The sequence below is a fragment of the Homo sapiens genome, chromosome 4 (assembly GCF_000001405.40).
Source record: "Homo sapiens chromosome 4, GRCh38.p14 Primary Assembly".
Taxonomy (NCBI): domain Eukaryota; kingdom Metazoa; phylum Chordata; class Mammalia; order Primates; family Hominidae; genus Homo; species Homo sapiens.
The window spans coordinates 56,947,305-57,524,020 of record NC_000004.12 but is presented as its reverse complement, the minus strand read 5'-3'; the positions used below and the strand labels follow the sequence as shown (position 1 = coordinate 57,524,020).

The following is a 576,716-nucleotide window of genomic DNA, read 5'->3' as shown; positions in this document are numbered from 1 at the left end:
CACTCACAGGCTCAACACCATGTGTAAGCTGCCAAGGCTTGAGGCTTGCACCCTCTGAAGCCATAGCCAAGCTCTATATTGGCCCCTTTCAGCCTCAATGGCAGTGGCTGTGATGCAGATCACCAAGTCCCTAGGCTGCACACAACATGGGGACCCTGGGCCTGACCCACAAAACCAATTTTCCTCCTAGGCTTTGGGGCCTGTGGTGGAGGGGCTGCTGGGAAGACCTCTGGCATACCCTAAAGCCATTATCCCCATTGTCTTGAGGATTAACATTCAGCCCTTAGTTACTTAGGCAAATTTCTGCAGCCAACTTGAATTTCTCCTCAGTAAATGGGATTTTCTTTTCTATTGCATTGTCAGGCTGCAAATTTTTTGAACTTTTATGCTCTACTTCCCTTATAAAACTGAATGCCTTTAACAGCACCCAAGTCAACTCTTGAATGCTTTGCCACTTAGAAATTTCTTCTGCCAGATACTCTAAATCATCCCTCTCAAGTTCAAAGTTCCACAAATCTCTAAGGCAGAGGCAAAATGCTGCCAGTCTCTTTGCTAAAGCATAGTAAGAGTTGCCTTTGCACCAGTTCCCAACAAATTCCTCATGTCCATCTGAGACAACCTCAACCTGGACTTTATTGTCATATCACTATCAGCATTTTGGGCAAAGCCATTCAACAAGTCTCTAGGAAGTTAAAAACTTCAACATTTTCCTTTCTTCTTCTGAGCCCACCAAACTGTTCCAATTTCTGCCTGTTACCCTGTTCCAAAGTCACTTCCACATTTTTGGGTATCTACAGCAGTACCCCACTCTACTGGTACCAGTTTACTGTATTAGTCCATTTTCATGCTGCTAATAAAAACATACCCAAGACTGGGCAATTTACCAAAGAAAGAAGGTTAATCGGACTCACAGTATCATGTGGCTGGGTAGGCCTCACAATCATGGTGGAAGGCAAGGAGAAGCAAGTCACTTCTTGCATGGATGGCAGCAGGCAAAAGGAGAGTTTGTACAGGAAAAATCCCATTTTTAAAACCATCAGATCTCATGAGACTTATTCACTATCATGAGAACAGTGCAGGAAAAACCCACACTCATAATTCAATCACCTCCCACTAGGTTCCTCCCGTGACAAGTGGAAACTGTCGGGTTAGAATTCAAGATGAGATTTAGGTGGGGACACAGCCAAACCATATCATTTTCACAATATTGGTTTTATTATAAAATCAAATTTGACCCCTTCTTGCTCTCTTTTACCTTCTCTCATTGTCTCACTTTCTGCCATACGATGACATAGCAAGAAGACCCCTGCCAGATGTCAGTACCTTGATATTGGATTTTCCACCCTCCAGAACTGTGAGAAATAATCTTTTCTTCACAGATTACCCAATAGGTGGTTTTTTGTTTTAGCAAAACAAAACAGATATAGACCTATTGGTTGTTGAAGAGTATATTATTCAATTTCCACGTAAACGTGAATTTTCAACTTTTGTTCTTGTGATTGAGTTCTAGTTTATTACTATTATGCTTGGAAAAGATATTTGACATAATTTCAATCTTTTTAAATTTGTTAAGATTTGTTTTGTAACAAAACATGGTCTATCCTGGAGAATGCTCTGTGTGCACTTGAGAAGAATGTGTATCCTACTGCCATTGGGAGGAATGTTCTGTATATGATAATTAGGTCTAGTGTGCAGTTAAAATCCAAATTTTTTAGTTGATTTTCTATCTGAAAGGTCTACTCATGGGTGAAAGTGGGGTATTGAAATTCCCTATTACTATAGTATTACTATCTGTCCCTTCAGATCTATTATTTGCTTAATATATTTAAGCACTTAAATATTGAGTGCATGCATTTTCCAATTGTTATAACCTCTTGATGAATTGACACCATTATCATGACATAATAACCTTCTTTCTCTCTTTTTACAGTTTTTAAAAAATTGACATGTAATAGTTACACATATTTTGGGGGTACATGTGATGTTTTGATACCTGTATACAATATAATGATCAAATCTGGGTAATTGGGATATCTATCACCTCAAACAAGTATCATTTCTGTGTGATGAGAACATTACAATTTTTCTAGTATTTTGAAATATACGATAAATTATTTTTTACTATAATTTTCCAGCTGTACTATGAAACACTAGAACTTATTCCTTCTATCTAACTATATTTTTGCACCCCTTAAAAAACTTCTCTTTATCTTCCCTTCCCTTCCCAGTCTCTGGTAACCACCATTCTACTCTCTACCTTTATGATATACACATTTTTAGCTCCCATCTATGAGTGAGAACATGCAATATTTGTCTTTCCATGCCTTGCTTATTTCACTTAATATAATGACTTCCAGTACCATCCATCCTGCTGCAAATGATGGAATTTTGTTGTATTTTAAGGCTGAATAGGATTCCATTCTGTATATATGCTACATTTTCTTCAGCTGTTTATTCATTGATGATTAAACAGGTTGATTTCTATCTTGGCTATTGTAAACAGTGCCGCAATAAACATGCGACTACAGATACCTCCTTGGTATACTGATTTCTTTTCTTTGGTATAATGATTTCTTTTCTCTTGTATAAATACTGATAAAGTTTGGATACATGTCTGCAGCCAAATCCCATGTTGAATTGTAATCCCCAATGTTGAAAGTAAGGCCTGGTTGGAGGTGATTGGAACATGGGAATGGATTTCTCATTAATAGTTTAGCACCACTCACTTGGTGCTATCCTCATGATAGTGAGCGAGTTCTTGTGAAATCTGGTTATTTAAAAGTGTCTGGCACCTCCCCACTCTCTCTCTTTCTCCTGCTGTAGCCATGTGATGTGTCTTCTCTCCCTTGCCTTCCACCACAATTGAAAGCTCCCTGAGGCCTCCCCCAAAGCAGATCCCCCTATGTTTCCTGTACAGCCTGCAGACACATGAGCCAATTAAACCTTCTTTCTTTTTTTTTTTTAATTATACTTTAAGTTCTAGGGTACATGTGCACAACGTGCTGGTTTGTTACATATGTAAACATGTGCCATGTTGGTGTGCTGCATCCATTAACTCGTCATTTAGCATTAGGTATATCTCCTAATGCTATCCCTCCCCCCTCCCCCCACCCCACGACAGGCCCCGGTTTGTGATGTTCCCCACCCTGTGTCCAAGTGTTCTCATTGTTCAATTCCCACCTATGAGTGAGAACGTGTGGTGTTTGGTTTTTTCTCCTTGTGATAGTTTCCTGAGAATGATGGTTTCCAGCTTCATCCATGTCCCTACAAAGGACATGAACTCATCCTTTTTTATGGCTGCATAGTATTCCATGATGTATATGTGCCACATTTTCTTAATCCAGTCTATCATTGTTGGACATTTGGGTTGGTTCCAAGTCTTTGCTATTGTGAATAGTGCCACAATGAACATACATGTGCGTGTGTCTTTATAGCAGCATGATTTACAATCCTTTGGGTATATACTCAGTAATGGAATGGCTGGGTCAAATGGTATTTCTAGTTCTAGATCCTTGAGGAATTGCCACACTGTCTTCCACATGGTTGAACTAGTTTGCAGTCCCACCAACAGTGTAAAAGTGTTCCTATTTCTCCACATCCTCTCCAGCACCTGTTGTTTCCTGACTTTTTAATGATTGCCATTCTAACTGGTGTGAGATGGTATCTCACTGTGGTTTTGATATGCATTTCTCTGATGGCCAGTAATGATGAGCATTTTTTCATATGTCTGTTGGCTGCATAAATGTCCTCTTTTGAGAAGTGTCTGTTCATATCCTTTGCCCACTTTTTGATGGGGTTGTTTTTCTCTTGTAAATTTGTTTGAGTTCATTGTAGATTCTGGATATTAGCCCTTTGTCAGATTAGTAGGTTGCAAAAATTTTCTCCCATTCTGTAGGCTGCCTGTTCACTCTGATGGTGGTTTCTTTTGCTGTGCAGAAACTCTTTAGTTTAATTAGATCCCATTTGTCAATTTTGGCTTTTGTTGCCATTGCTTTTGGTGTTTTAGACATGAAGTCCTTGCCCATGCCTATGTCCTGAATGGTATTGCCTAGGTTTTCTTCTAGGGTTTTATGGTTTTAGGTCTAACATTTAAGTCTTTAATCCATCTTGAATTAATTTTTATATAAGGTGTAAGGAAGAGATCCAGGTTCAGTTTTCTACATATGTCTAGCCAGTTTTCCCAGCAGCATTTATTAAATAGGGGATCCTTTCCCCCATTTCTTTTTTTGCCAGGTTTGTCAAAGATCAGATGGTTGTAGATGTGTAGTATTATTTCTGAGGGCTCTGTTCTGTTCCAGTGGTCTATATCTCTGTTTTGGTACCAGTACCATGCTGTTTTGCTTACTGTATCCTTGTAGTGTAGTTTGAAGTCAGGTAGTGTGATGCCTCCAGCTTTGTTCTTTTGGCTTAGGATTGACTTGGCAATGCAGGCTCTTTTTTGTTTCCATATGAACTTTAAGGTAGTTTTTCCAATTCTGTGAAGAAAGTCATTGGTAACTTGGTGGGGATGGCATTGAATCTATAAATTACCTTGGGCAGTATGGCCATTTTCACGATATTGATTCTTCCTATCCATGAACATTTAATATTATTCCATTTGTTTGTATCCTCTTTTATTTCATTGAGCAGTGGTTTATAGTTCTCCTTGAAGAGGTCCTTCACATCCCTTGTAAGTTGGATTCCTAGGTATTTTATTCTCTTTAAAACAATTGTGAATGGGAGTTCACTCATGATTTGGCTCTCTGTTTGTCTGTTATTGGTGTATAAGAATGCTTGTGATTTTTGCACATTGATTTTGTATCCTGAGACTTTGCTGAAGCTGCTTATCAGCTTAAGGAGATTCTGGGCTGAGACTAGTGGGTTTTCTAAATATAAATCATGTCATCTGCAAACAGGAACAATTTGACTTCCTCTTTTCCTAATTGAATACCCTTTATTTCTCTCTCTTACCTGATTGCCCTGGCCAGAACTTCCAATACTATGTTGAATAGGAGTGGTGAGAGAGGGCATCCCTGTCTTGTGCCAGTTTTCAAAGGGAATGCTTCCAGTTTTTCCCATTCAGTATCATATTGGCTGTGGGTTTGTCATAGATCGCTCTTATTATTTTGAGATATGTCCCATCAATACCTAATTTATTGAGAGTTTTTAGCATGAAGCGTTGTTGTATTTTGTCAAAGGCCTTTTCTGCATCTATTGAGATAATCATGTGGTTTTTGTCATTGGTTCTGTTTATATGCTGAATTACGTTTATTGATTTGCATATGTTGAACCAGCCTTGCATCCCAGGGATGAAACCCACTTGATCATGGTGGATAAGCTTTTTGATGTGCTGCTGGATTCAGTTTGCCAATATTTTATTGAGGATTTTTGCATCGATGTTCATCAGGGATATTGGTCTAAAATTCTCTTTTTTTGTTGTGTCGCTGCCAGGCTTTGGTATCAGGATGATGCAGGCCTCATAAAATGAGTTAGGGAGGATTCCCTCTTTTTCTATTGATTGGAATAGTTTCAGAAGGAATGATACCAGCTCCTTCTTGTACTTCTGGTAGAATTCGGCTGTGAATTTATAAATTACCCAGTCTTTGGGTTTTTTTGGGTTTTTTGTTGTTGTTGTTTTGTTTTGTTTTGTTTTGAGGCAGAGTCATGCTCTGTCGTCCAGGCTGGAGTGCTGCAAACTCTGCCACCTGGGTTCAAGTGATTCTCCTGCCTCAGCTTCCTGAATAGCTGGGACTACAGGCACACCACCACGCCTGGCTAATTTTTGTATTTTTAGTAGAGACGGGGTTTCACCATACTGGCCATGCTGGTCTCGAACTACTTACCTCGTGATCTGCCCTCCTCGGCCTCCCTAAGTGCTGGGATTACAGGCATGAGCCACTATCTGGTATTTCTTCATAGCAATGTGAGAATTGACTGTAATACATATACCTAGAATTGACTATAATACATACAATACACATACCTAGAAGTGAGATTGCTAGATGATATGCTAGTTCTATTTTTAGCTGTTTGAGGAACCTCAATACTGTTTTTTCTAATGGCTGTACTACTTTATATTTCCACCAATAGGCAAACATTTTCCTTTCTTCACATCCTCATCAGAGTTTGTTATTTTTTGTCTTGTTTAACAATAGACATTCTGACTGGGGTGGGATGATGTCTCATTGAGGTTTTGATTTGCATTTCCTTGGTGGTTAGTGATGGTAAACATTTTTTCATATACCTCTTGGCCATTTGTATGTCTTACTTTAAGAAATATTTGTTCAGATATTTTGCCCATTTTTAAATCAGATTGTTTTTGTTTTTGTTTCTATTTTTGCTACTGAGATGTTTCAGTTCTTTGTATATTATTTTAGTTACTAACTGCAAATATTTTATCCCATTCTGTTGGTTGCCTCTTCACTTTGTTAATTGTTTTCTATGCTGTGCAGAAGCTCTTTAGCTTAATGCATATTTTTACAGCTTTTGGCTTAAAGTCTATTTTTTCTAATAAAAGTGTAGCTACTGCTGCTCTCCTTTGGCTTCCATTTTTATGGAATATTTTTTCCATTTCTTCACTTTCGGTCAATATATGACTTTAAAGCTGAAAAACAATCTCTTGCAAACACCATAGACAGCATATTAGCTCTTGTTTATTTATCCATTCAGCCATTCTACATCTTTTGATTGGAAAATTTAGTATACTTACATTCAACATAATTAATGATAGGTAAAAATTTATGGTTGTCATTTTGTGAATTTTTTTCTGGCATTTTATCACCTTTTGTTTCCGTCTTTCTCTCTTTCTGTCTTTCTTTATAATTTGATGATTTCTGTAGAGGTATCTTTTCTCTTTACCTATTCTATAGCTACTATATGTTTTTGCTTTGTGGTTATTCTATAGCTACTATATGTTTTTGCTTTGTGCTTTATGAGGCATACATAAAACTTATTATGCTTATAAAAGTCCATCTCAAGCTAATGCAACTTAACTTCAATCACACACAAAAAAACTTTGCACTTTTAGTCCCCTCCAAACATATTTTATGTTTTTTATGTCATAATTTACAAATTATTATATTGTGTTTCCATTAACAAATTATTTTAGCTATAGTTAGTTTTTAATATTTTTGTCTTTTAAACTTTATGCTAGAATTATGTGATCTATACACCATCATTACAATATTAAAGTATTCTGAATTTTACAGTGTACTTTCTTTTACTGGTGAGTTTTCTACTTTCATATATTTCATGTTACTAAGTAGAAATCTTGTATTCAACTTGAACTCCCTTTAGCATTTCTTATAAAGCAAGTCTAGTGGAGATAAACTCCTTCAGCTTTTGTTTGTCTGGGAAAGTACTTCATTTCTGAAGGATAGCATTTCTGGATAAACTGTTATTCATTGACACTTTTGGGGTTTTTTTTAGCACTCTGAATATATCATCCCACCCTCTGCTGGTCTAAAAATTTACTGCTAAGAAATCCCCTGATAGCCTTATGAGGGTTCCTTTATATATAAGAAACTTCTCTTTTCTTGTTCCTTTCAAGATTTTCTCTTTGTCTTTTATTTTGACAGCTTTATTGTAATATATCTTGGTAAAGTCTTCCTTGTGCCTAATTGGAGATTGAGATTTGTGTACCCAAATATCCATATGTCTCCCCCAATTTAAGAAATTTTTAACCATTATTGCTTTGAATAAGCTTTCTGCCTCTATCTCTCTGCCTTTGCCTCTATTTTTCGGTGTCTTGTATAATGTGCATATAATGTGAATATTGGTGTCCCCTAAATCCTTTAGACTGCCTTTACTTCTTTACATTCTTTTTTCCTCTTTTCTCATATGACTGGATATTTTCAAAAGACCTGTCATTTTCACAGAGTCTTTCTTCTACTTGATCAAGTGTGCTATCCATGTTTTTCTATTGCATTTTGCATTTCATTTATTGTATCTTCAGCTCCAGAATTTTCATTTTTTATTAATTCTATCTCTTTACTGAATTTCCCATTTTATTCACCTATTGTTCTTCTGATTTCATTAAGATGTCTATCTGTGTTCTCTTTTAGTTCACTAAGCACTCTTAAAACAACTATTTTGAATTCTTTTTCAGGTAATTCCTACATCTTCATTTTCTTTGGAGTTGGTTATTAGAAAATTATTGTGTTTCTTTGATAGCATCATGTTTCTTTGATTTTTTTCCTGTTTCTTATTGTCTTGTGTTGATGTCTGCATTTGATGGAGCATTCACCTCTTTCGGGCTTTACATACTAGCTTAGGTAGGGAAAAGCCTTCACCTTCAGGTGAGTATAAAATCACTGGCTAGGTAGGGTGCAGTGGTTCCAGTTCTAGTAAGGGTGCGTTGGTATAGTCTCCATGCTGTTCCATCAAGAAGGTCATTATTGGTGAAGATTGCAGGAGTCCTTAGTGTCCAAAGCTGTAGTGGGAGTGACAACTGTTTTGGTCTTCAGGTGTGAAGGCTGCTGGGATTCTCCTGATTTCTTCTTCTCCCATGGGAGATGTCATAACCATGGGTATCCCTTTGGGCACCACATCTGTGTCATGGGCATGCACATGATGGCAGTGGCACCAGTATCTGATACACAGCACCCATGGATGGCCATGGACCTGGAATATGAAGTGTGAGCACATAAGAGAAGACAATTGCTTCAGGATCCATGAAGGTGGTGGCACTAGTGCCAGAGGCCCAAGCCCTGCCAGTGCAACACTGGAAATGTTGTGCAAGGTGCAGGTGCCAGTGGAGGAGCCAAAGTGCTAGGGTTTGGGATACTGATGTGCCTACTGATGCAATAGTTTCACTGTCTAACGTGCAGATGATGGCAGTGCAGCCCCAAGGCTGTTTGGAGTGCTGCCACACACAGAACTGAGACTCCAGGGTCTGAAGCATGCACAGCATTGAGAGGGATGGTATCCACGTTCTAGAGTGGCACAACAGTGGCAAAAGCTGCTGAAGTCCTCTGTGAAGCAGGCCACTGGGATCCATATCAGTGAAGTCAAGGATGACCTCTGCTATAAGAGCTGCAGCAATACAGGGAGCTGGGAGCAGTGGCTCATGCCTCTAATCCCAGCATTTAGGGAGGCTGAAGCAGGTGAATCACTTGAGACCAGGAGTTTGAGACCAGCCTGGCCAACATGGTGAAACCCCATCTCTACTAAAAGCTACAAAAAAAAATTACCCAGGGGTAGTAGTGGGCACCAGTAATCCCAGCTACTTGGGAGACTATGGCAGGAGAATTGCTTGAACCCAGGAGGTGGAGGTTGCAGTGAGCCAAGATTGAGTCACTGCACCCCAGCCTAGATGACAAAGTGAGACTATCAAAAAGAAAGAAAAAGAAAGGAAAGAAAAGAAAGAAAGAGAAAGACAGAGAGAGAGAGAGAGAGAGAGAAAGAAGAAAGAAAGAAAGAAAGAAAGAAAGAAAGAAAGAAAGAAAGAGAGAAAGAAGAAAGAAAGAGAAAGAAAGAAAAAGAAAGAAAGAAAGAAAGAAAGAAAAAAGAAAGAAAGAAAGAAGAAGGAAAGAAAGAAAGAAAGAAAGAAAGAAAGAAGAAAGAAAGAAAGAAAGAAGAAAGAAAGAAAGAAAGAAAGAAAGAAAGAAAGAAAGAAAGAAAGAAAGAAAGAAAGAAAGAGAAAGAAAGAAAGAAAAAATAGCTGCAGGGACACAGGGGTTGTTGAGGTCCTCCATGACAAACGCTGCCAGGGTCCTCTGCAGAACAGGCCACCAGGCTGCCACGGTCCTCTGCAGAACAGGTCCCCACCACCTGACTAATACTGATAGCCCCCACTCTTCTTTGTTCTTAGCCATCTCCAGAAATTTCAGGTATGTCAATCTCACCAGCAATCCTTGCTAAGCCATTATTCTTTGTTTCTTGCTCCACTATGTTGCTATAAGTTCTTATCAGGATTCTTGTAACTTCCCAAGGCTATTTGCATTTGTAGAAACCTCTCTCATTTATTGTGGAGGGATGAATACTGATATCTGTTACTTTGCCATCTTGCTGATAGTGCTCCCTAGAACTAAAGCATAAGGAATGAAGGCGGAAACAGCAGCTCAGGCCCAAGGTTATGCAGAAGCCACAGATGTCAACAGGGGCGTAGGACAGTAACCCCCATATGCCCCAGAGTACCTTTATCACATACCTTGGCAAAAAAGAGAAACAATATATAATTGTTTCCTGAAGGAAACATTTGGTATTGAGTACAAATACAATTCTCCACTGAAAACAAAAGCTAAAGACAGACGAAATATAAAATTATGATAGGGAGAAAATAAAGGCAATAACGAGACTGTTTGAGGCAAAGATATCAAAGTCTGTCAAAGAAAATAAAACAGTGAGTCTAAGACACAAGAGGCAAGCTAAGATACGAAAGAGAAATAGGAATAGTGCTCAATAAATAATAAAATTGGCATGAACAATTATGGAAAAACCATAAAAATCCAGACATTATCTGGATCTTGAGTTCATTATTCAAATTATAGAACCTCTACTCTACTTCATCATAAAAAAATAAACAAACAAACTTGGACAATTAAGAAACTATTACAATTTAGGAAAACTCACAAAATCAGATCAAGGAAAATAATAACAATTATAAGTTCATTTTTCAGGAAATTCTGAGACAGAACAATTATATATTTATCACTGTATCCACAGCATGTAGCACAATGCTTGGCACATTCCAGATGCTGAACTCATTTGAGCTAATAAGAGATGAATACATAATATAATTCCATAAATCAATTTATGCATGTAAGGTTTATATTAGAATTTTATTACAACTATTCTGTTTGTTCTTTTATATTCAACATCCCACATTTATGTATGAAATGTACAGACCAAAACTTATTATTGCCAATTACTTTTTAAAAAGAAAAAAAGCAAGTAAGTACTAAGCAGAGCCAGAAATGAAAACCCAAATTTCTCAACTCCTGATCTATCACCATGAATTAATAAGATAATATAAAGAAATCCTTTCATTCATGGATATTATCATATCTGTATTCTGCTATGCTTAAAGTCAGGGGAAAAAAGAATCATGGGGGTTGCCCAAGATAGCCGACTAGAAGAAGCTAACCTGCATGGCTGTCACAGAGAGAAATGGAAGGGGCAAGTAATACAGCACCTTCAACTGAAACATCCAGGTGCACTCATTGGGACTCATCAAGGAAACAACTTGACCCACAGAGAATGGAAAAAAGCCAGGCAAGATGACCACTTGCCAGGGAGTGACACAGAGCCAGGGGAGACTCCCTCGTCCATAGAAGCAGGAGTCCTAGATGACTAGGGATGGGAGCCATCCCCATGCACAGTCCAGCAGCTCTACTGAGAAGCAGTCAGATTGCTTATTCACGTGAATCCCAGATCCTGTTTCTCTTCACTGGGTGGAATCTCCTGACTGGGGTCTCCAGTCACCTCCCCCAATGTTTTCCTGCCAATAGCAGTTTCGAACCTCCCTGGAGCAGAGTGCCCAGAGGTGGGGTGGGCTGCCATCTTTGCTGTTTTGAAACCTTAGCTGTTCTTGCCTTCAGGCTTTGGAGAGTCCACAGTGACTAGGAGCTGGAGTGGACCTCCAGCACAGCACAGTTGCCCCGTGAAAAAGCAGCCAGAATGGTTTTTCATGCAGGTCCCAATCCTATTCCTCCTCACTAGACAGGACCCCTTGAATGGGATTTCCTGCTACCCCTGCCAGTGTTTTTCAGCCAGGAGCATTTCCAAATTCCATGGAATGGAGCTCCCAAAGGGAGTGATGGGCCATCATCTATGCTGTTTAGCAGCCTTAGCTGTTCTTGCCTTTGGGCTTTGGAGAGTCCAATGCAAATGGGGGCTGGAGCACACCCCAAGCAAAGCACAACACAGCTGCTCTACCAAAAAGCAGCTAGACTGCTTTTTTACACAGGCCCCCATTCCCGTTTCTCCTCATTGGGTGGGCTCTCCAGACTAGGGTCTCCAGCCACCTCCTGCAAGTATGTTCTGACCAGCAACAGATCCCTACCTCGCTGGAACAGAGCTCCCACATGGCAGTGGCCGGTCGGGGGGGGCAGGTTGTCATTTTTGCAGTTTGGCAATCTTTACTGCTGATGCCTTCAGGTACTGGAAAATTCAAGGTGACAAGGGACTGGAATAGACCCCCAGCATACTAAAGCAGACCTACAGGAAAGTGGGCAGGCTGTTCGTTACATGGGTCTCTCATCCTGTATGTCCTCATTGGGTGGTTCTTCCAGGCCTGGGTCTCCAGCCACCCCAAACCAGAGCTATCAAGCCAATAGCAGCTCTACAACTCCCTGGGACAGAGCTCCCAGTGGGAAGGGAGGGTTCCAATCTTTGCTGTCTCACAGCCCTCACCCTTGCTGTCTCCAGGCTCTGGTCTAAACCCCCAGCACAGAGCAATCGCCTCATGGAAAAGTGGCTAGACTATTCCCTATGCAGGTCTTGGTCCTCACTTCTCACTAGGCAGGGCAGCCCAACCTCGGACTCCAGCACAACCATACTGCCCCCACCTGATTATCTCAATCAGAGGCAGCCCAGCATTTCTCTGAGGAGGAAATCTCAGAGTCAGCCCATAACTCCTCCACCATGACAGTTACAGTGGTCCTGCTCTAAGAGCGCTTGGGCTGGGGAGGGAGCAAAGGGCCTAGTCATTAGGCTAGCACATCTGGCACACCATAGCCACCATATGGAGAGAATTTCAGCCCCTCTTCCCTGGGAACCCCCACCGCCCCTCTTCACCAGGCAGGGCCCTTGGCTCATAACCACAGAACAGTCATTCCACCCAAGGCAGAGAACAACCACTGGCAGTGGCTCAGAGTTTCCCTGAGGAGAGACTCCCAGAGGCATCCCATAGCCCCTCAGCAGCAGTTCTATCCCTACTGCCCTTGACCTGGGGAAGAAACAAAGATCCTGAGGGATACGCCCAAGCTTACAACATGCCACAGTCACCATATGGAGAGTATACCAGTCTCTCCTCCCAGTGAGCCCTCAACCCCCTGCTCCCCAACAAATGGATCCCCAAGCTCACACCAGCAGTGAAGCCACCACCACCAGCAGAACACTCCCAGTAACAGTGGCTCCATGTTTCTCAGAGTTGAAGCTCCCAGGGGCAACCAAAAGCCTCTCTGCCACCATCTCTGCAGTGGTACTACCCCTGTTACCCTTGGACCAACAAAGCAGCCAAGATCTTAAGTACCTTATCCATACCTGCAACAAGCTGCAGTCTACCCAAGGAGAGGAGGCCAGTCCATCCTCCACAGGTCCCACCTATCCCCTCTGCTCATCACCAGGCAGAGAACCCCCAACTTGGGCCCACAGTACAGATCCCCTATCCCAGGCTGATTTCACTGAGGAATTGCTGACCTTCATCTCTCTGGGGTAGTGCCACTAGGAAACAAGCAAAAGACCCTTGGCCATAACCACTGCTAAGGTCCCTTCCTCCGCTGCCTCCAAGTTGGGGAGAAATCTAAAACCATGAGATCACCCCAAAACTGCAGTGGGCAGCCCGAGAGTGCCAAGCCACAATCTATAGCCAGAACTCAAGTGGGAGAGGAGCTCACACTTTCAGTTCATTGAGAGAGAGCATGGCTGCAACTGCGAGGACATACAAGGGGGCCACACGACAGAGCCAGAGCCTACCTACTGACCACTACAACTAAGCACCACCTCCTGGATCACATCTCAAAGCTTCAACACCAAAAATACCCCACTAGCATATTCCCCTGTGAAATCAAAGACAGGAAGTCAACTACAAATAAAGACCCTGCACAAAACCTCAGCCCTGTGAAAACATCCAGAAAAGAAATCTATTGACTGTACTCAATTTACACTGCAGTTAAAGGAGCACCCACATACAGAGATGAGAAAGAACCAGTATAAGAACTGTGGAAACTCAAATGGCCAGAGTGTCTTATGTCCTCCAAAAGATCACCCTAGTTCTCCAACAAGGGTTCTTAACCAGGCAGATTTTGGCTGAAATGACAGAAATGGAATTTGGCACATGGGTAGGAATGAAGATCATTGAGATTCAGAAGAACGCCAAAACTCAATCTAAGAATCACAATAAAAGGATGCAGGAGCTGACAGACAAAATAACCAATATAAAAAAGAAGCTAACTGATCTGATAGAGCTGAAAAACACACTACAAGAATTTCACAATGTAATTGCAAGTATTAACAGCAGAATAGACCAAACTGAGGAAAGAATCTCAGAACTTAAAGACTGGCTCTCTGAAATAAGATGGTCAGACAAAACTAAAATAGAAGACAAGAATAATGAATAGAAATAAAGAAAACCTCTGAAGAATGCTGCATGTTCTCACTTGTAAGTGGGAGTTAAATGATGAGAACTCATGGACACAAAGAGGGAACAACAGACACTGGAGCCTATCAGAGACTGGTTGGCAGGAGGAGGGAGAGGATTAGAAAAAACAACTGTGGGGTACTAAGCCTAGTACCTGAATGACAAAAATAAAATACATACAACAAACCCCGGCGACATGAGTTTACCTATATAACAAACCTGCATATGTACCCCAAACTTAAAAGTTTTTTGAAAAAAGAAAAACAATCATAGAAAAAGTTGTGTTTAAAATATATAGAAACACATAAATATAATAGAGAGACAAATATATAGAAACCTATATAAATATAGATGTTCTTGTTTAAAATATTCTTCATGGGAGCAAATAAAAAAGACAACTAAAATCAGAGAGGAAAGTAGTCTAACAGACAATATCCATGGACAAGAAAAACTAAGGGCATTAGGAACAATTATATAGCTTTCTTAATGACAACGAGAGTAACCAGTAAATATAGCAAATGGTTTTCTGAGAGCATATAAAGAGAAAATAGTGTGGAAACTTTCTCCTTCTATATAAATCTATTGAGAATAGATATGAACTAATGTTTTTAACACTGTCTGTGATTTTGGAAAAATAAAAGGAAGGGCCAGCAATTGTGTCTTAAATAAATTGTATATGCACAACCCACTGCTTCCCTAATTATGGATGCTCCCTCTCTCTTAGCTTCTCTGCAAAAGTCGCAGTGCAAGTCTTACATCAATGGATGGCACAGCTCAAGAAAAAAAAAGGAAGACTGGCATGAGTAGGGAGAAGGAAGTAGGAAGAGAGACAGAATAAAAGGCAAAAGAAGTTTACTAGTCTACTAGACCTCAATACTTCCATTAAAACACTAAAATATACTTAATATTTTTTGATGGAAAAATCAAGTCAGCCCATGTTCTGCTTGTAAACTTGCTCTTGCCATCATGGAAGAGACAGGATAGGCAAGTTAATTTTTTGAGCAATCTTGTTACCATCTCCCTAGATAAAAAATTAAAAGCGTAGAATTGCTGAATCAGTGACTATCACCACCAGAAACACTGATTTTTAACCAAATCCCTGCCAGTAAGATAGAATTGAGTTAGAGAAAGTTCAAGAGATAACAGAATTGATTATAATATTGATTTAAGGGAACAAAGAAGCAAAACTAGCTTTTTATGTACAGATTCCTGGAGTCGTTTTCCTTACTGCAAGAACAGGTTTCAAATAGCAGAATATAGAACTTAATAAGCAATTACTCCCACAACCACTCAATGCTCATAGTGTGTTTAGAAAGAAGCCCCAGGGGAACTGAAGAGAGTATAATGTTAGAAAAATAAGGATTTATTTCTGTTAGAGTTTACGAAGGTTCATAACAATCTAAGGCCCCCATTAAAAAGACTATTTGGTAGCAGCTTTTAAAGTAGAATGGCTGTGATGATAAGACCCAGGAAAGCACGAAGCTTTGGGTTGAGACATCATGCAAAAACCCAGTAATAAAGCAAGAATGTCTACAAGGCCAAATTAATCCAATTCAGATAATGGTGTTGTTCTTATTTTTTCATAGTTGCACTTTCTTCTTTTTGGGGAAGATGAAAGCTTATGATGACTAACAAGAATAAGCTTGCACAGCATTCCCCAAATATGTTCTATGAAACATAAGCTCTGTAAATCCACCATAAGAAAAAGTAATTAATGTCAAATAAGCTTGGGAAACATTGCACACAATATGCCTTTATTGGACATCTACAGTCCACAGAAGTATACTAAAGGCTCTGAGAAGTCCTGTAACTAAAGCTCTATTAAAATGTGTTTGATGTAACACTTGCCAAACTTTTTGCATAGTACTTCCTTTGTATATAAAACTAAATTACATCCTATGGATCCAGTATTCCACAGTACACAGTCTGAGAAATATTGAGCTAAGGGTTTTAAGATATAGAGCTGGCCAATGTTTGCACTGGGAGTAGGAGGGAGTTACCTGGCTTTTTGCCGTTTTCAGTATCTAGCTTTCATATGTGACTTTTATAGTGTGATAGGTTTGAAAAGCAATGTCAATTTAATCAATTAAAAGCATGTTAGAAACAAATAAATAGTAAACTTTTTAATGTCCCTGGATACTGCTAACTTGATTATAAAGCAATATGACCCATAATATAATGAGAAGCAAGGATATTTTATTATGTTTAAAATAAACTACAGGGAATTTAGAATTTTATTTATTTATTTATTTATTTGAGATGGAATCTTGCTCTGTGGCCCAGGCTGGAGTGCAGTGGTGCAATCTCGGCTCACTGCAAGCTCTGCCTCCTGGGTTCACAACATTCTCCTGTCTCAGCCTCCTCAGTAGTTGGGACTACAGGCACCCACCACCACGCCCGGCTAATTTTTTTGTATTTTTTAGTAGAGACGGGGTTTCACCGTGTTAGCCAGGATGGTCTCGATCTCCTGACCTCATGATCTGCCCGCCTCGGCCTCCCCAAGTGCTAGTATTACAGGCGTGAGCCACGGTGCCCGGCCAGGAATTTAGATTTTTATATGAATTATGTTTATTAATACAGAAATTTTATCAGAGGAAAATGAGGTAATAATATTTGTATCATCCTGTATTAGTCCTGAAGGAATAGCACTTGAGTGATTATTCATTAAAAAGAAACTAACAGGCCAGGCGCAGTGGCTCACGACTGTAATACTAGCACTTTGGGAGGCTGAGGTGAGCAGATTGCCTGAGCTCAGGAGTTCGAGACCAGCCTGGGCAACATGGTGAAACCCCGTCCCTACTAAAAATACAAAAAAATTAGCTGAGCATGGTGGCATGCGCCTGTAATCCCAGCTACTTGGGAGGCTGAGGCAGGAGAATTGCTTGAACCCAGGAGGCAGAGGTTGCAGTGAGCTGAGATTGCACCACTGCACACCAGCCTGGGCAACAGAGCAAGACTCTGTCTCAAAAAAAAAAAAAAAAAGAAAAGAAAGAAAAATATAATAAATTCACCACCACATTCTTAGACTCTCAATTGTTCACTATTCTCCTTTAATTGTATTACAGGTCTTAGGGAAATCTAGAAGGGCCATGAACTCTAATAGGAGGCGCAGAACTTTATCCAAGTAAGCGTGGTAGTTCGCAATTCTGTTTCGGGGGAGTGTGTAACAGCTAGCACTGGCACAATTATTTACCAATCTGGAAGAAAACAAAGCTGAAACTCTTGTACATAGCAAAATCCACACAACATACATAAACAAAATCTTACTACAGTAAGTATCTACATCTAAAAATAAAACAATAAAATAATTAAAACAAACTTCAGAGTGATATGTGAATATCAGGGTAAGGAAGAACTTCTTAAGCGAGACAGGAAACCTAGAAGTCACAGACAGGCCAGGCGCAGTGGTTCACGCCAGTAATCCCAACACTTTGGTAGGCCTAGGCAGGAGGATCACTTGAGTTCAGGAGTTCAAGACCAGCCTAGCTAACATGGTGAAACTCCGTCTCAACTAAAAATACAAAATTAGCGAGTCATGGTGCCTGCCTATAGTCCCAGATACTTTGGAAGATGAGGCAGGAGAATCACTTGAACCCAGGAGGCAGAGGTTGCAGTGAGCTAAGAATGTGCCATTGTACTCCAGCCTGGGCAACAGAGCAAAACTCCATCAAATGAATAAATAAATAGAAGTTACAGACAGAAAATTAAATACATTAAACACATAAAGAATTAGAAATTTTATGTTGAAAAATATGCCCCAAAAGTGAAAATACAGATGATGAACTGAAGGAAATGTCTGCAACACAAAGAAGACACCCAGCGTTACTATCTCCAATATGTATAGAAAAAAAGAAAGAAACTAAGAAAAATTAAAAATACACCCAAAGAGTCTGGAGGACATGCAAATGGCCAACAAATATGAAAAAGTACTCCATCTCACTAATAATTACGAAAGAGCAACTTATATTCAAAATAGCACTCTATTTTTTACAAACGGCCGTTTGTGAATGGCAAAAGAGAGCTGCTACCCATAATAAGAGGAAGCATCCATATATTTTTGATATTACATAAATACATGTATCTGTGAAAACAAGGATAAAAAGACACATTCCTGAATGTTAGTATTGGCTTTCTACTTAAGGAGATGGGAAGCAGAGAGAATTATTAGCTTCTTCTTTACAAAGGCTTTTATTTTTTCATTTGTTATAACAAGAGTGCATTTACATTGGTAAGGTTTTTTTCTAATCTAGTAACAAAAATTCTAAAGGAAAAACATCTTGAAGGTTTATTAAAGACAATTGATAAAAGATGACACAGAAAGGACAAGTCAAATTATATTCATCATGAGTCTTTTCTGCTCACTCCCACTGGATCTAATGGCCTCACACAGACCAGTTTAAACAGAGAATGATCTATACCACAGAGCTGATGAGAAAATGTCTGGTTGCTACTATACATTTATCAGGGCGCCCTATTAAGGTAAACAAATGAGCAAGAAAATAAAAATATAGATCACCCATCCTAGATAAAACACAAAGAGAGCCACCAAGGCTGTGCAAATGAATCCTGGTTCTATCTATTCATCTTTGCTGTTAATTATGTGACTTAAGATGGGAAATGAGTTTGTTGGTGTCTCACATGCTGGCAGTATTCTGACCACTGCAGAGAAAGGAAACACGGCATACTGAGATTACCTTAGCACAGAGAAAGGGGGTAAGATGGGGAGACAGGCTGGGCTGGTTATTCGTTGCTCACTGCAGAGATGAAAGACACATGTTTGGATGAAAGTCAAAGGAAGGCAGAATAAACCGGCAACTCAGACAGTTGGAATCTTAAAAAAGGAGTCTGGTGACACTGCTCTTAGATAGAATAGCAATTAAATAGAGAAATGTTACTTGTCCCATCGAATATTGAATCCATTTAAGAAGAAATAAAAAGCAATGCAATGTCTTTATCTTTGAAATAATGCGGGCAGACTTTTAAGCATTTCAAGACAATATCTTTGGGAGTCCAATTTTCTTGTCTTCTTAATGCCGAAAGGATGGAATTAATCTGTTCTAATTAAAGATATCCTCAAAAAGATCACTGCCACTTTACTCCAATAAAAAAAAAACTCGTCATAAAAATACAAATTAGAAGTAAAAGTTGAAGTGCATCGTTTCCTTATAATGTTTTTATTTTATCAATAAATTAATATTGTTAATGTCATTCATTTTCCAAGAAGATGACATGAGGATTTATGTTACTCTTTGAAACATTCTGCTTTCATCTTAGGAGGAACCCAGTTTAAGCTTTGAAATACGTATGCTTGATCGTGGGCTTCTAGCCAAGGTGCACCTAATTAATCAGAAGATCAAATGTGTGCTCAGTGGGAGGCACAACTACAAAACCACAGGTGGTAGCCAACAGCTCCATTTAATAAAGGTTGCACAAACAGAGTACTGTGCTAGGGCTCCTGTCACCAGCATGTGGATTTGCTGCCATTTTGTCATTGACACAAGAACAGTTATATGTCATAAAGCTTCTCATTCCACTGATGTTTAATTCTCTAATCCTTAGAGCAATTCCACAGCATTGGAATCAGACAAAGTACGATCTGTTTGTTTAGTTTGTTGTTGTTATTATTGAATTTATTACTGGCTTATCCTGAGAACATAAAAACTTATGATTCTGTTAAATAGACAGGCAGGCTGTTAAAAAGTGTTGGCAGATAAGGGCACAGGTTTTAGAGTGAGACGAAACTGGAGTGAAATAATAAATTAGCTCTGCTAATGATCAGCTGTGTGATATTAGAGAAGTTAGTCTCTCTAAGCTGCTTGCTTATTGCTCATCTATGAAATGAGAAGAGTAAGACCTACCTTGTAGGTCGCTGTAGGGATTAAATAAGATACCATTATAAATCACTGTATATAGAATGCATTTGACAAATGGTAATTTTAAAACCTGGGAACTCAGGGACTGAGGGGAGGAGGGAGAAGAATCATGAATTTTCTCTAGATGAAGGTTTAAGAAAATCCCAGCACGCTAAACACATTTTTATCATGGATTAATTTCACAAAATCATTCCTCTCAAACAGTTCTAAAGGGTCTGTTTCACAATCTTATATCCTAAATCCATGGAAAGGTCTGACAGATCCGGAAAAATAGGGCAGGTGTTTTTAAGTGGTTCCTCTTTCAAGTGTTTGCTTTGGTGCACAGTTATTTGATATCTATTTTCATTCAGTTAGGAAGAGACATAGTGACAGAAGAAATAGAATTGAGAAAGTGTGGATTGTCATCTCCTATTAAAGACTGGTAATATCTAATTGATATCAAAAAGACAACAACAAAGTCTTATACCCCAGTCACTGGACTAAGGGTATAAAAGTAAATTTGCCCTTAGTTGCCTCTTAAAGGGCACAGTACTCTTTAGTTTTTTGCTCTAAGTATTATGGAGTCCAGACAAGACATACCTGGGTTTGAATTCTTACCCTCAGTGAGGGTGATCAAGTCATTTAACTCCTGTTTTTCAGTTTCCACAGTGTAGAAGTAAAGCTATAGTAATACCCACTTCATTGGAATGGGCCATGGAATCTACATGTTTAGTGATCTCTCCTTGATGATTGTTACGCACACTGATGTTTCAAATCCTCTGCTTTAAAGCCATGCTTTTAAAAATAGCAATAGAACAGCAAATAAAATATTTCTAATACCCAAAGTAAGTGAGTTAATGTGACTTTGCTGAATTATTACCCTGGGTACACTTCGCAGATAGATTTTTCTTTAAATCACAAATAGATGTTGGCATATGCAGCATGTTTACATTGTGTGTGTGTGTGTGTGTGTGTGTGTGTGTGTGTGTCTTCAGCAAGACAAAAGAAAGAAATAAGGAGGAAAGAAAGAAAACACCCACATGATTCAAAGTGGATTTTTCCATTAAGTGTCTGTTGGCGGTAACTGCATGATAACACTTGTGAATATAACACTAACGATGCAGTTGCCTAATGGTCCCAACACAAATAATGCAGAAAATTACAAGTAATGCAGATGCAGACTCAATTACCACTGAATGCAGGCAAAAGGCAACCGGAGATATAACACGTGTCATTCTATGTTATCCCCATTCCTTCTACTCGGTTAAGACAGTCGCAGGGCTAGAGAAATTCCCTTTTTCAATTATTTTCCATGTCCTCTCAAAAGCATTTCCCTCCCCCAGGTTCTTTGGCTCATCCCAATATTGGGGCAATAGTTATTTGCATAATGTTCATATAGCCTAATCCCTATCATGAAACAGCAAAGATATGCATACTGGTTTTAGAGGAAGAAATTCATCTGTCTTGCATGCTTACTAGAAGTGAGACTCAGTGATTGATAGGTATTTGTATACATATTATTTAATTTTTTGATTGCCCTACAAAGTAAGTATTATTATGTCCATTTTAGGATAAGAAAATTAGATGCTCAAAAAGTTCAAGAAATTTAAGCAAGTCACTTGGGCTGGTAAATGACAGTGAGATTCCAACCAGGTTTGTCTGATTTTGAAAATTCATGCATTTTTTTACTACAAGGAATAAAGCCAGACGCATTGAAACAGCAAAGTTTCAGAGTTCCAAGCAACAAAATTCATACTTGGCAGGCATAAGCAGTAAAGGAATTTTACTGAAAGACTGTTAGAAAGTTCACAGAATCGTTGGGAGCACTGAAGAAACATGCTGGAGTTTCCCAGACAGGAGCAGTGCTTCATCATACCACAGAACTCATCTACTGGAAAAAATAGCCACCGGCAGAGCCGGCGTGGTCATGAAAGGCTGGGGCTGACATCACTGCTGGAATACCCTGGGAACTCAGGCTCACTGCTACCAAGATCACTTCCAAAGAGCACTCCCTACAATCTCTGCTTCTCTGCATGACTAAGCTCCCAGGTATTTAGTCCTTGCTTAACACTTTATCTCACTTAATGTATTTTGTAGGTATCCTCTCATTTATTCCTCACAAGGTCACTATGGAAGTGTACTCTGTTTATGCTCAATTTGCAGACAAGGAACCAAAGCTCAGACAAGTTAAGAGACTTACCCACGATCACAAAGCCAGTAGGTGATGGAGCTTCTTAACTCACATGTGTTAGTGACATGCTTTCGTGAAAGGGCCATCAGGGTTTTAGAACCACAAAAATCTGAGTTCAAATCCTCACTCTGAAGAAGAAGAAATAGTCTAGAACTATACATCTAATTGGTAAAGAGTAGTTCATGTGGTGATTCCCTACGTTTGAGGGAGGCTGAGAGCTAGTATCTGACATTTAACAGCATTTTTTAGTGAGAGACTGGCTCTGCCTCTCAACTACACTTATGAAAATCACAAAGCTTGTGTAACCTGGTTAACCTTCAGAATTTAGTCTCTGTCAGTGTTCATTAACAAAGCAAGATCTGTTTTTCAAAGAGAGAATAATTACTTAATGAAAAGAACATGGCTTTGCTCCAAAACCCTAGGTATTTCCACTCTGATTCTCCTATCTACCACAGGCTCCATTGAACATCTCAATTTGTTTCAGACACTTTGACCACTACTGGTTGCATTCACCACCTAGTAAGAGTGAAAGAATTACTTTTACAGCAGTTTAGACTTGTTGGGGTAGCTTCTTTTGCTCTAAACGCCACCAAAAAAAAAAAAAAAAAAAAAAACTGGTAGCTTTTGTTATCATGAGTCATATGTTGCATACATTGATTCCAAAATACAAAGAGCCCTTCAATCACTTCTTCCTTATCGATGGAGGGTAAAAAGCCTCACAATTTTTTTTTCCAATTTGAAGACATTTCCAGACAATTCTCAGACCACTAGAGCTTCAGAAATTTCACCAGAGTTACAGATTTCTACATGTTAAAAAAGTTATCTCCCATCCTCTAGCAATTAAGTATTCTCCAAAGCATCAAGGCATCTAGCCTATAGACCCTCAATATAGTACACAAACATGGTTTCCTGTGTGACGGTGAGACAATGAAAATCCCTGCAAACTAAATTGTGGCACAGAACTAGAGAACTGCCATAACTCTGAAGCAAAGGTGATAGGGACATCACTTCTCACCCTACCAGGTAAAAGCAAACCTCTTCAGGGTACTGACTTGTACCAAGATAGAGAAAACAGTCCAGTTAAAAAAGGAAAACTTGGCAGGGCACAGTGGCTTATGCCTGTAATCCCAGCACTTTGGCATGCCAAGATCAGTGAATCACCTGAGGTCAGGAGTTCGAAACAAGCCTGGCCAATGTGGTGAAACCCCATCTCTACTAAAAATACAAAAATTAGCCAGGTGTGGTGGCACGCACCTGTAGTCCCAGCTACCCGGAGGCTGAGGCAGAAGAACTCGAACCCAGGAGGTGGAGGTTGTAGTGGGCTGAGATCGCACCATTGCACTCCAGCCTGGGCAACAGAGAGAGGCTCCATCTAAAAAAAAAAAAAAAAAGCAGAACTCTCATCATCCGCTTATGTAGACCAGACACCTGACATAAGGCATCTGCAGCAGAGAAGGAAATGTTGTCTGCTCTTTCCCTTCTGTAACTCTAGCCTCTTAGAGGATGGATGGAAACATGACAACACCCAAAACTCCTCCTCCCTCTTCTGCTGGGTTTAACCTCTCACATGGCTAGGGGGCAGCGAGAAAGAATGAATCTTTCTGCAAATCTCCCTTTGCTTAATTCCCTGCAGTTTTAGTTATTTCCTTGGTGTCACTACTCTCTTGAGTCAAGACCTCCATGCGGTAGGCATCCACATGGTGGCTCACTCCTGGAACTCCTATGTACATTCTTCATTGCGTCATGCAGGGCTGACTCACTGCACAGCTCCCTAGTGTGGGAGGCAGGGGCCCAACTCGGCCTCTTCTACTCTACCTTAGCATCCTCTATGTGTGATACATTCCACCTTCACTTGCTGCTGAGCTTTTTTCCGTATGGCTCAAGTGGTTCGATCCCAGATATCTACCATGTTATTAACTTGATACATGAGGGTATCATTACACCACCAAATCTGGGGAATGCAGTCCTCCTCGAGGGGCCTATAAGAACTCTGCCAAGTCCCTTTACATAGGTATCCTCAAACTTCACAAGTGTTTACCTTGAAGGCTCCTCTCACTTGACTTTGGGTAGAGCTTAGCACCCCATCCTTCTCCCAAAGTACAAATACTGCTTTAAGGCTGACCCTGGAGGCTCTTTCCCCGCTCCCCAGTCTTTTTAAATGGGCTGAGAAAGGTGTGATTTGGTGGTGGCTAGTGGTACTTCTGTACCCCTTATTAAGCCTTGTAAACATAAGTCTGTCCCCAAATGTGAAAATTATTTTTTAATTAGGAAATTTTTTAATTAGGAAAATTATTTTTAAGTAGGAATGCTTAATACCTGTTATTTTCATCTATGGGCCCTAATGCAATTTCCTGGGCAACAGAAAATACCTTTCTACAGAGAAAGACAAAAAAAGAAAGAAACATAGAGGTTTTCTGTGCATGTTTGTTTGTTTTGTTTTATAGAAGAGTGAATAACTTCAATAAAATACCTACGAGGAATGTTAAGGGTCTAGTCGTGTGGGGGTTTTTTAATAATACTTTAACATTATTAATGATCAGCATTTAATTTCGCCCAGGCAATATGCTAAGCTCTTTAGATACGTCATTTCACTCCATCCAATTAAAAGTCCTTAATTTTACCACCTCCGTTTTACAGATGACGAAACTGAGACTTACAGAAATTAATTTGCCAAGGTCAGAAAATTCTTCCTAAGTTGACATTTAAATCATTCTGTCTTATCATCTTTCAATTGTCTCTTTTTCTAATATTTGTTTTACTTGATGTCTACTAACTTAGATATTTTTAACTCGAAAACACAACAGATGGACTGGGGGCAGGGCTCCCAGCAATGCTAAGGATTTTGCATATTACATTATACTATAGTTTGGATAATTTTTTCTTCACTATTCTCAAACAAAAAACACACGTTTCTACAGAATGTATGTAATAGGAAAGAATTACAACATTTTGATACACAGGCATATGATGAACTTTTTTTATTTTCATGCATTAATAAATCTCACCACATTGATTCAATTGCCCTTCTCTACTAAGTGGAAAGATGGGAGAGATGAGAAATGAAGAGCCTCTGTATCCAGAACTCCCATTGTCTCTTTAACCAATAGCCTGAGACTGAACGCTGAATAAACTTGACTTGATTTCCCTGGGGTCGGCATCTTCCTCCTCAGCCTTCCTGGGTGAGAGAAGATGGCAGCAGCAAGCTCAACAACATGACACTTGGCAAACATTCCGAGACTCTTTGATTGCCCAAGGGCATACAGCACGGCCTTGAATAAATGCAGATTGAACTAAGGACTGTACTTTCTTAGCTCCTTGCCAAAATGTGCTGTCTTTTAAGCAAGACTGGAAATGTGGGAACCTGAAGTCCTGATTACCATTAAATCTTCCACAAGAGCACCTTTAACTGGAAGGATTTTATTTCTTAATAGTCTGATAGCTAATTCTGAAGAACGGAAGAGGAAAAGCAGAATTGAGAACTGAAGAAAGGATTCTGATTTGGGAAAAGAAGGCGAAGAGGAGGAGAAACTTGCTGATAATGGCTTAATTAATACACTTCAGCCCTTGTTTTCTCCAGTGAAGATTCAATGTTCTTCATTGTTTATCTTTGGGCATAATTTTAATTAAATGGAGCGTAGTGTTTAACTATGGTTAAGGGTTGCAATGGGCATAATTCTGCCCCCAAAATTCACACAGTGCAAGCAGCTGGGTACTACTTTTATAGTCATCAAAAATATGGAGAATAAAATACTTAAAACCATCTATTTTGTTGATTCAAGCTTATTCAACTTTTTGCTGGTGGGAGATTTTACTGTACACTTAAGTTGCTCTCTTGATAGTATTTGCCTCCAGTGAAATCCTGTTTGGGAACTCATATTCTTTTTTATGCTGAAATCCAAACTGTTTTGAACAGGGCTGCCTTCATTAAAATGATTTCCTACTGTCACACAGTGACCTAAATGACAATTGACTTTTGCCTTCCATTAACAGAATGCATTCAGATTTCATTTTCACGTATGAATGCAGTTCATGCTTCACATCATGTTATTTTAAACAATACCACAATGTAGATTCATGAATAGTGCTTTAAAATCTGTTTCCAATGTTGCTATCTTTTAAAGAATAAACTGTAAGAAGTTCTATGCCCTTATACATTCTAATTCTCTGAAAATGCATTGCAAAATTTAAAGGTCATTAGCCTTATACACTCTTAGTGCACCATAAGCTTCTATTGGAATGTGTTATATAATCAGAAACAAAGGGTGTCTCCCTCTCTCCTGCTGCCAGGCATTATACAACACTGAAGCAAAAGAGTTTCACTCACATAAAAATGTCTTTCAACCCTGATTAAATAGCAGTAAATTCTTAAAATTATTTCCTATGGTTGTTATACATTTTGATTTATCCTCTCTCCTACAGTAATTAATAGCAACAAACCACTCATATTAGCCAGATGGATGACTCTAAGATTAGTCTGAAGTTTTACCTCAATTATGGAAAAAGAAGATGAATTTGAGAAATAAATAGGAAAAAAAATCCTTCTCTTAGGTTCTTGGGTTTTTCCCCCCCTTTTTTTTAGTTCAGATTTTATTCTTTTGCAGTTTTAGAACAGAATGTGTTACTGCTGCTCAACTCTTGATGAATACAAAAAGCCCACAATTGGCATTTATTTGATCTAACACATGATTAATGTGGTGAATTGCATGTAGTCCCAACTTTTTAAATCTCTGTGAAGAATTACATTTCTGTCCACAGGCATGTCACTGTTAAAAAATGAGCCACCTAATAGAAGAACACACGGTATATTAATATGTAATTTCTTTCCCAGTATGAATGCTAATTACTGACAGTGCAGACCTTATGCTTGGTCCTTGATATGGATAGACTTTCGAGCTATCTTTGTTGGTGTCATCAGTCTTACTACTCCATTCACCCACATTTTCATTTTAAAGACTCCTGAAGATAAGCAGGGGGACTATTTAGTGGTTTTCTAGATCTAATGTGATTTAGTTTAAAAACCTGTAAGGTGGGGAGGGGTAAGTATTTTCTAACTTATTTCCAGAAATTAATTTGGTTTGCATGAAAAGAAATGTCATTATGTTAAATAATTCCCCTCTTGAAAGTACTTTCTCTGTTGCTTTCTGGCAGTCTCATTAACCTGTAAAGATAATTCAGTTGCCTAACATTTTTTTTTCTTGTTAGCTTCCAATTGAGCATTAGTAAATGTGAGGTTTCTACAAAGTATAGTAGCTTCAAATATTCATTTCAATTGTTGCTTGTTGGTTTAGGCTTTTCATGTGATTTTTTTAATGCCAGGGTCTGGTAGGAGGGAATAATTATCACATACAGCCTTCATTGTGTGACCCAACCATATAGCTCTCTTTCTTCTTCAAGCCCTTATATTTACTCCACAATCAGTATCCCACAAATTATTATATCTCACTAGGAAGAGCTTTTAATACTGTATTACTTCTCAAAATCAAACTCTTGGCCACTTATTAGTCCTTCAAACTATTTGATATCAAAAATATATCTAAAGCTCTGTGAGGAGACTTACTTTTTAAAAAAATTGTGTTAAATTCATCTTTACTCCCTCAGTGCCTAGCATAGTGTCTGAGATTTATAGAAAGCTCTAGTTATTTTAGCCATTATCTTACCCAGCACTGAACTTTATTCAGAAATGCTTATGATCAAGTACATGACAATCAGTTTGATGACTGCTCAAATTAAACCAGTTGTCCATTGGAAGTGGCTTAAAAATCTAACTTTGTACTACTTTGATTAACATATGCCTCTGAGGGCAGGGAGTGCAGCTGACCTCATCTGTTTCTAAGATTGAGAAAAGTGACACCTTGTCTTTTAATAACTAAAATTTTAATTTAATGGGATCAGAGTTCAACAAATATTATCAGAAATTTTTTATGGGTCAGAAAAAGAAGAAAACCCATTACAAGGATGCCTACAATTTAAAGCAATACCATTGAAGAATAAAAAGACACAACATGATGCCTGGAAGCTGAAAAGCCATCTACCATGCCTGGTGTAAGGACATTCAATGACAATAGTTGATAAATGATAATACGCTGGGAGTGGAAGAAAAGCTAAGTCTGTAAACTAAGAAACCTGCCTGTGAGTAACTTCACCTTCGAAGTAGACAAGTAAAAAAATTAAGCCACTGAAAATTTCCATTGCAAGAGATATTAAAAGACATTTATTAGTTGAAGTTATTTTCTGTTTCTTTAGCTCCACTCAAAGTCCTCTCAGGTCCCCAGGCTGCCACCCCAGGATACAGGACAGCGTCGGACATACAATGGACATTCAGGTAAAGATTTGTTGTTGAACGAATGTACCTGTGCTTAGGCAACTACACTTGCACTTTTCATCTGTTAGCTTAGATGATGTACAAATTGCAGCCCTAAAAATATTCAAGGCTACTAGCCTTAGCTTGATTATAAACTGTGATAGGAAAGTACATAAATGTAAATATAACCTATCAGAAGTTGAGAGGCTCGTTTCAGGGCTGGCTATTTACGTGTTTCTGTTTTTGTTTTAATATTCTCAGGCAGTAGTTCAACTTCCAAGGGAACTCTTAGCCTCCAAGCTTTCCTGCTGTCGGTGTTCTTGCTTTTCCTGTGAGGCCTCATTGTGAGAATTTCTCTGGGCCCCTGCAAGCTCTTGGAACATGATTGAGATTCCTCCCAGATTTATTTCCACTGTATCCTATAACAACCCCTTCTCCCCTCCCATTCTTGGAAGTTGCCTGAGTGACTCTTTTCCTTGAAACCCAAAGTTTATCATCAACATACATAGAGAAGACTTTATGTTTTTAATTCAGATAGGCTAAAAAATAAGATAGTGGCTGAGGGCGGTGGCTCATGCCTGTAATCCTAGCACTTTGGGAGGCCCAGGCAGGCAGATTGCCTGAGCTCAGGAGGGCAGATTGCCTGAGCTCAGGAGTTCGAGACCAGCCTAAACCCCATCTCTACTAAAATACAAAAAATTAGCCAGGCATGGCGGCAGGCACCTGTAGTCCCAGCCACTTAGGAGGCTGAGGCAGGAGAAATTTGAACCCGGGAGGTGGAAGTTGCAGTGAGCAGAGATTGCACCATCGCACTCCAGCCTGGTGACAGGGCGAGACTCCTTCTGCAAAAAAAAAAAAAAAAAAAAAAAAATAGTGTTTGATATTAATCATTAGTGTTCTGCCTCCTTTTATACAATGTGAACATCTTTTGATAAACATTGCCAGCTGAAAATATTTGATTCTTAAACTTCAATAGTTTACCAAGTAACAAATAGCTACTGCTGATCCATCTTAGAATATTGTCACATGTACATAACATAATAAAATCCTCCCCAAAATTATCTGCTTGCTATAATGTCCCAGTAATTAATCTTGTAAACTTTCCCTATACAACATGCTTTAAAGAACCAAATCACCATGCACTATCCAACATCACCCTGGTTTAACCCCCAATTGGTCCAATCCCCTTATTTCTCTTGTTTTGTACTCACACAACAAAGGAATGTTTTATAAAGCAATATCTATTGATTTCTAACTCTGATGCATGAAATCAAGAGAAAATTGGGGAAAGGGGACAATTTTGGAAAGGAAATGGTGAGAAAAATGCATCTGAGCCAGAAATGGACATTTTGTAATGGCTGGTTCCATTTCATCATTTTGCCATTTTATCTCTTCTCTTCAATACCAGGCTTTACACATTTTCTTACAGTTTTTACAAAGCATGCATGGTTGCTTTCACATCCATAAAGAAAATATTCTACCTGTTAGGATGGCCAAATTGTCTCCAAAGACCCACACAGGCTTGTTTGTGTTTATTCTTTCAGCAGTAAAAAGAGATGATGTAAAACATCAGTGGTCCATTGGTCTTCTAATGCTTCTCTTATTTTTCTAAGTTTGTGCCTGAAACATTTGTCTTTACCATGGCTTGGGCATAGAGATGAAGTATGTGCCTTCTGTAATAGCTTTTTCATTTAATTATTTTATTTGCTGATTGACTGCTTCATGTCTAGTGGTTGTGGTCTAAAAGTGTTTCTAGTTTGTTTATTTATTTATTTATGTATTTATTTTTCCTCACTAAATCTAAATGTTTGTATAGCTTGGCCTGTTTTGAGGTGAAATTCTAGTAATTTTAAAAGATTACATATATTCCACATATATGAGTGTATATGTAGAATGGTATGTATATGCTATGGTTTGGCTCTGTCCACATTCAAAATCTCATCATGAATAATAATTCCCAAATCCCCACATGTCAAGGGAGAGACCAGGTGGAGGTAATTGAATCATGACAGCGGTTACCCCCATGCTGTTCTCATGATAGTGAGTGATTTCTCATGAGATCTGATGGTTTTATAAGGATTTGGTAGTTTCCTCTGCGTTCATTTTCTTTCCTGCCGCCCTGTGAAGAGGTGCCTTCCGCCATGATTGTTAGCTTCCTGAGGCCTCCCCAGCCATGCGGAACTGATTCAATCAAACCTCTTTTCTTTATAAATTACCCAGTCTTGGCAGTTCTTCACTGCAGTGTGAGAACAGACGAATACATTATATACATGCATGTATATATACACACATGCATATGGTTCTACCCATTTGACTTGTTGTCTTGTCTCTTGAACTCTGCCCATTTTATGGGTCATTCCTACTCACTTTATTTCAAACAATTAAAGTCCAAGTTTTTTTAAGGCCTTAGTACCTTCTAGTCTTTGCTATTTAGCAGTATGTTTAACTGATCTACTAAGTTGTGACGATGCTAAACATGGGAGAAGATCCAAACATTCAGCCAAAAGTTTCACATCAGAAAACACGGAAAGATCGCTGTATTCCTCCAACAAAGAAAATAAGTATGAATTGCCAAAGAGTGATAGACACTGGTAGTTCACTCAAATCCTGGGAGGTATTCCCAGTGACAGAATTACGCATTGTCCTTTATGGGCCAAATGCTGTAGACATGCCTGAACTCTTAAGTGCAGGAGGACCAATTATAGCAACAGTTATCAGCTAACCTCTTGTCCACAGACCATGGTCAACCACCTTGTAGTAAGCAGGTGCTGCTGGCTGCAGGTTCTGACTGGTGACTGAGTGGACACAGCACAACCAGTGGCAACTCTCTGGGGGTCATCTGAACGTCTTTTAGAGAGTGGAGGACATTCAGATTGCTAGATTCTCTTCGGCTCTCATGTGTTCTCTTTCAATGTTTTTCAATGACTCAGCTCAGCTTCTGAATCATCCTTATTCTCTAAAAATAAAAACATACTGACAGTATTTATGCCATCTAATCTTTCTTGAAAGTATTGGTGGGAACATTCTTTTGTAATGTATAAAATGTAATGATTGGGTTTTTATGCTCATGTGTGAGATGTGCCTCCCTCAAACCATGTTACAATATAAGCACATTACCCATCTGATATGAAAACATGTAAGTATTGATGGGAAGCTCTCCTTTCAGTGACGTTTATTTCACTGTCCAGAGCCCTAAGTAACCATCCAATTGATAACAATTTAACATTTCAAAGAAAGGGATAAATCTGGATTGATGTGTTTGTTGTTTGTTTGTTTTTTGTAGCACTACCTACTTTCTATATCAGTAGCACATTTTTTAACATAGAGCACCTATGAAATGAAACTTTTTGGAATAGGAAAAAATTATCTCAGATTTCAAAATGAGACAGAGTTTTTTGCTTCTTTTCAGCAATTGTTTTGTTTCCCTTACAGAGAATTGACAATAATATCAAGTTTATCTCTTTTATTTGGCTGCTAGAAAGCTCAGAGCCAAATTTGCAGCCTACCTCAAGTGAACAATTTATATTTCAGATCATTTATTATATATACTACCATTTTCTAGGGCTTTATTTTTCTACTTCCTTTTTCTCTTCATTCTGATTCCATTTTTTTCACTCTTTGTCTTATGATCCTATATACTCACACATTTTAAGGTTTTTGTTGTTGCTGTCAATGGGGTAATTATACACATAGAATCACAAGCGTATACACATGTGCATACACAATAAGAAAAGTTGCTCAGAGTATAATCAAACTCTTCTTTTAATGTCCCTGTATGATATGATAACACTTGAGTACAGAGTGACACACCAAGGCAAGAATGTGTGCTCACATCTGCTGGTAGGGTCATGTGAAAGAATATCAGAGGATATAACAAACCTTTCGACAGCACCCAGATCTCACCTGCAGGGATATAAATCACTGCCTGCTTTTGGCATATCTCTGTTCAACTGGTCACCACAATCCTGAGTGATTTCGGATGTCCCCAAACAATCAGTAGTCCTAATAAAAAGAAAGATTGAAAGAGAGAAATGAGGAGAGGGCAATAACAAACACAAGGAGAAGACTAACAAATACAAGGAGAAGACTAACAAACACAAACACTAATGGTGCAAGAATTGACTTCCTATTGACAAACATCATGATGAGTGAATTATTCACTTCTCTGATATTTTTGTGTTAGGGTTCCCTGAGGTGTATGTTTGTCATGCTTTCTCTTTTAAAAGGGCTAAAAGAGTATCTTGTTTTTCTGGCATTCAGTCTTTCTTTCCCCCCTGCTGGCATTATATGGTGATGCTTTTGAATACACTTTCTTCTTCTTCCTTCAAGTGACAGTGATTAATTCATCTTGCCCTGAAACCATTATTACAACAAATCACCCAGCATCACCAATTCAGGAAGCATATTCCAGTCATCTTCCTAGGGGTTTAATGAAGCTGGAAACAGGTCCACTAAATTGAGGCGGCTGTCCCTGGAAAACAGGGAAGGACTGAACAGACTCACCGCCATTAGTATCACTTCTCTGACAGTGGTAATTTTTACTTTGATTCTTCATGTCAGCTAGTGTGCCCAGCAACCACATGACAATGAAATAATGAGACAGCAACTTCTCCTCTGCCCAACCCGTGGCCCAAGCCCTGTCTCTGGGAATCCTGCCAGGTACTTTTACTTGGCAGCCTCCTGCTTCATGCCAAGGAAGAGCGAGAAGTATTTGTCTTTTCACTACAAGATGCATTGCTTTCTCTTTGTTGCACAAGTTGGGAAGATTCTACTAGGAATGATGCAATATGCCATAGGGTGAAACTTAGATGAGGGGGCTGAATAAATGTTTTCAAGAGTTTATACCCTAAGGTTTTGGATATGCATTCTGCAGGAGGGAGGAGAAACGATCGGGAGTTGTGTTGATAAGTTAATAACTTAAGGCAGTTTACAGACAGACAAAAATTCTCCGAAATCTAAACTGACTCCAACATTGTGACACCAAAACTTTAAATACTGAAAGCAACATTTCCTTTTTTCTACTAAAAACTGCATCCCATATATTCTTTGTTAAAGTGTGTTTAGAATCACATTGCAGCTTCCTGAAGAAAGTAATCTTTCAAGAACTTCAGCCGTCCTTCTGAGAAAGAAACAGAGGATCAGTGTACACTCTTCCTAAGAGGCAAGTAGGAATTAGGGAAAAGTCAGACTGGCCCTGAACTACTCAGAAGAACAATTCCTGACTTTGAATGCAAGATAATGTTAATCTATCCTGAGCATTATAATTCCTTGGTCATGTGGCAACCTTATTGCTTGACTCACTTGGTACATTTTTCCCTTGGCTTCCCTTCATTGGATGCCTGTAAAAGCCAAATACTCATGTCTTCAGCCTCACTTGCAGATAGGAGAGATCATTTTATACAATTCTGGCCAACAAAACCTAAGCAAAACAACCAAAAACCTTGAGAGAAAAGTGGCTGAGAGCAAGGGCGGGGACAATTTGGGGTGGGGTGAGGTGGGATAAATTTTTTTTTTCCTGATAAAAAACCTGGCCTGGCTCATTTTTCCCACTTTCCCTTCTTTCTGCATCAAATGAAATCTCCATATATGATGCCGTCACAGCCATCTTGCAATCATGAAGCAATGAGCATGGGAAGTAAAGCCACCACATTAAGCATGTTAGAGTGGAAAAAGAAGGGAAAAAAAAAAAACCTAAGTTTCTTGTGACACCACTAAGGAGCCAAAAAATGCCAGAACTGTACAATCCTAAACTTTTTGTTATGTACAAAAATAAATTCTTATTTGCTTAAGACACCTTTAGTTGGATAAGCTGTTAGCTGCAGCCAAAAACATTCCTAATGAGTCCCATAAGCACGGCCAAAGGTTTACACATTTGCAAAACCCAGTCTCGCTGTGGATGAAGTAGTTTGTCAATGCTTATGAAATTCCAGAAAGCTAGAACTTCAGGAGTAAATAAGTCCTGCTATGCCAAATTCTCATCAGATCAAAGACCTTGAATTAGTAGGGAAAAAGCAGGATGTGAACAGCTGGCTCCTTCCAACATTCACCTCTTTCCCTCAGATGAAGCCTCACTGGTTCTGGAGAACTGGAGTAGAAAGGCAAAAATTCTTAAAGAATAGCCCACTTAGACACATAAGTTCTCTGTATCCAGATATCTATGAGGCCACACTGTCTTTCTTGAACTTGAGATTCCAATAAAGACACACTTAAAGTTCTACCTAAAATACCTAGTACTTACCCATTCTTGTAGAGACTGTGCATTGTCAGCTATCATGTTATACCATTAGAAATAAGCTCTTGGCTGGAGCTATGTAAAACACTAAAACTTTGTATTTGGTCATAGGGAAATGGTGCATATGAGAAAGAAAATCTGGCACTTAGCAAAAAGATTCATTTCTGACATTTTCATTTGGTTGTTATGGTGAGAAAATTCACAGCCAGTGGCTGTCAAATCCCAACATACATGAGTTAACATGCTCCAGTAGTTGACAGATGCACTCATTTTTACCTTCATAAAAGAGAACAAAACAGGGTAGGGGGAGCGTGTAGCAATGACCAAATCTAATTCTTCTTGACACTCATGGTTATAAAGTTTGGGGCAAATGCACACGTTAACCCCTAAATAAACACAGACTTCAAAGAATGGAGAAAGTCCACAAAGGGCTAAAAGGAATCCTAGAACTACACACTCACCCTTTTCATTCCACTTCAACTTCTGCCTCCACCTTTGCCAAGTCTTATCAGATGACTGCTATAAGCAACGTAATTTATGTAAATAGAATCCATTATGCAAATGCTTCCAACTTGCTTGCTACTTAGAAATTTTGTTCTTTTATGTTTAAGAAACATAGCCTTTATCCCCTGGAATAGACAGATTGGTTATGTTTATGTTCTTAAAGCCTTCTGCTACTGTTCTGGGCTTTGAGGAAAAATTATTTTTTATTTTAAAAAATGTTTTGCCTTGCCTCTCATCCCCTTCTGTAAAAATAGCCTCTTTGTTTAGCTTGGTGGTTTGTACACAGGCTTAATGATTGCAGTAGGGTAATAGAACCTTAGTAAGAAGGGTAGTACACAGAGGTAAATGCATAGATTATACCTTCTACCCTACAGGGGATCTGTTGTTTTATTGGGTTTGTATGAAACTGAGTAATCCAATTAATTCAGAGATCTCTGTGATCTTTGGTCCCTGCTTTGTTTAAGTTATATTTTCAAATGTGAACTCAATGAAATTCTTGTTTGGAGCCATAAATAGAGAGGCAGAAAAGTATATGTTCTTTGTGTTCATACTCTCTCTATGCCTTAAAATGGCAAGCCAAATTATAATGAAATAGAGCATGTTCCACTCTACACAAGGACATATTAAAAAAAAAAACTCTTTCTGCTAACATAAACTGCATTTTGTAATTTCTTATTTATATGTGTGCACATATATAAAGTATAATACATAGAAGAGACAAAAGGCATAATGTCATGAAAAAGAGTATAAGAGAGTATGTCTTTGTTTTAATAAACATTACAATAAATGAATTATGAATTAAAATTCTTTTCCCACCCTAAAGAAACACATTTTTCAACTTGACGAGTCATTGTAACAGAACTGCAAGCTCCAAGTCATTTAAAAATAGTGCTGTTTTAATAGAAGAGAACAAAACATACTAAAATCTCCAATTTGACTGATGTTCATTTTGTTACTTGATGACAAACCCAATCCAACCAGCCATGATTTAAGTGCATTCACTTTTGGACTGTCCAAAATAAATCCCCTTTGTTTTCTTTAGGCTAAACATTGTACTAAAACATCTTACTTCCAGACATTGCTCTGTGTTTTTCCAGTTGCTTATAAATGATATCTGGTGACTTGCTCTAATACTATATGGGTGTACAAATTAAGCTGATATACTTTCTACTATTTTTCCTCAAATATTCAGCAAATATTTACTAAGCACCAACTAAGTGGCATACATTGTTCCAGACTCTGGAATTGCACCAAAGACAAGGACTCTGTTCTCATGAAACATATGGTCTTGTGGAAAGAGACAACAAATAAACAAGTGAATGAGATGATTTCAGACAGAGCTAATAACTGAAACATAAAACGAACAATCAGATTGAGTGAGCAGGGGAATGTGAGGGTTGAGGGGGCTTCGGTCAGAAACAACCTCTCTGAGAAGAAGACATGGCACTGAAACGTAAGTTCTAAAAAGAAGGCAGTCACATAAAGATCTCAGGGAAGTGAATTCCAGGCAGAATGGACAATGGACAGCTGGAACAAGGGCCTTAACGTAGAAAAAAAAAAAAGCAAAACAAAAAAAAAAAAAAAGAAAAATCATTGCTATAATTCAGAGAATGAGGTGGGGAATAAGAGAAAATTAAATCAGTGAGGAAATCTGTGGACAAATCACTCAGATCTGCCTTGAAAAGAAGTTTGGGTTTTATCTTTTTTATTTTTATTTTTATATGAGATGGAGTCTTGCTCTGTTGCCCAGGTTGGAGTGCAGTGGCGCCATCTTGCCTCACTGCAGCCTCTGCCTCCCGAGTTCCAGTGATTCCCCTGCCTCGGCCTCCTGGATAGCTGAGATTACAGGTGCATGCCACCACACCCGGCTAATTTTTGTATTTTTCAGTAGAGACAGGGTTTTGCCATGTTGGCCAGGCTGGTCTCGAACTCCTGACCTCAGGTGATCCGCCTGCCTTGGCCTCCCACAGTGCTGGGATTACAGGCGTGAGCCACCGCACCCAGCCTGTGTCTTATCTTAATTGGACTGGGAAGCCATTGGAGGATTTTAAGTGAGGAGTGATGTGACATGAATTATGCTTTGAGCCTATTACTTTATAAAGAGTAGAGGTGCAGAAAGTGAGGTGCAAATGTGTAAACAGAATAATTAGGAGACTCTGTAGTATTGCAGATGAGAAATCATGTTGTCTTGAGCTAATGTTTAAACTGTGGATTAAGAGCCAATATTATTAAAACAAATTATACTTTTGTCCAGTATAAAACTACATATTCTATATTAAGTTTCTTTGCTTTTGATTCAAATTATATCAACTCATAAGATGATTATGGGGGAAACCACTTGATGAATTCATTTTAATAAATATAGACTTTTCAGGCTTATGGTTTGTAAGTGGGGAAATCTCTATTTACAACAGTGATTTGGGGTGAAGAGTTTTGCAATCACTAGACCACCAGCTGCTATAATGCCTCAGTTAGACATCCTTTGCCCACTTTGCTTTCAAGCCAGTTGCAAGCATACCAGAAAGTTGGGTCACAATTCAAACCTTATCAGCACTTTACCTTAGAGTCATTAAGTGTTATCAGATCCTTTTCTGCTGACATATTTTTTAAAAAGAGAAAGAAAGAAGAAAAAAGATAAAACCTGGACTTTTGAGGGTAAGACAGGAAATGTCTACCATGGGAAAATGCAAAACAATGGCTGAGCCTGACATTCCAGCTATGAAACTCACCTATGCTATAACCCCACTCCAGCCCAAGGGAAAATTGGGAGAAAGGGAGGAGGTGAGCTCTATGCCAAGGTCGGCCTTTAGGAAAAGACAGGATTTTTACTCACCCAGGAGCCAAGGATAAGATTTGAAAGGCACACCACTGCCCAGGATCTGGTTCAGGCTTCAGGGAGAGGTGCCAGGCTCCTGGCTTTAGGTACTAGTGCTGCTGCAAATGTTCAAGTTCGCTGCCACAGCAAACAGAATCAGAACAAAGGCTGGGTCTCCAGCACATGGGTTCTCCAAGTGAACCATCCACTTCCTTTGACACCAACCATGGTGGCAAGGAAAAACAATCCTGAACACCCTACTTAGGCTCAGACACCTTTGGGAGCCTGCTATGTACCTGAGCTTAAAAGAGACGTGGAGAGATTAAGCCTCTGAAATATTATTGCTTTTTAATATCTTGCTGGTAGCATCTTGTTTCTTGCCTTAACTCTTCTGATTTTACACTTAAAAGTGATTGTCTCCACATTTTTCTTCAGCGCACGCTCTAGTTTCCAATTTATATGACATTCCTATTTGTGTATCACGTCATTATGCAGCTCTTTGTTCAGCTAATTTGGCTCCTTCTCACCCATTATTTTTCTTGTATAAAAAGGTTACATTCACCTTTCTCAGGCTAATTTTCAACCATAATATTGTTCCTCCTTTACGTTGAATTATTAATACCCTTGCTGGAATTTCCACACAGTGTGAGAAATAGTAACATGGGAAAACACACGCAGCACACAAATCTAAGGCAGTTTCTACAACACAAAAGAAAGGCATGAAGAAAGGCTCTGGGGTTGATCCGGTCTGCAACTATTATTTTTAAAGCAAATAACTGCTGATTGTTTTATTTCTGGATCTTTCCCTCTGAATTCTAAACATGTAGGAGTCTAACCACATGGTGTTAATAGTGGTGAAAAGAGAGGAGAGAATCACCCTTAATTTCTTTACCTGAAACAACCATTACTGTTTCTCAGTGTTGTTTTTGTTGTTGTTGCTGCTGCTATTTTGAAAATAATATGGTTAGGAGTGACTTCAACCATTTGGGTGTTCCTGAGGAGGGTGTTTAAACCAGTTTATATGTAAGGTCTCAGAAAATATTTCCTGCAGTGGTGGTAAATTATTTAATCATTAGATGCCAGAATGTGGTGAGGATGACACAAAGAACATTAAGGTAGATGGAATCATCCTTATTCAGTCAGCATCTAGCTTAAATTAAACTAACAAATCAGAAAGTGAAAAGTATGGGGAAATGAAGCCTTACAAACACTGGATAGGAGAAAAGTGTATGTCATAGCCATTTCCAGAGGGTCCAAAGTAATACAGAAAGATTTTCCAGGGTGGAAATGGTTTGAAAATAAACACCAAAGCAGACGGGAGAGAGAAAACTTGACAAGTTCACCCAGGAGATGTGCACAAAGATATATTATTCATGCATAATGTAAATACTTCATTTTTTCAATAGTTGTAAAGTTGTCTACTTGTCTTTTTTTATAGCTGTGTCACATGTCATCTGTCTTAGGTGGTTAGTTCTTAAAGCAGTGATCTCCAGCCTTTAGAGAACTGAAAATCCCTATTGCTTGTTATGTGACAACTGCCCTACCCCAACCTCTCTGCCCCCAACCAGAAAAAGTAAGGAGAGGATAAGAATGTTTAAAATTATGTGAACTTTCATCTTATGTAAATTGAAACTATTCCAGTTGAGAGGAATTTTATAATCCCAGCTGGGATAACCAAGGTCCTCCTCCCATCCTCTTCCCACTGCATGTTATAAAACTGAGGTTGCAAGCCATTGTCCAAGGGGAAAAGTTGTACCTAATAAAAACTTTATTTCTGAATTTTAAAGATGAAAAGAGTCTAACCTCCTAGAAGTTGTGAAGGAAAACAAAAAGAAAAAACAATGCCCTTAATCTCATGAAGTAAAATAACCATAATTGCTTTTTTTTAAGTTTTTGTTCTTACATTCTTTTAATGTTATGAAATAAATACATTATTTTAAGTCTTTGTTTTAAACAAATTCAGAAGTGCCTAACGAGTAACAAATGAAAATTTCCATCATTTCTCATCTCTCATTCCCAAACCTTCTACCTTCCCAGAGGCCAGATCTGGAAGCATCTTGGTGCATGTTGTTCTCAAATTTATTCTATGGATTTATACATAGCCATGTGTTTGAATGACACATATATAGCTTGTCCTGTTTTTATAAAAATAGGTCATATCATACATATTATTTAGCAGTTTGATTTTTTAAACTTAACAGTATAATTTGGACATTTTTCCACACTGGAACATCATTCTTTTGATTGCCTATATAACATTCCATCACACTAAAAATCAAAACTCATTTCAACCACACCCCGATATTTAGGTTATTTCTACTTTTTGCTCTAAAATCAACACCCTTACAAGCAGTGTGTATGTTGTACATGTGTCTTTTTGCACATGCTATATTAAACAGATACCCGGAAGTGAAAGTAGTGGGTCAGGGGATACTTGAAATTATGATAAATACTGCCACATTGCCTCCAAAGCTAATCTCATCTGTATATACTGTTGCTTAAAATTCTGTACCTGACCTTTTTCATAGTTTTGTGATATTGGGCACATAAATAAAAAATACTTTAACTGTTTCTCTGTTGTTAAATTGTAAGTGGATGCTGGTTTTTCACCAATATGAAAAACAATGCTGTGGTGAAATTCTCTGAGCACATGGGTTTTCAATGTTTTAGGTGATGATTTCTTAGCATGGTTTATTGTTCATGTATACTATCAAATCCCTTTCCAACTTACATGGTTTTATTACTTGTGTGATCCTATTCACTAAACTTAATATACGAACCTAAGGAGATGGAATATTTTTTCTATATGTATATTTTCTAGGATTTATTCTTTTGAACATTAGGTATATAGGGACTTTTGTCTAATTATGAAGAGCATGAACTCTTAAACTATTGACATCATACAGCAGAATGGAAAACAGTATGGAGATTCCTCAAAAACTTAAAAGTAGCACTACTATATACTCTAGCAATCCCACTTCTGGATATATACCCAAAGGAAATGGAATCAGTAGCTCAAAGAGATATTGACACCTCCATGTTTACTGCAGCATTGTTTACAATAGCCGAGGTAAGGAAACAGTCTACTTGTCCATGTACAGATGACTAGATCAAGAAAATGCCAGATGTACATATTATACGTATATATATATACACACATACACACACGCATACAATGAATATTAGTCAGTCATGAAAAAGCAGGAAATCCTGCCATTTGTGACTACATAGACGAACCTGTAGGACATTATGCTAAGCGAAATAAGCCAGACACAGAAGAATGAATACTGTATGATCTCACCTATATGTGAAACCTAAAAAAGTCAAACTTACAGAAACATAGAGTGGAACGATGGGTTGCCAGGAGCTTAGGGTTGGGGGAAATGGGGAGATTTTGGTCAAAGGACACTAACATAGTTATAAGATAAAGTTCAGGAATCTGATGTACAGCATGGGTGGTATGGACATGTATATTAATTTGATTTTGATAATCATTACACAGTGTATGCATATATCAAATTATCACATTAAGCACCTTGAATATATACAATCTTTATTGTCATTAATATTTTAAAATTAAGAAAAAACTATTAACTGTATACTTTGCTGTATTTTCTGTTTTTAAAAAGTTTGTCTAGTGTTACAACACAATAATAAAACAATAATAATAAATAACATTTTGGTATATTTACTCTGTGCCAGCTATACTTAACACTTTGCTGATAAAGGAACTAAAGATTTTCACAACTAAAATCCATAGGTTTGTTTCTTATCATTTCTTCTCTCATTTTAAACCATAGAAAGTCGATCTCTTTTTCAAGGTTTTAACAAATTTCTAATTTATTTCCTTCTGCATTTTATAAGTTTTATTTTCTATTTCATTGAAATAATAACTCTTTATGGAGTGCAGTATGATGTTTTGATACACATATATATTGTATAATGATCAAATTAGGGGAACTGGCATATCCATCACTTCAAACATGTGCCATTTGTTTGTGATGAGAATATTCAAAATTCTTTCTTCTAGCTATTTGTTGTTGTTGTTGTTGTTGTTGTTGTTGAGATGGAGTCTCGCTCTATTGCCCAGGCTGGAGTGCAGTCATGTGATCTCAGTTCACTGCAACCTCCGCCTCCCAGGTTCAACCAATTCTCCTGCTTCAGCCTCCTGAGTAGCTGGGATTACAGGCACCCACCACTATGCTGGACTAATTTTTGTATTTTTAGTAGAGACAGGGTTTCGCCAAGTTGACCAGGCTGGTCTTGAACTCCTGACCTCAGGTGATCTGCCCGACTCAGCCTCCTAAAGTTCTGGGATTACAGGCATGAGCCACCTCGCCCAACCTCTTCTAGCTATTTTGAAGTACACAATATATTATTGTTGCCTATAGTCACCCTACTGTGCAATGGAATACCAGAACTTATTCCTCCTATCTAAGCGTAACTTTCACCCATTGACCAACCTCTCCCCATCTTCTGGTAACTGCTGTTCTACTCTCTACTTCTATTAGATCAACTATTTTATATCCCACATAAGAATGAGACCTCTACCTATAAATAGTTGTCTTTCTAAACTGTCTGGATTTATCATGGTATATATTGTCAAACAACTTTTCAAATCACCAGTCACAGCAGTGCACAATGAGACCTTCTGTGGTTTGGATAGGGTTTGTTTGCCGCCCCCTCAAGTCCCACATTGAAATTTAGTCCCCAGTGTTGGAGGTGGGCCTGGTGAGAGGTGTTTGGGTCATGGGAGTGAATCCTTCATGAATGGCTTGGTGCTGTCTTCCCAGGAATGAGTGAGCTCTCACTCTATTGGTTCTCACAAGAACTGATTGTTGAAAAGAATGCAGCACCTCCCTCCCCTCTCTGTCTTCCTTCCTTTCTCACTATGTGATGCTCCCCTTCACCCTACACCATGAATGGAAGATTCCTGAGGCCCTCACCAGAAGCAGATGATGATGCCATGCTTCTCAAACAACCTGCAGATACATGAGCCAAATAAACTATTTTCTTTATAAATTATCCAACCTCAAGTATTCCTTTAACACAACGCAAATGGACTAAGACAAGACCAGAATAAATGCAAAGAAGTGATGGTGATAGAACAAGAGAGGAAGAAGATCGTATAGTTATGTTCATAAGAACTAGAAAGAAGGTAGTAGAATATGACAAAATAAATGTAGCCGTAAGCCATAGAAATGTGTCTACACATATGATGTAAATTTTGCTCTTATTACACTTCTATGGCAAAACGTTAATATTATTCTATTAATAATAGTTTTGAAGCAATGTACTTAACACATCAATGCACTTTTAAAAATCACAAGATTGCTGTTCTGAAGAACTGTCTTTCCCCAACCAGTTGTAAGCTCTTTGGGAACATGATCCATGCTTCTACTTCTTTTATATCCCCTACATTGCCAAGAACACAACACAGGGCTTGCCGTGAAGCATTTGGTGAACACCGGTCAATAGGTGTAATGCAGCACTTCATTGACTCCTTCCATCAATATTTCTAGAATCCATGTGGCAGACACTGCTGTAGGCGCTGGGTGGTTTACTGTATGTAATGTCCACAAAACAGGAGCAGTTTTGCCCTCATGGAGCCTGTATTCTTGAGGGGGAGATTGCATTTTTCAAACAAGTTATAATTACCAATTATAAGCAAGGAAAAAATACAGGGCCAGGTAAAAGAGATGTCCAAGAAGGCTTTCTTGGAGAAATGACATTTGAAATGAGATCCAAAGCATGAATAGGAGTTAACCAGGTGAAGGGGGAGAGGCAGTGAGCAGGTAGAGGAATAGTTTACACAAACTTGATGCACTCTTGAAGCAAACCTTCCAAGTGATCATCATAGTGCCTCCCTAAGAACATCAGAAAAAGGCAGTGGAGAAGGTGGGAACGGGGGAGAATAATGAGAATAATTACACAACTCCTAATATCAAAGAAATTAACTGAAAAGTAAAGAGTTTAATTACTGCTAGCTGTTCTACCCAGCGGACAACAAGCAACGGCCTTATCTGTGTTCTTAAGCTCCAGAGACTACCCCAGACACTGTTCTTGGAAGCTTTAGCCGTTCTGGAATCATAGACCAATGATTAGCATTCCCTACTGTCCAGTTCCTAAGATGCCTACCAGCAACATGGCCATAAGTAATCCCATGTCTTAAGCTCAACAAAAAAGAGTGCTTTCAGACAAAGTTGTAGAGAGATAAAAACCCTTTGCCTTATTTTCTCAAACTCTGCTCATCTTGCATTTTCACCTCTATCACCATGACAACGTATATGCAAAACAAATAGAGTATTTTTGCTTTTTACATAGGGTAGAGAGGAAGAACAAGTCTAAAACAATATTACCTTCACCCCACAAGGAAGATCTTGTCTCCAGGTGATGCTCATGTCCCTGTCATTTTCTCTAGGCTCTGGGCATGGTGTGACACCTCCCCAGGTGCACTGCAAATGTCAATTCATGAGCTCCTGGGAAGTTGGTATCCTTACAGCAGCCCAAGTCCAAGTTTTTTTTCCCAATGTCTAGTATCTATCAACAAAAGAATGTAATTACCCAACAATTATATACCTATTAGTAGGTGGCTATATATATATATGATATTTTATATATATAATGTATATAATATAATATTTTATATATATAATATATATTTTATATATAATATATATTATAATATTATATATTATATATATAATATATATTATATATAATATATAATATATATTATATAATATATAATATATAATATATATTATATATAATATATAATATATATTATATATTATATATTATAATATATAATAACATATAATAATTATATAATATATATGATATATATAATATATATGATATTAGAGACAACTTACAGCATTGATGAGGGAGAAAAAAAGGAGAAGATACAGGTCATGGAAGCCTGAAGCCATATCTTTGCCCTATTCAAATATCTGCCTTTTTAGACCTACACTCAGGAGTGGCTGGGGTGAAAGGTGACTATTTTCATTGTATTTAAAATGCCAGTTGCTTTGGTTTGTCAAAGTCCAAAATGAAACGATCTTTCAAGAAGAGTTTCTGACGTATGTAACACTAAGGTTGCATCTCCTGTTTTGAAGATTAAGGCAATTTTCTCGTGCCCTTTTCTCAGCTGTAATAAAAGCCCTATTTTTCAGTGGGAAGATGGATGGAAATTCCTCCTCACAGATGCAGTGCACCATCAGGCAGGTGCTCTCTCACTGGAGTGGCATCTTTAGTCCCCAGCGGGTTGTTCAGTGTCAGAGGCTCCAGGCTTGATCAACATCCTACACATTTTCTTGACAGATTGGTATCTTTGGCACCTCAGCTAGTAAACAACAGCACCAGTGCCCATGATTACCTCCTCATCTCTTCTGCCAAACTGTAAGAAAAAGGTTTCTCTTGCCTTAAAAAAGATGTAAACATTGTTCTCTTATTTTTTTTTTTGTTATTCTAAAATAGATCCTAAAGATACTATACTCAAGTTTTAATTCTTTAATGCATTTGCTTTGGTAAACATTACTCAGAAAACATCCACAAAGGACTCGAAATCCATTAAAAAATAAATAATGTTGCTTCAGATTTGCAGGTTGTTTTGATGATCACTGAGGAGAGTCAGTATTTCCCCCTCCCCAGGCTGGAAAGGAGAGCCAGCAGAGACTCTCAAGGATCCCAGGTCAAGGTTCCCACCCAAAGAAGGGCCCATCGGGATTACTGGGGGAAATTTTTCAAACCAGTCATATGCTTCCACAGATGATTGAGATGTACTTCTCTCACCAGCTAAGAGCCACGGAGACAGACAGCATGATTTAGTAGTAATAGCCAACATGGTCTAAATAACAGTTGATGCATTCATTACCTGTGCAAAATCAGAAAGTTAATAACCTTTCTTCACTTCAGTTCCTCATCTGCAAAATGAAGACACTGATACCTTACAGAATTATTAATTATGGCTAGGCTTGGTGTTCCCATGCAAATCTCATCTTGAATTGTAGTTCCCATAATCCCTGTGTGTTGTGGAAGGGTGGTTTAATTTACCAGTGGGTGGTAAATTAATCATGGTGACAGTTACCCTCAAGTGATAGTGAGTTCTCATGAGATCTGATGGTTTTATAAGGGGCTATTCCCCCTTTTGCTCAGCACTTCTCCTTGCTGCCGCAATGTGAAGAGGGACGTGTTTTCTTCTCCTTCTGCCATGATTGTAACTTTCCTGAGGCCTTCCCACCCATGCTGAACTGAGTCAATTAATCCTCTTTCCTTAATATTAATACATTACCCTGTGATATGATTTGGCTCTGTCCCCACCCAAATCTCACCTTGAATTCCCATATGTTGTGGGAGAGACCCAGTGGGAGGTAATTGAATCATGGGGTCAGATCTTTCCCATGCTGTTCTTGTGATAGTGAATAAGTCTCATGAGAGCTGATGGTTTTAAAAGGGGGAGTTTCCTTGCACAAGCTCTCTTTTTCCTGCTGCCATCCATGAAAGACGTGACTTGTTCCTCCTTGTCATCTGCCATGATCCTGAGGCCTCCCCAGCCACATGGAACTGTAAGTCCATTAAGCCTCTTTCATTTGTAAATTGCCCAGTCTCAGGTACGTCTTTATCAGCAGCATGAAAACAGACTAATACATGCAGTCTTGGGTATTTCTTCACAGTAGCATGAAAACGGACTAATATAGTTATTATGAGATTTAAATTAGATGAGCACAGTGCTTGGTACATAGTAAGCACTCCACAAATGTCATTTTTCTCTCCATCTATGACAGAAAATAAGAAAGCTTGGGTGTCAGACAAAACTGACTTCCTATTCTCGTCAGTCTACCGAGTTAACATTGTCATTCTTTTGAAACCATGTGTTATTTGACACATCAAATACATCCATTTCTACAAATATAAGTCAGATTTATCTCTTTATTTTTAGAAAGAAATGAGCAGTGAAAAGAAAAAGAGAGGGTCAGAGGATGAAGAGAAGTGGAAAGACAAAGAGAACCAAATTATCTTGGGCTACTCTGGGCTGGGTGCTTTCCAGATATTTGTATCCACTTAATTGTTCACATTCCTGTTAGAGATACAAAGATATTGTTGTCCCTGGTGTAGAGATGAAGGAGCTGAGACTCAGAGAGTTTAAGGGGCTCACCCAGTTAAGAGTTAGAGCATATTGAAACTCAATCCTCATTTTTCCATATCCTTTCTACATTTTCTGCATCACAGTGCATTGCCTTGCCCCTCTTCTCCATTTAATTCTTCCCTTCACTGTTGCTTCTTCTTGTTGTTGTTTGTTTGCTTTCTACCAGCATTCAACTAGTATCAATGATCCATTTCTTAAAATAACCTGAGAAACCTGTGCATTACTCATGGTAATAATTCAGGTAAGCCTAAAGAACGGCTTCATTAGCACTCGGTAGATAATGAATATTACAATTCCATTATTACTAATATTGTCACTAAAGACTTAGAGAATTGAAGAGATGGAGAGTTAAAGGAAATAAATTAGTGATGAATCTCACAAGTGTTCTGCCTGCCAACTATTAATAAAGTATATGGAAATCCATCCTTATAAAGTTGTTTTCCTTGAGAAGATTGTTGATGTGATTCAAATATTGAAAATCAATGTTATACATGTCCATACTTTCAAAATATTTGATTCACTAGTTCATTAGCACATTTAGTACAAGATGCTTGGCAGAATGATTGATCACTTGGAATACACATGAATAAATAAAATTACAGTAAAAAAATAAGCCTTTAAACTTGCTGATAATTTTACTTTTTTGAATTCTTAAAATATTATTGTCATAGTCTCCAAGAAAAAGCCTACAGCTAACAGTGATCTGGGCTCTGACATGTAACTATCCTTTTGCTCTATAAAGAACTTCAAGAAGCTTCTAGAATAAGGCTGTGATATCAGAGAAGAGGTAAAGAAAATTTCAAGGACAGAGAATTTTATGGACAAGATTTCCATGTTACAAAGGCACCCAGAAAATTGTAGAAAGCTCAATTCTAGTTCTCTCAACCCAATTCCTTGTTGGGCATGTTATGTAGAGGAGGCACCATCCATCCCAGAGGGATAAATTTCCCCACTAGGGCTTCTTGAGAACATTCAATTAACCAGAAAATAGGGAAATGCTTGAAAGAATAAAGCCCAATCCCTAAAAGCTATTAGCTTCTCATATTAGCCATCTCTAAAAATTATGCCTTATCAGCACTATAAAGAGGGAAATAAGCAATTCAAAATTGTTTCTAGCTAATAAAACATTTCCCCTTGCTCAGTATTCATCTCCCAATTAATGAAGTGGATAAAGGAAAAATTTATCATTACAACAAACACAACCCCACCTCTTTAGCCTCATCTCCCTGGAGGATGACGGGTGTATTACTAAATGTGCTAATCAACTGAGATGGGAATACTCTGAAAAGTATGGACACATAACATTGAGGTGCAATATATGAACCATCTCAAAACCATATTCAAATAAAATTATGGTATAAAAATGGAATTCCATATTCCAAATCAGTCAGTCTATTTAGTCTCATTATAACCTCATTGGTAATGTTGCCCATCTAAAATATTCTCCATAGTGTTCTCCATGTATGGAATCCTATTCACTCACATCAAAGTCCAACTTAAAATGTTACTTTCTCTACAAAGTTTTTCTTTACCATCTGCACCATTTCCTTCCCAATTAATGAATCATTTGTAATGATCAATTACTCCTATAAAATTCAATTTGCTATTGATTCATTCAACAAACATTTAGTTTACACTGTCATGTACAGTCACTGTGCTAAGGGTGGGAAGTCGAAATATAAATTGTGACAGTCAGATCTCAAAGTTTTGAATTTTAAAAGATTCAAGCAGGTTCTTAATTCTTAATTGTACTATAATGAGCTGAATGGACTTACAGAGAGATGTACATGCTTGCAGAGCATATTATGTAACTCATAGGTGAGGCATAACTTGGCCTCAAAGGGTGGGGTCTAGAGACTTCATTTAACTTGTAGGCTCCCTCACTTTGCATTTACGCTGTAACTTCTTAGTTATGTTTTCGTAAGGGATTTCATGTTATCCAACTAGACTGAAAGATTTTTGCAGACCAAAACATGCCTTTAATTTCTGTAAGTTCCCTTAAATATCCTAAATAATATTTGACACACACAAAATACCTCCAAACTATTGATAATAGATTGATTAGTTTACATATCTAATAACTAGAAGAAATTTTCTAGAATGTTTGAAACAAGAAGTTGCAAGCTAACAGAACTTCAGGCCAGTCTTGAAGAGTATTTTGTTCATTTATTTGCCTGCATAGAGTTTTAAAACTTTAAATCTATGCTCATTATTTCAGATTTGATACACGTCACATAAAAACCTAGATTTATGCACTGGCATGGAAAATCAGACAACTGGGTACAATTTGTACAAATTCCCTCATAGCAACAAATGACTGGATTTGAGAAGGAGCTATCATCATATTAGGGCTTTCACTGTCCAGGTTCCTAGTGTCAACTGAGATGATTTTACTCATTTGCATTACCTATGAGACCTCTGCATTGAGTTTGCAACCTATTTTAAGCATGGAGATCTTAGTAAAGGATTTGTCATCTCCAAATTCCCATGTACCCCAGTTGAGCAAATAATTTGCATTCTGCATGGCTTGCATTCTTTACTCCACATTTGAAGGCACTATCAAGGACTTAACCATTATTTATGGGAGAATAGAAAATAAGAGGGTGGCCTATAAAGACATGTGGTATAAACTGAGGGCATGCATAGCTTAGGAAGAAAAAATTGTTTCTTACTTTATTCTCCAACTGAGAGCTGGTCTACCTATGCTATGTTCTCAAAAAAATTTAAAAGGTAGGGGAAGAAGAAGAAAGAAAAACATGCTTACTACAGCCAGTGCTGCTATTACACTGAATGCATGAGTTCATTCTGGGGCTCAAATATTTTGTAGAATTTGCTGGGGTTTCTCGTGGGAGGAAAACAAAGTACATTAACTTAGCCTTTTGTTATTAGCAAAAAGGGTATGAATAAATCAGACTCATCCTTGAATCCTCAAAGAATAATGTCACCCATTAGACTACATTAACAGGAAGATTTTTCTCTAATAAAGTCATGGAAATCTAATTCATCATCATCAACCACAAAAATAATCATCTTGCTGGATACCTGAACAGATAACAAATTGGCAGCTGAGAGATCCAGGAAGACACTCATTTTTTTCTGGGTTTCAACTTCTTGATCCATCAAATGAAAGGGATTAGATGATTTCTGAGATTCCTTTAGCCCTAAAACTTGATGATTTATTCAAGGTACTTCCGGGATGCCAAAGATTTGAAGAAATATAGACAATTATCTATTCTTTAGGAGTTTTGTAGAGGAAAGGGGGTTCCTAGAGAAACACAACAAATAGTTTTTCAAGCTGGTTGTACTAAATGCGCAATAAGAGAACAGACAAAAAATAGAATTTCTGGCAAGGTGGCTGAATAGAAACAGCTCTGGTCTGCAGCTCCCAGCGAGATCAATGCAGAAGGCAGATGATTTCTGCATTTCCAAGTAAGGTACCTGGTTCATCTCACTGGGACTGGTTGGACAGGGGGTGCAGCCCACGGAGGGCAAGCCAAAGCAGAGTGGGCTGTCACCTCATCTGGGAAGAGCAAGGGGTCAGGGAATTTTCTCCCCTACCCAAGGGAAGCTGTGAGGGACTGAGCCTGAGGAACCATGTGCACTCCGGCCCAGATACTGAGCTTGTCCCATGACCTTCATAACCCACAGACCAGGAGATTCCCTCTGGTGCCTACCCTACCAGGGCCCTGGGTTTCAAGCACAAAACTGGGCAGCCATTTGGGCAGACACTGAGCTAGCTGCAGGAGTTTTTGTTGTTGTTGTTGTTTGTTTTTCCATACCCCTATGGCGCCTGGATCACCAGCAAGACAGAACCATCCACTTCCCTGGAAAGGGGTGCTGAAGCCAGAGAGCCAAGTGATCTGGCTCAGCGACTCCCACCCCCACAGAGCCCAGCAAACTAAGATCCACTGGCTTAAAATTCTCGCTGCCAGCACAGCAGCAGTCTGAGATCAACCCTGACACTGGAGCTTGTTGGGGAGGGGCATCCATCATTGCTGAAGCTTGAGTAGGTGGTTTTACACTCACAGTATAAACAAAGCAGCCAGGAAGCTCGAACTCGGCAAAGCTCACTGAAATTCAGCAAGGCTGCTATAGCCAGACTGCCAGATTTCTCCTCTCTGGGCTGGGCATCTCTGACACAAAGGCAGCAGCCCCAGTCAGGGACTTATAGATAAAACTCCCATCTCCCTGGAACAGAGCACCTGGGGGAAGGGGCAGCTGTGGGTGCAGCTTCAGCAGACTTAAACGTCCCTGCCTGACCGCTCTGAAGAGAGCAGCGGACCTCCCAGCACAGTGTTCGAGCTCTGCTTAGGGTCAGACCGCCTCCTCAAGTGGGTCCCTGACCCCCATGTATCCTGACTGGGAGACACCTCCCATTAGGGGCCAACAGACACCTCATACAGGAGGGCTCTGGCTGGCATCTGGCAGGTGTCCCTCTGGGACGAAGCTTCCAGAGGAAAGAACAGGCAGCAGTCTTTGCTATCCTGCGCCTCCACTGGTGATCTCCAGGCAATCAGCATCTGGAGTGGACCTCCAGCAAACTCCAGCAGACCTGCAGCAGAGGGGCCTGACTGTTAGAAGGAAAACTAACAAACAGAAAGGATAGCACGTCCACTCAAAGACCCCATCTGAAGGTCACCAACATCAAAGACCAAAGGTAGATAAATCCACAAAGATGGGGAGAAACCAGCGCAAAAAGCCTGAAAATTCCAAAAACAAGAATGCCTCTTCTCCTCCAAAGGATCACAACTCCTCGCCAGCATGGGAACAAAATTGAATGGAGAATGAGTCTGACGAATAGACTGAGGTGGGCTTCAGAAGGTGGGTAATAACAAACTCCTCCGAGCTAAAGGAGCATGTTCTAACCCAAGGCAAGGAAGTTAAGAACTCTGAAATAAGGTTATTCAAATTGCTCACTAGAATAACCAATGTAGAAAAGACCATAAATGACCTGATGGAAATAAAAAACACAGCACGAGAACTTCGTGAAGCATACACAAGTATCAATAGCCAAATCGATCAAGCAGAAGAAAGGCTATCAGTGATTGAAGATCAACTTAATGAAAGAAAATGTGACACATATACACCATGGAATACTATGCAGCCATAAAAAATGATGAGTTCATGTCCTTTGTAGGGACATGGATGAAGATGGAAACCATCATTCTCAGCAAACTATTGCAAGGACAAAAAACCAAATACCGCATGTTATCACTCATAGGTGGGAATTGAACAATGAGAACATTTGGACACAGGAAGGGGAACATCACACACCGAGGCCTGTTGTGGGGTGGGGAGAGTGGGGAGGGATAGCATTAGGAGAAATACTTAATGTAAATGACGAGTTAATGGGTGCGGCAAACCAACATCGCACATGTATACATATGTAACAAACCTGCACATTGTGCACATGTACCCTATAACTTAAAGTATAATAAAAAATATATAAAGGAACAATAAGAGAAAAAAAAAGAAGATCAACTTAATGAAATAAAGCAAGAAGACAAGATTAGAGAAAAAAGAATAAAAAGGAACCAACAAAGCCTCCAAGAAATATGGAACTATGTGAAAAGACCAAACCTATGTTTGATTGGTGTACCTGAAAGTGATGGGGAGAATGAAACCAAGTTGTAAAACACTCTTCAGGTTATTATCCGGGAGAACTTCCCCAACCTAGCAAGACAGGCCAACATTCAAATTCAGGAAATACAGAGAACACCATAAAGATACTCCTTGAGAAGAGCAACCCCAAGACACATAATCGTTAGATTCACCAAGGTTGAAATGAAGGAAAAAATGTTAAGGGCAGCCAGAGAGAAAGGTCGGGATACCCTATCAGACTAACAGCAGATCTCTCTGCAGAAACCCTACAAGCTAGAAGAGAGTCGGGGCCAATATTCAACATTCTTAAAGAAAATAATTTTCAAACCAGAATTTCATATCCAGCCAAACTAAGCTTCATAAGCAAAGGAGAAATAAAATCCTTTACAGACAAGCAAATGCTGAGAGATTTTATAACCACCAAGCCTGCCTTAGAAGAGCTCCTGAAGGAGGCACTAAACATGGAAAGGAACAACCAGTACCAGCCACTGCAAATACCTACCAAATTGTAAAGAACATCGGCACTATGAAGAAACTGAATCAACTAATGGGCAAAACAACCAGCTAGCATGTTAATGAAAGGATCAAATTCACACATAACAATATTAATCTTAAATGTAAATGGACTAAATGCCCCAAACAAATTCAAAACCTAGCAAAAGACAAGAAATAACTAACCTCAGAGTGGAACTGAAGGCAATAGAGACACGAAAAGCCTTTCAAAAAATCAGTGAATCAAGGAGCTAGTTTGTTGAAAAGATCAACAAAATAAATAGACCGCTAGCCAGACTAATAAAGAAGAAAAGAGAGAAGAATCAAATAAATGCAATAAAAAATGATATAGGGGATATCACCACTGATCCCACAGAAATACAAACTACCATCAGAGAATGCTATAAACACCTCTATGCAAATAAACTAGAAAACCTACAAGAAATGGATAAATGCCTGGACACGTACATCCTCCCAAGTCTAAACCAGAAAGAAGTCAAATCCCTGAATAGACCAAAAACAAGTTCTGAAATTGAGGCAGTAATTAGTAGCCTACCAACCAAAAAAAGTCCAGGACCAGACAGATTAACAGCTGAATTCTACCAGAGGTACAAAGAGGAGCTGGTACCATTTCTTATGAAACTATTCCAAACAATAGAAAAAGAGGAATCCTCCCTAACTCATTTTATGAGACCAGCATCATCCTGATACCAAAACCTGGCAGAGACACAACAAAAAACGAAAATTTCAGGCCAATATCCCTGATGAACATCAATGCAAAAATGCTCAGTAAAATACTGCCAAACCGAATCAAGCAGCACATCAATAAGCTTATCCACCGTGATCAAGTCAGCTTCGTACCTGAGATGCAAGAATGGTTCAACATATGCAAATCAATAAATGTAATCCATCACATAAACAGAACCAATGACAAAAACCACATGATTATCTCAATAGATGCAGAAAAGGCCTTCGACAAAACTCAACACCCCTTCATGCTAAAAACTCTCAATAAACTAGGAATCGATGGAACATATCTCAAAATAATAAGAGCTATTTATGACAAACCCACAGGCAATTTCATACTGAATGGGCAAAAAATGGAAGCATTCCCTTTGAAAACTGGAACAAGACAAGGATGCCCTCTGTCACCACTCCTATTCAACATAGTGTTGGAAGTTCTGGCCAGGGCAATCAGGCAAGAGAACGAAATAAAGCCTATTCAAATAGGAGGAGAGGAAGTCAAATTGTCTCTGTTTACAGATGACATGATTGTATATTTAGAAAATGCCATCATCTCAGCCCAAAATCTCATTAAGCTAATAAGCAAATTCAGCAAAGTCTCAGGATACAAAATCAATATGCAAAAATCACAAGCATTCCTATACACCAATAACAGACAGTGAGCCAAATCATGAGTGAACTCCCATTCACAATTGCTACTAAGAGAATAAAATACCTAGAAATACACCTTACAAGGGATGTGAAGGACCTCTTCAAGGAGAACTACAAACCACTGTTCAAGGAAATAAGAGAGGACACAAACAAATGGAAAAACATTCCATGCTCATAGATAAGAAGAATCAATATCATGAAAATGGCCATACTGCCCAAAATAATTTATAGATTCAATGCTATCCCCATCAAGCTACCACTGACTAGGTCACAGAATTGAAGAAAACTGCTTTAAACTTTATATGGAACCAAAAAGGATCTCACACAGTGAAGTCAATCCTAAGCAAAAAGTACAAAGCTGGAGGCATCACAGTACCTGACTTCAAACTATACTACAAGGCTACAGTAACAAAAACAGCATGGTACTGGTATCAAAACAGATATATAGACCAATGGAACAGACCAGAGACCTCAGAAATAACACCACACATCTACAACCATCTGATCTTTGACAAACCTGACACAAACAAGCAATGGGGAAAGATTCCCTATTTAATAAATGGTGTTCGGAAAACTGGCTAGCCATATGCAGAAAGCTGAAACTGGACCTCTTCCTTACACCTTATACAAATATCAACTCAAGATGGATTAAAGACTTACATATAAGACCTAAAACCATAAAAATTCTCGAAGAAAACCTGGGCAATACCATTCAGTACATAGGCATGGCAAAGACTTCATGTCTAAAACACCGAAAGCAATGGAAACAAAAGCCAAAATTGACAAATAGGATCTAATTAAACTAAAGAGCTTCTGCACAGCAAAAGAAACTATCATCAGAATGAACAGGCAGCCTACAGAATGGGAGAAAATTTTGCAATCTATCCATCTGACAAAGGGCTAATATCCAGAATTTACAAAAAGCTTAAACAAATTTACAAGAAAAAAACGAACAACCCGATCAAAAAGTGGGTGAAGGATATACACAGACACTTCCTAAAAGAAGACATTTATGCAGCCAACAAACATGAAAAAATGCTCATCATCACTGGTCATTAGAGAAATGCAAATCAAAACCACAATGAGATACCATCTCACACCAGTTAGAATGGCAATCATTAAAAAGTCAGGAAACAACAGGTGCTGGAGAGGATGTGGAGAAATAGGAATGCTTTTACACTGTTGGTGGGAGTGTAAATTAGTTCAACCATTGTGGAAGACAGTGTGGCAATTCCTTAAGGTTCTAGAACTAGAAACACCATTTGACCCAGCAATCCCATTATTGGGTATATACCCAAAGGTTTGTAAATCATTCTACTATAAAGACACATGTACACGTATGTTTATTGTGGCACTATTCTCAATAGCAAAGACTTGGAACTAATCCAAAAGTCCATCAATAATAGACTGGATAAAGAAAATGTGGCACATATACATGATGGAATACAATGCAGCCATAAAAAAGGGATGAGTTCATGTCCTTTGCAGGGACATGGATGAGGCTGGAAACCATCATTCTCAGCAAACTATCACAAGAACAGAAAACCAAACACCACATGTTCTCACTCACAAGTGGGAGTTGAACAAGGAGAACACATGGACACAGGGAGGGGAACATCATACACCAGGGCCTGATGTGGGGTGGGGGGCTAGGGGTGGGATAGCATTAGGAGAAATACCTAATGTGGGTGACGGGTTGATGGGTGCAGCAAACCACCATGGCACATGTATACCTATGTAATAAAACATGCACATTCTGCACATGTACACCAGAACTTAAAGTATAATAAAAAAAAATTGTGGTGTGTATACACCATGAAATGCTACTCAGCCATAAAAAGGAATTAAATATTGGCATTCGCAGCAAACTGGATGGAATTGGAGACCATCATTCTTTTTTTTTTTTTTTTTGAGATGGAGTCTCGCTCTGTTGCCCTGGAGATGGTCTTTCTAAGTGAAGTAATACAGGAATGGAAAACCAAATATCATATGTTCTCACATATAAGTGGGAGACAAGCTGTGAGGAAGCAAAGGCATAAGAATCATATAATGGGCAGGGCACAGTGGCTCTACTCCTGTAATCTCAGCACTTTGTGGTGGGGCCGAGGCAGGTGGATCACTTGAGGTTAGGAGTTCAAGACCGGCCTGGCCAACATGGTGAAACCCCGTCGCTACTAAAAATACAAAAAAAAAATAGCTGGGCATGGTGGCACATGCCTGTAATCCCAGCTACTTGGGAGGCTGTGGCAAGAGAATTGCCTGAGCCTGGGTAGCGAAAGTTGCAGTGAGCGGAGATCATGCCACTGCACTCCTGCCTGGGCGACAAAGTGAGACTGTCTCAAAAAAAAAAAAGAATGATATAATGGACTTTGGGGACTCTGGGAAAAGGGTAAGAGGTGGGTGAGGAATTTAAAAAAAAAAAAAAAAAAAGAATTTCAAATGAAGAGGCAAATTCTGAGAGTGAAGGTCCGCCAAGGGAGTGGTACTTAGGATGGGCATTGAAATACGGGTGGATACCACCCAGCACAAATTAGAAGAGGCTCACGGGCAGCCTTTCCGTCAGAGAGAAGCATGTGTAGATCTGTGACTGCTTCCACAGAAGAGATAAAGCTTCGTATGAAAGTCCTGCTCTCTCGTCTATTCCCTCAAATCCAATTTCCCTACCACTGAGTCTTATAAAAGATAATAATATCATCCGACTTTCCTGTTTAACCCTTCAATGACGTTTATCTACCAGATATAGTCTAAACTCCCCAAAACGGCACATCAGAGCATCTGGGATCAGACCGCTGCCGGTCCCTCCAGGCTCATGTCCTGAACCTACTGACTTGTTCTCATACTCCAACAAGACACAGACACCAAAGCCCCTGAAGGAATCACACATATGTTTACTGAATACATTCTACATAAATTTACTTGCTGGAGCTGTCCTTACCTCTTCAAATGCCCTCTCTACGCTCTTTGCCTGACTAATTTCCACCCAACCCTTAAGGCTCAGCCACTCTCTCTTGCTTTGCAAACTCTTCATTTATTATCCCTGTAACTAATTGTTCAGTGTCTATTTTCTGCACTAGATGGTAAAGAGAGGAAATAGGTCTATCCTATTTGCCCCTGTATCTCCAACACTTACTAAAATATCTAGCATAGGGCCACCTCTCAAGAAATATTTGTTCAATGAATGAATGAATGAGTTAGGAAAAAACAAAAGGAACAAGGAGACAGTAGTTCAGGGAGCACACATGGTACCCTACCTCGGCTTTCAAGATAAATGTGACCATCTTACACTGGTATTACCCAGCTTTAAAAAGTACGTTGGCATAAGGCAGCTATAAATATCTTCGTTGATAGGCTGAGACACAGAAGTCAGGCAGGATCAAATGCTGCACAGTATCACACAGCGTGCTTGTGATTCCATGGTATCAGAAATGCAGGGCTTGGACATTTGAGCATGAATGCTGTCAGATTCAAACTTCACTATGAAGGTCAACCATGTTGCTATAGAAAAACAAGATCCACTTTTGCTCCCACCATGTAGAATTTGAATCTCCTGTTATAATGTTTTTAGCTATAATGGAAAACAGACTTAGATGAGTAACTCATAATTATGGCAAGAGCACTGAAGATGAACTAAGAATGCAGTATTTTGAATGCCAATGCATCTTTTATCCTATCGTAAATTATTGTCAATTCTGCTTTTAAGGGAAAATGAGAGTACATTGCAGGTGATGGCCACTTACTGAGAGAATGCAGATGGCATTAAATATTTCAGACTCACTGGCTTAAAATGTTATTCACTTTTGTTTGCTCCTTCCCTTGGTGGAATCGGAATGCAGTCTTAAAATTCCCTCTAATGCCAAACAGCTGCTACTTTGCTTTGTTTTATTTAAAATTGAATGTAGCTGCCCCAGATGCCCTGCCCGTGTGGATCTGCACAAGATGTCACTGAGCATCACCAACAAGCCCTGAAAAATTATATTATGCCTGTATACTAATAAGCCGTGGAGTATTTGTGGAAGAATAGGGAGAAGACGGCGTATTCACCTGTTTATTATACTACAGCACCAATATATGGCTATTAGCACATAAAATTTTTACTCATATGGCTTGGGGTCAAATATTTAGAGTAAAGGCATCTTAGAAATTATCTGGTCAGATCCCCCTTCATAATTAGAAAACTCAGCCCAGAGAATTTTAGTGATTTGCCAAAGTCACATATCTGATGTGTGCCAAGGCCTCACCCTTCTCCCTTGACAATGCACCCAGCATTCAGTAGCATGAAAGTACTTTTTTAACATTTGGGTTTTCACTCAGCTGTCACCATCTTAGCACACAGTCAATACCTAGTGAACTCCCACTTGCTCTCTCTCCCTTTCTCTAAATCACTTTTTTCTCTCAGCCAGAAATTCTACTTTGATCTTGGTAACTGTTCTTTATATCATCCCAAACAGACAGAAGCAACCTCAATGGTAATTTTCACTCATATGAGTAATATGGACAGTTCTGTACCAGGCACAAAGGGAAACAATCTCAAAGAACTTGAGAAGAAGTTTTAACATTATGAAGTACTATCAGCTGAGAAAATGTGGCTATGAAATATATTAACTATTCTTTGAAGCCTCTTTCTGCCTTTCCTCAATCTCAATTTCTTCATGAAACCCAGTAGACATCCTGTTACTGACAAAGGCAGAATATCTGAATAGATAAAACTTAAAGGCACTCCCTAGTCTATGGTAATAGAATACACATAATAGTGAGGTCAAGCTAACTGCTGGAACAAAAAAGCCCCAAAATATATATTTTGTCTAATATAAAAGAGGTTTATTTCTTACTCACCTAATAGTACTGGGCAATGAAGGAGTTAGTAAGCTGTCCCTTTTCTAAGTAGTTATTTGGAGATTAAATTGATGGAGATGACAGAGGCTTTTCCATCTTCTACATATAGCTTCCAAGATGTCCCTGAGGTCATGGGCACTCAGTCCAGCTAGAAGCAAAAAAGGAGCATGGAGAAGCACATACAAGTTTCAATTAGCCAGGCAAGCAGATGGTGGAGCATAACATTTTCATTCACAATCCACTGGCTAGAATTCAGTCACATGGCCTCAACTAACTGCAAAGGGATGCTGGGAGGCAAAATCTGGCTGAATTTCCAGGAAAAACAGGACATACCACTTGAGTGGTACAGAATCTATCTTAGCCTCTATGATATACCTAAATTATGTTTTTAAAAATCCCAGGATTCAAATAATAAATAATAGCTTTGATGAAATCTTATTTATATACTCAAATTCTTCCATGATTAGACAATTAGAAAATCAGAGAGACACATCGCTCCTCTCAAGCCAACTAAGGACTTCTAAGATTAAAGATGTAGCTAATGTCATAATTTAATAAATAATAAATCCAAGCAATAAATCGAGTATTTGCAATGAGCATTACAACCCATCAAGGCAAATATTGGTTTTGGCTGATTTTTTTTTTTCATTAAAACTACATACCCACATATATCCAATCAGATTTCTAATCAAACTTTCCAGGAAGTTCAGCCTTAAAACTAAATATATTCAATTAGTCATTGGAACAATCTTATATGATTGGATTGACCATTTCCTTAGAAACTTCTACTTACTGAGCATTTGCTCTTCATCAGACACAGACTTATGGGGCATGATACTATTATGTCACCCATATTGCAAAGGGGAAAACAGAAAGATGAATAATTTGTTCTAGGTAAGATTCAAACCCAGGCCCATCTAATTCCAAAGTACTGTGGTTTCCCCTGTGGTACACTTTTCCCAGTTGGCCACTTCAAATGTTTGGATAAGTTGCATGCTTCAGTTAAGACTCCATCTGAGTATTTGGATATTCTCTATATGAGCTCAAAAAGGTTTGCAGAGACTTAGAATTAATAGCACTATCAAGACTTGACAGGGCAAATCACCTGCCTCCATGTCCATCCACCGCTTACCAACAAGGGGAAGTACTACAGCATGAGAGAATCTTGATGTGTGACTCCTAACAGTCTACTTTTTAATCCAGTGTTATGCCTTTCCAGCCTCTGCTTTGGGAAATGCAGACTGGGAAGGAAGGATCAAGCCTACTCAGAAACACAAGCCGAGGTATTATCCTAGCAACTCCCTAAAGCAATTGTACAACATTGTTTGCCTAAGCCTTAAGTGCTGATGCCTGGCAGTGAACAATGCAAAGTTCAAAGGTTTGCTCATTACCATAATGGGATATAAGCCTTTACTGTTGGCTGTGGAATAATGAAGATAATTCTTTTGGATTGTTCCTTCAATCTGTGTTTATTTTGGTTAAATAAGCTTTTTTTCTTTTTCTCTCTCTCTTTTTTAAACATTTCTTGAAGTTTTTTCTATGATTACTTTTAAGATAATATTCTACAGATTTTTCATAAGGAGCAGAAGGTTATTAATTGAGGTCCCCCCCAACCCAGCACAAAACATCTAATCCTTCACTTTTCCGTGGTCAACAAATAGCACATTACCTTAGTATTTCTGTATTTGCCAATAATGAGAAACTTGTTAGCCTGACAAAGCCAGATTTAATTAAAACACACAGACACACACATACACACACACAACAAATATGTTCATAATAGTGAAAAACATTGGCAGCAAACAAATGAGAACATATTGGAAAAAACAGAACATTTCTTTACCCTGCATGAGAACTTGAGCTACAGCAGTGGTAATAAACTCACACGGCAAAACAAAATAAGGGTTTTCATCAATGCAGTTTTAAGGTTAATTTTTAAGATAAATTTTCTTACCTCTTCTTGACATGCCCTCATACAGTCAGACTTTAAGCCAAAACCCTATAAAGAAATTAATTTTTTAAATCATTCTTGCCACATACTCATTCTAGAGGTGCACATTCCAAAAGTGCTAATGCCTCCAGTTTGGGACCACTGACCTAAAGAGAGAAATTGGGGGATATAATCACACTGTTCCTTGTGCCTTTGGAACGTTTGGAGCCACTGTCAGCTCATAGGTCCTTCCTGTGCTGACAGCAAGGAGTTGGTCCAGAAACTGTTACCCACAAGTCTACAATGAAATAAGGAATTTGAGCACTAATCTAAAAGACTTCTTCTAATAATCCCCAGAGTTGGGAGTTGAGGAATAAAAGGAGCAAAGATACAGTCTGTCTTTCACCTTGCTCCTGGAGGCTCCTGCAAGATGCTTGGGAAGCATTATAGTGGCCACACCTTCCTGAATACCTTTATCCTAACCTGCCCAGGTTTATCTGATTCAATCTTTATGTAATGGCCAAATAACTCTTAAAAGAGGGATGGTCCAGAAGGAACAGTGGTTGTAACTTTCCTTTAGATTCACCTTTGCTTTGTGCCCTGAGGAAGAGGGCTTGCAGTCCCTGACTTTTGACAAAAGATTATAAATTAGCATACAGGAATATTTACCATCTCTTAGCTACTTTTTCATCTCAAGTAGTCCCTCCCTTCATCAAGCTAGGTTGGTGATCTTACTCCTTCCCATGGTGCCATGGTTTGAATGTTTGTTCCCTCCAAAACTCATGGCAAAACTTAATCCCCAATGGAACAGAGTTGGATGCAGTCTAATGAGTGGTGTTTAGGTCATGAGGACTCCATCCTAATGGATGGATTTAATGTCACTATAAGGAGGACTTCTAAGAGTGAGTTTGCTCTCTTCTGTTCCTCTGCCATGTGAGGAAAAACATTCCTTTTCTCCAGAGGATGCAGCATTCAAGGCACCATCCTGAAAGTGGAAACCAAGCCCTCACCAGACACCAAATATGCTGGCACCTTGATCTTGTACCTCTCATCCTCCAGAACCATAAGAAATAAATTTCTATTTTAATGTTTATAAATTATCCAGTCTTTGGTATTCTGTTATAGCAGCACAAAATGAACTAACACACTTGGGAAACTGCACTACCCCACTGGAAAAAGGAGAATTCTTGGTAGCTTCTCCTGAGGCTTCAACACTAAAGTCCCCAGGCTTTATTGAGGTGTTAATTGAGGTGCTCAGCTGCAAACACAGGAAAGGAGGGAGAAGGGAAAAGGTGAGATCTGGTGTCAAGAGCAAAAGCAAAGATATTTCCACAATTCTGTTTCCTCCACCCTGTCAGGGTGAACTGCAACTGGTTTTCTCATTACTTTATCTCATAAACAAACACATGCCAAGGTAACCAAGAATTTTTCCCGGAGGATAATCAAATCTAATCATTTGTGAAGAAAAGACATTTCTTCTATCAACCTGACTTGAGGTGCTGTCCTTTATGAAACAAGAATCTTGATATTTCAGGACTAGATGTTTTTGGCCCTTCCCTGAGCCACCATAGTAATTGAGACTAGCTCTTTCTTTGCTATCTAGGAGAGATGTTATCAATTCTAATAAGATCTTTTTTATTACAAATTTTTCTCACCAGTATCATAAACATGAGGGAGGGTATTTCTTCCTGCCACTAATGCAAAATGTCCTGCTTGATTATGCAGATAAAGACAAAGAAGAAAAAGACTCCAACTTATAAGCCATTTGCTGTCTAGTAGTACTATATTGGCTATCTATTGATTCATAATAAATTGCTCCAAAATGTAGTCATATAGTACAACAAATATTTATCATAATTGTATAATTTCTGTGGGTCAGAATCTGGCTACATATTAGCTGAGTGCCTCTGTATCAAGGCCTCTCATGAGGTAGCAGACAAGCTGTCAACTAGGGCTGAAGTCTCATCTGAAAGCTCAATGAGGGGGAATCTACTTCCTCACTCACTCACTCACTCACTCACCATGATCCCTTGCCACATGGACCTCTCTACATAACAACTTCCTTTCTCCAGAGCAAAAAATCCAAAAGAAAGTGAAAGTGAGAGCTTAACACAGGAGTCACAACCTTTTTGTTAGCTAATGTCAGAAGTGACATCCCAAAACTTCTGTTATATACTGTTCTTTAGACTAGATCAATAAATCCAGCCCACATTCAAGGAGAGAGGATTACAATAAGTACACTAGGTATAACAATAGAAGATGGAGATCATTGAGGGATGTCCTTGAGATTACCTACTACAAAGACACAATAAGAAGTGCAAAAACAACTAAGCAAATTATCTTTCATGATAAATACAAGTTTTAAGGAGGGAGAAATCATTCCTGCTGGAAAAATGAGAGTAGGTTTCAGCCTCATGAAAGAGATAGGTTTTAAACTGAGTCTTCATAAACGGACAGCACTGTAATAAATGGTGGAGACTGGAGGGCGTTTTAAGCTTAGGAAAAGACATGAGCAAAGATAAAGAGACAAGAGAACGCAGAATGCTTAGGGAATGACACTTAGTTTGACTAACTTGTGGGTCTAAGGAAATAAATGGTGGTCTTGATTTGTTAATTCTGTTTTTATAGGTATAAGACGAGCTCCTTGCAATAAAAAGCAACAACATGATGGAAGAAAGTTGAGCTCAGAACTCAGTGACATCCGAGCTCAAATACCACCTTCTCCACTTAATTACTTTTGTCTCCGTAGACAGATTATACAAATTTCCTGACCTTCCTTATCTGAGAAATTGTGAGAGTCCTGCCTTGCAGGGCGGGTGTGAGAATTAAAAGCATGGGACATACCTAGCATAGCCCTTGACACATAGTGAACATTCATTTGTCACCTCCCTCTTAAAGGAAATAACTATCTTTTATTCTCTGTATCCCTTCTATTATCTCCCACACAATAGTACCTCAATAAACATTTGTTAAATAAATAAATAAATAGCTCCACTTCTCAGCCAAGTGGTGAGTTTCATCACTATATTGTTCTTCTTTGGGCATCCATTTCCTGCTAAAATAACAATGCATATTTTATCTACCTGACCAAGAAGGAGTGGGGGTTAATTAGATAAATGAGTGATATTCAAATAAGTGACCTGTATAAATTTGTGCTATCATTTGCTCATGCTGAAAAATGATAGATAGTAATTTTTTTAATTTAACTTTATTTTATTTTAAGTTCCAGGGTACATGTGCAGGATGTGCAGGTTTGTTACATAGGTAAATGTGTGTCATAGTGGTTTGCTGCACCTATCAACCCATCACCTAAGTATTAAGCCCAGCATGCATTAGCTATTTTTCCTGATGCTCTCCCTCCTCCCACCACCCTCCCAACAGGCCCCAATGAATGTTGTTCCCCTCCCTGTGTGTATTTGTTCTCATTGTTCAGCTCCCACTTATGAGTAAGAACATGTGGTGTTTGGTTTTCTGTTCCTGCATTAGTTTGCTGAGGATAATAGCTTCCAGCTGCACCCAAGTCCCTGCAAAGGATTTGATCTCATCTTTTTGTATGGTTGCATAGTATTCTATAATGTATACGTACCACATTTTCTGTAACCAGTTTATCATTGGTGGCATTTGGGTTGATTCCACATCTTTGCTACTGTGAATAGTACTGCAATAAACACATGCATGCATTTATCTTTATAATAGAATGATTTATATTCCTTTGGGGATATACCTAGTAATGGGATTGCTGGGTCAAATGGTATTTCTGTGTTTAGGTTTTTAAGGAATCACCACACTGTCTTCCACAATGATTGAACTAATTTACAATCCCACCAGCAGTGTGAAAGTATTCCTTTTTCTCTGCAGCCTTGCCAGCATCCGTTGCTTCTTGAGTTTTTAATCATTGTCATTCTGACTGGTGTGAGATAGTATCTCATTGTGGTTTTGATTTGTGTATCTCTAATGATCAGTGATGCTGATATAGTTTGGCTGTGTCCCTGCCCAAATCTCAACTCGAATTGTATCTCCCAAAATTTCCATGTGTTGTGGGAGGTACCCAGGGGGAGGTAATTGAACCATAAGGGCCAGTCTTTCCCATGCTAGTCTCATGATAGTGAACAAGTCTCACAGGATCTGATGGGTTTATCAGGGGTTTCCACCTTTGCTTCCTCCTCATTCTCTCTTGCCACCACCAACGTAAGAAGTGCCCTTTGCCCTCCACCAGTATTCTGAAACCTCCCCAGCCGTGTGGAACTGTAAGTCCAATTAAACCTCTTTTTCTTCCCAGTCTCGGGTATGTCTTTATCAGCAGCATGAATACAGACCAATACACATGCTGAGCTTCTTTTCATATGCTTCTTGGACATATAAATATCTTCTTCTGAGAAGTGTCTGTTCATTTCCTTTGCCCAATTTTTAATGGAGTTGTTTGTTATTTTCTTGTAAATTTGTTTAAATTCCTCATAGATTCCAGATATTAGAACTTTGCCAGATAAATAGGTGGCAAAAATGTCCTCCCATTCTGTAGGTTGTCTGTTCTCCCTGATGTTAGTTTCTTTTGCTGTGCAGAAGCTCTTTAGTTTAATTAGATCCCATTTGTCAATTTTTGCTTTCGTTGCAATTGCTTTTGATGTCTTGGTCATGAAATTTTTGCCCATGCCTATGTCCTGAATGGTACATGTATTTCTATTTTATTTTTGTCAGGTTTATCAAAAATCAGGTGGTAGTAGATGTGCAGTCTTAGTTCTGTGTTTTCTATTCTGTTCGATTGTTCTATGTGTCTGTTTTTGTATCAGTACCATGCTGTTTTGGTTACTGTAGCCTTGTAGTATAATTTGAAGTCAGGTAGCGTGATGTCTCCAGCTTTGTTCTTTTTGCTTAGGGTTATCTTGGCTATATGAGCTCTTTTTTGTTTCCACATAAATTTTAAAATAGTTTTTCTAATTCTGTAAAGAATGTCAATGGTGTTTTGATGGGAAAAGCATTGAATCTGTAAATTACTTCGGGCAGTGTGGCCATTCTCACGATATTGATTCTTCCTATCCATAACCATGGAATGTTTTTCCATTTGTTTGTGTGCTCTCTGATTTCCTCGAACAGTGGTTTGTAGTTCTACTTGAAGAGGTCCTTCATTCCCCTTGTTGGTTTTATTTCTAGGTATTTTGTTCTCTTTGTAGGAATTATGAATGGGAGTTCACTAATGATTTGGCTCTCTGCTTGTCTGTTTTTAGTGTATAGGAATGCTTATGATATGATTTTTGCACATTGATTTTGTATCCTGAGACTTTGCTGAAGTTGTTTATCAGCTTAAGAAGCTTTGGGGCTGAGACAATGGGATATTCTAGATATAGAATCAGGTCATCTGCAAACAAAGTCAATTTGAATTCCATTGTTCCTATGTGAATACTCTTTGTTTCTTTCTCTTGCCTGATTGCCCTGGTCAGAACTTCCAATACAATGTTGAATAGGAGTGGTGAGAGAAGACATCCTTGTCTTGTGCCAGTTTTCAAGGGGAATGCTTTCAGCTTTTGCCTGTTCAGTATGATATTGGCTATGGGTTTGTCATAAAAGGTTCTTATTATTTTGAGGCCTGTTTCTTCAATGGGCAGGTAGTAATTAAGTAGATTCCTAGAGCAACTCATTTACTATTTATGTATATATTAATACCCTCACTTCAGTCATCAGGTAGATTACAAAAATAAAAGTAATCCTTCAAGACTTCCCAAATGATATATAAGCCAGGGGTAAGCAAAAAGGAATATCAATAAAGGTAGGGAGAGTTAGTGCACAAAAATACAGCACATAGGATCCTGCATTATTAGGAACATTCCGGTTATTGAAATGTCTTGTATTGTACCTAATTTTTATCCCTTCTCTGTTCTCTTCCTCTTACATCGTTCATTGTTTTTTCTTCCATTTTCTGACTTTTCTTCCTCTTCTTTTTCACTTAGCTTACACATTTTTTTCTTCTTTCTCAAAGCTCCTCCTGATATGGTTTGGCTCTGTGTCCCCACCCAAATCTCATCATGAATTATACTCCCATAATTACCGCGTGTTGTGGGAGGGACCCAGTGGGAGATAATTTGAATCATGGGGGTAATTCCTCCCGCACTGTTCTCGTGGCAGTGGATAAGTCTCACAAGTTCTGATGGTTTTATCAGGGGTTTCCACTGTTGCATCTTCCTCATTTTCTCTTGCCACCACCATGTAAGAAGTACCTTTCACCTCCTGCCATGATTCTGAGGCCTCCTCAGCCATGTGGAACTATAAGTTCAATTAAACCTCCTTTTCTTCCCAGTCTCAGGTATTTCTTTATGAGCATCATGAAAACGAACTAATACGCCTCCCTTTCTCATAAAAGTCTGTTGCTTCTATTCTGCTTACACTCAGCCTAATATTATCCTTGTTATCAGCAGAAGGGACAAAAAGGCATTATTTTTTCAAATCAATTAAAGACAATAAGGATATTGGCTAACCTAGATATAACATTTACTGCATGGCCAATCCAAGTCAGGTAAATTTTTACCTGCTATACTTACTGCCTACTAATAAAAGAATAAAGAATGACAAAGCCTGGGTACCCTCCCCAAATATCCACCAATCTCTTGACTTCTGGGACCACTTTGAATGAGGAACAGTCTGAGACTTTTTCTTGTACTCAGTAAAAATCATCTGAAATGCTGAGAGTTATCTGAAGCAGGAGGCACCATTATCTATAATTATCAAGGTTTTAAAAATTGTCTTGGGTCCTGAGAAAGCAAAAGAGTCAGACTATTAATCATGAGAATTTTGCTCTGGCACTACCACTTGAAGAGTGTTTCTGCAAAAGCACTTGGTTATAGATGGAGAAGATGTGGTGGGGATTTTATCTATTAACCAAAATACTTTGTCTTTTTCCAGAACACAGCTGAACTAAATTTCTCACCTTCTATTGAAAACATTACTTTTTGGGGGAAAAAACAGCTTCTTTGAGGTATATTTAACATACAAAAATATTTAATTGTACAATTTGATGAGCTTGGACACATGAATACATTCATGAAACCACCACCCCAATCAAGTTAATAGATACATCCATCACTTCCAAATTTTCTTTATGTTCCTTTGTGGTTTGAATGTTTTTGTTGTTTTTTGTTTGTATTTTGTGTTTTTATATAGTAAGAACACTTAACGTGAGATGTATTCTCTCAATAAATGTCAGTCAACAGATAATAGATACAATAATGTGATATACACATATAGTGCCATATTATTCAATCTTTAAAAAGAAAGACCATCCTGCCATTGGTGACAACATGGATAATATTGCAGTAAGTGAAATAAACCAGTCAAATATGAGCAAACATAGTTTGATTCCACTTATATGAGGTACCCAAGTAATCAAACACATAAAAGCCAAGAATAGAACTATGGTTACCAGGGATTGAGATGAGGGAGAAAAGGGGACTTATTGTTCAATTCCTATAAAGTTACAGTTATGCAAGATGACTTAGTTCTAGAGATCTGCTGTGTAGCATGTTGCCTCTATTCAACAATATTGTAGTATGCACTTGAAGATTAATTTTGGTTGACTGAACTGTAGCTAACACCACTGCTGGGATGATGTCATTGGAATGTGGGAGATATATATATTTATTAGGAGAAATTTTCTTAAACAATTATGAAAACCGAGTAGTCCTATGATTTGCTGTTTGCAAGCTGGAAAGCCAGGAAAGGCAGTAATAGAGTTCAGTCTTAGTCTGAGGCCTGAAAACCAGGGGAGCCAATGGTATAAATCTCAGTTCAAGGGCAGGAAAAGATGAGATGAGACATCCCAACTCAATCACTGAGGTAGAAAAATAAAGGGAAGAATTCCTCCTTTATCCACCTTTTATTCTATTCAGTTCCTCCATGAATTGGACAATGTTCACCCACACTGGGGATAGCAATATACATCACTGACTCCACAGAATCAAATGCTGATCTCATCCAGAAAAACCCTCACATAAACATGCACAAATAGTGTTTAATGTGGGTACCCTGTGATTCAGTCAAGTTGACACATAAAATTCATTATCAGAGAGAGCGGTGGAGCAAGATAACAGAGTAGGGCTCTCTAGGAGTCATCCCCCAACCAAAACTTACATTTCAACAACTATCCATGCAAAAAAAATACCTTTACAAGAACAGAGGAAACCAGGTGAAAGATCCTACTACCTGGTTGTAGCACCATAAAAAAAAAGATACAACGAAGAGAGTAGGAAAGACAGTTTTATATTACCCATGTCGTTTCTCCCCCAGTCTCAGGCAGCACACAGCAGAAAGAGAGATATCATCCATTTAGGGGAAAGAAAATGAAGTGAGCATAAGACTTTGCCTTAAACCCCAACATTGGGCCTGCCACAAATAACCCAGCATAGGAAAGACCATAATGGCCTCATATTTCAGGCTGGTACCTATGGACTGAGCCTCTACCAGCCTACTGCCAGGTAGGACCACACAGCCTCAGGCTTCAGGCTTGCTTTACAATATCCTGCTTACACCACTGCCTGGATGATGTCGACAGTCCCAGGTTCTGACAGCCCTCACTAGCAGGCAGGCTTCGTGGCCTCAGGCTTCCGGCACACCACTGTCCTGCACCTGCCATAATTGGTCCAGGTTTCTGGCAACACCACACTGGCCACAGCTGCCCCAGGCTTCTAGTTGGTCAGCACTACACCTGCCACAGAGCTTTCCCAGTCAAAGCCAGTCTGTGAAAACTGAAATAAGTACCTACTTCTTCAAATGCACAGATATCAATGCATAACCACAAGGATCAAGAACAATCAGAGTAGAATGACATCACCAAATGAATGAAATATGTGCTAGTGACTGACAATAAAGAAATAAAGATGTATAGACTGCTTAACAAAGAATTCAAAATAACTTTATAAGGAAGCTCAGTGAATTTCAAGAAAATACAGAGAAACAATTCGATGATGTGAGGAAAACAATAAGTGACTTACATTTTAATGGAGATATTTAAATATTTTTCAAAAAATCAAACTGAAAATATAGAACTGAAAATACAATTAATGAAATAAACAATGCAACAGAGAACATCAACCACAGAACTGATCAGACAGAAGAAAAATCTGTGACCTGAAAGACATTTATTTTAAAATATACAATCTTAGGAGAAAAAAGGAATGAAAAGAAATGAAGGAAGCTTATGAGATTTATGAGTCAGTATCAAAAGAGCAAATTTCTAAGTCATGGGAATTTAAGAAAGGGAAGAAACAAATAAAGGGTTAGAAAGCTTATTTATAGAAATAGTAGCAGAAAACTTTTAAAACCTGGAGAAAGAAGTAAATATCCAGGTACAGGTAGGTCAAAGGTCTTTAATTAGATTCAATCAATACACCAAGACATATTGTAATCAAACTCTCAAAAATTAAAGATAAAGAGAGGATACTGAAAGCAGCAAAACAAAAGAAGCAAATAGCTTATAAGAACTTCTAATACAGCTTGCAGCAAGCTTCTTAGCAGAAACCTTAAAGGCCAGGATAAAGTGTGAAGATATATTCAAAATTATGAAGGATTTGAAAAAAACTGGCAACCAAGAACACTGTACTTTTAAGGCTCTTCTTTAGAAATAAAAGAGAGATAAAGACTTTCCCAGACAAACAAAAGCTGAGGGAGTTCATTATCATCTAACCTGTCTTGCAAGAAATGCTCAAGAGAGTTCTTCAAGCTGAAAGAAAAGGATACTAATGAGTAATACAAAAAGATCTGAAAGTATAAACTCACTGGTAAAAGTAAACACTCAGTCAAATGCCAAAAAACACCTAAAACTGTAATGGTGGTATGTAAATTCCTGGTATCTTTAGTTTGAAAATTAAAAAACAAAGCCATAAAAAATAATAATAATACCTACAAGAATTTCTTAAGGGTTATTCAATATAAAAGGAAGTAAATTTTTAAAATGTGGGTGGGAAGTGGTGTCAAAGTATAGAGCTTTTTTGTGTGATCAAAGTTATGTTGGTGTCAGCTTAAAATAACCTATTATATCTATAAGATGGTTCTTGTAAGCCTCATGATAACCAAAAACAAAAACATAATAGATAGGCAAAAACATTAAAATCAAGGAAACAAAACATACCACTAGAGAAAATCACTTAGCCAAAAAAATAATACAGTCAAAGAGGAAGAAAGAAGCAAAGATCTACTAAACAATTAGAACACAATTGATGAAATGGCAGTGGTAAGTTCTTACTTATTAAGAATTACTTTGAACATAAATAGATTAAAACATCCAACTAAAAACATAGAATAGCTGATGAGTTGAAAAAAAGGCACAATTATATGCTGCTTACAAGAGACGAGAGACTTACCTTGGCCTGTAAGAACACATATAAACTGACAGTGAAGAGATGGAAAAAGATATTCCATGTATATGAGAACCAAAAGAGAGCAAAAGTAGCTACACTTACATGAGATAAAATAAACTTTAAGTCAAAAATGTAAAAAGATCATTATATAATGATAAGAAGAGTCAATTTGGCAAGAGGATATAACAATTATAAATATATATGCACCTGACATCAGGGCTTCTAAACACACAATGCAAATATTTATAGATCTAAAGGAAAAAGATAGACTGCAATACAACAATAGTAAAAAACTTCAACTCCCAACTTTCAGCAATGTACAGATCATTCAGACAGAAAATCCATAAGAAAACTTGGAATAAACTGCATTCTAGATCAAATGGACCTAACATACATACACAGAATATTCCATCCAACAGCAGCAGAATCCATATTCTTCTCAAGTGCATACAGAACATTCTCCAGGATAGATTATACATTAAGCCAAAAAAACCTTAACAAATTTAAGAAGATTGAAATTATATCAAGTATTTTTTCAGAACACAATAATATAAAACTAAAATTAAATAACAGGAGGAACTTCAGAAAATTCTCAAATACATGGAAATTAAACAGCACGCCCTCTAAACAACCAATAGGTCAATAAAAAAATTAAAAGAGAAAGAAAAAACTTATTGAGACAGACAAAAATGGAAACACAATGTACCAAAACCTATGAGATACAACAACAATAGTACTAAGCTGAAAGTTTATAGCCGTAAATGCCTACATCATAAAGAAGAAAAATCTCAAATAAACAACTTAATATTGTACTTCAAGGAGCTAGGAAAACAAAAACAAACTAAACCCAAACTTAAGGAGGAAGAAAAATAATAAAGATTAGAGTGGCAATAAATAAAATTGAAACTAGAAAAACAATTTTTAAAATCAACAAAACTAAAAATTGTTTTTTCGAAAAGAAACACAATCAACAAACCTTTTAGCTAGGCTGAGAAATAAAGAGAGAAAACTCAAATAAATAAAATCGTAAATAAAAAGTAGACATTACAATTGACACAATAGAAATACAAAGGATCATATGAGACTATTATGAAACATTATATATCAACAAATGAGATAACTTACAAGAAATAGATATATTTTGATGCATACAAACTACCAAGACTGAATTATGAAAAAGTAAAAAACCTTAACACACCAATAACAAGTAAAGCTATTAAATCAGTAATCAAAACTCTCCCATCAAAGAAAAGCCCAGGACCTGGTGGCTTCACCGATGAATTCTACCAAATTTAATGAAGAACTGATACTAATTATTCTCAAACTCTTCCAAAAAACTGAAGAGGAAAAAGTATGTCCATATTTATTTTACAAGAACAGCACAACGCTGATACTAAAGTCAAAGACACTACAAAAAAAGACTACAGACCAATATCCCTGATGAACATAGCTGCAATAATCCTCAATAAAGTTCTAGTAAACCAAATTTCACATAATATTAAAAATATCATTTACCATCATCAATTGAGATTTATCCCAGGGATGCAAGGATGGTTCAACACATGTAAATCAATAGATGTGATACATTATATTAACAGAATGAAGGATAATACCAAATGAATATCTCAATACCTGCAGAAAAAGCATTTGACAAAATTCTGGCCAGGCACAGTGGCTCACACCTGTAATCCCAGCACTTTGGGAGGCCGAGGCGGGTGGATCACCTGAGGTCAGGAATTCAAGGCCAACCTGGCCAACACGGTGAAACTGCATCTCTACTAAAAATACAGAAAATTAGCTGGGCATGGTGGTGGGCACTTGTAATCCCAGCTACCCAAGAGACTGAGGCAGAATCACTTGAACCCGACAGGTAGAGGTTGCAGTGAGCTGAGATCATGCCACTGCACTCCAACCTGGCAACAGAGCAAGACTCCATCTTAAAAAAAAAAAAAAATGACAAAATTCAACTTTCTTTCATGATTAAAAATCTCTCAGCAAATTAGGTATAGAAGTAATGTACCTCAACAGAATAAAGGTCACATATGACAAACCCACAGCTAATATCATACTCAATGGAGAAGAGTTGGAAGCTTTTTCTCTAAGATCTGGTACAAGACAAAGATGCCCATTCTTGTCACTAGTATCCAAAGTATAGTACTAGAGGTCCTAGCCAATGCAATTAGGCGAGGGAAAAAAATAAAAGCCATCCAAATTGAAAACACAGAAATTAAATTGTCTCTGTTTGTAGATGGCATATTCTTATGTAAAGAAAACCTTAAAGACTTTAGAACTAATAAATAAATTCAGTAAAGTTTCAGGATACAAAATTAACATACAAAAATCAGTGGCATTTCTGTACATTAATAGCAAGCTATCTGAAAAAGAAATCAAGAGAAGATCTCATTTATAATAGTTAAAAATATTAGAAATAAACTTATCCAAGAAGGTGAAAGATCTGTACACTGAAAATTACAAAACATTAATGAAAAAATTGAGGAAGACACAAATAAATGGAAAGGTGTCCTGTGTTCATGGATTGAAAAAAATAATATTAATATTGTTAATGTTCATTCTACCCAAGCAGTGGGGCAGAGAGTGAGGATGATTAATGAATACAAAAATGTAGTTAGACTAAATAAGATCTAGTATTTGATAGCACAACAGGGCAACTACAGTCAACAATAATTTACTGCACATTTTAAAGTAATTAAAAGAGTATAATCGGATTGTTTGAAACACAAAGAAAAGATAAATGCTTGAGGTGATGGGTAACCCATTTACCCTGATGTGCTTATTATACATTGTATGCCTGTATCAAACTATCTCATATATCCTATAAATATATACACCTACTATGCATATACAAAAATTAATAAAGAAGTTTTTAAATTAAAAAAAAGCTCGTACTACCCAAAGTGATCTGCAGATTCAATGCAATCCTTATAGAAATACCAATGATGTTCATCACATAAGTAGAAAAAACAATCCTAAAATTCCTGTGGGATAACAAAAGATCCAAAATAGCCAAAGCAATCTTGAGAAAAAGAACAAAGCTGGAGGCATCACACAATCTGACTTCAAAATACGCCATAAACTGTATTAACCATAAAGCATAGTACTGGCATAAAAACAGATGCATTGATCAATGGAACCAAGAGCCCAGAAATAAATTCATGCATTTATAGCCAATTGATTGTGATTATTCACAAAAGCTAAGATACGGAATCAGTCTAAATGTTCATCAATAAATGAACTGATAAAGAAAATGTGGTGTATATATACCCAATGGAAATCTATTCAGCCTTTAAAAAGAAGAAAATCTTGTTATTTGCAACAACATGGATGAATCTGGAGGACATTATGTAAAGTGAAATAAGCTAGACACAGGAAGACAAGTACCACATGTTCTCATTCGCGTGTGGGAGCTAAAAAAGTTGATCTCATATAAAGAGAGAGTAGACGGGTGGTTACAAGCTGTGGTGGTTATGAGTTGAAGGAGGAATTGAAAATATGTTTTGTCAAAGGATCCAACTTTCAGTTAAACAGGAAGAATATGTTCAAGAGATCTACTGTACAACATGGTGACTGTAGTTAACAATATATTGTATTCTTGAAAAATGCTAAGAGTGGCTGTAAAGTATTCTTTCGACAAAAATTACTGTGTGAGATAATGCATATGTTAATTACCTAGAGTTAGTCTTTCTACAATGTATGTATACTTCAAAACATCATGTTGTACATAGTAAATACATACAATTTTATCTGTCAATGTAAAAAAAAAAAACTACATTTTTTTAAAACTTAGAAAAAAAAATTTACCATCAGAATCAGCCCTCATTGAACTCACAGTTCACTGGATCTAAACAATGAAATCTTTTTGCCTACACTCTGTCCAAGTCACCTTGATATCTTTAAGAGCTACAATAATTTAACTGCAAATTCCCATCAATCTCTATTACCTTCCAAAATCATCAGTAGTATCCCCTTCTCTCACAGATCTCTTATCCATTCCAGCAGTGGTACAGCCCTCTCCATTGCTGCCCCAGGAAACTGGTGAGGAAGGCACCCGTGAGGCTGAGCCTTCTTGGCCTCTGCCGGTCATACCCAGCAACTCCCTGAAAACTATAGTATCCTGGAAGCCCTACAGCCTCCTTACCTCATCCCATTAGCCCTTCAGGGTCCTCTACTGCCCCAAAAGAAGACTGATATTTTGCAGAGTATAATTAACTTTGCAAAGTATGGACAGACTCTGGAAACACTGTGGCATACTCTTGCTCTTCACAGTCCTGCATCCTTTTCCCATTTTCTCTCTTACACGTTTCCCTCCTGTTACTCTTTCTTTTGTCTTTAATTACTTCAGTTTTTGCATATTCCTGTCTATGTCTTGGGCTTCCTGTTGAAGTTTCTGTCAGCATTGCTTAAAGACACAAATCCAGTTTTATCTATGAGTAGAGTGAGCCACTGCCTAAGGCATGTGATTTCAAGGGTTCCAGGAAACAAGACACCTAAATTCTACATTCCTCTATTACCAAAATTTTTTTCCGTAATATCCATAATGACTTACAATGCTTTACTTTATTCAATCAAGATGTACTGAGCCTCTACCATGTGACAGGCACAGTTCTAGGCATTGGGGATAGAACAGCAAACAAAACATTAAAATATGGGGCAAATATTTTTATTCCACAATTAGGGTTCCCTTTGAATGCAATATTGCTGAGAGGTAACACACAGATTTACATAAATGCTGAATTATTCATGCACATCATCAATTTTTTTGTGAAAGTCATGCATCAGTAGGCAGACAGGGGGAACGATTTAAGGAGCAGCTCTAGCCCTTTTGGTTCTCCTGTGGTCAAATCACAAAAGTTATTATGACAACATAATTTTTTAGAAAGAACACACACATTGCAGCTACAAATACGGGGTTTAAAGATAACTCCATTTACTTGCAAGCTCTGTGATCCAGAGTAAGATAACTAACTTCTCCGAATCTCTGTGCTTTCATCTGGAGAAATAGAGAAATCAATATCAATATATCAGGATTATAGAGCAAGATTGCATGTGTAAGCCCCTAAAGCAGGATTGTGCCCAGTCAGCCCTCAGTAAACATGAGCTTTCTTGCCATTCCCAAAGCATCCTGGTTTATGGCCAGAGACCAGTGAGCTAGAGTAACTCTAATAACACCTGCACGTAATGGCTAAAATTGCTTTAATAAGGGATAGAGACTTTGACGTCACAACTAGAGGTGTTTCCATAATTAGCAAAATTGCCACCCCTAGTTTGAGATCTGATTATACCTACTTCTTTTGCATGCCCAGCCTGCCCTGGCAACCCATGAGACAAAACACAGGAGGTGAGGCTCCCTCTGAGCCCTAGAAACTGTTCAGGGTATTGGTCCTTTCTTGAATGAAGGAAGGCCAGGCCAAGGAGTGCATGAGGGCAAGGGTTGTCAGACCTCACACAATACAGAGAGGGAGAAAGCAGGCATTAAGGGGAAGAAGACAAACACTTACTTAGTGTCATTTCTCCCCCTTTGATGTCATTTTGTGTCACTTTATTTACTGACTCTAGGGAATCAATTAAAACAGTGCTAATTTATGGGTCTTAATGAACAAGGTATTATGCAAACTGTAAGCATGGCAGGCTTCTTGAATTGGAGAACACTCAAAAGCACAATCACCTGATGTGACATTCTCGCTTCCAGATTCCAAAACAGCATAGGAATAAACATGATGAATACAATTGTGTGTGTGTGTATGTGTGTGCACGCACGTGTAGGATGCATGCTGCATGTATAATAGTCTACACTTTTTCTCACACCTACTTCTCTCCTTTCTAAGAACCCAGGCAGAACGTTTACTAAAAAATACAAAGTTTATCTTCATAATACACAGTGATGTTTTGTTTTACATGTCACTTCTTGGACTAACAGAGAAATGTATCCCTTAATTGTCCACTCATGTAATTGGTACTTTCGAATCCCTACGATTAGACAGACACCACCTCAGGCTCCAGAAATGTTAAGGTGAATAAAGTACAGTCTGCTACTTTAGAATCACAAGCAATTGGAGGAGGAAGACATCTAAATGACTGCAGCACCTTATTATACCACAGAGGAAAGATACTCTGGGGAGTAGGGAATGCAGTAAAAGTCAGGACAAGCTTCACTGAATCACTTAGAAAGAAAATATCCCCTCCATCTCCTGTGTTGATCAGCCTGTGGTTTCCCTAGAGCCCTCCCTCTTCAGTCCAGCACTGTGTAACTCTGAACTGAATTCCATTTCCTGCCTGAACAGAGAGCCCTGGCAGGATTTGTGCATGAGGACTTTTTGTCAGTGGACTCTTCTGTCCTGAAAAGGGGGAGTTATCCTCAACTGACATGCTCATGGCCAGTGGACCTGGTCACAGCCAAGTCCCATTCACCAGGATCCAAGCCTCCTGCCTGCCACCCAAACAGTTGGCCATCTGTGGCACTCAGTTGAATTTGAAACTGAACCTTCCAACAGCAGGCTAAATCATAGCCACTGCCCAGATAGAAAAACGAAGCCAGCCCTACTGAGCATAACCATTTCATGGTTTCAGTTGACTTTCAGCCAAGCATCCTCATATTTACCTGTGCTTGTCTCACTGCTGTCACTGTCATAATATGCAGCTTGCAAAGTTCATCTTTACTTGCAGAGGCAGTGTGCTGGATGGTTATTAGCCCAGGATCTGTAAACAGACAGCCGGGTTTGAATCCTAGTTCCACCACTTGGGTATTATGTTCCCTAAGAAAAGTCATCCACTCTGTGCTTCACTTTGCTTATCTATGAAGTGGACATAATAATAGTTCATTCCTGATAGGCTTCAGTGTAAACGGTAGAACAATATGCATTTAGGCAGCAGCAAGGGTGGATGTGGCGCCCTGGAGTGTTTCCCGTCACAGCCCCAGCCAGCCCTGCCTGTTCTGCTCCTCTTTTCTGGCATTTTAGCTCTCATGGCTTCTGCTTCTCTTCCATCATCATCCCTTTCACCTCCATGTTCACATCCAATGATGTCATCTTCTTTCTTCTCTTCTTTCTTGGTGGCATATGTGAGCTATGATGGGAAAACAAGAGGAACATTCCTCGAAATGTCAGGATTCCAAACCAAGGGACCGATATGTATTTACAAGGTTAACCTGATGAAACTTGAGCATAGCAGTCTTGTTCCCTGGAGATGTTTGCTGGTGGTATTGATAAACGAGCAGTGAAAAATGCTTTTGAAATTAAAGCTTCGTCCAGCCAGTTCATATATGGGTCACAACTTCCTCTCTTTGCTGTTGGAAGTTTATAATGAGGTATAGTGTAGTATATCTCAGGCCAGCTTCCTTGGCATAGATGGCAATTTCTTCAGTCCAGAACTTACAGTTCTATTTACTAAGATTCTGGGTCACATCCAACTTGCAAGAACTTTGCATCCATCTCCTTGAACCCAGCCTTGGGGTGCAAAGAGACAAACTCCTGGTCACCTTACTCCTTACTTATCTGTCTCCTGCTCCAAACCATGTGATGCCAGATGGCAAAACCATGTCTTATGAATATCCATATCCCCAGAACCAAGCCTAGTGCTGGCATGTAGTAGACACACTATCAGTATTTGTTTAATAAATTGATTTAAAGATAAGTCCCTTGTTCTTGGAAGCATTTCAGCAGTCCCCACAGGAAGATGAGGATGGGCAGTTTTGTTTTTGATGAGGAACCAACAGCACAATGTGCATGGTGACAGATGGCACACAAGTCAATGGCACACAGCTAGCAAATCAGGGTGGTCCTGCTGGAAGGGGAGGTTAATAACGCCAATGGTTACTGCCATCTGTTGTATTTAATCCATTTTCCCTCTCAAGACAGAACATCTTGGAGAAACTAATGCAGCACAACATTCTTATACTTTCTTAAGGTAAACTTTCCTCTCTGCTTATAGAAAGGGAGCTCACTGCTGACTGTGGGGATAACAGAACATGGTGCTTAGAGACAGGGAGGAGAGCCAGACTTCCTGCGTTCCAAGCTCAGCCCAGCTCTGCTAATCACTAGTTACATGACCTGGAGCAAATTGTTTAACCTCTCTGAGTCTCAGTTTCTTGATCTTAAAATACAAGGCTTATAATATTACCTCCCTCAAAGGAGTGTTGAGAGGTGAGAATTGAATAAGGTAACATGAGTACAGCATGTAGGGCATGCTTGGCTTGGGATGTGCTGTGTCGGTGTTTATTTAGTAACAGTATTATCCAAGTGTGATGTTGGATGGAAGTCCTGTAGGATGAGAATAAGGGGAAATGCCAAGAGGGAAAACCAGCTAGTGAAGAATGTCCCTGTATTTCTGGCCACCGTGGGCCAGGCCTGGCGGGGAGCAGTAATTATTGTAATTAAAAGCAAGTTTCAGTGTCTCAGAGACCCAAGTAGGATGGAGCCACTTGTCATAGGTTTTGCCTTGTGAGAAGGCAACGCTGTAACAGGCCACAAAATTGCTCTAACCTTCCGTTCCTAAGTTGTCACATGCTGCCGGATCGATGCCTCCCTGGCACCTGCTATTGCCAGCAATTTCGGCGCTCTTTCAACAGTACCTCTCTGCTGCTGCACCCATGCCAAGAACAGCTCAAGGGGCTGATAAAGAGACCTAAGTGCTAGGGCCACACAACCCAGGCTGACAAGAGGGCAGGGGGAAGAGAGGCTGGGGGCAGGGGGGAAAGGGAAGTGAGAGAGATGGAAGCAAGGAAGCCAGTGGCTGCGGGAGTGCCCAATCTTGTTTTAATATCCTTCTGACCCCAGAAAGAGAAATGACAGTGGAAAGCTTGTTAACAGCAACAGGACACAGAGCCAACCCTTTCTTTTCTCTACTTTCCAGGAGGCCCAGGTGACACAATCGCCTGATTTGTGTTCTCTGTGCTCCCTGGTATTTGGCCTACAGGTCTCTGCATTTTCTCTCCAACCTTTTAAAGCATAATAACAGACCGTGCCTTTCTGAAGCATGTGTTAGAGACAAAGAACACAGGAATATGTCATTTTCTATAAAGGCCAGAAAGGGTGTTGTGACCAGCGAAGTGCTAAAATGACATTTGCACTTAGGTGACAAACAAGCCCATTCCATTCCAGGTAAAGACCAGAGCTTTTTCCAGCAACAGTAAAACACAAGAAAGTAAAGGCTGCCCTCGTCAGGGTGCTCTGGGGATGACAACTGCTGCTTCAGAAGGCAGCAAGTTGCACTCTGGAGACAGACCTTGGATGAAAGATCAGGAATGAAAAGCCACATCTGCTTTCAGGTGGACGCTGCCTAAGGTCTTGTCCTTGAGCAATATTCTCCCAGGCACCAGTGCATTAGGAAAGAAGCAACAAACCAGGAGAGAGTCTTGTTTAAGCTGCCTGCTCACATAAGCAAAGTCTTTGAAATATGACTTTAAATAAACTGAACTTGAGAAACAAGATTTCTAATACTACAAGAATCTGTGAATAGGTGCATTAGACTGATACAAACTGTTAGCTGAATCCAATGCGTTTTTGGATGAGGGAGACAAGCAGCCATTCTCCACACAGCTAAAGAAGAAAAAATATGAAAGTGGCAGTTGAGAGGCGTAGGAACAGGAACACTCCTGGCTCCATCACAAGATTTGCTGCCTGAAATTGGGCAAGGTACTCGCCTGCTGTTGGACTCAGTTTCTTCATCCGTAAAATCAGGTGCCTGGCTGAAGGATGCCTGAGATTCCTTCCAGCCAAGACATGTTATGATCCATGACCTTCATTTTGTACTCTCAGCCAGCAGTATAAGTGCTCCAAAAGAAATAAATGGAGCAAAGAAAAGAATAAAATAAAATAAGAACGTCACGCCAGCCCATCCGTTTTCTACAACCTGTGGGCTCACCCCAATTGAGGGTCCTTGGAGTTAGGGCAAAAGGGTCTACAGTCCTGCCTCACACTTCTAATTGCTGGTATGATTCTTCTTTAATTCGACATACTGAAGTCATGGAATCTTTTTGCATTTTCTTACTTAACAGATAACAGAAACGTGATTGTTAGCAGAAGACAAGTTTTTATTTTTTAAGAAAGATCCTCTACTAAAAGGGTTTAAAATCTTATAGTTCAAGGCTTAATCACAAAATTCCCTAGAAATAAAGCTCTCACATGAAAGCTTTGTACACACACACAGACACACACACCTACTCCATCTGAAATTCAGTACTAAAAGCAATCAGCAATTAAACATAGAACAAAGAGCCCCTACAATGAGCTGCAGTCAGTGACAAGCCAGCTGAATCTTTGGGACATTTCTAATTGGTGAGGAGGAAAATCCATAAGTGCAATAAGCCACTATCGGTGAATAAGCTCATGAGCTACTGAAGGCTGATTTAGGAGTTGTCATTTTGAAGTCTATTTCCTTACCTGGGCCCCACACAATGCCCTCCTCTCCCTCACACATCTCTAACGTGCGTGAAATACGTATTTTTAAAAAGCCAAGTTTTCTTATTTTAATCTGCCAGCCCATAATATGGTTCAGTCAACCCTAAGGCTCTTTTCTTGGCTTTTGCTCTGAGGAGTTGCCAGGAAGGAGAATCACAGCTCCAGACTACTTCTCCTTTACGAAAAAATTGAGGCAGTGGCTGGGCATGGTGGCTTATGCCTGTAATCCCAGCACTTTGGGAGCCGAAGCAGGTTGATCACCTGAGGTCAGGAGTTCTAGACCAGCCTGGCCAACATGGCAAAACCCTGTCTCGACTAAAAATACGAATTTTAGCCGGGTGTGGTGGTGGGCACCCGTAATCCCAGCTACTCAGGAGGCAGAAGAATTGCTTGAACCCGGGAGGCAGAGGTTGTAGTGGGACAAGATCGCCCATTGCACTCCAGCCTGGGCAACAAGAGCAAAACCCCATCTCAAAAAAAAAAAAATTGAGGCAGCAACCTGGATTCTGGGCAATTAAAATACCGGGTTAAGTGATTTTTATGAGTCAGATCTGCCAGCTCTGTAAAACCAACATTCTCCTGCCCTTAGAAAGGTGGATGGCAGCAGGAAATGTTCGACGGCAGCTTGCCCCTGGGGCCCAGCTCGGCCTCAGACCTCTCTTGCTTCCCTGCACCAGCCGGCTGCAGGAGGACCACAGGAACGGTCCCATCCAGCTCTGGAGGCATGTTCACCAAGATGGAGCACACTGTGAACCACAAGCTGGGCATTGTGCCACTCAGAGTGGCAGCGTGAAGCCCCTCACAAGTCATTGCCAGTTCTTCTCTTTACTCTTCTCTTGGAGACACGACAGAAAAATAAAGCCTGAAAGTATAGTAATCGGAAACATTGGGTGTTAGAGTTTAAGGGAGCACTTTAGAAGAGTTTTACTCTCTTACAGAGTACATGACACTCAACACCCTCCAAACTGAAGCTAGACCCCACGTTTCCCTGGCTGTACTAAAAATTTCACAGTATAAAAAAGATTTTCTTATGTAGTACGACAAAGCTGTTAGAGCTGAAACTGATGCTCTTCCTGTTAGGAAAAAATAAAAAAGGTAGAAGGAGGAAGGAGAGAGAAAGAGGGTGGTTTGTGTGAAGATGGGGTGTTACGTGGTCCAGGAAAGTTGGTGTTTGGAGGCACAGAGGTGCTTTGCTGGGGACACACAGGAGGGGAGGCCAGCACACAGAGGTGGACAATGCACAGGGTCTGCAAGACCAGAGGGTAGGTCACAATGAACACATCCGGCTCAAGATCATCAGCACCAGTGCTCAGGCAGCCTGAAAAAAAAGTCACACATTCAACCTCAAAAGTTAGTTGGTGAAGGGCCTGTTCAAATCTATTGGCCATTTTTTACTGGGTTGTCTTTTTCTTTTCTTTTTTTTTTTTTTTTTTTTAGATGGAGTCTCGCTCTGTCCCCAGGCTGGAGTGCAGTGGTGCAATCTCAGCTCATTGCAACCTCCGCCTCCCGGGTTCAAGTGATTCTTCAGCTTCAGCCTCCCGAGTAGTTGGGACTACAGGCGCCTGCCACCATGCCTGGCTAATTTTTTGCATTTTTAGTAGAGACAGGGTTTCACCATGTTGTCCGGGTTCGTCTCCATCTCTTGACCTCATGATCCACTAGCCTCGGCCTCCCAAAGTGCTGGGATTACAGTCATAAGCCACCGTGCCCCGCTTCTTATTGACTTTTCAGAGTGCTTTATGTATTCCACATGTAAGTCCTAGTAAGATATGTATTTCACAAATATATTGTCCCAGCCTGTGGTTTGTCTTTTCATTTTCTTAATAGTGTCTTTCAAAGGGTGAGAGTTCCTAAGTTTGTGGAAGTCTAATTCACCAATCTTTCTTGTTTATGGTCCATGCTGCTTATGTCCTATCTACAAATGCTTTCTTTAACCCACCATTACAAACATGTTCTCTTGGGTTTTCTTCTCCAATTTGTACAGTTTTAGGTTTTAACTTTTGGTCTATAAAACATTTTGGGATAATTTTTTTGTATATGGTGTTAGGTATAAGTCTGGGTTCATTCTTTTATACCAATGTCCGATGCTCTCCACAACACTTGTTGAGAAAACCATCCTTTCTTTATTGAATTACTATGGTACCTTGTAGGAAATCAATTGCCCATATGTGAGTAGACTATTTCTGGACTCTCTTCTGTTCCATTAATCTATATGCCTATTTTTTCACCAATGCCACAGATGCCTCAACCACAAAAAAAAAAAATGTGAATGGCAAATAAGCACATGAAAATATGCCCAACATCATTTCTCATTAGGGAAATACCAATTAAATCCACAATGAGATGCCACTACACACCTGTTAGCATGGATAACATAAAAAATGTTGAGGCAAGGCACAGTGGCTCATGCCTATAATCCCAGCACTTTGGGAGGCAGAGGCGGGTGGATCACGAGGTCAGGAGATCGAGATCATCTGGCTAACGCAGTGAAACCCCGCCTTTACTAAAAATACAAAAAACATAGCCAGGCATGGTGGCGGGCACCTGTAGTCCCAACTACTCGGGAGGCTGAGGCAGGAGAATGCCGTCAACCCAGTAGACGGAGTTTGCAGTGAGCTGAGATGGAGCCACAGCACTCCAGCCTGGGCGACGGAGCGAGACTCCATCCCAAAAAAAAAAAAAATTAAAAATATAAAGCGATGGAGAAAATGAGGAACAAGTGGAACTCTTATACATTGCTAGTACAAGTGCAAAATGGTGAAGCCTCTTTCAAAAAGAATTGGAAAATTCTTATTAAATTATGCATACCCTTTTCCATATGACCGACTTCTAGGTCGTCAAAAGAATTTGACACATATATACACATGAAAGCCTGTAGGTGAATTTTTAGAGCAACTTTAATCCTAATCACCAGATACTGGAAACAACCCAAATGTTTATCAAATGGTAAGTGAATAAACAAATTCAATCACATTATGTTGTACAATGGGAAACTACTTAGCAATAAAAAGAAACAAAACGATCCATTCCACAACATGAATGAATCCAAAAAGCAGATTATGCCTAGTGGAAGAAACCACAATCAAAAGGCTACATATGGCATGCTTTCATTCATACGGCATTAAGAAAAAGGCAAAACTATGCTGACAGGAATCAGTTGCTTCCAGGAGCTGACGGGAGTGGAGGGGATTGACTGTAAAAGAACATGAGGGGCTTTTTGGATAATGGAAATAGTCTCTGTCCTTACTGTGGTGATCACACAACTCTATATTTGTCAACATTCTTGGAACTATACTCCTAAACAAGGGAATTTTATTAGATGTAAATTATACCTCAATAACTCTGGCTTTTAAAAAACTGCTAGCTGGCAGACACTCACAAGATCAGCAATTTGGTGGTGTGAAGGAACGGAGCACTCTCCAGCCTCAGGTGCCAGCCACGGAATTAATGTTGTTTTATGCTAATTAAATTTATTAATATAACTCTGCGATAAGAATACCTGTCTTCTAGTTCCAATATTCCCAAAAGTGATGAGAGCAGGGGAGATGTGCCAACCTGGCAATATTCTGTGAAACTAATTACCTCAGGAATTTGTGTAAGAATGAACCAACACAGGTGCTACACTCAAATAACAAATTAAATACACCCGTCCTCAGAGAGATTTTGCAATACACCCGCAAGAGTTTGTTGCTTTCTGTGAACCTCATACATAAAACAGGGTTTATGGTTATTTTGAGGTTTTGCCACCTCTATTCTCTATCCAATATGGGCATTGGAGGGCTTGTTGTTGACCGCATGTCTTTTTACTGAGTCTTCCTCTGTTTCCTTTGATCCTCCAGCCAATGGCGGCTGTCCATGGTCCCTGAGTGGCAACTCACATGCGTCTCCCGGGCAAATTTGATAACGCATAGGAGATCCAGTCAGTCCAAGGCAAGGGAGCGCATCAAAACAGTCACACAAGCAACACAAACCTGGGGCTACTTGTTCTACACTGCAGGCCCCAGAACAAGAATCACAGGCTCTGAATCTCTACATTTGGCCCCAGTCACAGAGATACCAGCATCTCCCAAGTCTAGGCAGTGTCAGATAAAGTGGGTTGTGCTGGCCTTCTTTCTAAATCCCCCCGGACAAAGAGTTTTTTGTTTTGTTTTATTTCATTTTGTTTTCTGAGATGGAGTCTTGCTCTGTCATCCAGGCTGGAGTGCAATGGCACGATCTCAGCTCAGTGCAACCTTTGCCTCCCGGGTTCAAGTGATTCTCTTGCCTCAGCCTCCTGAGTAGCTGGGATTACAGGTACATGCCATAACACCCGGCTAATTTTTGTATTTTTAGTAGAGACAAGGTTTCATCATGTTGGTCAGCCTGGTCTCAAACCCCTGACCTCCTGATCCACCCTCTTCGGCCTCCCAAGGTGCTGGTATTATAGGCGTGAGACACCATGCCTGGCCAAACAGTTGTTTTTAAATCACAAGCCATTTGAGTCCCTCTATTCCTCAGCTCCAATCATTCTTTCTAACATTATTTCCCGGCCACACCTCCCCTACCCCACCTTATACCCATCCTGCACTCCAGGTACATCAGACTATTGGGCTGACTGTAAGCCCAGTGGGCACTGATTCATTTATATTCCTTTGTCCATATTTCTTCAGCTCAAATGCCCTTCCTGTGAAAAATCTCCCCCTCTGTAAATCATAGTCTTTCTTCAAGGCCCAGCTCAAAGGTCTCCTCCTCTGTGAAGCCCTCCTGACTTCCTCAATCAGAATTATTCTCCATGACTTCTGTTTCCTCAGGGTGCTCCCCTCCACCCCTCATGCCCTGTGGATCTCAGTGCCTATCATGTGCCCACACTTAATGGGGCACTGTCAACATTTGTCCAATTAGACTGTACTTATCTCTATCAGAAGACATCCCTTGCTTAAACACTCCCTTGAATATTTCCAAATAAAAGAATGTCTTGTATCTGGCTCTTTATTGGATTATGTATTGTTTCTGTGTGAAAATTTTCACTCTTATATTGAGGCTATGAACATAGACTCCAAAATAAAAAGCAAAGGAAATTCAATCAATCCAAATATTAAGTCTTATTGAGCAATAGAATAATTGCCTTGCTGAATTCAACTGCTTTTTTAAGAAAGCTATATTCAGTCATGTTGATCTGGGTGTAGAGATAGACTAATGTTCCCATTAGGTATTCCAAGGCATGTTTTTTCATCTTTAATCCATCACGTCAATTTTGGGATTATTTCTTACAGCGTATTTCTATGTTTCCTGGAAAACCAACAGGATATGAAAATGTTGAGACATTTTTACCAGAGAAAATGTAGTGCCTTTATTTTGTCTATAATCTTGTCTTTCTCTGAACTTCCACCTGCTGGTTAGAGAAAAATAAATTAACTAAATGTCTAACCTGGTTTAAATTTAGCTTGATCCAATAATTTAAACAGCCGCTTTAGGGAATACCCAGTCTCTCTTGAATAAAATTGCTCTTTCGAACAGCCTTCCTATTACCCTGCTTCTCTCACGATGATGGCAGTGAGTGTGGGGGTGCGTGGAGGGGGAAGGGGGCTTAGGTGTCCCGCAGCTGCCACATCAGACCTGTTGGTTTTTGACTAGGCATCCCCATTAAGAGGAAACCAGAGACCCTCAGTGTGCCAACTAGATTCTCTTCTCCAACCAACTGCTCTCCCTTCTTAACTATGTGGGCCTATCCCATGATGGTTAGTGTTGGCCCCTCCCAGAATCTCAAAACAAAAACCCATTATCCTCACTGGATATCTTACGTGTCTTCCTACTCCCTACCCTCAGGCAAAAACAACAGAAAAAGAAAAATACACGCTGACCACCTCACTTCTTTCTGTCTTCTGTCCTACCTCTTCTCACTCTTTTTTGGAAAAGAAAGCTCAACTGAAGTGCCAAACCAGCCCCCATCTTTAGCCCCCTCCCCAGCCGACAGTGCCTTTACTAAATGATTCTTTATCCTATCAATATATAAGCCATCTTGTGATCCTGTGAAAATTCTCTGATGAAAAATATTATTCTTTCAATTATCTAATTAAAAGCAGCTCTTCCTTTTAAATAAAACTATGCCTGCCTTGTTTTATTTGCCATTGGTTCAGGCTGATGGTAGGTAAACACCTCTGTCGTGTCTCCTGAATATGAATGCATCATGCCACAATGGAATTGCAATGCCTAGTGACAAGCTGTCAATTTTCCTAAGAGAAGCATCAGAGTTATACGGATGCTTTGTCAAAAGGCATTTAGTCAAATGCACATCTGACCTTTCCTCTTCTATCTATCACAAATTCAACCATAACCACTCCCAGTCTGAGGTTTCCCACATCGCCTGGCTTCATCTGAGCTCAATTCTTCTCTGCCTTCACCTTTACCCTCAGCACTATAGTACTTGTAGCACTAGCTTTTTTAAAAAATCCTCTTCTATAATTCTTTTTTCTCCAAAAAATGGAAATTTGCTTACACAACTTTGAGACCATCTTCAACATCAATGCAGTTTCCAAACTCAGAAGCTCATCTCATCCTTCCCTTCTTTATTCTTCTGTGTCACCTCTCAGATCAGCCAGGAAGACCTTCTTCAGGACCATCTGCTCTCCTGGAACCTGGGAGGCCCATTTAGACGCAATTTTGCAACTGCTTGTGACATTAAATTTTGCAGCTCAGAAACGGGACTCTCACCTGGCCTCAACTTTCTTAGGTCTCAGTATCAGAACCTCTGTCTACTGCAGTCTCTATTCAAATACAATTCTTGAAATGAATTCATACTTTTTTCTTTTAACTTTTAAAATTTTTACCTGGCTTGTTCAACTCTGACACATGCACAGGGACTGCTCCTTGGACTAAAAGTCAAGAAATCTGGAAACTTCTGACTCCAACACAAATGAGCCATGTGACCTTGAATGTGTCATCTCACCCTTCTGAACCTCAGGAGACTCATCTGTAAATTAAGAAGGTTTGAAGTAAGTGATGGCAGAACTCATTTCTACTCTAATACCATTTGTTTCAATAAATTTCTATCCTTTTTAAACACGACTCTTTGTATTCAGTTGAGGCAAACAATAATGAGAACTTCCCTTTCCTCTTTGTACACCTGCTGTACCATCAAATTAGGATGAATTAAAAGCAAAGCTTCTAACAATGTAGCTTTCTTTCTTTCCTTTCCAAATTTTAATTGACTCTTTAACAGGTGTGCTTTAACCTGCTCTCCACTCCAACATTTTAAAGAATAATATTTTTCATCACATTAGCCAGAGCGTGCCAGCATTATTAAAAATAAAGCAATCAAATTTAACAGAGATAAATGAACACAAGAAGCTATTTTTGTCCAGAGTGTTCAATTATATCAGGGCAGTGTGTACATCTATATATCAGCCAAGAACACACATTTTTTCTTAAATCTTTCTTTTACTTCCCACACCTATCTCCCAATTTTGACACTGGCCATTCTAGCTCTTAGAATGTGCTTCAAAATTCCTAATTTGCTCATTCATTGCATTGTTTTCTGAAACCTCTTTCAGTCTTTGCAGGGGTTTTGTTTTATTTTTGTCTCATTATTGTTGCTCGTTTTCCTTTGTCTCTATAATATGCCTACTCTGTGGTCACTTTATTCAGGTTTATTTCAGAGCCTTGTCTGAAGATTTTGAAATCAAATGAAAAAAGATCCTTTGCATTACTTGTCATTATTTTAAAAGAACTATGTCCCTCTGAACAAAATTAAATTTTTATTCTACAAGGTAGCCAAAATATGGAATAATTCTAATTTTCTTACACAGGTACTGCATATATATGTTGATTCCTTGCTTATGTGTATCTTCAGGGATGGGAGAAAGTTAGTATAAAAATGTTTTGCTACATTCACAGAAGGTCTGCACTCTGGTTGGATCAAACAATTGGTTAATTTGACAAAGTTGCCAAAAAATAGCAATCAATTCAGTGAAAAGAAAATCAATCACAGAGGTAGTTTGGTTGCTTTGTAGACAAAACAGTCAGCGGAGTGATTGAATTTTTCACTTTTCAATGAGTTGTTTTGGCCTTGTGTGGATGCAGCCATTAACTCATTAATCACCCAGAACTCCTCAGTGACTGAGAGAGGGAAATCATTACTTTCCAAGTATAGATCGCATATTAACAATATGCAAAAGGCCTGCCAGGGTGAATGTGCTCAATGACCCCATTTGAGAAAAATGAGTTTCACAGATATTTTATAGCATATGGAGGTAAACTGTACCTGATTTATCATTTCACTTTCCAATTGTGAAACTCTATGTCTGCTAGTATAAGTTTGCAGAGAATTTAATGCACATAAAATATATTCATTTAATCCTTAAATTAGAGTGAATTTTAATTCATAGAGTGCTAAAACATAATTCTTGCAACATATTGGGCTTCCCCGCATTGATTTTATGCAATATCAAAATGGAGGAGTTTTGCACACATCACAATTGGCTCCCACCCGTGCATTATACATATATGCCATTCTGATAAATATGTATATTTTCCCATATGGTGTTGAATGTTAGCGTCTAATTTACCTCTTAATTTTTAATTAATTTTAAATTACATTCTAAATGAAGCCGACAGGAGTCTAATTTGCATGCTTATTTGCATATCTGTAAACACACTGTTTGCATTGTTTATCTAGTCCCTGTCCCCATGACATACAGAGGTTTTTCTCACCCCATGTGGCGAATTGAGACCGCCAAAGCATCAAGGTGCCCTCTAAGACTTGCAGACACTATTCTAATCTAGAACCGATGATGCTGGCTCTCTTTTCTCCACAATGGCCACAGAGGATTCTGAAAGGCCAAGGTCAATGATAGCAGTTAAGCCTCCTGCTTTCTCAGAGAAATAGCAGTGACTGTGATTCACCTTTAGAAAATAAAACTGTATACTTTTTGCATGCTGTGGATTTTTTTTTAATGTACAATGCCCTAAATGACTGAAATAATAACACCAAATCAGAAAAACAAAGTCACGTTATATTATCTTCTGGATTGATAAGTTCCTAACCGAGTCAGAAGAAGGCAGCACAGAGCAAAGGCATTTTCCTCTGCAACAAGCAATGGATTATTTTCCTTGTCCAAATAGGCTGTCCTCTGGCAGCACTAATGGCAGCTGTGGCCTGTTGGTACCTTGCCTTTTGATGACAACGCACCCTACATGCAACTTCAGTCAATCAATATACAAGCCACTTCAAAGACCCTTTCGAGGCTGACAAGCAGTTCAGGATTCAAGGAGATCTGTTGTCTTTCTGTACATGAACTGCACCAGCAGACAGGGCTACAGAGGTACTTTTTCTCCCTGAAAGTACTGTAATTTCCCTCTTTGTTCATAGCTTCAATAAGCAAAGATATGGTAGCAAATGATTTTGTTTTGCTATTAGGCAAGTACTATACTGTATGTTAATAGGAGCTTGCTGATCCTGTTTGAGGCCATACCTATCCAATTTCTAATCCCAACTTTTCTGTGACCTTGGGCACCTTCCTTAATCTCACCAAAGCTTTACTATCTCTATATTATTGACTAAAATATTAGAAATGATTATCTTTTAAGGTTGTAATAAAGACTAAGCAAGATGGAAATCTCCTGGAACATTTTCCTGTATTTTTCTTTCCTCTCCAGTGGAAATAGATACCAAGTCTCAAGCCTGGCAGATGTTAAATGTGGTATCTCACGGCACATAAAGAGAACAGAGTAGACCTGGGGGAATTGTATGCTGTTGTCTTGATCTTTACTCCAATAGTACCACCTGCTTTCTTGTTGTAAAAAACTTCCATGGCTGCCCTATCAAAAGTAGACTTTCCCTTTCAGCTCTTTGTTTTCAAAATCAAGCCAGCCCTCAGTGGACCAAAAGAAATATTAAATGTGTCAAAATGATGGTCTTTACAGCTGGATTGTCATCATACAATCAATCAATCTACCACAAGAACAATAAAACTTCCCCTACAAAGAGCAGAAAAAATATTCTTCCTTCCAATATAGCCAGGAAACATTTACATCAAACATTGACTGGTGCACAATTTCTTGTACCTAGTCATTCCGTACGGTGAATGAGAACTGCACACAAGAGCCTACCTGATACCTCTCGGAGGGGATGTAACTCCAAACGCACTCACTCCACTGCACTTTCAAGGATTTGAATCAACCAGCAAGAATGAATGCAGTTATGTATAAAAATGTAAATAGGTCAAAGACATCACAGCAAAGATAAAAGAAAGGTACGTGAGACCGAATGGAAAATCAGCTCACTGAAACGTATGCCAAGAGATTGCACACAGTTATAAAAATAGGAATCTTAATGTGGTTCTGAGTTTCTATGCATCCAAGAAAGTATTATTTAATCTATTATAGGAGACACATTCTCTGTAAAATAAAATAATACCTGTTTTCCGAGAAAGCAATGCTTCCAGGCACTAAACTCTTCGAGTCATGACTCCTGCTGACACCCGTAAAGGGAAATCTATGAGTTTGAAACATGTACCTACAAACTTACCCCATAACTCTGTGCTTTTTAAATAGATAAAAGGCTCAAAATTAATCTTTCAGTCCTCTCTGCTCCTACATTTTTTGCTCTCCATAATGGCAGCTTTACAGACTGACCGATTTCAGGCAAAGGATCACATCTTGGTGTGCTCTAGGGTTGCTGTGTACAGCTGTGCAGGCTATGCACTGCATTTAACTAGACTATGGTCAGTGGGGCCCCTCTGGGGCTTAGCAAGGCAGCTTGCAGCACGCCACATACTGTCTTCCTTGTAGAAAGCATTCAGTCAATATTTGCTTTATTACCTAAACATACCCATGCAGCAAACACAGGGGTTATGCATGCATGTCCCTGCCTGGATATGAATTCTAGCTCTGCCACTAGCCAACTGTGTGACCTTGGAAAAGTTATGTAACCTTTTGGCACCTGTATTCCTCATCTATAAAACAAAGATAGTAAAGGTGCACACCTAATAGGATTAAGTACTTTATGTATGTAAAGAACTCAGAACAGTCCCTGGTACAAACATTCTGCATTAGTATTATTCTGGTTTATTCCAGTGTAGAAAATATCCAGGTGGATTTCTATTTTAATGTTCTTAATAGACTATTCAAATAATTACGCTCTTCCTTAAAAGTACCTTTTAGATAGGAATGCTGCTATGGTACAATGCATTAAGGAAGTCTACAGTTCCATGAGAATACAATAAGGAAGGGGAAGGAGATTAACCCTTTTGATCACCTACTGCATGCCAGGCACCGATCAAACACTTCATACATGCGGTCTTATTCAGTCCTCACAACTATCTGATAAGGTAGAAGTATTATTTGTGCCCTAAAACAAGCTTAACCAGCCTGTGAGTGCAAATTGCATCACATCCTCAGTAATCATCCCACCATCATCAGTTAATACAGAACCCACCCCGACAAAATCTCTCCATCTTTGCCTCTGGGTCTCCAAGGCTATCTCCATGCCTCTTGGAGGGGATGTAACTCCAAACTCACTCACTCCACTCCACTTCCAAGGATTTGAATCAACCAGCAAGAATGAATGCAGTTATATATAAAAATGTAAATAAATCAAAGAAATCACAGCAAAGATAAAAGAAAGATATGTGAGACCAAATGGAAAATCAGCTCACTGAAACATATGCCAAGAGATTGCACATGCACAAAGCCCGTTGGTCAGAGGCCTCTTGCATCTGCCAGATATCACTGTCCCTTCTGCTAGGCATGGATCATGAAGAGACAGCTGCCAGGTCTGCTGGCAGCTTCTGTATCTGCCCAGTACTGCCACCTTTGCTGGGCACTAGACTTTCATTGTGTGCCGCCACATAGGCTGGGCATCATCACTGTCGGTAGCCTCCCTTGCATTTCCTCCTGGCCTCTAGTTGCTCTTCAGCTAGTGTGCTGCTCCCCCTGCATTTTTGCATTACTGAAGTACTGGTTGAGATTGTAGAAGGAAAGTGACTCTCTCCACTTGGGGCAATTGTACCTTTTCAACAGGTCATCAAAACAGGAATGCTTGTGCCTTGGTGTCTCTCATTTCTTAAGAAAACATCAGGGCAGGCACGGTGGCTCACTCCTGTAATCCCAGCACTTTAGGGGGCTGAGGGGGGTGAATCACGAGGTCAGGAGTTTTAGACCAACCTGGCCAACATGGTGAAACCCCGTCTCTACTAAAAAAATATAAAAATTAGCCCGGTGTGGTGGCATGTGCCTGTAGTCCCAGCTACTCGGGAGGCTGAGGCAAGAGAATAGCTTGAACCCAGGCAGCAGAGGTTGCAGTGAGCCAAGGTCATGGCACTGCACTCCAGTCTGGGCAACAGAGCGAGGCTCTGTCAAAAAAAAAAAAAAAGAGAGGGAGAGAGATAAGAAAGAAAGAAAGAAAGAAAGAAAGAAAGAAAGAAAGAAAGAAAGAAAGAAAGAAAGAAAGAAGGAAAGAAGGAAAGAAGGAAGGAAGGAAGGAAGGAAGGAAGGAAGGAAGGAAGGAAAGAAAGAAAGAAAGAAAGAAAGAAAGAAAGAAAGAAAGAAAGAAAGAAAGAAAGAAAGAAAGAAAAGGAAAGAACACCAATTTGGCCAAGGGTGGTGGCTCATGCCTATAATCCCAGCACTTTGGGAGGCCGAGGCAGGTGGATCACCTGAGGTCAGGAGTTCGAGACCAGCCTGGCCAACATGGTGAAACCATGTCTCTACTAAAAAATACCAAAAAAAAATCAGCCCGGCATGGTGGTGGGCGCCTGCAATTCCAGCAACCCAGGAGGCTGAGGCAGGAGAATCGCTTGAACCTGGGAGGCAGAGGTTGCAGTGAACCGAGGTTGTGCCATTGGACTCCAGCCTGGGCAATAAGAGCAAAACTCAGTCTCGAAAAAATAAACAAACGAACAAATAAACAAATAAATAAATAAATAAATTTGGATTTGTTTTACATTCAGTCTTCTCTATTTCCAGAATGCAGATGAAATGAGGGTGACATCAGGGATCTATCTGAAGCTTTACACTGCATGAAACTTCCTCTGGACCCTAGGGGCTTGCCACTAGACCAGCCTACAAGCTATTGTACAGTTTGAAAGATTTTTTTAGAGCAACATAGTTGCTTTATTAATTTTTTAAAAAGAGCTTTTTTTCTGATATGTCTGTGTCTAGAGTCAGGATAGAAAATATGCAGATATATTCTACATTTATCTAATGTCACTATATTCCATGCTATAAACATTAATAACGTCTTCAGAGTCAGGGGAAAATGTAAGGAGAGTGTGATAAAGACAGAGCCTAGAATAAAAGAAAAAGTATCGACTCTGAGACCAAAGAGATGTGGGTTTTATCCCAGCTCCATGTACCTTCTGATCAATTACTTCACCTTAACTTTCTTATTTATAAAACTGAACTGATAATAGCACACTTGGAAATCCAAGAAATAGAGTTATTGTGCATGAAATGCCTGGTGTATAGTATGTGCTCAATAAATGATCATTGTTCTTTGTTTTTCATTATCGTCACTTTGTAATTTTCTTTGGATATGGACTTTAGGGGCTCTAAGTCATGAAAAGTGGCAGGCAGCTGAAAGAACAGTGTGGTTCCATAATTATTTATTGAGTGTCTCCTATATTTAACTTTGCATTAGCTCAAAGGGATACTTTGGAGAACAAGAGCAACAAAGTTCCCACTCTTAGAGCCTACACTCTAGGTGAGAAGTTATAAAATAAATAAGCAAGTAATAGTGTTACAAATGCCATTAGTACTCTGAAATGAGTGTATAAAAGATGTTAGGAATAAAGAATGTGCAATCTATGAAGAGTTTTAGGGAGAAGAGTGAAATGACATAATTTATATTTCTAACAGACCACAGTGACAGTTTGTGGAAAATGGAAGGTTGCAAGTGTGAAAGTGAGCAAGTGAAAGTCATTCTCTGCTGCAGGAGAGTGACATAAGCTGGCCTTGCTTGACTTCAAAATAGTTTTCAGTGTGATCAATTCACCATTTCCATGTGGAGGAGGTCTGTTGTTCAGACTCTTTGGGGGCTAAAAAAGGTTCTTTATGATGAGAGCTGGTAAGTCAATGAAACAGAGCCCAACTCCAAGTTGGATCATGGGGTGATGCAGCAGAAGACTCCAAAAGTCACAGATGAAAGAAGTTTGCGCCAAATTTAGAATAAAGAGATTTAGAAGGCTGCTGGTCGGTTTGAGGCACAGATTTCAGATGGCACAGGAGGAGATAGCAAGCAGTGTTGGACAGGTCTTCATGTAAGGAAGGAGCCAGGACCCGCTCTTACCAGAAACCCGAGCTCTGCCATTTGATTTCTATTAATGCCATGTAAGTCTCTCCATCCCCGAGGTAATTTGACACAGTCTGGGAAGGCTCCTGCTCTCTAGGAGCTGGGCTTTTGCAAGAGATGCTGCAGACAGAAAAACTATGTTAGACCTGTGCACATGTTGATATCTGTGTGTGTATATACATACATACATATATATGACCATTTTAATTTATTTAATTTATGAATCATTTTTCTATAATACAAATTTCTTGCAAAATATAATGCTATAGCCTACGAGTTCTTACAAAGTCACAAACAAGAACTAGCGACATGTACTTGACATAACGTGAAGTCCTGTGCTCTGTGCTCTCTGCGGGGAGAGATGAGGTGATTCTTCAGAAGCTGATCAAAATTCCCTGCCTCCCTCAGGGTAGCTGAGCCTCGGAACAGCGGGAGCACTGCGCCATCTGGTGGGCAGATGCACTGCATCAACGTTCATTAGCAGAGGCTTTTACACACACACACACACACACACACACACACACACAAATGCTTTTCAAGGAAGACTCGAGAACAAATCCCGAAGCTGAGTGACAACTACAAAATACCATCAATTAAAGATATTATCTGGTAAGTTTCACAACAGATTATAAATGAACAGGATTGAAATGTGGTACCACTGTAAATCTTTAATTTTTCAGTTGTATATATAATATCTGATAGTTAATGGGTGTGTACCCTGTGCCAGGTAGGTGCTAGTCTATGTACTTTACATGCATTAACATATGTCATCCTCACAACAATCCTATAAGATAGGCACTATTTCCATCCCGTTTTACAGGTGAGGAAACTGAAACAGAGAGGTTCAGTAACTTGCCCAAAGTTACACAAGTTGGTACGTGGCAAAGCAAGAATTTAACAATGTTCTTAAGCTCTTAGGCACTAGGCTAGGCTGCTTCTCTGATATATACAATGTAGCACCGTGAGATTGGGTGTCATTAAGCAAGAGGTCAGAAAACAGGATTTTGAAAAGCATGTTCTGAAAGTGTAAGATTCCTTTTTCAAATTGCTTCCCCAAGCAAAAGAATGCAAAACTCTGAGCTTCCTATAAGTCAGAACCTTTACAAAAAGCAAGTTTTTGAAGACTGCTTTACAAAAAAAAGCACCCTTATTAGAATCACCGAATTTGGAAGTAAAGGGCAAGATCCCTTGATGATCATAATTGTGGTAGTTAATTTTATGTGTTGACTTACTGGGCCACAAAATTCTCAGATACTTGGTCAAACATAATTCTAAGTGTGTCTATAAGGGTGTTTCTCGATGAAATTAGTATTTGAATTGAGAGACTGAGTGAAGCAGATTGCATTCCTAAATGTGGCAGACCTCATCCAATAGGTCAAAAGACTGAGTAGAACACAACGACTCACCCTTCCTTGAGTGAGAACAAGAGGGAACTCCCTCTGCCTGACTGCTTTGAGATGGGACATCAGTCTTTTCCTGCCTTCAGACTCAAACTGAAATATTGGCTCTTCTTGGGTCTCCAGCTTGCCAACTGCATATCTTAGGACATTCTATTGGCTGTTTCTCTAGAAAACCCTTACTAATGTGATGGCTCATTATGTCATCATCACATTGTCATCATCATTGTGGTCACCCTCAACATCACCATCATCATCTTCTCTACCACACACTGAGTGTCCTCCCTTTCAGGCACAGTGTTCAGTGCTCTGAGACTGTGTGAGTAAAAGTGCTTATTTTACAGATGAGTAAACGGAGGTTCAGTGAACTTGGAACATGTACCCAACACCTCACCAACAGTCAATGGTACAGGTAAGACCATGGTTATCAACAGCCCAGTGCATTTTTCTCTATGCCAAGTGACATCTCCCACTAGATGGAACAGTCATCAACAACTAACATTTGGAAGGATGATGGCATGTTTTCCATCTTCAGATATCTTATTAACTCTAATTTTCTTGAAAAGTGCTTTCTCATTCCTTTGAAAGCCATTATTTTCCTTCTTTTCCAGGGTGACATGTTGTCATTTTAGCTTGGTTACTTTTGAGGCAGTTTAATCTGATTTTGCTAGGAACCAGTTATTCTTCTTACATCTGTTTGACCATTCATCAACTAACAGGCATTTTCCACAACTGCAGATACAAAAGAGACAAGAAAAAGTGCAGCTCACCTTAAATACCCTGATTCATCTGAGCTGGGCATGATTCAGCTACTCAAGATATTGAATTTGGGAAATATGTGTGTCTTCAGACTTTTTCCTCTCTCTGTATGGGAGAGGGCTGGCAAGTCGGGCACCAGAGGGATCAACTCATGCACAAGGCTGCTGCAGCCTGCATAAAAGTGTGCAAGTAGACCTGGTTGCAAAGGACAAGAGGGTGTGGGGCATCAACCCCTCCCATGACAACTTCCAAAGGAAAAATAGACTATAATTATCAGAAACCCAATTGCCCTATTAAAATACATGAAATAACTACAAAAATTGTGAAATTGAAGTCATGGGGTTTTTTTAATAACAGTAAAAAATATTTGTATCCAGAAAGAAAATTTAAACCTAGCAAGATATATCTAAGTAAACTGTGCCCTTCCCACCCCTAAGCCCCAACATGTTAATCAGATGTGCAGTCCCAGAGGCAGGACCTCTTGGCCCATGGTGAGTTCACCTTGGACAGACTCCTTTGAAGAGATAAGCTATCTAGGATAAGAAGAGAACTTGCTGGAAATAGCCAGATAAATAACAGTAGATTGTAGCCTATCTGCCAGGAAGCACACTTTTTCCCCAGCCATTTGCAGGAAGAGAAGTAGGTTGCTATGCCATTACAAGTCATTTTCTCTCCCGGGTTACGCCAGCCCATGCTCCTTTTTCATTCCAATTGCTGCATTTCTAGAGGATCATACTGCCATTTTTCTCTTCTCTGTCTAATGCCAATCGCACTTCTGGGCTGTTGCCCCCACTGCTGATGGTGTTAATCTCCATGGGAACCAATGTGACTCACAGGGTCAATGTGTGCTTGGCAAGTCCTGTTATGATCATTGCCAGCGTGTTACCAGCAATGGCAGCATAATCCTCAGTGATCACATTTTTGTTTTGTGAATTTTGCCGGTGAGTCATGCAGCTTAAAGGCAATAGCCTCAAAGGAAATCTTAGCTTAGCACTTTGGTGTAAATCCTATCACAGCCACCTTCTATGCAAGCCGCATTCCAGCATCCCCCTTTTCAGAAGTCATGGAGTCCACTATTTGCTCAGGAATTATGTTTTCTTGGACTTTTTCTGTATCTATTATCCTGGTTTGGCATCAGGCATTCTGTCTATAGACAATAGGAACTATTTAATGGGAATAGCAATGCCCATGGAAATAATGACTCTCCTTTTCAATAAGGTATTCTCATTTTTCTGTTGTTGTTGTGATGGTAGTGGTGGTGGTTTTCGTTATAACATGAAATCTACCCTGTGGCCTCTTATAGGATGAATCCAATGAAAGGAAGCTATTTGGTCAACTGAAAGTTGTCTTACAAAGTTTGAGTTTCTAAAGATAAGCTAGAGATCACCGAATCCAACTCCCACCTGGTGCAGATTCTAATAAATGCATCCAGCATCTTTTTGATTAGTGGAAAGCAAAGATAGTCTCCCACTTATTTCCAAGAGATGTGCCCTCTAATGCTGGATTACTTAAATTATTAGAGAATCCTTTCTTACAATGAGTAAAAATCTGCCCACCTGTAGATTTGATCCATCTATTAGCGTTCTGCTCTCTAAGGAATAAAAAAAAACTTTCTTTCCTGTATTCCCATTTTATCTCTACTGGGGTCGTCTAGTACCCAGTCCTTCCTGCCTCATCACATGAGACTCATCACTTGTTTTTCATGTGTCTGTCTCCTTCACCAAATGGAGCTTCTGGAAGACAAAACACATGTCCCATTCTTTGAATCATGAGTGCTTATGTTTAGTGACACACCTTCAAATACTCCGTGCTGCTTTGTCTTTCTCCCTTGGTCATTGTATTAGTCTGTTCTCACACTGCTATGAAGAAATGGCCAAGACTGGATAATTTGTAAAGGAAAGGGAAGAAGCGGGCACCTTCTTCACAGGGAAGCAGGACAGAGTGAGTACAAGCAGGGTAAATGCCAGATGCTTATAAAACCAACAGATCTTATGAGACTCACTGTCATGAGAACAGCATGGGGAAAACTGCCTTCATGATTTGATTACCTTCGTCTAGTCCAGCCCTTGACCCAAGGAGATTATGGGGATTACAACTCAAGATGAGATTTTGGATGGGGACACAGAGCCAAACCATGTCATTCCACCCCAGCCCCTCTCAAATCTCATGTCCTCACATTTCAAAACACAGTCATGCCTTTCCAATAGTCCCCCAAAGTTTTAACTCATTCCAGCATTAACCCAAAAGTCCAAGTCCAAAATCTCTGAGACAAAGCATGTCCCTTCTGTCTATGAGCCTGTAAAATCAAAAGCAAGTTAGTTACTTCCTAGATACAAGGAAGATACTGGCATTGGGTAAATACACCCATTCCAAATGGGAGAAAATGGCCAAAACTAAGGGGCTACAGGCCCCATTCAAGTCCAAAATCCAATAAGGCAGTCATTAAACCTTAAAGTTCCAGAATGATCTCTTTTGAATCCATGTCTCACATCCAGGTCACACTGATGCAAGCAAGAGGTGAGCTCCCATGGCCTTGGGCAGCTCCTCACCTGTGGCTTTGCAGGGTACAGCCCCTCTCCTGGCTGCTTTTACAGGCTGGCGTTGAATGTCTGTGGCTTTTGCAGGCACATGCTGCGAGCTGTCAGTGGATCTACCATTCTGAAGTCTGGAGGACAGTGGCCCTCTTCTCACACCTCCACTAAGCAGTCCCCCAGTGGAGACTCTGTGTGGGGGCTCCTACATTTCCCTCCTGCACTGCTCTAGCAGAGGTTCTCCATGACAGCTCAGCCCCTGCAGCAAACTTCTGCCTGGACATCCAGGCATTTCCATACATCCTCTGAAATCTAGGCAGAGTTTCCCAAACCTCAGTTGTTGACTTCTGTGCACCCACAGGCTCAACACAATATAGAAGCTGCCAAGGCTTGGGACTTGCACCCTCTGAAGCAATGGCTTGAGCTGTATCTTGGCCCCTTTTAGCCACAGCTAGAGCTGAAGCAGCTGGGATGCAGGGCATCATGTCCCAAGGCTGCACAGAGCAGAGGGGCCCTGGGCCCAGAAAACCATTTTTTCCTCCTAGGCCTCTGGGCCTGAGACAGGAGGGGCTGCCCCAAGGTCTCTGACATGCCCTGGAGACATTTTCCCCATTGTCTTGGTGATTAACACTCGGTTCCTCGTTACTTTTACAAATTTCTGGAGCAGGCTTGAATTTCTCCCCAGAAAATAGGATTTTCTTTTCTACTGCATTATCAGGCTGCAAATTTTCCAAACTTTTATGCTCTGCTTCCTTTTGAATGCTTTGCTGCTTAGAAATTTCTTCCACCAGATACCCTAAATCATCTCTCTCAAGTTCAAATTTCCACAAATCTCTAGGGCAGGGACAAATTGCTACCAGTCTCTTTGCTAAAGCAAAGCAAGAGTGATCAACAAGTTCCTCATCTCCATCTGAGACCAGCCTGGACTTCATTGTCCATATTACTATTAGCATTTTGGTCAAAGCCATTCAACAAGTCTCTAGGAAGTTCCAAACTTTCCCACATTTTTTTGAGCCTCCCAAACTGTTGCAGTCCCTGTGTGTTACCCAGTTGCAAAGTTGTTTCCACATTTTCAGATATCTTTATGCTGCACCTCATTACCTTGGTACCAATTTACTGTATTAGTTTGTTCTCACACTGCTGTGAAGAAATACCTAAGACTGGGTAATTTATAAAAGAAAAAGATTTCATTGACTCACAGTTCTGCATTGCTGGGGAGGCCTCAGGAAACTTATAATAATGGTAGAAGGCAAAGGAGAAGCAGGCACCTTCTTCACAGGGTGGCAGGATGGACTGAGTGCAAGCAGGAGAAATGCCAGACACTTATAAAACCATCAGATCTCGTGAGATTCACTCACTATCATGAGAACAGCATAAGGGAGACCCCCCATCATGATTCAATTACCTCTACCTGGTCCCACCCTTGACACATGGGGATTATGGGGATTACAACTCAAGATGAAATTTTGGGTGCAGACACAGCCAAATCATATCAGTCATGCTAGTTCAGGCTAAGAATTTCTAATTCCTTCAACTATTTGTCAAATCACCAAGCAGATACTGGCCTCTTTTCACCTCCTTCTCCAACAAGAGTACAAACAAGGTGGAAGAAAATGTCTCTGTGACAAAAACTATACTTTCAAATATCACACTATGTGGTGAGGGTAATGAAGTAGTTCAGAAAGTCTATATAGGATGCTCTAGGTCCTTTAAACAGTCTTGAAATTCTACACTAAATGAGATTTTTACAACTGGAAGAGACTGTAGACCCCACCTCACCCCAATCAGTACTAAGGGGAATATGGGGACCTAAGAATCAGAGTGAATTGCCCAAGGTCACAGAGCCAGTTACTGGACGAGCTAAAACTAGAAACAGTCACTTCTTTTTCTCTCTCTCGTGTTCTTTACAACACACCACACTAACTCAAAGCGAATATTATGCCCAGGCACTTATATGCTCCTGAATAGTTAACTGGTGATTTCAAACTTGGAAAGCGTGTTCTTATATCTTCAGACCTAAATTTTAGCACTCTCTCTCCCACTAATAGCATTTATATGGTACTAAATATTCCAACAGGGTTTTAAGGCTTACAACTACTGTCCCTGGCAATCTTGGTTTTGATCTCAGAAGAAAGAGATGCTAATATAAAATCTTCAGAGTTTTAAAAGACTGAAGGAGTCTTTCTTATTCATGTTTATCTTCCACAGCACTTAGCACAGTGCCTGGCATATGATAGTCATTTAAAAAATGTTTGCTGACAGATTAATAGTTTTGTAATTATTCATTGATGAATTATCCATGACAAAATTTCAAATCAGGCTAAATTTCCCTATCTCTTGGCCTATTTCCAATGTCAAGGCCACATCCTCAATAATCAATCAATTGATTATTGTTCAAAGAACTTAAACAAATACTAATGTTTATCCAAGCAACATATACTTTGAAACTCAAATATGCTAAAAATACACATACAAGATAATTCCAACTTGCAAATAGATGACATTCTGACAGAACATATGCAGACTAAGAGCTAGAACTTGAAAGATACATTCTGGAGGAGAAAAAGTAACAAGAGGAGGAAGAGGAGGAGTAAAAAGAAAGAGAAAAGTGGCTGGTGTAAAATTCCCTTTGTGCTGGTGAAGCACATTGTAAAGAACATGACAGAGTAAAAGAAGAACCTGCTTCCATCTCTGCTTCTCTCTATAACAGCCTCTATGACCTTGCGATAAATAGATTCCCAGGCGTGGGAAATAAGATCTATTTAAGATATTGTTTATTTAGGAAACATGAGTCCCCCTTCACCAGGAACACAAATTCCAGCTTCTAAAGTTATAAAGCCACTGTCAGGTTAGAAAGAAATTTATTCCACACTCACTGTAATTGAAAGAAAACTTATTATCCCTAAAGAGAGCACTTGTTAGCCTTTCTACACAATCTTTTTTAGCAATGCGCAATAAAAAAAACTTTCTTTTTCAATACAATCGAAAAAAGTAAGTATAAAATTTGGTTCAAGTAAAAAACTATTAAAAATACATATCTTAAATATTTTATTTAAATGTCAAATATGTAAGTATACATTCATTCATATATCCACCTCTGATATATAATGGAGCAGCCACTAACTAAATTTCCTCAAAGTTTATTTTGTATAAACCACTCCCAAAATGCCTCCTTTACAATTGGCGGTTTCAATTTTTTTAATATGCAAAACATTAGGGCACTTTAAACGCAATCTGACTGCAAAAACTTTCTTAATTTTTACAATTTTTAAATCAAACTCCAATCTTTGCAAAATATTTTATTATTTTGCAAAGAAATAACTCTTCTGCCATACTCATACTTTACTCATTAAATATATATTATAATAATATTGCAAAATTACAAGTACAATTGACAAAAACAGATTTGGGAACAAACACAATTGATTCTTGGTAAGCACACAGCTCAACTCCTGAAAGTAGTATTTGGGCCACAGAGTAATCTACCAGCACGAAGTGTTCAGTCAAGCGTGGGTATCCATCAGTATCCTGTACAGAGGGCATTAAGAGTATCAGTTCATCTGGTAAACCAGTTTAAATTGTTCCCACTTTATTTGCAACAACAGAGCCATCATGAGTTTCGTGGGACAGTGTTACTGCCCACTCCCCAAACCTCCATTGACTATACTTTGATAAAAACCTCCTGTATTAGTTTCCAAGAATTTTCATAACAATTTAACACAAACTAGGTGTTTAAAACAGCAAATTCTTTTTTCTCCCACAGTTCTGGAGGTCAGAAGTCCAAAATCAAGGTGTCATTAGGGCTGTGTTCCCGCCGAAGGCTTTAGGAAAGAATCTTCCCCTGCCTCCTTTAACTTCTGGGTTCCCAACCATTATATCTGCAAATACCCTGTTTCCAAATAAGCTCATATTCTTAGGTTCATGGTAGACATGAATTTTTGACAGACACTATTCAACTGATCTACCACACTTTGACAAACCCTCACCTCTACATGCTTAAATAGCCTCAAACATGCTATTTCCTATTCTAGAAAACCCCCTACCCCATTCTTTAACATGGTAAATTCTCATATGCTTCCTTGTTCATATGCTTTTGGCTGTTCTCCCAGAAGAAGGTCCTTGCCTCCTTAATATAATTCATTTTCCTATTCTGACCTTGTCTGCTTTTCTTATCTATTTTCACCGTCACACCCACTTTTTCAACTATTTATTGAGCACCTGCTAAATGCCCACACTGTGCTAGGGGCTGAAGATATATTTCATAGTAATGACTAAGACCAAGTTTCCTACCTTTTGAAGGGTAGAAAGCTTCAAGTCTTTAAAAGGAAGGAGCATAAATTTGTTTTTGATTCCTCAAAGCCTGTCGTGCTACTAGTCATACAGTAAGCACTCAATACACATTTGTTGAGTAAACAATTTCAGAGGACAAAGCAAATAATGGGTAGACTGGGACAGCTGGAGGTCTGAGGATATAGATTTTTGCCTGGAATGAAAACTTTCATGTAATTCAAGCTATGACCAGGAAATGCACTGCCTCTGTTTTACTAAAAATGCTCAAACAGAAATCTGTCAATGGAAGATCAGCCTACATGGTTTCCAAGGCTCCTTTAAACTCTATTTCTTTTCATTCCCTGATAGATTAAATGATGGAGAGACGACATTTCTCAATTTTGCCTTTTTTCCTATGCAAATTCAAAAAATTGTATTTAGTACTAACAATGTACTAGACATGATGCTAAACATTTAATTCCTATTAAGTGTTAACTAAATTCTCACCACACATCACACAAAGCAGGTAAAATAGTAAAAGAAACCACTGGCTGTTCACCAAAGAATACATCTTCTCTTTTTCCTGAAACACAACTAGATTACATTTCTCAATGTTCCTTGCGTTTAGGGGTGACCATGTGACTGAATTCTAGACAATTGAGTACAAACAGAAGTGATATGGGCTACTTCCAGGCCTGGCCCATTAAAATCTCCCAGATGTACTCCTTCACTCTCTTTTCCCTTTCTAGATGCTAGCACAGAGATAACTTACAACACATACATTCTCCGTGTGGGTAATATGGCTCCCAATAAGTGAACATTGTTGCTTGGGGGAGCAAAAAAATCTTTGATATTGCAATGGTTTGTGGCCTTCCAAAGGTCGTATCTACCTGGTAAAATCTTATTTCTTAGCATTTAATTTCTCTCATTAGGGAGAAGTTAAATGAAATTTAATTAATTAATTTAAATTAATTGGGTTTAATTAATTTAATTTTTCTCCTTAGTGGAGAAATAATGAGAAAATATTTGAGAACTACTGCTCTAAAGCAACCCTGAAAGCTACATATTAAAGGTAGTAAAACCTCTTTCAGCCTGAGTCTCTGAATGACTAACTGGAGAAGAAACATTTTGGTCACTACCAAGTACTATTAATGAAAAATCTCATTTCCATTGTGTCTGAACCTTTACATACTTATGAGTCTGATATAGCAGTTAGCACGTCCTATGTATTATAACTATTCTCTTATCCATTTTACACACGGGGAAAACTGAGCTCAGAGAGCATAATCCTAAGATCAAGCCTGCTGGTAAATAGTAGAGCAGAGATTTAAAACTTGTCTGATTCAAAAACCTGAGCTATGGATCCTTATGTTCCATTGCTTCTCCAGCTGTCAGAAGCTACATGTTTCCACTGTATGAGACCATTTCCAGTCTGAATTACTGGAGGATGCTGAATGTGATCTCTAGTTTGGGGATTAAAGTTATACTATTTTTAGTTATACTATTTTTTATGTGTTCAAAGTTGAGAAATCCTTCCAGGAATCATAACTTTAATTCACACTTACAAAGTTGTGCTGCTGCAAATCTCTTGTAATCAAATATGCACAGTAATAAGCAGTGAAATGGAATATGTGGAAATAAATTATTTTTTGTTTTTTGATAGACACAAAAACGAGATGCATCAGGTCTGGGTGAAACCTATAAAAAACTCAAGTAAGTCAAAGGCCCACGGAATTTGGTTTCGTATGCACTCAAAAACATCCAAGTTTCCCCAGCAGAGAACGCAAAGTCAGGCTGAAGATTTCATGAGATCTAAGGAATTATGTCATTGCTCTTCAAAGCATCTTACTACGTATGATCATATTACAGACAATGATGGGCTTTGTCCTAAAGTTGCAAATCTACAGTTTTCCCATAGAAATTGCATAGGATGTACTTATGTGGAAACTATTTAACTTGCATTGTCCCCAGAAAAGTATTATCAAAACACATAGATGTCTGAAAGAGCTTTTCATTGTTCTCCATGTAGGTGTATGCATGCTTAACGCAGTGTAAGTCTCAGAGCTGCTGAATAAAAAGAAGACAGTAACTTTTTAAAATGTTGACTAACAAAGTCAACTGTGTTGATAGATGGGAAGAGCATTGCTCAAGTCTTTAATTCTCTATACACGTTTTACTGTGTGCCTTTTTCTGGTGATCTTTGGATACACAATTGAACGATGCTCCTCAGAGAATTTCCCTCTTTTTTGCTTCACTTTATTCCATTGCTACTTAAATAAGGTAATGTACTGCTCTGAGACTCAAATGCATCACATTCCAACCTGAAATACGGGAGATGTGAACAAAAAAATGGAACTATTGAAAGCTAGATAGAGATTATAGGATGTTTTAGGTAAAGGTTGAAGGAGGAATTATTTGTTTTTTATTCTTATGTATTTAAAAGAGTGCTACAGCTTTGGAACATATTTCCAGATGCAAAATTAATATTATAGAGAATCACCAGGTTCACAGCTTTTGAATCAAATGCCATCTCTTCTGTATGCTGTGAGTAGCCCTACCTTTTAACATTTAAGAGATAAAGCTCTATGTTAAATTTTCCAATTATTACCTGTCTGGTACAGTTGCAACAGGACCATATCAAGTATTTGAGTTTTACTAGGGAAATGTAATTACAGTTTGAAAAATAGTGGAAAATGCATTCCTATCACATCCTTAGTGGCAGTTTATATGCTAAAAAGAAAAATGCTTAGGGTCTAATTCATAAGAGCTTCATGCTTCATTTACATTTTTCTGTGCAGTTTACTTGGAAAAGAGCATAATGCATGTTTTTCAAGTAAAATATGCCTTTTAGGGATTCATTCAACTTGCTTTCCATTGTCCTCATTGAGGGCCAAGCGTTCTTTTCTACAATCCTAAAGGGCACTAGTAAATGGGGTGGGTGGAAAGCCCTCACTGTTAACTAAAAGGAATGCCTAAAACCATTGTACGGATTATTTAGAAAATTTACAGCAGTCTCTAGCAGTCAAATCTTGAAAAGTCTGTTGTACGTTTACTATGCAGACTGTTTTCCAAGCCCTTTGTATAGGATATTGAACAAATTACCTGACAATATGAATATTTTTGAGGTCTGCTCAGAATTTACAAGATTCTGACCATTTCCCAACCCATCCATGTTCTTTTCTTTAGTTCAGTGTTTCTCAAAACATGGTCTGTGGGCTAGCAAACATCAGAGTCAACTGAAATTCCTGTTAAAAACATGATTTCCTAAGTTCCACAACACTGATCCAAAACTGTTGAGAGTAGAGACCTGGAATTTGAATTTTACAAGCTACAATGATGAGCACCAAATTTAAAACCCCATCCCTGTGTTTTGGACTAAGGCAATCAAGAGGGAGTTCACTCCTAAGTAGAGCAAACACACTCTCTTTTAGTAACCAGTGATTTTTTTTTTAAACCAAGTTTACTAGCCCATGTAAGATCAACCTGGAGGAGGCCAAAATCACATTTGCAAGAGATGGCAATTTTGTCTCAAGCACAAAGTTATAACCCTCAACGATATGATCTACAACATTCGGCCTTTCTGTCTTCTTCCTAATCCCTGTAACTGCTTTCTACAGTTCCTGAAAGAAAACAATGTAACTAAAAAGCAATTCTCACAGTGTTCACTGATGCACTGGAAAATGAATGTTGCAGACAATCAGCTCATTATTTATTCTGCACACTATCAAAACTGCCAGGCCAATTTTCTTCTCCCCCTGAATTCACTGAACATATTCAGTGGCTTTGGCATCCTATTGAGATCACTATAGCCCTATATCAGGGAAAATTTGAGGCCAAACATAATTGTTCTAAAAATGCATCACCTCGGCCATTACAGAGTAACACTTGTAATACTTTTAGTGGATGAAGGCCATAGGCCTTGACTGGTTTGGCTAAGTTTACTCTGGGTTAAAGCCAAAACTTAATATGTCTTTGTTGATCGATAAAAGAAAAAAATTCATGTAGTAGAAATCCCTACGTCACCCACATCTGGTTTTCCTCTCCTTCCTGGCACATATGAAGATTACAGTTTCATGTCCAGGTGGGCAGAAGTGAGTGATATGTGTCACTCCCAGGGCAAAGCATTTAACTGCTGGAATGAACACCCTAACACAGTCCGTCCTTGAGCAATGACCAAGGAGCTGCAGGTTCCCAGTGGAGCAATTACAGAGCATTCATTATCCCCAAAACGTCACTTGGACTTACTCAACTTTGTAATCAAGAAACAAACCTTTCTTCTGTGAGGCCACTGAGATATGGGGGTTGTTTGTCACTACAGCATAACTTATCCAATCCTGATTAACATAACAACGCAGTATCACACTTCAATGTATTGACATACATTCAACATCTTTTAGCAAACGGAATACCCTAGACCAATACCTGGCAGAAAGGTCATGAGGAGCAAACCGCTTCTTCCCAAAGACTGTTTGATCTCAGTGTGCTGGGTGGTATCAGCCTCCACCTGGTAATAAAGTGTTTTGAAGCCTTTTCTGCATCTGAGAAGGCTTTTGGGATCCAATTCAGAAGAGAATATTTTGAGGACGAAATGAGATAATGTATGCCAAAGTGTTCTGTTTAACACACAGAGCTACACAAATAGGAATTAGGCTCGACAAAAAGCCGACTTAGATTGTACTTAATTTCACACAAATTTTAAAGTTATTGCTCCATCTTCTCATTTTCAGTTGGAGGGGTTTTATTTTGATATTTTAAAAAGAATAAAATGTGTTGGATTAAAGGACATCCACATCTTATAAAATGAAAGTACATTTCCTACTTTGCCATTGTCATCTACATTTACAGTCATGCCCTTGCTGAAAGTACTATAGGAAGTGCTGTGAGAGATAGAAAAGTCGAAAACATATTTTTTAAACAGGGCTTCATTTTCGTCATCTGTGTAATACAATTAACAGCCGCCAATCTCTCTTATGTTTCTACCCAGAAATACTATGAAGAAAAGTGCTATCATTTCTGCTGTTATCTTTGAAAAAATATTTTGGTAAAAATGGAATTTTGTTGGTACCTTTAAAATTCAATTTTTATCCTTGTAAAGGTCTTTGAATAAGGTTGTTTTTCTTTTGAGAGCTGATAGGATTGATTAAGCAATGCTATCTGAATAAGAAAAGGTTAACAAAAATATTAAAATCCTTAACTCACTACTACATGTTTTTAAAAAAGAGAGAAAGAGAGACTTTTTTTTTTCAGTCTTTTCTAGGAGAGAGAAACCATGACGCTGTTTTCTTCTATGTCAGTTTGCCCAGAGGGATGCTGTTTCCTGAGCTTAATAAGGGTCCTATTTCTTCTCAGCCCTTACAGTCTATTAATTACTGCAGTGAGTGCTTAGAGATGTCGAAGCAATCATTTGTAAGATGATAGGAGCCCTCATCATTCTGAGATGTGGGTTTTAGCCATCTAAAATTACCCAAATGAAACAGATGTTGCAAATGTGAGTCCTTATTATAATGTTTTCTTTTCATTACCCAGCAGAAAGCTGTATTCCTCACACTCTGGTCTCACATAGCAGGACTGCCTAAGAAATCTTGGGCTGGGCATGCCGTGTTCTATAGGACCTGTGGGTGCCCAAGGAGTTCTGGTTTGAGTCACCGACACAACACAAAAAACCAGACCAGAAGCAGCCCACCAAGATCCAAGAATGGGACTGTCACGTAGGCTCAGTACCCAGACCCTCCTGCGCATTATTCAAAGTAAATTTCATGGCCTCCTTTTGCACCTAGGAGGCTAGAGCTGCACAAAGCTGCTTAATGAGGAACTGGGGGAAATTGGCCCTGTAAGCATGTGGCTAGAACTACACAGTTCATTTTTGTATAGTGGAACTTTCTTCTGTTTATGGTGAGTAGATCTTTGTAACACAAAAGAGAGAAAAAGAAGAAAGTTAAGTGGTGACATATCTTGATAAATGGTAAATGCCATACCAAATGCTAACTATATGCTGGGCATTATTCTGGTTACTGAGGAAACAGCAATGAAATAGACAAAGTTCCAGCTCCCATGGAGCTAACACTCTAGTGAGAGACAGACTTCAAAGAAATAGATATACAGCATAATATTGGGTATATACATGTTTAGAAGAAAACACAGAGCAGAAAGAAAGAACATGAAAATGGCTCCGACTTTCAATAGGATAGCTAGGAAAAGCCTCACTAAAGAGGTGATCTGAAAGAGACAAAGAAGTGAAGTAAGGGAAAGACCCATGGGAAAATCTGGGATGAGAGTTCCAGGCAGCGAGAACAGCATGTGCACTGCCCTTAAGGTGGAGGCAAGCTTGGTGCGATGGAGGCATGGCACAGGTAGGAAGGTGACTGGAGCTGCAGGATGTGGGGGGAGCTACATGAAATGAAGCCAGAGAGTCTAGTAGGCCACTTGAAGGACTTTGGATTTTGTTCTATCCAAAGCTATTGACGGGAAACTATTGGAGGATTAGAGCGAGTGAATATACAATCTGATTTTTTAAAGATCACTCTGGCTGCTATTTGGAGAATAGTCTCAGAGGGCAAAGTAGGAGCAAGGAGACTAATTGGGGATGGGGAAAGAAATCAAGTTCTCTTTTGGATGATGCATGTGGTCACACCCCCTGTATACCAGCTCAGATCCCCATCACTGCCAATTTCTTTTTCTCTACTTTGGAACCCACCTATGCCAGGTCCACTTTAGAACTTAGGTAAAATTCAACACCAACGGTAATAAAATCTATTTTCCCAAATGGCATGACTGAGGCTGTAGGACAACCCAGAAGCACTGGGGAAGTTAGCTCTCCATGGGTGAAACTTGACCAATAAGAAATGCAAGATGGGAGGGAAACACAAATAAAGTTCCCTCCCTTTCTCTTTCTTTATGACTACCCTAAAGGGCAGCTCTTCCTTACTATCCTATAGGAAATCTATGTGCCAAGTAAACAAGCCTGAGGGCCACCGGCTGTGTTTCTTCATAGCTTGGTTTACTGCTAGGACCAAGCAGAAATGCATCTCATGGCCAACCCTGCGTCTTCCTATCTTCCTTGTTTCACTTCCTTTGCATCTTTGCCTCTACAACCTGGACTTTCACATTTAAAATAAAGTAGTAGCATCTTATGCTGGCTTCAAGCTCTACTTTCTAGAGGGCCACCTTAAGATATGCATGTTAAATTGAAGGCACATATTAGACAACTTAAGGGAGATGGGTACACAAGCCAGAATTTCAGGGAAAATATTAAGGCTAGAGATATTCATTTTGGAGTTATGTATAAATGATATTTACATATCATTTATCCTGTTCAGTCAGCATCACTAAGGGAGAGTAGAGAGAGGGGAGATCTGAGGCTTTATTGAAGGACACTCTGGCACTTAGGGGTAGAAATTAGAAGAAGCCATTAAAGGATTTTTAGAATGAGATCGAAGGAAAAGGAGGAAAGGGTGGCATCCTGAAAACAAACTGGAAAAGGTGCTTCAAAAGGGGAATGGCAGCAGTTGCTGGTACATGAGAAAAATGAAGAGTGAGAACCAATAGCTGGGTTTGGCAACATGGAAGTTGTTGATGACTGAACAAGAGCAGCTCTGCTGAGTGGTGAGGGTAAAAGCTTGATGACAGAGGGTTAAGAGAGATTTGGCAGGAGAGAATGGGCAGACAACTCCCAAGAGGAATTGTGCTATGAAAGGAAGCAAAGGAATTGGAGAAGTATGTTTGTCTAGGTCTTTCACAAAACAGACTCAAAGCCTGGATTAAACATGTAACGATTTTATTATGGGGAAATGCCTATGTTAAAAGAGGTTGGGGAGCTGTCAGACGCTAATGCAAGTCTGAGGCTCAGTGGGCTTAGTGGAGGAGAAAGGAAGACAGGAATGAGTGGAAGCAGGCTAGGCTGCCACGCAGTTCATGGAAAGTTTGACAAAGCTATTAGTTCTCAAGCCAGAGTTGGCCAACAAAGGAGTCCTGTGTCTCCCAAGAAGGGCTCTGTCTTAGTATTACTGCCTAACTCAGTCATTGGCAGGGAGTAGTCTGTGGAAAACATTGCCTCGGTACAAAGGGAGAATAGATTCCAAAGCACAGCAGCTGGAGCCCTGGGTAAAGAATGCTCCCTTTAGTAGGATGTTTCCCTTAGTAGGAAGGCCACTGCAACATGTTGATGGAGAAAATGAAGGGTCAAGGGAGAATATTTTTTCTTAGGATGACAGATGACACAGCCTGTCTGTGGAATGTTGGGGTGACCTAGAGAGAGGATCATAATATGAAGCTGTAAAGAGGGCCCATGGCAGAAGCAGAGTCTTTAAAAAGATGAAAGAGGGGCAGAATCAGCTACAAGAGTGAAGGATTTTGCCTTCAATGGGACAGGGGTTCAGGACAGAAAACAAAGTCCTCAGTACACATTCAGTGGATTGGTAAACTACTTGGTGAAAGATTGAAGTCGTCCTTTCCTGTTGCCTTAAACTTTCTCAGGAAAGTAGAAAGCAAGACCATCAGCCATGAGTGAGAACTATGGAGGGAGTAACGAAAATATGAAGAGAAAGAAAATGTTGTAAAATAATCACCAGCAACAGTGGGAGAGTAAATCAACAAAAGCAATGTGGTAGAATTGTGAGGTTCACTGTATATGAACAAGAGAACATGAGTGAGCTTATTATAATGTAAATAAAATAATCGCAGACACTAGCTTACACGTGGCGAATGACAAAAATCACTGTAGCAAGAGCTTTCAGACTAATTTCGATAGGCTGTAGTGCAGGGCTGCTCAGGCTTGATTTCCCACACCTGTCATGTATGACTACCTATTAATTCCCATGTTTCCCACTTATCCTACTGCCTGGTGGCCTGAATATTTCATGCACCTCACAGTTCACAACATAAGGATAGTCCACCTGGCTGGTACCACAGTGGCAGGGAGGGCAGCTGCACTGAAGACTTCTCCCACCACCACTGGATCCAAGGGAGTGATCTGACCCCATTCATTTACATCCAAACTCCCTTTGATATATCAACAAGTTCTTTCATCGACGTGCTTGAAAGGAGATATTAGGTGTATGTGTCTGGAAAGATTTTGGAAAGTTATTACTGGTTGTTCAGATTAAAGTGAAAATTTTGTGCACAGAATGGAGGTGTGGAGGTGAGACTCAAGCGTCAGTATTTTTTTCAACTTCCTAGTGATACTCATGTGCATCCAAGATAGAGAACCACTGTGCTAAAAGAGTGAAGAAAAAAAAACAATTCAATTCAAGTACAAAAATGGATCTTATTTTTTGTGTACACTTGAGGTGGGTCATATAGTAAGATTCCAGTGGATAGAACGAGAAAACGGGGAATTCTAGGGCTAGAGGAAAAGCAGTAAGATGAAAAAAACACTCCAAGAGAGAAACAAAAATGGTAAACTTAGCAAATGTCTCATATTCCTTGAGGCTAAGATATCAAGTGCAAGAAGGAGGATGACAAAAAGTCAGTGCCCAAGAGTCAGATGACCAAGGGGAGGTTCAGTCTATCCCAGGCAATGGGAGCCATTGCAACAATTTAAGCATAGAATGACAAAGTTATAAGACCAAGTGAGCTTTCACACACTCACAAAATTAAACACCAATTAGAATTGTGATCCTATGAAATCCAGGGAAGTCTTCTTGTCTTGGTCATTTTTTACGTAATAAAAACACATCTTATCTTGTTTTGCTGTCTCACTAATTCAGCAAGTGAAGAGATTTCTTAATAGCTTTTCAGTTTGAATCATTTTCCTAAGATAATTAATTAAATTGAAGTAACACATTGAGAGCAAAGGGGGGCAATAATTCTGTATGCAAAGTGTCAGTGCAACAGACTTTATTAACTCTTGTTAAAATGTTCACTTCTAGCTAGGATACCAACTCACTTTAGGTCATTGAGGAAAGAAATTGGAAACAGCTCAATTTTAAATATATATTGATTGAATTGTGTCCTCCTGTTTTTCAGCACCATGCAAGAGCAATCACGGTTTAGTTAATCCCAACCCCTGAAAATATGCTATTTGTGTATATACCCTTAGGAATTCATTTTAGTATTTGCATAGAATTTACCTTCCTGCTTATAATTTTTATTCAATTAATATTAAGATCAGTTTACATTTTCCTTGAATATAAATCATAATGGCAGAGAGAATACAGAGTGTGGCAGCATCCCTATGGCAAATGGAGGGCAATCTTACATTTCCTGTTTGTCCCAGTGAATATTCCCACAAAGTCACTATTTTCCAGGTTAAAATGGGAGCGGGTCACATGTGATGGAATTTGAGAACTGTGTTCTATCTCCACAATCCAGAATAAGAAAGAAAAGAATGAGCTCAAAATTCCTTGCAAAAGATTTAGATCAAAAGAATCAGTAGAATTTTTTTAAATACAGTTTAATGTGGAGTAGATTCCCCCTAGAGAGCATGTTACATCTCCACATCAGAGCTCTGAGTATAATGAAAAAAGAGTTTCATTCTGAGTTCAGTTATTCATGGATGTTATGAAAATAAAAACTCAGCTGATGAAGCCTTCCTCTTGTTAATGTCCTGCTGTGTGATGTGTCCAAAAGCATTATTATTTTTTCTTATTAATGTTTTTAATATTATTAATTAGCCAAGAAACATAGAGTCGTGCAAAGGCCTGTCTTTAAAATGGACTTGCAACCAGAATGAGCCAGCACCCCACACAGTAGGGAATGGAAATGCACTCAGCAGATACAGTGACAGCTCAGAATTGGGTGGACAGCAATAATGCCCGAAGGAAGAAAATCAGCTCCAGCTTTCATGCTTTATTTTAGTCCAGTGGGTTTTTAGGTTGACGCCGTCTGACATTGACGGAGCTCTCCTTCCCGCAGCCTCCCATGTTTACCCTCAAGTGTGCTCTGTGCAACTTCCCCTGGGTCTGAATCCAGCCTGACTAGTTGAGACCAGGGCCACCGGACAAGGAGTATGACTAATTCTGCCTCAACACACAACCAGGATGGCACTTGCACCTCCGTATGTGACAAAGCATTTGAATCCCCAGAGAAAGAGTGCCCAGGAAAGCAGACCTGTGAAAGCAACTGGGTAAACCATTTTTATCTCTTTCCCTAGCCTGTCCACGGTAGAAACCAGTGATTCTGCAAGGGTTGGAGCCACATCTAATATTTTCTATTGCTTACATTTCTTGAAATTTAAATGTAGCCCTCTACTTCTACTTCTTTTTCATTATCCTCTCCCCAGGTAAGGTAGAGATCAAACAGGTTTCCTTCTTTATCTCTCCTTTTTTTAAACATGGGAAGATGAACCCAACAGGGCTTACAGGTCCATTGAAATCTCCAGCAGCCTACAGAGTCAATAGCATACGAGTCAACTTTGATTTATACAAAGCCAGAGATGTTGGATTGGGAAAACAATGTACGTTTTCAGAATAAACACATTTACAAAAATATATACTGACTGATACATCTTAACCATCTTTACTGATGTCTGTGAAAAACACACCTGCCAAAAGAGATAGACAAATTAAAAAGAACAATCACATAAGAAGAGGTGCTTTCAGACCCCGGGAGGGTGATATGATTTGGCTCTGTGTCCCCACCCATAGCTTACCTTAATTGTAATAATCCCCACATGTCAAGGGCAGGACACGGGGGGAGGTAATTGAATTATGGGGGTGGTTTCCCCTATGCTGTTCTCATGATAGTGAGTGAGTTCCCATGAGATCTGATGGTTTTATAAGCATCTGGCATTTTCCCTTTTGGCGCTCATTCTCTCTCCAGCCGCCCTGTGAAGAGATACCTTCTCCATGATTGTAAGTTTCCTGAAGCCTCCCCAGCCATGGGGAATTGTGAGTCAATTAAACCTCTTTTCTTTTTAAACTACCCAGTCTTGGGTATTTCTTCACAGCAATATGAGAACAGACTAATACAGAGGGATATAGGACATAGCAACCAAATATCATAATCTGGGCTTTATTACTATTTCCTTGATTAGAAGTTTTCATACTCAGATAAATAAGTGCTTTGTCTTACCAGAATCTTTGTATTTTTGTTAATTCGAGACCACGTTTCCAAAGCTTTGAATCCTGGAATGTAAATTTATCTTAGAAATTACCAGCCCTTTGATTAGCCCTGATATGTTTTATGTATCATAGGCCACCTAAGATGGCTTATTAGTTTTTCTGGATCCCCTGGAGCAAAAGAGGATGGAAAATGTTGGGGACACCAGGAGGGCATGCATTAAGTGCACTGGAGCATCAGCTCATAGTGCTCAGGAGACCTAAGAGAACACATTTGCCTACCAGAGATCCTACCTAATGACTCCCAGGGAGTAGCGTACTTACCCCAGGATTTATTTTAGAGGAATCCTACAGCTCAGTACCTCTCCTAATGGACTCCTGGGAATCCTTGGATATGTTTTCGGTCATCTTTAGGTTTCATGATTATTTAGTGTCATGTTTTATTTCAGTGATCTTTCAAAAACAATACAAGCACATTTGGGTAGTCTGACTGAAGACTTACAACCAAGCACTGCCAAGTAGGAATGACCTAAAGTGGTGGCAGGTAACTTTTAATAAGAATTCAGAAGAGTCCCAGGCTATCAGATAATGCCCCACGGAAATAAGAAAAGTTCCCACGTGTAGGGGCCACAATTGTTATCCAAGGCTAAGGATTGAAGTACAGCATTTCTCTTCTTACTCTTCAATCTCAATATGTAACCAAAAATCAAGGGAAATGTTCATGAATTAATTAACTTCCATATTGTCTATTAAGACCAGAGCAACAGCCTTGGCACTTCCTTCCTGGTTCTTTGTTTTAGCTCCCATTTAAGGTGTGCTTTGTCATCTGTATTGACTTCTGGACTGGCATAGCCACATACATACTGTGTCTCAGGAGCTATTAAGAAATCCCCGCTAGTGCCTGAAATGAACTCAGAAGAGCCCCAGGCTATCAGATAATGTCCCAGTAATGCGTACAGGTCATCATTATTCAGAGACTGTGGAATGAAATTCCAGTCAGAGCAAATTCCTTCTGACATATGAATTTTCTGGGGCTCATTAAGATGAACCAACCTGGGAAGAAGTGAGTGGGAAAAAAAAGCTTCTAATATCCCCCCACCAGGAAAAAAAAAAAAAAAAGAAGTGTAAGCCAGCTGAAAACAGGGAGTTGATTTCCCAGACGATGTTGTGGATTGATTTAGATGCAGCTATCCCAGAACTCATACAATCCTGATTAATACCCACTTTATCTCCCTCTGTTGCTCACTCTCACACAGATGAATTAAATAATGCCTACCTGTGCCACCCCAAGTCCTGCAGGAGCACATCCTGATTGCTCAGAAGTAGTCTATTATGGCGAGCATGGAAAGCAATCATAATAAATTACCACTTTTAACTCTATCCCACATGCATCCCAACACTTCCTCCTCTTCCCACTGTGGCCTCACAGCAGCCCTTGTGCCTCAACAGGCCATTTAAGTAGCATGATATAAACATGCAGGTTGAAAATGAGCCATCTCTCTTCGGAGCTACCTGCAAATCAAACAAAGCTTTACTTTATTTGGAGTTGGGGGCAATTAATACCTAACACCTTTCTGACCTTCAACACTGCAGGTAAAATCACTCTTTGCTGACCCTTCTCATTCCCTTTCTCCACTCTGCCAACACTTCCTGCATTAGCTGCTGCACATTCCCGCTAGTTATTCCTCTTTAACGAAATCAGTGCTTTGATGCATGTCTGTCTCATTGCTCTCTCTGTCTCTGACTTTCATGAGCCATTCAGAGGAAGCAGAAGCAGAGGCAAGGCTGCTTCCAAGAAAAGAAGACAAAGAAAAGGAGCGAAGGCATTGTCCTCTAATCACCAGCTCAATCAGGAATTTTGCAGCGTAGAAATGTCATGCATAAAATAAGGAGCAAGCAGTTTTCAAAGTGGATTATAGGGATTTTTTTCTGGTATAAAGCCAGGCAATTTTTCACTGATATAGCTAAATAAAGTAATTCTTTCTCTGGTCCTTCTCTGATGGTTATTTAATATTGTGTTTTGTTATGAGTTGTTTTTCTTCTGCATGGGCTTCTTTCCCCCATATTTACTTAATAGATACATATTCTTGAAATTTTTTCTGTAATATTTTTATACATTGTCCTGCCATTGTATGAAGGTGACAAAAAATAAATAAGAAAAGGCATCTGTTTTCTTTCATCGGCTTTTGTTTTGGTGAACTAATAATGTTGCTATTAAAAATCCCTCTGGATCAAAAGAAGATATGCTGAGCTTCAGATATGGGAAGAATAAAATTTAACTGCAGCTGATAAAATAGTTGAGTGTTGTTATATCTCAGGGAGCGTGTAGTAAATGTGATTAAAATCACTGTGTTGGAGAAACAGACCTTAGATACCATTTAGTCCAACCGACTCTCCTGCACATAAATCTGCTGAGTTATAAGATCACCTTTACAGAGGTCTGATATTAAAACACAATTGGCTCACATCACACAGTGAATCCATCAACAAAGCCCCTTACCACTACCTTCAAAATGTAACCCAGCTTCAAATAATTCCCACCACCTCCCCTGCTACCCCACCCTGCTCCTCCTACCATCCCTTCTCACCTGGATTGTTGCAATAGCTGCCACACTTCGACACTTTCTCCCAAGAGACTATTCTCCATATAGTAAACAAAGAAATTCTTTAAAATGTGAGTCAGATCATGCCATTTCCCTACTCAAAACCTTTCAGTGTCTCCTCATCACAAAATCCAAAGCCTTTGCCATAAACCTAAATACCCTGCATCACCTGGCTGAGGCTCTCTGGCGTCATCACCTTCCTCTCTTCCCCTGGCTCACATTGCTCTAACCATGCTTTTCCTTAAACACAATGAGCAGTCTCCACACTCAGGGCCTTGACTCAAGCAGCTCCCCTCTAGAGGGTTCTTTCCTCAGGTCACCTCATGGCTCACTCCTTTATTTCATTCAAATCCCTGCTAAGATGGCACCTGCTCCAAAGAAGACTTTCCTGATCCCCCTGTGTAGTCACCTCACTCACATCTTCCATCTCTATTCTTCCCCTCCCTCAGCTCCATTTTTGTCACAAAGCTAACCAACTTCCCATTGTATCTTTTTATATTTGCCTACTTACGTATTGACTGTATCCCTCACTGTTAAGTAAGAAAGCAGTGTCTTTGCCATTTTCATTCAATGTTGTATTCCTGGAAGAGCTGAATCAGGCAGGAAGGCCCAGCCGTCAAACCTGCGGCCTAGTTACAGCTCTCCATGTATCAAGATCTAGGAAGAAAAAAGTAAAGCATGTCTGTTTTCCTTATATGGTTTATAAATTATCAGATTTGTAATATTTGAGATTTAGTATGAGGCAAGCGAGGATATAGGTTTGGTTACTATAAAACTTTAAGGGACAAAATAAGGTCTCCTGGGAAGAAGGTCAAACACTCCAGTAGCAAACTCTTTCTCTTTATAAAGTTACCTTGGAAGAGTGAGGTTGTTTATAGGAAGATGTTAGGGATTTGTACTTTTGATAATTACAAAATCTTTGTCAAAGCTCAGGTGGGAGCATTGCTTGACATTCATGTTGAGTAAGTTAAAGGAACAATTGCTAAGGCTTTAGAAAGTTTATAAGTTCAGACAGTTGGCCCTCTGTTTCCATGGGTTTTGTGTCCTGGGGTTTAAACAACCATGGATCAAAACCTGCAAATATAGAGGACCAACTGTATGCATTTTTCATTTGTGGTTGGTTGAATTCTCAAATGCAGAACCCACAGAAATACAGAGGGACAACTGTACTATGCCATTTTATATAACGGACTTGAGCATCTAAAGATTTTGGCATCCCCAAAGGGTCCTGGAAACAATCCCCCATAGATACAAAAGACCAACTATACTCTGGCCAAAAGCACATACTCTGGAGCTACATTGCCTGGACCCAAATCCTGGCTGAGCATTTCCATGCTGTAGTGGTTAATTTTATGTGTTAACTTGACTGGACCACAGACTGCCCAGATATTTGGTCAAATTATATTCTGGATGTGTCTGTGAAGGTGTGTTTGGATGAGATTAACACTGAATCAGTAGATTGCCCTCCCTAGTGGGGGTGGCCTCATCTAATCAGTTGAAGGTCTAAATAGAACAGAAATATTGACCCTCCCTAGACTAAAAGGGAACTCCTAATGCCTAACTGCCTTCTAGCTGGAACACCAGTTTTTTCTGGCCTTTGAACTAGAGCTATACCATCAGCTCTCCTGGTTCTCAGGCCTTCGGACTCAGACTAGAGTCATACCATTGGCTTCAGATCTGAGGACTTCTTGGGACTTCTCAGCCTCCTTAATTGTGTAAATCATATGTCTTATTACTGATAATAAATCTTTCTTTCTTTCTTTCTTTCTTTCTTTCTCTTTCCTTCTTTCTTTCTTTCCTTCTTCCTCTCTCTCTCTCTCTCCCTCCCTCCCTCACTCTTTCTCTCCTTAGCACATAGTAAGCATTATGTCAATATTAGCTACTATAATAATTCTCCTAGCCAGGAGATTTTTAAGAACAGTGTTTTTGCTTGAACAATTAGCCCTAGGTACAGTTAAGGAAGGCGTATAGCAATTCTGTCTTATGTAGTTTAATTTACCTTACTCCAAAACCCTAGGAGATATGATGGAATATGAGTTACTCATTAACAAAACAATTCCTGACATGTTTACCCAAATATCTGCAACAAGTGTAATATCCCCAGTATAGTCATTTAACCTTTTTTCTTTTTTTTTTTTTAGACGGAGTCTCACTCTGTCACCAGGCTGGAGTGTAGTGTCGCAATCTTGGCTCACTGCAACCTCCACCTCCTGGGTTCAAGTGACTCTCCTGCCTCAGCCTCCCAAGCAGCTGGGACTACAGGTGTGCACCACCACGCTGGCTAATTTTTGTATTTTTAGTATAGACGGGGTTTCACCATGTTGGCCAGGATGGTCTCCATCTCTTGACCTCGTGATCCTCCCACCTTGGCCTCCCAAAGTGCTGGGATGTAAACTGAAGGCAAAATATTGGGACTCAAGCTCTAAAAAGTTATTTTTCAAGCAACAACAAAGTTTAAGCTTGCTACTCAAAGTCCACTTTACAGATATGGAAGCAGAAAGAAAGGATATTGCCATAGCCAAGGCCACACAACACTGAGGGCTGCAAATTCTCTAGCCCATCATTTAATTCACTGAATTCACATAATCAGTGACAAGCCAAATCTGTCTCTTAATGTGATTGGTGCCTGACACCTTGAAGCCACTGGAATCCTGCTATGGTGTGAAGCTGTCCCCCAAAGTTCATGGGTTTGAAATAATCCCCAGTAAAAAAGTGTCAAAAGGTAGGACCTTTAAGGGCTAATTAGGCCGTGAGGGCTCTGCCCTTATGAATGGATTAATGTCATTACCATGAGAGTGAGTTTGTTATAAAAGCAAATTTGGCTCCCTCTTGTTCTCTCTCAGTTGCACACTCTCTTAACCTTCAGCATTCCACCATGGTATGATGCAGCAAGAAGGCGCCCTCACAAATGTGGCCCCTCAATCTTACATTCAGCCTCCAAACCGTGAGCCAAATAAATTTCTGTTCATTATAAATTACCCAGTCTCAGGTACTCTGTTATAGCAGCACAAAATGGACTAAGACAAATCCCATGTTCTTTCTGAACAAAGATTCATCTCACATTAACTACTTCAGCCTCCCCAGGCCAGTCTGGGACTTATGGTTTAATTAAATCCTGTGGAGTTGCATTTTTGAAGGAGCTATTATCTTAAAGTGATTCTGGTTTATGAGTGTCTAGGAAAAGAGGAGAGAGGGAAAAAAAGAAGAGGGAGAGCAAGAGGTGACAGAGATGAGAAAGAAAGAGTACAAATCAAGCATATTTGATCTAAGTTGATTACTTATGCATTTTGCCAGTGGTAATTGAAAGACACAAGGAGAATGTGAATTACCCATGGAAAGCGTGGGTAGTGTGTAGGAAATACCCTCTCTCTATTACCTCTGTCAGTGGTACAAGTACAGTGCTGACACTGCATCACGGTTTTCAAAAGGCAATTTTGGACATCACGTAAAACAGTTCTTCACCCTTACAATTTACATTTAGATGCTGCAGAAGTAAGTTATGGAAACAAATCTAAGTTGAGTTTACAGTTTCAATCAAAATTTCTCTTTTCTTGTGATGTTTATTATTCATCACATACAATGCCTTTGCACAGAGAGGAGATTTAAAAGAAAAATATGCTTTGCATTGCCCAGTTTGCCTTAGGTCTGGTTAAGGCAGGGGTACAGCTCCTTTTGCTAATAAAAATTAACTATTCCTTAGCTTGCAAAGTGCAATTTTGGATGAACAAATATTTGGGGGGTTCAGGAAATAGTCAAAGCTGGTAAATGGTGTCCTTTTCCAGACATTTTTATTCCTGCAGTATAGAAACAAGGAAACAGCACCTTTCCATGCAAATATAATGGCCTCAGGCTTTTCTTTGCAATATTTATGATCAAATTATATTTTTAATGCCTTTAGAACTCTGAAAACAATTGGAACTACATGATTAGCTGACAGTGCTATGTTTTTAGTACACACAATACATCTAGGTGTAATTTTTATTTCAATATTGCATCTAAAGTTGTTAGCTACTTGATCTTTAAATTTCCACATTTGGTGCAATCTAATTCAACAAATAATAATTGCCTGCTATAGACAGGACACTATGTTAGGCACTGTGGGAGGCAAAAATCAGAACACCGTCCCTACGCCTAATGAACTCACAGTTTAGTGAGAAGATGGGGCTTGTCAAAGAGAAAAATAAGGTCACAACCTAAAACAAAACAGAATAAGATAGCATCATGACAATGCGCACAAGGTGCTATCTGAGGTTAAAATATTTCTCCCTTTGCTCTGTAAAGTCACGCTATCAACCTTATACCATCCATTCATCCTCCCTGCAGACCAACTGATTACTTCTCATCGCCCCTGAAAGATGCAGCCTCTGACTCACTGTCACTTTCTCCACCACTACACTTGGTAATTTCAATGTCTACTCAGAACTCCTTCCAATATCCTGGCCTTTCAATTTTATCACGTTCTCAGCTACAATGATCTGATCTTCCACCATACACTCTCCAGCCTCCCTCTTTGCTATATATACACACTGTCATTACAAATGACTGCTCTACTTCCATTGGCTCGGGTTCAAGCATCCCGTTCTCTGAGCTCCATCTGCTATCTTTCTGACTCGCTCCATAGTACCCCAACTCCAATAATCCATTGATTGCTGCCCCTCTTCACCCTCACCCAGATTCCAGAGCCCATCATTATTGCTCACTGCATTGCACATGGCCTAACCTCCCTTTCCTCCAACTCTAATTAGTTGCAAACCCCACTCTGAACCAACACCTGAATCACAGACACCCAAGCCACTGGATAGATGAACACATAATTATGCTGATTGGTTTCATTTCAAATTTATGACTCCAAACTCCAGGTAGGATCCTGCTGCTTCCTGGCATGCATATTATATTTCCCTAATTCATTCTCAGTCTCCCACTCTCCAGAGGAATAATCCATATTTTGTTTTCTTTCCTAAATTTCCAACACTGCTTCTGCTACCCTTCCTCTCAGTTATGACCTAGATCCTTATTCAGTAGGTAAATGGAGGCAGTCAGAAGAGATTTCACATCTTCCCATGGCCAAAAACCTGCTAGCACCTCTCCTCATATGCTCTTTCTTCCCTCTTGTTAAAATGGGTGATCTGTTCACACTCCTGTCAGAGGCCAGCCCTTCCATTGCACATGGGATCCCTCTGCTCCTGCTCTCCTCTCTCCTACCTCATGGAATTTCCCCTCTCTTCTGGATCATGCTCATAAACAAAAACATATTATGAGATCACCTATCTTATAGAGAAGCCCTCCCAGACCTCACATTCTCCTCCAACAACCATTATTTGCTAACTTTTATGGAAAATCTCAAGTTAAAAGAAACAACAGTTATTTATACTTGCAGTGTCAAATTCCTCTCTGCCAATTCTCTCTTGATCTAGACTTTTGTCCCCACCATTCCACTGCTACTGTCCTTAATCTCCATCATAGCAGTGGTCATCTCTTGGTTCCATATAACTTCTTACAGTTGCAGTATATTTCAGCCCTTATTATTTCTTTCTCCTTGAAACACTTTCTTCACTTGACCTCTAGGACAAAGATCCAAATATAAACTGGCAACTTTAGAGTTGATCCATCCAGCTGTAACCTCTTCTCAAGTTCTAGCCTTGTATTTCCAACCATCAAGCGGACACTACCACTTGGATATCTAACAGGCATCTCAAACTTGACACATACAAAAACTGTACTTAATTTTTTCCCTCTAACCTGTTTCTTCTACAGTCAATCCTCTCTTAAAAAAAATCAATCCCATCTGTCCAGTTGCTCATGCCAAAAATTTTGAAATTATCTTTGACCCTCTAGCTCTTTATCCACACTCAGTTCAACAGCAAATCTTGTTCACACTGCCTTTCAAACATAGCTGAATCCAGCCACTTCCTACCACTTCCACGGCCATTAGCTTAATATATCTAAGTCAACATCTCTCATCTGGATTTTGCAAAAGGCTTCTAACCAGCTCCCTGAATTCACCCTTGTCCCCTAAATTTCTCGCTTCACAGAGCTACCAGAATAACTTTTTTGAATGTTAGTCATTCATGTCATTTCTCTACTCAAGATATTGCAGGAAATCCACATTCTCATTCAGAATGAAAGCCACAGTCCTCTCAAGGTCCACAGGGTCCTCAGAGCCTCTCTGGTGTCCTCTCTTACCACTCTTCCCCTGGCCTGTTGTGCTCCAGCTGCGACTTCATCCTGGCAGTACCCAAAACACATGCCAAGCACAATCTCACTTCAGGACATCTGCCTCTGTTATTTCCTTGGCTTAGGACACTTTTCCCAGAGATATCTAGAAGATTCACTGCCTCTCATAATTCAGTGCCTGTGATGTGCCAGGCATTCTTCTAGACACTAGGCATGTAATAGGGAACTCCACTGGAATGTCACTGTGTCCAATTTACCCAAATTTCCTATAAGTCATCCCCTGCATTGTCACACTCTGTCATTTTACTCTGCTTTACTTTCCATCTTAGCACTCATTATCACCTAAAATATTGCATACTTATTTGTTTATATGAAATGATAATGAGTGTCATAAGGGCAAGGAGTTTATTTTGTTCCCTGCTCAGTGCTCAGTGTCTAGAAGAATGTCTGGCACATCATCGGTACTAAGTATGTATTCAATGAACAAGGAAACATCTGCCATTCCTCCTATTCTTCCATTCTTCATATTGTCTTGGCCACCTAGTAGCAGTACCAAGAGAAGTGGGCGTAAGAAATAGCCTTTCCCCATAATTTGTATACATTCCCTTAACTCTGATCCAGTAACATACAACTCTCACTTGCAAATTCAGTCTTCCAACTGGTCTCCTACTCTCAGTCTCCAATGTGTCACTTCTCAGGGAGCCATTTCCCAATCATCCAATCCAAATATTCTCCTTACCCCCATCACCTTCTTTTTTTTTTTTTTTTTTTTTTTTTCTGAGACAGAATCTTGCTCTGTCGCCTAGGCTGGTGACGTGATCTCAGCTCACTGCAAATTTCGCATCCTGGGTTCAAGCTATTCTCCTGCCTCAGCCTCCCGAGGAGCTGGGATTACAGGTGCCCACCACCACACCTGGCTAATATTTGTATTCTTAGTAGAGGCAGGGTTTCACCATATTGACCAGGCTGGTCTCGAACCCCTGACCTTGTGATCTGCCCACCTCAGCCTCCCAAAGTGCTGGGATTACAGGCATGAGCCAGAGCGCCCAGTCACCCCCACCACCTTCTAAAGCCCTGTTTTATGTTGTTTTCAGATTCTTTGCCACTCTCTGAAATTAAAGTACACCTACTTTTTCTCACCACCTCTGCCACTACCAGACACACAAACACACAATGGAATGAAAACTCCTTGAGATCAGGGACTTTGACTTATTCAGAGCTTCATCAGGAAGAATGCCTAGCACAAGGCATATCCTCAGTGTGTATTCATGGAATGAATAAATTTTCCATTATGAAGCTTATGGGATCTTTCTAAAACAAATCTGACCATGTAATTTCCCAACCTGAAATGCTCCAGTGATGCCTTATTGTGTTTCCAGATACAATTCCTGCTCCTTAGCAAATTTCTAAGCTCTTCATGAACTGTCTCTGCTTATTTCTCTGGTTTCACCTTGGACTACACTCCCCTCATTCTCAAAGAAATTTTCTCCCCTAATAAATTTGGTAACCGAGTTTTCCTCTGACTAAAGTACTTTTCTAAGGCAACCCCTCCTTTTGACTGCTTACCTCCAATTTGTTCTCAGGATTTAGGTCAGACATTGCCTCCTCTAAGCACTAGATACCCCTTCTGTGTAAGGACCCTGTGCTAGTCACTGGGGTACAACTGAGAACTGTGATAGACATCAGGTGTCTCTGTCCATTTTGTGCTGTTCTAATGAAATACCACAAGCTGGGTAACTTATAATGAACAGAAATTTATTTCTCACATTCCTGGGGGCTGAGAAGTTCAAGATCAAGGGACCAGTGTCTTGCAAGGGCCTTCTTGTTGCATCATCCCATTGAGAAAAGTGGAATGGCACTAGAGGGCAAGAGAGAGAGGGAGGGAGAGAGAGAGAGAAAAGGGTGCTGAATTCATCCTTCTGTAAGGTATCCATTCCCAAGATAACAGCATTAATTCATTCATGAATGTGGTGCCCCCATGACCAAAACACCTTTCATTAGGCCCCACCTCCCAACACCAATGAATTGGTGATCAAATTTCTAACACATGAACTTTGGGGGACACATTCAAACCATAGTACCGGGGCCCGGGCTAAACTAGAGTGACAAGTATAAACATGACCTAACCCCATACGGGCAGCAGAACTTGGTTTAAAATCTAACTCCCAATTCTGGCTTTAAATCATTGTTTATGCAGAATATTATTACTGTTGTTATTTTTGCTGTGATTCTGTTATTATTACTGCTACTATACTTACACTGCTTTTACCCAATGACTTTCATTATTCAGAACTGCCTGAAAATTTAGAAAGAAGTAAGCAAGGTCTTTGAGTAGCCAAGTTATTATCACAAAGCTGGCAAACCTTAGTTATAATATGACCCCATAGGCTGTCTCTTAGAACCTAGTTATAGTACAGAGTACCATTATTTAAAACACATTTCTAATAGCCTTGGCTACTTAATTCCCCAGCCCACAGATGATAGAATCAACCAATCAACAACTATTTTATTAAGTGTTTAGTATGCACAAGAAGACATTGTGCAAAATTATGGGAGATACAAAAAAGTTTAAAAGTCCCTGCTCCCATCACCACCACCACCCCCTTCTTTAAAGAGGCACCGCAAATAAGAAGACCAGGTACCACTAGAGGCAAATAGATCAAATGAAACCTGAATGGAGGATGTAGGAAAAAATATAAAAATCAGAAATAACAAGTTAAAAGCACGGCAGTTTAGAGCTACTTACTGAAGAGACGAGAAACACTATATGCGTGAAGAACCTCTGATCTAGTATAAAAGGAAGGACCTCAGCTAAAAGCTGAAGGCTGAATTTTTATCTGCATCTCTGTTTGCCTAGATGTGCAGTCTTCAAAAAGTTATGCCAGCTCTCTGGGCCTCCTTCACTTGCTGTCTATTGTGAGGGAGTGGAACCAGACAATCTTTATCAAGGCCCGGTCCCAACTCTAAAATCCTATGATTCTACATTCAAAGTTCTGACCCTGAGCCATCAAGATAAAGCTGAAATATATTCACTATATTCTCATTTAAAAGGCAGGCAGGGATAAATATCATATACTTTAGAAGCCTTTATATAACACAATGTTTTTTAATTTTGCAACTTAGCAGGATAAGTTTCAGTTATCTGGAAAATCCGCTTAGGTGGAGCGCCTCTATCCCCCATCATGCTAGATAAGTGAGAATTTCACAGCATTATTTAAACAGCCCAGCATGGGCTGACCAAAATAGTACCAGGCCAAAGAAACAGAGAGAGGCCTGCTAAAGATTCTCCTTCCCCTGTCATTTCTGTAAAAAAAAGACTGGCCAATGCGGGTAAGCCTGTAATTCCCAAAAAGCACATAGGTGAAGCATATGCTTCCCCCACGAGGAAGGTAAGTGTTGTAGGGATGTAGTAGTCAGCTCCTAAAGAAGATGGATGGGAACCATTGCCCTCTACTTAACCATGTCCTACCACACGTCATCCCTCTCTGAGCAAAGTACAGTTCTGAGGAAAGCTGGGACTGCATCTCCTCACAGAGCCTTCCACCAAAAAAGTGGTGTTAGCCAGTGCAGGGTGCCCAGCTGCATGCTTGTTCAAATGGCTGTTGTTTTAATGTTTTAAAGCTTAAATACTTATTTCCCTTTATACTGGAACATCACATATAAAAACCACTTCATGCCCCAAAGGTGGCCAGTGAATGAGGTGCCAGTTGTACTGGCTGTGACTGGATGGCAGGAGCCTGCCACTCTGAGAGAGCCTGCTCACATCAGCACCCAGCAGCAGCAGGGAAGGACTGATGCTTCAGCAAGCTCATGCATTCCTTTCTTCACTCATTCATTCCGTAAATAATGTTAAGCTCCTACTCTGTGCCAGGCACTGTGTTACACCCAGGAATTTAACCGTGGGAAAATAACTAGACATATTTGCCCTCATATATTTAACTATTTATAAAATTACAACAGTCTTAAGAGCTACTGAGGATTAGTAATGGTTAAGAAAAATTGAGGCACAGGGGTTGACCTAGTTGTGGAGACAAGGGGAAAGAGAGAGGACTTTTCAAAGAGAGAGCATTTGAGCTGAGAGCTCAGGGTTGAGCCGGCATTAACTTCCAACCCTTTATTTATGGCAGCCAATCAATTATTTGCCATCATGTATCAATGTTTTCCAACCTAGTGTGCACAAACTCACACACCTAAGTTTACTGGGAAAACACAAAGTCACTAGATTGCTTGGCACAGCTTCCATGCTGTCAATTTTACTCAAAATCTTCTAGGGAAAAATGTTTATTCTTTTGAAGCCAACAAGATGTGTTACAACAGAAAAAAAAAAACAATATTTGAGATATTCTTTGTCTTTTTTTAAGAAAAAATGCCAAACTTTTAGAAAATTCTAGTCTTCCAGAACTCTGAATTCACTTTTACCTGTCATTAGGGCTACTTCAAATGAAAAGCATGAGAAGTTATTAGGGTATCATTAACAAACAGAGCCTCGGATCTGATTCCGAATTATTTTTCTCACAGAGCTTTAAGTAATTTGATGGATAAGTGTTCATTTCTACTAGTAGTAGTGTGGTAGTAGTAATAGTTGCTGTTATAGTCAGATCAATAGTAGTACTAGTTGTAGTTGTCAGTCATTATGTTACCAGCAATGAATCCATACAGGTCTGCAGCAACCTCAATTCTTGCCTTCTCAGAAGAAAGAATTTGGCAGAGGGCCATTAGGCTGAAGGAAAGACTGAGGCAAGTTTCAGAAGAGGAGTGAAAGTTTATTAAAAAGCTTTACAGTGGGAATGAAAGGAAGTAAAGTATACTTGGAAGAGGGCCAAGCAAGAGACTTGAGAGATCAAGTGCACAGTTTGACCTTTTGACTTGGGGTTCTATACGTTGGTGTACTTCTGGGTTCTTGTATTATTTCCCCCGATCCTTCCCTTGGGGTGAGCTATCTTCATGCACAGTGGCCTGCCAGCCCTTAGGAGGGGAGCATGTACAGTGTGTTTACTGGAGTTGTGCACATGCTCACTTGAGGCATTCTTCCCCTACCGGTCTAGCATTCTTAGAGGAAGGTCATATACCAGTTAAACTCCACCATTTTGCCTCTTAATATGCAGTCTTGAGCCCACTCGCCCAACCCCTGAGATCTTACTGGGAAGCTGCTGATTACCAATTTCAGATGTTTCTGTCTATTGGGAGACTGCCCTTCCCTGGAACTGGCTGTGACCAATGATTATTTTAGAGAGACAGTTAACAACTGCCTGACCATCACCTGGTGGTTACCTCACAATCCTGCTTTGTTTTTTGGGAGGTGGGGAGCCCTCTCTTGCCCGGCTCATGCCTGACTAGCTACCTACTGAAACAATAATAGTAGTAGTAGTAGCTGTTGCTGATGTAGCAATTATGACAGTAGTAGCTGTTGTAGTTACAGTAATAGCAATAGTTAAGAAGTAGTAGTCATTCTCATCATAGCAGTTGTAGTAGTAGCAGTGACAGCAGTCATAGTTAAGAGCTGGGTTAGGTCTGAACTCCATACTTAACTGAGCAAGTTATTTAAATTCTCTACATCTTTAGAATGCAGTTAATAAAACATCTACCTCTTAAGCATTTTGCAAGAAATAAATGAAATATGTATAAAGGAAGGTGCTATCACAAAACAAGCACTGCATAAGTTTAGCTATTCTTATTTTCTTTATTATTATAGTACTAGTAGTATCACATATTTCTATACCCTACAAGAAGCTGGAGTAATGGAAAAGCACATCAAGGAAAGTTTTGGGCTGAGGAGCAATGAGTATCATCTACCTTCATTCTGAATCGAACCCACAATCATCAACACTTTCATTAAAGAAGAAATGTCTATGCATGTTTGTCATCATCACTTTGTTTTAAAGTACTTTGTAATCTCCCATTATGCTCTAAGGAAAGTCAAACTAACCCACGTTGCATTTTTTATGAGAATTGTGTCAAACCCCAGACAGGGAATGGGGAACTTGGTGTCTTCAAGGAGCTAGACCTAGGCATGATTTTTTTCTATTTGTATTTACCTGCTTCTGACTGCTTTCACCTCTCTGGAGTAGATTACCACAGGAGTAATTAGTCCCTGGTTTTCTGCAGTCCATTCTTTTAGAGAAAAGCAAGTCGTCCTTAGTCATTTAATTCTCACTACAGAACCGAAAGTGCCAACATAAGGCACAGAACTGCTGTTCCTTATGGTTGTCCATATCCTAGCTGTAAGAGCCTTTCCCTCTTCAAAGACCAGTTTGAACCTGTGTTCTCAGTACCCAGGTAGCTGGGCACATAATCTTCTTAGCCCAGAGCACAATAGCTTGTTTGCAGACCTGGTAGGAAGTAATATAAACATTTTGTCCTAAAGGCAAACTTAGCATAAAGTTGGTCTGCATGCAAATAATTTAATCCTTTTTTTTCTTTTTCTTAGCTGCTCAAAGGCAGGCATATTCTCTTTAGAGATTAGTCAGAATGTGATAACTTAATTCACATTTACTTACATGCCTGGCTGAACATTCTTGTGGATGTGCTTTTGAACATTCTTCCTAAAAGCAACTGCTGTCATTTTTGCTGAGAAAAGTGCCTATGAGTCCATTCATTATAGCAGGGGTCCAAAGTACTGAAAAATGTGCAGGTGAATGGCTGAGTTTACCGGTTCCAACCACATACAAAGAGGCAGCAACAGAGGTCATTACTGGTGCCAGCTCTGATGGGCAACATGAATCACAGCTCAGTGGCTCGTCGGCATTTTCTTGATGGATGGTGATAAACTTTAGCAGAGTTTGGGATCAGAAGAGGTTATATAGTGCTATATAGTGTTCAGCTGTACCAAAGTAACTGTGTCTATAAGTTTGTGTGAGGGAGTTAGTTCTGCCACTCTTTCTGGTCATCAAGGCCCTGCACCTTTGAGAACTGTGAATTCACTATAGTTTGTCTTCCTGTCTTTTTTGTTCTTTATTTTTTGTAACTCACATTTTTTGAGCATATACTAAGTGCCAAGCACTTCAAGTGCAATAATAACAATATCCAACATTCGTTGAGTGCTACTATAAGTCAGACGCTATTCTAAATGGTTTAAATATAGCAACTCATTCATGCTCACAACAGCCCAATGCAGCTGGAATTATTGTTATCCCCATTTACAGACAGAAGGAACCCAGAGGGTTTAAATAACTTGTACAAGGTCCCACAGCTAGGACGTGTAATCTGCACAATTTTGGAAATGCTATCTGAGAGCAACCATGGGACCGAAGTGAAAATTAGCAGTGAACTAGGGGGACAAGCAAGACTTTCTGGGCTGTTACTATCTCCTTCTCCAAAGTCTTACAGTGACAGAAGCATGTGCTTTATAAACATCATCCAAAACTTAATGGCAGAATAAGAGCTACCAGAGCTACCATTATCAAGGGTGGGCAGTGAAGTGCTATTTTGAGACAAGTCAGGCTGACCCTGAAATTTTATCTCACAGGTGATTATAAATTTGCGGATAGAGTCCTTTAGGATTCAGAGGATCTGAATTTGGATTCAGAGGACTTGAATTCTAAATCCAATAAGTAACCTTGGACAAGTAACTTACACTTTCTTTTTTTTTTTCTTTGTTCAGTTAAAGAATTTTAATGTTTTTCATTTATCATTGTAAAACCAAGGAGAATTTTATAACTTTTTTGTATGTAGTGGTTACATATTGGACAATCTGTCTTTAAGTAGGGATAAATTATTCTTTTTTTATTTTATTATTATTATACTTTAAGTTTTAAGGTACATGTGCACGATGTGCAGGTTTGTTACATATGTATACATGTGCCATGCTGGTGTGCTGCACCCATTAACTCGTCATTTAATATTAGGTATATCGCCTAATGCTATCCCTCCCCCCTCCCCCCACCCCACAACAGTCCTCAGAGTGTGATGTTCCCCTTCCTGTGTCCATGTGTTCTCATTGTTCAATTCCCACCTATGAGTGAGAACATGCGGTGTTTGGTTTTTTGTCCTTGCGATAGTTTACTGAGAATGATGATTTCCAGTTTCATCCATGTCCCTACAAAGGACATGAACTCATCATTTTTTATGACTGCATAGTATTCCATGGTGTATATGTGCCACATCTTCTTAATCCAGTCTATCATTGTTGGACATTTGGGTTGCTTCCAAGTCTTTGCTATTGTGAATAGTGCTGCAATAAACATACATGTGCATGTGTCTTTATAGCAGCAGGATTTATAATCCTTTGGGTATATACCCAGTAATGGGATGGCTGGGTCAAATGGTATTTCTAGTTCTAGATCCCTGAGGAATCGCCACACTGACTTCCACAATGGTTGAACTAGTTGACAGTCCCACCAGCAGTGTAAAAGTGTTCCTATTTCTCCACATCCTCTCCAGCACCTGTTGTTTCCTGACTTTTTAATGATTGCCATTCTAACTGGTGTGAGATGGTATCTCACTGTGGTTTTGATTTGCATTTCTCTGATGGTCAGTGATGATGCGTGTTTTTTCATGTGTCTCTTGGCTGCATAAATGTCTTCTTTTGAGAAGTGTCTGTTCATATCCTTTGCCCACTTTTTGATGGGGTTGTTTGTTTTTTTCTTGTAAATTTGTTTGAGTTCATTGTAGATTCTGGATATTAGCCCTTTGTCAGATGAGTAGGTTGTGAAAATTTTCTCCCATTTTGTAGGTTGCCTGTACACTCTGATGGTAGTTTCTTTTGCTGTGCAGAAGCTCTTTCGTTTAATTACATCCCTTTTGTCAATTTTGGCTTTTGTTGCCATTGCTTTTGGTGTTTTAGCCATGAAGTCCTTGCCCATGCCTATGTCCTGAATGGTAATGCCTAGGTTTTCTTCTAGGGTTTTTATGGTTTTAGGTCTAACGTTTAAGTCTTTAATCGATCTTGAATTAATTTTTGTATAAGATGTAAGGAAGGGATCCATTTTCAGCTTTCTACATATGGCTAGCCAGTTTTCCCAGCACCATTTATTAAATAGGGAATCCTTTCCCCATTGCTTGTTTTTCTCAAGTTTGTCAAAGATCAGATAGTTGTAGATATGTGGCATTATTTCTGAGGGCTCTGTTCTGTTCCATTGATCTATATCTCTGTTTTGGTACCAGTACCATGCTGTTTTGGTTACTGTAGCCTTGTAGTATAGTTTGAAGTCAGGTACTATGATGCCTCCAGCTTTGTTCTTTTGGCTTAGGATTGACTTGGTGATGCGGGCTCTTTTTTAGTTCCATATGAACTTTAAAGTAGTTTTTTCCAATTCTGTGAAGAAAGTCAATGGTAGCTTGATGGGGATGGCATTGAATCTATAAAGTACCTTAGGCAGTATGGCCATTTTCATGATATTGATTCTTCCTACCCATGAGCATAGAATGTTCTTCCATTTCTTTGTATGCTCTTTTATTTCCTTGAGCAGTGGTTTGTAGTTCTCCTTGAAGAGGTCCTTCACGTCCCTTGTAAGTTGGATTCCTAGGTATTTTATTCTCTTTGAAGCAATTGTGAATGGGAGTTCACTCATGATTTGGCTCTCGGTTTGTCTGTTATTGGTGTATAAGAATGCTTGTGATTTTTGTACATTGATTTTGTATCCTGAGACTTTGCTGGAGTTGCTTATCAGCTTAAGGAAATTTTGGGCTGAGATGATGGGGTTTTCTAGATATACAATCATGTCATCTGCCAACAGGGACAATTTGACTTCCTCTTTTCCTAATTGAATACCCTTTATTTCCTTCTCCTGCCTAATTGCCCTGGCCAGAACTTCCAATGCTATGTTGAATAGGAGTGGTGAGAGAGGGCACCCCTGTCTTGTGCCAGTTTTCAAAGGGAATGCTTCCTGTTTTTGTCCATTCAGTATGATATTGGCTGTGGGTTTGTCATAGATAGCTCTTACTATTTTGAGATATGTCCCATCAATACCTAATTTATTGAGAGTTTTTAGCATGAAGGGTTGTTGAATTTTGTGAAAGGCCTTTTCTGCATCTATTGAGATAATCATGTGGTTTTTGTCATTGGTTCTGTTTATATGCTGGATTCGTTTATTGATTTTTGTATCTTGAACCACCCTTGCATCCCAAGGATGAAGCCCACTTGATCATGGTGGATAAGCTTTTTGATGTATTGCTGGATTTAGTTTGCCAGTATTTTATTGAGGATTTTTGCATCAATGTTCATCAAGGATATTGGTCTAAAATTCTGCTTTTTTGTTGTGTCTCTGCCAGGCTTTGGTATCAGGATGATGTTGGCCTCATAAAATGAGTTAGAGAGGATTCCCTCTTTTTGTATTGATTGGAATAGTTTCAGAAGGAATGCTACCAGTTCCACCTTGTACCTCTGGTAGAATTCGGCTGTGAATCCATCTGGTCCTGGACTCTTTTTGGTTGGTAAACTATTGATTATTGCCACAATTTCAGAACCTGTTATTGGTCTATTCAGAGATTCAGCTTCTTCCTGGTTTAGTCTTGGGAGGGTGTATGTGTCAAGGAACTTATCCATTTCTTCTAGATATTCTAGTTTATTTGCATAGAGGTGTTTGTAGTATTCTCTGATGGTAGTTTGTATTTCTGAGGGATCGGTGGTGATATCCCCTTTATCATTTTTTATTGCATCTATTTGATTCTTCTCTCTTTTCTTCTTTATTAGTCTTGCTAGCAGTCTATCAATTTTGTTGATCCTTTCAAAAAACCAGCTCCTGGATTCATTAATTTTTTGAAGGGTTTTTTATGTCTCTATCTCCTTCAGTTCTGCTCTGATTTTAGTTATTTCTTGCCGTCTGCTAGCTTTTGAATGTGTTTACTCTTGCTTTTCTAGTTCTTTTAATTGTGATGTTCGGGTGTCAATTTTTTATCTTTCCTACTTTCTCTTGTGGGCATTTAGTGCTATAAATTTCCCCCTACACACTGCTTTGAATGTGTCCCAGAGATTCTGGTATGTTGTGTCTTTGTTCTCATTGGTTTCAAAGAACATCTTGATTTCTGCCTTCATTTCGTTATGTGCCCAGTAGTCATTCAGGAGCAGGTTGTTCAGTTTCCATGTAGTTGAGCAGTTTTGAGTGAATTTCTTAATCCTGAGTTCTAGTTTGATTGCACTGTGGTCTGAAAGACAGTTTGTTATAATTTCTGTTCTTTTACATTTGCTGAGGAGTGCTTTACTTTGAACTATGTGGTCAATTTTGGAATAGGTGTGTTGTGGTGCTGAAAAGAATGTATATTCTGTTGATTTGGGGTGGAGAGTTCTGTAGATGTCTATTAGGTCCGCTTGGTGCAGAACTGAGTTCAATTCCTGGGTATCCTTGTTAACTTTCTGTCTCGTTGATCTGTCTAATGTTGACAGTGGGATGTTAAAGTCTCCCATTATTATTGTGTGGGAGTCTAAGTCTCTTTGTAGGTCACTCAGGACTTGCTTAATGAATCTGGGTGCTCTGGTATTGGGTGCATATATATTTAGGATAGTTAGCTCTTCTTGTTGAATTGATCCCTTTACCATTATGTAATGGCCTTCTTTGTCTCTTTTGATCTTTGTTGGTTTAAAGTCTGTTTTATCCAAGACTAGGATTGCAACCCCTGCCTTTTTTTGTTTTCCATTTGCTGGGTAGATCTTCCTCCATCCTTTTATTTTGAGCCTATGTGTGTCTCTGCACGTGAGATGTGTTTCCTGAATACAGCACACTGATGGGTCTTGACTCTTTATCCAATTTGCCAGTCTGTGTCTTTTAATTGGACCATTTAGTCCACTTACAATTAAAGTTAATATTGTTATGTGTGAATTTGATCCTGTCATTATGATGTTAGCTGGTTATTTTGCTCATTAGTTGATGCAGTTTCTTCCTAGCCTGGATGGTCTTTACAATTTGGCATGTTTTTGCAGTGGCTGGTACCGGTTGTTCCTTTCCATGTTTAGTGCTTCCTTCAGGAGCTCTTCTAAGGCAGGCCTGGTGGTGACCAAATCTCTCAGCATTTGCTTGTCTGTAAAGTATTTTATTTCTCCTTCACTTATGAAGCTTAGTTTGGCTGGATATGAAATTCTGGGTTGAAAATTCTTTTCTTTAAGAATGTTGAATATTGGCCCCCACTCTCTTCTGGCTTGTAGAGTTTCTGCCGAGAGATCCGCTGTTAGTCTGATGGGCTTCCCTTTGAGGGTAACCCAACCTTTCTCTCTGACTGCCCTTAACATTTTTTCCTTCATTTCAACTTTGGTGAATCTGACAATTATGTGTCTTGGAGTTGCTCTTCTCGAGGAGTATCTTTGTGGCATTCTCTGTATTTCCTGAATCTGAATGTTGGCCTGCCTTGCTAGATTGGGGAAGTTCTCCTGTATAATATCCTGCAGAGTGTTTTCCAACTTGGTTCCATTCTCCCTGTCACTTTCAGGTCCACCAATCAGACGTAGATTTGGTCTTTTCACATAGTCCCATATTTCTTGGAGGCTTTGTTCATTTCTTTTTATTCTTTTTGCTCTAAACTTCCCTTCTCACTTCATTTCATTCCATCACTGATACCCTTTCTTCCAGTTGATCACATCAGCTCCTGAGGCTTCTGCATTCTTCATGTAGTTCTTGAGCCTTGGCTTTCAGCTCCATCAGCTCCTTTAAGCACTTCTCTGTATTGGTTATTCTTGTTATACATTCATCTAAATTTTTTTCGAAGTTTTTAACTTCTTTGCCTTTGGTTTGAATTTCCTCCTGTAGCTCAGAGTAGTTTGATCATCTGAAGCCTTCTTCTCTCAACTCGTCAAAGTCATTCTCCATCCAGCTTTGTTCCATTGCTGGTGAGGAACTGCATTCCTTTGGAGGAGGAGAGGCACTCTGCTTTTTAGAATTTCCAGTTTTTTTGCTCTGTTTTTTCCCCATCTTTGTGGTTTTATCTACTTTTGGTCTTTGATGATGGTGATGTACAGATGGGTTTTTGGTGTGGATGTCCTTTCTGTTTGTTAGTTTTCCTTCTAACAGACAGGACCCTCAGCTGCAGGTCTATTGGAGTTTGCTAGAGTTCCACTCCAGACCCTGTTTGTCTGGGTATCAGCAGCGGTGGCTGCAGAACAGCTGATTGTTGTGAACCGTGAATGCTGCTGTCTGATCATTCCTCTGAAATTTTTCTCTCAGAGGAGTACCCGGCCATGTGAGATGTCAGTCTGCCCCTACTGGGGGCTGCCTCCCAGTTAGGCTGCTCAGGGGTCAGGGGTCAGGGGCCCACTTGAGGAGGCAGTCTGCCCGTTCTCAGATCTCCAGCTGTGTGCTGGGAGAACCACTGCTCTCTTCAAAGCTATCAGACAGGGACATTTAAGTCTGCAGAGGTTACTGCTGTCTTTTTGTTTGTCTGTGCCCTGCCCCCAGAGGTGGAGCCTACAGAGGCAGGCAGGCCTCCTTGGGCTGTGGTGGGCTCCATCCAGTTGGAGCTTCCCGGCTGCTTTGTTTACCTAAGCAAGCCTGGGCCATGGAGGGTTCCCCTCCCCCAGCCTCGCTGCCACCTTGCAGTTTGATCTCAGACTGCTGTGCTAGCAATCAGTGAGACTCCATGGGCGTAGGACCCTCTGAGCCATGTGCGGGATATAATCTCCTGGTGCACCTTTTTTAAGTCCATTGGAAAAGCGCAGTCTTAGGATGGGAGTGACTCAATTTTCCAGGTGCCATCTGTCACCCCTTTCTTTGACTAGGAAAGGGAACTCCCTGACCCCTTGCACTTCCTGAGTGAGGCAATGTCTCACCCTGTTTCAGCTGGTGCATGGTGCACTGCACCCACTGTTCTGTGCCCACTGTCTGTCACTCCCTAGTGAGATGAACCCGGTACCTCAGATGGAAATGCAGACATCATCCATCTTCTGCGTCACTCACGCTGGGAGCTGTAGACCAGAGCTGTTCCTATTCGGCCATCTTGGCTCGATTGTCCCCTTAACTTACACTTTCTAAGTCTCCATTTTCTCATGAATTAAGAGGGCTATCGTGCTAACACTACCAGATGGAATTGCTATTAAGCTCAGGGAGGAACACTATGAGAAAATATTTTATAAACTGAAGAATATTGTGCAAATGTGTGCTATCATTTGTTTTACATTGAAATGTGCTTATTCTGTGGGAGTATTTTCTACACAGATATAGGATTCACTGTTGGCACTTCCTAAGAAAAAGCAGCTTTAATTACTCTTATGTATGGCTTCCAATACACTCTAAGACAATGTAGCTTGATTTTAGTGTGAGCTGTTTACTCTGTCCTTGACCAGAAACCACTAGCAATTTTCATTTCTGATATTCCAAAGAAATCTTAATCTTGGACAATCCAACCAGCCCCTGGACATCTCTGTATCATCAAGATGGCTTGAAAGGGCCCACCTGTCACAGAAAAGTAAATATGAGTCCCGTGATTGAGGTAACTATGCTGAAAACACCTCGCATGTTTAGAAGAAAACCTTTTCTTCTAAACTTCAAATGGTTCAAAAATATATAAACATAACGAATCATAGGTATTCAAAATATTAAATTTGATTTAAAATTTGAGATAAGACAAATGATTTTGCAAAGTAACAGAGCACCTAAAAAGCATTTTACAGAAGACTAAGCAAATCTGAATTTGCCCTTAGGATTATTAGAAAATAGAATAACTCTAGAGCCCAACTCATGTTTTTTCCTCAGATCAAAATTATTATACATCTATAGATTTGGAGCACAAATGTCAAAAATAAAAAGCTTTGAAAGGCCATGGGGAAGAATGGAAAAGTAGATTAAAATATCAGCACTGGCTAATATCTTCTTGGTTCCATTTCTCCATTATTCCATCTATTTCCCTCCCTTAACCGAGTGATTCAGAGTGCAAATCCTAGTTCAAAGCTAGTTGGCGAGGCTTTCTCAATCTGAATTTCCTCACCTATAAATTGGGGGCAATAAACCTTCCTCAAAGTTTTATTGAGAGGATGGAATGAGATAACATAAGTAAAAAAAATCTGGCCTGGAGTCCTTAATAAATGCTCTCTCCTTTAACCCTCTTTCTGTAATCAATCTCATCTCAATCTTTTCCCATATTTTAGAATATTCATCTGGTCTTTGGGACAAGGTATTTCCCTGGCAATTTGCATTCTTCATTAAAAGTGGGGTTTTGAGTAGTCAAAGCCCCTCCACTGTTACAGAGCAAAGCTCCTTACCACAAACATTTCAAATGATGCTAATAAAGCCTATTCTCTCTGTCATGGTGAGACTTTGGAGAATTTAGGAATCAATAATGTCCTATAAGGTCTCGCTTGTCCTCCCATAGGTTATCTTTCAAAGCGGACTATATTCTCATCTGTCTCAGAAGCCACTTACAAATATAACTTTCACAAAGTTTGCCAACACATTTTATTTATAGTTCCCAACAGGATCATCCCTTTCTGAAATGAGTTCCATAAGTATAAAAATCTCTAGACTAAGAGTAGTGATGATAAATATCTCTAGACTAAAAGTAGTGATTATAAATATAATCAACCTATTCTACTACTCTCAATTTTCAGAATTGATTTGGACATAGTTAACTCTTGTTTCCCATTTAACTCTTTTATTTGTGTTATTTTGTTATGCTTGTTATTGCTTACTTCCATTTTCTATACATGTGACAATATACATTATCATCAGCCACAAGGCAAAAAAATGATTCTAACATTCATATGCTGGAGCAATCAAGAAGAGCCAAGAAAAACAACTGATTAGAAGAATAAAAGGGGCCAACACTATCAGATATTATGAAAAGCCAAAAAGCACAGAAAACTGGAAATCTCCTTGTGATCTTACTTAACCTTCTGTTCCCATAGAAAATAAGAGCTTAACACTTTCTCCCCCAGCTTTCTTCGGGTATAATTGACAAATAAAAGGTGTATATATTAATAGTGTACAATGAGTTTTGATATATCCAGACAGTATAAAATAATTAAATCAAGTGAATTGATATATCCATCACTTCACATACTTTTTTGTGTGTGTGGTGAGAACATTTAAGGTCTCTTAGCAATTTTCAAGTACGCAAACATTATTATTAACTATAATCACCAGGATGTTGAAGAGATCATCAGAACTGATTGATCCTGTCTAACTGAACCTTCATACCCTTTGAATAATTTTCTTTACCCCCGTTGTCCCCATCACCACCCCCAACAATCACCCTTCTACTCTCTGCTCCTATGAGTTCAACATTTTTAGAGTCCACACATAAGTGAGATCATGCAGTATTTGTCCTGCTGTAACTGACTTATTTCACTTGGCATAATGTCTTCTAGATTCACCCATGTTGTTACAAATTATAGGATTTCTTTCTTTTTTAAGGCTGAATAGTGTTAACTTTTATTTTAGATTCAGGGACTACATGTGCATTACCTGGGTGTATTCTGTGATGCTGAGGTTTGGAATATGATTGATCCCATCACCAAAATACTGAGTAGAATACCCAATAGTTAGTTTTTCAACCCTTACCCTCTTCCCTCTCCCCCTCTTCTAGTAGTCCCCAGTGTCTATTGTTGCTATCTTTATGTCCACGTGACAATATGCAGTATTTGGTTTTCTCTTCCTGCATTAATTCACTTAGGATAATGGCCTCCAGCTACATCCATGTTTCTACAAGGGACATGGTTTCATTCTTTTCTATGGCTGCATAGTATTCCATGATATATATGTACCACATTTTCTTTATCCCATCCACCAGTGATGGGCACCTAAGTTAGTTGCAAGATTTTGCTATTGTGAATAGTGCCGTGATGTTCATATGAGTGCACGTGTCTTTCTAGCAGAATGGTTTATTTTCTTTGGGATATATATTCAGTAATGGGAATGCTAGGTCAAATGGTAGTTATGTTTTCAGTTCTTTGAGAAATTTCCAAACTGCTTTCCACAGTAGCTGAACAAATTTATATTCCCACCAACAATATATGTGTTCCCTTTTCCCCGCCACTTTGCCAGCGTCTGTTGTTTTTGACTTTCTAGTAATAGCTATTCTGACTGGTGTGAGACAGTATCTCATTTTCATTCCAAGCTTTTTAAAGACTAAATAGTATACATCACATTGTCTTTCTCTATTCATCCATTAATAGATACTTAGGTTGATTCCACATCTTGGCTATTGTGAATAATGCTGCAATGAATATGGGAGTGCAGATATATCTTTGACATACTGATTTCAATTTTTTTGGATATATACCCACTAACGGACACCTTCTTGGTCAGAACAATCAAACAAGCAAGTCACTCTGCTAAAGTGCTTTGCTTTGGATTAAATGTTACTGCTGCCCCTTGCAATCACAGAGGGAAGCAACAGAATAAACATAAAAATATTTTCTTTTTTTTCCATAGGTTATTGGGGTACAGGTGGTGTTTGGTTACATGAGTAAGTTCTTTAGTGGTGATTTGTGAGATTTTGGTGCACCCATCACCCAAGCAGTATACGCTGCACCATATTTGTAGTCTTTTATCCTTCACCCCCTCCCACCCTTCCCCCTAAGACCCCAAAGTCCATTGTATTTTTCTTATGCCTTTGCGTCCTCATAGCTTAGCTCCCACATATCAGTGGGAACATACAATGTTTGGTTTTCCATTCCTGAGTTACTTCACTTACGATAATAGTCTTCAATCTCATCCAGGTAGCTGCAAATGCTGTTAATTCATTCCTTTTTATGGCTGAGTAGTACTCCATCATATATATATATACACACACACACACACACACACACACATATATACATATGATGGAATATTACTATATTATATATATATATATCACAGTTTCTTTATCCACTCATTAATTGATGGGCATTTTGGTTGCTTCCACAATTTTGCAGTTGCAATTGTGCTACTATAAATATGCATGTGCAAGTATATTTTTTGTATAATGACTCCTTTTTTTTCCTCTGGGTAGATACCCAGTAGTGAGATTGCTGGATCAAATGGTAGTTCTACTTTTAGTTCTTTAAGGCATCTCCACACTGTTTTCCAGAGTGGTTATACTAGTTTACATTCCCACCAGCAGTGTAGAAGTGTTCCCTCATCACTGCATCCATGCCAACATCATCTACCATTTTTTGATTTTTTTATTATGGCCATTCTTGCAGGAGTAAGTTGGTATTGCATTGTGGTTTGATTTGCATTTCCCTGATCATTAGTGATGTTGAGCATTTTTTCATAGGTTTGTTGGTCATTTGTATATCTTCTTTTAAGAATTGTCTATTCATGTTCTTACCCCACTTTCTGATGGGGCTGTTTGTTTTATTCTTGCTGATTTGTTTGACTTCATTGTAGATTCTGGATATTAGTCCTTTGTCAGATATATAGATTGTGAAGATTTTCTCCCACTTCGTGGGTTGAGAACAGACATAAAAATATTTTCTTATAACAGGTCTACAGAGAGAGACTCTTTATTATTTGATATGAAATACCACTACCCACACCATCAGCATACATATTTGCATATATGTTGCAATCATTAATCTAAAGTCAAACTATCTCTGCTAAATATTCTTCTCATTAAATCTTATCCCACAAAATAAGGTCATCCAGGTATACCAACAGAAGAGGATTAATTATTGGAATCATCATGAATTCTGCTTGCCACTCATTTCCAGTTCCATGTAGCATTGCACATGGTAGATCTGCACTTTCTGCTTGACTTAAGGCCCTATGACTTGCTCTGGACCTTGAGTGATAGCGGAAGTGATAAAGACTTCTATGCTTAACATTCATTTGTCAGTGTGGTGAGAAATGCTTGGGTACCCTTGTCCCTCAGCATTCAGTAAGCAGCAGCATTCAAGATGATGAAGCTCCATCATGCTGAGTCACTGTGTGACTCTGATGAGTAGAGGCTCTCTGCCAACCCACAGCGATGCCTACCATATTCTCCTTTGAACTCTAATTTTTTAAAACTCCCGTACTAGATTGTAAGCTCTTTGAGAACAAGGACCAGACCTATATTTTATACTTTGCATTAAGCATAGCACCTATAGACAGCAGAAGCTCGAAACTATTTGCTGAATAACTAAATATATTGACCACAGATATCAACCCTACAAAGCAATTACATATATTTTTATACTCTACAAAAACATATTCTTCTCTTATTAAACTATTATTTCTACTAAGATAATCATTGAACTTGTCATTCTGTGCAAACCAAGTATTTTCACCTTGAGCAGAAAACATATAGGTTTTCCAATATAATAGGAACAAAGTCAAAAAGACAAATATTTATCATGTAGGTGAGGAGATTTCACACATTAGGGCAGACACACTGACTCCTTATAATGCAAATTATTTTTCAATGTTAGTGAAGGCCTAAGCTCAATCCAGTTACTTGTGATTATGGTAATGTATACCCATTCTGACACAGAGTAAGCTAGGTAACCAAAATGATAATAATAAAAATAATGACTTGGGTGAAAACAATTGTTTTTCACATCTATTGGTTTATTTTTCTCCAGTGACTATTTACATTTTGACCAATGGTACCTTTTTATGTTGTGAAATGAAACTTCTAAACTCGGATGTTGCTATCAAATAAAGACAACATCTTTATTCCTTTGTCTTTTTGTGTTTATTGCTTTATAATAACAGATATACCATCTCCTGGGTTTAAGTCTCTTCTAATCAGCTGGATCTGTTCAATCTATTTCTTGTGTTATCAGCTGAGGATTAGACTAATAAAACTTCAGTTAAGATACCCTTTTCCAAGTAATTTGTTAACATACTTGATATATTTGATTAGCTGTCTCCCCTCCACACAGAGTCACTCCATAGAAATCCTACTATAACAAGCACAGATGCAGAATCCCTTTATTTACCCAAATATTTTGTAAGAATTCTAGTATAGCTAGTCAACATTTAGAAATAACATCTCCCAAAAGATTCTTGTTCTTTTATTTTTATATCATCTTAATTACTCATAATACTTTCCATGACTACTATTTTAAAATATTTAGCTTATAAAAATTTGTATAATGAAATCCAGGCAAAATTATATTTTAAATCTAAACAATTCCTCAAAGTTCTCTTAAATGATAATTAAAACAACTGATTGGAAAAATCCTATGCTCAAATTCTCCTTTTTACACACTTATCTGTAAGCAAACAAATGCTACTACATAATTCACCTTTCCTTCTCTTCTTTTGAGGAAATAGAAATGTATTTCCCTTTTTAATGACAGAGTTTTTATTTTAACTTGGATAAATAAGAGTGTGAAGAAATTTTCTGCTCCCTACATTTTGAAATTTTAATTAAAATGTCCCAGCTGATCTATCTGCTAATGATTATTTGAACAATGATGCAGAGAATCCTTTTTCTCAAAAGAATGAACATCTTTTAAGCCAAGAACAGCTTTGGGTCCAGATGTTACTGTTGTTCATTCTCACCATTAATCACCAAACATTGCAGTAGGACCCACCATGGATATTATTCAAACAGAGACTCAATTAAATTCAGAGGCAGTCCATTTAATCTTCATCAGCTCAAACAATGGCAACTTCATTTTTCCCAACCAAATGTTGAGCCAGAGAGGAGAAACTTCAGAGATTTTCATTTCATTCGATATTGTTATAAAGTAACTGGATTTACAGTTTGACTTTGGACAAAGGAGAGCCACAGCATTCTGCTAGAAAGCAGTAAAACAGGGAAGGTGAAACATCCTGCACCAGTAAGCACAAGGTATAGTAATTTGTGTTAAAAAAGATTCATTAGCTTCCTTAAATGCTGTAATAACTTAAGAAAGAAATAAGGTATTCGTTCTGACTCTGCCATGTGAAGATAGATGTAGGGCAGGAAAAGGAGGCAGAAAATTAGAATGAGAGGAGAAAGGGAAACACCTCTAACTCTTACATTGTTTGCTTCATCTAAACCAAGGGGGGAAATGGCTCCTGAGATGGCCCCTGCTAGAAAGCAGCCTGTGGGTGTGATGAATGAGGGGCCTATAATTAAGCACAGCATCATACTGCCAGAGACCTTTCTTACTGTGGTCATGACATTGACACTGACATTTTTTTAAGGTGTGTAAATGCCAAAGGAGTACTAACTAGATGTCTTTACCCATTAGTTTGGATCATGACTGCTTTCTCTAAGGATCTCAAGTGGGATAATAAAATCTTATTTGGAAACCCTTTCCTAATCATCTCTGCATTAGTCAGGGTTTTACAGAGAATAGAGAAGAGATTATATATATATATATATATATATATATATATATATATATATATATATAAAATTTCCTATAGAGAGAGATATTTTCCAACTATCTATCTTTATCTATATATGTGTTATATATACATATTATACATATACATATATAGAGATGGAGAGAAAAGCAGAGAGAGAGAGAGGAAGAGAAATACACAGAGCAAGAGAGAGAGATTCTTTTAAAATAAGAAATTGGCTCACAGGATGATGGAGGCTGAAAAGTTCGAAGATCTGCAGCCAGCAAGCTGGAGACTCAGGAGAGTCAATCTGTAGTTACAGTCTGAAAGCCAGCAGACTCATGACCCCAAAAGAACTGATTTTTCCATTTGAATCCAAAGACAGAAAAAGGCCAATGTTCTAGTTCAAGCAAGCAGGCAGGAGGAGTTCCCTCTTACTCAGGGGAGGGGAGGCCTTCCTGTTCTGGTCAGACCTTTAATTGACTGAATGGGCCCACCCACATTAGGGAGAGAGTCTGATTTACTCAGTCTAACTATTCAAATGTTAGTCTCACAAGCATGCCCTCACAGACACATCAACCATAATGTTTGACCAAATATCTGGGCACTCCATGGCCCAGTCAAGTTAACACATAAATTAACCAGCACAATCTCCTAATACCCTGGGCAAGTTCCAGGTAGTAGTAAGTCTCCCTACATGAACACTCTGTAGAACATGGGATAGAAGAGGGGATCTGATGAAACTTTAAGGGTATTAGTGCTTTCTTTCTAACCCATTCCTAAAGCAACAAGACTCTGGCAAAAGGACATGAGTGATCCTATTAAATATAAGAGCAATAATAATAATAGAAAACACATATATGAAACTTACCATGTTCCAGGCATTGTGTTAAGTGCATTTTATGAGCTCCATCTATGCTCACAATGACTTTTTGAGGTGGGTGAATAAACTGAGGCACAGAGAGGCTAGGCAATTTACCCAAGGTCACAAAGCTAGAAAGTGATAGAGTCAGAAGTCTCATCCAAACTATCTGGCTCCAGAAGTCCCATAGACTATTCCTCTTTTTGATGAGCATTCATTGAATGCTCATGAATTGATGATGAACAGGACAAATTTCTTCTTTACAGGCATGAAATCATGGTCAAGCAGGGCAGCAGAATTAACAAAGGCTGTGATGCCTATAGAATGAATCACTCACTTTGCTCCAGGGACCAGGAGGACCTCACCATCTGGGGGATTTGTAATGTAGGAATAAAATGTATGGACCATCAAGTCCAACTTCCATCCTTGCCTCTCTCTCCATTTGGCTGAGCTCACCTCACAGAGGGGGTGACACTAGAGCAGGGCCTTCAAGTTACACCTCTCTGGCCTGGTTGGTTTAACTGCTAACTACCACCTGATTTATCCACAACTACTAAGCCCTTTCTAGTCTATTCTCCAACCAGCCTCCAGAGGTATCTTCGCAAAACAAAAGCCCAAGTCAGTGGTATGCACCACATTCCCCTGATGAAAGCCCTTCCATAGGTTTTCATTGTTCCTGACCAAGGTGCTTGAATCCAAGGATGAGCCTCATCTCCCTTCTAGGCTCATCTTGCCCACTACACTCTCCTCTGCTCCATCTGGTTAAGCCACCAGCCCTTTTTCAGTCTTTGTCCTTACCATGCCCCCTCTCTCCTGCCTCCATTGCTCATGAGGCTCCCTCTGTCTGGATAATTTGTCCCAGAAGAGTTTCTGATTACAATCACAACTTTTCTGTCCTTTTTTCTCAAGGTAGAGTCTATTTGACTTCTGCAGTCATTAGAGCCCCCAAGGATCTCAAGCATCTTTTCCTTGGGAGAGACTCCTGACCTCTCTAACTAGGTCAGATCCCCTTACCATGAGCCTTTCTGGAATCATAGGTCTCTTCTTTACAGTACCTATCACAGTTTCAATCTTACATCTGTGGTAGCTGTGGAGCCCTAATAAGACAGAGCTCCACGTCGGGGTGAACAACAGTTCTGAGAAATGGCTAATGACAGACAACCTGCTGGCGCAACATCCTGTTCCCAAATACCTCACTCAGCATGTAGCCTCTCCAGCATAATGCTATAAAACTTCCCACCAGCCCCTGTGTCTTTGCAGACAGCCCCTTCTCTGCTGTGCTGCCCATTGTACCCTTGCAACGTATCTTCTTACCTTCTCTAATACATTTGCCTTTCTTTATCTACGACTGTCTTGATAAATTCTTGGACTGCCTGTGACACCAGCCCCAGTCAGTGGCATCCATGACAGTAGATCAATAAGAGCCCAGAGGCCAAGAACAGAATCTCCTTTTGCCACTGTAGTATAATAAACAATAAATTTTGTCTTTATTTCCAGTTCTTGGCACAGAGCTCCTAAAATCCTTGGAATCTGTTGAAGGATGAGTGTGTTATGTATGCTGAGATGATTCACTGTAGGGGCCCCTAGATAGCTTCAGAATGGGGGCTGGTCCCTAGAAATACCAGTTCATGATTAGAGAGTTAGAACTTTCAGGCCCACTCTCTAAGTTTCAGGGAAGAGAGAACCTGAAGACTGAGCTCAATCACCACTGGCCAGTGATTTAGCCTATTTAATGAAATCTCCATGGAAACCCCTAAATCACAGGGTTTGGAGAGCCTCTGGTTTGCTGATCTGAGGAGTTGCTATGTCCTGAGAGGGCATAAAAGCTCTGTGTCACCACCTACCCCCTACACCTTGCCCTGTGTGTCTCCTCTATTTCACCGTTCCTGAGTTGTATTCTTTATTATATACCAGTAAAAGTACGTAAAGCATTTTCCTGAGTTCTGTGTGTCATTCTACAGAATTATCAAAACTGAGAGAGAAGTTGTGGGAATCCTTGGATTTATAGCTGATTGGTCAGAAGTACAGGTGGTTCCTGGGACTTGCAACTAGCATCTAAAGTAGGAACAGTCTTGAGGGCCTAAACCCTTAACCTGTATGGTCCATGCTAATTCTGGAAGTTAATGTCAGAATCAAATTGAATTGTTGGACACCGAGCTGATGTTAGAGAATCTGAGCCTTACCACTGTATGCCCAGCCCGTTGCCTGAAAATAGCAAACAGAGAGTAAAAATACCATCTGAATCAATGGATGACAGTGTAGCAATCTTGAAGAAGAAAAAATATGAACAAAATCACTGAAGCAAGAAAGGGCATAGCATATATAAGGAATCATGAGAAACCAAGACAATAAGTTACATCTAGAACTAGAATGATGCAGAGATAGGACTAAGAATATTGGTTAGGGCCATATGGTAAAGGGCTAGAAATTCCAAGTTAAGGAGTATGGGCTTTCAATTCCACAGGCAATGGGGAGCCATCATGGGGCTTTTGAGCATGAGAAGTGGGATCAGAAATGTGATTTAGAACAATGATTTCAGACATGGTTGCACATTGGATTCATCTGGAGAGTTATTTAAAAATGTTGGCACCAGGGTCCAATCCCAAGGGATTCTGATTTAATTGGTGTTAACCATGATCTGAACATCAAATGTTTTAAGAACTCTCTGGGTGATTCAGATATGAAGCAAAGTTTGAGAACCATCACTTTATAAAAATTATCTGGAATCTGTGTTTTTATTACATTGGAGAGGGCCACGCTGATGGCAGAGTAAATCGGATAGGAAGCTATCTTAATGCAAGCAGAGTACATCTAGGGCAGATCTCATTCAGAAGGATGGTCGCTTCTGAAAAAAATGCTGCCAGGGTCAAATGTCAGGCTGAGCTGGCTAATTGGACATGAGAAATAAAGAAAACTGGAAAATGATTCCAGGGTTCCCAGCTGGGGCAACAGCACAGGTGGCCCTGGGATAAATTAGCAAATTAACAGAGAAAGGAAACAGGAGAAGGGGAGTACGGGTGGGAAAAAGAGAAGAGAGGAAGCCAAGCCAACCCCTGTCAATGTGGCCTTCACTTTCTTCCTCCACTCCGGATCTGCCGGCATTAAGTCAACATCAGTGGCAACAGCTCTGCCAGGAACCAGAGAAATTCAACAGATTCAGGCTGCCACAGGAAAACAGGATGGCTATTCCACCATGGATGGCCCTCTCCTGGGACCTCTCTGCCTGAAGAGTCCCAATATAGAATTCTTCCCAGGAGGACTTCAGCTAGTTTCAGCTGTCAACGGTCCTTGCAAAGAAAGAGAGGGGCACAGTTAAGAAATGAGGGTCCAATCACTGCACACCCCATAGATCACAGTCTCCACCTTGACTGTTTGAATTGCATCCCCAAGCAAATGGGAAGCCAGTACAGAACCCAGAGCACAGATGCAACGTGCTCACCAGGAGCATGAATGAGCTGTGAGGTTCCCCTTTTTAATTCCTCATCTGATAACAAGCTTCCAGTCCCCTGATCAATATTTCCAGCACACTGCTGTGCACCCCACTGGGCATCCTTTGTTGTCTATTACTCTTTTTAAGGAAATAATTACCCATGCACACACTCATGTAAAAATTATTTATAGTTTATTCTTTCTCTCCCAAAATGAAACAATTAAAGATGTTTTTAAAACAACAACATAAAAGGTTTGTCTCTGCCCTTTACAGTAAAAGCTTGTCAAGAAAAGTTGCAGTTTTGTAAAAGTAAGGTTTGATCCTCTAGTATCTGTAAGCAGAGGCTGTGAAAGTGAAAAAGATGTGGCAGACTGTAATTCAATATAAAGACTTGAGGATAAAATACACTGTCACATGTCTGAATAACTTTCGCAATGGCCAGCTTTAGCAAAAATGCAGCCCGATCTACCTCTTCTCTGCCTGGTAGCTACAAGAAAAGCACCAGGCCACTCAGCAATTCTTTGAGAGCCATAAGCTGAAAAGGGCCTTCTTGACACATTTTCTCTTGACGATGGGGCATGTACTATTGTGATGCCAATATGCTGGCCATAGGGAACTCACGGACTTTCTCCCCATTTATTAGTTATTTATGGTGTCTCTTAGGAACTTATGGGAGCAATTTTTTGCAGTCCCTTTGCCTGATTCCCTCCCTTTCTTTCCACAAAGGATAGCAATGTCCAGCCTGGAGCCACAGAGTGGAGTCTACCCTCTGGTCACCAGTCTTATCCCCTAAACATTCTTCTTGAGTCAAGTTAGAGAACTCTTATGATTCTTTTACTAAGCAATGGCTCTGGATTCAAAGTCTGATTCTGCTATTTACCAACTCTGCCCTTGAGCAAGTACTGAACTTCTCTGTACTTCGGTTTCATCTATAAAATATGTTAATAATAGTATCTAGTACAGGAATAAGATAGGCATATGCCATTCCTGGCACATAGCAATTGTCCCCCGTCTGCTGGGTGCTGTCACAATTTTTTTAAGAAGCAGTATAGTTTCATGACTAACAGCATGAACTTCACAGCCAGCCTGCTTGGGTTCAAATCCTGGCTCCACCACTTCTTGGCTATGTGATTTAAGACACATTGCTGAACTTCTCAGTGCCTCTATGTTATTTAATCTAAAAAAGAAGAAGAAGAATAGTATCTATCATCAATGATTATTAAGTTAATTTTACATATACACAAACATAATAATAAAAACAATGCTTAACAAATAGTAAATAATAAGTGTATTAGCCTTTTTGTTATTATAATAATTACTCTGGTTTAGGAGGACAATATATACTAAGCAGTACAGCAACAGTTCATACAATGAGAAGTTTTGAGTCATCTCTCTGATATGCAGGAAGAGCTGTGAATTTTTACATGATAACTCTTCCCTCCATATATCTGGACTTCACTTTCCTCAACTGTAAAAGGGGATAATAAGATAACATAACTCCTACTTTGCCATGTTACGTCAAAAAATTAGAAATTGGGCCCGTAGAGAACCGTATCAAGGGACTGAGGCAGATTCTTGCCTATGTCCCATCCTGACCCTATCACCTCTGGAGTCTGGCCAAGGGAAGTATGTACACAAGTGGTTCAGCCAGATACAAAATTAAGTGCCTTTTTATAACAGGCTTGGCGGCACAGATACCCCACTACAGAAAAATCTGAAGTGGGTGGTATGCGGAATGCAGCCCAAACCATATCACCTGAAGGGGTGGGGGGGGTTTCTGTTTTCCTGCATCAAAAGGCTCCCTGCCCTTCTGCCAAAAAAGCCAGGCCCCACTTATCACCTTGCCACCAACATGGGTGCAGTGTAAGGGAAAGTGGGAAAGGGTCTGCAGTGTCTGGGTTCAGGACGTGAAGGAAGAGGGAGTTCATTGCATCATCCCATGATATCAAAATGCAGAAACATAACCCACAAACAGAGCATAGTTCCCATTTGTTTGCCTCCGACCTTGGAGTGAAGCTAACAATGGGAATAGACAGAGGGGGCTCTGGATGGATCTCTCCTCCTTTATGGGGCAAAGCCGAAATAAGGGATGAGAAGCGGCAACATTCCCCCTTCATCAAGAGTTTGCCAGATCCTATGGAATATTTAGAACATACTTCTACCAAACAATTATTTGTTGTTTACTTAAAATTCCAATTTAACTGGGTCCATTGTATTTTTGTTTGCTAACTCTGGCAATCCTAGGGCGTGTAGAATAAGTGTATATGCACACACACTTACCTCTTCTTAGGTCATAGACTTACTACATAAAAATGTATGTCTTCATAGTTGGAATAGTTCACATTGTCTTCAGAGCAGAATGCATCTTTAAAATTAGTCTGGCATCATCCTTGTTGCTATACATTTGCAAAACACCAGCTTCAAAGAGTCACTTCAAATCTTGCATTATTTCATAGCTTTCACTGAATGATTGGACTAATATGTGGATGTCTTGGATTTAGATGAGGCAAAGCACTTCTGACACTACCAAAGTTAGATCAAACTTCACATGTTAGTGCAGTCCTGCACAAAACTGCCCTCACTTCACACTTTAGCCACAAGCTCCAGGGTTGCCAGGCCACCCACACTTCTGACCAACTGGCTGTAGACTTGAAGGTTCCCACTACTCCCACAGGTTCAGTGCTACAATGACTCATAGAACTCAGGAAAGTGCTAGACTTAAAATTATACTTTTATCATAAAGGATACAAATCAAGACAAATGAAATGAAGAGAGGCATTGGGCAAGGTCTAGGAGAGTCTGAGATGTTGATGTATGTTTCCTAACCAGGGAAGTCACCAGAGCCTGGGCGTAATTATTGGCCACAGGATGGTACTCAACTTCCAGCCCTTCCTCCCTTTCCCAAGGTCAGGTGGCTCGGCTGATATCACTTGGCCCAAAGCCCCGACCCTCTAATCATAGGGTAGGTCATTCTGGCATGGCCAGGACCACTGCTGAAACTAGTGGCCCAAGGTAAGTCACCTTGTGAGCATAAGCTCAAGTGTGGTTCCCAGTAGCACCCACAAATAACAAAGACATTCTTATCACTTGGAAAATTCCAAGGCTTTAAAAACTCCCTCCCAGGAGCCCAGGACAAAGACTAAAGAATGTTTTTTTCTTTGTTTGTTTGTTTATACAACAGATGGGAAGCTCGTAAATTACATTTTAAAATGGTTTTCTTTCAACTACCCTTCTTCATAAGGCAAGCTCAAAAGGATATTAAACTGAAAACTTTTTCTTAACTGTAATCATATTCAACTAAAAATGTAGACCATTGCAGCATATGTATCTCCACTTTTTAATGTTAATAAGAATCATAACAAATGACAGCAATTTATTGAAAACTTAAAGACACCACTCGCTTTACCTCATTGAAATAAACACCAACCCAATTCACAGGAAAAAGAACTGAGAGTTAGAGAGATGAAGTAGTAACTTATGGGAAGGTCAGCAAACAAAGGCCCATAGGCGAAATCCAGCTCACCATCTGTTTTTGTTTGGCCTAAGAGCTAAGCATGGTTTTCACATTTTTAAATGATTAAAAGGGGTCAAAAATAATATCTTTTGACATGTAAACATGAGAAGAAATTCCAAGACTATAAATAAAGCACTATATTTTGAGTGCTGTGTCCCTCCAAAATCCATAGGTTGAAACCTAATCCCCAATGTAATGGTGTCAGGAGGTGAGACCCTTAGGAGGTGATTAGTTCATGCAGGCATAGTCCTTATGAATGGGATTAGTGTCCTTATACAAAGAGGCCCCAGAGAGCTAACTGGTCCTTTCCACCATGTGAGGACACAGCTAGAGGCTCCATCTATGAAGCAGAGAGTAGGCCCTGAGCAGACACTGCATCTGCCAGAGCCTTGTTCTTGGACTTCCCACCCTCCAGAGCTATGAGAAATAAATTGCTGTTGTTTTTACACTACTCCGTTTATGGTATTTTGTTATAGCAGCCCAAACAGATGAAGACATAAAGTTTTATTGGAACACAGTTACACCCATTGGTTTATGTATAGTCTGTAGCTGCTTTCACTCTACAATGGCAGAGTCAAATGACTGCAACAGAGACTATCTGGCCCACAAAGCCAAAATATTTACAGCTGACTCTTTACAGAAAGTTTACTGACCCCTGGCAGAAGAGCACTTAGCTGTTGGTGGGATTTAAAGCTGAGTTTCTCTGGCTCCAAAGTGAGTAACAGTAGCAAATTTCTTTATTTTGTGTCTACTGTGTCCCAAACACAGTCAAAGCCATGTTTAAAAATCTCATTTTAGCCTCAAAAATTATCAACATTTTTTAGTTAAGAAAACCGAGGTTAGAGACCTTAAGTCACTTACCCAAGGCTACTAAGCTAGCTCTGTGAAGCTCCATGCCCTCTTTACTATTATGCCCATACCCGAACCCCACTCTACTCCAGAAAAGGACAAAGAGCCTCTTAAATTTAACATTGTCATTCCACCCACTGAAAACTATAGCCTCTAGGTGCTATAGTTTTTCTCTTTCTGGTGTAGGAAGAGCAGGAAAACCTAAATTGAGGCTCTAACCCAAAGAAAGACAGGTCAATTTCAGCCAGAAAGACTGGATAGCCCCAAGACCATTCATCCAAATGTTTTTAACTTTTTATTTCACTCTGAGAGCCAGGCTTCAGAAACCTCCAGCTGTCACACATTTGGTGAGAACTCAGAAAAGTAAAACTGATGTGATTGAAGGACTGAAGATAAATATGCCAGGTTCACAACAAAAAAGGCAGGGAAAACATCTATGAATATTTGAAAGATTGTACATCAAAGGAGAAAGGAAATGAGAAATTGCTTGGTGCTATCCAAGGAAAATTGTACACTGATAAAATGGAGCATCAAAAAGCATAAGCTATTTGGAAGCATAGAGAGTGTGCAGCACACTCAGCCCAAAGCAAGATTTCTCAGCCCCTTCAAGAAGGGATGGAGACCCACCAAACTGGTCAGCCAGCTCCAGAAAACAGAATGTTCCAGTTGGGCTTTACTCCTTTTGTTCTCTTACAGTGCAGGTTCTTTCCTTGAAAACTTCATAATGGCAAGAAAGAGATGGATTGAGAATGGCTGCTTCTTACCTTGTGGAGTAGATGAGACCCTCCCTCAGAATTCACATGAGCAGGTAAGATTGAGGTATGGAAGCATGGAGGCTGCAGAACACACTCTCCACTCACATGAAGTATCTCTGGTCCCCTGCAGGGCCACTTTGGGATGAGGAGAGGGGAGTGCAATGGTTGTACCTGAGAGAGGAGGGAGGACACTTTGATGCAGTGAGAAACTATAAAGAAAGACATAGAAGAGCCATTGATCAGAGCTATGTTATTGCCAATTGGGATCCCTTGGGCAGGTTTTGGGTCCCACACAGGAAGAAGATGGGCACAAGTAGATCTACTTCAGGAACCTGAGAGAGTATGACTGAGATGAGAAGGAAGCTCTTTGCCCGGCCTCTGCTAGGACTCAAGCTCAGATCTGGTGCCCCAAAACCAGAAGACTTGGGAGTGTGAGGAGATGTCACCCTTCATGGGAACACCAGTATTCTCATGACATCAGAGAACAGCAAAAGTGCTTCACCAAAGGGTCTGCAGCAACAGGTATGGACAGGTAGAAGGCAGCTTCGGAGAGGAAGAAGTTGATGGATAGAAGAAGTGGATGTTAGTGACCTCAATCAACTGACTGTGAATCTGGAAAGACTCCCCAAAATAAGGGAGAGGATGCATTTTGGATGAGGGAAGATCTAAAGTCTTATTATTTTCCTCATGAGGTAATATTTAGCTAGTAGATTTGGGAGCTATACCTATACCAAATAAACTATAAACATTTTGCAGCATTTTTCTGTTAATTTCTATTGCTCATCACTACACAATTAAAAAAACCTCTTCCTGGCAGAGGTTGTCAGTAGCTTTTCTCACTCGGTCTTGCCTGAGCCTGTTGTTCTGTACTCCAAGCTCTTCCACAACCACATGTGTAGGCTGCTTACTGGTATCAGAGCCTTTCTCTCAGTCTCTCTGTCTTCAATTGTTCAATGTTTACATTTTAAGTACAGCAACTTCATCAGCTGAAATCCTCCAACTCTAGACACACTCATTCCCTGATTTGCTTCTGCAGATGTTCTTGCAATAGACTTGGTTCTTCTGTATATTCTCTGCACAGGGCAACAGGTCTGTTAGATTTTCTCTTTTTGCATGATGCCTCTTTCTGTCTCTTGCTTAGTCTGTCTCATTCTGTTCTGCATAACTTTGATGTCCCATGCCATAAAATCAAACATGGATTTTCAGTGGAAAGAAAAAAATTCCAGGCTGCCTATTATCTGGAAAAAGATTGCCCATATAGAAAAGACAGTACACCTGGAGTCACATTGTCAAATGTCCCATAGCACAAAGCAGCCTGGGATTTAATGATGAGCCAGCTCTTGCCCAATATTTATATCTGACACACATACACTAAACGGTCAAGCCTTTCACAATACAAATTTTGAAATGCTGTGTTTGAAACTGTAGGAAATAGTCTAAAGCAATATAATAGCTGCATTTATGAAGCAGATACATTTTCTAGAAGCATTTTTAATCTCATTGCATCTTAACAATAACTCTGCAAAGTGGGCATTACCCTCATTTTATAAAAGAAAAACCAGAAGTGCAGAAAGCTTAAGAAACTAGCAACCTCTTCAAGGTCATACTGAAGGTAGGAGTGCTAGAAATCTAACCTTGGTGCCTGCATTCAAAGTCTGGTCTCCTTCCCCATTGCTTCATTGTCCAGCAAGAAAATGGTAACATACTACATTTATCCACATTCTAAAATGCATACTGTCCAAGGAAATTTTTCATCTTTTATTATCTCAGGGCCATCCCGAAAGTACAAGGGCAGTCATTCGTATTAAATAAATGAGTATTAAATATCAAATTTTAATCTTTGTCAATTTGATAAAGATGAATAGTGTTTGATTTTAGCATGTATATCTTCAGTTACTAATGAAATTTGACTTTTTTTTAGTATTGGCCATTAATTTTATTCTTTAATAAATTGCCTATTTATGTCCTTTGTTCTTTTTTCTATTGTGATTTGAGTTTTCCTTACAGATTTTGAAGATCTCTTTATAGAGTGAAACCATTAATCACTTAGCCATCATATTCTTTGTAAGCACTTTATCCCAATTTATCATTTGCCTTTTAGTTTTGATTAAGGTGATCGTTTATATGCAAGCACATAGAATACTTGCACATTTGAGTAAGTTTTTAGATTTGCGTTTGCATGCAATGTTCCTTTAGCTTTGCACCCAATTTTCTCAAGAGTTGTAAGGTTCAGGTGGAATTATGTTGCATTAACTAAACTTCCATAGATGGCTTTATAAACTAAAAATGCATTTACTAATTTACAATTAGGACTACACCCTAGCAGTAACACAAATACCACATGGGCAATTTGGGATATAAAAATCACTTTGCCCCATTGTGTTATATCTTGGAGTCCATATGTATTAGTTCTCATGCTGCTAATAAAGATACACCTGAGACTGAGTAATTTATAAAGAAAAAGAGGTTTCATGGACTCTCAGATCCACATGGCTGGGGAGGCCTCACAATCATGGTAGAAGGCAAAAGGCACATCTTACATGGTGGCAGGCAAGAGAAAATGAGGGTGAAGCAACAGGGGAAACCCCTTATAAAACCATCAGCTCTCATAAGACTTATTTACTACCATGAGAACAGTATGAGAGAAACTGCCCTCATGATTCAATTATCTCCCTCCCACAATACATGGGAATTATGCAAGCTAAAATTCAAGATGAGATTTGGGTGGGGATACAGCCAAAGCGTATCACCATATTATATCTGGACCTGTTTCTTTCCCTTTCTAGCAGGGAAAGACTCTCAGAAATGACTCAGAGTGACAGAGGTCATTCATAGCATAACCAGAAATGAGCATTCAAGTCTCTTCATCACTGTCTTCAGTTAAAATATATATATATATATATATATATATATATAAAAGTTTTGATCAGAACACAGCTTTTTAATTGTACCAAGCATGAAAAAACAACACAAACATTTTACTTTGCAAAATGTATATATCATTTAATACTTTAAAAACTGAGGAAAACAAATGTAAAGTTGTCTAGGAAAACAGACAACTTCATGATTTGTTTGTCATCTTCTCCCTCTTCGTCCTAACATAATATGTAGTATATCCCATGACAGCTCATAAAGTGTACCACTGCCACCAAATCACTAGCTTTTATGGAGACAGTAATGAACATAAGACACCTTAGTAGGAGTTATAAAAATGTAGACACTTCTAACACTAAAAAAACAAGCGGAAGTATTTTGTAAACCAAAAATATTCAAATGCCTTGAGAAACGGGGATGTTTGAAACCAAAACTACAGCAACTACTGCATAAATATCTGCAGTTTTACCAATATGCTATTTCTCCAGGATTTACAGCTATTCACCATTTTTAATACTCTGGGCCTGACTTGTTCAAAAATAGTTTGCAAGTGTTTTGAGGAAGTCCCAGTTGATTTTAAAGGAGATAGGGGTGGGGGCCATGAAGAAATTTGTCCAAGCAAACAGACAAGATTGCCCCCAAATGACAACTGTCTGCCAGCTCCTTTTGCTTTGTGTTTTTCTAAGACTCTGCATGCCCTTGGTCAGACAACTTTTGCTCACGTAAAAGTGAAAGCATTCTCTCCTTTTTCCTCTTCCATATTTTAAGGATTAAGACATTTCAGTCTCCTCTGAGTTCCAGGGCTGTGAAAGCCCCTTGGCATCTCAAATATTAATATGGCTCACAGTGATGTGACTTAAATAGCCTTTTTAAAATCTAATCTATAATACTATGCTTATTTACAGTTCCTTGACAGCTACCAGACCTAATTGAAAAAGAGTTTCTCCAAACATTAAGTATTCTAAACAGTCAAGTAAAGATAAAAAGAAAGTATTAAAGGATTAAGGGCAAACGGAAAATGAAGATGAGGGCAGGAAAATGAAAATTAAAATAGCAAGGAAGTGAGATTCTGAAAAATGGCATTTGTGAGGGACAAATGAAATTATCCTTAAGTCTATCTATCATAGAGTACAATTTCTGCAGTGTTTAAGACAAGCCCTTCTCCTGCTCTGTGGTGACAGGTTTTACCCAAGTGTTTCTCATTCTGAAAGGTGCTAGTTAGTGCTTATATTTCTATGCTATTCACCAGTGTTATTAGCAGCTGTCCAAGACAGCCACATAAAATGTGAGTGTATCATTTTCCTATGGAAAGAACAATGCAGGTGGCTTCGAACCATGCTCTACAGCAAAAATATTTTTAAAAAAATAAAAGACAGAATTCAGACTACTACAAATGGTACTTACATTTCCATTTCTTACTCCCTTTTCACCATTGATGTAAACATCTTTAAAAAGTACTTATTTCCAAAAGCCTCTTTCCTTCATTTTTAAAAGAAAGCATATTTTCAAATTCTTGGAAAGGCTTTATAGAGAACCCTGTGACTTCCTCGATTAAACCATCCATTCAGCCCAAATGGCAGCCATTGCCGGTTGCTGGGCTCTAGGAAGCAAAGCATTGCCACTCTTTGAGACTAGCAAGGAAATAGCAGGCATATTGTCAGATGGAATATTACACCATTTTGGCCCCCAAAAGGGATGTTAAGAGCATGCTGTTCAAGAAAGAAGACAATCAGCTTTAGTAAGGAACTCACAAACACTGCCCTTTTGGGACTGAAATGTGTTCCCCAAAAATTTGTATGTTAAAGCCCTGTTATGGTTTGACTATATCCACCAAAATTCATGTGTTGGAAACTTAAATACCCAATGCAACAGTGTTTACAGGTAGAACCTTCAAGAGGTGATCAAGTCATGAGGGCTCTACCCTCATGAATAAATTGATGTCATTATCATGGGAGTGGATTTTTTGTAAAAGTGAGTTTGGCCCCTCTTGCTCTCTTGTGCACTCTCTTACCATGTGATACCTTCTGTCATGTTACAGTGCAGCAAGAAGGCCCTCACCAGATGCAGGCCCCTTGACCTTGAACTTCCCAGCCTCCAGAATTATAAGAACTCAATCTTTATTCATTATAAGTTACCCAGTCTGTGGGAATCTGTTATAGTGGCACAAAATAGGCTAAGATAAGCCCTAACCTCCAATGTGGCTGCATTTGGAGATAGGGTCTTTAAGGAGGTAATAAGGTTAAATTAAGTCAAAATGATGGGCCCCAATTCCACAGGACTAGTATCCTTATAAGAAGAAGAAGAGAGCCCAGAGATCTTTCTTTTTCTCTCTCAACACATGGAGAAAAGATCATGTGAGGACACAAGAAGGCACCCATCTATAAGACAGGAAGAAAGATCTCATCAGAAACCAAATTTCCAGCACCTTAATCTTAGATTTCTAGCCTCCAGAACCATGAGAAAACAAATTTATCCTGTGTAAGCCACCAAGTCTGTTGTATTTTGTTATGACAGCCCCAGAAGATTACCCAAAATGCAAAGAAACTTATCTTTCTTTTCAACAGAGAGGTCCAAAGTAGATACCATTACCATTGTATATTTCAGAGTATTGCCCATTTCCTGAAAATCAAAGCCTCTCCAGTAGCCTACCTACTAAATACTTATAGGGCATATGTAGCAACTGTGAGTATGCCAGTGACTGCCAAAGTGTGGACCCTAGACCAACAACATCAGCATCACCTGAGAATCTGTTAGAAATACAGATTCACAGTCCCCACCTAAGAACTAACTACTGAATCAGAAATCCTGGGATTGCAGCCCAGCAATCTGTATCTTGACCTGTCCTCCAGGTGATTCTGATGCTCACTAAAGTTGAAGAACCACTGCTGCAAGCAATGTTGCTTTTAAATCCCATTTGAGCACAGAAAACATTATTGTGATTTAGGTATAACACACTTGGCCACAGCAAATAATTTCAACGCTACTGTCTTCAATATTACTGCTTTACAGCAATGTTGTCACAAAACCTTTTGAGTATCTGATGACAAACCTTGGAGAATCTAGGAAGAAAATGCAAAAATGCATACACGCAAAATTTTTCATTCAGTTTCAGGGGGATCCTAAACACACCTGAAGCCTGTCCATCTACCCCAGGAAAGGAGCATCTGCTTTATCTTTTTCCAGGCATTTTGATCTGATTTTCATAGTAATCTGCAAAGTCAACAGGATGAGTATTATTATTTATAAAAGAAGACTTTGAAGTTCAGAAACCTAAGGGTCTTGCCCTAAATCTCACAGCTAGTTATAAGCAGAGAGAGCTCCTATCTAGGGTTCTGCTCCTTCTTCAAACTCTTTGCTTTATATTTCTCTCCTCCTCCTGACCCCTCCCTGATTTAGGTTGCTATTGGTAGTAACTATAGCAATTGGCCTGATTTGGAAAACAAAACAGAAGTGTTTTGCCAAGACCAGCTCAGTCACGAGACCCTAACCCAGCGGTGCTAGAGAAATTAAAGACACACACACAGAAATATGGTGTGTGGAGTGGGAAATCAGGGGTCTCACAGCCTTCAGAGCTGAGAGCACCAAAGAGAGATTTACCCACATATTTATTGATAGCAAGCCAGTGATAAGCATTGTTTCTGTAGATTACAGATTTACTAAAAGTATTCCTTACGGGAAATAAAGGGATGGGCTGAAATAAAGGGATGGGTTTGGCTAGTTATCTGCAGCAGGAGCATGTCCTTAAGGCACAGATCACTCACGCTATTGTTTGTGGTTTAAGAACGCCTTAAGCAGTTTTCCACCCTGGGTGAGCCAGGTGTTCCTTGCCCTAATTCTGGTAAACCGACAACCTTCCAGCGTGGGCGTCATGGCCATCACGAGCGTGTCACAGTGCTGCAAAGATTTTGTTTATGGCCAGTTTTGGGGCCAGTTTATGGCCAGATTTGGGGGCCTGTTCCCAACAATGTTTTGTTACTTGGGAGTAAAAGCACATTGTTTCCCCTGAAATATAAAGAAAGTGGAAAGCAAACTTTCAAATACCCCTTGGTAAATGGTTGGGGGATGCAGAATAGGTCATTCAATGCAGTTTTTCCTGATGCCTCACTTCCTGAAGCCTCATGTCTCTGGATAACTAAACCAGTCAATGAGTTAAATTCAGCTAATTACAAAGAAATCAATCATATGGGCTGTCAAAGACTAAAGTTTCAATTTTCTACTTATCAATTTGTTACGTTGGCCTAATATAAATCCTTAGTACTGATGAGTATCTTCAATTTTATAAACATTTATCTGTCAGCCACTGTGTACAAAGCACAGTAAGCACTAGAGGAGGATATCAAGAGGTATAAGGTATTGTCTCTGCTCTCAGGAAACATAGAAATAGTTAGTGAACTTAAGAGTGAATAAAGATGACATCTGACTAGGTAGGTCTTGATGCGTTATCAGCATGACAGCAAGGATCCAGAAAGAACCTAACTTCTTGCCCATGTATTCCTGACTATAATCAAATATTCCATGTTTCCTTGACCCCTGGACCTCTCAGCTTGCTGTATCCTAGGATTAGACTTCTGGTCTCCACAAGGAGGATACAGAAGCCTCTGCATCAAAGACAGAAAGCTGCCCGAGCTATTGGAGTCTCTTCATTCAGTCACTATAGGTGTCTCTGTGTTCACGAGTTTTTGATAGACCCCCAATCTCTGCAATCTAATTAGCCCCTGAACTGTCTGTTTGCCTGTCTCAGACCATCCTCTCTAACCTGCTCAGCAACATTCTGTAGCTGTGTTTCTCACTCTTTCTTTCTCTCTTCCCTCCTTCCCAACTTCCCTCCATCCCTCTCTCTCTTTCTCCTGTACCATCAATTTTTCACTCTCAGTCATATCATTCTCATCACCATATGACATACTGTACTATCTCCCATCTTTAAAAATTCTCTCTTGACCTCATATGTTCCCTAGAACTATCACCCCATTCTCTATTTCTCTTAACAGCAAAATTCAAAAAGTTCTAACCATTCTGTCTCCTCTCATTCTCTTTTGAATCTGCCTCCTCAGTCAGGATTTAAACCCTAATGCTCCACAGAAGCCATCTTGTCAAAGCTATCAACTGTTTCCATAATGCAAATCCCATGGTCACTTCCCAGTCCTCACCTTATTCCATACGTCTCCTCCTCTCTGAAACACTTCCTTCACTTAGCACCAAGTCACCCTCTTTAGTTTTGTTTTACTTCACTGGTTGCTCTTCATCAGTCTCCTTTGCTTGCTTCTTCTTGCCTTCCAAACACTCAGACATTGGCATGTTGCAGCATTCAGTCTTTGAACTTCTTGTCTATCAACATTCACGTCCTGGGTGATCTCATCCAGGTCTATGTCTCTAAATAGCATACATATGCTGTTTTCTCCTAAACGCTTATCTCTACATCTTCCCTTCTCCCTTGACTCCCAGCTACTTATTCAACTTCTTACTTGGCATCTCCAGTGGGCTATCTCATAACTTTCTCAAGCTTAACATACTCAAAATGAAATTATAGATTTCTAACCCACTGCCACCTTAACTCACTCCTTACTTACCCTTACTTACTCCTCCCATTGTCTTCACCTTCTCAGTAAATATCAACTCCATTCTTCCAGTTGCTCAGGCCAAAGGCTTTGCTGTTGCCTTTGACCCCTCCCCCTTTTTTATGTACTACTCTTACTAATTTATCAGCAAATTATCTCAGCTTGGCTTTGGAGATGTATCCAAGATCCAGCAACTTCTTATCATTTCCACTGTTACCACCTAGTTAAAACGATCTGGATTATTGTAAAATTGTCACATTTATTCCAATAACCTCCTAATGTATCTCCTAGCTTTCACTCTTGCTGTGTATTCCTGACATTGCTATCAAAGTAAAACATAAGGCATATTATGTCACTGCTCTGCTTAGATTTCTCTAATGATTTTCTATCTTGTTCAAAGGAAAAGGCAAAAACCTTATTGATAAAATCATAAGAAAGAGAAAATATATTTGCTATTCATTAAGTTGAAGTTGATCATCATAAAGGTCTTCATCCTCATTGTCATCACACTGAGTTCACTGAGGAGGAAGAGGAAGAGAAAAGATTGTTCTTGCTGCCTCAGGGGTGGCAGAGGTGGAAAAAAATCCATTTGGAAGTGGACCTGCATGGTTCCAAGTCATGTTGCTTAAGGGTCAACTGTACAGCTATTATTATATAGTAAAGCCATTATAACATTTCAAGAAATCAAGTCCTCTAGCACTCAGTCCAATTCTTTTCCTCAAACAGAACAAAATATTAATCTCCACTATTATTGAGTCAGCGATCAATCCTGAAATCGAATTTTTCAATCTTCTTCAAGACTATGGCTTAAAACAGTGTGACTCCAAATTATAATACTGAGGATATCCAAGTTGCTTTCTAAGTTTGGTACAGGACTGAGAACTTAATTGCTGCTTTCTGAGAAGGAAATGGGAAAACTGGAGAGGGAAAAATGGACCCTTCTAAGATGATGGAATGAACACTCTCAAACACACTAATGTGGACGTATTAAACTCCTAGATATTTGAAAACTACTTTTGAAAACATGAATGTATATTTTTAAGGCCTGTCACTCTCCTCAGAACAATAGAAACTATGCTCAGAAGGAAAGTAGGAAACTACTTCAGTTGTGTCTATTAATAAACTTCAGGATTGAGCACAAAACACCCTCCCACATAGTAAACACAGCCAGTTTCTCATGAAATTTAGAGGACAAGAAGTTAACAAGACAATGGCACCTGCAAACTAATGTAAGGAAGTAAGTAAATGTGTCCACATCCTACTTAAAGCCTCTCCATGGTTCTCCATCACTCCAAAGACAAAACTTACAGTCCCTGTGGCATTTTTACCCTTCCAGGTGAGGCCTCTGTACCTGCGGCTCCATCATCATCTTTGTCACTGTACTCTTCACACTCTAAGTGCCGGCCTCCAGGCCTTCACGTAGGCTGTTTCCTCTGCCTGGGACATCCTTGGAGAAAACAAAAATGAATATACAGCTTCTTTGAGCTCTGGCAGAAGCAAGATGAGCTTTTTAAGGTGAGGAGATTATTTTAAGAAGGGGAAACGGCGCTTATGGCTTGGAGTAAAAGAACTCCACATTTGACAATCAAACCATTTAGCAAATTATGGCACTTAATGCTTATTTAAAATACACAAAAGTAGAAATTGATTGCCATGATGCAAAATATAGGGTAATTCAAAAAGAACTGAACGCTTTTAAAATCATATTGTTCAACCAGCCAGATTATAGAAACATGTAGTTTGCAAGTAAATTGTATCAAGAGCCTTGTTTTGCAGTCCTCTTCCTTACAGCCATGAGGACATAAAGGATTGCAATAAGGTTGCCATTTTACCCTCTAACTAAAAAGGTGACGTGCTAAAATGTGCTTGGAATGAACTGGACTGCAGGATTAATGTATGCCTTGTGACATGAAGGGTATACCTTCCTGAATATTTGTAAATTATAGAAATGACTGCCATGGTTCCTTTATAAATTGGTTCTGACCAAATTTTATTGTACAACCTTGTTACTGAGTAACACATTTTTGAAAGAGTGTAATTCTTTTTGAATGACTACACATACACTCATGCATATATATGGACTGAAAGAAGCTATGAAAAAATAATAGTTTTGCAGTTAGCAGGGTTTTAAATTTATTTAAATCCTTGGTTTTTCATTGTCATAGTAAAATCCTCTTTCTAATATAAGCCATGGACCTAAGTCCTGCCATAAAGTAGCTATATAATTTGGGGCAAGTCACTTAAGCTTTCTTAGCGTCATTTAGAAAATTGAGATCATAATTATGATCTCACAAGATTGATATGAGGATTAAATGATATATTTTGTTTTAAAGTACCCTATAAACTATAAGGCATGATACCAAAATAAATTATTACTGTTATAGTATTAATATGTAACTGTTCTCTAATGTCATCTCCTTAGAAAGAGGCCCTTCCTGATATCCCTATCTAAAATAACACAACCCCCCATCAAAAAAAATTCACCTCCATACCCTTATCAGCTTTGCTTTTCTCATAGCACTTCTCACTCCCAGAAATTATTATTTTTAATTAGTTTAGATGTTTATTGTTGTTTACCACTAGGATATAAACTTCATGCGGGCAGGAGTTTTGCCAATTACTGGGTCCCTAGCTCCTAAGAAAGCTTCCAGCACAAAATGGGCACTCAGTGTGTTTCTGTGGGAGGAAGGAAAGGAGGGAGCAAGATGGGGCAGTAATATTTCCAAAGACACTTCTAAAGCAAGTATCTTCAACACTTATGTATATGCAGGTGTAATTTTCTAATCTCATCAAGAAGACATTAATAAGAATGGCCAAAGAAGAGTAAGAGCATAGTAGATAAACTAGAAGGAATTAACTGGGCAGCTCTGATTTAATTTACCCCCAATCATCAGAATTCGGTACTGAATTCAAAAGAAAAGTATATAGTTTATTTAAGTGAAATAATTTTAGTGCTATCTCCTGTAGCACAAATCTATCCCCTTATCAGAAAAGGGAGAACTGTGAACTCTACTCTTAAGTTGTTGCTTTGTACAACCATTTGATCCTGATATCCTTTTCTACTAGTCTAAGTGTTTATGTTTGCTCATTCCTCTCTAGCGGATTTTAAAATCCAAATCACTGCAATAATTCACTTTTTATTGTTCTCTTGCTCAGTTTCAACACATGTACAGTAGTAGTGTTCACTCTTCACAGGGATAATGGCATTTTTGGAGATTTTACTGTAGTCATTACTCTTGCTTCTTTATTAAGAGACTTGACTTTAATTTTCTGCTTTAGCTATGTGGTTTATCTTATGAATATTAATATACCACCCAAAGGGATCTATCCAGTGAATATGAATTAGAGAGAGCTTTTTTTTATACTGAAGAAAGAGAAAGCCATTTGCTGGTATGCACATCTTTCTGGGGTGTACGAGCTCTAATTTAATCAGCATGTAGTCATCATGTACGCCAACAGCACTCCAGGCCACGAAGTAATTGAAATGATTCAAGCTTGTTTAATAAAGTAATTTCAATTATAGCAGGAGTTGAGTCAGAAAATGTCAGCTGTACAAAGTTTATGCTGCCTGGAATCAGCAATAGGGCACCAAATGCTCATATAGAAAATACCACTGTGGGAATGAGTTGTACTTTTTTAGGCTTTGAAATATCTTTGTTTATGTGAGATAAACTTATCTAGAGTGATCTATTAGTCAAGAAGGCCAAATTTAATTTTGCCCTGAAAAACAGTGTAAAGAAATTTACTTATATCCAAGAACTTTGAACTGAAGGGGTCATAAAGTCCATGCTGTTTTCTCTAATATAATTAGCAACTGACACTTCACCACAGTCTCCACCACTCCCTAATGCCTAAAGCCAAGTCATCATTTATGTTTGGAGCCTCTGATGACAGAATACATCTCTACATCCTTTCCTTTAAAATGCTGGAAAGGAAATTCCAGAGGTTTTTAGTAGAAAATATGAATGCATAATAGACATATTCAAAATCATTTTTCCATCACCAGGTAATACAAATCATTCCAACAATCCTCAATATGGTCCTGTCAGTCTTTCATAAACAATGAATTTTAACTCTTTTTCTGTTCACTTTCATTCTTTTCCTCTCGTGTATAATTTGCTTTATCCTTCTAGCCAGTACCTCTCTGCACATACTTTACTCATTCAAAGGCCTGAGTCGTCCCACTACCGCAAAATATTTAATCCCCAAATTAGTATTTTATTATTGTTCTTCTTCTTTTATTTACCTTTGTCTTTGATTCAGAGAATTCTTTGTACATACAGAAGGCTTGCTTAGTTACTACCATCCCAGCACCTAGTGCTATTACTTGCCCATAACTGTTGAGTAGAGAGCAAGTTGGAGCATCTGCTTGCAATTCACAATCATATAACCCATAAGGTCTTATTAAATATTTTTTATTTCAGTTCATCTGTTCTCCTCCAAACAACACCTTGATCACACTTAGTTTAGGTCAATTTTATTAATGTAAACAGTAATCTATTTTAGATATGAAGCAATAGTTGCCTCAAAAGATTATAGGACTCTTGCTGGTTTCGTTAACATTAGCACTGTTGGAAACATCCTTTGGTCTAGTTCTGGGACTCAACATCTATGGACATCAGAGAGGGCTGTTATTGTGCCAAATAAAGATAATTAGTATCTGTTCTAAAAATACACCATTTTATGCTTCCTTGGGGACTTCTACTAATCGGACACGCAGTGAGATAATTCATGTCTAATGAATGTTTCATATATATATGGGATCATACAGCATGGCCATCTAACATCTTACTAGAGCATGTAGGGGAAGTAAATATAATTTGGCTATATTTTTGACAAATGCAAAATTCCCTCTGAAGCTGAGTGTCAGGATTCTCAAGTGAAATTTCTTCATATGAGTTTGAGCCATTTGGTCTTTCCTATAAAAACATTTCCAAACACATATTGGAAGCTCATGGGATTAAGTAAGTTAATATAAAAACATTTGCTTTCTGCACAAATTTTAGTTTAACCTTTCTTTAAAAATCCTGCTTCCTATCCCTCATTGATCTGCTCTGAACCCAGTTAATAATACTTTTAGTTAAAAACTATAAAGAATAAAACCTTCATGGTTTATATAGCACCTTCCCTTTATCATCCTCAAAGGAGTGTGTAAATGCAAGATCATTATGACATTATGAGTCCAACTTTATAGATGGGGAACTTGAGGCTCAGGTGAGGGTAAACAGCATAGCCAAGGTCAGGTTGAGCTTGAAAGAACCCAGTCCTCCTAAATTTTAATTTGCCTTACTACCCAGAAGGCTATGCTGCTGCTTTAGTAAGGAAAATGTGCTTTTATAAGTATTGACACTAAACTTTCTCTGATTAGCACTTCAGAAAAAAGAGAAGCGAGCCTCTCTCGGGTCCTCACTTCCAAGAAGACAAAGAAGAGAAGGAACAATGATGGAGCCAAAAAGGGCTGCGGCCACGTGCAGCCTTTTCACTGCACAAACTGCATTCAATGTGTGCCCAAGGACAAGGTCATTAAGTTCTCTATTCAAGGCATAGTAGAGGCCACCACTGTCAGGGACATTTCCAAATCAAGGATCTTTGCTGCCCATGTGCTTCTCAAACTGTCAGGAGCTCCATCACTGCGTGGCTACAGCAAGGTATTCAGGAATGAATCTCCTGAAGCCAGCAGGACTGAACACCTTCTCATCCAGATTTAGAGCTGCTACTGCTACCCCACAATGTCCACTAAAGCCCATGTAAGGAGCTGAGTGAGTCCTTAAAGATTGAAGAAAACTATCCTCTGGAAAAAAATCAAATGGAAATTATGCTTAAAAAAAAAACAAAAAAGTGAGAAATTAAAGGTTTGAATTCTTTTGGAGTGAAATGCTTATGACAATGGTATTCTTTGCTTAAATACTCTAATTTTTATATCACTTCAGAAGAAATTCTTTTATATTCAGAGGATTTTTGATGTGCTGAGCTAATGATACCAACTCCTTACTGAATAACATTATCTACTTCTGCTTTTTTTATGGCTGTGGAGAGGAGAATACATTTTTTTTAACATGACATGAAAAGCTTCTAAGGGGTAATAATTGAATTCAGAATAAAAATGCAGACAAACTGCTAACATTGTGAACAGATAAGCCACATAAAAAGAGTCTTCTCAATGTGAATCTTTCCAAAAGAGAAAATCCCACAAAATTAAAAAGTACAACAAAACTGTTTCATTTCTGATTTGATTGTCCCCAAAGTTCTATGAAGTGTGTAGAATGGGTACCCTGCCCAGTTCTTCTGGGACAACTGAGGAGACCGAGAAATCAGCATGACAGGGGGCACTCACAGCGGGGCGACAGTGCCAGCCTCTCCTGTCTTCCATCTGGCTTCTCAGAGTTCATGAGAATTCACTGAGGCCTGGGGAGGTCTTCATCCAGTTTCTCCAGCTGCAGGTAATATTAGGTCCCACGCAGTCCAACACAACATGAAATACTGCTTTAAAAATGACATCTCAATATCAGCCAGTTCTCTGCTATTCCATAAGCGTACATGCTGTCGGATGAAGTCATGGACACAGAGGCTTTATCATCTCTAATAGTGATGAAGGATTTATTATCATAATAGTGATGGAGAATAAAACTAAGTTCTGTAATTTCCTACAATTTACATTTGTTATGATTTGAAGACACATCATCTGATAATCTACAGACTATTCTGAGTAATAATCACATTCCTCAAGCCACCACCTTCATCCACTTACAGCAGAAAACTCCAACTTCTGCTTCGGAGAAAATAAAGTCAATGACATCCAATTAAAATTTTTTTCTACTCACCATTTCCCATACACACTCTGCACACAATCATGTAAACTATATCTGCACCCACATCAGTCATACTTCCTACTCTCCCTTTGGGTGGAAAAATTTTTCTTCTTTTGACCAGAGGAGCACTGAAGCCTGTCTTTCTGACTAATGTGGGCCCCAGGACAGCATAGCTGCCTCACAGAAAAGTGGCCAGTTTTCCACATGGGTCCTGGCCCCCTTACTCCTCACTGGGCAAGGCCTCTAGATCTGGCCCCCTAGCACAACCACCTTGCCCCCGCCTAAACACTTCAGTTGGTGATGGCTCTACATTTCTCTGGGGAGGAAATTCCAGAGACAACCAACAGACCCACTCCCACTGCAGCTGCAGTGGTACCAGCCTTACTGCCCTCAGGCTGGGGAAGGGACAAAAGGCCTCACAGCAGCCATAACACAGAGTGGAGCCCAGTCTGTCTTCCCTGTGAGCCCTCACCCACTACTCTTCATCAGACTGCAGAGCAGCTGCCCCACCCCAGCAACTGAACATTCCCACTGCTGGTGGCTCTGGTTCCCTGGAATGGAGTTTCCAGAGGCAACTGACAGCCCCCTGCCACTGCCACTGCCAATGCCATTGCCACTGCAGCAGTCCTGCCCTTGCTGCCCTTAGGGAAGGAACAAAGAGCCTGAGGGCTTTACTTGTGCCTCCAGCACACCACAGTCACCATAAGGGAAAGAGCCCAGTCTCTCTTCCCTGTGTGAATCTGACCCCCTGCTCTTCACCAAGCAGAGCCGCCAACTCAGCCCCACAGTGCAACTGCCTCACTCCCTGGATGAACCTTCCCATTGGCTGCAGATCTGCATTTCTCTGGGGTTGAGCTCCCAGAAGCAACTGACAGTCCCTCTGCCACTGCCACCACAATGGTACTGCCCTTGCTGCCCTCAGACTGGGAAGGAGCAAAGGCACTGAGTGCTTTACTCACACTTCCAGCATGCCACAGTCTCCCTAAGGAAAAGGGACTCGTCAACTTCCCCTCACCCTTCTGCTCATCACCAGGCAGGGACCCCCAACTTAGGCCCGAAGTGCAGCTGCCCAACCCTTGGCAGAATGCTCTGATTGGTAGCGGCCCTGCATTTCTCTGGGGTGGAGCCCCAAGAGAGAAGTGAAAGGCCCTCTGCCATTGCTACTGCCAAGGTCCCTGTCCCTGCTTCCCCCAAGTTGAAGAGGGAACATAAAGCCTGAGCTCATCCCAGAACTGAGGGAATTTGTTACCACCAGATCTGCCTTACAAGAGGTCTTTAAGAGAGTATTAAATATGGAAACAAAAGACCATTACAGGCCACCATAAAAACACACTTAAGTAGATAGACCACTGACACTATAAAGTCTGCACAACAACCAGCTAACAACATAACAGGATCAAATCCACACATAACAATATTAACCTTGAATGTAAACAGGCTAAATGCCCAGTTAAAAGGCAGAGTGGCCAGTTGGTGACCTGAACTCAATACTCGACCAAATGGATCCAATAAACATCTACAGCTCTCTATATCCAAAAACATATCTTCTTCTCTGCACATGGCACATACTCTAAAATTAATCTTATAATTGGCCATAAAACATTCTCAAAAAATTTTTTAAAAAAATGAAACCATACCAACCACACTCTTAGACCACCACACAATAAAAATATAAATCAATACCAAGAAGATTGCTCAAAACCATACAATTATGTGAAAATTAAACAATCTGCTTTTGAATGACTTCTGGGTAAACGATGAAATTATGGCAGAAATCAAGAAATTCTTTGAAATTAATAAAAACAAAGACACTACATACCAAAATCTCTAGGACACAGCTAAGACAGTGTTAGGAAGAAAGTTTATAGCACTAAACACCCACATTAAACATTTAGAAAGTTCTGAAGTTCATAACCTAACATCACACCTTGAAGAGCTAGAAAAACAAGAGCAAACCAACCTCAAAGCTAGCAGAATACAAGAAATAACCAAAATCAGAGCTGATCTCAAGGAAATAGAGACAGAAAAATCATATAAAAGGTAAACATAACCAGAAGTTGGCTCTTGAAAAGAATAAATAAGAAAGATTGCTAGCGAGATTGATGAAGAATAAGAGAGAAGATCCAAATAAACACAATCAGAAATGACAAAGGGGACATTACCACTGACCCGTTTATATAAATACAAAATACCTTCAGAGACTATTATGAACACTGCTATGCACACAAACTAGAAAACCCAGAAGAAATGGATAAATTACTGGAAACATACAACTTCCCAAGCCTGAACCAGGAAGAAATTCAAACTGAACAGACCAATAATGACTTCCAAAATTAAATCAGTAATAAAAAACCTACCAACCAGAAAAAGCCCAAGTCCAGAAGAATTCACAACCAAATTGTACCAGAGGTACAAAGAAGACTGGTACCATTCCTACTGAAACTATTCCAAAAAATTAAGGAGAATGGATTCCTCTCTAACTCATTCTGTAAGTCCAGCATCATCCTGATACCAAAACCTGGCAAAGACAGAATAAAAGCATAAAACTTTAGGCCAATATTCTTCATGAACATAGATGTAAAATACTAGCGAACTGAATCCAGCAGCACATCCAAAAGCTAATCCACCACAATCAAGTAGGCTTTATCCCTGGGATACAAGGTTGGTTCAACATATGCAAATTAATAAATGAGATTCATCATATAAACAGAACAAAAAATGAAAACCACATGATCATCTCAATAGATGCAGAAAATGCTTTCAATAAAATTTGGCATCCTTTTATGTTAAAAACCTTCAATAAACCATTAATAGATATTGAAGGAATAGATACCTCAAAGTAATAAGAGCCACCTATGACAAGCCCACAGCCTATATCATACTGAATGGGCAAAAACTGGAAGTACTCCCCTTGAGAACTGGAACAAGGATGCACACTCTCAACACTCCTATTCATCATAGTACTGGAAGTCTTAGCCAGAGCAATCAGGCAAGAGAAAGAAATAAAGAGCATCCAAATAGAAAGAGAGGAAATCAAACTATCTCTGTTTGCAGATGATATGATTTTATACCTGGAAAACCCAATAGCCTCTGCCCCAAAACTCCTAGATCTGATGAATAACTTTAGCAAAGTTTCTGGATATAAAATCAATGTACAGAAATCAGTAACATTTCTATACACCAATAACATCCATGCTGAGTGTCAAATCAAGAATGCAATCCCATTCACAAGAGCCACAAAAAAAGATAAAATACCTAGGAATACAGTTAACCAAGAAAGTGAAAGATCTCTACAATGAAAATCACAAAACACTGCTTAACGAAATCAGAGATGACACAAACAAATGGGAAAACATTCCATGCTCATAGATAGGCAGAATCAATATTCTTAAAATGGCCATACTGCCAAAGCAATTTACAGATTTGATGCTGTTCCTATCAAAGTACAAATAACATTCTTCACATAACTAGAAAAACTATTTTAAAAATCATATGAAACCAAAAAAGAGCCCAAATAGCCAAAGCAATACAAAGCAAAAAGAAAAAAGTGAGAGGCATGACATTACCCAGACTCAAACTATGCTACAAGCCTGCAGTAACCCAAACAGCATAGTACTGGCACAAAAACAGACACATAGACCAATGGAACAGAAGAGAGAGCCCAGAAATAAAGCTGTAAACCTACAACCATCTGATCTTTGACAATGTCAACAAAAAGAAGCAATGGGAAAAGGACTCTCTATTCAATAAATTGAGCCGGGATAATTGGCTAGCCATACGCACAAGATTAAAACTGGTTCCATTCCTTACACCATAGACAAAAATAAACTCAAGATAGATTAAAGACTTAAATGTAAAGCCCAAAACTACAAAAACCCTGGAAGAAAACCCAGAAAATACCATTCTAGACGTAGGCCCTGGCAAAAAAATTATGACAAAGATGCCAAAAGCATTTGCAACCAAAACAAAAATTGACAAATGGGACCTAATTAAACAAAAGAGCTTCTGCACAACAAAAGAAACCATCAGCAGAGTAAGCAGAACCCACAGAATGGAAGAGAATATTTGCAAACCATGCATCAGACAAAGGTCTAATATGCAGAATCTACAAAGAACTTAAACAAATTAACAAGCAAAAAACAACTTCATTAAAAAGTCAGCAAAGGACATGAACAGACACTTTTCAAAAGATGACATATACGTGGCCAACAAGCATATGAAAAAATGTTCAACATCACTAATCATTAGAGAAATGCATATCAAAACCACAATGAGATATCATCTCACGACAGTCAAAATGGCTATTATTAAAAAGTCAAAAAAGTAACAGATGCTGGTGAAGCTGCAGAGAAAAGTGAACACTTATACACTATTGGAAGGAATGTAAATTAATCCAGCCACCATAGAAAGTAACTTGGCAATTTCTCAAAGAACTTAAAATAGAACTATCCTTTGATTTAGCAATCCCATTACTGGCTATATACCCAAAGGAATATGAATTGTTCGGCCATAAAGACACATGCATGTGTATGTTCATTGTGGCTCTATTCACAACAGCAAAGACATGAAATCAACCTAAATGCCTGTCAATAGTCGACTGAATAAAGAAAATGTGGTTCATATACACCACGGAATACTACACATCCATTAAAAAGAACAAGATAATGTCCTTTGCAGCAACGTGAATGGAGCTGGATGGAGGCCATTATCCTAAGTGAACTAACACAGGTAGAGGAAACCAAACACTGCACGTTCTCACTTAAAAGTGAGTGCTAAACACTGAGTACACATGGACACAAAGAACGGAGCAATAGACACTGGGACTGCTTGAGGGTAGAAGTTGGGAGAAGGATAGGAATCGAAAACTACCTGTTAGATACTACGTTTATTACCTGGGTGATGAAATAATATGTACACTAAACCCCCACAACATGCAGTTTTTCGATATAACTAACCTGCACATGTACCCCTGAAACTAAAAGTTAAAAAAAAAAAAAAAAACTAACTTTCTGAGAGAAGTGCTAAATATGGATGGCTATTGAGCTGTCATTTAAATATAGTTCTTGGCTGAATTTATATGCCTTGGATTGTGTTCTTGCCTCTGCTACATGGTAACTCTGAAAGTTCCCTGAATTTTTCTAGTGTCAGCACCTCTAAGTAAGCTTTCAATAATTGTTACTATTAATGTGACACAGAAAGGGTAGTCTATAGGTATTTGTTGATAATGATAGTTGTGATTACTCCCCTAGAGCAAAAACTGGGCTAGTTTCTCTATTTTGGAATGTTCATTACTTAAAATTGAGAGAGGGCAGGACTTTTGGGGGCACTAGGCAAGAATCTCTATATATTTTTATAGAAATAAAATGAGAGATTTAAATGACTATGAAAAGGACTTTTGTAGAGAAAGCTGAGTAACCAAGCAGCAGTGCAATGAAGTGGAATGAGAAGAGCATAAGTCCAGCACTGCCTTCTTCTTTGGGAGGAGAAAAGGCAATGTTTTAGACTCAATGTTTGATATATACTTCAGGAAATTTTTAGCCTCACCAATAAAGTTGCATTATTTTTCCCTCTCACTGTCTTCCAGAGGGTCATAGTCCATTTTCTGTTGCTTATAAAAGAATGCCTAAAACCAGGTAACTTATAAGGAGATGAATTTATTTCTTAAGTTCTGGAGGCTGAGAAGTCCAAGGTCGAGAGCCCTCATGATTCAATCATCTATTAAAGGTCCCACTTCTCAATACTGCCACATCAGGGATCAAGTTCCAACATGAGTCTTGGAAGGGACATTCAAACCACAGCAGAGAGTCACTGTCCAAGTTCTCCCAAATGAAGATGACTGTCCCACGTTAGCGAGCAATTGCTCTGACCACTGAATCCTTTCTCATCATTGAAGACATATTTGGTTTAGTTGTTTTACCAATGCCTGACATAAGTACCAAGGCTGTCAAACTTCACACAACGAAAGAATAAAGCCTCCCCTCCTGCAGAGAATGGATATGACCAAAAACAACATACCTAACGTTACGGATTCGAGACTGGAGTGACTTTGCATATCCTCTGCCCCATCCCAGGACAGACTTCAAAATTGAGGTGCTTCTCATATTCTCCATCTGGCAACATGTGGGATTTACTGTTTTTAGACTTGTAATTACCCAGCTCATGTAGGTACAGCTACAGGCATTTTCCTAACACTTGTCACTTTAAGAAAAGGGACTTTTATAGAAATTGTTCATTCTTATACAATCCACTCCAAAATCCACCAATTTCCTCTTTTCATTCATCTTCTAGAAATCCTATATCCAAGACAGATGGGATTTAGTATAGCATGCCTTCAGTGATACCACAATGAACAAGACTATTTTAGGAATTCTATTCATCAATTCTCAATAAATATTATGATACTAGCACTTAGGCATTCTAAAGTGACTTTCCTAAGCAGATGTCAAGCTCTTTAGCAACACAAATGCATTATACCTCCTAATTCTCTTGCAAAACAAGCTAAGAAGCTAAAGCTAAAACATGATTTCTGTAATGTAACTGCATAGCAAGTCACCTGGAATGGCCCATCTCTGAAAAGAGAAAAGGTGGAGAGGGAGAGAGATTATGATACCAGCAAGTTGATTTGAGTACTAGCACTGTCTCATCCATTTCCAAGTACAGTTTATCTTGAAGCATTAGGTTACAACGAAAGATCCACTTGCTTGTCAATCAGTTATTTAAGAAACATTTATTAAGTGGTTATGGGGTACTGGCTCTGGGTTAGACCCTAGAGATATAATGAAGAAAACCCTTTTTTTTCTGAAGTGTGCAATCCAGTAGAGCAGAAACACCGACTTAAAAAACAATAATAAAATACCATGTAATAAATAAAATAATAGAAGTGTGTCTAGAATGTAGAGATAGCATGTGGGAGGTAGTGACTAACTTCATTTTTGTAAGAGGATGAAAAGACATTTTTTTAATTGTCCTAAGATGCAATATCCAGTGTGGAAGGTTAAATGGGAGTTTGACAGTGTTATAAGTATTCTCTTTCTAAAGAAAAGGTATCCTTGTTGATAGTAATAAACGTGTTGCAACAAATTTTTGTGGCTTTCCTGAAGACAGACTGAAAGATCTGTGTGTGAGTTAGAAGATAATGGCCCTTTCTGCCTCCATCTGCGACTTCAAGTGTAGTGTTGTGAGGGCCTAACCAGTAAATCACAGAAAAGTACTTCTTTTTGTAAAGATATGACTGTCCTTATGGTCTCTGTTTCCTTTACTCTCACAGCTGCTTATAAACAGAGCTGGAATTAGAGCAGGAAAAATGGCCAATCCTTGCATTTACAAATGAGGAAATTGTGGCCCTGTGAAGCTGTTTTTCCTCCAACTCCTACATAGTTAGAGTCCAAAACTCAGAGGAACTAATCGGATTGCACTCTCATTCCATAAAGAACCTCAAGGTCCAGAGGTCATTCTATCTCCCAGCCACCTACTCAAAATTAATCAAACATGTGCTTACTTCACACAGACTGTGAGCTGCTTAAGGGCAATGTCTCAAGATGGAATAGGTTTTGCTGTGGAAAAAAATAGACCTGAAAATCGCAGTGGTTTCAAGCAACAAAAGTTTATTTTTTACTCACACAAAGTCTGAGGTGGATCATGGGAACTCCCAGTGCACCTCCACACAGGCATCTAGACTCCATGTTGTGATATATTATCTCAATATTTGGCTTCCAACACTGCCACATCAGGGTAAGGGAGAGTAGTAGCAACACACTCACTCTTTTATTTATTTATTTATTTATTTATTTTTATTTTTTGAGATGGAGTTTCTCTCTTGTTGCCCAGGCTGGAGTGCAATGGCAGGATCTGGGCTCACCGCAACCTCCACCTCCCGGGTTCTAGCGATTCTCCTGCCTCAGCCTCCCGAGTAGCTGGGATTACAGGCATGAGCCACCACGCCCAGCTAATTTTTGTATTTTTAGTAGAGATGGGGTTTCACCATGCTGGTCAGGCTGGTCTCAAACTCTCAACCTTAGATGATCTGCCCACCTCAGCCTCCCAAAGCGCTGGGATTACAGATGTGAGCCACCACGCCCGGCCTATTTTTTTTTATATACTTTAAGTTATGGGATACATGGGCAGAACGTGCAGGTTTGTTACATAGGTATACAAGTGCCATGGTGGTTTGCTGCACCCATCAATCCATCATCTACATTAGATATTTCTCCTATTGCTATCCCTCCCCTAGCTCCCCAACCCCTGACAGGTCCCAGTGTTTGATGATCCCCTCCCTAGGTCCATGTATTCTCATTGTTCAACTCCCACTTATGAGTGAGAACATGTGGTGTTTGGTTTTCTGTTCCTGTTTTAGTTTGCTGAGAATGATGGTTTCCAGCTTCATCAATGTCCCTGCAAAGAACATGAACTCATCTGTTTTTATGGCTGCATAGTATTCCATGGTGTATATGTGCCACATTTTCTTTATCCAGTCTGTCATTGATAGGCATTTGGGTTGGTTACAAGTTTTTGCTATGGTGAACAGGAGCACACTCACTCTTAAGTGTCTCAGCTCAGACAAACATTCCCTGTCTATTGGTCAGAAACAGTCACATGGCCCCAATACAACTGCAATGGTGGTTGAAAAATATAGGGAACTATGTGAATATTTTATGAGCACTGAGACTATGTCTCAGTGAATGAGGAACCTACTGTGTTCAAAGAGCTTTTTTAGCACTATCAGGGGACACAGATATACAGGGAATAATTACTGTGTTTGAGAAGCTAAGGACCTAATTTTGAAATTAAACATAAATATACAGACAAACTGAATAAAATTAGTCATACCCAGCAATATGGACTACATGAGAAGTGAAAAATTGTTAAGATAAAAGGAAAGAAAAACCAAGATTTAGAGTGATTAGGAAATCCAGTCCTGTATTAATTTTATGCTGAACTTAAAGCATTTTTCCCAAAAGATCCAAAAGCCACTTGCTTCAGGGTATTGTTTTAACTCTAAGGACAAAAATAATAATAATAATCAAATAAAAACTTTAAAAGTTTTGGAAATCTAGTTGCAATCACAGGAACAATGTTTAGGGATTATTTCTAACTTTTTTTTTAAATCTAGAGCGACAAATAGGCCATATCCTATATGAATATGAAGTAGAGAATCTGCAGCTCTATAGAGCATTCTCTACTTCATATTCATATAGGATAGACTCATATTAGGTAAGTGATCTGACTGCCACTAATACTTATCGAGACTTCCTAATTGTGCAGACATAGGAAGCAACAGCCAAGGGACAGCAAAGGACATTCTTAACAGAAACTCCGTGGCATTTTGAGTAATATATGAATCACTTGAGAAGTATTCATTCTCTGTCCAAATACTGGCCTTTTTTTTTTAACCAGTTACTATTAACCTTAAGTATGGGAAATTAAGAGCCAGTCATAACATTTTATAGCAACATTTTAGCCTGATCTCAAGCTCAAAGGTTTGCAGGTACCAGGTGTGTAAACTGATACAACACTTCTGGAAAAGCAATTTAGCAATATAAATGAGGAGTATTTAAAACATGTGTACGGTATAACAACTAATTTCCTTTGTAAAAATTCAATCCTAAAGTAATGCTGACAAAGGTTTCACATGAGGATATTCATGCAGCATTATTTATCATTGGGAAAAACTGCAGACAACCTCACTTTCCAATTCTGGGAAATGATTAAGCAAATGAAATTACATGTACATATGAAACTATTATGCAACCATTAAACCAGATGATTACAAATGCAGCATTATCTATCAAAATGTTAAATGGACGTCCTTCAAACCAATATTTTCATTCCTAGGTCTCTCCTACACAAAAGGTTTACAAGCGTGCAAAAAAAATGTTTTCACGTTCAAAGATGTTTGTTGCAGCATATTTATAATATCAAATATTGGAAAACATGATAAGGAATTATGTAAATAAAGGTAAATCTAGAAATGTTAAAGTGAACATTCAATATTCACTAAAGTTAAGGAGGAAAAAGTTTTAAAAAAATAAACTAAAAATCCTATTTTAAAAAAATGTTAATTATACATCTAGTTATAGACAATAACTTAGATTTGCTTGAGGAAGTAGATTTCTTTTTAAAATTTTATGCAGCTGTGTATTTTCAAGCTTTATCATGAGCATGTGTTGTTTTAATTGAAATTAAAATTTTTCATTTAAAAACCTACTAATAATAGAGTGACAAAGAGAAAAGGTTACAAGTAACTTTTAATTATATAAAGAAAAATGCTTATAACAGAATCTTAAATTGAAAAACTGGGCAACATAATGTCATACATACAGTATTATGCAAACCATAAAAACTATTATAAAAAACTGGAGAGAGAGAACTATATTAGAATACTAATAGTATCTCCCTGTTGGTAGTAGAACTATTTGTGGGAGGGTTGATGGAGGCATAGTCTGCTTCCTCATATTTGTATGTACTTTTTGTATTTCTACAAAACAAATATTACTTGTATAATCTGGGAGTGGGAGAAAGCTAAAAAAGAGAATCAAGTATTTTAACAACATCAAAGTACCATAAATCAGAAAGGGTTGAGACCAAAACACTATTTTTCCTATAGATGCTTCTTATTAAAAGACTTTCCTTCCACAACATTCTGTATTTTTTAATCCTATGTTTTTGTGAATAAGACCACCCTACTCATTGCAACCAGCAGATGCAACTAGAATGATGTGCAAGTAACTTTTCTGCAGCCTTTTGTGGTGATTAAAAACACAGCCACAAATTCTTTGATACTTCTCTCACTAACTATATTTCCATCCCTTGAGTTAGGTCAGGCTCAAAACTACTTCAACGAGTAGAGTTTGGTGCAAGTGATACAATGTGACTTCAGAGGCTAGGTCATAAGAGTCTCCTCCTTGTTCTCTGGAGCACAGACGTACTCTTGGCACCTGGAATTGCCAAGTAAGAAGTCTGGCTACCCTGAGGTATCCTAAGGCTGCCACGTTTTGAGGGAGTCCAAGCCACATGGAGAGGATACAGGTAGACAGACACCAATCAGTAGTCCCAGCTGAGCCAAGCCTTCAATCCATTTATCCATTACCAGACATGCGAGTGAGGAAGCCTCCAAATGATTCCAATCCCTAGTCATTTGAATCTTTCCAAGTAAAATTCATACAATGTAGAAATTCCAGATATTATGTGGCAGAAACAAGATCATCCATTCTTTGCTCTGTCCAAATTCCTGACCCACAGAATTCATGAGCAAATAAAATGGTGGTTGTTTTATGCCTCTAATTTGGGGGTGACAATTATGCAGCAATAGATATGTAAAATATCTCTTCTCACAACATATAAATATATCAAAAATCTTTTAATAAATGTCCATAATATTTTCCTTAATATAGAAAGAATTTTTTTCTAGACTTTTGCTCTTGCTTCTAATGCTATATACCTTAATCCCTTTGAAATTATAGTCTGAGGGTCAGGCATGGTGGCTCACACCTGTAATCCCAGCACTTTGGGAGGCCAAGGTGGATGGATGGATTGAGCCCATGAGTTCAAGACCAGCCTGGGCAACTTGGTAAAATGCCATCTCTACAGAAAAAAATGGAAAAATTAGCCGAGCATGGGGAGGCTAAGGTAGGAGGATGGTTTGAGCCTGTGGGGCAGAGGCTGCGATGAGCCAAGATTGGGCCACTGTACTCCAGCCTGAGCAATAGAGCCAGACCATGTCTAAAAAAGAAAAAAATATATACAGTTCTTTATTCATTGCCTGAATGACTGGATTATTTTAATGTTTGTTTCTAAAGTTAGGCATTTGGGATGTAATTTCCACTTAATAATAACAGTTAGCATGTATAGGAGATTTTCAAGAGTTTATCATATACTATTGATTTTAAACCTCCAAGCTGCATGGAGGTTATAATCCAATAGGATTAAATTTAATATTTTAATCCATTAGGTACTGTTAGTATCTTCTCATTTTAAAATGAGGAAGTTGAACACAAATAAGCTAAGTAACTTACCTAAGGTCACACACTGATAAATAGCAAAGCCAGAATTCAACCCAGACAGCTGGTAACAAGAACCCTTGCTCTAAACTAGAGAGCTAGACTCTCTCTTCCTCTGTTTCTGCTCAACATACAGAAAGGCTAACATGCCAGGAAAATACATCTCAGAGCCAGTTATGAACACAAGACAGTAATCTCATAGTTCTGCTTCCTGAAAGTTAGATTGTATTTCTATTTTACTGTTATTTCTTGCAGAAAAGATGAAAAAGAAAACCCCAGAGGTCTGAAGTTACATAAATTAGAGGAGAACAAAGAGAATGTAAAAAGCAAAAAATAAAAATGGATCCCTGAGCATTGGACCCAAGTGAGTGGCCAAGAATTTCTAGAAGGAAGGCATCTAATAGTAAATCAGTTCTGAAGCATTTATTAAGGAAAGATGGATGGAAGGGAGAGAGAAATGGAGGGGGAGAAGGAAAGATGGAAGGAAGGAGGGAAGGAAGGAAGGAAGGAAAGAGAGAAGGAGAGAAAGAGAGAAAGGAAGGGAAAGGAAAGAAAGGAAAGGAAAGGAAAGGAAAGGAAAGGAAAGGAAAGGAAAGGAAAGGAAAGGAAAGGAAGGGAAAGGAAAGGAACGGAAGGGAAAGGAACGGAAGGGAAAGGAAAGGAAAGGAAGGGAAAGGAAGGGAAAGGAAAGGAAAGGAAAGGAAAGGAAAGGAAAGGAAAGGAAAGGAAAGGAAAGGAAGGGAAAGGAAAGGAACAGAAGGGAAAGGAAAGGAAGGGAAAGGAAAGGAAAGGAAAGGAAAGGAAAGGAAAGGAAAGGAAAGGAAAGGAAAGGAAAGGAAAGGAAGAGAAAGGAAGAGAAAGGAAGGGAAAGGAAGGGAAAGGAAGGGAAAGGAAGGGAAAGGAGGGAGGGAAGGAGGAAGGAAGGAAGGAAAGAAGGAAAGAAGGAAGGAAGGAAGGAAAGAAGTTTAGTAATAATGGAATGGTTGAAGAGATGCAAGGCCAGTGTATATGAGAGAGGAAGGGAATATGAAAAAATAAATAGCTGAAAGGAGGAAAACTACTTGCAAACCTGGTTTGAGGGCTTAAAAATGACCTCAACAAGGGGTACAAATAAGAGATACCACTGAATAAATTCAGATCATGAACAAATTTCCATTCAGTTTCAGGGGTGAGAAATGCTCTGCAGTGATGGACAAAAAAAAAGGAAATATATTTTCATCTGTAAATTTTACAGGACTAGGTAGAGAGGCTGGTTATTTAATAATCTGTGACCCAATTCTATCTAAATCTGTTTCAGATTCTCCGTGCAGTAAAGGAACTACCATGGCAAATAAGATGCAAGAGGATAGAATGTGCTAACATTTAAGAAAATACAACTTCAACCATGAATAATATTGACTTTTTTAGAAAGGAGGAAGTTAATCTTTTAGAGAAACATGAAAAGTAAATCAAACAAATTTGAGAAAATGAATAAGGGGCCAAATGTAAAATTTTACAGAAAAAAATGCAATAACTATCACAAATAAAGTCCCTTTTAAAAAATGTGTTGCCATGAATAAGAAAATACCACTTTAAAACATTTTTTAGTAATAAAAAAGGAAATAGACTTCTGGGATCTCCTTTTTTAGGGGAGAAATGTTATTAATTTAAATGAAGGACTCTGTAATCCAAGCAGAAATAACCGCAAATACTCAACTGTTTAGTAAATATGTATTGAGTACTCACTGTGAAGCAGGCATACTACCAGGCAATGGGGATCTAATAAATAGTTGACTTAAATCCTCCTCAAACATTTCTCAAAGACTATAATGAGAAAGAAAAATCTCTAATGCATCAATCCTTGGTCTAAAGCATGGGTCAGTTTTTCCACTGCCTCTTCTTGTATCTAATACTGAGTGTTTCTCTGTCATAAAAGAAATATTCGTTCATGACCTATTCTTATTATCATTTTCTCCATGTGAATTCCCAAAGGTTATGGAGAGTGTCAATCAAATACCATAAAAGGAAACTAGTCTTGGAGAGAAAGGCTTGTGAACAGAACCCCAAAATGAGAACATAGGTCAGCTGCTCCTTATAGGACTGTGCTGGAAACTAGTTGCATGGCTCTGTAGTCTTTTTGATCCTCAATTAAACAAATAACATTGAAAAAGCTTTAGCTTCATTTCACGGGTAAAGAAAAAGTCCCAGAAGTGTTTCGTTATGGAACTGGGGCCAATAACCCAGGCCTGTGCTCTTTCCACTTGCTATATCATGCTGCCTGTATTTTTCTTATCTTCTCCCTGCTCTTTATATGAGTAGGAGCTCCTTAATTTGTAACAAAAGTACAATCCAAATTTGAGTAAAAGGAGCAGATCCGTTGGCTCAAATATCCTGAGAAGTCCAGAGGCAGCAGAGTTTCAGACTTGACTGAACCCAGGTATTCAACTTATATTGTTAGTACTTAGTTGTTACTCTCCTTATCTCTTGATTTTGCTTATCTCTGTTGCTGCATCCACACACAGGACCGCTAGTTGTCCTATCAAAATCCATGAGATTTTAGCTCATTGGATCAATTTGGGTCATACAGCAGTTCTCAATATGCAAAAAGTAGAGTCAGCCCCATCCAAATCACACAGAATGAGGGTAGAGGAGGGGTGATTTCACTCAAGAAAAATAAAATTACTAGTATCAGAAGACTGGAAAATGATGCTGGGTGGGAAATAAAATCCAATGTCCATGCCACTCTCATATAACTCTAGCTACATATGTCTGTCATTTGTATCAAGTTTTCATTAAGTTTCTATTTAGGTGTCTTTAATCTTGGGTTGCATCTTTGCTTTGATCTATAAAATTCGCTTTGGAAAAGTCCTATTAAAGACATGTCTACATAACTATACAAACTTGAGGAACTATTTTCAAGTCTAATTTCTCTGAATTGCAGAGGAAGTATACTTCAGGATAAGCTTTGGTATCTTTCATGCTCTCCAAACACATAGAAAAGTGAAGCTTCATCTTAGACTTGTCCAGGATACTCAAATCTGAAAAGAAGTGTGGACTGGGTCAAGATGGAGAAATTAAAGGAAAGAATTACCCTTGAATTGATGGTTCTTCTGTCCATCCTCCTGCTGCTCTGAAAAGAAATAACTATTAACACCTTAAGAAGACCATAATGACTTCCCACTCTAGAGACTACTTGCTGCGAAAGTCCTTGCACCCACATGGTGAAAGAGCTGGAGTGAGGTCCGCTCAGCTCCGTCTGCACTCCCCAGAAAGCATGTAGCCAGTATAATCCAAAAGTAGAGAAACTTTAACACATAGGAGGCAGTCAGCAACTGATCTGTCCCAGCTCCCAATAATGTGCTACTGTCATAGTCAGCTTCTCTGAGCCCACTCACAGGACTACAAACACTTTAGGTTGCTCATCACTGTGGTTACCACTCAACTATTGTCATCTGCCTTCTCAGGTTATTTTTGACATTCGGCATTTAGCCATTCATGTATATAAAAATAAACTATTTTATAGGATATGAAACTAGTTCAATAAGATAGGGCTAGAGTTGAGAGTGCCTGACCACTCTCTACTTCAAGTTTTACTTTTTGCCTCCCTTTAAAATAATGTCAGCGAGTTTGAGGTTGCCAATTGCACCCCCTCATATTATAAATTTGGAATCAGTTGAAAAATAGACACAGAGGTCAAATCGATATCAAAATATCAGCTTAATAGCTGACAGTGCCAGATTCAAGCCTGCACCTGAACCTTCCCCTAAATGGGTTTTCTAATACTTTCCTTATGGAATAAACCCATCTACCCTTTACAATGTTGGGTCTCACTGCAGGAGCAAACTTCTTAACATATAGAGGGAGACAAGGAAAACACAAATGTACAAAGCCCAGGCCAAGAGAATAAGGGTCAGAGCTTGGGAGAAGACCAGTCCTAATCACCTGAACCTCACCCAGAAAAATGCAGGCAGTAAATGTTCAACACTTGCTGCCCTAGTGTAAAGGTAAATTGCTTGCTGTGGTCTAATTGTTTGCTGTGTTCTAAATGCTTGTGTCCACCCAAAATTCATATGCAATAGGCAGGACCCCGCCTCTTGATACAGAAGTTGAAAAGTTGAGACAATTGCTTTCTCTGAACTTATAAACTAGATTTGGCCAATCAAATGTTTGTACGTAGGACATTGACACTTGACAGGTGATTTAAACAAAAAAAAAAAGGAAGAAGCAGTTTAGAATTCATTAAGTGGTAATGGCAGTCTCCTGTGCCCAGGAGCCAGTAGTAGCAGCCCCCAATACAGAATGACTACAAGGAGGCTGTCCTTGTGGTAGGTAGACCACCCTGGCTGTGATTCAAGTCAGCCAATTCACTTGATCCCTGCCAGTAATGGACTGGATTATAGTTCAGCTAACATTTATTCTCCTCAACCCCTACCTTCCACTGTAGGCTGACTATGACTCCCTGCCCCACTGATGTTGGGCTTGGCCACGTAACTTGCTTTGGTCAAAGGAATTAGCCAAGGGGATGCACAGAGGACTTAAACATGCTTGTGTGGCTTGACTTAATGTGTATGCTCTAGTGACTTGCCATAAAAAGAGCATGGCCCAGGAAGGGTCTTTCCTCTCCCTGGGTCCCCAGAAGTACACACATGGAGCACATCTAAACCCAACTCAAAGCCTGGAGCTGAGCCCAGCCAACCTGCAACCCGAAGCAGAGCTACACAGCTGTATTAGAATCTTACGGCTGCTCCAACATATTACTGCAAAGGTGGTAGCTCAAAGCAACACAAATTTATTCTCTTACAGTTTTGGAGGCCCAAAAAGAAGTTCCACTGAACTGAAACCAAGGTGTGGGTAGGGCCATGCTCCTTCCAGAGACTCTAGGGGAGAATCTGTTTCCTTGCCATTTTCAGCTTGTAGAGCTTCCTTCTTTGGCTCATGGCCCCTTCTTCCATCTTTAAAGCCAGCAGCATGGTGTCCTCAAATATCTCTGTCTTGTACATCACACATCTGCCTTCCGTGCACAATCTCCTTCTGCCTCCCTCTCATAAGGACACTTATGATACATTTAGGACCAACTTAGATAATCCAGGATAATCTTTCTATCACTAGGTCCTTAAATACTGTATGTTTGCCATTTAAGGTTATATCCCCATGTCACAGGAATACCTATTTTGGGTGGCAAATACTCAACCTACCACCTCAGCCAAGCCCATCCAGGATCCACCAACCCACAGTCAACCCTGTTTCAAGCCTCTGAATTTTGAGGTGGTTTTTTATGTAACATTATTGTGGCAATAACTGATTAACACACCAACCATTTCCTGAAGGCCTCCCCTTGATTTTCAGAGCACCTAGTATCCACCAATAAATTGTTATTGTGTGTTTAAATGAACTAGAATCAGCATCTATTATTTACAACCCAAACAACCTACCTACACATTTGAGAAACTCTGACAGTAGAATATCAAATGATAATGCTGAGAACAAAAAACTCAAACTGGATGTTTTTCTTGGTACTTGTACCATAATGATCTGTTTGGAGAAAATTAACAAAATAGAGAAGTCAGTAGAGGCAGGAAATTTAGATGACTTTAAGTACTTTAAGTGGATGTCACTTATTTTCTAACCAAAGGAAACTAAATCAAAACTGTAACCTTCAGGTAGAGGAGATGAGTAATTAAGATATGTGTTTTAACACAGAAAGCAGTTGTTAAAATGACTGCAGTAGTGTATGCTGTCCCAGAGAGGTAGTGACAAGAACTCTGACAAGACTATTGAATCAAATTGGTATTTTTTTTAACTTTATTTTAACTCATAGTCATTTCTATCCAGAAGAGATTCCACAGGTCAGAGAAGTGGCAATGAATTAATGTCATAAAAAAGGTATAGAGACAGCAGGAAATTGCACACCATCAGTTAAGCCCCTGATTCTTTGCCCTCATTTTACATCTTAAACAAAGTAAAAGAGGACAGTAGATGGAAAGTAACTTAAAAATGTGCTGCTCCGTAAAGGCCAGCCAACAGAGCTTCGGGACATTTATTTGAAGTCAAGACATTAGTGCCGGGGTGAGTAAAGGGACTGTAATAAGTTTACACTTTACAAAGGGGCCTGACAGTTCTGTATCAAAGGAAGAATGTCCAAGAGACAGAGTGATGGGATAATAGGAAGTGGAATTAAAACTTGGCTTCCAGGGAGACAAAAAGCAATGATAACTTGGAGTACTTCCAAGGCAATGTGGGAGTAATGCGGCGGGCTAGGGAGGATGTCAGAGCAAAGACACCTCTACTACTGAGTGGGCATAAGCAAAGGAGATTCCCCCGATAGGAAGCCTGTGTCTGCCTTCTGGAAAACAAACAAAGACCCCACTGCGACATTTCACTAAAAGAATCACAGCTCTTTCTTCCTGAATCAATATTACTTGGACTACGAAGGTCTTCCAGAGGACTGCTGACCTAAGCAGTGGGAATGAACTAAGCTGATGGGAATGGGTTCTCTTTTCCAAAAAACAGATAGATGTTCTGGATAAAATATGATCCAAAAAAGTAATGCATAACTGAGTTTGAAATATAGAAATAGAAATATCCAGGTGCTTAAAAGCAGAAAGAGATTTCACAGAGCAGGAAGTGTGAGCTAATCCCACAGTCTTCCTACAGAGCTATGCTCCTGGACACGGGCCCTAGGACCAGGAATAGGGAGGTGGCAAAGTTTCCAGGAGACAGGGAAGCTGGAACCAGGTCTCCAACATTAGCCCACAAGCCCCAAAGCACATCAGTAGGAAAAGTGCTTATTTTTAAAATGATGTTTTAAATGGCCACCACATAACCATCCAGCCAGATAAACTAAAACTCTCTATTACTTTTGCAAACCTACTGACTAAAGCCTGCTTGTGGATCGTAGGTAATTCCCTGGTATACCCCTATACTTTTGTGTCCCTCAGCTACTGTGCTTACCAAGACTGTGCTTTCTAAACCTGTCACTGCCTGGGTACGTGTAATTTTAACTCCATAATTTAATTAAATATTAAGGTAACTGATAAAATATGAGTATGTAAAGAGAAGAACTTATTGTTTCTATTGAAACAGCTTGTATTCTTCGGAAAGACTCAATGAAGTGAGTTGCTAAAAATATTGCTAAGTTAGCTATTAAGTACTAAATGGTAAAAGACTTAGTCTTAAAAATTTAGAATTCTGCAGTCAGATTCCTTAACAAATATCTATACATTTTAGTCCACTCAAGTTCCTTTAAAGAAAGTGAAAATTAAAGATGATACTTATGGGTATCCAATTAGGACAGCTTTCACAAACTGCAAATGAAGGGATATTTGACACGTTTTAAGGTAAAATAAATATTTAAGAAGTATATCTTTTTTCAACTCCCACATTAATTTATGATGAAAATCCTTATTTAAAAAGTGAATTTTAAAAATACTAATGGCTGAATCCATTTCTAAATGGAAGTCAAGAGACTGTATTGTACTAAATAGATTTCTGACTTTGAATAGCCATTCAAATATTCTAGCCTATTTTAAAATCCATAAAATGAAGGTAGTAGATAAGATAATTTCTAAAAGTCCTTCCAATTGGTATATTCTATAGTGTTACCACCCTGTGGAATATACCAATTGGAAGGATTGGTATTTCCTCCAATATTTCCAAGAGTTTGCCTATTTGGAAAACCATTGAGCTTGGGCTGAATTTAGGTGAAGAATCTAATCACCCTGGCAAAGGGACTTCCCTTTGGTTGGTTAACACAGAAAGCAGTTGTTAAAATGATTGGCATAGTGTATGCTGTCCCAAAGAGGCAGTGACAAGAACTCTGACAAGACTATTGAATGTGCCAGTGTGTGTAGACAAAGCACTCACTGCAAATAACAGAGAAGTTCCCTGGGACTAAAAGATATTCAAGTAAATTAGGGGACTAACTTAAACCTACTAACCTAGGATGCACAGTGTTAAGATTGAAACCCTAGCCTGGTCCCTAGCATTAACTAAAGCTTTTTGTCTTTTTTCCCACTACAATAGTGCCAATTAAGAATAGAGTGTCAGCTGAGAGAGGTGTATAATAGAAAACACTGACAGATTCTTAACGCTAACAGCCAGAAGAGAGTTGCTTTAATAAGGTGTCCTGAAGCAAAGGAATTTTTTAAGAAATGGAGAAAAGAGAAAATTACTAAACAGAGATGAGATGAGCCGTAGGTAGGTATGGGAAATCTGATGTGGGAGTCCTGCCTGAGGCTGCGCAAAAGCAGAATCAAATCACACTGGAAGTAAAGTCCCCTCTTTTAGACCCCACTCCACCCCCATCTGGCTCAAGTTAAGCCCATTCCTGGCCTAACGGTGTCCTAATCCGGAAGCCAGTGACCAAGCCTGTGAGCCTATCCTGGACCCCACCCCTAGGGCTTGGCACTTTCTGCACACAGAGGAAATGTCCATGGGATATAGACTTTAAAAAAAAAAAATCATGCTTAATGTAGTATCTTGTAAAGTCTCTTCAGTATGAGCAAGGTCACATTAAGTAAATAAAATATCTCAAGTGGAACATCAAAGCAAAAACACTTGGAGTGACATTATGCAATGTGATTACCCAGAGGTATAGCAGGACTCCTCTCTGATCCTCCTTTGGGGACTTGTCTTTTACTTTTTATTATGAAAATTTTAAACAAACCAAAAGTAGCAAGAACATCAAAACATCTCCATGTAGCCATCATCCTGTTTCAGGAATTATCAATATATAGCAAATCTTGTTTCATCTACATACCTCGCCATTTCTCCTTTCCTCCACTGTATTATTTTAAAGAAAATCCACACAGAAAATTATTTCATCTGTAAGTATTTTGGTATGAATCTCTAAGAGAGTCCTGTATTTCTTAACATAACCACAAGATCATTATCCTATCTCAAAAAGTAGCAATAATTTCTTAATCATAAAATATTCAGTCAGTGTTCAAGTTTCTTTGGAGTATTTCTTGGAACAATGAGGGTCAGGCAATAGAAGACAAGCTGAGAGTTCTACTAATAGATGGAAAGAATACAAATAATAGCAGTAGCAAAATAAATAAAACAACTAACCTTGAAGTGCATACATAGTTACACCAGAAATGCTTCCTAAACCAACAGCCTGCAGTCTACAGCCAGGCAAAACCACCTTCTGCCTCCTCAACGTCAGTCCCTCAAGTTATTCTGCTGTGGCTTATCTTCTCCTTTGAGGCCATTACGTGTAATACTTATTTTACAACCAAGTATGGGCTGAATAAAAAATCCAGAGGAAGACCCTATATCCATTCCCAGAACATGATAGCAAGACTAGATCTTGTCACCCAGAAAGGCCAGTATTAAACAGGTCCCAACAGAGAGCCCCAAATAGGACCCTTAGAAAGGACCCTTTTGCACCAACAGTGGTGAATCTGCCATTAACTGAAGTCGTAAGAATGACTCTTGAAAGGATTGGAGGAATTAATAATGATGAAGAAAAAGGGTTCTTGAGTTGAATTTTCTAGAATCTAATCCCAATTCTCAACTTGCATGCTGAGCAAACTCGGGCAAGCTCATTAATCTACTTGAACCTCAAGTTTCTGAAATGTTAAATGAGGTCAGTAACAGGATCTATCTCCTAGTTTGATTTTGAGAATTAATAGGGACAGCACATGAAAAATACCTCAATGCCCAACCACGCTGGATGCAGGACTTTTAGTGTTAAAACTGGGAGAATACCAGACAAACCAGGACAGCTGGTCCCCATAACAGAGGTATATGTGGCACAGAGAGCATCCAATACCTACTATCACCTACCAGTAGCAATTGAGGCACAGTAGTGTTTTCATTCTTCATCAAATGAGATAATAATTGATAATTTCCCAAGCAACTCCAAAATAGAATTTACTCTTTCTCTCACTAGTGATTTTCCCAACTTTGCAAGTATTGAAATACGTTGAAAGTGGATATCAGGTCTAATTTAGTGTACTTGATGCATCATTTCCAAATTTAACTGACCATTAAAATTTTCTGAGGAGTTTTCTTAATATGCAGATGCCTAGGCTCCCTGGATTAACATATTTCGGTTAGGATATGAGAATGTATATTCTTGTTAAAATTCTTCAGCTGATTCTTAATTCCAAAATGTATTCTAATCAGAAGGTTTTATGATTACAAGTATCTCCAAAATTTTCTTATTTCTCACTAAAAATGTATGTATTACCAGGAGAACCAAAAGTCTAACTCTTAAAATTTTACAAAACTTTATCTCAGTGTTTTGGGGAGATGTCGTAGGGTTCAGGATTTTGTTTTGTTTTGTTTTGTTTTGTTTTTAATTGGTTAAAGTAAAAATCGCACCATCTGCTTCTGAGGCTGCGGTAGATTTCTCCAAGGCAATTCAATCATACGAGAGAAAACGAGTCACCGAGTGCCTGACTCCCCTGACAAGTGACATAACTCTGTCCTGTTCTCCAGCCTGCAGCAAAAGACTGGCTATGACATTAGAAACAGGGGAGAATGTTCCAGTGGCTGTCCTGCAGTCAGGATAATGGAGAGGTGTTAAGTGATTGATATCAGGTCACCCAGCAAGCCAGGGTGCAGTGCCAGAAATAGGATTGTGTCTCCCACTCGGTGGTCCATGGTCCGTGTAATACACCCTGAGGATATGGGAGCGAGGTCCCTCGTCTGAGTGAAGAAGCAGAGAGGGACTTCCATTTAGAGGTTCATAAATGCTAGTCTGAAAGGAAGAAGAAAATTCCCCTTTCATGCTCAAGAAAGCCTAAACCAACATGAGGGAGTAAGGAAATGTTATTTAGTTTTATAAGATGAAAGATTGCTGTATTTACTCACTTCCCACCAGTACCATGGAGGGGCTTGCTTTTCCCAATCATTCTTCATGCTTGGCCTCACACAGTGCTTCTTGGAAGGCAGACTGGGGCAGAAAGATAAGAGGTGATTGCTCTAGCTGGCCTAGAAAAAATGATATTTTTCATTTTCTTTATAAAGCCATATACTATCTAAGATGATTCCATTTCTGAGTGCATGACTCAATGCAGTCACTTCAAAGGTATAATAAGTAAAGCACTAAATGTCACTGGAGGCCCTGAAAAAAAAGATTATTTTATTTTATTTTATTTTATTTTATTAAGTTCCGGAATACATGTGCAGGATGTGCAGGTTTGTTACACAGGTAAACGTGTGCCATGGTGCTTTGCTGCACCTATCAACCCTTCACCTAGGTATTAAGCCCTGTGTGCATTAGACATTTATTCTGATGCTCTCCCTCTCCCGACACCCCATGACAGTTCCCCATGTGTGTTGTTCTCTTCTCTGTGTCCATGTGTTCTCATTGTTCAGCTCCCATTTATGAGTGAAAGCATGCTGTGTTTGGTTTTCTGTTCCTGTGTTAGTTTGCTGAGGATAATGGCTTCCAGTACCATCCATGTTCCTGCAAAGGACATGATCTCATTCCTTGAAAAAAGATAATTTATTTTCCCCAAAAGTTAACCTATTTTTAAGAAATAATTCTGTTTAGGCTAAACTGTTTATGTGTAGTTATGTATTTCTTTTTAGAATATTTTCATCTTTTTCATTTCTGTATTTCTGACACGTAGTTAATCAATTAATCAGTTCCTCAAGGGTAAGAATTAAGCTTACCTTTAGACACACAAACACACACACACTTCCTACAGCCCACCTTAGTACCCCACACTCAGGGTACTTAAATAATATTTTTAAATTGTTCAATTACAGAAGTAAATAAACATATTATATCATTTCTATATTTAAGTAAATTAAAAAGAATTATGGATTGGATGGCAAGGTGTTATGAATTGAGGGCATGAGTAGAGGAAATAAATGTCCATTTATTTATTTATTTATTTGTTTGTTTATTTTGAGATGGAGTTTTGCTCTTGTTGCCCAGGCTGGAATGCAATGGTGCAATCTTGGCTCACTGCAACCTTCAGCTCCCGAGTTCAAGAGATTCTCCTGCCTCAGCCTCCCAAGTAACTGGGATTACAGGCATGCACCACCACACCCAGCTAATTTTGTATTTTTAATAGAGATGGGGTTTCTCCACGTTGGTCAGGCTGGTCTCGAACTCCCAACCTCAGGTGATCCACCCGCCTCGGCCTCCCAAAGTGCTGGGATTACAGGCTTGAGCCACTGGCGCCTGGCCCCATTCATTTACTTTTTGTACCTCAAAAATTGGATAAAATAATGTTAGAACTATTGGTGGCATTTGTATGCTTTTCTATATTCTTAATATGTATCTAATGAAAAAGAAATAAAAATGTACAAAGCTAGCAAGTATGAATAATAGTCCACCAACATAAGTGTGCAAGAAACAGTACTATATTTTCTATAACTCAAATTGCTTTTCGACTCCATGGCCTTTTTTCCCTGGACTGATGGAAATTGTCACCTTGGCTTTTTTTCTAGTGTCAGGGATATGGAGCAGCTGAGCGAGGATATTAGTCCACACCAGCTGGACCTATGCTTACTTATTAAAGCACAGTGGTAGTCTTCCTCCACCAAGTCAGAGTTGAGCCTTGAAGATGTAGTTGAGAGAGGAGAGGAATGGAAAAGACAAAGCTGGGATCTTGGTATGATGGGGCAGTAGAAAGAAGAGGAAACAGCACCAGAGAGGGAGCCTCCCATCTAAGGCATAGCTAGCTCATTTCCAAAGAAAGCAACCCTCCCTGTAGATGACCATCAACACACAAAGTCCTGAGGATGGTATAAAAGATCTGTTTGGTCTTTCCTCTGAATCATCTTTCCCTCCATATAGGAGTCTCCTCAGAAGAAATTCCAGGAGTTCCTGCTTTTCCTTGATCTTTTTCATTTTCTTCAGCTCCCCAAGATCCATCTTTATCTCACTTCCATGTTGGAGATATTTTGCAATGTCCTTGAGACCATGAATGCGATTCAAGGCTCTGTTTTTTTCAGGTGGAGGAAGAATCCCACAGTTCACTGTGTGTGAAAGCTTAGTTTCTTTATATCTTTTAGAGTTAAACAAGATAAATCTTTATCTTGCTAATACTGAATGACTCTTACAACTTGACTTGAATGCATGTTATGCAAAGTCATTGTTTCTTTACTGCAACTAAGATCTTCTTACCACCAAGAAGATGGGGGAGAAAAATCCCATCCTGCCATGTATAGACAGAGAGAAAATGGAAGATAAGGAAGTTAGTTGCCTACTTTGTACCCAGTGCTTTACGAAAAGGAGTTAATTAACATACTAGCATGTTCTCAGAAAGCTCACAGTCTAGTGGAAAGGATAGGCACAAATATCTAGCTACAATCTGATGAGCGCTTTTAAAAATATATATATTTAAATCATGGTGGGGTCACAGATTACATGCAATTATTTCTGTCTAAAGGTATCTGAAAAACTTCACAGAAGAGGGATATTTCAACCAACCCTTCAAGTATAACTTGGAGATGGGCAAGTAGAAACAGTGGGATGGAGAATCACATAGGCAAAGCTTAAGAAATCAAACCAGGTGGCATGTTTGTAGAATCAAGTAGAACAATGTTCTTAGCACACACAGGTGTATCCAGGAAGAGGGTAACAGTAGGGAAAGACAGGCTGTGGCCAGATGTCCTAAAATCAAATAGCAAAGAAACAATTATGAATATATGCACCAATTCCTGCTCTGCTTCTTGGCCTATTAAATAAAGAACATGCTATCTCTTATCTGCTCTTTATTCTGTTGGGGTTTTTTTCTTTTTTTTTTTTTTTTTTTTTTTTTTTTTTTTTTTTTTTTTTCATAAAAACCTATGGTCTTTGTAGTACTCTCATTGAACTGAAGAATGTATTTCCACTTTACTCTCCATCTCTTCTCAAGCCAACTATTCCTCCTCCAATGGATGAATTTAAATTCAAAATCCACGTCCTTATTGGAGAAATGGTATCTTTCATTTTTATTCTTTCCCCTCAATTTGCTAGTGACGAGATTGGAAGAAACTGCTTCTGCAATAGGCATTGATGCCTCCTCTTCCTTTATATTGAGTTTCTCACAATTGTAGCCAAATCCCAATAGCTGGAGAGTGAGGAGTGGAATAGACAAGTAACCAGTTGTATGAATGTTTCTGTCGGTTCAATATCTGATATTCTTCTTTTTTCTGAAATAATGGCATTTTTGCCAAAATCAATAAGCTCTTGTGAGGGGAAAAAAGCTAAACACATTACAAAGTTAGGCACTAATTAGAGGGGGCAAGCTGATGTTGATGGCAACATTCTCTCAAAAGACAGGCTGCTGCTCTTATAAGATTCATCCATTGCTCGTGTTTTGGGCATTTTGTCTGTATGCTATAAGCATAGGTGTTTTAAAAGGAAGGTTAGAGAACTGTTTTTCAACATTTCATTGCCTTTTCATGTAATTATTACTTTTTCTCTGCACCCTAATCTCTATTTGAACCTCTCTTGGAGGATATAGGGTATAAATCCTGGTAAACAAGGAGGAACATATGCAACATTTTGCTTTAAATATTCAACCTTCCTGAGATTTCCACAGTTGACTTAACCTTGGACCAATGGCATTTCAGCTGACTCTTGCTGTACACAGAATTATCTTACCCACGTTTGGAAGCTTTCTTGTTTTCCTTACAGAATAAACTATTCACATAACAATTGAAATAATTTTCATTAAGGAAATCAAGTAGTTTTGAGAAAATGTAAAAGCAATATGATCTATAATTTAAAACTAAGAACATATTTTATAGGCTGTTGACCTAAGGTAGTAAATAGCTGCTAAACAGCTCTGAAAATAAGCAAAGAGCTGGGAAAAAATATCTGGAGATGGCAACAGCAAGAGGCTTAAAAATAAGAAAGCCTGTGCCCATCATAAAAGTTGTTGAACACGGAAACACCCTCTTAATGTAACCAGCTGAGCTGAGCACATTTCCATTTTATCTGTGAATGAGCTTCCAACGGGTAAACAGAATCCTGAACATAAAGGGTTTCTGAATTCCTCTTTTTTTGGTAATTTGCTTTTGTATAAAATATTTCTTTGACTGTCCAAACACAAAATAATCAATAGCAACAACAGAAGAAACTTGTCCTCTCAACATACCATTTCTCCGATACAGTACCGGCATGCCAAACTGTCCAGCCAGCTCTAGAGAGATGACAACAACTGCCAACAATCCTAAAATAGACCAGAAACTGCTACCATTACAGAACAAAGCAATAATTCAGAAAGCTTTAGAATAATGTAAAATAAAATGTTTGAAGTGCAGAAAGCAGTGGATTTAATCATAAGTGATCCCTGTCTTATTAAACAGTCCATCATAAAAGGTTTGCTTGACCCTAAAGTAGAGACACTTAGAGCTAAGAAGTGGCCTGGAATTATAAGATCAGCAAATCAGCAACTGGCTTCTACTCCTTGCTGCCTGAGCCTGAACCTCGCTTATATAGTCAAATAATCACAAAATATTTCAGTTTCTGGAGACCACCATAGAGATGATAATCCAAGCTCTCAACTTGTGAGTGATGAAACTGAATCCCAGAGAGACAAGGAGGCTTATCCAAAACCACCAAAAGCTAAAATCTCCCATTCATTCATTTCTCTTTAGCTGAATATAAAGAATACAATGGTAAACAGTACTGACACACTCCTGGTTCCATTTATTCATTCACTAAGTATGTATTGAGTGTCTACTATGTATATGTGGTAGACACTCAAATGCAATATTAAAAGTTTATATCTACTCGAGAAAACAGACGTTACAACAAATGATATTAGTATCTACTTCCTTTCTTTTAAAATAAAATACTGATAGTTTACTATAAAAGTAATATATATCATTGATAAAAATTTTGATAAATATAGAAAAGTTGAAAGGGAAAAAGTCACCTACCATCCCAACAAATCCACTTTCAACATTTGGTGTATTTCTTGACAATCTTTTTCTTAAGTACAAGGTTTCATTCTTTCTTCCCTTATTTCCTTTCAAATAGTTGTGATCATCCTGTATGTACAATTATGTATTCTATCTTGTAGCATACACATTTCCTCATGTTATAAAAAAAAAATTCTGAAATCATCATTCCTAACAGCTGCAAAATATTTTATGGCGTGGATATGATCATTAATCCAGTGTTATTTCTATTTAGAGGAGTGTATGCACTTATAAATTATAAGCATCTTTTCAAAAACATTTCTGTATTTTAGAATATTTCCTTGAGAAATCAACTGATGATTAACTGATACCTCACTTTCTTCTAGGGGATTTAAGGTGGTTGTTTTCTAAAATTCCAGAATCGTGATGCAAGTTAGAGGGTATGACTCTTCTGGAAACATAGCACCTCACGGTTTTTTGACAGGACACTTTTACTGCCATGAAGGACATCAGAATTACAGTTTCCTTGTCACCTTGACAACCTTGGCCTGCCCACTGCTTTCTCACATTCAATATTCTCAACAACTGATTTGTCTAGGATGGTTTATTCTGACCATGAAGTTCCCTGCCATGAGTATCATAGAGAGTGCCCACCTTTTAGAGTTGCTTGATAAAATTCTGGACATTGAATTAAATTTGAATTTCAGATAATGAATAATTGGGACACACTTATAAAATCTTTGTTGTTGCTATGGCTTGAATATACACCTCTTCGAAAACTCATGTTGAAAATTAAATCCCATTGTGGAGGTGTTGGAGAGGTGGGGGTTTTAGGAGGTGATTCGGTCATGAGGGTTCCCTTGTGAATGGGATTAAGACCTTTATAAAAGAGACTTCACTCAGAATTTGACCCTCTTGCTCCTTTGCTCTTCCATCATGTGAGGTCACAGTGTTCCTGCCTTCTGGAGCCTGCAGAGACAAGGGATCGTCTTGCAAGCAGAGAGAGCAGCCCTCCTCAGCCAGTGCCTTGATCTTGCCTTCCCAGCCTTCAGAACTGTGAGAAATAAATTTGTATTACTTACAAATTACCCGGGCTGTGGCATTTTGTTATAGCACCACAAATAGACTAATATAGTCATTTATTGGAAATTCAAATGTAACCTAGTGTTCTGTATTTTTATTTCCTAAATCTGGCAACTTGATCAATTGTTAATTGCCTTTTGCTAATTGCTTGATTTGGGTAATTTTCTCACGTCTCTCTACCTTTTATGGAAAATGAAAATTATGTGCATCTCACAGGAGAAATGCATCTCGCAGAGAGACTCATAAAAGCAGCTACCAGATAACGTTTTCTTTCCTTCCTGCTTCCTTGATGAGTTTCATATTCTCTTCCTTTCCCTTAGTTACCCCTCCCCCCAGCTCTGGAGCCCACCTTGGTTTTTTTGTTGTTGTTTGTTTTGAAATGGAGTCTCACTCTGTCACCAGGCTGGAGTGCAGTGGCGTGATCTCAGCTCACTGCAACTTCCGCCTCCCAGGTTCAAGTGATTCTCCTGCCTCAGCCTCCCCGGTAGCAAGGACTACAGGCATGTGCCACCCTGCCCAGCTAATTTTTATATTTTTAGTAGAGACGGGGTTTCACCATATTGGCCGGGATTGTCTTGATCTCCTGACCTCGTGATCCACCCGCCTTGGCCTCCCAAAGTGCTGGGATTACATGCGAGCCCAGCTTGTTTTATCCCCATCTTCGTGTAGTAGGTCTAGGATCCCCAACCCAGCCACCCACCCACCTATCCCTGCACCTTCTAAGTTTGAGGCGTGGTTCCAGGAGTGGTCCATATCAAAGGCTGGCTGGAGAGAGGCTAGAACATCACAACAATTTAATGTGATGGTGAGTGCTAAGTAGACATATTATGAGGGTACATACAGCAGAGAGAACTAACCCCGGCTACAGAATCAGGAAGGGCCTTCTGAAGGAAATCATATCTGAGTTGAGAAATAAAGGAAGTGGAAAAGCTGGCCAAGAAAGGAGAAAGAAGCTGGGGTAGGAGTCTTCAAGGCAAAGAAGAGCATGTGCAAAGACTCATGGGTGCCACAGCTGACATGGACTTGACAGAGCCTGGTGTGGCTGGAACAAGGGAGTGCTGAGAGAAGGAGACTAGATCACCCGAGGGTGTGGGCCTTGTTAGATAATTGGATTTTATCCCAACAACACTAGTATATCATGGGAGAGGGTCACACAGATTAAGCACAGGAGTGATATAATCTGTTTTGCAAATCAGAACAATTCCTCTGGCTGACAGTGAAGGAAAGATTGGAGTGAGGACAAGACTGAAGTTAGAGAGGTCAGTTTGGGAGGTTGTTGCCATAATTCAGTCAAAGGACGACAATTTTTTCAATTTAATTTAAATCTTAAATTAAAACTTTTTAAATTCCAGGTATAGAACTAGAAATAGGTGGATACAGGGATTCAACTGACATCATAAAGGCCAGGTTTCTCTCACTCTCCATCTCCTGGTGCTATTGTTTCTGGGCTGACTCCATTCTCAGACTCCATATGTTAGCAAGGTGGCTTCAGGTGCCCCAGACCCTCCATGCTTACAACTCCAAGACCAGTGGAAATGAAAACTTACTTCAAGGCCAGTGGTCCCAGGAAATAATTTAGGACCTCTAATGAATATGATGGAATCAAATGCTCCTGAATCGATGTGGCCAGGTCTGAAACACATGTCTGAGATGAAGTCAGCCCTCCTGGGACCTCACGGACTGAGATGAGGAGGGATGAGCCCCAAACAAATCTGGGGGCTTTTACCAGAAGTAGAGTCAGTAGATGCTGGGCAGGTAAAAATAATAAAGGTTCACCACACCCTGTTTATCTTCAACTTTGGAAACCCAGAGTGGAACTGAAAAAAAAAGTTCAGGAAGAATATTTGCATAGAAGAGAATCCAAATATGCGGTCAGCTCATATCACATAAAGCAAGGGATAGGTATTGGTCAAAATCTTTAACAACTACTATGGTACAGTGACTGACAGCTCAGAATGGATGCCAGCTGTTACGTCTGTCAGTGGGAACTGGTGCATATCAGCCCTGCCAGGGACGGCTGTGCAATTTGTCAGGCTGGGGTAGATGGATTCAATACTTAGGAGTCTCCAAAGCAAACAAAATGGAACAATTCGAAGAAAAGGAGAGGAGAAAGCAGAGGAAGGAAGGAAGGACTGAGAGATCCTCTTACATAACTAATCTTTTTAGAGTGACCTTAACATAACTCAAACTCAAGAGTAACATTTTTCACAGTCATTTATGTCTTCCATTCACTGACAAGTAGCCTAATTCTGTTGTCCGTTCCTTTATTTTTTTTTTTTTTAACAAATCTGGAAATCATATAGGCCATGTACAGTTAATTAAATAAGAAACTTAAGATTTGAATTGTCAAGATGTGCTGGTGCCCTACACATTTCCAGTTTTCCAAGCAAATGTTCACGGGGAGCATAGAGCATGGTTTCTATAATTTTTTTACATAGGCAAATGATCCCCTACAGCGATTATCCCATACACCAACCCTGCTGAATGTGTACATATGGAATGATGTCAAAATTGAATTTTGTTAAGTCTAGTCATATTTCAAAAGTAGCCCAAACACAAATCTCTCCTGGTAAGAGAAAAATTTCATTTTGTCATGCAGATTGGAATCCTGCACTTTGGTCACCTAATTTACAAGATGTCGTAATAAGAGCTCAGAGCAAAATATTTCTTGAGGGCTGACCCAGATGCCTAACATTGTGCTGATTAAGAAAGAGGATGCCAAAAGAAATAGACACAACGTGCTTTCTGCTGTTTAGGAGCTCACCACTTTATCAGACACTTAAATCCTTTACACAAATGGAATATGTGAAGAAGAAAACAGAAGCATATAAGAGCAATATAGGTGCTAAGTGGTGTGATACACCCTGTAGGAGCCATAGAGACCAGGAGGAAAAGGATTTCTGTTCATGAAATGCTTCAGCAACCTTGGATGAAAGTGTGTGATAAACACATCACTGGCACCCGCTCACAAAGGTGGTGGAATCTAAATTCCCCCCTGGGACTATGGGCTTTCATTTCGGGCCTGCCACCATCTCATTCTTCCACTTTTGGTAAATTACCTCGCCTCTCACTGCCTTCCCGGCAAAATGGGAGTAGCAATCAAGCCCTATTCTTCAGGACTGGTAAAGAATAAATAACAAAGAAATTGAAAACTCAGAAAAAGATGAGAGCCTAATAAATCCCGACTAGTTAGTGTCCAGCCCCAAAAGGAATGCTGCATAGAGCATATGGCATATGGGTTTGTAGACGGTTATGTATCACCAATTTGGTTGAATTTGTCAGGGAGGTGAAAGGGTCTGCTTACACAGTCTGTTATTTGTTATCATTAAAGATATTCACAACATTGAAATGCAGATAATTTCTTGGATTAAGTGCAGACATCTACCCCCATTGTAATGTGAGAGCATAATTGTCATCAGAAAAAGCATGTTTTTCTGGCATTGAAATGAAAGAATAAAGTACCACAATTGAATATGTTGACCAACACAGTGATTAAAGGGATATTTATGCTGTAGGAGTGGTTTCTAAATCAACTTTGGTGCTTTCATCCTATCAGTCAAGTCATATAGAAGAGAGGATAGTGGATCTTTTTCTAATAAATTTACTTTTTACTTCTGTTTTTTAAAAAATAAAAAACTTCTTTCTAAAGATGTGTTTTTTGGAAGCTGTATTTACAAATGCTTTGATGTTCAGCCTTTTCTTTATCTTTGTTTTTGCTGTTGTTGATATTAAATATGTACAAAGGAATATTCATGATACACAAGGTATGGAAAATAACAATGAAATGATCAGCCACGTAACTATTACCCAGCTTAAAGAACTAGAACATCACCTTCACACCTCCTGCAGACACTACCTTAATCCTAACCTCTCAACCACTGCTGTAAATCATGCATTAATTTCTTGCTTGTCTTTCTAGCTTCACATAGCTGTATCTCTAAGAAATATGTAACTTTTCATGTTTTCAAACTTTACATAAAGGGATTATACCATATGCACTCTGCAACTTGGGCTTCTTTTCACTCAACATTATGTCTATGAGATTCATCCTTGTTGATGGAAATAGCAGTGATTCATGCATTTTCATTGCTGTGTAGTAGTACTCCAGGGCGTGAGTATTCAGTAGTATGTACATTGCTGCTGCAAACATTCCTTTCTGTTTCCCAGAGAATATGTGTAAGAGTTTCTCTAAGATAGTGTTTTCCAGACAAGACTCCACCCATTAGTGGAGTCAGTTTAGCAAGTCTCAACCACCAGTGTAGACTATAATTTAAAAGATCAGAGTGTAACGTTGAGTCACCTGGTAAATACTGTTTCATGAAACATTTGTTTCACTTTGTGGGGTGGGAGGCTATGTTGTGTCGTAGAATGTATTTCTTACTTTAAGACTTTCTTAACATAAGTCTGTGTCAAGAATGTAAAAGAAATAGTGTCCTAGAAAAGATCCTCTCAAGCTGTAGTGTGCACATAAGTCACCTGCAGATCGTGATTCAATGGTCTGGGCTGGAACCTGAGACACTGCATTTGCAGCAAACATCCAGGTAACCACCTCCCACGGCTACTAGTTGGGGGACCACTCTTTGAACACAGGTGCTCAGCTAAGGGATGTACACTGGTGTATAGGATATACACGTGTTCATCTTTACTGGACCAAACCAAATCTTTTCCCAAAGTTGTTGGACCGATTTTCAAGTTCCCAGTGATCCAAATTTTCACCAAAAATTGGTATTAACAAGCTTTGCCTTGTCAACTGACAAACACCAAAGGGTATCTTTGTAGTTCTAATTTGCATTTCCCTAATTACTCATGGACAGAGTATAGTTTCACAATATTATTGGCTATTCATAATTTAAGTGAAATGCTTGATCAAGTCTTTCGCCCATTTTTATGTTGTCTTGTTCTTATTGATTTATAGGGGGTTTTTTAAATATGTTCTTGAAACTAATCTTGTGATAGTTACATGTATCAAAAATATCTTCTTGTTTTCTTACCCTTTTGTCACTGTTTTAAAACCAAAAAGGCCACTGTTTCCCTTTGGCCAGTAGCCTTACCTGTGCACCCAGATGCCATGAGGCAGAGAGACAGGACCTGATTGAGATGGGCAGAGTGCCTTGCAGGGAAAGGAATAGGATTCTTTCCGGGTCATTTACTTGTAAGCTCCTGGACAATGAGGGAAACTAAAAAGCCTTAAACATAAGGAATCCACCAATGAGCAGATTTAGCAATTTAAAGACACGAATACTGTAAACTTAGTGATCAGCAGAACTACAAACTACAAACAATGCCTTCAGAAAACCACTGAGCTAAGTATTGGACAGGACCAGCACCTGGGCCACCATCATGGTTATGTGACCTAATGCAGTCACGCAGGGCCTCAAGATCAGTCACTTGGTCAAATGCTCTGTCGTTGCCATCTTGAAATCTTTACTAATTTTTGAATAAGGGACTCTGCATTTGCATATTGTTCTGGGCCCCACAAATTATGTAGTCAGCCCTGTTGTGGTAGCCCTGGGGTGGGGGCTGCATACTTCAGGATAATAGAAAATGAAGGCAGGAAGGCCCCAAGAGAACTTTAAGTAAATGAAGACACTTCCCAACACCACCAGATTTGACGTACATAGATTTAAAATGACCTCATAATATCTGTGAGCATCAACTCATTAGCAAACCATGAACAAAGTTTGCTAGGTAAGGGCTCTCACCCTTACCAAAGTGATATATATTTTACAACTACCTCTATTTTGTGATTTTTTTCTTTTTTTTTAACAGAGTCTCGCTCTGTCACCTAGGCTAGAGTGCAGTGGTCCAATCTCGGCTCACTGTAACCTCCACCTCCTGGGTTCAAGCGATTCTCCTGCCTCAGCCTCCCAAGTAGCTGGGACTACAGGCATGCACCACTTCACTGGGCTAATTTTTGTATTTTTAGTAAAGATGGGGTGTCACCATTTTGGCCAGGCTGGTCTTGAACTCCTGACCTCAAGTGATCCACCTGCTTCAGCCTTCCAAAATGCTGGGATTACAAGCATGAGCCAAATCATGACTGGCTCTCTATTTTGTGATTGATAAAAGGTGTTTACTGATCATTGTGAAAGTGGGTTGGAGCAATTCTAAATTTTGTATTGATCCAAGATTTCCTCCTACTGCAGAAAAATACTTTTCACTCTAAATAACTGACTGGGTCTGGAACAAATAGGGTCAATAATGCGTAGTAATTTAAAGCATTGAGAAAGCATTAAGAATATGAACCCAGAAATAACTACCTGCTTCACATTCGCTCTTTGCGACTCACGTTCTAGCTATTTGGATCTTAGGTGAGTTCCTGAAATTTTTCTGTGTCTCGATTTTTTTATCTGTAAAATGAGGCACACCTAACCTCCTGATCTTGCCTCCAAGACCCCCCTCTTTCTGCCTCCTCAGGAGGCCGTCTCTGTACCCAGCAACTGGCTCACCTCTTGCTGACCCTGCTGCTCAAGTCCTCTTCCTCACACGCATATCTCACCCAGCTTTTTGTATCTTCTATAAAGTGTTTCAGTACCTCCTATAGGGAGACCATCCACACTAGGGGTTCATTGTATAGGTTCTGGAACTAGACTGCAGAGGGTTGAGTCTTAGTGCTGTCAATTACTACCCATTTACACAAACAATCTGTGCCTCTGTTCCCTCATCTATAGAACGGGGATTATAACAATATCTTTTTCACATGATTGTTGTGAGGATAAATCGATGGCTCTACTTTGCACATAGTAAATAACATTCAAGAATTTGCTATCATTTTATTTGTTCCATAAGAAAAGAAAAAAGATATTTTAAATTTTAGCCTTCCTGGACTACTTTAAAAGTTTCTTAACTGATCCTTCAGCCAGTGTTCTTGGACCGCTCCAAGACATCTTTCACATAGCCACCAGTGGAATATAGATTAAATGAAAATTATCCAAATTAGAACCTTTCAAAGGCTCTCATGGCTTAGGATAAAGTCTGGGCCCCTCACTGTTCCATAAAATGCTTTCCATGACCTGGCCCCATCTACCTCTACAGCCAGCCTCTCTCTACTCTCAGCCTGGACCTTGACCCATAATATCAAACTACTTGTAGATCCTGGGAAATACTAACATGTTTGTCACTGTTCTACCTTTTCCCATCCGGTTTCCTCTGCTAGAATTCTTCCTGCCCCAAAACTGGATAACTCCAGCTTGGCCATTATAGCTCAGTTCAGGGATCATCAACTGCAGAATACTCTTCATTCTTCCCACCCCCAGCCAGGTCTCCCCTGCAGTCCCCTGACACTGTGTACATCTCTTCATCATTACAGTATAATGTAATGGTTCAGCATTGAAACTTTAGAGATAGACTACCGAGGTTTCAATCCTGGCTTGGTCACTTGTTTGCAGTGTGACCCAGAGCAAGTTCCTTAAACTTTCGTGCTTCAGTTTCCCGTGTATGAGGTGAAGATAATGGCCAGGCATGGTGGCTCACGCCTGTAATCCCAGCACTTTGGGAGGCCAAGGAGGGAGGATCACGAGATCAGGAGTTTGAGACCAGCCTGGCCAGCATGGTGAAACTCCATCTCTACTAAAAATACAAAAATTAGCCGGGCATGGTGGCATGCACCTGTAATCTCAGCTACTCAGGAGGCTGAGGCAGGAGAATCACTTGAACCCAGGAGGCAGAGGTTGCAGTGAGCTGAGGTCGTGCCACTGCACTCCAGGCTGAGTGACAGAAAGAGACTCCGTCTAAAAAAAATAAAATAAAAATAAGAATAAAAGTACCTACGTCATGAAGCTATTTTAATTTAAGAGCATAAATTAATTGTCTCGTTAATACTGTTAATTGTTAATACTGTAGTATATTTAACTTTCTGTTTATGTGTGTATTCCACAGTGAGTAGCTCTAATAATTGTTTATACTGTAGTATATTTAATTATTTTCTGTTTATGTGTGTATTACAGCGAGTAGGTCTATACACACCTACCCCCAAAGGCTAAGGAAGCTGAGAAGTGGAAGAAAGAGGCTGGCAAATCCAATTTCTCAGAAAGAAACATTTAATAGGGATTTATGAACAGAAGCCATGTCTCAGGTGGCCTTGAAATGAGATGGTGGATTCCCGCATTGCTACCTTCCAGACCCAGGGCTTATATACCATAGGAAATTTCCCTAAGAGCAGGATTTATGGTAAGTATGTGTTTACGATAACATCAAGATTGTTTGACCTAAGGGCAGGATTTATGGTAAGTACGTGAAAGTAGAAATCTCAGATCCATTCCCAGAACTGGGGTTAACGAAAAGTCAGCATGGTGGATTAGCATCCAAGATAGAGTTGCTTTAGTCTCCACAGTGTGTCTGGTCCCCTGGACTCTGAGCTCCTGACGCTAAGCATTATTTCTTATTTATTTTTGTTTAATTCCCAATACTTAGCAAAATGCCTGGCATTGTGTTTATCAGTCCTCCTTGTTCTATATTCAACTTTATTTATTTATTTATTTAATTTTTTTTTTTTTTTGAGATGGAGTCTCACTCTGTCATCCAGGCTGGAGTGCAATGGCACGATCTTGGCCCACTGCAACCTCTGTCTCCCAGGTTCAAGCGATTCTCCTGCCTCAGGCTCCTAAGTAGCTGGGATTACAGGTGCCCACCATCATGCCCAGCTAATTTTTGTATTTTTATAGAGACGGGGTTTCACCATGTTGGCCAGGCTGGTCTTGAACTCCTGACCTCAGGTGAACTGCCCACTTCGGCCTCCCAAAATGCTGGTATTACAGGCATGAGCCATCACGCGCAGCCAATATTCAAATTTAATACATGTTTTTGTCCTCCTGCATCCACTCACTCCCAGCCTGGAACATGGAATCACATGGCAGGGTTCTGTCTGATGGAACATGAATGAACAATATATTGCACTAACAGACCTGGCTATCAAACATCTCAAACTTTTATAGGCTCTTTCTCTATCCATATGGCTGGATGGAAACTCCCACAGCCTTGAATATGGCTATGCCACAAGATGAAAGAGATCAAATCTCTGCCTCACCCATGGGAGGTGAACTGCCTTAGCAGGAACATGCACACTGAACTTTAGGCTTTAAGTGAGCCAGAAATAAACCTTTGTTGTGCAAAACTCCTGAGAATGTTGTTAGCATTACTTACCCTAACAAATATCCTAGGTATTCAATTAAATCTGTTTAAAATGATTGATTGAATGAATGAATTCAAGAAATAACGCAGAAATATTTAAATAAATGTGATGGAACCCATGAGCAGGAAAGATAAAACTAGGAATAGGAAAAGATGGTTTTAAGAGTTAAAGAAGCATAGAGACAAGAAAGAGAATAAGAAGAAACTAAGTGAAGTGTCTCTACTACCCCTGCCCCCACCCCAATCACAAACAGAATTCACTTCGCCTGCTGTTCTCTGCCCTCCTTTTGTCAATCAGCCATAAAAAATCACAAACAGGGAAGAGTTTTAAATAGTTTCTGCTGCTGCTGGACAACTTTCTGACCCTTCAGATGGGTCAATATAGCACTGGGGATTTCAGGGTGAAATGATTGAGGTTCTTTAATAAGTATATATAGGCAGCTTCTCAAGGGGAAAAAATGTAGTCCTGGAGTTTAATCTCTCCTATTTTCAGATGCTATTGGAGGTCAGATAACTGGTATTGGACCATGACCACCTACTGTTCTCAAGTGATCATAGTAACTTACCTATTTGCCAGGAGGCATCAGAAATCCAGGCAGCGATGGGGAAAGACTTCTCCAAAATGGAGAAGAGAAAAGAATATCCGCAGAGTCTGAGAGAGTTGTTGAGTGTAACAGTCTGTAAAGAAATGAAATTTTGTGTTTGTCAAGGATATTAGGGAGAGGAGAGGTGGTAAGGAGGATGATAAGGCAGGGGCCCTTGAGGGGCAGGCATTCAGTCCAATCCTAGCAACCCAATACCAACCCAGACTTGTCTTTAGGTGCTTCCCTAACCTCTGCCTTGGTCTCCTCTTCTGTGGCATTTGTTTGGACTGGGAGAAAACTTTGGATGTTGTCTTGAAGGAGTCAAATAGAGTGGGACTGTCTGTATGCTGGTCAAGCTTCAAAAGCAATGTTAAAACTAGACTGATAAGTAGGTTTAAAATGGTGAAAAAGGGTCAGGTCTGAGAAAAATGGAAAAGACAAAAAAAAAACGTTTGTACTTTTTCACCATTTTGTCTTGAGCTATTTCAATAAGGAATGGACATAGAATCAGTTTTAGCAACAATTCAATTCATCTCAATAAATATTTACTGGGCGACTCTCATGTGGCAAGCACTGTGCTAAATGCTGAAAATAAAGAAGTAAATATGGCAAGTTTCTGGCCTTCAACAAATTCATAATACAGCAGAAAGAAGAAATGTACAATCAATTTAAGTGAAATTTAACATGGCTGGCATTTTGCTGGGTGATAGAGGAAGGGGCAGAGATGTCAGAGAAATTTAGGAAGGAGAGGACATTTGAACTGAGACTTGAAAAATGTATTGATGGGATATCAGACAGACCCAGTAAGGAAAGGGCATTCTCTAGGAGAACTGGGAGGACAGGAAAAACGAAGTCAGAAACAAAGGAGTTGACAGACCTTGCTCAGGGAACATCAGTAATCTGGTATGTCTAGAATTTGTGTGTGTGAGGAAAAGCAAAGAGTGATAAGCTTAGAAGGGTAGACCAAGCCAGTTTGTTGAATAGAGAGCCATATATTCATGTCAAAAATTTGATTTTATTCTGATTCTGGAGAACCATCACAGGTTCTCAAGCAACAAGAGCACTCAGGCATCACTCAGCCATGACGATGGATTGAAAAGGTGCCAGATGACAGGCAGGAGCTGGGTTGATGAACTCTTGTCTAGATTAGGGAAGTGGTAATGAGAAGCAATAGGATGGAAGAAATACAAAAATTATTTTGTCAGTAGAATTTGGAGGTATCCAAGTGGATTTGGGAAGTGTAATTTCCAAAGTTTGGGCAATGGGGTGGATGCAAATACCCTTCTATTTTCTTGCTACCTTCTATTACCATTTAATTATCATGTAACCTTTACAACAGAAGTTCCCAACCCGAAGGCCATAGACTGGTACAGCCCTGTTAGGAACCTGACTACACAGCAGAAGATAGGTGGTGGGTGAGTGAGCGAAGCTGATCTCTGCCTCCTGTCAGATCAGTGGTGGCATTAGATTCTCTTAGGGTCACAAACCCTACGGTGAACTGCACATGCCAGGGATCTAGGTTGCGTGCTCCTTTTGAGAATCTAATTCCTGATATCTGTTACTGTCTCCCATCACCCTCAGATGGGACCGTCTATTTGTCAGAAAACAAGCTCAGGGCTCCCACTGATTCTACATCATGGTGTGTATGTAATAATAATAGAAAAAAGTGCACAATAAATGTAATGCGCTTGAATCATCCTGAAACCATCCCCCTTGACCCCTGCCCTGTCCATGGAAAAAATTGTCTTCACAAAACCAGTTCCTGGTCCCAAAAAGGTTGGGGACTGCTGCTTTAGACCGCCACCTAAAGGGTCCACATGTAGGTTTTCCCTTCCCTTGTGGGAAGAGAATCATCCCTGTGCTTTGCCCTTTCCTATAGAAACGTGGTTGGATACCCACATTTATACAAAGTCTGGCTATAACTATTTTCCCATGAGTTTTGTGAACCGGGGATTAAAAAAAATAATAAAAGAAATTCAGCAACAAAATCTTGGTCTTTAAAGCTCTGGGATTCATTTGAATCAAATGTTGCCATGGTTTCAAGAGTCTGAAATCAACATTTCAAGGTAATCCCAAGATCTAGATATTGCTGCAGCATTCAGGTATCAAGGAACAATCAAAGTGCCATACTCCATTAGTGACAGAACTCTGTTAAGGTTGTGCAAGTGCCTCAAATTGGTATTCAGCTTAATCACTGATACCGTATTACTAATTATAGCATGACACCATACAAAAGTGGTACTTTTTAAAAGGCTGGCAAATGGCATTATTTTAATAAGTCATTAGGAAATTGCTTTTTGAGGATGCAATGAAAGTACAAGTTTCTCAATTAGGGGAATTATGTGGAGTTGATGAGATATTTGAGCACGCATGATCTGCAGCTAGCGGTCCATTTGAAGCAGGCCAAGCCATTGAGAGGGCTGGCTAATGAGATCCAAGATGATCTGATTAATTGTAGGAGAAAAATGATAATAGAGGCTATAAATGGAGGGTGTTACAAGACTACTTGTCTCCCAGGCTACAACCACGGAACGCTCCCAACTTTCACCGTCAAGATGGGCACGGTAGCTCATGCCTGTAATCCTAGCACTTTGGGAGGGTGAGGTGGGCAGATCACAAGGTCAGGAGATAGAGACCATCCTAGCTAATGCAGTGAAACACTGTCTCTACTAACAATACAAAAAAATGAACCAGGCGTGGTGGCATGTACCTATAGTCCCAGCTACTCGGGAGGCTAAGGCAGAAGAATCGCTTGAATCCGGGAGGCGGAGGTTGCAGTAAGCCGAGATCGCACCACTACACTCCAGCCTGGGCAACAGAGCAAGACTCTGTCTCGAAAAAAAAATAAAAAAAAAATGTCAAGATAGACCTGATTTTTGAGAGGATTATGCAACTTTGTCTAATGACACATATGAGCAAGAAAAATAAATGATTATTAGTTGGCTGGACAACTCAAAAATATGGAATTTGTGTTTTGGATTTATTAGTAACCTAGAGAATAGTTGTTTGAGATAGGAAGCAAAATGAGAGGTGGTAACAAGTTCAAGAATAAAAGATCTTGCAGTTCTTTCCATGCCCACAATATTTTGTTCAGAAACTTTCATCCACAAAAATTTATACCTAAGTTTGAAAAGCATTATGTGGGCTCTACATGTGTGTATACTGTGTATGTTCAAGTGTGTGTATGAGAAAGGATGAAGGAAAGAAACAGAGCACATTTCTTGCTTTATTTTCACATTTGGCAAAGAGTATTCATCCTACATCTCAGATTACCAGTTATACTATTTGGAAAGGCTCAGGAATGTTTTCTTTGACAATTTTTGCCTTCAAGAAACTGTGTTTTTCTGAGGCTCCAGTTATTGATCATTCTCAGAAATGGGTTTCTATATATAAAAAGCCAAGACACTTTTCTAAGTATGAAATTTTCACCTGGAAATTGAGAGCCCTGTTTGAGTTCCTCAAGGCTCAGTGTTCCCGGAGTTTGCAGTGACTCAGAAGATTTGGAAATGCTTGCTCAACCTTAATGTCCAAACACTTCAAAATCTTTTGAATTCTACCTTTATTTTGACTTTGAAAGAGCTTGCATTTGACAGATGTGCTATAAATCTTCCCAGTTTGTCATCTGTGGGTGAGATAAATTGAAGTCAAATAGGAACAATAGCCATTAACACATTGGGGTCTGATGAACAATGCTTAGATTGGAGGAAGTTATATATATACATATATATACACACACACACACACACATATACATACAGTATGTATATACATAACATACATAGCATCATTCTTAAGACCAGTTGGAAAATGTCTGGTGACATTAATGGGACGGCATATATGGGCATAAGTGGCTCAGGGCCTATAGATGAAACTTTTCCTCCCTGAAACTTCGGGACAGATTATACATTATCTACTTGAGTTACCAAAGATACAGAGCCCAACTCTGTATTTTAGGAAATTAAACTATGAAATAAGATTCTTAAAAATTAAAAAAGACATGAATACTGCTTAGTCATTTTGTTAGGTGTTTGAGGTAACTTGTAGTCTGAAGACATTACGACTTCAGTCTTACACAGAGCAAAATTCGTGGAATGACTCGGTTGATCTCAGCATGTAGGAGAACAGACACATTTTTCAAAAGCAGCAATTGACTTGTTAAAGGTTTGACATATCACAAACATTTTGATTTTGTGATCAGACTGGATAGTGATTTACTTATCCACTGACTTCACTGTCAGGTAATTTATAAGTTTACTTCTCAGCTGAGAAGTGTGGAAAATCTTAGGAGGAATTCAGAGGGCAAAGAGGAGGAAACACAAAGATGTAATAAAGGCTATAGTGGTTGCTAAAACGACAAGAAAAACAAATGGAAATCATTTGATTTGCACTGCACCTGTGAGAGAAGAAATTATGGTCCCTTTTTACATCTGAATCTCACAGGTCTATTTTGAGAGTTGAGAGATCTGTGTGAGGTACCTAATTCACTCTTCTCAAACAGCCTTCACTTTAAGAGAACTCAACTGTGAAATTTATAGAAATTATTTCTGAAGCTAAGAAGAAAGTTCAAATACCTTTTGCTTTTCACTATTTCATCAAAACTCTTCTAAAATCCCGAGACACAATGTAGTGTGGTGTGATTAAGATAGGCCAAGTCATAGGTTGCTATAATTATTAAAAACCTTGGTTTATCCTTGTGTACAAGGAATAGAATCTCTCAACCTATCTCATGTCATTAACCTTCCCAAGGAGCAGGGTAATGTGGTTACTGCTTTTGGTACCTGAAAGATTCCAAGACTTGAGGCACTGAGAAACAAAGTGTTTGGCTGAGAGATCAGATAAGAGAATAGCAGACGAACCAGTATGGATGGCTCCTGGCCATGCGTGTCACTGTCTCACCAGAAGCCATCTACTTCTTTTAAGATGTGACATTATTAGTTTACACTGTAGCATCAAACAAGTTACTCAAATGTTAGCTCACACAACACTGATCATCAATCTGATATTTAATGTTATGTTATTCAATAATAGTAATACAGTACATTTATTTATTTAACAAGTATTTCTTAAATACTAACTGTGCATCAGTCACCGTATTAGGTACTGGGAACCCAGAAATAAATGAGAAGTGGTACCTGACTGAGGAGCCGAGTCTCATGAAGGAGACAGACACAGAAATTAATAAACACAATTCTTGAAAGGGCAGAGAGAAGCACAGTAGTGTAGGAGCCCAAACATATAGTTAATGTCAATTAACCAATAATTCATTCTTAGACCTTTCTATACCTCATTCCCTAGCATGATGCTGGGCACATGCAGGCAATTGATAAATGTGTATTTGGATGGATGGATGGATGGATGGATGGATGGTTGGATGGATAAATGGTTGATGGGTAGATGGGTGGAAAAGTGGATGAGTGGATGAGTGGATGAGTTAATGAGAAGAGTGAGTGAGTAAACAAAAATAAATTGACAACTCAGGAAATAATATTCTGTCAGGTCATGTGTTCTCATTTTAGGTTTGGGAAATCTGGCCAAGGTAATTGGAAAGTACGGTAGAATTCATTGACATATCTGGATATTATTCAGAAAGGCTTAAGATAATACTGCAGATGGTAAAATAAAAAGTTAGAGAGCCAGTTAATTGTTTCTCCATAGATACACATACAGTTAACTTCAACTCACTTGTTTATTTATTTGTGATTATCCTCAGCTCAAGCATCATTTTTTCAGAGATAACTTTCCAGGCTCCCAATCCCACACATGGTCTAGGTCAGGGCATTTATTAAACAATCTCAAAGAATCATGTACTGTTGCTTCATCACACTGGTCTCTGCATATTCTTATGCATACAATAGTTTGTGTTATTTATTTTTAGATTCATGCCTGTCTCCCCTAGAAGAATATAAGATCAAAAAGAAGAGTCGGAGCCTCATCTGTTTTTGCTTCCCAGAGATAGCATCAACATCTAAGACAGTATTTGGCATGTAAAAGGTGCTAAATAAATATTTGTTGAATAGGTAAAGAGAAGCACTCCTGTCTCACTGACTGAAATACTGTGAATATGCAAGAAGCAATGCTTTTTCAGAACTCTGTAAATGTTTGCTATTCAAAAAAAAAAAAAGGTTTTTACCGCTCATATATAGACACTAAAGAAATATTCATTTCTTTTAAGAAAAATGTATATGGCTTCACTTGAATCACATTGGTCTCAATCATTCAGATAACTCCAGCAAGTGGAGGCTGGAAAATGTCATTGCTGGAATTGTAGAGAGTTAATACATAATATACATAATACCCTTTTCTTCTTTCTCCTGATTTAGGACCAATGGATAAATAAAGGTGATGCATTGACAATTATGGTATCAGCACCGGCAGGCCCATTGAAAGATTGGCCTTTGTATTAACCCATTTTCACACTGCTACCAAGAGCTACCGGAGACTGGGTAATTTATAAAGAAAAGAAGTTTTACTGACTCAAAGTTCCACAAACTTAACAGAAAGTGTAACTGGGAGGCCTCAGGAAACTTACGATCATGGCGGAAGGTGAAGGGGAAGCATGCACATCTTCACAATGGCAGAGCAGGAGACAGACAGAAAGTGAAGAAAGAAGTGTCACATGCTTTCAAACAACCAGATATCGGAAGAACGAACTCACTATCACGAGGACTGCAAGAGGGAAGTCCACTCCATGATTCAATCACCTCCCACCAGGCCCCTCCCCTGACACATGAGGATTACAATTTGAGATGAGATTTAGGTGGGGACACGGAGCCAAACCATATCAGTCTTTCAATCTGTAACTCAAATAATTTATGACCCTTTCCTGCCCCTCACCCCCACACTAGACCTTGGGAAAGCCATGTGCAGGAAGATATGCCACTTGCAGCAAGGGTTTTCTCATTTTATGTAGAGTAGTACAAAAGATAAATAAGACAACATATTCCGGGATTTGGGGTCTTTTTCTTCACTTAAGAATCAGAGACCAGTGCATGCTACTGATGTAACTCATAAAAAATAATGGGTGAGACAAGAGGCCAGAGGTCCCTGCACATGCAATCAATAAGGCCAGAAGAAAGGAGAAATCCCCATGACAGGCAAATCCTTGATGAGCTTCTCTGTTCCAACCACTGGGACACAGTACAGTAAATGGCAAATGAATAGGGGAAATAGGAAAAAAAAAAAATGAAATATGCAAGTTTTGCTTTTCCAGATGGCACAATTCATGGAAATTATCACCTTCATTTCTGATAAGCATCTGGTAGTTAATACCCAATCTTTTCTTTGCAGGAGCCATGACATCGTTTAAAAGAATTCAGGCCGGGCATGGTGGCTCACGCCTGAAGCCGAGGCAGGCGGATCACCTGAGGTCAGGCATTCAAGACCAGCCTGGCCAACATGGTGAAACCCCATCTCTACTAAAAAAAAAAAAAATACAAACAATTAGCCAGGCATGATGGTGGGTGCCTTTAATCTCTGCTCAGGAGGCTGTGGTGGGAGAATTGCTTGAACCTGGGAGGCAGAGGTTGCAGGGAGCCGAGATCGCACCACTGTACTCTAGCCTGGGTGAGAGAGCAAGACTTCATCTCAAAAAAAAAAAAAAAGAAAGAAAAAGAAAGAAAGCAAAGAATAGGAGATCTATTTGGTACAGCAATATTTGCTCTTACTTCAAAGATGTTTGGCTTAGGGGATCTCCTCCTATCTGGTTGTGACCTCTCCCCATAATATGCCTTTATGCTCAACTCCTTGGTATTAGGTTCTCCCATGCACTCATTATTTATTGCATAAAAGTAGCTACAATTCCCGGAACCTTACTGCATGTCAGGCACTATGATAAGCACTTTATATGCATTATCTCAATTCTCACAGTCTATACAGTAGAATGAATATCCCCATTATAAAGATGAGGAAACTGGGGCTTGTGACTACCAATTTCTTGCCAAGATTCACATAACTTGTTATTGAAGGAGCTGAAATTCAAAGCCAAGAAACTTGATTTCAGAGCCTGCATTCAACCACTATAGCAGCAAGGAGAAATGAGAAATACCTGGAAAAACTTTCCTAGACAAAAAGAGTGCAGATTGTCACCTGTCAGCTCTACTTAATACATAAGAAAATTCAAAAGAGAGGTAACATTGCTTTATCTTGTAACAACTTTTACCTCAAATCTATTCCTGTTTAATAGCCCTGAGAATGCTTATGTCAGTGGGAATGTAAATTAATTCAGTCACTGTGGAAAGCAGTTTAGAGATTTCTCTAAGAACTTAGAACTACCATTCAACCGAGCAATCTCATTACTAGGTACACATCCAAAAGAAAGTAAGCCGGTCTATCAAAAAGACACATGCACTCATAGGTTCATGGAAGCACTATTCATAATCATAGAAAAGACACAGCAAAGACATGGAATTAACCTAGATGACCATCAGTGTGGATTGGATTTTTTTTAATGCAGTACATATATACCATGAAATACTACATAACCATAAAAATTTTTTTTTTAAAAATCATGTCCTTTATGGCAACATGGATGCAGCTGGAGGACATTATTCTAAGCGAATTAACTCAGGAACAGAAAACCAAATACCACATGTTCTCGATTATAAGTGGGAGCTAAACTTTGGGTACACACGGACATAAAGATGGCAACAATAGGCACTGGGGACTACTAGAGAGGGAAGGGAGAGAGGGGAGCAAAAGTTGAGAAACCTCTCTATTGGGTATCATGCTTACTACCTGGGTGACAGAATAAACCATACTCCAAACCTCAGCATCACACAGTGTACCTAAGTAACAAAGTTGTATATGTACTCCTTAAATCTAAAATAAAAGTCAATTTAAAATAAGAGAGAGAGCTGGGCATGGTGGCAGGTGCCTGTAATCCCAGCACTTTGGGAGGCCAAAGCAGGCAGATCACCTGAGGTCAGGAGTTCAAGGCCAACATGGTGAAACCCCGTCTCTACTAAAAACAATACAAAAATTAGCCGGGCATGGTGGCAGGTGCCTGTGATCCCAGCTACTTGGGAGGCCGAGGCAGGAGAATTGCTTGAACCCAGGAAGCAGAGGTTGCAGTGAGCCAAGATTGCACCATTGCACTCCAGCCTGGGTGACAAGAGTGAAACTCTGTCTCAAGAAAAAAGAAGAGAGAGAGAGAGATAGCCCTGAATATATATCCTTGATTCCAGTTGAAGTCACCATAACAACCAAAGAAGATAGTCACAGAGAAAGAATAAGACCGAGCTTTCTCTAGAACACTTTGATGAAATTCCTTTTTTGCTTTCAAGTTTTTTTTCTCTTTAATCAATACATATTAATTGTATGTATTTATGGGTATAGTGTGATGTTTTGATACATATATACATACCTCAAATGTTTATCATTTCTTTGTGATGAGAATATTCAAAATGCTACCTTCTAGTTCTTTTGACATATACTATATTTTATTGTTGACTATAGACACTCTACTGTGCAATAGAATGCCAGAACTCAATTCTCCTAAGTGGAACTTTGTATGTGATGACCAGCCTCTCTCCACCCCTTTCTCATTTCTGATTAGATGCTGTGGTAGCTAATCTCCAGAGACAGTCCCAGTGACCAAACCTCCTTGTACATCTTGGTACAACCACACTGGATCTGGACTGGCCCTGTGCATCACTCTAATTGCTACAATGTGGCAGAAGGGAGCTACGTATCTTTCAAGACTGAGAGATCTGCACCTCTCCTTGGCACCTCTGCTCATCTCCTGTCTCCTCTTGGAACATTTCCTCTTGTAGCCCAGTCACTGTGTTTGTGCTTTAAGAAACCCACATGGGGGCAGCAGTTCCAAGATGGCTGAATAGGAACAGCTCCAATCTACAGCTCCCAGCATGAGCAACGCAGAAGATGGGTGATTTCTGCATTTCCAACTGAGATACCGGGTTCATCTCACTGGGGCTTGTTGGACAGTGGGTACAGGACAGTGGGTGAAGCACACCGAGCATGAGCAGAAGCAGGGTGAGGCATTGCCTCACCCCAGAAGCACAGGGGGTCAGGGAATTCCCTTTCCTAGCCAAGCAAAGCTGCAACAGACGGCACCTGGAAAATTGGGTCACTCCCACCCTAATACTGCACATTCCAGTGGTCTTAGCAAACGACACACCAGGAGATTATATCTCACGTCTGGCTTGGAGGTTCCCACGCCCACAGAGCCTCGCTCATTGCTAGTACAGCAGTCTGAGATCGAAATGCAAGGTGGCAGCGAGGCTGGCAGAGGGGCACCCGCCATTGCTGAGGCATGAGTAGGTAAACAAAGCAGCTGGGAAGCTCCAAATTGACGGAGCCCACCGCAGCTCAAGGAGGCCTGCCTGCCTCTGTATGTAGACTCCACCTCTGGAGGCAGGGCATAGCCAAACACAAGGCAGCAGAAACCTCTGCAGACTTAAATGTCCCTGTCTGACAGCTTTGAAGAGAGTGTGGTTCTCCCAGCACAGAGTTTGAGATCTGAGAATGGACAGACTGCCTCCTCAAGTGGATTCCTGAACCCCAAGTAGCCTAACTGGGAGGCACCCCCAAGTAGGGGCAGACTGACACCTCACACGGCCAGGTACCCCTCTGAGATGAAACTTCCAGAGGAACGATCAAGCAGCAACATTTTCTGTTCAGCAATATTCGCTGTTCTGCAGCCTCCATTGCTGATACCCAGGCAAACAGGGCCTGGAGTGGACCTCCAGCAAATTCCTACAGACCTGCAGCTGAGGTTCCTGACTGTTAGAAGGAAAACTAACAAACAAAAAGGACATCCACACCAAAACCCCATCTGTACGTGACCATCATCAAAAACTAAAGGTAGATAAAACCACAAATATGGGGAAAAAACAGAGCAGAAAAGCTAAAAATTCTAAAAATCAGAGTGCCTTTCCCCCTCCAAAGGAACACAGCTCCTCACCAGCAATGCAACAAAGCTGGATGGAGAATGACTTTGACGAGTTGAGAGAAGAATGCCTCAGACAATCAAACTCCTCCAAGTCAAAGGAGGAAGTATGAACCCATCACAAAGTAGCTAAAAACCTTGAAAAAAGATTAGATGAATGGCTAACTAGAATAACCAGTGTAGAGAAGTCTTTAAATGACCTGATGGAGCTGAAAACCATGGCATGAGAACTACGTGATGAATGCACAAGCTTCAGTAGCCAATTCAATCAACTGGAAGAAAGGGTATCAGTGGTTGAAGAGCAAATGAATGAAATGAAGCGAGAAGAGAAGTTTAGAGAAAAAACAGTAAAAAAGAAATGAACAAAGCCTCCAAGAAATATGGGAAATATGGGACTATGTGAAAAGATCAAATCTACGTCTGATTGGTGTGCCTGAAAGTGACAGGGAGAATGGAACCAAGTTGGAAAACACTCTGCAGGATATTATCCAGGAGAACTTCCCCAATCTAGCAAGGCAGGCCAACATTCAAATTCAGGAAATACAGAGAATGCCACAAAGATACTCCTCGAGAAGAGCAACTCCAAGACACATAATTGTCAGATTCACCAAAGTTGAAATGAAGGAAAAAATGTTAAGGGCAGCCAGAGAGGAAGGTCGGGTTGCCAACAAAGGGAAGCCCATCAGACTACCAGCTGATTTGGCAGAAACTCTACAAGCCAGAAGAGAGTGGGGGCCAATATTCAACATTTTTAAAGAAATGAATTTTCAACCCAGAATTTCATATCCAGCCAAACTAAGCTTCATAAGTGAAGGAGAAATAAAATACTTTACAGACAAGCAAATGCTGAGAGATTTTGTCACCACCAGGCCTGCCCTAAAAGAGCTCCTGAAGGAAGCACTAAACATGGAAAGGAACAACCAGTACCAGCCACTGCAAAAACATGCCAAATTGTAAAGACCATCAAAGCTAGGAAGAAACTGCATCAACTAACGAGCAAAATAACCAGCTAACATCATAATGACAGGATCAAATTCACACATAACAATATTAACGTTAAATGTAAATGGGCTAAATGCTCCAATTAAAAGACACTGACTGGGTCAGGCGCAGTGGCTCACGCCTGTAATCCCAGCACTTTGGGAGGCTGAGATGGGCGGATCATGAGGTCAGGAGATCAAGACCATCCTGGCTAACACAGTGAAACCCCGTCTCTACTAAAAATACAAAAAATTAGCCGGGCGTGGTGGCAGGCGCCTGTAGTCCCAGCTGCTTGGGAGGCTGAGGCAGGAGAATGGCATGAACCTGGGACGTGGAGCTTGCAGTGAGCTGAGATTGGGCCACTGCACTCCAGCCTGGGTGACAGAGTGAGACTCCATCTCAAAAAAAAAAAAAAAAAGACACTGACTGGCAAATTGGATAGTGAGTCAAGAACCATCAGTGTGTTGTATTCAGGATACCCATCTCACATGCAGAGACACACATAGGCTCAAAACAAAGGGATGGAGGAAGATCTACCAAGCAAATGGAAAACAAAAAAAGGCAGGGGTTGCAATCCTAGTCTCTGATAGAACAGACTTTAAACCAACAAAGATCAAAAGAGACAAAGAAGGCCATTACATAATGGTAAAGGGATCAATTCAACAAGAAGAGCTAACTATTCTAAATATATATGCACCCAATACAGGAGCACCCAGATTCATAAAGCAAGTCCTTATGAGACATGACAGCATGCTGGCAGCCCTCGCTCACTCTTGGTGCCTCCTTGGCCTCGGCGCCCACTCTGGCCATGCTTGAGGAGCCCTTCAGCCTGCCGCTGCACTGTGGGAGCCCCTCTCTGGGCTGGCCGAGGCTGGAGCCAGCTCCCTCTGCTTGCGTGGAGGTGTGGAGGGAGAGGCGTGGGCGGGAACTGGGGCTGCACGCGGCACTTGCGGGCCAGCATGAGTTCCGGGTGGGCATGGGCTCAGCAGGTCCCGCAGTCAGAGTGGCCGGCCCGTGCCACTGGCCCCGAGCAGAGAGGAGCTTCGCACCCAGGCCAGCAGCTGCGGAGGGTGCGCCGGGTCCCCCAGCAGTGCTGGCCCACCTGCGCTGTGCTCAAATTCTCACCGGGCCTCAGCTGCCTGCCCGTGGGGCAGGGCTTGGGACCTGCAGCCTGCCATGCCTGAGCCTCCTTCCCACCATGGGCTCCTGCACAGCCCAAGGCTCCCCAATGAGCACTGCCCCCTGCTCCACAGCTCCCATTCCCATTGACTGCCCAAGGGCTGAGGAGTACAGGCACATGGTGCGGGACTGGCAGGCAGCTCCACCAGCAGCCCTGGTGCAGGATCCACTAGGTGAAGCCAGCTGGGCTCCTGAGTCAGGTGGGGACTTGGAGAACCTTTATGTCTAGCTAAAGGACTGTAAACACACCAATCAGCACTCTGTGTCTACCTCAAGATTTGTAAACACACCAATCAGCACTCTGTGTCTACCTCAAGGTTTGTAAACACACCAATCAGCACTCTGTGTCTAGCTCAAGGTTTCTAAATGCACCAATCAGCACTCTGTGTCTACCTAAAGGTTTCTAAATGCACTATCAGTGCTCTGTGTCTAGCTAATATAGTGGGGACTTGGAGAACTTTCATGTCTAGCTAGAGGATTGTAAATGCACCAATCAGCACTCTGTGTCTAGCTCAGGGATTGTAAATGCACCAATCAGTGCTCTGTGTCTAGTTAATCTAGTGGGAACTTGGAGAACTTTTGTGTCTACCTAAAGGATTGTAAATGCACCAATCAGCACTCTGTGTCTAGCTCAAGGTTTGTAAACGCACCAATCAGCACCCTGTCAAAAAGGACCAATCAGCTCTCTGTAAAACAGACCAATCAGCTCTCTGTAAAGTGGGCCAATCAGCAGGATGTGGGTGTGGTCAGATAAGGGAATAAAAGCAGACTGCCCGAGCCACCAGCGGCAACCCGCTTGGGTCCCCTTCCACACTGTGGAAGCTTTGTTCATTTGCTCTTTGCAATAAATCTTGCTGCTGCTGACTCTTTGGGTCCACACTGCCTTTATGAGCTGTAACACTCACTGCAAAGGTCTGCAACTTCACTCCTGAGGCTAGCAAGACCACGAACCCACCAGGAGGAATGAAGAACTCTGGACGGGAGGAGCAAACATCTCCAGACGCGCCACCTTAAGAGCTGTAACACTCACCGTGAAGGTCTGCAGCTTCACTCCTGAAGCCAGCGAGACCACAAACTCAGCAGAAGGAAGAAACTCCGAACACGTCCAAACATCAGAAGGAACAAACTCCGGACACACTACCTTTAAGAACTGTAACACTCACTGCCAGGGTCCGCGGCTTCATTCTTGAAGTCAGTGAGACCAAGAACCCACCAATTCTGGAAACAATTAGAGACCTACAAAGAGACTTAGACTCCCACACAATAATAATGGGAGACTTCAACACCCCGTTGTCAACATTAGACAGATCCATGAGACAGAAAGTTAGCAAGGATATCCAGGAATTAAACTCAGCTCTGCACCAAGCAGACCTAATAGACATCTACAGAGCTCTCCACCCCAAATCAACAGAATATACATTCTTTTCAGCACCACAACACACCTATTCCAAAATTGACCACATAGTTCAAAGTAAAGCACTCCTCAGCAAATGTAAAAGAACAGAAATTATAACAAACTGTCTCTCAGACCACAGTGCAATCAAACTAGAACTCAGGATTAAGAAACTCACTCAAAACCGCTCAACTACATGGAAACTGAACAACCTGCTCCTGAATGACTACTGGGTACATAATGAAATGAAGGCAGAAATAAAGATGTTCTTTGAAACCAACGAGAACAAAGACACAACATAGCAGAATCTCTGGGACACATTTAAAGCAGCGTGTAGAGGGAAATTTATAGAACTAAATGCCCACAAGAGAAAGAAGGAAAGATCAAAAATTGACACCTTAATATCACAATTAAAAGAACCAGAGAAGCAAGAGCAAACACATTCAAAAGCTAGCAGAAGGCAAGAAATAACTAAGATCAGAGCACAACTAAAGGAGATAGAGACACAAAAAACCCTTCAAAAAATCAATGAATCCAGGAGCTGGTTTTTTGAAAAGATCAACAAAATTGATAGACCACTAGCAAGACTACTAAAGAAGAAAAGTGAGAAGAATCATTAAGACACAATAAAAAATGATAAAGGGGATATCACCACTGATCCCACAGAAATACAAACTACCATCAGAGAATACTATAAACACCTCTATGCAAATAAACTAGAAAATCTGGAAGAAATGGAAAAATTCCTGGACACATACACCCTCCCATGACTAAACCAGGAAGAAGTTGAATCTCTGAATAGACCAATAACAGGCTCTGAAATTGAGGAAATAATTAATAGCCTACCAACCAAAAAAAGTCCAGGGCCAGATGGATTCACAGCCGAATTCTACCAGAGGTACAAGGAAGAGCTGGTTTCCTTCTGAAACTCTTCCAATCAATAGAAAAAGAGGGAATCCTCCCTAACTCATTTTATGAGGCCTGCATCATCCTAATACCAAAACCTGGCAGAGACACAACAAAAAAAGAGAATTTTAGACCAATATCCCTGATGAACATCGATGCAAAAATCCTCAATAAAATACTGGCAAACCGAATCCAGCAGCACATCAAAAAGCTTATCCACCATGATCAAGTGGGCTCCATCCCTGGGATGCAAGGCTGGTTCAACATACACAAATCAATAAACGTAATCCATCACATGAACAGAACCAAAGACAAAAATAACATGATTATCTCAATAGATGCAGAAAAGGCCTTTGACAAAATTCAACAGCCTTCATGCTAAAAACTCTCAATAAATTAGGTATTGATGGGACATATCTCAAGATGATAAGGGCTATTTTTGACAAACCCACAGCCAATAGCATACTGAATGGGCAAAAACTGCAAGCATTCCCTTTGAAAACTGGCACAAGACAGGGATGCCCTCTCTCACCACTCCTATTCAACATAGTGTTGGAAGTTCTGGCCAGCGCAATCAGGCAGGAGAAGGAAATAAAGGGTATTCAATTAGGAAAAGAGGAAGTCAAATTGTCCCTGTTTGCAGATGACATGATTGTATATCTAGAAAACCCCATCATCTCCGCCCAAAATCTCCTTAAGCTGATAGGCAACTTCAGCAAAGTCTCAGGATACAAAATCAATGTGCAAAAATCACAAGCATTCTTATACATCAATAACAGACAAACAGAGAGCCAAGTCACGAGTGAACTCCCATTCACAACTGCTTCAAAGAGAATAAAATACCTAGGAATCCAACTTACAAGGGATGTGAAGGACCTCTTCAAGGAGAACTACAAACCACTGCTCAATGACATAAAAGAGGACACAAACAAATGGAAGAACATTCCATGCTCACGGATAGGAAGAATCAACATCATGAAAATGGCCTTACTGCCCAAAGTAATTTATAGATTCAATGCCATCCCCATCAAGCTACCAATGACTTTCTTCACAGAATTGGAAAAAACTGCTTTAAACTTCATAGGGAACTGAAAAAGAGCCCACATTATCAAGTCAATCCTAAGCCAAAAGAACAAAGCTGGAGGCATCACTCTACCTGACTTCAAACTGTACTACAAGGCTACAGTAACCAAAACAGCATGGTACTGGTACCAAAACAGAGATATAGACCAATGGAACAGAACAGAGCCCTCAGAAATAATACCACACAGCTACAACCATCTGATCTTTGACAAACCTGACAAAAACAAGCAATGGGGAAAGGATTCCCTATTTAATAAATGGTGCTAGGAAAACTGGCTAGCCATATGTAGAAAGCTGAAACTGGATCCCTTCCTTACACCTTATACAAAAATTAATTCAAGATAGATTAAAGACTTAAATGTTAGACCTAAATCCATAAAATCCCCAGAAGAAAACCTAGGCAATGCCATTCAGGACATAAGCATGGGCAAGGACTTCATGTCTAAAACACCAAAAGCAATTGCAACAAAAGCCAAAATTGACAAATCAGATCTAACTAAACTACAGAGCTTCTGCACAGCAAAAGAAACTACTATCAGAGTGAACAGGCAACCTACAGAATGGGAAAAAATTTTTGCAATCTACCCACCTGACAGAGGGATAATATCCAGAATCTACAAAGAACTCAAACAAATTTACAAGAAAAAAAACAAACAACCCCATCAAAAAGTGGGCAAAGGATATGAACAGACACTTCTCAAAAGAAGACATTTATGCAGCCAACATCATCACTGGCCATCAGAGAAATGCAAATCAAAACCACAATGAGATACCATCTCACACCAGTTAGAATGGCAATCATTAAAAAGTCAGGAAACAACAGGTGCTGAAGAGGATGTGGAGAAATGGGAACACTTTTACCCTGTTCCTATGTGAGACTGTAAACTGGTTCAAACATTGTGGAAGACAGTGTGGCGATTCCTCAAGGATCTAGAACTAGAAATACCATTTGACTCAGCCATCCCATTACTGGGTATATATCCAAAGGATTATAAATCATGCTGCTATAAAGACACATGCACATGTATGTTTATTGTGGCATTATACACAATAGCAAAGACTTGGAACCAACCCAAATGTCCAACAATGATAGACTGGATTAAGAAAACGTGGCACATAGACACCATGGAATACTATGCAGCCATAGAAAAAGATAAGTTCATGTCCTTTGTAGGGACATGGATGAAGCTGGAAACCATCATTCTCAGCAAACTATCACAAGGACAAAAAACCAAACACCGCACGTTCTCACTCATAGGTTGGAACTAAACAGTGAGAACACTTGGACACAGGAAGGGGAACATCACACACCAGGGCCTGTGGTGAGGTGGGGGGTGGGGGGAGGGATAGCATTAGGAGATATACCTAATGCTAAATGACGAGTTAATGGGTGCAGCACACCACATGCTACATATATACCTATGTAACAAACCTGCACGTTGTGCACATGTATCCTAGAACTTAAAGTATAATTTAAAAAAAAAAAAAAGAAATGCACATGGAGAAAACCAAGACACTCCTGTCAACTGCTAAGCTCCAAGTAGATGACCAGTACCTACTGCCAGCAGTGTAAGCACACCAATTTGCACGTTTCAGCCCTGTCAGGTCCCTAGATGTCTGCAGCCCGGATGACATGACATCACATAGAAGAGAAGAATAGCCTGGCTGAGCCCAGTCAACCCACAAAGTTGTAACAGAAAATAAAATGTTTGCTGTTTTGTGCCATTAAATTTAAAGATGGTTTATTGCACAGTAATAACTAGAACACAACCCTTCTCTGGCCCCTGGGTTTCTGGAACAGGATGATTCTTATCATTAATTGGGGAAAGTTTTACTTGCAACGTCATTTGTTTAAAGGATTTAATTGAGAAATGTTTTCTTTTGTTCTTTCTTCCTTGATGAAAAGGTAAAGCTGAAATATTTCAAAGCAAACCATAATTACTATGTTGACTGACCCTTCTACAAAGAGCTGATAGGTGAATATTATGTTTCAGATGAAAGCTATCTAGAATTAGCCTCAACCCTTTATGGAACAACAATTTCCAAGACTAGTTAACGGTGAGACTGGGAAGCTATCTTGTAATCAGGAGTTCCGGTGAGACTGGGAAGCTATCTTGTAATCAGGAGTTCAGAGAAAGAAAATGCATATCTTGCAGCCCTTGTCACAACTTAAAAACAATTTGGGCTAATGTCTGTAAATAGAAAATAGCTATTAGCAAATCAATTAATTAGGGTCTTGTTGGCTTTTCTAGTGTCAACTCTAATTGTTTGTTTGATCTGAAGTATCCTTAGATTATTTACAATCATTCCTGCCAACCAACAAAAGACAATAAGGTTCGCCCTCACAAGTATGTGGGAGTTAGAGGATAGCTTTTATCCTAGATTCTTAGTCGTTGGCAATAATTTCAGAGACTAAGTATTTTCTTCAAGACAAAATCTCCTACTGAAGTTAATAAATGACCAACTTTCATAACAAATTTTCTAAGAGGGAAATAATTAATTAAATTTGCTTGGGGAAAAAAAACTCTAGATCCAGAGACATTTGTTCAGAATAAAATGACAAGAATATTTCTTTATGTCTTGTTTTTTTCCCTGCAGTTATTTTCTTGCATAGGGTCTGAGAAAGAAATCTACACTTCTGGAAGGAAACTGAGGTAGAGGATGAGTAATCACTCTATTCAAAAGCATGATCATACCTGGTGGCAGTACTCACAATCTGAGAAACTCTAATTGTATCTTTATTTCTCAAAAACACACTTGTCTTTTATCAATACATAAGTCAAGGTTATTTTTCTTTGTTCTACAGCACAATCTCAGCCTAATTCTTTATCTGATCGTTTTCCACTTTGTCATAAAAGAAAAGAATACAGGTTCCATTTTTAGCTTGAGAAAAATGGAAAATTCCCTCTCTGTAGCAAGCTGGAAAGTGGCTCTTATAACAAAATAATTACCTAATTAAAGTACTCACTTGAATCAGTTACCACAAGCCCAATTAAATCGAACTGCCAACAGGAATATATAATACCTGATAAGGAAGAGTTAGTGAGTAGATAGACACAGAGCATGAAGATCATGCTCTCCATTTAACTTAGGGAAGATATTATGTATTCTTCCCTTTAAAAGGTGCTATATTTTCCCAATGAAATGTTGTTTCTTAATATGCCAATGAAGCTACATACCTGGTAGTGAGAATGTTAAATACTTACCTGCTAATTCAGGAGCTCAAGGTCAGATGTGTACTTTGCCAATGAACTTCTAGTCAGGGGCTTATGGAAACAAAAGACATTAGTGACTAATTTATCATAAAATCATCTTGTTTCTTTTCCTTCATGGTGCAGTGCAGGCAGGTAGTGGTTATTCAGTGTGACTGAACGTATGACCAACAAAAAGAATGCCAAGCTTGAGGCAGCAGAGAAATGACAGTTCTCTTTGACCAAAGGAAAATATCCATCCACTCACTTCCTAACCAGAGAACCCTATTTCTTTGACTTCTGTGACATTTCTTTATCATGCTAGCTAAGCCAGCTTTCCCTTCTCACAGCATCCTTGCCATAGGCAAGAATCCTGGGCTTTTTTTCTCTTTTCTACTCTCAATGTCATCTATTTTGGTTTGTTTCCACATTGAGAAGAGCATCCAGGACACCCACCATTTCTCCCCTGCTCTGCCAGAGTTGCTGTTCCAGTGGAGGAAATAGAACATTCTGGAAAACAGAAAAAAAGAATATTGAATTGACATGTCAGACATGTCTGCCAGCTAACCAACAAAATATAATAAGGTTGACTTTCAGAGGACAGCCTTTATCCTAGATGCTTTTTCTCCAGTGACATATTCAGAGCCTAACCCTTTTCCTCAAGATGAAGTCTCTTATTGACATTAATACATGACTGACTTTCAAAACAAATTTTCTAAAAGGGCAATTATTAATTAAATTTGCTTGGGGAAGAAAAAAAAACCTAGATCCAGGGACATTTGTTCAGAATGAAGGAACAAGAGTATTTCTTTAAGTCCCAACTGGCCAGGTGGGAGGGAAAATACTTTGGAAAAAGCAGGTAAACAACAGCACAAGAGAAGTTTTTGAGGTCAATTTTTCAAAGAGACAGCAAAGAGCCAGCCCCCAAAGCCTCATTGTCTTTATTGCCAGTTCCTGCCCCCATGTACCCTTGTATCTTTAGAACAAGTTTCCTTTTTTCTGAAGATGTCTGAGTGAGTCTTAGTCGCAGCCTAACACAGGTGTGCGATGCTCTCCAAACTGTGAAATGACATTAGACACAACTAGTCACTGGCTAGATCCTGCTTGAAATGCAAAGTAAATTTTCCTGAGAAATTTGAAGTTTATAAAAATTCAGAAACTATCTACTTTAAATTATATGTGCCATATATCTTTCTTAAAATAGTTTATAGTTTTTACATTCATGTTACGAAGGTAATGTGATAGATATTTGACATTTGTAAAGCAGGGATTGGATATAAAAGATTCCATCTTTATGCTTTTGAAACCACAACAAAACCTAAAAATTTCTCCCCAGAAGGATGAATGCATTTGCCAAGTATTACTAATTTATAAGAGCTTTTTTTCTACTATCAGAGGAGAATTTTTTGACTTTGGTTCGCTGGCACTCATAATATTCACTCATTTTCCAGAACTAATATTCCACTCTTTTTTAAAACATTACCATTGCTTTTTCATAAATCCAAAATATCTTTGGGAAATTTCTGTGAGTCATTTCTCACTTTACCTCAGAGCCCTTTGAAGTCAGTGCGAGCTCTATGTGTGAATCAGCCTCGTGGAAAGAGAAGCCAGAGGAGAAACAGGGGAGGTACAAAAATATTCCAACATAGAGAGTGAGGCCTTCCTGTCTATGATGTGTCCCACAGGGCTGGGGTCAGAAATGGCTCTCAGGAGAGAATCCTTCAAGGAAAAAGAAAAACAGTTGCAAAAAATGGCCAAGAGCTAGCTGAAATAGGAAGGAGAAAAAACAGCAATTTAATATGAATTTTAACGAATGCTGATTCCAAGTTTCAGGAATTAGTTATGTATGAAGTTTGTTGGAAAGAGGTGGACTGAGCCTTGACTATAATTAAAACACAAGGTTGCCCAGAAGGCACCACTTTGGAACTTAACAGGTCTTTTCATGTCTCCTCCTAACTCCCCATTCTCAACCTCATGGCCCAAATCTCTTTCCTACTGATAACTAAAACATCCCCTGCAGTAACCCATTCCTCTGGGTTAGCTCTGCTTCACTGGGTGTTCTCTAGGAAAAGGGTACTGGGTTTTGGTGGTTTGAGTGGTATCGAGAACAGGGACAATAAAGTAAGAAGAAGCATCCCACAGAGCAGACTGAGAGAGGCACTCCCTTAGTAGTACACACAACAGGTGCAGGAGATGTGTTTAAATATTTTGTTGTCTTTCCAGAAAGCAAGTTGCCTGTTTTTCTTCTGCTGGTTTCCTGAAGTCATGTGGGAGACACCACTGGGAATGTCTATTCAGGCCATAGTGCTCCCTACTCTTTAAGAATTACTAGAACCACTCATACCATGGGCCTTTGGAGACATTAATGAGGTCATAAGAATGAGCTCCTGATCGGATAGGATTCATGTCCTTTTAGGAGAAGACACCAGAAAGCCTGACCAAGCTCTCTTTCTGTCTCCCACTCTCTGTTTTCTCTCCCCCTTGCTCAGAGAAAAGGACATGTAAGGACATAGCAAGAAGGCAGTCATCTGCAATCCAGAAAGGGAGACTCCCCAGAAACCAAACCCTGCTGGAACCTTGATCTTGGACTTGCCAGCCTCCAGAACTCTGAGAATAAATTTCTGTTGATTAAGGCCCACAGTCTGTAGTGTTTTGTTATGGCAGCCAGAGCATATTAATACATAGTACATATTCATATTCCTCCAAATTATGAAAAAAAATTCTTTTATTGCTATTTGCTTTTTTCAATGTGCGATCTCATTGAAAATCATGTATTGCATTTGATTGTCATGTCTCTTTAGTCTTTTTCAATATAGTACCCCCCACACACTTTTTTTTTTAATCATTCAAGCTACACCTTCATTTTAACTATCACTAAGGAAAAAAACAGTACCACCATTTATAACAATAAGATGTCATGGATTATAAAATGAATCCTATTAAATGTTGAAATTTAATATGTTAAAATGTGACCAGAAGGTGCATCCTAGAATTGAAGAAATAAAATATTTCTGTCTAGATTTGTTATGAAAAGAAAATTACAGATAATAATTAAAAGTTTAGAAAATACATCCCATAAGAAAAAGATTTTTTTTTAACTGAGAGTACTTAGCTGGGAGAACAGATTAAGAGGCAATTTTATAACAAGCTTTAAATTTATGAAGCACTCTTAAATGGAAGAGGATGGCAGCCTTTTTCTCATAATTCTAAGAAAACAGAAGAAGAAAAAAGAAAGCAAATGGGTTTAAATCATAAAGTAAGGGCTTTAATTTAGACATAAATTAAAGATATTTTTGGCCAGAAATACTTTCAAAAATTATTAAAAATGGCTGGGGAGTCTCTTTCTCCAGAGATGCCATCAGAATGTTTCAAGCTGAGAAACGAGCTTTTAGATAAATTTTGTTGAGCAAAGATACACGGCCTGGTGGGACAGGAGACAAAAAACATTTTGGAGGTAAAATATCAAGGGCTGAGGCACAGAAGTCATTATAAGCAACTCCAAGACATGACAATAATTTGTTTGGCTGAAGAATAAAGCCCAGGGAATCATGAGAAGTGTGTTTGTTAAGAATAAAAATGGAAGGCCCAGAAGGTTCTTGACAGAAAAAGAATTCAAGGATCAGTAAAGGACTACGGAAGTCAGACAAAGGGGCTGTGATGGTGACAGTATATAATGGGCAGTCACTCTTGATTACAGAATTGTTGGTTGCCTTGGAGTAAGAGAAGAGCAAGGGTGTGAAAACCAGCTAGAGAGGGAGTGCAGTGAGCCAGCCTCACACATCAACTCGGCATGTAACCATCCCCTCCCACTCCCCCATAGAGATAGCAGAAGCCTAAACGTCTACTGTTAGAACGGTTTTCTCCAACACTCTATAAACCCATTGTATTAGTTTGCTAGGGCTGCCAAAACACAAATACCCCAGACTGGGCAGCTTCAACAACAGAAATTTATTTTCTCACAAACTCTGGAGGCTGGGAAATCCAACATCAAGGTGTTAGCAGGGTTGGTTTCTTCCGAGCCCCCTCTCCTTGGCCTGCAGATGGCCATCTTCTCTCTGCGTTTCCACATGGTCTTCCCTCTGTGTGTGTTGTCTGTGTCCTAATCTCTTCCTATAAGGAGACCTGTTATATTGGATTAGGGCCCCCACCATGACTCCATTTGATCTTGACTGCTTCTTTAAAAGCTTTATCTCCAAATACAGTCACATTCTGAGGTACTGGAGGTGAGAGCTTCAAAATATGAATTTGGGGAGACACAATTCAACCCATAACACCCAATAAGCTATTGTCCATCCTTCAAAACTGAGGATCCTTAAGTTTCTGTCCAAGGAAAAATTAAGATGGGGTAGACAATTAAAACTTTGAGGACAGAGCACCCAAGGAGAGTGCAGGCTGTGGATTCTGAAGCCAAGCTTTGCCTCCTACACAATTTTGCCTGCTACTAGGCACCACATTGGAAATAAAACCAAAGAACGTCTTCCTTGTTTTTCTCATACTCATGGAAATACTGAGATTCCATGCCCACTGGAAGCCTTTATTAGTTGTAAGGTCGGGTCAGTCTTCACAATATGAAGCATGTTCCAAAATCTATTATCTAAAATATAATTCAAATCTCAGCTCCACGCTTCTTTAATTTTTGATAATGAGCATTTGGTGTTCAAGAGTACATAGCGTTATAAATTGAGGCAGCTAATAACCCTAAGAATTAGCTCCTTTGAAATCAGTGACAAGAGTACCCTCTCAGACTTTTTTTTTCTCTTGACCTTGACGTTCCACAACTGCAAATATTGCTGATGCTTTTAATTTCCTAATGATAGTTCTCCTTTAAGTGATTCTAAAGAACAGAAGTCTGTCTCTGGAAACAGCCTCTGATTAAACCCACCACCTTCTTCAATTCACCGGAATCACCCAATCATTCTGCCCTTGACCCCAGAACCTGGATTTGACCACAGAGTGTAATGAAAGGGGGAAGGGAGGGGATGATTGAACTCTGCAGTAAGATGTGCCTTAACAGCATGGTCCCATCAGAAGTCCCCTAATTTAACAACTCTACACCTGAGGCTGGGCTTCCATGAGATTTTTTATGCTGAGGCACCTTCTCTACTGAAGGCAGCAAGTGGGTATTGTCCTAAAGAAAATCCTCTAATTAGCACAAGGAGTCTTAAGAAAGTGTAACCTAAAATGTAGTCGGTGCCACAGTCCTTACTGATGAGAATTCCTAAGAAGCTGCCACCAGCCCCTCGGGAGGGATCCACTCTGGTGTGGATAGGAACTGCTGTACCCACTGCATAAGTGTTACAGGAATGTGTTGGGTTCCTTGGAATTCTTCTCCAGGGTAGAGCATGTCATCCACTGACAAAAAGAACACTTTCTTCATTCCAAATCTGCAGATGAAATGCATCTTCCCAGTTCACTCTTCAGGGCCTTCCTTATGCCCCCAAAGTAATTTTGAGGCATTCTACCTAATTTCCATGATAGCAGATTTATGAATATTTACTGATAGCAAGCAGTGGCTATAGGGGAGCCCCAGGAGAGGGCTCAACTTCACTGCATTAGTTTTAACAATAATGAAAGTTTCAAATGAGTCAACGTACCTTCCTTGGCGCATTACAAATAACATGCTACAGCTTAAAGATCTCAAAGCAAATGACTGAAACAATAAAATATGATAAGGTAAAGAAAGGGGGGAACTTCATCTCTTTCTAGAAAAAAATAACGAGTCCCAGAGGTTAGAAAAATTGCCTCTAGGTCAGAGGCAATTTTAGGAAAGGAGCTAAGATTGCAAGCCAATTGCTTTCTTTTCCTGGGCTTCCTTTAGTCCTTTGATCTGGGTCTTTAATGTGCCTTTCATTTATATGTAGATTTCTTTTAGGATGTAGATTTCTGCTTTCAGTTGGCTTTATAGCAACTTCCAAATTTTGACTTATTTGGAATCCCAAATAGACTTTTGCTGCTCTCTGGATATATTTTGAATATTTGCTTTTCAATAGCTTAGGTACAAAAGTTTCTGAGAACCTCTAAGTCTCTATACAACAGTGAGGTATAATTTTTGTTGTTCTATCCTAACAACCAAGAGTGAGATTAGTGAGATTTAACAAACTAGAGACTAAAGAATCCATCCATGGTCAAACGAATTCAGCATGTATGTACTGAGTGCCAACTACACACCAGGTACTTTTCTAGGCCCTGAGAACTCAGCAGTGAACAAGACAGAGACAAATTAGAGACATAATAAATGATTAAATAAGAAAATATGGGCCGGGTGCGGTGGCTCACGCCTGTAATCCCAGCACTTTGGGAGGCCAAGAGGGGTGGATCACGAGGTCAGGAGTTCGAGACCAGCCTGGCCATCATAGTGAAACCCCCTCTCTGCTAAAAATACAAAAATTAGCCAGGCATGGTGGCATGCACCTGTCGTCCCAGCTACTCGGGAGGCTGAGGCAAGAGAATCACTTGAACCCAGGAAGCGGAGGTTCCAGTGAGCTGAGATGGTACCACTACACTCCAGCCTGGGCAACAGAGCGAGACTCCATCTCAAAAAAAAAAGAAAAGAAAAGAAAAAGAAAATATGTTGTATGTGAGATAGGGATAAGTACTAAGATGGAAAATTAAGCAGAAAAAGGAGTTAAGGAATGCCAGAAAGAGCATTGCAACCAGGGCAGAGCTCTGGCTGGCTGGAACTCTGGGTGAGGTGGAAGCCACTGAAGGCTGCTGGGGAGAAAAGTGAGGACATGCTCTGACTGCTGTCCTGAGAATTGAATTGTAAGCAGAGGTTGCTAAACAAGCCTCCACATGAACCCAGGTAAGAAATGGTGGCTAAGAAGCAAGGCACTCACCTCCGGCCTGGCCCCTGAGAGGAACAGGCTTTTAGAATATTCTTTGGGGTCTCAGGGAGTGGAACACTGTATGTAAGATAGCATCACTGGGGGAAAACAGTTTACGATACAGGGAGCCTCTCTGCACTACCTTTGCAATGTCTTGTGAGTCTGTATCATTTCTGAATAAAAGGTTTACAATGGAATTATTTTATCAAGTCTAATCTTCCTGCATTAATTCTGATCTTGCTTTATTTCCTACTAATAACTTAAATCATCCTAGAACAGCTATGATGAGTAACCACTAGCCTTTGTGGGGAAAATAAAACAGCTTTCCTCTAAAAAGTAGACTATTTCAAGACTCATTCTTTACTCTTTTATGAACTTGTGAGAAAAAGGAAAATGGCTTTTGTTCTGTTTCAAAGAACATGCAATGGAAACCAAAATTCTATACACTGATCTTCAAACAGATTTAGCTGCTTTAGAATAGAGGATATCTTGGGCCTGCTGCATATACACACTTCTCTGGCAGGAGAGTGGATAGATGAGATGGTCCATAAATGCTGATAGAAAACCCATTAGCTGAATCACATTAGATTAGCCAAGTAGTGTTATTGAGGACATCTGAAAAACCTCAAGTGCTAACATCAGTGGACTACGCATTAAATAGAGGTGAGATAGCACCTAGAAGGACAAATGGAAATTCTTTCATTATTTAAAACAAATGTATCCATATTTCCTAAGCACTACCTATTCCTTTGATCATACACACGAAAGCTTCTTATCTGTCAGAAGAAAGCAGTTACTAAAGGCAAAGAACCAACCAGGGTTTTGATGGTTTGATACACAAGTCCCTTGCTGAAATGACTCCCATTGAGTCTGCCAAGTGCCCAGAATTAGGTATTGCTTTGCACTAAGTCATTATCTCTCTAAAAGGCCTTTGCAAAGGCTAATAGCTTAGTTTAGCACATTAACTTCCCAGGCCCTGGTGATGCACACGAGCTAGCTGAAACCTTGGCAAGCATGGTCCCAAAGGAAAGTAATATAAGCGGGCACTGGCCCAACTACATCACTTTTTATCCTTTTATTAACAATACCATTTATTGAGCTCTTACTATGTGCCAGCTCCTAAGCTTAGAACGCCCAGACATAACTATTATTCTTCTTATTAAAGAGGTTGAGTAAATCCCCCAAAGTCCATAGCTGTAAGTAGTGAATCTGGAATTCAAACTCAGCATTTAGCACAGTGCTTGGCGCATAGCAGCTGGTCAATTAACAATCCACACATGAATGAATGAATGAATGAATGAATGAATGAAACCCCCAGGTCTGTCTGATTCCAAAGTTCAGACTCCATGGGCATTTACGCAGTGTTTCACAGTTTTTAAGCACGTTCCCATATGCTGTGGTGACTTCAGAGTTGAAACAGCCCACAGCATTATTTGTCTCAAAAAGTACACTTTTGTAGGATGCTTCTTTTTCCCCACGGCTTATTCTATAGGACCCCAAGACAACCTGGAGAAGATCCAGAACACAAAGCATCCACAGGGCAGAGAGTTGCCTGGTGGGGAGCAGAAAGGAGAAAAAAGAGAGGTCACTAGGCCTTCCCTGTAGGTTGCAGGACAGCTTTGCAGACAAAAGGCTAAGATGACACATAAAGATGAAGGGCTGCTGTGATTGGTTAAAGAGGTAATCAATAGTCATTCAGGCTTAGGTTGGCATCCAGCCCCATCTCTTACTAGCTGTGTGACTTAAGCTTTCTGAACCTCAGTCTCTGCATCTATAAAATGGAGATCATTGTTACCTCCCTCACTAGGTAGTTATGAAATTATGCGAGAAAATGTGTGTAAAGTACAGTGCCTGGCATACAGTTAGTGCATACAAGTTAGCTATCTTTATTATTAAAGAGTAAGGTGATGGCTCCCATGGGCATATGTCATCATTTGATCTATGGTTCTCATTGGAGTCATAAATCACCGTAGTTCCCACACTTGAAGATCTTCATTAGACAAGAACCACCAATCCAACCTAAAGGATTTAAAAATATTCACCCTTCTAAGAGCAGGAACCAAAGTGGACCTCTAAACAACCTATTCCACCCTCCCATGCTAAGATGCCCCAGTTTCCAAGCCCCTGACTAGGGGAGGGTGAAGTGAGACTTCCTTCAGACTTTACCCTTTTAGAAATTCTGTTTCGTGCCAGTGTTAATTTCACAGTCCTTAGTGTTCTTTCTATTATTCATGAGTTCTCTGCAATTCAATTTTACAAAGCAAAGGAGGGCAAACAGATACATTTCCCCTTTGAAAACAAAACAGTTCTAGCCCCTGTGGAACTGAAGGCCTGTGGATCAGATGAGTCTTGTGCAACCATAGCAATTGGATTTAAGCGCGTTTCTTGAAGACAGCCCAAAGACAAACTCCACGCTTTGCATTTATATTTGGGGACATTTTACATTGCATTTCTTTTTGTGGGAGTGTATCAATACCCTGAAATTTACTCTACTTTTCTTCGTAACTCAGCATCCCTCCCTTTACTAGACAACGAGAGCTGCATACAAAAGAAAAAGGGAAAGTGAGAGTCCTCCATTCTGCCTCCACTTGTCCTACTTCCTCTGAGCCATCCCATAACATGATTACGTTCCTTCGTAATCAACTGTGTCAAATACTTTGCTGCTAATGAAATAATGTGACCCCTGGGAGGGGCAGGCCTTTAGAATATTCTTTGTGATCTCAAAAAATGGAATACTGCTCTTGGTAAGTATGATGACTCTATTGGGGGAAGCTGGGTGGATTGACAGTTAATGGATCGCCTTAAACCTTTTCTTTAGCCCCTGTGCTGGCTCTGCAATGTGCAATGGGACCCATGGCATGCTAGATGCAGAAGGGTGGCAGCATGTAGCGGTCCCCTCTTATCTGTGGTTTTGCTTTCTGCAAGTTTCAGTTACCCACAGTCAATCACGGTCCAAAAATACTGAAATATTGAGAGAGAGAGTGAGAGAGACCACATTCACATAACTTTTATTACAATATATTGTTGTAGTTGTTCTATTTTATTACTATTCTCTTACTGTGTCTAATTTATAAATTAGACTTTATGATATCATACATATATACACACACATATACAGGAAATAATAATTTATATAGGTATAAGAAGTTCAATACTATTCATGGTTTTAGGCATACATTGGGGGATCTTGGAACATATTCCCCGCAAATAAGGGGGAACTAATATATAGGATCTGTGTGCAAAAAAAGAAAAAGTCACTCCATGCAGGGCTTGGCAAACAGACGGTGTCTTTTTGCAAATTGGGGGAAAAAAACAAGTCACCACTTCCTGAAAGCTGACATTGCCTTGAGACACAGGCTAAATTTCACCCCCTACTCTTCACTGTTGAACTGTAGTGTAGCTCTGTCCTCCAGCACAGAAGATGACAGCTGCACTCTGCCACCCATCTCCATAGTCTTCTCACCTAGACCTGGTCTGAGGGCCTTGTTGAGGGAATCTAGGAAGCAGCTGCCAAGCTTAGGGAATGGTTTGTGAATTTCTCATTTCATTCTGAACTGAAAACAACTACTCAGCTTACTTGGCTAAAAAAGAAGTTGATTAGATGAAACTGAAGGATATGTGTCTGCTGCTGCAGACTAATGTAGAAACATCCAGTACCTCAGCTCCTGTTTTGGGGGTCACAGGCCCCAAAGCTATGCTGAGAATGTAACTGCTATAATCAGATACTTATATGGGCCACAGTGTTTGATTGGGTGACTCAGGAGCTACCACGTCCAGTTTATCACATCTCACCTTGGAATCCAGACAGGCTACTGTGGCTGCATGGGAGAATGTTGATTGTGATAAGGCTATAGACCTATCACAGAAAAGGGGGTCTTTGCTATTTGTTCCTTCACACAGTGGAGAGCATAAAAAATAGAGGAAGATATCAGAAGTGGAAAGCAGAGGGTGTGACATACAGATGTGCCCACCTCCAACTGGTTAGGAGCAGTAACAGGCTTGGAAAAGAACTACCAGGAAAATAAGACCTGTAGAAGTCACCTGAGTACTGTCCTGGTATGAACCAGACATCTTCTCACATGCCAGCAGCTGGAGTCCCAGCATCACTTTCATGTCTGAGATGAACTGGGCCGGGTTTTCTGGGACACACCTCCCTGTTCGGTAGGCCTGAATGGCTAGGTTGAGCATTCAAGCCATTCATCAGTGAGCAGGCAAGGTATTGCTACTGCAGCAAGTAGTGAAGGGGACGTCCTGTCTTCAGAGGCTTCCACTGGAACAAAGAGACACATCCCCCAAATGGCAAGCTCTCCTTGATCAGGAGCAGCCTCTAAGGGACTGTTAAAATTCAACAAAATAAAACAATGAACTATTTGTCCACTCTATACTGATGGCAAACAGTGGTCTCCATCCTTTTCATAACAAACATTCCTGGGTCTCGAGACCATTGTTATATTGTCCAGGGCCTTCTATTACCAAGGTGAAATAAGCCAACTCTCTTCCCCTTTCCTTCCTGAGCCTAGCCTCCTCCTCTCTCTTAGATTTGTGTCTGGCCTGTGAATTCCATTTAAGTCATCGAGTTAATAAATGACTCAATAGAGCTCTCAGCAAGGACTGAAAGCAGTGCTGAGCGCAATCTTGATTAGATTAAATATGTGGCGTACAGCTGAGTCCTCTAAGATAAAAGTTAAAATTAAGTTGAATATTTTTTTTTTTTTTTTTTTTTTTTTTTTTTTTTTTTTTTTTTTTTTTTTTTGAGACGGAGTCTCGCTCTGTCGCCCAGGTCGGACTGCGGACTGCAGTGGCGCAATCTCGGCTCACTGCAAGCTCCGCTTCCCGGGTTCACGCCATTCTCCTGCCTCAGCCTCCCGAGTAGCTGGGACTACAGGCGCCCGCCACCGCGCCCGGCTAATTTTTTGTATTTTTAGTAGAGACGGGGTTTCACCTTGTTAGCCAGGATGGTCTCGATCTCCTGACCTCATGATCCACCCGCCTCGGCCTCCCAAAGTGCTGGGATTACAAGGTTGAATATTTTTTAAAGAATTGAAATTTAGCCTTCAGAGGCAAATATTAGATGCTAGTGATAAAGACAAAGAGTAAATGCACCCCTTGGTCCTCCATCTTTTTCATCATTCTCCCACTCAGTGCCCATTTCTCTTTCCTCACTCCTGCTTGGATTGGGCACCAAGGGTAAAAATCAGAAACAAAAGCATTTTCCAAAGGACTGGGAGAATATTTATGTTCCTTCTTATTTCTCACGTTCCTCCTGCATGGCCTTCTCCCATCCCTCCCATCCCTCCACCACACATGTAGGTGCACACATACACACACGATCAGCCAGTGAGTGCAAAAGTGGTATTCACGTCCCTTATCCCCCCATCAGGGGGAAATGGGGTTGCTAACCCAAAATGCATTTTCAAATCTAGTCCTGTTCTATAGAAACAAATGTTCTTTCCAGTAAAACACCCTGTAATTCTGGGGGCATTATTACCAGTGGATAAATGAGAGGTTGTGATTTCAGCTCTCCCTCTGATTGCCCTATTACGTGGCATCCCCACTGTTGCTCTGGCTACCCTGTTATTCTCAGAATGTTCAAACCACTCTCTTTGCCCCTATTTTGTTGTGTTTTTTTTGTTTGTTTGGTTGCTTTTTTCTGTGTTTCTGTTCTCTCACAATTTTCTTTTACATTTCAAAATAAGTCTGTCTTTAATCCATTCTTTTTTATTTTTTGACATATAAAATCGTAGGTATGATTTTTATCATGTACATCATGTTTTGAAGTATGTATACATTGTGGAATGGTTAAATCTAGCTAGTTACCAAATGCATTACCTTACATAGTTATCATTTTTGTGTTGAGAACACAACATTCCACTCTCTTAGTGTTTTTTAAGAATACAATATATTGTCATTAACTACAGTCATCATGCTGTAGAATAGATCTCTTGAACCTGTTTTGAAAATAAGCATTGAAACACAAACCAAATGAATGTCAAATATGACATTCCAAAACACGATTGTTGTGCTTTGTAGAAACTAACTGCCTCTTTATATAAGAAAAAGCAAAACAAATAAAACAAAAGCTTCTGTAATTCAGACATGTATTTCCAGTTGGATTCGAAAGGTTTCCCCAGTAAGAGACTCCAAGCTTTGTTTTCTTTGCCCACTCACACTCCACTCAGCCTCTCTCAACAGCCCCTTCACAGTCAGCTGTGCTAAGATACTTCTGCTCAGATGCCTCTCAGAGAAGAAGGAAATGAGCTGCTGAAACCTGACTTTCTGTCCTTTTTGCAAGACTCTGCTTGGCAATAAAGCAGAGACTGGTGGTCAAGCTAAAGTCATTACACTGGGATTACTGATTGGTCTGGAGGCAAGAGATAGTTATGAAAGAGAAAGAAAGCTATTTTTCCCCAAAATGACACCCAGGACTAACTTAAGAATTAAAACACAACTTTAATACGTAATAATTTAAAAGGAAAAAAGACATCGTGATAGGTCACATTTCTAGAAACTGGGCCATTTCTGTCCGTGCCAGTTTGGCACAGCTTAGACACCCTCCAGTACAAAGCAGCTAAGAAGAGTCAAGGAATCTAAAAATGTCTTCTAGGGGCAGACAACTCAAGGTTCCTGGAATCAGGATTAAGGACATCTAGAGTGAAAAGCAGTGGCTCTCAAATTTCAGCAGTTTTGCTTCAGTCTGTGCTGAAGTTTAGGCAATTCTTCCTCCTGGGGAGCAGGCGCCCTAGGTTCCTAGCAAGCTGAGCTCTGGGCCTAAGGAGAAATACTGTTAGTTACGTATAAACTATTTTAAAACTGGTGTGCTCTGTAATTGCCATTTCGAAGTTTGAAAAGGTAAAGGAAAAAAAAACTTTAATTTTCAAATTAATTTCTGGTCATTAGCAGACTATTAAGAGCTTAAGGTCCAAAAGCTTTGGTCCTAGGAAAAAGCCACTCTCCAACCCACTCAGCCCACTTTCACTTGGAGGAGGATACCGAAAGCTGGAAATAGCCCTTGGGTGAGGATTTCCATCACTTTCTACCCTTCCTGGGCCACAAGCACAGCAGTCAGCCCCAGAAGGCAGCAGTTGGTGGGGACAGTGCACCATCGGCTTAGGGATAGCAGTGCCTGTTCCCTTTTGCCAAGTCCCTGGGTCCAGGCTGGGATCTCCTGCAGAAGAAAGAAAACTCACCTGTCTCCCATCCTCCCTCTCCTCCACCAGCTACTCACTGGATGGCGGCAAAATAAGTCACCAAACATCATCTGACCATCCTCAGAAGACACATATGAGGCAAATAAATGACAAGGTATATTCCCTTCACGTTCTGACAGGAAAAGAACAAGAGGCTGGAGCCTTTGTGTCCTAAACCTCAAAGCCCTCCAAACTGTTCCTGGTTCGTAGAGCCTGGGGCTAAGAGGAACTTCAGTGACCAAAGATAATTTTCAGATGTCTTATGAATCACGAGAAGATATAAAAGAACAGGAGGCAGGGATTAAGCCCAAAACCCCCTGTGTTCCTTCTTACACAACTGAGATACAGGACTAAATGCCATGAAAAAATTGCTGAATTAAAGAGAAAGGTGTAGAAATTCAAGCTGTTCTAAGGTAAGAAATCTCCCTAAGTTACCCCCTAGCTTAGGCTTACACTGTAGAGTCTGCTCAAAAATGTGCTCAAGCCCCATCACCTTCATTCAAGCCCTCGCTAAAACTTTCAATGAGTTATTATATGCATTAAATTGTCATTTAATCGTACCCAAGCACTGTCATAAAAGCAAATGAAGCAAGTCAAGCAGCATTGGAATAAAAAATACCACACTAGGTACATTCTGAAAGCACAAGCTGAAAAATGCTTACTGTCAACTCATACCCCGGGAAGGGGCAGCCTCCTGTCATCGAGGGTAACAAATGGTTTTGAAGGTGCCGGCTCTTCACACTCTCATGTGTGGCTTGGGAGTCGATGTCTGCCAACCAGCAGCAAGGCCGGCTTCCTCTTAGCTGACCACTGTCCCACAGGCCTTGGTTGGAGGTTGTTTGGTCCAAAGGCCCAACTCAAAAAGAGGCTGTCAGGAACTAACCCCAGAGCAAGCTCTTACATGCTCTTTTTTAGTTAGGAAGTAATGGCAATTCCCTGTCTCAGAAATCCTCAGCGGAACACCCATTTCAGGCTGTCTTTAGTGAATTTAAATGCACCATAACAGCTTCTATAAGTGGAGAAGGGGGTTACCCACAAAATCCCTGACTTACATCCACCCAGAGGAATTCTGGCTTACCAAGATCCCCCAACTGGTATGCTTTTGTGACCCTGATGGGGGCACTGATGAGGGGAAAACTGGAAAAACCAAAAAGAATAGTTGAGTTTCTACTGGCAAGAGCAGAGAGAAGGCACTAGGGAGCCCGGGGAACCTGCAAAAGCTGAGGGTAGGAGATTGTGGGGTGCTCAGGCAGAGATAGAGGACGCCTTTGAGACATTTTTAAAGAGGCAGGGGGAAAAGATGATTTTTAACAGGTTGAGAATATACTGTGACTGTAAATCCTTTCTGTTCAGCTTTGTTTGTATTTCATTTGCTTATTTGTTTTGCTATATTTTGGAAAGACTACGTTTTTAAAGATGAAAGTTGCTTGTTCAAGTTTTTTAGAACTCTAAACAGGCTCAGAATTCCAAACAGGTGTCTTTTTTTTTTTTTTAATGTTATATAGTGTTGAGACCAGCCTATATAGTGACTCCATTTTTAATGGTTATGTTTAGATATTTGTACCTCTTTGGCATCTTCTGAGAGTAAATGATTCAATTTATTCAATATTGTTGAATGCAAAACACTCAGCTTGACCTGTAGAAAACTCAAAGATATCAGACAAGGACACTGTTTTGAAAGAGCTTAACCTGATGTAATTACCATTTAATGGCTATTATAATTATATTCTATTTAAAACAGATACTGGAAGAGAAGCATACTTCAAGTTCTAAAGAAGCTTGAAATAGAGGGAAAATACTTCCAGCTAGGGAGGAAGTTGAGGGAGAGGAAGAACCATCATGAATTAAGGAATACTTCATGGACCTTAAATGATGAGTAGGCTTTTGGCATGCACAGATTGGAGGGTAGAGTCTTCTAGGTAGAGGGAAGGGAATTCTAAAATGAAAGAAAAACCTAAGCAAAAACTAGAAGGAAGAAAATATAGAGGATGCTTAAGTAAATAGTGAGAGGCTCAGTTTAACTAAACAAAATATCTATGAGGGGAACTAATAGGAGGTGAAGTTAGAAAGGCAAGTCATAAGCAAACCACTGAGAATAGAGGCTGCCATGCTAATGAGCTTATTTGGCTCAATAAGCATTTGCAGGGGATACATGTGGCAACTGAAGATTTTGAACAGAGCATTCCTGAAACAGGGCATGTTTCATAACTTTGTGTTGAGGCCCAGCCTGTCCTCCAGCAATATTGCTTCCCATCCATGCTCACTCAGATTTTCTTAATTCATATTTCGAAAAATAAGTTTTGAACCACGTACATATTGAGGCTTTGGAGAAAAGACTGAACTGCCTCTGTCACCTGGGCAAGAAAACTTTATGGGAAGTCAGGCCACAAGGCAATCTTTCCAAACATGGCAGGCCACTGTTGATTTTACTGGCTGATCAGGCAGAGTGTCATCTCCTTCCCCCATTCCCAGGACCAAGCATGACCCTAGTTGGCCTGAAGGTAGGTGGTCATTAGCACAGATAAGTTCCCACATCCTAGTAGTTTAAGAGATTTTAAATGGTGGCTGAGACTGAGCTCAAGACGAAGTCTGGATGACAGACAGATGGCATCCTCTCATAAATGCAGACAGGCTCAGAAATACTGAAGGTCTTAAAACAATCTGCGGGGACACATGCAAGAACCAATACTAGTATCGCCTTATAAGGGTTTCTTTCCCAGAGGAAGATCATTAGTGCCAAGAGTTGGCCATTGGTGGAATGCAGATCTGTCCACATAGTTTATGTATCCCAGTCACTGGTAATGTTCAGGAAGAAGCAGCAGGCTTCTTAGTATAGAGACCATATCTCCTTGATTCACTACTGCATCCCAAAATCATTCCTAGTACATAGGGGACACTGGATGAATACTCATGGAATAAATGGCCAAGTAAACTGGTGCAGCTGGTGAGCATCCTCCTAGGGTACTGTACAGAGAATTTCTGCATTGGCAAGGAGGCTGAATTTGATTTCTGAGGCCCCTCCCAGCACTAAGATTCCATGGTCCTCCTCTGCATGTTGAAATTCATTAAATATTTATTGAACACCTGCTATATACCAGAGGATGTCCTAAGCACCCAGAAAACAAAGGTAAATAAAAACAAACCCTTTTACTCAAGGAACTCATGATATAGTTAAAATGACAGTCCATAGTTTAGGAATACCCTCCTCAAAGGGATCAAAGAATCTGAAGACCCCTCGGTTATCCATTTAGTTTCTTCCAGAGACCTTTTAAGTACTAATATACATATTTACTAATAAGTACTTCCCTAGATGATATATGATATGGTTTGGCTGTGCCCCACCCAAATCTCATCTTTAATTCCCATGTATTGTTGGGAGGGACCCAGTGGGAAGTAATTGAGTCATGGGGGCAGGTCTTTCCCATGCTGTTCTCGTGATAGTGAATAAGTCTCACAAGATCAGATGGTTTTATAACGGGGAGTTTCCCTGCACAAGCCCTCTTCTCTTGTCTGCTGCATGTGAGGATGGGCCTTTCACCTTCTACCATGGTTATGAGGCCTCCCCAGCCACATGGAACTGTGAGTCCATTAAACCTCTTTTTCTTATAAATTACCCAGTCTCAGGTATGTCTTTATCAGAAGCATGAAAACAGACTAATACAGAATATAGTTCTGAATTTTCTATCCTAGTGAAAAGTTGAGTGAGGATGGTAAAACTTAGTTTCAAAAGTGCTCCCAGAAGAAAACAGACTGCCTGGCCCAGTGGCGTTTTAGTGGGATGGTTTGTCTGTCTCTTCCTCCTGTGTATGCTTTTATTGGAGTTCATGAAAGAATCATAGAATCCTAGGTCTGAAAAGGAACTTAGAGCTCATCTACTCTAACACCCTTAGGAAACTAAAGCCTGTGGAGTCAAATAGCCTCTAGTTAGTGACACAGCTGAGACTGGAACTGTGTCTTTTGACTCGAAGCTAACATTCTCTATGCCACACCAAGCTAACATGCTTTTTAAGCATTGGGAAACTGCTGATGTGCTCTGTGTATCTATATTACAGCTGAAAGGCCTTATTTCCATAATCCAAAAAGAGGTAATGAAATACCTGTCTTGCTTGAATTCTCTGAAGGAAATTTAGAGAGGCTGCTCGGTGTTATGGAAAATATACTGGATTGGATCCATGAAATTAAGGTTCTAGACTGATCGCTATGAGTAATTTTATGGGTATCTTCCAACTTCAGCCCTCTGGATCTCAGTTTTCTAGCTAAAAGAAAGGGTAGTGAACAACAATCAGGTATAGCAAACTCAAGTGCCTGGTAGAATCAGGAAGGTAACAAATATGTGTAAAGCAGGCCAAATACAAGACCATAAGCAGGGGTGAGCAGCTGGAGAGTTCAGGTCCCTTTTAAAGGCTTTCAAATTCAAATTTAAAATTTAAAATGGTGTGGACCCCAGAAGACAGTTCTGTGAGTCAAATGTAGCCCACAGTCAGATAGTATAATACGTCTGAACTAGATGCTTAGGCCCCTTTCTTCTACAATTTCTTGAATATGAAAACAAAATATGTGGTTACCAGAAGTCAGTGTTTTCACTAGAGTCTAATATATTATGATTGCTTTCAAGTAACTCATTTGTTTTAACATTTCTTTGATCTAGAAATACCTAATCATTTTCCTCTGTCTTGCTGTGCAGCTTTCAATAGTTTGCCTGGTTTCTCTGTGCCGCAGTTTGTCATTAGCTAAATGAAAAATAAAATCGCTGACCATTCTCATACGGTATGGTATGAATTAATTAATGTTTTGGCATAAATGTCAAGGATGTTCGTTAATAAAATATATCTTGTGGGCATATATCCTTCATGATCGTTTGCCTCAATAGTTTTTTTGTTGGCATCAACTTTTATTGACTGTTCTACATAATTAAAACCCCAGGAAATTGACTTAAAAAGACCAGGAAGGGTGTGTAATACAGGACTGCCAACATTAATGAAATAATTTAAGTCAGAATTAGACAAAGGGAAAAAGTAAACTCAGCAAATTATTCAAGTACTAAGAAAGCCTGATTGTTCAAGTGTAATTAAAATATACAGCTGGAATAGTAACCGCTAACAGAGTGATCTGATCAATGAACACAGTAGCTATAAAAATTTAATGCAGTGTGAGCAGCCTATTTTTTAAAATGCAAATAATCAACCCAAAATGCAGCTGCCTGTTATGAGGCAAACATGCAAAAACTAACAAGCTCAGGGAAATTGTACTGATGACTCAGAAAAAACAGGCTGCTGTAAGATATTAAGAATATTGCTCTCAATAGCAACGCCCCCATTTAATCATAAAGATTAATTTCTCTAAAAAAGGGGGGTGGAGCTGGTGGTCAGAGCTATAAGAGAATTTATTTCCTCCATCCAATTCTTTACCTAATGCCTGGGCTGCGCAGTGATGTATGCTGTATCTCCTCACCCATGCTGTCCACATTACACCCCTTTCATTACCACCCAGACCACTTTACCCACACAGTGTCTAGACTTTTGATCTAACACTTTAAATTAGCATAAAAACAAAATAAAACCAGACTCTATAAAAGTTACAGGCATATCTGAGAAAAAAACTACAAGGGAGCAAATCACTAGAGGGGATGGTGAGATTTTAGGTCATTTCTTTCATTATTTCTATTATTTTTATTATAAAGTGTGCAGTTAACATGTAAAAACTGGAATGTCTCCATACCACACCAGGGCATGGGTATGAACAAGGTCACAATAATATTAATCGCACACATTTCATCAGCTTCAAAACCCTACTTGCTAATATAGGAACACCAGGCCTTGGAAGAGTTCCCACCCCTCTTCCAGCATCACTGAGATTCCCCTCCTGTGGCTGGATGAGCTGTGGTGGACACGGAAATTTGACACCCAGATCCCCTCAAAGGGAGTACTCATCTCAGTGCTTAGCTCCCTCCAAATCTGCCTTAGCTACAGAGAGATGCTCCTTTCCTGGCACAGCCCACACCCAGTGACTGATGGGGGTGGATGTAAAGGTCCAACCATATTAGCTCACTCGGAACAACTCTGGCAGGCACATGCAGTCCAGAGCTCCCAAAGGGGCTGGTCGAGTTATTATTGGGCCTGTATTGAAGTTTATTTAACTTCTCTGTCTGCCCAGTCCTGCTTCTTCCCCTCTGTCCTTCCAAAGTTGTTGATTCCTAGTAAATATCCTGCAGACCAATCTCCATCTTGGCATCTGCTTTCAGACAAGCCAACATGTGACATGAATGCATCCTGGCTACCACTAGCAACTGAGCTGGCCAAGTGGGTCTCAACTGCTCAGCAGGATCCTCCATCTTCCCCAGCCTGGACCCACATCTCTGCTGGTCACCATGGAAACCAGCCCCTCAGCCCTCAGTGCCCTGTGAGTACTCAGCAGTCCCCTGTGACACTGGAAGGACCTCCCTTCCTCTGCAGTACGTTCCATCAGCAGATACCAAAGGAGGACTCATTGGGCCCTGATGTATCTCTCGGTTTACAAATAGGTGGTTTTCTCCCCCTGCCACAATAGCCAGACAGAATAGGTTTGAGTACAGCCACCACCCTGTACCTGGAATCTACTCCTCTCTGAACCTCAAAAATTCATCTTCTAGTCAAGCCAGACTCTGGCTTCCATGTGGTAAGTTATCTCTCAACTTTCTTCCCTGCCTCGACAAAAACCCTCTTGAGATTCCTTTACACAGCCATAAACACATCTAATCCACCAAACAGGTCTGAACCTGTCTTAGTCCTTTCTGTCCAGCTATAACAGAATACCACAGATCGGTTAATTTATAAAGAAAATCCATTTATTTCTCACATTTCTAGGGGCTGAGAAGTCCAAGAGCATGGTGCCAGCATCTGGCAAGGGCAATCCCATGGAAGAAAGGTGGAATGCAGAAGTGAGCATGTGGGATAGAAAGACAGGAAATCAGGCTGAACTCATCCTTTTTATCAGGGGCTCACTCCTGAGGTGATTAGCCCACTCCCAGGATAATGACCTTCATCCATTCATAAGGGTGGGGCCTTATGACTTAATCAAATCATAAAGGCACCATTTCTCAATACTGTCAATTGGCCACTAAATTTCCACATGAATTTTTAGGGGACAGTCAAATCAACTGTTGTAACCACTGAAGTGTTTGGAGGCTCTTAATCTTCAGGAAGTGTAATAAAACTAGCTGTGGAAAATGATGAGGAAAGGAGAGAAATGTTTTTTTGTTTGGTTCGTATACATATAAATATTACCTAACAAACATTTATACCCCAATTACCATTGGCCCTGATCTAAGTCTTTTATATATATTAACACATGCAATCCTAAAACAGTTCCATCAGATAATTAATTAGGCCCACTCTGCACATGAGGAAGCTGAGGCACAGAGCAATTTGGTGATGCGAAGTTATACAACATGTAAGCTGTAAGTTTGCAACCTGCGGAATAGGAGAAAATATTTGCGAACTATATGTGCAATAAGGGGTTAACATCTAAACTGTATAAGGAACTCATACAACTCAATAGCAAAAGCAAAAGCAAAAACAAATGTTCTGATTTTACAATGGACAAAGAACCTGAATAAACAGTTTTCCAAAGACATACAAACAGTTAACAGGTATATGAAAAGGTGCTCAACATCGCTCATCATCAGAGAAATGCAAATTCAAACCACCATGAGACATCACCTCACACCTGTTAGAAAAGCTATGATCAAAAACATAAGAGGTAACAAGTGTTGGTGAGGATGTGGAGAAAAGGGAAACTTTGCACACTGTTGGTGGGAGTGTAAATTGGTACAGCCATTATGAAAAACAGTATGAAGGATCCTCAAAAAATTAAAGCTAGAACTCCCTTGTGAACCAGCAATCCTACTTTTGGGTATATATCCAAAGGAAATGAAACAGTATGTCAAAGAAATCTCTGCACTCCCCTGTTCATTGCAGCATTATTCACAATACCTAAGATATGGAAAGAACCTAAATGCCTATAGATGAATGAATGAATGAATGAATGAATGAATGAATGAAGAAAATGTGGTGTGTCTATATAAATGTGGTATATATATGTATGTATACACACAGACACAAACACACTAGAATATTATTCAGCCTTTACAAAGAAGGAAATCTTGTCATTTGCAACAACACGGATAAATCTGGACAATATTATGCTAAGTAAAATAAGCCAGACACAGAAACACAAATACTGCATGATCTCATTCATTTGGAATATATACATGTTAAACTTATAGAAACTGAGAGTATAATGGCAGTTTCCAGGGGCTGGGAGTGGAGGAAATGGGAAGATGTTGTAAAGGGGTACAAATATTCAGTCAGACAGAATGAACAAGTTCTGGATATCTAATGTACAGCATGGTGACTATAGTTAATAATAATGCACTGTACACTTGAAATTTACTAAAAGAGAAGATCTTAGGGATTCTCATCATAAAAAAAGCTACTAACTATGTGAGGTGATGGAGATGTTAATTAGCTTGATTGTATACATCATTTCATGATGTATGCATGAATGTATGTATATGTATTCATAAATAAGTGTATGTATTATATATGTATGCAGTGTACATATATATCAAAACATCACTTTGTACACCTTGAATATATACAATTTTTATTTGTCAATTACACAGAAAAGCTGGGGGAAAAAGTTGTGAGGATGCTAGTCAAACCAGGTGGCCTGGCTCCACTGCCCTGCTCTTAACCACTGCTCCACATGGCTCTTCAGCTCGGGATGGATACCTATTCCAGTATAATACTGAAATATCTCACTTGGGGAAAATTAAAGATGCAACAACAATAAGCCAGCAAAGGTCTACATCCTTTCGTCTTCTTTTTTCCACCTCACCCAGGCAAATGCCTGAGGCTAAAATAGTACTTTCCAAAGCGCCTGAACAGGGATAGGCATCAGAGTAAACAATACTGGGTAAAATCATCTGTGACGCATTTTCTGCCATTTTCTTGGTATCTAGTTTCCCCTAACCCCTCTCTTCTCACTCCAGTGCCCCAGTAGCTCTTGGCAGAGGCTTAAATGGGTCACCTGGGGCAGCCCTGGCTTGAGCTCTGCTTGCTGCCTCTGGCCTTATCTGCAATGAAGCAGCCGCTGCTTGGTGTACAGCAATTCTCAAAGGTCATCAGAGGCAGCTGCAAGCTTGGCTGGAGTTAACACAATTCGTTAAGCAGGCGATGAGTCCTCCAGAGCTGAGTGAACGCCTACATAGCTAACATATTGACGCTATTCCAAGTGGCTTCCTTCTGTCCTCGCCTCTATTGCCCATGCTGGATATACTAGTAGTTCATGCTCTTGACTTGAACCTCTGCTACTGTAGTGCTGTGAAGGCAGAGGACTCAGAGCTCAATTCAGCTGCATCTTTTTAAATGCCAATGAAGGGAAAAATCACTATAGAAGAGGCAAAGGGCTGCAACATTAACATCTACAGAGAATTTATTCTTACGAAATCCCATCGGGAAGTTTCAAGTATTATCTCAGTTAGCCCTTCCTACCACACTATGCAGTATTACTCACGTTCTTTAGGTGAGGAAAATGAGAAGACAGAGAAAGTGACTTGATCAAGGTCTCACAGCTAAAAAGTAGCACAGCTGATTTAAAGCCATTCCTGTGTGACCCCCACACCTCTGCTTTCCCCCACCGCAATATGGTGGTGTGCTAAAGGAGCTCACAGTTAAGTGAGTAAGGCCAATGTATAAAAAACTAACAGAGCACAAAGTAGAATTCAAAAGTGGCCATAACAGAGGTTCAAGATGGAAGACAGAGGAAGGAACAAGTCATTGCAACTAGGAGGCTTAGACAAAGAGGTTGCTTTTGAGCTAGATCTTGAAAACTAAGTAGACTAAAGAAGTTGTATGAGCAAAAGGACAGAGTCATAAAAGAGTGTGTAGCAAAAGCTACTAGCTGTTCACAATTATCCATTTCCTCTTCTTCTACACTTGGCCAGATTATCTTTCCTAAAACTCCTGTGCAATTCAGTATGGCCACCCTTCTAAAAATTCTAGCTAATGGAATATGATTAGAAGTGATGACTGACGGGGCTGGCCCAGAAACCCCTCACATGGGCTTTCTGTCCAGTTTACCCTCTAACTGGCTGGAACAAAGATGACCAGGGCAGCTCTGGATGCTGCGTGCTGAAGACCGCAGAGCTCTCATCAGTTTGACTCTCGACTAGACCTCATGGAGGAGAGCTCTCCTGCCTACCAGGAGCACCTACGTTGGATTCTTTAGTGAGTAAAACATATATGAACTTCTACTGTGTTTGAATCATTCTGCATTGGGGTCTACTTGTGACAGGAGCTTGTGTTACCCTAAATAATACCAGTAGTATCCTTAGGTGAAGGTGAACAGAGAGGCACCCAGGCAATGTTGCGGAAGTAGCCTGGACACCCCAGTGGGGGTAGATCGAGGTGGGCCACATTAAAGAGTTGAGATTTCTTCTGTTAGCAGCAGGCAAAGTAAATTCACACTCTGACAAAATTAGTCTGTATATAGGCAAAATGAGTTTTGAAGGCCACTTTATGAGCATCTGACATTTAAAACTGTATGCTGGGCACTAACATGAGTACCTCCTTACACAGTCGATCTTTTATTTTGCAAAGAAGTAAGCTGCTAGAAATGATACCTATGCTTCAAGTTTTGTACTTTCCATTTTATTAATGAGCATTCATTGATTTGGTTACATGTTTTAGTTTTAGTTCCACCAACATACGCTATAATTGGCATCTGACAATGGAAGAGAATACCCAAGTTAGAAATACACAAATGCTCCTACTCTAAGGACAATTGAAGAACAAACAGAAACAAAGATTGCAGCTGGCATTATGTTGTCAGAGAAAGCAGAATGTTGTAAAAGATATTCCTATGCTCTTTCAGACATACTTTTCCCAAGGCCGGAAATGTGGCATACAGCCCAAGACAGGCTGGAAATAAGAAGTATATAAAAACAATACTGCAGAAAAGAACAACGAAAAATTAATTGGAAGTAGAAAGCACGCACATTAGTGTGAACTTAGTTTTCTGAATCAACAGTTTCTCTCTAAATGCAACCCAAAGATGAATGTTGGACATGGCTGGAACATTGTGATAGGGTGACAGGACGCAGTGGGGAAAAGCGTTTCTCAATTTAGAGGAAGCATGAGGTTGATTTTAAGAACACCAATTTTGGTGGACTCCAAGGGAAGTTAACCTAAGTAGAGAAGAAAGATAGAAACAGAAGTTAGAGTGGTAAACAATGTGAATGCAGGTAAAGAGATTTAAAGATATATTGATCTAACAGAATGAACCAAAAATTCAGTCATGCGGCCACCCCTAGATGCAGAGAAGCCGGGAAATGTAATTCAACTGTGTGCTCCAGAAGAAGAGAATATGGATTTCTATGACTGAGTGATCATCTCAGTCACGATGTCCTTCTATGATTCATATCACTGTCTTAGAATGAAATTGTATGTCCCCCTTTTTTTTTATTTTGGTGTGTAGACAGACTGGCATTGGTTGACATATAGTTATTGGATAGATAGGTGTGGCTAGCATTGTCAGGCTTTCAGAACTAGAAAAAAATGCCAGAGACTTGATTCTAGCCCTGAAAGACTTCATTATGTGTTATGTCATGGGTAATAAACAAAGGAAATGAGATCCAGGAAATCCAGAGTTATAATTTAGACTTTATCAGACTGTTGCACTAGTTGAGCTGCAACAAGGGACGAAACTACAGGGACTTAAATAAGATAGATGTTTATTTCTCTGTCACATAATAGTCTCGATGAGAGTTGGCATGAATCAAGTAGGAATGAGAGAAAGGGAGGGCAAGTTTCTTTTCTTTTAAAGGTGCAATCCAAATTTACACAGATTACTTTCTTTCACATCCCATTGGCCAGACCAAGTCACATGGCTAAAGCTAGGCACAAAAGAGGCTGGAGGTGTGGTTTTTTGTGGAGCAGCCACATGGAGCAGCAGAAAACTTTCATGAAGAAAGAGAGGAGAATAAATATTGGAAGTTGGTTTTTGTTGACTTCACCAAAAAAGTCAAAGAAAGTTTCCATTTATACACCCTAATAATGTACCAACCTGATGGAAAGTCATGGAATGTTATGATGGTATGACATTTTCACAAAGAGTGAGAACATCAAATTCAGCTCAGTGGGAAGTGGACTTTGGAACTACTGTCAAAGAAAGAAAGTTTACTATCCAGAGCAGTGGTTCCCAACATCACTGAGTATTATAATCACTGAGTATTATAATCACCTGGGAGGTGTTTCTTAAAATATCAGTATCTGGGTCCTGGACATTCTGATTCAGGAAATGTGGGTAATGACCTGGGCATCTGAATTTTTTTAATCCCCAAGAGTGAATAGGATGTGCTGTAAGGCCTTAAAACCAATGATAAAGGGAAATTCAAAGACAAATGTTGCCTTTATCTTCAAACTTTCTTGGAAGCTTAAAGGATAAAAGTGATTTTAAATAAACAAACATCATTTGGCATTTCTGAGAAGCTGCAATCAGAAGGATTTTAGATTATAAATGATTGATTATGAAAATACTGGGATTCAAAGAGGTGGGTCTGTCTACTGGCTCTGCCACTTTAGACCTTGGCAAGTATCTAAAGAGCTCCACGCCTGATGCCCCTCCTCAATAAATGAAGAGTTAGCCAAAATGATTGCTTACAGCATTCTGTGATCCTACTTGTGGCTGGCCAATTCCTTTTATTCACTAGTTCATTTTAAGTAACATACAATTACAGTAAAAATAATTAACATTCAACAAATATTTATAGAGCTCTTACTTTGTACTAGGCTCTGCTGAGAATACAAAGGGAGCGAAGATAAATGAGGTTAGCCTCCAATATGTTATATCAACTGCAAAACTCTGTACCATACAACGTTTATCAAAGGCCTATTGGCGGTCACCTTGAGATGGTAGAAACCTACATAGGCTCCTCCTCAGTCTCTCTCTGTCTGTTTCTCTCTCTGTCTCTCATTCACTCTCTTTTCTTTTTCTCCTTTCCACTTTCTTTTGTTTAAATTCAAGTTTTTCTAAGGTAGGCAGGTATATAATACTCTGTTATGGGGGAAAATTAATCCTACGCAGTCTTATTTTAAAAAAAGATATTTTGAAAGATATTTTCAAATTCCTATTTTTTTGTAGCAGATATCAGGAGTAAGTAATATGTAGACAGAAATATCTGATAAGACAGAGCTCATCTTGAGCAGACAGAACTTGGGCAAAGGCTGGCCCATTCCATCTCCCTACGTTTCAGGACAGAAAATGCAGATTCAGCAGAAATTAGTGTGTGTGTGTGTGTGTGTGTGTGTGTGTGTGTATACACACATGCATGTACATGTTTAATAGAAGAAAGGAGCAACAAGAAATGGGTACCAATAAAAAAGAAAGAAAGAAAAATCACACTCCTCGAAAAAAAATTAATTCCTTTTTGTGTAATCCAAACAGCTTTGATAATTGAGGTTTCCCAGCAAATCTTACAATATTTTTTCCAGCTTTCTCTGGTAACCTTCACCTCACTGTGGCTGTTAAGTGCTGAGAGGCTAACTACTGTTTGTTCCTTGGATACAAAAGGCATTCCGTTCTCTCTGAGTGGTTCTGTGCTTCTAAGGTCAGCAAACGCCCTCCCCCCAGCCAGCTTTCAATTGCTTACCAGAGGAGGGCACCAGGGCATGATCATTCAAAACACCAGAGCATCCAAAAGCTTGGGAATGCGTCATTTGATTACTATTATTTTCCCAGTTGCTTCCCTTTCCTCCATTATGTTTTGTTTAGGATAAAGTACTTTGCATCTCCCAGCAAACATTGTTTGGAAGGAGGGAAGAGAAACCTAGCCAAGAACAGGACAAGGAATGGGGCAAGCTGACACTGAATTGAGAGTGTGTTGAATAAGGCCATGTAAACTTTTCCATATTTCATTTCTGAAAAGGGCTCAGTGTGGACTCCATCACTAACACTGACCTTGGAAACACCTAAGACTTTTTAATATATTGCTGTTGATCCTTATTTGTTAATAAATTATGAAGTTAAGCATCGAAGCATTGCTCTTTAATCAATATCCAGTAGAACCTCCATTTTTTCATCATCTAGTAACTCTTTCTAACAGTCTTCTCTCTGGTGGTCTTACCAAGGCAATGAAAGAAAAAAAAAAAAAGAATTGCATCTCTTTAATTACTACGCTGGATCTCTCATGAATGGTTTGATGTGTCCCCATGGAAATAAGCGAGTTCTGTCTCTGTTAGTTCATGCGAGATCTGGTAGTTTAAAGGGGCCTGTCTCCTCCCTCCCTCTCTGGCTCCTGCTCTCACCATGTGATGTGCTGGCTCCCATTTCGCCTTCTGCCATGATTGTAATCCTCCTGCGGCCCTCACCAGAAGCAGATGCCAGCACTGTGCTTCATGTACAGCCTGCAGAACCATAAGCCAATTAAACTTCTTTATAAATTACCCAGGCCCAGGGATTTTTTTATAGTGATGCAAAGCAAAATAATAAAACATACATCAGGCCAGGCACAGTGGCTCATGCCTGTAATCCCAGCACTTTGGGAGGCCAAGGTGGGTGGATCACCTGAGGTTGGGAGCTCGAGACCAGCCTGACCAACATGGAGAAACCTCATCTCTACTAAAAATACAAAATTAGCCGGGTGTGGTGGCGCACGCCTGTAATCCCATTTGCTTGGGAGGCTGAGGCAGGAGAATTGCTTGAACCTGGGAGGTGGAGGTTGCGGTGAACCAAGATCACACCATTGCACTCTCAGCCTGGGCAACAAAAGCAAAACCCTGTCTCAAAAAAAAAAAAAAATCAAAAGTATGGACATTATTAAGTGTTTCCATGTTATTATGTATGAAAAACAAAAGGGTTTGACCCTTCGACAAAAAAATAAAATGATGGGGACACAGGAAAGTATTCATAATCTAAAGCAATGATTGATTCTCAACCAAGGATGATTTTGCCCCCAGGGAACATTTGACAAGCTCTAGAGCCATTTTTTGGCTTTTTGGCAGGGAAAGGGGGGGTTGCTTGTTTATTTAGAAAAAGGGTTGTTTGTGCTCTGTGTCCCAGGCTAAAGTGCAATGGCACAACCATAGTTCACTGCAGCCTAAAACTCTTGGGCTCAAGCAATCCTCCTGCCTCAGCCTCTGGTGTAGCCAGGACTACAGGCATGCCCCACTATGCCTGGCTTATTTTTTTTAATTATTTTTTGTAGACATGAGGGTCTCACTGTGTTGCCCAGGCTGCTCTCAAACCTCTGGCCTCAAGACATCCTCCCACCTCAGCCTCCCAATGTGTTGGGATTATAGGCATGAGCCACCACGTCCAGCCTGGAGCCATTATTTACTGTCACAGTAGAAGTCGGAGGAATATTATTAGCAACTGGTGTGTAGAGGCCAGGGTTGTTGCTAACTATTCCATGATGCATAGGACAGCCCCCAACAACAAAGAATTACCAGCCCCAAATGTCAGTAGTGCTGAGGATAAGACACACATTTTCAAGGTACCTTACCATAGGACTCAAAGTGGCAGAAGGACATGAAGAACTTTTTTCAAAACTCTCATTTTGCTTCCTTACCCTCACCTGCCACAACTGATTCCCACAGTTTTCTCCATTCCACACTATAATCTACATTCTTTGGCCAAGACGACCCAATTACAGAGTGGGAGAAGGCTTCTCCCCATTTTGGGTAGTGTTTTATTGCTCTGCAACGGGGGTCCTCATCACTGGAGTCAGGAGGGACAAGCCAGAAACACCTGATGAACCTCTTCCTAACACCCCTCTCCAGCCAATTCTGATGTGTCTCACAGTTTGCCAGAGGTGGAGGATGTGTGTGGGGCACAAGCTCCCCAGGAGGAGAGACAGCAAGGTAAACAGCCTATGCTCCCAGCTCTCACCCTCATGACAGCAGCCCCTTTCCCACTTTTCTATGACCCAGCAAATGAACTCCGTGAATGCCTGGCAAAGCAAGGCCTTTCTCCATTATTCCAGCAAGCATCTGTCTTCAGACCCATTACTAGATATTTTGAATCCTACCCCTGGTGAGACAAGTGTAGGCAGAAGCATCTCCCCGGGTGGCTTTGCTATGCATGCACAGCCCTGCCCCAGCTGAGAGTCTCAGATGACAGGAGCTCACTGAAATGTAGTCTTGGACCCACATGCAGGTGAACAAAAATGTATGTGGATTGGCTTGACCAAAAGCAGAAATTAAGCTTTCTTTGCCACAAGATCCATTGGCCAAGCTCCCTTTTGAGAATTAACAAATGTAAAGGAAGAGCACAATTCTTCTCATCCAGGGAATTGTGCTCCAAACAAGTGCTTCAGGTTTTCTTGTCATATTGCTTCCAGTAAGGGTACAACTAGCTGGATCAGAGGGGCTTTTTTTTTAAGCTGTGGGATATAACACTTTTGATTTGATGAGGCTAACAGTCCTTCTTAAAATGAAATTGGCATGCAAAGGGGACACAAATACACCTCCCACCATTACCATGCAACGTAAATACAAAATAGGATTTGCGGGGAAAAAAATGCACAAGCAGAGAAAGAGTAATGTGCATGAGATCCTATTCCTAGGCTCTCGTTATCCTGCTGAGTTGACTGAACTGGATGTACCCAGCAAGTGAATCTGTAGTTATAGATATACCCCATGACACACATGACACTCTGCATACTTACATTGAGGAACCATGTAGCTGCAGGGGCTGCCTGCTTGAGGAAATGATGAGGAGACTATGGAGCTCAGCCCTGCTCTTTCATTGCATGACTAAGATCTGCTGAGCCAGCTCTCTACTAAGCTAAAAGGAAAGAAAACAAGTCTCTGGGCACATTCAGATTGGTCTCTCCTCCAAAACAGAATGGAACAGAGTGGAGTGGAATGGACTGAACAGGAAAGAATACAGTGGGCCATTTAGGGCCAAGGTGGCTGACTCTTGCCTCCAAATGACCGTATTACCTCTCCAGCAAGGGTTTGGAACTGGGCTAAGGCTGAGATAGCTGAAATGACAGAAGTAGAATTCAAAATATGGATAAAAACAAACTTCACTGAGCCAAAGGAGCATGTTGTAACCCAATGCAAGGAAGCTAAAAATGGTGATAAGACATTCCAGAGGCTGACAGATAAAATAGCTAGTATAGAGTAGACTGTAACTGAATTGATAGAGCTGAAAAACACAATACAATAATTTTATAATGTATTCACAGTATTAATAGCAGGATAGACCAAGTGGAGGAGATAATCTCGAGCCCGAAGACTGTCTTTCTGAAATAAGACAGGCAGACAAGAATAGAGAAAAAAGAATCAAAAGACGTGAACATGAAAAAAACCTCCAAGAAACATAGGATTACATAAAGACCGAATCTATGACTGATTGGTTTACCAAAGAGACGGGGAGAATGGAACCAATTAAGAAAACATATTTTATGATATCCATGAGAACTTCCCCAACCTAACTAAATAGGCCAACATTCAAATTCAGGAAATGTGGAGAACCCCAGTAAGACACTCCACGAGAACATCATCCCCAAGACACATAATCATCAGATTCTCCAAGGTCAAAATGAAAGGAAAAATGTAGCTAGAGAGAAAGGCCAGGTCACCTACAAAGGGAAGCCTATCAGACAAATAGTGGACCTCTCAACAGAAAGCTTATAAGCCAAAGGAGATTGGGACCCAATATTCAGCATTCTTAAAGAAATGAAATTCCAACCAAGAATTTCATATCCAGCCAAATTAAGCTTCATAAGCAGAGAAATAAGATCCTTTATATCCTGAGGGAATTTGTTACAAGATCTGCCTTACAGGAGCTCCCAAAGGAAACACTAAATGTGGAAAGAAAAGGCTGTTACCAACCACTACAAAAACACACTGAAGTACACAGACCAGTGACACTATAAAGCAACCACATACAGTGTTTGGTTTTTTGTCCTTGCGATAGTTTGCTGAGAATGATGGTTTCCAGTTTCATCCATGTCCCTACAAAGGACATGAACTCATCATTTTTTATGGCTGCATAGTATTCCATGGTATATATGTGCAACATTTTCTTAATCCAGTCTATCATTGTTGGACATTTGGGTTGGTTCCAAGCCTTTGCTATTGTGAATAGTGCCACAATAAACATACGTGTGCATGTGTCTTTATAGCAGCATGATTTCTCACTCATAGGTGGGAATTGAACAATGAGAACACATGGACACAGGAAGGGGAACATCACACACTGGGGACTGTTGTGGGGTTGGGGGAGCGGGGAGGGATAGCATTAGGAGATATGCCTAATGCTAAATGATGACTTAATGGGTGCAGCACACCAACATGGCACATGTATACATATGTAGCAAACCTGCACATTGTGCACATGTACCCTAAAACTGCAAGTATAATAATAATAAAATTTTAAAAAAAGCAACCACATAAAAACTGCAAAATAACCAGCTAAGATTATGATGACAGGATAAAATCCACACATATCAATATTAACCTTAAAGGTAAATGGGCTAACTGCCCCACTTAAAAGACACAGAGTAGCAAGCTAGATAAAGAACCAAGACCCATTGGCCTGCTGTCTTCAAGAGACCTATCCCACATTCAGTGACACACATAGGCTCAAAATAAAGGGATGGAGGAAAATCTGTCAAGCAAATGGAAAACAGAAAAAAAGCAAGGATTGCAATCCTAGTTTCTCACAAAACAGACTTTAAACCAACAAAGATCAAAAAAGACAAAAAAGGACATTGTATAAGAGTAAAGGGTTCAATTCAACAAGAAGATCTAAATATGCTAAATATATATACACCCAACACAGGAGCACCCAGATTCAAAAAGCAAGTTCTAAGAGACCTTCAAAGAGACTTAGACTCCCGCATAATAATAGTGGGAGACTTTAACAGCCCACTGACAATCTTAGACAGATCACTGAGACAGAAAATTAACAAAGATATTCAAGACCTGAACTCAGCCCTAGACCAAATGGACCTGATAGATATCTAGAGATCTCCTCACCCCAAAACAACAGAATATACTTTCTTTGCATCACCACATTGCACTTACTCTAAAATTGATCACATAATCAACGGTAAAATTTTCCTCAGCAAATGCAAAAGAATTGTAATCATAACAGTCTCTCAGACCACAGCATAACCAAATTAGGACTCAAGATTAAGAAGTTTACTCAAAACCATACAATTACATGTAAATTGAATAACTTGCTCCTGAATGACTTTTGGGTAAATAATGAAATTAGGGCAGAAATCAAGAAGTTCTTTGAAACCAGTGAGAACAAAGAGACAACATACCAGAATCTCTGGGACGCAGATTAGGCAGTGTTAAGAGGGAAATTTATAGCACTAAACATCCACATCAAAAAATTAGAAAGATCTCAAGTTAGCAACCTAACATCACAACTAAAAGAACTAGAGAACCAAGAACAAATAAATCCCAAAGCTAGCAGAAGACAATAAATAACCAAAATCAGAGCAGAACTGAAGGAGACAGAGACATGAAAAATCATTCAAAAAAATCAACAAATCCAGGAGCTGGTTTTTTGAAAAAATTAATAAAATAGATAGACCTCTACATACACTAATAAAGAAGAAAAAGAGAAGATCCAAATAAACCCAATCAGAAATGATACAGGAGATATTACCACCAACCCCACAGAAATACAAGCACTCATCAGAGAATATTATAAACACCTCTATGCACATAAACTAGAAAATCTAAAAGAAATTAATATATTCCTGGACACATACACCCTCCCAAGACTGAACCAGAAAGAAATTGAATCCTTGAGCAGACTGAAAATGAGTTCTGAAATTGAGGCAGTAATAAATTGCCTACCAACCGAAAAAAGCCTAGGACCAGATGAATTCACAGCTGAATTCCACCAGAGGTACAAAGAAGAGATGGTACCATTCCTACTGAAACTATTCCAAAAAATTGAAAAGGAGGGACCCCTCCCTACCGCACTCTATGAGACCAGTATCATCCTGATACAAAAACCTAGCAGAGATACAAAAAATAATAATAATAAAATAAAAAAATAAAAAACTTCAGGCAATGTCAGTGCAAAAATCCTTAACAAAATATGGGCAAACTTAATCCAGCAGCACATCGAAAAGCTTATTCACCATGATGCAGTAGGCTTCATGCTTGGCATGCAAAGTTAGTTCAACATAGTGAATCAATAAATGTGATTCATCACACAAACAGAACTAAAAACAAAAACCACATTATCATCTAGTAGATGCAGAAAAGACTTTTGATAAAATTCAACATCCCTTCATGTTAAAAACTCTCAATAAACTAGATATTGAGGGAACACACCTCAAAATAATAAGAGCCATCCATGACAAACCCACAGCCAACAACATACTAAATGGGCAAAAGCTGGAAGCATTCCCCTTGAAAAACGGCACAAGACAAAGACGCTCTGTCTCACCACTCCTATTCAACATAGTATTGGAAGTCCTGGTCAGAGCAATCAGGCAAGAGAAAGAAATAAAAGGCATCCAAATAGGAAGAGGGAAAGTCAAACTATCCCTGTTTGCAGATGACATGATCCTATATCTAGAAAACCCCATTCTCTCAGCCCAGAAGCTTCTTAAGCTGATAAACAATGTCAGCAAAGTCTCAGGATACAAAATCAATGTGCAAAAATCGCTAGCATTCCTATACACCAACAACAGGTAAGCCAAGAGCCAAATCACAAAAGTGCCACAAAAAGAATAAAATACCTAGGAATACAGCTAACTAGGGATGTGAAAGATCTCTTCAAGCTGAACTACAAACCACTGTTCAAAGAAATTAGAAATGACACAAACAAATGGAAAAACATTCCACGCTCATGGCTAGAAAGAATCAATATTGTTAAAATGGCCACATTGCCCAAAACAATTTATAGATTCAATGCTATTCCCATTAAACTACCATTGATATTCTTCACAGCACCAGAAAAACTATTTTAAAATTCATGTGAAACCAAGAAAGAGCCCAAATAGTCAAGACAACCCTAAGCAAAAAGAACAAAGCTAGAGGCATCATGCTACCCAACTTCAAACTATACTACAGGACTACAGTAACCAAAACAGCATGCTACTGGTAAAAGAACAGACACATAGACCAATGAACAGAATAGAGAACCTAGATATAAGACCACACACCTACAACTATCTGATCTTCGACAAACCTGACAAAAACAAGTAATGGGGAAAGGAGTCCCTGTTCAATAAACAGTGTTGGGATAACTGGCTAGCCATATACAGAAGATTGAAACTCGACACCTTCCTTACACTATATACAAAAATTAACTCAAGATAAATTAAAGACTTAAATGTAAAACACAAAACTATAAAAACCCTGGAGGATAATCTATATAATACCACTCAGGACATAGGCACGGGCAAAGATTTCATGACCAAGATGCCAAAAGCAATTGCAATAAAAGCAAAAATTGACAAATGGAATCTAATTAAACTAAAGAGCTTCTGCACAGCAAAAGAAACTATCAACAGAGTAAACCAACAAGCTACAGAATGGGAGAAAAAATTTTCATAACTATGCATCTGACAAAGATCTAATATCTAGCATCTATAAGGAACTTAAACAAATTTACAAGAAAAAGCCAACAATGCTATTAAAAAGTGGGCAAAGGACATGCACAGACACTTCTCAAAAGAGGGCATACATGCAGCCAACAATCATATGAAACCACTCAATATCACTGTTCATTACAGAAATGCAAATCAAAATCACAACAAGATACCATCTCACACCAGTCAGAATGGCATTATTATTATTATTTTGAGACAAGGTCTTACTCTGTCACTCAGGCTGGAGTACAGTGGCACCATCTCAGCTCATTGCAACCTCCATCTCCCAGGCTCAGGTGATTCTCCTGCCTCAGCCTCCTGAGTAGCTGGGACTATTGGCACGTACCACCATGCCGAGCTAATTTTTGTATTTTTTGGTAGAAACAGGGTTTCATCATGTTGGCCAGGATGATCTCGAACTCCTGACCTCAGATAATCCACCTGCCTCAGCCTCCCAAAGCACTGGATTACAAGTGTGAGCCACCGTGCCCAGCCAGAATGGCTATTATTGCAAACTCAAAAAATAACAGATGTTGGCAAGGTTGTGGAGAAAAAGGAATGCATATAAACTGTTGATGGGAGTGTAAATTAGTTGAACCATTGTGAAAGACAGTGTGGCAATTCCTCAAAGCCCTAAAGACAGAAATACTATCTGACCCAGAAATTGCATTACTGGCTATATACGTAAAGGAATATAAATCATTTTATTATAAAGACACATGAATGCATATGTTCATTGCAGCACTATTCACAATAGCAAAGACATGGAATCAATCTAAAAGTCCATCAATGGTAGACTGGAAAAAAAAATGTAATACATATACACCATGGAATATTATACAGCCATAAAAAAGAAAAAGATCATGTTCTTTGCAGGAACATGGATGGAGCTGGAGGTCACTATCCGTAGTAAACTAACACAGGAACAGAAAACCAAATACAGCATGTTCTCACTTATAAGTGGGAGCTAAATAATGAGAACACATGGACACATAAAGAGGAACAATACACACTGGGGCCTATCAGAGGTAGACGGTGGTAGGAAAGAGAGGATCAGGAAAAATAACTACTGAGTACTAGGCTTAATACCGAGGTGACAAAATAATCTGCACAACAAACCCCCTGATACACACATTTACCTATGTAACAAACCTGCACATGTACCCCTGAATATAAAATAAAAGTTTTTTTTTTTTTAGCAAAAGGATGTTAAGAGGTAATGTTTAGTATAAACCTTTTCATTCTAGAGAAACTAGGTCCCAAAGTGGACTGCCCAAAGTCAAAATCAAGTCATACCATCCGTGCAATTTTTATTAATGTGTATAACAATAAATAGTAAATTCTTTAAAAAAAAACATAGTGCATTGCACATTATAAAAGCATGCACTCATTCCCGAAACTTATATTTTGATTGCATGTGTCTTTGTATGTATGTGTGTATCAAGTAGTAAGGTAAAATGTACTTCTTACTGATGGTCATCGTCAAAAGGTCTCCTAGATTAAAGTCTTTCTCTCTCTCTCTCTCTCTCTCTCTCTCTCTCACTGTCTCTCTTAACTCTCTTACTCTCTCTTCCCCTCCACTCTACCCCATGTGCTTTTATAAGGGAAAATCAAAAGGGAAGATTTATCTATTATAAATATATACATATACACACAAATTCATGAAAATGTTAGCACATACCAAGCTTAGAAAATGTCTATGAAGCCAAGCCATTAAGTAAAGTTGCTCGGGCTGACAATCATGGCTATGTATCTCACACTGAAGAGGGCTGGGAATGCTGCTTAGGCCAACTGCCTTCTAAACTACCCCACTGGCCCTCACCAGAGAAGCTGCTGGCTTCTCTCCTTTCTAAACCAAGCTCCTGCTGAGATTGCATTCCGTGCTCCTCATCAGTCCATGAACAGTGCTGAGTGGAGGCTACCATGGGTTGATTCATTCACTATATCTTATACATTGATCTTACTTCATCCTAAAAACATCCTGGAATATCATCATTTCCACTGAATGGATAATGAAACCGAGGCTCAGGAACGTAATACACTGTACCCAATTTCTTACAGTTGGGAAGGAAGTGTTGGAGCCAGGAGGGAAAGCCACGTCTTCTGACTCTGAAACCCAGGCTCTTTCCACCACACTAGAAGTCTTAGTTCAGTCTTCTGAGCTGAAGATGGGTGTGCAGAAGATTACTGGAAGAGCCTTTGGCCTCAGTAGTGGTGAGGGAGGAAAGAAATGTAGACAGGCAGTCGGATCCCAGGATCCCGCATAGTGCTCTGGAGCTGAGATGGTCTTGCAGAGTTGTCCAGCCTTAAGGCAAAGGGGCCTGGCCTTTATACTCCCATCTGCCCCTGGGCAAGTGTTTAGATTCTGGATGCCCCAGGAACAGGATGTGGCCTTACGTGATTTGGCTCTTCTCTGCTGAGGACAATGACCAGAGAAGAACTCAGCTGAGAGTCGCCAGCTGCCAACACTCCCAAGAGCTGGAGAAATGAGCATCTCAGTCCCTCAAGGAGATCTTGGCAGAGTCCTACAGCATCTATCACATCACCAGCACAGGTTTTCCCTTAGAAATCTACTCCACATTTGCCATGCCCAGCTCCGACAAGTTGAATGCTATGCAGGTTGAAAAAAAATCGCTGCCTGTTTCAGCTCTACCACTTTCTGGGTAATCTCAATTTGGCAACTTGATGTCTCTGTGCTTCAGTCTCCTCATCTCAAAAAATAAAAATAATAAACATATCATGGGATTTTCCAGAATGAACATTGTTCATGGTACATAAGCACCTAGAAAATGTTTCTTGTTAAAATTGTTGTTACACTTTTGCTTTGCTTCCTGATTGACCAGCCTCTTTCCTTGAATAAAAAGTGCTTTCAAGTTAGATGCCAGTGAGCATCAGTTGTAGAAATGTCCAAATCTCCCAAGAGCCTCAGTTCAGGACTTTGGCCCAATGTTTATTTTGATCCTACAACTGCTGCTGCCACTTTACTTCACTCACTACCACTGAGAGTATGATTCTTTAAGGAATACTTCAAGAGACTTGTTTGTGAATACTTGAAGCTCTACTGGGCTCACTCCAGGACAGTAGAAGTTTAAATAATTCATGAGAGTAATGCCTGCAATTGACAAGGACAAGGCAAATTGCATAAGAGCAGCTTATTCCATACATTCCATTATGTGTTCTTTGATAGCACAGCTGGCATGGAATTCAGTAATGCCTTAGAAAAAAAATGCTCCAAGAAAGGCAAGAAAAATATTTAAAGGATAGTTAAGCCCAAAAGGGATGTGAAGATGATAGCCACTAGGGTGATAAAAATAAAAGAGGTACTACATTTTTTAACCTGGTTTGGAAATCGTCCCTTTGAGAACCAGACAAGTTTGATGTTCAAGAGGATACGCTAAACAGAGAGTGGTTTTCTCCACACAGAGGCCTTGAAGATTTTCTTAATGCTCCTGGCAAAATGAATGCTGGATGGTGCTTTATATTGTTGGATAATGAAGATGTTATACATTTCTGTAATACTATGAGAAAGCATTGCATTACACAAATAACGGTTGTGTGACTATACTGGTCAGTGTAAAGAGAGGATATTGTTGGAATAAGAGTTGTATCCTTAAAATACATCCTGTTGTCATAAAGATGAAAATGAGTTTGTCTCACAGGGCCAGCATGCTGCATAAACCAGGATGCCCAATCATATAACCTATCTGGGCTGCCATTACTTTGCGATAAAATCATAAGCCCGCTGCCTACTTTTCAACACAATTGTCCACTGTTCCACCAAATACAGCTATTCAATTTTATTCCTATAGCCCATGATGTTTTTTCCATTTCCAACCCATTGCTTATCCATCTCCCTCTACCTAGAGCTTTCCTCCCTCTATTTGCATCAGCAAACCTCCTCTCCACCCTTTAAGGTTCATTTCAAATGTCAGCTTTTAATGAAAGCTTTTCTGAGCTCATCCTCTGCAAACTAGACATGATCATTCCATGTAAACTTTAATCACATCTGGTCTGAATCTTCCTCGTGGCCATAATCATACCCTGCCTTGCCTTGGGTTCTTTTATTTATGTATCAACTCTTATTTTTTCCTCTATCTTATAAGCTTTTTAAGGCCGAAAATATGTCTTAATCCTCTTTACACCTTCTGCAATACCTGGCACTGTGTCCCACACTTCAAAATGCTCAATAAAGGTAGTTGAATGTATCAATAACACTTTCCCTCTGACAGTTTGGGATTCACTATTCATCCTTTTATCATCCCCGTATTTCCTCTCTCTTCCCTGTACACAGAAGTCAAAACAAAGTGACCTCAGCTATCTCTTGAAAATACCAGAAATCAGAGGTTAGAAATTTGACACTCTGTTTGTAAAAGGTTGCCACCTCTCTGTCTCCCTAGGAGTTATGGGATTCCAGACCTCAAAAGCCTTTACATAATATTGAAGTCTGAGGTTAAGTGAACGGCCCCAGGTCACATATCAAGTTAAGGGCAGACATAGGACTAAAATCTAATGTGAGGATGAGATATTTTGTTGTTCAATTCTATTGTTACAGCTAGTGTCTGAATTTTTCTCTATGGGTCAAGCTGACTTGTTCTGGGAATATGACTTTTTTAAGTATAAGCCTATAAATATTAATCTGCCAAAACAGTATTTGTAAGAAACCTTGGGTTTACTTATAAGTTGACTTACACAGCCATCATGTTCTCCCTAATCCAAAGTTTCAGTGATGGATATATCGGATTTCAATACAAACAAGCATATACTTGTTTGTGACAAAAACACTTAGGGTTCTGTTGGTGCTATCAAGAACATCCAAAGAAAAATGAAGTTAAAGTAGAAACACTTTGCTGATTTTATTCTCAGTAGAACTCAACCACAAACCAAAGTCATAGATGAATAATGCTTCAAATGAAGTGAAAATAATGAATCAATAACATGGCTGGCAAACCCTGGGGAATGGATCAGAGTTTTGAAAAATCTTCAGAGAATATTTTATTCCAGGGAGCCACCACAACATCCAAATGCATTTATTATGGGCTCACTGTGATTTTTATGGAGTAGAAACTAAGCAATACCCTTTCTGCTCCCTTCCATTTTTCATGTGGTTGGCTATAACCTCATGTTCTCTTGTTCAAGCATAACCTAAAAATAGTCTTCATCAGGCTAATTTAAGACATTTTTATACCCTATGATTGTTTAATGTTCTAACATTCTTTTGCCCCACAGTTAGGATGATCTTATGCCCCAAGACTGTTCTTGGAGAGGTATTTCTCAAGCTTCAGTTTCTTTGTGCTGCCTGCGTGTGTTATTCTTTTCAAGATGATTATTACATAGGTGAGCACAGGTGACACAGCTTCACACTCATGTTGTGAGGTTCAATACCAAATACCTGGTGATTGTATCTGAGTATAAGAAACGACATTGGAGCTATTTAACAAAGACTCCCAAGGGGCTACACAGCCAAAGAGAAGCAAATACTTGTGCTATTATGTGGTAAATTCAGAACCCTGAATACACAAAATCAAGGAAACTTAGATAAAGGCAGATTTATCTTTTCAGATCTCTTTAGATAATGAGAGGTCATATTTAAGATTTATTACATAATAAAAACAACTTTCAGTTCATCTATTTGTTAGCCTAGACAGGTCTTTAAGGGAAAGTTCATACAAAACAGAAGATCAAGGAATTACATAAAATATACAAACAAATGTAGATTATGAGGAAAATTCTTCTAGTTTAGAATAGATGAGAATTGACCAAGAAAGAATGCGTCTGGCATTGAACAACAGGATAAGATGTAAATTCTGGTTGAAACAGGTATTGCCCCTCAAAGTGGCCATCTTGGGAGACTATACATATTCCAATCATGCTGCTTTTGTTCCAAAAATCTCATCTTCTAAAATTGATTTCAGGGGCATAGTCTGTCAAAACCTTCATTCTTTTAATTTGGGCTTGATTTTGGAAACAATCTGTGGCAGGAAAATGCTAGGGTGACCCCCTGACCTCTGCTTCCTGCTATTCATATCCTTGTGTGATACTCTCCCATTGAGTGTGGGTGGAGTCTGGGATTTGCTCCTAGCCAATAGAGTATGGCAAAAATGATGGGTTGTACGTTATCACATGCACATGATTAGGTAACATAACACTGTAACCCATCTTGCTAGTAAACTCTCTCTCCATTGTTGGCTTTGAGGGGCCAAGTGTTTGGTTCCTCAAACAACAAGACTTTGGGAAAGTCGATTTGGCAAGACCTGAGGGTGGCTGTCTGCGAGCTGACAGACAGCAAGAAACTGAAGCCTTCAGTCCACAGCATGCAAGGATCTGAATGCTGCCAACAACCACATGCACTTGGAAGTAAATCCTTCCTCACCAAGCATTCGGATGAAACCCCAGCCCCAGCTGATACTTTGTAACCTTACAGAGGACCTAACTAAGCCATGCCTAAACTCCTGACCCACAGCCACTGTGAGACAATATGGATTATTTGAAGCTGCCAAGTTTTAATATTATCATGCAGCAATAGGTAACTAATACACAAACATTAGTTATTCTGAGCCAGGTCTGGTCAGTAAAATTTGTAATATTATAGGCATTTTTTTTACCCATTATATCATTCTTTGTTTTTTTAAGAGACAGAGCCTCGTTATGTTGCCCAGACTAGAGAGCAGTGGTGCAATCATAGTTCATTACAGCCTCGAACTCCTGGACCTAAGCAATCCTCCTGCCTTGGTCTCCCAAGTAATTGGGACTACAGGCACATACTACCACACCCAGCTTTTAATTATCTTGCTCTTGTCTTGCTGTCTCATCTAGTCACTCTTAACAAAATCAAGAATTCTCTTGAAAGAGAGCCACTATTCATCTGTCTAATATTTTACAGTTTAGATTAATAGCATCTAGCATCTACCATGTGTCAGGCACTGTGCTAAGCACTTTATAAATATTATTTTAATAATTCACACAACCCCAAAAGGTATGAACTTTTATATTCCCATTCTAAAAGTGGGAAAACTTGAGTTAAATAATTTTCCCAAGGTCAAAAAGCTACCAAAGAGCAGAGCTGAGACTCTAACTCAGGCAATCAACTTCCAGAGACTACACAATTAACCCTTTTCCTATAAAGGATATCCACATACATTATCTCATTTAATCCAAACAATGACTCCTTGAGGTAGCTATTCTAACGACGAGATTTATAGACTAAGAAACTGGGACTCTAAGAGTTTAAGAAATAATGTCATTTAACTTGTTGATGATGCAGTAGAGACTACAACTAATGTCCTAGAGTGATGCCCTAATCTAGCACTCTTTCTACTATCAGATCATTGTTCAGTTGTTGCTCTGCAGTCAGCAGGCTGTTTTGTGTGGCAAGTGTGGTAGCCTAAACAAAGCAATATCCAAAAGAGAAGCTGTGAAATTGTTTTGAATAGAAGCATGATTGTGGAGACACTCCATGTAAACACAGCAGTGGGTTCCATTTTGAAAGGTAACACTCATCTCCAAGCAGTATTTCTATATTTGTAAATTTTTAATTGTAATCTCTCCATTGTTGGAACCAAAGACTTGGTTCCTCAAACAACAAGACTTTGGGAAAGTCCATTTGGCAAGACTTGGGGATGGCTGGCTGGAGGCTGACAGACAGCAAGAAACTGAAGCCCTCAGTCAACAGCATGCGAGGATCTTAATGCTGCCAACAACCATGTGAGCCTGGAAGCAAACCTTGTGTTATTTTACAGTCACATCTCATAGGCAGACACAAAATTAAGATGTTAACTATAAGGTACATAAACTCTGTTGAACTTGATTTCCTAAACTATACAATGAGGAGTGTCAGAGAAGATCATTATTTCCCAAAGTATATTCCAAAGAATGCAATAACCACAAGATGCTAAAAAATGTTGAGTGGGAGCTTCCACAATTAAATAATTGTATGCTGCTTGCAGCCCTCTGGGAAGCTCATATTCTGCATTAGTACATTAGAGGCTCTGAGAAGTCCTGCGCTGGAGGCCTCTATGAAGCTCTGAACCCAGTGGCTTCAAAACTTTTTAACCAAATAACCTTTTTTTCTAAGAACACTTATTAATGTCTTCCAGGGCTCTAATTTCTACTTGGGAAATTCTATGAATTTACCTCAAGGTTAATTTTCATCTCACAGGAGGTTAAAAATTAAGTTTGACCTATACATTGAGTTAGAGGTCGTTTTCTTAAATTATACAGAACATAGGAGCCAATCGCAAAAGTCCCCAGGAGCACACATTGTCTCCAGGCTTCCAATCCATCATTTTTAGCTGCCCATTATCTACTTGTTCTTTTCAAGCCACCTTGAGATGCTGATTTTGATGAATCTGAGGATGTAAAATAATATTTACAGATAATGAACACATTTCCAGAGCACAATTTCTTGGTTATTTTATTTATTCTACCAACTTGCTTCATGTAATCACATGTTTGCCACAAAGGAAGAAAAAAGGGGCAAATACATTACATTTCTATTACACAAGTAGTCTGTGAAGTTCCCTCATGCTGTTTTCTTATTTCAGCTAAAATAACCATGTTCAAAGGATACATTAATCCCATTGACCTTTGCAGAGCTATTTAGAGATACCTTGCCTTTTTTTTCCTTCTCTTTTTTTCCATATTAAAGTTTTTGGTGGAATTTCCTCACCCAAGTCAGTTGTGAAATCTGTACAGTGGAGACAATAAAATGGAGGCTTAATGATTCAGTTCATGTTCCTTTATCAACTCACTGCCCACACAGCCAACTCATTAGTATCAAATAGAACAAAAATGCCTGCAGGAAAATCGTGGGTGCTACTTTCAAGCAGTTCTTTTGATCTATGAGTCATCTTTGCTCTGGCTCCAACTTTAGGCAAATCATTTAACTTTCCCTAGTCTTTGCTTTGTTAAGCCTCTGTTTCCCCATTCACAAAATGGGCCTCATATAGTTGCCACCTCACAGAATCATGGAGAAGAGTATATCAGATAATGCTGGAAGATATCACTCAATCTGTTTACTCAAAAAAGCACTCAAGTGCCTGGAAATCTACTTTTAGGGATGCTACTGCACTTAATTGATATAATAAAACATATATGGTGGCTTCTATCATTCAAGTTTTTATAAATGAAGGAACAGAAAAGTTAAGTAACTTGCCCAATGTCACCCAGCTAAAAGTAGAGAACGGTGGATTTGAACTCTTTTCTGTTCGACTCCGGATTATTTTCAATGCTCCACACTGATGAACAACAACATATGTGGAGTGTCTCCTATAGCAAGCATTTGGCAAAATGCTGAAGCAAATTTTTTTAGAAAAAAATTCATTCCATTTAAGTCAAGCCTAGTCCTTAGGCAAAGCTATGAAGTGAAGTAAGCAAAATTGATCTCCTCTGTCCTTCCTGCCCACCTCTAAGGAACAGCCTTCTTGTGGCCCCTATAAGCCCAGGGATCTTCTCACAAATGCCTCACTAGGACCTACCTACCCAGACAGTGGCCTGACTTCTACATCAGTGATACACAAAGTAACCGGTCTATGCGTTGCTTCTTTAGCGGTGATTTCTGAGATTTTGGTGCACCTATCACCCCAGCAGTGTACACTGTACCCAATGTGTAGACTTTTATCCCTTGCCACCTCCCACCATTTCCCCCAATTCCCCAAAGTTCAGTGTATCGTTCTTATGCCTTTGCGTCCTCATAGCTTAACTCCCACATATGAGTGAGAACATATGATACTTGGTTTTCCATTCTTGAGTTACTTCACTTAGAATAATAGTCTCCAATTCCATCCAGGTTGCTGCAAATGCCATTATTTCATCCCTCTTTATGGCTGAGTAGTATTCCATGTTTTATATATATATATAAAACATGATATATATATCACATTTTCTTCATCCACTCATTGATTGATGGGCATTTGAGCTGGTTCCACATTTTTGCAATTGCAAATTGTGCTGCTGTAAACACGCGTGTGCAAGTATCTTTTTTGTGTAATGACTTCTTTTCCTCTGGGTAGATACCTAGTAGTGGGATTGCTGGATCAAACTGTAGATCTACTTTTAGTTCTTTAAGGAATCTCCACACTGTTTTCCCTAGTAGCTGTACCAGGGAAATAATTTAACTTTCCCTAGTCTTTGTTTTGTTAAGCCTCTGTTTCCCCATTTTACATTCCCACCAGCAGTGTAAAAGTGTTCCCTTTTCACTGAATATATTATTTTTTGATTTTTAAATTATGGCCATTCTTGCAGTACTGAGGTGATATTGCATTGTGGTTTTGATTTGCATTTTCCTGATAGTTTGTGATGTTGAGCATTTTTCCATATGCTTGTTGGCCATTTATATATCTTCTTTTGAGAACTGTCTATTCATGTCCTTAGCCCACCTTTTTTTTTTTTTTTTTTTTTTTTTTTTTGAAACAGAGTCTCACTCTGTCACCGGGCTGGAGTGCAGTGGCACGATCTTGGCTCACTGCAACCTCCACCTCCTGAGTTCTAGCAATTCTCCTGCCTCAGCCTCCGGAGTAGCTGGGATTACAGGCGTGTGCCACCACACTCAGCTAATTTTTGTATTTTTACTAGAGACAAGGTTTCACCATGTTGGCTAGGATGGTCTCGATCTCTTGACCTCGCGATCTGCCCACCTCTTGCTGGGATCATTTGTTTTTTCTTGCTGATTTATTTGAGTTTTTTGTAGATTCTGGATATTAGTCCTTTGTCAGAGGTATAGATTGTGAAGATTTTCTCTGTAGGTTGTCTGTTAACTCTGCTGATTATTTTTTTGCTGTGCAGAAGCTTTTTGGTTTAAGTCCCATCTATTTATATTTGCTTTTGTTGCATTTGCTTTTGGGTTCTTCGTCATGAAGTCTTTGCCTAAGCCAATGTCTATAAGGGTTTTTCTGATGTTATCTTCTAGAATCTTTATGGTTTCTGGTCTTATATTTAAGTGTTGGATCCACCTCAAGTTGATTTTTGTAAAAGGTGAGAGATGAGGATCCAGTTTCATTCTTCTACATGTGGCTAGCCAATTATCCCAGAACCATTTGTTGAATACAGTGTCCTTTCCCCTCTCCACTTTATGTTTTTGTTTGTTTTGTCAAAGATCAATTGGCTGTAAATATTTGGCTTTATTTCTGTGTTCTCTATTCTGTTCTCTATTCTGTTTTATAGAACAGACTCTATTCTATTCTATAAAATGTGCCTATTTTTATACTAGTACCATGTAGTTTTGGTGACTATGACCTTATAGTATAGTTTGAAGTTGTGTAATGTGATGCCTCCAGATTTATTCTTTTTGCTTAGTCTTGCTTTGATTATGTGGGCTCTTTTTGGGTTCCATATGAATTTTAGGATTTTTTTTTAGTTCTGTAAAGAATGGTGAAGTTATTTTTATGGGAATTGCATTGAATTTGTGCATTGTTTTTGGGAGTATGTCATTTTCACAATATTGATTCTACCCAGCCATGAGCATGGAATGTGTTTCCATTTGTTAGTGTCATCTATGATTTCTTTTAGCATTGTTTTGCAGTTTTCCTTGCAGAGGTCTTTCACGTCCTTGGTTAGGTATATTCCTAAGTTGTTTTTTGTTTTGTTTTGTTTCGCAGCTATTGTAAAAGGGGTTAAATTCTTGATTTGATTCTCAGCTTGGTCACTATCGGTGTATAGCAGAGCTACTGATTTGTCTGTACTAATTTTGTATCCTGAAACTTTGCTGAATTCATTTACCAGTTCTAAGAGCTTTTTGGATGAGTCTTCAGGGTTTTCTAGGTATACACTCATATCATCAGCAAACGGTGACAGTTTGACTTCCTCTTAAGGAAGCTCTTGGATGCCCTCTGTTCTGTCCATTTCTATCATTGACCCGAAAAATTAATTCATGTGAACATATCAGTGTTGCTAATAAAGAACCTTTGGAGTCTCTGGATAAAATCTTTATAATTTAAAGTGGGTCTACAGAGGAAAATAAATTGTTCTACAAAAAAAAGACATGCACTTGTATGTTTATCACAGCACTATTCACAATAGCAAAGACATGGAATCAAAGTGCCCACTGGAAGTGGATTGGATAAAGAAAATAGGGTTTATAAACACCGTGGAATACTATGCAGCCATAAAAAAGAACAAAATCATGTACTTTGCAGCAAGATGGATGCAGCTAGAGGCCATTGTCCTAAGCAAATTAATGCAGGAACAGAAAACCAAATACCATATGTTCTCACTAAGTGAGGGCTAAACATTGGGTACTCGTGGACATCAAGATGGCAAAAATAGGCACTGGGGACTACTAGAAGGGAGAGAAAGTGGGAGCAAGGGTTGTAACTATTGGGTACTATGCTCATTACCTGAGTGACAGGATCAATCATACCCCAAAACCCAGCATCACACAATATTCCCATGTAAAAAACCTGCACATGCACCTCCTGAAACTAAAATAAAAGTTGAAATTATTTGTAATAAACAAACAAAATGGGACTATTATAGATGTTCCTTAACCCAGAGAATCATTCTGATAGTGTGAATTTTAGGTACCTGTACCATGCAAGGCTGTAAGAAATATACATTAGGGAAACAGATGGAAATTTAGTTGCTACTTCAGTCACTTAAAACTGACTCTTGTGTGTATGTGTATATGTACACACATCCACATGTGTGTGGCCTGTGGTAGCATGGTGAGGCATGATGACATGCTATTATGATGTGAGGGTTAGGGAGAGAAGCTACTTGTTTTTTGGTCAAAAGATTTCCTCTGAGTCTGCCAGAGAGAGGCAGGGTGAACTTAAACCTTGCTTCTCTATCAGAGACAGATATTTTTTTCTCTCCTCTTCGTATTCCTAGTACTAAGGGAGGATGTGTGCCCAGTGTGCCAAGAAGAGTGCCTGGAACATTGCAGGCACTCAATAAGTGTATTAGTCCTTCAGCAAGCATCCACTTAGCTCTTGTTTTATGCCAGGCTCTGTTTATACACCAGAGAATAAAACAGATGAAGACCTGGCTCTCCTGGTGCTCACATTCTAGTGGCAGAGACATTAAATAGAGGGGAAGGAGTGAAGTGAGGAGCAGCCTTTAAGAAGTTCAAGTTGGGGGCAAAAGGAGGTAAAAACAGACTGTGTGCGTGTAGCCTGCACTGTGTTCCCTTTCTCTGGGCCATATCCAGAATGACATAGATCTATGATAGTTCTATGGCAGGCTGAGTTTGGGTATTTAAATTGTTCAAAGAGGGAATTGGGGCCATGCGCGGTGGCTCACACCTGTAATTCCAGCACTTTGGGAGGCTGAGGCAGGCAGATCACAAGATCAAGAGATCGAGACCATCCTGGCCAGCATGGTGAAACCCCGTCTCTACAAAAATACAAAAATTAGCTGGGCGTGGTGGCAGGCACCTGTAGTCCCAGCTACCTGGGAGGCTGAGGCAGGAGAATCACTTGAACCCAGGAGGTGGAGGTTGCAGTGAGCCGAGATCATGCAACTGCAATCCAGCCTTGTGACAGAGTGAGACTCTTTCTAAAAAAAAAAGGGGGGGAATTGGGATAAGTTGAAGTAAAAACTTTCTTACTAGGATAGAATGCCAAGGGAAAGTGCAAATTCCATTCCTTGAATAAAAATGGGTGATGAAAATCCAATTCTTACCAGGAACCATGAGTTGAAGAAAGAATGCTGGACAGGAAGTCTGCATTCCTGCTGTGCTGTTTATAAGCTGGGCGACCTTAGCCAAGTCTCTCCACCACCATAAGCCTTAGTGTCCTCATCTACAGAAAGAGAAGGGAGGATTTGATGACCACTGAGTTCCCTTCCAATCCTGTGGATTCAATGACACCAAACTCTTCTGGTCTCTTCAAGTCCTCTACTTCTATATTTTCATTTACTGTAGGTTTTTACTGGAAAAAACAGAATGCACCACTTCTTGGAATATAGTGTTAGCCTCAAGATTTCTTAAAAAGTATAACCCACTGCTGGGATTACCATTGTGAAAAGTCTGAGAGAGGAGACAGGGCAGAGACAAGGGTTGGGGGCAGAGGGAACACATATAATACCACTATGTCTGTGTATAGACAGGAAATCTCAAAATATCTCTCACGGTCATGTGGGGCATCTCCCTCACTGTCATAATACAGGTAAATCAAGCTCTATACAATCTATACTGTTGAAAAGCAGCATCAAAACCCAGTTTGGGTCATTTAAATTATAGAAATACACTAGAGAAATTGTTATTAAAGAGAATCTTTTAATATCTTTTGTGATGCAAATGAATGCTCCATATTTCATTTTCATGACAATCTGGGTTTGTATGAATTTATATTTAAAAATTACAGCCAATATTTACCAAGGGCCCACCCTGTATCAGGCTCTGCGCCAAGAAGTTTGCATACAGTATTGCATCTAATAACAGCCTCACAAAATTATTTCTGATTATCACAATTTTACAGAAGAAGAAAATGCAGCTCAGAGAAGTTGAGTGATTTACCCAAAGTAACACAGAGTGTAGTAGGAAGGAGAATGAGTAGACAAGCCTAAATTTATCTAATCTAAGAGCCAAAATTCTTAACCACTACTCTATACTGCCCAAAAAAATTGAAGCAAAGTCTGCTCTGGGTACATGTGGAGTCTAGGGGCTCTCTTTGTCCTGTAGCTTCTATTTTCTTAGTCCAAGTCCCCACACCCATTTCTCAGCTACTGAACCTTGTTTACAGGCCTGAAAAATGGCAAGTGGTTTTCAGGCATAGATTCTGTTCTCAGAAGCCCAAGACTATGAGCCAAAATAGGCCGTGGAAGGCTCAAAAGAGAGTGGCCAGGCCAAGAGAAGGCTCAAAGCCATGTTATGTGGGAACAGTGGAAGAAGTGAACAGGCTTGGACTGGAAAGAAGAAGGCTCCAGGGAAACAGGTGCTAACAGAGTTTTTCACAGCTCAGCTGTCTCATTTGAAGAAGTCGCTTCAGCCAGAAGCAGCAGACTCAGTACATTCAGCAATGCAGATTGATTTTTAAAATACAGAAAGAAACAGAAGGTGATCTATAGCACAAAGTCAGGTATTTAAGTTTTAAAAATTTTTTAAATCTATGACAGGCCGGGCGTGGTGCTTCAGGCCTGTAATCCCAGCACTTTGGGAGGCTGTGGCAGGTGGATCACCTGAGGTCAAGAGTTTGAAACCAGCCTGGCCAACATGGTGAAACCCTGTCTTTACTAAAAATACAAAAATTAGCCAAGCATGGTGACACGTGCCTGTAGCCCCAGCTACTTGGGAGATTGAGGTAGGACAATCATTTGAACCCGGGAGGCGGAGCTTGCAGTGAGCTGAGATCGCACCACTGCACTCCAGCCTGAGCAACAGAGGGAGACTCCATCTCAAAAAAAAAAAAAATCTGTGACAAAAAAGTACATGTTTTACAAGAACTCATACAAATAGAAAAATACACATCATATGCTTTAGGATGGTTGCTTATGAGGAAGAAGTAAGAGGGCTGGGAAGAGTCAAAAGGAAGAAATAAGTGGCATTTGCCTTATTTTTACCTTGGTCCGAATATATGCATGAGGACCACATGTGTTAAGCCCCAGGAGATAATGCTAGGATCCGCAGGTGAAACTCAAAGAGCACTATTCAAAATACATCCTGAGCCCACACACTTTGCACACCAAGATGCCATTGTCTCTGGCCCGAACTTCCGCAGCAGTCTCTAACTGCTCTCCCTAAGCCCACTTACTTTCCCATACAGTCTATTTGCAGAGCAAATTTTCTATAACTTAAGTCAAATCGTACTAGGACCCTCCAATGACTCCTTATCATGTTTAGAGTAAAATACGGTATCCTTACAAAGACTCCCAAGGCCCCATGGGTCTGGCTCCCATGGTCTGCCTCCCATTCCCTTTCTAACCTCATATCTCACCATCCTCCCCTTTGCCTTCCCCATTCCAATCACACTGGCCTCTTCACTGCTCCATAAACCTGCCTCAGGCCCTTTGCGCTTACTGTTTCTGCTGCTGGAATGCTCTTCCCCTTGATACTCACATGGCTCTTTCAGGACTCCACTTGAAAGTCAGTTGTCCATGAGGCCTTTCCTAACCACACTAGTTAAGACTGCAAGTGTCCGCCCCTGGCATTCTCTTTCTTTCTTACTTGTCCCAGTCGTGCTCTTCATTTTACTTGCCTTTATTCTGTCTCTCTTCTGTAGGAAGCAAACTCCAAAAGCACAGAGATTGCTTTCTATTTTGCTCACTTGTTAGATCCTCAGAACTTAATACCTGAAGCATAGTATGCACTCAGTAAAAGCATTTGAATTGATTTTTGTTCAACGTAAAAAATTTCCTACAGAGTTGACCATAAATGAAATGAGATATCTCATAAGGTAGTGAGCTCCCCACCTCTGGATGTATTCAAGACTGAAAGCATTCAAGATGTATTCAAAGCTGTGATCTTTTGGTAAAGATACAAAAGAAAAAATTCAAGCCCTAGGTATTTGATTGGACTAGATATTAACCCAAGTGCCTCCCAACCCTGAAATATCATAGTTCTGAGAATCACCACAAAGAGGCTAAGACTCTTTAAACTGAACCTAGGGGAGGTCAGCAAATGCTTAAGAAACCAGGGTCATAGTTTCTCCATTCTTCTCTGCCTAGTGAATTGAGCACCAGTAGCTTTTGGTTTGAGGGGGACAGGGATTGTTTGGTTTTTCATCTCTAATGTGAGTCTTTTAAGCCCCACGAATCTATCTGGAAACATTTTCTCTTGAATACAAAAAGGCAGCATACATCTAATTGCAAATGAGAACTATCAGGACAAGCTAGTGTTATCAAATAACTGTATGATCTGAAAAAAAAAAGTCATCATCTCACGTAATTTAAATTCTTGCCCTTTGCTCCCTTGTGTATATTTTTGCATTAAAAAGTCTGCTTAAAATTAGTTCAGTTCTTCCCTTTTGGGTAGATTATAAAACAAAAACATGAGAGGATTATAAAGAGGATGTGAATGACTGATAGTTGCGATTTCTCCTAAAGAGCTTCTTGATTTGAAGTGTAATAAGAAAGTTCTCTTCCTTTGGAAAGACCAAAAGGATGTGTCGTCTAGGGTCTGTACAAATTAGTGATATCACCATCCTCCAGAGAAGAAAACACTTTGATTTTATACGTATTTTTTTACAGTGATAAGAAAATTGCAGGACCCAAGAGAGAGAGACCCATGCTTTACATCCTGTAAAATGTGGGCTAAAGTATGATTTAGATATTTTCTGCCCTCCCCTTTTCTCTGCTAGAAAGTGGGATTCTTTAATTGTGTGAACAATTCAGGGATCCTATAGGTAAGTGGATGATGGGCAAGAGGAGTGGTCCTGTGTTCTCTGAAGTCACAATTCTGAAGGCAACCTACATGCTATTGACAGCAGAGGAGGTGTTCCCTCCCTGTTTACAACTTTCCTCAGCACAGAGACAGGGGACCCATGGGAACATCCAATTACATTTTTATTCCATTAAAGGCAGTGAGGTGCAGGTATCTCCTGCTACTTTCACAGTCCTTTCTAAACAAAGAAGAGGCTCTGAGTTTGAGATTTCTCAGGCATTATATTCTCCTCCTGTTGCCAATTTGTAGTTTATTTCTGAAGAGAAGCCTGCAAGTGTACCATAACTGAGACAAACAAGCACCAATAATTACTATCTGTTTAGCCCATCCCCTGCCAATGCAGGGATACATCAGGGGAATCTTTTAACGGAATTCCCCAACACTGGGCTGCATGATGGTCTATAGAGTCATTTTTCCTCTTCCTGACATTTTCTCTTTTGTGCTCCCCACACCCATTCTCTCCCCTATGATGGAGCAGTTCTTTATTCTACAGAACATTTGCTTTATTATAGAAACTGAGCACACTAAAAGAAAAACTTTCAACAGTTATTCAACAGTAGATCCTGGGCAACTCTCTCCATGCCTAGCACTGAAGTCAGTGCTGAGGTAAAGATGGGGGTTGGTGGTGGGCTGGGGGAAGGCAGGCACTGTAAAGGGAGACACATTTGTACTCAAGTAGAGCTCACAGTCTATTGGGCAGACAGGATTATTTTTATAAAAGAAAATAATTAAAGAATAACATAATACAAAGAATGCATAGTATGAAAAAGCACAGCACATGGTGCTTCATGCCATAAAAACAATGAGCATGGGCTGGGTGTGGTGGCTCACGCCTGTAATCCCAGCACTTTGGGAGGCAGAGATGGGTGGATCACCTGAGGTCAGGAGTTCGAGACCAGCCTGGTCAACATGGTGAAACCCCATCTCTACCAAAAATACAAAATTAGCTGGGCGTGGTGGTGGGCACCTGTAATCCCAGCTATGTGGGAGGCTGAGGCAAGAGAATCGCTTGAGTCCTGGAGGCAGAGGTTGCAGTTAGCCAAGATTGCAACCTTGCACTCCAGCCTGGGCGACAAGAGCAAAACTCCGTCTCGGGGAAAAAAAAAAAAAGGAAAAAGAATCAATGAGTATGTTTGGCACTAGAGAAGACAAGATTTGTGTGGTTTAACTTGGACTGGGCCTTGAATGACAGAAGAAAGAAACTGGAAAGCTCGCAAGATCAGTCTCTACATGAGCCCGGCCAAAGTCGGCTGGCCCACTTGCTCTGCCTTTCCTATTGGCTTCCTTTCTATGATGTAACCACAGCTGCAGGGGGGCCACATATAACTTCCTGGGAATTAAACAGGCCAAATATTTTGGTCCCACTGGATTGTTCAATACTTAGAACCCAATTCTTAGAAAACACAAAATTAAAATGCTGCAACTAAGTCAACAATTTCTCCCTTTGCTACAGAGAGCTGGGTGGACTTCTATGCATACATTTGTGAGTACCTTTTCTCTAAAGGAAAAGTTTTAAGCAGGAAACAATTAGCAAGAAATTTTGGAAGCAGGTATAGGAGCAGAGCAAAAAGGCCCAGTCCCAGAAAAGGACAGAAGGAGTTGGTGCTCAAATCCCAAGCAGAAGGAATCAAGTCTCCAAGCATGGTGCAGCCCCCTCCGGGGGATGGATCTGACAGTCTCTTCTTGTTAAAGACCTTTAACAAGCACAAGCTTCAGGCCCCAGGGGACAGGCCCTGGCTATATGACCAAGGGTACCTTCTTTAACCTCATATGGAAAGTGGAACAATCCTACCTACCTTGAAGAGTCTCAATTTTTGGATATAATAAAACAAAAGTTTAGTACAGAGCCTAGAACAGAAATTACTCAAGTGGAGTTCATTATTACCGTTGTTAATTATAATAATTTTAATATCACCCTTCTCCTCTATCAAAGCTTCTTATTTCTTTCTTTCCTACCTTTTTTTTTCTATACTCCAATAACTAGAAAGTTACATACTCAGATCCCCATAGGGTTTTCTTCTGTTAGTGCTTTGGGTCATCCTGATTTAATCAGTCCTTTTAAAGGATCACCAGCCATTCTTCTGGCTGACATTTTAATCAGGTTTTCCCAAGAATCCCAAAGGAGGGGGAAAATGGAATTGCAATGAAAAATAAATCCACTTTCTCTACATGCCAGTAAATTATAACTCTGCAGCCGCCTCAGAAAAAGAACAAAAGACACATGGTGGAACATTTTTCTGGCTGAAAAAATTGACAAAGCCGTGGAACCAAATTCTTTGCAGCATTGATGGGGGTGGAGGGCAGGGATGGGGAACAAGTGCAATTCTGCAGAACTGTGTTCTCACAATTACCCTAACTCGATACCAAAAGTGTTCACAGGACACCTTTGGGGTAGGAGGAAAATGTCTGCTCCTCTCCACACAACCTTATAAAGACAGAAAAGAGGAACACCTTTACATATCCAAAATAGAAGATAATATTCAAATAATACATTCAGGGCTTTGTGTTCCAATGACACAAAATATTCTGCTGCTCATAGTGTTTCTCCTTGAGGAACTCTTTCTAGCCCTGTGGTCAGGTCTCCCCTTCAAATCATCTTGAAGATCACTCTAAAATGTCTGTTCTAGCGATGTGAGTCGGTCTGACTGCTGCAATGGAGGAAGCGGCAACACAGAAGCTAGGCAGCCTGGGCTTGCATCTTAGCCCATCACTTCTCTGCTCTGCCCTTCGGCAAGTTACTCAACCTCTCCGAATCCACAGTCACCTTGTCTGCAAGTCAGAGATACCAACGTTACCTTCTAGTTCAGGCTGTGTGGGGGTTAAGCAGAGTAATGCATGCAAAGAGCTCAGGACACTGCCTGTCTCCGGCATGGAAACCATACTTATTCATTAGCGCTTGGTGGTGAGGTGCAGAGGCAGAAGTGGGAGGAGGTAGCAATTAGGAAGCAAGACCAAGCATGACGTCCTGACAGTGCCCGCCAGCTCCCATCATCCCTCTACCCCTCCCTATACCACATTTATTGCACCCCAGATTAGAACTATTAACCAACTAGTAACAATTACCACTTGTATGAGCTTTCTAGAACTGCCATAACAAAGTTCCATAGACTGGGTGGGTTCAACAACAGCATGTATTGTCTCAGGGTTCTGGAGCCTAGAAGTCTGAGATCAAGGTGTGGGCAGGGTGGGTTCCTTCTGAGAGCTGTGAGGGAGAATCTGCTCCATGCCTCTCTCCTAGCTGCTGGGGTTTGCTGGCAGTCATCGGTGCCCTCGGCTTGTAGATGCACCACAACGATCTCTGCCTTCATCTTCACACAGTGTTTTCCGAACATGTGTGTGCCTGTGTCTAGATTTCCTCTTTTCCTAAGGACAATAGTCATACTGGATCCAGGCCTGCTGAAGTGACCTCGTCTTAACTAATTACATCTTCAACAACCCTGCTTTCTAATAAGGTCACATTCCAAGGTACTAGGGTTAGGTCTTCAACACATAAATTTGCGGGGGAGAGGGAGACACATTTTTATTCATAGTGCCACTTTTAGCTCTGTGACCCTGGGCAAGTCACTTAGCCTCTGTGCCTCAGATTCCTCAGGGCTAGTGCAAGGATTGCTGCAGAGCTGTGGTACACTCCCCACATCCTCTTGGGTCTTGTCAGGGTGGTGCTGGCAACCTGAGTTCTCGCGGCCTGATGGCTTTCTCTGGGCAGCCAAAGTCATTCTGTCCATGCCACACCAGGCTGAAAGTTCCAGAGGACTAATATTCACAGGGGTTATTTTCCCTTAAAACATCTCAATTTCCTCAAACTGACTTCAGGTTCCCCCCTGCGTGACTGACCACTACAGAGGCAGCAAAGTGTAGTGTTTAGGATCATGAGCTGTGAACAAAACACACCTGGATTCCCATCATGGTTCTGCCACTTTCTAGCAGTGTGATCTTGGGCACGTTGCTTGATCTGGCTAAGCCACAGCTTCCACCTCTGGAAAATGGGCATAATGATAGCTGTTCTCTGAGGACCGGATAAGATAAAGCAGGTATAGCCAATACTATTAGTAAGAGCTCATTAAAAGTTATTTATGATTCTTATTCATTTATTTATCTTTTTTTATTCCGTAAAGATGGGTCTGAGCATGCCTGGGACATCTTTCTCTTCCCCATGGCTTTCTCATTGCTACCTCTACTTCCCTCCAACATGCCTGCCATGCAGTAGGCACTCAATAAATGCTTCAAAGAGTGAATGAATAAATAAATGATGCGAGAAGATTTAAGCTATTACTATTCACATTTTGTATTCTGCCATTTCCAGAAAGGATTTGAGCAGGTTGGGGAGTTATATGAGTCAGAGTTTATATATTCTGACACATAAACCCTGGAAGGTAAAACATACAAGCAAAGATTCCAGAAAGCCAAAGATTGGGAACATTAATTAATTAATGCTGACTCTCCCTGCCTGAGTGAAAGCCTCAGGCTAATAACATTCTGAAATTGCTTGAAAGCAGTTATATTCGCAAAACCGAGGTATACCAGGAGTCCACTGGGAGCTCTAATAACATTACACCTGAGCTCTTTATGTCAGGAGGGAGCTCCAGAGACCACTCATGGACTGAAACAAGATGGGGAAAAGCCTCACTCAGCAAATAGCACACCATTAACTTGGTGCATGTGGATGGTACCCAGGGAGGCAGTATTTGAGTCAATAAAAAAATCAGAGTGGATAAACAGGCCAAAACTGGGGGAGGGAGCATGCAAAACTGCTGGCTCCTGAGGAAACTCAGAGTGAGACAAGTTGGAATATGTGGGTCACTATGGAAGCATTTTTAAGACAATACACATTGAATCAATGGTAATAGTAGTAGTCAAATAATGTGATAGAGTGGTAGTGATCTCATTAAAATAATGGCTGAAGTGCATTGTGTGCTTGCTATGTTCACCACACTGTCCTGGGCACTTTAACTGTGTTTAGTGCTCATTTAAATCCCTACAACAGCCCTACAGGGTGGGTTGCATGATTATTCCCAATTTACATTTGAGGGAACTGAGGCACAGAGAGGTTGTATTAGTCTGTTCTCATGCTGCTAATAAAGACATACCTGAGACTGGATAACTTATAAAGAAAAGGAGGTTGAATGGACTTACATTTCCACATGTCTGGGGAGGCCTCAAAATCATGGTGGAAGGCAAAGGAGCAGCAAAATTACGTCTTACATGGTGGCAGACAAGAGAGCATGTGTAGGGGAACTAGCCTTTATAAAACCATCAGATCCCATGAGACTTATTCACTGTCATGAGTACAGCAGAGGAAAGATCCACCCCCATGATTCAGTTACCTCCCACTGGGTCCCTCCCACAACATGTGGAAATTATGGGAGCTACAATTCAAGATGAGATTTGGGTGGGGACACAACCAAACCATATCAGAGGCTAAGTGATTTGTTATTCATGCGTTATCTCAGTCCTCACCACAATGCTTTGAAGGAGTTACCATTACTTGTCCCCATTTTATACGTATGAAAACCAAAGCACAAGGCTGGGCACGGTGGCTCACACCTGTAATCCCAGCACTTTGGGAGGTGGAGGAAGGTGGATCACTTCAGGCCAAGAGTTCAAGACCATCTTGGCCAACATGTTGAAACCCCATCTCTACTAAAAATAGAAAAACTAGCCAAACATGGTGGCACATGCCTGTTCCAGCTACTTGGGAGGCTGAGGCAGGAGGGTCACTTGAGCCTGAGAGGCAGAGGTTGCAGTGAACCGAGATCACACCACTGCACTCCAGCCTGGGTGACAGAATGAAACCCTGTCTAAAAAATAAAAAATAAAAAAACCCTGAAGCACAAAGGTTAACAATTTGGCCAGTGACCCTTGGTTGTATATTATCCCCATTTTACAGATGAGGAAACTGAAAAAGAGAATTGAAGGGCCTGGCCCAGAGTCACAGTAAATAGTAGAGCCAGAGCTTTTGGATCCAGGCTTCTGGGCCCAGAGTCTGTGTTTTTAACCACTCTGCTCTCCTGCCTAAGAATGATGTGTTGGTCTATTGTGGACAATGTTGTGATCAGTAATGATGAAAACGAAATCAGCAACAGCAATGAGTTTCCTTAAAGCCTCATCTTATCACAGAGGAGTATTCACAGCATCATTGTGTTTCAACGCCAAGAATTTCTCTTAAAACTGTTAGTCTAATCCGGGAGAAATGTTCTTGTGCCCAAGAAAGAGGAAATGTGAAGGGAAGCACAATGGTGTATTTCAGACCACAACAAGATGCAGAGACAAGGCCACGTTCATCCCGCACACCTGTCATTCCCATCCCAAACCACGAAGCCCTCTGCCGCCTGTGGGCATGTAGTAGCCGTCAGGACTATTGATACCGCCCATGAGGAACTGGAACTGCAGTTCCACTCCAGCATCCCCCCTGCCTTTGGAGAGCAGGCCATTGCTTTATTTTTTTCTATACCCTGCTGTTTCTTTTCTGTACACGCTATTGTGAGAAGAGGCGCATAAGGAGATAAAGCTGGGCGACACTGACCTTGTTGAGAATACCTTTTGTAGCTATCCACAAAACGCTAATATGAATATGCTTGCCCCTGCAGACAACTGTGCTGATGGGGGACCCTTCTGAGCAGTAAGTCCTGCCTGCTCTCCCCGCTGCTAAAACATCTCCATCTGCAGCATGGGGCGGGGAGAGGCAGTCACAAAACATCAAACAGAATGGCTGGAAAGGATTTGTCTCTTTTTGTATTAATGTTCAAAATGCCAGGAGTGTTGGCTGGGCATAGAGGCCTGTGTGCTCCAGTGGTGATATCTGTCCCACAGACAAGGCTTTTGACCCACGTGGTGGCCATACTCTTGAGACCATCCTATTTTCCTCAGTGATCCCTGCCTGCTAAATCTGGTAAGATGAAGTCCTGTGCAGAGACTGCCTCCATCTGCAAATCAAAAGAGGAACACTAGCATCCAGATCTGGGGGGGCCCTGACTGGATGCCCCCTCCTGGCTTCCCATATTATCTCAACACACATCAGTCACACTGTATTGAAATTCCCACGGAACAAAATGGCATGTCTCACCCAATAGGCAGTACTGTCTTCGATCAGAAAATATGTTTTGTTTACTTTTGTTTTTGCAGAACTTGGCTCCCAGCTAATGTAAAGCACTCAGTACATATCTGATGATTCCAGGCAGTGACTCAGTCTGGAGTGGTAGCAGCAGTACCAGCTAATGTTAAAAACGAAACAAATGGGGACTTGTTTTCATCATCATTCATTGAAAACTTGTTTACTGTACTGGACATTTTGATATGGATTATCTCATTTTATACACACAAGCAACCCTCTTATGTAAGGATCATAATTCTCCTTATTTTGCCGATGAGGGAATGGAGGATGGGAGAGGTTAAGTAACTTGCCCAAGATAGCAGAATTATTTAGTTAGTTGTCTGAGCTGGGATTTGAAACAAGGAAATTTGATTCCAGCTTCTGTGAAATTAAACACACTTTTCTCATAGCCCCTTAAGATGCAAGTTTCCTTTTGCCATTTTGGGATTGTTTTTCTTCTTTCTCCTACTTCACCCCTCTTTTTCCTTTGGTGTTCTTTTCAGTCAACTTGACCTAAAACTGGTTGGAAGGTGGAGTACAGAGTATCCTTAGTCCTGACCCTAAACCTTGTCACATATCCTATATTCCAGACAAGACCAGATGGGCCTAGGTTAGAAAATCTGGGTCCTGATTGGAATTCATCTCTGTACTTGAGGGAGCATCCCCCTGGTTGAAGCATATGCTTCAGCCTCTGAAGAGTGGCCCAGACTCTGCCCCCAGCCCATGGTTGACCTTGGGCAAGTTTCTAACCTCTGAGACTTAACCTATGTAAAACATAAGCATAGGCCAGCATGGTGGCTCACTCCTGTAATCCCAGCACTTGGGAGACTGAGGTGGGCAGATCATTTGAGGTCAGAAGTTCAAGGCCAGCCTGGCCAACATGGAGAAACTCTGTCTCTACTAAAACTACAAAATTAGCCGGGTGTGGTGGCGCATGCTTGTAATCCCAGACACTAGGGAGGCTGAGGCAGGAGAATTGCTTAAACCCGGAAGACAGAGGTTGCAGTGAGCTGAGATCGCACCACTGCACTCCAGCCTGGGTGACAGAGCGAGACTCCATCTCAAAATAATAAATAAACAAACAAACAAACAAACAAACATGAGAATAATAATTCCCGCCCTACATTTTTTGAAGGTTAGTTTCCAGAAGACTGATGAAGACCAATGCGTACAAGGGTGTTTCAGACATCTTGAAATACTCTTTGCCAGTGTGAGAAGGTGGTGGTGTCCGTATTCCAGTGGTTCTTATTTAGATCATTGAAGTAGATTGCTTTTATTCACTTATTTTTGTAATCTAATAAAGAGGAGCGAGAAAGAAAATCTCCTTCCTCTGAGAAAGAGAGAGATACACAAAGGTGGAGAAGAAAAAACAAAGAGGGACTGAGAAACAGAAGAAAGAGAAAGGCAGGGGAGAAATGGGACATAGTTTGCAAAGAAGGAGGGGAAACACAGACTAAGGAAATCAGAGACAGAAGGTACGAAATAGAAACAAGGTTGGAGAGAGAGCCAGAGAGAACCCAAGGCTGAGACTAAGTTTCACATCTATTTCATTAGATGCAACAAGTAAATTGCCTCCAAGATTAAGAACACACCTAATATTAATAACTTAATTATTTTTTCCTCCAACTGGTTGACCTTTAACTTCCTTCTCCTTAGCTGTTCCTCCCCACTGCACCACATTAATCACCCACATCAACTAATCACTTAAGTATGTACCAGGCAGGAGGGACTCTGTTTGCAAGAACCATATTGCCAGTGAAGAAGCTGTTTTAGTTGCACACAGGACCTGCCACTTGCACCTAGTTTGCGACTGGCATTTTTCCATGCTAGGTCACTTGCAGTGTCCACCTGCTAAGCATCCTACCCTCACTGCTACCCTTAACCCCTGCGCTGTCTCATTGCACACCGAATAGGCTTGATACTGAACTAGTTCAGGTAAATTGCTATGACAGCCCAAAAGTTCCAGCCAGTGCTCAGGTGAGGTGAGGTCTAATAAAAGAAAACTTTTTTTATACTTACACAATACTTCTGACATCACATGTGTTGTTTTCCACCAAGCAATTCTCTAGTTCTCTGCAGACACCAACTGGTGTCCTACAATTTAATTCTGACACTAACTACCCAAGGTTAGTGTAGATTTCACAGGTTAAGGACTCAATCCCACAAGACTTCCCCTACTTCAGATATTAATCCCCAGCCCAGGCCTCCCATAATTCTGGCCAATCTGCTATAAATTGGGGGTTTCCACAACCCCCTCCTGTGGTTTGATAGTTTGCTAGAAAGCCGATAGAACTCAGGAAAACAGTTTACATTCCTTACTCTTACTGCTTTATTATAAAGAATACAACTCAGGAGCAGCAAATAGAAGAGATTAGTAGAGTAAGGAATGGGGAAGGGGTATAGAGTCTCCGTGCCCTCTGGGGATGCAAAACCCTCCCAGCACTTCCATGTGCTCACCATTCCAGAAGCTCTCCAAACCCTATTATTGGGGCTTTTATGGAGACTTCATTATGTAGGCATGCTTAACTAAATCTTTGGTTACAGGTGATTAAACCAAGTTCCAGCCACTGTCCCCTCTCCTGTTTGGGGGTGGGGCTGTAAATTCTAACCCTCTAATCATATGGTTGGTTCCCCTGGTTTGTGACTCCTCCCAGAGTCACTGCATTAGCACAAACTTGAGTGTGGTTGAAAGGAGCTTATTATAAATGGATGTTCCTCTCACACCCAATCTCCCAAGAAATTCCAAGGGTTTCAGAAGCTCCGTGCCAGAAACCAGGGGTGAAGACCAAAAACATGTTTCTTACTGTATCACAATATCACAAATGCCAACCTGCCAAAGGCCCAAGAATGATACACCCACTTCTGACAAATGACAGTGATGTTCCCTTCTGCTTTACAGATAAAGAGCAGGGCCCACATTTGTGGTGTGAACATTAGTCCTTAACCCCTAATTGCCAGATGACTTTTCCAGCTGCCCACCTCCTGCTGTTGTGCAAATCATCTTGAAGACTGCTTATTCAGGGCACCCTCTTCATAGCCTCCACTGACATTGTGAAAAGAAAATAGATCTCAGGGCCCCAAAATCACTAAGCCAAGGGAAAAGTCAGGCTGGGAAGTGCATCAGGCAAATCTGCCTCCCATTTTATTTCTAAATAACATAGCTACAAAGATAAAAAACTACATACCTCCCTGATAATTTGCCAACAAGGAAATTCCTTGCAGACAAAGGACAGGTAGAACTCAAAGTCAACCCTCTGAGGCTCATCTGAGACAAATTCATATCTGATTGCTTCCTCTGCTCTATTGTTTATGTAAAAATGTAGATTCACTGAACCAGACTAAATTGTGTATTTAGTGGAAGGCTGATCAAGGACTCAAAAGAATGCAATTTTTTGTCTCTTATCTACTTCTAATGGAAGCCCCCACTTCAAGTTGTCTCACCTTACCAAACGGAACCAATGTACATCTTACACATATTCATTGATATCTCATGTCTCTCTAAACTGTATAAAAGCAAGCTGTACCCTGACCACCTAGGGCACATGTCATCAGGACTTCCTGAGGTCGTGTCACAGGTGCGTCCTTAACCTTGGCAAAATAAACGTTCTAAATTGACTGAGACCTATCTCAGATATTTTGGGTTCACAACATCTCTCTTAATCCCTAGATGGAAGTGAATAGCTACACACCTTATATTTGTCTCTTGCATTGCATCTTCCCTGTCACACATATCTTGCTCCTCACAGCACTCCTGTCATGCTGATAAGAAAGGTAAGGCTCAGAGGAGTCCATAGGTTGCCAGTTAGTACTCATGGAGCAGCTACTCTATGCCAGGTCCTGTCTGAGGCCATCCACAAGCCCCTCATGCAAGCCTCTGATCCCAGTGGCAGGTAGTTATGACTTACTCCCAATTTGCAGGTGTGGACACTGAGATTCAATGGGTTTAGTGGCTCAAGCATGGTCATGTGGTAGCTAGAAAGCCAAGGCTGGGACTGAGACTTTGAGTCTACAGTCAGGCATAGCAGACAGATCTTCCTACATTCATCCCTAAAGGATTTCAGATGTACATTTGTTTATGAAGAGAAAAAAGCTCATTGTGGGTAAATCAGGTTTGTGCTGGCCAGTAAAAGCTTTAAAAACAAAATTATAGTGCCTACAAAATTATAGTGTCTACGATGAACAATTTTTTTTATTTGCCAAATCCCCTCTCTGTGCCTTCAATAAAATGGGAGTACTGACTACTTACAGAAGAGGTTTCTAAGAAATCCAAAGCCTACTTGTACCAGTATCCTTACTACAGGTGTCCTGAACAATGAAAATTGCTTTCCTAAGTGAAACTAGACTCTAGTGGTTTGTTCTACCCTGTTATAGTCATCCAGTCAGTAGAAGCGTTTGCGCAACTTTTTTCAAAGTTCCGAAAACAACCCAAGGAGATAATAAAATACCATCCTCTGTATTGAAGTCTGAGATTGACTAAAGCTGAAGACTGCAGACTGTGGTGTTTGATTGCCCTAAATGAAAATGTTGGAAGATAAAGAATACCCTTGGCTCTAACCTTTAAGGAGTAAACCATGCCCAGAGGCAAGGAAATGCAGCCAGTCCAATATATTCTCCCTCTGCCAAATTCCACATTCTGCAAAAATTCTCTCTTCTTCCTAACTACATTAGTGAAGAAAACAATCACTAAGAAAACGCCAGTTCCATCCTAAGGGACTGAGCATGCAAAACAAGAACTCCAAGTAGTTCAGTTCCCAAGCTTAAATGGTTGACCCCTTATTCTCTGTGTGATATTCATGCATCTTGATGTTCAAAGTAAAAGCTGGTTCTAATGAACCATGAATTGTGTTGTTAGTCTCATATAAGGCAAGGCCTTTCTAACCACTTCCAACTGCAGGGTCTTTGTTTTAGGAACCATCTGGAAGATGTTTTTTGGATAGTAGCACACTCTGATAGGATCACTACCTCCCTCTAACACCTAAATACAACAATGATCCTTCATTTCCTTCTTTCTCTTCTTAACTGAATTGAATAACTACCCCATTTGACATCCATCATTTCCCATGTGACTTAAACAGAATCATTATAAAGAGTGTTATTTCTGCAAAAAATATGCAAAGGTTTCTTCAGTTTTCTCATGGATCTCTATTAATCCTTTGATATTCCTATCATGCTCACTTGAGGCATTTTTCCAGTTATTGGAAAATAACTCTGTGACAAATTTCCCCAAAACTTACTGGCTTAGAATAACACCTATTTTGCTCAAAAATGGGCAGTTTGAGCAGGGCACAGTGGGAATAGCTCACCCTTTCTCCACTCGTCCCAGCTGATGGGGTCAGTCTGGGAGCGGTGTCACCTGTCGGCTTGTTAACTCATACATCTGGCATCTGGCCTGGGAAGACTCCAACAGCTGGGGAACAAAACAACAAGCACTCCTTAAGCATCTTTCTCCATTTCTCTCTGATCTCACCACATGGTCTTCCCAGCATGGCAGCTTCAGGTGGGCCCCTGAAAGAGAAGGCAGACGCCATTTCACTTTTATGACCTAGCTTGTGAAGTCATACAGCATCACTTCTGCTAAACTCTCGTCTTTGGAAGCAAACTTCTAAAGTCCACCCATCTTCAAGGAGAGAAAGATTACGTTTCACCTTTTGTAGGAAGAATGTCAAAGAATTTGCAGAAATGTTTTAAATCCACTGAAAGCATCTATCACATCATATTTTTGATTATCTCTTCTGATTGTTAACTGGTTCAACTTCACCAGATCCATTTGCCAGTGGTTTTATGGAAGTTTGGCATGTCAGGTCCATGAAGGCTGGAATAGTCAACGTTAATCTCTAACACTTAGTACCTAGAAAATGGTACCCAATTTGGACACCCAAGTAGGTACCCAATAAGTATTTCTTAAATTAATGACTGATTCAACAGTTCCCCAATATCACTTTAATCACCTTCATGAAATCTTGCTTCCTTTAAAAAATTTGCAGTTTTCCAAGAACAAACCAAACCCAAAGCTAGCAGAAGAAAAGAAATACAAAAATCAGAACAGAACAAAATGAAATGAAAACCAAAAAAAAAAAAAAAAAAAAAAAAAAAAAAAAACCAGTGAAACAAAAAGTTGGGCAGGGCATGATGGCTCATGCCTATAATCCCAGCATTTTAGGAGGCTGAGGTGGGTGGATCACTTGAGGTTAGGAGTTCGAAACCAGCCTGGCCAACATGGTGAAACCCTGTCTATACTAAAAATTCAAAAATTAGCCAGGCATGGTGGTACACATCGGTAATCCCAGCTACTCAGGAGGCTGAGGCACGAGAATGGCTTGAACCTGGGAACCGGAGGTTGCAATGAGCTGAGATCATGCCACTGCATTCCAGCCTGGGCAACAGAGCCAGACTCTGACTAAAAGAGAAAAAAAAAAAAAAAGGTGGTTCTTCGAAAAAGTAAACAGAATTGGTAGATCACTAGCTAGATTAACCAAGGAGAGAAGATTCAAATAAGCTCAGTTAGAAATGAAAATAGGGCATTACATCTGACGCCATGGAAATACAAAAGATGGTTCAAGACTACTATGAAAAGTTCTACACAAATAAAGTGGAAAAACTAGAGGAAATGGATGAATTACTGGAAACATACAACCCCCCTAGCTTGAATCAGGAAGAAATAAAAATCCTGAAAAGACCAATGACAAGCACTGAGATTGAATCGGTAATTTTTAAAATCTGCCAACAAATAAAAAGCCCCAGGACCAAATGGATTCACAAATTCTACCAGACATTCAAAGAAGAACTGGTATTAATATTACTCCTTCTCAATAGTTGAAACTATTACAAACTATTCAGAAGGAAGGAATCATCCTTACTCATCCTATAAAGCCAGTATCAAAGCCAGGAAAGGACATAACAAAAAAAGGAAATCACAGGCCAATATTCCTTATGAACATAGATACAAAAATCCTCAACAAAATGCTAGCAAAATGAATCTAACAACATATAAAAAAAATTCACCAGGCTTAAGTGGGTTTCATCCCAGGGATGGAGGGATGGTTCAATATACGCAATTCAATAAATGCGATTCATCACATAAACAGAATTAAAAACAAAAACCATATGATCATCTCAATAGACGCAGAAAAAATTCAATACAATGAACATCCCTTTATGATAAAAAGCCTCAATAAGCTAGGCATAGAAAGAACATACCACAAAATAAGACAAACCCATATATGACAAACCCATAGCCAATATCATACTGAATGGGGAAAAGTTGAAAGCATTCCCCCTAAGAACTGGAACAAGACGAAGATGCCAGCTTTCACCACTTCTATTCAACATACTACTGGAAGTTCTGGCTGGAGCAATCAGGCAAGAGACAGAAATAAATGGCATTCAAACTGGAAAAGAGGAAGTGTAACCATCGCTGTTCACTGATATATGATCATTCACATAGAAAACCCTAATGACACATCCAAAAGACTCCTAGATTTGATCAATGAATTCAGTAAAGTCTCAGGTTACAAGATAAATGTACACAAATCAGTAGCACTGCTATGCACCAACAACGAGCAAGCTGAGAATCAAATCAAGGACTCAATTCCTTTTACAATTGCTACCAAAAAAATTATATAATACTTAGGAATATATTTAAGCAAGGAGTTGAAAGATATTTACAAGAACTACAAAACACTGCTGAAAGAAATCATAGTTGATACGAACAAATGGAAATACATCTCATTGCTGATAGATTGGAAGAATCAATATTGTGAAAATTACCACACTGCCCAAAACAATCTGTAGATTCAGTGTAGTTCCTATTAAAATGCCAATATCATTTTTCACAGACTTAGAAAAAACATCCTAAAATTAATATGAAACCAAAAAAGAACCCAAATAGCCAAAGCAATCCTAAGCTTGAAAAATAAATCTGGAGCCATCGCATTGCCTGACTTCAAATTATACTACAAGGCAATAGTAACCAAAACAGTAAGGTACTGGTATAAAAGTGTATACATAGACCAGTGATACAGAAAAAAGAACCCCAAGATAAAGCCAAATACTTACAACCAACTGACCTTTTTTTTTTTTTTTTTTTGAGACGGAGTCTCGCTCTGTCGCCCAGGCCGGACTGCGGACTGCAGTGGCACAATCTCGGCTCACTGCAAGCTCCGCTTCCCGGGTTCACGCCATTCTCCTGCCTCAGCCTCCCGAGTAGCTGGGACTACAGGCGCCCGCCACCGCGCCCGGCTAATTTTTTGTATTTTTAGTAGAGACGGGGTTTCACCTTGTTAGCCAGGATGGTCTTGATCTCCTGACCTCATGATCCACCCGCCTCGGCCTCCCTTTGACAAAGCATACACAAACATAAACTGGGGGAAGGACACCCTACTCAATAATCAGTGCTAAAAAATTGGCAAGCCACATCTAGAAGAATGAAACTGGATCCCTATCACTCACCATATAAAAAAATGAACTCAAGATGGATTAAAGATTTTTTTTTAATTTATTTTTTTATTGATCATTCTTGGGTGTTTCTCGCAGAGGGAGATTTGGCAGGGTCACAGGACAATAGTGGAGGGAATGTCAGCAGATAAACAAGTGAACAAAGGTCTCTGGTTTTCCTAGGCAGAGGACCCTGCGGCCTTCCGCAGTGTTTGTGTCCCTGGGTACTTGAGATTAGGGAGTGGTGATGACTCTTAACGAGCATGCTGCCTTCAAGCATCTGTTTAACAAAGCACATCTTGCACCGCCCTTAATCCATTTAACCCTGAGTGGACACAGCACATGTTTCAGAGAGCACAGGGTTGGGGGTAAGGTCACAGATCAACAGGATCCCAAGGCAGAAGAATTTTTCTTAGTACAGAACAAAATGAAAAGTCTCCCATGTCTACTTCTCTACACAGACACGGCAACCATCCGATTTCTCAATCTTTTCCCCACCTTTCCCGCCTTTCTATTCCACAAAACCGCCATTGTCATCATGGCCCGTTCTCAATGAGCTGTTGGGTACACCTCCCAGACGGGGTCATGGCCGGGCAGAGGGGCTCCTCACTTCCCAGTAGGGGCGGCTGGGCAGAGGCGCCCCTCACCTCCCGGACGGGGCAGCTGGCCGGGCGGGGGGCTGACCCCCCCCACTTCCCTCCCTGACGGGGCAGCTGGCCTGGCGGGGGCTGACCCCCACCTCCCTCCCGGACGGGGTGGCTGCCGGGCGGAGACGCTCCTCACTTCCCAGACGGGGTGGCTGCCGGACGGAGGGGCTCCTCACTTCTCAGACGGGGCGGATGCCAGGCAGAGGGTCTCCTCACTTCTCAGACGGGGCGGCCGGGCAGAGACGCTCCTCACCTCCCAGACGGGGTCGCGGCCGGGCAGAGGCGCTCCTCACATCCCAGACGGGGCGGCGGGGCAGAGGCGCTCCCCACATCCCAGACGATGGGCGGCCGGGCAGAGACGCTCCTCACTTCCCAGACGGGGTGACTGCCGGGCAGAGGCTGCAATCTCGGCTCTTTGGGAGGCCAAGGCAGGCGGCTGGGAGGTGATTGTAGCGAGCCGAGATCACACCACTGCACTCCAGCCTGGGCACCATTGAGCACTGAGTGAACGAGACTCCGTCTGCAATCCCGGCACCTCGGGAGGCCGAGGCTGGCGGATCACTAGCGGTTAGGAGCTGGAGACCAGCCTGGCCAACACAGCGAAACCCCGTCTCCACCAAAAAAATACGAAAACCAGTCAGGCGTGGCGGCACGTGCCTGCAATCGCAGGCACTCGGCAGGCTGAGGCAGGAGAATCAGGCAGGGAGGTTGCAATGAGCCCAGATGGCAGCAGTACAGTCCAGCTTTGGCTCGGCATCAGAGGGAGACTGTGGAAAGAGAGGGAGAGGGAGACCGTGGGGAGAGGGGAGAGGGGAGAGGGGAGAGGGGAGAGGGGACTGGATTAAAGATTTAAATCTAAGAACTGAAACCATCAAAATTCTAGACCAAAATCTGGGAAAAACTCTTCTGGACATTGGCTTAGGCAAAAAAAATTATGACTAGGACCCCAAAAGCAAATGAAGCAAAATGTTAAATAAATAAATATATGGGACTTAATTGCACTAAAAAGCTTCTGAACAGCAAAAGAAATAATCATCAGAGTAAACAGACAAAATCTATGGGCTGGGGGAAAATCTTTACATCAAACAAAGGACTGATATCCAAAATCTACAAGGAACTCAAATAAATCAGCAAAAAAAGAAAAACGATTAAATTTAAAAGTGGGCAAGTGATATGAATAGACATTTCTCAAAAGAAAATATACAAATGGCCAAAAATACATGAAAAAAATGTTCAACATCACTAATCATCAGAGAAATGTAAATTAAAACCACAATGAGATACCACCTTACCCCAGCCAAAATGGCCATTATTAAAAAGTCAAGAAATGATAGATGTTGGCCCAGATAGATGTAGTAAAAAGGGAATGCTTATACACTGTTGGTGGGAATGTAAACTAGTACAACCTCTATGGAAAGCAGTATAGAGATTTTTTAAAGAACTAAAGGAACTACCATTTGATCCAGCAATCCCACTTCTGAGTATCTACCCAAAGAAAACAAAAGCCGTTATATCAAAAAGTTGCCTGCACATGTGTGTTTATGATAATACAATTCACAATTGCAAAGATATGGAATCAACTTAAGAGCCCAACAAGTAGATCAAGAAAATGCGGTGTACATACACATCATGTGATACTACTCAATCGCCAAAAAGGATGTTTTTTATGCTATGTCCTTTGTAGCAACTTGAATGGAACTGGGGACCATTTTCCTAAGTGATGTACTCAAATGGAAAATCAAATGCTGCATGTTCTCATAAGTGGAGCTAAGCTATGAGTATGCAAAGGCATACACAGTGGTATAATGGACTTTGAAAACTCATAAAGGAGGACGTTCGGAGGGAGGTAAGGAACGAAAAACTACCTTTTGGGTACCATGTATACCACTCAGGTGTCAGGTACATTAAAATCCCAGACTTCACCACTATACAATTCAACCATGTAACCAAAAAACACCTGTACCCCTAAAGCTCTTAAAATTAAAAAAAGAAAAACATTTAAAACAATTTTGCAGTTTTTCTTTGCAACCAGTTTTCTTTGTGTTTTAATTGTATCATCTGAAGTTAACAACTTGGGGCAATCAGTAAAAGACTAGTCAAAAAAGATATTGATGAAATGAGCCAAGATAGTACCTAATATTACCCAAGGAGGGATATTGCACTGGGGACTCATATTGTAAATGGTCACTTCATTTTGAAGCACTATTCCCCACATGAAAGCTTATAGCTATAGGGTCCAGATCATGAAGACAGATAAAAAGGACTCACAGAATACCTTTGAGCAAATCAAAATCCCTTCAGCTTCAAGTTTTCTGGCTATGGAAAGGCATTTCTTCTCAAGTTCTTTTTGGTAATGTTAGAACTTAGAATTTTAGATCAGGGTAATAGATCTAGATGGGCAGATATTTAGTATCCATGATAGCAAACATAATTAATAATGATAATAAATACCAATGATGTTTTAAATAACTGCTGATGGGGCTAGGCACGGTGGCTCATGCCTGCAATCCCAGCACATTGGGAGGCCTAGGTGGGAGGATTTCTTGCGGCCAAGAGTTCAAGACCAGCCTAGGAAATAAAGTGAGACCCTGTCTCTACAAAAAAAAAAAAAAAAAAAAAAGTGTTTTAAAAGATAAGTCAGGTATAGTGGTGCATGCCTGTACTCCCAGCTACTTGGGAGGCAGTAGTGGGAGGATCCCTTGAGCCCAGGAGTTGGATGCTGCAGTGAGTTATGATCACGCCACTGCACTCCAGCCTGGATTGCAGTCAAAGAAGGTCAGGCACATCTAGCCACCTATTAAGATCTGTTTGAGGAAGTTAGTTTGAAAACTGGTCTAGACCACAGCCAATCACCTCACCTCCAACCTTCCCTCCACCAGCTCCCATAGCAGGGTTAACAGAGCAAATCTGTGCTTGTCAAAGTCAGACTATAATTTTCTTATTTCAGTTTCTCCATGAGCAAAATGGGGAAGATAATGCCAGCAAGACTCTGTCTCTAAAATGATAATGACAGCTGCTAAAGAACATTTACTCACATATACACCATGGAATACTATGCAGCCATAAAAAATGATGAGTTCATATCCTTTGTAGGGACATGGATGAAATTGGAAACCATCATTCTCAGTAAACTATCGCAAGAACAAAAAACCAAACACCGCATATTCTCACTCATAGGTGGGAATTGAACAATGAGATCACATGGACACAGGAAGGGGAATATCACACTCTGGGGACTGAGGTGGGGTCGGGGGAGGGGGGAGGGATAGCATTGGGAGATATACCTAATGCTAGATGACACATTAGTGGGTGCAGCGCACCAGCATGGCACATGTATACATATGTAACTAACCTGCACAATGTGCACATGTACCCTAAAACTTAGAGTATAATAAAAAAAAAAAAAAAAAAAAAAAAAAGAACATTTACTATGTATCAGACACTGTACTAAGCGCTGTGCATGTATAATCTCATGTAGTCTTTGCAACAAACCCTTGAGATAGGTGTTATTTCCATTTTTCAACTAAATTACAGAATGTGATAGAAACAAGACCAAATTCAAGTCCAACAGCATAGCCCATGCTATTAACGACCATGCCTTCTTACCTCCTGTGATTGCTCTGCAGGGCAGAATGACTACGTAAAGCCTGACTGAAACTAGTCATACAGGAACAGGAAACCCAGAGTAAGGGTCTGCCTCAGGCCTCAGCAAAGGACATTTAGTTACAGGGAAGACCAGAAGTATCAGGTTATAACCCAGCTTCACAGACAGCTTTCTGTAGGTGTTGACACACATCCTTTCCTCTCTTCCTGGTCTCCTGACAGGCTTTCTGAATAACTCTAATTTTAAAATCTTTCTTCCCAATTAATCAGAGCACATTTCTTCTGTGGTGATTAAATCATTGCTTCCACCTTATCCCAAGAATAGACAAAACGACTGTTTGACCCATTTTTAAGTGGTGTGTTTAGGATATCTTATTTTTAAAGTAAGCTAAAAATTAAAGATGGCAAAGGTCTTTGTCCCTAAAACTGATCTCTAAAGACTCAAAATAGTTTACAGACATTATCTAATTCACTGCCACAACAAAGCTGGCATTATCTTCCCCATTTTGCTCATGGAGAAACTGAAATAAGAAAATTATAGCCTGACTTTGACACACACAGATTTGCTCTGTTAACCCTGCTATGGGAGCTGGTGGAGGGGAGGTTGAAGGTGAGGTGACTGGTTGTGGTCTAGACCAGTTTTCAAACTAACTTCCTCAAACAGATCTTAATTCCCCAGAGATTAAAAGGTGGCTAGATGTGCCTGACCCTCTTTGACTAGAGGAGTTCAGCTTAATATAGATTTCATCGGCTTTCTAGATTCGGATTTTGTGAAAGATTTCCTTTAACAAAGAATCAGTGCCTAAAAACTAAAAATCTGATACAACCACTGGCCTGAATATATTTAGGGCATGCCACCTTTAGAAAGTAAACATTTAGAAATAGTCAACAGCTTTTCTAAAATCCTAACGCAATCGTTAGTAGCAAACCTTGACTGCTTCTGTGTGCCCAGCACCATGCTAAGCACATTACAGACATTAGCTTAATTCATCATGATAACCTATCATTTTACTGAAGAGGAAACTGAGGCTTAGAGAGGTTAAGAAACTTGTCCAGGACCACCAAGCTAGTAAGATGTGAAACCAAGATTAACCCAAGCAGCCTGATCTCCAAACCCACACTGTTAACCATTCTGCTACTCTGACTCTAAACCAATTAATGACTTCAATTCAGTCTTGAAGTCTCGTCAGAGAAAGAGAGAGATTTAACAACTTGCTAGTCATATTCCTTACAAAAGCTACAGAACAGACAAAAGCCAAAAGCAATATGTTACATAATAAAGAGTTTGGTTGGTTCTATTCCCTGGTTCCTAGAAGGAATCCTCTAAATCCTTAGAATTTCCAGAGTGACATGAGTGTCTTTGTTATTCATGGTGGGCCCTGAAGGTTTATGCTAATGAGGTGACTTCTGACGCCTATAATAGCTTAAGCCAAAGAGATTACTCAGGATGGAGGCTGGTCATGCCAGAAAGACCAATCATGTGATTAGAGAATTGAGGCTTTGAGCCATGTGATATTAGCCTGACCTATAAGGAGGAGGGCTGGAGATTGTATTCAATATTTTGGCCAATACTTCAATCAATCATGCCTATATAATGAAGCCCCAATAAAAGCTCTGGACACAGATGTTTAGGTGAGCTCCCTGGTTGGTAGGGCACTAATCTCATTCATGAGGGCTCCATCCTCATGACCTAATCACTCCCAAAGGCCCTACCTCCAAATACCACCACATTGGAGATTAGATTTTAACATATGAACTTGAGGGGATATAAATATTCAGTCTTTAGCAGGGCTATTGCTTCCCCATCTATGTTTCATTGTCCCACTTAACCAGAGGATCTTGTTTTAACCCACCAGACCCAGAGCTCATTCAGTAAAATGATAAACCACTACACCTGCTTTAAGACCCTCACCACAGGGGAATTTTTGTTCATTGGCTTTGTGACTTTTCCTCCCTTGCATTTTTATTCTTTATTGCACCTCTGCTGTGTAACAATCTAAGATTTTGTTCCTCATTAAATTTTTTTAAAAAGAAGAGGAAGAGTATCCAGGTATATCTAACATTCTTTTGCACTGTTCTTTAGGCCTCTAACTGGCTTCAAGTCTGGACATAAGCTTTACAAACACCAAGAGCATTTATAAAATGAAAAGATAAAGCATAGATGAGATCAGTCTGTGATCTAGACTCTCAGAATTACAGGATTTGTGTTACTCTTATTTAAAAATAAAAGAAACAACTAAGAAGCAAGTTTGGGAGCTATAAAAGGACTCAGAGATTATCTAGTTCAAAACCTTCATTTTATAAGTGAAGAAACTAAGGCCCAGAAAGGTTGAAGTGAAATATCTTCCCCTAAATTACAAACTAGGGAATCTAATGACAGACTTTTCTTTGCATATATTTTATTGTTAGAAGTCAAATACACTAAAATTCCTTTTTTCCAAAGCAGAAAATCTGAACCATCAACATAAAAGCTTATCCACACGTAGTTAGAAAATGTCATCAATAGTTGAATGACCTTATGACTATGACGTGACTTAATGCAGGAATCTTCCAGGTTCTAGGAAGGAAGGGTCTCAGTTCATTTCCATGGAAGCTACTCTCTTTCTAGGAGAGTATAGGAGTGATCGTTAGCCCTGAATTATCTTCCTAGATCCACACAAAGTTTCTGTGACTTTTTTCTGAATTATTCTCAGTTCTTCAGTTATAAAATTGGATGACATAAAACATGGCTTGTTTTAAACAGTAGATGCATTTCTGAAAGAGAAATTCAGTCATATTTTAATCCAGTAAGGGACTTTGCTATTTAAAGAAAGCCTAACGTGAACACTTTTGTGAAAAAAAAAAGAAAATCTTTTTTAATATAAATAATCTCTCCACAATTTTTCTGTTATATAAATTCAGATTTCTTTAGGTAGAAGTTTTTTTTTTAATAAGGTTTCCCTGTATTACATATCTTCAGTTATTCTGGGATAGTGTGAGAAAAAGACAGATGAATGTGGCAAAATGTTTAAATATTCTCAGAAAAAGAGTCTCCTGACTTAGGTAGAGCAGCCAAAACCACAAAAGCTTTATTTCTTTTATCCTGAAATAGCAAGGGTGTTTTTCAAGATCCAGTCAGAATATACAGCAGCAAATAGCTTGCAAAATGTTTAATACATGATCAAGTGCAACTCACAGTTTCACCCAAATACCTAATGTATATTCCAGTAGACTATGAGAGACAAGCATCAATCAGCATTCAAGCTACCTCATCCTTTCTCAAGGTGAAAGAACTAAAACAACTGTATTATCTGTATGACAATCACTCCTGTTTTATTTGGAGCTGTGTTCCACTCTGACCATCAGAGAAGCAATGACATAGTTTCACTGCTGCTCTTATTAAATATTATTACTGTGGTGCAAGCTTGACGGTCGAGAGAGGAGAAAAAGGAGGCAGCTTCATTGCCCAGAGGAGATCCAGTAATCAGATGGTCTGCAGCCTGAAGAGAACATCAATCTTCTGAATTCAATTCTGACTATACACTTTAGCAGCAACTCTGTGGTCTCGGTATAAAATGTTAACAGTATTAAGGCAACTGCTAACCTAAAAGGTATATATTTTGAAAAGAACGAAAGGGAGGGCTAGATTGAGAATAGTGTTAAGAAAAACTAATTGAGATTTTTTTTTTAAATACTGAGGAAAATTCATTGAACTGGCCATTGGATTTTTCTATGGCAGTCTAGCAGTCAACCTGCCCCCTTTCTTGTTTGTTTGTTTGTTTGTTTGTTTGTTTTGAAATAGGGTCTAGCTCTGTAGCCCAGGCTAAAGGGCAGTGGCACAAGCACAGCTTACTGTGGCCTCAAACTCCCAGGCTCAAGCAATCTTTCCACTTTCCCAAGTATCCGGGACCACAGGCAAGCACTAATACACCTAACTAATTTTTTTTTTTTTTTAAGACAGGGTCTCACTATGTTGCACAGGCTGGTCTTGAGCTCCTGGACTCAAGTGAGCCAGGAGTTCCACCTCAGCTTCCCAAAGTGCTGGGATTACAGATGTGAGCCACCACATCCAGCCTGGTTTTGAGGAACACAAACCCCCCTGGGCATACAGGCTTCCCACAGGTTCCCACAGAGGAAGCCAAAGAGTCGTGATCCGTCCTGTCTTCATGACCTGATAGGCAAGGCTGACACATATCAAGCCCTGCCTATCAGATGTTCTCACTCATCTGACTTTGCAGAAGGTGAAGCAAAGACAAAGTCTTGTTTAAATGCATTCATGGCATCAGCATGACCACAGCAGTGGTGTGGCCAGATTCTTGTGTTTCTTGACTCTCTGGTTCATGTTCATTTTCTAGACATGATCTCCCAGCCTCCACTATACCAGCTTCAGAGTCAGAGTTGATCTCTGTTACTTGCAACTGAAAGTATCGTACCTGATGCCCATATGTATGAGATGTCCATGAATGTGAGAGGCCCAGAACAGGGAACATCCTGTGGGAATAAAGTATGTTCCCCCAAAAGCTCATTGTCATTCAAGGTTCTTATTTTATATCTTATAAAATAGGAGAAAGGCATATAGAAAATGAATATTCTTTCTCTTGTATGTTTACTATTGCCACTGTATGTGTGAGGTATTTTTCTACTGGTTTCAACTGGAGTAAGTCCCATAGAGTAACTAGGGAGGTGGAATGATTGGTACCAGGGCAGAATTCTTTTAGAACTCCAGTCCTACAAATGAGCACAAGAGATACCTTTTAAGGCTGAAGGAGGAACATAGTAAGAAATCTAACAGGTGATGCAAAGGCTTGAAACTAGAAGAAATGCAGGCTTTTGCTGCATGGCAGGAAGCTGGACTGGAGCGAAGAGTCTCCGAGGATGAATTCTTCAACTATTGGGACTCCAGAACCTCAAGAGAAAGCAAACTCAGCCACTCCTTATGCCAATGAGTAAAGAAGTTAAGCGTCACTCAGACTGCAAGTAGACCAGATAGCCCGTATTCCAGACAGGAGTCATGGAACCACAGTGAGAAATGCCTTGCGCATTAAGGAAGACTTGCCCAGGAACCAGAGTGACTGTAGAGATGGAAGAGGGCCTAAGCAGGGCCAAAGGAGGTAATCATGGGGCTCATATCTAGAATTAGAAGCTCAGAAATAAGTCCCAGCAAGGCTAACAGAAACTAATAGTCTACCTTGCTTCAAATAATTAATCTGTGCTCTGATAATGCATCTCTAGCTATGTTGCACATTTTCTTCATGTGCATGTATATGGGTGTTTGGGGATTGGTGTTGATTGTTTTTCCCTTTGTTTTCTTCTAAAACATTCCCTTTGTTGAATTAAGAAGGAATCTCTGGGAGAAATACTGTACACAATTTGACCTCCAAATAAATAAAGACTAAGAAGTCTTCCTAAGAGAGATTAAGGAAACCCTGATCATCAGTAATTGCTAACTCTCCAAGCCAGAGAACACAGGTGTGCATACACACACGCACACACACTCACACACACGCACACACACACAAACCATGAGTTCTAGGGCCAGATCAATACTTACTGAAGCGAAACTGGGCTCATGAAAATTGAACTCACAGAAAACCTGAGACATTACCACCAATCCCTAGTGAGCAAAAACTGTCAGTGCCCATGGCTCTTCAAGGACCTGCCTTCAAGTGGTCCATCTTTAAGAACCAGAGAATAGGTTTGACTCTGCAAGACCATAGACTATTTAATAAAGTCCTCAGCTGGGGCCATGGCGTATCCTGGAACATAGGCCCTGGAATCAGCCAGACTAGATTATGACACCCTGCTGAGTGACCTAGGTGAGTCACTTAAACCTGGTGTTGCCATATACGGGTGGTAACACCCACTTTGTAAGGCTGTTTTGAGATTAAATGAGATATTGTCTGTAAAGCCTTTTGCACAGTACTTGGTATATAGTAACTGTTCATAAAAATAAGAAAAACTAAATTAGAATGTAGGTAAATGAAAATAATGAATGAAGCCATTTACTAGGCAAGTCTGGATTTCGATGAGGTTCAGAAAAGATTTCACTTACACTGCTAATCTAATTCCACCAGGAAAACAGCTGGGAAGATGAACTAGGATGGACACACTTTCTAAATATACTTATTTGCGGTTTTTATTTTGAAGAAGCAGAAGTAGCAGCTGCCGCCACCCCCACAACAAGCCAGGCGGTTGACAAGTATTGGTGGAGCCTGCAGAAGGCTCCTGTCAAGGGAACAGTGACTCTCCAAGCCAGTTTCATGTGGGAAATCAGGAGGACAGATTTTCTTATGCGATTTTCTCATTCATTCTAGCTTCTGCTTGGCGAGAAAGAGTACATAAGCTGTTTGTCTCAGATGAATGCTCCACTAGATAAAACACCAAAAGGGGCTTGGGGAAACATAATAAAGTAAGAATTGCCACACTGGCTTAGACCAACTGTCTGACAATAGTACCAAGAGGCATTTTGTAGGAAATAGTTGCAACTTCCTTCATAATCAAGGCCTCACAAGCTTAGAAACAACTCCTAAATGTCCTTAAGTTCCTATTAAAGTGCAATCAACCACAATTTTACTTAAACTTTCCTTGAGTTCTTTTATACTAGCAATTTCAGCTAATACTGTTTGGGGCCATCAGTTTCTTTATTTCACCAACTTTTATTTTTATGTTTTGTTCCTCTTGACTACAACCCAGATTGACTATATAACCTGAAGCAAGTCCCCGAAGTTGGCTCTGCCTTAATATTTCCACTTATAAAATGGAAAAATAGCATCTCCTTAGTAATGTCACAAAGAAAAGAAAAAGATTCCTGGATCTACATTTTTCTCTGCCTTGGGCTCTACAAAGAAAGAAAGAGGCTTAAATCTGAACACTTGAGTTCCATTTTCTGTGCTAATTCATATAAATCCCACAATAATATAACAATGGAATAACGGAACAGCTAAATGCGGGAGGAGAGATGAATAGCAAAAGTCTTGGGATCAGGTTGAATTGTAGGCCATTGAAGTAGCAAAAATGGGTGTCCCCACCCACAAGCAAAAGGTATTAGAACCAGATTGCTCACTTGGATTAAAATATTGCACAATCTATGTGACTTCTACCAAATGGTCACTTACACTTTAAATAAAAGCGTTTAGTGAGAGTAAGAATAAAAACAGCATTTTTTTCCTTTTGAGTTAGAGAAAACCTAAAAATAAGTAGTGCTGTATTATCAAAGGAGGGAAAATCAATAACAGAGTGTGTACATATCTAAACCACCCAGATGACATTGAAATTTGTCAAGAAGTTTTTATTGTTATATATCAAATTAGTTCTAGAGATGGGTTACTTTAATCACTGTTTTATGTCAGATAAGAATGATAATTACAGTGAAGACGTGAAGAGGAGATTTGATACTTTCTATTCAGGAGGAACTATGGAGAGTACAATAATGAAGAAGTTATATGCTAAGCAGGACAGAATGAGAAACTAGATGACATAATGGTCTCTGTCTTTCTCCCTTATTAAAGGTAAAAGAAATTTTTAATAAAGTAACATAGTCACTCCCAGAAAGCTATAATGAGTCCAGTGTGAAACATATGTAACTAAGTCATCTTAGTTCCTTTTGCATTGAATTTTAGAATTTACTGAGAAAATAATGATTAAAAGTAAGTATAATCTAAATAATTTATTATAATCTTATAATGCTCACATTTATTGATGGTGTAAAGAGGCAAAACTTTGCTGCAAGAAGAACATATATTACAGCTAAGGTTGTTCTATTTGTTACAATGCTGAAAAATGTTTTTAATTAAGTGATATTAATATGAGTACAAACAATTCTTTGGGGCTGCTTTTTCTTATAAAGAGGTTTTAAATATTAAATGAAGGAAAATGCAAGTTACCTTAGTTTGTCCATCTTAAAGACGAAAGTTATATGACGTTGTAGCAAAAGAATACAGTGCAAATTAATTAGCTAATTAGATCATTGTCATATCCAGTGTTATGAAAAACAAAGTTTGCCTATGGCCCTGGCCCAAGCCGACCTTTTTTCCATTTTTTTTTAATTTTAGATTTCTCTCTTTCTCTCCCTTCTTTTTTTTCTTTCCCTACCTCATTAAAGTATAATTGACAAATAAAAATTGTATGTATTCAAGGCACACAACACCATGTTTTGATATATGTATACATTGTACCACAATCAAGCTAATTAGCATATTCATCACCTCACATACTTATTATTTTTTGTAGTGAGAATGTTTAAGATCTACTCCCTTAGCAATTTTCAAGTATGCAATGCATATTAACGGTAGTCACCATGTTGTACACTAGTCTCCAGAAATGATTCATTTTCTAGCTGCTGAACCTTCGCACTTTTTGACTGACATCTTCCTATTTCCACCCCAGCCCCTCAGCCCCTGGCAATGACCATTCTATTCCCTGCTTCTGTGAGGTCGATTTTTTGAGATGTCACATATGAGTGAGATCATGCAGTGTTTGTCTTTCTATGCCTGGCTTATTTCATGTAGCGTAATATCCTCCAGATTCATTCGTGTTGTTGCAAATGACAGAACTTTCTTCTTTTTAAGGCTTAATAGTATTCCAGTTTGTACAATATCACATTTTCTTTATCCATTCATCCACTGATGGACATTTAGGGTGATCGCATATCTTGGCTATTGTGAATCATGCTGCAGTGAACACTGGAGTGCGGATACCTCTTCAACATACTGATGTCATTTCCTTCAGGTATAGACCCAGCAGAGGAATTGCTGGATCATACGGCAGTTCTATTTTTAATTTTTTGAGGAAACTCCATACTGTTTCCTATAGCGGCCGCACCTTTTACATCCCCACCAACAGTGTGTAGGGGCTCCCTTTCTCTACGACCTCGTCCACATTCATCTCTTGTCTTTTTTCATGACATGCCTGTTAGAATGGCTATGATCAAAAACTTAAGCCAGGCTTTTTATCTGAAATACCAAGACATTCAAGACAACACAAGAGACTGTCACCAGATTGGGGTGAACAAATGAATGAATCAGAATTAAAGGTGCATGTTGGGGCCTAGCAAATCCCTATTGTTGTGGCCTTGTCAAGACCCGTAACCCCTTTGGGACTCAGTATCCTAATCAGTGAAATGAGGGGGCTTGACCTCTAGAGAGATTTCTAGCACTAAAATCCTATGACACACAATTTTTAATAACTAAAAGAAGCAAACAAATCACTCTGCATCAGAGAAAGGTGCTGACTGGTTGTAGAGACTGGAACTATATCATGAGGTACACCAGAAAGGTCTAAGGCAGCAGTCACCAACTTTTTGGCACCAGGGGCCAGTTTCATGGAAGACAATTTTTCCACAGGAAAGAGGTAAGGGGTATGGTGGGTTTGAGATGACTCAAGCACATTACATTTATTGTGCACTTTTTTTCAACTCACTTGCCACTATAAAGCCTGCCACCAGATGCGGCTGGTCATTTGCCACACATTGATAGGGTTTTGATATGAGTCTGCAAGCAACTGATTTATTGTGGGCAGTCAACCCTCTCTGCTAATGTTTATCTGTATTTGCAGCCACTCCCCAGCGCTAGCATCATCACCTCAGCCCCACCTCAGATCATCAGGCATTAGATTCTCATGAGGAGCACACAACCTAGTTCACAATAGGGTTCATGTTCCTATGAGAATCTAATGCTACCGCTGATCTGACAGGAGGTGGCGCTCAGGCAGTAATGCAAGTGATGGCAAGTGGCTGTAAACATGGACGTAGCTTCTCTCGCTCACCTTCCATTCACCTCCTGCTGTCCTGCCCAGTTCCTAACAAGCCACTGACCAGTACCAGTCCATGGCCCAGGGGTTCAGGGACCCCTGGTCTAAGAAAAGGCCAAGTGTTCTAGAAGTCCTCCCACCTCCCTCCACTGAACTGTCTTCCCCAGGCCCTGGAAAATCCTTAGAGACAATTCCCTAGATCCTCCAGCAAACCAGGTCTCTATGCATAATTCCTTATCAATTCCTTCTTGACTACCTTGACTTCCTTTTCAATCTGTTCTTGACAATAACTGAGTTGACTGTTTGGTTTAGAATACTCATACTGCCTTCTTTCTTCACTCACACAAACACCATGTTACTCTCATTCTTCCATTCATTGTTGATTCATTCCTTCACTAGTCTAGCATTTATTGAGCACCAACTATGGGCAGCTGTCTTTGCTAGGCCTTGATCTTCTCTGACTAAAATGCTGTGTACTGTGAAGCCAATGTGTTGGTTTACATTGGCCAGCAGCAGCATCTCTGGAGTTAGACTGAATGTGTTCAAATCCCAGCTTTCCCATTTGCTGTATTATCTTGAGCAAATGTCTTAACTTCTCTGTGTCTCAGTTTTCTCATTTGTAAAACATAATTCATAGCAGTAACTATTTCGAAGACTTTTTTGGAGAGTCAAATAATTAAATCTTTGTTAAGTGCCTAGAACAGCACCTGATAAGACACAATAAGCACTTGTTAAAGGTTAGTTCTTATGATTATCTCCAAGAATCTGAATCAGTCTGAGATCAGCAGCTCCAAGGCTGAGTTGCTGGTGGCATTTGACACAGTGCCTTCTATTTAAAACATGATATTTCATGGCTGTGGAGTTGTTTGTCCACTTCAAATGGCCACTGGGGAATAGATTTGAGGAGCATTTGTCACTGAGAAGAATTAGTGAAGCAGGCAGAGTTCCTACCTCAGAGAGCTTGGGGCAATGACAGCCACTTTGTCCAAACCTGAGCAGTAGCAAAAGAATGCCAACAGCCCAAAGAAAAGAATCAGACTGGGAACTATTGCCAGGCAATCCCAGGATGACCTGAGGATGTGCTCTAGCCACCCTTGTTGAAGGTACAGAAGTCTGTTGGCCTATTTATTACAACAGAAGCACTTTCTATGCCTACAGATTGACAGTAACAGTAGTAATGGTAATAATTGTCATAGCAACGGTACAGTAGTAGTAATAGCAGCAGCAATGGTAGCAGTTGAAATAATGTGATGGTAGCAAAGGTAGTCAATGGCAGTAGTAAGAGTAATTGTGATAGTGGTAGTAATCCTGGCAGTGGCGATAATAACAGGGCGCTGGTAGCAGCAGGAGTAGTTGCGGGATGGGTGCAGTGGAGTAACAGCTACACTTCTATAGCACCATCCAAAGCACTCTGCATTTATTAACTCCATTCTCACAGCCACCCTAGGAAGTAGGGAGTATTGCATTTTACAATGGCACTTGTAATATTTTAAGTTATTTCAGCTCTGATACCATACTTGGTTATGCTGATTCCAGCAGCATCTCATTAAAATTTTGGTCTTCTCATCTTACATCCTCCTGATCCCACTCACTTGACCCCCTTCTAACTTATGGCAGCTAAAGTAGCCCCACAGCCTCTCCATCCTTGTTGTTTCTGGCAGGAAAGACACTCATTATACAGTGTGAAATTGTGTGCTTTCTTTCAAGAGAAGAGTCACACTTGGCAAGAAAGAATGGGGAAAAGTGCTGCCCACCGATGGTGGGTACTTTATAAAAGTGGCTGGCTGGCATGGGTAGAAGAGAAAAGACGGAAAGGAGACAGTGTCCCTCACCTCTGTCATGGCTGAGGCAGAGTCAATACACATCCCCAGTGCCACCGGAGGCCTGTCTCAACTTTCTGTCATCACCTGCTCATGTCCCTGCTTTCACACATGACTTGTCCTTTCCCATCAATGAATTAAGTATATAGAAAAACCACTTCAGGTCGTAGTCAAGAGTCAGATATGCTTGTGTGCAAATGCCAGCTCCACCACTAATTGCATGGCTCTCTCAGACTCAGTTTCCTCCTCTGTAAAATGAAGGTAATTATCCCATATAATTGTTTTAGAAAATGAGAGAGAAGGAACATCCACACCCCTACCCAGCACTTGGCACACACAACCTTAATAACTATAACCCATTACTATTGCTGTTGTTACTGCCACTGTATTTTTCCTTCAAGCCACTAAACCCATAATTGTTATTAATACATATCCAAACAGTTCTTAAAAAAAATCCTCTAAAATTGTGTTACCCAAATAACTCAAAAAATAAAATTTTAGGTTTACAGTGCAGCCCCCCACTCCTCAAAGATGCTGTATGAGTTTTCTGTGGCTTCTATAACAAATTACCACAAACTTAGTGGATTAAAACATCACAAACTTATGATCTTGCAGCTATAAGTCAGAAGTCTAAGATGGGTTGTCAAGAAACTCTAGAGGAGAAGATGTAACCTTACCCTTTCCAGTTTTAGATGAAGAACGTGTTCCATTGCCCTTCCCACATTCCTTGGCTCATGGCCCCACATCATTGCAATCCCTGCCCATCATCACATCTCCTTCTCTGACTCTCATGTCTCCCTCTCTCCCTTACATCTTTGTGATTACATTGGGCCCACCCAGATAACCCAGGAGAATTTTCCCCTCTCAATATTCTTAACTTATATATCTGCAAAGTCCTTTCCACCATATTAGATAACATATCCACAGGTTCCACGAGTTAGGATGTGGACATCTTTGGAGGACCATCATTCTATCTACCACAGAAGCCATGAAGAAATAGCCATAGAAAAGACTGAGTTGTCTCCACAGAGTTCCCCATTCCTTATTCAGTGTTCATACAGTCATCGCTGATCTTCCAGCCTCCTCTGATTCTCTCTGTTTCCTGACATCTCTGAGGCTCAGTGTCCACATGTGTCATACAGTAATGGCCACACTGCATCTACAGGGCTGTTTGGGGAATAACCAATGTACTTGAGTTATAAAATCCTTAGCAAATTTTAGAATAAAATGCCACATAAAAATGAACGAATAATAATTTAACTGTCTCACAAGTAAATTAATACACTCAAACTGCTCTAAGATCTTTGGATAAAAGACATTCTTCAGACGCCAAGTGTATGTTGGTGTTTTGCCTTTGTGCTCACTTCCAGCCATCTATCAAAAGCACACTTTAGTTCATTTTTCCTTTTTCAGATAAACTATCTAATTTTCTGCCCCTGTGGCTTTCCTGAATGTCTCCTCCCCCAAGCCTTCCAGTGGGAGAAATGTAACTTATTTTCTTCTCTGGGTTTTCTGTGGGTGGGTAGATATGGCCTCTTTGACTAGTCTTTTTCTTTCCCTTTGTTCTCAAACTACAGCTTTTGCTGCCTCTGACTTGGTTTTTGCTGTGTAGCTGTGAGTTTGCCACCTCTCTTTTGAGCTTCATCAAGGGCTGCTGTGGCCTGATATGTAGGTTTCTTTCTAATTTCAGTCTCCAGGGGGAATGAAGTCGATATGGTTGTTCACCTGCTGAGTTAGGAGTTTGCCCTTATACACACACCATAATATTTTATTCTAGTTACAGGGAGCATGCAGCATTTATACTTCCTTGGACTCCCACATGAAAACAGAAGCAGCTACTGTGTGTCCTTCAAAATCCCTCATGCATTGCCTTTGCTGCCTGTGGGTGGGCAGGGATATACAGTCAAGCACACTACAGAAAGAAGGTGCCAATGACTCTATCTTTTGAAGTTGACCTTCTCCCAAAAACCAAGAACTACAGAGAGGCAAACATTTATTCACTTGAAAAAAGGTGCATTTCATTTTCTTAAACATCTAAAAAGACATAACTACATTTAATATACAGCAATGCTCTCTTTATCTCCCTATCAAGAAAAATAGTTGTGTGCATATGTTAGCCACTCTTCTGTTATTATGAAGGAATTTAATATAGGAAAATGGTGACAAAGGTTTTGAAAACACAGGTCAAGTGGAAAATGGCATTACCTAGAAATTGGCAACTGTAGGACGCTGCTGCTATTGTCCCATAGCTGTAGAAGCAAAGAGGTGAATGTGGAGTGATCCAGAGTCGGCAAGCACACGCTTGCTACTGCTGTTGGAACAGAGCTCTGCCATCATATTTGTTATCTATTGCTATTGTATAACAAATCATCTCAAAACTGGCTTAAAATAACACATGCTATCTCACAGTTTCTATGCATCAGAAATCTAGGTGTGAGCTAGCTGGGTCCTTCCTCTGCTTCAGGGCCTCTCATAGGCTTCAGTTAAGGTGTCACTCAGGCTACACTCATCTGAAGGGAAGGATACACTTTCAAGTTCATGTAGTTATTGGTAAGATTCAGCTCCGTGTAGGCTGTTGGACCTCAGTTTCTCACTGGCTGTTGGACAGAGTCTGCCCTCAATTCCTCGCCATGCAGGTCTCACGAACATGGCAGTTTGCATCCTCAGAGCACACAAACCAAAAGGCAAATAGAGAGAGCCTGCCAGCAAGACAGAAGTCACAATCATTTGCAACCTAGTCAGAAAGGTAGCAACCCTCAACATTGCCATATTCTATTGGTTGGCAGCAAGTTACTCAAGCAAAGGGGATTTCACAAGGCCATGAATACCAAGAGGTGAGGATCAGAGGAGGCCATCTCAGAAGGTACTGACCATAGCTGCTGAGCAGGAACCCAGGAGCCCAAGCTCCCAGTGATGATGCTGGAGCCACCACCAATGCTGTTGGAGCCCACGGTACTGCCCGCTGCTGCCACTGTCACAGCCAGCTGAATGGCTTTCCCTTTCTACCACTTTCCAGTCTCCCATGAGTGCTCACCCTCATTGGCAAATGCTAACTGAAGCCCAGTAACCAAGGGAGCAAGGAATGCACTTCTCATGTTTCCAGCAACTTGCAATTCAGAGGAGAGGAAATAAGGATGGGAAAAGGACTAACCATAGACAATAGCTGGCCCAACAGGAAAGGGATGTTTCTACTCATTTCCACATCTCTCTTTTAGACACTTTCCATTCTGCTCATTTAAATCAACTGATGCACCAATGTTATCTGCTCCATGTGTGAGGTCCCACTCATCACCCCTTCACTGGAACACCCCCTTCAACCCTGAGCTTGTTTTCTCAGACTGTCCTCCATGTTCCCATCTTTGCTGCCTCTTTTTCTTTTCACTTCCTTCAAAGCTCAGCTAGCCTATGTTTCCTGCCCTTGATTGCTCAGGGTTCTGATCTTTGTCAAGTAGTACTGCATGATAATGGGAAGCCTTTCAATTGATTCCGTTCAACAAAGTCTCTCATATAGATGCTAGGTCTCAAACATAATGCTGGATGCTAGAGTGCAAAAATGGAAAAGAAGCAATTCCTGCCCTTGAAGAGGATGCAGTTATGCCAGGGACACAGATGTCTATAATACCAAGTGATAAGTGCTACAATTCAGGGACATCCTGACAGATTGATTGACAAACCATACAGATTTGTCCTTAATTGGCTGCATGTTATCTGCACTTTTGGTTCTTGCTGGGGAAAAAAATGCAACCTTGAACTCTCAGCTGTACAATCCTTATCAAACATACTTACAATAAATAATTTATGGAGGTTCTAAAAGATAAGCAGCCCATCCATTTCCTTAGATATTCTACAATTTATTCTTCATGTACACAGATGCAAAATTCAGTTTAAAAAATCTATAAAGAACTGAAACAACATGATCCACAGCCTTGTTTTTACAGCCTTTAGTTTTCAAAGGAACCGCTTTCACTCAGCTGTACTTTGGCGTCTCATCATCTGTCTACAAGGAGTAACATTTAAAAACTACTGAGTGAAATTAGACCTAAACCCAATATAGGAATGTCAAGGGGTTTCTCCCCTATATCACAGCCTTCTCATATTCTAAGGATTCCATAGAGAAGTTCCTTTTAGAGCTCAAACTCAGAAAGAGTTTTCTCAAACAGGTCATTTGTTTTTATTTTATGGATACACCAAAATTTTATAATGAGTTGTGTTTCTATTTTGGCTTTATCTTCCAGAAACTTAGAACCAAATATGCAGTCCTCTTCTAGCAACTGTATGAGAGCAGGTGGTAAGCTTCTATTTTATTGCCCTTGTTTTCCCTTGACTCCAAATCTTCTTTCATCCTTTTGTAGGTATATTGGTAGGATACTCAAATTCTCTGTAAAATGAGAAATTTTATGTTAATTACAAATAGATTATACTAATGCATATATGGTGCTATTTCTTTTTGGCAGGAAGGATCAAGAAAATCAGAGAAAGATGTGATATTTGATCTGAGTCTTGGAAAATGATATTTATCCAGTTTTAGAAGGTTTTTCCATAATATCAGCACTTAAAGGCATAAAAAATTCACATTAGGTTATGCGACCAGATATAAGGGAAGGAGGATATAAGAACTTGTGTGTTAATTTTCCTGTCAATGCCCTATTCATCCCAGTTAGAAGAGTACTTAACCTGTTAAAATGCATCCTAATATTGATGGACACTTAAAGAGTTGCCCTAATAATTGCAGTTTCCACCAGGAGAAAAAATCTTTTTTGATCAAGTAAACTTTCTTCTGTTTATTCGCATTATAAAGTCTTCCCAATCTGCCATAGGTTGGCTAACCTAGAAACTCAGCCACCAATAATGACAATACCTGTCACGGTCCTCTTTCAGAGTGTGGATAGCCAGAATACAACCAGAGATCCTATCTCCCAAAGCCCAGTTCATAGTCTTCTGCTGCTGCAAAACCATCTCCTGGCCCAACAAAGCCTGCAAAAAGGGGAATGAATCTGTGTAAGTAACAGTGCAAAATCTTCAGCATGGCAGTGGCAGATACTGACTCTATTATTTGGTACCTACAAGACATTAAGCAATTCACTTTCCCCTTCCTCGTCTTCATTTTCCTCTTACAATTTGGATGTCTGAGAGCTGATGTCTTTAGTTGATCTCATTATTTTATAATCACACCAGCTGTTTTGACAGTCTGTGATATTCATAGTCATTGATTTTTTTTGGAATCTACAAAACATCTATATACATCACCATAAACTCTCAGTGGCTAGAGATGACTTTAAAAATGAGTAATTTACCACACTTCAGGCAGGAAATTAAGGCTTACAATGTTGAGATATGAATAATTGTAGGCACCTTTCATTACTTTGATTTTTTTCTGGTGAATATTACAATTATTCAGGCAGCTGAAAACATCATGTGAAAATGTCAGTAAATACACTAACAAATCTAGCTCTTAAGTGAGTCCCCACCAAGGTGTTAATGCAAACAGCAATTTGCTGGAATCACATGTGAAAAATATTAGGCTATTTGAGGATTGGGGTGATTTCCAGTCTGCAAAGTGGCCTATTTGAGAAGAAAGAACCATCTCCAGGAAAGAACCGATCAATGGTTTTTTTATTGTTAGTTAATTTCAAGGTTTTTCAGTGTTGCTTTTTATAAATACCAAAGGAGAAAATTTGGGTTAACTCCAATGGCCATTAGCTTTAATGGGAAGCTTTAGGCCAGGATGGAACCCAAAATGAAGAAAATGCCATGGAGGGCCCACACAGAGCATTGGAAACAAAATTTGCCCCTCATCCCTAAGATAGTCTGGTAGGGCCTGAGCATGCATCCTCTGAACACAAGCAAAGCACTGGCCTGGAAAGGCACCGGCGTCAAAGGGGATTCGCAAGACACCAAGTGCTCTGTGTACACGAGCAAGAAGCAGCAAGGCAGCATGGCTCTCCTTGAAAGAGAATGAAAATAAATCCTGTCATGAGAGTCCCAGCCCTCAGATGCATAAATAAACATCACTCTTATAGATCTCACCTAGGACTCAGCCCTGACTTCCTCACCCACCACACACATCACCCCTCCAACTCCAATCACCATTACCTGTACCCTGGCATTGCATTAAACATGCAATTATTTAGCTCCATATAAGCCTAAGACTTCATCTTTCTTAATAGATTTGCATGTGCAGGTTAGGTCTTTCCAGACTATCCTCTGTGCCTGAGATTCATGGGACTTTCACTGAGCAAAGAGCCTTTGGCTAGGCCTTCCGCAATTGTGTTTGGCTGAGACTATGAGTAGTTAGAACATGATCCAGTCATTTATTTTTTAAAAACCAACCTTCAAAAGTTGGTTTAAAAAGTCTAAATTGGGCCAAGCGCGGCGGCTCACACCTGTAATCCCAGCACTTTGGGAAGCCGTGGCGGGTAGATCATCTGAGATCAGGAGTTCAAGACCAGCCTGAACAACATGGTAAAACCCTATCTCTACAAAAATACAAAAATTAGCCGGGCATGATGGTAGGTGCCTGCAATCCCAGGTACTCAGGAGGCTGAGCGGGGAGAATTGCTTGAACCTGGGAGACAGAGGTTGCAGTGAGCCCAGATCGCACCAATGCACTCCAGCCTGGGCGACGGAGCGAGACCCTGTCTCAAAAAAAAAAAAAAAAAGTCTACATTGCTTAATATATAATGAGCTCTTCAGTCAATCAAAAAAAGTGCCAACAATTTTTAGAAGTTGAAATCTATAAAGAAACATTCACTGAAAAAAAAAAGTTTTGTTTTGTATTGTTTTGTTTTGTTTTGAGACAGGGTCTCACTCTGTTGCCCAGGCTGGAGTGCAGTGGTGCCATCACACAGCTCACTGCAGCCTCAACTTCCCAGGCTCAAGCAGTCCTCCCATCTTCAGCCTCCTGAGCAGCTAGCACCACAGCACACACCACCATGCCCAGTTAATGTTTTCATTTTTTCGTAGAGACAAGGTCTCCCTTGTCTAGATTTGTTGCCTAAGTTGGTCTCGAACTCCTGGGCTCAAGCAATCTTCTCACTTCCCAAAGTGCTGGAATTACAGGAGTGAGCCACCACACCTGGTCTACAAGTGTTTTTGAAACATATGGAGGGGTGTTCAAAGTCTCTCTTTTAGTGAAAAAAAAATAGAATAATAAAACATGTTTCTCCATATCAGATTGGGAAAGATTAGAAATATTATGTGGTAAGGCAGAGTTCATGAATTACTGGTGGAAGTATAAATTGTTGTAATTCCATTGTAAGGCAATTAACTAACTATTGAAACTTTAATCCTTTTATATTTTGACCCGTCAGTTTCACATGAAGGAATTTGTTCTTCGAAAATACTCTACTTGTAAGCAAAAATAGGTTGCTAGGGTATTTATTGCAACGTTATTATAATAACAAAAACACGATACACCATAAATGACAACCAATATTTGGAGACCTCTAAATGTCCAAGATTCTGCAGTTATTAAAAGGGATGAGATATATCTCTATGAAAACATGCCCAAGATAGGTGGCTAATTGAAGAAGAGGCTTGACCATGTCATGGGCAACACCTTGTTATTTGCTCCCGTCACAAAGTAAGCACCTCTAGTGCCCAGAACTCTTCAAACAATCAAAGAAACCCACCTTCAGACAGCAGATCAAGGCAATATAGGTAATATCTGGATATTTGATAAGGATTAAAGGGAAAATAAAACTCCTCAGGCAAGCATCTGTCTCTCACTGTTCTCAAATTTTCATCTCACAGTGGTGAAAACATACCAAGGTATAATCTTCCCCAGAAAAAAAAAGTGGCTGCCTATGTTTGCCAGGCCCTAGAATAATGCCTTATATTTATAATAAAAAATAAAGTTCAGCTCCAACTGATGAAATAAAAATAAAAGCCTTTCTTATTAATTGGTTGGTATAAACACACAACAACAAAACACTAATTACCAATAGCTCTACAATAAATTTAAGATACAATTTAAAACAACCAGCTCTCTTTCTACAAAACTCCATCTGTCTTCTCTCACTGCTTAATATAATCTTCCCCACACAACCCCACTCCCACCCTGCTTTAAGAAAAAATTTAACTTTCCTTCACTAAAATTCAGGTATCAAATAGCTTGTCCACAGTTCCCTGGATGCTAGCTTAGGGCAGCAGCTATCAGAGTTCATTGATTTGCTGCTAGCAAATTGGAAGACTTAATGGTGTGACTTCCGCATGTTGCTAGTTGATCAGGTCTCACCGGGGTCTCTCCAAATGGGAAAAGAATTGCTTCCTGCTAATCTCAGGCAGCAGCACCGCGTCCACATCCATTTCCACACTGATCTTAAACAGAAAGAAGACAGAGAAAGATTATGTTTCATTCTCCCACTGCGTCTACATAAAACCCAATTGTCGCCCCTTTCTGATCAGCAAGATGTTACCTTGGCAACTACTTTGTACAGCTCTTATTCGTCTCCCTTTTGGAGCTCATGATTGTGTAAAAGTTATTTTGCCTCCTAATGAGTAAGAGGAGACATTAGCAACCTGACTGCTTCCCTGGTACTTCCAGACAAAGGTTGTAAAACTGGCAGCCCAGGGGCCAAATTAAACACTCAGGCATGTTCAACCCATACAAAATTTTTGGTTTTGTTTCTTGGATTTGGATTTTTTGTAATGTGAGTTAACATTTACAAACCAGAAGATGTAAAATGAAAATGCAAATCTGCAGTTCTTTTTAATAATGTTTAGACCTGAAGTCACTGGGCCCATACTCTTAACAATCAGCTGTTGCTTCATACTGTTCGCTGCCCTCCACTTGGCCCACTCCCCTGGATTAGATTACCTGGGGGGCATCTGGGTTGTGACCCCTGTTCTAGGTAGGATATATGCCCTTTTATAAAAAGTGCTAATATTTAGAACTGAACAAAAGTTGTTTTTAAGCTATCTTAAGCTTTCAGGATGTTTCTTTTTCTCAAAATTCATCAGAACTTCAAACTCACCAAATGTCTTCCCTCATGCACAAGATTTTTCAACATTATCCTTAACTTTCAGCACCATTGCTAATGAAGCTCAGAAACTTTAGACACTTTGAGAGTTTAATCCAGAAAAGGCAAAGCTGAGGAGAGAAACAACCCATGTCTACTGATCAGTTAGAGCGGTGATGAAGTTGGTAGGGACGGCACAAGGCAGTGGTCCTCAAACTTGAGTGTGCATTAGGACCACCTGGAGGGCTTGTCAGATACACAGATCTCTGGATCCGAGATTCTAATTCAGTAGGTCAAGAGTGGGGCCTGAGAATTTTCATGTCTAACAAGTCTCCAGCGAGGCTGATGTTCCTGGTCTGGAAACCGCACTTTGAGAAGCACTGAGATCTTTTTGTATCAAATATATCTGTAAATGCACACTGACCGATATTGTTTGGATATTTGTCCCTGCCCAAATCTCATGTTGAAATGTAATCCCCACTGCTAGCGTTGGGGCCTGGTGGGAGGTGTTTGGATCATGGGGGTGGATCCCTCATGGCTTAGTGCTGTCCGTGCGATAGTGAGTGAGTTTTCAAGAGATCTGGTTGTTTAAAAGTGTGTGGCATCTCCCCCTGCCTCTCTCTCTTTCTGGCTTGCTCCTGCTTTCTCTATGTGAAGTGCCTACTCCTGCTTCACCTTTTGCCACAAGGGAAAGCTTCCTGAGGCCTCCCCAGAAGCAGATGCCAGTGTCATACTTCCTGTACAGCCTGCAGAACCATGAGCCAATTAAATCTCTTTTCTTATAAATTACCCAGTCTCAGGTATTTCTTTATGGCAATGTAAGAACAGCCTAATACAGTGGCCAAACACAATAGAACTTTATTTCCCTTTCACAAAATAGTCCAGTCTGGGCGTGATAGCTCATGCCTGTAATCCTAGCACCTTTGGGAGGCCTAGGCAGAAGGATCACTTGAGCCCAGGAGTACGAGGCTGCAGTAAGCTACGGTCACCCCACTGCATTCCAACCTGGGTGACACAGCAAGAACCTGTCTCTTGAAAAAAAAAAAAAAAATCAAAGCAAGTTTTCTCTCATTCAGTGATTCAGAAAGCCAAGCTTCGAGTTTATGCCCCTACTAACCACTAGAAGGACAATGTAGGGATGAAAGGAGGAAACGTACCAGGAAAGTAGGCTACTTTTTAAAAGCCTTGGCATAGAAGTAGCTTCCACTCACATTTCACTGGTGAGAACAAGTCACATGACCATATCTAGATGCAAAGAGTGTTGAAAAATATAGTCCCTGGATGAGCAGCCACCTCCCAGCAGCAATGCTATGAAAAATGAAAGGGAAAGCTCACATTTTTTTTTTTTTTTTTTGGACAGCTTGCCATCTCCACCTCAGCAGCTATGAATGTGCCTCACTCTTAACTCCACTGATTTTCTTCCCCATTCCCAGAAGGCCCTTCTCTCTTCTCATTGTCCATCCAAACCACAACACCCTCCTGGTTATATTACACCTCTACCAGAATTCTTGGTAAAAAATTTCCAGTCTCTTATGTTGGGATGTAACTGAAATAACTTTCCTCAAGAGTTTGTTGTTTCCTTGAGGATATTTATAATGATCACTATGACTTTAAAGACCAAGAGTTGCTCTTCTCCAGTTAATCAAAAGGAAAAAATGAACTGATTGCATTGTTAAAGTTTGATTAAAGACTTACTATAGTCAAGTACCCCATCAGATTTGTTTACCAAAAAATAACAAATAAATAGACAAAGTAAATAGGTAATAAAAGGTGCCTAAAATAATTAACATCTCAACATTAAAACCTAAGTATCCTCCTGCTATTAACACTTTCTAAAATCGCTTCTAGCTCCTGGGATCTAACGTGAGTAATTGAGGTGATCTGTGGTGATCTAAAATCAATTAAAACTAACAATATGAAAATAATATAAAGAATGATCCATTTACCATTGAAAGCAGTAGGAAACGGACCCAAACTAGCTTAAGCACAAAGGGAACTTATTGTTTCACTTAAGATGAAAAGTCCAGGGGTAGAATACATTTCAGATGTGGCTGAAACCTGAACTCAACCAATGGCATCAGGAGCATTTTTCTACATCTCTTGGCTTCATGTTGTAATGGGATGGCAGCAATGGCTGTAATCCCTACACCCTCCTTTAGGTCCAGCAGATAAAATTAAGAGTTCCTCAACGAGGAAAACATCACTGTGATTCATTAGATCTGACTGGGCCCTATGTTCATCCTTAAACAAATCTTGTAGCCAAGGGGAGCTAATTGTGGGTCTCATGTGTAGAGTCAGTTTCACTTAATTCAAACTTACTATGAGCTGGAGAAGGTGGTTCTCTAGGGAATTGAGATATGGGTACTGTTGGGGTTTGAGAAAGCTCAATGCCCCACCTTAGTTTGGAGCCAGTTGAGAGAAAGACCCAGGAGCCAAGTAGAAAAGCCCTAAAATGTCAGCCTTACAACATGGCTTTAGGTCTGTTAACCAAATGAGCTTGCTTCCTGAATTAGATGGGCCTGCCCCATCACGGACATGCAGTCTCCCATGGGGGCCTGCTCCTGTCATGTATGGCATGGAAGAGCATAGAAAGCTGTTTGCACACTTGTAGGTGACAAAGAGAAAATAGAAAGGGGCTGAGAGTCACATGCTCAGCCACTGCACCCAAACTCACCCATCAAGTAGCTCACGCTTCCTCCCTTGAGGGGAAGGGAAAAGGGGGATACAGGAAACCAAGGAGCTAGGAGTGTTTTCTGAAAAAGTCCCTACACACAAAAATGGAAGACTAGGGAATGTATCCTCCCTGCATGTAACAGAGAAGTAAATGATAACAACAGATGTCAACTACAAGTAGAAAATGAGACTTAACTTTTAAATACAGAGAGTAAAAAATATGCATCCAAATGGTTAGAGTGCTCAACATTTTTAGTTATAAAAAGATATTTCTCTCACCTGCCATGGAGACCCCATAATACCCTAGAGATAATATAGTTCACAGTGGTTGCCATTATCTGATTTAGCATTTTCCTACAGATGAAGGATAAACAAGTGCCTTAGTTCCAGCTGCTATAATAAAGTAGTATAGACTGGGTGACTTATAAAGAACAGAAATTTCCCATATTTCTGGAGGCTGAAAGTCAGCGATCAGGGTGCCAGCATGGTCAGGTGCTGGCGAGGACTCTCTTCCAGGTTGCAAACTGCCAACTTCGTGTTGTATCCTCCCAAGGTGGCAAGCAAATGAGCTAGCTCTCCTGCCTCTTTCTAAAAGGCACTAATTCCATTCATGAGGGTTCTTTCCTCATGACCTAATTACCTCCCAAAGGCCTCACCTCCAAATACCATCACATTAGGGATTCGATTTCAACATATGAATTTGAAAGAGACAAAAACATTCAGTGCGTAATACCAAGTATAAAAGTGGACTTAATTTATGTTTCTGCCCTAGGATGAACTGGGATTGAGTAACCAGAAGAATACAGTTGAAAGTTTAAGAAAGAGACTAAAACAAAATAAAGGGGAAATTCATAACGATCTGGATCCGATTCTAGAATGTAAGCTCCATGAGAACAGGCTCCTTGTCTGCACCACTGTATTTTTCCCCAATGCCTAGAATGGGGCCTCTGGCATGCAGTAGAGATTCAGTAAAATTTGCAGGATGATTTAGGAGGAGAAGTTTTGAAATCAGAAAAAAAAAAATCTTTTGAGGGGTTAGTGGTCACAAAAGAACAGTGTCACTTGGGATTTAAGGTTATAATTTGACCCTAACTAAAATGATCCTACTTCATGCTGGTGAAAGAGAATCTAGTGGCCCTAGAAGAGCTCAAGAACTAGGGGAAGCTGGCACAGTGACTCGGGCCTGTAATCCCAACACTTTGGGAAGCTGAAGTGGCAGGATCGCTTAAGCCCAGGAGTTCGAGACTAGCCTGGGCGACATAGGGAGGCCTCACGTCTGCAAAAAAATAAAAAATAAAAATAAAAATAATTAAAAATTTTAGACAATTAGGAAACCAAAAAATATCTGAAATGAGAAGAGTCTTAGAGATAATTTAATGTAGTAATTCCCAACAAAAAACAGCTGTACATTAGAAACACCGGGGGAGTTATTTTTTGAAGAAAAAACGAGTGAGTTTTAAAAGAAAAAACTGGAGTCAGGTCCAGGTCTAATTCACTTTATCCCCTAGGGTGCCTAACACAGGCCATGTTTTCTGACTAGAAGCAAGTAAAGAACAGAGAACAACGTTCTCAGATGGCTATCACAGGATAAGCCACATCCTGGTCACTTGAGTGTCCCTCGAAGCCCTCTTGGGAAAGGGAGTGGCGGAATGACACCTTCTCGTTAGAGCCAACCTATTTTATCACCATGTTCTCGAAAAAGAGTGTACCAGATGAGTGAGTCTGTCCGCCTCAAACAAGACTCCCTCAAAAATATTCTACAAACCATCACCCAACGAGGATGGTGAAAAATTTTGATTTTGAAACTTCTATCGGACCCAACAGGCCCCCACAGCATCCACATATCCACAGGGGCTGTAGGATGTGCTGCGTCGTGTTCACGGCGATGCACTCAACAGCAACTTCCCTTGGCAGAGACCGAAACCTCTCCCACTCCGCGCCGCGGCATGGTGGACAGATCCCGCCCAAGGAGCTTCTAATGGGACCTCCCAACGTCGCCGCACGCAGAGTTGCGGGGGCGGGCGGGGGACGTCCAAGCAATCCGCCTCCCAGCCGGCTCTCCTAGGACCGCCTGGCCCCAGAAGGAGCCATGCAGTTCTCAGTAGCTCACTCGCCCGGGTGTTACGGGGCCCCGTGAAATGCCTCCGGAATGGGTCTTTCGCAGCTCCCCTTAGGAGGGGACGCCGTGGACTAACAGACACCGCTGTCAGGAAGGCGTTGATGCGGCTTCGCGGCTTACATTTTCTTTTTTTTCTTTTTGGTCTTTGAAATTCCTGTAATTTGTTTGCTATAAAAATTCTTCCTTTCCTAGTAAAATTCATAACCATAGTTTAAACATAATTTAGGACTTTGTCAAATATAATACTTAAACTGGAATGTCTCCCCAAGTAAGAGATTTGTGTTTTTCAAAGGCCTACACAGAACTCTCACTTTTTTTCTTAGTAAATACCAATTTCTTTTATTATTATTATTATTATTATACTTTAAGTTTTAGGGTACATGTGCACAATGTGCATGTTAGTTACATATGTATACATGTGCTAGCTGGTGTGCTGCACCCATTAACTCGTCATTTAACATTAGGTATATCTCCTAAATCTATCCCTCCCCCCTCCCCCCACCCCACAACAGTCCCCAGAGTGTGATGTTCCCCTTCCTGTGTCCATGTGTTCTCATTGTTCAATTCCCACCTATGAGTGAGAATATGCGGTGTTTGGTTTTTCCGCAGTGTCAGCTCGCGGTTCCCAATTACCTCCCCTTAGGCCGCCTGGCGTGCAGGATCACAGCCCAGCCTGCCTCAGCACCTCTCCGCCAGAGGTTCTTCTTACAAACGGCCACTTAAAACACAGCCCCGGCCGGGCGCGGTGGCTCACGCCTGTAATCCCAGCACTTTGGGAGGCCGAGGCGGGTGGATCATGAGGTCAGGAGATCGAGACCATCCTGGCTAACAAGGTGAAACCCCGTCTCTACTAAAAATACAAAAAATTAGCCGGGCGCGGTGGCGGGCGCCTGTAGTCCCAGCTACTCGGGAGGCTGAGGCAGGAGAATGGCGTGAACCCGGGAAGCGGAGCTTGCAGTGAGCCGAGATTGCGCCACTGCAGTCCGCAGTCCGGCCTGGGCGACAGAGCGAGACTCCGTCTCAAAAAAAAAAAAAAAAAAAAAAACACAGCCCCACGCCACCCGGCCTTCCTGGAACTGGAGCCACTCAAGCGGGCCAGCTCCAACCCAGTGACGAGTCCCGGGAGCGGCCCGCTTCCCCACGACCCTCTCTCCGCCTAGCTTGGGCCTCCTGCTGGCTGCGCTGGGGAGCTCCCGCAGGTCACAGCGCGCCACCAGTTCCTTCCCCCTTCTCTGCCTGCCTGGGCTTTGAAATACGGTACGTGTTCCTACTGCGTTTGGGGCACTGCTGATGACAGCAGGGCTCTAGCTACCACGCCAAGGGGTCACGGCATTAATTATTCTCTCTTCTACGGGGAAAAGTGTGAGGGCTGAGCCCCGCAAAGCACATGGAATTGGAGTACAGGCAGCACTAACTCTCCAGGCTGAAAATCATGGTGGGTAGGGAGGTTCTCAATCAATTCCCTCACTCCTCCTGTGCCTTTTAACTAACTTTGAAATTCCTCTGGCTGCTGCTGGTGCCTCCGTGCTGTTTCCAAGGGCTGGAGCCCCACACTGATTTATTTGGTAACCATCGCAGGAATTTCAGAAAATGAGAACTGGAGGAGGAAGCCAGGCCTGAAGTAATTAAGATGATTTGTTACACACGATTCAGGTAGGCACAAAGGGGTACCTGAACACAGACAGAATATAAGATCAAAGAAACGGCAGTCCTGAAAGTGGGAGCTCTTCGCAAAAGAAAAACAGGCCAGCGGAAGGCGCCCAGATCACTGCCAAATTAAAACACCTCGTATTTTTATCTTCTCCCAGAGATAAAACAGAGGGAGATAATTTTTTTTTCACATTTGCTTTCAGCAGTTAACTTTCAGAATAAAAAAGAAATTCAAATGTGTCTGCCATTAGTACAAGTTCATGAGATCACCCTACCCGAAATCATTTGTCAGTGGAAAACAGTGTGCTATTTAAGCCCTAGGAATACAGCTGCAAGAGTGAATATTCCTTAGAAAGTACCTGTTCTTTACAAGCTTGTTAGTGACTCTTGAAACTCATGTATGTGATGGGATCTCATGACCACTGGCATCCCACCAGGTCACGGGATGTGGAGAGTGGGGTTGAAGAGGGGAGGGGCAGTGAATGTGCATCCCCGGCCACCATCCAAAAACACAACATGGTCTTTTGTTGTGCATTTCTCCTTCCCTGCAATGTTGATCCTCAAGAACCAACTGTCTTATTATTTTCCAACACTATTTATGCCTCAGACCTTCTGATATGTTGCCACAATACACTCATTCATCTGTCTTCCCCATTAACTAACTTTATGGCCCAAGTGACCTACAGCTGTCACACTCCTGCTCCTGGCTGATATTTCATCCAGAATTCCTCCTGGGCTCTGGATGTTACACTTGTTTGGGACTATGGTGATGCAAAACAGACCTGGAACTGGAATCCATGACTCTGGCAAAATGAAAACAAGCCTTTTTCATCTTCTTTTTCATCCCCTTTCCATAAGGTGACATCAAGATTCTTTACACTCCTGAAATATCATTCTTACCTCCTATAGAGAAGACTTTACGTGTGAGTAATAGCATTACAGGGTGCTTTTTTTTTTTTAAACAGAGTCTTGCTCTGTCACTCAGGCTGGAGTGAAATAGCACAATCATGGCTTACTGCAGCCTTGAGCTCTTGGGCTCAAGTGATTCTCCTATTTCATCCTCCTAAGTAGCTGTGACTACAAGCATGCACCACCACACTCAGCTAATTTTTTTTTATTTTTTGCTGGGACTGGGTCTCACTATGTTTCCTAGGCTGGTCTCAAACTCCAGGGCTCAAGCAATCCCCTCGCTTGGGCCTCCCAAAGTGCTGGGATTACAGGCATGAGCCACCATGCCTGGCTGGCCTAGAATGAATAGTAAGCTTAGCATTTACAACACACCCAGAAGATCAATACCTTCTGATAACCCATTTTAAAATGGAGAAGCTACTGGTTGGGGAAGGTAAGTAACTTGCCTTGGGTCACATAGCTAGCAAGTCAGGGACAGAGGGATGTCTACTGCCTCTCTGAATAAATACCAGATTTCCTTCCGTGCCTGAGACTGTATTTACCTGTAGCCTCAGAGTTGCTGTGGAGACTAAATTGGCTAAGCAGTTGAGTACCCACTTGGTACTATTTTCATCGAATGAATTTTTGACAGAATTGATTGGCCTAAATGAATGTTGCATTGTCTGGGAGTCCCCTGCACTTTGACAGGGTTTTTTCTTCTAAGAGGCCTCCACCTGGGTGCTGATCTTGCTAAAGCCTCCTAGAGGCCTACACACTGCTGTAGGAAGATGGCAGATGGCAGAGGTACTGACCACAATTATAGAAATAAGCAAAGCAACTTGTGCAGTGGTCTCTAACCCATGATGCGGTCTCATTGCTTTGCTCTGAGCAGAAGGTTCGTTACATTCCTTCTCCCTTCAAACATTTTCAGAAGTTCAAGCATCCCCAACAATTCTGCCATCCTCCAGAAAAACCCCACAGAGCCCATGTTAATTCCTCAGCTCCAAAGGACAGGGACATCACAGGACTTTTCCTTGAACCAAGCTTTAATGCAGTTGTTTCTTGTGGTGGAAAGAGACAGTGTAGACAAAAGGCTGTCTCTCTGCTCTGTCACTATTTCCCAAGCTGCAGCATGCACACAAACTATCTAGGCAGCTTGTTAAAATGCAAATTCTGTTTCAAAAGGGCTGGGGGCCTGAGATTCTGCATTTCTAATAGGCTCCCAGGGGATACTTGTGCTGCTGGTCCTGACACTGTGAGCAGCCAGGGATTATTTGCATGGGTCTCTTTTCCTTGTGAACCCTTTGATGTTGCATTTTGACAAAGAAGTCATGTAGAGACTAAAGGCTGTGGCCTCACCTGCTGCTATGGATAGAAGTAGGGCTTTCCTGTGACAGGAAGAACTTCCCAAAGTCAATCACCAGGAAAAGAGAACTTGAGACCACCCAGGAAGAAAGTGCTTCACCCTCTGCTGAACCAGCACTTCCACAGATGAGGCTTAAGCGGTCTCTTGGCATCAGGAACCCTCCACCTGGCAACATTCCATGAGTCAGACAGGCAGACATATGAGGCCATAAATTGAAGAAAAGTAAACTTTGCCTTGTAACCCTGCCTGTGTGCAGTTCCTTTTGTGGCCAGCCTGGCTCAGCTGTGAATCCAAGGAATTAAAAGGTTCAAGTGTCCCCCACCTTGTTCGCCTGCTTAGAACTGGAGAATTAATAATGAATCAGCTCCCTCTGAAGCCAGCCTTGTAGGACCTGCAGAAATTAGCTAGAGACCTCCAAGGGGACAATAAATCTTGAGGAATAAGAGTTGGATCTTTAAGGTCCAGCTGCTCTTCTTACGTGGAGACTTCCCTTCCGTTGACACAAATGAAGGATCTAAGTTTGATTACTAAGGAAGAGAGAGGTTTCTTGTTCATGATGAGAGCATGAAGCTTTAAAAAAGAGAGAGATTTAAGTTTCAGAAACTTGGTTCCTCAATGCAGCAGGTGGACCTGAAGTTGTCAATGTCATAGCTAAAGACTGGGAAAACACAACTCAAGAAAGGATGGCTGTGGGCAAAGCCAAGCAGCCTGGTTTAGCACCCCCTAGCGGAAGAAGGGGACAATGTTTATGGTCCCTGCTTCTGGTTAGCTAAGGAACTTAACCGCTGGAATTCCGTGCAAGGTCATTTCTCTAAGCAGGAATCAACTCAAGCTCTGATCCTCCCTAATAGCATAACTATTTGCCACGCATCTAGCCAAGAGTTAGTTAATGCTGCTTCCACAGGGAAAGAGGCCGTGGTCAGACCAGCCTTTAATGAGCATCCCAGGGCCTGGCTAGACTTGGAGGGAGGGAGCATATTGAGATATTAGTCGAAGCTCCAAAACAATAGGTGCCTGCGCCCTCTAAGTAGCTCATGTGTTACAGATCTGACAAGTCTCATTGATTTAAATAGCTGGAGCACTGCTTGGATTTTAATCTCCTTCACCCTTATACCAAGGAGGTCGCTGTTTAAATGCTTTTACTTAATAATGTAAACACCTGTCACACGCCAGGGGCAAAGCTATTAGGGAGAAGGATTATTTAAAGCAACGCTCCTGAATACAACATTGCTATTATTGTCTTATCCTCAATTGCCAGGGTCTGAGCAATTTTTAAGATCAGAGACAGCAGCCAAGTCACCTAGTGCTCTGTCCCCTAACACCCAGACAGAATAGGCATCTGCTCACATGCTGTCATCTGAATGCCATCAAATATCTGATCTTCCAAGAGTGTTGTACTCAGCGCATGTGTTTACCAAAGTCCCTTGTTAAAATGGAAAGCTGTTTCCATAGGGTGCTGTCTATTAGGCCTATTATCCTGGTAGCTACAAGGCACAGGAACTAAACCCTTTACAATTATTATCGCTTTTATATCTACAACAACCCTATGATTTAGTGCTGTTGTTAACCCCGTAATATGAAGAACAGAATGGGTAAGCAACTTTCTCAGGGACACACAGTATTTAGCAGAAAAAAGATTCAAACATAGGATTGGCTTCAGAGTATATGCTTTTAGGCACTATGCCATATTGTGTCTCACTACACACACACACCCCAAGGAGATACATATGGATATATAAATATTTTTTTGAGACAGGGTCTCACTTTGTCACCCAGGCCATGAACATGGCTCACTACAGCCTCGACCTCCTGGACTCAAGCAATCCTCCTGCCTCAGACTCCCAAGTAGCTGGGACTACATGTGAGCGCCGCCATGCCTGGCTAATTTTTGAACTTTTTTGTAGAGACAGGGATTCACTATGTTGCCCAGGCTGGTCTCAAGCTCCTGAGCTCAAGCAATCCACTCGCCTCGGCCTCACAAAGTGCTGGGATTACAGGCGTGAACCACCGCATGTGGCCTTATATATAGGGGTGTGTGTGTGTGTGTGTGTGTGTGTGTGTGTGTGTGTGGCAGTCATTAGGACCCATTAGTTTACCACATAAGCCTGTCACATGGCAAGGTAAAAGCCTAGAGGAATGGCATAGAAGAGAGTAGAAGGGGGGAAACAAACAGAACCTAGAGGGTTAGTGGGTAGGAGAGCCTGAGGCTATGCCCTAAAGCCTGGACTGTGGTCTTTGGAACAGAATATGGGCATCAGGAGGCCTGGAGTTAGGACCTGCCAAGACCAGGGATGTGAGAGCACTGCCTATAACCTAGCTTGGAGGAAGGATTCTCCCTGCTTCCTCTCTCTCCCTTCCTTTACCCAAGCTGCTTCATCCATGAGGCATGCTTAAAGCCAAAGCACAAGCCCTTCCCTCACCCCACTTGCCATATATGTCTTCTGAATGCTCATCATAGCTACCAGTCTTGGCAAAACTCATATCTTCTTGAGACCTGTCAATAGCACCTAAAGCCCTGATGTCATCTAACCAACTGTTGGTTAATGACATTGACCCTAAGCAGGAAGGCGTGCTAATGGAAAGTGTAGGCCGCAGTAGGCACTTGTCTTTATTCAAGTTACTGGTCAAATATTGTTGTGGTTTATTAAATTAAGACAACTACTCTTCCACAAACATATCTTAGTGATGAAAGCCAATCTCTATAACTTGGTTCTGGCACCTCAGTTCAACAGTAATTTGGTAAGCAAACCCTTTGTTACAATACAAAACAAAAAAATAGAAAATGGTTCATTCATTCATTCATCAAATAATCATTAAACTTCTTTTATATAAGGCACTGTTCTTAGTACCGTAGATGAATCAGAAAATAGGAGCATCACTATCTCTGCTCGTGTGGAACTTTCAGCTCTATGGGAGACAGAAAGCAAATCAGCAAAGGGGGAAAATAATGTCAGGTGTTGAAAGAAAACACTCAGAGCAGTGTTTCTCCAAGAGTGATGCCCATCCTGGCAGCATCAGCATCAACTGAGAACTTGGTAAAACACAGAACTTCATGCTGCTTCCAAACCTGCTGAATCAAAAACTCTGGCCATGGGCCCCAGCAACCTTTGTTTTATCAGGCCTGCCAGGTGATTCTAATCTGTGCTAAGGCTGAGGAATCACTAGAATAGAAAGTGAGGGTGGAGAAGGGAGCATCTTTAGATAAGATAATCAGGAGAGGCTTTTCTGACATTCAAACTGAGACCTGACGGATGAAAAGAAACATGCCTTGCAAGAGCCAAGAGAAAAAATATTCCGGGCACAGGGAACAACAGGTGCAAAGTCCTTAAGGCAGGGAAGAACTTGTTATGGTCGAGGAACAGAAGGGAGAGAAGTATGACCAGAGCACAGTTATTGAAAGGGAAGCTGATGGGTGCAGGGGTCAGATCATGCAAGGACTTAGAAACCTCAGTAAGGAGGATGAATTATAAACTCACATAAATGCCCTAATGAAGGAAACATGGTCCTGTGAGAGCTTGTAGCACATGAACCCAACCTAGTTTGTGGGTCAGGAAGAGCTTTCCAGAGGTAATGATGTTTGAAGATAATTTTTTTTCTTAACTCTTATAAGTTCTTAGAACAGTCCCCTGTAACAAACAAAAAAAAAAAGGTTAACGAGAGAAAAACAAACAGATGTTTGTTTGATGTACGTATATTTCATACATACATGGGAGAAACCCAGAGAATAAGAAACTTTCGAAGAGGTGGCTTTGAATACCAATTTATATAGTATCTTCAACAAGGAACAGTACGTTTTTAGATTTGTGACACAAAGGAAAAGAACTTTGAGTCCTTAGGGGCAGCAACTTTTGGAAAGGCAAATAATTGGCAGATAAAGGCTAGTTGGTGAAGCTTGTTAATGTAGGTTCCTCTGGTGCTCTCTCCAGGCATGTAAGGATCCAAAGTTGTCTTAAGTGGTTAATCTCTGTTTGCCTGGGGAGCAAGAGGAGGTGGGATGTCTTTTGTCTTCATAAATGTATGTCCTGATTTGAGGCAAATAGGGAAAGAGCAGGGTGCTTTCCTGCATGTGTTTCTCCTTATTTGCGGTCAGCTCAACAATCCTCATGCCAAAGAGGCATATTTTGGAGTGGCATATCCTGATCTCCCACAGTCAAGGGTAAGTTCAAGACAACTAAAAAAGTGGAGGAACCATCAGGTGCAAAGGCCCGAGATAGGAGAGAGCACAACACTGTCAAATGTTTCCATTGTGAAAGGCTTTGAAATAGGCAAAGATGATTCATGGATGTTCTAACACACCCTTCCTGGTTATTCTGTAGTGTTCATTGTCTTTGGCCTATTTTACAACTACTGCAAGTTGTAGAAAACTGAGAGTAATGCAAATGATTCTTGTCCATAGAAACGCAAATTAATTTTGCCCAGTGGAATGCAGTTGATTATTGTCCTAGGAATTTGGGTAGTTTTGCAACTATTAACAAATTCAGTTCAGCCTTTCCTGATTGTGTGTGTGCGTGCGTGTGTGTGTGTGTGTGTGTGTGTTCTGAATTCTTCTAACCAGTTGTGACATCTTACTGATTCGCTCATTAATCAGTGAACTAAAAAAATCTTTGACACATGTTCATTTTATAATCATACAAGAGTTATAATTTTACCCTTCAGAAAAATTATTCTTTAACAACATATACAAGGAATTACAAAGGGGCAGTATGGTACCAGATTGCCAGACAAAAATATAGGACACTCAGTTTGAATTCAGATAAATAATTTTTTTCTATAAATATGTTCCAAAAATCATACATACTAAAAGAGTCTTCAGTGTTCATCAGAAATTCAAACTTCCCTGGGCACCCTGTATTTCTTCTTGCTAAATCTGACAATGCTGCAGCATGGTCACCGTGGCACTGTGCTCCTTCTGTGGCCCCTATTGGCTTCTGGGTTTGGGAACAGAAAGAACCACCTTTTATTGGTCTTTGACTCCTTCTCAGAGGCAACATCAATGTATCTCCTCCTCAAATTTCAAACCAAATTTCATTTTGTGTTTTAAAAATAAATTAGCTTCAATTGTCTCCTTTATAAAGGGGCAGATGCAGCCAGGCTTTTCACAAGGGTACTCTTTCTACCCTGTGTTACTCCATCACACAGAGCTTGAAAAGTTTCCGCCAATCCCACCGACGTGGAAACTGGTAACTTAGTGCTGTAAATCAGGGGTCCCCAGCCCCTGGTCCACAAACTGGTATGAGTTAGGAACAGGGCCCCACAGCAGGAAGTGAGCAGCATTACCACCTGAGCTCCGCCTCCTGTCGGATCAGCAGCTGCATTAGATTCTCATAGGGGTGCAAGCCCTATTGTGAATTGCTCATGCAAGGGATTTCGGTTGTGTTCTCCTTATGAGAATCTAATATGCTAATAGCTGATGATCTTGTCTGAGGTGGAACAGTTTCATCCCAAAACCATCTCCCGCCCCTTCTGTGGAAAAAAAAACGTCTTCCATGAAACCAGTCCCTGGTGCCAAAAAGTTTAGGGATGGCTGCTGTGAAGCAACAGTTTTACTATACTGTAGTACAGTACTCTATTGCTTCTACCGAACCAATCAGCTGAACTAGATGAACAAGAACAACCAAACTGACCATTTTTTAACTCAACAGACCAGTAGACTTGTTGCATTTCAGTACTCTTGGAAAAACTGCTGTCTTATTTCCTATCTGCCTATGAAAGACTTTCTTTCTGGCCCACAAGAGTGTGTGAGGTGCCATTTACTCTGAGGTCAGGGACAAAGAAAAAAAAGAGAGAAAAGAAAGGCAAGTTCTATGGATGATGCACAGTGAGATGTGAGAATGTCTCTGACCTCACATACATTCCCCCTTCTCATCCCCTCATCCCTCACTCTATCCAAAATTGCCTGTTTTTCCCCTAAAGTTTTGCAACTTTAGGATGAAGCTTTTCTATATTCAAGCCACCTATTAAAATGCAAATATCTTCCCACGAGAATACCCTAACATCAGCTAACATTTTAGTAGGAATTGACTGACAGGACATAATATACAAACCATGCATGTGGGGAGAAACAGAATAGGTGTGTGGTAAGGGATGTTGAGGGCAGGCAGGAAGGAAACCCCCAGAGAGAAGGAGGATATGTAAGAGGCCTGAAGACATGCTTTAGGCCTTACACCAATCTTGTAAAACAAAGTCTATAAAAATCTACGGAAAGATCATTTTAAATTCAGGGCCAAATGCTTTTGATATTTCCTCTGCCTTTCCCTATAATGTGATATAAGATACCCCCAAAAGGAGATTTTCATGGTAACATATTGTTGACTGGGTAGGCTTCCCTGCAGACTGGCAGTAGAGACATACCTGCAAAATGGAGACTCCCCTCCCCAAAGGCAGTCTGATTGCCAGCAGAAGTTTGATCACACCCTCCCCAGCCCAGTTGGCTCTCAGAGGAATTATCATCACTTTCTGAATACACAAGATGATGAATGTGCCCAGCTCTTCCTGGGATGTAGGAGTGGGAGCCTGGCAGACAATTCTCTCCAGATTGAATAAATGCTGGGGGGCCCGGGGGAAGATCATTGTCCCCAGGAAGCATCCATCCCTCTTTAAGCAATGGCTGTGCACACCAACCTTGGATCCCAACTTCTGTAATATTTCTCTGTTATAAATTGGCAGGCACAGCATGTGGTCAAGGAGCCATTACAAGCCCTCTCAAACAATATTTTTTTTCCCAGAGACTTAATTTCTTAAAATGTGAGAGTGATTCTTCTGCGGAAAGTAGAACAGTGTCTTTTTGAGCCTGCCAGACAAAAACAAAACTAAACAAAACAAAAGGCAAAGTCTCTGAGAGGATAACAAGGCGAGCAGGCTTCCTTGTGTGCACCTGGAGGCCCTTCCTTCGGCGCTGTGGCTGCCTTAATGAGAACAGATGGCACCGTCGGGAGACGGGCTCGATATTATACGCCTCCCGTGTCCTCCTTCTGAAACCAGCTTTGAGCAGATCTTTTTTCACTGTGAATTGGCGCCGGTTGTTTAAGCGGTGGCCTAGCCATGTGCCAGAAAGCAGGATGTTCATACAGAAAGCAGGATGCTAATACATTCACAGCTGCCTCTTGCAGAACTCAAAGCCTTTTATAACGGAGCAGGTGAAGTCTTTGGAAGGCCCGCTTCAAGGATGGAGGAAGAGGCTGCCATGAGCAGCCCACAGAGAGTGACTCACCTAACCACTGTCAGAGAAGAAACCCCATCCCCCAGTCCCCACTCTGTGATTCTAGCTGCCTAATGCCGCCTCGTGGCTACAGCCCGAGACCCTCCCCGTGCAGGGTCCAGAAGGTGGGAAGGCAAAGATTCCACCTGGAGCTTAGGAAGGTCTGAAGGGGCTGAACCTGAATGTGGTAGCTCTGGCTGACCAGCCCCCATCCCCCAAGAGGTAGAAGTCACCACCTCTGTGCAGAAGCTGTTTCTCATCGCCTCATGCTTGGCCTCCTGATCTGGGGCAGACTCAGGTAAGCTCCCACAGCGGTATCCACAGAATGAAGGCAGAGAGATCTCAACAGTAGGAAACTCTGGCATTTTAAACTCTGCATTTCAACATAAGTTGTTTTGTTGTCATCATAATTACCAAATTTAAATTACCTCTATTTTCGGGTCTCAGGAAGCCATAAAGAGAGAAAGCAAAGATTTTCACGGTGAGAAACGAGAAATGATGAGGAGAAGAGGCAACCTGTGGAGCCGAGACTTAAAGAGGGAATATGTTTCTGGAGTCAGCTGCAGCCGAGGTGTCTAAAAATGAAAGAAGAAGGGGCACTCGGTGAGTGGACAACACAAATGGAAAAGGAGTGGAGTTTGGAAAACAATCTTCCAGTTCCACCGGAGGGAAGGCCCAGATGAAGTTATCCAGAGGAATTTTTGCGTGGTGGTCAGGTGCAGGATTCTAAAATGAGCATAGAAACTGGAATCATGTTGTGGGTTTGTGTGTGTGTGTGTGTGTGTGTGTGTGTGTGTTTGTTTGTTTGTTTTTTGAGATGGAGTCTTGCTCTTGTCGCCCAGGCTGGAATGCAGTGGCACGATCTCGGCTCACTGCAACCTCCACTTCCCAGGTTCAAGAGATTCTCTTGCCTCAGCCTCTCGACTGCAGGCGCCCGCCACCATGCCCAGCCCATGTTGTTTTGTGTGCCTGACAGCAGTGTTCACAAAGGATGGGATAACCACTCAGAACTCAAGATTTCTCCTGCATCTTTACAAAATAATAAAAGCCAAAACCAGGAGGCGTAGGAGAAAAGACAACAATAATTAACCAGTGTGCCCTTTCAAATCATTAATTGACTAACTTGACTATAATATATAACAGAACACCATAATCCATTACATATCATGTAGTAAAGGAATATTCAAAGATTTGTGAAATGCTTCTAATGCAGTTTGAGTGACAAAGCAAGTCACAAAGCAGAATATGAAGTATGATTCCTAATTTTGCTTTTAAAATGCACCTACATACAAACATGATAAAGAAATAAATACACGTACATTCCACAATGGTTGCATTGGGATGAGACAGTTATAGGTGATCTTTAACTTTCCTTTACATTTTTCTAAATTATATATCCTGCACCTTTTCTAAGCACAGAAAAAGAAATTAACATGTAATTTTACATTTCTAATATTTGTACAGGAAAGCCTCTCCAGTGAGCATTTCTGTGTGAAGGGACCCCAATAATCCCATGCATACCCATCCCCCAGCCTCATCCAGGGTGGAGCTCAGGCCCCACCTGCAGTATTATATCTTCATTCCCATTGTTCTTGAAAAATTAAGTCTCCTCAAGGGTTCTTAAAGCTTCTGTGGAGTTTTCAAAGGTTGAAATTATGCCTTAGTCCATAGTTCCATACCCCAACATCAATAACCGTGTCTGACACAAAATAACTGTTCAATAAATGTTCAAGGATTGGATAAACAACCAACCCCAAATTCCCCAAGTGAGATTATCACATTTATTGCTTAGCCCCTCCTGTGTTAATAAGATCAAGAGAAATGTCATAGCAGCAATACACAGTGCCGCTTTATTTCACTTCCTGTTTTTTGGGAGGTGCACTCGATCCCTGCATCGTGTGAATCATCACATCCACACCTACCCCATATCACTGAGCAAAGACATGATCGCCAAGTTAAAAAGTGCCATGTCATGGAACCCCTAGTGAACCTGGACTGATTCAAGGGTGAAACCATGTTGATTCTCTTGACCACTTGTACAATCTCATCCTCAGCCTTACGCTGGGCATGTGGGTCTGATCAAGGTTCTTGGCCCTGGGCATGTCTCCCCCGGGCACCATGCTTTACATAAAGTAGCAATTCAGAATCTCCATCAGGATCACCAGGAAGCCAAGCCATCCAGTCTAATGAACGCTGACAAAGGGCCAGGCCCTGGGAAGACAAAGAGGAATGCTTACTGCCACATAGCTCTGCCAACCACTGGACATGTGACGGAAGGACACTGGCAGGATGCCCAACAGCTGCTACTGGGTGAGCTGATATGAGTGAACCAAGAAAAGCATGGTCAAGCAGAGCCCACCAACTGATGTTACCACTGAAAATCCCCACACCCTCAGGCCCACTAATGCTATTCCAAGAAATTTATTCTACAGAAACACTTCCACATGTGCACAAAGGGATATGTAAACGTATACTGATCACAACAGTGTTTGTTTTAGCAAAAAAAAAAAAAAAAAAGAATCACAAACAACTTATATGTCAAGTAATAGACTAAATATATTATGAAATAGTATTCAGGTGTGAAAAGAATAGCTAAACCTCATCTAGCACTCATATAGCATATGTTGCAGGCTCTGTTGTAAATGTGTTACATGCGTTAACTCAGTCCTCCTAGCATCCTATGAGGTAGGTTACCGATATTAACCCCACTTTACAGGCGAAGAAACTGAGGCATGGAGCCATTAAGTCAGTTTCCCAGGATCACGCAGCTAATAAGTGATGGATCCAGGATTCAGGACGGAGGTTGAATGGATCTAAACTCCACACCATTAACCACACATCATAAAATACCAAACGGAGCAGGACCTGAAGTCAGGTGTGTGTCTAGTGCAACACATGTCCACCAGCAATAATGAGATCAGTTTTAATATACTGGTATAGAAAGATAAACCCAAGGTATTGTGAAGTGGAAAAAGTGAACTGCAAAACAGCACACACATTCCCATTTTTACTTTTTAAAAATCTTGACAAAAATAAATGCTTAGACAAGAAACATCCAAAGGTGCTCCCCAGACTGCTGAAAGTGGTCTCCTCTGGAAAGGGACTGGAAAAGGAGTTAGAGAGGTTAGGGAAGCATCCTAATTGATCTCTGACTTTTCTACATTATTTGAATTTTATGAACATACATTCCTTCAGCAATTTTGAAAAGAGAAGAAAATTAACAAAGAAAAAAGCATAGCCCAGAGAAGGTAGATCAAGCAGAATGTGTGGGTAAGGCCAATTTAGGGGATCCAACCTCTGATATACGGGTTTCCTTCACACACAAAAAGCAGACTCACAAAGTACACAACCTAAGTACCTGGGCCCCAGGTAGACGTGTTACGGGTCATCCGTGTGACTGGTGACATATCCCATTTCAGTTCCAGCTTGCCCAGCAGTTACTTGGCGTAAAGAACAGTATGATTTTGTAGAAGGGCTTGGGGTTAGCAGTCAGAAGGTCTAGGTTAGAATTCCAGCCCTACCTCTCACAAGCTATATAACTTTGGGCCACTCAGCTCTTTGGGCCTCAGTTTTGTCTTCTGTAAGATATACATAGTAACATCTACCTCACAGTGTTGTTCTGAGATTAAATGAGAAGACATGCCAGTGTCAAGCTCAGTAGCTGTCACTTCACAGGCATGCAATTGATGTGAGCTAAAAATGACTCCAATTCAATGTTCTTGGGGTCTCCTGACCCCAATCCAGTGTTCTTTCCATTAACCCACATTGTCCTCCTCTCTGCTCATTGTCTGTGCTTGGACTGGAAGAGGCAAAGATGGGTTAGCCACTACAGAATGGGAGAAAATTTTTACAACCTACCCATCTGACAAAAGGCTAATACCCAGAATCTACAAAGAACTTACACAAATTTACAAGAAAAAATCAAACAACCCCATCAAAAAGTGGGCAAAGGATATGAACAGACACTTCTCAAAAGAAGACATTTATGCAGCCAACAGACACATGAAAAAATGCTCACTATCACAGGCCATCAGAGAAATGCAAATCAAAAGCACAATGAAATACCATCTCACACCAGTTAGAATGGCAATCTTTAAAAAGTCAGGAAACAACAGGTGCTGGAGAAGACATGGAGAAATAGGAATGCTTTTACACTGTTGGCGGGACTGTAAACTAGTTCAACCATTGTGGAAGTCAGTGTGGCGATTCCTCAAGGATCTAGAACTAGAAATACCATTTGACCCAGCCATCCCATTACTGGGTATATATCCAAAGGATTATAAATCATGCTGCTATAAAGACACATGTAAACGTATGTTTATTGCGGCACTATTCACAATAGCAAAGACTTGGAACCAACCCAAATGTCCAACAATGATAGACTGGATTAAGAAAATGTGGCACATATACACCATGGAATACTATGCAGCCATAAAAAGGGATGCGTTCATGTCCTTTGTAGGGACATGGATGAAGCTGGAAACCATCATTCTGGGCAAACTATCGCAAGGACAGAAAGCGAAACACTGCATATTCTCACTCATAGGTGGGAATTGAACAATGAGAACACGTGGACACAGGGTGGGGAACATCACACACTGGGGCCTGTCATGGGGTGGGGGGAAGGGGGAGGGATAGCATTAGGAGATATACCTAATGTAAATGACGAGTTAACGGGTGCAGCACACCAACATGGCACATGTATACATATGTAACGAACCTGCACGTTGTGCACATGTACCTTAGAACTTAAAGTATAATAATAATAATAAATAATTTAAAAAAAAAGATGGGTTAGCCAGATCACATCCATGTGGGGCCATGTTCAAAATGCCCTTGAATTTGTGCTCCTCCGACCTCTAACCCGTGATTACCGGGAAGCTTTTTCTTGAAAGAAGCTGCAAGCACTGGGAAATTCTGTTCCCAGGCTGAGGAATACATTTCAGAAAACTCAGTGGTTAATACTGTGCCCAACCAGGGCACCTCCTGACCAAGTTTTTGCAGTTGTCCCACTATGCCATGTGGCTTCGTTGTATGATATTGATGGAGTCCCTTAATCTTCCACCTCAATTTTCTCATCTGCAAAAATGAGGATGGTAAATAATCTGTGCCTGCTTTCTAACAAGGTTGTTGAGAGGATCAAATGATAGAGATAAACATCTATGACAGTTGACTAATTGTTCACCACTATCCATTCTTCTCTTCTTCCCCTTGGCAATAACACCCCAAACTCTAGCTAAACATACCCCGCTCAACTAGAGACTGCAGTTCCCAGCCTTTATTGCAGCTACATGTGGCCAAGCAACCAATTACCTGCCAGTGTGATGCAAAGAGAAGTGATAATCTTCCATTTTCAGGCCATGCCTTCATAAAGGTACTGTTGGTTCAACTTTCCCCTTTCCATTTTCCTTCAAATTGGAGGTTGGACATGGTGGTAGTGAGTCATCTTCAACCCTAGATGGTAGTTGAACAAGATAGAAGGTATCTGGGTCCTGTACAAACTCATAAAGCAGAGCTGCCTACCACCTACCACCTTTGGACCACCTACCAGCTCAGACTTCTATGAGAGAAGAAATAATCCTCTTATTTTATTAAATCCACTGTTACTTTATTGTAATATCTAACCAATATGTTAACTATTGCAACATTCTATGACTATGTAAACTGCCATGCTAAGACTTTATACTGTGCTTATTGTTAATTACATCTGCCAGCTTGATTTAACAAGCTGTGTTGTCACATAGAAGTCACCATCTTATTCACAGGACCACAATTTCTGTTTCTGTAGGTCCCATAGGATACACAACTATTCATTCAGAGGTCTTACATTCATATGAGGCAAACTGTGAGGGTTTTTCCTAGCATCCCTCTGGCACAGTCCTTTCTGTTTCTATACTGAGAGTCCCTGGTAGCTTGCTTTCTTAAAGACTAAAACTTCTTCCGAACATTTGGAAGCTTGGCAAGGACCAGGTCACAGCCCCTGTGATAACTAGCCTCACATGTGATATTTTCCCCAACCCGACCTGGAGCAAACACTTTACCTTCTAAATAGTTTTCAGCCAAGCAAACTAAATATTTGAATTGAAACGTTTGCTGGAGTTGTTGTTTTTTAATGCAAACACACACACACATATGCACACACAGATGTACCTGCCATACCTGCTTTGGGGAAGGAGTGCAGAGAAAAATAAGTAAGGGGCAATGTTATCAAGGAAGTTTACCTCTTCTGTCTCATTTGTCAACATATCATCTTGCACTCTCTGAGCAGCCAATCTTGAAATATGTGCAGTTTCAGATCTACATGCTGTCCCACGCCTTGGGACTTGTACAGTTTGCCATCCTCTTGCCTTTACCTATTAACTCGTACATTCTCTGGGTCTCAGTTTGAACATCCACCTTCCAACAAGGCTTTTCTAACCCTCCAAGACTGGCAAGAAGAAAAGGACTCCATTTCCCTTGTCATCACTCTTACTGCTCTGTGTTGTTATTTGTCTGTGTCTCCACCTGGATTATAAGCACCTAAAAAGTAGGAACTGGGCCTTATCTCTCTCTGTGTCTCTGATATCTAGTGTGGTGTCTGGCACAAAGTAGACACTCAATAATTTTTGCTGGATGAATGAAGGCAGCATGTCCCCATAAAAGCCCTAGTAGTTCTTGCTCCACAGAGAGCAAGCACGCCCTGGTAAATAAGCTGGCCCACTGGTAGGCCCACCCTATGTCTTCTAGGATGCCCAAACACAGTGTGATTCATGTACCAGTGGAGGTCTGGCTCCAGACCTTGAAGCTTTGGGAACAAAAACTTGCCCTGCTAAATGCGACGCTCAGAATCAGAAAAAAATCTGCCCAACTGGATTGCGTGATCCTGGCTCCCCGTCTGTCTGTGAGCATATTGAGAAAGGAAGGTATCCCTTTAAAGCAAAGTGCATCCCACTTACTCTTCCGGGGTGGTAGTGGCCCTGTTAGAGATTTACTCTGACATGTTTAAGCACCATGGAATGGTTCTTACTGATTGCATTGCAACTGGATGCCAGATGATCAGACTTTTCCAACAAGAATGGCCCCAGTGGGTAGTGGGTTTGCCAATGTGCTACTTTAATGACTATTCATATCAGCTCTATGCTCAAAGGTCCCAGGTTATGTCTCTATCTACTCCAGTGTTTATTTAGTGCTCAGTGTTAGGATGAGTAATAAGCCCCTTAGCTTTGTGACAGATTGTTCTTTAAACATGAGACCCATCAGCACTCTGCTCTTGAGCTCCTGCTAAGCAGAGAAGATTCCCAGGGAGTAACTCCTCAGCCCCACGGGAGTTTCTGAAATGTGAAATTGGAGGTCGGTGGCGGCATAAACAAATCTAAAAACAGCTCTTGTGAAAAATCTGCTCTACGGTGTAGGACCCATTTCTGTTAGAGCTGATTGAGACCTTCCATGGGTCCTGGATCCCTCCCACTGAGGTTAGTGGGAGGTGGAAAGAAATGTGAATTTAGCGCTTGTCTCTGACTCAAAAACACCAAATTTGGAAACAAGTAATACTTCGATTGGGTTTTGTTTGGTTTTTAAATCCTAAGGTATCTGCTTTCTCAGGGCAATATTAAAAAAATTTTTAATTAAAATAAATAACTAAATAAATCCTAGGATATGTTTTTCTACCCCTCCAAAAGACAAAAATAGATATACTCTCTTACCCTTTTATTAGTGGTGGAGAAAGTGAGGCATAGAGAAGTCGATAGCCTGAACTCTGCGGTAGGGGCTACCTGGTAAGTCAGGAAGAGCAGTGAGGATTCTGGAGCCCAGAACAGGTCCTGACCACTTGCTCATGTGCCTGACAAACGGCCTGGCATCTAATAAATAGGCGTACCATAAATGTTTATTGATGAATGAATGAATTTGTTAATGACAGAATGAAATTGACTAAACCAATGTCTCTCATATTTGAGTAATATAAGAACCTCTTCTGGAGAAATAATAGTCTTTCGGTACCAGAAATTGTCTGTAAAACCCCTGAATAATATGGTCATAAAAAAAAAAGTAAATTCACCACTAGGCAACATGGAAGAACCCCATCTCTACAAAAATTACAAAAACTAGCTGGGCATGGTGGTGTGCGCCTGTATTCCCAGCCACTGGGGAGGCTGAGGTGGGAGGATCGCTTGAGCCTGGAAGATTAAGGCTGAAGTGAGCAGAGATCACACCGCTGCACTCCAGTCTGGGTGACAGAGCAAAACCCTGTCTCAAAAAAATTAAAATTAAAGTTACATAAATAAATAAATAAATAAGAAAATGCCTCTCCATAGCAAATTATCATTATAAAAAAATAATTTCTGTATTTATAACTGATAAAATGTTTTATTATTATTGACAGATAAACACAATTTTTTAAAGTTCTCACAGAATTCATAGACCTCAAGTAACACCAGCAAACCCGTTTGAGAAAGACCAGCCCAGATTGTAAGCCCTGGACTGAAGGCAGGGCATAGTACTGGACTTCATCCTCAGCACCTTGACCTGGTCGCCCTTCTCTGACTATTTGAGGTTGATGATGGTGATATGACTATGGCCAGCCTCCTGTCCTACACAGGAAAGGAAAACCTGTAATGCCAACCAGGGACTGGTAAGCACCATAGGAGTGCTCAGGCACTCAGGGTGACAGCAGACAGCACTGCAGCCACCCAAAGCTCGAGTCCAGCTGGGTGATCAGAAAAGATTCCATAGTGGACGTGGAAGGTGAGCTGGGTCCTGGAACATAAAAAAGACTTTGTGGCACAAAGAACAAAGAGGAGGGCTTTACCATTAAGAAAGGGAAATATTTTCCTTTCCTGTTGATTTGCTGCCTCCTCTCAAATTGGATTTACCAACAAAGACAGGCCCTAAGGACATGCATCAGAAGTCCCTTCAAGCCTCAGAGGACTGGATGGGTTTTGAGTAATGCCCAGCTAGGCAGGACACACTAGAAAGATAATTGAAAATCTAAAGAAACTCTGATTCATCCATGAAAAAAAAGCACGCCAGGGAGCCAAAAGAAAATTACTCTTTTCTACCACCTTCTGTCTCCTTTCTCTCCACTTCTGAGTATGAAAACTACTTTAGGCCACCCAGATCCTGCTCTCAAAATCTGAAGTTTGTCACTAATGATCTGAAACTCTCCTTTCCATGTTTTCTCAGGTCTTAACCCAAACCCCCACACTCCTGCATAGCAGGTCCTTGAGGTCCACTACTGTGTCTTCTTCATGATTTTTTCAATGTTATACTGCCAATCACATCTATGCATTCAATAAATATTTGCTTTAAAAGACATTCTTTGGTCAGGCGCAGTGGCTCATGCCTGTAATCCCAACAATGTGGGAGGCCAAGGTGAGCAGAACACTTGAGCCCAGGAGTTCAAGGTCAGCCTCGGCAACTTAATGTGACTCAGTCTCTACAAAAAATTTTGAAATTAGCCTAGCATGGTGACATGCACCTATAGTCCCAGCCACTCAGGAGGATGAGGCAGGGAGGATCACTTGAGCCCAGGAGGTCAAGGCTGCAATGAACCATGATTGCACCACTGCACTCCAGCTTGGGTGACAGAGCAAGACCCTGTCTCAAATATGTATATGTATATATATAGTTTTATAGTTATAGTTACAGTTATAGTCTAGCAAAAAAAAAAAAATCCAGAGTTCTATTGCCCAATCTCTTCTCAGTTGTCAAAACTTATTTCTAAGAAGCTGACAAACTCAGCCACATTAAGATTTAACTAATACCACTTGGTACGTTGCCCTACCCAGTGGCATTTTAAATCCCATGTAAGTAGGATTTTAGGTATATTCAGAAACAGAATTGGGACACAGGTCAAGGCTAAAGAGGAGGTGTTCTTTGTTTCTAAGCAAATAGGTATAACTTACTAAGCTGATGTTGAGGATGGTTCTTATCAAAAAGATGAAGTGAGATTCTGGCATACTCAGAGAAGGGCCATAATGTTGGTCCTGTCATCATAGATAGGAGTGACAAAGAACAGCCTTTAAAAAAAAAAAAAGTAAAGGAAAAACCACAATCTATAGCCTAGGAACACTTATTAAGATGAGATTTAACCAAAGACTATAAAATCTTAAATGGTAGATAATAAGGTCAAGCCAAGTTACTATTTTCAGCTTAGAACAGATGACGAGACACGAGGACATAAATGGAAATTAAAAGAAAAGGGATTCAGAGCAGATCAGAAGGTTACCAAAAATAATCGATGGCTGAAATGACTTTCTGGACTCATTCACTTGTGCTGAAAATATTGGGTCATTGAAAAAGTAATGAGATGATATTCTTGGGAAATGGAATAGTTAAAATGAATGAGTCCAGATGGATCCCAAGACTTTAATCATTCTAAAGAGAAATGCTGGCTGGGACTCTCTCTCTCCCAAACCAAGTTAAAATTTCATTCTAGGGAGAAAGCTAGGTATAGGATAAGAGACCTTCGTGTTTTACATTCCATGGGTGTTTGCAGCTCCTTGGAAGTTATAATCGTATTTTTTTTTTTTTTTTTATTGATCATTCTTGGGTGTTTCTCGCAGAGGGGGATTTGGCAGGGTCACAGGACAATAGTGGAGGGAAGGTCAGCAGATAAACAAGTAAACAAAGGTCTCTGGTTTTCCTAGGCAGAGGACCCTGCGGCCTTCCGCAGTGTTTGTGTCCCTGGGTACTTGAGATTAGGGAGTGGCGATGACTCTTAACGAGCATGCTGCCTTCAAGCATCTGTTTAACAAAGCACATCTTGCACCACCCTTAATCCATTCAACCCTGAGTGGACACAGCACATGTTTCAGAGAGCACAGGGGTGGGGGTAAGGTCACAGATCAACAGGATCCCAAGGCAGAAGAATTTTTCTTAGTACAGAACAAAATGAAAAGTCTCCCATGTCTACCTCTTTCTACACAGACACGGCAACCATCCGATTTCTCAATCTTTTCCCCACCTTTCCCCCCTTTCTATTCCACAAAGCTGCCATTGTCATCATGGCCTGTTCTCAATGAGCTGTTGAGTACACCTCCCAGACGGGGTGGTGGCCGGGCAGAGGGGCTCCTCACTTCCCAGTAGGGGCGGCCGGGCAGAGGCGCCCCTCACCTCCCGGATGGGGCGGCTGGCCAGGCGGGGGTCTGACCCCCCCCACCTCCCTCCCGGACGGGGTGGCTGGCCGGGTGGGGGGCTGACCTCCCCACCTCCCTCCCGGACGGGGCTGCTGGCCAGGCGGGGGGCTGACGCCCACCTCCCTCCCGGACGGGGTGGCTGCCGGGCAGAGACGCTCCTCACTTCCCAGACGGGGTGGCTGCCGGGCGGAGGGGCTCCTCACTTCTTAGACGGTGTGGCTGCCGGGCGGAGGGGCTTCTCACTTCTCAAACGGGGTGGTTGCCAGGCAGAGGGTCTCCTCACTTCTCAGACGGGGCGGCAGGGCAGAGGCGCTCCCCACATCTCAGACGATGGGCGGCCGGGCAGAGACGCTCCTCACTTCCTAGATGGGATGGCGGCCGGGCAGAGACGCTCCTCACTTTCCAGACTGGGCGGCCGGGCAGAGACGCTCCTCACTTTCCAGACTGGGCAGCCAGGCAGAGACGCTCCTCACATCCCAGACGATGGGCGGCCAGGCAGAGACGCTCCTCACTTCCCAGACGGGGTGGCGGCCGGGCAGAGGCTGCAATCTCGGCACTTTGGGGGGCCAAGGCAGGCAGCTGGGAGGTGGAGGTTGTAGCGAGCCGAGATCACGCCACTGCACTCCAGCCTGGGCACCATTGAGCACTGAGTGAACGCAACTCCGTCTGCCATCCCGGCACCTCGGGAGGCCAAGGCTGGCGGATCACTCGCGGTTAGGAGCTGGAGACCAGCCCGGCCAACACAGCGAAACCCCGTCTCCACCAAAAAAATACGAAAACCAGTCAGGCGTGGCGGCGCGCGCCTGCAATCGCAGGCACTCGGCAGGCTGAGGCAGGAGAATCAGGCAGGGAGGTTGCAGTGAGCCGAGATGGCAGCAGTACAGGACAGCTTCGGCTCAGCATCAGAGGGAGACCGTGGCAAGAGAGGGAGAGGGAGACCGTGGGGAGACGGACAGGGAGAGGGAGAGGGAGAGGGAGAGGGAGAGGGAGAGCTATAATGGTATTTAATATCAAGGGGTTTTTATGACTGGTGCCTCCTACAGGAACTTAACAAGAAAAACGAGCAAGATGGCCACTACAGACAAAGGAGCCTTGGAGTTCATTCTCATCCAGGCTCCCATCCAAAGCCAAAACCTTCCCAGTGCTCCCACTAGTCTCACATCTTCTGATAATTCCAGGAACAGGACAATTCAGAGGCAGCCTAATCTACTGCTGGACAGCTCTAATTGTTAGATGGCTAGAATTGTTTCTGGCAGGATCTGGCCTCCCAGTTTCCCCACTGAGTCTAATTACGTCCTTCAGAGCTATAACCCATGTGTCTATTTCCACTTCTACAGGGTGACCCAACAAACAGTTAAAAGCAATTCAATCTCAACTTTCTCTTTGCCAAGATAAACATTCCCATTTCCCTCATACGACATGTTTTTCAGATTCTCTGCTTTTCCGACCACCATCCTTGGAAATATCTAAATGTTTAATCATGCATGTGTGCGCACACACACACACACAAACACACACACACAAAGTGGAGGGTCCCAAATTGAATATGTTTCCCCAGATGAAGCTAAGAAGTGTGTCAACTACCTTATTTGATCTAGAAACAGCTACTCTGTTGATACAGCCAAATAATATTAGCAATAACCATTATTTATTACAACCGACTGCATGCTAGACACTGGACTAGCCACTTTGTATACATTATTTCTAATCCTAACCATGGCCCATTTTAATATTCCCATGATATAGATGAAAATATTGAAATTTACAGAGAAAATAACTTGCTCAAGGTCACAGAGCTGGAAAATAGCTAAGCAGGGATTCAAATTCAGCTGTCTTGACACTAAAGCTGTCACTCTTCCAGTAGATCATACCGTCTAATAGTTTCTTAATGACTACCTCCCTGTTTTTTTCATTTGTACTCATGGTCAACCAAAATCCCCAGACTTCTTTCGTCTTCACAGGTGTTAAGGCTTTGTACCCAGCAGGGGAGTAAAGTACTTTGCAAGGTAGTGGCATTCATCCCAAGGTATGCCAGGAGAGAGAGGCTGGTCCCAGGCCAGGTGAGGTACAGGTCTGTGACCCCAGGATAGGCCATCCATGCTCCAAACCCTAATCTGAGCAGCCATACAGCCAATGCAGCCCATCATCAAGGGGTCTCAGGAAGACCTCATAGGGAGAGTGGAGCAGGAACACAGCCTCAGAAGTACAAAATATTGACTATGAGAATGTCAAGCTAATCCAAGTTTCTACATAGATGTATTAGTCCATTCTCATGGGTAATTTATCCAGAAAACAGGTTTAATTAACTCACAGTTCTGCATGGCTGGGGAGGCCTTGGGAAACTTACAATCATGGTGGAAGGGGAAGCAGGCACATCTTCCCCGGGAGCGGGTGAAAGAGCATCGTGCATAGGAGGAACTGTCAAACACTTACAAAACCATCAGATCTCGGGAGAACTCACTCACTATCACGAGAACAGCATAGGGAAAACCACCCCCATGATCCAATCACCTCCCACCAGGTCCCACCCTTGACACATGTGGATTATGGGGATTACAACTGGAGATGAGATTTGGATGGGGACAAACAGCCTAACAATAGTAATGGAGTTCCAGCCCCCCGGCTCCACAAGTGTATAAAACCACGAGGAGAATAAAGCTAGTCTTTGCTTACCTGGCTCAGACCCCATGATGTAGAAAAGGATGAAAAACAGGAAAACTGTAAGTATGCAAAGGATATAGACAGGCTGGGCATGGTGGCTCAGGCCTGTAATCCCAGCACTTTGGGAGGCAGAAGCGGGCAGATCACTGAGATCAGAAGTTCAAGACCAGCCTGGCCAACATGATGAAACCCCGTCTCTACTAAAAATACAAAAATTAACTGGGTGTGGTGGTGCAAGCCTGTCATCCCAGCTACTTGGGAGTCTGAGACATCAGAATCACTTGAACCTGGGAGGCGGAGGTTGCAGTGAGCTGAGTTCACACCACTGCACTCCAGCCTGAGCGACACAGCGAGACTCCATCTCAAAAAAAAAAAAAAAGATACAGACAGAAGGGCAAGGCCTATGCTTGTAAGACCTGACCTGTGGTGCAGAAAAGGATTAACACTGGAGGCTTGGAGTGCCCAAACTCTGCACATTCCAAAAAAAGGAACTGGCCCTTGACCAGCTCCTCGGGGATAACCTGTCAGACTTTGGAATATCCTGTCTGAAAAAAAGCGTGTCTTTGTATACCTGGATCCCTAAGCCACAACAGATAGTTTATGCTAACAAGGTGATGTGTGGCAAATCCTTGGTTTGATTCACCCGACCATGCTCCATCAGTTTGACCTCTGGGGAAGCTGCAGCCTCAGCAGCTAAGGTCAGCCACATAAGTGTTCTTTTCCTATGTCACTTACCCCTCATAGAAACCCTGAACACCAAGACTCAAATTGGCAATACTTTATGCATGTTGCCACACATCAGTGCTGGGGGGATTAAGTGGTATCCATGTGACCCCACTGGGTGACAACATCTGGAAGCTTCTGTCTAATTTCTCCTTGACTCTACTCTGTATATCTTTTTTCTTTGTTGATTTTAATCTGTATCTTTTGCTCTATAAACCATAACTGGGAGTATAACAGCTTTTCTGCGTTCTCTGACTCCTTCTAGTGAATCATCAAACCTGAGGGTGGACTTGGGGACCCTACACACACTTCCCAATGGCAGCCTTTGGGAAGGGGTGGCTGTGAATGGCAGCCTTGTTGGAGGACTTAGAACTCAGAGAGAGTTAGAGCCCAGAATGGAGGTTAACTGCAAACCTCCTTCTCTGTGGCTATACAGAACTCCTGTATTACAGACCCAGTGGCCTCTCACTGGTACCAAGGGAGAGCCAAATCTGCCTGCCAGGGATGGGGTTGTCATTTGAAACAAATAGGACGGATCTAAGTAAACTTATTGGCAGGATCTATAGTTCTAATTGTGAAAGTAATACATATTTGTTGTCAGAAATCTGAACAACAAAACAAAATAAAAAATAAAACAGTCCATTGGAATCCCACCACTCAAAGGTAGGCATGGCTAATATTGTGGTGTAGTTCTTAATAGTCAATTTCTTTTTCATGAATATGTAGCAGTATCCCCAATGAGACAGAATTTTAAACTTTTAGCAAGAAAATCTGCAAGTTAAAAGTTGCCAGCCACTTCCATGTCTAACAAGTCATCCTGGGACACATTTTTTTGTTCTGGAAACAATCACCCAGGCAGTTTCTTTTAGCTTTGCAAATTTAAGGCAGAGGCGCTCATCGACCAAAGGCAGGAATGTTAGTCACAGGCAATGTTTTTTCTCAGCTCCCCATTTGTTCCCCAGGATACCAAGGCCAAATGTCACTGGGAAGTACTAAATAGTTGAGCCCATTTGAGAGGGGGGCTAGAAGCCTCCTAGGAGAAAACAAATCAAGACTCCCAACTACTTCTCCTTAGGTTCACTCGTTTCCAAACATCTCTGATAAGCTCAGTGGGTCCTCTGCAGGAGCCTGGATTACTAAATTGTTGGTGTTAGTGGGGAGGTGTTGTAGGTATAGCACATTGCCAAGGCTGGAACCTTCTACCGCAGCAGCCACTGCAGCCCCATGGGCATGGTTTGAGAATCGTATATATGAGGACAAACTAAGAGGCTGAAACATTGAGAACCCAGAGCCGTGCTGGCATAAGACAGTGAGAAGAGGTCTCTTCCCAGCTCCGTAGGAACTATCCCCTGACCAGCTGTGACAGCACAGACAGTGATAGCTCAAGGCTGTGTGGACAGCTGCTTTTAGCAGGCACTGGTGTTAGGGAACAGCAAATGCAGCCCACGGTGGACCCATCATATTTTCCAGTGCTGTCTCTACAAGGGATTTGGGAGTATCACTGATCCTTTAGCCTGAATAAACTGGGACTGTGGAACCTTAAATGTATCACAGAAAGGAAAACACTGGGAAAGAGAAACGAGCATGTTAATGCTGATAAATCTATGCATGCTACCATCCTGCAGACTGGTGAAAGCTGTTGGCTACCCAGCCTTGGGCCATTCCTGTCTGCGCTGTCACAGCTGGTCAGGGGATGGTTCTCATGGTGCTGGGAAGAGGAGATCAATGACTCAGTTCAGTGGAGACATGTGACCATTTCATTTTTTTTTTTTTTTTTTTTGAGACGGCGTCTCACTCTGTCACCAGGCTGGAGTGCAGTGGCGCAATCTCGGCTCACTGCAAGCTCCGCCTGCCAGGTTCAAGTGATTTTTCTGCCTCAGCCTCCCGAGTAGCTGGGACTACAGGTGCATGCCACCATTCCCAGCTAATTTTTTGTATCTTTAGTAGAGACAGCGTTTCACCATGTTGGCAAGAATGGCCTCCATCTCTTGACCTCATGATCCACCTGCCTCGCTCTCCCAAAGTGCTGGGGTTACAGGCGTGAGCTGCCGCGCCTGGCCACATGTGATCATTTCTTACACCCCAAGTTGAAGCAAAAGACATAAGCAACACAAAAATACAAATACACACAATTTGCAACAAAATGGTATTAAACTGCATAATGCTATATGTTTTTCCCCACTTAATATTATCTATCAAGCATTTTCTAATGACATTAAACATATTTGTAAACATAATACTACTAGGTAATGACAATAGCTAAAACTGATGTAGCGGTTATTTAGTATCTACTATGTGAGGCAGTATTATTAACCCCATATGCTAGATAAGAAAACTGAGGCACAAAAAGTTTACGTAACTTGTCCAATGACCTACGGCTAGTAAAAGAAGCTAGCATTTGAACCCAAGTAACCTTCAGTGCTAATGTTCTCATTTTTTTTTAACACATCGCATATTTAATCATTTTCCTACAGTTGCATATTTCTTCTTTCCCATGTTTTCACTGCTATAAATATGCAGTGATAAGCATCCTTATACACAAAGCTTTGCAAGTCAATTAAAACTTTTAACATAAATGTAGAACTTTACATTTGTTTAATTCCATCACTTTTAATTTAGACCTGCAAGATTGTCTTAAATCTTGATTCTGCAATTCAAATGTTCCACTTGTCCTCTCAGCTTTGCATCATTCAGATTTAACTGACCTATTCTTCTAAACAAATACTTTATCTAAAGCTTGACCTGGACAGGAAAAGATCCAATGGCTTGGCTCCTGTCTCTCTCACTAGCTCATCTCAGTCTTCTTTTGATGCCCTATCACACAGTCTTCCAGTTCCTCAACCATACCATGTTCTTTCAGGCCACGGGGCCTTTGCACATTCTGCTCCTTCTCCTGCAACCCCCTGCTCTCACCTGGTAAATTCCCAGTAGTGCTCTGCATCTTAGCCAAAGCTGAGGCCAGGGGGAGTTCTTTGTTATACACTTTCACCGAACTATATTCTTTTCCTTCCAAATGGGAAATTTATGCACTAGGTCATGAAATCATCTGATTAATAGCTGTCTCTCTCCCTCAACAACAGACTCTATGATAGCAGGGGCCATGCCTACTTCCTGCCCATGTTATCCTTAGCACCAAAGCTGTACAGTTGGCCCTCTGTATCTACCGGTTTTGCATGCATGGATTCAACCAGCTGCTGATAAAGACCCAGTGACACCGAAGGCCAGCTGTACGTACATATTTTCCATTCTTGGTTGGTGAATCTACCAAATGGCCAACTGTTCTATGCCATTTTATGTAAGGGACTTGAGCATTTGTGGATTTGGTACCCTCGGTATGGTGGAACCAATCCCTGAGGCTGAAGAGGACAGACTAAACTGGGCCCTTGGAGACATTTAATGAATGTTTGCTGGATGAATTAATGAATGAATGCAGCACCCTGTGGCTCAGTAGTAGAACCATGACCCTCCGTGCTAATGGTGAGCATGCACGGATTCATCAGCCCTCCTTGAGGACAATGCTTCAATCAGTTAAAATGTACAGCCTGCCTGTTCTTCTCTAAGCCCCAGGATATTGCTAGAAAGTTTATCAGCTGCAGCTGAGTTCAGGCGATGTGACTGACCTCCTCTGCTCTCTCCTCTTTCCAGGCATCCTCTATTCAGTCTGCGGTTGTCCTTCCAAAGGCAGCTAATATAAGACTCCCTGATTAAAAGCTTCTGTGGCTTCACAGTGTCCTCAGGATCAAGTCCAAGCTCCTAATCTTGACATTCAAGGTCCTTCACATTCTGGCCCTTGCCTCCTTTTTCCCTGTCATCTGCTGCCACTGACACCCCCAACCCCAACCCCAACCCCATATGCATACAACAAAGATACTCCACAGTACTAAAAGTCTTCCTATACACCATGCACTTGTATTCTTTTGACACTTTGCTCTCTTTCCCTAGAATGCAAATCTCTCTTCTCTGTCTGACAAACTCCTACTCATCCTTCAAGGTCCAGCTCAAAAGTCACCTCCCCTTTTGAAGTTCTCCCTGGCTCCTTCCCACCCTCATCAAAGGCGGAGTTAATTTTCCCTTCTCCTGTATGTATTCATGTGGCATTTTGAACTTAATTCTATGTTAGTGCCCGTGCTATGTTCAAGTGCCTGTGTTCCCTGAGGATCTCCTTGAAGGTAGGCATCTTATCTTACTCAGTTTTATTTCTCACCTCAGCCCTTTCCTTAAATGCTTATAAAATAAGCATTCCATAAATACTTGACAGGGTTTGTCTTTTGGTATTATCCCACTCCACAAGTCTAGTGACACTTGCAAATGCATTTGACTTTTGGAGTCATGGCTGACCAACCTGCTAAGATCCAGCAATAGGTGGGATGTGGGGATTTTCAGGAAGGGGAGTGGTAAGTTCATGGGAATGTGGAATTTAACCTCTCTGCTTCCCCGACCACCACAACAGCCACTAACCTCCCAACTCTGCCAGCCCAGTGGAGCTGCCTGCTAAACCTTGCTGATTCTGTCAGCAGCCCGTCTTCCCTTTCCTTCCTTTTCATGTCCTCTGCTTCTTCATGAATTAGCTACAGTTCTGCACTGGCTCAAGATGAAGGGGCTATGGACAGAATATAGAAAAACCTTCATAGGCCAAGCACAGTGGTTCACACCTGCAATCCCAGTGCTTTGGGAGGCCGAGGTGGAAGGATCACTTGAAGTCAGGAGTTCGAGACCAGCCTGGACAACATAGCAAGGCTGTCTCTAAAAAAAAAAAATAATAATAATAATTTAAAAAGTTTAAAAAGAAAAACCTTCCAAAATTAAGAGACTGTTGAGTTTCTTGAGGAACGAAACAGAGCTTTCTGGGGCACTCTGGCCCTCTCCACTACCTCTGTCTGCTCTGTCCTCCTCCTACCTCAGCCTGCTCCCTCAGGCAACTCATCTTTTACACACCCCTTTGTCTACAGATTCTTCGCTACAGAGAAGCTACAGAGCTCTCCATATTTTCACCAGACCATTCTTTTCAACATTCCAGTCCCAAAATCTCAAAAGACTCTGATTGGCCCATTCCCACGCATTTTTGTCGCCTTAAGGTAGGTATCCTGTCCAGGTCTAAACAGAGGGAGCTAGCAAAGGAGGTTTTGGTCCTGTGGCCTGGCATGGTTTCCTCAGCAGAAGAGGGGAATGGGGGGGAAGGTTAAGTTTGGTGACTGCATCTCTAGGTAAGCACTAAAAACTTTCTTTTTTTTTTTTTTTACCTTGAAGAAGGCTTCAGAGAGAAACACCAGCTGGCTGAAAGCAAAGCACTTGTTATTCAAAGCATTTCTAGACAGAAGACAACCTTGACTACCATCCTCAATGAAATAGCAGCTCTTAGACTGGCTGCTTTCTAAGCATTATTTCCAAGCAGTCCCTATTGGCCTGGCAAAATGAAGAAATGGGTCTGTAGCTCAAAAGATAAACTTAGACTGGAGATTAAAATGTGGTTGTCGTCAAGACAAGGCAGTGAAGAGGGTGGCGGTGGGTTTGCGAGGGTGCGCAGAGTGAGTCTTAGAAGAACAAATAATCCTGGGATCAGGGACGTTTAAAGGATTGGCAAAGGAAGAAAATTCCTGAAAAACGGAAAGTAACAGCCAGGGAGACAGAAGTCTCAGAACCAGAACCTAGCCAAGGTGGGACAGAATTTGAAGGGAGAGAGCGCCAGTTCTAGAAAGATCAAATAAGAAAAGGGTGAGCTTCAAGAAGTGAAGGGCCAGGCGTGGAAGAGGCCATCGGGAGCCCCGTGCAGTATCCCCCATAGTCGGGAAGAGGCAATGCCTCCGGCGCAGACATTTGCGGGTCCCAAGGTCACGCGTAGGACGCTGACCGGGAAGGACAGCCCCGCCGCCTTCCCGCGCCGGCTCCTGCGCAGTGTGTGACGACGGTGCCCTCTGCCGGCGACAGTGGGCATCACACTGCACGCGGAGCCCCTCCGCTTGGGGAACCCGAGCATGAGCGGCTGGCAGGCGCGGGAGTCTCTAAAAATAAAGCTCACTACACGAAAGGAGTCGGGAGAGGACACCACTGGGATGGGGACGTTTATCCTCCTCTGCACTTCTCCTTGGTCAAGTGAACTGGACCAATTTTATCCAAAGCAACGGTTACGCCTGGAGCCACAAAAACTCCTGAGTCCGAGTCAGCCCCATGCTGTGGATTGAGACTCGTCGTGACCCGCCAGGTGCGGACCATCTGGAGATGGCGCGGCATAGTAGGCATCAGGGCGGCGCCGGTACCTGAGCCTCACCGCTGAGCCCAGGAAAGGGGGAGAGGGAAAAATGAGACGCAAGCTGGGAGAGGACGCATCGGCTGCACAATGCTACCATCTACCGGACTCGTCCGGGAATGCTCTGCCTGCCGCGCGCTCGCCGGGCTAGCCCCAGCCCTGGACTGCAGGGGCGCCGCGTGCAACTCAACAGCACAAGGCGCTGACATTAGTGGTGGGTTTTCAGGCACAGCAACACTGGGAATCACTGACTCACGCAGCAGCTCAGGAAAATAAGCAGTTGCTTTGTGTTTTGAGGTTCTGGAAATTGGTCATGAATTTTTTCATCTTAAAACAATAAAGAAGCTTCTAGAAAGAGAAACACTACCATGGGCAAATGAAAGAAAGTCTCCAATAAGTGTGAAAATAAAAAGCAGACTAGTCTTTGGGGTCTGGAATGGTGTGGGTGGCAGGCTTTGGGTCAAAGTCACTTTGGGTCTTAAATATGTCAGCTCCTTTGGGTTGTTTCCTCATCTGTAATATCACAGTAAAGTGGGCCTCCAGGAATGTTTTGAGGATCAGATACAATGATCCTTGAAAAGAGCTTGGAGAAGGATAAAATTATATGTCATCACTGGATGTGATCAAATGCAAACTCTTGTTCCAAGTTAGGGTTGACTAAGCAAGATCTCCCACATCTAGGATTTTTTGGTGTTGAGAGGACTATTAGTGTATCTCAATTCTATTTTTCCAGGTAGTGTTTTCAATAAAACCTGACTTTTTTTAAGGCTTCTCCCATACCACCCCCAGGGATGTTGTGAAGAATTAAATCAGTTTCATTAAAAGCTCACCTCTGTCCTTGGAGAACAGCTACTAGAAAATGATTAGGGTATTTGTGTTTTGGAGTTGTATTTGTTGATAAGTTGAAATAAAATGTCAATCTTATTTTTAGAAGCTAAACAAAACATATGCTAGACATTTTTGCAGTGAGTACAATTCTTCCAGTATTGCTGTTAGCAAAAAACTTTTAGACAAATTAACAGTTTATTTGAGCAAAGAACCATTCATGAATTGGGCAGCACTCCAAACCAGAAGAGGTTCAGAGAGCCCTGCCCAGTAGTGTGGGCAGAGAGATTTTAAAGGCTGAACAGGCAAGCAAAGCAGAGAAATCACCTGATTGGCTACAGGTAGGCATCTGCCTTATTTGGACATGGTGTGATGAGTTGGCTGCTGAGATTGGCTGAATCCTATTAGTTGCTTGTGATTGGCTGAAACACAGCTGTTTGTTACACTAGATATTTCATTTCTAGGTGAGGTAATGACAATGTTCTAAAATTGCTTGTGATGAAGGTTGCACATCTCTGTGAATATATTAAAACCACTGAAATGTACACTTTAAATGAAAAAATTACATGGTATACAAATTATAACTCAATAAAGCTGTTATTTTTTTAAAAATACACTGTAATTTTGAATATAGTCAATATCTGAAATTTCAGGGTCTAATTCACTATCAACTTACAGTGTTACCTCAGGCAAATTTCAACAATGTTGCTGAAACTTGTTCTCTGAAGATACATTGACATAAGCAATGTGATTGTTCCCTTTGAGAAGGGAACTGCACAGTGCCCTGTTCCTTTTTTTATATATAATTGAGATGGGGGTCTCACTATGCTGCTCAGGCTGATCTCAAACTCCTGGGCTCCACTGTTTCCTTTTGAGAAGCCCAACAAACAAGTCTAAAGGAGTCTAATGTAGGTTGTTCTTTGTAGCTGATGCCATTTTTCAAAGATGCCCTTAATAATATCTTCCATCCTACATGCTCTTCTGCAATGTGGCCTTGCTGCTAGAATCTAGTTGCTCTCAGCTTGAATCTACGCTAACTTTGGTAATTCACCTGTCACAAGAGAAGCAGAATACATGACACTGTGTGGCTTCCAAGGCAAGATCAAAGAAACCTTGCAACCTCTGCCTTGCTCCTTTAGAATGCTCACTTTCAGACACCCCTTTTCAAGACTCCCCCTCTCACAGCTCAGTTGCACTGTTGTAAGATTCCCAAGCCATGTGGTGAGGCTGGGTACAGGTGCTTTGTTCAGTGGTCCCAACTGATCCCAGCCTTTGAGTCATCCCAGCTAGATGTATGTGAAGAAGCCTCTAGATGATTCCAGGCCTCAACCATTCAAGCCTTCCTACTGAGAACCCAGACATGGTGGAGCACAGACAGTCACCCCTGCATGCACTGCCCAAATTTCTGACCCATAGGATTTATGTGCATAATAATATGTTACGATCCGAAGTTTGGAATTGTATGTTATGCAGTCATATATTACTGAAACATTGTTCTAATTAAGTGGTCAAATTCTGTTCCTCTGACAACCTGACCAGTCTAGGGCCAAGGAACAAGGAAAAATATCAATAGAGACCACTTACTGGGTATCCATTATATGCCAGAGTGGTGCTAGGTGCTTTCTACACTTTATCTCTAATTCTTCCAGAAACCCACCAGGTATGTGGTATGAGCCCCACTGGCTAAACAAGGAAGCTGTAGTGAGGTAACTTTGAATAACTTACCCATGGTTAGATAGACAGTGGATAGACAGCTGGACATGCACGCTAATCTCATTATACTCTCACCACATCCAAACTATGTGCTTTCCCTTACAATGTAACCCCCATCTCCAACCCCCAGACTCTCCACCAGTAATGCAAGACTAGAACTGCAAGAATAGTATTGAAGTATGTGAAGAATTATGACGTTTTTTGTTTCACTGTCAAAACTACAGGAAATCTGTAGAATACCGAGGGGTAGAGGTGTTAAAGGTGTTTGTTTTCATCAATTCACTTTATAAAAATAAATTTAAATCATAAAAAGGAAATGAAGGAAACTTTCAAAATAGAGCAGATTTCATTTTTCTGGCCTCCCTGACCTGAAGTCAAGACTGATAAAGGCATAAGGAGACATTTTTCCATCCTAAGTCAGACTTAGGGTAGAGATCTGGCTGGGTCATTTATTGTCCTGAGGACCCAAGAAGATGGCCAAATTGTGGGAGATGACTGAGTAGACCAGGACTCTTTGGGGAAAGGCCAGAACCTAGGGTCATCTGGAAGGTGTTAGGGTTGATCAACCCCTAGACATTTCTACACCCCCTCACCACACAACACAACCACACCCCCAAGCAGTAGTTATATAATTATTCAGTATACAAATTGTTTATTTAATGTCTATGTTAGTCAGAGTTCTCAAAAGAAACAACTTATAGGAGATAGATGACAGATACATACATACATAGATGAGAGGCAGAGAGAGGGAGAGAGATTTATTATAAGGAGCTGGCTTACACAACTGTATTAATCCGTTCTCATACCACGATAAGGAAATACCTGAGACTGGGTAATTTATAAAGGAAAGAGGTTTAATTGACTCACAGTTCCACGCGGCTGGGAGGCCTTAGGAATCTTACAATCATGGTGGAAGGGGAAGCAAGGACCTTCTTCACATGGCGGCAGAAGAGAGAAGTTTCAGCAGGGGAAATGCCAGACACTTATAAAACCATCAGATCTCATGAGAACTCACTCACTATCACAAGAACAGCATGGGGGAACCGCCCCCATGTCTAATCACATCCCTCCCTTGACATGTGGGGATTATGATTTGAGATGAGATTTGGATGGGGACACAGAGCCAAATCATATCAATAACTATAGAGGCTGAGAAATCTCAAGATTTGCAGTTGCCATGCTAAAGACCTAGGAGAGCTGCTGGAGTGATTCCAGTCTGAATCCAAAGGCCTGAGAACCAGGAGAGCCAATGGTGTAAGTCACAGCCCAAGGGTAGAAGATTGATGTTGCAACTCAAGCAGTCAGGCCAAGGAAGTTCCCTCTTAGTCAGTTTTTTTGTTGTCTTCAGGCCTTCAACCAATTGGACAAGCACCACACACGTTTAGGGAGGAGAGTCTGCTTTGCTCAGTCTATCAATTCAAATTTTAATCTCATCCAAAATCACCCTCACAGACACACCCAGAAAAATGTTTGACCAAATGCCTAGGCACCCTGTAGCCAGTCAAGTGGACACACAAAATTAACCATCACAATGTCTACTGCCCCTGCCAGATGATAAGCTCCCCAATGCCTGTGACTATTTCTTGCTCCCAGACATAGTCCCAGAACCTAGCATAATCATCCATCATAAAGAAGCTGTTAACATAAATATTTGTTGAATGAATGAGGCATCACCCCTAGGAGGCTTCTTCATTGACATTAAACCGCCAAGTCCCCTATGAGCACCCAATTATGACCATGCTCACCTGAGTGTGAAATAGCCGTCATTCTGTGAACTGCCTCTTAAATTTCAAAGTCTAAAGCAGATGACCTACCCAGTCGCTCGCTACCAGTAACAGTGATATAGAGTGAAGAAGCAGAAGCTAAAAATAGACTAAAGACATTTAGGGATGCAGATGAATCTAGAGTAATCCAATAGAAATGTAATGCAAACCACATGGGTATTTTATATTTTCTAGTAGGCACAATTGTTAAAATTAAGAAGGTAGGTAAAATAAATTTTTATTATATTTTACATTATTATAAATATAAATTATAGTTTTTAAATGTAAGTATTTCACCCAACATATCAAAAATATTATTTCAACATATAGTCAATACAAAATTATTAATGAGGTATCTACCTCCTTTTTTCCTTTCTTTTCTTTTTTTTTTTTAATGTAAAGACAGGGTCCTACTATGTTGCCCAGCCTGGTCTTAAATGTCTGGGCTCAAGCAATCCTCCCTCCTTGGCTTCCTAAATTGTTGGGATTACAGGTGTGAGCCACTGCACCCAGCCTTACCTTCTTTTTTAAAGCCTTTGAAGTTCACACACACATCTCAGTTTAGACTGGCCACATTTCAAGGGCTCAGTAGCCAAGTGTGGCTAGTGGCCAACACAGTCTAGCAGGCAGCAGCATAATGCCTGACTACTTGCAAGCAAGGACTAGTGGCATCCTCTGAAGCCCTGGTTACTTAGTGAGACTGACATGAGGTTCCGTGGGATTAAATGTCTTTGTCCCCTTGTCTTCTCTGATTTGAGAAAAATCAGAACCAGGATAACCATGCACCAGAACCCTGTGGATCCAGAAGAGGCCAGAATTCAGGACCTACCCTGCTCCTTACAATTGGTGAGACCTGAGGAAGTCACTCAATCTCTCCAAGTGCCATTGTCCTCGCGAATGAAACAGCATTGTTGAGAGAATGGAATAAGACAGTAAAACCCTGTGCAACTTCAGGATTTTAGGCTGAACTCCTCAGGCATGGAACTAAATTGGGGTCTTGCTATTGGCCTCTTCTGCACAATGGCTGAGTCTTGAAGTGGGATATGGAAGGGAGTTTCCACTTCCCTAGGACTTCCTGGGACCCCTGAAGGAAGTTAGTCCACAGTCCACAAGAGGCCACTGGAGGGTGGATTTCATGGTTGCCACTCACAGAGGGAGCCGGTGGTGTTTCCCAGTTCCTTGATGCAGGCTTCTAGGCCAGACATAAGAGATTTCACATAGAGCAAACAAACTTCCAGTGCAGCGAATCAGTGGTGCCCTCTATGATGTGCTCAAATGATGCACATGCCCTCACTCTCTGCTGTTTTGAAATTATCCCAGGAGCTCAGAGAGCTGTGGACAGGGACACCTACCTGGCGTCTGCGTGGAATGATGCCAGGATCCATCACATTAGGAAGACATTTCCAAACTCATGTGAGGCCCTTGCAGCTGCTTCAGATCCTCTGCCCACCGCCTGCTCACCTTCAAATTTTCTTTAAGAGCAGCTTCTAAATGCTATTGGCATTTAGAAATCTGCCGTGTTCTCCTATTCTGTAGTTTGTACGTTGGTTTCCATTAACCTCTTTCCAAATGTTATCAAATTCATATCTCCATTTATGATCCATCAGCCTCTTTATCTCTCAGAAAGGCAACAGAGGAAAAAGAAACAAGCCCAAATGGCTTTTTTGGCTGCCCATAGCGTTCTTGGAAATCTGTTAGCGATGCAGCCAGTGCCTCCTCTCCTATTGTTGGTCCCAGCTGGCAGGCATGGGCTGACAGTGCATTCACCAGCATCTGTGTTGTTTTATTCTGCAGAATAAAGCCTGGTTCTTTTCTTCCCTCTACCAAAGTAAAAGAGAAGTCATGGGTAACTTGTACATTATCTGCGTGAGACAAAAATGTGTCGGATGCTTCCTGCTGCAGTGGGACTGGCAGAGAGAGTAGCAAAGGCACGCACCACTTCTAGGGCCCCTGCAGAGGAGCCACAAGCTCCCAGGACTGTGGAGAGGATGGATGGAAGAAGCAGGTGCAAGAGAAGAGGACAGATGGAGAACAGAAAGAAGGTGGAGAAAAGGTTAAAAAAAAAAGAGGATAGTTCTGGCAGCAGGGAGGAGACATGTCTGTTGGATGCCTATGTGGTAGGCATGAAAATGAGCCACCCAGACCATCCTTCAGGAAGCACTTGCTGTGCAGCTGCAGGAGGTGGCCAGAGCAGGCAGCCTCTGACAGCAGCTCAGGGGCTGCCTCTGCAGCTGGAGTTGCCTCACCCTAGAACACCTCCTTCTCAGGGAGCCAGGTCTGGTGACTGAGTGAAGCAAGGCTCTAAGGGCTGGCCATCTCAGCCCCTCATGGGACAATGCAGATGGACAATACTCACTGCAGGGCTCCTCGGGTTGGCCAAGGCTCTCCGGGGCCCACATTACAGCTCAACCTGTCCCTCTGCCCAGTTCTTGCTTCCCCCCGTTTCTAAGCGCAGGAGCTGATCCCTAATAAATGTCTTGCAACCCAAACTCCATCTCAGCATCAGCTTCCAAAAACCTACACTGCAATGGCCTAGATTTTATTGTACCAGATACTTTACATGTTACCCCCTTAATCTGCACTAATATATTTTTTATATATATATATATGTGTGTGCATATATATGTGTGTATATATGTGTGTGTACATATATATAAATTTGTCCCCTTTTGCATCTAAGGAAACCAAAGCTCTAAGAGGGTTTATAACTGGCCCTCGGGTCACATGGCAGTAGAACTGAGGTTAAACTGAGCTGATGCAGCATCAGTGTGTGATACGCCCTTTCTACCACATCCTACCACGCTGGGCTTGCACATCAGAAGACCATCCAAATAACTGCTGATGAACCTGGAGGACACCAGAAAATCAGGGAAGGAGTGAGTCCCTTTAAGAAAACAGTGAAGATGGGAGGACACTGCAGTCAGTATCCCTTGGACAGTCCCTTGCACCAAAAATACTCCCCTCACCTGGCCGATTGCTGACTACAATTCCTTGCCTTCCAAAATTGGGGAGAAAAGCTAACATATAAATCCTGAGAAGCGTCTCACATGCACTTGCTGTACTCCTGTGGGTGAGTCACAAGCCCCAGGCATCCCTGTCTGTGCTTCTGTCATCCTCCACCTCACCTCCCTGCTCAGCCTGCCCTAGATCCCTCCTATCACCAAGGGAAGAAATCTGATAAACTAACTCCTTCGGAGTGACAATGTGTGTTTACATTTTGCAAGACAATTCAGGGAGGGGAAAATGTTTCACCCAAGCAGCCGGGCTCTGGGTTGGGAGGTCATCTTGAGGCAGGAGCATCATGACACTAGCTGTCACTTCATAAATTTGTGTTCGCAAGTCCAGCATGCCCGAAGCCATTTATTTCTTCCTAGTTATGTTGCCTGTAATTGGGATAAGATAAGGTAGATAATAGTCACTTACTAATTATCTAGTGGTAAAAATAACTATCCTTTACATAGGTATGGATAACACAGATATTTTCTAAAAGCCAAAATAGAGTTATTCATTAAGCAACATCAGTAAATACTAGACTCTAAAATATAATACACAATTAAGGTAAGTTTTTTAATAAAAATCATTTGAAATTTAATTTTACTAGGCTCTTAAATAAGTCCCTTTAATCTAAGCTTAGCTTCCCCTGGGCTGGATGAGCATGGCCCTGATTCCCTCACCCTGTGACACTGGGACACTGCTTTAGCATGCATCTACATTTCACCACCCTTGATGTTGGCAAGTCTGTGAATCCTCCATCCAATGAAGAGATCCAGAATATGCCGCTTCAAAACGTGCCACTTTGGCATAAGGATTATTTTGAGCTGAAGGCAATTGAGAATCAACAGATGCAGGAAGAGTTCTCTGCCCTCCTCTTGTCTGCCTAAAAGCAGGGTGTAAATTTCCCTTTGTGAAAGTGTCCCACCCTTCACCCCAATACCGGGGAGCAAAAGCAGTCATCACCAGAGACAGAGAGTTGACACCAAGAGGAGTCTGCAAAAACAGACCCCACTAAAATAAGGTTTTATCTTCCATTAGTTCTCCCATATATTTTTCAGTCACTTCCCTACCCTGTCTCATCCTCTGAAGCCTAAACCCCCTTTCTTTTGTTAAAATGCGATATTAGCCCTGGAGCCTAACTAACCACTTCTTTGAGTTTCACTTCTTTTCTGTGAACTCCCATGCACGTAAAATACGAATAAAACTGTATGCTTTTCTTTTCCTGCTGTTAATCTGTCTTTGTTAGTTTAATTTGAAGGCCCCCAGGTACTAAATATAAGAAAGTCAAAGAAACGCTTTTTCGTCTCCCACAACAACTACAAGCACCTTTTTTTCCCAAACCAGAGAGCCTCTTTGTTACTGCTGACAGCCTCCCTCTGTCATGTGTCTCAGGGACATCCTGCCTAATAATGCAGGCTGTCTTTGTTCTCACCTTCAAAGAAAAACACTTTCAGAAAGATCCAGCTACTGAGAGGGAAACCCCATAATCTCCTGGTGTCTTGCTTCTCCAGGAGCAGGAAACTTGAGACGTGGGGTAAGCACCAACCTGGAAGTCAAGAGGTTTGGGTTCTTTCCTGACTCTACTCTGTAACCTTGACATTAACCAGACCAGGGGTCAGTTCCTTTACAGAAGGAAGGAAAGGGAAAGAGAGAGAGGAGGGGAGGAAAATGGGGGAGAGAGGAGGAGGCAAGGGAAGGGGCGGGCAGGGAGAGGAAAGAGAAGAGGGGAGAAGGGGAGGGCAGGGAAGCAGCCAGGAGAGGTGATTCTAGCCCCAGCTCCTCTGCTTTCTCCCAGAGTCACCGCGAGCCAGCCCCTCACCTCTCCGAGTTTCCATTTTCCCATCTATAGACTGAGAGGAGTGGAAGGTGCCTAGATCAGTGCTTCTCAAGGTGTGGTTCCTCCACCAGTAGCATCAGCCACTGTTACCCCAATGCCAAAGGTCAGTCTAGGTCCTGCTGTTCACCACGCAGAATGCCAATCACTGAGACAATGACTATTACCAAAGAAGAAGGCTTTCACTTGGCTCAGCAGCCAAGGAGAACAGGAAACAAAGCCTCAAATCTGTCTCCCTGGCCAACTAAAACTGGGGGGTTTCTGTACTGGTAGAAGGAATGTAGCTATAGGCGGGAAGGAATTAGGGCAGGATAAACAAGCAATCATGACAAATGAAGGGTCTGGCTGTCATTATCCAGTTGCAGTGATCTGGTGACTTTTAGTCTCTTGCCTGAGGGCTCATTTCCTGAGGAAGCAACCCAGATGAGGCAAACGAAAATTTCAAGTTTTAAAACCCCGGAGGGTCAATTTCTACATTTGTTTAAAAAAAAAAAAAAAAAAACCTGTAAATATCAGTTCTATGGGAAAATTCGACCAGTTTCACCACCACAATGTTGGCATGAGGATCACTGGGGAATTTATCAGAAATGTTAATATTTGACCCTTTCCCAGACCAACTAAGGAAGAATCTCTAGGATGCACCCCAGAAATCTGTGTTTTAAGAACATTTCCAGGTGATTCTCACTCAAATTTGAGAACCATAGGCCTAAACAATCTTACAGGTCTCTTCCAGATTAAAAAACCTCAAACTCTTTTTGCCCTAACCATAAGAGTTTTTGCCCCAACTTTAAGTCTTCTTCCTCTCCCTCCTCCTCCTCCTTCTCTCTCTCTCTCTAAAAAAAAAAAAAAAAATCCTGCTGCAAACTTCTCTCCTCTCAATAGATTGCTAACTTCAAGAGACTTAAAATGAAATTTGCATTCAGTTATTTCCATAGCAATCTTAACAAAACCATTAAGATGTTTTTGTTCTTTAATTCATCTGTTCCTTCTTTTAAAGGGACTGTGTTTCTTTTTCAGCTATAAATCCAATCTTATCTAAGGATAACCCTTAAACACACTTCAGCAGTACATAATTGTCGTCCCAGTTAGCGGTGTAAGGAATGTCATTAAGTCATATCACCAAATTGATCCTCAGTGACAGCTTTCCCAAAGACCAAGATAAAACTGAACTTACACTCATAAGTCCACAGGAAAGAATCTGTCTCCACAGTACTCCATCCACCTTTATTGACTTCACACTCTACACACTGACCCTGCCTCCAGAAATAGCTACCAACTTTCATTGGTGAGCCATCCTGCCCTGCTCTCAGCCCATGTAGTTCTGGTGCAGCTGACTCTACACCCAGCTCCAGGCTGGGCCAACAAAAGCCTTCATGGCCCTGGACACTCTACGTGGTTCAGAGACGAACACGTGACCAATCAAATCAAATGAGACACTGACTGGAACTTCTGGGAAATAAACCTGTATTCACTGAGCTAAAACCTGAAATGATGAAGCCTAGAGTTCCACAGCTGTTTTGTTTTTTGCTTTTGGTTTGGTTTGGGTTTTGGAGGTTTTGGGGAGTTTTGATTTTTGTTTGTTTGTTCGTTTGCTTTTTGAGACAAGGTTCACTCTGTCTCCCAGGCTGGAATGCAGTGGCATAATCACAGCTCACTGCAGCCTTGACCTCCTGGGCTCAAGTGATCCTCTTGCCTCAGCCTCCTGAGAAGCTAGGACTACAAGTGCATACCACCATGCCTGGCTAAATTTTTTGTTAATTTTTTGCAAAGACAGGGTCTCGCTATATTGCCCAGGCTAGTCTCAAACTCCTGGGCATAGGCAATCCTCCTGCCTCAGCCTCCCAAAGTTCTGGAATTAGAGGCATGAGCCACAGTACCCAGCCAGAGATGTTTTAAGACTATGAGGGAAACTTGTTTGAGATGAAGCCACCAAAGAGGAATAAGAGCTGAGAGGCCAGGAGAGAGAACCTGGAGCCAGATGACATCATTTCTGAGCCTGTATCAAACCAAGCCTGAAACCAGCTACACTCTGAACCTTTCAGTACAAGGTCCATTAAATTTCCTTTCTGCACTGGGTTGACTTTCTTATCACTAACACCAAAAACATTTTAAAGTAGAAATTCATACAGCATTTAATAGGCAATTTATCAGTGTCTACAAAAAGAGTTTCTTATGCATAATTCTTGCCCTAACAATTTTACTTCCAGAAATATATTCTGAAGAAATGCTCTCACAATTATCAAAATATATGTATACAATCAAGAAATTCATTAAAGCATTTTGACAAACGATCCTTTGGGAAAGGATTGGAAACAACTAGTGTCATTCAATAGAAAAACTTATTCACAAATTATGTTGCATTATGCCATGAAGCATTGTGAAACGATTCAGATAGATCAATATAACTGAGATGAAAAAAGTCAGATTTTTGTTGATAAGTAAAAATAACCAGTTTCAAGCTGTGTTTTAAATACTATTTTTGAAGTGAGAAGAATGAATGCATGCATGTGTTGAAAAGGTCTAAAAGGATCAAATGGTTTACAGTGGTAATTTCTGTGGAAGGGGATGAAGGACCATTCACTTTTAAATCATTTTTATATGGTTAATTTTTTTTACCTCAAACATAAATTACTTTGGCATAAGAATGATACAATAGACTGTAGGAACTCAGGGGAAAGGGTAGGAGGGGGTGAGCGATAAAAGACCACACATTGGGTACAGTGTACATTGCTGGGGTGATGGGTGCATCAATATCTCAGAAATCACCACTAAAAAACTTATTCATGTCTGTTCCCCAAAAATCTATTGAAATAAAAAAAATTAAATATAAATTATTTTGGTAATTAACAAAAAAAATGGACAAAAGAAAAAACAGTAAAAAGCAATACATTTGAGTAGTGTTTTGGATAAGCAAGCGTGTAATCAGCACCTACTGTATGCTAGGCTGTATGCCAGGCACGGGGAATCGCAGATGAGCCTCAATGTAAACACAACACTGGGCAGCCTATCCACACACACCCTAGAGTCACTGTGCCCCGCCTCCTATTGTGAAGACTTGGCCATAATGAACGACAGGATGAATTCATCTCTTAAGAGTGAACCCAGCCGGGTGTGGTGACTCATGCCTATATTCCAAGCATTTTGGGAGGCCAAGGTGAGCGGATCACCTGAGGTCAGGATTTCAAGACTATCCTGGCCAACAGGGTAAAACCCTGTCTCTACTAAAAATACAAAAATAAACCGGGTGTGGTGGCATGTGCCTGTAATCCCAGCTACTCAGGAGGCTGAGGCAGGAGAATTGCTTGAACCCTGGAGGCAGAGGTTGCAGTGAGCCGAGAGCATGCCACTGCACTCCAGCCTGGGTGACAGAACAAGACTCCGTCTCAAAAAAAAAAGAGAGAGTGAACCCATGGATTTTAGCACAATGTGGGGCAAAGCCAGTGCCACCAAGTTACCATTCAGTGCTATGAGGAAAAATTCTTGGATGCGTTTTATACAACAAACTAGTCTTGCACGGGCTCCTGAAAAATCCAGAGCTGCGTGGTTATGAAAGTGCTGGGAAAGCCAATTGTTTGGCACAGACTTGAAGCCCAACGGCCCCATTAAGAGTATTTGCTTTCATTCTGTGAAACAGGAAAATGGGCTTTCGATTGGAAGGGCATCTCAAACCAAAATCAGTGGGGCCTCGTGTGCCGGGCTGATGCAACCCCTGAAAATTGACCTGAGATGGCCAACTTACATCCCCAAACAGCATTTGCAGAGGAGGAGTGAGCACTGTGTTCCTTCCAGCCATGGGAAGGTTATAGTACCCTTGTTCTATCACCACTCCTGGACAACCCAGTTTCCATGAAGCAACAAAATTCTCACCACTCTCTAATTTATCCAATCATGTGTTGATTATGTTCTTGTTACTGCACTGTGAACTCCACAAGGGTAGCACCATGTCTATCCTGATCTCCTCATCTATAGCACAGGTCTTGACACTTCATAGAGGCTCAATGAACACTGCTGGATTAATAAACCCATTCTTCAGACAAAACACAACTTTTTTGCCAAAAAAAATGTAAACCGATGTAAAAAATGTAAACAGTGTTTTCATCTCCCTCCTCAGCTGCACTACAAAACTGAGAGTTATAGATTAAGGAAGAAGAAAATGAGACGGTGCATGTGGAATCTTCTGCACACTTTAGAGAACTATACAAATGTTGGTGAATATCATTACCACGATCTGAAAAGTGTGTAGGAAACTAGTTAACTTCTAAGTAATGGCTTCATCATATTCCCTTCTTAATAGATGATTTTGAAAATAAAAATCAGCCAGCAGTTGGCACTTCAATAAGTGGATTAAGGCATATTTGTGTTTATATTTTTTAGCAATCTCCCTCATTTTATGAATTTATGATGTTAATGAAGAGTAAAACAGAACCCCAATCATAGAGTCAAAGCCTCTCAGAGCTGGAAGGGAACATAAGTCAAGTATTCTACATCTTCTTACAGATGCAAAAACTGATGCCCAAAGAGGTAAAGCAACTTGGCTAGCTTCACACAACTAATTCTTCAAAGAACCAGGACAAGATCCTTTGTCTTCTGGCAGACTTTCCTCCTCTACATCATGCTAGGTCTGAAATTCTGATTGTGTTGGTCATTGTCAGACAATGGTTGGTGTCTGTCTTTTCAATGTAAAGTCAATACCCCCAGTGCAAAAGTTAAATCAACATTGCACTCAGTGTCAATGATAACAAATCATGCTGCTTCAAGCTAACAAAAATGGCCTTTACCTGCAGACGGCTCTTTCTTTCCTTCTTCTCCCCCTCGTTCCCTTCCCTTCAAAACCCACACTTGTCCTGGATACCCCAATGCAAATGCCAGTCCAGAAAACTTCAGCAGCTAAATGCCAGTCAGCGCAAAGCCCTATTCTCAGCTGCAGTAATAAAGCAGTTGAAAATGCTGTGCATTCCAGTCACAAAAGATATGATTTCTGCCTGAGATTGTCCGATAACAGAAATGAATAATGGTTCTTTGCCTGAAAATACGTATTGATTGTTGGCTGTGAATTTCACCGTGGATAATGCTGAAGTCACCATCCTTCAAAGGTGTGTGAATTGAAGTTGCTGTTACCTAATCCTTGCAGGATGATTTGTAGCAAGAGACAAGACAAGGCAGGAGAAATGTCTACATGTAGGTCAGGCTGGACCTTCTCCAACCAATTTTCCATCCCAGATTATTTAATCTTCACTTCTAAGGTCCCAGTTTATTACATGCAAAGGACAGATTGATTGCCTGCATTTGACTAAGATGAAGACAGCTTTGTACTCTTGAATCTTTTGCAGAACTTAATTCTTCAAAATCACCCCATATTCCCAGGCCCAGCCACTACTGAACAACTTAAATATCTGCTGGCCTGACCTACCCCAGGCTGTATGTACTTTCCGTTTGCCTGTGAATGGGAACCAAATGGAAACCAGCACATACTCCTGGGTGTCATCAATTCTCCTCAAGCCAAACCAAACTTCATTCTAGCTCCTCAAATGCAGCAATAGTTCTTTGATATTTTTCACTTTCTGATGCTTAAAAGCATTAAGGACTACTAGCTAATTTGGCTACTAGAATACTTTTAAGTCCTGCAGAATGTGGTTGGTTAGTCATAGATGATTAACAGAGGAAAAGAACAGTGTCCAAGTGTCAGCTTCATGTTACTCTAAACTCCTAGCAACTAGGACATCAGAGTCTGGTGAGCTCAGAAATTCTAAGTGTGTGAAGCTTCTCACAGGGTAGAATTCAAAGGACTCCCAAAGTTTCCTTAATCCAGAACACTTCTCCAGCAACCTATTATGATACCTAAAATTTTACCATTAAAGATTTGTTTCAGGCCAGGCACAGTGGATTGTGCCTATAATCCCAGGACCTGGGAGGCTGAGGCAGGAGGAACACTTGAAGCCAGGAGTTTGAGACCAGGGTCAACATAGCAAGACCCTGTCTCTATAAAAATAAAAAGAAAAAAATTAGCTGGACATGATGATGCATGCCTGTAGTTCCAGCCACACAGGAGGATGAGGCAGGAGGATCGCTAGAGCCCAGGAGTTCGAGATCATAGCGAGGTATATTTGTGCCACTGTGCTCCAGCCTAGGTGACAAAGTGAGACCCTGTCTCCAAAAAAAAAAAAACATTGTTTCATTTGAGTTCAATCAAAGTGAGGTCTCTGAATGGCCCTTGTAAGAATCCCAGAAGCTAAGCTCTTAGAGGGCTAGCTATTATCTCCACATTAGCGGAGGTGTCTTCTAAGTTGACAGGCACTGAGCACAAGCCTTTATGAGAATATGAAACATCCAGATTGGAGAGAGACATGAAGAGCAGGAAATGAGTCACAGAAAAGAGGCAAAGAAGGCACTTAGGTACCACTTCCCAATTTAGTCCAGAATCTGTTCAAGGAAAACACCCATCCAATTTATGAGAGAAATTAGTCCCAGTGAAATGTCCAGAGAATAGAAGTGATAAAATTCCCCATGACATTCTTGGAACCTTTTTTTCTAGAGACAGAGTCTCACTCTTTTGCCCAGGCTGGAGTACAGTGGCTGAATCATAGCTCACTGCAGCCTTGAACTCCTGGGCTCAAGTTATCCTCCCCACCTCAGCTTCTCGAATAGCTGGGACTACACAAGTGCACCATCACACCGGCTAATTTTTTTATTTCTTGTAGAGACAGTCTCACTATGTTGCCCAGGCTGATCTCAAACTCCTGAGCTCAAGCGATCCTCCCACCTCAGCCTCCCAGGGTGCTGGGATTACAGGTGGGAGCCTCCACGCCCAGCCTCCTGGAACTTCAGTAAAACCTAAAGTAGGTTTTTATGCCTTTTCATTCCTGTAACTCACATCATTGGTTGCCACCAGGTGCCTAATCAGGGAAACTAGGACAAGTGGGTGGACACACTTGAGGCAAGCAGAAATTAAAGAGGAGAAATGTACCGTTTAACATAATCGAGTGTCATTAAAAGATTTTTAAATGCTTTCTAAAGTCAGCAAGACAAATCAGTCGACTTCACTTTCTTTTTTTAAAGTGTAAAAAATTGCCACTAGAGTGGGGAAAAAAAATCTCTTGGATGCATTAGTGCTTTATCATTGTCGTCAGCTCTTGCTTTGCCTAACTAATGACTCAATCATCTCTCTCCCTCTGATCCAATCATGTTTCTTCTACCCCAGAGTTGGAGGAGAGTCAATTTCCTCATACTCAGCCGGTACTTAGACCCTGGGCGTAATCCTGGCCTCTTTATCATCTCTTTTCAGGAAGGCTACTAACTGAAATTCTTCTTCTCTAAATGAATTCTATAATGACCCAGAGCCCATATTCACTAACTTTCTTTCCTGGCTTGTTTTATGTAACTATTATAAAGGTAATACTGAACTGCTGGCATCCCACCTACTTAGTGTGTATCTGTTTTGCTCCTTCCCATTTCTACTACTAATAGAAACAGTTTGTCTCTTGTGTTTTATGACACCAAACCCTTGAAATGATCTAATGTAACCTTCATCATTGGACCCACTGGCTTTGGTAAAAACCTGCTGGGGATAGATTCTCCAAATGCTCTTCTCTCCATCTTTGAATGTATCTCTTTATCCATTGCCCCTTCTTCAATCCTATCTCAGGAAAAATACTATACCCCTTGCTCTCTGAGACATAGTATTTCCACTTCCACTCTTCCTTGGCCTTGTCCATTTTGCCTCCTGCTGTATCTTGAAATACGAACTTTTTAACCCTAAACCGCCACCCTATAAATGCTTCCTGTCCTCTGTGTTCTCACTCACAGCCTCTAAATATGCATCTGGGTCACCTAATTAAAACATCTCAACCCTCCCTCCATGTAGAAAGTGCAGACACTAATTCAATGGCTACTTTATATCCTTTAAACGATATATCCAGAGTGACAGGCACATAGCGGATGCTCACAATGTGGTCGTTCCTTTTCCCCAACTGTAGTGGATTTGTTTCTCAGCCTTCCAGCCATAGCTGAGGGAGGACAGCACAGTGGAGGGGAAACAGGCAGATCTTTAGAGTCATGCAGACAAAAGTGTCCTCCCCAGCTCCCCCACCTGCCGTCATATCTGTATAACAGTGTGGGTTGTTGACATCTCAGTCAGATTCTGCATAGTGAATTAATGTGGGGCTTTCCTTTCTCCTACCTTCAAGGGCAGGGACCATGATCTCAATTTATCTTTGCATCAATCTTCAGTTCCAAGAGACATGCCTGGCAAAAAGGAGCTATTCAGCACATATTAATGGAACCAACATGCAACAGAGATAACTGAAGATGATATTAAAAGTAATATCAGACACCATGGGGATAAGAAGGGGACGAGGGGAACTAGGTTTTCAGAAATGCCAAGAAATTCCTGGAAGTCAAGAGCAACTCTCCAGAAATGGACAAGAGAGAAAGGGTAAGGAAGGAGGTACAGTGATCACCAAAGAAAAAAGAGTAAGAAACTAAGGAATGCAAGACCAAGGGACTCTGATATTTGGTGGATTCTCTAGTCCTTTTTTAACAGGTACACTTCTATTAAAAATTGAAATGATTCTACAACATTTATATGAGGATTTTTAGTCATTAGATGCTTTTTATGTCCATTCTCTCTTATCAAAAAGGTGCAAGAATTTTCAACCTATTTCTGTTGGGTGCAGGGAGAAGAGGAGGAATAAATTGGAGGAGGGATTAATTATCTGAAAGAACATCTGGGAAACATAAGCAGGCATGGGATTCCAGAAACGATAAGAATCTCCCCTGAGGTCCAAACAGAAGGAAAGGAAGTTTCCTTTCAACCCTCTTGAAAGGACTTGAAGGGGGTTTTGCCCCTATTTTAGCCTTTGTTGTTTCAAAATAATGTAGGATTTTGTCTTCCATAGTTTTCATCATTTATTTATTTATTTTGGTGAAAGCATGTATAGAGAATTACAGAAGGGAATCCATGTATTATTTAGAACTAGCAGCTACACATAATCATTTAAACTAAAGATGGTTGATCAATAATTCTCTACACAGAAGAGAATTCTCTCTCACAGAGGAAACAAAAGGTTTTGATGTCTCAAGTCCTCTGAGATTGCACCTACAGCATTGGTCACAAGTTCCTACAGCCAAAATGCCTTTATCAGAAAGGAACATTCTAGAAGAGGCCAAGCTAATTATGACATTAGAGCCATTATCAAGAGAAGAAGCCAGTGGCTAGCAAGCTCTACGTGCTTGAAAAGACCATGATGTATTTTCTGTGTGTGTGCTCTCCTCAGAGGAATAAAAGACAATAAATGGACCAGGTATGGTGGCTCTCACCTGTAACCCCAGCACATTGGGGGGCCAAGGATGGAGGATCTCTTGAGCTCACAAATTCAAGAGCAACCTGGGAAATAAAGCGAAAACCCATCTCCACAAAAAAAAAAAAAAAAAAAAAAAAAAACACTAATTAGCCCATGTGGTGGTGCATGCCTATAGTTCCAGCTACTTGGGAGGCTGAGATGGGAGGACTGCTTAAACCCAGGAGGTCGAGGCTGCAGTGAGCCATGTTCTAAAAAAAAAAAAAAAAAAAAAAAAAAAAAAAAAAAAAAAAAAATTCTTGGCCTTGCAGGGTGGCTCATGCCTGTAATCCCAGCCTTTTGGAAGGGAGGCAGATGGATCACTTGAGCCCACAAGTTTGAAACCAGCCTGGGCAATATGGTAAAACCCCATCTCTACAAACAATACAAAAATTAGCCAGGTGCAGTGGCACACACCTGTAGTCCCAGCTACTCAGGAGGCTGAGGTGGGAGAATCACCTGAGTCCGGAGGCGGAGATTGCAGTGAGCCGAGATCGTGACACTGCTCTCCAGCCTGGGTAACAGAGTGAGACCCTATCTCAAAAAAATAAATAAACATATGCATACATACTATCTTTACCATGTTTTAAACCCTAGTAGAGTCTAAAGATGGAATTATGAATTTTTAATGTTTTCTTTTTTTGTAACCCAAATAAAACTGGGTATTTCATGATGAGTCACAATACAGTTTTGCATTCAAAAGAATCCAAAACCCAAAAGAAAACATTAAAAAGCAATGTACATTTTTATGGAATTCTTTTGAAGAGAGTGGGAAGAGTTACTAGATGGCATGACACTTGTGAAAACATCTTTAAAATCATATATATATATATATATTTCTTCTCAGTTTCACAGCGCACAGCTAGGCGGATACATACAAAATTTTGTCCTTCTTTCTCTCCATCTGACCCCAGCTCTCTGCTTTGGGGTCTGTTCTGTTCTTCCAATTGCTCTGGGCTCTTTTGACTAAAAATTATTTCAGTCTTTCTGTCCTTACAGTTCTGCAACCTCACATTTTCTCAGCAGAACACTAGATCCTGTCTTCCTTTGACAGGGAAGGGAATGGGAAAAGGTGTGATTACTTACACATTCATACTTTTTAATGTTACAGACTCTATCATATCTGTATTTTCTAAATCCTTTTAATGAATATGTATAACATTATAATTAAAAAGGCATATTTCCTTTTTTCAATAAAACACAGAAGGTCTTTAAAATGTACCTTAAAAGACTGTACTTCCAAGGATCATTTCTGTAGTGCATCATTAGAGAACAGGAGAAAGGGTAGAGCATCGAAGAAGGACAAAAACCATATGATCATCTCAATCAATGCAGAAAAAGCATTTGATAACATTTAAAATATCTTCATAATAAAAACTCTCAACAAACTAGGCATGGAAGGAACATACCTCAACATAATAAAGGCCAAAAATGACAAATCCACCACTAACATCATGCTGAATGGAGAAAAGCTGAAAGCCTTTCCTCTAAAAACTGAAGCAAGACAAGGATGCCCACTGTATTAGTCTGTTCTCACGAAGACTAATATGGGGCTATATTAAATTACCCAGACTTGGTAATTTATAAAGAAAAAGAGGTTTAATAGACTCACAGTTCCACATGGCTGGGGAGGACTCACCACCATGGTGGAGGTGAAGGAGGAGCAAAGGTGTGTCTTACATGGCAGCAGGCAAGAGAGTTGTGCAGGGGAACTGTCTTTTGTAAAACCATCAGATTTCATGAAACTTACTGTCACAAGAACAGCATGGGAAAACTCACCTCCATGGTTCAATTACCTCCCACCAGGTCCCTCCCACAACATGTGGGGATTATGGGAGCTACAATTCAAGATGAGATTTGGGTGGGAACACAGCCAAACCATATCACCTGCTTTCACCACTCCTGTTCACCACAGTACTGGAAGTCCTAGCCATTGCAGTCCAGCAAGAGAAAGAAATTAAGGGCATTCAAATTTGTAAAGAGGAACTCAAATTATCCCCCTTTGCAGATGACATGATCAGATATCTGGAAAAACCTAGAGATTCCAACAAAAAACTCTTAGATCTGATAAATAAATTCAGTAAAGTTTCAGGATACAAAATCAATATATAAAAGTCAGTAGCCTTTCTATACACCAATAACAATCTAGCTGAGAAGGAAATCAAGAATCTCATTTACATAGCTACCAAAAGAATACCAAGGAATAAATTTAACCAAGGAGGTGAAAGACCTTTACAAAGAAAACCACAAAACACCAGTGAGATAAATTGAAGAGGATACAAATAGAAAGATACCTGGTGCTCATGAATTTTAGAAGTTAATATTGTTAAAATAAACATGCTCCCCAAAGCAATCTACAGATTCAATGCAATCTCTGTGAAAATACCAAAGTCATTTTTCACAAAAACAGAAAAAATAATCCTAAAATTTATGTGGAACCAAAAGAAATTTATATGGAGCCCAAATAACCAAAGCAATCCTGAACAAAAGGAACATAGCTAGAAGCATTACACTACCTGACTTCAAAATATATCACAAGGCTATAGAAACCAAAACAGCAAGATATTGGTATAAAAACAGACACATAGAACAATGGAACAAAATAGATAACCTAGATATAAATCCATGTATTTACAATCAGCTGGTTTTTAACAAAGGCACCAAGAACATACATTAGGAGAAGGACAGTCTCTTCAATAAATGGTTCTGGGAAAATTGAATATCCATATGCAGAAAAATGAAACTAGACCTCTATCTCTCATCTTATCCAACGATCATCTCAAGGCCAGGCACAGTGGCTCACGCCTGTAATCCCAGCACCTTGAGAGGCTGAGGCAGGAGGATTGCTTGAGCCCAGGAGCTTGAGACTAGCCTGGGCAGCATAGCGAGACCCTGTCTCTACCAAAACTTAAAATTAAAAAAAAAACTTAAAATCAACTCAAGAGAGATTAAAGACTTAAATGTAAGACTCAAAACTACAAAGCTACTTGAAGAAAACGTAGAGGAAACCCTTCAGGACTTTGGTGAAGGCAAAGATTTTATGGCTAAAACCTCAAAAGCACAGGCAACAGAAACAAAATAGACAAATGGGTCTATATTAAACTAAAAAGTTTCTGCGCAGCAAAAGAAACAATCAACAGAGTAAAGGGACAACCTGTTGAATGGGAGAAAATATTTGCAAACTATTCATCTGACAGGGGATTAATATCCAGGATACACAAGGAGCTCGAAAAACTCAACAGTAAAATAATAATAATCCCATTAAAAAGTGGGCAAAGAACATGAATAGACATTGTGCAAAAAAAGACATACAAATGGCCAATAGATATATTAAAAAATGCTCAACATCACTAATAATCAGAGAAATGCAAATTAAAACCACAATGAGATGCCATCTCACATCAGTCAGAATGGCTCTTACTGAAAAGACATAGAATAACAGATGCTGGTGAGGCTGCAGAGAAAAGGGAACATTTGTAGATCATTGGTGGGAATGTAAATTAGTCCCACCACTATGGAAAATAATATGAAGATTTCTCAAAAAACTGAAAATAGAACTACCACATGATCTAGCAATCCCACTCTTGGGAATTTATCCAAAGGAAAAGAAACCAGCATATCAAGTGTATACCTGTGCCCGTATGTTTATTTCAGCACTGTTCTCAATAGCGAAGATATGGAATCTACCTAAGAGGACGAATGGATAAAGAAAATGTGGTATAGGCTGCTCTGCCTATGGGGTAGCCATTCTTTTATTCCTTTACTTTCTTAATAAACTTGCTTTCATTTTACTCTATGAACTCACCCAGAATTCTTTCTTGCATGATGTCCAAGAACCCTCTCTTGCAGTCTGGATTGGGACCCCTTTCCCATAACATCTTCCTGGAAAACCATGAAGAGACTATAGTGAGAAGACCCCCAACTCAAAGGAAATGGACTGCAGTATCAATTGGCTGACTTTGGGTAAGAGGGCGGGTACATTTCACCAGGGTAAATGATGGGATTGGGTTAGAGACCCAATTTAGGAGGGTTAGAATCCCTCCTAAGACAGAGAGGGCTAAAGGCCCCTCTTAATAAAAGGCAAGGACACTTGACCAAACTTGGTTTCAAGGCCCAACTTAGGAAGGTTAGAGTCCTTCCTAAGATTTAGGGGGTTAAAGGTCCCCCTCAGTAAAGTCTCTTGGTTAAAAATGGATTTGACATTATGGGATGTTAACCACTATTCTCTTTGAATTAATCTGCCTTACTCTCTTTGCTGATGGCTATGGGTGACATAATTAGGCAAGTACAGGATCACAGGACATGGGGAGCTTTTCTCTCCACAAAGGAAGAAACTTGAGAGCTTATGGGGCTGCTGGAAAAGATACCTTTGTGACTGACAAGCAGCTGCCTGAACTTTTGATTCACCGTCTCTGCAATGGGTAACAGTGGGTCTTTCTCTGGCCTCCCTGAGCTGCTCACCTTCCTCACCACACTGCAAGCAATGCTTTTCTCTCTCTCTTTCTCTCCTTTCCTTTTCCTAACTTTTCTGTTACTCAAGGAGGCCATCTGCTCTTCCATCTTACCCAGAGGCCACATTTTGAAACTCCTGGTTAGAGGTCATTCCACCCCACTTTGAATGGATTAAAGATAACAGGGCCCAACTCGGGGCAAGTTTGAGCCTCACCAGTTCAATATTGGGTGCTAAACAGGGTGGCTAATGTCTGTGTTTTGTCACATGTATTTTGCTCTGGCCAGAATGGGAAATGTGAATTTGGTTAACCCATGCAACCCCTTGGGTGGCATCTTGCAAACTTGATAGGCTTTTGCCTATGGTTCTATGAAACAGAAAAAGATGATTTTCCTTTGTGTTGCGGCTTGGCACCCAGGACTATAATGTGGCAAAAAGGGTCACTACAGGTGCTGAGGAAAAGGGAACCCAGAAATCTAGCATGCCAGCAAAAGGGTAAGAATTTCTTACCAGTCAGGTTTCTGGCCTCGCTCTCTGTGCAAACTGGTTGGGTGAATGGTAAAGAAATCACTGTTCACCTCCTCTGCAACGTTTTGAACAATGGGAAAAAATAATCTGTGAGTCTAGTGTTAGACTGTAACAAATCCGGTGGACTTTATGCTATGAATTTGTCTTTCTGTATCATTCTGTCATAAGGAGGGGTACCTTAGGATAGAACACAGGCCTAGGATCCCATAAGTCCACTGTCCAAGCCATCCCAGCAAACTGGTCAGTTACCAAATTTTGCTTCCCTGAAACAAACAAACAAAAAATTAGATGATATTTCCCTCTCATCTTGTCTTATGTCCTTAGGAGCTTGTCCTCATAACCACATGGCAGTACTTGCTCTTGGTCTCTGCCAAAATTCAGAGACAGGAATTTTGGAATTCATGTCATAGCTCTAAAAATTCTCTTGAGCAGTTAAAAGCCTTTGCAGGCTCAAAATTGGCTGCCTCTAGAGTCCTTCTGGGCAGGGCAGAGGAAACTGCCCAATGTTGTAGCTTAGGAGCTAAGGCTTTGTCTTTTCACAATGGCAGCCCAGGTTCCATTTTCAGCCTAGGAATGAGAACTTTCTGGTTGATATTTGTGTGACCTTTGCCATTTACTGATCCTCTTCCCCTCCATATACAACTTCTGACTTCCTGTCTTGGGTTTTCCTTTCTCTGAGCACCTGGGAGGTTACCTTTGGTAAAGTTCAAAAGCCAGAAATACTTGCTGTTTATTCTGGATAGACTTTGGTAATAAGATATTTGGTTAAAAGTCAGCTAAATTAAAAGCAATATACATGCTATACATATATTTTAAAGGCCTTTATGTTTTTTTCTCTTACTGGATCTTATTTTTCTGAAGAAAAAGTTTTTCTCTTCTCAGCTGACTTAATTGTTTTTCTCCATTTTGTCTTCTTGCCACTGTTGATGCACACATGAGAGAAATTATCCAAAGATAATTTCTAACAGCCTGAAACTCCTTGGGAAAAACAGAAGAGGCACCACAGACTCTGCCGGGGAGGAAAACACCATTTTCCTCATGAAACCCCAGGAATTGAAAGTGGATAGATCCCTCTCAAAATCTAAGGCTCTGTTCTGTTTTGCATTGCATTATCTGACGTCTTCAGCTTTGGAGAGTATCAGGAATTACTTCATATTATGAGAGAGTTTTGGTGTGTAATAAGTAGGTAGGAAATATACTTTTGAAGATGGCTGATATTAATAGCAGTTATGGGGGAATACTCAGCTCTTTGCACTTTTAGATCAGAGACACGTGCTCTTGGCCACCTGGAAGGTATGGAAACATCCCCCTTTTTCTCTTGAACAAAATTTTCATGTAATATTAAAAATAATAAAAGATTTTATTTGCCTTTTAAATAAACTATAGGAAAAAGAAAGGAAAGAAAAGAGATTGTTTGGAAAGCTAAGTCTTTTCTCTAATAATGAGTAAAGGTTATTGCCTTTTTAAAATTGTTGAGTTATCATTTTGGCTAAATGAATGACTTACAGTGACCTGAAATTCTATTTTATAGTACCAAGTCTTCTAAACCTTTGATATTTGACAAACTTTCCAAAATCATATTGTAAATTATGTCTTTTTCTGACCAAATAAATAATCTTTTAGATATTAAGTCCCCTAAAGTCCAAAAATGACTTACTATTTTTGGTTTATTTGGTATAAAATCATAAAAGAAGCATTGTCAAATATAAAATGGTGTTTGGCTTTCTTTGGTCTGTATTCATTAAATATGCTATTGGTATATATTCCAAAATTATGGGAAACTCCTATAATTCTGACTTAGTGTACATTATTTACAATTATAATTGTTATGTAAAGTTGTTGTATGCCAAAGAAGTAACCAAAATTTCTAGTCAATTGTGGCTTTAATAGTGGCTGCCCTAAGACTTTGTCATCCACAGACAATTGTTATCTTGTTTTGATCCTCTTTAAAAGGCAGTTTTATAATCAGCTATGGGACTCTGACAGGTGCTCTTGAATGCAGGTTTCTGATAACTTTGGAGATTGTGACATTAGAATAGAGAAAAATCTTTCAGGACTCTCATGGAAAGCTGAAATGTTCATGAATATCAAGCAGAACGGAGGTTAACTGCATGAACTTAACTAATAGAAGACTGAAATAATCCCTTTATAATTTTTTGCTTAAAATGTTACTGATTCTTTGTTTTGTTTTCAGAGAGAAGAAAAGTTTTCTTTTGAGCTATTTACAGCTTTTAACAATTGAGTAAAGTATACTTCTATAAACAAAATTGGAAGCGTATTTGTTTCTCTCTACCTGATTTCTCCAGAATCTGGAAACTATTTGTAAAGTATTCCTTTTTTTTTTTTTTTTTTTAGTTTCTTGAGACAGAGTCTTGCTCTGCCACCCAGGCTGGAGTGCAGTGGCATGATCTTGGCTCACTGCAATCTCCACCTCCCAGGTTCAAGCCATTCTCTTGCCTCAGCCTCCCAAGTAGCTGGAATTACAGGTGCCCGCCACCACACCAGGCTAATTTTTGTATTTTTAGCCATGTTAGCCAGCCTGGTCTCGAACTCCTGATCTCAAGTGATCTGCCCACCTCAGCCTCCCAAAATGCTGGGATTATAGGTATGAGCCACCATGCCTGGCCTATTTGTAAGTATTCTTAATTTATAGCAATATCGTTATTTGCATAGGTGTAATAATGATCTGTTTTCTTTTGTAACAGGACACAATTGGAAATGCTGATTATTTTATTAAGGCTTTTACTGGAATGGTATGCTTTCAGGTACAGACAGACTTGTTTAAAGAATCAAAGTTGACTTATAGAGCCAATAAAAGCCCCTTGAGAAAACTGGTCTCATTCTTTGTCTACACAGTCCCTGTACAGAGTTCCTGACCTGTGGTAAGTAAAGAATGTCACTTCCTGACAGACTTAGGAGCCCCAAGTTGTCTGGAGACCTCAAGAGAGAGGAATGTACCCAACTCATATAGGTATTTAATGGCACAAAGCCATGGCTGGGCTCAAGGCTTTAAAAAAAAAAAAAGGCTTATCTGAGATTCCTTATGGAACAGAGTTCCATCAGGGCCAACTTAAAAAGTCTATGTGAAAAATAGTTATTCTTCCTACACTTTATATAAATAATCAGGCCAAGTCTAAGACTAAAGCTTATTTTGCAAACAATTCAGTGCTATCATGATTTGTTTTTAATCAAAATGAGAACTGGGAAGAGAAAAAGTATGTTTCAAAAACCATGGTACACTTGTTATTAGATTCTAATCTCATCAGTTGTTTTTAAGTTTTTTCCTGCAATTTAGACTAACCCTGATTATTCCTGTGAATCAACCAGTGATCTCTGGCTGCAGCTCAGAAGAAACAAAAGGGATGGGTAATGTAAAAATCTAGATCAGTATTCTAATTCTGGCACACACTGGAACCAGCTAGCAACTCCATATCAGCTTGGTTCCCACAATTGCCCAGTTCATGGAAAGCTATTTAGTTTACTTGGGATAATTTTACTTATTTTGCTTTGCTGTTGTGGCATATATTGCTGTTGTACCCTTTGTAGGAATGTAGGATAAGCTTACTCAACATTTTCTTAAATTGAACACTTATTAATCTTCCAGATATCACCTTTTGTTGGAACTCAGAGTTATGAATGACCCTCAGCATATTGACACTTTCTGATTGAGTTCTTCTCTGTCCTAGATACAAATACCCTAATAGTTAGGCAGGATTATCATTGCCCCTATTTAGCCTGAAGAAGTTACAGAAGATGAGTTTTCATCCCTCTACAACCCTTAGGATTGAGGGTTCCCTTGTAAAAGGAAGGGGGGAAATATGTCAGAGGCAGTGACTCCATCTTGAATAGGGGCTGGATAAAAAAGGCTAAGAGCTGCTGCATTCCTAGGAGGTTAGGCATTCTTAGTCACAGATGAAATAAGAGGTGGACAGGACTGGTATCACAGGATACAGCTTACAAAAACCCTGCTGATAAAATAGGATGTGGTAAAGAAGCTGGCTAAAACCCACCAAAACCAAGATGGCAATGAAAGTGACCTCTAGCCATTCTCACTGCTCATTATATGCTATTTTTTCTTTTGAGACAGAGTCTCACTGTGTTGCCCAGGCTGGAGTGCAGTGGCATGATCTCAGCTCACTGCAGCCTCCACCTCCTGGGTTCAAGCAATTCTCGTGCCTCAGCCAAGTAGTTGGGAATCCAGGTGCACACCACATGTTTGGCTAATTTTTTGTATTTTTAATAGAGACAGGGTTTCTCCATGTTGGCCAGGCTGGTATCGAACTCCTGGCCTCAAGCAATCTACCTGCCTGGGCCTCCCAACGTGCTGGAATTACAGGTATGAGCCACCACACCCAGCCATTATATGCTTATTATGAATGCGTTAGCAATGCTAAAAGGCACTCCCACCAGCGCCATGACAGTTTACAAATGCAATAGCAACGTCCAGAAGTTACCCTATATAGTCTTTAAAAAAATGGAGGAACCCTCATTCCAGGAAATCTCCACCCCTTTCCTTAAAAACTGGTGAATAATCCACCCCTTGTTTAGCATGCAATCAAGAAATAACTACAAGTATACTCAGTCTAGCAGCCCATGCTACTGCTCTGCGTATGGGGTAGCCATTCTTTTATTTCTTTACTTTCTTAACAAATTTGCTTTCATTTTTAAACTAAAGAAAGAAAACGTGGTATATGGCCGGGCGCGGTGGCTCACGCCTGTAATCCCAGCACTTTGGGAGGCCGAGGCGGGTGGATCATGAGGTCAGGAGATCGAGACCATCCTGGCTAACAAGGTGAAACCCCGTCTCTACTAAAAATACAAAAAATTAGCCGGGCACGGTGGCGGGCGCCTGTAGTCCCAGCTACTCGGGAGGCTGAGGCAGGAGAATGGCGTGAACCCGGGAAGCGGAGCTTGCAGTGAGCCGAGATTGCGCCACTGCAGTCCGCAGTCCGGCCTGGGCGACAGAGCGAGACTCCGTCTCAAAAAAAAAAAAAAAAAAAAAGAAAGAAAAGAAAACGTGGTATATTCGCGATGGAGTTCCATTCAGCCATAAAAAGAATGAAATCATGTCATTTGCAGCAACTTGGATGGAACTGGAGGTCATTATGTTAAATGGAATAAGCCAGGCACAGAAAGACAAATATCACACGTTCTCACTCATACCTGGGAGCTAAAAAAAGTTGATCTCATGGAAGTAGAGAGTAGAATAATAGGTACCAGAGACTGAGAAGGTTATGTGGGGGTGAGGAGGGATAAAGAGAGTTTAGTTAATGGGTACAAACTTACAGTTCTATAGAAGTTAAAAGTTATAATATTTGATAGCAAAGTGGAGTGACTATAGTTAGCAACAAGGTGTATATTTCAAAATAGCTGGAAGAGATAACTTGAAATATTACCAACACACAGAAATGATAAATACTGGTCAGGCACAGTGGCTCACGCCTATAGTCCCAGCACTTTGGGAGTCCAAGTCGGTCAGATCACTTGAAGCCAGGAGTTCAAGACCAGCCTGGCAAACAGGTAAAATCCCATCTCTACTAAAAATACAAAAATTAGCTGAGTATGGTGGCACACGCCTGTAATCCCAGCTACTTGGGAGGCTGAGGCACAAGAATCACTTGAACCCAGGAGGTGGAGGTTGCAGTGAGCTGAGATCATGCCACTGCACTCCAGCCTCCATCTCAAAAAAAAAAAAAAAAAAAAAAAGAAATGATAAATATTCAAGGTGATGGATACACCAAATACCCAGACTTATCATTACACTTTCTATGCATGTAACAAAATATCACCCCATAAATATGTAAAATATTATGTATCCATTAAATTTTTTAAATGTACCTTAAAATAATGATGCCTAGATTTTGGAATTTTACCCAAAAAGTGTGATTTTAATTAAAAAAAAAAAACCTGGGGACTAATATAGGGCTAGTAATTTTCTATTTTGCCCAAAAAAAAGAATTTTTAAAAATCTGCTATTCTCATCATTTCATTAAAAAAGAACATTTTAACAACCAAAAAATAAGCAGATATTATCTCATAATGAAAAAAAAGTCTTAAATAGAACAATTTGGCTTTGCAAAAACTCACTAAATTGTGCCTTTCTTCCACCACTCTTCAGATAGTAGTGTGAACTTCATCAGGGACCAGCACTGCTGTGAGCACTAGCTTTGGAAAACACCAGCTTAGGGGTGGTAGAAAAGACAAAAATGGAGTGAGAGTAGACTGGTGAAGACAGAAAAAGAAATAAAGATTAGGAGTCATCAAACAATGATCCAGTAGAGCCATGGTTTGCAAGTTGCTTCACAGAAGATACTCAAAAGCAGCTAGCAAGGGGCGAAGCTGTGGGTCTCCAGCCTTCCTCTTCAGTCAGAGAGGCCTTACTCTTATTTGACGTATATTGGGATACCACCTTATCAGACTCACTGAGGCACATGGGTTCTCTGGGCTGGCTAATGGTTTGTGCCAATTCTTCAAATATTGACTCAACACATTTTTAGTGAGAGTAGGGAGAAACCAACTAACTTCACTTGAAAAAAAATATATACCTTCTCCTTTATGTTCAGAACAAGAGACAATTACATACACTTATCATTAACATAATATTTTGACTTATTTGCAATTGTCTTCCATTTCACTGATTTTCCATTTTTCCTAGCTACAAAGCACTGTTCCGTTATACCAAGTCCCTCAGAGTCACTAGGAATAGAAGCAGCTTACATGGCTTTTTCAGGGTGATTTTACTGTGTTTTGTTTTGCCTTTCTTGTTAACAAAACATTCTCTTTTCTGAAATATGTGTTATTATCCAGGTTGTGTGAGATTTTCCAAACCAGATACATTTTGGGAGGCATTAAGGGATTACAGTGCATATGATAGAGTAAATCATTTTTTCTCAGTAAGTGGGACTAAGTGATGTGTTGCTGGGTTTCAGAATTTCAGCTGACTGCAACTGCCAACTTCAGGCCTCTGTCAGCTACCTTGCTGGGACTGGTTGGGGCCAAATGAACTGCAGGCATGCTGGAGTCATCAAAACATTCAGACCAAATTGGCCCCCACCATCGAAGAGTGTTTTGCTTTTGTTTTTATTTTCACATAAGGGGCTCTACTTCATTAGGACCAAAAATGATATACATTTTGATGCTTTTTAAAATAATAGTAGGTGGAAACCTGAGTTTTAAAAGTGCCATATTTCTGATTTATTCCAGCATCTTTTAGCTTCTTCCTAGGAAGAAGCTCAGTTGATCTGCTTCCTAATCCAGATCTGTAAAATTCACTTGAATAAAGTGTTTGGCTTTTCAGTAAAGTTTTAAAACCGCAAAAGAACAGGTATGCACATCAGGGTACACTAGAGGGTTACAATAGGCAGTTGTAAAATGAAAGTATTTTGGAAGTCTCATATAGTTGTTAATTACCAACCTCATTCCTTGATGAGAATATTAACCAGACCAAACTGCTGTCATCCAGTGCTTGATCATCAATGGTTTGCTTTGGACTCCTGCCAAATATGGGGAAAAAAATGGGGCAAATGAAGGGAAGGAAGACACTGGCTGATGACTACCAGTACATCCTTTCTCTATCCCAAGGCAAATGAGACAGATGAGACTCGCCCACCCACCTCCACCTTTTCCCCCTAATAATAGTCCAAAATGCTCCCTATAGAAAATATGTGCAACAGCAGCAGTCTTCCTCTTCCCTGCACAAGTCTGCACCCATTTTTTGTGCTGATGCTGACAGTTCATTTGGTATACAGAAAGGACTCCACACAGGGAGACAGAATCAAGCCCAACTTCCTCTCCAATAACCTGAGAAGCCCAGACCCATTGGCCCACAGGTGGCACATGCATGTGGATGGGAGATCTGGTCCGGGAGGACTTGGCACTCACTGGAGCTGCCCTCTGAAGCTCATCCAACAATCCACCCTATTGAATGCAGGAGGTGTGGAGATAATGACTATTTCCTGAATGTCTTGCTGTTTAAACAGTCCTGCTGTGGTGTTTGGAGAAATTCAGGATGTTTTTGCATTCCAGGTGCTGTTGGAGCTGCCTAGCTAAGCTAAACACCCCACACAGGCACTGAGAACAGGTGGTGTCTGGCCAGACTGCTGGCAGTCAGGATGATGGTTGTTTTTCCTGTTCCAGCAGTTGGCAGAGGAATGCGAGCTTCAGTACAATCAGTAGCTTTCCATCCTCGAAAAAGGAATGTGTTCTCCCTGACACCACTGCATAAAGACACTCTATAGCGCTCAAAAGCCCTTTCTGAGACAGAACAAAGTCCAAAACCACAGACTACCATTCAGAATCTTCCTCAATTTATCCCTGTTTTTAAGCACTTTGGCATGCAAGATGCAAGATCCACTTAAGCGAGCTCAGGAGAGGGTGTGTGTAGGTGCGTGTGTGTGTGTGTATGTGTGTATGTGTGTGTGTGTAGAGATGTTATTAAAAGAATGCAAGGGAGGAAATGGCTCAAAGGAACCAAAAATTAACCAGGAATCACCTGTGGCTCCCTAAATCTCGAGGGACCACAAAGCTCCCCCCAACTCTAGTTCTGTCATGAGACACACATGCTCTAGTCAACTCTTTTCCTAATTTTTGCCTTGGACTCCATATCTATTAATCCCTGTCACATTCTTTCAAGGGTCTTCTCTGATCTCCCCCCAAGCCCACCATTTGATGACATCTGTTTCTCCTGATTACACTCGGTCAAAGGACCCTGTTTCATCCATTGCCTTTGTTATGACCTGACATTTTCTTATTTATTTACTTGTGCATTTTCCCATTTAAACCTAATGTCTGTGAAAGAAGGACTTTGCCTTGTACATCCCTGTATCAATAGGCCCTAGAACAGCATGAGGCAGATAATCAGCACTTATTAAATGCATGATGGTTCACAATCAGGGCCCTCTACTATGAAATTTCTATATTTGTTGGTTCAAATGCTCACATGAGACCATCTGATTGGTTCTCTTGCCAGCTAGATGATCTCCCCTGGGCATCTGAACCAACAAATACAGAAATTGAACCAAGGCTGAATGCTAAAACTAAACTGAAAACTAGTTCTAGCATTCAGCCTTGGTCCAATCTGCCATGTCAAGGAAGAAGAGTCAGAAGCTACCCTTTCCAAAGGTTATGAGAGGTGGTGAGTCTCCAGGGATCTACAGGTGAAGAAGACACTAAAACATGCCTCAGAGAGGACTCATCAGCCTTTGCAGAGTTATCTCCCGCAAGTGCATGTACAACACATCACTACCCCATTCCTGTGGGCTACTCAAAACCCCTGGCTCTGATAGGCACTCACATTTTTGTTAAGTCACCCTGTCTTCCCTGCTTCAGATCTTGTCTCAAACTGTTCCCTCCTTTCCAGAAAGCCTCATCCCAAACAGCCCTACCCCACTGTCATGCTATAGATGTTATAGCCTTATTTCAGAATTCAACTCAGATTTCATCTCATTCCCAGATCCTGTCATTCTAAATTAACCACTCCTTTTCCCAAAGTCGGAAACACCTTGGTTCAACCTCTGCTAAGGACTTGCTCCAGGCTTCTTTGCAAGAGAAAGGTAAGAATCAGATAATAAAATGCCACCCAAAGATCCTTAGCAGGGATAACCCAGAGATTTATTTACAAGAATGGGGCCAGAATCTGACACCCATTCCAGGTACAAGAGGCCATGACGAGCTGTGTTCCTAGCGAGGGTATGACTTCCTGCTGAAGGCCACTGGGCAGCTCAGCAACATGGGGAAACACAGCAAGGGCGATGAAGATCAACTTTGCCCTCTTAGCGGCAAGGAGAAGCCCAGTCTTTACCTAAATGCTGGCTGTTTCTAGATTTCACCCCTGAGACCAGTGGTTCACAAAACTGGCTGCATGTTAACATTCCCTGGGGTGCTTTTTAAAACTCTCCACATCCTGAGAGAAACCTTAAATGCATACTGCTAAGTGAAAGAAGCCAACCTGTAAAGGTACATGTGCTGTGATTCCAACTCTGTAATATTCAGGAAAAGGAAAAACTATGGAGACAGCAAAACGGATTAGCAGTTGCCAGGGGTTAGTGGGGAAGGAAAGATAAATAAGCAGGCACAGGGCATTTTTAGGGCAGTGGAAAGAGTTTGTATGATACTATAATGGTGCATACATGTCATTATATATTTTCCCAAGCCCATAGAATATAAAACACCAAGAGTGGACCCTAATGTAAACTATGGATTCTGAGTGATAATGATGTGTCGATGGAGGTTCATCAATTCTAACAAATGTACCACTTTGCTGGGGGATGAAAAATATAATATATGCCTGGCCCACATTCATGTCATATTGCCATCATCATAGTGCCTTTGCCACTCATAGCTTTCTATAAATGCAGAGGAGGCTAATGCCTGTGTGGGGAAGAGGGTATATAAGTACTCTCTGTACTTGCTGCTCAATCTTGCTGAGAACTTAAAACTGCTCTAAAAAATAAAATCTATAAATATATCTACACACCCAGATCCTGCCCTAGATATTGTAAATAAATTACTCCAGGGTGGGGCCCAGGCTTTGAGAACCACTGGCCTGGAGCTATATCAAAACATATCTGTCTGGGTATGATGGCTCACACCTGTAATCCCAGCATTTTGGGAGTCAGAAGCAGGAGGATCACTTGAGGCTAGGAGTTTGAGACCAGCCTGGGCAACGTAGCAAGACCCCATCAGGTGAGTGGCACACACCTGTGGTCCTAGCTACACAAGAGGCTGAAACAGGAGGATTGCTTGAGCCCAGGAATTCAAGGATACTGTGAGCTATGATTGTGCCACTACACTCCAGCCTGGACAACAGAGCAAGACCCTGTCTCCTAAAAAAACAGAAAGTATCATAAGAGAAAGACAGACAAGAGCTTTGCTTCCAAAGAGGCCTAAGCAGGAATCCCAACTCCTCTTTACCACCTTTGCCATCTTCCACAAGTCAGTTAAGGCTTCCTTTCTGTGCAAGTAAAGTGCCAGTAATTCCTACTGCATATGATTATTGTAAAGATTAGAGAAAACATGTGCAAAATTCCAGGTACATAATAAACCCTCAATAAAATTATGTATACATATTATTAATTCCTCCCAACAACCCAATAATACATATTATTAATTCCTCCCAAAAACAATATGTTTTAAACATGTAAGGCAATGTTGCCTACACAACAAAATATTAGTGCTTTAAGAAAAAGAGGTCCTTTTTTTTTGTTTTTGTGTAAGCCACCTCAGCCTATTCATATGATGAAAGTTGTTTGGCAGGCCAGGTGTGTACACTCCTCTGCAAATCAACATCTCCAGATTCTAACTTTTTATTGAGGCAATAGCCCCCTTAAAAAGTGAATTCATGTCAGCCACTATAGACCAGGAGGCAGCTATTCCGCTACAAAGCAATTGATGTGGAAGTCAGTAACTGTTCTTGAATACAAATACTGCACCTATAGAAAGCTATGGGTGGCAAAGTCACTATGCGAATATGACATGAATGTGAGACAGGCATATACTACATTTTGTATATGGAAAACAACCATCATGCACAAAATCAAAAAGAAAGAAAAATGTCTTTCCTGCTTATTGGCAAAATCATAGTATCTAGTTTTCAAAGTCCATTAAAGAAATGCTTCTTGACTTTCTCACTGTGTGTATTAGTCTGTTCTCATGCTGCTAATAAAGACATACCCAAGACATGGTAATTTATAAAGGAAAGAGGTTTATTGGACCCACAGTTCAGCATGTCTGGGGAGGCCTCACAATCATGGCAGAAGACAAAGGAGAAGCAAAGGCACATCTTACATGGTAGCAGGCAAGAGAGCTTGTGCAAGGGAACTCCCATTTATAAAACCATCAGATCTCATGAAACGTATTCACTACCATGAGAACAGTATGAGGGAAACCACCCCCATGATTCAATTATCTCCACCTGGCCCTTCTCTTGACAATTCAAGGTAAGATTTTGGGGGGGACACAGAGCCAAACCACATCATTCCACCCCTGGCCCCTCCAAAATCTCATGTCCTCACATTTCAAAACCAATCATGCCTTCCCAGCAGTTCCCCAAAGTCTTAACTCATTTCAGCATTAACTCAAAAGTCCACAGTCTCATCTGAGATAAGGCAAGTCCCTTCCGCCTAGGAGCCTGTAAAATCAAAAGCAAGTAAGTTACTTCCTAGATACAATTGGGGTACAGGCGTTGGATAAATGCACCCATTCCAAATGGGAGAAATTTGCCAAAATTAAGGGGCTATAGGCCCCATACAAGTCCAAAATCCAGCAGGGCAGTTAAATCTTAAAGCTCCAAAATGATCTCCTTTGAACTCCATGTCTCAGATCCAGGTCACACCAATGAAAAAGGTGGGTTCTCATGGTCTTGAGCAGCTTCTACCCTGTGGCTTTGAGGGGTACAGCCCCGCTCCTGGCTGTTTTCGCAGGCTGGCATTGAGTGTCTGTGGCTTTTTCAGGCACACAGTGCAAACTGTCAATGTATCTACCATTCTGGGATCTGGAGGATGATGGCCCTCTTCTTACAGCTCCACTAGGCAGTGCCCCAGTGGGGACTCTGTGTGGGAGCTCACACCCCATATTTCCTTTCTGCACTGCCCTAGCAGAGGTTCTAAATGAGGGCTTTGCCCCTGCAGCACACCTCTGCCTGGACATTCAGGTATTTCCATACATCCTCTGAAATCCAGGCAGTATTTCCCAAACCTCAATTCTTGACTTCTGTGCACCCACAGGCCCAACCCCACGTGTGAGCCACCAAAGCTTGGGGCTTGTACCCTCTAAAGCAGCAGCCTGACCTTTACGGTGGCCCCTTTTAGCCCTGGCTGGGACATAGGGCACCAAGTCCCAAGATTGCACAAAGCAGCAAGGCACTGGGCCCAGCCCAGGAAACCATTTTTTCCTCCTTAGCCTCTGGACCTGTGATGGGAGGGGATGCCATGAAGACCTCTGACATCCCCTGTAGACATTTTCCCCATTGTCTTGGCAGTTAACATTTGGCTCCTCATTACTTACGTATATTTCTAGAGCCAGCTTGAATTTCTCCTCAGAAAATGGGTTTTTCTTTTCTACCACATCATTAGGCTGCACATTTTCTGCTCTTCTTCCCTTTTAAACATAAGTTCCAATTCCAAACCATATCTTTGTGAATACATAAAGCTGAATGCTTTTAACAGCACCCAAGTCACCTCTTGAACACTTTGCTGCTTAGAAATTTCATTTGCCAGATACCCTAAATCATCTCTCTCAAATTCAAATTTCCGCAGATCTCTAGGGCAGGGGCAAAATGCCATCAGTCTCTTTGTTAAAACATGGCAACAGTCACCTTTGTTCCATTTCCCAACAGTTTGTCATCTCCATCTGAGACCACCTCAACCTGGACTTCATTGTCCATATCACTATCAGCATTTTGGCCAAAGCCATTCAAAAGTCTCTAGGAAGTTTAAAACTTTCCCACATCTTCCTATCCTCTTCTGAGCCCTCCAAACTGTTCCAACCTCTGCCTGTTACCCAGTATCAAAGTCACTTCCACATTTTCAGGTATCTTTACAGCAGCACCCCACTCTACCAGTACCAATTACTGTATTAGTTTGTTCTCATGCTGCTAATAAAGACATATCTGGGACTGGGTAATTTATGAAGAAAAGAGGTTTAATGAATTCACAGTTCAGCATGGCTGAGGAGGCCTCACAATCACGGCAGAAGATAAGGGAGAAGCAAAGGTGCATCTTAGATGGTGGCAGGCAAGAGAGCTTGTGCAGGGGAACTCCCATTTATAAAACCATCAGATCTCATGAGACTTATTCACTAACATGAGAACAGTATGAGAGAAACCACACCCATGATTCATTGATCTTCACCTGGCCCCACCCTTGACATGTGGGGATTATTACAATTCAAGGTGACATTTGGGTGGAGACACAGCCAAACCGTATCACTGTACTTGACCCTCTTGCCTCCCAAAACCAAAATGATATCTAAAATACAATGGGGGCTGGCACCATAGCTCATACCCATAATCCTCACACTTTGGGAGGCCAAGGTCACTTGAGGCTAGGAGTTCAAGACCAGTCTGGGCAACATAGATAGACCCCCCCATCTCTACAAAAAATTTAAAAATTAGCCAGGCATCATGGTGCATACCCATAGCTGCAGCTACTTGGGAGGCTGATGTGGGAGAATCACCTCAGCCCAGGAGTTCAAGGCTGCAGTGAGTGATGATGGCACCACTGCACTCCAGCCTGGGCAACAGAGTGCAGTGGTGTATTAGTCCATTTTCACACTGCTATAAAGAACTACCTAAGACTGGGTAATTTATAAAGAAAAGAGATTTCATTGACTCACAATTCCTCAGGCTTCACAGGAAGCATGACTGGGAGCCTCAGGAAACTTACAATCATAGCAGAAGAGGAAGCAAACACCTTCACATGGTGGTAGGAGAGATCAAAAGGGTAAGTGCCACATACTTTTATACTATCAGCTCTTGAGAACTCACTATCACAAGAACAGCATCGGGGGAATCCACTCCCATGATCCAATCACCTCCCACAAGGCCCCTCCTCCAACACCAAGGATCACAACTCGAGATGAAATTTGGGTGGGGATGCAGAGAAAAATCATATCAAATGGTATGAAGCCAAGAGCTTGCAAAGTCTGGCCTGACTTAATCCAAGTTTGTGTAAGATAAACATGTTACAATTGTTGCCTGAACCACTGCAGAAGAGAAGATAGGTAATTTTAATCACGGTAATTATATGATGACTTAATTTAGACTTGCGGAAATGTGGATGAGCATAGGTCCCTATTTTAAAATACAAGATTGGGGAGGAAATTCCCACATGGGAATCAACAGATTAAATTAAGACAAACTATTGCAAGAAAAACAAAAAAATACCTACGATAACAAAAGTATATGCGGGACCTTAATTCATGAACTGACCTATTGATTTTTCTCAGCTGTGAACATTAGCTAGCACTTGGTCATTATCCTCAATAATAGGGGTCAGCCTATTAAACCACAGCCCACAGGTCAAACCTGGCCCATCACCAGTTTTTGTAAATAAAATTTTATGGAACACAGCTATACTCATTTGTTTACATATCGTCTATGGCTGTATTCATATTGTAACAGCTGAGTTATGTAGTTGTGAGATAGTATGGCCCACAAAAAGTTGAAAATATCTACTATCTGGCCCTTTACAAAAGTTCATCAATCCCTATTCTATAGAAACATTGCATAATATCATTTCCCTACTATAAATACTTAGGCTAAACCTGATAGTCTGAGTAAAAATATATTAAAATTTGTGCTTGAAGATTTATGCTTGATATGGAGTACATGGAATAGCAATTATGTGTTTATTATTTGTTACATGCCACTTGGGGAAAATTACTAAGTAAAATTAGCTTATACCACTAAATATCTATTTTTATATAGATAAGAGTTACACTAACAGTAAAGATTTCATTTCAGCCTTTATTAGTAATTATTAGATGGTTAGTTATTTTCACCTACCACGGCAACTTGGAGAAGAAATATAGTTCATATTATTTCTGCCTTAGTTTTGCCACAGATTAAATGTAAAGGGAAATGGAACTGGTATGTTTAATTCAATTCAGCACTTTCTATCATGGGATGAAATAGTGTCAATTATGTGCACTGCCGTTGTTTTAAAGCAAACTGAAACATAAAATATACTCAATTTAATTAAAGCATAAAAACAAAATGAAGTATCAGTAGTAAAAGAGTGAGAACAGCAGTATTGGTATGGTAATCTTATTTATGTATCTCTATTTACTGCATCCAAAATTGTGTGGGTTTTAAACAGTCATTAATGGGAATCCAGTTAAAATAGAGCAACAAAGGAGAGAAAAAAACAATTTAAATGAGTGACATTTTTCTTTTTTGCATTTTGCCATCTTCTAAAGGAGGGACTATTAAAATTTTAAATCAGTTTTTAATCAAAGTTTAGTGGTGCAATATTTAATTGAAAACAACACCAGATGTTCTTTATCAAAACATCTTTCATAATGGCTAAATCAAGGCTTGGGAAGTTATTTAATGAGATAATTGTTGGTCTGTGAATACAGCAGCAATTCTATATGTACTTGTAACACTAAAAGACACAGGTTTGGAAGCTAGCCAAGGTTGTGTTGGCTGCTTTCTGCTTCTCTTATCTCTCCCTTGTGTGGTCCAAGCAAAAATGGTGCTTTGGTGCTTTGGTTAAATTAAAATAATTCTATTTTAAAATCATTATTTTGTCAAAATAATTAAATTATTACTGACCATTAGACTTTGAGTTAATCAAAAGGGAAACAATCCAAGTGAGCCTACTCTAATCACATGAACCCTTTGAAGCAAAGTTTTCTCTGGGTAGTAACAGAAGAGGACGTCAGAGAAATCTGAAGCACTAGAAAGACTGAATATGCCATTGCTGGCTTTGAAGATGGAGGGGCCATGTGCAAGGAGGACACCAAACCTCAAAGTCCAAAACCAATAGATGAACCCCAGGAATAAGTGCCCTGGAGAATGGCATCTTGTTTGAGCCAGAGAATACAATTCCATTGATAAGATATAGGCCAGGTGTGGTGGCTCACACCTATAATCCCAGCACTGTGGGAGTCTGAGGTGGGTGAATTGCTTGAGTCCAGGAGTTCAAGACCAGCCTGGGCAACATGCCAAAAACAGGTCTCTACAAAAAATTAGCTGGGCATGGTAATATACACCTGTAGTCCCAGCTACTTGGGAGGCTGAGGCAGGAGGATCACGTGAGCCCAGGAGGTGGGCATTGCAATGAGCCAAGATCATGCCACTACACCCTAGCCTTGGTGACAGAATGAAATTCTTTCTCAAAAAAAAAAAAAAAAAGATATATAGCATAACCAACTGTATGGTTCACAGGCAAACAAAAACAAGCAAGGGAAATCCCAGAGCTCAGTTTCAGCAAAGAGTTAGTTTGAGAAAACAATATTTGACAACTGTGGTGGGCAGAACTCTAAACTGACCACCCAAGATTTCCTGCCCTAATCTCCAGGACTAGGAATAGGATGTGATATCATGTCTGTGGCTATGTTACATTACCTGGCAAACGGGATTTTGCAAAAATAATTACATTATTACTGATCAGTAGACTCTGAATTCATCAAAAGGGAAATGATCCAAGTAAGTCTTCTCTAATCACATGAACCCTTTGAAAGCACAATTTTCTCTGGGTAGTAGCAGAAGAGGAAGTCAGAGAGATCTGAAGCACTAGAAAGACTGAATATGCCATATTGCTGGCTTTGAAGATGGAGGGGCCATGTGCAAGGAGGACCAGAGAGCTGTCCAACAACATCCAGCAAGGAAGCAGGGAACTCAGTCCTACAACCACAAGGAACTGAATTCTGCCAAAAACCTGAATGATCTTAGAAGTGAATTCTTCCCAGAGCCACCAAATAAAAGCCCAACCCAGCCCACACTTTCATTTCAGCCTAGGCAGAGAACCCAGTCAAGCCTACAAGCTGAAAACTTTGTAGTGATTTGTTAAGCAACAATAGAAAACTAATAAAACTGTCATTCCTTCCATTATTAAGGCCAGAATTATAAGGAATTTCCAAAGCATCTGTTGGCTTTTCTTATCATGGTTCTGCTTGATCAAATTCCTACAACCTCCCTGATACTCACCTTAAAATTAACAATATTTTCCTGGAAGAGAAGAGAGTAAGAATCTATGAATATTAAGCAAGTTACATTGAAATCTGCAGGCACTTTTTCCAAAAAGACGAATATTGCAACAGGTAGAACATGCAATGCTTGTGAGATTCGTAGGAGACACTCATCTTCCAAAAAATTGGGCCAGTCAGCTGTTTACTGTTGTTCCTATAGAGCAAAGGCAGACTTGCCATAAACCTGCTTCAAATGGGGTGATTAAATGCAGACTGGATATTGATAACTGCCATCACTTCTGCTCCATGGAAGATAATAAAGATGGATAAAACAGCCCTACTCCAGCCCCTTGGAATCAACCCCTGTTTGTGAGCAGAACCAAAGTGGACATAGGTCCACTTTGCCCTTTAAAGTGAAGGACCAGAACTACTTTTGAAAAACAAAAAATGTGTCTCATCATCAGAGGGCTTGGATTAGTCAGGGTTTGCCAAAGAAATAGAACCAATAAGAGAGATATAGTTGGAGATAAGACAGAGATAGAGATAGAGATAAAGAGGACAATTGGCTTATTAGGACAATTGGCTCATGTGATTATGGAGGCCAAGAAGTCCCATGATATGCTGTCTGCAAGCAAGAGACCCAGAAAAACTGGTGGCGTAATGCAGTCAGAGTACAAAGACCAGAGGACCAGGGGAGGGAGCTGATGGCAAAACTGAAGCAGAAGGTATGAGAACCTGGAGGAGGTTGGACAGCAGGTGGGAAGGGGGTGCAGTAATCAGTTTAAGTCCCAGAGTCCAAAGGCCCAAAAACTAGGCACTCCATTGTCCAAAGGCCAGATGGATATCCCAGCTCAAAGACAGAGAAAAAGAGAATTTGCCTTTCTTCTGCCTCTTTGTTCTATTTTATCCCTCAGGGGATTGGATGATGCCTACCCATATTAGCGAGGAAGATCTTCTGTACTCAGTCTACTCATTCAAATGCTAATCTCTTCCAGAAACAGCCCCATAGACACCCAGAAATAAAGCTTTACCAGCTATCTGGGCATCTCTTAGCTCAATCAAGTTGACACATAAAATTAACCAACACAGGGCTAAAACTAGTATGGTTACTATTCAAATATTATTTATTATTCTTTGAGATTGAGAATTTAAAAAGCAGTCAAGCCTGGGTGCAGTGGCTCACACCTGTAATCCCAGCACTTTGGGAGGCCAAGGCCTCCTGGCCAAGGCCAGCCTGGCCAACATGATAAAACCGCGTCTCTACTAAAAATACAAAAAGTAGCCAGACATGGTGGCATGCACCTGTAAACAGCTACTCAGGAGGCTGAGGCAGGAGAATCGCTTGAACCCCAGGAGGTGGAGGTTGCAGTGAGCTGAGATCGTGCCATTGCACTCCAGCCTGGGTGACATAGCAAGACTCTCCCCCAGAAAAAAAAAAAAGGGCAGTCAAAAACCCCTTTGACTTATTGCTTATTTTAAAAGAACAAGAAAGGAGAATTCCCAAATCTCAGTAGTTCTGAAGCAGCAACCATGAAACTCTTCACGAAGAACCCCATGGGCACACAGGAGGCTGCACTCTTCAAGAGGTACTATCCTCCCACAGACTCCCCATTAGCGGATGCACAGAGGTCCAGCTTGAAAGTCTTTGCAAGTTGGGCTGGAATGACCAGCCCTACACATACAAGTTTCCACTGTGAAAGTTGTTGGAATCAAAATGGAGACGCTTGTGTTAAAAACCCTAACAAAAGAAGCCAGGGAAGGCCATGAAAAGAAGGTTATCACACACAAACGCCTAATAACAAGAACTATCACTAAAGATTCAGCAAAAACCACAACCTTGCACAAAGACCATCACAATCTTATATAAAAACAATACTTCGGCAAGGACATCTGCCCAGAAGATTTGTCCAACCTTGAACCGGCACCACCCTTGTTATTGATCCTTATAACCCAGGATAATTATCTCAAAACAACTATGCAACCCTCTCATTTTCCTTTAAAAGCCATTGTCTTCTTTTACCTTCCTGAATACACACATAGTTCACATGTATTCCTATTGGCACATGTATTCCTATTGCAATGCCTGTTCCCAAGTAAATATTATTTCTTTTAGACGGCATCTCTCTGTTATTTAAGTTGACACCACTTTTTCTCAGTCATCATTTTAACTTTATCAGTGTTCACGTAGGGTTGCTTTAAAAAAGTTTGTTTTGACCTTATAAAACTATTGAAAGACTTTCAAACTTAAGTCCAACATTAGGTATCTCTAATATTCCAAGTGTTACCTGCAAAGTAATTCAGCCCTAGGAGGAACTACTCACCACCTCCCCACCCAAAAGCCTGAGTCCCTCCAAAAATATGGGAGGGATCAAGTGGAGGAGCAAAGGAAAAGGAAAATAAAACTATATAATTCTCCTCAATTTAGCAAGAGAGCAAGAGAAGTTGCAACAAGTAATTATTCTATTCTATTAGTCAATTTTAACAAAATCATGGTTAATAATCCTGTGAAAACATCAAGGAAAGCACAGGAAATAATTCAATCATCATATTTATTGAGGGTTTATTATGTGCCAAGCACTGCTCCATTCAATCTCCCCACAACCTCATGAGATGGGTAATACTATTACTCCATGTTACAGATAAAACTGAGGCACAAAGAGGTTTAGTCACTTACCCAAGGTCATATAGCTAACAAGTGCTAGAAACTGGAATAAGAGAAGAAAGGAATAAAAAACAAAGTCTGAAGAATGAATGGTAACTGAGATGTCTTAGGCAACAGAGAGCTAATCAGTGGAAGATGTGCAGAGAAATCATTCATTCATTCATTCACTCATGCACCTATTGAGCTGAGTGCTGGAGATACGGCAATGGCAAATCAGTTTTTAAAGCTATCATTGTCCTTGAGATCTGGTGGTTATATACAGTGCAGTAAAGCTAAAATGGAGAATGCACTGAGTGAGGGGCATGGGAGACCTCTGTGAGACCTGAAGGTTAGAAAGACTCTTCCAGCAGAGACCGATGTCTGCTCTGAGATGTGAAGGATGAGGAAGGATGCTCCGGGGGTCGGAGCAGATTGCCTTAGCCCTTTGGGAAGGGTTATTGCTTCCCATGGGCGCTGGATGCTTTTTAAATAGACCCAAAAGAAGAGAACATGACTCTGACAGCCAAATTCCAAATGAATCCAGTCATAGAGTTTATTTTTCTTCCTACCCTAAAAGCCCTCAGGGAAAGAGAAAGGGCTTAGCAAAGGCAGTGGGTGGCCAGATGGGCTGGGAAAGGCCTGAAGCTAGGATGTGAGGGGCTCACTGGGAGGAATAAAGCTCTGTGGGACGAGCCCGCTACAGCAGTGGAAGAAAGAGCTCAGCCTGGCATGTGGACATGTTTGTGGAGAATACAACAGGGACAAGTGAAAGCAGTCCAAGACAGCAACCAAACTCAGAGCGGCTCAGAGAGAGGGAGCTGCACTTCCGGGGCAGACACTGGGCAGACGTCTACACAGAGAGGAGTGGCGTCAGACAGGATTCTAGACTTGGCTGGAACTCAATAGCAAGACAACTCCCAGAAGGGAAGTGGGCAGAGGAGGCAAGGCTGTATTCCTAAAGAAAACAGAGGCTTGGGATGAGGTAAAAGCTGTCTTCCCAGGGAATTCCAGAAAGAAGAAATCACATGTGAGACATCTAAAGAGGACGGCTATTCTGGGAGACCGAAAGTCATTCAACTTGGCACATCAGGAGGTCAAAGACAGGGATCGAGTGAGGCACACAGAGGGCAGGTTGGTAATGGCTTTATGAAGAATTATAAGAAGTCTGGCATTCTTCTCATTAAACAGGGCGTGATAACTCAATGATATTTATCTGAGTATAAACCCTCAATTGACCAGAGCTGCTGCAAGAGGCCCAGATTAAGAATGATGTATGTTCTAATTGGTTTGGTGCATTCACACCTAGGAATACTTTTTTATTTTTTTGAGACAGAATCTCACTCTGTCACCCAGGCTGGAGTGCAGTGGTGTGCTCTCTGCTCGCTGCAACCTCCACCTCCAGGGTTCAAGCAATTCTCCTGCCTCAGCCTCTCAAGTAGCTGGGACTACAGGTGCGTGCCAACGAGCCCGGCTAATTTTTGTATTTTAATAGAGACAGGGTTTCACCATGTTGGCAAAGCTGGTCTCAAACTCCTGACCTCAGGTGATCCACCTGCCTTGGCCTCCCAAAGTGCTGGGATTACAGGTGTAAGCCACCACACTCGGCCTTATGCCTGAGAATAGCTTTTATTCAGTCACGAATTATCCTCTTCTTGCAAACACAATTGGTATAGAATTACCAATTGTGTTTGCAAGTGACCCAAAAAGATTTAGCAAGATGAGTTCTGAGAGGCACATAAAGCTGGAAAGTGTTGCTTTCTTGCATTAAGCCAATTTTCCTAGACTTCTGGATGTCCATCTCTTCATTTCAATGGCTAAAGAGGTAGGAGGTTTTCCTACACAGGCATCATTGCCACCACATAGCCCCTCCTAAACCTCTCACTGAAGATCTACCAGGATAACAGGACCTTCAGTTGGGTCTACTTCTGACCCTTTGAGGCCATGCAAGCCCCCACTACACTCCTCAGCTATGCCCTAACCTGCCCCATTCCTTCCTGAAACCAGGAACCACACACAGAACGCTAGAGATTTTACTGCAGCCCAAAGACACTTGTTCCTTCCTCTTGAAATTGTATCTTCCCTCCTGTCTCTTGAATATCTCATTCCCAAATCACTTGCCCTGCTGTAAGAAAGCCACAGGGAACCTGCCCTGCTCCTGAAGACCCTGACATTCAAGCCAATCACCATCTCTACTGTGTCACATGGGCTTCCAGGACCCAATTTTATGTAACATGAGGACAAATATTTAACCTTTGAACCTCAGGGAAAACCTAAAAATGCTATTTCTCAATAAGGCATGGGAATATACTCAAATGGCCTGAGAGAATGCCACTCAACAAGAATCAAAAAGAAGAGGGACTTAAAGTTTTCCAGGATTTCCTCTATTCGGACACATCCACATTTCTCTTTTAAAGCAAGCATTACCAATAAGCAATGATGTTATGAGAAGACACTACACAGGGAAGTGGCTTAGCATTAAGGAAGTTAGATCTGAAGCTTGACAGCTATAGACTCTGACAATATTGAAATTCGCCTGTTATTCACCCAAGAGGCTGACACCAGCCAGGTAGCTGCACTGCAGAGGCAGATAAAGCAACATCTATGTCATTCATGTGATCAGTGACTCTTTCTTAAAAAGGTGAATCTTCAGCATCGGTGAAAGGAATGTAGTTATTCTAACATCTTAACAAGCTAAAACAAAATAAAACAAACTAGCATGCATGAAAGAAATGTTGTTAACATCTTAACATCCCAGCTGATCATCTGTTCAGAAGGAAAGGAATCAATGCTTGCAGGATAAATATCCTCCTAAACATTCAAAAACACCCAAGAAACTCCTTCCTGGGCACAAAGTTTTATTCATAGTGAAGTCTGAAAAAACCACTGAAAATATTTTATTTTTCCTGATTTGACTTTCTCCCGAGCCTCTTACGATGATGAGGAGAGATTTTTATTTTTTATTTGTCTACTTTGCCAAGTTGAATTATGAAATCGGGCCACTGGGAGATTAATATGGGGCACTGCATCATTTGCCACCAAATGATCATATCATTTCCCCATAACAAAAGAAAGATGAAGCCTAATTATGGAATAACCCAAAGACATTTTTTTCTACTTGTTGTCACAAAAAGAAATGTTTTCTAATTTATTTTACAGGGAAATGTAAATGTAAAAGTCTGTGTTAATGCAAAGTTAAAGTGTTAAGATAATGAATTTTAAGACAGGAAATGAGGCTATTCTGGGTTCAAAAGCCTCTCATGATATATGCAATATAGTCAGGATCACAGTTTAAAATCTAAATTTTCTTTTCAACTGTGTATATTTGGAAGTTGGCTATTATGCAGTGACCTCAAATCTTCCTGATGTGAAAGGCAGTTAAATAACAGAGCAGAACACAAGACTGACCACACAAAAAAAAAAATCTTCCTTGATGATTTCTGAGGGTTCTTTAGATATTTCTGTGCCCCTGATGACTTAGGATCAGGGCTAATGGATCCAGTCACCTGGCTTTAAATGACCTCTAGCGAGTCCTTCAAGTTCTGTGTCTCTAATATTGAATTTTACAGGCTATTAATGCCTTTTCAATTATATAATTAGCTATTTTCCTGCATGGCAGTACCTCTTTTAAGAGATGAGATGCAGAATACTGATAAGAAATCAGTTTATGTCCTTTATTACACAGTGAGATGTTATCAGTGAGGGACTTTACCTCAAGGGCTTACTCTCAGCCAAATGCCCTGCAATGCCTCTGATACAATGTGATATGATCGCTAGGGAGCCCCCCTCCTTCCTCTCCAGAACTGTCCACAAAAGGCAGTCTTGATTTGTAAAGAACGAGTCCAAAATCAAGCTCATCCTCTTCCCCCAACACAAACTGGCTGTGGCAGAGACTGGCACCGAGTCCCCCAAGGGAGAAATGTTGGGGTTTCTCTTGACTTTCCTCCAGTCAGTTTCTTTACAGGACCTGCATATTCTACTTCTTTAAGATCTCTTGTCCATCTCTTCATCTCTATTTCGGGTAACAATATGTCTCTATTGTCCAGGACAGTCTTGATTTATGCCCATTGTCCCAGCATAATCATGAACAGTGCTCCCTTTCACTCACAAGAGTCCAGGTATAGACAAATGATACTGTCTCTACTTCGACTCCCATTGCCACAACTGACTTCAGGCCCTTGCTAATTCCTACCTGGATGGTAGTAGTAGTTGGCAGTAGGAGCTGCCAATTGATTTTCCCTTTGGTCCATTTACTTTTAAAATTTTTTAATCGGCCGGGCGCCATGGCTCATGCTTGTAATACCATCAGGGAGGCTGAGGTTGGTGGATCACCTGAGGTCAGGAGTTCGAGACCAGCTTGGCCAATATGGTGAAACCCCATCTCTACTAAAAATACAAAAACTAGCCAGGCATGGTGGTGGGCACCTGTAACCCCAGCTACTCAGGAGGCTGAGGCAGGAGAATCGCTTGAACCTGGGAGGCAGAAGTTGCAGTGAGACGAGATTGCACCACTGCACTCCAGCTTGGGTGACAAGAGCAAAACACCAACTCAAAAAAAAAAAAAAAAAAAAGAAAAAAAATTTTAATTGATTGCCAATTCTGTACCAGACACACTATTAGCATGAGGCCACGCTCCCCGGTAGGGGCATGCAATTTGCATACTGCACAAGGGCACCCAGCCCAGGGAGCAAGGAAAACTATAATTCAGTTCTCCACCTGCTGGGCCACGCATCTTCATGTGGACTGGGTCTGCTTCATCGGAGAAAGGGACGCCTTTTTCTTCACACAAAGCAACCACCTGCTTGCCAAGTCTTGAACCCTCAGTGCTGCATCTGCCCAGTAGAGGTGGTTTTTTTTAATTACCATAAAGGAACAGCATAGGCTGACTGTAGCCCCTGCATTGTGGAAACTGCATTCCTTCTTCAAGTCTGTCCCTGTTATGATTCATTTCCCTCTTACTTCTGTAATGACCTTCCAACACCACAACCTGACCTTGCCTCTCCCCTGCACCCCTCAACAGTTCACAGTCATCTATAAGATGCAGTCCAAAGCTCTGGGTGCAGTGTGCAAGGCCCTTCATTATCTGTCATCTGCCCTCTCTCCAGACTCATTTCTTCCCACTTCTCCACATACTCACCTTGCTTCAGCTAAGCTGAACTTCTTGTGGCAGCTGGAACATGCCAAAGTGGTTTCCACTGGCTTAGCCCCTTTTCATGCACTGTTTATCCGAGTTTGGGTGATCAGATACACCCTACCCCATCACCTGACAATCTCTGACTTACTAATGGTGATAACGATGAAGGAGAGAAAGGAGAAAAAAATGAAATAATAAAGATGATAGATAACTATTGTAACAGACTGTTGAATAGAACAACTCTTCCTTTGCCTAAAAAATGGCACTAGGATCTACAACCCAAAACTATAGGTTCTGCGTGTCCCCACATTCTAAAGCAGAGCCACCAAAAATTGGACCAGGGCCAGGTGTGGTGGCTCATGCCTATAATCCCAGCACTTTGGGGGGCCAAGGCAGGAGGATTACTTGACATCAGGAGTTGGAGACCAGCCTGAGCAATATAATGAGACTCTGTCTCTACAAAAGCAAAGAAAAATTATTAATAGTCAGGTATGGTGGTATGCACCTGTAATCTCAGTTATTTAGGAGGCTGAATAGGGGGATCGCTTGGGCCCAGGAATTTGAGGCTGCAGTGAGCTATGATTGTACCACTGCACTCTAGCCTAGGTGACAGAGCAAGACCTTGTCTCAAAAAAAAAAAAAATTGAACCAGAATGCTCCTCAATGCTACATGTCCCTGCCACAAGCACCACAAGCCCCACACACCATCCCCCCACCCCCCCACACACACAGGCACATATAAACAGGTTTGGGGTGAGAGCTTACTGGAGAAAGCAGGTTTCTCCTCCCCTTAATCACCGCCCCACCCCCAACTCCTAAGAAGACAAGGATAACGGAGCCAAGAGGTCTGTGATGTTTGCAAGAAAAAGAGACAAGCATTCCGTTGTCCAATTAGATGTCTCCTGAATAGGCAGGCTGGCTTCTGGCCCTGTACTGGCTGGACATAGAGGGACTTCACAGGGGCAGGCTGCACAGCACCACGGGTTTCCCACAGATATCAAGAAACTTGCCAGACTGAGTAGTCTTAGAGATACTCCACCAAGAAGGGTGCTCGCCAGGTACAAGGACCCATCGGCAAAGGGTTTGGGAGTGTCCTGTGGGCTGGGGGAATATTGAGCTGAAGTAGTGTAGAAGGGAGGGGGACATATATCTCTTGCATCATTACCCTTCAGCCAAAGATCACAGGAATGCACCTGTAGTTGAATAAGTTGAGTTTATCACTCATTGTAGCAAGGGAGGATAGACACCATATGGAACTATGGGGGTCTCAGTAAGGGGGTGTTAGAAAGAGCCTATTATAGGATTTGGACTTTGGTTGAGTAATTTAGGGGAAGGTCTAAGGAAGCAGGAGGTTGCTATGGATGGGGTGCTCTCAGAAAGCAGGAATGATTCTTTTTAAACATTAAAAAAATTTTAATTCACAAAAAATTGTGTATATTTACAGTGTACATGATGTTTTTATATATGTATGTATTGTGGAATGACTAGATTAAGCTAAGTAACATATTCTTTACCTCACATACTTATCATTTTTGAGGCAAGAACATTTAAAATGTACTCTCTGTCAGGCGTGATGGCTCACACCTGTAATTCCAGCACTCTGGGAAGGCTGAGGCAGGCGGATCACGAGGTCAAGAGTTCGAGACCAGCCTGACCAACATGATGAAACCCAGTCTTTCCTAAAAATACAAAAATTAGCTGAGCGGGGTAGTATGTGCCTGTAATCCCAGCTACTCAGGAGGCTGAGGCAGGAGAATGGCTTGAACCCGGGAGGTGGAGGTTGCAGTGAGCCAAGATTGCGCCACTGCACTCCAGCCTGGGCAACAGAGCGAGACACCGTCTCAAAAAAAAAGAAAGAAAAGAAAAGAAAAGAAAATTCAACACCACTTCATGATGAAAAACAATCAACAGAATAGAAAGGAATTTCCTCAACCTGGTAAGACTGTCTATGAAATGCCCACAGCTAACTTCATACTTAGTGGTGAAAAACTAACAACTTTCCCTCTAAGGTGAGGACTGGGACAAGGGTGTCCACTCACCTCTTCTATTCAACATTATACTGGAGGTTCTAACCAGGGCAATTAAGCAAGAAAAAGAAACAAAAGGCACCAATTAAACAGGAAGAAGTAAAAATATCTCCATCTCCACATCCAGCCTCTCCACCTCACTAAAACTGAAGCTGAACAGGTGACAATATATCTGTTATTGGAAGGGTGGAGTTGTCAACTTGCTCTTTAAAGGCTCCATTCACCTGCCTTTTTTCTAACATCTCTTCTTGTTTTCAGGTCCTCCAGCTCGACTGGCACTATCACAGAGCTCGGGTTCCCCTTTCAGTGACCAGAAACTTGCTTGTTTTCTTTGCTTGCTGGGCAGTGAGGAGGTTCCTCAAAGGGACTCCGCTGTAGCACATGCTTGCATTCTCACTGTTGGCTCTGATGCAGGACCTCCACACACTGTGGGTGACAGCTCTTAGTGTACAGCTGCTGCCACTGCCCACCCACATGCCCTACACACGCAAACACACACACACACACACACACACACACACACACACACACAGTTTGTAGAGCCTGAGGGCTTCTTCTGGCTGCGGAGATAAGCACCTTTATTGGCTGTCTTCCCTTCCTGCTTGCTCACCTGCCTGCCCCAACCCTCAATCTCTGTGTCCTGATGTGGCTTCTCAGGTGACCTACTTGCACTGGAATCCTTGTCTCAGAGAAAGCTTCTGGAGAATCTAAAACTATGACAGATCGTCATACTAGATCATGGAACCAATTTAGTGGCTCTTGACCAGTGAATTAATAAAAAGGAAATCAGGGCCGGGCATAGTGGCTCACACCTGTAATCCCAACACTTTCGGAGGCCGAGGCAGGTGGATCACTTGAGGTCAGGAGTTTGAGACCAGCCTGGGCAACATGGTGAAACCCTGTCTCTAGTAAAAATACAAAAATTAGCCGGGCATGTTGGTGCATGCCTGTAATACCAGCTACTCGGGAGGCTGAGGCAGAAGGATTGTTTGAAGCTGGGAGGCAGAGGTTGCAGTGAGCCAAAATCTCACCACTGCACTCCAGACTAGGCGACACAGGGAGACTTCATCTCAAAAAAATAAAAAAAAGAAAAAGAAAGAAAAGAAAAGAAAGAAAGAAAGAAATTAAATACAATAGGAAATAGAGTGCACTCTGCATTTGTTTCCTTTTCAAGAAAACAAATGGGTCATGTAAACTGCATCTCTTAGGATGGAACAAAGACAAAAATATTTAGGGAAACTCTGCTGTAAAGATTTTTCATTGTTTTTTAAACAACTGTCAGGTCAACATATGACCTTTGAGGGGAAAAAAAATGCTCCACTTGTCTATAATACACTAAGGAGAGGCCAAAAAGCAGTGCTAGGTTTTTCTGGATTGGAGGATGTTTCCCCACTCTCCACCCCCCGATTTTGTGGTCATTTAATTTTCAAAAAATTTGCAATAATTATCCTTGTAAGAGTCTGTTGAGAATGAGTTCTTTACACTGCTAATGGGATTATGAACTGAACTGCTGGCTTTCAGTCAGCAACCCTGTAAATCCCTGGATTTATGCTAAGAAAAAAGAACACAAAAGAACCACAATGTGACATGCAGAATAATGCACGCTGCAATGTTACACATTCAGTTAAAAAGTGAAAGCAACTTCCATGTCTGCATTGGAGAGGCCAGTGTTCCTGGGAAGAGAGGCTTTCAAGTTGAGTTTGCAGAGCACTTCGCAGAAAGACTGAGGAAGAGTCCACCGTTTATATCAAAAACCTCCTGGAATGCTGGTGAAGACTGGGGGCGCTTTAGGTGCCTCCGTGGCAGCTCCAACGAGGAAGGAGCTGGGACCCCTGCTCCTCTCAGCTGCGCTCTGTTCTCCCGAGAGGCTTGCTGGAGGGCGAGCAGTTCAGCAAGAACTCAAAACAAGGGCACAGCTCTCACACGGATTCCAGTACTCACTGAAAACGGCTCAGCACAAAAAAAGCACAGAGTCTTGTTGAATGCCACTGGGAGACAAAGCGGGGAGGGAGGTGCAGGCAGTTAAGAGGTTCCAGAAAGGGAAGTGGTTGGCAACGGTTTGTCCTTTTAGTGCTTGACACCCAAGACCACAGCAGGCCTGTGGCCAGCGGGGACACAGTCCACAAGTGGGGGTTTTTAACAGCTTGTTCTTAAGAGAGCTTCCCAAACCACAGAGTAATGAGCACTCAGGTGTCTCAGGCCCACGGAGGATTTAATAGATGAAACCCTGGATCGTCTCGAAGCCGTGGTTGTTAAGAAGTTTAAATATATTGACCGGAAACGGGGAGAAACCAGAGGGTGGAAGAGCCGCTCGCACTGCGGTGCGATCCCTGAGGGCTCGGGGCAGGGGACTGGGGACCGAGCAGGAGCTGGCGGGGTGAGCTCTGCGAAGCGGGCGTGAGACCGAGCGCCCATGGGCCGGTCACGCCGGGTGCCCGCTCACCCCCCGACGCCAGCAGGAGCGCGCGCGCAGGCCCCGCGGGGCCGGGAGGGCGGCACGGGCGGGGCCCCCGTGCTCTCACCGCCCCGGGGTGTGGTTCCCGCGGACAGGCCGGGCGGGGCGGCGGGTTTAAGGCGCCGGCCGGCCCGACACGGCTCACTCGCGCCCTTGCCGCTGCCACCGCACCCCGCCATGGAGCGGCCGTCGCTGCGCGCCCTGCTCCTCGGCGCCGCTGGGCTGCTGCTCCTGCTCCTGCCCCTCTCCTCTTCCTCCTCTTCGGACACCTGCGGCCCCTGCGAGCCGGCCTCCTGCCCGCCCCTGCCCCCGCTGGGCTGCCTGCTGGGCGAGACCCGCGACGCGTGCGGCTGCTGCCCTATGTGCGCCCGCGGCGAGGGCGAGCCGTGCGGGGGTGGCGGCGCCGGCAGGGGGTACTGCGCGCCGGGCATGGAGTGCGTGAAGAGCCGCAAGAGGCGGAAGGGTAAAGCCGGGGCAGCAGCCGGCGGTCCGGGTGTAAGCGGCGTGTGCGTGTGCAAGAGCCGCTACCCGGTGTGCGGCAGCGACGGCACCACCTACCCGAGCGGCTGCCAGCTGCGCGCCGCCAGCCAGAGGGCCGAGAGCCGCGGGGAGAAGGCCATCACCCAGGTCAGCAAGGGCACCTGCGAGCAAGGTGGGCACGAGCGCTTCCCTCTCCAACCCTGCGCCGCTCGGCCCAGCGAAGGGCACATCCGACGGGGCGTCCGCGGCGGCCTCGCCCCGCGCTGCTCACTGCGATTCCCCCGCGGGCATCCCAGGAGCCAGATGGGAGGGAAAGAGTTGGCAGCCGCGGAATGCCAGGAGCGGTGGGCGACGCCCCCCCTTCTCCTTTTTGGTGGTTTTATTTTGAGAGTTTGCTGCGTGCGTCCAGAAAGTGAGGGCCGGGTGTATATGTAGAAAAGATTTTCCGAGACCTCAGACTTCCCCATGCCCAAAGCGCACCCAACTCGTGCTAACATCTGTCCATTTCTCATCATTCTTGGCTTGGGGATGTAGAGAGAGGTGAAGTCAAGAGATGGGGGAAAGGAGTTTGACAATTAAATATAAAGTAAGGACTTCCAGACAGACTTTTTTTTTTAAAAGATAGGATCTTGCTCTGTCGCCCAGGGTGGAGGGCAGTGGCACGATCTTGGCCCACTGCAACCTCTGCCTCAAGCGATCCTCCTGCCTCAGCCTCCCAAGTAGCTGGGACTATAAGCCTGTGCCACCACGCCTGGCCAATTTTTGGTTTTTTGTTTTGTTTTGTTTTGTTTTATAGCGACGGAGTTTCACTATGTTGCCTAGGCTGGTCTCGAACTCCTGAGCTCAAGTAATCCCGGCCTGCTGGGATTACAGGCATAAACCACCGTGCACAGCCCTGATTTCTTAGTATTGAAGAAAATAGTCCACTTTCTAAAAATTATAGGTTCTCAAACAGTAATCTAACTAGCTAATTATTTGTGGGCAAAAATAAAATACAAACTCTTTGAAGACTGTTTTTGTGATGCACTTTGTTGTCAACCTTCTGACCATTTTGTTTTTCCTTCCTATTTCTTTGATTTGTATTGTTTTGCATAATTTGTCCCCAGGATACACTGTTCAGCAGAAATGTCTTTGAGATTATGTTTGATTGTTTATTTTATTCCAAACAAGTCCAAGCTTGCTGTAAATGAAATAAGGAAATAGGCCGGGTGGGTTGGCTCACGTCTGTAATCCCAGCACTTTGGGAGGCCAAGATGGGCAGATCACGAGGTCAGGAGTTCGAGATCAGCCTGACCAACACGGTGAAACCCCATCTCTAATAAAAAATATATATATATACATTAGCTGGGCATGGTGGTGCATGCCTGTAATCACAGCTACTCAGGAGGCTGAGGCAGGAGAATCGCTTGAATCTGGGAGGCGGAGGTTGCAGTGAGCCGAGATCACATGACAGCACTCCAGCCTGGGTGACAGACAGAGACCCCATCTCAAAAAAAAAAGAAAGAAAGAAGAAAATAAAGTCTGGACTTGCAAATACACGCACATACACACACACATAGAAATTTTAACTCTAATGCCTGAAATAACATTTTCCATTGGCAGTATTTTCAAGGGAAAGTCAGACATTCAATGTTGGCAGCTCCTGATCTTAGCCAAGGTAGAAAAGGGAGAGGAGGCAGTTCTGAGGTTACAGAAGCTGTTGCTTCTTTAACACAGTTCAGACTTTCTCCAGAATTTCCAAATTCTTTCTTTAGAGCTTTTCCCAGAAGTCCACAAACTAATAGGTTGTATGTCATCAATTTCAGAGTTCACTATTGAAAGCCTTAAATTGTGTAACTCACTAGTAACTATTTATAGTATCATCACCTTAAACTTAGAAAATTGCAACCCAAAATAATCTGCATATGTTTACAATAGAAACAGTTATTTGTTACTTTGGATCTCATTTGTCGGTCACATCATGAAAAGATAAATGTGCGTTATTTAAGAATTTATTCCAAATATTGAGATTTTCTTATAAACATTACAATGGGGAACTTTATAGTTTTTTCAAAATGGCAGATACTTGCCTTATCAGAGCAGAAGGTTAGCTTGGTGATTGTTCAAGTGTTGTCAATTTCTAGTTTATACTTAATATTCCTTTTTCTCACCTGCTACTTACATCACCAAACACTCACACAGTCTGATTATAAAATATTGAGACTGACAGTCATATAGAACCAGTTTCATAACCTCATTACCATGTACACCCAGCTCAGTACCTCTCCAGACTGCAAACCCTTTGAGGGTTCCGGCCCGGCTTTTCTTTATATTTGGGGAAATGTTAGAGAAAACAGCATCTAAAACTGGAAACCTTGACTTAAATTAGCCATTTCTTCTCATCCTAAATTGAGAGAGATGAGTTCTAAATGGCAGAGACCATTTATAGGAGAATGCCAAAGAGAGCAGAAGAGAATGGGAAGCCTTTCCCACAGCAGAAACTTTCCACAGCAGAGACAATAGACTGATCCCTATCACATCCCCTAAATATTTCTTCTGACACCTGGATGGGTTTTGACAATCATAGAAGCAAACTGGACAGAGTGCCATTTACTTCTGTGCCATTTCATACTGGGGCTTTGCACAGAATAGGAAATGCATTGTCTAGGTTCCTCTAGACCTCTAGGTTCCCTTCTATTCTCAGAAGAAACTTAAGTTATGCTTGAGTATAACTTGAGTAGGGGCCAGGTAGGGGCAGCATTGTGGGATTCAGCCACAATGGTGTGATTCAATCTGCCCTCTGGTCTTTGGTTCCATTTAACATGCATTTATTGAGCAGCTAACTTGAGTCAGCACTGTACTAGGTGCTATATACCAGGGATGTACAAAACAGATTTGATGTTGCTGATTAAGAAAGTATCTGTACAAGTTACAAACTCACCTCCCAGAGCACTTGCCCTGGAGCCCTGGAGCTTGCCCCAGTCTTCCTCCTTTCTAAGATCACCACTTACCCAACTGGGAAGAGATCTTGGTCTGCTTGTTTTCCATACCTCTCTGGTAGGAGGCAAAGCGATCTGCTTGAAAATATGTCTGAAAGATAATCAGCAAATAATTTCAAATCTTGGAACTGTCATTATGAATTTACTGCCATTAGATTGTATTGAGGTCCCTGAAGTCATGGATAACCAGAAGGGGGAATTTGAAGATTCCATTTAATAAAAAGAAGTTGATACAAAGAAGCTAAGATATATAATAAAATTTCATAGTTGGAAGAGAACATGATGCTTCTGTATTCCAATTACTGATTATACCTTTTGTTCAAAGTCTTTTAAATCTGAGCTCTTTGGCAATCCCATTTCAGCCGCTTTGGTCTCATTAGGTACCATCCTTTCTCCCTCAGAATTAATTTTCACTTCTGGAATCAGAATGTCATTCTTAAGGGTCTCCCTTATTAGTACCTTTAGGACCAAGTTCAAACTACCTAGCAGGACATAACAGGCCCTTCACAATATAACTCCATTCTATTATTTTGACCTCTTCTCTCCAACCTCCTTTATGCACTAGCCACAGTAAGTGTCTGCTATTCACACTTCAGCACATATGTCTCTATGCTTTCATGCCTCTGTAGAAGTTGTGCCTTCTGCCTGCAACGCCTCTCACCTCCACACTCACCACAATTGCACCCTCCTTCACTTCCTTTCCATCCTTTGAACTCTTGCCTATGATCCTTTTGTAGTTCATAAGCATGATGATTGAGTGTTCATACACATGTGTGAGGTATGTCGCCCCCAAACCTTTTATGACATTGGCACATTACCTGTCTGACATGAAAGAAAAATAATAATAAAAATTTTAAAAATGGGCAGCCAGGCGCCATGGCTCACGCCTGTAATCCCAGCACTTTGGGAGGCCGAGGCGGGCGGATCACGAGATCAGGAGATCGAGACCATCCTGGCTAACACAATGAAACACCGTCTCTACTAAAAATACAGAAAATTAGCCAGGCGTGGTGGCGGGCACCTGTAGTCCCAGCTACTCGGGAGGCTGAGGCAGGAGAATGGCGTGAACCTGGGAGGCAGAGCTTGCAGTGATCCAAGATAGCACCACTGCACTCCTGCCTGGGCAAAAGAGCAAGACTCCATCTCAAAAAAAAAAAAAAAAATTTAAAAAATGGGCTGTTACCTAGCCTTCAAGGATCAGCTCTGTCAGTTTCTCTGAGAAGCATTCTGACTTTCCCCCACCCCAAAATGATGTATTTGTTCTTCTAGAGCTATGCATCCAGCCATTGTTTCAACTAATATTTATTCCACGTGTACTGTGTATCTGTATATAAGAGGCAGTATAGCAGAGAAGTTAAGATGAGGAGCTCTCAAGCCAGACTCCCTTGGTGTGAATCTTGACCACTTACTAACTATAGCCTTGAGCAAGTTATTTGACCTGTCTGCCCAGGGTTTTCCTCACTTATAAGACAGGGATTATAACCATTATCTATCTCATAGGGTTGTCATGAAGATTAAATGTCATGAATATTATCCATAGAAAGCGTGGATGAACATTAATTGTTGTCATTATTCAACATCAAAGTAAGCTCCAGGTGGGAAGGGAGATTTTGCTCCCTCATATAGACAGACCCAAGGACCTAGATAAGTGCATGGTATGTAGTATGTTCTTTAAACACATGTCTAATGCATGAATCAATGAATGAATCAACCTATGAATTGGCTAGGCACTCTCCTAATCTCAGGGTAAGTAGCCTTGAATAAGATACACAGAAACAAGGAAACATATTTTCACACAATGTGTACATGCTGTGAAGGGTGTACATCGGAGAAATAGGTTAGAGACTCCAGATGAATGAGCAGTATTAAGTGAGGTGAGTAGAGCCATGCTAAGAACGCTTGGGAGGATTTCAGCAAAGGGAACAGCAAGGCCTTGGGCCCTGAGTGGAGAACAAGTTGGCTACTATAGACCTTCCCCAACTGCCACAAAAGGGCTCTTTGAATGTCTGTCTTCCCCACTAGACTGTAACCATTTTAAAAGAGGGATTTCATCTTATAACTCCTTATAAACACAGTGTCTGGCTAATAATTGGGCATATCATAAATATTTGTTGATTAACAAAGGAATCCTCTTAAGAAAGCACCTTCCTGTTTGGAAATGCAGGAAAGCCCCTCTCCTGCCTGTCTGCTCTCTTTCCTCCTGGCATCTTCTGCCTTCCTAAAGTCTAGGCCAGGGAATTCATCTGACATTGATTTGCCTTCCTTTCTGTCATCAGCAATCCTGAACTCTAATATTGGATGGTAACTTTTCCCCCCAAATCCCAACATTTCCATATCCCCTTGCCGAGTAAAATTAGGTCCAGAGCTATAGAAACTGTTCTGTAAGTGGAAAATGCTTCAGTATAGATTTTGATTTTCAGGTACTCATTTTATTTGATGAGTTTTAAACCTCCATTCTTTGAGAAGCTCATTTTAGATTCATTAGACTCATTTTTTATGTTGATAATATATCATTTAAATGTCCATGTTCTACTATCCTTCAGTAAATGTATGAACTTCATTGAAAGTTGAAACAAAGGGGTTTCAAATTAAATGAAGTTGTTAATTGTCTGGTTTATCTTGGGGGAGTGCAAGTCAGTGTAATACTTCACTAAACTAACACAGTAGTACCATGAGGACTGTCAGAGAGCCAGAGGAGGGGACCCAGGTTTGTGGAGGAAAAGCCAAGAATCACTTAGTGGAAGAATGATGTCCTGACTGAGACAGGGATAAGAAGGAATTGGGTGGAGAAGAGCTAGCATAGAGGTTGTGGTAGAGTTAGAAGGGAGATGAGAAGAAAACACTGTATATATACAATAGAATACTATTCAGCCTTTAAAAAGAAGGAAACTTTGTCATTGCCACAACATGAGGGGACCTGGAAGGCATTATATTAAGTGAAAAAAAAGCCAAGCACAGAATGACAAATGCTATGTGATCTCACTTATATGTGGAATCTAAAAAAAGTCAAACTCATAGAAGCAGAAAATAGAACAGCAGTTACCAGAGATGGGGTTGGGAGGAGGGGACAGGATTGGCAAGATGTTGGTCAAAGGACACACAAGTTTGGTTAGAGAGGAGACATAAGCTCAAGAGATCTATTGTCCCTCATGATGACTATAATTAATAACAATATATTATATACCTGAAAATTGCCAGCCTGGGCAACATAGTGAGACCTCGTCTCTATAAAAAAAATAAAAAAATTAGCTGGGTGTGGTGGCACACACCTGTAGTCCCAGCTACTTGGTAGGCTGAGGCGGGAGGATTACTTGAGCCCAGGAGGTCAAATCTGCAGTGAGCCATGATCATACCACTGCACTCCAGCCTGGGTAACAGGGCAAGACCCTGCCTCAAAAAAAAAAAAAAAAGAAAAGAAAAAAAAAAAAGAAAAGTTCTAAGATCATAGACTTTAAATGTTGTTACCACACACACAAAAAAGTGTATGAGGTAATGCATATGTTAAATAGCCTGATTTAGCCATTCCAAAATGTCTACATGCATCAGAACATCATGTTGTATACCATATATATACAATTTTCAGTTATCAGTTAAAACAATTTTTTAAGAGAAAGGAGATAACCAGAGCATAGCCAGCAGAAGGACTCGCATGAGGTTTGGTGGGACTGCCTAGGGAGAAGGAGGCAGCTGGCTGCGTGACAGAGCCCAGTGATAGGGGAGGGCCTGTGACCCCTTAAGGAGCTGAGACGCTGTCACAGAGCAATGGGAGCGCTGAGTGATGGAGCTGGATTTGTGCTTTTAGAAAAGCTTTGTTGGCTGCTGTTGGGAGAATGGATTGGAAGGGGGTGAGACTGCAGTCAGAGACTCCCATAAGGAAGCTGTTACTGTAATCACAACAACAGATGCCTACACTCCTTCCCAAGACTTCCCTCTCTGATCTTAGAAGCATTGTCAAATCTGGGTTCCCAGCCTGCCATGGCAAGCTGCTTGCTACTTGGGAGTGAAAAGCCCTTGTGGAGCTTTTTCTTATTCGGTGACTGCTCATAAAGTGCCTTCACCTCGCTTGCCTTATTAGCCAGTCCTGCCTCCAAATTACCACCACTTGCTCCTTTCAGGAGTCTCTTCCCCCTAAAGTCCCTATTACTCCTTCTCTCTGCTTTCAGATCAGAAACAGAAAAAGTCACCTTCCCTAAGAGTCTGCTCCAGTCCAGTAGAAATGCTTTAAAATTTTTCTGGCCTCAGCTGCCCTTCTTGAGCACAGAAATTTCTAGAATATTGAATGAATCACTGGTTCTTTATAATCATTTTGTCCAGTTTCAATCACTGCATTTTAGGAAAGATTTGAAAAACTGAAGGACAAAGTGGGGCCTTAGAGGACTTAGGATTCTTTCAGAGGAAAGTAATCTAAAGAACAAGTTAATGTTTCTTCATCGTTTGGGAATTAGTTATTAAATGGAAGATGCCTGAAAAATTATTCTCTTAATACAGTTCTTCAGGAGGACAGCATTAAAAGGCCTGGAATTAAATAGCCACAAGGCACATTTAGATGACACAGCAGGAAGAACTTTCCAGTAAAAACTATTGAATAGGATACCGTGTTCAGGCAGAAGTCAGGAGACTCTCTTTAGGAGAGCTGAGAAATAACTTGAGGGGGAGGGGCCACATCTGGGGGAGGATTTTATAATTTTTAAATCTCTTAAACTATACAGCTTTGAGATGGAATGATTAAGCTGAGCAGGCATTTGTTAACATCCTGAAATACGATTTCCATCCTGTCCCTAGAGCCTGCCCTCGGGGTCCACTGTAGACTGGCCTTCTAGAAGAAACCGCCTTATAAGGCTCTCTTGGATAGTTCAGTGACAGAACACCCTTGGATGGAGTCCAAGGCCAGCTAGCCTTCACTGATTCAAAATTCCTCCCTACAGTGGATGAGATTATGATGCTTCCTTTACCTCAAGCCACCCCTACCCCACAAACAATCTGACCTCATCTGTGTTTTTCATTGTTAGACAAATAACATCTTGTTTTTAGCAGCTGGGGAACCCTGAATTATCGTCAAAAAAATTTTTAAGCCAGGGAATATGAGTGTAACCTTTATTTGAAATTTAGGAGTGGCACAATTAGAAAGCTTTGAAATGGAAGGAGACTTAGGTATATGTGAATTAATAAGCCCACTTATTTAAGGTAATTTCAAAGATTTCCCAGTGAGTCTTTTACTCTTATGTGGGGATAGCAGTGGAGGACTAGAAATGTTCAAGGGAAGCTTCCCCCAGCCTGTCATATATGGCTTTTCCAGGTCAATCAAGACCGTCTCCTCCACCAGGCCTCTGAGAGAAAATGAGATCAGAAGAAAAAAGCCAGGATGATAATGGGGGGAGGGGGGGAAACGTTTACTTATTTATTTTTTTTACTTAAAATTGATTGTGTTAAATAGTTGACCTCTGTTTTATCCCAAGTTGGATTAATGGCAAAATGATATGGCCCTTTTGAAAAAGCTAATGTGTTGAATTGCCTTTACTGTTTTACAGAGGAGAGCAGTCAAAGTTAATTAGAAACAGCTGGAGCTAACAGTAAGCCTCACCCCCATCAATGTCCCTACCAGGAGAGGGTTACCAGGGAGAGGAGCAGTCCCGGGAATCCAGGGAGGGGCCTCTGGTCCCAAAAGCAGGCCAGAGTTGCAGAGAAGTTTTGTGTCTGAAAAATAAGAAAGGTTCATTTCAGGTGAAACAGACCTAGGAACCCTGTGTTGACAAAGCCCCATTCATATGATATGAAGTTCCCACAGTAAAGAGCACTGACAAGGCCAAGGCCAACCCGACAGGTTCAAAGCAGGCTTGGCCACTGTGAAAAAACAACCCCCTCAAAACTTCAGGAGAATGTATATAATAAATGAAGGTACAATTTCATACCTTCACAGGATTATTGAGAAGGTCAAATTACATAACAGATATGAAAGCACTGTGTAAACTATGCGGACTATGCTGCACCAAATAACTGTAAAGAATTATTAACTAGACTGTAAATGCCTTGAGGGCAAGGAATGCATCTGCAACGGGTATTTGTGAAGTACTTGACAGTTTGCTAAGGACTTCTGTGGATTTTCCTCATATGCTACTCATAACAACCCTGGAAGGTAAGGGGAATTGTTATCCCAAATTCCAAATAAAGACACTGCAGGTCAGACATCACACAGGTGGTAAATAGCAATTCTGGTACTTACTTTAGATATTCTGCTACAGGCTTGCTATTCAAAGTGTGGTATGTAGACCAGCAACATTGACTCTCTGTGCTATCTTTCTTTTTTATAAACTCGGAATTATTTCAAAATAAGAAGTTTCTAACAAAAGAGATTCAGAAGAGTCAAACCCTTGGGTGTGAAAAAGTTTTAGGAAGACTTTCCTGAATTTATTTTGCCTATATTTTGTTTCTGTTGAATGAGCAAGGGGGTTATATGATATATTTGTGTCTAAATACATCTAAAAGAGCTCTTTCATTCGCATAAAATAAACATGCTGTATGATAACAAAGTTTATGTCAGAGTTGAGATGGCTCTTTATGGTACATATATGCTGTGCCTTCTAAAAAATGTCATATTATATTCAGTGAAAGATGATGTTTCTTAAAATGAATGAATGTCTCTGAGGTGGCTAACATTAGTCCTTCTATAGCCAGATTAGCAATCTTAGAGCCTGGTCAGGCACAGTGGCTCTTGTTTGTAATCCCAGTACTTTGGGAGGCCAAGGTGGGAGGATCTCTTGAGCTCAGGAGTTCAGGACCAGCCTGGGCAACATAGTGAGATCTCATCTCTACTAAAAATAAAAATGAAATTGTTAATTGGCCAGGCACAGTGGGAAGCACCTGTAGTCCCAGCTACTCAGGAGGCTAAAGTGAGAGGGTCGCTCTAGCACAGTCATCAAGGCTGCAGGAGGCTATGATGGAGCCACTGCACTCCAGCCTAGATGACAAGGTGAGACGCTGTCTCAAAAAAAAAAAAAAAAAGAAAGAAAAGAAAAAGAAATAAGAAACGTAGAGCCTGGCAGGGCACAGTGGCTCATGCCTATAATCTCAGTGCTTTGGGAGGCTGATGCAGAGGATCCCTTGAGACCGGGAGTTCAAGACCAACCCTGGCAACATAGTGTGAGACCCTATCTCTACCAAAAAAAGAATTACAAAATTAGCTTGGCTTGGTTGTGTGCCTGTAGTCCTAGCTACTTGGGAGGCTGAGGTGTGAGGATCACTTTCAGCCCAGGAGGTCAAGGCTGCAGTCAGCTATGATTGTGCCACTGCACTCCAGCCTGGATGACAGAAGGAGACCCTGTCTCAAAAAATAGGAAAACCTTAGAGCCCAACCTTTCAGTTGCAATCCAGAGGTTCTTGAAGGATCAGCGAGTGTGCTAGGGCTGCTGGCATGAATATTAGTCCAAGAAAGACCTCTTGGAGCATAATGTTTGCGTGTGCTGTTTGATCATTTTCCAGGTCTTTCTAGTAACTCTGAGTAGGCTAGAGGAAAAGAATCACTAAGGTAACTGTCAACATGCTCAAGTATTTGCTTTCACCTGAGGTTTAACCCTGAATGTTGACCTTAACCCCTGACTCCAGCACTGTCCCATCATCAATTTTCCCAGTTTGAGTAATAATATTTAGTCCATATCTAAGCTATGGTCTAAGGAATTTGCATTTTTTTAAATTGAAGCATGTTTTTGTCAGCTAAGTGACAACTTGCAGAAGGAAAATTCATGCAGGGGTTTGAGAACTCAATTAAGCATAATCCATTTAGACTTTTTGAGGGAGAAGAAAAAAGAGGGCTTTCATATTCTTACAGGCAGAAAGGCAGCTGACTCCAATCATCCTGTTCTTTCATGTTGTTTTTCTTGAAGGGAAGTCTCCAGCTTCTACAGAGGTTTGTCTTTTTCTCTGAGTGAGAAATGCTCAAAGGCATTTTCATTTACATCACCACAGATTAGTGTGCAAGTGTTCAAGTGGTTGAATTGGGAAAGCTTTAGATCTGACATCTGTTCTGCTCTCTTCTGGCCTGACCCCAAGCAAGAAAGAAAAATTTATCAAGAAATAGATCTCCTGGAACATTCAGAAGGTTTTGAAAGAGACCACACAGAAATGAGGCTTCAAGAATTTTTTAGGGTAGCCCAAGCCTGCAGGATTCAGAGCCTGTTCCTTCTCCATGGGAGCTTTCAGAACTTTCTGCTCCAGGAACAGAACTCCAAAAGTGAATTTCAATAGCAGATGCAGCAATTACACTGCACCCCTGGCTTCCAAAGGACCCCCCTCAGGAAGCCATAGAGCGTTTGATGGAGAATGAAATGCTTGTGCAGCAGTGCTCTCTGAGTGAGAGAAGGGGAGATGAGAGTCCCATGCAGTGTGGCTGCTTAGTAGAAATGCTCAGCTCAGTGGGAAAGGGCAGGCTGGGGCAGAGATCAAGACGCTGCCAGATATTTGACAGGCCAGGGCTTCGGAGCCAGAGGCCCCTCTCTGCTCTGTTGTGTCTCAGATCAGAGCCTCAGAGCAGGACGGAAAAGTTGATCTGACTTGACTCTTTCTGCACTGCTGGGCCTTTGGTTCACTAGAAAATAACTGGCAGGGCAGGGCAGGCCTGTTCTGGACCCAGTTGCAGTGTGGCAAAGTGAGCAGCTCGTGCCCCTTTCCCACCTCTCCATGTCCTCTCATCTGAGGCCTCTTTCTTCTCACCCATTCAGCCTGGCCTGTTACTGCATGCTGCCCCTTTCTCTTGTCTGACTGAACTCAAAGAAGTGAGATTTTCTTTTCTTCACCCACCAACCCTTTCTTAGTTACAGAGCTTGGCCAGTAACTTTATAAATGGTGAGTCCTGCTCGGTCCACTCCTCCTAACTCCGTCCCCAGATTTATGAGCCACCTGACGTTCTCCCAAGAGAGAGCGAATAAGCAAAAACTTGGTATGCCACCTCTGAAAGGCAGCCAGCTCAGTCCATGTCATCCAGGAGAGATGGTCAGCCCTTTTGTTCTTGACACTCCATTGGGATGAAGTTTTTCACATGTCTTAGGATCATAATCCACACCATATATCAGCCCCAAGCCTATCTCCCTTTTTAGGACAAGCCCAAGGGGTAGGAGAGAGAGCTGTAACCCCATGGTTGTGACTGTGGGTTTGACAGGTCTCCAGTGCTCACCCAGGGCTGTCCCTACCAGTTACTTTCAACTCTTAGTGCCGGGTCACCCAGAAGCCAAGATTGGCTGGTGTACGAGGGGAAATAAAGCAGAGTGGTTAAGGAGATGAACTTTGGAGTCAGACCACCTGGGTCAAATCCCCACTCTGCCACTTAACTATTTGTGTGACCCTAACCTCCTTCATTCATGATTTTTTTTTACCTGCAAGACAGGTATAATAACGATGTTATTATACTTAGAGTTTTGTGAAGTTAAGTGAGGCAATACATGAAAAACATTGGTACCTGGTATGTAGTAGGATTTCACTAAATGCTGTTTCGTTTCCATGTTTATTGTTATTAGCATTATAGAACTGAGTATGAATTAATATATTAGTGCCTTGCTGATGTCCTACTTTGACCAGTCCAAACACAATACTGCCTCATGTGTTCCCAGGTTAGATCTGAAACCTATGTTCAGACCTGCGTAAACAAAATAACAGGGTAGTTTTCTTAAAAAGAAAATTCGTGGAAACTTCCATCTTGCTCTGCAGAGATTCTAGAACAGGGAGTTCTGCCCATCTCTTGGAAGATCCCAGAGTCCAAATGCAGACAGTCTAATGGGAACCACCCAGGATGCTGGCCAGAGGACATGCTTTGCTTTGCAGCATAAAATATTTCCATCTTCAAGCTCATTGTCACTCACATTATTTTTAATAGCACCTTTTAGATATAGAATCATTTTGAATTCAGAGGTCACTCACATTTAGTAATCACTGGACTCTCTCCTCCCTGGATATTCTACCAGTATTTTATACATAGGAAATATTCAATAATTTTTGTTGGATGGTTCATGGGGGAAAAAATTGAAGTACTGGCCCCAAAGAGAATATGAACCAAAATCACAGAGTTTGGCAGAAAAAGAGCACAATTAATGCCCATTATGTACATATTGAGTATTATCTTTGGCTTTTAGAGTCTTATTGGCGGAAATAATAAAGTTATTGCTGTAATTCATGTGTCTCTTCTTTGGCTTATACATGTAGCCTTAGCTTAGCAGGAACTCATTTTTTAAAAATCATTTAAAAATCAAAACATTCAACTATAAACAGATGTATTTCGACTCAGAAAGTGCCCACTTAGGTTGATTCATTGCATCTGTCTGAGAGGTGATAATGTCCACCTTCCAGGGTGTGTTGACGAGTAAAGAAATGAAGGTATGAAGAAGAGGTTTAAGAAGCTGGATAACTTTTCAGATCCACCATCGCCAGCAATCTTGAGTGAAATTGGCAGAACATTGGGACTACTGACTCACCATATACTATGCACTCTATCACCTTCTAAAGCAGTGGTTCTTCACCTTGGCTGTACATCAGAATCACCTGGGGAGCTTTACAGAATGCTGATGCCTGAGTTCCACTCCAAGATTCTCATTTAATTGGTTTGGATGTGACCTGGGCAGCAGGACTTTTTAAAACTTTCCAGATGACTTAATGTCCAGCCCCAGTTCAGAACTATTGTTCTAAAAAGACTTCAAGTCACTTTTTGGGATGCTTCATTCCTTTGGGATAATCATAATAATAATAGGCCAGTTTTTGCTCAGTTTATCCAGCATCTAGTGTTTTGCAACGGGGGACTTTGAGAAGATCTAGTGTGCCATGGGAAGTGTAAGCCCTAGAAAACATGATCACCCAATGTAGTGCAGGCAGCATAAATGGTTTGGCTACTTCTTATCTTTTTGGCTATTTCAGAGCTCTTATTTGAATCAGACAGAACGGAAATATGTCAGTTTTGTTGGTATTTTAAAAATGTATCCCAAAACACTCAGAAAAGTATTCACCTAAAGCCACATGATCCAATCTTTCTATTATTTCACTAGAACATACGCTCCATTAGCCCAGTGCTTTTTATCTATTTGTTCACTACTGAATCTCCAATGTCTAAACCGTCCTTGGGATACGGTAGGCACTTAATAGATTCTTGTTGCAAAATGAATGCATAATTAAGAGTGGATTTATTATGTGCCCTGTTGGAAAGGGGAACCTTCACACTGATGGAAGCCCACCTCTGTCATCTATCTGGAATCTCTGATAGGGAGAGGCGGCTCTGCTCAGCTTATTGGTCCCCCAGCTTAGGGGAGTATCTCTTGTCACTTGGCTGAGGCCTTTCCGATGGGCATCTTCTCAAATTATCCCTTATAGTTACTCTCTATTGTCACAAAATCTCTGAGACTGACAGCAGTGTTCCGTTCCATTTTATCATCTCCCCTCTAATCATTTCCCAGGCAATGGGTATGGGGATTGTGCAGCCTTGAGAAATCTACTTAACCTCTCTGAGCATCAGTTTTCTCATCTGTAAAGTGAAGATACTACCGACCTCACAAGGCGGTTGTGAGAGTTACATGACTTAATGTATTTTAAGTTCTTAGCACAGTGTTTGGCCCACAATTGGCCTTTAATAAAGGTTAATCTTAGTCTACCTTGCCCTTCAGTTAAACAGTAGCAGAGGAAGGCATAAGTACAATACATTCTCATTATTCACTGAAGTTTTGTTCTAGTAAGTCACCACAAGCACTGAATTAGCAAATACTGAACCACTGCTTCTGGGAGCAATTCAGTTAGGTTCCTGCAAGCCTCCAATCACATTTTTATCAACTGATCAATATGTCATTTTGTTTTATGTGTGATTCTGTTTAAAGGCACGTTATTTAATATAAATTACGATTCATTAACATTGAACTCATGGCCAACAGCAAGCACTGCAGCTCAAGCCAGAATGAAGCTTGTCTAACACCCGTATTTTCCATAAGGCATATCACAGCCTGCTTGCTCATAAGGAATGACTAGACAGCACTTCAGCACAAAGTTTGGGGCCATTTTAGACAGCTGAGTCACCATCAGAAAGCACAAAAATACAAAAAGAAGTGGCACCACACAGACTGTAGGAGGGGTGCTTGTTTGATAGTGTGACAGCTGAAACTAGAAGCCAGAGTGGTGCCTTGTTCCACCTCAGTGGGGACCCCGTGACTCAAATGTTTGCTGCTCTGTGCATGTCTGCAAATGATTTGATTTGGGGGAGGCAATTACACTTTAGCAAGTAGGTGAATTTGCAAATATGGCATCCACAAATAGTGAGGATTGACAGTGTTTGGAAATGGTCAAGGGTTCAGCAACAAGCATTAGAGAACTACCAAGGATTCCGAGGGCAGAACCCAAGTGTGGGTGACGCTTCCTTTATATGCCTCAAAGCATAAAACGTCATTCAGGGCACAGAGCAGTATTTAGGAAATAATTCTTGGATGACTCTTGATGCAGTTTAACAAACACGTAAACTAGCCTTGTTTTGACTATCCCATGATGAGCCTGTTTTTGCCCTGCACCCTCCTACAAGATGTTAGTGAGAAGTGTAGAGTTCATTAAGTTTTCATAGGAGTGGCAGGAAGGTTTTGTGGGAGGCTTCTCCTCCCATTTCTCTGCACAGCCTTCCCACCAGCTACAGAGCATCCCACGTGGCCCTTACTTCACATGGAGCCACCCTCAAAGGCACTGTCCTGTCCACACCCTCCCCACAACCACGCCTGTCATCTCTCTCCCAGTTTCCACTTGGCAAGTAGGCTCTGTCCCTGGCTCTGTGGAGTGCACCCATCTTTTAGCTCAGGACACAAGGTTACTTGGATCCTCACTATCACTGAAAGTGGAAAATTATAATAATTCCATCACTCACATCCAGTGCCTGCTTTTTGTAAATGATGTGCTGGGTGCCAGATGGAAATTTGCCCCAGGAGAAAGACTGCCCCTGCTCTAAGGAGCTTAGAAACCTGCAGTCCATCCTGGTGGAAGAAAGAAGAGGGAGTTAGACTCAATATAAGAGAGTCCCTGTGTAAGCCAAGCCAATAAAATGCACAGGAACAAAGAATGCACACACACACCCCTCAACCCTTCATTTTTAATTATTGGAAGCATATTTTCTGGGCAATTTCTACTGGAAGGGGAAAAAATGAACAAAGGTACATTTACATCTGTGGCCTGTGAATACATTATAATTTGCAGACTCTATGAGCTTATACATAATGTAACTATGGCTAGAGGTGTGGTAGTACATAAATGAATTAGTTATTACTTTGCCCAAAGTGACATTCCAGAGTGCAGATGAGTGAATCTTATGTTTGCTTAGACTTGAGCTAAGGAGAGAATATTGATCCAAAAGAATCTTAAAGATTGTATTTAAATACCTTAGTAAATGCTAAGGAAAAAATATGCAGTAAATTCACTTCACTCTACCTAGCTCCCTGGCAAATGTGTAAAAAAAAAATTTAATAGGTGCAATGACCTATTGATGAGAATACTGTTTGGCAGTTAGTCTCTAACAATTGTCAGAAGTTTCACTTTTTGGACAAACCACAGTGGATTTTAAATTCTTTTTTTTTTTTTTTGAGACAGAGTCTTGCTCTGTTGCCCAGGCTGGAGTGCAGAGGTGTGATCTCCGCTCACTGCAACCTCTACCTCCCAGGTTCAAGCGATTCTCCCGCCTCAGCCTCCTGAGTAACTGGGACTACAGGTGCCTACCACCACACCCAGCTAATTTTGTATTTTTACTAGAGATAGGGTTTCACCATGTTGGCCAGGCTGATTTCAAACTCCTGACCTCAAGTGATCCGCCCGCCTCGGTCTCCCAAAGTGCTGGGATTATAGGCGTGAGCCACTGCGCCCAGCCTGGATTTTAAATTCTAAACTTACATATCCTTGTTAATTAAACTTTAGCTGCTGTGCAGCTTCAGTGTGTCCTGGGAATGTAAGCTAATTTCATTTTATTTTCACTAAAGATCTTTTTTGTTATTAAACACTAACAGTGGAAATTTGTAGAATTCATTGAAATCAAAGACAGTCATTGTTAATATTTTGTATTCCATTCTAGTTTTTTTCTAGGCTCATATGACATTATTTTGATCATACTAACCATATGTATTTATATCTTGTTTTTCATTTAGCAAGTAGGTGAATTTGCAAATGTGGAGTCCATATATTTGCAAATTTTAAATTTATAACTAATATTTTCCATGTACTTAAATATTTTATAAATTTTATTTATAAATCTATATTTGTAATAATTTGAATGAACCATAATTTACTCGTTTTTCTGTCATAAATAACCTTTTAATTCACATCTTTAGACACAAAGATCTTTCTTCTGAGTTATTTCTTTATAATAGATCCCAAATTGGAATTACCAATAAAATGATATGAAGATTTATATATATATATATAAATTTTTATGTATTGACATTAGTGATTCCAGCTTAACAGCCTCTTCTAAACAATTCAGACACATTATCTCCTAAAAACAAAAGCCCAAAAGCAAAACATTTCAATAATACAATAGAAATTACTTGTTAATTATCATTAGATTTGTATTGTGACTGCTCATCTTCAATGGCATAGAGACCATTGAGAGTTGTACCTGCATCCTAGTTTCTATTTATAAAATTTGCAGTTACTAGCCATAAAACCAGGGACCCTGCCTGTTACCTAGTTTGCATCTAATATTACCAGGAATCATGGTTTCTATCTCAGATCATGAAGAGTTATTCCAGCAAGAACAGAAAGGATATGTGTACTATAATAGTTTTCTTTTTTTAAGTTCAATTTGATCAATCAAATATTTCAAAATAACAGGGAGAAGGAAAGAATATTCCTTTGTACATAATTGAATTGAGGTTCATAAAAAGCATCCGCATTCTTACTAGAGCAGCTTGAAAATGTTTGTTGTAAGGGCAGCCACCCATCTGAGATGTAAACGGGAAAAACTTTGTGAAATTTGGAGGTTTTGTCTTTAAGATTTTTTTTCACAGAAGAAAAGAAAAGGTCTCTACTATTCTATTTGACTACAGTCAATGGCATACCTCCAGGTTGAATCTCAGCAGCTCTTTAAATGCAACTTCCCTGCATAATACTGAGACCATGATTTGACCGCTTGTTTCACTTCAGTTTCTGATATGTGCTGTTATTCTCCTCCTGTGAGGGACAGCCTGTTTCCTGCTCCACTTATTAAAACTAGAAAAGAATTTACTTACAACATTTTTACCACACGTGCCCTTGGAGCTCTCCTTGGGTCCTTAAGAGGGCTGGCAAAGCCTTGTTTCTCTTTTTCTCAAGCCCTTTAATCTCCAGCACATTCAGCAACAATTGTCCTTTGTAAGGCAGGTATTCCTGTTAATACAGTAAACAGTGCTGAGAATACATGTATAAAATGGAAAAGCTGCATGTGATTTTCAGGCAGAATTATTCCCGTATTCGACTGGGAGATAGGAACAGTAACAGCACAGTGCATTTTCTAAGAATTTTCACATATGTTCATATGCATATCACCTTTTTTAATCCTCACAATAACCCTGTGGTAAAGTATTATCCTCACATTGTATTAATAAATTAGGCAACCAAGATTCAGTGTGTTTGAGTGTCCAAGCAGAGCCACTGCTAATGGGAATTGAATGAAGCTGGAATGAGGAATCCAGGTGAGTTGGTGTGTACACGGACACACACACATGTACCCACATTTCAATCCAAAGGAAGCTAAAATTGAGTGTCAGAAGCAGTTAAACATAAATATGCTTCACTCACTCATTCATTCATTCATGGTTCTTCCATTCCTAATCTTGTATCTCCTACATTAAATTCCCTGCATAGTTAATACTCTGCATTTCCACAGTCTCCAGTTACTCTGGTCATTACCAGTATGTGGAAGTGCATATGCTTTTGCCTGTTTTGTTCAACCGTGTGTGTGTTTTTGAAGAAACACATCCAGAGACTCTAAGGCTTTGTTTTGGTAAATTAAAGCAACTTAAATTCCAGGTGTTGGCAGTGGCAGTTGTCTAACATAGCATGATAAAATTATCCCCCAGGTTCCTATATGCGTGGTTAATTACAGGTGATCCAACTCCCAAAGAATACACATGGCCTGGATCTCTGAGCTCTGCTGAATAAAATAACCAATGTATAATTTCATTTTCTGTGAAAAATGTTAACTAAACTAGAAAAGGTGATCAAATAAACTGTTGCTCTCACATGTTTTGTTTTGTTTTTTTGAGATGGAGTCTTGCTGTGTCACCTAGGCTGGAGTGTGCAATGGTGCAATCTCAGCTCACTGCCAACCTCTGCCTCCCGGGTTCAAGCAATTGTCCCACCTCAGCCTCCCAAGTAGCTAGGATTACAGGCGTGCACCACCACACCTGGCTATTTTTGTGTGTGTATGGGTATTTTTAGTAGAGACGGGGTTTCACCACATAGGCCAGGCTGGTCTCTAACTCCTGACTTCAAGTGATCTGCCCGCCTCAGCCTCCCAAAGTGCTAGGATTACAAGTGTGAGCCACCATGCCCTGCCTTCTCACATGTTTTCTAAAAATAAAACCTCTATCACTGAAGAGCATTAAGAACTTTGTGAGGAACAAATTAACTGTTCAGTCAGTTTGAATAAAATTGAGTGCTCTGGGGAGACTTTATTGTTGTTTGTGTGTGTGTTTCAACACTACAGAATAAGATGTGACTGTGACCCACTAAGTCCTTAAAAACAATAGGGTATATCATAAGAACTAGAAAGCCTAACTTCAGACACTGACAAGAAAGCAGGAAATACTACGTTTCTCATGGTAGCAAGACTCAGGAAATTCTTACGCAAACAAAGAGTGAAGGAACAGTTGACGGCAGTTTTCTGAATCAATCCCTCAACATATAAGGAGATGGTGGGATTTGGGGAAGAGGAAGAGAAGAATGATGACCAAGAAGGACAATAGCTGGTCTATTGGTAAAGAATGTGTTCAGCTGCAAGTAATAGAAAACTTGGCTCTAGTGGCTTGGCCAAAATGGGGTTTATTTGCTTGTAGAACAGGGAGTTTAGGTGTAGATGGTTTCTGGTGTGGCTTTAACCACTCAGCAGTGCTGTCAAGGACCAGGGTCCTTTCACTCTTTCTGCTCTATCATCCTTTGCATGTTGGCTTTTGTATACATGCTTAATAATTGCAAGAAGGCTTCTGCACCTCAGATCATCGTCATCATTAAAGACATTTAGAAGGAATAGAGAAAAGGACAATGCCAGCCACATGTCCCATTATATCAGGTGAGCAAATGTTTCCCAGAAGCCCATACTCAGCAAATTTCTGCCTAATCTCATTGGCCAGAAATGATCACTGGGACACCCTATTGTCAAAAGAGACAGAGAAGGGGGTGGTGGACACTGGGGCTGAGTCAGCCGGCTACATTGTCTGCCATAGCTGGGCAGCAGTTCTTTTTAGCTTTTCATTTCAGACACAGTTGCTGAAGGTGAATTCAAAGGGTGACTAGAAGCTTAGTGTTTTAGAGACCACAGACCCCATCAGACTTCACTGAAGTGTGAAATCAGATGATAAAATAGGTCATAGCTGGGGGGAAAAATGGAAAGCTTTGTAGCAAATATGTCTTTCCCAAAGTTCAGTGGAAAGAAGTCCTATCTGAAAGATGTCAAACCACATAGAGTCCATTTTGAAATGACATTTCACTCTTTCCTTCACAGAAATAATGGCTACCAGAATTGAGGGTTCCTGCCTGATTTAATTTAATATGTGGAAAGGGATAATTTTAAAATGAACTCAAAAACAGAAAAAGTTATAATTGTATATGGATAGATGCAGTAAAACTGCTTTAAAAAAGTCTACTTTCATTTTTATAAATTGTATAAACTTCAATTCATCCTCAGATCTAAGTAAGGTGAATTTCTAATTATTGTAGTGTTTTTAAGCTTATTTAAGTCATACATGTTATGGAGATTAATGTTTTGGAGAGGGTGGGGTTCAAATCCCCACTCCCCCACTTACTAAATGTGTGATTATTAAATGACAAGTTGCCTCTCTTTTTTTTTTTTTTTATTTTTTTGAGACAGAGTCTCACTCTGTTGCTCAGGCTGGAATGCAGTGGTGTGATCTCCACTCGCTGCCACCTCTGCCTCCCAGGTTTGAGCGATTCTCCTGCTTCAGCCTCCCAAGTAGCTAGGATTACAGGTGCCCAACACCACACCCAGCTAATTTTTGTATTTTTTTGGTAGAGATGGGGTTTCAGCACGTTGGCCAGGCTGGTCTCGAACTCCTGACCTCCAGATGATCCGCCTGCCTTGACCTCCCAAAATGCTGGGATTACAGACGTGAGCCACCGTGCCCAGCCAGCAAGTTGCTCCTCTTAACCTCAGTTTTGTCATCTTTAAAGTGGGGACAATATTGCTTACCCAAAGGGTTGGTGAGAGTATTAACTTCATATGAGGTTCTAAGCATAGTGCTTGCCACACAATAGGGTCTCAATCTGGCCGTTGCTTTTATCATTAGTAGTAGTGGCTAATGCTTCAGAAACAGCCCTCAAATGTCATACTATGGTACTTTTACCTTCATTCTTCCCTCTTTTTCTGGAGGGATAACTAGAGATGGGATGAAGGGTAGAAGCAGAAACTGAGAGTGGTAGGAATGATTGGATGGTATTATATGGAGAAAATGAGGGCTGTTCTTGCCCAAACTGGTCGGAACCTCAATATTTTTATATACTTACAATTTATAGCCTACCTTATTTTAACATTATATTTGTGGCAGTTTACATCACCATGCTTTTCAGATACAGCAATAGTGCTGTAAAAAGCACTAAACTGCCTGGGCATGGTGGCTCACACCTCTAATCCCGATACTTTGGGAGGCTGAGGCAGGAAGATCACTTGAGACTAGGAGTTCAAGACCAGTCTGGGCAACATAGTGAGACCCTGTCTCCACAAAACAAAACAAAACAAAAGATTAGCCAGGTGTGGTAGTGCATATCTGTAGTCCCAGCTACTCAGGAGGCTGAGGTAGGAGGATCACTTGAACCTAGGAATTTGAGGCTGCAGTGAGCCGTGATTGTGCCACTGCACTCCAGCCTGGGTGACAAAGCAAAGCCCTGTATCAAAATAAACATAAAGTACTAAACTTAGAAGAAAAGAGTCTGAATCCTCCTGCCTCAGCCTCCCAAAATGTTGGGATTACAGGCATAAGCCACCACACCTGGCCAAGCATCTGAATCCTGACTATACATTGACTAACAGTGATCATTGGCACATTGCTTAATCTCTTTGTCCCTCTGTTGTCTCACCTGTGAAATGGAGCAAGCAGGACCTGTATTAAAGGATTAGGGTTAGGGTTATGGAAATAAACGAAGTCACAGATTTGAAAGCCTTTGTAACTGTTAGGCCTTTATGAATCCAAGATTGTATTCCCTCTGACTTTACCAACTATTGTAGTAACAACTCTCAAATATGCCCAGTCAGTTAACTGATATAACCTTGCGTATAGCTGTGTCAGTTATTTACTTTTTTCCTATATACCTCTGGTCCACTCCTCCCCTTCAAATCACTATCAGCAAGTAGTGCCCAGGGACTCCTGTGTTATAACATTAGCCAGAACCAAACAGTTAGTAAGGAATCTGCTACAACAAATTTATACAGAGCAAAATATAAAGTATTTTAAAATTGGCATCCTTTTGAGATAGTCTGTTCCTCTCCTGCCCTTCATTAGTTGGGTACTCAAGGGTTGGCAGTGTTTTCCCATCTAGAAGCTCATGCTGCATATTGACCTGCAAAGGTATTAGTCCAGGTACCAATGGCAACTTTTATGTTATCCATCAATCACTTTAATGAGTACAAGAAAGCATCCTATCACCCTGCCAAAAGACAGAGGAATTAAGAATGACTCATTTATCACTTAAATGTGTGAGTGTTTTCTATGTGTCAGGTGCCATCCTGGTGCTGTGGGGCACAGAACACAGACTCCAGTTTCCAGGGGGTTACCGTTAAATGGGGCTGAAGCAGCAACAGTGTGTCGGTCTCCTGTATTCAATCTCCTCATAATAACTGAGCCACTAGATCAGGAGCAGTGGCTCACGCCTGTGGTCCCAGCACTTTGGGAGGCCGAGACAGGTGGATCACCTGAGGTCAGGAGTTCGAGACCAGCTTGGCCAACATGGTGAAACCCAGTCTCTCCTAAAAATACAAAAATTAGCTGAGCGTGGTGGTATGTGCCTGTAATCCCAGCTGCTCAGAAGGCTGAGGCAGGAGAATCGCTTGAACTTGGGAGGCGGAGGTTGCAGTGAGCTGAGATCGCGCCACTACACTCCAGCCTGGGCAACAAGAGCGAAACTCGGAATCAAAAATAAAAATAAAAAATAAGATGGTAAAATTTGTATGTGTATTTTACTACAATTTTTTAAAATTAGAAAACAAAAACGTAAATCCTCTAGATACCAAAACCCAAGCCCCATGGAAAACATTTACCACAAAAAGGTGACAAGCTATCCCCACAAATGCCAAAATATAAGTGGGTTGGAACAAGCCACCTATGCCACCAAGCCTGCAGGCTGTCAGCAGCTAGGTGGAAAGACACAGAGGGCAGTAATGAGGTGATGACAGATCCAATAATAGGTAAATCTCAACATAGCCAACAGGTTTTCACTGGAAAGTCCATTAGTGGGTGAGTGCAAGGGACCCAAAGGGTGGAAGGGGCTTGAGTAGCCTGGGTCCCGTGAACTCTCAAAACCCCCAGCCGGGGCTCCTGATATGGTTTGGCTGTGTTCCCACCCAAATCTCACATTGAATTGTAACTCCATAATCTCCAAGTGTCATGGGAGAGACCTGGTGGAAGGTCATTGAATCATGGAGGCAGGTTTTTCCCATGCTGTTCTCATGACAGTGAGTAAGTCTCACGAGATCTGATGGTTTTATAAAGGGCAGTTCCCCTCTGCATGCTCTCTTGCCTGACACCATGTAAGATGTACCTTTGCTCCTCCTTTGCCTTCCACCATGATTGTGAGGCCTCCCAAGCCATGTGAAACTGTGAGTCCATTAAACCTCTTTACTTTATAAATTACCCAGTCTCAGGTATGTCTTCACAGCAGTGTGAAAATGGACTAATACAGCTCCCTTCCAGGACAGGGCCCTTCACCAAAGAAAAACTACTAGGAATAGAATCAAAATTGAGCAGGACAGAAACAATAGAGATGAATGAAACAAAAGACCAAATAAAAGTGAAGGAGGGAAACAAACCCAGAAAATCACAGAAAGCAAGTTACTGTTTTTAACACTAAATGAAAACAACACAAAATGGAGTTCTGAGGAGTTGCAAAAAGGTATTTTGGACAATGTCTCCTTGTAAGGCTGTGGAAAACCAATTTTACATTTTAAAAAAGCACAGAGAAAGATTAAGGCCAAACCCCATACTAGAAAGAAATTTTATATAAGAGAAGAGTGAGAGAGAGAAAGGGAATAACATCCCTACCTGCAATGAAAGCACGTCTGCAAACAGGTGAAAACTACATACAACTGACTATCTGAATAACATGAGCTAAAAGACATTTTTTAAATAATACAAATAAAGAGTAACAAGCCAAAATTAGAATAACTCGAAAATGTGGTGAAGATCTCAGTTGTTATTTCAGAAATGAAACCAAAAGAAACACAATAGCGAATAAGAACAATAGAGAATCCCTTAAAAGACTAGGAGGTTAAAAGGAGGAAAATTATTAAATTAAAAAGAAAGGAGGAATGATCAAAAGCAGCAACCACTGAAGATATGCAGAGCAGATCTAGCATACGGATAACAGGAGTCACTGAAGAAGGAAACCAAAGCAAGAAAGCAAGCCAACACTAAAAATTATAACTCCAAAAAACTTCACTGAAATACAAGAAAAATGTAGAACTACATTTTGGAAGACCAGACAGTATACCTGAGAATATGGATCTAGAATGACAAATACCTATTGATATTCTAGTGAAAACAATACTGCACTTTAAAGAAAAAGAAAAAAGGATCTAGGCCAGGTGCAGTGGCTCACATCTGTAATCCCAGCACTTTGGGAATCCAAGGTGGGTGGATCGCTTGATCCCAGGAGTTCGAGACCAGCCCAGGCAACATAGTGAGACCCTGTATCCATTTTTAAAAAAAATTATCCAGGCATGATGTCACACACCTGTAGTTCCAGCTACTTGGGAGGCTGAGGTGGTAGGACAAACTGAGCCCAGGAGTCTGAGGTTGCAGTGAGCTGTGATCACATGACTATAATCCAGCCTGGGCAACACAGTGAGACCTTGTCCCAAAAAAAAAAAAAAAAAAAACCTTTTTTAAACATCTGAGTAAAAAGATTAAATGACTTATAAGGGAAAAGATTACATTATCATCAGATCATTTGACAGCCCCTGATTTTACCACAGAAACTAGAAGCCATTGAATAATAGAGGCAATTCAGGTTTCCTTGCAAGCCATTTTTGGGCAGTGCCTTATAAGTGGTGGAAGCAAGAATTGCTGCACGTGTTCAGAGGAAGTAGCCATGACTTCCACCTAGGAGGGCTTCATGGAGGAGGTGGAATGATTGCATCTTAAAGAAATCTTGGAAAATGTTTAAACTGCCGACATCAGAATAGTATAATGCATAAACATGTGACTTACTCTCAAAATGTTCAAGTCTGTATAATGTTGAATTCATTGCACACCATTTCATGTCCATGTTTTTTCTTCATGATTTTTAGAAAAGGCACTTCATTTTTGGCTAAAGGAATTTTTTTTAATACTGAAATTTGAGTAATTGATTCTGTTAATCCAGCATATGCTCCTATTAAATAAATTGTATACAATTCAGTGACTTCATTAGAGATGATAAGCCACATACTTAAATTTTGTGATACTCCCTGATAATCTGCATTCATTGATAATTGAGACAAAATTAATCATATATAATCAAGCAAAAATGCGAACAAAATTAGCTGTCAGAAAAGCATTATCCAGTCTTTATTTTTTAGTTAACTTTAGATATTTTAACAACACATAAAATGAGTGGTAGGGTATATTTGTATTTTACTGTATAGGACACCTTCAGATAAATTCTAAAAATAATTTGCATTTCATGTAATGCTTTTCACACAAAGTAATGGCCAAACTTTAGGGTCAGTTTGCCCTGCTTCATACCACATGCAGAACAAATTTAAGATGGATTAGGACTCCAAATAGAAAAGAAAAATTCTTAATAAAAAACTATTCAAGATGGATAAAAGGATTAATTTCAAGAAAAATAAAACTAATAAAATAGAACTATTCTGGTAACCCAGAAACCATAAGAGAAAGGATTAACAGATTAGCTGCATTAAAATTTCAAATTTATTACTTATTCATTCACCCATTCATGAGATAATTGTTTTTATTGAGAACATACTATGTGCCACGCACCATTCCTGCTGCTGAGGGCACAGCAATGTACTAAACAGCCAGCATCACTGCCCTTGTGGCATGCTGTATGGCAACCAAAACCATAAACAAAACAGGAAGACAGTAATAGCCTGGAGAAGTTATTTGCAAAATATTTGATAAGCAAACTAAATATCTGTAGTAAACAAGAGCTCATGTAAGTTGATCGATAAAGCAACAGGAAAAAGAGAAAAGTAATAAATAGTGAATTAAAAGGAACAACTGCAAGTGGCCATTAAACATGTGAAGAGTTGCTCAACTTCACAACAAGTCCTGAAATGCAATTAGAACAACAATAACCTACAATGTTTCCCCGTTCAGCTTAGCCAAATTTTTTGAAAATTTCTCACTCCCACTGCTGGGAAATGTGCAGGGAAATGGGGACCTTCCTGCACTATTGCCAAGACCAGAATTCCTAACAAGCTTTTCAAAAGTAATCTAGGAGTATTTATTAAAATTAAACATTCTCATACCCTTTGACCCAGCAATCTTATTTCTGGAAACCTCTCCTACAGAAACAAAAGTGCTAACGCATAGGGACATAAGTATTAAGAATATTTATTGTATCATAGTTTGTATATAGAAGAATTTGGAACATCTGGAATATTCTTAAAGAATTATGCCCATGTTTGGGGACATTTTGCAGCTATTGGAAAGAATGAATTTGATTTATGTGTATTGAACTAATAAAGCTAATACATAATACATGGATTGTTCACTGAAAAAAAGGCAGTTTAAGCCAGGTGTGGTGGTGTACACCTGTAGACCCAGCTACTCAGGAAGCTTGAGGCCAGGAGTTCAAGATAAGCCTAGGCAACATAGACAAACCCTGTGTCTTAAAATAAAACTTTAAAAAAAATTTAAAGCAGCTTGCATGTTAATAGGTATGAAATTTTCATTAAAAAAATAAAAACTATATGTATAAACAGTTTATATAAGTTGTTGGGGGGTTAGGATTATCAGGAGGTAAAAGTAGACAACTTGCTGCTTCTTTATATATTTGTATATTTGAATTGTTACAGTGAGCATGCACTTTTGCATTTTTTAAATAGCAACAAAATATTTTAAAAGAATACTGAACCACTACATCATTGATATTCCTCATAACTAAATTTCGAAGGTTCTTTTCTTTCCTTCTTCTAATTACCAAAAACTTGATTCAAATTTAAAACTATACACTCATAGATCTAGAATGATTCTGGGGTGATATTTCAGTTCATCATTAACCTTTCCCTAACCACTTCCCTGTATCATCTTAGTCTAAGAGATTTCAAACATGGCAACTCCAAAGACGCAGGTCCCAGAAGAGCTCTCTGAGACCGCGATTTGGGACCCACACTGGTCAAAAGAGGAAAATCACAGAGCATCCTTTGTAAACTCAGCCTTCTCTCAGGAAAGTCTTTCTTATTATAACTGATATTCCTTGGGCTGAAACTCACACCTGTTCCTCCACTTCTGATGTAGAGACAAAGAGGATTCTTGACCCCAAAGGACCTCCTAGATCATTGCTTCAACCTTTCCATTTTACAGATGAAAAAACTGAGGACTAAGTAAAATGTGGGGAGAAATGGTACCAAAACCCACTTCCCCTACTTGCTAATCAGTGCATTTTCTGTTGCTCTAGTAGTACCTTTCTTTCTCACACACCAGCATCCCCGAGTCGGTTCTACAACAGTGCCTTTCACCTGGTAAGCCAAAGTCTGTTGGATGCAAACTGTTTACACAGAATCCCAAGTAGAAGCTAAGTTATCAACGTCAAAGGACCAGGAAGGCAGGGTGATTCAATTGCAAACCCAAAGCAGCAGCACTTTGGAGCCAGAATAGAACTCTGAATAGTCCTTTATTTTGTGCTGAGGACCTAGAACTTCCACTTTTCTTTCTCTGGAGCCAGACTTCATGCTGGGGCTTTGTTTTAAAATCAAGGCCCCAGCGGACTCAGAACTAAGGAATTTTTTTCACACATATTCAAAACGGAAGCCCTGCCACCATGGGGAAGCTCAAGGTCCTTGCTCAGCTTCTGCTTGTGTTTGGGCTACATGAAAATCTCTGGGTGGTGGTTGATGTTTCCCGCACCAAATGATTTCTGCACAAGGCCCGACATTCCCCCTGCCCTGATAGAAGGGTCACACCACACACCAAGAAGGATGTGACTAATAAAGAGTGTGACTTCAGAGAATTTACAAGTCCAGACAACTTCTGATAAACATTTAAACAGAGGTCAGGAATGTTTTCCTTTCTGAGGGGAAAATATGTGGTCTATGGTGTGAGTGGGAGGGGCTGGTGGGGGGTAAATCTAAGCATTAGCTTCCTCCCTTCATAATTCTTAAGCATTTTAACAGCTGTCATTTTTAATGCCCTAACAGGCTTTCAGACTTAGAACCCATAGCTGAGTATGGGCCAGAAAGCTCTGTGAAAAAAAAATGGGCAATTCCAAAGTGATTACCAAGCAAGTTTAAAACTAACATTAGGATCATTAGAGGCACTTTCCCTGGGCCCTGCCCTGAAGCTAAGAATGTTCCAGAAAGTATCACTCAAGGCCCATTTTAAGTACCCAGGTTGGGATCTTCACTTCCCCTGCTGACAAAAGGGGGAAGCTCCATAGAGGAAATGGGTGTTGACTTCCAGGAAAGGAAAGGTGAGAAGGACCAGATGGCATCTGTCAGCATCCTCAGCCCACCGGAGACATTCTGAGAACATTGGCCAGGGCCAAGGAGGAGAGATTGATGAGCGGAAGCCAACAGAGATATCCCCTTGGCAGTGGAAAGGAAAGCTGCAGGTCGTTTTTGTGACCCAACACACTTTCATTGGTGGTGCTGATCCAGCTAATGTCTTTTAGCATTTTCCTTTTCATTGGCTGTTTGGTTTGTCTCCTGACATTTCCTGGATCGGTGTGCACGGTAGGCATAGGGTGAGTGAGTAAGACTAGTATTCTCTCTGGTCAGTTCTAAATAAAAAGTAAGAAAAGAAAATGTCAGCCAGGTGTGGTGGTGCACATCTGTAGTCCCAGCCACTTAGGAGGCTGGAGTGGGAGGATCACTTGAGCCTATGAGTTAGAGGCTGCAGTGAGCCATGATCATGCTACTGCACTCCACCCTGGGTGAAAAGTGAGATCCTGTCTCAAAAAATAAAATAAATTTCACTCAAAATCTTCCTCTAAATGGGAAGATGGGGACTCAGTATTGGAAGAAAGGTTCTGATACCAACTTTAGGAAAACCCTTCGTGTGTCTGCAATCAATATTCTTTTGAATATATCAGCTTCCGTTGTTTCAGCTATAACCCCTGTAGGCTGGAGCACTCGGGCAATGTGAGTAGAATGCAGCAGTGTCAATTTCCCTCCTTTGAATCTTAGACAGGTAGAGAAATTATCTCATTTTAAAGTCCTAAGTATTCCCATACTCAGTTTTAGACATTTCTTGCTTTTCTTACTGAGATAAAGTATGTTATTTTGAAAATCCAGTCTTCAGAAATCTCATTCACTTTGTCATTGGTTCATTCATTCTTGTAGTCATTCATTCATTCAGGTACCCACCAAGCCCTGTGGGAGACCCTGTGTTGGGCTAAAGGGCCATGTCAATAGGCCATCACTCAGAAAACCGTGGGAATCGTGGTCAGGATGGAAGTTCTAGAGTCAAACCTACCCTGAATCCTGGCTCTGCTTCCCATGTGCTCTGTGATTCTGGGCAAGTTATTTAACCTCTCAAAGCCTCCAATTCCTCATCTCTACAATGGGGTAATAAGCATAGCCACTTAACTAGATTTCTGTGAGGATTACCTGAGATAATATATGGATGAGCCTGCACTGTGCCTGGCATACAGTAAACTCAGTAAATGATAATAGAGGCAATGGTAAGGACAGTAGTAACTTTTATTATTAACAATTATTAATGAGACAAATAGCATGAGAGTGATAGGAAAAGCGCTGTTAGATGTTGGACAGAAGATAACTGGGAAGATTTCATATAGAATTTGACTTACTAGATTTTTTTCACTTGAGGTTTAAAAAAAATCTTAGTGGAGAAATTGGGAAATTCCCTTTCCTTTGCATTTCATTTTCTATTACTTTCCTGAAGACTGAAACTTCAGTGTAGAATTTAGCTGAAGGCTACATCCCAGCATTTGCATTGGCCTTGGAGTGCCAGGGTAATTATTCTGTCAATTATTTGACTTTTTAAAGTCTGTCTACCTTGAAGAACCTCTGCAAAGGAGGACCGTGTTAATGTGTAACACAGAGATAAGCAAGGCTCTGCTCTTTTTTTTTTCCCATGGCTGTTCAACTGGAAAACTGAAATGGTTCTATTTGCGTCTCAGCCAGCAGTGTTGAAAGGTGGGGGATAAATGGCTTTTACTAATGAAGTACAGTGGGATGTGAATTTTAGCAATGCAAAATGCCACGTATCACCTGCAATTTGTTTTTTTAAAACACACACACACACACCAAAAAAGGGAAATCACAAGACAACATAAACCTCGCTTGAAGAAACGATCGTGTTTAACAAGAAGACAGCAAAGAGAAATACTCTGAGTTGAGCCAAGTAGATGTGTGCTGCTTTTGTAGATGGAATAAATGATCCTCACTTGCATAGACAGCAAGGTCATTTTTCTCACCCTAAATGGAAGGCATTAATCATCAGCTCTGAAGAACAACATTCAGGACAAGAAGAAACAAGCCACCGCAGCAGGAGGTATTGAATTGAGCCAGAGAACTGGGGGCCCTGTGGACGGGAGCCAGCTCAGCCCAGGTAGCAGCTCCCAGATCAGCAGGGGTGGGTGGTGGAGCTGGTCCTCTTGAGCCCTAACAGCTTTGTTGGGAACTTTCTATTGTTCAAGAAATCTCCTAGTTACCATCCATGTGCATTTCTGAAATGCCTGACTGTGCTCCGGGCTCTGTAGGCTCTGGATTAGCTGGTTCTCTGTGGACCCCGTCTGCATAAAAAGCAAAGATCAAAGGAACATGGTAGAGCTCTTTAAAAAAAAAAAATCCTAAACTCACAAGTGAATGGGAAATGCATATTTATATCACTGGCCCATCAAGGGTAAGGGTGTTCTGTGAGAGGGGAGGAAGAGAAATCATTAAGCAGGAGCGAAGCTCTTCAGATTAAGAGCTGGAAGAACTGCATTGAAGACTAAGAGGAGACTGAAGGCAAACAGTGGATCTTTTACCATTTTTCTTTTTTTTTTTTAGACAAGTTTGAAATCGAGTTTTACCGCTTTCCCATCAGCTACACCAAGTAGTTTACTTGTGCAGTGGCTAATTAATTTGTTGAGGCAGAATTTTAGGTTACCTATGAGGTAATATGGAATAGTGGTTAGGAGGTGTCTAGCTTTTTAATCCCAGCTCTATCATTTATGAGCCTTGTAGCACTGGGCAAGTTACTCGACCTTTCTGTGTCTCAGTTTCCTCCTCTGTAAAATAGGAGACAGTACGAACCTCACAGGGCTGTCGTGAGGGTTAAATTATTTACACATATGAATGCCCATAGTGAGCAGTCAGTGAACAGGTATTGCTGTTGATTTTGTTACCGTGGCCACAGTTGGGTGGGGTGGGTGGTGCGTGGCAGGAATGAGTTGAGGGGGGAAAAGAGTAACATGAAACAGGATAATAGAATGTGGTTGTTGACAGGAACCATGAAAGTCATCCGGTCCAGCTCCCCCTTAACCAAGGAAACAAATCCTATTGCATTTTAAAATAATTGTTTTGAAATTGTAAGTAATAGTGCCGATTTATTGATTGAGTGCTCTGTGTGCCAGACAGCATGGGAAGCCCTGCGCCTGCATCACAACACTCCACGAGGCCTGAGTGCTGTTATTACCCCATTCTGTAGATGAGAAAACTGAGGCTCAAACCGTTAAGTCATTTAGCCAGCATCACCTGGATCGGAATGCAGACCTGTGTGAATGCAGAGATTCTGTGAGTGACGCGGCAGTTCTGTTCCCTTTGCATTTCATTTCCTGTTACATTCCTGAAGACTGATGATGCTTCAGTACAAGATTCAACTGAAGGCTGCATTCCAGCATTTGCATTGGCCTTGGAGTGCCAGAGTAATATGTTCTGTCAATTATTTGACCTTTTAAAATATGCCTTCTTTTGGTCAGCTGTGGTGGCTCACGACTGTAACCCTAGCACTTTGGGATGCTGAGGCAGGCAGATCACTTGAAGTCAGGAGTTTGAGACCAGCCTGGCCAACATGGTCAAACCCCGTTTCTACTAAAAATACAAAAATTAGCCGGGTATGGTGGCATGTGCTTGTAATCTCAGCTACTCAGGAGGCTGAGGCAGGAGAATCGCTTGAACCCGGGAGATGGAGGTTGCAGTGAGCCGAGATCACATCACTACATCCCAGCCTGGGCGACAGACAGAGTGAGACTCTGTCTCAATAAATAAATAAATATGCCTTTCTTGAAGAACTGCTATAAAAGGAGGACTGTTTGGATGCGTTCTGTGGTCTCATAGAAGTGAATGTATAACATCCATGAATGCATGCCTTATTCTGCTTTGTCTCTTTCATATAAACGCAGAGCACCATATTTTGTTTTTTGTTTTTCTGTTTCCACACTATACTGACATACAGAGTACATATTTTGAAAAATACTTTAATACTATTAATTTTGAGTAAATCATGTTTCAGTACTAGTGAGGTTAGCGTTTAAAATAAATAATATTTATTCATAAAAAATTTTCCTTTGGAATCAAGCCATCATTTGATTGGATATGATTGAAATTATGAGTAAGATGAAGGATACATCCCTGACAACTTTCAACTATTGCTCAGATACACATGACTGCGTTTTCAGGAAGTCTCTTTATTGTTGGATATCCTTTACTGCTGACAGACCTTCGTTACCTTGACCTTAAATAGGTAATGATTCTTTGATCTTAGTGCTTCCCTCTGAAGTAACTAAAATCAAGACTGCTCATTCTCTGACATGGCTTCCCTTCAAATGTAGAGGATATTTCACAGGTGTGTCCCCACCCCAGGCTTCTCTTCCTTAAGCTAAACACCCACGTCACCTTCTAAGCTGGTTTTCAGACCCCACAAGATCCTTTAATCTGTCGGTTCTACTCTTCACCTCTTGGAAGGGAGCCAGTGCTGCAAGACTGTCGGATCTGTACAGAGCAGGCTGGAGCCATACGCTTACACGAAGGTGACCAAAATGGCTGGCTTCTTAGCTTTCTGGCTTCACTGATGTCAGGGAGGTTGCATGGTTAAATAATGAAGGAGGAGTGACAAGCAAGAGCCAAGAGAGGGACATCCAAGGACTGTTTCCAAGTGATCCATGGTAGAGGCTTCATGGCATTCCTGTTGTTTGTGCTTTGAGCAAGAATTCCTTGGTACGTTGGTTCTAGTAAAGAGATCAGCTATGGTCTGAATATTGGTGTCCCCCAGAAAATTTCTCTGTGGAAGCTTTAACCCCCAGTGTGATGGTATTCACAGGTGAGGCCTTCGAGAGGTGAATGGGATTAGTGTGCTATAAGAAGAGACAAAGAAAGATGATCTCTCTTTCCACCATGTGAGGCTACAGCAAGAAGGCAGCCATCTACAAGCCAAGAAGTGGGCCTCCCCAGAACCCTACCATGCTCGCACCCTGATCTTGGACTTCCCATTCAATACACTTCAGATGCTTAAGCCACCAAGTCCATGGTATTTGTTATAGCAGCCCAGGCCGACTGAGACAAGAGCCTTGGTATTCGAGATTTTTATATCGTATTCCTGAATTCTCGAAAGTTCTGAAAATAAAGAGATGTTCATAGGGCCCATATATAGTTATATATAACAGATCCATGTTCCAAGTGGACAAGGATGAGTGGAAAGGCAGGTACTTCAGTCATACACAGATATTCAGGTAGCTCCTTGATGACCTGTCTACCCACCACATTCCTCTGCCTTGTGTCTACCTTTTTTTTCAAATGTGAAAATTATCTGGACTTTATTTTTCTACTTGTCAAATTCTCTTTAGCTTTTTTTAGCTGTTGTGTTGACCTCTTCTATCTCTAAAAGGCATTTGGTTATTTTTTTAATGTTTTTGCTTCACTGAAGCTTAGTGTGCTTTTTATGGTTTTATGGTTACCTTGCAGAAATCTCATTAGAAAAGCACTTTAATATATTACTTGGCAATGAGACATCTGACAATGTTCTAGTTCATTAGTTAGGAAACCTCCCCAAGCTTGGAGGAATAGACATTCCTCTGTGAATGGTAGAGCTTTGATCACTCCTGCAGGGGCCAGGATTTATTTTAATGCATTTTAGGGGAGGAGAAGATATCCTAAGCCTGGCAAAATAAAAATAACACAGATTAAGGAAACAATGAAACATTATTTTAAAAGAAATGCACTTCAGTTAATATTATTCTATGGGATCTCCTGAGTCCTTTGAAGGCAGAGCTTATCTTAGAAAATATGTCTCCTTTAGTGGGCAGGAGGTTAGTTAAGCAACCTCACACCAGATCACAGATTATACTGAAATGATCCTAATAAGGAAAGACTTTCCAAAGCTATACTCATTTTAGCATGAATAAATGGATTCAAGTCTTATTTGTGGGATTTTAATTTCCAACTTTGAATTTGCAAACTATCAAATTCCTTCAAAGACACGGTGTGCAGAGAAGGCTCTGAGTAATAGGATTGCTTATTTTTAAAGGAAGATGCCCTTTAGCAAAGCACGAGGCTTTGACGTGTGATCAGTCAAGGGTCCAATCAGCACGGATTTCCCCACATGGCACTGTTTCTTGTTGAGTTCCAACCAGATTTAATAACTCATACAAAATGCAACTCCACCCTGAGGGTGCCTAGTGCATTCAAAGCAGATAATGCTATATTGTTTTAACACAGATTATGCCAAATGAAGTACAATTTAAATTCCTGAAGCATGACAGTCCTTGGGTGCTTGTGGCTGTGTTTTAGTTGGGTGCTGTATCTTTTCTTTCTTTCTTTTAATTGAAAGACTTAAAAGAAGCAAGCTGTCTGAAAAAGTGTTTAAAAGAGCTTGGTTTTCAAATGGTATAAATAGGACAGAGGCAGAGGATGCTATGGAAAAAGGGCCTTCCTCCAACTTTAAGAGGTAGAGGAAAGAAATGGGAGAGTCTGGGCAAAAGTGACGTAAGCCCCTGAAGTCAGGCTGGAGACTCTTTTGTGTCTCATGTGAGGAGAGAAATGGGTGAAGCCTATAGTACTTTCACACTCCCCTGAATGGGAAGTAGAGGCCAGATGCCAGTTGCAGCTTCTTTTTAACTTTTTAACACCTTCAGAGGCAGGAGAAAATGGTGGGTGGGGGGAATGTTTTTATTTGGGATTAGAGGTAAATTTTCAGGCCGGACGAGGTGGCTCACGCCTGTAATCCCAGCACTTTGGGAGGCAGAGGCAAGCAGATCACTTGAGGCCAGGAGTTCAAGACAAGACTGGCCAACATGGCAAGACCCCGTCTCCACTAAAAATACCAAAATTAGCCAGGCGTGGTGGCACGAACCTGTAATCCCAGCTACTCGGGAGGCTGAGACAGGAGAATCGCTTGAACTTGGGAGGTGGAGGTTGTAGTGAGCTGGGATTGCTCCACTGCACTCCAGCCTGGGTGACACAGCGAGACTGTGTCTCAAAAGAAAAAAGAGAGAGAGAGAGAGAGAGAGAGAGAGATGCATTTTCCAAAGAGGAAAGTACGATGGGCAGAGTTTGGAAGCTCGCTTGCTGGTGCCAGGACAGTGGCTGGGTGAGCTGCTGCCCTTGGGAAAGTCGCTAGGTCCTCCCATCTTTCCTCTTCCCTTTTTCCTCACCTTTGTGCGATAGAGATTATGATCACTCCCGATCAACTCCACAGGACTGTCCTGAGGATCAGATAAAGAGAACACGCTTTAGAAGGCTCACCACAAATGGGCTGTGGCCGTGGATGTGGTGGTGGTGACAGTGGAATTGGCATCTGGGTTGGCTTGTAGCCTGGCCTGTAACTGTAGTTGTGGAAGCTTAGGGGGCTGTTTGAAGAGGCCCCTCCTAGTCTGACCTCATGAGCCAGAGACACTAGTAATCTTGGGCAGTTCTGGGGCATTTTGTTGTTATTTATTTATTTATTTAATTTTTTTTTTTTTGAGTCAGGGTCACTCTGTCACCCATGCTGGAGTGCACTGGCAGGAATCTCAGCTTATTTCAACCTCAACTTCTCTGGCTTGAGCAATCCTCCCACCTCAGTCCCCTGAGTAGCTGGAACTACAGGCACACACCACCATGCCCAGCTAATTTTTACATTTTTTATGGAGACAGGGTTTTGCTATGTTGTCCGGGCTGGTCTTGAACTCCTGAACTCAAGCAATCCTCCCCTCTCAGCCTCCCAAAGTGCTGGGATCACAGAACTGCACCACCATGCCCAACCCAAAATGCATTTATTTAATATACATCACAAGCACTCAACTGGAGGCTTAAAAGACTAATAATAATAATAATAATAATACCACAGCTCAAGATACAGAGTGCTATACAAAAATCACAGAAAGGACAGACCATCTAAGGAAAACTTAAAAAGACGACACAAGGACAGGCTGGGCAGCCTGGGTCAGGGCTCCTGGCTGGTGACCTGCTTTAAGTAGGTTTCTTGCAGGTGCTTCTTAAAAGCTGTGGGGGGTTTCCAGAGCTTGGCAGCATGCCTGTTCAACGAGCTATCAATGTTGGGTTTGCCTCGAAGGCTGTGGATGGAGAGCAGGATGGTCCTGACATCATACAGGGCAGACCACTTGTCCTTCAGGATGTCCAGGCAGATATTACCCTGGGTGTCCATGTTGGGGTGGTAGCAGGGCGTGAGGAACTTCACCATGGGTACATTGTAAGGGTAGCCCCTGGGGAGCTCTAGGGAGAGCTTATACCTCAGGTCTTCATATGCTGTGCCAGCTGCTCAATGGATGGTCCCCACCCATTTGAAAAGGTTGCCTGATTCAGGCAAGGCAGAAATCCCTGTGTCACTAGGCATTGTGAAGGTCACCAACTCCTGCTGTAGCCTTTTGCCCACAAGGTACCGGGCAGCACCCCTGCTGGTGGTGGCTAGGCAGCAGCAACGCTGGTGGTGGCTGGGTCAAGGTTTTGACAGGCCATCTAGGTGGCACTGACAGAAAGATAGGAACTTAAAGAACACAACTGCAACTGACTATTTAATTTTTTTGAGACAGGGTCTCCCTCTGTAACCCAGGCTGGAGTGCAGTGGCGTGAACACAGCTCGTTGTATCATCAACCTCCTGGGCTCAAGCAATCCTTCTGCCACAGCCTCCTAAGTAGCTGGGACCACAGGGGCACCCCACACAAACACACTCAGCTAATTTTATATATTTTTGTAGAGATAGGGTATCTGCAGCCATAAAAAAGAATGAGATCGTGTCTTTTGTGGGAACATGAATGGAGCTGGAGGCCATTATCCTTAGCAAACTAACGTAGAAACAGAAAACCAAATACCATGTGTTCTCACTTATAAGTGGGAGCTAAATGATGAGAACTCATGAACCCAAAAAAGGATATAACAGACACTGGGGTCTACCTGACAGTGGAGGGTGGGAGGAGGGAGAGGAGCAGGAAAGATAACTATCGAGTACTGAGCTTAATACCTGGGTGATGAAACAATCTGTACAACAGACCCCCGTGACACAAATTTACCTATGTAACAAACCTTCACATGTACCCCCAAACCTAAAATAAAAGGTTTTTTTTATTAAAATTTAAATTTAAAAAAAGAGATAGGGGTCTCACCATGTTTCCCAGGCTGGTCTCGAACTTCTGTCCTCAAGCAATCTTTCCATCTCAGCCTCCCAATGTGCTGGGATTACAGGCATGAGCCACTGCACCAAGCCTAGGACATTTTTAATAATCACCTCCCTTACCCCAGCCAAGGTTCCCAATCCTCAGAGAAAAAGCTGTTCAAGACAAACCTTCCTAAGCAGACCCAAAGCTTTGACAGCCCATATGAAACCTGCCTAGGAGTACCCTGCTAGCCTCCATGACCAAATATGCCACAGCAAGGCTGATGTGGCTCCCTTAGACCTATTCTGATATCAACTGAGATCAGTCCCTTATTCTGGGCGGAGAGCCTGATGGCCACATGTGTGCTGTTAGAGGACACTGCCCACACAGTGACCACCCAGGGAAAAAGAAAGAGAGACCCAATTTCCTTGTGTGTGTTGCAACATGGCCAGTGTTAGAGATCCAGGGTTGCTTAATCTAACCCCAAGTGATTAAGAACCAGCTATGATACCAGACTGAGTGCAAACTTAGTTGTCAGCACAGATAAAGAAAGGAAATAGACACATCAGATGTAAAAGCCCCAAATAGGCCTCCTACTGACAGATCCTGCTCTCCTAACGCATGCAGACCTCTCTGACTTGCTGAGATGTATGTATATTCAATGACAGCATGGAATTGAATGGTTGACTAGAAGTGGCTTTCCAGAGGCTGCAGCAGGAGGAACATTCTTTGTAAACACCAAGTATTTCATTCCCCCCCAATATATCAAAAACAGTGTTTTCAGTAGGATCTGGAGTACTGCATTGATGGGCATCACTTTTGACCAACATATGCTCATGCGGTACCTTATATAGATTCACACACTTCTTCTAGACAGGCTTTGCCACCACCTTATGCACATGGACCCTCGGGACTTCAGTAACTTGCAGGGCCAGGTGTGTTCAGAGCAGAAGAAATATGAAGTAGTGTGCAATGAATAGGTGCAGGGAGAACCCATCTTCAAATGAATTGGCCTTTTTAATTAGCAATTTTATGTGAACAGATTATTTAATACATTGAGATGTGTGTGTTACAGCATTCAACACTGATCCACAAGCTTGAACACATTTGTGTTTTAGAATTAATCGATTTTAATCAAGTAGAAAAATGCACTGAACATCCCTTGTATCCAATGCTCATTACCCCTGCGGCCAGTTTGTGAGCTGGCTTGTGTTGTCTTAGACTTTCAGAAGAGAAAACAAAGGTCTTCTTATTGAACCTTTTGGTTGTACATTGCATGTTTGATTTGAGAACAGTTATGGTTCAGGCCTGCAGTAAGAGATTGAGAGCCTTACATCATTATAAATGTGGCCTGGGGCATCCAACTCATTTAACTAGAGGATAATGCAGAGGAGTGATTTGCAACTGACTTCTTCCTCCCACAAACTAATATTTTTAAATGGTTTGCACTTTTTTCTGTCCCCAAAGGGATTTGTTAAGTGTGATTTTCAGCAGGACATGTACTTTTTTTATTTGTTAGCCATAATGGAAATGCATAGATAAACTGAATCTGTGTTAACATAATAAGACAATCAAATTTTTTGTTTAGTTGTGGGGAAGGGACGGGATAGAGGAAGTAGAAAAAGCTCCCTCAAACATAAGCTGAATATTTATGTGGTTTTTGTTTTTATTTAAACCAACCTCTTTAGAAAATTACTTTCTTAATAAGACATTATACAATGAATTTTTCCAGTCATTTTGAGGGAAAAATATGGTACTCTGGGAGAACTTCTAGAAGAAAGAGGAAAGACTCACTTAAGATTCCCAGGACCTACAGAGGGCTGGTGCTGAATAGTTCCCACTGAGGACCTTCCATTTCGGTGTTTTTTGTCTTTTGTTTTTTTGAGACAGGATCTCACTTTGCCACCCAGGCTGGAGTGCAATGGCACGATTCCGGCTCACTGCAACCTCTGCCTCTGGGGTTCAAGCAATTCTCCTGCCTCAGCCTCCCGAGTAGCTGGGATTACAGGTGTACACCACCATGCCCAGCTGTTTTATATTTTTAGTAGAGACAGGGTTTTGTCATGTTGGCCAGTCTGTTCTGAAACTGCTGACCTCAAGTGATTCACCTGCCTCGGCCTCCCAAAGTGCTGGGATTGCAGGAGGGAGCCACCGCACCTGACCCCATTTTGTTTTGTTGTGAGAGACCATAAACAGCCTAGAAAGATAGAAATCTCAATAATGAGAAGTTTCTGTAATGTGTGGCTCCTGCCCACCTTCTCTCTGCTTATTTGCTGTCTTTTTTGTTTGTTTGTTTTTTTAGAGATAGGGCCTTCTCTGTCACCCAGGCTGGAGTGCAGTGGTGACATCATGGCTCACTGAAGCCTCAAACTCCTGGAGTCAAGCAATGCTTCTACCTCCACCTCCCGAGTAGCTGTGACTACAGGCAGGTGCCACCACAGAAGGACAGACCATCTAAGGAAAACTTAAAAAGACAGCACAAGGACAGGCTGGACAGCCACCAGACCTGGCTAATTTTTTATTTTTTGTTTTATTTTTTGTAGAGACCAGACCTCACTATGTTGCCCAGGCTGGTCTCGAACATCTGGCCCCAACAATCCTCTCACCTCGGCCTCCCAAAGCACTGGGATTATAGGCATGAGCCATCACCCCAGGCCTATTTGCTGTCTTGATTCTCTTTTCTGCTCCCTCCAGCCCCACAGATGGCCCAAGACCCCAAATGGGCAGTCAAGCTTCCCCACTAAGTTGAGTTTCTTTACTGGACAACTCAAGATGTCTTGGTGAGATCCTGTCTTGAAACAATGCCAGGAAAGTACATGAGGTCTCCTTCCTCCTAAAAACACCCCTAGAAGGAGGCCTGGGAGGGGCAAGCCTGGCGGTTCAAACTGGTGATTCAACCACCCACATAAGACCCTCTAGGCTTATGGGTGAGCTGGGTGAGGGGCTCAGAGAATTTCTCCAATCTTGGCCAGAAAGGCTTCCTTACCACTTTCACATTTCTCTCGTGTCCTTCAGAAGGGGCCTGCATCCAAAAGTGGCCATGGAAAGCTTCACAGAATTAGCTTTTATTGTAAAAAAAAAAGTAGCAAATGGAGGAATGACTGAAGAGAAAGCATGCTCCAGCTATCAGTCAACTTTGAGGGCATGAGCCCATGTTCTAAATTTAAACACAATCTGTCCCTTTCTCCTTGTATATCCGGTTTCCTTTCACTTCCCTCGGTGCCTTCAACTAATCCCATTCTTGGTTTACTGCTTGGCAGTGATAATTATATACATGCACTGTGACAGTTCAACCTTTCATGTGCCAGTTCCCATCTTTTGATATTTTCTTTTATTTTTTCTGTGGAAAATAATATGACAAAATCCTGCCATTTGTATGTTCTTCATTTTTGACTCCAACCATGCACTACTGAATAGAAAGTATCTCAGCCTCCTTTATTTTTCTCTGCCGTTACTGATGTGTTTCTAGGCCCATCTTATCTGTGCATTAGCTCATTACTTATTGTCATCGCTTGTCACTGGCTGCCGTTTCCCCCGCCTCCCTTGGGTGTTGTGTCTACACATCTTTGCTATAGGGGAAATTAGATAGTAAACTGATGATGTCAGTCCTTTGACTGGAGGTTAGCATTTCAAATGCTCACATATTTTTTGTTAAACTCACTTTTTTTTTTTTTTTTTGAGACAGGGTCTCTGTCACCCAGGCTAGAGTACAGTGGCACGATCTTGGCTCACTGCAACCTCCACCTCCCAGGCTCAAGCGATTCTCCCACCTCGGCCTCCCAAGTATCTAGGACTATAGGCATGCACATCCACACAGGGCTGTTGCCCAGGCTGGTCTTGAACTCCTGGACTCAAGAGATCTGCCCACCTCAGCCTCCCAAAGTGCTGTGACTACGGCATGAGCCACCACTCCCAGCCTAAAGCCCACTTCTTTTGAAACCTCAACCTATTTCCAGATCAGTGATTCCCAAATTTCTTGTAACCACAACCTCTTCTCCTTATGTTTGGTTTAGATATTTTATGATATCCACATTTTTCGCTACCCTATCAATTATTCTCCAGGGGGAAGAGAGCAACATTTTTTGTTTTTTATGAAAAACAAGTAAAACTTTTTATTTTTTATTTTTTTTAGTTTTGAGGAATTTTTGAGACCATACAATACTCGGTGGTCTATTGGAGAAGTCCTGAAGTGTTGCAAAAAAGCAATCACTGCTTTGAATCTTGGAATAAGGTCATTTTAATCTCACTCACTATGTTTTTTCTTGATGTGTTTTGTGATAGAAAACACATAATATGAAATCTGCCCTCTTCACAAAGTTTTAAGTGTGCAGTACAGTGCTGTTAACTATAAGCACATTGCTGTACAGCAGGTCTCTAGAATTTTATACCCATTGAACAGCAACTCCTCATTTCTCCCTTACCCTAGCCCCCGGCACCCACCATTCTGTGTCTGCTTCTATAAGTTTAAATACTTTAGATACCTCATACAAATGGAATCATGTCATATTTGCCCTTCTGGGACTGGCTTCTTTCTTTTAGCATAATGTCCTACAGGTACATCTGTGTTATGGCATATGACAAGTTAATCTCACTTATTATTTCTTAAAGTGTAAATACAAGACTAACAAAAAAAAATCCCTTGTGTCTTCCATGCACTGTTTAAGGTTATAGAGGCTCACAGTTAAGGCTTACGTTTTGGGGTCCCTGGGAGGATATAAGTTCCAGCTCTTTTTCGTATAATGATGAAAGTAACATAAAAGATTCTAGGATGGCAGGTACAAAGAACATGTTAAGAACAGCCCTTGAAAATATATATCATCATTGCAGACATCTTCTTGGGGTCAACTCATAATGTTCCCAAATAAATAACTGTCCATCCATGAGGACTTTGTTTGAATATGTTATTGATACTTTGTTTTGTTTTTGGTTTTTTACCCTAATTCTTGGAGAGAGGACTTTATGACTAAAAACACACCAAAAAAAAAAAAACCTTCCAAAAAGAGATTATGATTATTAATTAAGAAAGAACTCTAGCTGATGATGGAGAAAGTTCAAAGATGTTGTATTATTCAGTTTTTTTTTCTTCTTTTAAAACAATTAAAGCCAAGCATGGTGGCTCATGTCTGTAATCCCAGCACTTTAGGAGGCCGAGGCAGGTGAATCACCTGAGGTCAGGAGTTCGAAACCAGCCCTACCAACATGGTGAAACCCCATCTCTACTAAAAATACAAAATTCACTGGGCATGGTGGCGCATACCTGTAATCTCAGCTACTTGGGAGGCTAAGGCAGGAGAATCACTTGAACCCAAGAGGCGGAGGTTGCAGTAAGCCGAGATCACACCAATGCACTCCAGCCTGGGCGACAGAGCAAGACTCCATCTCCAAAAAAAAAAACTTAAAACTAAAGGAAAATATTATTTGTTTGCTACTGCATAATAAATTAGTCCAAAACTTAGCAGCCTAAAATAATAATAAATATTTACCATCTCACACAGTTTCTGTGGATCAAAAACTTGGGAGTAGCTTAGTTTTGTGGTTCTGGCCTGGAGTGTCCCCTGAGGCTGCAGTCAGTATGTCAGCAGGGACTTTGTTCTGGCTTTGGATTGACTCACTCACATGGCCGTTGTCAGGAGGACCCAGTTCCTCATCACATGGACCTCTCCTTTGTGCCCTTTGAGCATCCTAACAGCACAGCACTGGCTTCTCCCAGAGCAAGTGATCCCACAAAAAGCAAGAAAGAAGCTGCAGGCATGCACTGTCCCTCCCACTGTATTTTATTCAAGTGCGTCACCAGAGTAAGTCACTAAGTACAGACCACACTCAAGGGGAGCAGAATTAGCTCCACCTAAAAAGTGGGGGGTGGATTTGATAAAGGGATGGAAGACCCATGCCACCAGAAGGGTGGATGGGACCTTAACCAGATACTCTAGTGATACTCAGGGACAAAGAGTGTATGGAGTCTGAGCACAAACTCACAGCTATGGTCCATGCTGGGGCTGGAGATGGGGGTAGGGAGCAAAGGAACACCTGGCCAGACAACCCTGAGAGTCCTCTGGGAGTGAGGACCGTGGAGCAGAGAGAGATAACGGGAATGGAGTAAATGACTCAAAGATGTGTTAGAGATTTCCTGAGGTTGAGGCCAGGAGGCCACCAGAGAAGTGAATGCAGGTAAAGACAGTGGTTTTGACCAAAGAGCAAGGGTGGATGCCCCAGGCCAGCCCAGGAGCTTGGCGCCACTGGAGGAAGTGCATTATACCAATCAGAGCTTCTTTTGCTGCTGCTGAAATGGAACGGTGCCATCGGGCCGTCTTCTCCACTGGAGATGCTCCTTCAGCTCAGCAGGACGCTAGCTCGGAACTCAGACTGCACGTTTTTGCGGATTGGGAGGAGGGCCGACGCCGTGGCCGGATAGTCTCTGGAGCTGCCTTTTGGGGGTGTTTGCCTGTTGGCATTTTCAGTACTCCACGCGTCAAGAGTGAGTCACTTTCTCTTCTTGTCATGAAGTTAAATTCCTGGGATGTCATCTTCATTTTCTTCAGAGCCCCTTTCCAAAACTCAACTTTTGTTTGCTTCACAAATTGCCCTGCTAACCTCCATAGACTGAGTTTATTTGTCTTGATGGATGAATCAGAGTCTCAAACTCATCTCTTTTGCTCCAGCTCTCTTGGCAGAGAACACAGGAAGATGGGTTTTGCTTATGTGTGTGTTTGGGGAGGACTTTTTTTCCTTTGTTTTTCTGTCTTAGCCATAGCTTGTGGGCGAGCCGGCACCTGGGACCTTGACCGCCTCCTGGCGTGGGCCGAGGCCACATGGGGAGTTCTCCCCAGTACGTTTTGTGATGTTCCCTAATTCCAGGATGGGCTGCAGTTTTCCAGATCCAAGGCTCAGGGGAACTGGGGGAATTACTTCCCTGGAGCCAGCCTTATCTTATTTGTCCATGTTTCATTCATGCAAATTGGAAATACTCCCACAACTAAACTGCCTGCTGACCATCTGCCTAGGCAGTGGAGCTGTGGATGCTTAATGGCTTTCCTCAGCACCTTCCTAATCTCTTAGCTTCGCACTGTTTCCATGGTAGCCAGCCAATTGAGAACAGATCATGTTTTTGCTATGTTATTAATAAAGTGCAAGAAGTTGAATTCCTGTAATTCTAGTTCCTTTTCTGCCGTTATCTAGGAATGAGCTGAGGCAAATATTTAACCCCTGGGGCCTCTTATATAAGAGATTTGGTCAAGATGGATCTCAGGGCCCTTCTAAGTCTCAAGTTCATTGGCTATACCATCATTTAGGAATATGAAAATATTAGTAGGGAAGGATTTATTTATCACAAGAGGAGAATCTCTATACTTTCTCTTGTCACCCAGCTCACTAGAAAGGATCTGCACCTTAGCAAGAGATTTCCCTCTGCATTGTGGAATCGGCAGTTTCTTCATGTTGGGAAATAGAATCTAAATTCATGTTTTTCTCTTAAAACCATACAAATGTTCTTAACATCTTTGTATAACTGAGGCTTATGCTTTGCTGGTTGTTTCTTTTAAATCCATTTTCCCAATATAAAAATATTGCTTGTCAACACAGACTTGCACTTCTGCAGTTTTATTTGTTTGTTTGTTTTTAGTCACCCAGGCTGGAGTGCAGTGGTGCAATCTCAGCTCACTGCAACCTCCCGAGGTGGGAAGATCACTAGGCTGAAGGGATCCAACCACCTTAGCCTCCCAAGTAGCTGGGATCACAGGCACATGCCTTCACACCCAGCTAAATTTTATTTTTTGTGTGTTTTTTGGAGGGGTAGAGATGGGGTTTCACCGTGTTGCCCAGGCTGCTGTGAAACTCCTAGGCTCAAGGGATCTGCCCACCTTGGCCTCCCAAAGTGCTGGGATTACAGGTGATAGCCATCATGCCGGCCTGCAGTTTTCAATCGTTACTCTAAATGTCACTCGGGCTTCTCCCACTAAAAAATCTGACCACTTAACCTCCAATTTTTAAATTTTATAAATTGACTAATAAAGGAATATGTTGCTACAGCGTTAATCTTTATCTTTTATCTCCTGGGTTTTATCTAAGTTTTTAAATGAAATTGCTACTGTTTTATAGATATTTAACTTACGATCTATGTTAGTATAAGGGTAAAAATTGAGAATCAGCAACTCTGGTCATTTTATTGCTCTAGTTGAGTGGCTGAGTCAGAAACATAAAAAGGGCATACCCAAACATTGACCTGTTTGTACCTACAAACAGCTGAGGACCAATTTGTAAATAGGTCACAGTTAATCAAAATCTCTGCACTTGAATCTTTTCCAAATGCTAAACCATGCCCTTCTACAAACTGTGGAATAAAAGTAGTCATAGCTAGCTATGTCTAGCATAGTCCAGAGTCCCCTGAAAATCTTTTCAATGATCTGCAACAACAAAAGCCAGTTTCTTGGAATGGTTCCTAAACTCTTGTTATTTAAACCTTCATAGGAAAATACTAAACTGTGTATTTTGGTAGTGACATTGGTTCACTCAACTACTCAGCAGTTTGCTGATTACCTGCTCAACGCCAGGCGTTGGAACACAGGAAAGAACTAGAGAGAATCAATTGACTGGTCCTTAGCAGCACAGAGCCCACGATCTAATGGGGTATGCAGCAATTTCAATGCATTGTGAAAATGCTATGATAAGGGAGAGTCATGTAAGAACCAGGCCCACATTCTAAGTTGGAGGGGTTGGATTCAGGAGTGAAGAGAGGTGAGGAAAGGTCAAAGGAGGTTTGTCAAACAAAAAGGAAACTAATCTGAGACATACAGGATATCTAGGAGTTAACCAAGCAAAGCTACGGAGGGGTGGGAAATGGGGGGAATATTCTAGAAAAAAATGGCATGTGCAAAGGCTAGGGGCTAGGGAGGGCAAGACATGCTTGAGGAGCCACAGCAAGTTCATTATGGCTGGAGCTCAGGGTTCAGGAGGGATGTGGCAAGAAATGAGGCTGGGAAAAGCTACCCAGAGCCAGATCTTATCTATTCTGGATTTTACAGTTTAGTAAATGTATTCATTCAGGACCATTATCTTCTTTCTGGTAGTTAGAAAGTTTTTCTCAAGAGGAAGATGTAAATCTAAAACATTTCAAATCCCAGAGAGAAAACATTTTCTCTAATAGAAGGATTGCTGGACTCTACCCAGGAGTGTTTACTAAGTGTTAACATTGACTTTTAAAGTTTTCCTAGGATTCCTGCCATACAAGGTAATTCTATGCATATGGCATCTTTTTAATGATTTGCAAGACGAAACACAAAGCATATTTTCAAATACTGATTTTCACATTAAACACTGATTGAAAACATTAAAATCCAATAAAAAGGGCTCGGGTTCCCAGATCACTTTATTCTAAGATATGGGTAGGACTTCAGCCATTTGGCCACGATGGGGTTATCATCCACCCAGAATTCAGTAAAAGGAGGATGATTCCCACCTATTTGGGGTTGCAAGTCTAAGCTACTTATCCAGAACCACTCAGATAACACCTCAGAAACATTTCAGACCGGGTGCAAATAGTAAAGCCATGACACCGGTTTATGATTCCAGCAATATGTGACCTTTTCTCCAAAATATATTAATGCTTTTACTTTCTTGTTTTTCTTTCTATCTTGGTAGCTTGTAGACATAACTAATCTCCTTGGCTTGACATTGAAAACCTCTGTAATCTAGTTTGGCCTACAGTTCTTAAGATTCTGTTTTCTTCTCCGCAAACACCTCACTCTCCAACAAAGCAAAATGAGACACAACACTCCAGCCATACGGATTATGTAGACAGGTATCACGGTAGCATCGGGGAGGCCCTGGGTTTGGACTCAGAAAACCTAAATTCATGTCCTGCCCACCCCATTTCCAGTCTGTGTGACCTCGCACAAGACACTTAGTCCCACTGAACCTCAATTTCTTTATCTGTAAAATGACTGGCTTCTCTCACAAGATTGCTAGGAAAAACAAAATGAAGTAATGGCTATAAAAACTTGCTGTGAGGCTAGGTGCTGTGGTTCACAGCTGTAATCCCAGCACTTTGGGAGGCCGAGGCAGGAGGATCACTTGAGCCCAGAAGTTTGAGACCAGCCTGGCAACGTAGCAAGACCCTATCTCATTATTTTTAAAAAAGTAAAAATAAAAATAAAATTTATCTGGGAGGTGTAAAGCCCATTATTAATGTAAAGTATAGGAGTCCGCCCTCATCCATGGTTTTGCTTTCCAGTTTCAGTTATATGCAGTCAGTTTTGGTCCGAAAATATTACATGGGAAATTCCAAAAACAAACACTTTCTGGTTTTACATTCCACACAGTCCTGAGTAGCGTGATGAAATCTCACCCCATCCAGCTCTGTCCAGGCTGGGATGTGAATTTTTTCCTTTGTGTGGGTATCCACGCTGTCAACACCACCCACTCATTAGTCAGTCAGTAGCTGTCTCAGCTGTCAGATTGACTGTCATGGTATCACAGTGCTTGTGTTCCAAGAAACCCTTATTTTACTTAATAATGGCCCCAAAGCGCAAGAATAATAAATTTGGTTTATTGTTATAGTTGTTCTATTTTACTATTAGTTGCTGTTGTTAATCTCTTACCGTGCCTAATTTACAAAACAGATTTTATCAGAGGTATGTATATATAGGAAAATATTGGAAAAAACATAGTATTAATATATACTATTAATATATACTGTATAAAGTTCGGTACTATCCACAGTTTCAGGCATCCACTGGGGGTTTTAGAAAGTATCCCCTGAAGGGATAAGGGTGGACTATTGTATTTTTATTTTTCCTGCAAACGACACACAGTTTTCCCACATCTTGAACATACTGATCCCCTTGCCTGAAAGCCCATTTCCTCTTTCATGAATTTAGTTCTGACCTACTCAGTAAGAATTTTTTTTGTTTTTCAGAGACGAAATCTCGCTGTTGCCCCAGGCTGCAATCCAGTGGCTATTCACAGGCACAATCACAGGCACTACAGCCTCAAACTCCTGGGTTTAAGCAATCCTCCTGCCTCAGCCTCTCGAGTAGCTGGGACTACAGGAAAAAAAACTTTTTTGCCCCGTCACTCAGGCTGGAGAGCAGTGGCGCAATCATAGCTCACTGTAGCCTTGACCTCCCAGGGTCAAGCAATCCTCCTGCCTCAGCCTCTTGAGTAGCTGGGACTACAGGTGCACACCACCACGCCTGGCTAATTTATATTTTATTTTTTAGAGATGAGGTCTCACTATATTGCCCAGGCTCCCAGGCTGGTGTCAAACTCCTGGGCTCAAGTGATCCTCCCACCTCAGCCTCCCAAAGTGCTGGTGTAGCAGGCTGGATCTCCATAAACCCTTTGCTGTAATGAGGAATGTATAAGTTAAACATTAAAGCAGAAGTAGAAAACAATGGATAACGAACTGGGGTAACTGGTGCCTGAGTAAGAAAGCTCGAATGCAAAAACAAACCTATTAAAACCTTACCTGGACTTCCTCAACCTCAAACCTGATTGAGGGATCAAAGCGTGCACCAAGACCCACTTAAGAAACTTTCCTACCCACAGACCCATAGTTAAAATTAGATTAAGAAACACTCCCACAAGTAGACATAGAGCTTGAATTGTGTATATAAGCTAAAGGAAAACTTGTAACTTTGAGTTGATCTGGTGAGTTACTCTGACCTTCTTCCTGTAACTGGTTGCAAAAATAAACTCCCTCCTTTCCCAGTCTGTCTGCATCTTGTTATTGGACTCGAGAACAAGCAGCCAGACCTCATTTGTCTGGGAACTCTGGGATTACAGCCCAGGAGATTATTTTTTATATTTGTATTTCTATCGTAGGACCAGTTGCACTTCGCCTGTTTTATAATTGCATGTATAGTTGTCTTCACTTCCTGATTGTAAATCCCTATGGGACAGGAGTCCAACCCTAACATCTTTCTATTCCTCATGTGACCCAGCACATCACTTAGTTCATGATGGACTGGGACAAATTAATCCATTCCATGTTTTCACCTGCTTAATGCTATACAATGCTGAAATGTGATTTAGTTAGTTATTATTGTAGTCCTTTCTCACCTTTTAAACCATTTTCCATAGGAATTTCCCCTTAAGGAATTAATTCAACGAAGCAGTAGTACAAGTTAGTGCTCTAGATATAGGGATAGATATTAAAGTTGATGATGATTAGATGACATTTTTCTTTTTTTTGTTTTAAATATTCTTTTTTAAAAAAAGTTTATTTTAGGTTTGGGGGTACATGTGCAGGTTTGTTACATAGGTAAACTCGTGTCATGGAGGTTTGTTGTACAGCATATTTTATCACCCAGGTGTTAGGCCTAGTACCCAATAGTTGCCCTTTCTGCTCCTCTCCCTTCTCCCACCCTCCACCCTCAAGTAGACCCAGTGTCTGTTGTTCCCCTCTTTGCGTTCATGAGTTCTCATCATTTAGTTCCCGCTTGTAAGTGAGAACATGTGGTATTTGGTTTTCTGTTCCTGTGTTAGTTTGCTGAGGATAATGGCCTCCAACTCCCTCCGTGTTCCTGCAAAAGACATGATCTCATTCTTTTTTATGGCTGCATAGTATTCCATGGTGTATATGTACCACATTTTCTTTATTCGATCTGTCATTGATGGGCATTTACGTTGATCCCATGTCTTTGCTATGGTGAATAGTGCTGCAATGAACATTCCTGTTCATGTGTCTTTATGGTAGAATGATTTATGTCCCTCTGGGTATATATCCAGCAATAGAATTGCTGCATCAAATGGTAGTTCTGTTTTTAGCTCTTTGAGGAGTCGCCATACTGCTTTCCACAATGGTTGAGCTAATTTACACCCCTACCAACAGAGTATAAGTGTTCCCTTTTCTCCGCAACCTTGCCAGCATCTGTTGTTTTTTGACTATTTAATAATAGCAATTCTGACTGGTGTAAGATGGTATCTCATTGTGGTTTTGATCTGCATTTCTCTAATGATCAGTGATGTTGAGCTTTTTTTCATATGCTTATTGGCCACATGTGTGTCTTCTTTAGAAAAGTGTCCATTCATGTCCTTTGCCCACTTTTTAATGGGGTTGGTTTTTTCTTGTAAATTTGTTTAAGTTCCTTACAGATGCTGGATATTAGACCTTTGTCAGATGCATAGTTTGCAAATATTTTCTCCTATTCTGTAGGTTGTCTGTATACCCTGTTGATAGTTTCTTTTGCTGTGCAGAAGCTCTTAAGTTTAATTAGGTCCCATTTGTCAATTTTTGCTTCTGTTGCAATTGCTTTTGGTGTCTTTGTCATGAAATATTTACCTGTTCCTATGTCCAGAATGGTATTGCCTAGGTTGTCTTCCAGGGCTTTTATAGTTTGGGGTTTTACATTTACATCTTTAATCCATCTTGAGTTAATTTTTTCATATGGTGTAAGGAAGGGGTTCAGCCTCAATCTTCTGCATATTGCTAGCCAGTTATCCCAGCACCATTTATTGAATAGGGAGTCTTTTCCCCATTGCTTGTTTTTGTTAGCTTTGTTGAAGATCAGATGGTTGTAGGCGTGCAGGCTTATTTCTGGGCTCTCTATTCCATTGATCTAGATGTTTGTTTTTGTACCAGTACCATGCTGTTTTGGTTACTGTAGCCCTAATAGTATAGTCTGAAGTCAAGTAACGTGATGCCTCTGACATTTTTTTATGTTCCCTAATTATTAGGAATTGAACTTCTGTCCAGCCTGATTTAACATATGATGATCAGTATGTTCCAGAAAGATCTGTTCTTTAATCATCTTCTGAGCACATTACAAGCCATTGAGGAAAGCTAGCTAGTGCTAACCTTATGAAATATTTATGGAATTATTATTCCTTATTTTTTTGTAAGTTAAAATGCTCCTTGCTGATTAAAAAAAATTACCCACGACTTTTTTGTGAATGGGATTAATCTTCTCTCTCTCTGTTCCACAGACCATGACTCCCTGTTCTCCACAGAGGCCAAGCTCCCATGGATATGGGGTGGAAATTTGGAGACAGGTCAAAGTCATATGTATCCCAAGAGTCTTGTTCTTATTTTCTCTATTTGAGTTTACTTTGAGCTTTCTTCTCTTCAAGTGTCAGTTCAGCTGATGTACTGGCTCAGACCATAACCCTTTCCCAAGGACTAGGTAAACCTGGATTACTTTCTACCTCTTCCCCTTTGTTGACAAGCAGCTGGTGTTTGTGAAAAAGCATTGTCTTAGTGCTTGAAGTCTGCTGCCTTAGCCAAGTTCAGAGATCCATTCATTATCTTTGAAGTGCCCAGCTTCCTAAAAGGGTCACACATGTTGTTAAAGAGACTCCCTGAGAACATACCCAAAAAGCAAGGATGAGGGAGGCATAAACAGCAGCTCCAAGGCCAATTTCGGGAGTACTGAGAACATTTTCTTCCTCGTGCCTCTAAAGAATGAGTTTCCTACTTTTATGTATGGTTGCTCTGAAGAGGCGCCAAATCTGAAATCCCCTGTTTTATGAGGAAATTATTTTCATTTACATAAACAAAAGAATAAAATCTCCAAGGCCAGAACTGATGGTTGCTCTAGAAGAAATGCCTTTGGAAGTTCTACAATAAGCCCCAGGTTCACGTGACCGTTAGGATACTTTGCATGTAGTTTCTCCCAGTCCTTGTAAAGGCATAATGTCCTCACCTTTAAAACCCAATCTACGGATGGGTGCACTGGCTCACACATGTAATCCCAACGCTTTGGGAGGCCAAGGCAGGGGGATCACTTGAGCCCAGGAGTTCGAGACCAGCCTGGGCAACACAGGGAGACCCTGTCTCTACAAAACAAATTTTAAAAACTTAGCCAGGGATGGTGGTATGTGCCTGTAGTCCCAGCTACTTGGAAGGCTGAGTTGGGAGGATCTCTTGAGCCCTAAAGGACGAAGCTGCAGTGAGCCATGATCGTGCTACTATACTCCATCCTGGATAACAGAGTGAGAGCCTGTCTCAAAAAAAGAAAAAAAAATCTACTATAGAAATCATGAAAAACTCCTTTCTGTGTCTCCCTGCACTGTTAGGGAACTAATAATTCAAGTGAAATAAAAAACAAAACTCAAAAAAAGAAAGCACCATTAATTAAAGAAAAATAATCACTGCCTAAAATTAGCCAAAGTGCCAATGCAGAGATTTCTGATGTGAAAAATGCCAATAAGAGCAGAAAAGAGTATTTCCATGCCACTGCAATCTCCTTCTGTGAGGTAACATGTCCCACGTGCATTGGCATAGCTTTGCTTCACCTTGTTCCCATTTCTCACAGCTCACACCCAGCCAGATGGACTCCTCTGTCCCCCAGCCTGATAAAAGCAAGGGTGACTTGCCTTGCTAAATGGTAAATTCCTTATGCAAAGCCTTCCAGTTCTCACCAGGCAGGTCCTCCTCTCCTGTGATCAGAGAGACATCCCCATTTCCCTGATTTCAGAGCAGTGCTATTTGGCACTTTTGAGCCTCACTTGAACAGTCTGGCTGTTCCTGGCCCAGACTGTTTACTGCACCCACATCTAGCACCTTCTCAATTCCTCTTAGCACTCAGAAAAATTGTCTTGTAGCTGAACTCAAACACACAGTAATACTTATCCTAAGTACCCAAGACACACACACGAGAAGAACTAGCCCTACACTAGCGTAAGAGGAGCATTCTATTCCAGGTTCAGCCTTAGGGACGACACTAGAGAAAATACCAAAAATGGGAGAAGAAACACGAAATCCTGCTAGGAAGCTGAGAGAAAATCTGAGAACACTCAGCAAAGAATGCATGAGCAAAGGATGGGATAGATAACAGACAGCTTTTCAGTCTCTAGACATCACAAAACGGCTCAGAAAATGACCAGAGGGGCCAAGCTGGAGAAGAGGAAAACACTGAGAAAGAGCAGGAGGAGCTCAGTTATGCGCGGCTGGCTAACGTCTGGGGTTGTCTGCCAGGGAGTCACGGTGGCTGGGCTGTGACAATGGGAGTCCGGGGCCTGGAGGGTAAAAACATACGCAAGTACAAACGCCAGACGCCCGCCAAGCAGCCATCACGCCCTGCGCTCTGCTCCATGGAAGTCTGAAGGGGGCTATTCGCACACAGAGATCCCTTTATTCAACCTCCTCCTTGCCCGCTTAAAGCCAAACCGAATGTCTTAACAGAGAGGCAATCGGACCAGAAATGAGCAAAGGGCGGCTCCCAAGTTCGAGGGATTTTAGATAAGACCCATGCACTCCAGACACAGAGCCCCATCTCCATACAGAACAGTCAAGGGCAGGAATGAGGAGGGCAGAAGAGGGACAGGGTGCAGGTGGGAGATGACTGCCCTATTTTATGAAAATGGAAAGCAGTCCAGGAGAACCGCGATGACCCTGTCCACCCCCGCGTGATTGAAGTGGTGGCGGTGCTGGTGTTATCAGGTGTCTGTACCCTTCACCCAGAACCAGCCCACTGGATTTTCTCAATTCTCCGTGAATACTGGCACCTCCCAAGTAGTACTTGGCCTCTCACTCCCCAAAAAGACCTACGAACATAATTTCTTCTAATCTGTCCCCCTCTCCTCCTTTCTAACTTTCCACCTTCCTGTCTTCCTAATCATCTGAGTATCTCCTACTCAAAAACAATGTTTTAATTGAGTACTTCTACCTAGGGAGTTTTTTTTAAGATACCTGTACCAGACTCCACGCCCAGACCAGTGAGAAACTAGGAGTGCAGCCCAGGAATGGGCATTTTTTTCGACACACCCAGATGAGTCCAGTGTGCAGCCAGGATTGGCAACCACTGGATAAGATCCTGCAGGACAGAATCCTTCCTAGAGGCCAGTACCCGGTGGCTGAGGCTCTGCGTGTCTGCTGCCTATTTCTGCAGATGCCCCGCTATGAAATCTTTTCCAACCTGCATAGCCTTCTGGAGACTGAATAAACCTCTGCTTGGTAGCTCCTGGTCTAAGAGGGTCACCCTATACTGCACTGTCGGACCCCACAGGCACTTTCCAGTGCCGTCAGCCTCGCCTGAAGGATTTGCTGGGATTTCTAAAGTGTGAATCTTTTCCTTGGGCAGAGTGGTGCTAAACACGTGTCTGGTTCTCAGGGAGCTGAAGAACTTTAGTCTTCTACTGAAGACCCAAGGTGTTAAGTCTCCTGGTCCTCCTTGGTTGTCCGAGTGTACAGGGAACAGCAGAACTGGCCCCATTGTAGCATCCTCCCAGGGAGTTCAGGCCTTGGCCTTCAGCGTCGCAAAATGTTTTCAGGAGGAGGTTTAGCAAGTCCAGCTCTCCTGAAGTAGAAGATCACTTGGGAATCTCTTACATCCTCTTCCCCAGGGGCACATCTATTTCTTCTTCTTTTTTTTTTTTTTTTTTTTTTTTTTGTGAGAGAGAGCCTCGCTCTGTCGCCAGGCTGGAGTGCCGTGGTGTGATCTTGGTGCACTGCAACCTCCGCCTCCCAGGTTCAAACAATTCTTCTGCCTCAGCCTTCCAAGTAGCTGGGACTACAGGCACGTGCTACCAAAATTAGCCTGACTAATTTTTTGTATTTTTAGTAGAGACGGGTTTTCACCATGTTAGCCAGGATGGTCTCGATCTCCTGACCTCGTGATCTGCCCACCTTGGCCTCCCAAAGTGCTGGGATTACGGGCATGAGCCACCCCGTGCCCAGCCAAGCACATCTATTTCTAAGCAGATTGCTTAGAATTCTTGTTAGTCAGCGCAGGGCCTACGGATAGAGACTAAGCTTTAAAGATGGGTGAGCCTCCCTTACAGGTAGTTCAAGAAACCCTTCCTGATGTCTGAGGATACCAGGCACTGGGTTAGTATGTAGGGGCCTGAGAGTGGGCAGGGACTCCAAGATGAAGTGTCCTAGCCAGGCTTGGTGGTTGCTCACCTGTAGTCTCAGCCACTCAGGAGGCTGAGGCAGGAGGATGGCTTGAGCTTGGACTCCTGGGAGTCCAAGACCAACCTGGGCAATGTAACAAGATCTCATCCCAAGAAAAGAAGGAGAAATTTCCTAGGGAAACTCACTATCTAGGCTTCTAGGAATCCCAGAATCAGGTGTGACCATCCACGTGGTTAGCAATAAGTTTCCTATGGGAACTTCCCACCCAATTCAGTGCTTGCAGAATAAGAAAGCGCTAGCAAAAACATTTAATATCTTGTATTTAAGGTGAGTCATAGTCCAGACAGGACAGGCCCATGAGATGTGGAAAAAATGTGTTTCCAAGGCTATGTTAACATCACTAGGGAGTTTCGTCTCGGGAAAGCACTCTCTATAAAGTCAGTTCTTCCAGGTCCTCAAACCAATTCAAAACCTAGCCTGCTGATTCAACTTGTGTGGACCTCAGCCAGTCTGGTATTAGGATGATAGTGTAGGTATTCCAGCTTCCTAGGGGAGCTCTGCTGAATACGTTAGCTCATCCCTGGGCAATGTTGTTGGCACAGCCCCATGTTACCTCATCTATCACATGGTTACCAGAGCGAGCTCACCATCTTGCACACCTGAACATGGTTTCAAGTCCTTCATGGATTTGCTTCATGGCAGTAGCAGGGTCCCTTCAAGAATGACACCAGACCACATGTACCAGAACCACCATGGGCAAGAACCACACCCTGGAGTCAGACTCTTTGTCAGTACCCCACTTTTTTTTAATGCTAGACCCATACAAGGAAGGGGACAAGAATAAGAAAACATCATCAAGGGCCAGGTGCGGTGGCTCACGCCTATAATCCCAGCACCCTGGGAGCCCGAAGCGGGCAGATCACCTGAGGTCAGGAGTTCGAGATCAGCCTGATCAACATGGTGAAACTCCATCACTGCTAAAATTACAAAAATTAGCCAGGTGTGATGGTGTGTGCCTGTAGTATCAGCTACTCTGGAGGCTGAGGCAGGAGAACTGCTTGAACCTGGGAGGCAGGGGCTGCAGTGAGCCGAGATTGTACCACTGCACTCCAGCCTGGGCGACAGAGTAAGACTTCATTTCAAAAAAAAAAAAAAAGATAGAAAAGAAAGCATCATCAAATAAGAGATTTGTTTGCAAGCAACCAACACATTGCAAGAAGCAACTTTCTGTGCATGTTCTGTGGTCAATTCAAAATTACAGTGATAATTGTGAGATATCACAAGATTGACAGTCATCGTAGTGAGATATTTGAGTACTATGTCCACTTGAGAAAAACAGACTTCATGCTCCCTACGAAGATTCTCAGCATCAAAGATTGGACCCAAAACGAGGTGTCTTATTAATCCAGAGGTAACTAGCAATCAGCCAGGAACTCAACTCACAAGACCTGGGCACGCGGTCACCAGGGCAGCATTGTATTGAATGGTCTGCTCTTAGATGGACTGGCCCTGCAAATACGTGCCTGGAAGCTAAGCAAGGCCGTGCTATTCACTTATCTGCTTTACCTGGGGTGGGGTGGGGACGGGCCAGGTGGTCAGCAGTGAGCTGATGGAACTCCCTCTGGAGAAACTAGTGAGAGGGAGTGCCAAATCTGTCTTCCTTCCACCCAAAGGACCCCACATAGCCTTCCCAGGGCTAAAATGTCAGCTAGACAGTGCTTGCCTTGGCACTTCTGGTCTCCCCACTGGGGTTCAGTGCCTCCTCATGGCCCAGGTGATACCTGAAATTCAGCAAATTTAAACCCAAGTCCACCCTTTCCCCTTCTTCAATCCAGCACCTTCCTCAGACTGACACCCCTGCTTCTGTTCATGGTGCGGCAGCCTCCTGGAACCTTTGAGGCTCACAGCCTTTAAATCATGCCTCTCTTTCCTACATCCAGTCAGTTACTGGGTAGTGTTAGTTCTTCCTGAATAATCCCCCAAGTCTTCCCCTTTTCTCTGTCTTCTCATTGCTGCGACCTTGAGTTAGAGCCTTAATCCCCGCCATGTCCCATCCTGATGCGGAGACCTCCAAAATCATCTTGGGAAATGCCACTTGAATCATGACACTCCCACTTTCAGAGACACATTGGAGGGTGAGGCCCCACCTCATCTGCTTTCTGCTGTGCCCTACACCACACACGAATCCTCTTCCCGAGCTGGCCCGCATGCTCACTATTCAAGGCAGGCCAGCGTTTTCCTGCCTCTCCTCAGGCAGGTCCCTGTCTTTCACCTTCCTTGATGAAAGTCTAATTTCTGAAATGAAAAGCAACAGCTCATACTTACTGAATGTTTACCCCATGCCAGGTACTGTGCTAATGGCTGTATCTTGTTTGATCCTTTTGATGGTCTAATGACTGGGATACTATCATTCCATTTCACAGATGAATAAAGCAGGGGAAGTGAAATAACTTGTGCAATGTTGCATAACTCAGGAGTGGTAGAGCAGAATTCCTGATTCCAAGTCCACGCTCCAAAGTCACTATAGTCTATTACCTCCCAGCATTTTGTTCTTACTCTTAATGCGCTAAGCCTCCCCAACACCACCCCAACAGATTATATTTAGAGAAGAGGAAGCAGTTCTTACACACTTTTGCCCTAAACAGTGTTTGGCAGGGTCCCATTATTATAAACTATTGGTTCTTCATTCACACTAAAGTGGAAATGACTAACAGTAGCTTCCATAACTAGATGAATTTGCCTTAAACTAAAAGCCTGAGATTAAATCTGGCCTATGCTGCTTAAGCTGTTGTACTTTCTTCTCCTCCCCTGCTGTCCTCAGCCAGTACCCCTGAGACCGTGTGCTAGATTCCCATACCAGGGTTCAGCTGCTACATCATCCCGCCTCTGGAAGTTCCCTAAATGACTTGCCTTGGCAGATGGCTCTGCTCTTTAATTAGCCATACAGTTACTGCTTCCCCTTATTTAATATCAGGAAGCTTCCACTTGTTTCATCCCCTTCCCCATCTTGGCCATAGTGCCTTCCTACTATTCTTTTCCCGTTTTGTACTTTTGTGTGCTCCTGTTCCCTTTAATGTGTTATCAGAATCTCATCTCAATCTAGGGATTTTTGCCAAGTTGTCTGAACTCTCTATCTCCATATGTGGTATCTGAGGTCCTTCTTAAACCCTGATTTTCCCCTTATTTGGTATTAATGCACACACTATTTTCAGGACCCAGCATCAAGAGTCAAGGTGAGTGTTGTTTGCAAATCTATCATAACTCGGAGAAGTCCCCATACTCAAATGTCTTAGCCATGTTAGCATGTACTCAGCAAGAGGCCATGAACAGTGGCTCATGCCTGTAACCCCAGCACTTTGAGAGGCCGAGGAGGGAGGATCACTTGAAGCCAAGGGTTCGAGACCAGCCTGGGCAACAAAGCAAGACCCTGTCTCTACAAAAAAAAAAAAAAAATTCTTTTTTAATTAGCCGGGCATGGTTGCACTTGCCTGTAGTCCTAGCTCCTTGGGAGGCTGAGGCAGAAGGACCCATGAGACTAGGAGTTTGGAGTCTGCAGTGAGCTATGATCGTAGCACCATTGCACTCCTGCCTGAGTGACAGAGCAAGACTCTGTCTATAAAAACTTTTGAAAAGCCAGGTGCAGTGGCTTATGCCTTTAATCCTAGCTCTTTGGGAGGCTGAGGCAGGTGGATCACCTGAGGTCAGGAGTTCGAGACCAGCCTGGCCAACATGGTGAAACCCCATCTCTACTAAAAATACAAAAATCAGCCGGGCATGGTGATGGCTGCCTGTAATCCCAGCTACTCAGGAGGATGAGGCAGGAGAATCGCTTGAACCCACAGGGCAGAGGTTGCAGTGAGCCGAGATTGCACAACTTCACTCCTGCCTGAGCGAAAGAGCGAAACTCTGTCTCAAAAAAAAAAAAAAAAACTTAAATAAAAATAAAATAAATGTTCAGTGAGAACCATAATGTGAATAGTATAACCCAGCATGATTTTGGTGTGAGGATAATTGATAATCATTTTCTTCCAGCAGACCTACCCATCTCGGTGGGATTTGCTTCAAGTGATGTATATTCAAATTAATTTGCATCTCCTGGTCATATACTAATTGGTTGGTGAGTGGTTAGTAGCCAAGAAACACTGCTTATGGCAAGAGAAAGTCAAGTGAAAGATTAAAGAAAATCATGATTAATAATCTGCCAGCTGATAAATAAGATAGTTATAACACCACTTTGGTGAGGTGTACGCTTTTGGCCATGTGTACACTGGTGCATTTTCAAGACAGTGGCTATCTTTTCACTTCTGTTTGGCTAATCATGTTATGTTGTTCTGAAGTTACTGCTGCCCTATACCCACTTCACACAGCCTGAGCTCTGTCTCCTTCCAATGAACATGAAGATCTTTTGATTCCGTAGTTCCTGGTTCTGTTCTGATTCCGACAGGATGCTGGCATCCTCAATTAGGCCAGCTAAGGAAAGCATTAGAAAACAGTGATGCACTACACTCTGTGGAACTTACCGAAACCAACAGGATTTTAGAGAAGAAATAAGGGGGAGCCTGAAGCTGTCAGGCCGCAAAAAATGTCAAAGAGAAATGAAACTTCAGTCTTAGAATGTCAAATAAAGTGTGATAAGAAATAAGAGGAGGGAAGATATTCCAAGTAGGTAAGGGCATCAGCATAAGCAAAGGTGCTGGAAGGGGTAATGAACATGTAATGGTGGGTGAGCAGGACTGCTGGGAGCAGACAGTGAGTTTGGGTAGAAATGACATAGAAGAGTGAATTGGTAAAAATGGAAGAGATGATGGGCAAATGAGAAAGCAACGAAGCAAAAAATATATAGTACAATATGATATTGGAGGACAGAAATGATTATTGGGGGTAATTTGACTTTTGACCATTTCCCAGGCTTAATTCAAGTATATTTAGCTTTCAAACATGACTTCTCCTAATATCTTCTACACAGCTCTTTCAGATGAAAAAAAAATTGGCTAACTGGGTAAAGGGTGATACCTTTATAAGCTCTATTTTTTTAATCCCTGAGGAAGTGAACCATGTTATGAGTCACATACATCGTGTTTAGGTAGGTGAGGAAATGCATTGAACTGATTTGCAGAGAATGAGAGCTCCAGACCCAGACAGTGAGACTTCAGAACTTCATAAATGTCAAAGCATCTTTGACATCTATGTCCCAGCTCTAGGACACATTCATGATAGGTTCACTTACTTCCAAACCCAAAGAGGATATTCTTAGACACTTCCTAGTTTCTTCATCTTGTAAAAGTGGTTAAGTGGCTTGTCCAAGGTCTTTTGGCTATAAATTGTAGACAAGGATTCAGAGCCAAGTGTTCTGTCCCCAAGAATGCTTTTGTCTCTTTTTTTTAAATAGTAACATCATGAGGACATCTCAGGTCATGGCTGGGGAGTGCTTTGTGCTCTGTAAGGGACTAGGAAATTGTTCACATACTTCTTCAATATTGTTCCTGCTGTGCTTTTTATAGGATAACACATTTTAACTCTGTCCTCACTACCAAGACTTTATATAAAATCAGCTGGAATGAATTGCTGGTCAAATTCAAAATTAATTTCATGTCAAAGTCTTTTCCTCATGATATTTGTGTGTTTTGTGAGAACTGCCTTTCTTAAATTCTTCTGAACCAACTCATAATACTCCAAATTTAAATCCATCCATCTATAAAACTACCTTTTCTGTATCAGTAGTACTTTTTCAGAACATACCTATTTCTAGATTATAATCAAATATTCTTAAAATAATCTGGTAGTCTGTGAGTCCTTTGTCTAGAACTTAATTAAAAGTGGCAAAGGAGGCCGGGTGCTGTTGCTCACTCCTGTAATCCCAGTACTTTGGGAGGCCGAGGCAGGTGGATCACGAGGTCAGGAGATCGAGACCATCCTGGGTAACACGGTCACCCCGTCTCTACTAAAAATACAAAAAGTTAGCCGGGAGTGGTGGTGGATGCCTGTAGTCCCAGCTACTTGGGAGGCTGAGGCAGGAGAATGGCGTGAGCCCAGGATGTGGAGCTTGCAGTGAGCCGAGATGGCACCACTGCACTCCACACTGGGCGACAGAGCAAGACTCCGTCTCAAAAAAAAAAAGGGGGGCGGAGGGGGGCAAAGGAGAAGCCAGGCATGGTGACTTACACCTATAATCCCAGCACTTTGAGAGGCCGAGGCAGGCAGGTTGCCTGAGCTCAGGAGTTCAAGACCAGCCTGGCCAACATGGCAAGACCCCATATCTAAAAAAATACAAAATTTAGCCAGGCGTGGTGGCACACACCTGCAGTCCTAGCTATTTGGGAAGCTGAGGTGGGAGGATTGTTTGGGCCCAGGAGATTGAGGCTGCAGTGAGCCATGTTCGCACCACTGTGCTCCAGCCTGAGTGACAGAGAAGACCCAGTCTCTAAAAAGAAAAAATGTAGCAAAGGAGGAGTATGCAGACTTAGGTGGAGATTCTGCAGGAGACTTCTAAGTACTTTTAAGGTGATATGATTCATTAAATTGAATTTTAATTTACTTTATTTTTAATGTTTATTTTTTATTTGCATAAACTTATGGAGTACAAATGTAATTTTGTTCCAAGGATGTATTTCATAGTAGTGAATTTTTGTTTTCTTCCAAGGTTAGAACTTTCTTCTTCCTTGCTATAACTTCCTTCAGGATCTGGCTATCTTTCTTCATTTTTTCTTTCTTCTCCTTCTCCTTCACCTCCTCTGTATTAGACTGTTCTTATGCTGCTAATAAATACATACCCGAGACTGAGTAACTTATAAGAAAAAGATGGTTAATGGACTCACAGCTCCATGAGGCTGGGGAGGCCTCACAATCATGGTGGAAGGCGAAGGAGGAGCAAAGTCACATCTTACATGGCAGCAGGCAGGACAGCATGTGCAGGGGAACTGCCCTTTATGAAACCATCAGATCTCATGAGACTTAGTCGCTATTACGAGAACAGCACAGGAAAAACCTGTCCCCATGATTCAATTACCTTCCACCGCGTACCCCCCAACCCATGACACATGGGAATTATGGGAGCTACAATTTGAGATTTGGGTGGGGACACAGTCAAACCATATCATCCTCTCTCCCTTCTTTCCCTTCAAGGAATGTTCAAAAAGAAGAGACCCTCTAAGGAATGATCAAAAGGAAGAGACACTCTAAAGTTACTGAGCGAGAGTTATAAAAAATAGGGAAGGCAAGAAAATGAATTTAGAGGGTTGAGAAGGATCTAAAGAGATTGAATGAGAATTAATTGAGTGTGTAAGGTAAAAGGAAAGTGGGGTAGCCTGGTTTGGGTACAGTCATCTGGATAGAAAAATGTAGGTAGTCCACCTTGGGTGGACATCTCTTTACATCAGGCAGCACTGCAGATGACTTGGTTGCTTTCTGGAGTTGCCGAGGGTGGGTACAAGGCAGAGGGAGGCAGCGCACAGTCATTTATTCTATGAACAGGATGTTTGCTAGACAGATGTTTGAGCAGTCTGGAGCTCTTAATGGAACAAGGGCAAGGATAAATAAATAATTGGACCTATCCTGATGTTTGTCCCTATACATTTAAGAATTCTGTGACCTGTTTTAAACGGAATCCAAACACTGAGTATGAGTTAGATGATAATGTTGTTATTACCCTTGACCTGGCCTTGAGGACTGATTTTGAGCTTTCTGTATGAGAAAATTAGCTCAGAGTGACCTAAAAATTTCTTTATTCTTAAAAACAGAAATAAATTCTCGATCTGCCTTGCCCTTCTTGGAAGAAAGGTAGAGTGGAAAGAGTTAGAAGTTATTTGGTACAGAGTCATTGAGTACAGTGCTCTCCTGAGGTAGAACAGAACTGTCAGGGATTGAATTGCAGGACAGACCTGCAATTCAAGATGATTGTTGGCAGTGAAATTGCTGATCAATGGAATGTGTGGGATGATAGTTCTTGAGAGTCGGGGAGGAGAGTGCAGCATTGTTGGGGCTGGCATTGTATCCACCGAAAACATTTTCAGCATCTCTTCTCTTCTATACAAGACTTGTCCTCTTGGTGTCCCTGTGGGTCACCATTAAGTCGCTTGCTTATTCTTTCTCACCATGTATCTTCATTTACCTTTCTCTAAAACTTCTGTAATTTGCTTTTATCAAGAGATTTTGGTCGCGTGCAGTGGCTCACACCTGTAATCCCAGCACTTTGGGAGACTGAGGTGGGCAGATCACCTGAGGTCAGGGGTTCAAGACCAGCCTGGCCAACATGGTGAAACCCCATCTCTACTAAAAATACAAAAATTAGCCAGGCATGGTGGCGAGCACCTGTAATTCCAGCTACTTGGGAGGCTGAGGCAGGAGGATCGCTTGAACCCACGAGGCAGAGGTTGCAGTGAGCCGAGATCACACCATTGCACCCTGGGCAACAAGTGCAAAACTCCATCTAAAAAAAAAAAAAAGGAGTTTTTCCATTCCCTCTGCATATTCTGGGGGAATTTCCAGACCAGGTAAGTGGTAAAGAACCAATCAGAGCTTAGTAAATAGGTATCCTACTGGGTATCAGCTCTGAAGAAAGTACTGGAAAGAATGTTGAATCCCTACAGATTCTTCCAACACAGGAAGTCACGTGGAGGCCAACCCGCCTCCATGTACTCTAAGAGGTCTGTTTGGTCCCTTGAATATTACACTAATAATTTATTGATGTGACTTTCCTTTGCAAGAGACTGCATCTCAAAACCAAAAGGCCGTTCTGTAGCCTTATTTCTTAGCACTTTCCAGTTTACGTATTGTTTGTTAAACTTTTCATTGTGTTAGTAAACCCAGCATTTGTTCAAGGATATTTGAAATAGTCAAAGGTTTTTGTAAATGTTGTGCAGCAAACTGGTCCTAACAGCCCCTCCTCTGCCCTTCCACTACATCACCCCAGCAGGAGTCAGTGGATATTATAGATTTTTGTGGTATGGAAGTCTTGTAGAATTCTAGAAATAGCCTGGTGGCAGGATTGACAAAATCATTTACATTCTTAGAATAATCCAAATGTTGACTCAGCCTGTTTACCTAAGGTATTCCAAGCATTGGGAGAGAGAAATAGGAACCCATGATATGATTTGTCCTAATATTGAATCCCCTGACGATGGCTGTCATTCAAAGTATTCCTGGGTTCAGGTATTTTTAAAGAATTCATGGCTGGGCACTGTTGCTAACACCCATAATCCCAGTACTTTGGGAGGCTGAAGTAAGAGGATTACTTGAGCCCACGAGTTTGAGACCAGCCTAGTCAACATAGCAAGACTCTGTCTCTACAAAAATAAAAATAAAAAAAGAATTCTTACTTGTCCTAGAGTGTTCTGCTTCTTGGAATAGTAAGATGATTGGGGGGGAACAGATATATTAGATCTGCCCTCTATTTAGTGCTTCAACTTTAGTACAATTAATTTCTAAATTATGCCATAGTTATTGGTGCAAAGATAGACACATAGACCAGTGGAAAAGAACAGAGAGTCCAGAAATAGACGCACACATATACAGTGGGTCTTACAGATTTCCACAAAGGCATTATTATGATTCATTAGGAAAAAGATGGTCTTTTCAACAAATGGTGCTGAAGCAATTGGATGTCCTTTTAGGGGAGGAAAAATGAAACTTGACCTCTGCCTCATAGCACACACAAAAATTAATTCAAGATGGAGCAAAAACTTAAATGTGAAAAGTAAAACCATAAAGCTTGTAGAAGAAAACAGGAGATCTTCATAGCCTTGGGCTAGGCAAAAATTTTCTTAAACAGGACACGAAAAGCACTAACCACAGAAAAGAAAACTTGATAAATTGGACTATACTAAAACTAAGAACATCTGTTTTAAAATCCCATGGGAAAAATCCATAGCATGTCTTCAAGATCTCTGGCAGAAAATCAGGCTGGAACTTGCCCATTAGCACTCCAGAATCTGCCCCCTGCCCAAGACCGATGACCCTGCTACCTGTATTGGCAATAGGGAGATGGACACAGGTTAAAGTAAGTAGGTTTTGGCAGGGCTGAGGCCCTCAGATCCTCACAATAAAATTGTCTTGCATTCCTTGTGTGGTTTGGATATGAGAGAAGCAGCTTTGTTCCCGAGCTCCCCCTCAAATCTCTGAAAACTGGTATGCTCTTCTCAGAACAATCCTTTGAGATCCCCTGAGCTTTGAAGTCCTCCTGCCAAGTCTGTGTGTGGGAAGGAGAACAGAGCAGCATGAGGGCCATCAGAGAGGTGGGCGAAGGCAGTTCAAAGCCCAGCCAGATCCGGCTCTGTGGTGTCCAAACCCTTGGGGTCCCATAGCCCTAGAGGAAGCCCGGGATAGGGTGAGGCCCAGCCCTTTGCAGGGTTCTGTATTGCTGCATCCAGACTAGGAAATGTCTGAGACAGAGCCAGAAACGTAAATACTGCACCACTGTGCTCACCACATTCATGTTTGCAGCAGAAGAGCCAAGCCCCCTGGCCAGGATATATGCTTCCTATTCAGACCTATGGTTTGGAGGGAAGGAAGCATGAAATGTATTTAGAGCTTTCCAAACTTTTGATTGTTTTGCACATTCCTACAAAAATAAAAATATCCCATGAGATTAAAAAAAATCAGCTTCTAATGCTTTAGATGAGTGGGAAAATCTTGCACACTGGGGTCATTTCCTTTCTGTTTCAAGAAATTAATATTGTGCTGGAAATAGCCTGTTGCAGAAGGGGAGACTTTATGTCCTTTGAATGCTGATTATGCCAGAAAACTTTCCAGTCCTAAAGGGGAGGTTGTCCCTTTCCCAGGACTCTGATGCAAGATGACCCTGCAGTTTGTACTTTGCTAGGATAGGAGACCCAAGTCAGCAGAGATTTAAAATTCAGAAGGGATCATTAATTTATTCATTCAAGAAACCATGCTAAGCATGGAATAAGAGCCAGGTTAGGTTCTGGAGTCTCACACTGCCCCACATGAGGATCCCAGACTGCCAGCTCCATGACCCTCCTCTGCGGACGGTCCCAAGTCTTTCTGAAGGCCCCTGGTGATTGAACCCTGGCATTCAGAATTAGCAGAAGTGACATACTAATTACCAGTAACTAAAAAGTTGGTGTTCACATCTCTATTGCAGATGCCGGGAAGCCAGGCCGTCAGGGGACAGGCGCAGTCAGCAAGCACCCGCTCTCTCGGTATCTGTTGGCTTCCACAGTTTTGTGTTTCAGAGCCAAACCAGAAATCACCCAGGGGGTTACTTGCATCAGCTCTGGAAAATGTGTAAAGGATTGAAGTCCTGAGACTTTCCCATAATGTCTTATTTAGGCATCAGTCTCCCTCAGTTGATTAGAGCAGGAATCAGCAAATTTCTTTATAAAAGGCCAGTGACAGTGACTATTTTAGCCATACAGTCTCAGCCACAACTGCTCTAGCAGCCAGAGACCACAGGAAACAAATAAGTGTGGCTGTGTTCCAACAGAACTTTATTTTATGGACATTTCCTTTACAATTTTCACACGTCATGAAATATCCATCTTTTAATTTTTTTTCAACCATTTGAAACTGCAGGCCGGGCATAGTGGCTCACGCCTGTAATCCCAACACTTTGGGAGGCCAAGGTGGGGGGATCGCTTGAGCTCAGGGGTTCGAGACCAGCCTGGCCAACGTGGCAAAATGCTGTTTCTACTGAAAACACAAAAATTAGCTGGGCATGCACTTGTAGTCCTAGCTACTTGGGAGACTGAGTCATGGGAATTGCTTGAGCTTGAACCCGGGAGGCGGAGGTTGCCGTGAGCCAAGATCATGCCACTGCACTCCAGCCTGAGCAACAGAGTAAGGTTCTGTCTCAAAAAAATAAAATTTTTCTTAATTTAAAAAAACAAAAATCCAAACACCATTCTTAGCTCATAAGCCATGCAAAAACAGATGGCAGGCCAGATTTGGCCCACAGGCCATAGTTAGCTAACCCAGGACCAGAGAGTCATACCACTTTCATAGCAAAAAGGATACACATGGTTTGTGTTGACTCTGAGTAGGGAACTTCTCCAGAGGGTGCCATGATACAGAAGGTGGGGGGTGTGTTCCCTAATTGGGGGAATGGAGAAGCATCATTCTGGCCTCTCTCAGTGGCCCCATACCTGCTGACTCTATTTAGGCCGTGGCTTGAGGGTGCCCCCCACTTGCCAATGCCTCCTGCCAGGGACCTGGACACTGAGAACGCTGGGAAAGGGCCCTCTCCTTGGGGACCCTGGTCACACCCAATAGATCAGTCACTCTTCTTCCTTCTTACCAGCTGCCTCTCCTGAGCACACTGGAAGAAGGACCCCTGTACCACCTTCCTCGACACCCGGGCCTCTTCTGTTCAAAGGTGCCTCCTGGCCAGGCATGGTGGCTCACACCTGTAATCCCAGCAGTTGGGGAGGCTGAGGCAGGAGAATTACTTGAAGCCAGGAATTCGGGACCAGCCTGGGCAACATAGCAAGACCCCGTCTCTACAAAAATAAAAAATAAAAATTAACTGACATGGTGGTGCACGCCTATAGTCCCAGCTACTCGGGAGGCTGGGGTGGGAGGATCGCTGGAGACCAGGAGTTTGAGGCTGCAGTGAGCTATGATCAAGCCACTGCGCTCCAGCCTGGGTGGCAGAATGAGATTCTGTATCAAAAAAATAATAATAAAATTAAATTAAAAATAAAGATGTCCCTTCCAATCCCCTGACGCACACAGCACTCCACATGTTTCTTTTCTTCCCTGCCTCATCACCCTTTTCAACCTTAGATCCTAAGCTTCTTGAGGCAGAGACTTCCATCTTGTCTGGGTGCTTAGCACATTTTCAAATATTCTCTTAGATTTTTTTTCTTCATTACCCATGGAGCGGTTGCTTGTTGCCTTTCCAACCCAAAATAGAAATAGTGGTAAACAAAAGAAGAAAAACATTGAACATTTTGGAACTAAAATTTTATTACTACTGGAAAAGTCCCAGATAATAAAAAAACAGCTGGTAAATTAGCACTCATTTAAGCATGGTCTGGGGAAGAAGAAAATTTTAATAACACATTTTTCTTCCTAATTGTTTTTGTTTGTTTAGATTTATGCATTCCCAAAGTGGACCTTAAAATCATGTTGGTGGCAGGAGGAAGCCAGTGTGGTCTTTGAAATTTGCTTCAGATAATCCATCAAGGGGATGGCCTCATAAACAAAATTATTATTTTCTCCCTAAGATGCTGACTCATGTGAAGGACTGTTTAAAAGATGACTTTGGCTTTGTGCCCTCTCCTGCAGGTCCTTCCATAGTGACGCCCCCCAAGGACATCTGGAATGTCACTGGTGCCCAGGTGTACTTGAGCTGTGAGGTCATCGGAATCCCGACACCTGTCCTCATCTGGAACAAGGTCTGTGGCACAGACTTTAAGAGACATCCTAGGCTGACAAGCTTCTCTTGCACTGCACAAGGATGGTAAAACGTTAAATCCTCAGCCTGCTTTGTTGACTGCGGCTCCCGCAAGGTGAAGCCTTAGGGCAGTCATACAGGCCCCTCCCCTGGATTCATGGAACAAAAACCAGTCCCTGCCATGCTTTTGTTAGCAGCATCCTAGAATCTGAGAAACTGGAAGAACAATAATGCTGAACACCTGAACCCACCTTCAGGGTGTGTGTGCACCTGTGGTGTGTGTATGTGTGTGCATATGTGGGTGCGAGTGAAAGTGTGTGTGTCTGTGTTTGCGCCCTCAGTGGAGACAGTATAGCATAGGGGTTAAAAGCGTACGTTTCTCTCTTTCTGTCCCAAAATACCACCTCCAAGCCCCCACCAAGCTGTTTGTGATGGCATCAGTCTCCTCATTTAAGACTGAACATTTAGCTGATAATTTAGATCCTGTCTGCTTGGAGGCATTATTATTATTTTACTGGGAGGCTCGGCTAAGAAGGTAAAAGGACACAAAGCCCTGTAGCCTTCTCCTGGGAGCATGGATTATTTTTTCAGATTCCCTAAGTGCTGGGAGATGGATGAGTACATTTTAAGGGCACTTGGAAGTAGGATAGAAGGAATGAGGTGGGATCTATTCTCCTAAGTACCAAGGCTGTAGAACCATAAGTTAGGGACAGAGGAGACCACTCCAGAACAGAGCATTAAAAAGGAACAAGAGGAGGAATAGCAAAGAAAAAAATGTCTCCTTTCTGAATTTTGCTAAATGCTGGCCCCAGCCCCAAGTGGAAAAAGCATGATATTCTTTTAATAAATCAGCTTTGAAATGACTTCCCAAATGGAAAAAAAGAAAAAAAAAAGTGTGAGGCTGGGTGCAGTAGCACATGCCTGTAATCCCAGCACTTTGGGAGGCTGAGGCAGGAGGATCACTTGAGTCCTGGAGTTTGAGACCAGCCTGACCAACACAGTGAGACTTCCTTCTTACAAATAATTTTTTTAATTAGCTGGGCATGGTGAGGCATGCCTGTGGCCCCAGCTACTCAGGAGACTAAGGTGGAAGAACCCCTTGAGCCAGGAGATTGAGGCTGCAGTGAGCTGTGATTGCCCCACTGCACTCTAGCCTGTCTCAAAAAAAAAAAAAAAAAAAAGAGTGTGAATTCCTTAGCCAGGGTGGCTGAGTTCTCTGCAAGTCAGGGTTTCTCAGCCTCAGCACTATTGACATTTGGGGCCAGATAATTATTTGTTGTGCGGGCTGCCTGTGCTTTGGAAGATGTTTAGCAGTATCCCCAGCCTCTACCCACTATATAACAGTAGCATTCCCCCATCCCCCCTGTCGTGAGAATTAAAAGCATCTTCAGACATTGCCAAATGTCCCCTAAGGGTGTGGAGCTGGGGAATTGCCCTGGACTGAAAACCACTGCTGTTAGCCTCAACTCTGTTCTCTACCTTATAAAAGTAGCATGTAATTATCATAAAGATGAAATAAAGTAATGCAAGTAAAAATTACTTGATACATAGTTAGCACTCAGTAGACATTAGCTACTGTTCCTGGAAATTTTTCCCTTCAAGTGGCATTATCTTGTATAATTATCTTCATATTTGAAGGACAACATCATCTCAGCATGTATGGAGAAGGGAAAAGAAAACACTTATTTGCCATCAACTAACACCTCACAATTATACCATACACTTACGTTTTTGTCTTTTTTTTTTTTTTTTTTTTTTTGAGACATAGTTTCACTCTTATTGCCCAGGCTGGAGTGCAATGGCACCATCTCGGCTCACCGCAACCTCGCCTCCCGGGTTCAAGTGATTCTTCTGCCTCAGTCTCTCAAGTAGTTGGGATTACAGGCACCCGCCACCACGCCTGGCTAACTTTGTATTTTCAGTAGAGACAGGGTTTCTCCATGTTGGTCAGGCTGGTCTCGAACTCCCGACCTCAGGTGATACGCCCACCTTGCCCTCCCAAAGTGCTAGGATTACAGGTGTGAGCCACCGCGCCTGGTCGTTTTTGTCCTTTTTATACATTTTGAATTGCTGAGCCTCACAACTATCCTACGAAAAATAAAAATTAAAAAATTATCAAACTCATGCTACCAAAAAAGGAACTTAGTTTAAGTAAAAGGGCATAACCAGACATCCATTTTAAGCTGCCTTACTTCTCCAGCAAGCTCTAAGGTGGATGATAGTCTCCCTTGACTATTTTGTTTGCTCTCTGTGTGACCGGAGAAGCAACTTCTAGAACTCCAGGAGGACTGTGGCTCCCGCAGTCGGAGCTCTTTCTGTTGCAAGTTCTACCAGCCCATTTGAAACCAGCCTAGGCAAAACAAAAAGCGGGGCGGGATCCAGCCTCAAGGGCCCCTGCATCCAGGTACACACGCCATCAGAACTCTAACTCTTGACTCTTTGCTCTCAATATACTAGTCTCATTTTCTTCTGCTTCAGAAAGCTTCCTATGCAGTGGGAGATATCAACTCCACTCACATTTTTATTACAGCTTAAAGACCCCAGAGGAAAGAAAGGGCTTCCCTTCTCCCTGCTGCATTGTGAAAATCCCACGAAGGGCTCAAGCCCAGGTCGGGTCACCTGCTAAGCTCTGGCTCCCCCATGCGGCCGGAGGGATGCGGCCACTGACATTGGCACCGGCGTGAATCCGCCTGGTTTGTGTAAAATCTGGGAACAGGTACCAGAAAATGCCTGAGGTGGGGGTGATGGCAGAGGCAACACTACTATACCATCCTTTACAGTGAAGCTTCTCTTAAAGGAGCAATAAAATTTCACCCCGATCAGTTATGTTTTTAAGAGGAAGGCGGAGCAAGAGTAAGAGCAGAAATGCAGTCCGTGGATGGGTTCCCCTCCATCCTTACTGCAAGAACTGCAGGCGTTCCTCACTGCTAATTTGGAGATTGCTGGTTTGCTCAGGGTGTGGGGAGGTGGAGAAATAATGTTCCGAGGAATACCCATGAAAAGCTCCGTTGCAGTTCTCTACAGTTTTCTAGGGATACTTACACAATGAGAAGCGAGGGTCACCCAAGCGTCCTGGGGCATGTGACCTTATTGGCAAATCTTGGCAAAGAATAATTTCTTCAGTCCTTGCTCTACCCAATCCCAGCTACAGTATTCACATACCAGAGGAATACGTCTGCCTCGGGAATCTTTTCCCTTTTAGGACTGTACAGGGCAGATCCCAATAGACAAGGCCTCCCTGAGTGCTTGTCCTCAGGGCTAGTCAGAAACACCAAGGCAGTTGAGGCTGGTGTGGTGGCTCGCACCTGTAGTCCCTAGCCACTCGGGAGGCTGAGGTGGGAGGATCGCTTGAGCTCAAAAGGTGGGGCTGCAGTGAGCTATGATGGCACCACTGCACTCCAGCCTGGGCAACAGAGCAAGATCCTGTCTCTGAAAAAAAAAACCAAAAAACCCACTATGTCAGTCAACGAGATGGGTGCTGAAGTAAAGAAGTGAAGAGGAAGTAGGAGAGAAACAATTTTTTCTGCAGACTTTCCAGAACAAGCAAAACCCAACTGTGATGCTCTGCCGGTTTTCCTCTACCTTCATAATGTAATTTGCCACATGCATGACCCAAAGCAATGTTTCTTACACTGCAGACCATGACCCATCAGTGACTCCTGGAACTAATGTAGCGATCACAACCACCATGTTCTTATAAAAAATAAAAAATAGAACAGAACCTATGTTAAGGCATCACACTTACCACTTATGAAGGTGTCATTTCCTAAAACTTTTGTATATTCCAGATATACGATAGTTTGGTCCATGTCAAAACTAAGGAAACTTGGGAAGTCACTGACCTAAATAATTAAACAGGGTATTTGTTTTCTCATCGCTGTCCTTGTAACCAGACTGTTAAGAATACAAACATATTTACTATCATGTGTGTTTCAAATCCAATTTAAGAGTAGAACACCTTTTTGGATAGATTATTAGAATCCTCACTTGTAAAACAAGAGAAACTGAGGCTCAAATAAAGACAGCATGTCCTTCTTGCTCAAGGATTCTTAGCAACAGCAGAATTAATGGTACAAGCCTTTTCTCCATGACACTTGAGACTACGGTGGCAATTCTTACGGTTGGCACAGCCTGGCGAGTGGTCTTTACTTTCCTTACTGGTAGTAAGGAAAGCTGGCTTTAACAAGCCCCATACCTTTCAGCAAACTCCTAGCCTAGAAAGATTCGAAGGGCAATATTTTGAAATGGGAACGTGAACTGAAATAGCCATATTTGACTTAACCCTTTTAAATCAAAGATGATGCTCACAGCGAAAGCAAAACACCTTCCCAATATTTGTTTCTGAGACGGAGAGGCTCTCTGTTTAATTCTTTTCTTGCCTGAATATTTCTTCAGATTAGGGCTTCCTTGACCTCTAAGAATATTTTTTAATCAAAAATAGTGACCTCTAAGGTAATAGTAATAAGCAGAAATTATCCAAAGACGTATAAAGAAAGAGTTGAGAATCTCCCCCCACCTCCTCCTCCTGCCTGAGGTAACCAATGTGAACTGCCCTGGTTTGTATCTTTCCACACTCTTTTTCATATCCAAGCATATTCAAACATATATCCCTACGGTGAAATGAGAATATAGTGTGCCAGTAAATTATTCTGAAACTCGCTTTTCTCAACAAATACTTCATGGACATCCGTCCAAGTCTGCTTCTCAACAGCTACGTAATATTCCAAGTATGAATACTGTAATTTATTAAATCAGTTCTGTATTTTTTCTGTTGTTTCCAAATTTTTGTTAACTTAAAAAACCTACTTTAAGCATCAAAGTACACATATCATACATACTAGTGATTGTATTGCTATAAGATAGATTCCCCAACAGTTACCTAAGTCAAAATATTTGTTTCAGTGTTAACAGACATTGTCAGATTACTTTCTAAATAGATTGTAGTAATTCACACTCCCACCAGAAATGGAGAAGTGCCATTTCTCTGCATCTTTACTAGCACTGAATATTAACCTCTCTTTTTTAGTTTTAATTCCAATTTTAACTAGAAAACACATATTTATTGGCCAGGCACAGTGGCTCATGCCTGTAATCCCAGCACTTTGGGAGGCCAAGGCAAGTGGATCACTTAAGGTCAGGAGTTCGAGACCACCCTGGCCAATATGGCAAAACCCCGTCTCTACTAAAACTATAAAAATTAGCCAGGCGTGGTGGCACATGCCTGTAATCCCAGCTACTCGGGAAGCTGAGGCAGGAGAATCACTGGAATCCCGGAGGCGGAGGCAGAGGTTGCAGTGAGCTGAGATCGCACCACTGCACTCCACCCTGGGTGACAGAGCGAGACTCTGTCTCAAAAAAAAAAGAAAACACATACTTAACAACACTTAGAATCCCCTTACACGAATAAGGGAGAGTTTGACATATAAAAATTTGTCATATGAAAATTCTTGGCACTTTTTTCTATGTTTTCTACATGATGTATAACCTTTTATAATTACGTAACATTAATTAAAATACGCCATGCCAACACTTGTGAAAAGAAGGGAAAAATAAAGTATATCTATATTGTGATTTATGTTAAATATTATATTTAACAAGATACATTTCCCTTTCCATAGTGGATCAGGTTAATTAGCATAAAATGCTGTTACTAAGAGCTATGGGATTTGAGGCTTAGTTGCTGAGATTCAGTATTTCAGTGCTGCAGTGTTTATTTTCTTGCTTTGGTCACACATAAAACTCATATGATTCTGAAATTCAGTAAATAAAGGTCAGAGTCATATTACTTGAGACCTTGGATCAAATTAATACTTCTACCAAAATATTCTTACAACCCATTTTTAAGTAACTATTTCAAAAGCTGTATTAGCATAAACCGTTTCTGCCAGCTACTTGGGAAACTAAGGGAAAAGGTACCTATTGAGTATGTTTGTCTTCACAGCATTTATGAGAAAGACATTAAGTTACGTGGTTTTCTCTCACTAATAGTGGCAATGTGGGAAAATTCCAGAAAAAAAATGCAAAAAGCCAGGCTTTCCAAATCATGCAAGATATTTTTTCTAGAGCAGGAATTGGCCTAGATCACATGTGGTTTGCTGAATCCCAGTCCTGGCATCATAAAGCTGAGAAAATACAGTGTAGGTTTGAAGCCGACACAACAGCAGAGTACCAAAAAACACATGGTAGGAGTGGGATCCACATGGGAAAAGCAACACTGAGATGGAAGTTAATAAAGTGTATATATTTATTTATATATTTATTATATTTATACATACGGTGTCTATATATACACACTATTATCTGGTCTTTATTAAGATTTGCTTTATTATAGAAGAAAATGAAAAGGAAACTAGCTATTTGAGGTTGTAAATCCTTTCTAATTACAAAGGTAATATCAATAAATGTCAGGTTGGCTCTTAAAGGAGATCTGGGATGGAATGAACAAACAATTCGTATATCCTTTTTTTTTTAAAACTCACCATTATCACAAGGCTTAAAATATTTGTACTCTGTAACTCAGCTGCTAAATGTATATGTATCGAGGAGCTACAAGTGAATTTCATTCTTTTGTATATTTTCCAGAGTTTATATAATAAAACATTTTGCCTTTTAAAATGAGGGCAAAAAGGATACTATTCAGTATTGGCCTTGCACCAAAGAAACTGAGTTTCTTCTGAATCTTGACATGACATACACAGAAACAGTCAGCAAGTTTTGTCATAAAAGAACAATGACAGCACATGTATTTGACAGCTGTTTTTTTTTTTTTTTTTTTGAGATGGAGTCTCACTCTGTTGCCCAGGCTGCAGTGCAGTGGCGCGATCTCAGCTCACTGCAACCTCCGCCTCCAGGTTCAAGCAATTCTCCCACCTTAGCCTCCAGAGTAGCTGGGACTACGGGTGCTCGCCAACACAATCGGCTAATTTTTGTGTTTTTACTAGAGACAGGGTTTTGTCATGTTGGTCAGTCTGGTCTCGAACTCCTTTGATAGGTGTTTTTTATCTTAGGTGTTCAGTAAATCATTTGATTAATTCTTAGCCCTCAGAATAAAGTAATGGTATTGGCTTTGGTCTCAGCCTATTTTCCATTGATGAAGCTGTTGCAGGAAGAGCCCCAAGGTCCCAAGCATCAAACCTAGTGCTGGGTGACAGTTCATCAGTTGAACATGGCATGACAGGCAAAAGGCCTGGAACTGAGAAGCAGAATTTCCAAGAGCATGAGTGAATGAATGATGGTGACCAGTGGCAGGAAATTATGACCATGTATATTCCCCAGGCATGCAGAAAAATACATTAGTTTAAAACATGTACGCTTAGCAGGAAACTGGCAGGAAGAAATAAAAGAGGATCTATATTTTAAAAGTATTTAGGAAAGGGAAATAGTTCAGTGAAATGCTGGGTTTACTCTGTTAGAAAGTCTGACATACACTATGTGCAATTGTAGGGATGTGGCCACTTCCAAGTAGATGATCTGGTGTACAAAACTCAGTATTACTCTCCTTTTGTTTTTGCAGGTAAAAAGGGGTCACTATGGAGTTCAAAGGACAGAACTCCTGCCTGGTGACCGGGACAACCTGGCCATTCAGACCCGGGGTGGCCCAGAAAAGCATGAAGTAACTGGCTGGGTGCTGGTGAGTACCAGTACCAAGAGCTGGCAAGAGTTTCATTCTTAGCATTAGACATAAGCAGACCTGGCAAAGGTGCCTGATGTACCGCCAGCCTAAAGGTGCTTGCTCTTCCACATCTGTTTGGAATAGCCTTACCATGGAGTCGCTGCTCCTCTTTCAGAGAAACTAAAGGAAAAGTGCTTTATTGCATGTTTTGAAAACAACCAATGAATTAACAAGAACTAGTATTTTCCTAAGAGTTCAAAGCAAAATCCTCACACGGAGCTGCGTGGCCCAAGCATTGTTTTAACTGATTATCGATTAATAAATACCTTATTTTACTTGACCCTGGATATTCATGGAGAATACTTTGATCATATACCCTTATCAAGGTTGCCCTTAAACCGATAATGTGTACCTATCCAGTTTTTAACCTATGCAGTATGATCAAAAGTTGTCCATGACATTTCCTCATATGAATCCTCAGCAAACCAAATATGGTAGTTATCGAAGTCTCCTATCACAGGACTTGCACTGCTTCTAGCAGTACCTTTGCTATGAATCCCCTGGTCATCTTAGGAAATTTATGAAATAATGACCTCACTGGAACCACTGACAAAAGAGAAGACCACCACAGAGGAATACTAGATCTTTTTTCTTTCACAGGTATCTCCTCTAAGTAAGGAAGATGCTGGAGAATATGAGTGCCATGCATCCAATTCCCAAGGACAGGCTTCAGCATCAGCAAAAATTACAGTGGTTGATGCCTTACATGAAATACCAGTGAAAAAAGGTACACAATAAATCTCACAGCCATTTAAAAATGACTAGTACATTTGCTTTAAAAAGAACAGAACTAAGTATGAAAGTATCAGACGTAGCTATTGATGAAATTCTGTAGTTAGCAACCCATAAGGGCATTAAGTATGCCATTAAAATGTACAGCATGAGACTCCAAAAGATTATCTGGATGGGTGACTGAACATCGTTATTATGACTTAGATGCTTTTACCTTATCTAACATGTAAGAGTCAAAATCAAACTTGCCTGGAATGGCTTCTATTTCCCATAGCTTTCTACCTATCTACTTGGCATTTTCCCTTTGTGTTGTGACTATTAAATTCCTATTTAAAAGAAAATGATTGTGGGCAATTCTCGCCCTTCACTTTTGCTTTTAAAAGAAAAGGCCACAAAGGAGAGTATATTGGCAAATACCCAGTTCTGTTCTGCCTCCCCTTCCTTCACTGCCAAAAAGCTTCCTCTGAAGAACCCATCCTGTGTCATAGCAGTGCTACTTTACATTTATATAGTTCTATGAAACTGATGTCTGAATTGGCTTTCCCTTAGACAAAAGAACAAAATTTACCGTCACCATGTGTCAAACCATTCCACTGTGCAGATCACTCAGCTGTGATATGAAAAGAAATATTAAGTAAAGAAGTATTTGGTCAGATTCTCTTCAGCCATAATGTGTAATGTCAGGCAATGAAACAGAACAGTAGCTAAGAGTCAAGCCATGCGTTTGAGTCTCAGCTCTGCTACTAATTATTCCTCCACTTTACCTTTTGAAGGAGATCCGGACTACAAAGGAAAGGTCTTTAACCTCTCTGAATCTCATTGTGAAATGTGCTCTTCCAGTTCTATAATAAGATGTACCTTTGATGCATCAACCAATACAGCAAAATTGCCTTTCATAGCTAAAATCATGTAACTTGAGTTCCACAGAGCACTCCAGCATATCATTTATACAATTACTCATATATCCTTTATCCCCATATTTTAACATCTTCATTTATTTGGAAACACTCAACTACCTGCCAATTCAAAAGTCAACCACATCCCCATATGTAACTAATTTTTATCTTTTTTTTTTTTTAAACAGGTGAAGGTGCCGAGCTATAAACCTCCAGAATATTATTAGTCTGCATGGTTAAAAGTAGTCATGGATAACTACATTACCTGTTCTTGCCTAATAAGTTTCTTTTAATCCAATCCACTAACACTTTAGTTATATTCACTGGTTTTACACAGAGAAATACAAAATAAAGATCACACATCAAGACTATCTACAAAAATTTATTATATATTTACAGAAGAAAAGCATGCATATCATTAAACAAATAAAATACTTTTTATCACAACACAGTACATATTTGTCATTTTTAAAAAGCCACACAATAGAAACAAGACACCAAGATATTTAATTATCTTGTTGACTCCTGTAAAATAGCTAAACACTCATCATTCGCGGTGCAATACTCATAGACATAAGTTCCTGAAACAATAGTTTGCATGCGTAAGGCATTCGCACCAAAGAAATCTGAAAAGAAAAAACAAATGGTAATTAGCAGAATTGTATTGAAGTGACCCCACTTCTCTACCCCAGAAAAAGACAAAGATCTGGTACTGTAGATAATGAATAAATGAGTGGAGCTGAGAACACACATTCTGCTACCTCAGCTTATGGTGGTTCTTTCTCCTAGTAGGCTTTGGTATTTTACCCATTCTGCCAGACATAATTTATATTCACCCACCTCAACTAAAAGGTTTTCAAAAACTCATTGTTTAAAATCCCTTGTACAAAGTCTTATTATTTCCAAAAGATGAATAGCTTAGAGAAATTACCACACTAAAACCTAAACTGGTTTTTAGAAAAATCAAATTATCTTTTCCTTATTTAGAACTCGGAATCTCACAGAAGCATGCTATCAAAATTGTGAAAATGCCAATCTGTTCTGCCACACTAATTCTGCCTGGATAATCAGACCAACACAGTTTCCTCTAAACAAATATCAACTGCCAGTAAAGTCTATACACACCTGGGTTTTATTGCGGCAGCCCCTGCATTCATATGTATGGGTCCTGGTGTTGGCAATCGCCATTATTCCACAAAGATTGCAAACATGAACCTGATATGGATCTGATGCCTCAAACAATCTTTCCCTTAAAAACTGGGCTGCTCCATGGGCAATCTGACAATCTCGTTCCATTTCTCCAAAACGCAGGCCACCATCACTGTTAAGAGAAAAAAATTATTACTTTGTACTTATTTTTTATTATAAACACCGCCTTGAATAATGGCAAAGGTGGAGAATAATATTTGCAAAGACGGATAACTAGGCTCTAATTTTTATACCCTAGCATTCTCTCTATTGGTGGGGAGAGGAGAAGTCTACCAACTATTTGACGTGCATTAGAAAGTCCCCAAATGGGCTAAGCAAAGTGGCTCACCCCTGTAATCCCAGCACTTTGGGAAGTGGACTGGGTGGATCTCTTGAGCTCAGGAGCCTGGGCAACATGGCGAGACCCCATCTCTATTTTTTAACAAATAAAAATAAAAACAGAAGGTCCCCAAATGGAGTGGATACATTAGATTCTTAAGTAGAGCATTTAATTTTCCTCATAAGACACAATAAAGCATAGAGTGGAGGTTCATCATGCTATCATTTAACTTTCTAGAATTCAACTCTATACTAAAAAAATGAATAATGAAAAAGACAATCTAAATAAGGCAGCTTGTCAATGGAATGACTGTCCCAGGCAATCAACCTTGAAATCATAAATACATGTTGGCTGAAGTAATGGAAAGAACAGGTAAATGATAATAGGTTTCCCCAACATAAGAAGTGAAATAAATGCATTATTCAGATGGCCAGGCAAATAGATGGTGATGGCTTCCTTAACATACTTAATATCCAAAATATACAAAATAAAACCAATGGGTTTATAATGATATTCCACCAAAACAAAAAAATCATTGGTCGACTTTGGACCACTGATCTGGATCATTAGACAACCAGCTCACTATTTTGAAAACTGGTAAATAAAAAAAGAGAATCAAGCATTTATTCCTGCCCTTACTATAAGAACTACATCACTAGGTAACCAAACAGTTGAGGAAACAAAGTTTTAGAAGTAGTCTGGCTAAAAACTGAAGAAGGACTGAGAAAAAATAGAATGGTATCAGTTGGAAATCGCCATTTAATTAAGGTCTTTAGTAATAGCTGCTAAAATCATAAAAAGAAAGGCAACCAGATACTGGAAGTATAGAATACCACCTATAAAGTATTACTGCCAAAAAACTCAAACGCTAAATCTCAAGCCTCAAGATCTATTTACAAAAAACAAAAAACAAACAAACAAACAAAAAACAGCAATGCACAGCATTTGGGATGCAAGCAGCAAAATTCAGTCTCAAGCCCTGGACAAACAGTCCAGGTTGTTCAACAAACAAATTACAAGGGGAAAAAAAAGGTTGGAAGGCAACCAATAAATTCAAAAAAGGACTTATGAGACACTATCAATCAATTGCAAAGCATGGACCTTATCTGTATACTGATTAAAACCAACAAACCTTTAAAAAACTTATGTGATAATCAGGGAAATGTAAATCTGGATATTTAATACTAAGGAGGTACTGTGGTTAGGTTTAGTGTCCTAATCTTTTAGAGCAGAGGTTCTCAGAGTGTGGTTCATGGACCGCCTGAGAGTCAAAGCTATTTTTAATAGTAATACTAACAACATATATTTGCTTCTTTCACTGTGTTTACATTTGCACTGATGGTGGAAACATGAATAAAACTGCTGACACCTTAGCAGAACTCAGGGTAGCAGAACCAAACATTACTAGCAGTCATATTCTCCATTCAAGTGAAGGGGAGAAAAGCCAGTTTTACTTAAAAATGTCCTTAATGAAGCAGTGAAAATAAATAGTTTTATTAAACCTTAACCCTTGAGTATACATCTCTTTCATATCCTGTGACTTTTAAAAAAATGAAAGTCCTCAACCAGGCACGATGACTCACACCTATAATCCCAGCACTTTGGGAGGCCAAGGTGAGAGGCTGGATTGAGCCCAGGAGTTCAAGACCAGCCAGAGCAACACAGTAAGACCCAGTCTCTATATAAAAAATAAAGTAAAATAAAATGGAACACTTCATAAGCACTTCTACTGCATAGTGAAGATGACTGTCTTGAACAAAAGCACTTGCATGATTCTGAACTAGTCCCTTTTAACATGGAGTATCTTTTTTACTCAAATAGCCAGCTGACACCAACTATGTTAACTCATCAACATGTTAACACCCATGATGTTAATTCAGACTTAGAATTAAGTTGACGATGTTGTAGATATTTGGCAGACAAAGAAATGAACAAAAAGAAATGAAAGCAAACGAAAAAAGTAAGTCTTTGAGGAAAATAATTTTAAGTATTTGTTGAAAATGATGAAAATTGTGAGCTTCAAGCAAAAATCAGAATTTTAGGAAACTTCTATGCACCACTATGGGCTTGATAGCTTCCTGATATATTTAAAGGCTTTTCTAATGACATCAGTAGTCATATTAACAAATGCAATTTTTTTATTATAATGAAGTGTGTTAACATTTGAAAATCTACGTAACTCAGCAAACCAATATTTTCCAAATGACCAATTAGGATGCTACAAAATATGCATGTGTAAAAGATACATCTGAAGTACAAGACAAACCAATGAACTTCAAACATAAATACAGAAGGTTCATTCATATGGTTTCAGTTTCTACATCAAAACCAACCTTTGAGAAACTACAACTTACCGTTTTGGTGTAGTATCAAAAAAATATCCACAGGCCAGGCGCCTTGGCTCATGCCTGTAATCCCAGCACTTTGGGAGGCCAAGGCAGACAGGTGGATCACTTAAGCTCAGGAGTTTGAGACCAGCTGGGAAACATGGCAAAACCCTGTCTCTACTAAAAAATATAAAAAATTAGCTGGGCTTGGTGGTGCATGCCTGTAGTCCCAGCTACTTGAGGCTGAGATGGGAGGATCACCTGAGCCTGGAAAGTAGAGGCTGCAGTGAGCTGTGATTGTGCCACCACACTCCAGCCTAGGCAACAGGGATGAAACTGTCTCAAAAAAAGGGAAGGGGTGGGCTGGGCGTGGTGGCTCTTGCCTGTAATCCCAGCAATTTGGAAGGCCAAGGCAGGCGGATCACTTGAGGCCAACCATTTGAGACCAGCCTGGGCAAAATGGTGAAACCCTGGCTCTACAAAAAATACAAAAATTAGCTGGGCTTGGTGGCGCACACCTGTAATCCCAGCTACTTGGGAGGCCGAGGCACGAGAATTGCTTGAATCCGGGAGGCGGAGGTTGCCGTGAGCCGAGATCGCACCACTGCACTCCAGCCTGGGTGACAGAGTGAGACTGTCTCACAAAAAAAAAGCCAAAATATTCCTCTCTTTCCAACCACTTATTTGCATGAAATTAGAACTTCCTCATATACTTAAATATAAAAAATAAAATACTACAATGGAATGAATGCAGAAGTAGATGTAAGAATCCAGCTGTTTCTATTAAGCCAGGTCATTAGAGAGATTCGCAAAAATGTAAACCAATGTTATTCTTGTCACTAAATTCATCTGGAAAATAGATATATTTTTCATTAAACATGGTTTTTTGTTTTGTTTTGTTTTGTTATCGAGACAGAGTCTCACTCTGTCGCCCAGGCTGGAGTGCAGTGGCACGATCTTGGCTCACTGCAACCTCCACCTCCTGGGTTCAAGCAATTCTTCCCTCAGGCTCCCGAGTAGCTGGGATTACAGGTGTGAGCCACCACGCCCAGCCAAAACATGTTATTTATGTTAACACGTAATGAGCTTATTAGCATTTTTAAAACAATAAATTTAAAATCTCAGCTTTAACTTCTAATATGATAAATATCAATAAATACAACTCACATAAAACAAAAGCATTTTGGGTTCCCGGGATCAAGACATTTGAGAACCATTGTTTTAAAGATATACACTGAAAAATTTATAGGAGAAATTATATGATGTCTGGGCTTTGCTTAAAAATAATCAAGAGGGCTGGGTGCAGTGGTTCACGCCTGTAATTCCAACACTTTGGAAGGCTGAGGCTAGAGGATTGTGGCCATGAGTTCAAGTCCAGCCTGGGCAACATAGTGAGACCCCCGTCTCTACAAAATTTTTTGTTTTTTGTTTTGAGATGAAGTCTCACTCTGTCACCCAGGCTGGAGCACAGGGGTGTGATCTCGGCTCACTGCAACCTCCGCCTCCCAGGTTCAAGTGATTCTCATGCCTCAGCCTCCCGAGTAGCTGGGATTACAGGTGTGTGCCACCATGCCCGACTAATTTTTTGTATTTTTAGTAGAGACGGTGTTTTGCCATGTTGACCAGGCTGGTCTTGGACTCCTGACCTCAGGTGATCTACCCGTCTTGGCCTCCCAAAGTGCTGGGATTGCAGACATGAGCCATTGCGCCTAGCCTCTACAAAAAAAAAATTTTTTTTTTAAAGGTGTAGTGGCACATGCCTGTAGTTAAAAAAAAGGTTGGAGGACAACCAATAAATTCAAAAAAGGACTTAAGAGACAATATTAATTTAGCTACTTGGGAGGCTAAGGTAGGATTGCTTGTGCCCAGTTCAAGGCTGCAGGGAGCTGTGGGCATGCCACTGCACTCCAGCCTGGGTGACAGAGTGAGACTCTGCCTTTAAAACATGATGATAATATCAAAGGTTAGAAGGACAGAGATGAATGCAACAAGACTGGCCATCAGTCGATAATTGTTGAAATGGGGGTAACAGGCACACAGGCATTCACTATACCACTATCTCCATTTTGGTGTGTTGACATTTTTCATAATATAAGGTTAATTAATAATAATGATGATGATACAGTTCTTACCGAGATCTACCCTCCATGGGCTGTCTATTGAGGATCTGAATAGGTCCCCTAGCACGAGAGTGAATCTTATCATCCACCATATGCTTCAAACGCTGGTAATAAGTGGGGCCAATAAATATTTGTGATGTGATTTTTCGACCAGTGAACCCATTGTACAGGACCTGCAACAAACACAGATTTTGAAGTGTAGACCTAAAAATTAAACAACGTCAAAGAAGATATGTGTATATATTGTGTTACTCCATTTATATAAAAATTAAAGCACAGAACTAATCTATAATGTTAGCAATTAAGAGAGTAATTAGCTTGGGGTGGGAGTGGAAAGGTAGCGACTAAAAAAGGTTCAGTCGCTACCTTCACATTTTTAGATCTTGGTGTTAGTCATGCAGCTGTGTTTACTTTGTGAAAATTCATCAAGCTGTACATTTCTATATGTGCACATATGATACTTCAATAAAAGGTTACATTGTTTCAGAATAAAACTACACACATACAAAAAAAAACAAGTGGCAAATTACTACTATAAGAGCAAATATACCTCATTTCCTCTGAGATGATAGCCATAATCAGATAAAAGATTAGAAATCTTCTGCACGTTAACAGCATCATTAAATGGAGTGGCATCACCAATTTCACCCTTGTTAGCCGATACCTTTTAAAAAAAAAAGTACTCTTTAAAATGTTGCTTCAGTCTGTCTCCCCCTAAAAGTCATATCAATAAAAATGCATTCAAAAAATTTTTAAATACTTTTAAAATTTGAAAGTATTATTTTAAGTATTTTAAAATTCAAAGATTTTGAACTCAAAATCTATGTTATGGAAAGCTGTGATATATAAGGTTCATTTTATAACCTTACACAAAACATTTAGAACAAATAAACTTGCTTAAAAAAGAAAAACTCAATTATAAGTATTCAAATAGAAGTCGATCCATGGGATCAGGTACAAAAAGAGTGAGACTCCTAAGTACTTCAGATGGCTCAAAGGAAAATGACATTTTAATGCCCTAAAACCAAGCCATCCATATGTTAGACTATTACCACTTTACCTTAAAAGAATACTTAAAAATAGAAAACCTCCACCAAAAGATGTATGCAGAGCTGATAATAGAACTATAAAATTATTAAGTTCACATTGAACTCTCCATCAACAAATTAACTGTTCATCTACAGAAAAGAACTAGTCAAAAGGAAAATCACATATGTATTAGTTGAATGTAGTATATCTCACAAAAATTCTGACTTGTCCATAACTTTGCAAATTGCCAAAAAAAATGGCAGAATCATAAGCAATTTGAAAGCAGAAAAGTAAGTCTCACACTAGCTTTTTACAAAGTACCCTGGCTCAAATGTGAGAGCAATCACCTATCAGAGTTTTAGAAGAAGCATCAGCTTAGAATCTATATTTTTGAAGAACATCTCTTACCTTCCCTTGAAGGCATTCAATTAAGTGACCAATAGTCATACGAGAGGGGATGGCATGGGGATTGATGATGATATCAGGGGTGATACCTTCACAGGTGAAAGGCATATCCTACAAAGAAAAATTTTAAAAGGGACTCAAAGATACATATACTAAACTAGAACTGACATTTCAGTTCTCCCAACTGAATTACTGTATGTCCCAAATTCTGTTTAAACATGGTATGTTCATATACTTATTCAACAATAAAATCAAAAAGTTCAACCTGTATCATCTTTGAGCTCTTAAGTTAAAGCAAATTTTGATTAAAAAAAAAATATTTAACAAAACTGGTTTGGGCATGAGGGAGATCAAAGATACCTACCTCTTGTCTATACTGAATACCACAAGTACCCTTTTGACCATGTCGACTAGCAAATTTGTCTCCAATCTGTGGAATCCTAACAGAGCGTACCTAAATTCATATAAAAATAAGTTAGTTAAGTGGATTTGGTTTACTTTCTAAAACTAGCTACATGAACAAAGTTGTACTCACCCTTATTTTACAAAATTTATATCCTTCCTGATTGAGAGTTACCATAACCTGATCCACAATGCCCGTCTCGCTAGTTCTGAGAAAAGTGCTACAGTCTCTCTTGGTATAGCGTCTATTGGTGCTCTCCAATTCATCTTCATTTTCAGGCAAGGTGACTGTTTTGCCTATAATAACATCATCTCCTGATACACGAACCCCTGGAGCTATCAAACCATCATCATCCAGCTTGTCGTAAATGGCATGCCTCATGCCTGTGAGGAAATAGACACGGAATGTCACATAATCCCCAACAAAGATTAAAAACCACATACATGAATCAGTTCCAAGTCAGAGAGAAGGCCACAGGAGTCTCTATACCATGAATCACACCCTTATTCCAAATATTACAAACTATTCTGAACTCTAATACTACAGCCCACACAGAAAACAAAAAAAAAAGTCTATGAAGGAAAAGAACATTGGAATCAGCACTGGGAAAGCAGATTCTTCCATGACAGACATTTATCGAGTGACTTTGGATATGTTTTTTGTCATCTTCTGATTTCTATATTACAAGAGAAAGAATATCTCTGCCATCAGTGGGTACAGGAGAAAAATTTTTTTAAATTAAAAAGAGAGTATCTATGGATGCCCTCTGTACACATCCTCCCACAGAAATTGTGGATTTCATCTTAACTCAATCTTAACTCCACTGGACATCAATTCACTACTACACAGAGCCACCCAATGGAAGGGGAGTAACAGGAAGATGGCAAAGGAAACAAAATACATTTTACTTCATGCAATGCTATTCAGAGTCAACACTGTAGCAGAGATATTGCATTTCCCTGGAACATCCCATCCATCCCACTGCATAAGCAGGTTTTAAGTGTCTGTCAAAATAAATAACTAGAAAGTAAGTTTGAGTTTTCTAGAAGAAACAACAAATGCTAGGTATCCTCTTCTCACTGGTTATTTTTTAAATGTTTACAAACAATGTGGCTGAACAAATATTATGATCACACCATAATTTAGAAAGGAAGGGGGACAGGTGTGAAGTGTGTCCCCAGAAATTGCATGACCTCTCTGATTTCCTAAACTCCCTCCTCAATGCAGGACCTACCAGGAAGGAAGGTCTATAGCAAGCTCACTCCTAGGTGCAAAGACTTTTATCAAATACACATGTTTTCTTAGATGTGAACTCTAAGAATAACATGAAAACACACTTTCATTGCACAAAAAAAGGGAGAGGAGGACAGGGGCAGGCACAGGGTGACACAACCCATCAAAATCACTTAGGAAAACCACAGTAAGTTAACTTTGGATTCCATCATTTAAATGTTAGTGTCACTTACCCTGGCATGTTTCACGTGTAGGCTTCTCAAAAACTTCTTCTTGATCAAATCCTTTTTTAGACTCCTGTTCTTTGTATGAGCGATAGAAAACAGACCTAAAAACACATGGTTCTAAAGGTAAAGTCTATTTTCTTTTAACAAAAGGGCTGAGACTATACCAACAATTTCTCATTTACTTGAAATTTGGGAGACAATTTAAACTACGAATCTGGGACAAGAGTAACTGCATTAAGGATCTGAGTTAAACTCTAAATGTTATCACATGAGTTATACATATGTAGCATCTGACCCATAACCTTAACCACCTAGTATTATATGTCAAAATGGAAGAGACCCAGGGGTCAATGAATCCAACCTCCGACACATTTAAGAATCCATTACATAATAACCCTGAAAGATGGTCACCTAGGTTCTACTCAAACACTTCCAGTGAGAAGTTTTAACATTGGCTGAGCATGGTGGCTCACGCCTGTAATCCTAGCACTTTGGGAAGCCGAGATGGGTGGATCAGCTGAAGTCAGGAGTTTGAGACAGCCTGGCCAACATGGTGAAACCCCGTCTCTACTAAAAATACCAAACAACAACAAAAAAAAACTCTGGCATGGTGGTGCGTGCCTGTAATCCCAGGTACTTGGGAAGCTGAGGTAGGAGAATCTCTTGAAACCTGGGAGGCAGAGATTGCAAGTGAGCCAAGATTGCACCACTGCATTCCAGTCTTGGCAACAGAAAGACTCTGTCTCAAAAAAAAAAAAAAAAAAAAAGTTTTTACATTAAGCCATAGTATCTGTCCTCTGAGTTCTAGTGCTACCCTTTGAAACTACACAGACAAAGGAAAATCCATCCCCTCTACTAAATTCCCAGTTTTTAAAACAATCTTTATATGCCTTGAATTTGAGGTCTGTTTGTCGACAATCAAACTGAAACATAATGGAAAAAAAGAGCGAAAAGAAAACACACTATAATTTTAACAATAGTTATCTATGGATTCTAAGTTATTTTTATTTCTTCTTTGGACATTTCTATATTATCTAAATGCAACTGTATATTTCCTTACCAAAAGAAAGGCTCAAAATACTAGCATTTGAAAATCCTGAGAGATACAAGTAGTATCTTCAGCTGTTTGTGACCATCAACCAGTCCTTCCACTTTCTGGAGTGCGGCGTAGTTAAACTGTATTTTAAGAACTTTTTTTGCATAAAAAATTAGTGTTTCCACTGTATCTGTGTTTTGACAAATTTACAAAATACTAACCTGAAGAAGCCGCGGTCTACAGCTGAACGATTCATGATAACAGAGTCTTCCTGATTATATCCAGTGTATGATGCAATGGCCACAATTGAGTTGATGCCTGCAGTGAATTTAAGAGCATACATTAAAACATCACCTGGAAAACAGAAAAACTGCCCTTTCTTTAAATCAACTTTAATTACATCATATTTGCCATAAATGCTTGGGTGTTTGTTATCATGGTAACTGCCAAAGTCTATTCCTCCTGGAATAGCAATCTGTGAGGCAACTACTCTGATGGCTAAATATCTCCCACAAGCAAATCCTAGGACTAGTCACTCCCAATGTATCCATTCTTATAGTAAGTGATTACACATGAGTCACCTCCTACTTAGGAAGTGCCTCCCCAAACCAAGTTTCCTGATCCTCACAGCAACTCTGTGCCATAAACAAGATAAGCATTATTATTCTCATGAATCAGAGGAGTGAATTAATAATCTACCCATGATCCCAAAATTAATAAGCAATAGACTCAAGCCCCAGCTTTTAGGTTTGAAACTGATACTACCCCATTCCCCTCTCCTTCTGCCACCAAGAAAATATCATATCTTTCCCACCACAATGAAATTCTTAGTTGCTGCTGCCAAAACACTTTGTTTGATGAGCCCATAAAATAACTTGATATTTAGGTCGGGCATGGTGGCTCACGCCTGTAATCCCAGCACTTTGGGAGGCCGAGGCAGGTGGATCACAAGGTCAAGCGATTGAGACCATCCTGGCCAACATGGTGAAACCCCACCTCTAATAAAAATACAAAAACTAGCTGGGCGTGGTGGCACGCGCCTGCAGTCCCAGCTACTCAGGAGGCTGAGACAGAAGAATCGCTTAAACCCAGGAGGCAGAGGTTGCAGCGAACCAAGATCGTGCCACTGCACTCCAGCCTGGTGGCAGAGCGAGAATCCGTCTCAAAAAAATAAAATAAAATAACTTGATATTCATAACCTGGATATCATCATGAGGAAACAATAGTCAAACCTAAATTGAGACACAATGCAAAAATAACTTTCCTGAACTCTTCACAAATGTCAAGGTCATGAAAGACAAGGAAAGACTGAGAAACTGTTCTAGATTAAGGAAACTAAAGAACCATGCAATTAAATGCAATGCACAATCCTGGATTAGCTCCTAGACCCATTAAAGACATCGTTAGGTTTGAATACAATAACAGTTGCTTTCTCAAAAAAAAAAAAAAAAAAAAAAGACATCATTAGGACAACTGGCAAAATTTGAATTGAGGACTGCTGACTATATGGATATCAATGTTACCCTGATTTTGATGGCTACACTGCAGAGAATGTCCTTGTTCTTAGGAAACACATACTGAAGAATTAAAGAATGATATGGCTTCATGCCTGCAACTTACTCTCATGTGGTTCAGGAGGAGAAATAAAAAGGGAGAGAATAATAGAGCAAATGTGGTAAAATGTTAAAAGTTTTTTTAAAAATGGTACGATGGGCTGGCCGTAGTGGCTTACATCTGTAATCCCGGCACTTTGGGAGGCTGAGGTGGGAAAATCACTTGAGCCCAGAAGTTTGAGACCAGCCTGGGCAACAAAGTAGACCCTATCTCTACAAAAAAAAAAAGAATTTCAAAATAAAGATGCCATGATGAAGTCAGGAATAACAGAACTGCAGTCCCTGCCAGCCATGACTCTCCACTTCACACCAGTACCAAAGGAACATTTGCTTTCAAACCTAGTCCTTCTGTATATTTATTTTCCTCTCTAGCCATAAAGAAACTGTATTATCTAAATGTTGGAGAAAACACAGCACTGCAAGCACAGCCCAAAGATACATGCATACTGTGTAGACAACCTAACAGATTTTGCTTTTCTAGACAAGAGGAACCCCTTGTGGAGGATTTTGAAAATAAGTAATTTTAACCTATGAGAATTTGCTATCAAAATGGTAGAGCCCCATTACAATACACTAAAGATAAACTTTACTAACAAATAACAAATGTTACCCACATTCAAAGCCAAAAGTCTGTTAATACAAAAGATAACAGTGCCAAAGAACTCTACTGTCTCCTTTAATAGTCAACACTCATACCCTTCAGATTTCTCTTCACCATTTTACCCACCATCCAGTCTCCCTGAGAATCTCCTACAAACCTGGAATTCCCCTCCTTATCAGCTACTTCTCAAATCTTCTCTCTTAATTTCTCTTCCTGGTGTCTAAAATTGTCTGCCTCTGGCCTTTTTCTCATTCTAAATTCTCCTTAGGCAATTTCATAGTAATCTATAATTATCATTAATAAATTAAAAATTTTACATCTCTAGACTTGACCGTCTTTCAAATCATGTTTGCAACTCACTGTTGGAAGTTCACGTCTTAGTGTTCTGACACTAAGACACTAAATCAACATATCCAAAACAAAATTATTGTCTTACCTCTAAAACCTCTTTCCCCTTCTAACATGTTCCCAATCTTATTTTTCCCCCAACCTATTCAAAGCACCTCTCTTTAATCACCCAAGCCACAAACACCAACAGTATTTCCAATTCCTCTCTTCATTGCTCCACACTCAACCAGTCATCAAGTCCTATCAAGTGTATTTCAAAAGGTATCTTACCCATCATTCTTTTTCATTTCTTTAGGACCTTGCCATTTCACATTTATACTACTGCAAAAACCCCTAAATTAGCTCCCTGTTAATACAGTACCTGATTGTAATCTACTCTTTATGCCGCTGTCAGAATGGTATTCCTAAAACAAATTTCTAATTGTATTACTTCCCTGATCCAAAAGGTTGGATGGGTCTCCATTTTCAAAATAAAATTCAACCTGTTCAAGCTCTCTCCACACTGAGACCAAGCTTTCACTTCCATATATTTACACTCCACTCCCACTAAGCTGACATGACTAACTGTACCGTACATTTTGCATGTCTTCGTCCATCTGGGCCCTTGCTTAAACCACCTCTCAAATGCAAATACCCCTTCATCAATTTTGCTCCAATCTAAAATGCCACCTTCTCCATGAAACTGGATCTAGACTTCCAACAGGAATTAATTGCTTCCATCAGTCTGTGCTTCCAAAGGACTTTGTACCTCCACCAAAACACTTTCCACATACCTACCTTTTTATTATGTTCATGTTTCCCACCATATTATAAATTCCGTGAGAACAGGCACTATGTCATATTTATTTTTTAATCCTCCCAAGCACCCAGAAAAGTGCCTTAAGCACAGAAGGATCTTAAATAACGTAGAGCAAAACTGACCATACCTGCTGGCAGCTCTCTAAATCGTAGATATTCCATAGACCGTGTAGTCACAAGTGGCTTTTGAGGATAATAGAGAACATGGGCCAATGTGTCCATGCGAACATGGAAGTTGGTGATGTAAACTCCCATAGCCTGCTTACCCATAGCAGACTGGTATGTGTTTCTAGGGGACTAAACGTAAAAATGAAAAGCAGAAACAACAAAAAGTTACTATCACTAATGGAAAAGACTCTGACAATAAATCAAAAGAAATATGATTGGTAAAACTCCTGATTTTTTTCAAAAACAGTAAGTAATAACCATTTGGAATAATCAATTACGGCTCTTAACCATGAAACACAACAGCAATTATATCAAATACTGATTCCGTAGGAGTTAATAGCCTTTTCATTAAAAGGCTTTTTCCCTCCAGATAAGACTACAGAGTTACTTTCAATTTTTATTACTTCTCCCAATTCCTCACACCAGAAGACAAAAAGTGATACCAACCTGGTTATGATCAGGAAAGGGAATAATAGATGCACAGACACCAAGGATCATTGAGGGATGAATCTCACAGTGTGTATATGTGGAACAATAAGCTACTTCTTTCTCCTGTAAATCATCTGGAGTCATTGCAAGCATCACTGTTTCTTCTTCCAGGGTATCAATATACTCCACTACCCCACTGGCCACAAGATCCTGCCAACTAAAAAAGAATTCACTCAATTTTCTACTTCCTCAAGTATTTTAACTAACTATTCCTCCTACTTAAAAGTATTCCTATATTTATATTTAAATAAGTTTAATATTATATATTAAATATACATATATATTTATATATATATATAGTTTAATATTATATATAACTGACCAACATAGTTACATGATTGTTGACAAGTGAAATAGGTAAGCTGCTGGAGAATAAGCACTGGAAGAATACACACCTAACTGTTACCAGTATATACTTGTGAAGAAGAGAGTATACATTGGAGGGCAATTTTTTAAATTTATCATACATATTGTTTGAATGATTTTTATATTAGTATACATAACTATACATTCATATTGCTAAAAAATAAATATTTAAAGCAGCTTCATCTTTTTACTAAATTTCTTATTATATTATTCATATTATTGTCATATTATATGTAATAATTTAGATTATATAGGTTATTTCGCATTATTACTATTAATAGATTTTAATATATCACAAAAACTTTTTTTTTTTGAGACAGGGTCTTGCTCTGTTGCCCAGGCTGGTACAATCAAAACTCACTACTCCTGGGCTCAAGTGATCCTCCTGCCTCCTGAGTAGCTGGACTGCAGGTGCATTCCACCACACTTGACTAATTTTTTTATTTTTTGGAGAGATGGGAGTCTCAATATGTTGCCCAGACTGGTCTTGAACTCCTGGCCTCAAGCAATCCTCCCACCTTGACCTCCCAAAGTGCTGAGATTACAGGCATGAGCCACTACACCTGGGCAATCAAAAGACTTTTAAGCTTAAATAAAATCCTATTAATTATCTTGCTTCATAATAGAAGTTAAGAAAAACAAATGTGACTCCTAAGGATACAGAGTTTTTTCGGGGCAATGAAAGTATTCTAAAATTAAGATAGTGGTGATGGTTGCACAACATTGCAAACACACTAAAAACCACTAATTGTATACTTTTTAAAAATCGTTAACTTGCCGGACGCAGTGGCTCATGCCTGTAATCCCAGCACTCTGGGAGGCTGAAGCAGGCGGATCACCTGAGACCAGGAGTTCAAGACCAGCCTGGCCAACATGGCGAAACCCTGTCTCTACCAAAAATACAAAAATTAGCTGGGTGTGGTGGCACACACCTGTAATCCCAGCTACTACGGTGGTTGAGGCAGGAGAATTGCTTGAACCCAGGAGGTGGAGGTTAGTGAGCCAAGATCGCATCACTGCACTCCAGCATGGGCGACACAGCTGAGGCTGTGTCAAAAAAATAAATAAATAAATAAAATTAAATAAAAATATAAAAAATAAAAAAAGGTTAATTTTACAGTATGTAAATTCTATCTCAATTTTTAATACACACATTTTTCTCACTGCATGTTTTTACCTATAGTTGTTATATTCTCTCTCTTTCAATTGGTCAATATGCCTCTTCTTCAAAAGTAGCTTTTGTTTTTCCACAATCAGAAGTGGTCTACAAATACGGCCTGCATCCGTATAGATCCGAATCTCCCTCTCTCGAATATCTCTGATCATAGAAACCTACATATAAAAAGAAAAAACAGTTCCACAAATTTTTATTTTCTCTTTATTATTAGGCTTAGTTAAAAATACAATACAAATCCTACTAAATTTCTGGAGCAACCAATTTATCAAGTAAAATGTGCAAATCTTAGTTTACCATTGTTTAACATATTAAAAACTTAGGTATAATTTAAAATTTTATGAATGAAAAATCTAACCTTGGCAATTATAAACCTGTACAATACTATCTGGTAATAATGTCATGCAAGTTAACGTAGGAAATATTTTTTCAATACCACAAACACTAGTATGTGACAATTTCTTATTTTGGTTCTTTGCTGATGACATATATCTCACCCTGTAACCTTTCAAAAACCAGCCCTATATCACTTTGCTTTGACCATACTTTCCCAGTCATTAGCCTGACTTCTCACACCCACCTATCAGACGTAAGCCTGACTGCTCACACCCACCCTCAGACAAATGGCTTATAGTCTAGCTATCTAATACAGGGGATAGCCACATGTGACTGAGCACTTGAAACGTGGCGATTCTGAACTGAGATGTGTTGTAAGTATAAACTACATAATGCATTTGAAAGACAGCACCAAACCAGAAAAAAAAGAACGTAAAATAGTTTACTAATAATTTTTATATTAATAGAATGTTGATGTAATACTTTGGGATGTATCAAGTCAAATAAAATATGCTATTAAAGACCAGGCACGGTGGCTCAAGCCTGTAATCCCGCACTCTGGGAGGCCGAGGTGGATGGATCACGAGGTCAGGAGATCGAGACCATCCTAGCTAACACGGTGAAACCCCATCTCTACTAAAAATACAAAAAAAATTAGCCAGGTGTGGTGGCAGGTGCCTGTAGTCCCGGCTACTCAGGAGGCTAAGGCAGGAGAATGGCATGAACCCGGGAGGCAGAGCTTGCAGTGAGCCTAGATCACGCCACTGCACTCCAGCCTGGGCAACAGAGCAAGACTCCGTCTCAAAAAAAAAAAAAAAAGAAAAAAAAAGACCAGGCACGGTGGCTCATGCCAGTAATCCCAACACTTTGTGAGGCAAAGGTGGGCAGATCACCTTGAGGTCAGGAGTTTGAGACCAGCCTGGCAAACATGGTGAAACCCTGTCTCTACTAAAAATACAAAAATTATCTGGGCGTGGTGGTGTGCGCCTGTAATCCCAGCCCCTCAGGAGGCTGAGGTAAAGAATCACTTGAACCCGGGAGGCAGAGGTTGCAGTGAGCCAAGATCATGCCACTGCACTCCAGCCTGGGCAATAGAGTAAGACCCTGTCTCAAAAAACAAAACAACAAAACATCAAGTTTTTCTCTAAAATGAGTCAAAAGACAAGAAAGAGAAAAATGTTCCAAGTTCCTAGTCTACTGCCTGTCCTTAGAAAGTAATTTAAGGAGGAACACTGTGAGCAAAAATATCATGAGTAGTATTCTAAAGTCCAAGAAAGATTCTTCTTTCAAATGCACTGCCTTAAGTTCTTAGAAAACTAACATTCCTAACAGAATACAGCTCTATGGGTCTTTTTCTCTTTTTTTTTTTTTTTTAATATAAACATGGTCTTGATATGTTGCCCAGGGTGGTTGGTCCTAAATTCCTAGCTTTAAGCGATCCTCCCACCTCAGCCAGCCCAAGTTATGCCATTACAGGCATGAGCCACCACACCCGACCACTCTACCTCACCCACCAGCTGTTTTTGTAAACACAGTTTTATCAGTTTATGTATTATCTACGATTGGTTCTCATTACAACAGCAGAGCTAAATACATAATACACACTGTGTGATGAACAAAACCTGGGTGTGGTGGCACACACCTTGTGGTCTCAGCCACTTAGGAGCCTGAGGTGGGAGGATCGTTGGGGCCCAGGAGGTAGAGGCTGCAGTGAACCATGATTGTGCCACTGCATTCCAGCCTGGGTGACAGAGAGACATCCTCTCAAAAAAAAAAGAAAAAAAAATACAGCCAACCTACTGCATAGCTCCCAACACTTTGGGAAGCCAAGGCAGGAAGGACTGCTTGAGCCCAGGAGTTCAAGACCAACTGGGCAACATAGTGCCCAGATTTTTTAATCTCTCTATTAAAAAATACAGAGATAGAGAGATAGAGAGACAGAGAGAGACATTTTTTTGAGCTTTCTCTTAGCCTTGCCTGCCCTCAAGTGAATCACTCTCTTCCTGACTTCAAGCTGTAAATAAGCCTGGGTCAAAACCCAGGGCCAGGCTGGGCTCAGTGGCTCACACCTGTTATCCCAGTACTTTGGAAGGCCAAGGCAGGCAGATGGCTTGAGCCCAGGACTTCAAGACCAGCCTGGCCAACTATGGCAAAACCCCATCTCTACCAAAAATACAAAAATTGGCCAGGTGCAGTGGCTCACGTCTATAATCCCAGCACTTTGGGAGGCTGAGGCAGGTGGATCACCTGAGGTCAGGAGTTCGAGACCAGGCTGGCCAACATGGAGAAACCCAGTCTCTACTAAAAATACAAAAATTAGCCAGGCATGGTGGCAGGCACCTGTAATCCCAGCTACTCAGGAGGCTGAAGCAGGAGAATTGCTTGAACCCGGGAGGCAGACGTTGCAGTGAGCCGAGATCATGCCACTGCACTCCAGCCTGAGCAAGAGAGTGAGACTCCACCTCAAAAAAATAAAAATAGAAATACAAAAATTAGCCGGGCATGGTGGTACACATCTGTAATCCCAGCTACTCAGGAGGCTGAGGCATGAGAATTTCTTGAACCTGGGAGACAGAGGTTGCAGTGAGCTAAGATAGCAACACTCTACTCCAGCCTGGGCAACAAAGCCAGACTCTGTCCCTGCCCCCCAACAACAATAACAAAAAAACACTCAGGGTCTGCTGCTGGAAAAGGCCCAGAACAACCAAACTCTCTTCTCTGCTGTTTTAGGTACAAAGACCAGCTACTGGCTAAGCGTGTTCAGTTTCTCTCAAAAACCACTTTCACCCAAGGTATAGATTTGGGAAAATTAAAAGCCTGAACTACATTCCGCAAACAGTATACTAAAACCCTTACTTGGGAGAGTAATAAAGTTCACAATATATTGTAATGATTTTTTTTTTTTTTAATAAATTTTTGGAGACAGAGTCTCACTCTGTCACCCAGGCTGGAGTACAATGGTGCAATCTCTGCTCATTGCAACCTCTGCCTCCCGGATTTAAGCAATTCTCATGCCTCAGCTTCCCGAGTAGCTGGGACTACAGGCACATGCTACCATGCCCAGCTGATTTTTTTATTTTTAGTAGAGACAGGGTTTTGCCATGTTGGCCAGGCTGGTCTCAAACTCCTGACCTCAAGTGATCCGCCTGCCTCAACTTCCCAAAGTGCTGGGATTACAGGCATGAGCCACCAGGCCCGGCCTTATTGTAATGATTTTTTTAAAACCCATCCTAATCCCAAAGCACTTCAATATCCTCCAAAATATAAAAGAATCTATTAGTGGTATATCACATTTTATTAATGAATCTCTGGATTCAAAGGATAAATCCCAGATGGTTATTCCCTTTTAAAAAGTATTCTCAGCTTTATAAAAAGATTCCCAAAAGAATTTTTACTTTAAAATGTAATTTGAGTTCTAAAATATAATTTAATAATTTAAAATGTGCCAAAATTTTTGGAAGCATGCATCGAAAGATTAAGGCAAGCAATAACTTCTTTTTTTGAGATGGAGTCTCGCTCTGTCGCCAGGCTGGAGTGCAGTGGTGTGATCTTGGCTCACTGCAACCTCCGCCTCCTGGGTTCAAGCAATTCTCCTGCTTCAGCTTCCTGAGTAGCTGGGACTACAGGCGCGCGCCACCACGCCCAGCTAATTTTTGTATTTTTAGTAGAGACAGGGTTTCACCATGTTGGCCAGGATGGTCTCAATCTCTTGACCTTGTGATCCGCCTGCCTTAGCCTCCCAAAGTGCTGGGATTACAGGCGTGAGCCACCATGCCCAGGCTTTTTTTTATTTTTTGAGACAGAGACCCACTCTGTCACCCAGGCTGGAGTGCAGAGGTGCAATCTCACCTCACCATAACCCCCGCCTCCCGGGTTCAAGTGATTCTCCTGTCTCAGCCTCCCGAGTAGCTGCGATTACAGGCCCATGCCACCGTGCCTGGCTAATTGTTGTATTTTTAGTAGAGATGGGGTTTCGCCATATTGGCCAGGCTGCGCTTGAACTCCTGACCTCAGGTGATCTGCGCCTCGGCCTCCCAAAGTGCTGGGATTACAGGCATGAGCCACTGCACCCGGCCTAGCAATAACTTATAATTAAATTTACACTTTACAGTTCAAGGGAATAAAGTTCAAAGAAAAGATGCCAATGCAAAGATAACTTTCACTAGTCCTATGCCTTGTTTAAAAATCTCACAGTCCACACCCTCTTAACTAAAGATTCTTACTTCAGACACAATGATGTCCATCTGACGTCTCAATTTCCTTAGGGTGTTCATAAGTTGTTCGGGATCTTTATGTATTCCAACCCAGCAGCCATTAACAAAAATCTTGGTTGCACTACAATGAAAAAGCAAAAGCATTTTACACTTAACAATTCTATACTAAGCAACAACTAAAGATTAACTATAGTTTAAAAAACTAATTCCATCTATACACACTCAGCAATAGCTGCAGGAGAAATTTCTTCTAAATTTTCCATACTCCATTCTTCTAAAAATTCCAGAATTGGAGATGGTTGAGATCCAACTGAAATATACGCCATCAAGGCTAAATTCTTCACAAGTCCTACAGCATGGCCCTAAAAAATAAACCAAGTATTAGTCATTCTGATTTTACATGCCTATCAAACTTCTTTTCCATAAACATTTTTCCTTCAATGTGATTTCAAGATTTATTCTTACTTTCTAAGAATACAATTATAAAAAAAACTTATTTCTAAACCACTCTGCATAATTTTTCAAACATCTATTTCTAAAAGTAATTATGCCCTACATAATTACCCACTGACTTTTTGTCCTGAATGTAAATTCTAATGTATTACCTCTGGGGTCTCGGCAGGACACACCATTCCCCACAACGTATTATGCAACTGTCTTGGTTTTGCTAGCTTGCCGTCTCTACCAATAGGAGAATTTAAACGACGCAGGTGAGAAAGAGTAGACGCAAAAGTCAGGCGGTTTAACACCTAGAAAAAAATAGCCAATCTTTAAAGTCTGGACATTTCTGTGATTCATACTATTACACTGAGGCAAAGTCATATTTTTACATATAATCTACTGAGTATCAAACTGTTCCCCATTTCTCTATTCTTTCCCTGAATAATGTTGTTTGACACTTTAACTTACCTGCCACTTGCAGCAGGGATGGCAAATATATTCAAACATACCACATAAACATTCTGTTTATGGTCTCCAAACAAACACTAGGACATTAGTTTCATGAAGGCAGGGAATTTTTTAAAATTGTTTTATTCTCTGTTGTATCCCAGCACCTAGAACAGTACTTGGCATTCATTAAGTACTCAGTAAGTGTTAAGTTAAATTCTACCAACTCACACTCCTCTGATCATAGCAGACATCACTAATCCATCTCAGTACTTTTTCCAGACTGAGGCCTCTGAATCTAATAGAAAAATGCAAACATCCATTACTAATACTTACAGGATACTAAGCAAGATTTTATTTATAAATAAGATAATATTTAGGGCAATATAAAGCAGACAACTCAAGCTCTATATTATTAATTATTTATAAATCTCCATCTTCCCCCAGTCCTTAAACAATTCAAACTTTCTTCCTCTTTCCTAAGTCTTCTGTCGTGGATAAGCAGCATCACCTTTCTCTCAATCTGGAAATCTCAAAATCATTTTTGTCTCCAAGTTCCTCCTTCTACCCATCTATAAACATACCCTATCAATTCTATTTTCAAATATTCTAAAAAACCTAGCCCCTCCCTTCCCAATGTCACAGTAATAGACCAGCCCATTTCCCCTCACCTATACTACGTCCATCAGCTCATAAGTCCCTGCCTGGTTCCCTCCAATCTACCCTCTTCACTTGCCAGAATTATTAACACTTACCCACTTAAAAATTAAACAGGTAGCCACTGGCTACAGAAGAGCACAACATTAAAGTCCTCCTCAATGAAGCCCCAAAAACAACCTTCCCCTACCAGTCTCCTTACACTCCTGTACTCCACTGACATCACCATACACCCTCACCTCCAAGCCTTTGACCATGCTATTGCCACAGAATGAAATACACTTCTCCACTCTGCTCTGCCTGGTGAAATGATACCACCTCTACAAAGCCATCTGACACACCACCAGGAAGAACTATTCTCTTTTCTGTACTCATTGGAGTTTTCAACCATTCTACTAATCAATCACAAAGTCTTACGAAACTTACTTCCTAAATATTTCCAAAATTTACTCTCCATCTCTACAAAACTGCTCTAGTCCAGTCCCTAATTACTTCTCACCCCAGGCTGTTGCAACAATCTTCCTGCCACCAAACTTGCCCTTCTCTTTTCTCCACATTGCCAATTACTGTGAATCTGTCCAAAAGAACAAAAATGACCACGTCACTCCTCTTCATGAGCTGGTTCCCATCCTCCTAAGCCTCCACTTTGATTTGAAAACCCAGAACTGCTCTAGCTCCCCCGACAGACACACATTCCTTCCTGCCTCCATCTCTTTTAATTCAGAATATTAAGAAGTTCTCTAAGCTCTCTTATGAGCTGCTGGTTCTACCTACCTCGCAACTTGGGCGTTTTCCAAGTACTCTTCAAGATTCAGTTCAGGTGTTACCTCCTAAACAAGGACTTCTTTTCACCTTCTCAGGCTGTGCTAAGTATCTTTCTCCAGCATTTCCACAGAGCAGCAGTGCACATCTCTTATTATAACAGTTACCATGCCATGCTGTAATTATCTGTTTACATCTACAAGCATAGACTGTCAACTACTGAAGATCAGGATCACTGCATCTCCAGCATGTGGCAGAGTGCCTGGCACATCACAGGTCCCAATAACAATTCCTTGAACTGGGCCAGGCACGGTGGCTCACACCTGTGATCCCAGCACTTCGGGAGGCCGAGGCGGGCAGATCACGATGTCAGGAGATCGAGACCATCCTGGCTAACACGGCAAAACCCCGTCTCTACTAAAAATACAAAAAATTAGCCAGGCGTGGTGGCGGGCGCCTGTAGTCCCAGCTACTCGGGAGGCTGAGGCAGGAGAATGGTGTAAACCCAGAAGGCAGAGCTTGCAGTGAGCGGAGATTGCCACTGTACTCCAGCCTGGGCAAGACAGCAAGACTCTGTCTCAAAAAAAAAAAAAAAACCAATTCCTTGAACTGAATTTGCAATGTGGCATTTGTCATAACACAGCACAGGGCATAGTGAGCTACACATGAATGAATCTGTTTCCTCTGCTAGATGCTGATGAGCTCCCTGAGGGCTGAGATCAGCATCTCATTCATGTGTGTGAACTCAGTATCACAAATATCAAATATACCCAATAAATCCTTACTGAATTACAAGGAATTTAAATATTAACTTTGCTATCAGTAGCCCCTCAAAATTTCTTACAGCATCCAGATTTCTAGGAAAAAGGAGCTTGAAATTGGTGTCCGAATGCCAAATCAATCAGGTGATACTGGTATAGGCCAGTTTAAACAAGGAAAGGAGGGGGAGATCCCCCTAAAAATGGCATAAAGTACATTACAGGTTTTCAATCATCTATGAAAAGCAAATACAAAAAATTAAAATGCCCAGTGATACACTCTTTAAAAAGCTTTTCTCCATTACTCCATCTGAGAATAGCTACTGCAGTCATTATATATGCAACAGACCAACATATAGAAACCAGTGTCAGAAGTACTGTATTTTCCAACAAAGGAGGGCGATGACCATTTTTATCTCTTAGTTGGCTTCTAATGTGGAGCTTTTAAGACATAAAAATTTCACTAACATGGACTGTCTCACCCACTAAGCAGCTACTCTAATTTTTTAATTACTTTGAGTTTCTAAACTGCAAGCCAAAAATCTATCTTAGTAATACTAATAGCTAATTTAAGAAAATTTCATGTTCATAATTCAAAAGTCCCCAGTAAGTTTTTTTTTTTGTTTTTTGAGACGGAGTCTCACTCTTTTTGCCCAGGCTGGAGTGCAGTGGCATGATCTCAGCTCACTGCAACCTCCACCTCCCAGGTACAAGCGATTCTCCTGCCTCAGCCTCCCAAGTAGAGTAGCTGGGATTACAGACACCCACCACCATGCCCAGCTAATTTTTGTATCTTTAATAGAGATGGGGTTTCGCCATGTTGGCCAGGTTGGTCTCAAACTCCTGACCTCAGGTGATCCAGCCCACCTCGGCCTCCCAAAGTGCTGGGATTACAGGTGTGAGCCACCACACCCGGCACCCAGTAGTTTTACCTTTGACCAAGAAAGAAAAGCAAAATAATTTATATTCAACAAACAAAAGAATCTACTAGTCCTATAAACATGTTTCCTATTGAGCCTGTAGTCATAGTTGGCACACTTACCTGAGATACTCCAGCTCTGGCTTGATGAGCTTTCTTTTGATCACCCCAGTTTCCAGTAGCTAAAGAGTATTTTAGGCCATCAGATATGATCCGTGTTTTAATTGCCAACTCCAAGTTAAAATCCTTTCCTCGATCAATAAATTTCTGTGCATAGATCCGCACTTCTTTAAGCAAATTCTTAAACATACTGCCGAATAAAATGGTATTATTTTAAACATGTAGAGGTCTACAACATATATTCTCAACAGGAGGAATATTGCAAAAAAAAGCGTGGGGAAGGTGAGCAAAAATTGTTTGGGCAGAGTGAAAGTTGTTGCTCTTTTATGTCTAAAGCACAGATATATGTATAGTACGTGAACATACATGGCAGGGGAGCAACTACACAAAAATGTCAAAGAGGTGGGGCATGGTGGCTCACATCTGTAATCCCAGCACTTTGGGAAGCTGATGTGGGCAGATCACCTGAGGTCAGGAGTTTGAGACCAGCCTGGCCAATATGGAGAAACACCGTCTCTACTAAAAACAGAAAAATTAGCTGGGTGTGATGGCACACGCCTGTAGTCCCAGCTACTTGGGAGGCTGAGATAGGAGAACCGCTTGAACCCTGGAGGCAGAGGTTGCAGTGAGCCGAGATGGCACCATTGCACTCCAGCCTGGGCAACAAGAGTGAAATTCCATCTCAATAAACAAAAATGTTAAAAGAGGCTCCTTAGTGGGGCAATATCAAAAAAAGGTTGAAAAACACTAATCTATAACATACTAAATAACAAAACACGTGCAAGACAATGCTAATGTTATCCTTTTTGTACTGTCTACATATTTCATTTTTAAAAATAACTTTTTTCCAATTATAGAAAATATGGGAAATATACAAACATCAAGAATAAAATTAAAAACTGCACATAATACCAATACTGTGAGACAATCACTGACAGTATTTTTATATATTTATCTCCAGCTTTTGTATATATGTGTACAAAGCAGGACAAAATCCAATATTAGCCCTTAGGAAAACCAAGGCAATAATTCAGCTTTCTCAAACATCTTACAAAGCTACCAGAGGAATAAAGAAAATATATAAACACGTAATATATTGTCCTCATAAACCTGGCTTTCCTAGACATGAACCAAAACTAAATCTGAGCAAATAGCAATAAGAATGTAGCTAATTTCATAAGTACCCAACGTGGATGCCAACACAGTTTAGCCTGGCCATATGCAATGATCAATCTAAAGTGAAATAAATCTCCCTGCTTTAATGACTTCATTCTGTAATTCCTTACCCTCTAAATAAGAATGCAAGCAGCGGCCCAGCAAGATCCAATCTCTTGTTTCCATAGTGATCTCTGTCATCTAGTTCTCTTCTACCCAAAGCTGCCAGAAGTAACCTATGAACCATGTATCTTTAAAAAAAAAAAAAGAAAGAAAGAAAGAGGGAAAACACTTAGTTTTGGACTTTTTTTTGATTTATATGTTAAAAACATCATTTTTGACTCTAAGAAAAACCTTTATCTCAACTGTATCTTGATAAAGAACTTAAAACAATGAAACTTAACATACCCCAAGAAATAGGCTTTTTTGGTCTCACAAAAATCACTGACACCAACATGAGGGAGCATTTCTTTTTGTAAAACTTCCTTTGCATATTTAATTCTTTTCTCTTTAGTAACACCAGGCTTTGCTCCTCTTGAACCAATGAAATTTAGTGCAACATTCTGTTCTTGGATGACAAAAGCTTCATCGAGAGAAGGTTTAACCTATCAGACAATTTAAATAAAAGTTATTTTCAAATTCATGTTGCTACCTTAAAATGAGTAAACTGTCACTTAGTTTATAACATGCCAAGTACCCCTATGAACATAATAAAATATGTGAGTATTTTTAGAAAATCAAGGAATCACAAACTCTTAGAAGATACCTCAGAGATCTAGCGATCTCTGACAAAAACCACTCATCAGCACAGGCAATTACCTTTCTAGAAAGATACAAATAATTCCATTATAAAAAGAGTAGTGCATGGCCAGGAGCAGTGGCTCATGCCTGTAATCCCAGCACTTTAAGAGGCTGAGGTAGGTGGATAGCTTAAGTCCAGGAGTTTGCAACTAGTCTAGGCAACATGGCGAAACCCCCATCTCTACTAAAAATACAAAAATCAGCTGCCGCAGTGGCACATGCCTGTAGTCCCAGCGACTTGGGAGGCTAAAGTGAGAGAATCGCTTGAACCCGGGAGGCAGAGGATGCAGTGAGCCAAGATGGTGCCATTGCACTCCAGCCTGGGTGACAGAGTGAGACACCGTCTCAAAAGGAAAAAGAGTGGTGCGTTTCTTTTTTACATTTTACCAATGGAAAAATAAAGTTCCAGATATCTAAAATCAATTTACAGAAATTTCATAGTCAAATTAAAATTTACTGAACTACAAATGGTTAATGTGCCAGATTGTTTTCAGTTTTGGTATTAAAAAATGTTTGGCCTGCGTGGGGTGGGGCTTACTCCTATAATCCTAGCATTTTGGAAGGCCAAAACAGGAGGATGGCTTGAGTCCAGGAGTTCAAGACCACCCAGGGAAAGAAAGTGAGAACCTAAATCTACAAAAGAAAAATAAATTTTTATCCAGCGTGTACCCTGGATGTAAAAAAAAAAAAAAAAAAAGATTTGCTGGGAATGGAGGCTCATGCCTATAATCCCAGCACTTTGGGAGGCCAAGGCGGGCAGATCACAAGGTCAGGAGTTCAAGGCCAGCCTGGCCAACGTAGTGAAGACCAGCCTGGCCAACACAGTGAAACCCCGTCTCTACTAAAATTACAAAAATTAGCCGGGCATGGTTGCGTGTGCCTGCAGTCCCAGCTACTTGGGAGGCTGAGGCAGGAGAATTGCTTGAACCTGGGAGGTGGAGGTTGCAGTGAGCCAAGATCATGACACTGCACTCCATCTTGGGTAACAGAGTGAGACTTCATCTCAAAAAAAAAAAAAAAAAAAAAAAAGATTTAATTTAAATTAAACCTAATATTTTACAAAGGAGACAGTTATTTATTTTATTTTTTGAGACAGGGTCTCACTCTGTCGCCCTGGCTGGAATGCAGTGGTAGCTAGGAGGAGTACAGACAACACCACCACACCCAACTATTTCTTCTTCTTCTTTTTCTTTTTTTTTTTAAGAGACACAGTCAGTCTCCCTTTGTCACCCAGGCTGGAGTGCAATGGCACCATCTTGGCTTACTACAACATCTGCCTCCTGGGTTCCAGTGATTCTCGTGCCTCAGCCTCCAGAGTAGCTGGGATTACAGGCATGCACTACCACACCCAGCTAATTTTTCTTTTTTTTGTAGAGACAGAGTTTCCCAAGCTGGTCTCAAACTCCTGGCCTCAAACGATCTACCCATGTAGGCCTTCCAAAGTGCTAGGATTACAGGCATGAGCCACTGCACCCATTCTATTTCTTTTCTACAGACACAGGGGTCTCATTATGTTGCCCAGGCCAGTCTCAAACTTCTGGGATCAAGCAATCCTCCTCCCAAAGTGCTGGGATTACAGGCGTGAGCCACCATGCCAGCCCAAAAGTTATTTTATTTTTTTTGAGACAGTCTTGCTCTGTCACACAGGCTGGAGTGCAGTGACGTGATCTTGGCTCACTGCAACCTCCGCCTCCCAGGTTCAAGCGATTCTCCTGCCTCAGCCTCCTGAGTAGCTGGGACAACAGGCGCACACCACCATGCCCAGCTAATTTTTGTATTTTTAGTAGACACAGGGTTTCACTACGTTGGCCAGGATGGTCTCGATCTCCTGACCTCGTGATCTGCCCGCCTCAGCCTCCCAAAGTGCTGGGATTACAGGCGTGAGCCACCGCACCCAGCCCAAAGGTTATTTTAAAAACACACTGTGAAAGAGACCTGCCTCCCATTCCTGCCACTATCTGTGGCCTCTCAGAAGGCATGTAATGGATTTCCTCATCTACAAAAGGGTTATATAAAATAATTTCTAAGTTCCATACCAGTTCTCATATTCTAAATTTCCAACTATACACGATAATGAGCATGAGAAATGAAGGGTAACATTTGACAACTCTGGCCTCTGTAAGTGCCCTCTGATCTTATCCCAGACACTGAAATGCCTTTCTTGCCCTTGATTTCCTATGTCTTTTTATCACTGGTCCACAAATTTGTTTGTTTGGTTTTTTTTTTTAAAGAAAGGGGGAGGACCCAGGGGTCAAACAAAAATATGGAACCCTTCTCATTTGTGTCTCATCCTTACACAGAGACATGCTAACCTACATATTGTTCCAGTATTAGTATATGTGCTACAGAAGCGAGGACCATTCCACAAGTTTAAACATCAAAATTCCAATCATGGAAACAAAGATCAGAAAAAGGCCATGTCAACCAAAGTGAGGTCACAGATAGTACAGTAAATCAAAGTGATATTTTTCAAAGGAAACTGCCACTGTTGTTTAAAAAAAATGATTTTGTTAAAATATAGATTAGAAAAAAGGAATAACAATAATGTACTTTTGGAAGAAAAAAAATAAAGCAGTTTTATGAAGTGAATGCTTGACTCAGAGACTTGTAAAAATTGGCTTAAGCTTCCTAAGTGCTGAAAAAACCAACAGTAATACTCAAAAAGACAACATACATAAAGCATATCATATTTTTCACTTTACTACGAAAACTCCAGGTCGGGCCTGGACACGGTGGTTCACGCCTGTAATCCCAGCACTTCAGGAGCCCGAGGATGGTGAACCACTTGAGCTCAGGAGTTTAAGATCAGCCTGGGCAACACGGCAAAACTCCATCTCTACCAAAAATACAAAAAATTAGCCAGGCATGATTGTGCACACCTGTGGTCCCAGCTACTCAGGAGGCTGAGGTGGGAGAATTACTGGTGCCCGGGAAGTCGAGGTTGCAGTGAGCTGTAATTTCACCACTGCACTCCAGCCTGGGTGACAGAGCGAGACCCTTTCTCAAATAATAATAAGGTATGTAACTACTGGCAAAATCTGAAAGTAAAATCTAACCAGAACCCAATTTTCTCATGTAACCACACCAACAAATATTCAAATAACTAAAATATACTCCCTGTTCTAACTTTGTGACAAAGATTTAGCCTGCAAAATCTGTGACAAAGATTTCTCTGTAGTCTTAAGCGCTCTGGACAATTTAAGACAATTTTAAGAATATCATTTACTGTTCAGATAAGGAGCATCAATGGAAAAAATTTATAAGGAACTGGACATTTAACCTCAAAAATCCTTCCCATAAAAGGTTCCCACAAAAATAGTAACCTTACAGTGGAGGTACCTAACAGACACCACTGTGAAGCGATCAAAGTTAACAGTACCATTAATGGGGCAAAATGACATCACATGACTCTTGTTGAGATGCCCTGGGAAGCATATAATATTACTTAAGTATTTTTTCTGCCAAAAAAGTGCATAAATTGAATCTAATCATGGGGAAATATGTGAAAAACACAACTGAGGACAATTCTACAAAATAAATGGCCTGTCCTCTATATACTTTGTTATGAAAGACAAAGAAAGGCCGAGGAGGCCAGGCACGCTGGCTCATGCCTGTAATCCCAGCACTTGGGAGGCCTACGCAGGCTGCCCCTCACTTGAGATCAGGAGTTTGTGACCAGTTTGGCCAACACAGTGAAACCCTGTCTCTACTAAAACTACAAAAATTAGCCAGGTGTGGTGGCACGTGCCTGTAATCCCAGCTACTCACAAGGCTGAGGCAGGAGAATCGCTTGAACCCAGGAGGCAGAGCTGAGATTGTGCCACTGCACTCCAGCCTGGGCGACAAAGCGCGACCTTGTCTCCAAAAAAAATAAGGCCAAGGAAGGATTGTAAAAGACTAAAAAGACATATAATCAAAATGCAATGCGTTATTCTGAATTGAACTCTGAACTATAAAAGAGATTAAACTTGAATTACTATATACTATTAATGTACAGATCTTATTACTTAATAGTTTTCAATATTATCAGGACAACTGACAAAAATCTGAGTCAGATCTGTACATTAACAGTATTGTTGTAATCCTATCACTTTGGGAGGCCGAGGTGGGCAGATCACCTGAGGTCAGGGGTTTGAGACCAGCCTGGCCAACACAGTGAAACCCCGTCTCTACTAAAAATACAAAAATTAGCTGGGCGTGGTGGCACGTGCCTGTAGTCCCAATTACTTGGGAGGCTGAGGCAGGAGAATCACTTGAACCTGGGAGACGGAGGTTGTGGTGAGCCGAGATCGTGCCACTGCACTCCAGCCTAGGCAACGGAGTGAGACTCTATCCTCCCCCCCAAAAAAAACAGTATTGTATCTAAGTAAAATGTTCTAATTTAAATGATTATACTACGATTATTTAAGTGAATGTACTGATTCTTAGGAAATATACACTGAAGTCTTTAGGAGTAAGAGGCTATTGGCTATAACTTACTCTCCGATGGTCCAGAAAAAAAATGTGTTATATATAGAAAGAATGAATGATAAAGCAAATGTGACAAAAGTAACAACTGTTGAATTTGGGTGAAGAGCATATAAGACTTTTATATATTATTCTTGCAACTTTTCTTATTTTGAGACAAGGTCTTACTCTGTCACCCAGGCTGGAGTGGGGAGGCATGATTAGGGTTCACTGCAGCCTCCACCTCCTGGGCTCAAGCGATCTTCCCAACTCAGCCTCCGCAGTAGCTGGGACTACAGGAACATGCCACCATGCCTGGTTAACCTTTTGCATTTTTTGTAGAGACAGGTCTCCCTGTGTTGCCCAGACTGGTCTTGTGGACTCAAGTGATCCTCCCGCCCTGGCCTCCCAAAGTGCTGAGATTATAGGCGTGAATCACCATGACTGGCCTTTTTGTAACTTTTCTGTAAGTCTGAAATTATTTCAAAATAAAAAGTTAAACAACAGGTATCAACTACTCATTTTCCCTTTTTACTAAATTGCACCAAGCTGGTGTGCTTCTGCGAGCTTCCTTACCAATGTTTCTTCTTGCTGCTGTCATTAACTCCAGCTGCCTCTGGTTTTCATGTCTATTTTACAACAAACTGTCAGAAAAGAGACCCAGGCAGGGCTGAAAGCTTTCACTACACAGTAAATGGCATAAGATTTGTGACAGCTAAATTACTCTTCAGAACAGCTTTCTACTATGTTTTAAGGTTAGCAACAATCAGTAACTCTAAATCTCTTATAAAGCTCTGTGAATACATTTTGCTTTCACATTACCATTTCCATCATCTCTGGATCTTCAAAATCATAAATAATATGTTCTAAAATATCTCTGTCGGACACAAAACCTAATGCTCTGAACACAATAATGATGGGAACTTCTTGCTTGATATATGGTAGAGTTGCCACAATGCGCTGACCAATAGCACTCTTCTTGGCACCCTAGAAAAATAAAGTATCATTAGAACATGAATATACAAAAGCTCACAGCAATATAAAAACACCAAGAGAACTATTTAATATATATATATTCTTTGTGCACATTTCAAAAGAAGCACGCCTCCCAATACTGTGAGGAACCTCCTATGACTGCTTTTCAAAACCACCGAAACAAGTATACTAATTTTACATACAGGCTCAGGTCACTTAGACCTGAGACAACTTCCATTCTCTCCTATCTGCATGCCAAGATTCTCTCAGAATTACCCAATACTGTATTTGGAAATCACTTTTGGCTGCAAAAAAATATGAATACTGATTCCTCACCCTCCCCAACCTATCCCCCCTCCAAAAAATTAAACCTCTGGAAGAAAGAAATAGAAGAGAGGTAAAAAAAAAAAAAAAAAGAGACAATACAGATAGACAAATACGGAAAAAAGCTAAGCACACAATAAAAAATAAATATTAAATCAGAGCTGGTCTGTGAGGCATTTCCTTGTCTCAGTGTTTCAAAACTAACAGCCCCTTTCACACAGCTTCTTTTTTCCAATTTCTCCCTCTTTAATTGTACGCATATACAAAGACAAATTAAAAGTTACTAACCTATGACATACCTGACTTCTCAGTTTTAATCATATTTGTTTGCTTCAATATTAATTTCACTCTATCTTCCCTTGGCCTCATAACCCTACATTACTATAATCCCTCTAATAACTTCTGTCATCTTCCTCCTCCCACCACAGGCCTCCTGCTTCAGAACTCCTCTCATGGACTTGTTCAGTAACAACTTTTCATATATGACACCCAAATGTTTATCTTGATCTTTTTCTTGTACCCTCAGCCCCCATATCTCCAAATGCCAATTGGTTGTTTCCACCTGGACATCAATTATTCCATTTAGTCTATTATTTGTTTCATCATGGATCTTATCCCAGAACAAGCAGAACATTAAAAAATAATACAGCTGGGCACAGTGGCTCATGCCTGTAATCCCGGCACTTTGGGAGGCCAAGGCGGGAGGATTGCTTGAGCCCAGCATTTCAAGACCAACCTGGGCAACATAGTGGGACCTCATCTCTATAAATATTTTTAAAATTTTAGGCTGGGCACGGTGGCTCACAGGCCGGGCACAGTGGCTCACATGCCTGTAATCCCAGCACTCTGGGAGGCCAAGGCGGGTGGATCACCAGAGGTTGGGAGTTCGAGATCAGCCTGGCTAACATGGTGAAACCCTGTCTCTACTAAATATACAAAATTAGCTGGGCATGGTGGCACACGCCTGTAATCCCAGCTACTCAGGAGGCTGAGGCAGGAGAATCACTTGAACCCAGGAGGCAGATGTTGCAGTGAGCTGGGATAGAGCCACTCCAGACTTAGTCTCCAAAAAAAAAAAAAAAATTTAAAGAAAAAAAATGTCTACAACATGCACTCCCCAAAAATCTTATCTAAAACTGAACTTATTATGTTCTCTCCTAAATCAGTTACTCGAAGTTCACCGCTCTCCTGGAACCTCAGAATACAAATCATAGTATCTTAATTGACTCATCCTTTTATCTTATCAAACCTATCATCAAATCCAGATCATTTTCCTTTCTCTGTCTCTAATTAATTCATTTTGTTCAGAGTTGCCATGATAGTCTCCCTAATATACTGTTTATGTCTTTGCCCTCTGTCATCCAGGCCGATGCCTCTCGACAAAGAATGCACATCACAATCACCTGGGGACCTCTTTCAAATACTTGTACCTGGGCCCCATTCCACTCCCATTCTCACTATTGAGTCAGCAGATTTGGAAATGGGCCCCTTTTGTACTTGGAAGAGTCTTAGGTTATTGAGGTGAACCTTTAGTTAAGATCCACTAATCCAGATCCACCCTGATCATCTACTTGTCACTCACTATTCAACATACTTCATCCAGCTCAATTAGAGCTATCTTCCAGTGATTCTCCAAATACTCATCCCCACTCTCCTCTAATAAGAATGTCCTTCCAGTTTCTCTCTGCTTATATAAATCCATACCATCTTTCAAAGTGTAAGTCAAGTCCCATCTTCTCTATTAAGTTTCATGAACTGGTCAGGGGCGGTGGCTCATGCCAGCACTTTGGAAGGCCAAGGCAGGCAGGTCACTTGAGCTCAGGAGTTCGAGACCAGCCTAGGCAACATAGTGAAACCCTGTCTCTACAAAAAATACAAAAATTAGCCAGGTGTGGTGGAGCATGCCTATAATCTAACTACTTCGGAGGCTGAAGTACGAGAATCGCTTGGGCCAGGAGGTGGTGGTTGCAGTGAGCCCAGATCGCGCCACTACGCTCCAGCCTAGGCAACAGAATGAGACCCTGTCTCAGAAAAAAAAAAAAAAACTTTGCATGGACCACACCATACTAGTAACCTCATTCTCCTCCAAATTTCTATAAAACTGTTATATGTAATAGGTGTCATTTGGCCTCTGCACTGTGTTACTACCATTTAATGTCTAAAGCTTGTATTCCCAATAAAACCATTCTTTTTTTTCTCTTTTTTTCTTTTTGGAACAGGCTCTGGCTCTGTCACCCACGCTGGTGTGCAGTGGCGCCAATCTGGGCTCACTGCAACCTCAGCACTCAAGCCATCTTCCCACCTCAGCTTCCCGAGTAACCGGGACTACAGGTGCCTGCCACCACATCCAGCTAATTTTTGGGTTTTTGTTGTTGTTGTTTTGCTAGAGAAAGTGTTTTGCCATGTTGCCCAGGCTGGTCTCACATCCCGGGCTCAAGCAATCCACCCACCTCAGCCTCCCAAAGTGCTGGGATTACAGGCATGAGCCACCACACCTGGCCACCTTCTCAATAAGGATTGTGTGTTTTCATGATCTCTTAACAATACCCAGCAATGTTGTGCACATGGGAAGAATGCTTATCTTACAAATAAAATATTATGAAAAACATTCTTGAGGTGACAGGTATGCTAAGTACCCTAATTTGATCATTACACATTGTATACACGTATCAAAATATCACATTGCATCCCACACATGCATAATTATTAAATAAAATTGAAGGCCGGGCACAGTGGCTCACGCCTGTAATCCCAGCACTTTTGGAGGCCGAGGCGGGCGGATCACGAGGTCAGGAGATCGAGACCATCCTGGCTAACACGGTGAAACCCCATCTCTACTAAAAATACAAAAAAAAAATTAGCCGGGCGCGGTGGCGGGCGCCTGTAGTCCCAGCTACTCGGGAGGCTGAGGCAGGAGAATGGCGTGAACCCAGGAGGCGGAGCTTGCACTGAGCCGAGATCATGCCACTGCACTGCAGCCTGGTGACAGGGCAAGACTCCGTCTCAAAAAAAAAAAAAAAAAAAAATATATATATATATATACACACACACACACACATATACATACACACACACACACACACACACACACACACACATGAACTGAAATAGAGGTTTTCCAAGATAGCTGTAAAAATTAAATCAAGCAATCTGAGTAACAGAATTGGCATACAGCAAATATTTAAGAACTGCTAGCTACTACCAGGTTCCATTATTATAAGCAACCTATGCTTATAACTATACCAGTGGTCTGCAGCTTCTAAGCTGGTACCCAATGATTCCTGCCTCCTACTATTGCCCTTGTAATACCCTCTTTAGTGTGAGCTGGACATACTGACTTGCAACCAACAAAAAGAACATGGCAAAAATGACAGGATGTTGCTACCACTTTTAAGTTATAAAAGACTGATTTCCACCTTGCTCGTACTCTCTATGGCTCTTTTTGCTTACTCTCTCTGAAGAAGCAAGCTGCTATGCTGCTGTCAGCTGCTATACGCAGAGGCCCACATGGCAAGGAACAAAGAAAGGCTTCCAGCCAACAGCGAGCAAAGACCTGGGACTCAGTCCAACAGCCAATGAAGAACTAAATCCTGCAGACAACCATGGGAATGACTCTTGAGATTACGGCAGCCCAGGGAAACATCTGATTGCAGCCTTGTGAGAGTTGCTTGGCCAAAAGACCCAGCTAAGCTACACCCAGATTCCTGACTCACAGAAGCCGTGAGATGATAAATGTTGCTAGAGGAGTAATTTGTTACACAGCGATAGGTAAACAATACGATATATAACAACAATATGCTCCAGAAAAGCTTCTATGGACAAAGAAGGCAGTCTAGTAAATTTTAAAACAAAGCACAAAGGAATAAACCCAAATAGCATCATATCCAGTCCATACCTGTCCTCCTCTTGCCAGCATGCTAACCCATATAGTACTGGTGGGTCGGGAAGAATTCTCAAGACATGATCTACACTCTCCTGTGTAGGCATATTTAGAATCCTTTTTGGCAAACACATAAACTGTGTTTGTTGCCATTTTCTCTTGGGCAATCAGAACCTATTTGGACAATAAGAAAGTTACAGCCATAAAATCCAAAACATCACTGAAGAGAAAAGAGAGTAAAATCTGCATCTTAATTTAATCTGACCATATAGGCTCACTGAAATATTTAATTCTTCAACTTTACAAACTCCATTTTGCATAAATGCTTCATAGAAATACATAAACTCCAAAACTGACCAAATTCCCAGTGCATGTTATATACAGCTAAATAAAGCTTTGGTTTATATAAGTTTAGCTGTCATACCCTAAACAAGTCAACTGTCAGTGCCAGGTTATCCTGCAGGAAAATCTTTCTTTCTTTTTTTTTTTTTTTTCATTTCAACTTTAAACTAAATTTTAACTACCATTTTGTAATTTTTTAAAATAATGTTACTATACCTTTTCTGATCCATTAATAATGAAATAGCCACCAGGATCCAAAGGGCATTCATTTAACTCACAAAGATCACGATCTGTCAAGCCATTCAAAAGGCAGTAAGTTGACCGCAACATAATTGGAATTTTTCCTATAAAAGTTTTCTGATGCTGAGTCTGAAGTTGTTCTTCACCTTCTTTAATGACTGTTTTTGTTATATCAACATAAAGCGGAGCAGAATACCTTTGAAAATAAAAGTAGATCACAGTTAAGCAATAGGGTATCTGTTAAAACAAATCCTCAAGTGGTTAAAATTACATTTTCAAAATTCTATTTCAGTATCTACTGCTGACAAGGAAAAATTCTTTCTTACGTGAGATTCCTTAATCTAGCTTCATTGGGCATCATTGGTGAAGGAGCACCATCTCTTTCCCAATGGGTAGGCTTGGAAAGATAAATTTGTTCAAACTTCAGCAAATATCGTGGCTGAAATTAAACAAAAAAACATGAAAAGGGTAAATAATTTTTTCCATAAAAGTTTTAGTGATTCCATTTTAATTGACATTAACATTTTAAGTACAAGCAACTCTACAAACTGGCAAAATTAATCCATTTTACTGAAATGGGGACTTCCCAAAGTCAATATCCATATTGCATAGACGTTAAGTTTTAAACCAAATCACTTTCTTTTTTCCTCTTTTCTTAAAAATTTTTTTTCACATTAGACAGGTAATGTGCTAACAAGGTTTGTAACAAGGTTTAAGGAAGGCACATCTCACACCCAATCATCACACACTTATCAACTACAGAAGGATCTGCTAATTGCTTTCTTAAGGCAGAAGACAAAAAGAGACTTAATATACTAAAAGTAAAGACTGTACACATCATGTGCTCTGAGTTTATATGAAACAGTTAAAATGGATTTACATTAATGATCTACATAGTTTCTTGTGCCCTCTCCTTGGTAAGCATCATCAAAAATACAAAGTGACCAGAGAACAAAGATAACAAATCCAGACAACTAGAACTATGCTCTAATCTAATCAATAGAACATTTTAAAAAATAAACCTCTCTTCAGTTAAATATACAAATTAATCTGTCAAAGGAGTAGAGTTAACAAAAGAAAAAGATTTTTTTATTTTAAAAAACACACAAAATATCCTAATCATTCTATATAAAGGGCTGAGAATTTCCAACTCTGGCTGGAATATAGCTTAGTTCATAGAAAAAAAAAGAAATTTTTCAATTAAACATTCACTTGCTGCCTAATAAAACAAGATCCATGAGGACAACTTTCTAGAGATAAATGGATAGTGTACTTTTCTCTAAATCAAGTCTCAGAGAAGAAAACAGGAGTAAGCAGACGTTTTACTAATGATTAATTATTGACACTCAAGTCTCCCAAGCTGGGCTGGATAAAGGGCAAAGAGAACGGTGGTGATAACGAACCAAAGGGAAGCCAATCCTCTACTCCTTATCTGTGCCATCATCTAGTCTAGGTCATTATTATCTTAATCATAGGCTATTCTAAGATTTTTATCTCCTCCAGTCTCTTTTGTTTTGTTTCATTTTGTTTTGTTTTGTTTGAGACAGGGTCTCACTCTGTCACCCAGGATGGAGTGCAGTGGCGTGATCTCGGCTCACTGCAGCCTCCACCTCCTGGGTTCAAGTGATTCTCCTGCCTCAGCCTCCCAAGTAGCTGGGACTACAGGCGCACCACCAGGCCCGGCTAATTTTTGTATTTTTTGGTAGAGATGGGGCTTCACCAAGCTGGCCAGGATGGTCTCAAACTCCTGGCCTCAAGAGATCTGCCTGCCTAGGCCTCCCAAAGTGCTGGGATTACAGGCATGAGCCACCACATCTGGCCTCCTCTAGCCTCTTTCTATTCCAAGCAAGCATCACTTTCCAAAGTAACTTTTCTAAAATAATGCTTTATGTATATTCTTTGACAGTCTCTCAGTAATTCCTCATAACATCCAATGACATTCAAAGCTTTCAACAATCGGGTTCCATCTTATCTTCCTAATGCCTATTAAAAATAGAGAAGCCCTGTAATCCCAGCACTTTGGGAGGCCAAGGAGGGCAGATCATGAGGTCAGGAGATCGAGACCATCCTGGCTAATACGGCAAAACCCTGTCTCTACTAAAAATACAAAAAAATAATAGCCGGGCGTGGTGGCAGGCGCCTGTAGTCCCAGCAACTCAAAAAGCTGAGGCAGGAGAATGGCGTGAACCCGGAAGGCGGAGCCTGCAGTGAGCCGAGATCGCGCCACTGCATTCCAGCCTGGCCAACAGGGCGAGACTCTGTCTCAAAAAAAAAAAAAAAAATAGATAAGCCAAAATCACATACTGATCATTGTGGTCCCCAGCCTAAATACACCAAGTATTTTCTTTTCTTTTTTTTTTTTTTTTTTTTTTTTTTTTGAGACAGAGTCTCGACCTCTCGCCCAGGCTGGAGTGCAGTGGCGTGATCTCAGCTCGCTGCAACCTCCGTCTCCCACGTTCAAGCAATTCTCCTGTCTCAGCCTCCCTAGTAGCTGGGACTACAGGTGCCTGGCACCACACCCGGCTAATTTTTGTACTTTACTAGTAGAGACGGGGTTTCACCATATTGGCCAGGCTGGTCTCAAACTCTTGAGCTCAGGTGATCTGCCCGCCTCGGCCTCCCAAAGTGCTAAAATTATAGGCATGAGCCATCGCACCGGCCACACCAAATATTTCCTTGCTGAAATGACTAAGCACCTTTTCTCTTCTAAGAGAGTTCTTCATAGTAAATTTAAGTCTCTTCCATCTTTTCTACTAAGCTCTGATAACTAGGTGTTAGAGATCTACTCCTCTTTTAGTACTTCTGTTACTGGCACGTTCAATTTGCTATGTTATATTGTTATCTGGCTTGTTATACAAAGACCATGAAGAAAAAATGACCCAACAAGCCAGGTGCAGTGGCTCATGCCTATAATCTCAGCACTCTGGGAGGCTGAAGCAGGTGGATCACTTGAGGTCAGGAGTTGGAGATCGGCCTGGCCAACATGTGAAACACCATCTCTACTAAAAATACAAAAAAATTAGCCAAGCATGGTGGTGGGCACCTATAGACCCTGTAAAAAAGAAAAAAATGACCCAAGAATAAAAAAGAAACTTAATGTCCCCCTTTCCAGCACAGCCCTAGAAGAGCCAATCACTTTCATTCTTAACAGCAAAATTCTGTACAGCATGTCCAACTAAAATGGAAATAACAGACCAGCACTTAGGAGATAAGCTACACAGAAGAGAAACTGATCAGGCTAGAAACAATGAACTCTCCCTGTGTCTAGCTCTATTTTGGGGGCTTTCCCTACCTCACTTTGTTTCTCAGTTTTCCCTGTCTCTCAAAGTCCAATATGTTCCAACAGCTGCCTCTCAACTTCTCTAAAACTGGGACAGTCATTATTTTGGACTACATCCTTCTTATAATCACTCATGTAAAACCAAATTATAAAATTATACCCTTAGTATGATTTTAACAATGCTAAAAAACCTGCATATATGTGAGCAAAAGCTACAAGAAACTTAGTAAAGATAGCTGCTATGTTTGGGTGATTTTCCTTTCTTATCTCATATGGTTATAATAATGTACTTCATGCAATATATAAAATCAGATGAAAATTCCTTCAAACATTTTTTATTATTTTTACACTGTGAGAGAAAAAAGCGGGGTTATCTATCTAAAGCAATGTGACCATCTCTGGCTCACTTCTCTTATTTGTTCATATTTCAGAGTCCTCTCTTCCCAGCTATTCAATACCTACTATGTGAATAAGGATGGGATAACTTGCAAAAAAACACACCTCTTCATTAGAGAAAATAAATCAGAAAGTGATTGACGGTGCTGTAAGTACTTTGCTAAAAGCTCCAACTGACTTTTTTTAACCTTTAAGCCAGGTAAGAGAAGGGCTAAAATTTCAAACCAATACGCTTCTTGTACCTGTGTAACTATTAGAACTATCTTACCGGTTCTTCAACTTCTCCACTAGCATGCTGAGCTTCAGCCTGTAGGTCTATAGGAGGAGCGTCTTCCACAATTCTTTGAACAGACATCTGAATAAACTCATCAAAAGAATCCAGCTGTTGTCTAACCAAGCCTTTCTCGTCAAAATAGGAACTGGGAAAATATTTGAGTTCAGTCAGTTGCAACTCAGTGATAATTTCTAGCATAATTCCCCATTTTCATTATTTCCCCATTTTCATTATTCAAGAAACAGTCATAAAATACCAACCATTATATGTCAACCACTAAACAAGACACTATGAGGTATCTTAAAAAGGATGAAACCGGGCATATTTTCTTTGTAGAACTTATTATTTGGGGAAAAGCAGCTTATATTTGGGGGTAAAATACTTAAAGCACAATATAAGAACTATAAGGATCCCAGCTCCTGGGAGGCCAAGGCAGGAGGATTGCTTGAGTTCAGCCTGGGCAACGCAATGAGACCTCATTTCAACAAATAAGAAAAAAATTAGCCAGGCATGGTGGCATGTGCCTATAGTCCCACATATTCAAGAGGATGAGGTAGGGGGATCACTTGAGCCCAGGAGTTTGAGGCTGCATTGAGTCATGATTGCATCATTGCACTCCAGCCTAGGAGACAGCGAAACCCTATCTCAAAGAAAAAAAAAAACTTTATGCCCTTTATGGACAAATTTTATTCCACCTCTTTGAAGTACTTCTTGACAAATATGTCAGGAGAGAAAACTAAAGAAAAGTCAAAGATAACAATAAGAACTTTCATTTGAATAGGACGGAGGGTAGTGATATTAATGACTAAAATAATGCATGAGAATGCCAACTTTAGGTTATAGATCATTAGTTCTATTTTGAATTCTTAAAGGTAGGATAAGAAGAATAAGTCTTTACATAAAAATACTCAGCAAAAGACTGGTGATAAAAATGCAGCATGGCTGAGAGAGCTGCAATCTAAAAAGCAGACATCATATTTATAAGGAACAGATACTTTTCAGGTGAGGGGTGGGGAAAGACATACAGAGACAAGTAGATACACGTGCAAGAGGATCTCAACAGATCACTCCCTATTACCATCCAGGGACAGCTGCAAAGCTGGGCATCACAGAGGCTGGAGGATGTAGCACAACCCTCAAGATTATCCCATCACCCTTCAGCAGTAGGAAGTGCCCCACCACACCTCCACGTCTCCACTCCTATATCTTGTGACCTCTGTCATCTTATATCTGTGAGACCTTCTTAGCTTCTACTCCCCAACTACTGACTCCCCCATCTTCACATCAATTTTCTAAGACAATATGCAGAGTCCAACTAATCATCAGCCTCCCATTTTGGCTTCATCAGGTCACCTCGCACATCAGTGACAGGCCAACAAATTGGCCCCACCCTGATCCAGTCAAGTATGGCCACCAAAATTAGAAGTTAGGTCCTATGGTAGAAAACACAGCAGACAATCACACATGTGTAAGGTATGACCTAAATAACAGTTGGGGCAATTTATTTCAGTAGAGACTGTCACATAATGGGAAAGAAATTTCTCACAACCATGTGGATTAGCCATTGATATTGTAAGAAAAACATGGCATTGCCTGTAATATACATAGCCATGGTTTTTTATAGGCAATTTAAGATGAATAGCTTCTAAACTATAGATAAGTTTCATTACCCCAGGAAGCTGAACTATAGCTACTTTACCCAAAATCATTAGAATGGTGCTTAAACACCTAAACTATATAAATATTTCATATTTATGATCTCTACTCTGTTTATTTTACCTGAAGTCATCTTATGAAGTTACTTGTGATATTAACTAATATCACATTCACAAGATCACTTGATATTAAAAAGTAAAAAAAAATCAAAATTCATTTCTCAATAGCCAAAGTATCTACAGTCAATTTAAACTTAAAAATCAAATAATTTATTTTGTAACAAATGATAAATGCTATGACAGTTCACAATAGAGTATTTTATCCTTGAGCAATCTACCACATATGTTGAAAACAACTTCTTTTCACCTAAGATAAAATATTTTTTCTACCGGGAGAATGTAGAATATAGGCACACTCCACAGAACATCTACCTGGTTATTGTTTCCTAATAAAATATCTCTTGGTGTTTAACACCCAAACATCACAGAAGATGTAACTGTCTCAGTAAAGTTTAGTCTTCTACAGCCAATTTGTTTTATTTTTTGTGTTTACAAAAGTTTACTCTTAAATGGCTCCAGGACAATGCTTCATTCTAGCTATAGGTGGCAAAAGATATTATGGCAGGGAATACAGATGTTTAAATACAAATGGAATCAAAGGTCACCATCACCTCAGGCACAATGAAAAGCTGACTTTTTGCCAGATTTCTCTTTTTTTCTTTCTTTAAAAAAAAAAGAGATAGACAGGGTCTGGCTATGTTGCATAGGCTGGTCTCAAACTCCTGAGCTCAAGTCATCCACCGGCCTCAGCCTCCCAAAGTGTTGGGATTACGGGCAGGTGCGAGCCACCTCGCCAAGACTTTTTGTCAAATTTCTTAATTCTACCTGTGGCCAGGGGCCCTTTCCCCACAGCCTTCTATTTTAAAGCTTTTTCTGCTCCTCTTTTTGTTTCTGCTTGAAAGCTGTATCTTCCTCGTCCATCTCCTTGGCCTGCTTCTTGGGCTGTTTCAGGGGCTTCTTGCTACCTTTGCAACCAAACATGGCAACTGCCGCCCCGGCCCCTTCTCCAAACCCTGCCACCAGAAACAGAGCTCCTATCCTCACCATCAACTCCTTATGGAAAAATATATACTTATATCCCAAAAACTCAATATATATTTTTTAATTATTTATTTTTAGAGACAAGGTCTCACTATGTTACCCAGGCAACACTCAAACTCCTGAGCTCAAGTGATCCTTCTGCCTCAGCCTCCCAGGTAGCTGGGACTATATAGGCACACACCACAGCACCTGGCTTTCAATACTTTTTTTTGTAAGATTCTGGACAACATGCTGAATCAACATCTTTTTTTTTTTGAGACAGAGTCTCACTCTGCCACCCAGGCTGGAGTGCAGTGACATCATCTCAGCTAACTGCAAACTCTGCCTCCCAATTTCAGGTGATTCTCCTGCCTCAGCCTCCCAAGTAGCTGGGATTACAGGTGTGCGCCACCACACCCATCTAATTTTTGTATTTTTTAGTAAAGACGGAGCTTCACTATGTTGGCCAGGCTGGTCTCCAACTCCTGACCTCAAGTGATCTGACTGCCTCAGCATCCCAAAGTGCTGGGATTATAGGCAAATCAGTATCTCTTTCACAAAACAACGTTCAAGAAAGGTTATTCAGTTATACTCTGAATACAACTGGCAGAATGTTGGAAGCATGTGTTCTTTGAAAAGAGAGAATGTTGACCAAAAGGACATGCACCTTGGAGCTGATGGGGCTCAGAGAGGCATCCATCATCATCTTATTGTATATAAAACAGGTGTCAGGGGATGAGAGAAGAGAGAGAAGAGTTATAAGCCTTTAACATCCTAACCTTACAGGATGTTACTTTATCACTTATAAGTTACTTTTCTTACCTATACAAGGCTTCTCGTAATTTTATTACATTTAGTTACACTTAGAATTGGATGGGAATTTGGAATGAAATACAACCAATTTTAACTTTGTCCATTTAAAATAATGAGAAAACCAAGCAATCAAATTAACATTACTAGTAATGAAACAAACATGCCTCCTGATATGATGCACTGAGACTATGTCACTTCTGCCAAAAGTAATCATCTGAATCTAATTATGAGAAATATCAGACAAACCTAAACGGAAAGGCATCCTAAAAAGTAACTGGCCCGTATTCTTCAAAAATGTCAAGGTAAAAAAAAGAACAGACACACTGAGGAACTGTTCCAGATTAAAGGAAACAAAAGAACATGCCATGACAAGTAAATGCAATATGTGATCCTAGGTTGGATCCAGGATCAGAAAAATTTGTATTTTGCTATAAACACCAGTGGGACAACTGGCAAAATGTGGGTAAGGTCTATAGATTAAATAAGATCACCATAATTGTGATTATGTAAAAGAATGTTCTTATGTCTGCAGTTATTCTTTTTTTTTTTTGGAAACAGGGTCTCACTCTATCACCAAGACTGGAGTGCAGCGGTGCGACCTTCGCTCACTGTAACCTCAACCTCCCAGGGTCAAATGATCTGCAAGTTACTCTCACATGTTTCAGAAAAAAATATATATATACAAAAAGAGAAAAAGACAAAGAAATGTAGTACAGGGTAACATTTTCGGAATCTGGTTAAAATGATTAAATGAATTCTTTGTGTAACTTTTAGATCTGAAATACTTAAAATGTTAAATATATAAATAAAATAACTACTCTCATGTAGCATATTTATATAGAAGAGCTATTTATCAAGAAGAATAAGCAGGAAATCTAAAGTGCCTTTTCAGGCTAATTCAGTTTGGTCCAAAGTTACCTGATTACAATCCAGCATGCTTCTTGCCACAAATCCGGGGTGATTTCATCATCATCCTCATCATATTGCATATCTGTAAAAACAAAAATATTGTACTCATTTGCAATGAGATGCCACTTAGTTAACATCTTGCTCCTATGACTTTAAGTAGCAGAAACATATTTACTTTCTGCTGAATAAGTAATGCTTTCACCCCACTTTTCTAAAATTTCAATTACATTAATAAAATAATTTATGTCTATGTCACACAGGTATTCTTCCAATATAAAAAGAGGTTTATTAGAAAGGTTCAATGTAAGTTGTATGAATGTTAAGTTTTCCATTTTATTGATCAGCAAGATTTTCAGACACTAGAGTCAGAGAACAGGGTAAGGGGGCAGAGCCATGGAAGGATTCCAACAACTGGGCAATACCCTAAGGTGGGGCAATCTATTATAGCAACATTTCATACATGTACAGGTATGAAAGTTTGCATTTTCCAAAGATGGCCACAAGCCTATCTCCCATCCGACATGGTCTTCTATAATGTGATCTTGACACTCCTATCATCACATATAGTGGTCTATGCACCCTCTCCTTGAATCGGGTAGATTTTGACTCTCCTGTAACTTAAGAGAATGCAGCTGAAGCAATGCTGCATGACTTCAGAAGCCAGGTCAGAAAAGGCAATGAAGTTTCTGTCATGTTTGCTAAAACACTTCCTTCTGGAGCCCTGAGCTGTCATTAAAAAGTAGGGGTGGCTCAGGCCTGTAATCCTAGCACTTTGGGAGGCCAAGGTCGGTGGATCACCTGAGGTCAGGAGTTCGAGACCAGCCAGGCCAATATGGCAAAACCCTGTCTCTACTAAAAAAGACAAAAATTAGCCAGGCAGGGTGGCACATGCCTGTAATCCCAGCTACTCAGGAGGCTGAGGCAAGAGAATTGCTTGAACCCAGGAGACAGAGGTTGCAGGGCCCGCCTCTCACTCACCGCCCGAAAGTCGGGGCCGCCCCACGGGGCGGCGGGGGGGAGTGCCATCCCCGCCTCGCCACAGCACCGAGCCCGCCGCCCGTCCCTCGCGGCTACCACCGGTCCCTCGCGGCTACCGGGCACGGAATGGGCGGTCCGCCTCCTCGCAGGAGCTGAGATCGCGCCACTGCACTCCAGCCTGGGCCACAGAGCGAGACTCTGTCTCAAAAATTTAAAAAAATAAAATAAAATTTTTTTTGTAAAGACATACACTATTCTGAGGCTGCTACATACTGAGAAAGCCCGAACCATAAGTAGAGGCCACTTACAGATGCTCCATTAGCAATTTTAGTCCTTGAGTCCTCCTAAGCTAATGTCTCATGTCAGACATAGTCAATACTACAGATCATCTCTCACCCAGCTGTCAACACTTGGCCTTAATGTCTTCCCAAATGAACCAGAGTCACGGTGGAACACAGGCAAGTCATGCCTGCTATGCCCTGTCCAAAATCCTAACCCACAGTATCCATGAACATAACAAAATAATTTTTTAAGTAGCTAAATTTTAGCGTAGTTATGCAACAGTAATTTAAATATGCATTCAAAAAAAAATCAGTGTGCACTGGTCCTCTAATATTAGTCCCATCTTCTTAAGGGAAAGAATAAGTGTGCTGTATTTTTGGCTTTTATTCTAATGTACACATATATAGCCTATGAAATTCAGGAGATCTGGGTTCAAAATTTGATACATATACAAAATAAATTTTTAATAAATACTTCTTAAATGGACTGGAATTATTAATCCCTACACCTGAGGGAAGGGTAAGAAAGACAAAGCTATGTATAATAGCTCAGACATTTCTAGCTTTGATGAGAGATTAAAAGTTAACATCACTGCCATACAGGAGAAGCAAGTAAGATGGTGGAAAAAGGAGAGGTAATGATGAGATCGGCTTTAGAGATATCTATAGATCACAATACCTTCAAATACTTCTAGTAGGCACACATATATGAATATAAACTCAAATGAAGAGTCTACATTATAGACAAAGAACATGTGACACATAATAGATATACATTGGCATATAACAAATGTGTATCTATTATGTGTCAATAAAATAAACGTTTTAAAATTTGAAAAAAAAAAAGTACATAGTTGGAATCATTAACAAATGGGTGGGAGAAAAATGAGATTATACACAGACAAGGAAGGCTGAAGGCAGGATATCTGGGAACAACTTTAAAAGTCATACAAAGGAAAATGAACTCATGAAGGAGACTCATTTACTCATCCATTTATCAGATTTTTTTTCAGGCTGGGCGCACTGGCTCACACCTATAATCCCAACACTTTAGGAGGCCGAGGCAGGCAGATCACTTGAGACCAGGAGTTCGAGACCAGCCTGGCCAACATGGAGAAAACCCATCTCTACTAAAAATACAAAAATTAGCCAGGCATGGTGGCACCTGCCTGTAGTCCCAGCTACTAGGAAGGCTGAGGCAGGAGAATCGCTTGAACCCAGAAGGTGGAGGTTGCAATGAGCCGAGATCACGCCACTGCACTCCAGCCTGGGTGAGAGTGCGACCCTGTCTAAAAAAAAAAAAAAAGTGATATGAATATTCCTGACAAAGATCTGAAAAGGTTAGGGAAGACTTCCCAAAAGCTGGGCAGAGGCCAGGTGCAGTGGCTCATGTCAGTAATCCCACCACTGGAAGGCCAAGGCAGCAGGATCACTTGAACCCAGGAGTTCGAGACCAGCCTGAGCCACAAAGCGAGACCCCCGTCTCTAAAATTTTCTTTAAAAAGCTGGCCGGGCGCAGTGGCTCACGCTTGTAATCCCAGCAGTTTGGGAACCCAAGGCAGGTGGATCACAAGGCCAAGAGTTTGAGAGCAGCCTGGCCAGCATGGTGAAACCCCGTCTCTACTAAAAATACAAAAATTAGAAGGGCATGGTGGCGCATCCCTGAAATCCCAGCTACTCAGGAGGCTGAGGCGAAGAATCACTTGAACCTGGGAGGCAGAGGTTGCAGTGAGCCGATATCACACCACTGCACTCCAGCCTGGGGGACAAAGGGAAACTCCATCTCAAAAAAAAAAAAAAAAAAAAAACCTGAGCAGAGATCTCGTGTTATAAACAGGAGTAATCAGGCAAAAGGAAGGGACAAAGGTAGGAGTCAAGAAAGAATCCTACCAAATAGAAAAAAACAAATTGTGCAAAAGACCCCATAATGCAAGACAGGATGGCATATTCAAAGAATGATAGAAGGCCAATGTAGCGGAAGCACAGATTGTGAAGTTGGAAGTGGAATAAGAAGAGTTTGGCCTTTACCAAGAGATATGAGTTTAGCAGGGTTGTGGCTAGGTCAGATTTTCATTTCTGAAAGATCCCTATGGCCAGTGTGGAGAGTGGATTGGAAGTATACAAATCAGTTAGGAGTAATCTAGGCAAGGGATGGCAGCAACATGAACTAGAATGATGGTGGAGGGGATAGAGAAGTGGCCAGATTTGACATATTTAGGAGACAGAACCAACAGGGCTTGGTGACTGATTAGATATAGAGGTGAAAGAGAGGAGTCAAAAATGATGCCCAGGCTTTCGGTTTCAACAACAGAGGGTACAACAGTTGTACCTCAGTGTCCATTGGAGACTGGTTTCAGGACCTCCCATAGATACCAAACACAGATGCTTAAGTCCCTGACATGAAATGGCACTGTTATATACCCTAGGCACACATCCTCCTGTATCTTTTAAATTATCTCTAGATTATTTATAATACCTAATACAATGTAAATGCTATATAAATAATTATTTACTTGTAATGTTTATGGAATAATGGCAAGAAAAAAAAAGTCTGTACATTTTTACAAGGACGCAATTTTTTTTTAATATTCTCTTTTTTGTTTTTTGAGACAGGGCCTTGCTGTTACCCAGGCTGAAGTGCAGTGGTGTGATCACAGCTCACTGTAGCCTCAAATTCTTAGGGCTCAAGCAGTCCTCCCACCTCAGTATCCCGAGGAGCTGGGATCACAGGCACATGCCACCATGCCCAGCTAATTTTTTAAATTTTTTTGTAGAGATGAGGTCTCCCTATGTTGCCCAGGCTGGTCTCAAATTCCTGGCCTCAAGCTTTTTAATATTTTCAATCCAAGGTTAATTGAATATACAGATGTGAAACCTACAGATACAGAGGGCCAAATGTGCCCTTCACCGAGACAGAGAAGACAGGAGGCAGTGGCTTTGGGAGGGGAATAGCAAAAGAAAATAATTAGCTCAGTTTGGGCAGTTGACAAGGTTAAGCAGCCTGGGAGATATCCTAGTTGGCTAGTGGCAGTTAGATACCCCAGATTTTAAACTAGAAGTATACACATTCAGAAGTTATCCGCATACAGATGGTAACTGAAACAATGGAAAATGGATGAGATCACCCAAGGAGAATGTGAACAGGAAAGAAAATGAGAAAAGTCAGATAAGAAAAATCAAGTGAAAGTGATGTCGCTAGAAAGCTGAGTGAGTTTCCGGGAAGATGTCATCAACAGTTTTGAAGACCACAGGGTTTAGATAAGTTTTAAATATCCATCTCATTTATCAATTGAGAAGTCGCTGTCAATCTTAGAGCTATCTTAATGTAGTAGCATGAGTAGAAACATATTGTAATCAGTTGAAAAGCACATGAAAGATGAAAATTAGAAACAAGGACAGCTTATTATTTTTATAAGTTTGGCTGTGAGTGAAAGAAGAAAGGTAAAATACTAGAAGAAAAAGGTAACAATGAAAAGAATTTAACTTGTTTCCATGTGGATGACAGAAATCTGACATTTTCACATAGTGACTGAAAACTGATGAGGACGTTATCTAATAAACATTTCAGAGGACATGGGCAATAAAATGTAGGTTCACTGCTAAAGCAACCCTGATAAACTCTTTTTCCACAGGATCATTATACATTGCTAATAAGAATGCAAAATTAGTACAATCACCACTATGGTGGTCACTTGGCATCATCTAGCAAAATGTTAAACGTGCATATCATTTGACCTGACAATTTTATATGTAGAAATGTATCCCACAGACATACTTGGGCAAATTATACGTACAAGATTATTCATTTACAGCACTGTTTGAACCCGAAAATGACTAGAAATAAACCGAATATCCATCAAGAGACTACTTAAGTTATGGTACATCCACACAAACTAAGTAACTGGGGGTGGGGACACGGGAGGGGGGGCGCGATGCTTTCTGTGTACTGATACGAAAATCTCCTGGACACATTAAACAAAATCTAAAAGTGGAGAAAAGTGTGAATATTACTGTCTTTAAAAAAAGAGAAAATCCCATTTATATTTGCTTAAATATGCATAAGGAAACTGTGGAGGCTGGGCTTGGAGGTTCACACCTGCAATCCCAGCACTTTCGGAGGCCGAGGCAGGTGAATCACCTGAGGTCAGGAGTTTGAGATCAGCCTGGCCAACGTGGAGAAACCATCTCTACTAAAAATACTAAAATTAGCTGGGCACGGTGGTGTACGCCTGTAATCTCAGCTACTCGGGAGGCTGAGGCAGGAGAACTGCTTGAACCTGGGAGATGGAGGTTACAGTGAGCCGAGATTGCGCCACCACACTCAAGCCTGGGCAACAGAGCAAGACCATCAAAAAAAAAAAAAGAAACTGTGGAGTGATAAGAACCTCTTATAACTGTTATAACTGTAGTTACCCACTGTGGAGAGTTCAAACTGGGCAGATGGTGGGTAAGAAGGAGACGTGACACTTTAACTTGTTTTTTTTGAGACAAGGTCTCACTTTGTTCTCAGCTCATAGCAGTGTCAACTTCCCAGGCTCAAGCGATCCTCCAGCCTCAGCCCCACAAGTAGCTGGGACTATAGGTGAGCAAGACCACGCCCAGCTAATTTTTCTATTTCTTATAGAGAGGGGTCTCCCATGTTGCCCAGGCTGCTCTCGAACTCCTGAGCTCAAGTAATCCACCCGCCTCAGACTCCCAAAATGCTGGGATAACAGGCGTGAGCCACTGCACCAGCCACCCCACTTTAACATTTTTAAATTTTCTGGCTTGTGAGCTATGAGAATATATTACCCAGCCAAAAATTATGCTTTAAAAATCTTTTTTTTCGAATTTTTCTTCTACTGAGATAGTAGTTAAAAAAGAACAAGGAATATAATGATGCTAATAAATTTCTACAACACAAGATATAAATGAGACAGAAGTTTAAACAGCTTTAAAAGTTTAAGCTTTTGGCTGGGCACATTGGCTCATGCTTGTAATCCCAGCACTTTGGGAGGCCGAGACAGGCAGATGGTTTGACCTCAGGAGTTTGAGACCAGCCTGGGCAACATGGCCAGACCCCATCTCTTAAAAAAAAAAAAAAAAAATTAAGCTTTTGCTTCAATTTTTTCCATCTGATTTATCAGAAGTACCTGAGGGAATAGAGAGAGGAGATGTAGGGGGTGGCCAAGGAATTGAGAGCTATAAGAAAATAAGGTTTGAATTAGCAGATATGGAGAATGGAAAAGGCGGCTACGAAAATACACTAGACTCAACTAAGAATTTTTTTTTTTTTTTTTTGAGACAGTCTAACTCTGTCACTCAGGCTGTGGTGTAGTGGTGCGATCTCAGCTCACTGCAAACTCCGCCTCCTGGGCTCAAGCGATCGTCCGGCCTCAGCCTCCCGAGTAGCTGGGATTACAGGCGCACGCCATCACACTAGGCTAATTTTTGTATTTTTAGTAGATACAGGATTTCCCCATGTTTGTCAGGTTGGTCTCAAGCGATCTGCACATCTCGGCCTCCCAAAGTGCTGACGGGAGCCACCGCGCTCGGCCACTACTAAGAATTCCATATGCGCAAACAAACAGGTATTATACATTGGCCCAGTGCAGCAGAATACATATCATCTGAGAACTGTGACATTGTGAGAAGAGGAAGTTAAAAGTCATCCTTTAAGACAATTTACTTTGACTTACAAACAGTATGAAGAAATGTCAGACTAAACCGAGTCCCCCCCGCCACCCCCACCCCCCGATATTCTCTGTCCCGGAATATTTCCAGGACCTTCCACACTGCCTGACACAGGCTGACACTCAACAATTGAGCTATTCGTTAAGTCGACTGTGGCTTTAAGGAAAATTTTTAAAGGGTGCCCTTTGCTTCAAATTCAAAACGTAATTTATCTTACGATTCTGCACGCTACTTCACCACAGGAAACGAGGATCAGATCTAACGGAACGAGAAAGTGCAGAGAGCAGCAGTGAACGTAACCTGGAACATTAACACTATGTTCCCTGCACCCTCCGCCTCTCCCTACCCCAGTTTCGTTCCCGGCCTGGTAAGTGTGGGAACAAGGCTGGGGACTGTGCAGCCGGCGCATGGGAAGGCCCCAAATCCTCAATCCAATCAGTTCCCAACGCTTTCCTGCTTAAATGGACCGCCACGGCGTGTGTTTTGAGCGTTCACCTACCCTCATCCGCGTCGTACATATTGCCAAACGGTTCTCGAGCTCCTAACTCTTGAAATCAAAAGACAAAAACCGCCCAGAAGCCAGCAGCGCCAGGAGCTAAAGACGAAGTAACTTCCGTCTCCGACGTTCCCAGAATACCACGCGTCTCACACCAAAGGCCGCCCACAGGGACGCCAAAGTTAGGATCTGCGCCTGCGCAAATTGTAGGTCAAGCTTGGGCCGGGGTTAGGGTTGCACACGCGTAAATTGTGGGCCGCCGCTGCCGGGCTGATTGAGAGGACAGCTCCCGCAATCTGCGGTCGTATCCGTTCCGTCAATGTTTTATTTCTGCTTGTTTTTCAATGTTGTTGCACAAATAACGACACCTGAAAACAAAACCAGGTATACTTATTATTAAAAAGTGTTCGTCCTGTGAATCCGCAACATTGGGATGCTCAATTTATTTGCCTTTATAAGGACCAAAACACGAAGCTATTTTTTATTTTTATTTATTTATTATTTTTTGAAATGGAGTCTCGCTCTGTCGCCCAGGCTGGAGTGCAGTGGAGCGATCTCGGCTCACTGCAACCTCCGTCTCCCGGGTTCAAGCGATTCTCCTGCCTCGGCCTCCCAAATAGCTGGGATTACAGGCAAGGGTCACCACGCCCGGGTAATTTTTGTATTTTTAGTAGAGACGGGGTTTCACCACGTTGGCCAGGCTGGTCTCGAACTGCTGACCTCAGGTGATCCACCCGCCTCGGCCTCCCAAAGTGCTGGGATTACAGGCGTGAGCCACGCGCCCGGCCGGAAGCTCCTTTCTGTTTTTGTTTTGTTTTGTTTTTTTGAGACAGGCTCGCTCTGTCGCCCAGGCTGGAGTGCAGTGGCGCGATCTCGGCTCACTGCAACCTCCGCCTCCCGCGTTCAAGCCATTCTCCTGCCTCAGCCTCCCGAGTAGCTGGGACTACAGGCGCCCGCCACCACGCCTGGCTAATTTTTTGTATTTTTAGCAGAGATGGGGGTTTCACCGTGTAAGCCAGGATGGTCTCGATCTCCTGACCTCATGATCCGCCCGCCTCGGCCTCCCAAATTGCTGGGATTACAGGCGTGAGCCACCGCGCCCGACCCCGGAAGCTCCTTTTTAAGTGTGATTTATTAAGGGCGGCTTGTGCTAGCAGTGAGGCGTTAAGCCTGAAAGTGAAAAAACCCAAAACACTCACTGCTCTTTTCTGCCCACCTAGCTCAATCCTCCAGTGCCTTTGCCATAGCTTTAAGTAGGTTCTCAGTCTCAGAGCTTAAATCGCGAGAACTGACGGGATTAGACGCAAAACCAACCAGGACAGCTCCCAAGTACCCACGCGCTTTCGTCTCGGGTCAAATGCGCGCCTCGGACCCTAGTGCGCGTGCGCGCTGGTGGCTCCGCCCCTTTGGAGCTACTTCCTCATGCTGCCCGCTCGCCTACCGTTCAGGCTGCTGAGCCTTTTCCTTCGTGGATCCGCTCCCACGGCAGCGCGCCATGGCCTCCGGGAGCCGCTCCTGGAGAGGAGGTGCGCTGCCGCCTCCTCCTTCCAGCACTCATCGAGTCTGGGACGCGAGCTTCCTTATGACCCCGTGGACACGGAGGGCTTTGGAGAAGGTGGTGACATGCAGGAGCGTTTTCTGTTCCCGGAGTACATCCTGGATCCGGAGCCGCAACCCACCCGCGAAAAGCAGCTGCAGGAGCTCCAGCAACAGCAGGAGGAGGAGGAGCGACAGAGGCAGCAGCGGCGGGAGGAGCGGCGACAGCAAAACCTACGGGCCAGGTCCCGGGAGCACCCGGTCGTGGGGCACCCGGACCCGGCATTGCCGCCCAGCGGCGTGAACTGCTCGGGCTGTGGGGCAGAGCTGCACTGCCAGGACGCCGGAGTGCCCGGCTACCTGCCCCGAGAGAAGTTCCTCCGCACGGCGGAGGCAGACGGCGGGCTGGCACGGACCGTGTGCCAGCGCTGCTGGCTGCTGTCGCACCACCGGCGCGCTCTACGCCTGCAGGTGAGCCGCGAGCAGTACCTGGAGCTGGTGAGCGCCGCGTTGCGGCGGCCCGGCCCCTCCCTGGTGCTCTACATGGTGGACCTGCTGGACCTGCCCGACGCCCTGCTGCCCGACTTGCCCGCGCTGGTGGGCCCCAAGCAGCTGATCGTGCTGGGAAACAAAGTGGACCTCCTGCCCCAGGATGCTCCTGGCTACCGGCAGAGGCTGCGGGAGCGACTGTGGGAGGACTGTGCCCGCGCCGGGCTCCTGCTGGCCCCTGGCCACCAAGGGCCACAGCGCCCCGTCAAGGACGAGCCACAGGACGGGGAGAATCCGAATCCGCCGAACTGGTCCCGCACAGTGGTCAGGGACGTGCGGCTGATCAGCGCCAAGACCGGCTATGGAGTGGAAGAGTTGATCTCTGCCCTTCAGCGCTCCTGGCGCTACCGTGGGGACGTCTACTTAGTGGGCGCCACCAACGCCGGCAAATCCACTCTCTTTAACACGCTCCTGGAGTCCGATTACTGCACTGCCAAGGGCTCCGAGGCCATCGACAGAGCCACCATCTCCCCTTGGCCAGGTGAGTTTTAGGAGGCTCGCCCTCTTCGTTTCCTGGCAAGGTGGACGTCTGGTCCTGGCCGAGGCACCGAGTACATCCTCCCTTAATGTCCACTGCGGGCTGCCTGTACCCTTCCCTTTACAAATTCTCTCCCCACTCTGGTCACACCTCTCTTCTGTGTCAGCTTACTGCTAGGGAAAATTGAGGATGTGTTGTAGTAATTTTCAATGGAAGTGTTTATGGAGCACGTCTCTGTTCCCAGTCACTAAGCACTGGAGATAGACCAGGGAACAAAGCAAAGTTCCTGTTCTGGAGATTTGCTTTGTAACTTCTTTGTATATTGTTCCAGAAAGTGTGCGTCCTTTTTACTGTCTGAACCTAATGAACTTTGTGTTTTGTTTGTTTGTTTTGTTTTGGAGACAGAGTCTCACTCTGTCGCCCAGGCTGGAGTGCAGTGGCGTGATCTCGGCTCACTGCAACCTCCGCCTCCCGGGTTCAAGTGATTCTCCTGCCTCAGCCTCCCTAGTAGCTGGGATTCGAGGCATGCGCCACCACACCAAGCTAATTTTTGTGTTTGTTTTGTTTTGTTTTTTGAGACGGAGTCTTGTCTTGCTCTGTTGCCCAGGCTAGAGTGCAGTGGCTCACTGTAACCTCCGCCTCCCGGGTTCCAGTGATTCTCCTCCCTCAGCCTCCTGAGTAGCTGGGATTACAGGCGCACGCCACTATGCCCAGCTAATTTTTATATTTTTAGTAGAGACGGGGTTTCACTATGTTGGTCAGGCTGGTCTCAAACCCCTGACCTCGTGATCCGCCCGCCTCAGCATCCCAAAGTGCTGGGATTACAGGTGTGAGCCACCGCGCTTGGCCTAATTTTTGTATTTTCAGTAGAGATGGGGTTTCACCTTGTTGGCCAGGCTGGTCTGGAACTCTTGGCCTCCCAAAGCGCTGGGATTACAGGCAAGCACCACCATGCCCAGCTAATTTTTGTATCTTTGGTAGAGACAGGGTTTCAACATGTTGGCCAGGCAGGTCTCCAACTCCTGACCTCACGTGATCTGCCCACCTCGTCCTCCCAAAGTGCTGGGATTACAGGTGTGAGCCACTGCTCCCAGCCCATTAGTGCAATTTGATGTGTGGCTTTGCCGGGCTCAGTGGCTCACATCTGTAATTCTAGCACTTTGGGAGGCCAAGGTGGGCAGATTGCTTGAGCTCAGGAGTTCAGGACCAGCCTGGGCAACATGGTGAAACCCTGTCTCTACTAAAGATACAAAAATTAGTCAGGCTGGTGGTGCGTGCCTGTAGTCCCAGCTACTCAGGAGGTTGAGGTGGGAGAATCACCTGAGCCTGGAAGGTTGAGGTGGCAGTGAGCCCTAATTGGGCCACTGCACTCCAATCCAGCCTGGACAACAGAGACCCAAAAAAACAGAAGTATCAGTCTTGTGACTTTAAGAAACTTCTGTGGCCAGGTGCAGTGGGTCACACCTGTAATCCGAGCACTTTGGGAGGCCAAGGTGGGCAGATCACCTGAGGTCAGGAGTTCCAGACCAGACCTGCCCACATGGTGAAACTCCCATGTCTACTAAAAATACAAAACTTAGCCGGGTTTGGTAGCTGGTGCCTGTAATCCCAGCTACTCAGGAGGCTGAGGGTGAAGAATCGCTTGAACCTGGGAGGCTGAGCCAAGATCACACCACTGCACTCCAGCCTGGGCAACAGAGCAAGACGCTGTCTCAAAAACAAGAAAGAAAGAAACAAACTTCTGTAATTAGAAAATGAGTCCTTCTATGGTTTAAATTTTTTTTTTTTTTTTTGAGACAGAGGCTCACTCTGTCGCCCAGGTTGGAGTGCAGTGGTGCGATCTCGCCTCACGGCAACCCTCACCTCCCAGGTTCAAGCGATTCTCCTGCCTCAGCCTCCCAAATAGCTGGACTACAAGTGTGCACCACCACACCCAGCTAATTTTTTGTATTTTTAGTAGAGACAGGGTTTCACCATGTTGGCAAGGCAGGTCTCGAACTCCTGACCTCAAGTGATCCACCCGCCTGGGCCTCCCAAAGTGCTGGGATTACAGGTGTGAGCCACTACGCTCAGCCAGGCTTAAATTTAAGTTGACAAAACTGACTGCCCCATTTGTTCCCTTGAAACCAAAGTTTCATTTAGTAAGCTGCTCTTCTCTGTCTTGCACTTTGAATTTTACAGAAAAATTACTTTTATACTGAATGGTAATGTGATAAAAATGGAAAGAAATCGGGCCTACAGATTTTGGATTCCAATTCTGGTTTCCCCTGTGAACTAATCTCTTAACCTATTTCCTCATTTGTAAAGTGGCAGTAATTTTATATTTTATTACAGTAACCAACACAGTGTAGATCCTCAAAAATGTTCATTTTCTTCCCCCTTATTCCCTTTTGTAAAGATGTATTTATTCTGTGTATTTCAGGTACTACATTAAACCTTCTGAAGTTTCCTATTTGCAACCCAACTCCTTACAGAATGTTTAAAAGGCATCAAAGACTTAAAAAAGATTCAACTCAAGCTGAAGAAGATCTTAGTGAGCAAGAACAAAATCAGCTTAATGTCCTCAAAAAGCATGGTTATGTCGTAGGTAAGCATCCTCTATGGGAAAACCCTCGTTGGTACTATGCTAAAATTCTTTGTTAAGCAACCTGAAATACAGCTGTCCGAGGCTAGCCAGTTTTTGTGGGGAGAGACTGCCTTCCTTATTCTGCAACAAAGAGGCCCTTTAGCGATAAGGCTACTGTTTGGAAACCCAGAGCAGTACAGGTAGTAAAAGTTTTTACTCCATGCAGCAGCTTTAGATTAGGTTGTCTGTCTTTCCTTGGTATATCTTTTCAGCCTTTCTTTAAAACAGTCTGATTTCCACACACCCTTGCCCCCGCCACTCCATGTACACAGCCAGCCACACGCTTGATTATTGCAAGAGTTGACTCCCACTGCTTTTTGGAAAAAAAAAAAAGCAAAAGTATCATTATGGTCTCACTTCCCTACACTGTAATCTTAGTAACTTGTTTGAGGGAAACATAAAAATTATGTCTGGAGTTAAAAGTATTAAAGGAGTGACTAATAACCTTACTATAACTTGTTCTAGGAAGAGTTGGAAGGACATTCTTGTATTCAGAAGAACAGAAGGATAACATTCCCTTTGAGTTTGATGCTGATTCACTTGCCTTTGACATGGAAAATGACCCTGTTATGGGTACACACAAATCCACCAAACAAGTAGAATTGACTGCACAAGATGTGAAAGATGCCCACTGGTTTTATGACACCCCTGGAATTACAAAAGAAAATTGTGTATGTATTTGGTTTCTTTTAGAAACATTTACTTTCTTTTTCTTTTTTAATGGGTTTATATTGCCTGCTGCCCAGATACAGCCAATTTATCAAGACAGGGGAATTGCAATAGAGAAAGAGTGTAATGCATGTAGAGCCAGCTAAATGGGAAACTGGAGTTTTATTACTAGTCATATCAGCCTCAGAAACATTTACTTTCAATTGCACAAGTACTGCTGTCTTAATTGGCAGAAAACAGGAAAAGAAGTATACTTCCATTTTAGACTCAGTTCTGATTCATTCATGAAAGCTGTTTAGGGGTGAATCTGTATGCCATCAAGTTCTGTGTTCCATTTGATAGACTTCATTGCTGACAACCAACTTATTTTATCATTGTGATTGTTACCTTGGTTAGGGAAACGTTTACAGAAGCCTAGGTTTTGAGGTTGGAAAAACACATAAATATCACTGGAGTCCAACTCCCTAGTCCCTGCTTGAATTACCTCTGTAACATATCCATCAAGGGGTCCTCCATCTTGAACTGAAAGGAGTGACTCACCAAAGCTGAAACTGTCATGTCACCTTCCAAGGTAACTCATTTGGGTCTTTGACCTTCTCTTTGTATTGAGTGTACTGAGCTGAATAGTCTCCCTGTAACATGTATCCATTGTTCCCCAAAGCCATCTGGGACTAAGGTAATACCTATTTCCCTTGCCAGACAAATATTTTAAAATGTAACGTCCCATCTCTTCTTCACCTATCCCTCCCTTTTCTTCTCTTTCATTACTTCATCCAGCAAACGTTGAGCATTCACTGTGCCCACAATCTGGATTATTTGTCTTCATTTCCTACAGCTGTGCTGTAGGAAACAGGCTATTCATTGGCCCAGGCCTCTTCAGAATGTTTTCTATGTTTGTTCTTAAAGTGTGACACTGAGAACTCAGTGCTCTCAGGTGAGCATGATTTAGAATAGCATTAACTCCGACCGGGCGCAGTGGCTCACGCCTGTAATCCCAGCACTTTGGGAGGCCCAGGCGGGCAGATCACAAGGTCAGGAGATCGAGACCATCTGGGCTAACACGGTGAAACCCTGTCTGTACTAAAAATACAAAAAATTAGCCAGGAGGTAGTGGGCACCTGTAGTCCCAGCTACTCGGGAGGCTGAGGCAGGAGAATGGTGTGAACCCGGGAGGCGGAGCTTGCAGTGAGCTGAGATCGTGCCACTGCACTCCAGTCTGGGTGACAGAGCAAGACTCTGTCTCAAAAAAAAAAAAAAAAGAATAGCATTAACTCCACCTGTCTTGTCCCTATGCCTCTCTTTTATCCAATTGCTCATGGACAACTTTGGGCCTCATAGGTAACTTTGACTTTGTCTTGTTAAATTCAGCCTATATCTTACTCTGTTAAATATTCATTCAATCTCATTACTTTTTATATTTGCAGTTTGGATCTTCATTCAGATCATTGATTGACTCAAATGTGCATCCAGGATACAGCCTCACAACAGATTCATTAATCATTTCCTTCGAATCTGGTTACTGACCAGTTTCCGATTTTCTAATTATCTCTGTATCTCCCTACAAAACCACATTGGTTTCTTAGGTACTTTTCTTGGCCTCATCAGGAACACTTATAGTTACATTCTCAGAATTGTATTCTATTTGGTGTCCCCTGTCATTGAATCATACACACCTTTTAAATTTTATTGCTCTCCTGGAATAATTGCTCATGCCATCTTTTCTTCCTTAGCAGTCCAAAAGTTCAGAGCTGCTTTCTAATAATATTCTGTCACTTTAGCTTAATGAACTAATTCTTCCCCCACCATACTTTTTTTTTTTTTTTTTTTTTTTTTTGAGATGGAGTCTGACTCTCTTGCCCAGGCTGGAGTGCAGTGGCGCAATGATCTTGGCTCACTGCAACCTCTGCCGCCTGGGTTCAAGCGATTGTCCTGCCTCAGCCTCTCGAGTAGCTGGTATTAGAGGCATGTACCACCACACCCAGCTACTTTTTGTATTTTTAATAGAGACAGGGTTTCGCCATGTTGGCCAGGCTGGTCTCAAACCCCTCACCTCAGGTAATCCACCCACTTCAGCCTCCCAAAGTGCTAGGATTGTGGATGGGAGCCACTACGCCCAGACTAATTCTTCCCTTTCAGATGCTATTAGATCAGGCATAGCAGTTACTTCAGTCATATATCCTCTATTAAATAGTTGTGTCAGAAAGGCAAGAATTTGCAAAATACTCTAGACAGCAGAATGAGAACCCCAAATTTTTAGATATAAACGTCTGTCAGCACTGGTAGTTTGCTTCTCTGTTAGTTTACAGATAAACTTATTTGATGTCTTAAACCAGGGTTTCCCAGACTGAACCAAGGATCTCTGTTGTGAAATGAAAGTATTAAGACTCAGGCTGTGCACAGTGCCTCACACCTGTAGTCCCAGCACTTTGGGAGGCCGAGGTGGGAGGATTGCTTGAGCCCAGGAGTTTGAGACCAGCCTGGGCAACATGCCAAAACTGTATCTCTACTAAAAATACAAAAAATTAGCTGGGCATGGTGGTACATGCCTGTAATCCCAGCTATTGAGGAGGCTGAGGCACAAGAATCACTTGATACACTTATTGGGAGGCAGAGGTTGCAGTGAGCCGAGATCATGCCACTGCAGCCCAGCCTGGGCAACAGAGTGAAACCCTGTCTCAACAAAAAAGAGAGACAAGGTTTCCCCTGTTGCCCAGGCTGGAATGCAGTGGCGTGATCAAGTAACTTCAAAGTCCTGGGCTCAACCAATTCTCCCACTTCAGCCTCCCAAGTAGCTAGGGCCACAGGTACATACCACCATGCCCAACTAATTGTTTAGTTTTTGTAGAGACAGGACCTCGCTATGTTGCCCAGTCTGGTCTAGGCTGGAGTGCAGTGGTGGAATCTTGGCCCACTGTAACTTCTGCCTCCCTGGCTCAAGCAATCCTCCACCTCAGCCTCCAGGGTAGCTGGGAACTACAGACACACGCCACCCCAGCTAATTTTTGTATTTTTCATAGAGGTGAGGTTTTGCCGTGTTGCCCAGACTGGTCTCAAACTCCTGAGCTCAGCTGGGCACAATGGTGCATACCTGTAATCCCAGCACTTTGGAAGACCAAGGTAAGTGGATCACTTGAGGTCAGGAGTTCGAGACCAGCCTGGCCAACATGACAAAACCCCGTCTCTACTAAAAATACCAAAAAAATTAGCCAAGCATGGTGGCGCACGTCTGTAATCTCAGCTACTTGGGAGACTGAGACAGGAGAATTGCTTGAACCCGGGAGGCAGAAGTTGCAGTGAGCCAAGATCACACCATTGCACTCCAGCCTGGGTGACAGAGCAAGACTCCGTCTCAAAAAAAGAAAAAAACTCCTGAGCTCAAGTGATCTGCCTGCCGCTGCCTCTGAAAGTCCTGGGATTACAGGCATGAGCCACCATGGCTGACCTGCAAATGGCTTTTAATGTGCCTTTTCAAACACAAATAATGAAGAAAACTATCTGCAGCCCCCTTATTATTTTTTTGTGAGCTGCTATGTATCATTTCTATTTTTTATTTTCTTGTTATTCTCTTTTTTTCCTTTGAGACGGAGTCTTGCTCTATGGCCCAGGCTGGAGGGCAGTGGTGCAATCTCGGCTCACCACAACCTCCGCCTCCCGGATTCAAGTGATTCTCCTGCCTCAGCCTCCCGAGTAGCTGGGATTACAGGTGCACGCCACCACGCCCGGCTAATTTTGTATTTTTAATAGAGATGGGCTTTCTCCATGTTGTTCAGGCTGGTCTCAAACTCCTGACCTCAGGTGATCTGCCCGCCTTAGCCTCCCAAAGTGCTGGGATTACAGGCGTGAGCCACCGCGCCCAGCCTCTTGTTAAGAAAGAAGTTTACAAGTTTTGTGTCCAATTTGTACCTTCTTTATTCTTTTTTAACCAGATTTTGATTCCTTAAATCTTTGCAGAATCTTGTACTTCTGTCTTTCCTTTTCTATTTTTCTCTAGTCTCTCTAGGAACTTGTCATCCTTAGAAGGGATTTATTATAAATCATAGGGATAAATTATAAATCCTCTGTGTTATAAGCATAGGGGATTTATAACTTTTTCTCATTCTCTGCTGAATATTTGGGAGAAATAAGGAAATTGAAGACCAGAATTTAGAAAGAGGTTCTTCAGCCACTTTACTTGCTCCTAGAATGGGGTGACCATTTTGCATTTAATGCATGCATACTTACCACTAGGACATAAGGTCACGTATACCATTACTTTAAGCGGAAATTGCTACTGCCCACAAGCCTTGATAAGGAGAGCATATATTTTCTATCTTGGTATTGAATCAACATGTTTTCAGGTTCACATTAATTTTGACATTTAGGGAATGCTGCTGACATAGGAAAGTCTCATACACCTATAAAGTTATTTTGCCATTACTGTAGATTAAGTTGTAAAACAAGGGTAGAGCCATCAGATTGAAATTAATTTAGACAGGAAGAATCTATATAAATTTGATGCATAGCAAACTCTGACATAATTTGGTTTATTTTGAAGTCTGGCATATTTTTCATCACTTTTTATTTTACGGGTAAATCATAATATATCATATTTTCAATAAAAGTATTTTCTTAAAAATCTGCCATTTGCTTCACAGATTTTAAATCTTCTAACAGAAAAAGAAGTAAATATTGTTTTGCCAACACAGTCCATTGTTCCAAGAACTTTTGTGCTTAAACCAGGAATGGTTCTGTTTTTGGGTGCTATAGGCCGCATAGATTTCCTGCAGGTAAGAAAAGTCTGTACTATTAAAAAATGATTTTAAAATATTGGGATTCACTTTAAGGAAGCAGATGTATGAACACGACTGACAAAATGTTGATAACTAAGCCATGATTGTATTGGGTTTAATTTGTTTTTATGTTTAAAAATTTCTGTAATAAAAACTTGGGGATGGCTGGGCACAGTGGCTCACACCTGTAATTCCAGCACTGTGGGAGGCTGAGGCAGGCTGATCACTTGAGGCCAGGAGATCAAGACCCGCCTGGTCAACGTGGTGAAACCCCATCTCTACTAAAAATACAAAAATTAGCTGGGCGTGGTGGCACACACTTGTAATCCCAGCTACTAGAGAGGCTGAGGCAGGAAGATCACTTAAACCTGGGAGGCGGAGGCTGCAGTGAGCTGAAATTGCACCACTGCACTCCAGCCTGGGTGATGGGGCGAGACTCCATATCAAAAAAAAAAAAAAAACTTGGGGAAAAGAAATGCCCTACTCCCTCATCCCCCCAAAAAAGTGCTAGGTCTTGAAAACTTACGTTTTCAATTGAGTACCCTACACAGCTTGGCATTTAAGACAAGATACTATCCCTATTCTATGGGATAGAGTCAAACCTATGGGATAAAGTCAAACCTTTAGGTACAGGGTTATAGGCGTTAAATTAATTCCACACTTTGTATACCATGATATGTGTGTTTTTATGCATACACGTTTTTGTTTGGTATTCGTTTATATAGCATCTAGGGATTTTGGAGTGTCTATAGAATTGCTCTCCATTTTGCTAAAGTGAAGAGAAAAAGGAAAATGAAACATGGATATGGATATGTCCAACAACACAATACAACTGTGTGCCATTACTATAGCACATTTCTTGGGTTTTGTGTTTGCTCATACTTTGTTAGAAATTTTGCCTTACACACTTAGAACCCTTATATATTTCGTTTTGGGAGGTTGTTGGTTTTTTGCTTTTGGGGTTGGTTTTTTGTTTTTTTGTTTTTTTGTTTTTTTTTTTTGAAACAGCATCTCTCTCTGTTGCCCAGACTGGAGTGCAGTGGTACAGTCACGGCTCACTGTGGCCTCAACCTCCTGGGCTCCAATGATCATCCCACCCCAGCCCCGCAAGTAGTCGGGACTACAGGCACACATCACCACACCCAGCTAATTTTTGTATTTTTTATAGAGACAGGGTTTTGCCATGTTTCCCAGGCTGGTCTCAAACTTGAGCTCAAGGGATTCACCCACCTCGGCCTTCCAAAATGCTGGGATTATAGGCATGAGCCACCACACCAGGCTTGCACCCTTATATATTTCATCAGAACACATAAAATGTTAATATTTTAAACCTAACTTTACACAGAGACAATTAAAGCAGATAGTATTTCCTTTTAATTTTTAATAATAGACTTTTTTCAAAAATAGTATTGGGTCTGTCAAAGAAGTCATAGTTTCACATGAATTGCTGAAATGCACTGCTTCAGTATTGTGCCCCTGTTCTTAGTAATAATTTGATTTACAGCTACTGCCATACCAGTACTTATAAAGGGAGTCTGATTGGGTTTTTGTTTTTTGGTTTGTTTTTTTTTTAGTTGATTGTACCTTGAATATGCAGGTTTTCCAAGTTTTTCACCAGGTCAGATAACTTCTTCCTTTCTTAAGGGAAATCAGTCAGCTTGGTTTACAGTCGTGGCTTCCAACATCCTCCCTGTGCATATCACCTCCTTGGACAGGGCAGACGCTCTGTATCAGAAGCATGCAGGTCATACGTTACTCCAGGTAAGGCAACATGCCTTGATTGCATGGTTATGGTTAGTATACACTGGGATGGTCCCATAGCTCTGTTAAGAAAGCCTTTGTTGTACAGAACTGTTATACAATATCTTGAGCTAGCTTTCCCTCACCTCATTCTCTTTGAGAATTCTGGCTATAAAGCAAAATTGCTCTATATAGACTGATCCTAGAATAGCCACACAGCTATTTTTTTCTCTAGACTACACTGTCCAATTTGGTAGCCATTAGCCCACATGTGGCTAAGTTTAAATATATTAGTGACAATTAAAATTTGCTCAGTGGCCAGGTGTGGTGGCTCACGCCTATAATCCCAGCACTTTGGGAGGCCAAGGCAGATGGATCACAAGGTCAGGAGTTCAAGACCAGCCTGGCCAAGATGGTGAAACCCCATCTCTACTAAAAATACAAAAATTAGCCAGGCGTGGTGATGGGTGCCTGTAATCCCAGCCACTCAGAAGGCTGAGGCAGGAGAATCACTTGAACCAGAGCGGCAGAGGTTGCAGTGAGCCAAGATCGCGCTACTGCGCTACTGCACTCCAGCCTGGGCAACAGAGACTCCATCTCAAAAAAAAAAAAAAAAAAAAAAGAAAATTTGCTCAAGTTAGCCAGGTATGGTGGCATGCACCTGTAATCCCAGCTCCTCGAGAGGTTAAGGCAGGAGGACCACTTGAGCCCAGGAGTATGAGGCTGTGGTGAGCCATGATTATGCCACTGCACTCTAGCCTGGGTGACAGAGTGAAACCCTGTCTCTAAAAAAAAAAAAAAAAAAGGGAAAATTTAAAATATGGTTGCTTAGTGTCACCAGCCACATTTTGAGTGCCCAATAGTGACATTGTTGCAAAAAGTTGTATAAACTCCTGACAGCCTCATCACCAATACACACACACACACACACACACACACACACACACCATACTTTGGACAATTAAGCTATAGTTCCCCGAACTCATCATCCTTTTTCCAGTTTTTATCTGTACCTGTGGCGACCGAAAATATCTTTCCACCAAATAACTTTGACTCATTTCTCAAAATATTGCTCATATATTGCTTGTTTTTGTTATATATATATAGCTTCTTTACTAATGTTTTCCTTGACTGAACACATTCATTACTCCTTCCTTCACAACCATAGTACTTATAGATGCCTCACATTACATTTCTGACCTTGTATTAGCTTACATATTATCTACCCCTTTGATTTCCTTGGGGGCAGAAACCATACTGCAAAATCTATCTTTGTGTTCTTAGTGCTAAACACAGGAGAGATTTGCTAATGAATAGATGAATAAATTACCCAGTTACAGCCAAGCGCAGTGGCTCACACCTGTAATCCCAGCACTTTGGGAGGCCGAGGTGGGCAGATCACCTTGAGGTCAGGAGTTTGAGACCAGCCTGGCTAACATGGTGAAACCCTGTTTCTACTAAAAATACAAAAAAATTGGCCTGGTATGGTGGTGCGCGCCTGTAATCCCAGTTACTCGGGAGGCTGAGACAAGAGAATCACTTGAGCCTTGGAGGCGGAGGTTGCAGTGAGCTGATATCGTGCCATTACACTCCAGCTTGGGCAGCAAGAGCAAAACTCCATCTCAAAAAAAAAAAAATTACTCAATTACTTCTAATCGTGGAAACACCTGTAAACATAAAAGCTAAATCTTATCCATTATATATGGACCCTTAACTCATAAAGACCAGGCATTAATCCTGATGGCCACACCTATAAGAACTAAGGTACTTAGAAGGACCGTGCCTTAATTGCCCAACATTAATCTATGTGAGGCCCTGTGGAGGATTCTAAAAACAGTGTCAGTGAAGCACAATTCTCCTGTCCAGAGGCTTCTGCCAGGTGCTTGCCCAATGTGTGGCCCAGAGCCCTGAGATTTGTAAGCTTCATCCCATCACAGAGTTCCCTTGCTTTTCATTTGACCCCAGAAGTGATTGCAAGTTCTTTTCAACAGTTGAATATTTGAAAGGATTTTATTCTTGATCCCTGTACAGAATTATCTTATCAGTGATTTGCTTAATGTTAGAGTTCCAAGAAATTTAATTTGAACTTGTAAATATCTTTATTTCATTGGAAGATTCCAATGGGTGGAAAAGAACGAATGGCAGGATTTCCTCCTCTTGTTGCTGAAGACATTATGTTAAAAGAAGGACTGGGGGCATCTGAAGCAGTGGCCGACATCAAGTTTTCCTCTGCAGGTAATTTTATGCCAAGCACTTTTTAAAAAGTGAATAAAAGGGCAGGCACGGTGGCTCACACCTGTAATCCCAGCACTTTGTGAGGCCGAGGTGGGCGGATCACCTGAGGTCGGGAGTTTGAGACCAACCTGACCAACATGGAGAAACCCCGTCTCTACTAAAAGTACAAAATTAGCCGGGCATGGTGGCGCATGCCTGTAATTCCAGCTACTCGGGAGGCTGAGGCAGGAGAATCGCTTGAACCCAGGAGGCGGAGGTTGCGGTGAGCCTAGATCATGCCATTGCACTCCAGCCTGGGCAACAAGAGCCAAACTCCATCTCAAAAAAAAAAAACAAAAAGTGAATAAAGCAGCCTTACCGACAATTTTTTTTATAGAAAAGTGCCTTAACTGATGAAAGCTGATTATTTTAAGGTGTACATACTAGTTTATTCATAAAATACAACCTATTCTGAAAATAAATTTGTACTTTGCACAAACGCATTGTATGCTTTTTTAAAACTAAGGTGTGTCCACCTGTGCCCCCAGCTTCTCGGGACGCCGAGGCAGTACGATCGCTTGAGCCCAGGAACTTGAGTTCAGCCTGGGTAACATAGCAAGACGCAGTTTCTTAAAAAATAATAAAATAATAAGAGAGTGAAAGAGAGTGACAGCGTTCTCTGATAGTCCATTTTCAGCTTTGGTTTGGTATTTTTAATAAGATGATTGCTAACAGCCTTTTGTGTTGTGTCACATGCCTGCATAGGTTGGGTTTCAGTAACACCTAATTTTAAGGACAGACTGCATCTCCGAGGCTATACACCTGAAGGAACAGTTTTGACCGTCCGGCCCCCTCTCTTGCCATATATTGTTAACATCAAAGGACAGCGCATCAAGAAAAGTGTGGCCTATAAAACCAAGAAGCCTCCTTCCCTTATGTACAACGTGAGGAAGAAGAAAGGAAAGATAAATGTATGAGACCGACCTTGTTCACTCCAGATATTAACTGTATTGAACACAACAAAATACATTGAATTTGTATTAAACATATAACGCATAAATAAAGCTCCCATTCTTACCCTTTTTTTCTTTTTTCTTTTTTTTTTTTTCTGAGACTGAGCCCTGCTCTGTTGCCCAGGTTGGAGTGCAGTGGCACGATCTTGGCTCACTGTAACCTCTACCTCCCAGGTTCAAGCAATCCTCCTGCCTCAGCCCCCCAGTAGCTGGGATTACAGGCATGCGCCACTATGCCCAGCTAAGTTTTGTATTTTTAGTAGAGATGGGGTTTCACCATGTTGGCCAGGCTGGTCTCGAACTCCTGACCTCAGGTGATCCATCCGCCTCAGCCTCCCAAAGTGCTGGGAATACAGGCGTGAGCCGCCGCGGCCAGCCTCACCCTTTTCAAAGCTCTTAACAGTTAACTTTTTTAAACTATTCAAGACTTATGTTCATAATGTATTCAGCTTATAAAAAGTTTTTTTTTTTGTATAGTATGTATATGGTATGTATCTGTGACCCACATATATATAAAATTGGAAGCCTGCTATATTCAAGTTTCTCCCACTACTGTTGTTTCTTTTTTTTTTTTTTTTTTTTTTTTTGAGACAGGGTCTTGCTCTGTCACCCAGGCTGAAGTACAGTGGTGCAATCTCGGCTCACTGCAAATTCCACCTCCTGGATTCAAGCAATTCTCATGCCTCAGCTTCCTGAGTAGCTAGGATAACAGGTATGCACCACCACCCCTGGCTAATTTTTGTATTTTTAGTAGAGACAAGTTCTCACCATGTTGTCCACCCACCTCGGTCTCCTAAAGTTCTGGGATTACAAGTGTGAGCCACCATGCCCCGCCTCACTACTGTTTTTTATATTGAGACCAGATGTCATTTCTCTTATTTGGAGTTAGCAGTCAGTATATGAAAAAATGGCAGGAAAATTAATTTCTCCAAAATTCATTGGCTTAAATAAGATAGAAGTGAGTAGGTGGCTCTGCTCCAAGGATCCAGCTGGTGGAACATTCCATGGCCATCTGTAGGTCTAAGGTGGCTGCCCAAGTTGTCATCCTTTTCCAGCAAGGGTAAAAAGGGGGAAAGTATGGAGAGCAAGCAACTTCCCTATTTAAAAGAAGGGAAGAAAAGCTGGATGTTGCACACATCAGTTTACATAGTCCACAGGTCAAGTCACATGGCCACACCCACCCATAAGGAAGCTGGGAAATGGAGGAGGAAATGGGAACCATTTGGGGTTTTTATTAAGGAAAAATGGGGAGAATGGATACTAGAGAACAAGTAGAAATTTACCTTACACAATTTGACAATGCCTGAAAATCTTAGATAAAAAAGGATTCAAGGCCAGATGTAGTGGCTCACACCTGTAATCCCAGCACTTTGGGAAGCCAAGGCAGGAGAATCGCTTGAGGCCAGGAGTTCAAGATCAGCCTGGTCAACATAGTGAGACCCCATCTCTATTATTTTTTTTAATAAAAATGAATTGTCGGCTGGACACAGTGGCTCAACGCCTGTAATCCCAGCACTCTGGGAGGCCAAGGCAAGTGGATCACCTGAGGTCAGGAGTTAGAGACTAGCCTGGACAACATGGTGAAACCCCATCTCTACTAAAAACACAAAAATTAGCCAGGCGTGGTGGGCACCTGTAATCCCAGCTACTCGGGAGGCTGAGGCAGGAGAATTGCACGAACCCAGGAGAAGGAAGTTGCAGTGAGCCGAGATCACACCACTGCACTCCAGCCTGGGCAACAAGAGCAAAACTTCATCCCAAAAAAACTAAATAAATAAAGATTTTTAAAAAGCTATGTATTTCTAGCAACTGAGGTCTATTCTGCAACTGAGAGGACACTTTAACCATTTTATTTACATTTCATCTTTATATGACTGAATAACATTACATCAATCAGAAGTCTTTATTGGCCAGGAGCAGTGGCTCATGCCTGTAATCCCAACATTTTGGGATGCCAAGGCAGGAGGATTGCTTGAGTTTAGGAGTTCAAGACCAGCCTGGGCAACACAGCAAGACCTCATCTCTACTAAAACCCAAAAAAATTAGCCAGGTGTGGCGCTGTGTGCCTGTAATCTCAGCTACTGGAGAGGCTGAGTCAGGAGGATCACTTGAGCCTGGGATATGGAGGCTGCAGTGAGCTATGATCACATTACTGCACTCCAGCCTGGGCAACAGAGCGAGACCCTGTCTGAAAAAAGGAAAAAAGAAAAAGTCTACACCTTTTGTTATTCCTAGCTGAGTAAGTAGTACCACAGCTGTGTCATGAAGAATTGGCAAGTCAAGTCCCAGATCCTAATGTTGAAATAAATGCTGGTAAGATAAGCTAGGCTGAAACGCAGTTAGAGCCATGAAATTCCTGAGAGGACCATGTTCTGTCCCAACATATGGGAGCCCCCATGTATTTCACACTCTCCTGTCTTCTCCCCACTCCTCAGTCCTCTTCTAAGTCCTCTTAGATTAAATATAATGGAGAATTTTTTAAGATGATGCAACTTGTTGTAGACCTTTCATAGTGTTTCAAAGTGAGTACTACTGGTATCTTGGGCAAGGTGGTTCTTTCTTTATATATAAAACTGCATTTCAGCCGGGCGCGGTGGCTCACGCCTGTAATCCCAGCACTTTGGAAGACCGAGGCGGGCGGATCATGAGATCAGGAGATTGAGACCATCCTGGCCAACAAGGTGAAACCCCGTCTCTACTAAAAATACAAAAATTAGCTGACTGCGCTGGCGCGTGCCTGTAGTCCCAGCTACTCCGGAGACTGGGGCAGGAAAATCCCTGGAACCTGGTAGGCGGAAGCTGCAGTGAGCCAAGATCGCGCCACTGCAGTCCAGCCTGGGCAACAGAGCAAGACTCCGTCTCAAAAAAAAACAAAAAAACTGCATTTCATTATGTCTGGTATCTCTCATCCCAGACACTAAATGCAGTAGCAACTCCCTCTGCTGTCAGTCCTGGTGACAACTGGAAAGTGCCCCCAACATCATATTACCTCTAGAGGGCGGCAGCTTCCCAAATGGAGAAAATTGATTGGCAGTTGATTTCTAGTTTTTATTTTGGAGGGAATGAAATACCATTTATTTTATAAGTTAAAATTGTGTCTGGGTGCGGTGGCTCACACCTGTAATCCAACACTTTGGGAGGCCAAGGTGGGTGGATCACCTGAGGTCGGGAGTTCGAGAGCAGCCTGACCAACATGGAGAAACCCCATCTCTACTAAAAAAAAAATACAAAATTAGCCAGGTGTGGTGGCACATGCCTGTAATCCCAGCTACTTGGGAGGCTGAGGCAGGAGAATCGCTTGAACCCGGGAGGCAGAGGTTGCGATGAGCTAAGACCGTGCCATTGCACTCCAGCCTGGGCACAAGAGCAAAACTCCATCTCAAAAAAAAAAAAAAAAATTATGGTCATTATATTTCTACCTATGGTTGAAAACAGGAGTTCACAGTTCAGAGCTTAGGCCAGGATATTTAGGTAGAATTAAAACAAAAAACAGGCAGGAAAGAAAGCCAGCAAAGGGTGAACTGGGCCTTTGTGGAGAAACAATCTAAAAACTGACTACTATCACCCTGACAACTTAAGAAAATGTATTTCAGAAAACAGGGCTCACACCCATAATCCAAACACTTTGGGAGGCCAAGGCAGGAGGATCCCTTGAAGCCAGGCATTCAAGACCAGCCCTGGCAACATAGTTAAGACCCTGTCTCTACAAAAAAAAAAATTTAATTTAGCTGGGCATGGTGACACCCACCTGTAGTCTCAGCTATTCAGGAGGCTGAGGTGGGAAGATCCCTTGAGCCTGGGAGGTTGAGGCTGCAGTAAGCCATGATTGCACCACTGCACTCCAGCCTGGGTGACAGAGCAAGACTCCATCTCAAAAAAAAAAAAAGCAGGAAAGAAAGCCAGCAAAAAGAGTGAGAAAGATGCTCTATGCCTAGAATTAGTTGAGGACTTCTACTGGGATCTGGTATTAATTTATTCCATATTGTGCCTCCAATTTAATGCAGCCTAGGATCACTGCTAGGATCAAGTGTTTCCTAGTAGATTTTCCTTTAAGAAAGTTCCATTACTGTATTGGTGCAGTAGTGCATTGCTTAGCAACAGGGATGTGTTCTAAGAAATGCATCGTTAGGCAATTTCATCTTTGGACAAACATCATAAAGTGTATTTACACAAACCTAGATGGTATAGCCTACTCTACACCTAGGCTGTATGGTATAGCCTATGGCTCCTAGGCTACAAACCTGTACAACATGTTGCTGTACTGAATTCTGTAGGCAATTGTAACACAAATCATTAGGCAATAGGTATTTTCTGACTCCATTATAATTTTACCAGACTACGGCTGTATATGTGGCCCATTGCTGACCAAGAAGTCATTATGCGATACATGACTGTACTTCTTTATCCATTAATCTGAATATAACGACATCTTTTGAATCAGTAGTCACTTACACTATGACAGGGTACAAGAATTAGTGGGCTCTTCTGGCCAGGAACGGGAGGAGAAATTAAGGGCAAAGTACCAACTCCTCACTTCCACAGATCACAGAGGTGGTTAGGGGTTGCTAGAAAACAATGAAGCAAGTTTATTCTAGATTGTTTACCTGGCTCTGCAGCACTGTGGTGTTGAGCATGTCACCTCTTTTGTATTCATGACACCCAAAAGAAGTAAAATAAATTCCATCAAAGTACTTTTTGACTTTTATGTGATATTAGGTTCAAAGTTTTATTTTAAAAAGTTACACGTAATCCCTCTGCTTTTCCCCCCTCTAATTAAACTAAAATAACAACATCTTCTTCAAAGTTACTAAGACAAATTAAAGTTGTAATATGTTTTGTATCTTTAATCACCATAAATGCCAAGCTGTGCCGATCACTAAGTCTTTACTGTATAGTTCCCCAGAGTCTAGTTTATTTAACTTGAGACACTCACTTCCCATAACAACCAAGGAGAAGCGGAGTAGAGATGCAATCTTGTGTGCCTGTGTCTCTAGTGTTCAGACTCTTCTTGCACAATGGACATAGGCTGGTTTCCTGCAGCTGACTAACATGGAGGAGCTCCAGCTGTGTCAGCCATGACAGAGTTGTTATTGCTTCACTGAGTAAGCACCCAGCGCGCAAGCTGAGGCGGGCTGTTTCATAGACGGGCTCGGATCATTTACCCTGGCTTCCCTCCCACTTGGCTCTGTGTCGTGGAGCATTAGAATCATTTCCATTCTTTCTCAGCTGTTCCATTTTCTTTTGGCCACTTTCCTCCTCCCAGGGGGATTGTTTTCTCTCAATTGTCAAAGAGTAATGCTTAAACATTAAAAACAAGATTTCAGACTCGTGAATCAAATCGATGACACCTCTGCCTGCTCTGAATGTCTCTCTGTCATATTATCTGCCCCCATTAAGACCTTGTCGTGAGAGGGGAATGGTTCAAGATAGGTTTTTTTGTTTTTTGTTTTGTTGTTGTTGTTTTATTTTTTCAGAGACAGGGTCTCACTCGGCTGCCCAGGCTGGAGTGTAGTGGTGTAATCACAGCTCAACGCAGCCTTGACCTCCTGGGCTCAAGTGATACTCCCGCCTCAGCCACCCGAGTAGCTGGAACTATAGGCAGGTGCCACCACACCCAGCTAAATTTTTTATTTTTGTAGAGACAGGGTCTCACTTTGTTGCCCAGGCTGGTCTCAAACTCCTAGCTTCACCAATCCTCCCACCTCAGCCTCCCAAAGTGCTGGGATTACAGGTGTGAGCCACCACACCAGGCCAAGATTACTATTTTAACATCATATTGCAGTGATGCCTCACCTTTTCCCTTCATGTCATGGAGTTTCATGATCTGAATACTCCTAAGTGTATCTGGATCATCCTCAAAACACCCACTGCTTGGATTCCCAGGTTCCTGCTTTCAAAAGCTGCTTTTGGCTTCGCAAATAATTCTCCGAATTTACCTACTGTGTAGTCAATCTAGTGGGAGAATTTATTTGGTCTTAATATTCTTATTGGTAGATGCTGTAATAGTATGATGCTTAATCACAGACACCGTCAGTACCTCTACCTGGTAGCTGTGGTAAATTGGAAAAAACTGAGGTCACACATACACAAAACAAGCAGACACGTTAGAGAATACATCATCATGTGTCAGGTGATATTGGAAGTGAAATATATGGAAGTGAAAGACTGCCAAGATCCTTTCTAACCTTTCAGTAAGCCCTAGAAAATAGCAGGCATGGCTGGGCGTGGTGGCTCACCCCGGTAATCCCAGCATTTTGGGAGGCCGAGGCAGGTGGATCACGAGGTCAGGAGTTTGAGACCAGCCTGGCCAACATAGTGAAACCCCGTCTCAACTAAAAATACAAAGGTGGCACATGCCTGTAATCCTAGCTACTCGGGAGGCTGAGGCAGGAGAATTGCTTGAACCTGGGAGGCAGAAGTTGCAGCGAGCCGAGATCGTGCCACTGCACACCAGCCCCAGGCGACAGCGTGAGACTCCGTCTCAGAAAAAAAGAAGAAAAGAAAAAGAAAATAGCAGACATTCAATGAATGGATCAATAGAGTGAGAGGATTTTTTTGTTTGCTTGGTTTTTGCCTTCCCTGGAAAATAGGGAAAGAGCAAACTTAAATTTGCTTAGTAGCATTTACACTAACCTCTTATAGAGTTTCTTCCTTTCCTGCATAAAGCCAGTACCTCATGGTTGTTGTATTTCAGACTTCAGATTACTCGTAGTTGCTATAATCATATGATAGCCCATATATCTTTTTACTCCTTTATACTTATATAATAATAATAATAGCTATCACTTATATAGTAATAAAATGAGCCAGGCACTCTTTCAAGTGCTTTACATATATTAACTGAATCCTTACAGCAACCCCATGCAGAAATACTATTATTACCCACATTTACAGATGAGGAAACTGAGGCACAAATAACTTACCCAGGATCTAACTAATAAGTGATGGAGCTGTGATTCAAACAAACCCAGGCACTCTATCTCCAGAACTCATGTGGGGCTTCGTTGTTTTATTTTGAAAAAGGTTCTCACTCTGTCACCCAGGCTAGAGTGCAGTGACACAGTCTCAGCTCACTATGGCACCCACCTCCCAGGCTCAAGCAATCCTTCCATGTCAGCCACCCAAGTAGCTGGACTACAGGCACACGCCACCGCACTCAACTAATTTTTTAATTTTTTGTAGAAACAAGGTCTCACTATATTTCCCAGGCTGGTCTCAAACCCCTGTGCTCAAGCGATCTTCCTGAGTTGGCCTCCCAAAGTGCTAGGACTGCAGGTGTGAGCCACCGTGTGCCCAGCCTGGGGTTTTTAATTATAACAGACTTTGTTTTCATGTACAGTTCTATGGATTTTATCACACGTATATGTTTGTTTAATGACCACCATAATCACAATATAGAACAGTTCTGGCCGGGCACAGTGGCCTGTAATCCCAGCACTTTGGGAGGCTGAGGCAGGTGGATCATGAGGTCAGGAGTTCAAGACCAGCCTGGCTAAGATGGTGAAACCACGTCTCTACTAAAAATACAAAAATTAACCAGGCATAGTGGCGGGTACCTGTAATCCCAGCTACTCATGAGGCTGAGGCAGGGAGAATCCCTTGAACGCGGGAGGCAGAGGTTGCAGTGAGCCAAGATCACAACACTGCACTCCAGCCTGGGCAACAGAGTGAGACTCCATCTCAAAAAAAAGAAAAAAAAGAACAGTTCCATCAATATCCATGTCTTCAACCACTGCACAGTAATTCCTCTATATACTAAAACCCATCAACAAATCTAAAGGTGAGAATTTTTCAACCTTAGGAAGGAAACCTACTTTGAAGACCTTCAAAGATAATAGCACAATTCTCTCGGGAATTCTGGACAACTACCACTTAATCTCCTTCTGGCTTCCTTTGAATTCTACCATATATAATTTCTCCCTGAGCATTTGTCTCAGAGCAGTGTGTGTGTGTGTGTGTGTGTGTGTGTGTGTGTGTAATGTGCTGTGCCCTTGCTGTCTTACTTCAGCACTGCTGCCCAAACCAAAACAGGTATCCCAGTTTGATTTCCATGCTCTCTCACCACCTCAGATGGCTTTAAATGGACTGTGCTTCCCTGGCTGGCTGGGAATCTTTCACATTGCTGATGAGCTTGCCAAGTACCACGGACAGATCACAGCATGCATGGAAATCCTTACCCACAATTCTGATTAAGAAAATAGTAAATTCGATATACAGAAAATTTGGGAAGCAAACATCCAAAAATTACACTAAACTATCATAGAAAAGAGACTGTAATTTTTCATCCTAATCCTACTCATGAGATTAGAACCGGTGATCCCCATTTACTTGCAAATCAAAAAGCCTCAAAAACCAATTTGATAATTTGGCCCTGAACTTGTTTAAATGCCCCTGCTTTTCCTACTTGTGTAGCTCTCAATCCAGTTGCCTGTTTCTTGCTACATCTTACTGACTTTCCCTAAACAGGAGTTACTGGGTTGTCCAATTAAAAGCTTTCTATTATTGCAAGTTTTGCTCAGCATTTAGCATTTGACCTAAATAGATTTATCTTTTTTTTCCCTGTCTTCGACTTTAAACTCTGTGGTGAGGCCGGGCACGGTGGCTCACGTCTGTAATCCCAGCATTTTGGGAGGCCAAGGCAGACAGATCACCTGAGGTTGGGAGTTTGAGACCAGCCTCACCAATGTGGAGAAACCCCATCTCTATTAAAAATACAAAATTAGTCAGGCATGGTGGCGGGCGCCTGTAATCCCAGCTTACTCGGGAGACTGAGGCAGGAGAATCGCTTGAACCCAGGAGGCGGAGGTTGCAGTGAGCTGAGATCGCGCCATTGCACTCCCGCCTGGGCAACAAGAGCGAATCTCTGTCTTTTAAAAAAAAAAAAAAAAAAAAAAAACTATGGTGAAATACTCAACAGGAAGGCAAATTAAAGAAATGGGGCTGCTTTCCTTTAAAATACCAGATAAAAGATGTATTTTACTGAAACACTAGCTTTTTCATTAGATAAATAAAGCTTTATGTAAAGCTAATTCTGAGAAATGTGTTAAAATTTTTCAGCATGGGAACGTGGACAAGAGACTGTTCAACAAAGGAGAACAATGTGTAACTGTCCCATGTACCCACTAACTCCCCCGTTGGGCATGGAGTAAGTCACTTCTAGGTACAGTTGCTCATTTGTTCGTTGAAAATGCTTCTTTTTTATTAACTAGGTTTGAGGACATGATTAGGTTTATATCCACATCTATTGCTGAATAACAAACCACCCTGAAACTTGGTGACTTGAACCAAGCGATTATTTGCTCCCATTCTTTAGTTTGGCAACTTAATCTAGGCTCCGCTCAATGGTACTTCTGCTCTGTGGCGACATGCATTTGCACACAGCACACAGCCAGGCTGACCTCACGCACAGGAGTTTCAGCTGAGATGGTTGTAACAGCTGAGCAAGTGAGGCATTTTCCATTGATCACTCTCTCTTCCAAGGGTCTCATCCTCAAGTAGGCTAGTTCAAGCTTGTTCACAAGGTGACAGTGTTCACAAAAAGCCTGAGAGTAGAGCTTGCAAAGCCTCTGGAGGCCGAAGCTCAAAGTCACACAGTGCCACTTCTGCTGCATTTATTGGTCAAAGCAAGTCACAATGGCAGCACAGATTCAAACATGTACTGGAATTTGTGGCTATTTTAATCCATCACAAGCTTTTGGCGTTGATCACCCTGAAGAAAATACAAATATAATGTGCTATCTAATTGGCCTATAGAAAGTGAATCCAGGCCGGGCACGGTGGCTCAAGCCTTTAATCCCAGCACTTTGGGAGGCCAAGATGGGTGGATCACGAGGTCAGGAGTTCGAGACCAGCCTGGCCAATATGGTGAAACCCCGCCTCTACTAAAAATACAAAAATTAGCTGGGTGTGGTTGCGTGTGCCTGTAGTCCCAGCTACTCAGGAGGCTGAGGCAGAAGACTCGCTTGAACCTGGAACCTGGGAAGTGGAGGTTGCAGTGAGCCGGGATTGCACCACTGCACTCCAGCCTGGGCGACAGAGTGAGACTCCATCTCAAAAAAAAAAAAAAAAATCCAATATAAATCTATCAAATAAGAAATACTGAGTCCAGGCACAGTGGCTCATGCCTGTAATCCCAGCACTTCGGGAGGCAGAGGCAGGTGGATCACCTAAGGTCAGGAGTTCGAGACCAGCCTGACCAACATGGTGAAACCCCATCTCTACTAAAAATATAAAAAGTAGCTGGGCATGGTAGTGCATGCCTGTAATCCCAGCTACTCAGGAGGATGAGGCAGGACAATCGCTTGAACCTGGGAGGTAGAGGTTGTGTTGAGGTAAGATTGCGCCACTGCACTCCAGCCTGGGCAACAAGATGAAACTCCGTCTTAAAAAAAATAAAGAAAGAAAGAAAAGAAAAGAAAAAAAGAGAAATATTATCCTAATTTAAATTTACCTCAGAAGTCTGATACACAGAGCTGCTATATGACGAGCAAAGAAGTGGGGAGAGATTTTCAGCTTTTGATTTTATCATAAATCCTTTAGGAATATTTTGTTTTTACTTATTAATGTGTACATATTACTTGGGTAAATTTCAATGAAAAAAAAAATCCATGCAGACTCAATTCTGGGCTATCTCTCCCTCTAGCTCCAGTACTTATACTAGAAGAAAGCTATCCTAGGAAGTCCTCTACCTGGGAAGTCTCTGTAATGGGGAAGGTAATGAGAACACAGAAATGAAGGGCCTTCATGTCTCAAAATAGTATCCTACTGCTCTCCAAGAAAGAAAAATGGACAAGGGTTTGAGGCAGAGTTCAAGCTGAGGGTCCTGAAGCCATACAAACTCGTTTCTTTTCCTGGCTCCATAACCAGGGAGAGAGGTGGGGAGGCCGTGTGGCTGGAAGTAATTTCAGAACCCCTTTTAGCAGTGGCCATCTGCCAGCATTTTCGCATCTCTATCCCTCCCCTCCCCACACCCGCTTGTCCTGCCAGAGCACACTGGGCCCATACTGAGACAGAAGGGGAGGCAGGGAACAAGGAGAACCATATAGGAGGTCCCTTTGTTCCTAAATCCATCTTCAACTCCATGTTTTACTAGAATCTTATATTGGGGCTGGGTGCAGTGGCTCACGCCTGTAATCCCAGCACTTTGGGAGGCCGAGGTGGGCGGATCACGAGTTCAGGAGATCAAGACCATCCTGGCTAACACGGTGAAACCCCGTCTTTACTAAAAATACAAAAAATTAGCCGGGCGCGGTGGCGGGTGCCTGTAGTCCCAGCTACTTGGGGGGCTGAGGCAGAATGGTGTGAATCCAGGAGGCAGAGCTTGCAGTGAGCCAAGATCGCGCCACTGCACTCCAGCCTGGGTGAAAGAGCGAGACTCCATCTCAAAAAAAAAAAAAAAAAAGAATCTTATATTGGGGTATCTAGAGATGTGATAGTGTTGAAATCCAAAAAGAAACTACTTGAACTGTCCCCATCAGTTAGTGTAAAAACTATCAAGATGAAAAAAACATTGGTCAAAAAGGTGTAAAGCCAATTTTTTTTTTTGAGATGGAGTCTTGCTCTGTCGCCCAGGCTGGAGTGCAGTGGCACAATCTCGGCTCACTGCAACCTCCACTTCGTTCAAGCGATTTTTCTGCCTCAGCCTCCCGAGTAACTGGGACTACAGGCGTGTACCACCATGCCTGGCTAATTTTTGTATTTTTAGTAGAGACGAGGTTTCAGTATGTTGGCCAGGCTGGTCTCTAACTTCTGACCTTAAGTGATCTGCCCACCTCGGCCTCCCAGAGTGCTAGGATTACAGGCATGAGCCACCACACCTGGCCAAAAGGTGATTTTTAAATGCTTTATGAATTAATTTCATCATATATTTACAAGGTTATTAAGTTTGAAGAGGCCACTTACTCTAATGAAAGTGATCAAGCATTCTGGCAAGACTTGAAATCTGGGGATCTGCATAGGTCTCAGGGAATATCTTGAGATTTTCCAGGTTCTGCTACAAGGCACATTGCCCACATAGGTATGAATGTCAGAGGTGTGTGAACCAGAGCAACTTCATCTTAAATAGGAGCTGGGTAAAATGAGGCTGAAACCTACAGTGCTGCATTCCCAGATGGTTAAGACATTCTAAGTCACAGGATGAGACAGGAGGTCAGCACAAATTACAGGTCATAAAGACCTTGCTGATAAAACACGTTGCAGTAAAGGAGCCGGCCAAAATCAACCAAAACCAAAATGGTGATGAGAGCAACCTCTGGTCATCCTCACTGCTACACTCCCACCAGCGCCATGACAGTTTACAAATGCCACAGCAACATCAGGAAGTTACCCTACATGGTCCAAAAAGAGAAGGCATAAATAATCCACCCCTTGTTTGGCATAGGAATAACCATAAAAATGGGGAACCAGTAGCTCTCGGGGCTGCTCTGTCCATGGAGTAGCCATTCTTTTATTCCTTTCCTTTTTTTTTTTTTTTTTTTTTTTTTGAGATAGAGTCTTGCTTTGTCACCCAGGCTGGAGTGCAGTGGCACGATCTCAGCTCACTGCAACATCCACCTCCTGAGTTCATGCAATTCTCCTGCCTCAGCCTCCCGAGCAGATGGGATTACAGGCATGCACCACCATGCCAGGCTAATTTTTGTATTTTTAGTAGAGACGGGGTTTCACCATGTTGGCCAGGCTGGTCTCGAACTCCTGATCTCAAGTGATCCACCCATCTCAGCCTCCCAAAGTGCTGGGATTACAGGGGTGAGCCACCATGCCCAACTCCTTTACTTTCTTAATAAACTTGCTTTCACTTTGCATTGTGGACTCGCCCTGAATTCTTTCTTGCGTGAGATCCAAGAACCCTCTCTTGGGGCCTGGATCGGGACCCCCTTTCCTGAAACATATTTCTGGTGACCACAGAAGAGACTATAGTGCAGAAACCTTGACCCAACAGCTACCTTTGGGTGAATGTTGGGGTCCTGTAACATCTTTCTGGTGACCAGGGAAGTGACTATACTGCAGGAACTCCCGACCCAAAGGCTAACATTGGGTAAGTAGTGGGGTCTGGTAACATCTATCTTGCAAACCACAAAAGGGGCAATACCGAGGAGACCCCCTGACCCAAAGGAAATAGACTCCAGCAGTGATTGGACGACTTTGGGTAAGTGGTGGGGTACCCAGGTAAAGAATGGGATTGGGTTAGAGACCCAACTTAGGGGAGTTAGAGTCTCCCCTAAGACAGAGTAGTTTAGAGGCCCCTCTTAATAAAAGGCAAGGATGCTTGACTAACAGCGGGTTAGAGTCCCTTCTAAGATTTAGGGGGTTAGAGACCCCTCTCAGTAAAGTCTACCTCTCAACTAAAAGGGGTTTGGCACTGCAGGCTACGCTCTTTGTATTAATCTGCCTTGCATTCTTTGCTGATGGCTGTGGGTGACAGGATTAGGTATGTACAGGATCGTGGGTCATGGGGAGCTTTTTCCTCCCTATAAGGGGAAACTTGAGAGCTGATGCGACTGCCGGAAAAGATACCTTCATGACAGCAGCCGCAGACACCTGAACTTTTCAGTGTTGCTGCAATGGGTGGGTCTTTCTCTGGCCTCTCTGAGCATTTTGCCTTCCCCACCCTGCCACAGGCAATGCTTTTTTCTCTCTCCTTTCCCTTTTTTTTTTCTTTTTAATCTTTTCTGCTACTCAGGGCAACCATATTGCCCAGAGTCCATGTGTTGAAACTCCAAGTCGGAGGCTGGATTAAGGATGACAGGGTTGCCGGCCGCGGTGGCTCACACCTGTAATCCCAGCACTTTGGGAGGCCAAGGCGAGTGGATCACGATGTCAGGCATTCGAGATCAGCCTGGTCAACATGGTAAAGCCCTGTCTCTACTAAAAATACAAAAATTAGCTAGGCGTGGTGGCACGTGACTGTAATCCCAGCTACTCAAGAGGCTGAGGCAGGAGAATCACTTGATCCTGGGAGGCGGAGGTTGCAGTGAGCTGAGATCATGCCACTGCACTCCAGCCTGGGTGACAGAGCAAGACTCTGTCAAAAAAAAAAAAAAGGAAAGAAAGAAGAGAAAAAAAGATGACAGGGTCCATCTAGGGGCAAATTTAAGCCTTGCCAGTTTGATATTGGGTGCTAAGCAGAATGGCTAATGTCTATGTTTTATCACACATATTTTGCTCTAGCCAGAACAAAAAAAAAATTTACCTTTATGATGCTGCTTGGCCCCCAGGGCGATGGTGCCACAAGCCACATCACTAGGGCCACTCAGGGAAAGGGAACCCAGAAGCCTGGCATCCCGGGAAAAAGATAAGAATTTCTTACCAGTCAGATTTCTGGTTTCTCTCTGAGCAAACAGTTGAATGAATGGTAAAAAAAAAAAAAAAAAAAAAAGTTAATAGCAAAAAGAAAAAAAGTCTTATCTGAAATTCCTTCTATGGAACAGAGTTCCATCAAAGCCAATTTAAAAAGAGCTTATGTAAAAAATAATTATTCTTGCTGCACTTTATACATATAATCAGGCCAAGTATAATAAAGCAAATCAGTCTTATCATGATTTCTCTTTAGTAAAAATAGGAAACTGGAGAGAAATATTATGTTTCAAGAACTATGCTACACTTGTTATTAAATTCTAGTCTCATTAGTTATTTTTAAGTTTGTTTCTGCGATTTAGGCTAACGTTGCTTATTCCTGTGAACCAAGCAGTAATCTCTGACTGCTGCTCTGAAGAAACAAGAGGATGGGTAATGTAAAAATCTGGATCAATATTCTTATTCTGGACACATTACAATCAGCTAACAACCCTGTATCAGCTTAGTTCCAACAGTTGCCCAGTTCATGAAAAGCCTTCTAATTTAGTTTACTTGGAATAACTTTACTTATTTTGCTTTACTCTTGTGCAATATATTGCTGTTATACTCTTTGTGTAGGAATACAGGACAAGCTTACTAAATATTTTCTTAAACACTAATCTTCCAGATATCACCTTTTGTCAAAACTCAAGAGTTATGAATGGACCTTACCATACTGATGCTTTCTGACTGAGCTCCTCTCTACCCTAATTAGCAAGAGACCCTCATAGTTAGGCAGAAATATCTTCGCCCCCTATTCAGCCTGAAGAAGTTACAGAAGATAGATCTTAATCCCCCTGCAACCTTTAGGATTAAGGGTTCTCCTATAAAAGGGCCGGGGGAAATGTCAGAGGAATGTGAACCAGAGCAATTCCATCTTAAATAGGAGCTGGGTAAAATGAGCTAAAACCTAAGGTGCTGCATTGCCAAATAGTTAAGGCATCTATGTCACAGGATGAGATGGGAGATCAGCACAAACTACAGGTCATAAAGACCTTGCTGATAAAACAGGTCGCAGTAAAGGAGCCGGCCAAAACCCACCAAAACCAAACTAGCGACGACAGTGACCTCTGGTTGTCCTCACTGCTACACTCCAACCAGCACCATAACAGTTTACAAACGTGAGGAAGTTACCTTACACAGTCTAAAAGGGGAGGCATGAATAATTCGCCCCTTGTTTAGCATGTCATCAAGAAATAACCACAAAAATAGGCAACCAACAGCTCTTGGGGCTGCTTTGTCTATGGAGTAGCCATTCTTTTATTCCTCTACTTTTTTTTTTTTTTTTTTGAAACGGAGTCTTGCTCTGTAGCCCAGGCTAGAGTGCAATCTTGGCTCACTGCAAGCTCCGTCCCCCGGGTTCACGCCATGCTCCTGCCTCAGCCTCCCGAGTAGCTGGGACTACAGGCGCCCACCACCACGCCCAGCTAATTTTTTTGTATTTTAGTAGAGACGGGGTTTCACCATGTTAGCCAGGATAGTCTCAATCTTCTGACCTCGGGATCCGCCCGCCTCGGCCTCCCAAAGTGCTAGGATTACAGACGTGAGCCACTGCGCCCAGCCATTATTCGTCTACTCTCTTAATAAACTTGGCTTTCACTGCGGACTTGCCCTGAATTCTTTCTTGCGCGAGATCCAAGAACACTCTCTTGGGGTCTGGATCGGGACCGCCTTTTTTTTTTTTTTTTTTTTTTTTTGAGACAGCGTCTCATTCTGTTGCCCCGGCTAGAGTGCAGTGGCGCGATCTTGGCTCACTGCAACCTCCGCCTCCCACGTTC

The 576,716-nt window shown here is 41.0% G+C and overlaps 3 protein-coding genes, 3 long non-coding RNA genes, 2 other non-coding genes and 4 pseudogenes across 11 annotated transcripts, besides 18 other annotated features; 5 read left to right on the top strand and 7 right to left on the bottom strand.

The window, feature by feature from the left end:
- Positions 1-31,647: 31,647 nt before the first annotated feature.
- Positions 31,648-31,752, top strand: LOC124900904 (small nucleolar RNA U13). Its single transcript, XR_007058546.1, has one exon. It is a non-coding gene; the product is annotated as a small nucleolar RNA U13 (small nucleolar RNA).
- Positions 50,985-51,485: an enhancer, noted in NCBI's record as "H3K27ac hESC enhancer chr4:58338702-58339202 (GRCh37/hg19 assembly coordinates)". NCBI's record gives its function as "activates a minimal SCP1, AML or CMV promoter by ChIP-STARR-seq in primed H9 embryonic stem cells {active_cell/tissue: H9 hESC(primed)}" and the evidence as "EXISTENCE:reporter gene assay evidence [ECO:0000049][PMID:30033119]".
- LINC02380 (long intergenic non-protein coding RNA 2380) lies at positions 58,035-98,149 on the bottom strand. Its single transcript, NR_125907.1, has 6 exons — positions 98,003-98,149; positions 96,912-97,042; positions 96,594-96,716; positions 89,137-89,279; positions 59,649-59,796; positions 58,035-58,380 (listed from the first exon to the last, which is right to left on the bottom strand). It is a non-coding gene; the product is annotated as a long intergenic non-protein coding RNA 2380 (long non-coding RNA).
- Positions 96,924-97,218: an enhancer, noted in NCBI's record as "tiled region #5602; K562 Activating DNase matched - State 12:CtcfO". NCBI's record gives its function as "activates a minimal TATA promoter and a strong SV40 promoter by Sharpr-MPRA in K562 cells {active_cell/tissue: K562}" and the evidence as "EXISTENCE:reporter gene assay evidence [ECO:0000049][PMID:27701403]".
- RPS26P24 (ribosomal protein S26 pseudogene 24) lies at positions 170,692-171,022 on the top strand (annotated as a pseudogene).
- Positions 236,077-236,622: an enhancer, noted in NCBI's record as "OCT4-NANOG-H3K27ac hESC enhancer chr4:58153565-58154110 (GRCh37/hg19 assembly coordinates)". NCBI's record gives its function as "activates a minimal SCP1, AML or CMV promoter by ChIP-STARR-seq in naive H9 embryonic stem cells {active_cell/tissue: H9 hESC(naive)}" and the evidence as "EXISTENCE:reporter gene assay evidence [ECO:0000049][PMID:30033119]".
- Positions 236,623-237,170: an enhancer, noted in NCBI's record as "H3K27ac hESC enhancer chr4:58153017-58153564 (GRCh37/hg19 assembly coordinates)". NCBI's record gives its function as "activates a minimal SCP1, AML or CMV promoter by ChIP-STARR-seq in naive H9 embryonic stem cells {active_cell/tissue: H9 hESC(naive)}" and the evidence as "EXISTENCE:reporter gene assay evidence [ECO:0000049][PMID:30033119]".
- Positions 257,656-258,212: an enhancer, noted in NCBI's record as "OCT4-NANOG hESC enhancer chr4:58131975-58132531 (GRCh37/hg19 assembly coordinates)". NCBI's record gives its function as "activates a minimal SCP1, AML or CMV promoter by ChIP-STARR-seq in primed H9 embryonic stem cells {active_cell/tissue: H9 hESC(primed)}" and the evidence as "EXISTENCE:reporter gene assay evidence [ECO:0000049][PMID:30033119]".
- Positions 298,777-299,511: an enhancer, noted in NCBI's record as "NANOG-H3K27ac hESC enhancer chr4:58090676-58091410 (GRCh37/hg19 assembly coordinates)". NCBI's record gives its function as "activates a minimal SCP1, AML or CMV promoter by ChIP-STARR-seq in naive and primed H9 embryonic stem cells {active_cell/tissue: H9 hESC(naive and primed)}" and the evidence as "EXISTENCE:reporter gene assay evidence [ECO:0000049][PMID:30033119]".
- IGFBP7-AS1 (IGFBP7 antisense RNA 1) lies at positions 318,722-414,259 on the bottom strand. The gene is made up of 5 exons (NR_034081.1): positions 414,051-414,259; positions 335,702-335,851; positions 322,201-322,888; positions 319,428-319,543; positions 318,722-318,947 (listed from the first exon to the last, which is right to left on the bottom strand). It is a non-coding gene; the product is annotated as an IGFBP7 antisense RNA 1 (long non-coding RNA).
- Positions 328,957-329,456: an enhancer, noted in NCBI's record as "H3K4me1 hESC enhancer chr4:58060731-58061230 (GRCh37/hg19 assembly coordinates)". NCBI's record gives its function as "activates a minimal SCP1, AML or CMV promoter by ChIP-STARR-seq in naive H9 embryonic stem cells {active_cell/tissue: H9 hESC(naive)}" and the evidence as "EXISTENCE:reporter gene assay evidence [ECO:0000049][PMID:30033119]".
- Positions 329,457-329,958: an enhancer, noted in NCBI's record as "H3K4me1 hESC enhancer chr4:58060229-58060730 (GRCh37/hg19 assembly coordinates)". NCBI's record gives its function as "activates a minimal SCP1, AML or CMV promoter by ChIP-STARR-seq in naive H9 embryonic stem cells {active_cell/tissue: H9 hESC(naive)}" and the evidence as "EXISTENCE:reporter gene assay evidence [ECO:0000049][PMID:30033119]".
- Positions 360,346-360,395: a silencer, noted in NCBI's record as "silent region_15460". NCBI's record gives its function as "represses an Ori minimal core promoter by ATAC-STARR-seq in GM12878 lymphoblastoid cells {active_cell/tissue: GM12878}" and the evidence as "EXISTENCE:reporter gene assay evidence [ECO:0000049][PMID:35858748]".
- Positions 366,212-366,720: an enhancer, noted in NCBI's record as "H3K4me1 hESC enhancer chr4:58023467-58023975 (GRCh37/hg19 assembly coordinates)". NCBI's record gives its function as "activates a minimal SCP1, AML or CMV promoter by ChIP-STARR-seq in primed H9 embryonic stem cells {active_cell/tissue: H9 hESC(primed)}" and the evidence as "EXISTENCE:reporter gene assay evidence [ECO:0000049][PMID:30033119]".
- Positions 366,721-367,230: an enhancer, noted in NCBI's record as "H3K4me1 hESC enhancer chr4:58022957-58023466 (GRCh37/hg19 assembly coordinates)". NCBI's record gives its function as "activates a minimal SCP1, AML or CMV promoter by ChIP-STARR-seq in primed H9 embryonic stem cells {active_cell/tissue: H9 hESC(primed)}" and the evidence as "EXISTENCE:reporter gene assay evidence [ECO:0000049][PMID:30033119]".
- On the bottom strand, positions 382,826-391,681 carry LOC107986283 (uncharacterized). The gene is made up of 3 exons (XR_001741705.1): positions 391,022-391,681; positions 383,785-383,870; positions 382,826-383,662 (listed from the first exon to the last, which is right to left on the bottom strand). It is a non-coding gene; the product is annotated as an uncharacterized LOC107986283 (long non-coding RNA).
- Positions 413,498-413,567: a silencer, noted in NCBI's record as "silent region_15459". NCBI's record gives its function as "represses an Ori minimal core promoter by ATAC-STARR-seq in GM12878 lymphoblastoid cells {active_cell/tissue: GM12878}" and the evidence as "EXISTENCE:reporter gene assay evidence [ECO:0000049][PMID:35858748]".
- IGFBP7 (insulin like growth factor binding protein 7) lies at positions 413,636-493,248 on the top strand. Of its 2 annotated transcripts, NM_001553.3 has the most exons (5): positions 413,636-414,144; positions 483,088-483,197; positions 490,710-490,826; positions 491,469-491,595; positions 492,685-493,248. In NM_001553.3, exons 1-5 carry the CDS (start codon positions 413,670-413,672, stop codon positions 492,702-492,704), a joined length of 849 nt encoding a protein of 282 aa, NP_001544.1. In that variant the 5' UTR covers positions 413,636-413,669; the 3' UTR covers positions 492,705-493,248. The 2 variants fall into 2 exon arrangements, with proteins under 2 accessions (NP_001544.1, NP_001240764.1); NM_001253835.2 differs by lacking the exon at positions 492,685-493,248 and having other exon boundaries at positions 491,469-491,762.
- LOC124900898 (small nucleolar RNA U13) lies at positions 417,676-417,778 on the top strand. The gene has a single exon (XR_007058540.1). It is a non-coding gene; the product is annotated as a small nucleolar RNA U13 (small nucleolar RNA).
- On the bottom strand, positions 450,710-451,472 carry UBE2CP3 (ubiquitin conjugating enzyme E2 C pseudogene 3; annotated as a pseudogene).
- Positions 492,863-545,125, bottom strand: POLR2B (RNA polymerase II subunit B). 3 transcript variants are annotated; one of them, NM_001303269.2, is made up of 26 exons: positions 545,017-545,125; positions 538,564-538,741; positions 537,595-537,667; positions 533,123-533,273; positions 529,505-529,617; positions 529,155-529,374; positions 528,612-528,770; positions 524,240-524,404; positions 518,579-518,775; positions 518,302-518,421; positions 517,019-517,205; positions 513,517-513,660; positions 513,134-513,273; positions 512,921-513,032; positions 508,365-508,519; positions 506,780-506,978; positions 506,293-506,461; positions 503,026-503,122; positions 501,775-501,869; positions 500,441-500,691; positions 500,270-500,359; positions 499,909-500,016; positions 499,022-499,135; positions 498,484-498,644; positions 493,622-493,817; positions 492,863-493,122 (listed from the first exon to the last, which is right to left on the bottom strand). In NM_001303269.2, the coding sequence occupies exons 3-26, from the start codon at positions 537,663-537,665 to the stop codon at positions 493,033-493,035; spliced, it is 3,504 nt and encodes a 1,167-aa protein (NP_001290198.1). In that variant the 5' UTR covers positions 537,666-537,667; positions 538,564-538,741; positions 545,017-545,125; the 3' UTR covers positions 492,863-493,032. The 3 variants fall into 3 exon arrangements, with proteins under 3 accessions (NP_001290198.1, NP_000929.1, NP_001290197.1); NM_000938.3 differs by lacking the exon at positions 538,564-538,741; NM_001303268.2 differs by lacking the exons at positions 533,123-533,273; positions 538,564-538,741.
- Positions 501,644-501,938: a silencer, noted in NCBI's record as "tiled region #7637; HepG2 Repressive non-DNase unmatched - State 15:Elon". NCBI's record gives its function as "represses a minimal TATA promoter and a strong SV40 promoter by Sharpr-MPRA in HepG2 cells {active_cell/tissue: HepG2}" and the evidence as "EXISTENCE:reporter gene assay evidence [ECO:0000049][PMID:27701403]".
- Positions 521,229-521,329, bottom strand: RNU6-998P (RNA, U6 small nuclear 998, pseudogene; annotated as a pseudogene).
- LOC124900913 (uncharacterized) lies at positions 529,851-529,946 on the bottom strand (annotated as a pseudogene).
- Positions 544,752-544,851: an enhancer, noted in NCBI's record as "active region_21588". NCBI's record gives its function as "activates an Ori minimal core promoter by ATAC-STARR-seq in GM12878 lymphoblastoid cells {active_cell/tissue: GM12878}" and the evidence as "EXISTENCE:reporter gene assay evidence [ECO:0000049][PMID:35858748]".
- Positions 545,126-546,414: 1,289 nt separating the features above from the next.
- On the top strand, positions 546,415-560,671 carry NOA1 (nitric oxide associated 1). The gene is made up of 7 exons (NM_032313.4): positions 546,415-547,579; positions 549,999-550,163; positions 550,668-550,873; positions 555,506-555,637; positions 557,285-557,401; positions 559,495-559,615; positions 560,360-560,671. The coding sequence occupies exons 1-7, from the start codon at positions 546,436-546,438 to the stop codon at positions 560,569-560,571; spliced, it is 2,097 nt and encodes a 698-aa protein (NP_115689.1). The 5' UTR covers positions 546,415-546,435; the 3' UTR covers positions 560,572-560,671.
- Positions 546,673-546,742: an enhancer, noted in NCBI's record as "active region_21587". NCBI's record gives its function as "activates an Ori minimal core promoter by ATAC-STARR-seq in GM12878 lymphoblastoid cells {active_cell/tissue: GM12878}" and the evidence as "EXISTENCE:reporter gene assay evidence [ECO:0000049][PMID:35858748]".
- Positions 546,843-546,922: a silencer, noted in NCBI's record as "silent region_15458". NCBI's record gives its function as "represses an Ori minimal core promoter by ATAC-STARR-seq in GM12878 lymphoblastoid cells {active_cell/tissue: GM12878}" and the evidence as "EXISTENCE:reporter gene assay evidence [ECO:0000049][PMID:35858748]".
- Positions 547,123-547,182: an enhancer, noted in NCBI's record as "active region_21586". NCBI's record gives its function as "activates an Ori minimal core promoter by ATAC-STARR-seq in GM12878 lymphoblastoid cells {active_cell/tissue: GM12878}" and the evidence as "EXISTENCE:reporter gene assay evidence [ECO:0000049][PMID:35858748]".
- Positions 558,668-558,770: a silencer, noted in NCBI's record as "fragment chr4:57831417-57831519 (GRCh37/hg19 assembly coordinates)". NCBI's record gives its function as "represses an EF-1alpha promoter that drives an FKBP-Casp9 reporter gene in an ReSE screen in phorbol 12-myristate 13-acetate-treated (for megakaryocytic differentiation) K562 erythroleukemia cells {active_cell/tissue: K562(+PMA)}" and the evidence as "EXISTENCE:reporter gene assay evidence [ECO:0000049][PMID:32094911]".
- Positions 560,672-576,716: the final 16,045 nt, after the last annotated feature.

Bases quoted from the DNA above. Each gene is read 5' to 3' on its own strand.
- POLR2B (NM_000938.3), bottom strand. The intron at 533,274-537,594 runs GTAACTTTGGAC...ATATTTTCCCAG, and splicing joins GCATGCTGGATTGTAATCAG to TTCCTATTTTGACGAGAAAG. The intron at 524,405-528,611 runs GTATGGACTGGA...TTATTTTTCTAG, and splicing joins TGCTGGCAAGAGGAGGACAG to GGTGCCAAGAAGAGTGCTAT.
- IGFBP7 (NM_001553.3), top strand. From the start codon at position 413,670: ATGGAGCGGCCGTCGCTGCGCGCCCTGCTCCTCGGCGCCGCTGGGCTG. The intron at 483,198-490,709 runs GTCTGTGGCACA...TTGTTTTTGCAG, and splicing joins CTGTCCTCATCTGGAACAAG to GTAAAAAGGGGTCACTATGG. The intron at 491,596-492,684 runs GTACACAATAAA...TTTTTTAAACAG, and splicing joins TGAAATACCAGTGAAAAAAG to GTGAAGGTGCCGAGCTATAA.
- NOA1 (NM_032313.4), top strand. From the start codon at position 546,436: ATGCTGCCCGCTCGCCTACCGTTCAGGCTGCTGAGCCTTTTCCTTCGT. The intron at 550,874-555,505 runs GTATGTATTTGG...TTTGCTTCACAG, and splicing joins GAATTACAAAAGAAAATTGT to ATTTTAAATCTTCTAACAGA. The intron at 557,402-559,494 runs GTAAGGCAACAT...TTTCATTGGAAG, and splicing joins CAGGTCATACGTTACTCCAG to ATTCCAATGGGTGGAAAAGA.